At 36.5% G+C, this 442,500-nt stretch overlaps 15 protein-coding genes and 2 long non-coding RNA genes across 80 annotated transcripts in view; 9 read left to right on the top strand and 8 right to left on the bottom strand.

The window, feature by feature from the left end:
• The window catches only part of arid3b (AT-rich interactive domain 3B), an 85,471-nt gene extending 84,517 nt beyond the window's left edge, over positions 1-954 (top strand). For both annotated transcript variants that reach the window (NM_001083002.2, XM_009298079.5), the window contains 1 exon segment: positions 1-954. This exon segment is cut by the window's left edge and continues 1,030 nt beyond it. The gene's annotated coding sequence lies outside the window, so the exon portion shown is untranslated.
• Positions 955-4,262: 3,308 nt separating this feature from the next.
• Positions 4,263-9,023, top strand: syt18b (synaptotagmin XVIIIb). 2 transcript variants are annotated; one of them, XM_073943272.1, is made up of 4 exons: positions 4,263-4,350; positions 4,576-4,732; positions 4,830-6,160; positions 6,439-9,023. In XM_073943272.1, exons 3-4 carry the CDS (start codon positions 6,016-6,018, stop codon positions 7,449-7,451), a joined length of 1,158 nt encoding a protein of 385 aa, XP_073799373.1. In that variant the 5' UTR covers positions 4,263-4,350; positions 4,576-4,732; positions 4,830-6,015; the 3' UTR covers positions 7,452-9,023. The 2 variants fall into 2 exon arrangements, with proteins under 2 accessions (XP_073799373.1, XP_021326379.2); XM_021470704.3 differs by lacking the exon at positions 4,263-4,350 and having other exon boundaries at positions 4,576-6,160.
• Positions 9,024-14,532: 5,509 nt separating this feature from the next.
• Positions 14,533-53,176, bottom strand: LOC110438396 (uncharacterized). 8 transcript variants are annotated; one of them, XM_073943262.1, is made up of 22 exons: positions 52,976-53,176; positions 51,140-51,326; positions 50,983-51,047; positions 45,081-45,360; positions 41,553-41,650; positions 38,125-38,242; positions 37,912-38,037; positions 36,743-36,868; positions 36,560-36,664; positions 33,232-33,420; positions 29,388-29,617; positions 29,040-29,307; positions 28,434-28,535; positions 28,279-28,352; positions 26,960-27,044; positions 26,785-26,863; positions 20,562-20,641; positions 20,377-20,478; positions 20,233-20,273; positions 16,495-16,561; positions 16,225-16,407; positions 14,533-15,902 (listed from the first exon to the last, which is right to left on the bottom strand). In XM_073943262.1, exons 2-22 carry the CDS (start codon positions 51,311-51,313, stop codon positions 15,897-15,899), a joined length of 2,598 nt encoding a protein of 865 aa, XP_073799363.1. In that variant the 5' UTR covers positions 51,314-51,326; positions 52,976-53,176; the 3' UTR covers positions 14,533-15,896. The 8 variants fall into 8 exon arrangements, 5 of the variants coding, with proteins under 5 accessions (XP_073799363.1, XP_073799364.1, XP_068075236.2 ...); XM_073943263.1 differs by having other exon boundaries at positions 41,553-41,647; positions 52,976-53,112; XR_012400467.1 differs by having other exon boundaries at positions 14,539-15,902; positions 20,344-20,478.
• LOC141381007 (uncharacterized) lies at positions 37,556-45,294 on the top strand. Its single transcript, XR_012400474.1, has 3 exons — positions 37,556-38,566; positions 38,645-40,091; positions 40,991-45,294. It is a non-coding gene; the product is annotated as an uncharacterized lncRNA (long non-coding RNA).
• A 2,485-nt stretch (positions 53,177-55,661) lies between the features above and the next one.
• etfbkmt (electron transfer flavoprotein subunit beta lysine methyltransferase) lies at positions 55,662-74,447 on the top strand. Its single transcript, NM_001161495.1, is given in 3 exon segments — positions 55,662-56,003; positions 71,572-71,702; positions 74,016-74,447. Coding segments are annotated over 3 exon segments (777 nt in total). The 5' UTR covers positions 55,662-55,713; the 3' UTR covers positions 74,372-74,447.
• Positions 74,448-78,656: 4,209 nt separating this feature from the next.
• Positions 78,657-119,667, bottom strand: amn1 (antagonist of mitotic exit network 1 homolog (S. cerevisiae)). Of its 5 annotated transcripts, XM_073942314.1 has the most exons (10): positions 119,584-119,667; positions 98,271-102,920; positions 98,117-98,179; positions 88,440-89,883; positions 88,222-88,351; positions 88,013-88,142; positions 84,280-84,497; positions 83,049-83,105; positions 79,103-79,214; positions 78,657-79,007 (listed from the first exon to the last, which is right to left on the bottom strand). In XM_073942314.1, the coding sequence occupies exons 4-10, from the start codon at positions 88,466-88,468 to the stop codon at positions 78,934-78,936; spliced, it is 750 nt and encodes a 249-aa protein (XP_073798415.1). In that variant the 5' UTR covers positions 88,469-89,883; positions 98,117-98,179; positions 98,271-102,920; positions 119,584-119,667; the 3' UTR covers positions 78,657-78,933.
• A 16,019-nt stretch (positions 119,668-135,686) lies between these two features.
• On the bottom strand, positions 135,687-158,338 carry nfybb (nuclear transcription factor Y, beta b). 2 transcript variants are annotated; one of them, NM_001013322.2, is given in 7 exon segments: positions 135,687-136,060; positions 140,771-140,850; positions 145,551-145,629; positions 154,353-154,550; positions 155,640-155,773; positions 156,554-156,647; positions 158,274-158,328. In NM_001013322.2, coding segments are annotated over 6 exon segments (618 nt in total). In that variant the 5' UTR covers positions 158,274-158,328; the 3' UTR covers positions 135,687-136,027.
• A 6,785-nt stretch (positions 158,339-165,123) lies between these two features.
• LOC137489372 (uncharacterized) lies at positions 165,124-168,805 on the bottom strand. Of its 2 annotated transcripts, none has more exons than XR_011008798.2 (4): positions 168,704-168,805; positions 168,300-168,363; positions 167,889-168,016; positions 165,124-166,916 (listed from the first exon to the last, which is right to left on the bottom strand). It is a non-coding gene; the product is annotated as an uncharacterized lncRNA (long non-coding RNA). The 2 variants fall into 2 exon arrangements; XR_012400465.1 differs by having other exon boundaries at positions 165,131-166,916; positions 168,300-168,345.
• A 6,251-nt stretch (positions 168,806-175,056) lies between these two features.
• slc41a2a (solute carrier family 41 member 2a) lies at positions 175,057-209,639 on the bottom strand. Of its 2 annotated transcripts, XR_012400463.1 has the most exons (12): positions 209,395-209,639; positions 205,386-205,886; positions 205,196-205,303; positions 200,189-200,260; positions 199,966-200,110; positions 192,249-192,395; positions 192,007-192,154; positions 188,618-188,697; positions 188,415-188,546; positions 180,400-180,548; positions 176,430-177,445; positions 175,057-175,977 (listed from the first exon to the last, which is right to left on the bottom strand). XR_012400463.1 is itself a non-coding variant. In XM_688250.8 (11 exons), the coding sequence occupies exons 2-11, from the start codon at positions 205,725-205,727 to the stop codon at positions 177,284-177,286; spliced, it is 1,485 nt and encodes a 494-aa protein (XP_693342.4). In that variant the 5' UTR covers positions 205,728-205,886; positions 209,395-209,639; the 3' UTR covers positions 175,057-177,283. The 2 variants fall into 2 exon arrangements, 1 of the variants encoding a protein (XP_693342.4); XM_688250.8 differs by having other exon boundaries at positions 175,057-177,445.
• Positions 209,640-213,786: 4,147 nt separating this feature from the next.
• On the top strand, positions 213,787-267,011 carry washc4 (WASH complex subunit 4). 3 transcript variants are annotated; one of them, XM_689025.10, is made up of 33 exons: positions 213,787-213,930; positions 219,116-219,255; positions 219,337-219,390; positions 219,498-219,563; positions 223,024-223,069; positions 223,273-223,340; positions 225,185-225,267; positions 225,349-225,391; positions 228,754-228,857; positions 229,674-229,794; positions 231,786-231,909; positions 232,006-232,133; positions 232,218-232,378; positions 237,007-237,133; positions 237,218-237,343; positions 239,799-239,906; positions 239,983-240,129; positions 242,046-242,125; positions 242,220-242,325; positions 242,406-242,522; positions 242,682-242,850; positions 245,462-245,616; positions 245,689-245,763; positions 245,849-245,953; positions 249,101-249,235; positions 249,312-249,420; positions 251,063-251,129; positions 252,364-252,450; positions 255,883-256,030; positions 256,114-256,210; positions 262,578-262,774; positions 262,852-262,948; positions 266,356-267,011. In XM_689025.10, the coding sequence occupies exons 1-33, from the start codon at positions 213,870-213,872 to the stop codon at positions 266,424-266,426; spliced, it is 3,522 nt and encodes a 1,173-aa protein (XP_694117.3). In that variant the 5' UTR covers positions 213,787-213,869; the 3' UTR covers positions 266,427-267,011. The 3 variants fall into 3 exon arrangements, 2 of the variants coding, with proteins under 2 accessions (XP_694117.3, XP_073799356.1); XM_073943255.1 differs by lacking the exon at positions 266,356-267,011 and adding an exon at positions 263,044-263,237; XR_012400460.1 differs by lacking the exons at positions 252,364-252,450; positions 255,883-256,030; positions 256,114-256,210; ... (1 more) ...; positions 262,852-262,948; positions 266,356-267,011 and adding an exon at positions 260,671-261,336 and having other exon boundaries at positions 251,063-252,159.
• A 1,780-nt stretch (positions 267,012-268,791) lies between these two features.
• cnot2 (CCR4-NOT transcription complex, subunit 2) lies at positions 268,792-303,836 on the bottom strand. Of its 7 annotated transcripts, none has more exons than XM_073941640.1 (15): positions 302,823-303,836; positions 302,610-302,729; positions 299,269-299,341; positions 299,002-299,152; positions 294,093-294,272; positions 289,380-289,456; positions 289,154-289,279; positions 288,847-288,971; positions 288,563-288,683; positions 283,875-284,031; positions 283,727-283,788; positions 283,587-283,636; positions 280,697-280,797; positions 280,451-280,595; positions 268,792-269,876 (listed from the first exon to the last, which is right to left on the bottom strand). In XM_073941640.1, the coding sequence occupies exons 2-15, from the start codon at positions 302,715-302,717 to the stop codon at positions 269,790-269,792; spliced, it is 1,563 nt and encodes a 520-aa protein (XP_073797741.1). In that variant the 5' UTR covers positions 302,718-302,729; positions 302,823-303,836; the 3' UTR covers positions 268,792-269,789. The 7 variants fall into 7 exon arrangements, with proteins under 7 accessions (XP_073797741.1, XP_068073397.1, XP_073797743.1 ...); XM_068217296.2 differs by having other exon boundaries at positions 302,893-303,836; XM_073941642.1 differs by having other exon boundaries at positions 303,474-303,836.
• Positions 303,837-307,984: 4,148 nt separating this feature from the next.
• lrrc10 (leucine rich repeat containing 10) lies at positions 307,985-310,185 on the top strand. The gene is given in 2 exon segments (NM_001009559.1): positions 307,985-308,077; positions 309,306-310,185. A coding segment is annotated over 1 exon segment (810 nt). The 5' UTR covers positions 307,985-308,077; positions 309,306-309,329; the 3' UTR covers positions 310,140-310,185.
• A 3,762-nt stretch (positions 310,186-313,947) lies between these two features.
• fnbp4 (formin binding protein 4) lies at positions 313,948-342,264 on the top strand. 2 transcript variants are annotated; one of them, XR_012399806.1, is made up of 17 exons: positions 313,948-314,146; positions 314,671-314,751; positions 316,989-317,110; positions 317,219-317,378; positions 317,471-317,615; positions 321,044-321,140; positions 321,219-321,548; positions 326,311-326,512; positions 326,634-326,725; positions 327,659-327,763; positions 329,137-329,657; positions 330,129-330,289; positions 331,760-331,992; positions 334,235-334,367; positions 334,466-334,659; positions 341,060-341,217; positions 341,293-342,264. XR_012399806.1 is itself a non-coding variant. In NM_001305621.1 (17 exons), the coding sequence occupies exons 1-17, from the start codon at positions 314,026-314,028 to the stop codon at positions 341,384-341,386; spliced, it is 2,562 nt and encodes an 853-aa protein (NP_001292550.1). In that variant the 5' UTR covers positions 313,948-314,025; the 3' UTR covers positions 341,387-342,264. The 2 variants fall into 2 exon arrangements, 1 of the variants encoding a protein (NP_001292550.1); NM_001305621.1 differs by having other exon boundaries at positions 329,137-329,270.
• A 2,322-nt stretch (positions 342,265-344,586) lies between these two features.
• agbl2 (AGBL carboxypeptidase 2) lies at positions 344,587-385,721 on the top strand. 32 transcript variants are annotated; one of them, XR_012399941.1, is made up of 25 exons: positions 344,587-344,887; positions 345,057-345,120; positions 345,867-346,010; positions 347,619-347,804; positions 351,937-352,044; positions 352,131-352,281; positions 354,740-354,973; positions 358,410-358,815; positions 358,935-359,077; positions 363,165-363,324; positions 363,397-363,523; positions 364,940-365,040; positions 365,132-365,244; positions 365,526-365,592; positions 365,673-365,777; positions 368,023-368,113; positions 369,718-369,804; positions 369,938-370,051; positions 370,526-370,583; positions 377,976-378,176; positions 378,263-378,296; positions 382,253-382,368; positions 382,517-382,616; positions 385,258-385,386; positions 385,464-385,721. XR_012399941.1 is itself a non-coding variant. In XM_073942218.1 (24 exons), exons 1-24 carry the CDS (start codon positions 344,882-344,884, stop codon positions 385,579-385,581), a joined length of 3,072 nt encoding a protein of 1,023 aa, XP_073798319.1. In that variant the 5' UTR covers positions 344,587-344,881; the 3' UTR covers positions 385,582-385,721. The 32 variants fall into 32 exon arrangements, 16 of the variants coding, with proteins under 16 accessions (XP_073798319.1, XP_073798315.1, XP_073798313.1 ...); XR_012399940.1 differs by having other exon boundaries at positions 382,514-382,616; XR_012399933.1 differs by having other exon boundaries at positions 358,908-359,077.
• On the bottom strand, positions 384,914-393,118 carry tmem17 (transmembrane protein 17). Its single transcript, NM_001098391.1, is given in 6 exon segments — positions 384,914-385,987; positions 388,085-389,263; positions 391,751-391,894; positions 391,970-392,083; positions 392,194-392,297; positions 392,928-393,118. Coding segments are annotated over 5 exon segments (576 nt in total). The 5' UTR covers positions 393,043-393,118; the 3' UTR covers positions 384,914-385,987; positions 388,085-389,164.
• On the top strand, positions 393,108-400,010 carry LOC107197950 (PKc_like domain-containing protein). Of its 2 annotated transcripts, XM_073941669.1 has the most exons (6): positions 393,108-393,190; positions 394,802-394,898; positions 396,411-396,792; positions 396,876-397,052; positions 398,416-398,545; positions 398,639-400,010. In XM_073941669.1, exons 1-6 carry the CDS (start codon positions 393,144-393,146, stop codon positions 398,646-398,648), a joined length of 843 nt encoding a protein of 280 aa, XP_073797770.1. In that variant the 5' UTR covers positions 393,108-393,143; the 3' UTR covers positions 398,649-400,010. The 2 variants fall into 2 exon arrangements, with proteins under 2 accessions (XP_073797770.1, NP_001307081.1); NM_001320152.1 differs by lacking the exon at positions 393,108-393,190 and having other exon boundaries at positions 398,639-399,472.
• Positions 400,011-402,969: 2,959 nt separating this feature from the next.
• slc15a5 (solute carrier family 15 member 5) overlaps positions 402,970-442,500 on the bottom strand; it is a 48,792-nt gene continuing 9,261 nt past the window's right edge. The window contains exons 1-10 of one of the 7 annotated variants that reach the window (XM_073943257.1): positions 426,808-426,954; positions 426,570-426,717; positions 419,014-419,236; positions 415,134-415,303; positions 414,809-415,029; positions 414,545-414,731; positions 410,351-410,539; positions 403,541-403,672; positions 403,341-403,449; positions 402,970-403,249 (exon numbers count right to left, since the gene is read on the bottom strand). In XM_073943257.1, the coding sequence (XP_073799358.1) occupies positions 403,105-403,249; positions 403,341-403,449; positions 403,541-403,672; positions 410,351-410,539; positions 414,545-414,731; positions 414,809-415,029; positions 415,134-415,303; positions 419,014-419,236; positions 426,570-426,717; positions 426,808-426,918 (1,635 nt within the window). In that variant the 5' untranslated portion in view covers positions 426,919-426,954 and the 3' untranslated portion in view covers positions 402,970-403,104. Of the gene's footprint in view, positions 403,253-403,340; positions 403,450-403,540; positions 403,673-410,350; positions 410,540-414,544; positions 414,732-414,808; positions 415,030-415,133; positions 415,304-419,013; positions 419,287-426,569; positions 426,955-432,803; positions 432,883-442,500 lie in introns of those variants that run through there. The other 6 variants (XM_073943259.1, XM_073943260.1, XM_073943256.1 and 3 more) reach the window with 6 other exon arrangements.

The following is a 442,500-nucleotide window of genomic DNA, read 5'->3' as shown; positions in this document are numbered from 1 at the left end:
TTAGACATATTTACAGGCAACAGTTTGGTTGAAAGATTTTTCTCTACCTCAGACACAAGACAATGTATGGTTGAAAGGAAATTATTGTGGACGCGAAGGGTTCGTGTCGCACGTCAATCATTTCTGTGCGTCGGACGATCATGTACAGGCTCGTGATGAAATAAGAGCCGTAGTAATGTACCATTCTTTAAAACAAACCAGGTCACGGAAAAAAGCAGGATAACATTCGAATCAAACGAAGATTGGATGGCTTTTTTTTCATTTTGTATTTTTAGTTGTTGAACTTCAGACCTCACATATCTTTCCATATTGGAAAGCGAGTTTCTCAGGAATTTTTTTTCTTCATAACTTTTAATCTTCAGAACCTAGATGCAGTCTCGCTCCTGAAACGAATGACACTAGACGTAACTCGGTCGCCGTGGGACTGAAATAGCTACCTCACTTAGGATTTACCTCGGATGTAGTTCAACTACTTGCAGTACAACACAGAATTACCTCAGACGTGTACTGCTGGCTGTCTTTTCAAGCGAAAGAAATCACTCAGGTAAAGAATTAGCAAAATACCTCAGAAAAGGCAGAATAGCGTTAATACAGCAGTGCGAGATGAGATTGTCGTATGAAGAGTTAGATCTCATATCCATGATGTATTGATTAGTGCAGAAACTGTCTTCCAGTAGCAATGGAGGCTCGTTGGCTTGGTTATGTTGGTGTAGTCTTGCCGACGTAGCCTCATCAACTGTACATTTTAGCCGTTTATAATCCTGCGTTTTGCTTGACCCTGGGACCTGCTGGGATTCAGACATTTATTAGTTTCTTCGGTTTTACGTTCTATATTCTTCAGATTTCTGCATAGCTAAGAACCAAAGACCATGTGTTTGTTATCCTCTCTGATGACCTTACTGTATAGACACATGCAACTTTACACAACGAAATTAAAGTCTGATCTGATGCAAAGGTCTTTTCTGTGCTTTATTTCTTGCTCTGTGTGCACGTTGGGGATCATTAACCATTGCCCTACATTTTAGGTCATACTTGGTCATGTGTGAATTTGTCCTGTTCTATGCAGAAGTGCAAGAACCGTTCTTTTAAAGTTTGCACCAAATCAAAATGAACGGTTTTTATTTTAGTATTTGTTAGTATATTAGTAGTATTTGTTTATTTTAGTATTTGTTAGTATAGTTCTGCAGAGTTTAGCTTCTATTTGCTTCAACACACCTGCCAGGAAGTTTCTAGTATATCTAGTAAGAGCTTGATTAGCTACTTCTGGTGTGTTTGATTAGGGTTGGAGCTAAACTCTCCAAGACACCGGCCCTCCAGGACTGAGTTTGGACACCCCTGTTATAAACAATGGATCTGTGCACTTCATCAGTTTGTCAAAAAGTCCTCATAATCTTTTAATTCATTTTGCTTCAGCATAGTCCTTTTATTCATCAGGGTTTGCCACAGCGGAATGAACCGCCAACATTTCTAGCAAATGTTTTACGCAGCCGATACCTTTTCAGCTGCAATCTAGTACTGGGAAACATCCATACACACTCATAAACTACGGCCAATTTAGCTTATTTAGTTCACCTATAGCGCATATCTTTGGACTGTGGGGGAAACCAGAGCACCCGGAGGAAGCCCATTGGAGAACATGCTAACTCCACACAGAAATGCCAAATATCCCCCCCTGGTACTCCCCGGACTCGAAATAGTGACCTTCTTGCTGTGAGGCGACAGTGTTAACCAGTGAGCCACCATGTCAACCCTAACCTTTAATCCAGGGATGTGAAACTCGATTCCTGGAGGGACGCAGCCTTGCACAGTTTAGTTCCAGCCTTAATTAAACACACCTGATCAGACTAATCTAGTCCATCAGGCTTGTTTGAAAGCTACAGGTAAAGCTGCAGTCACACTTTACTTTTCTCCCCAATAGACTTCCATTCATACGCATGCCAGACCTTTATTTTTTTTTTCAGTTTTGCAGTTCGCTGCGGTGCAAAGTTCAAGCTAAGTGAACTCTGACCTGCAAAAACGCATCATTTGACTGTGTATGACCAACCGAGGATCAAAACATGACCTCTCTGGACAGAAATTTAAAACATGGAGCAATCGCTCGCTATTTTTAATGTCTAATAATCTTGCTTATTATTTTCGCAGTGCCATACGAAAGAATTTCGCACACACAAGCTCTATTGTGACCGCAGCTTCAGTGTGTTGGAGCAGGCTTGGAACTAAACTGTGTCGGTCTGCGGCCCTCCAGGAATCGACTTTGACATCCCTTCTTTAAACAAAACACAGTCATTCGTCCTCCCTTGAAGTGAAATTTTATATAAACAAATTTTGGGAGGATCACATGCTTATGATTGACCACGGCTGGCCTCACATTACATGGCTAACCAATCAGATGAATCCCAATGCACATAAATACTCCGTTTTCCTTACCTTATTCCCCCCCCCATCTACCCCAGCTCCTTACTTTAAAAACAGGGAAGTTCTCAAGACCTACCTGAGCTCAGGCTCCCTTCCCTTACTAAACAGGAGGGACCCCTGGGCTTGTAGATCCTCTGAGCTCAAGGCTCTCTCCCAGGACGGCATTCACATTTACTTTATCAATCATCAGCTAAGTGTGAACTCTTGAAACACCTTCACTTCTGGTCTCATGCAGTGCCGTTAGGGTGGGCAATCAGTACAGATCTGTAAAATGTAGCTCCCCGTTCTTATCATCAGGCATCTGATAATATTCAATGGTGATTCTTTGCGTGCCAACTGGCATTCAAATCTTCCTCTTTTGTTAGCCATGCCTTAGTTCCAGCAATCCAAGCGTTTTCAAAAGGATTAAATCATGCACCGCCCTACATTTTTGACATAAATCATTTAATTCGATGTACGTCATCATGATACTGGAATAAAGGACAATCCTCCTTTTCATTACACCTTTAAGATTAAGACATTTTCATGAGTTACATATCTGAAGTACAAAATAAGAATGCAAGTGAGTTTATTAATAAAAGATCCTTGATTTGGATACCTCACAAATATTGGTGGTAATCTGGCAACTGGAGCTAATTTTCTAACACTGCAGACCTCAGTAGCTACAGCTCTCCAAACTTCCTGGGGCCTTCAGATTAACTCAAGAACAGTACGTAGAAATCTTCATGGAATGGTTTTAAATGGGCGAGCAGCTACGTCCAAGCCTTACATCACTGTATTGCAAAGTATCATATGCGGTGGTGTAAAGCAAGCCAACACTGGACTCTAGATCAGGGCTGCTCAACCCTGTTCCTGGAGATCCACCTTCCAGCAAAGCTCAGCTCCCACCCTAATCAAACACACCTGAACCAATTAATTAGGACCTGAACAGCACTTGATAATTACAGGCAGGTGTGTTTGAAATGGGTAGCAACTGAAATCTGCAGCAAGGTCGATCTCCAGGAATAGGGTTGAGCACCCCTGCCGTAGAACAATGGAGATGTGTTTTCTGGAAAGATGATGAACGAGTCTGGATTTGGTGGTATCGTTATAACAGTACTTGCCTGGCTGCATTGTGCCCAGTTTAAAATTTGGTGGAGGAGGGAATTGTGGCTTGGGGTTGTTTTTTCAGTGGTTAGAATTGAGCTTGCCCTCCTAGTAACCCAACTTCAACATGCCAAGATAGTTTGGAGTTCATGCTCCTGAATCTGTGGGAATTTGGCAGTTGTGCCTTCCTGTTAAGATATGAATGCAGTAATGCAAAATGCAAGGTGATAAGACAAGCTGCAGGTTGAATTGAACATCTTTAGGGTGAATATGAGTGGAGACTGAGAGTCTTCACATCCATTATCACAGGGGTGTCAAACTCAATTCCTGGAGGGCCGAAGCCCTGCACAGTTTAGTTCCAACACACTTACCTGTAGGTTTCAAACAAGCCTGAAGGACTCAATTAGTTTGATCAGGTGTGTTTAATTAGGGTTGGAACTAAACTGTGCAGAACTGCGGCCCTTTTGGAACTGAGTTTGACACCTGTGCATTATCAGTATTCAACCTCACAAAAGCAATTTTAGAAGATTGGTCAAAAACTCCCTAAACCAGGGGTCACCAATCTCAGTCCTGGAGGGCCGGTGTCCCTGCAAGGTTTAGCTCCAGCTTGCCTTAACACACCTGCCTGGGTGTTTCAAGTATATCTAGTACAGGGGTGTCCAAACTCGGTCCTGAAGTGCCGGTGTCCTGGAGAGTTTAGCTCCAACCCTAATCAAACACACCTGAACCAGCTAATTAAGCCCTTTCCAGGTATACTAGAAACTTCCAGGGAAGTGTGTTAAAGAAAGTTGGAGCTAAACTCAGCAGGACACCGGCCCTCCAGGACCAAGTTTGGCCACCCCTAATCTAGTAAGACCTTAATTAGCTTGTTCAGGTGTGTTTGATTAGGGTTGGAGCTAAAATCTGCAGGACATCGGCCCTCCAGTACTGAGTTTGGTGACCCTTGCCCTAAACCAGGGGTGCTCAACCCTGTTCCTGGAGATCGACCTTCTTGCAGATTTCAGTTGCTACCCATTTCAAACACACCTGCCTGTAATTATCAAGTGCTGTTCAGGTCCTAATTAATTGTTTCAGGTGTGTTTGATCAGGGTGGGAGCTGAGCTTTGCAGGAAGGTAGATCTCAAGGAACACGGTTGAGCAGCCCTGCCCTAAACCTTGTGGGAAGCCTTCCCAAAAGAGTTGAAGTTAAAGCTGCAAAGAGTGATAATAAACCAGGGATCAAGATTGGGAGGTAATTAAGTTGTTAACTCGCCAAAAAATGAGCATTCCGTCATTGATAACTAACCATCATGTTGTTTCAAACCCCTCATACCTCTGTTCAATTTCAGAACACAAAGGTTAAAAGGTTTTTGAATGAAATCTCAGAGCTCTCTGAGCCTCCATAGATGGCAAGAGAAGCAAGACATCAAAGTTCAGAAAGATACCGAAACATCCCGAAAACAGTCGGACTTTTAAGTTTATATGCATGTAAAGGCAGAAGAAGTATTTGGGAAATTACATTAGCAGTTGACATGAATATAAATATTGAATATTTTACTCCAGACATATACCTATTATTGGCAAATCTTCTTGTAAATGAACAACAAACATGTTGAGAGCTATTTAGCCAGCAGTTGATGTCTAACTTATATAGTGTTTTGCAGTTCATGTCATTAGACACCAGGAGGCAGTGCAAATTTTATTTATTTTATTTTTTTGCTTTTAATGTCTGATGGTTGTGTCCGCAGCTCAGTCTAATTGAATCCGATTTCATAGATCCGCCCTTATAATCCTCATTAAAGACTTTGATGAGTGGAAGTGCACGCCATAATGAAATTTATGCATATCTGCTTAAGCAATGATTCACATTAGCATTTTAATTACATGCAGAACTTGATGTGGCAGATGTTGTTTTGTTGGGCTGGGATTGTTCCGATGATGCCCTTTTAATAGGCACAGTGTTGGACACATGGCATGGTTGTCCTTGACCTGTCTCCAGTATAGTGCCTATCCCATCTCTGATGTGTCCCGCCCCCATTCTGAGCAGGACCACCTCTCTAAACTCATCTCAGCCTCTCGTTAAGGGAGCCAGTGGAGCGGATTACTGCCCTGAATGTAACTAAAAGACAGATGTATGAGAGGAAATACCACAGGAGGGATACCATCAGTGGGATTTTGATTTTGACTGAATGACAATTTGGATTTGAATCATACAGGATATTCCTTGATGAACTTGATGGATGATATTGTGCGTGCTGGTCCAGCTCCTGTACCTTTGGAAACTAGCTGAGATTCATCTTCAAGCATTGTGACAAATGTAGCTAAATCAGTTGTGACTTGAAGATGTGAGTATCTTGACAGAATGTTTGAAAGAAACCAGTGCACGTTCCTGTTTATTATTCAACCCTAGAGATGCTTACAGATGAGATGTTGTATGGAAAGTAGTTCGCTGTTCTGAAGGTGCCTCTGTAAAGATAAATCATGTTACTTCAGAAGGTGAAGATGAAGTGACAGCTGTGACTTTTCTTGGTCAACATGGCTACTGAAGAAGAGGAGAACTCTGGACAACCTCTGTGGCAGTCTGTGCTACTGTTTGGATGTAAGGGAATGATCGAAGGAATCATTGTCCTCTTGTTTTTCTGGCTTCTGGTTCAGGTGCTCTTCACAAAGCAACTTGAAGGTATTGTAGACCCAACCTCCGCCCAAGATATATAAATAGAGATGTTTTACTATGGACAAGTAGTTGTCCATTTTGTCTAATAAATTATTTTGATCATTTAGATTTCATGTTTAAGTTCAGCAGTTCATGTCTGTTTTTTACTGTTTGGTTACTGATGCTGACTTTATGCGGATTAAATTGTTTCCTTTGTTTGTGGATTATGACTTAACAGTTGTTCCATCATTTACAATGATAGCTACGGATTAAAAAGCTGTTCTAACCAGCCTTTGTCTATTCAGTCCACCTGCAGATTCTGCTGAGTGTTGGTTTGGTGGTCCTGTGTTGTTCTCTTTTCCTGGGCTGCATCATTTGTTGGTTAAAGACCAGAGAGAAACCACCTGAAAACAAAAAGGCTGTGAGGACATCCCGTCCCCCTGATTCTGTTGATGAAGTAACTGTCTCATTGAGTCCCTCTCCTTCATCTGGAACCACATTTACCAAATTGCAGTATGAGGAGCTGGATGGAGAGGTTCTAGACTATCCATGTACTTTCGAGAGCTCTACGCCATCAGATGAAGAATTCACTGTTTTCTCAGAGGTTAACAAGCAGAAGTCTTGCTTCCAAATGAGACGGCTCAGTTCTCCAACAGTTGCCACATCTCTCTACAAGCCCATGAGCAGAGGCCGATCTTCTCTTCCCTCTTTACCAAGACTTGGTCTTCTTTCGAAAACACGGAAGGTTGTGGAACGGCACTGCGCTGTGACTGGGGATAATTACTCATTCAGTGAACATAGAAGGCTCACTACCCCCAACCCACGATCACCCTGCACTCTTTCTCCACTTCAGACACAAGGCCTACTTCAGGAAGAACCTTTATTTTCTAACTATGGTTCGAATGTTTACAGCGAGACTTCAGATCCCTTTTTGCACTTCACCCTGACTTTCTCTTCAATGCAGAACACACTCACTATATCCTCAGTTAGTATAACCAGTGTCGTTCACTGCCTAGAAGAAATGATCATCCAGATCAGACTACCCCCACTTTGCCCTGGACCTCTGACTTTATCTGCCCAAGATTACAACCTTAGCTCTGGACTCTATAAAACGTTGGTGGTCAGTGTCGGATCTCTAGAAGGGCTTAAGAGTTGCATACTCAGACTAGCAGTCTGCAAACAGAATAATCCAAAGACATCTCTATTTGAGGAACTGGAAGTCTGCTGCAGTCGTTTAGACTGGACACTGGACAGGCCTGTCAACTGTGTTAGAGAATTAAGGCCAGTTGTGGACAAAACCAAGAGGGTCACTTCATAGCACTTGCTACAAAACTAGAATGTTTTAAATATCAATCCAGCCATCTGAAATGCCTACATGTAATTTTTTCAGATAACAAAAATGGCTTATTTTTTTATTTAGCAAAGTCCACCTTAACTGGATAGGAACATGGATGTTCCTTAAAGTCACTTGCTCAGCTCTTAAAGTTGACGAAGAACCAGACTCTGGTCCATTTACTTAAAATATGCTAACACTGCTGTCTTGCCAATAAGACCCCAGGTGAAACACATTGTTTTTAACTTCTTAAAAAGGGTATCCTTAAGCTGAAATTTCGACAGTTGGCTGAACAAGTTTCAACCCTGGAGAGCCAGTGTCCTACTGAGTTCATCTCTTACCCTAAAACATTTGTTCTACCTGATTAAGTGTAGAGAACAGTTCAGAAATGACAGAAAAAAAGATCAAATTGGAACTAGTCCATAAGTCATCTGCAAATCACTGACCCATAAGAACTGGGTTGAAGACTTCTGCCTTTAAATTCTATACCCTGTGCTTTGGGAAGGCTCCCACCCACACCTAAACCGTAAATCAAAATGTTCAGTAACTGAATTCTCCTGAAGGGAAGACCTCCAGGAGCAGGGATGGTTATACTTCCAGACTCTTCAAAGATGTTCCACCCCAAATGTGGAAGGTATCACGCAAGCCTGAATATATCATCATTGTGCCCTTCCACTGAGGCTGTACTTGTGCAGACATCACAGAAGACTTCTACCTGGCAGTCTCTGAGGAATCACATAAGCAAATTGTGAATTTGGAAGACAACTCCGAAAGATGATGAGGGTCATTGACAGAATTACATTTTTCTGTTTGGGTGGTACTGAAAAAATGGCAAGGTAATCATATCTGAAGCAGTGTTTGAGTCATGACTTTTTGTAATAGACTTACGTGGGATGAATTTATTCTGTGACTGATTTCCAAAAACATTTCACATTAAAAAAGTCACTTTAATTCTTAATCTCCTCTTCAAGCCACCTAACACATTACTATCCTTTTCCAGTGATATATTCTGCATTACCAAAACTCTGCACACAAAAAATGACCAAAGCTTCAAATGTCAAAAGATGCCGTATTGTCCTCATAAAACGCAAAATAGTTCCCAGAAAATAGTTTTATGACCTGAAAGTGCAGGAAAGCATTGCATCACAAATCCCCCCTATCAGATAAATGAATACATTTGTCATGATATGAAAGCACGACAACCACCAATATATATACGGCAGGTTTGGCTTACATGGCTGTTATGTAAAACCTAGAGGATTTATCCATCATAAACTAAGCCTAAATGTTTGCTTTTAATGTTCAGGATTAAACACTTGTCTTACGAGAGCCAAGATCCATGAGAGATCAGCCTATTTTAATGACATTGTAGTTTAATCCCCCTTCCTCTTCAATCCTTCAGCCGACAGTCCGATCCCTTTTGTTTCAGGCATGCTCTGACCTCTGCGCTTGGAGTCCGCGAGGTCATTTACTTGTGCAGCATTTATTCCCATGGATAACCCTTACAGTCTCATTGTATGACATTTGCAGTAAAATAAAGGAATTGTTCACCCCAAATTGAAATCAATCCCATGATTTATTTATGCTCAAGCTATGCCAGGTGGGCTGTTTGCATTTTTTTTTTATTCCAGATGAACAAAATAAGAGTTAAATAATATTCTGGAGGGATGACACAGGCTCAGTGGTTAGCACTGCCCCCTCACAGCAAGAAGGCTGTTGGTTCCCAGCTGGGTCAGTTGGCATTTCTGTTTGGAGTTTGCATGGTTTCCGTGTTAGTGCAGGTTTCCTCCGGTTGTGCCAGTTTCCTTCACAGTCCAAAGAAATGCTCTATAGTTGAATTGAATAAACTAAATTTGCCATAGTGTACGTGCTTGAATAATTGTGTATGGATGTTTCCCAGTACTGGGTTCCACTGTGTAAAACATATGCCGTTTAAGTTGGCGGTTCATTCAGCTGTGGCGACCACTAATGAATAAAGGGACGAAGCCGTAGGAAAATGAATGAATGAATAATATTCTGGATCCTCCAAAATTTGTAACGTTTTATGAATCTCCAAAATTGAATTCATCATAAAACTTGGCCCTATATGACTCGATCCCTATGAATGTCTTTGTAGGCAAAGCAAAGGGTTTGTGCATGAAATTCATATCTAAATTTCTGTGAAAGCAAAATGGATTTTTATTTGGAATTGGAGTCTATATAGACTTAAAGCTGGTATTTTTAAGCAAGTGTGTTTACATTTAGATTGCGTAAGGCTGCAAAACGTACAGTCTTTCTCATAATGTGTTTTATTCCGCTAAACCCTTAAGTCTGGATTGATTAACCCTAAACCTGCTTACTCAAGGTATTTCCATTCCAAAATCTCTCCAGGGGGAGTAAGTTCAGTAAACTCAGAGTACAGTATGTTAACACTGGTCACAAAAGACAAGGTTATTGGTTACATATTACTTATCTAGGTATGTCATAACCTGCTTTCTGGAATACCCCCAGATCTTGACCAACAAATGTTGGACAAATTCTTTCTAGAATTTAAACCACCTCAATTCCTACACCATAAAGAGCCGAAAGCAGTGTTTAATATCAGTTACTTGCTCAAGTCCTTATCTAGGTTTATTCATTCATTCATTTTCTTGTCGGCTTAGTCCTTTTATTAATCCAGGGTCACCACAGCGGAATAAACCGCCAACTTATCCAGCACATTTTTACGCAGCGGATGCCCCTCCACCCGCAACCCATCTGTGAGAAACCCATCTAAGGTTTTCTATGATCAACTTGTATCACGATGCTTTAGGGTGGTTTCACACTAGCACTTTTGGTCCACACTCGGGTTCATTTGACGTCATAGTACTGTACGTTTAGCTAGTACGAACGTGTCTTCTGAACTCGGATGCACACCCGTGAACTGTACCCAAGTCTGCCTGAAAAGGTGGTCTTGGATACGGTTATGTGAACTCTGGTACGGTTCACTTCTGATATAAATGCAATTGTACCAAATAACGGAAGTGAACCGCCAACTCGACAACAAACAATCATTTTCATAACATTCATTCGTGTGTGTGTGTGTGTGTGTGTCACATATTGTACCTTGGTGACAAGCAGGACTGAGTCAGGGCATACACTTTGATGTCTGTTTGACTTTGCTTTCATGAATGTCACCTAGCAATAGCCGTAAACAAAACAGCAGCTCGATGACGCAAGCTTACAGGGGTTCAGGAGGAAAAAGACAATGTGAACACAAACCAATTGAGAAGGTGGCTAAGGGGGGACACTCAAACTTGGGCATGGTCCAGGCAATTGAACCAAATGAGAAAGCACTCTTAGAGAAATGTAGCCAAGTGGTGTCAAGTTCTTTTGCCAGTAAACAGTTTTTAAGCAAACAAAAATACCCGAAGGTTACTGGCTATTTTTTAAAACAAGAGCCGCTCATGCCTTGGTCAGACCTGGTTTTAAGATATGTTGTCATTGATTCAATCACAAATGGACAATGGTAACGTTGCATTTCCACTGGCAAGTTAGAAACGCAGCGCAGTGTTTTCAGTTCATTCATATGGAAGTTGAGTGTTAAAGGGCACATAATTTACCCCTTTTTGTGATTAAATATTAATTAATCTTCTGAGTGTGCCAGTTTACGCTAAGTTCAACACACAGTTCAGTTGTTTTTATTATAATGTGTTAAAAAGTGTTATTTTGGGGGCGCGCACACAGCTCGCCGTTTTAGGGGTGTGTTGCCTCACATGAAAATTAGTTTCGATTTCTCACCCAACATAACAAGGGGGTGGAGCCAAGAGCTCAACCGCTCTGTGTGATTGCAACAGACAGGCAGACTGAGTGAGAGGATCAGCATTCAGCCGTACATGTACGCCACAGACACAGACCAAGCAGAGAGTACACAATCATTTGTGTCTTTGTATAGTTTTACAGCCAACTGTGTGCTAGTTTAAAGGGTCACGAAACACCAAAACACATTTTTTGAGCTGTTAGCAGTCGTATATGTGTCCCACACTGCTAAAAACACTATAAGGACACATATATCTCACTAAAAACTGAAAATTGGTTGTTTTTGCGTTATTTCGAGCAAATTCGTACTTCCGGTTTGAACTAATTTTTGAAGCTGCGTCACGGCCATGAGATCATAGCGTGTATTCCAGCGTGTAGACTGGGTGACTGTACCTGGGTGTACCGTATTACGTCTCCCAGTGTGCTGCATTAATGCATGAGTAAGACTTGGTTCAAACCCAATCAGCGTGCTCTATTGTGCAACTTCATTAATATTCATTAATGTTACAGTGTAGACGGCGTCACGGCAGAGACGCCACATTGTGTTGGCAAAACAAGCGTGCAGTGTTGCTTTCCTAATTTGCTGAAGTGAAGTTTTGTTTTTATTTTCTCTCTGTAAGAGCGCAGCTGGAATCACGTATTACAGTGTATGCGACAACAATAACTTACGTGTCTAAGGAACACTGTTTACCCGAGACCTTTTCTCTTCTGCAATCGGAGATCCGGATTCGCTTCTCTCCTCCTCTTAATAAAGACGTGGTTTTAGTTGCTGTGGATTGTCCTGTCTCTACAGATTTGGTAAGTGAGCGACCAGTGCTCTTTGTTTATTCAGTTTGTTCGTATCAAACTAACTATTGCACCACATGAGTGTAAACATGTTAGCACCACAACCAAACTTTCCTCCCCTGTGTGTGTGTATGTGTTTTGACTCTGAAACTCAGCACGTGGTCAAATAGACACTCCCACACCATCCCTCTTTTGCTCCTTCGACACTCCCCCTTAACAGAGCTGGACACGCCCACTTTTTTGGCTTTTTCCAAAGTAGAGGTGTGAAAACGCCCTGCTGAAACGAGGGGGTTTCATGGCCCTTTAAAGTTCCAAGCTTGTACACAGAGACTAATACCCACGCACACTGAATTAACTTCGACTGAGACACCGGAGCTGTGACACGGCACACTCAGACACGCACATTCGCATGTTATTTAAAATGAAACTATTTAGATGGTGCTCTGTGGCGCGGCAGAAACATGAAGTGTCCCGAATTGTGGCTGTGACAGCTGCCAACTTAAAGCGCCGGTGTGTGTACCCTGATAAAAACCTATGTTTAGAATTCTAAAATGCATGGCGCTGCATGGCGCGACAGTGCTTCTGGTGTGCGACCTGCAGGCGAGTTCGTTATTTTATTTCCAATGGAGAGACGCGCACCTGAGGCAACGCGCTCGCACTTTCCAGCTGCACCTAGTTAAGATCACAGGAAGAAGATCACTTGTGAGAAATGTTTTTACAGTTTTACTGTAGACGCAATGAAAAGTACACATGTTTGCAAACCTACCTTAAGTTACAAACAATAATTCAGATTACAGCAATCATGTGGTGAATGTTGATCTTGTGTTGAGCACAATGAGCCTTACATCTAAAAATAGAGCAAGGTGCTCCTTTAGTGACATCGCTTTGACTCACGCTAAATATGGCGGACGTGAAACAACAAACTGAGGATTAGGTGACGCGTACCTGTCAATCAATTCCGTGGGCGGGGGAACCGCACTCCTACATCAAGTCGCGGTTGCTTTGAAAACCGCTCAATTTGGTCCACCGTTTTTATGTTGTTAAATTGAAAAAAAAAAAAGGAGTGTGTGTTTATATCACCCCAATATGACGGTCTATACACTATACTTACAAAAATGTCTGTCTAAACAGCTTGAAAAGTAGATTTTTCACCATAGGTGCCCTTTAATGCCCAAACGGAGTCGGTTGACATTATGGGACTGAATGTATTAAAAGCAACCGAGAACATCAGAAAGGTTGGCCATTTCCTGACTTTATGCAAATGTCAAGCGAAAAATGGCAGGACGGCAACCAATCGCTGGGAAAAAATGTGATAAAAGAAAGATATTTAGAAAAAAAATGGAAACCTGTAACCATTGACTTCCATGGTATTTGTTTTCCCTACTATGGAATTCCAATACTGTAGGAGATTTACTGTGTTTTATGTAAGATGTAGATGTAACCTGTTCTGCATTGTTTTCTTTTTAATGTGGAATAACCAGATGGATATCTCCAGTTGTGACGGCTCTTTATGACTATAGACTGAACATAAAATATGCATTTGATGGCACCACCATTTTCCATCACGTTCATGGAGATGACAATAGCCCCTTTCACACAGTGATACCGGTAAATATCCGGAAAATTTCCGGAACGACTTTACCGGTATATTCAAAAAAGCGCTGTTCACACAGGCGAGGACGTTACGGAAATTTTCCGGAAAAGAGCATTCACACATCCATTCCAAAATACCGGTAAATTCTGACATCATTCACCACAAATGAGCTTTAAACGGCTGCGCTTGTATTTGTAAACATTTGACTAAATTACAAACTCTGTGGATGATCAATATTGTGAACAACTTTCGCAGGATCACTTTCGCATGTCGAGATGTTCATAATATGTGTGTGTGCAGGCGCTCACAGGCTGTTTCACAGGCACACGCAAAGCTTGAAGGTAAACAAACAACGGCTTATCATAAGCATCTCATTGATGATTATTCACACAGTTGGCATTAAGAAGAACATATAAACTGATCTGACTAACTTCTAGCAGCTAAATGTGTCTGGAAAAATATTCAAAGGTTTTTATTCTCACAAACCGCGCGGACGTAAATGCGTCTGACTGTTGTGATTGGCTAAAGTAGACGTCTCACGTCAGCACGTTCTAGACGTGCACGCGCTTATTACGGCAATCTTCCTTCTGCATTCACACAGCGCAGCATTCCGGCAAATTGCCGGTAATGTTACAACTTCTCTTTCTGGAAAATAGCCAGAACGAATTTACCGGTATTTTCAAAAAGGACCTGTTCACACATACAACCTTCTGTATGTGTGAAAGGGGCTATTGACTCACATTGAAATCACTTTTAAAAGTTTGAGTTATATCTTATAATAAGCAGCCAAAACTTGTGTTTTAGTTCAAAACTGACATGTAAATTTGAAATTAATCTGTAAATAATATATCTAGATTACTCGTATATCACATTTAATGCAATTTGTTCATTCATTTATTTTCTTTTGTGTTATTCCCTTTATTAATCTGGGGTCACTAGAGCAGAATAAACTGCCAACTTATCCAGCATGTTTTATGCAGTGGCTATCCTTCCAGCTGCAACCCAACACTGGGAAACACCCATATACACACTCATTCGCATACATACACTACAGAATTTAGCTTATCAAATTCACCTATAGCGCATGTCTTTGGACTTATGGGGGAAAACGGAGCACTCGGAGGAAACCCACACGAACACGGGGACAACATGCAAACTCTACACAGAAATGCCAACCCACATGGAAAGAACCTATATGAGGATGAATGCGCATATATGAAACCTATATGCTGTATTTATGTGTATATACGCCACAAATTGGAAAAAAATGAGGTGCATATATGTGCATATACAGGTCATGTAGGTTTCCTGTATTGCTTCTTCATATCCACACATAAGCCCTATATGTACATACAAAATGTCTCCTATATAGCTCACTTTGGCAACTGTCATGCATGATGCCTTGCCTAGCTCATATTTTCTATTATCAAGGCAATAACTAAGAACTAACTAATTTAACTAGGGCAAATAAGTGAGAGGAGATGGAAAGCTATGTCTACATGTTTTCCTGAAACATTTACAAGGTAAATTCTTTCTTGTATAAAGATAGTGGAAAAGAAGTGTAACAAAATGGTGTGTCGTTTTTTTTTTTATTATTTTGTTTTCTTTCCTTAATTGTTGGTTTTTGCCTTATTTTTGTTCTTGTGCTAGATTTTTTTTCTTGTACTATTCGATTGTTCTTAAATAAATAAAATGTAAAAAAAAAAGATTTTATTTATGTTGTCAAGCAGCTATGGATTTTAATAATTTTACTAACATATAGGTGAACATGTGTGCAATTATACATGTATATATGTAAATATAATATAGGAAAACGCCCAATTTTGGCACATATATGAAAAACCTATATCAAAACCTATAATAAAACATATGTGTTTTTATAGGTTTTTTCTGTGTGGGAACTGACCTAGCCTCGAACCAGTGACCTTCTTGCTGTGAGGTGACAGCGATTTCCACCGTGCCACACATAATGTAAATAATATATCATCAGATTCAAACAATCTATTTATGAAAAAGTGATTGTTTTAGAAACTAATAAATGTAGAATTTCATCTGAAATCATGTTGGTGTTTTGTATCTGAACTGTATCTCACAGCTGGAGCAGTCACTTGAAAGTTAAACAACAAAGAAAATTAGCTTAGCTTAGCTGTGCAGTTCAACTTAGGAGAACAGGAATAAAGGTGCATTTAGCAAAGTTGTCTTCTTCACAATGGATGATCTTCACTTCAGCAGTTGATCCCCCTCCATTCTTCAAGTGGACCCTTCCGTATCTTCTATATCTGAGTCACAAAAAAAGCAACAAAAATAAATGATTAAAATTGGATTTTAAACAAAAAAAAGTCAAATTAGCATTGTGAGAAACAAAAGGTAACTAAAAGCATCTTATGTGACCCTCCACCCCAGCATGCTCTTTGATTAACATAAAATGTGAGATCAGGACACTATAATTAGAGTCTATGATGTGATTTGTGAGTTGTTCTGTTAAACTTTACTCAAAGATTAAAATCAATTAATTTTTAGTTGAGCTTGAATTAGAAGAGCACCATAAGCCAATCAAAAATGCTATCAAACTAAGATCGGCAGCGCAGATTCTCACCATACCTGGGCAGTCTTGCTGGAATGCTTGACGCTGATTGGCTGTTTATCCTCCACCCCTCCTGCAGACCTGTCTGATCCTCCGTCTGAGATCTGGGATGGACATGGTTTTGCTGCCCTCTGTTGGGGATCTTGCTCCGGTGTCTGCGTTTCTCTTCCCTGATGGTTCACGTCAACAGCATTCCAGTTCTAAATGTGTCACACAGCTGTTATCAATTTCCGTATCAAAAGACATCCCGATTTATGGCCTAAAAAACGACAAATGTGCTTGTTTACCTTAATATCTGAAGCATTTTGGACCAAATTATCAGCCAAGTAAGGTCTTCTTGGGAACACTGAAGATCTGAATAGAACACATTTCACATACATAAATGTTTTCTGTCAAATGTCAATAAGATTTGATTCATAGCTTCTTTTCCAAGACAGTTTTAACGTCGCCACATGTCAAATGTGAATTATGACATTGGGAAAATTCCAGTATTCCCACCCCCACTCCTCTTCCTGAGCCAGGGTTCACACCATTCACTAATCCGTTGAGGGAGAGTTGGGAGGAAGGTTATTATCATTAACAAAAGCTTAAACTAAAATACAAAAAAAGTAAACAAAATGTTAAATGTAAACTACCTGAATAAAAACAATATCTTGATTTATATCGATTATATCAATTTAGAAACAAAGAGTTTGACTTTTATATATACACACTGGCCAAATTATTAGGTACACCTTATTAGTACTGGGTTGGATCCCTTTTAGTCTTCAGAACTGCCTTAATCATGGCTTCTGCCTTCATGGCATTCAACAAGGTACTGGACATATTTCTCAGATTTTGCTCCTTATTTACATTATAGCATCATGCAGTTAATGCAGATTTGTCGGCTGCACATCCATGATGTGAATCCCTCATTCTACCACATGCTCTATTGGATTGAGATCTGGTGACTGTGGAGGTCATTTGAGTACAGTGAACTCATTGTCATGTTCAAGAAACCAGTCTGAGATGATTTGCGCTTTATGACATGGTGTGTTTTCCTGCTGGAATGCCATCAGAAGATGGGTACACTGTGGTCATGAAGGGATGGACATGGTCAGCAACAATACTCAGGTGGGCTGTGGCGTTGACGCAATGCTCAATTGGTACTAATGGACCCAAAGTGTGCCAAGAAAATATCCCCCAAAACATTACACCACCACCACCAGCCTGAACTGTTGAAACAAGGCAGGATGGATTTATGCTTTCATGTTGTTGATGAAAAATTCTGACCCTACCATCTGAATGTCACAGCAGAAATTGAGACTCATCAGACCAGGCAACGTTTTATTGGTCAGTTTTGGTGAGCTTGTGTGAACTGTAGCTCTTCTGCATACCTCAGTTGTAACAAGTGGTTATTTGAGTTACAGTTGCCTTTATATCAGCTCGTACCAGTCTGGCCATTCTTCTCTTAGCTCTGGCATCAAGAAGGCATTTGCACCCACAGAACAGACTCTCACTGGATATTTTCTCTTTTTCAGACCATTCACTGTAAACCCTAGAGATAGTTGTTCATGAAAATCTCAGTAGATCAGCAGTTTCCGAATTACTCAGACCAGCCTGTCTGTCACCAACAACCATTTTGTACAATCGCATTAGTATTTTACTATGATTTGCTCATCCCTCAATGAGGGGTAGGTTTAGGGGCACACCTCTTTTTAAATAATTGTATTAATAAAATGAAATCATAAATATTTTGTCGGAATTAGCCACTTGTCTGACAGTATAGTGGGCCTACATAGATATGTTTCCTTGTGAATTAGTACACCCTTTTCAGATCTCTCTTAAAATGAACACTTTCCATAGGATTCAATACAAAAAAGTTAATTGTGCATTACATTGACTAGAACCAAAACCAAAACTAAAATTAATTTAATTTAACGTAACCAAAGATGAAAGATTTGTACACCATATTAATATGTCACGAGAAACTATCAAATGGGGGAAATGTGTTATTTAATTGTAATTTGGAATTACATTTAAATTTGAATTTATCTTCTGTTCCTAAAAATCGTATCCTTATTGCTCTGTTCCAAAAGATTTTAGGTGACCACACTGTCATTTTAAAGAGAGCCTATGATGGGTTTTTAAAAATAAGCTTCCATGCAGTGTGTAACAGCACTAAGCAAATGAAAACATCCAGCTGAGGTTTAAATCTAAAAGTGCACTGTGCTTAAAACTATTGATTCTATAATGAAATCGTTGACTCAGAGTCTAATAAATAAATCGAGTTGGAAGCGGATCTTTTGTCTAAATGCATCGACATCAATAGGGTACATCACCAAATGAAGTGCCTGATCCGGTAAAACATGAACGTGCCTTTCCCTTCAGACACTAACGGAGTACGAGGGATCATGAGACTGATCATGACACAAAGATGACGATCACTGACAGATGGAGATTCGGCTGTGGGGAATAAACTGTTAAAGTTCATTTTCACAACACTACAACAGTATAACCAATCTGTTGCTGTTTTTGTTCCAATCATTTTTTGATTTTTTAAACAATAACTTGCACTGCAACGTGGGACTCGTCAGCCGTTTGCTATTAAAGGAAGGAGCAGCAGAGACTGTTAAGTATGGGACTTTGTCAGACTTTGACAGGCAGTTCATATGGGCCAGTTTCTTCTTTCTCCAGATCATAACATGTAAGTGTAATTAAAATAGTTGCCTCTTTATCTGTAGTTTGCAAACTACGTATTTAATCGTGTGTTGCTCCATGTGACTTGTAATTACTTGTCTGTTATAGATCAGTGCTTGTACTGTATATCTCAGACTAAATCTTTATAGGCTATTCAAATATTGCGTCCAAAACCACATTGAAAACACGACGTGTGCTTATTCCTTTACCGATTTAAATGATTTTCTGAACTCGCAATCCTCTGTCATTTTTTTGACCTTGCATACATATCTGTCTGTTGTTGGAGACACCCAATACCAAAATATGACCTTTGAAAATGCATAATAGGGGCTCTTTAATGAGTAAATCTTTTAAATAAACTTTAAATGTACCAATATATTGCCTATATCCATGAGATATATAAAAAAAAAACGATTTATATTGAATATCATGTCATATATAAACCCCTCAGAAATAAATCTGTGTAAATATCTAGAACACAAACATATAATCTAAATTTCCAAACTCCTTAAAACTATCCTTTCCTTTGTGGTTTCAGAAACTTGCAGCTGCATTGATTTGCTTCAGTTTGTCGCATGCAATGATCGATAACAGCAGTTTGATGCACCTTGACTGATCTCACTCAATAACGTGTACAGTCAATGTGTCTGACCATCCATTTAGTGGAACACTTACTTACAGGGTTGCCAGGTTTTTGCAACAAACTAGCCAAATGACCAATAAAACTAACATCAAAACTCAAAATATGCCAACACTTTTTAGCAAACACATTTTACATCATGTTTTTTTCTTTCAAAATAACCTTATTTTAGTAGATTATGGTGTTAGATTATTAAAAATATATTCTATATATTTATATTATATAATATATTATATAAAAATATATAAAAATTATTCAAGCACATTTTTGATTATTGATTTTAAAATAAATTTGGTAGAGTTAAATATTTCACCATTTAAATATAATTGATACAATATGTCAAAACTTGGCGGTTCATTCCACTGTGGCGACCCCAAATTAATAAAGGGACTAAGCCGAAAAGAAAATAAATAAATGTCAAAACTTTAACCTGCAGAATAAAAAACAACCTGCAGCAAATGGTTTAAAGTAGTCCAGCTCTGTGGGAAAACTGTGGATTTGGCGAGCCTCCTTACTGATTTTTCCACAGATTTTCAGTCAGGAACTGGAGAAGTGGGGGAAGGGAGAGTGATGGGGCCTCCGCGTCTGGAATTTCCCCGATGTCTCGTTTTTATATAAGAAGCAGAGAAAATAATCCTGCCTTGGGGGGAAGATAATGAATCAGATTGACTGACAACTGACAGGGTGTTAATGGTGCACTACTGACCTTTCTCCACACTGCTCTCTCTCTCTGAACAGACTTTTCAGCTGTAGTACAGAAAACAGATGTAAACAAGCACAGACAGGAAATTAAAATAGTAAGTAGTATTACACATGCCTGATGAAAGCTGTTTTACTGTGTGTGTAGCACCTGCTCAGTGACCAGCCTCCTTTGTGTATTGGGATCAATTGCAAGGTCTGAAGGGGGCTGGGCAGGTTTCTGTTTTAGGATTTCTCGAAGACATTCTTTACTCTGGTAAAAAAATAAATGTATTTAAAGGTGCTGAATATCAATCAATGATAACAATAATGTGCATTTGCAAACAAAGATAGTACCTGGGAACCTGTAAGATCGCACAGTTTTTGTAAGGCCTGGTCTCTTTCTTGTTCACGCCTTTCTGCTCGCCTCCTGCTTTCTAGGACCATGACATAAAAACAAGCTAAGCTGCAGAAATATACTCATGAATGCTTAGCTAGCTGCGACATGGTGGCTTAGTGGTTAGCAAAATCGCCTCACAGTAAGAAGGTCACTGGTTCGAGTCCCTGCTGGGTCAGTTGGCATTATTGTGTTAATTTTGCATGTCCTCACCGTGTTTGCGTGGGTTTCCTCTGGGTGCTCCGGTTTTCCCCGCAGTCTAAAGACATGCGCTATAGGTGAGTTGAATAAGCTAAAATTGGTCAGTGTATATGTGAATGAGTGTGTATGAGTGTTTCCCTGTACTAGGTTGCAGCTGGAAGGGCATCCGCTGTGTAAAACATAAGCTGGATAAGTTGGTGGATCCACTGATGAATAAAAGTAAGCCGAAGGAAAATGAATGAATGAATGCTTAGCTAGCACATTCAAAGCACATTCTGGCACTGGGTTGTTTTGGTGGGAACACACCTCCAGTACTGAAGGGGGTGATAGAGCTACCAAAAGTAGCTGGGATTTTAAAGTTGCCATGAAAGGGAAGTTAAGATTGTCTTTTTTTTTCAATATGGTGATTCGTGACATACATTTGATTAAAACGGTCCAAAATTAAGAAAACAACTAAAGAGTGGTACCTGTTTTTGTCCTTGATTGGATGATTCGATCTTTGGAAGATAGGCGCTGCTAACAAAATGAAGGAAAACTGACGAATGAACAAAAGCAGGGCAGAAATGAGACATGCCTACAGAAAGGCATTACATGTGACCAGACGTAAAGAAAAGTAATTTTAAGGACGCAAGGAAGGTTATGGTATTTGATAAAAAAATTTTTTTGAGGGGCGAGGCAGTGGCACAGTAAGTAGTTCTGTCGCCTCACAGCAAAAAGGTCGCTGGGTCGCTGGTTCGAACCTCGGCTTAGTTGGTGTTTCTGTGTGGAGTTTGCATGTTCTCCCTGCCTTCGCGTGGGTTTCCTCCGGGTGCTCTGGTACCCAAAGACATGTGGTACAGGTGAATTGGGTAGGCTAAATTGTCCCTAGTGTATGAGTGTGTGTGTGGATGTTTCCCAGAGATGGGTTGCGGCTGGAAGGGCATTCGCTGCGTAAAAACTTGCTGGATAAGTTGGTGGTTAATTCCGCTGTGGTGACCCCGGATTAATAAAGAGACTAAGCCGACATGAAAATGAATGAATGAATGAATGAATGAAAAATTTGAGGGTAAATGAACTTTTTGCAAAAGAACAACGTGCACAGATATATCAACGCAATCTCACGGCAATTCATAACTTTTTGATTTAGTGGTTAATAAGTATGAATTCGTACAATCTAATTTAGTACGTCATTTAGTACAATTTTGTATGATTTTCTCGTCACCTAATGATGGTTGGGGTTAGGGGTGGTGTTAGGTGGCACGCCTCCTTTTTAAAATCTTACATTTTCATACGACTGAACAAATTAGCTACTTAACTGACATAAACTGATAATAAAATACTTGCGTTTCTTAGTAAGATCAAGCTGGATATATCGTTTATAAACACTACGATACTTTTAAAAGTAGAGTTTGATTTCATTCCAACTTTCAATCTTTTTATCTGACTATGTCTCGATACCATGTAGTATACTCAGTACTATACCAATTTTATAATTTTCCTAAAATGTACATGAATGACTTTATAATTTTGGCACAACTCTGAAGTGTGCATAGTTTTATGCTGCATTTTATCATTTCAAAATATGTGGCATTCTAATCAGAGCTGTTTATATCATTGGAATTATAAGGTTCCATAGGAGATTTCACCTTTGGAGAAACATTTTTCAGAATTCCTAGAACTATTGAGGGGCCCGGACTTAATTTGCTCCTTCTTCAGAGTATTGTCTGAGGACTTTGACCCATGTCAAAAGTGATATCATACCTGGAAGTTATAAGAACTTAAAGGAATTAGAACCACATAATCTGATTCTCCAAGAATGCCTAGAACCACATGACACAACATCAGAAATGCTGTTTTGGTCATTAAAAATCCTGTAGTCAATGTCTGTCATCAAAGTAGTTTGGGATTATTACCTTATGTTTTTATTACATGGCTATGTTATGATTGCATCCATTGCATTTAGTCTTCATTCATTCATTTTCTTTTTGGCTTAGTCCCTTTATTAATCAAGGGTCGCCACAGTGGAATGAACCGCCAACTTATCCAGCTCAGCGGACGTCCTTCCAGCCGCAACCCATCACTGGGAAACATCCATACACGCTCATTCACACACACTCATACACTACGGTCAATTTTAGCATACCCAATTCACCTGCACCCGAAGGAAACCCACGCGTACATGGGGAGAACATGCAAACTCCACACAGAAATGCCAACTGACTCCGCAGAGGCTCGAACCAGCAAACAAAACAAAATATAACAAAAATCATCATATCTATAAGCGATGTCACTGCATGAGCCCAGGACTGCTTTGGCAAACCTTTGTTAAGTACCACAATCATTCATTCATTTTCTTGTCGGCTTAGTCCCTTTATTAATCCAGGGCTGCCACTGCTGAATTAACCACCAACTTATCCAGCAAGTTTTTTTGCAGCGGATGCCCTTCCAGCCGCAACCCTTCTCTGGGAAACATCCACACACACACATACACTAATACACTACGGACAATTTAGCCTACCTCTTTGTACTGTGGGGGAAACCGGAACACCTGGAGGAAACTCAGGGGAACGCAGAGAGAACATGCAAACTCCACACAGAAACGCCAACTGAGCCGAGGCTCGAACTAGTGACATTTCTTGATGTGAGGCGACAGCACTACCTACTGCGCCACTGCTTCGCCCAAGTACCACAATATGTTGTAAAATCCTCAAATGCCAGTCAAAACTGCATTGTGTCTAAATTAAGCTCTATGTTAACAGTGTTCAGAAGCACCGTTGACCTCTGTAGGCTCAGAGGTGTCTGGCATGGACCAACACACAGTGGAAAAGTGTACTGTGGTCAGATGAATCAGCATTTCAGGAATTTTTGGAGAGAAATGGACACCTTGTGCTCTAAAAGAAAAGGATCGTCCAGACTGTTTCCAGCAACAAGTCTAAAAGCCAGGTTCTGTCATGGAATGGGGTTGTGTCAGTGCCCTCGGCAAAGGTAACTTGCACGTCTGTGATGGCACCATTAATGCTGAAAAGTACATAGGGATTTTGGAGCACAATATGCTGGCTTCTCTTCCAGGGACACCCATGCATATTTCATCAAGGCAATGCAAAACCACATTCCTCACACATTGCAAAGTCCTGGCCTGGCCTGTCTGCAGTCCCAACCTGTCTCCAATAGAGAATGTGTGGTGCATTTTGAAATTCAAAATGTGACATGAAGACCCCTTACTATGCCGACCTTAATGATTGTTCGCAGGAAGAATGAGACAAAATTACACCTGAAAGACTTCATCAATTGGTGCCTTCAGTCTCTAAACATATTTTAGGTGTTATGAAAAGGAATGGCAACTAGTGATGGGTCGTTCATGAACAATTCAATCATTTTGAACGAATCTTCAATATGACTCGGGAACTACGAGTCCTCTCAGGGAGTGATTCGTTCATTTGCGGGTGCGCAAATTTGTGCAGGTAGTATCGTTAATTACAAGTATTCATCACATTGGCAGAAGCCAATCATACGCGTTTAGAGCCGGAAAAAGCATTGATCCGCTCACCTCTCGAGTCCTCTATCGGGTCTGAGTCACTCGTTCAACACGAGCCAATCATAGGCGTTTAGAGCCGGAAAAAGAATTGAACCATTCATCTCTCGAGTCCTCGGATTTGAGTCATTCTGTCATGTGATGAACGAACGGTCATGGCTCCTATCGGCTTAGACTGTGCATTGATTAAGATTATATGTGACTGTCATTGTAACGTGAATGAACCCCTGACATTTGAAGACATGAAGAGGTGAGTTGAGCAAAGAGAGAACAATACCTTCATAGACAAAACAGCAGGTCAACATTGAATTATTATTTTCTCCTTCTTATATTCTATTTATGACTTATTTGTCGTGCAATCAACCTTTTGGACTAGTTGTAGATGTGTTTGGAAGCAATTCGTAACATTTTAATAATATTTTGGCAAAATGAACCAAATGAACGAAATGACTCGAAAAAAGATTTGTTCATCTTGATAAACAAGACTCAAAGATCAGAGTCAGTAAAATGATCCGAACTTCCCATCACTAATGGCAACATTATAAAATGGTAAATGCTTTACTGTTCCAAATTTATTTGAAATTTGTTGCAAGAACCAAAATTGGAATGTTTATTTTACAATAAAAACAATAAAAATCAAGAGGAGTGAATTAAATAATGTTTGTTCTATTGTCTGCAATGAAATACAAGTCAAAGTAAATTTAGAAATCACTTTTTTATTTGCGTTTTCCATACTGTCCTAACCTTTTCTGGTTTGAGGTAATATGGGCTGCAATCAAAAGCTGAGGCAGCTGACTTGTTACCCCATCAGGCGATATGGAGACAGTATTTTCGCATGAAGTCACCTTGCAAAACTGATTTCAGGGAGACCTCTGAGACAACAAAGATTTAATCATGTACAACTAAATAATAAAAGCTTTGGTTATGATTAAGGGAATATGTGCTTGCTGCAATTCTAACATCTGTCTTCTAAATGTCAACAAAAATGATAAATATTGATCATAGATGTATATGTACACAAAACGAAACCCAAGCAACACTTCAAGATATCATGGTTATGTTTTAGTTAAACTGACAGAAATGGACAAAAGCACAGAAGGACAGAATACGCTTCCTTTGAAATTCGAGCAGAAGAGGGTAGCTATGAGACAGGAAGTAAAGCATAATTTGGATGTGACTTTGCTTGAAGTTTCTCTGTGTTGAAAATCTGCCTCCATGGGCAGAATTTAAATACAGCTATAAAGTACATAGTGCAAATGCCTATTTGTCCAAGGAGGTCTGGATGCAGACCAGGTGCAGCTGCAAGTAATGCTTTTAATGCATACACCTAACCCCAACCCTAACCCTACCCCTCACAGTGATGTCACTCGCTCGATGGAGTGCACTGAGTCTGAGATTGCATGTCTAAGACTGCGTTTCCCAGCTTGCATATGCAAGTCTTCATCCACATACTAATGACTTATGTTGTATTTTGAATTCTGATAAATATCTGAACTCAACAACTGAGCTTGTTTAACCTTCCTGTTGTGTTCGGTTCAAATCTGACCGATTTCCAACTGAAAACACTGATAAATATTGTGTTTTACATCTGATTGCCATGAGACTCTAATATATCCTCCACATTATGCACTTAAACATATAGAAGTGATGATCACCTCTTTCATTGAATTTTGAGTGTTTTAATCAACTTTGTTACACCTGTGGTGTTTCCGGTCAAAAGTGACCACCATAGGAAATAAATGAGTATCCAGCCCATATTCACTCCTCAGACTGTTCAAATTTATACCAATCTCTAGGTCTAGCAGCACTTTTAGCTTAGCTTAGCATAAATGTTTTCATTGGATTAGACCATTAGCATCTCACTCAAAAATGGCCAGAGTATAACTAGCGCTAGTGCTGTGTCCTTAATCACCGTCTACACACTTATTCACTATTCCCTACATTAGTACACTAATATAGTGCAATTGAAGGACTAAATGAAAGTTTGAGCACTCAATACACAGGAATGTATACCGTTTGTTGGTGCTTTGCTGGTTGAAAAATCATTCAAATGGGTTTAAATTTCAATCTCTTTGGTCAGACGCTGTGATAGTTATTTTAGCAAGCTGTTTATTGGTAACAAAGCAAAGTATTTTGATTTCTGTCATCTATTGTTCATTTTGTAATGCATTTTCAGTGCCTATTTGTATTTTCACTGCAGTTATTTTATGTCTAATTCTATAAATTCATGTTAAACACCACTTTAAGACATTGTTCACAGTTAAATGATGTTGATTAAAAATTTGGTGGTGAAAAATGTTTTTCGTGCTAATTTAAAAGCAGTAAAAACTGAGCGGTCAATTTTGACCGGCAACACTAAAGTAAGGGGTGTGATGGGAACATGACAGGAGGATTAAGTAGAATCTTTTGTGTTCATGTAACTGTAAGGAAAACAAAAACAGGCTTTACTTAGTCATAGCATGAGAGCATACCTTCCAACAGGGCCGACAGTGACTCAGGACTAGATTCCTTGACCACTTCCTGTCCTGAATGTCTTTTATGTCCTAAAATCTGCCCGAGGTAAAGAGTCAGAGCTGAACACTGAACCCACATCATAAGAGTCTGATCTGCCATGAGAAACTTTTAACGTCATGGACATTGTTGTACCTCTTGCTCCAGGGCTGATATCTTGATCTGAGCCTCTGTTTTCTCTGTTATCCTCTGTGTCTCCAGGTTCTTCAGATCTTGATCTCTGTGGTAGCAATGCAAAAAACAGTGAACAATTATCTGTTTTACTGTCACTACCTGACAAAAGTTTTGTCGTTGATTAAAGTTGTAAGAGATAACAAATAATATCTTGACTTCTAGATGATCATTTGGAAAAGTGTCTGCAGGTAGATTTTTTCCAATGAATCATCATCTGTTGAACTGTATTCCAATCATCACAAATACTACAGAAAACCTATTAAATCCACGATTCTCACGGAAATCAGTCAAGTTTGGTGAAGAAAAAAATCATGATTTTAGGGTATATTCAGTATGGGGGAGTGGATGGCAATATCAACAGCCTTAGGTATCAAGACAACTGTTGGCCCATAACATTACAAACCACAGATGAGGGCAAATTCTTCAGCAGGATAGCACTCCATCTCTTACTTCAGCCTACATATCAAATTTCCTGGAGAAGGAGTGGTTCTTCACTATTCCATGTTTTTGCTATTTGTAGATAATGACTCACTGTGGTTTGCCAGCCTGATCTCATGAGGAAACGCAAGAAATGTATGTTTTGTCAGTTTAATAGCGAATTCATATGAATTTGTATGTGTTTAGTCATACAAAAAGGTACAATTTTAAAAAGGAGACATGGAACCCAACCCCACCCCTAAACCCAACCATCATTGGGGGATAAGCAAAACATACTAAATTGTACGAATTGGACTGTACAAATTAGCCACTAAATCAAAACGTTACAAATTGCTGTGAGATTGTGTTGGGTTTGCTGCAGTTCCAAAGCTTTAGAAATGAGTTTATAACCTTTTTCAGACTGGTAGACCTCAGTTATTTTCTTTCTCGTTTGTTTTGGAACTTCTTTATATCTCAGCCTGATGTCTAGCTTTTGAGGATTTTTTGGTCTATTTCATTTTGTCAGACAATTCCTTTTTAAGTGAAGCGATTTCTTGATTGCGAACAGGTGTGGCAGTAATCAGGCCTGGATGTGGCCAGAGAAACTAAACTCATATGTGATGAACCAGAGTTAAGTTTTGTTTTAAGAGTAGGGTAAACACTTATATTATCTTTGACTGATATTTATTAAGATATTATGAATACAGATAGATAGATAGATAGATAGATAGATAGATAGATAGATAGATAGATAGATAGATAGATAGATAGATAGATAGATAGATAGTTTATTCTTTAATATCCTATATATTTATAGCTTATTTTATTATAACAATGATTGATTATCAGTAAGCTGTACATACTTTTCCATCAATTCCTTTTCCTTCTTTGAGAGCAGCTTCTCCAGCTTCTGGACTTTATCACTCTGTTGTGACTCCTGAAAAACATGGGGGAAAAAATCTGATGTCCGTCCTTCTTCAGGATTTCACAGATCTCAGGTCAGGTTTGCTGGCCTCACCTGATTGAGAACAGACTGCAGCTCAACATCTCTGACCTTCAGCATGTCTCTCAACCTAAGTAGCTCCTCCTCCAGCTCTCCATTCAGGTCTTCACAAGACACCTATGAAGAAAGTTTGAGCATTAACAGTATTTACATTGTTACAAACTGACATTATGAAAGAACCACCTTTAAATGCATTATAAATTTATAAACACACACATATATACATCAGCCTCTTGCTGTAAGACAGTTTTATTTTTCTTACTTTGGATGTCAGTGGCTAATGGCTTCCAAAATATTAAAAATTAAACTTGATCTGAAACTACCTGAGATTGTGGCTAAATACGGTTCCACAGATGATCAATACCAACTTCTACATCACAGTTTAGCTCCGCCTACCATTTCATGTATTCAACAGGTAAACAAAAATAAAGGCAACAAGCCAAACGATAAGGATGACTCTAAGTAATGGAATACAATCTTTTGTATTGCCTTCCGTCTGATCCCAACATTAGGAAAGAGTGGGAAATCTTTACTTTTAATAAAATTCCAGACCTTGCTAGTGGTCCTTTGTAAAACACAGTAAGACCACACACTTCCCAAATGATTAAATCAAAAACATACTCCGTCTTTCTCTTGCTGTTGACTTTTGAGCACATCTAGTTCTTCCTGAGTTGAGCATAACGTCATCGCCACATCCAGCCATCTCTCGTTCCAGTGAGCTGCCACTTTCTTTAACTCCTCCTTCTCCCGCTCAAACTCCGCCCTCATATGATGCTCTTCCTCTTTTTTGTGTTGCTGCCCCGCCTCCAGGCTTTCTATTTTTTGTTCCAGTTCTTTACATTTGAATTGCAGACGCTGATTTTCTTGCTCCAGATTGTCCCGCTGTTTCCTTTATTTGAGACGGGAATAACCCAGATTAGAAATAGAATTAAACAATCTATATATTATGTAATATTTGTTTATTCATACTTGAGTTGGCAGCATCTCTCTCCCAGCTGCTTAATTTTTCCATGAAGACCATCATCAAATGTTTTCCTTAGCTCCTCCTTCTCTCCAATCAGCTGCAAGCGTTCAGTCTCCAGCGCTGTAATCTGATTGGTTTGGATTAGTTTCTCCGCCTCCAGCTCGTGTAACTGGTTAAGGGTCACCTGTAGTCTCTCTGTGGCCTTGGTTAGGTCAGATGAAAGCTTTGCTTTCAACTGAAGACCCAAAATATTTAAAAATACATGTACTTTAGAGGCAAGGCAAGTTTATTTATATAGCACATTTCATACACAGTGGCGATTCAAAGTGCTTTACATAAACAGGAATAAAAGAGACAAGTATAAGAAAATAAAAACAAATAGTAAATAGGATTACGATTGAAATGTGTTAAAAACAGGTTATTAAAGAATGAATAAAGAAAAGAAAGACAGAGGAGCACAGAGCTCAATCAGTGCACTGAAGGCACAGCTTCGAGGCACAGTTAGACAGATGTGTTTTCAGTCTTGATTTGAATGTGCCTAATGTTGGAGCACATCTGATCTTTTTTGGAAGCTGAACACATTATTGTTTTTAGAACATACTTGCACAGTGCAAGATTTTTTTAAAGGTTTTCAAAAGCTTTGTTCTAAAACGTACTATATATAGTGGGGATCGAAAGTTTGGGCACCCCAGGTAAAATTTTGTATTAATGTGCATAAAGAAGCCAAGGAAAGATGGAAAAATCTCCAGAAGGCATCAAATTACAGATTATACATTCTATTAATATGTCAAAAAAGTTAGATTTTATTTCCATCATTTACACTTTCAAAATAACAGAAAACAAAAAAATGGCGTCTGCAAAAGTTTGGGCACCCTGCAAAATTAATATCTTGTACTGCCCCCTTTGGCAAATATAACAGCTTGTAAACACTTTTTGTAGCCAGCCAAGAGTCTTTCAATTCTTGTTTAAGGTATCTTTGCCCATTCTTTCTCACAAAAGTCTTCTAGTTCTTTGAGATTTCTGGGCTGTCTGCGATGCACTGCTCTTTTAAGGTCTATCCATAGATTTTCAATAATGTTGAGGTCAGGAGATTGTGAAGGCCATGGCAAAACCATCAGTTTACACCTCTTGATGTAATCCATTGTGGATTTTGAGGTGTGTTTAGGATCATTATCCATTTGTAGGAGCCATCCTCTCTTTAGCTTTTTCACAGATGGCATCAAGTTACCATCCAAAATTTGCTGAAACTTTATTGAATCCATTTTTCCTTCTACTCGTGAAATGTTCCCTGTGCCACTGGCTGCAATACAAGCCCAAAGCATGACTGAACCACCTCCATGCTTAACAGTTGGACAAAAGTTCTTTTCATAAATTCTGTGCCCTTTTTTCTCCAAACGTACCTTTGCTCATTTCGGCCAAAAAGTTCTATTTTAACCTCATCGGTCCACAGAACTTGTTTTCAAAATGTATCAAGCTTGTCTATATGTTCATTTGCAAAGTTCAAACGCTGTTTTTTGTGATGAGGACGTAGAAGAGGTTTTCTTCTGATGACTCTTTTATGAAGACCATATTTGTACAAGTATCTCTTTATAGTGGAATAGTGTACCACAGTTCTAGTGTATGCCAGATCTTTCTGGAGGGATCGTGCCGTCAAACGTGGGTTTTGACTTGCTTTTCTCAGAATCCTGCGAGCTGTTCTGTCTGATATTTTTCTTGGTCTTCCAGATCTTGCTTTAACTTCAACTGTTCCTGATGACTGCCATTTCTTAATTACATTCCGTACAGGTGATATTGGCATCTGAATACGCTTTGCTATCTTCTTATAGCCTTCTCCCTTCTTTGTGAGCATCAACTATTTTCAGTTTCAGTTTTCAAGACAACTGCTTAGAAGAACCCATGATGCTGATTGTTGGCCCAAGGTCAGATGAGTTTGATGAGTTTGGGCATTTAAAACCTTTGAGATTGACATCACCTGGTCTTTCCAGATGATAATTGAGAACAATCCATAACACTGTCAGGTCTCAGCTTTCCAAAGGGCGCAGTGCAGCATATAAACTCTGCAGGGTACCCAAACTTTTGCAGACACCATTTTTTTTCTGTTATTTTGAAAGTGTAAATGATGGAAATAAAATCTAACTTTTTTGACATATTATAGGAATGTCTAATCTATAATTTGATGCTTTTTGGAGATTTTTCCATCTTTCCTTAGCTTCTTTACGCACATTAATACAAATTTTTATCTGGGGTGCCCAAACTTTCGATCCCCACTGTATATATATATATATATATATATATATATATATATATATATATATATATATATATATATATATATATATATATATATATAYACACACACACACACACACACACACACAYATATATATATATATATATATATATATATATATATATATATATATATATATACACACATATACACACACACACACACAACTTGCGAAAGTTTTACGGCAACAACATTAAATCTATTGTTTTACTGATGGTATAATAGACATGTTACCCTTTACCACAAAACCAGTCATAAGTGTACCATTTTGTTTTTTTAAGATTTATACAGTGTGAATAAATGATCTTACAGTTGATGTATGGTTTGTTAGGATTGGAGCTAGTTTATGTTAGTTTTAATTATTTGTTAAAGATATGTGAAAGACAACATTTGATGTTCAATGTTCAAAGAGGCTGTACAGTGCATTCGGAAAGTATTCTTAGCATTTTACTGTTCCCACATTTTTTTATGTTACAGCCTTATTTCAAAATGGATTAAATTCATTCATTAATGTTGTAACAGTTTTAATCTATTGCGCTATTCCTTCTGAAAAGGAATTCAATGGTAATAGTTTTTATTTTCGGCATGATAAAGATACGTTAATTGCAGTGAAATCCTATTTGGAGAAAGAAAACAGCTGATAAATCATGAGATGGCCTTCACAGAGTCCTGACCTGAATATTATAGAAGCTGTATGAGATCACCTGGACAGAAAATAAAGATATGACACTCTAAATCTAAATAAGAACTCTGGAAATTTTGCTAAAATAAGCCTGATATCATTACACATTATTTCAGAAAATGTCCGGACAATTCGAATAAACAGTTAAGCCACAGTATACACAGACTATTGCTTGAAGAGGAAATTTTGTTTTTTTACATACATATTTCCTATATTTTAGTTTCTTTTCTTTTTTTTTTTTTTTTTTGTTTAAAGAGAATGATTGATTATATATTGTGCAAAAGTCTTTACTGGTATAGCACTTGGAACTTTTGCACAGCACTGTATATCTACCAGTTTGCTCAAAAAAACAGTGAAAACTGATAAATTGTAAAATATTATGCCATTTTAAATACCTGTTTTCTTATTAAATGTAGTTTCAAAATTTATTTATTCCTGTAATTCAAAGCTTGCTTCATAGTTTAATGGAAACTGTGATACAAAAAAAAATTTTTTTTTTAGAATTCTTTGATAAAAAAAAGGTTTTATTTTTTATTTCGCTTTTATTTGAAATCTTTTTTTAACATAATAATAATAATAATAATAATAATAATAATAAAAATTTAAAAGTCTTGAGCAGATCATGATACAAGAAAGAATGTTTGAAAGATTTTGTGGCACTGAAAACTAATCATGCTGAAAATTCAGCTTCAAACCACAAAAATGCACTACAATTGAAACTACATTTAACTAAATAAAAGTCACAGTACAGTAAAACAGTTTTCATTGTTTCCAGTTTTTAATCAAATAATTGGAGACTTTCCAAACGTTTGGCTAGTAGTATATATCTGGTATATCTGGTAAAGGGTATAAATAGGTATAAAGGGTGACCTCTGACCTCTTTAACTGAAAGCAGCTCCTCTTTCATCTGCATTGTGTCCATCTTCTGTTTGCTGCTTTGGCTCTTAGCTTGTGAAAGCTCAGAATGAAGATCAGATATCTGTTCACTGAAGCCCTGTTTGCTCCTCTGCTCTCTCTGCAACTGCAGACCCAAACTCTGGACCTTCTGACACAGCTCTGCTTTCTCCTTTACAGACAATAAAGCATCATCATTAATAATACATCAAACACTTATCTTTTTTAGTGGTTTTTAATTCATGGGTTTTAACCCAGAAATGACAGGAAAAATAAGACACATATATAAAAAGATAAAAAAATAAATCTATAAAATAAACATGAACACACTTTTTCCTATTTTTTTTATTTTTATAAAATGGTTCGGTGACACTTCATTTTGATGGTCCATTTGAGTATTAGTAGAATGTCTACCTAAGGTTCAAATATATCTGTTAACATTTAAACTAGGCGTGTCAAATTCAGTTCCTGGAGGGCTGCAGCCCTGGACAGTTTAGTTTCAACCCTGCTCCGACACACTTGCCTGTAGGTTTCAAACAAGCCTGAGGGACTCAATTAGTTTGATCAGGTGTGTTTAATTAGGGTTGGAACTAAACTGTGCAGAATTTGACACATTGCTTGGATTAACCCATGTGATTTAAAGAAAATCTTTTGACAAATATTTGAAGCATCATAGCTTCAGATGAACAGAATGTCAAGGAAAGGGCAGAAGTCATTTGTTCAGCTTAAATTTTTTGAATCCAAGTTTAATAAAATTAAATGTGTAGGTAAGAGATGTCACTCAATTCCTAAAGGGCCGCAGCTCTGCACAGTTTAGTTCCAACCCTAATTAAAACACATGATCAAACTTATTGAGTCCATCAGGTGTGTTTAATTAGGGTTGGAGCTTAATGCTGCAGTCACAATGGGCTTTCTCCCATAGACTTCATTTCATATGCACGTGAATGCGTCCGACCGGAAACGCAGGGTCATGCGTTAAGTTTCACAGATCGCTGCGGTGCAAAGTTCAAGCTTGGTGAACCCTGACTTGCGGAATCGCATCACCCTCAATCGAGGATCAACACATGACCTCTCTACAGAAATTCGCTCGCTTTTAAAAATGTCTAATAAGCTTGTTTAAGCCCGCCCTTTTTAGTAGCGCCGCACGACAGAATTTCGCACGCTTAGACTTTAATGTGACCGCAGCTTTAGTGTGTTGAAGCAGGGTTGAAACTAAACTGTGCAGGGCTGCGGCCCTCCAGGGATTGAGTTTGACACCCCTGGTGTAAGTAATTTCAGCTTGCATAATTAAAATGACTTGAAATGTCAAGTTAATATATGTATTATTCAAAAAATAAAGTTAAAACTTGATTATTCATTCATTCATTTTCTTTTTTGGCTCAGTCCCTTTATTAATCTGGGGTTGCACAGCGGAATGAACCACCAACTTATCTGGTATATATTATACACAGTGGATGCCTTACCAGCTGCAACCAATCACTGAAAAACGCCCATATAGAAATGCCAACTGACCCAGCCGAGGCTTGAACCAGCCACCTTCTTGCTGTAAGGCGAACGTGCTACCCACTGCGCCACCATGCAACCCTAAAACTTGATCAACTTAAAGTAAAAAAACACATGTTGCTGTGACTTTGTGATCACAAGCAATAATATATAATTTTTTTGCGCGTATATAGCTAAAAAAATGTATTAGTATTCTGAAAATGAATAAATGTCTTAAATATTTTTAACAGTGTGATGAAAAACTAGATTTACCATAATTTCCAAAAGATTCTCTTTAAAATAATTGCTGGATTCCCATCACCCTGTGTTAATGTGAATTTTAAAGTATTGTATCAGAAACGAGTGATGAAAATGACAATTTTTAAATAAAAATCCAGTAATTTGCAATAAAAATTCTTGATTGAGGTGATTTTAGACTTGTGCGAATAGAAATTAATATGAAAAGAGAGAGATGGAGACAAATGTCCTGAATAAACTCAGATGTAGAAAATATTAAAGGTTCAGGACACCCTGCAGAACTTTTTTTATATAAACAGATGTGTGTGTGTGTTGAGCATCAGTTAAGACAAAATGATTTTTGGGGCGGGATCAAAATCGGCAACGTATCGCAGTACTGCAAGTGCAATGATGACGCGTCGGTTTCTCATTATTATTCATAGCGGAGTTTTCTCATCCTATGAGAAGAGCCTGCTGCTTGATTATTCATGAGAGCACGTGCTTTCCGAAGGCAAGGCAGACCTGCCAGTTTCAAGCAAGCTGTGAGACACAGACCCACGGCACGCAGTAGCCGTTCATGAAGGCTCGTATGTGTTTGTTTCCATGATCCACGGGGTTTGTTGCATGTTTGTTCCCCGCAATCTTGTCAGGGCCGATCATACAGCAAAGCTGTGTGTGTGCTGCAAGCATTTTTGTTGGGAGAGCAGTACGAGAATTAAAGAACGGCGGACGTTGACTTTTATCAGGAGTTCGTTCACATTCAGACACATCGCCGTGCTGCTGTGTTTGCCTAAATTCCTCTATATTACCAGCAGGGCTATTGGTTAAAATAGGCAGGTCAGGAGACCTGCTGCACTGAGTCTGCATTCAGATCTATAATTTAGACCCGGGGATCGAGGGAGAATCCTCATTTATAGTGTTTACATGAACACACTTATCTTTATAATGATATAAATTGTGATTATGTGTATATAAAATTACGAATAACAAAATGTAGCAGGGCATTAAATTACTGTTTATTTCTTTGCATTTTAACTTTGTGAACTATAAACTCATGCCTCTCCTCACGGTTTGTCTCATTTTGTGAGCTAACTGTCAACAACAGTTGTTCGCTCCCCTTCTCCCCTGCTGGCCACGCCCACTCCTACCCTATGCTCACGGAGCTCCACGCCCATTAATCATGCATCTTTTGAAAAAATTCTGAAGTAGACTTTAACCGAAAGTGGGGGGTGTCATGGCCCTTTAAGCCCATGTGACTCCATTATGGTTATCAATACTACAGTGAGTGGCTCTATCAGCTTAATGCAAATCCATTTTCTCCAGTTTATTTGTGAAATTTTGAAAAGATATGCTTCATGCTAGCTATAAAAGCCTCACTACTGGTGTTTCCATGAAGATCTTGGAATATTATCATCCAAAAAAATAATTTTTAGTGAAAAAGGGATCTTTTAAATTATTAAAAATGTTCTTCATTTTTCATGGGAGCCAGGTTCTTCTATGAACAACTTCATCATGATGATGAACAACCTGTTTTGGTCTCCCTGGCACTTTTATTTTTAATAGTGTAAAGAAATTAAATGTATCCAGCAGACCTGGAGAAGACGGTCTTTGTCCATTAAAGCTCCAGACAGTTTGACCTTCACGTCATTCAGATTGTCTTCTAGTCTCCGCATCTTAGCAGAAAACAGGTCTTTTTCCTGAGGATGTGGTAGATAATGGTTGATTTGGAGGTGTTGAATGTCATAATGAAAACTTTGAGAGTTTTGTGTTCATACCAGCTCCATTTGTCCCAGCCGGCTGCGAGACTCACTGAGCTGCTCTTCTAGCTCTGCTTGATTTTGGATGGAGCTGCTCAGCCTTTGCTCCATCTCTCCTGCTTTGTTTACAGCCTCTTCTTTAAGCTGTGTGAATTATCGCACACATTTTAAACTTAATAGAGTTTTGTTCTTTACTGTAAAGCTAATCACAAATGCAAATTTTAATGGAAAATGTCAGGAAGAATGAAAACACAGTATTTAGTTTTGAATATGAAAATGAAGACAATTTTATTTTGTGATTTAGTTGAATTGCCAATTGGAAAAAATCAATAAAATTTTTAATGTTCAATGCATGTACAAGTTCAAATATTTGTGTAATTTCAATTAGTTTGTCATTTTGTTTTAGTTTTTTTTTTTACTTTGAGCTCAATTTTAATTAAATTAAATGTTTGTTTTTGTCAAAAAAGAAACTATGTTATTTGATCAAATTATATTTTTAAAATTATGACATCTGTGGAACACAGAAAGAAATCTGAGCAAAAGAATGTTTGTTTTTTTAAAAAGGTTTTATTTATATAATATATATATATATATATATTACATAATTTAAATGCCTTTTCGTTTTAATTTTAGCTCTATTTCTTAAGTTAGCAATTCTTTTTATATATTTTACTTATTTTAATTTGAAAAAAATTTAACCTCAGCTTCATTTGACTGAACAAAAATGTTTGTTGTTAAAATTAGTAAAAATTCTGACAAAATTATTTTTTAAGTAAATTTCTGAACAATATTTTAGCCATAATGTTTTTTTTTTTTTTTTTTACTTATTTAAATTAGAATACCTGTACCATAAATATTTTATACAATTTTAACAGTTATTGCAGTGCTTTAATGTATTCTGTTTCAATTTCAAATTTTTTTTATGAAATAAAAATTAGAAATTATCTATGAAACTATTAGATGTTTCCACACTTTTAGCTTTGGTTAGCTTTGGTTAACAACAATAGCCTCATTTTAACTTCCTTTGTACAAACAAAACACAGAACGTTTTTTTTATTATTCTAAAAAAACTGTTTTTTATTATTTTTATTAACAATGACTTCAGATGACATCATTAAACATATTAGAAGTTTTACTCTTGGTTGAACTATCCTTTTAATATACTTTGACAACAATTAAAAATGAACCTCATCAGAGGAGTGAAGCTGCTTCAGTGCATGTTCTTTCTCATATTCCAGCTCATCTGTTTTCTCCTCAGCCTTTCTAAGAGCTTCTCTCAGTTTCTTTATCTCCTTCTCAGCCTGCTTCTGTCTCTGATGGACATAGCAAACATTATAAAAAAATCTAGCACACAAAAAGTACTAAAATTGTAAGTTTTTATCCTTCCCAGCAAGCTCTACCTCTCTGCGGATTTGGTCTTTAGTATCAGGCAGAGTTCTGCTAAGTGGATCCACTGATGTGGACAGAGTTTCCAGGTTGGACCTCATCTTCAAAATGTCCAACTCGAGCTGCAGAACTCTAAGTTAACATTAGGCAAATCAACATTAAAGGTTAACGTTAAATTAAGACAAAAACACATTTCTTTTAAAACAATTTGACTTAAACCTGAAATGTTATAAGATATACACTATATGACTTACTTCATTTCTGTGTATAGAGAATGAGAATCTGCATCACGGAGAGTTGCGTTCCACCGTGTTTTTGGACTCACCCATGAGCGCACAATGTAAACCAATGCAAATCACCACCAAAAAAGCAGACCGTTTTATAGTAATTTCTTTTGACAAACATCTTCCAAACACTAAAAATAAAATCAAATAGTGTGTGGATACCTCATAAATGGTCTTTGGGTATCTGAGAAACTAAAAACGATCATCAGAGCAATGGAGGAAAATTATAGTCATTGTTGAATTGAAGCAGATTTTTAACATGATTTTTTTGTTATACAACAATAACTGTTTTGTTTTTTCATAGTCATTCATTAATGCATCAAAATGATGTAACAGACTTTATAGGGTTAAGCGGTAAGCACTTCTCTCTTTGTTCCTCCTTTGTTCCCTTTATATAAATTACCAACTTAAAGTCTTGAATTTAAAAAGTAATCAGGTTGTGTAAATTTATGTAAATTTCACAGCAAAAGCAACACAATAAATGTATAAAAATATTTTAAAATCCTGCAATAACCACTTAAACTCTGCAGCTATTTGGGGATTTCCTCCTGGATTTTGCCTACCCAAATTTAAAAGCTTCCCAAATCCACATGCAGAGGTGTAAATGCAAAAATTTGGTATCATATTAAAGAAAACCCTTTGAATTTTCATAAAACACTATTTAAAGTGTTTAAAATAACTGTATATGTCGTCTGTGTTATAATAAACACCTAAAAAAAGGGGCTTTTTGTATATTTTTTTTATAAACTCAAATTTGAAAGTGTACCTTTTAGGTTCTGTGTGGTCTAGCGTGCTGTAATTAATTTTGGTAGTTCCTGCACATGTCTGTAATCATGGAAAAAAGAAAAATGTCTCTACCATAATCTATGCAAAAGGTATTGCATTCCAACTGATGAGAGGTGCTGTACAAGCCACAGAGACCGATCCTTGTTTACATATTTCACTATTCTTTTGTTTGATCAAACATAATTCACTGTGTTTGAACCACATCAGACATATAAAAGGATTACTTATGCACATCACCTCAAAAACAGAGGAGAAATGGCCCTGAAGCACACAGCATAAGGTAAGAGATGACAGCTGTCTGTGCTATCTGGGGCTGCTTATTGATCATGAATGTATTGTTTACATTTCTGCGCCATGGAAACACCACAATTCATTCAACAACTGTTTGGCATATGAATATAATTCAGTAAAAAGAATGCTAGAACTGTATGAGCACCGGCAAGAGCTTTCATTTGAGCTATAACTTGCACATGTGTCATATGAAAAAATATGAAAATGAACCAATGTAAAATACCTAGCTCGGGTATCCAAAATACTGTGTATTTAAAGGGTAAAAACCTTCTACACAGTAGAATAAAAACCAAAGTGATGCATATGTGCATAAAATATAGATTCTACACTTTCAAACGACACCACTTACGGGGGTCTGGTGCAACGCTAGCCCTTTAAATCTGAAAGCGAAATTCGATGACGTCACGGACCCGGTACCGGGTCCACAGAGTTTAAGTTGATAAACTAAGAAAGTCGGCACTAAAGTTATAAAAACTTTTGAAAAATGTGCAACTACAATTAAACGATGAGATCAGATATGAAAAAGTGACTAGCGGTGTGATAAGTGTGAACTGTTTAAATTATTGTACTAAGAGATTTGAAAATGTACATCTTAAGCCTGGTTTATACTTCTGCGTCAGGTGACCGGCGCAACTCACGGCGCAGGCAACGCGTGCAGCTTTGCATTTATACTTCTGCACGCTGTCTCTGTCGGTCTGCATTAACACTTCCGAAACGCTAGTGGGCAGTGAGTTGTTAATGTTCCTCTGTGTCGAGTTTCTTCGCTTCTGTTTTGCTATTCTGAACACTTCCTGGATGTACAAGTGAATCAAACTCGCTCATTTTGAGGCAGGAACTGGCGGACGTGCAACAACTTTAACCATGAGGTAAACACAAAACAAAACTTTCCATCCGGAGCTCCTTCACGGGACTCCACACTAGCCTTAAGCCGAAGGAAAATGAATGAATGAATGAATGAATGAATGAATGACATTATGTTAACAAGTAAAGGCTGATTTATACTTCTGCGTCAAACACCGGCGTAGGCTACGGCGCTGACGCATAGCCCTTCGCCGTGGCCGTCGCCGTCACTGACGTGCACCTCTCAAAAATTGTAACTACACGTCGCAACAACGCGTAGCGTAAGCTCTGTGATTGGTCGGCTTGCTAGCGCCGACGAGTCTGGGCGAGACCGAGAGCCGCGCGAATGGCGCGAGCGATTGTTTACAAGTGTGGAGTCCCGTGAAGGAGCTCCGGATGTAAAGTTTTGTTTTGTGTTGCAAGTTGTTGCACGTCCGCCGGTTTCTGCCTCAAAATGAGCGAGTTTGAGCCACTTGTACATCCCGGAAGTGTTTAGGAAAAGCAAAACAACAGCGAAGAAACTCGACACAGAGCAACATTAACACCTCACTGCCCACTAGCGTTTCGGAAGTGTTAATGCAGACCAACAGAGACAGCGCGCAGAAGTATAAATGCACAGCCACGCGCGTTGCCTGCGCCGTAGGTTACGCCGGTCACCTGACGCAGAAGTATAAATCAGGCTTAAGTCTCTTTTTCAGAGGTCGCGATGGCGGAATGAACTACCAACTATTTTAGCATATGTTAGTTTTTATGCAGCAGATGCCTTTCCAGCTGCAACCCAGTACTGGGAAACACCCATACAGTCTAACATTCATACACGCACTTATACACCATGGCCAATTTTGTTCATTCAATTCACCAATAGTGCATGTCTTTGGTCTGTGTTTCTTTTGGTCAGAAATGTCATCTGTCCTAGGACTCAAACTAGCTACCTTCTTGCTGTGAGGCAGCAGTGCTAACCACGGAACTACTGTGCCACCCAAATAATACCATTTTGAAGAATTTTTTTTTAAAACTGTAAACCAAATGTACTCAATATATCGCAATGATTAAGTGTTCTGAAACAATGATTACTGAATGAAAATATGTGAAACTAAGTGCAATGAAATCAGGACATCATTTTGGAAAGAATGAACAGTGTAGTTTATCAGTTTAGAGACTTGAGCACACCTTACTTATGAAAATCAATCCAAACCAATAAAAAAACCTGTAATGTTAGTTTAGTCTACAGTATAACTCACTTATCATGTAATTCTCTACGACGGCGACTCTCCTCAAAGCGACTCATCTCCACAGCTCCTTTGTCTTGCTCAAGAATTTTTACTGCTTCAGAAAGCTGCTGTGAAGGAAATTCAACAGGCATGATGGTTCATTGAAAAAAAGCAGACTCTGAAATATGAAAGCTAATATGCAAACTTTAATCTCACAACTCTGACTATATTTCCTACACTATCTTACAAAAAATAAGTACATTTCAAGCTTATTTTATGAAATATATTTAAGTAATGTTAAATGACATTTTCAAGGTGTGCTTCATGTACAAAGAATAAGCTAACATTTATTTACCAGTAGTATACTTGTAAGTGTACTAATTAAATATCGCTTGGCACTAAATTAACCCTCTTTTTAGTATATAAATGTATATTTTTAAGTGTACTATAAGTTTAACAGTAGTAAATTTTAAGTGCGCAAGTAGTTCACAGTATAGGAGACATATTACTTTTCATTAAATTATAATGTTTATTTGTATACTGATTAGTTTTGGTTTTCACAGAGACGTTTTATGTTTTGGTCACGTGGGCATAACTGGCACCTGCTAGAACAAATAAAGCGCGTGCACAATCACACTGGTGTTAGGAGGAGAGAAGGAGAGTGGGGTAGCCGTATTTTTTGTTGACCGCAAAACAGCCATGCAAAACGGCATCGCAAACGGCATCGCAACGCAACGACACACGCAATAACCATCACTACAAAGCAATAATCAGCTCCATACAAAACAGGTATTCAACTCACAAATTGCTGTATTGTTTGTCATGCTTTAAGTTTACATAAAGTTTTCCTTATAACATCTTGGGCTCAGTGTGTCTGTCTAAAGCCACCAGCGCGTCACAAATTCAAAGGACCCTCACTGCCTCTCGAGCGACTTATAGGAGGCATAAGGAAGTCGCAATACACAGTTTTGATTTATATTGCAGGTGAACTTTTGAGTATAATAGAAGTTATTTTTTCTAGTAAGATTTTGTAGTTTGTGAAATATTGAGGAAATATTCCTCAGAGATTTTGCTCCATATTGACATAATCGAATCACACAGTTGCTGCAGATTTGTCGGCTGCACATCCCTGATGCAAATCTCCCTTTCTACAATATCCAAAAGGTGCTCTTTTGGATTGAGATCTGGTGACTGTGGAGGTCATTTGAGTTCAGTGAACTCATTGTCATGTTTAAAAAAGCAGTCTCAGATGATTCACGCTTTATGACAAATCACATTATCCTGCTGGAAGTAGCCATCAGAAGACGGGTACACTATTGTCATAAAAAGGATAGACATGGTCAGCAACAATACTCAGGTAGGCTGTGGCGTTGACATGATGCTCAGTTGGTATTAATGGGCCCAAAGTGTGCCAAGAAAATATCCCCCATACCATTACACCACCACCACCAGCAGACTTAACTCTTGATACAAGGCAGAATGGATCCATGCTTTCATGTTGTTAAGCAAATTCTGACCCTATACAAATGTTACAGCAGAAATCGAGACTCATCAGACCAGGCAACATTTTTCCAATCTTCTATTGTATTGTCTATCTTAATTTGTAGCCTCAGTTTCCTGTTCTTAGCTGACTGGAGTGGCACCCAGTGTAGTCTTCCACTGCTGTAGCCCATCTGCCTCAATGTTCAATGTGTTGTGCAGAAGATGCTCTTCTGCATACCTTGGTTGTAACGAGTGCTTATTTGAGTTACTGTTGTGTTTCTATCAGCTGAAACCAGTCTGGCCATTCTCCTCTGACCTCATCAACAAGGCATTTGCACCCACAGAACTGCCGCTCACTGGATATTTTCTCTTTTTCAGGTCATTCTCTGTAAACCCTAGAGATGGTTGTGCGTAAAAATGCCAGTATATCAGCAGTTTCTGAAATACTCAGACCAGCCCGTCTAGCACCAACAACCATGCCATGTCAAAATCACTTAAATCGCTTTTTTTCCCCAATTCTGATGCTCAGTTTGAACTGCAGCAGATCGTCTTGACCATGACTGTTTCTCAATATGCGTTCTTCAGCGGTCTTGCGTCCTCGTGTTCTCGTGAAGTTCAGTTCCAATACTCAAGACCGCAAGCACGGAGGACGTGTGAAACTTCCTGGATGTGTTCTTGATATCGAGGACCCACCGATGCAGACTTGAGCACCGAACTCGCTCTGGAAGTCCCAGAAGTCATTGCGACTTGAGGTGGGAAGCATTGCATTTTATCTAGATGTATTAGTAAAGTTCATAAATATGAATTATTTACCTCAGGAGTTTCCCTAAATGAAACGGTGAAAGTAAACATTACCATGGACATCTTAACAAAGGAATAAACACTTTAAGGGTGTTTGTTTGCTGAAATTTGTATTAAAATCTGTTTTTTTTATATTGTGCAACATATATTTATAATGTTTTTATGCAAAGTATATATTTTTAAAAGGGGAAAACAATTAATCGTTGTACTGTTTAAATTATTTAACATTTAAAACACGTGAAGGTCATGTGACCATCAGGAAGAACGCAGCATCTCAATTCTCAAAGGACGCGTTCTCTGCCCTCGCGGTCTCCTGAGTTCGTTCTTCCGAGGACACCTGGCAAGACCGGTCTCCACACGAACACAAGTCTGGTCTCTGCGTTCTTGGAATTGAGAAACAGCCCATGTCTACATGTCTGAATGCATTGAGTTGCTGCCATGTGATGGCTGATTAGAAATTTGCGTTAACGAGCAGTCGGACAGGTGTTGCTAATAAAGTTGCCAGTGAGTGTTTGTTCAGATAATTCACTTTAAAGGTAATGAAAAGAAACTATTCATTGCCATAAATGTAAAATGACTAAACCTACACACAGGACTTACCTAGATAACTAGTTTTTAGTGTTGTAACTAAGTGTACTTAGCATACGTTCGGATTAGTTTTCTAACTGAACACAAAAAATGTTAGCCTATTTATAGGAGTCCATTTGGAAAAGGCAGAACTGATTTCTGAGCATTTTTTATTTGATTGTTAATTTTGCTATAGTTTAAATCCAACAAATGGAAATTATAATCTCACCAAAGCAGAAATCTCACAACCACTAAAAAATATAAAACTGCAACATGTCAAAATTCAGACCTTTTTTCTTGCAATTATGACAAAAATAGTCTGAATTTTAATATATGTTGCAGATATATTTTTATATTTTCTGTGGTAGAGACATAAAACTGAGAACTCTCAAAAAATATTAAGATAATTAAGATAATAACTTGCCATTGTGCATATAATTTACATAAACAATGGTCAGTTAATATCTTGTAACTGTCACTCATTTTATATTAAATATATCAGTTGTGGGCCAAATATAGACAAACACTACATTTTTCTTCTTAAAAAAAGAAAACAATTCTGATTAAAACCATCCAGGATTTTTTAAAGTGTAACTTTTCATTACTTTCCCCAGATCCTCTTTTCATCCCATCAGATGCCTCAGTCAATCAGACCAATGCCAAATAAAACCATCTTTAAAAATTCAGATCACGCAGATGTATCCATACCTTGTGCTTTATGTCCAAAAGGTTTGAGAGGCTCTTGCTTTGTTGAAGCTGAAACCCTTTGCTTTTCAAAAGGTCTGTCTGAGCATCCAGGTGACCTCTGGCCTCTCGGAGCCTCTGGACGAGTTCTGCTCTCTTCATGCTGCTTTCCTCCAGAGCAGCTTGGAGCTGGAAGTCCTCTGCAGAAGAGTGTGATCGCGGAGCCCCTTCTGGAGCCAGACGAGAGGCTGAAGACCATCTCGTTATTCCCAAAGAGTCCTTATGCCTCTGACTGCCAAGAGTGCTGATAGAGAGAAAATATTGCAAGTGTGGAATAATTAATAATGGGCCACTGACTAACATTATTGCTACTATAATTTTTTCTGTTATCCCATGGTCTGTTGAAATTCCTGAATCTGATTGGCTGGAAGGTGTGCAGTAAAATTGGTTAATGCCCATATAGTTGGTAAAGTCAGCTCAAGATCCTCACTTCTGTATAGCATCATTTTTGTGACAATAGAACAATAATACATATTTTTACCATACTGTGAGGCTTGGGTTTAGGGTTGGGGTAGGGGTAGATTTTAATAAAATTAAATCTATTAGGTAATATAATAAATAATACAAATAATCCTTTACATTACTGTGAGGGTTGGGTTTAGAGTTGGGGTAGGGGTAGACTTTAATAGAATAAAATTTATTGGTGTAATTTAATAAATAATACAAATAATTCTTTACATTACTGTGAGGGTTGGGTTTAGAGTTGGGGTAGGGGTAGACTTTAATAGAATAAAATTTATTGGGGTAATTTAATAAATAATAGAAATAATTCTTTACAATACTGTTGAGGTAGATGTTAATAAAATACAATTAAAGGAAAGGGTTAATAAATAATTCTCATTAACTTCCAGCTGTATCCTTTATAGCAACAACCCATAAAGTTTAAAATAGATGTGCTACTCCCAATCATTAGTAGTAACCACAGTAACTCAGTGACATTTGCTGGAGCCTTCCTTCCTCAGTGTAACCACAACATAAATCAGGAAGCAGGAGCTGACGGGGATCCACCACCTTAGCACTATCTTCAAAAATATTTGCAAAGATGTAGCCTACAATTCTCTATACCTTGGCAAATTACTAATTTAATTCATCTTTATTTCTATATTATTATTTCGCTTTTACTATGTGCATTGTATCAAAGCTGCTTAACATAAAAGTTCTAGTAAATTGAAACTGTCAGTCCAGTTTTCAGAGTTGAAGTTCAGTTTAGTGTGCAAGGGTGCTTTCACACCTGCCTTTAGTTCTGTTGAATCGCACTAGAGTTCGTTTTCCCTCTTGGTGCGGTTTGTTTGGGCAGGTGTGAATGCAGCAACAGTACTCGAGCGCCCACCAAAAGCGGACCAAAAAAGCGTACTGAGACCTGCTTGAAGAGGTGGTCTTGGTACGGTTTCAAATTAACCTTGGAGTGGTTAGTTTGTGGTGAGAATATGATCCGAACTAAAACAGACCCAACCGCAAAAAGTAATGCGCCTTTTGGACTAATCCAGCTGCCGTAGGTCGATGCGTTGTGCATTATGGGATATGGAGGAAAAATATTTGTTGACAGCGCTTTACCAACAGAGTGAGAGAGAGAAGGAAACACTATAGCTGCGTCTCAAATCGCATACTTATGCACTAGTCTATGGCATTTTGTAGTATAAACAGTATAAGTAGTGTGTTCACACTGAAAACTCTATAAATAATAAGTACACTTTAATTACCCGGATGATGCACTCATTCAAAATGAAGTGTGTAATGATGGCTACATCACGCACTCAACGACCGCAGGTTTGCTCACGTAGCAGAAGGGGCGGAGCTATCGGACACACATGTTGGATAACTTTATTTATTTTGAATGGTGAAAGCTAAATTTTCTTACTTGAGTGATTATAGCGCCTCCCGATGGTGAATATGGTTATACTCATGGCATGTATTATTTGTTAGTTTGGTCATTTACTAATTTGGCAACCGTCAAACGTCATCAGAGAAACGGTTTGAATTTCCGCTTAGTAAAAAAACATTAGTGCTCCATTTGGGACGACACTACAAACATATACTATGCTGTTGAGTGTGTAAGTACATAGTGCATGAGTGCATAGTGTACAGTGCGCAGTTTAAGACGCGTCTTATGACAATGGCTATTACCTGATGGATCATTGATAATATTTCCGCAAGATGACCATGTCGCAGTTTAGCTAAATTAATTCACGCCTCCTCCTTAAGTGACGTGCGATGCATTTAAACATTGTTTTCCAGCTACGCTTCATACTCGAAATGTATAATTTGTCTAAAGCAGGGATACAATCAGTCAGCGCAGTCGTCCCTCAATAGTCAAAAGTGACATTTTGTGTCTGCCGGTTTGTTTACTTGTGGGAGTTCATTGGCATTTTCCCACACGTGAATTCTGACCAATTGATAAGCAGTTGAGGAACTTTAGGAACTATGTTCAACAACATCTGGATAATCAGAGATGTGGATTCAGCCAGATGAGTGTATTTTGGTTCTTTTCAACTGGTTCAGACCAAAGCCAGCAGTGTAGTGTGAAAACGACCCAAAGATGGCAGAAAATGCAACAATGTATTATTTATTGCCTTTGGTCCAGACCAAATGAAGCGAACTACAGATGTAAAAGCAGCCTAATTTTTACTGCTGAAAGTCCAAACACTGAAGAGCAAATCCATCAATGTGCAGCTCTACATATCCTAAACCAAGCAAGCCAGTGGCAACAATGGCCAGGAAATGACCCACAGATCCACAGAATAAGCTGGATATTCAATGGCTTGCTTCACGTAGATTGGTTCTTTGACTAGGCATCATGCATATATAAATTATTACATGGCTGTCTGTGATATTTAATTCCAATTAGTCAGTCGCAACATTCTATGGTATGTTATTCCCAGTTAACAGCCGGCACAGTTCACGCAGGCTTTGAGTCACCTTGACCGTCAGTGAATAGGTTTTAGTACACATCTGTATATTTACATCCACATTTATATGTTCGGTATCTGCAGTCACACTGCTTTATTTGACTGCTTGGGGCCATCTTGTAAATGAATAATACATAAGTTAGTATATGCTTTATTTAACCAGTTTCTGTCAGCTTTGTGTTTTTGACTGTTTGGAGCCATCTTATGATTGAATAATGTACATGTTAGTGTGTGCTCCATCAGGTCTATTCAGCTGTTTCTGTAAGCTTTGCATATAATAAAAGAATTATGAACTATTATGGCTCAGAACAATGTTTTGTGTCCGATTTTTATGTTTTGTGGCTGTTACATTCCTGTACATTTCTGTGTTGCGTAATTATTATTTATATATATATTTTTTTCTCGCTAGTCTCTTTCTTTCGCTCTCTCTCTCTCTCTCTCTCTGTGCTCGCTTGCTCTCTACCTCTCTCCCGCTTCCACCTATACAGTGGCTCCGATTGGCTACCGCTGCCCAGCTGTTTGCCGTGCCCCCCTTGACGTCATCCAAGGTCTCCAATCCAGCCGCTGCCACCGTGGCATAAAAGTGGTGACAGGACGCTACACTGGAGGCCCTGAATTTCTGTGTTGTGCTGTGTGTCTGTGTTTTTTTGATATATGTCTACTGTGTGTTACAATTTGGTATCTGTCCGTTATTTGTTCTCCATTTGTCTACCGTCGATGTCATGCGCATCTGAGGTTGGAGAGTGGGACAGGTAAGAATGTCGTGCGACATACATTGTGCACAAGTAGCTTGAAAATCTCTGTATTAGACACACTAGGTAAGGGGCGTGCTCCACCCACTGTACTTTTGGTTTTCCCATCAAAGATCAGCGTAGGTTAGGTAGTGCGTATTAGACGCGAAGATTCTTTTCAATAACTTCTGCATTTTTATTTTGGATAGATAGGGTAGAGATTGGGCCAAATAGATTGCTTTTGTTTTATTTATTTTTATTGTTTGGATGCCGCCCGCGTCTCATTTCTCCAACTCTCCCATATCTGGTCAAACGTCTTATGTCATTTGTTATCTGTGAAATTCATTGTCTCTTTGTAAATATTCAAGAATCTTTCTATACACATTTTTTTTGGCATTCATTATTATCACTATTTTTGTAAATAAAATCACGTATTGCATTTAGCTAATCTTGGTTTTTGTCCCTCATTTATTGATGTTGTGTGGTTGCTTATGTGTTTCACCCAAAAGTTAATGTTACTCCTCTTCCCCTTTATTTAACATCTTTTAAATCGTAACAGTGGCAATTAGCCATTCAATAACTGGGATAAAGTACATCCAGCATGGTTGTTTTTATACAGAATAAAGCCCTTCCGTCTTATATGGTACAACAACCCTCCATCAGGCTGCCAATAAGGATCAATCAGTGCCAGGCTTTAACAACCAGCTGGTTGTACTTTATCCTTAACTTAAAGTATGGCAAACGTTGATGATACCTTACTTATTTTGGTACAAAATATAAATAGAAAAAGGCCTGCTGCACAATTCATCTCAACAATGTCTTCTGCACACGTTTTAAAAATTCATCCCAAGCGGGAAATCCACATAAGATGAAAAACATGCCACAAATAATCTAGAGAATGTGACACAATGCTTTGCATCTGGTGTGAATCTAACATAAGAAGAAATCTCTGAAGTGTGTGCTTCACTCAACTGTAAGGCTAAAACATTTTGATCACCCCCTAGTGGCTGGATGCACCACACCTCATCATATAAAACAATGAAAAAGTTAATTTAATTAAATATCCTTTCAAATAAAAAAACGTCCCAAAGATGTTGTCTGCCATTGTCGGTAGTTCTTGTCATACTGGTCTATGTTCAGATATTGATCCATCTAATTTGTTTGCTTTAAAGGTGCGCTATAAAGAAAAAACTGGGTAATATTAAGAAATGCAAATAACATCAAATATGAGCCTCAGACACCATTGTTCTCATGTAAATTACATGAGTGTAAATTCCTGGTGAACAAAAGGCCAGTCAGAACACAAAACAGACTGTTGCGTGACTCACGGGACACATTCGGATCAGTCGGGTAATCAGATCACTAGTCAAAACACAGACTGAAATGTTGCTCTGGGATCATTAATATGCCACCTCAAGCTGTGTTTGATAAGCAATAACATTTCCCAATGAGACAGCAGTGATTATATTTGTCCTTTGGTTATTTTGAATTTATTTTTTTATTTTACATTTAACTTACTATGCATATGGGGCTTTTATTTTGAAAATGGGAGATGCAGATTGCTTACTATGCATTACTGAGCAACCACTAGATGAACCACAGGCTGGTCAGAATGCAAAATGTAGCAGAAGTGGATTATAAACTTATTTAGCTCTACCCCAAAGAGGCATAAGGTTTGTTTAAGCTCATTAATATTCACGACCAATCCAAATACGGTCAATATGAAACATTTTGATTCTATAGGGGTATTTTATGGAGTAGAAAAAAATTGCATAAAAAAACCAGTTCTGCATATTTTTAACCTTACCTAAGCCATATACCTACTATGTAGATATCAGAGAACAATTTAACTTATTAAACCAATGCAGTATATGTAATTCAGTTATCTAATCCACTAAAATTGGTGCTTACTATTATGTCAGTGGGAGTTTGAAGGGGAATTCTAATACCAAGTGAAAATCTCAATTCCAAGAAACAAATTTTAATGAAGAACAAGTTCATTTTTTATTATTTGGAAGAACTTAAAACAGAACTGGGAGATCTGGAAATCTTAACATAGTAAATCTGCAATGCAATTTTCTTTTCTTTGTCAGAATTTCATATGCTTTCTTCTGCTTGTTGCTGATAAGTTTAACACTTTAATGTCTTAAAAATATTTTTAAAACTTTAAACAAATGGAAAAATGCACATATAGCTAAATATATACATAAAAGAGAAAACATCACTAACCTTTTGCTTATTTTTGAGTTAAGAGGTGATCCAGAAAAGCCCACACAACTCCATGCTGGAGATTCCTTAAAATAATAAATAAAATAAACATGTTTTTTTTTAAATTTGTAAAAAAAAATATTTATTTTGACTGATGTAGTGTCTAATTGTACATTACCCAAGTTTTAAGAAGAGATCTACCATCCCAAAAGTCAAGATCCGAGAGAGCGAGAGGACTTAAAGACCTGAGAGTGTGCTGGAAAGACCTACGGCCCAGATCAGTGTCCAGTTCCTGGTCACTCCACAATCCTGGAGGTGAAAGACTTCCTTTTTCTCCTCTCCACTCAGCCATGGTCAAGAGGGATCTGGAAAAGTGAATAGAGAAACTGAGTAGTCAACAGCAAGCTGTCCTGCCCTGATGCGAAACAATTTCACACAAGAGTTTCAAACTAGCATTTCAGAGCAGCACAACAACGTGGAAATAATGCCTCATGTTTATTTGTTGCTAAACATGATTACTTTCCAGTCAAGCAGCTCCTGTGCTATTTTGAAGTACACTGTTTTTAAGTAGTTTTGCTTACCAAGGTTGCATTTAATTGATCAGAAATGTTGTACAGTAATATTGAACAATTCCAGTATTACATATGTGGCATTTGCAGTAAAAACTTGAGACATAAGTTCACAAGGAAGGTATATAATAACAGTATATTGAAACAACAATTTTCCAAAAAACTAACCAGAGGGTAAAGGCAGGAGAAAGATATTAATGTGTAAATGTGTTGTTTGATATTTTAATTGAGAGAAATATAGATGGTTAGTTGATGTGACCAAAAAAGTAAGCAAGTTTTAAAGAAATTATAATAAATATTACTAATCAAAAGGATAAGAGTTAGGCTTTCTATAGAACAGAAAATATTTATTAAGGACTGGGCACCTAGGCCCTATAGGCCCTATTGGAATTGCTCTGTTTCTTATTATTCTTCTTCCGCTTCTTTTACGGAATGAATCGCAATTTTGCCCGAAAACTCACGGAACTTTGCACACGTGCCAGAAGTGGCAAAAATTTACGTTTGTTTTAGGTTTCGGAAGTGGCCGTTGCAAACTCGACACGACAGCGCCACCTATGCACTCGACAGCGCCACCTATGCACTTTGACGGACTGGCCCCCGAGTTTCGATTCACGCACGCATACAAAAATTGCCACACACGTCAAACATGCCAAAACCTAAAAAAAGTCTCCTGAAGCGAAATCTCAATCCCAACAGGAAGTCGCATATTTTTACCTTCCTGCGGTGAAGAAGTGGCTTTTTGCCATTTCCAGGCGTTGCATTTTAACGAACTCCTACTAGGAAAATAAACCAATCAACACCGAATCTAAAGGCCTTGGTGATGTTAAATTGCGAAGATCTAGAGTTTTCGTCGAAGGGCGTGTCCATGGCGACCTCACAAACTTTGACGATTCGCAACGAAAAAAGGAAGTCGTTATAACTCAGGCATGCATCTGCCTCAAAATTCACACGTATGATAAAAGTCCTGACTTGAACACGTTTACATGCCGATATCCAGCTACAGGTATAGCGCCACCTGCTGGCAACAGAAAAATGACATGTTTTACAGTATAACAAAATCCTCCCACAAATTTTATCATATCAGCACCAAATTTAGGTGGTGTCATCTGAAAGCTCTGCGATGATATATTGTGAAGATCATGGCTGCGTCCGAAACCGCCTACTACTCAGTAGGTACTGCATTTGAATGTAAAAAAAAAAAAAGTCAGCTTTGAAGTTTGAACAACAGGAATGAATTGCATTTTACAATATAGCCGAGGAGACCTAAGCAAAATCTGACAATATTGCTGTTCCTATTATATTACTGATCAAGTAAATACGGCCTCAGTGTACAAGGGAGACTTCAGACCACAAACTTTAGTAAATCAGAAAAAAAGTGATTAATGTGTCACTTAAGGAAATGTTTATGAATTATTAGCAATTAAATATTCATCAACTTAACATACCTTTTTATACTTGGTTGTGTTGTTTTTTCTGCATACACACTCTTGTCAGGTTTCTTATTGAGCAGGCAGGGCTGTTGAAAGAAAAGCTTTGCAGCAGGTTTCTATGGTGACTGTCACATATACAGGACGCTGAGAATGTGTGTCCAGCCCTCCTCATATGACTATTTTTGGAAGCTATGATTACGGTGTTGAAAATGTAACAAGTACTTGACAGAACCCTGTTACTGGTCACAATAACAGCAGTGACTTTCCATTAACAAACTACTTCATTTCTATTTCAGTGTTATTTATTATTTAATTATTTATTTTATTATTTAAATAATACATTTAAATAAGTACACAATATACATTACATATACTACACATTTTAAATCTAAATGATCAGAATAATGGCATTATTCAATTAAAATAATAATTAAGTACATTTTCTAAAGTATTATTTAAAAATAGAAGGAATACAATGACAATCAGTTCTATGATACGTATTAAAAGATTTTACATTATTTATTTAAATAACCTGTTTATTTTATCTGTTTTATAAACTGACCTTAATTTAATTTAATCACCACAAATTATATTATATACACACACACACACACACACACACACATATATATATATATATATATATATATATATATATATATATATATATATATATATATATATATATATATATATATATACATTATTAAACTAATGACATTGGCTTTTAAATTATTCATTCATTCATTTTCTTCATCAGGGGTTGCCACAGCGGAATGATCCGCCAACTTATCCCGCGTATGTTTTATGCAGCGGATGCCCTTCCAGCTGCAACCCAGCACTGGGAGACACCCATACAGTCTCATTCACACACACACATACACTATATTTAGCTTACCCAATTCATCTATAGAGCATGTCTTTAAACTTGTGGGGGAAACTGGAGCACCCGGAGGAAACTCACATGAACACGGGGAGAACATGCAAACTCCACACAGAAACACCAACTGACCTAGCCAAGACTTAAACCAGCGATCTTCTTGCTGTGAGGCAACAATGCTACCCCCTGTGCCACCCCGCTTTCAAATTTGTATATATACATACACACACACACACACATTATATATATATATATATATATATATATATATATATATATATATATATATATATATATATATATATATATACATACAGTTGAAGTCAAAGTTATATTCTTAATATTATTCTTATTAATATTAGCCCCCCTGTTTTTTTTCCCAATTTCTGTTTAATGAATTTCAGCACATTTTTAAACATAATAGTTTTAAAAACTCCTTTCTAATAACTGATTTATTTTATCTCTGTCATGATGAAAGTACATAATATTTACTTGATATTTTTTAAGACATTTATATACAGCTTAAATTGACATTTAAAGGCTTAACTAGGTGAACTAGACAGGTTAGGCTAATTAGTCAAGTTATTGTATAATGATGGTTTGTTCAGTAGACTATCAAAAAATATACAGCTTAAAGGGGCTTATATAAAAATATATAGCTTAAAAATTTTGTCCCAAAAATGTTTTTTTTATTATTAAAAACTGCTTTTAATCTAGCCAAAATAAAACAAATAAGACTTTTTCCAGATGGAAAAATATTATCAGACATTCTGTGAAAATTTCCTTGCTCTGTTAAACATCATTTGGGAATTATTTAAAAAAGAGTAAAACAAAAATCAAAAGGGGGCTAATAATTCTGACTTCAACTGTATATATATATATATATATATATATATATATATATATATATATATATATATATATATATATATATATATATATATATATCGCTAGCGCTGTCGCCTCACAGCAAGAAGATCACTGGTCAAAAGTCAGTACAGCAAATTAAAAAATAAAAAAATTAATACAGAAAAATAACATTTAAATACCATAGGAATGTTTTTATTAATTGTTCGTTTTACATTTTTACCATACTTGAAACTTGTAGTTGCTATTTAAAATTACTACAACAATATATATATATATATATATATATATATATATATATATATATATATATATATATATATATATATATATATATATATATATATATATATATATATATATATATAAACTTACATTTTTTTCGATCTTAAGTAATATCACATAAAATAAATAAACAAACACATAAATTTATTTTTAAAAATGTATGTGATATTACTTGAGATCGAAAAAAATTTAGGAGCTGTTAAAGTTATTACAAAAAGAATAAGAATGAAAATGTAAAAAATTAAAAAGATTTTACCGTGCTAATGTGTTTTTAATTAAAACATCAATTGGATGAAATTAAAGAACGTCCTCAAATGTTTTCAAATGTATTTGCATACAAAGTTCATGGTTGATTTGTTTGTACTGTATGTTGATGTATTTTTGGTAATTTATTTTATTTATTGTGATTATTTTTTGAATAATTGTAGCCTATGTCTTTGTATTTAATTTTATTGTATGTTGCGCATTACTCTGTGAAGCATATAGTGGAATTAAGCTTGTGATGTTTTGAAAATGCAAATTTAAAAATACTAATAAAAGCAGTAAGGTGCAAGCAACTGGGTGCAAGTAATGACAAAAAAAGTACTTGCATTTCTAGCGCTACGATTGGTGGCGTTGCCACACGTGCTAAAGCCTTCTACATAATGCGCATGCGTGACAGACATGTGGAAGAAATGTAAACATAAGGTCAGACGACCGGTTACAGGACAAAATTATCGATATGTACAGACGAATAATCATGTGTTTCAGAAGTCGGGCGACTTTAAATTCATTTCAAAGAGGAATGTGTTGCTCAACACGTCGATATGTAAGCAGTACTGGATCAGAGGACGACATTAAGAACTTCATAATAGACAACACGGAGATAGTGAACAGCCAAAGTTTAACGCCAGAGATTTCTTTACGACTCTTTACACCCACCTGCCGGTTTTGGACGGAGAACCCGGAATTTTGGCCATTTCCTGATCCATACTGGGCAATATATTGGCCAGGTGGACAAGCACTAGCAAGGTAAAAATACTTATAAGGGGACGTTCACGTTAAAAATAACAGTGTGTATTTAAGTATATCTAATTACAAACACATTCAGGTATATAACTTACTTTAAAAATGTACATATATAACATGTTGTTATACATATATGTTTTATACATATTAACATGTGCGTACTTATACATAATAAATATACGCAATGCACAAAATTATGTAAAATGTAGAGTTGATTTTTATTTATATGTGTGCATGTATTAAGTATATGATGTATAGTATAAGCCTATTTAAATGCACACACGTATATACTTTACAAATATTTACATACACTCGTTTCTATGTAATATTTACATATACATATACAGTTAACAGTTCAATTGAAATCAGAATTATTAGCCCCTCTGTTTATTTTTCCCCACTTTCTGTTTAACGGAGAGAAGTTAACAAATTTTTTCAACACATTTCTAAACATAATAGTTTTAATAAGCCATTTCTAATAACGGATTTATTTTATCTTTGTCATGATGACAGTAGGCCTACATAATATTTTACTAGATATTTTTTCAAGACACTTCTATACAGCTTAAAGTGACATTTAAAGGCTTAACTAGGTTAGTTAGGTTAACTAGGCAGGTTAGAGTAATAAGGCAAGTTATTGTATAAAGATGGATTGTTCTGTAGACTATCGGGAAAAAATAGAGCTTAAAGGTGCTAATAATTTTGTCCTTAAAATGGCTTTTAAAAAATTAAAAACTGCTTTCATTCTAGCTGAAATAAAACAAATAAGACTTTCTGCAGAAGAAAAAAATATCAAACATATTGTGAAAATTTTCTTGCTCTGTTAAACAGAAACAGAAAAAAAACAGAAAAAATTCCAAGCAGGGCTAATAATTCTGACTTCAATTGTATACTAGAGTTACACAATATTAGAAACATATGACATTGAAATATTTTGTATATAAATACAATTTCACCAGATGTTTTAAATAGCTCTATATGAAAATATTTCATTAATTAAGATCGACTGGGATGGTCAAGACTTTCTATGCAGTGCATCTGCATAAATTATAATATGTTGCAAGAAAAAGTAAATAAATAAGCAGTGATTTATGGTTTTCTGGGGAGCCTAACAGTATTTAAGTAGAGAAATTGAACAATCAAATGTAAAATAACATAGTATAAATAATAATAATAAAAAATGTAAATATTTAATAATATATTTATCTTTTAATCTTAAATTAATAAAATAATCCCGCGATTATCAATGCCTTAACTATATATTGTTTGTTCTCATATATATATATATATATATATATATATATATATATATATATATATATATATATATATATATATATATATACATACAAGCATCGCACAAAATTATTAAGTAAATTGATAAAGATCATATTTAATGTATTAATGTACAATATCAAAATCACATTTGGAAATGGTGTTTTTTTAATTAACATATTTTATTGATATATTTTACATAGCGTACGTGCGTGGATTGTGTATATTTATAATGTATATGTGAATGCACACATACATGTATATATACTAAAAAAATATGAGCATATATTAATATTTATATATCATTTTACGTTTAATTTTAATATTTTATTTTAAAATATTTTTATTCATGTGTATACATAGACATGGATGTGTGTATTTCTGTTATATAATAAATATAAACTACACTCTAAATTATTATAAACAAAAATGCATTCTATTTTTGTATGCAGTAGTCATAATGTTCTGTCTCATAAAACATAAACAGCGACATTTAAAGGCTTAACTAGGTTGCTCCCGAAGCAGACATAGTAATGACAGTGTAATCATTATCAACAATATTTAGGTTAATTGCTTAATAATGTTAAAAATGTGACCCAGTCTGTGAAAATATAGCTGGAGTCTTTTTTATTTTTGTAATTTACTGTTTTCTAATATAATAATAATAATATATGTATTTAATATTAACTGAGCAAAATCATGTCAACAACATGAATGGCTACAGTAAAACTTTATCTCAGAATTAGATTTGGCCTGGTTTTCACACACAGCCACAAACTGTATTTTGTAAAAATTCTGTAAATACAATGTAAATGAATCACGGTTCCAATGCAATATTAATAAATTACAACTTTCCATGTTTTAAAATTAGAAATAGGCTATATGAAATATTTACTACACTGTAAAAAAAATCCTGGTTGCCTTAATTTTTTTAAGCTGAATCCAATTAATCATGAGTTCATTGAACTTATATTATTTTAAACTGACTTAAAACAGCTTGCATAATTCAACATGATTAACTTAGGGTGCTTTCACACCTGTGAATCGATTCCCGCCCTACTCATAATTCTCTGTTCATATAGCCTTATGCCTATTACATATCCATAAAACACAGTGATATAACCGCGCTCAGATCGTTTGCTTTCTCACTGCAATCGATCCGCTCCAGAGTTCGTTTCAGTCGAGCCGAGACCACCTCATTCAAGCGATCTCGGAGCGATTGATTTGGCGCGGATCAGAGAGCGATTGGTGGTTTTACATATGCCAAACGAACCGCGCTAACTGGGCAAACGAGACAGGTTCCGAAACAAAAGTGTAGTCGCACGCACCTTGTCAAACACCACCAAACCACCACTTCTCCTAACAGCTGAGTGGGACGTAAACCGCAAAATAAACCGTAAAACTATGACCAATGTGAGGAGAGTTTACTCTCACATGACTTGTTTTAGCTCTTTTGGTCCGATTAGAAAGTTTGCAGTGTGAAAGCGAACCGCACCAAGAGCGAAGAGCAACAATGTAACATTTGTAATCCCTGTTTCGGAACAACTGAATCGATTCACAGGTGTGAAAGCAAAGTTAAGTAAGTTAAAATGACCTAAAAACACATGCTGTCAGGACTAATTGATCATATCATTTTTACAGTGTGGCTAATGTTTGTATCTAGCTTATGTATGTGCTGTTTCCATGTTTGGATAGGTGTTACTACAAATAATGACAAATATTGTGGCCAAAATCTGTTATCAATACCACCCTTTAAAATTAGGTTCATTAGTATTTTCTCCTCCCCTCTAGGTTACAGCAGCTGAGTTAACGCAGGTGTACCACACTATTTAACATAACATCATCTATATCAGTGCTACAGAGTTATAAAGAGAAAGACTGACTTCATCTGTTTACACAGATTTCAATAAAAGAAATGTCCAAGTGTTCATACTTTCCTGAAAACATATTTTAAGTTGCGATTTACCACCACTGGCATGCTGTAGACCTTTTTTATGGCTGCTGCATGGAGGGCGCCATAGCGACCAGCGTCTTCCGGTAGAATGCTAAAAACTTCTGTTTACAGCGTGTACAACTGGTAATTTGCGCTCCGAAAATGGGTTTCAATAACGTTTTTAATGGATAACAGAGTGTTTTTGTGAGCACACAACTTAGAAATGTGTTTGTTAAAGCCGTTATAATCTGTCACATGTGGTTCAACGCGTCAGAAATACGAGAAAAACGTTCTCCAAGTTCACGTGTCTGCAGTCAGAAATACCGTGTGTGTGTGCGTGCGTTTCCGGCCTGTCAGCTGTTAGCTCAGCGGCTCTTTAACGCACACAGAGAGAGAGAGAGTGAGAAAGTGAGAGAGAGAGAGAGAGAGAGAAAACCAGAGTACTGGCATGAAACTTAACAGGTATGAAAGTCGTGCAGTTTACAAAAATTACCTATAAAAGTCTGTTATTGATACTCTGCTGGCTGATTTGCTGTTCATTCTAATCGCGAGCGGTTTGTGTTTTATTTTGTGTTGTTTTTACCATGGTTTGTGTTTTTCTGTCATTTCGAAATGACACTAGCCTATATTTTCACTTTGTCACAGTTATTAAATCAGTGTGTCAGTGGCACAGTACAGGCTACGTGTGTGTGTCAAACATTTTGGTGAATTACATTTGTTTGGGCTGGTTATATATTTGAAATAAAGAGAAAATGTTGACTTTAGCGATAACAAGGCTTCATTTAAACTGCAGAAGATGCCGTCTGACAACGAGGGGAAAATGCCTCACAGCAGCTGTTTTCCATCCTATTCGATCGCATTTCTTTAAATGATCAGTCCAGGAGATAATGCTGATGGACAACAGTATTAGTTTAAAGAGGATAAAAGCAGGTAAAATAGATTAAAACTATCGTTTCAAAGCTGTCCAAATGTGACTGTTTACACGCATCAGCTGCCGACCGGAAGTTCTTCGCATTCTCCTTGCGCATACACGCAAAGGATAATGGGTAATTTTGTGTTCCAAGAAAAAGGTCTATAGCGTGGAGGAACTAAGACGTCACTTTGTAGGCTAATCGACTGCTAGCATAAAACTGGTTCCCTCGATAAAATCCCTATAGGATTTTCCCATAGGCTTTTCAAAGATTGCGAATAAGCTCTGTGTTCAAACACTGTTCATTACACTTACACGTTTTGTCCAGCCGGATAATCCTCACACGAAAATACAACTTTGAGCACTTTTGGATCTTAAATGCAAACGCAAGAATTAAAAAGCTAACATTAGGCTATAACCGGACTACAGTTCCTTTGGGGCGCTCGGCTGTGACGTCGGCACCACCCTGCTACAGACAACTTTTCTAGCTTATTTTTAGAAATAATGTCAATGACAAAGAGTTAATCTCACTGTTTATTATATTATAATCCACGCTATACATTATAAACAAATAAATGCGCAAAAACACATGACTATGTGCCTTTTGGATCGTTTTTACGTGGGAAATACATCTGCTTTGCTTTACGGTTGTTCAAAAAAGTTTTAAAACTGTGTGTATACATCTGCCTAGTATTATCATAGGATATATTTAAATAAGTGTATCGCTCGCGTGAACACAGCCTGCTTACCTTAACAGACGACTTGTGAGATGTGAGGAGGAACAAGTCTATCAAATGCCTGCAAGTTCCATCATCATGGACACGGAGCAACATTCAATTTTTATTTTTTGTCACGAAGTACAAAAAAACGCAGCCCATACAGTCACATCTGCTATACATGTTATGGAGGAGTGTAAATATTGCAGTTCTGACAGAGCTAAATGTGTTCAGATGAAGACAAAAGACGAAAAATCACTTGATCACGTTAAAATGACAGTTAACATGTATGTATTTTTACACATTTATTCACATGTTTGCATTACTGAGAGCAGGAAAGAGAAAGGCTGCACTGGTGAGCAGCATCTTCATAATATCGCTTAATTAAAATTAACGATCAACAAATGAATCTGTCTCTACAGTCTTTACAAGTGACGAAATTTTCTACACACAATCTGAATTCCCAATTAGACAAATACTACAAACTATAAAATACTATTCATTAAAATACCTAAATAACAGACAAATCCAAATGCCCAATGCAAGCGAGCTGCGCTCCAGACCAGATCAGCTCGATGACGTATAATGTCCCCGACACCGCTTGTAGTCTCATTTAGCAACTTGATAGCAACCGTCTTTTTAAAAAAGCATAACCGATTTAAAAAATCAAAAGTGTGCTGTAACTGAAGTGTTTTATATTGTAGAACAAAACGTAAAAGTTTCTTTAGTTTGTGTTAGCCACAAACCTTATTTAAGCGATTTTACTGAAACCCCATACAAAAAACCCATTGACTTTGGGACGAAGGAACCGGAACTGCTAAAATGCTAAATGGGTTTTTGCATACAATTTGACATCATAATTCCTCCACTCTATTGGGTCTGTGATCACTGTGGTCTAGGCCCCCGCTGCAGTATGCGTCCATTATTTTTCGTATCAAAAGTGGTAACCCTAAGTGTTACAAACCCCTGATGATAGTCTAGGGGGTTGTGGGGTTTGACATTTGATTAATTAAAATATATTTATATAAACAGTGAATGAGTGCAAAAGACAACCAAAGTAATGCCAAAAATATGTGCTTTTATTTACAATTCCCAAAAGTGAACAACAACAACGAATGAATCAAAAATAAAGAAAAAGTATGTAAGGCAAAAATATACAATTTACAATATTTACAACACTGAGACAAATAAAGACGGGAAAAAACAAGAGAGCTGGCAGAAGGGACGCGGGCGGCGCTAAAGAAATGAAAAGAACAAAACCCAACCTAAATCTAACTTCCCAGAAGCATCTAGCTAACTAACTATGTGAAAAACAGTATAATTAACATGCAGAGATCTTCCGAGTCCTAACTATCTACTCTATCTAGCTATCCAATAAGTACAAGGAGTGGCGCTCGCCCCTAACCTAGGCTGTTTCTCAATATGCGTTCATCAGCGGTCTTGCGTCCTCGTGTTCTCGTGCAACGTCATCATCAGCTGCCTAAGTTCAGTTTCAATAGACCAATTACCATGTTTGTAAACATTCAGGATGCGCGCGCAGGGAGGTGGCAGAAAGCAACCGGGAGCGCTAGCATTTACAGTGAGGGAATGACATCTGATGCGGTGCAGAGTTTGTTGTTGTCTTAGAAATGAGATATATTACTTACATATTATATATATATTATTTACATAATGCTTACAGCATATTATAACAGCTCGTCCCCCAGTGACAAGCACAGTGATGCAGCAAAATTAACGTTAAAGCGAGCAGCGTTCATCTGACAGCTCCATTGGTGATAGTGTTGGACTATTTCTCACTTGCCTTAGTCCACCCCAATTCAATAATCGGTCAGGAGTCAATTAATCAAAATCAATGAATTTATTTATCGAGCATAAGTGAATAAAGCGAAGATCAGGATCCTGGGCTTTTGAAGAACCGTCAGCCAAGCAGTCTGGATGTCCAAAAGCTCTCGAACTCTTTCGACTCCCTCCTTTTATCCATCAGCAGCGTTCAATCTTTTTGGCCACTCCTCTGATCAGTTACCCCCAATCTCTATTGTTGCCATCAGCTGTTTTCAGGCAGAATCATCTCTCAAAAGTCTGTGGTCTGCACACAGAGATACCTCTGCACACAGAAACAAAAGGGCAAGTGAAAGTATCACTCCTCCTTGATATACTTGACACTACTGACATCTGGGGTGCAGCAAGCAACTGTAGCAAAAAATCATCAAAGCACAGCTGAGCATCATAACTTCCTTATAGAATTATCAGTATAATATCAATTTTATTAAAGCATCATACATCACGCATACACAAAGAGCAGTATAAAAATGCTGCATCTACCACATCTGCTTTTCCTCCTAGTCCTGTCTATGAACTCTTGACCTGTGTATGCACCCATCTAGGGGAAGCCCTTTTGCAGATCTGTCTCCAGCCAGCACCCACACACAGCTCTTGTGGTTTTAGCAGTTAGTTAGAAACGCATTATAACAGGGGTTAAGTAGAAGTACGCTATATCAGGAGACATCATCATATCTGACCAAAAAACACATATTGTAAATAATGAATAGTGAGGCAAATGGGAGTATATTCCTCCAATAGCAAAAATATATCAAAAGAAAAGAGTGATTAGTAAGACAATAAAGCAATATTTTCCTCATCTGCTCCAGTTCTCTTTTCTGTGTAGAAAAGTCAAACATCACAGCTGCAACCCAGACAGGGGCTTTCTGCAAGACTTCAGATTTAGTTATTTGACATTATAGGGGTGGAAAGTTCCTGTCTCATTTTAAGGTCAAACAGAATGTCTCATCATGATTATCATGGTTCAAGCAAACACATATACATATGCAAAATAAGCATGATCACATGTATATAATTCAAAAGAAGCATTAGACTGTAATTTTATTCCTTCAATAGCACCCTCGCAATGAATATTGAATAAGACGAAGTGACCGAGCATCCAGCCCGAAATATACAATCTCAATGAAGCTCCGAGTGATTTTACCAGAGAGAAGTTAAAGATCTACAAGTCTTTGAATGCCAACAATGTTGTTCTTTGAGGTCATGTGCAATAAATATTGCATCATGATGACCAGATTCAAGAGCTAAACAGAGATTCCGCCTAGCCAAAGACAAGGAAACAAGACGGAGCTAACGTTCTACAAAGCCTGCATAATTAATCACCAACACGCAAAACCACTGCATTCTGACAGTGAACTTCACCTGTACGGCAGGGTATGTGAACCTACACATAGAGGTAAAGTTGGTTTTATATTCGCACATTCAGACTTTCTTCTTAATAATATAATTTCATTACTCTAAATAGCGAAATCTTATTAGCAGCAGCCAATGACTATCAAAGTACAACATGTTCACAGTCAAGTAAACAGTGTTAATGTTGTTTTCAAGTCACACTTGCAGGTTATTTCAGACCGAATATTCAAAGTGCCGTGGTAAACAATATAGGGAGTTTGTCACAAGTTGTCACTGAATGAATGTGTGAATATAAAACCAACTTTACCTTAATAAAAGTAACTTTCACGTTTCGTTATTAGCATTCAGTGTCCGCAGTTTAATTAACCACATGTAACTGTTTTTGCTGAAATCATTTCTGCAATCAAAAACGAGTGATGTGTATGATTCAGCATAGCGTGAACTGACCTGATATGACATGAGAACTGCAGAGTCCAGCATTTCTAATTAGCTCCTCACTTCATTCAGCTCCCATTTAGCCAAAGACGTCTGCAGTCGGTATTAAAGCAGTGTGTGGTGTATGGTAAAAGTTACGTTTTCCATTTTTGGACTCGAATTTGGCATCCTACCGCAAAACATGACATCTTTCCCATTGTAGCCTGTCTGTTTTTTGCAACCGGGGACCCGTGTGACGTCATGTGTGACGTAGGTTGGTAATTGGTCAATACTCAAGACCGCAAGTACGGAGGACGCGTGAAACTTCCCGGATGTGATCTTGATATCGAGGACGCACCAATGCAGACTTGAGCACCGAACTCGCTCTGGAAGTCCCAGAAGTCATTGCGACTGGAGGTGGGAAGCGCAGCATTTTATCTAGATTTATTATTAAAGTTCAGAGATATCACTTATTTACCTCAGGAGTTTCCCTGAATGAAACGGTGAAAGTAAACATTAACATGAATATCTTAATAAAGGAATAAACAAATTAAGGGTTGTTTGTTTGTTGAAATTCGTATTAAAATTTGTTTTATTTATATTGTGCAGAGTATATTTATAATGTTTTTATGCAAAGTATGTATTTTGAAGAGGGGGGAAACAATAAATCGTTGTATGAAGGCTGTAATATTTAAATAATTTCCAATTAAAACACGTTAAGGTCACATGACCATCAGGAAGAACGCAGCATCTCATTTCTCACAGGACGCATTATCTGCCCTTGCAGTCTCCTGAGTTCGTTCTTCAGAGGACAGCTGGCAAGACCGGTCTCCACAAGAACACGAGTTCGTTCTCTGCATTCTTGGAATTGAGAAACAGCCCTAATGTACTAAACAGCAGAGTAGTCCTATGTGTTGCAATTTGTATGTCACGTGACCTTTTTACCTGTCCGCTTCGTCCAAGCCTCGTAAACAACGATAAACTAAGAATGATGTACGAATAACGGACGGATAACGTGCACACAGAAACGGGCAACAACAAAATACACAGTTAGACGGGTTATTTCTAAACGCACGCGATGAATACAAAGCAAGCGGAAAAAACAGAGAAGAGAAAGAGAAAAATGCAAGCAAGGCACTGGCGAGTGGTCTGGCGCTCTTTTAACACGGGTGGTCTTTGCTTATTGGATGTGACATAAGGATGACGTAACCGGGGAGGAATGACTGACAGCTGAATGGACCAATGAACGGAACCTGAGAATACATGAAAGCAGATATGGGAGAACAGAGCGAGAGAGAGAAAGGGGAAAAAAAAACACAGAGAAACGGAGCACAAATAACACAAATACATAACACTAAGTAAAACAAATGTTCAACAGTTTCAATATTATTCTCACAAAAGCAGCATGAATGGGCTCTATGCACAGCTGGAGTTTTAAAGGCAACGGTGAAAGCTTAATGTGACTATTTTTAATTTCACAAGGTTGTTTTTACAGCATCGATGTTGTAATGTAATTACAACACATTCAGTTTAATAGACTTAATCATTCATTTAGTTGTTCAAGTGTAAAACGAGATGAAAGACTGTGTAACCACTAGTGCCGTCAGTATCAGCAGGCAAAATTGTGAAATTAAAGCAATAGTCCAGAGATCTGGGGCCTCATTTATCAACGCTGCGTACGCACAAAAACTTTGCACCTCACGTCAGGTTTCACGCTCAGAATCGCTCACGTTTGGATTTACTAACGATGAAATGAATGTGGGAATGTGCGCAGCTCCATAAGGCTGGCGTACGCACATTTTTTGTGCGTGTCTGTTTTATTTATATTGGCAACTACTAGAGGCAGTAAATTTACTGTAAATTTAAATTGCACTCTACAAAGTGTCTTTGAGCCGTGCAATGGCAGCTGTATGAGACAGGTTCATCTAGCAGGTATATAAGGTTTCCATACCATACAGTTGACCAGCCAAACATTAAAGCGCAATTTGCAGCGGTTGCCTGTTTTCCCCAACGATCTACTGCACACACACTGCTATAAAGACACTATCTGAAGATGAATTTGCATGTGTGAATCAGAAACATTTTTGTTCAATAAATGTGCAAATAAAATATGATGCACAGACTTAATAATGATTCCTAATTGTCTTTCTTGTGATAAATAGTAGGCAAAATCTGATATGTAGCAGGGGGGGTTGATATCTGAGTTCATCTGACGCTGGATTCGAACTGAGTTCATGCTCGAACGTGTCAAAACATGTTAACATGCGTTTTATGAGCTGCACCACTGAGACTATTGAAGGAAATACAACATTTTACACCTATAAATCGCACTATTTCTCTTTTTAATCCACACAGTGCGATGTTCAGACTTAACTGTGTTAACCACATCAGCTAAACTCTCCCCACTCTATTTTTTTCTTTTGTTGTTATTTCCGGAGGACAAACGTGCAAATAACACAGTTTTTCTCCAGTCTAACCCTGAAAGCAGCACCTCCAATTCACATTCTGTTCAAAGTTTCTCTTCTTGCTTGCTTTTGCCATTGCTTTTTCGTTGGGTTATGCCAAAGTATAGTAATTAGCATATTCATACGGGGGAGGAGGCAGGGAGGGGTTTCACGTTCATTCGGATGTACAAAAGAATATGCAGGGGATTCGGCTTATGCAGTGTTTCATACATCTGAATTTTTTTCTGCGTACGCACATTTACAGCTTTGTGCATACGCAATGTTTTAGTAGGATTTCCACGCAAGTGGACGCATAGCCCTCGCTGTGGCCATCGGCGTCACACCTCTCAAAAATGTAACTACACATCGCAACGATGCGTAGCGCAAGCTCTGTGATTGGTCGGCTTGGTAGCGCTGACGAATGTGGGCAGGACCGAAAGTCACGCGAGTCCGTTGGAGCGAGTGTTTGGAGCTCCAGATGAAAAGATTAGTTTTGTGTTTACCTTATGATTGTAGTTGTTGCACGTTTGCTGATTCCAGCACACCAGCGAAAAAACTCGACACAGAGGAACATAAACACCTCACTGCCCGCTAGCATTTCGGAAGTGTTATTACAGAGGAACACAAACAGCGCGCAGAACTATACATTCGCCATTAAATTAATTTTAGCAGAGACGTAATTGCCAGTCATTTTCACATTAGTTTTTCAGTTAGGGACGAATATTAGAGTAGCCTAATAAAAATGTGTAGCTGGACATGGGACAGTCCCACAGTAATCTACACCAGCGGTTCCCAACAGGGGGGTCCCTGCCCACAAGGGGGTCTCAGCCAGCTATGTGGGGGGTAACGTCATATTTTAAAAAATTCTTGGCATTGGACAATTAGGAGAATGATCATGTTGCCTTATTCAATTTATCCCCTAGTTCAGTTGTCCTCAATCACCGGTCCGTGGATCAATTGGTACCGGGCCGCACAAGAAATCATTAATTATTTCCGTTTTATTTATTATCTGAGTCTAAACGACCTTTGATTTAGAAAAGTCTTTTATTTTGAAAAAAGACTGTACTCTCTCGCTTACAAATCGATCACTTGAGCGCACAAATTTAAACCAGAATCTAGCAAAATACGTAAGAAACAGATAAGAAATAAAATAAGAAAGAAACAAGAAACAGTCTTGGAGAAAGGCCCAGTTAAGGACCCACAAACTGCCAAAGTATGGATTTGCAACCCACATGCCAACATATCAGGTGAATCCACTCTGCAAGAAGATCAACTGATGAAGAGTTTGCATTGGCGGCGTGACGCTCACACCAATGAATCCCGCTAGCGCACTGCGAGTCATGTGAAAAGAATTGACCCATCAGCTTCAGCTTGTAAGGAATATTCACATTTCAGTAAGACTAACAATAACAAACGGAGAACACCCAAACACTGCAGTTCTTTGTAATTTTCTTTATAAGTAAAACTTGTATCAGAGAGTGACAGCAATGTTTTGTCAGCTTGTCATCCACTAAGAAAACGGTTGATGGCCGCCTAGCAACCTACGAAACACCTGTTGGAATATCCAGCCAACTCCATGCATGTTCAATAAGAAAAGGTCCGGAGAGGGTTTTCTTCAAATAAAAGAAATTAGTAATTTATTAGATACAAATGAATAATTCGATGACAGAGCTCAGGGTTGCGTTACCCCAATGCTATACAAGAATTACATTCAAGAGGTTCGCAACTAACATACATTTCCCTGTCTCTAGCATATATACACAACTGATATTAACAGGTAGGGTTTTGGTGTAACGTCACGTATCAGTCATTCAAAAGAGAAAGATTGATTAATCTGTTGTTAGTCTAAACATTTTTGTAATAAAAATTAAAGACATACAAGTAATAAAAACAAACTCCTTTTTTCCACACACACCCTGTCTGCGGTAAATTTGTCAAGCGTTGACTTTGGCTGTTTCTCAATATGCGTTCTTCAGCGGTCTTGCGTCCTCGTGTTCTCGTGCAACGTCATCATCAGCTGCCTAAGTTCAGTTCCAATACTCAAGACCGCAAGTACGGAGGACGCGTGAAACTTCCCGGATGTGATCTTGATATCAAGGACGCACTGATGCAGACTTGAGCACCGAACTCGCTCTGGAAGTCCCAGAAGTCATTGCAACTGGAGGTGGAAAGCGCTGCATTTTATCTAGATTTATTATTAAAGTTCAGAGATATCACTTATTTACCTCAGGAGTTTCCCTAAATGAAACGGTGAAAGTAAACATTAACATGAATATCTTAATAAAGGAATAAACACATTAAGGGTTGTTTGTTTGCTGAAAATCGTATTAAAATTTGTTTTATTTATATTGTGCAGAGTATATTTATAATGTTTTTATGCAAAGTATATATTTTGAAAAGGGGGGAAACAATAAATCGTTGTATGAGTGCTGTAATGTTTAAATTATTTAACATTTAAAACACGTGAAGATCATGTGACCATCAGGAAGAACGCAGCATCCCATTTCTCAAAGGACGCGTTCTCTGCCCTTGCGGTTTGTTCTTCCGAGGACACCTGGCAAGACCGGTCTCCACAAGAAAGCAAGTCTGTTCTCTGCGTTCTTGGAATTGAGAAACAGCCATAGTTTAGCTTCAACTTGCTGCAACACACTTGCCAGGAACTTTCTAGTGTATCTGGTAAGAGCTTGATCAGGCGTGTTTGATTAGGGTTAGAGCTAAACTCTCCAGGACACCGGCACTCCAGGACCCAAGTTTGGACACCCCTGTCTTAGATGATGCGAAGTCAAGTTTACAGTAATAAATTAAATAGATAGGCCTTTATAGTGTGTGATGTGGATTTGCAGCAGATCAACCTCTCATATGCGCTGCAGGTAGGCTGAAAGATAAACTTTAAAAAATATAGGCTTTACTGCTATTTCCTCGTGCAATATGAAACACCAGAACACATATTGTAGGCCTATTTTAAAAGCTTAAATCAGCATAGTTAGCATATCGATTTTATTTTGACTAGTAGCTCATGGCCCAAAAAATAAAAATGCAACCTGAAAACTTAAATTATTAAGATAGGCTAAATAAAATGACGAGTAGGCCTAAAAGACTAAATGGTTTATGGTGGCGTTTTTACAAATGCCAACAATTTCATGAAAAAAAAAACACTTATGATATGCTAACATAACTTTTTAATTTTACATTTAAAGTATTATATATTTTGTACAAAACGGAAATAAATAAAGAGAATAAAATATAATTTAAACCACTCGTTTGGCGCTGAAGCTGTGATCCGTCTGCGTTTTAAACCGTATCGTTGCATAACCTTCATTGATAAAATTAGTAACAGTGAAACTGTGCATATTATTACTATAAAAAAATGAATATAACTACCAAGGTAATAATAAATAAGTAAATAAATCGCCTAAATTAAAGAAACAAGAGGAACCAAAATAAGTCACCAGGTCTAGTGCCCCCTATGGGATTAAAATGCCCTGGCGCCAGGCCTGCTCTCTGTGCATCTGTGTTCTTATCTTGAGTATTTTTGTGAAGTATTTCCCCACTTCTCAAAACGTAAAATTATTTCCTTGACCGCCGCTGACCTAATCCAAATTAATGACGCAAATCCTCAGTTTGTGATACTAAATCAAAACATAAACTACTCCTTAGTGGTTCTCATCTGCCCGCCACCATTATCTCTCTCCTGTTCCCGCCAGGTGCCATATCTGTGATGAAACTCCCCTTTTATTATCTTCTAAGCATGGCATTCTAACCATTTCTAACAGACCATTTCTCATGGCTAATACAGACTTGAATGCATTCTATACTAATGCTAAGAATGCTTTACATGCCTAAATGCAAATAGTGACATGTAGATGTAAATAGCACATATACTTTAAAAATGAATCTCATTTGCCACAGCCATATCACCCTGCAGCCCAAAACCAGTTATTTACTGAAGCTAAGCAGGGCTGAGTCAGTACCTGGATGGGAGACCACATGGGAAAAATAGGTTGCTGTTGGAAGTAGCGTTTGTAAGGCCTGCAAGGGGGGGGGGCTCTCAACCTGTGGTCTGTGTGAGTCCTAATGCCCCAGTATACTGAAGGGGACACTATACTGTCAGTGGGTGCCATCTTTCGGATGAGACATTAAACCGAGGTCCTGACTCTCTGTGGTTATTAAAAATCCCATGGCACTTCTTGAAAAGAGTAGGGGTGTAACCACGGTGTCCTGGACAAATTCGCTCCCATCATGGCCTCCCAATCATCCCCATCCACCAAATTGGCTCAATCACTGTCTCTCCACTCCTCCTATAGCTGGTGTGTGTTGAGGGCACTGGCGCCGTTGGCTGCTGTCGTATCATCCAAGTGGATGTTGCACACAGGTGGAGGAGTGGGGTGAACCCATACACAATAAGTGCACTATATAAATACATTACATTTACTTCCTATTTGATGCGCTTGAGCTCAGCCACTCAAAACTCTCTCACACTTTTAAAAACGAAATGCTATTGGGATTTTTTTTTTAAATGGGAGGAGCTACTCTATGCCCCACCCTTTATTCATTTTTTCCAGTTGAAATGGCGTCCCACGTTAAACAAAAATCCACATTTTGAAGCAAAATCGTTATTGAATGTTCTGCTATAATTTTGTGACTGTGTTTATCAGGTTTTAATGAATTTGTAAACTGTTTTTCTCAGATATCTCTTGAATAACCCTGAAGTGTCTGCGGGCAAAAAAGTGCTGGATCTGGGCTGTGGTTGTGGAGCATCTGCCATTGCTGCCAGACTCAGTGGAGCTTCCTGTGTAGTGGCCAATGACATTGATCCAAGTCAGATTTATGGTTTCTGTATCTCAAATCCCACAGCTTTTGGCATTAGGATTTATGAAATTTTGCACAAAAAAATCTGTAACCATAAATATTTTGTCAGATATATTAGAAATCTTGCTATCAAGATTTTTACATTATTTTTTAATTACACTTAATGAAATGTATATATTAATGTAAATATTTAATGTAAAAATAAAATGTTATATCAACCTTATAAACCATTATAATGATGTATATTATATTATATTATATTATATTATATGTATTATACCATACTGCTGAATTATTATCATATATATATATGAGTATAACTCATCATTGTAACCACTAACCAGTAAATTACATAAATTGGTCAATTATTGATGTATATTTTACATGATTATAAATAAAATTTTTTAAATAATTATTTATATATTTTAACTGGCATTTAAATTATTAATATACTTTGAAATATTTAATTTTATTTTAAGTGATTTTAAATGGCAAAACATAACTTAATGTCAAGCAAATAAAAAACAAAGATTTATTAAGTTATTATTTTTTCTAAATATGCATAATAAATATATTAACATGTACAGTTGCATGAATGATTTAATCATCATAATATTCAATTCACATAAACCACGTACTACTTGATACATTTTCTAGCATACAAAAACACAATATTACATTAATAAATGGTAAACAATGAAACAATATTAACGCATTATGTATTAATGAAGTAATAAAACAATTATTTTAGTTTTACGGATTTAGTTGTATTTGACTATAACAACCATGGCATTCATTATTTAAAATAAAAATTAACTAATAAAACATTTAAAATGTATTTTTAAAAATCTTTTAGTTTAACGAACAGTAGCGAGAAAATAAAAATATAATAATATTATAAACAATTATAAAAATATACAATTACAATTTTTATATATAAATATATAATTATATAATATGAATATAAAATATGAATATAATTATAAAATAAAAATAATTGAAAAAATATATATATATTAAAAAAAATATATATATATATATATATATATATATATATATATATATATATATATATATATATATATTGCTCCAGTCATTGCTGTTATTACTATTACCATTAATAATAATAATAATATTAATAATAATATTAATAAATATTAGTGTGATTTCTGAAGGATCATGTGACACTGAAGACTGGAGTAGTAAAGTTAAAAATTCATCATTAAAATCACTGGAATAAATTATTTAAATCAATTATAAACTACTTTTGAACAGTTTTTTATAGTGCAATAACATTTCACAATTTTACAATTTGTACTGTATTTTTTATTAAATAAATGCAGCTTTGAGGAGCAGGAGAAACATTTTAAAACATTTAAAAATCACACTGATCCCAAACTTTTGACCGTTAGTATATATATATATATATATATATAAATATATATATATGTATGGGCGAGACAGTGGCGCAGTAGGTAGTGCTGTCGCCTCACAGCAAGAAGGTCGCTGGGTCGAACCTCGGCTCAGTTGGCATTTCTGTGTGGAGTTTGTATGTTCTCCCTGCCTTCACGTGGGTTTCCTCTGGATGCTCCGGTTTCCCCCACAGTCCAAAGACATGCAGCACAGGTGAATTTGGTAGGCTAAATTGTCCGTAGTGTATGTTTGTGAATGTTTCCCAGAGATGGGTTGCGGCTGGAAGGGCATCCGCTGCGTAAAAACTTGCTGGATAAGTTGGCGGTTCATTCCGCTGTTGCGACCCCGGATTAATAAAGGGACTAAGCCGACAAGAAAATGAATGAATATATATATATATATATATATATATATATATATATATATATATATATATATATATATATATATATATATATATGTATATACATACAGTTAAAGTCAGAATTATTTGCCCCCCTTTGAATTTTTGTTGCTTTTTTTTTATATTTCCCATATTATATTTAACAGAGCTAGGAAATTTTCACAGCATGTCTGATAATGTTTTTTCTTCTGGAGAAAGTTTTATTTGTTTTATTTCAGCTAGAATAAAAACAGTTTTTAATTTTTTAAACACCATTTTAAGGGAAAAAATAAACAGGGGTTCTAATAATTCAGGGGGGCTAATAATTCTGACTTCAACTGTATATATTATACATATGTTTGTGTGATTTAAATTAAGTATACAGTTTTTATATTTTATTCATTAATTTTAAGACACTTTCTTAAAAAACTTTCTTATATATATATATATATATATATATATATATATATATATATATATATATATATATATATATTTATTTATTTATTTATTTTTTTTAATTGCAGTTGCTGCCATTGCCATAAAAATGAACTGTGAACTGAACAATTTGGCGCCCTTACCCTGTGTGACAGACAACCTGATTGGCTCAGAGACTGATGGCTGGGATCTCATTCTTCTGGGAGACATGTTTTACGATGAAGCTCTGGCTGATGGACTGCACCAGTGGCTCCAGACGTGTACAAACACACACGGGACACAGGTGCTTATTGGTGACCCCGGACGAGCTCAGTTTGAAGATCACAACATCAGGAGGTCGCTGCATCAACTGGCCCACTTTCAGCTGCCCGATTCAGTCAAAGAGGAGAATTATGGATTGACAAGCAGCGCTGTGTGGAGATACAACTGCAAGCCGGATCATTAGCAGCTTATGCATTCATGTGTATGTGAACATAATCTATGTAAATTAAAGATTCTTCCAGACTTGGGCTACATTTTAAGCAGTTACCATTCGTTTTCCTTAAGCCTTGTCAGCTGCCAGGCTGGGATGATTTTGAGTGTTAATTTGACCACAACTTTCTCTGTGCAAATGGAATTCTTTTTGGTGACATCTTATTTTGACACATTCAGAAAATGCTCTGAAATTCTTCAAAAACTTAATACACTCTGGACAAATTTTATTATGCCGGTGGCTAATTTTGTCACATTGACCTCCATTACAACAACATTTTTGATTCCAAAGCAATGAGATCATATAATCATGTGTTCTTGATTGTTGCTTGTTTTCCCTGTCAGGAGGTAGAGAGGGTTAAAAATGGGTATAGTTGTAGTCTTTACGTCAGTATTGCTAACGAGATGTGCCTAAATACGTATACAAACATTATTTTTAAAATTGTTCATATATATATATATATATACATACATACAGTTGAAGTCAGAATTATTAGCCCCCCTTTTTTTCTCTCTTTTTTAAAATATTTCCCAAATGGTGTTTAACAGAGCAAAGAAGTTTTCACAGTATTTCTGATAATATTTTTTTCTTCAGGAAAAAGTCTTATTTGTTTTATTTTAACTGGAATAAAAGCAGTTATTAATTTTTTAAACACCATTTCAGGGACAAAATTATTAGCCCCTTTAAGCAATTTTTTTTTCCCGATAGTCTACAGAACAAACCATCATTATACAATAACTTGCCTAATTACCCTAACCTGCCTAGTTAACTTAATTAACCTAGTTAAACCTTTAAATGTCACTTTACGCTGTATAGAAGTGTCTCAAAAATATCTAGTCAAATATTATTTACTGTCATCATGGCAAAGATAAAATAAAACAGTTATTAGAGATGAGTTATTAAAACTATTATGTTTAGAAATGTGTTGAAAAAAATCTCTTCATTAAACAGAAATTGGGGAAAAAAATTAAACAGGGTGCCAAATAATTCAGGGGGGCTAATAATTCTGACTTCAGCTGTATAATATATATATATATATATATATATATATATATATATATATATATATATATATATATATATATATATATATATATATATATATATATATATAAAATATATATATATATATATATATATAAAACACACACACACACACACATTAAGTGAAAGCAGATCAATAAACTCACTACAGTTGACTGAATATTGCAGCTGTTGGACAACATAATGTACTTTTGAGGCTTTTTAGTTGAGTATGTAGTTGTTTAGATTGCAACTATGCAGTTTATTTATAAGGTTAGTGCCTATTTTAAATATTTATCATTTCAGAGATTCATCGCTTTGGCGGCCATCAGGCTGTCATTCTGAGCAGAGCAAAAAGGGTTAACGGTCCGCCACAACATGGAGACAGAGACCACATAATAAGTGCTTAAGGGGAAAAAAAATTCATATTACAGCTGATCAAATCAAAACAGGTACATGACACTTTAAGTCGATCTCTCTCTTTTGTATATTGTAAAGCTGTATTTATACCATAGTAATTTGGTAGTTTTCTTTGCTTTGGCTTTTTTTAGGGTAAATTATTTTGATCTCCCGATTGCAGTTGAAAAACACAGGGAAATCTCTGTAGACTGATGGCATTAGTCACATGTTTTGTCATCACCTTAGACATTATCTTAGAGAATCGTTCAAATAGTAGCTCTAAAAAGCATTGGTGAATTAGTAACCGTTTCTGCTGTTCTGACGTCAGCGGCAGATGTGAAAGAATAGCGGAAGGAAGTAGTTCCTCATGCAAAAGGATTTTTAGACTCTCCGTGTTTGATTTTCTTTTTTATAAACATGATTATGCTGTCGAACTGTTGTATAAACGCAATATCACACGAGTAGCAGTGCAATATGGCTGTATATCATCACTAAAGCACTGGGGCCAATGCACGCCTCCCACCAGTGGCACTATACAGCTATATCACACTGCTACGAGTGTGATATTTCTTATATATATATATATATATATATATATATATATATATATATATATATATATATATGTTTTATTATTTATATACTATAAATAATAAAACAGGTTTAAACAAAACATTTAATAATATATAAATATCTAAACTCAGAAATAAACAAATATGAAGCATCACATGTTGAGCAAGTCTTAAAATGAAGAAAAACAATTTATAATTTTTTTTCTTTTCGCCATCACCACTCATGAATGTTGTTTGAATTTACATGCACAAGGTGACCATAGAAACATAAGTAGTTTGCCCTTGTTTAATGTCGTGATTCAAGTTTATTCACGGCGTTGCACACATGCATTGGTCGAAACGTCCTTTTATTGTTATCTGAGTTCTAATTCATTTTTGCTGTAGGAAGGAATTAGGAAAAAAGGAAATTGTAGTTGTATTTTCAATAGGAAACTGATTTCTAGTGACGGTTATAATTATTTAAACCGTAAAATATTATTGAAGGTAGACCGCTGGAAAGCCACAAGTTTTTGGTCAAAGAGCCACATGTTGCTCACAAGCCATAGGTTCCCTACCACTGCTCTATTGTCTTTAATTAAATACCTTTAACAACACTCTAAATCAGTGGTTCTCAAACTGTGGTACGTGTACCACTGGTGGTTCGCAGAGTAATCCAATATATTATATGTACATGCAAATTTAAAAATGTATCAAAAATGTTTCATATATGAATATGATGACATATAGCCTATATTTATGAGGTCCAAGCAGCATTTCCAGGCTTTGATGAATAGGATGCTATAGGTTAACACTTTACATTAAAGTACAGGAGATTTGTTTTACTTTTTAAGAACAGTAGCTTATAATTTTTAAAGAACTTTTAAAAGCACATTTTAATTTAAACGTTCACATTTTGTTTTGTTTTTTTTACATATAAGCACAGCAGTGTTAATGTTCAAACTATTTATAAGGTTTAAAGTGGCAGATAATAATAAATATGATTAATAATAGTAATAAATCTGCCATGTTTTTAAACTGTGCAGAGCAGTAGCTGCTTAGGCCTACTACGTGACTGTATTTTATTACAGGTCATATGGTGGTACTTGGAGGGACAATTTTTTCTGAGGTGGTACTTGATGAAAAAAAAACTTGAGAACCACTGCTTTAAATAATACTTCTGAAAACTACTTATAATGAGTTGAAATAACCCAATTCTTGAGTTTTTGGAGGGACAACTTAATTGGTTTATGTTCCATCCACTTAAATTCGTAAAAAAAATAATTGTTGGATAACATGAAGGAATTGTGTGTAAACCTGCATTTTTACATTGAAGAACAAATTCTGAGGTAGAATACTGTAATGTAATATTTTTTATATAGTTTATATACATACTCGGCATATACGAGTACACTCAATTTAAAAAATTTATATTTTTATCCATTTCTCAGTGAATATGGGTTATATATATTAATGCATTTTAACAAAAACAGATGTATTAAACATATATATTTAATAAAATAATATTTTAGTCACCAAACATTTTTAGAAATGAAAAGATAATACAATTAAATTCAAGCAAAATATTGCAAAAAAAAAAAAAAAGATCCCAAACTACAACATTTCAACAAAATAATATATATTTTTTGATTTTTATACTTTTATATATTTATATTTTGATGATTTGTAGTAAAAAAAAAAAAAAAAAAAAATATATATATATATATATATATATATATATATATATATATATATATATATATATATATATATATATATATATATATATATAGCTCCAGATGTGGCTTCAGTTCTGACTAAACTAATGTATATGCACAAAGATAATATTGTTAAGCATCCTACAAAAAATATTAATTTAAATGAGATATTTGTGGGGGTTGTACTTATATATGCTGAGACCTGTAACTATTGTATGAAATATTAGTTAAAAACTTGAAAATGAAGTACCAATAAAACATTCTTACATTATATATAATATACTTCTTGTTATCATTTTAAAACTCTCACATACATTTACATGTTTACCAATGTACCTTGTTTTCAACATATTTAAGAACTCATGTATTTTGTTGCAACACTGTAAATATAGTTCAAAATATTGCTAAATGCTAATGAATAATTACTTAAATACATAATAAATCTGTATTATTATGCAAAAACATTTTTAAACATGCGTTAAAGTTAGGTTTAAATTTAATACATTTCATAAGTTATACACTTCCGTTTCATAAATACCTGATGCATGAAACATTCTTGAACAAAGAATGTCAATTTATACATATAATTATTATATATTAATGTTGAAAAAACACATTCTTACATAATTACAACATGTTAAATGCATTAAACTCACATTTACAATACAAACACCAGTGCCTAATGCTGTAAAATGCATCGATTTAATCATTTCACCTCAAAGACTGAAGATTTAAATAGTAAAATTTGGCATTTGGATTATGTCTATATGACTAAATAAGTGCAATACATTTATGACACTAAAGTGAATGTGCTGTACTTCACCTCCGTTAATCACTGCGAAAGACATTAGTACACAGTCCAAGACACTTGTTGGATCTTGTTGGGGCCGATAAGGTTTTGTAGTGCCTCTCTTGATTTATCTAAAAAGAAAAAAAAAAAAAAAGCATGACAGAAAAAATTACATATTTGAACAGCTCTATACATTGCATTATGATGTCAAGAAACACATTGCTACCTGTAATCAAGGGACATCCATGGAAATTGAAAATTCTGATGTTGGCGCAGTTGGTAAGAACAGCAGTCACAGCTAGATCAGTCAAATTGCGACATCGTACCATTTGTAACTCCTATAAAAATAAATAGTTCATTATAATATAGTTTAAAAATTGGTTATAGCCAATAATAATAATAATAAATAGTTAATTCAAAAATATGACCACTTTCACTTTATATCAAGTGGCCTTAAATACTTTGCACTTGCATTGAATGTAATCATTTGGTACTGATAGATTGTATGGCTTGTTTCATATGCAAACACGTATCTGCATCTGAAAAGGTGTGAACCAAAGGGTCTACAGCAACTCAAGAATTCTGACCCAACCAAAGCAGTTGGGTAATCTGCATGGGGGGGGTCATATCCCTTGTTGTAACTAGTCTCACAGACAATACTTTGAGTTAAGTCACTTGAAGTCCGGTGGGTAAACATGAATGCTGAGGAACTGGACTATTCAATAAAGTCTTCAATAAAGTTTTCTTTCTGGAAGAACTTTGGTCAGCTTACTTGTTTATTGTATCAAAATTTAGTATCTTAATTACTAACTGTGCTATAAAGTTTCTCTCTGTTGATTGTTATGTGATGTGTTGTAGTGATGTTGACTAGTGTGTGCTCATGCGTGGCATTGGATGTCGATGTGCAGGGTGGGACGTAAGCTGAATTTTAATTTTTTAAATCTTTTTTCAATGACGCTTGCTGACAACCAGGCTACATCATTTAAGGGCATTCATTACGTTATAGAAAGGATGAAAGGTATATTTTCTTTTTATTATTAAGATATTTTCTTTGAAATCTAAATGTTTATTTCCCTGCCAGGGTTGCTTATTAAACACTCCCTCAGCTGAACTTGCTGTGAGTGAGAAGGAGAAAATGAAAGCACATCAGCACGGGGGAAAAATCTGATGCTCAAGACATACTCTTTAAAATAATGACATAATTAAACAAATTGCAAATATATGACAGAGGTTTGTGATATACGGAACCCCGGAAGGGACATAGTGGAGGAGAAAAAAATTGGCTGGGTGAAAAACAAAAAAAAAATGGGTGAAAGAAAAAAATGGGTGGGAGGAAAATATATATTTCTAAGTTTTTGCGTTCTCTCGCAAAGTTTTGGGTTCCCTCGCAAAGATGTTTTGCGTTATCTCGCAAAGATGTTTTGCGTTCCCTCGCAAAGATGTTTTGCGTTATCTCGCAAAGATGTTTTGCGTTATCTCGCAAAGATGTTTTGCTTTCTATCGCAAAGATGTTTTGCGTTCCCTCGCAAAGATGTTTTGCGTTCCCTCGCAAAGATGTTTTGCGTTCCCTCGCAAAGATGTTTTGCGTTATCTCGCAAAGATGTTTTGCGTTCCCTCGCAAAGATGTTTTGCGTTCCCTCGCAAAGATGTTTTGCGTTCCCTCGCAAAGATGTTTTGCGTTATCTCGCAAAGATGTTTTGTGTTCCCTCGCAAAGATGTTTTGCGTTATCTCGCAAAGATGTTTTGCGTTATCTCGCAAAGATGTTTTGCGTTATCTCGCAAAGATGTTTTGCGTTATCTCGCAAAGATGTTTTGCGTTCCCTCGCAAAGATGTTTTGCGTTCCCTCGCAAAGATGTTTTGCGTTATCTCGCAAAGATGTTTTGTGTTCCCTCGCAAAGATGTTTTGCGTTCCCTCGCAAAGATGTTTTGCGTTCCCTCGCAAAGATGTTTTGCGTTATCTCGCAAAGATGTTTTGTGTTCCCTCGCAAAGATGTTTTGCGTTATCTCGCAAAACTGTTTCTCCACAAACACTTCCTGTTCACTGCACTCACGTAAACCCTCCCGTTTTTGCCGAAATTCTCCCGTATTTTACCATTCTACCCCACTTTCTTTACATTACTGTGCGTCTATCGTCGACTTTCATATGCTACCTCTGAACCAGTGAATGCATGTATAAGCGCTGACTGACAGACGCGCTCCATACAATAAACGGATCCCAGATCAGCGTCTGTACAGCGGGTGTATGTTTAAACAGACAAATACACTAATAATATGAAACATCTCCGTCCTGCATGTTTTATTTTAAACAGCTTATTTTCTCTTAAATGAGCACAAACAGTTTCTAAAGTAATGGACTGCCTTCATTATAGATCTGTGCATTCTTACAGAGACACCTCTGTTATCAAACTAAACAAAACATAAGATTCATTGCTGCTCACTTGTTTGATAACAGAAGTGTCCCTTTAAATGGTGCGTACAGACGCTGATCTGGGATCAGTTTATTGTATGGAGCGCGTCTGTCAGTCAGCGCTTATACATGCATTCACTGGTTCAGAGGTTGCAAAGTGAAAGTCGACGATCAGCGCACAGTAATGTAAAGAAAGTGGGGTAGAATGGTAAAATATGGGAGAATTTCAGCAAAAACGGGAGGGTTTACGTGAGTGAAGTGAACAGGAAGTGTTTGTGGAGAAACAGTTTTGCGAGGGAACGCAAAACATTTTTGCGAGATAACGCAAAACTTTGCGAGGGAACGCAAAACATCTTTGCGAGGGAACGCAAAACTTTGCGAGAGAACGCAAAAACTTAGAAATATATATTTTCCTCCCACCCATTTTGTTCTTTCACCCATTTTTTTTTTTCACCCAGCCAATTTTTTTCTCTTCCACTACGTCCCTTCCGAGGTTCCGTAGTGATACAACAATTACAGTGGAGCATTAATTAAATTCACAGAGTGAAACAAATCATCCACCCACACAGTTGAGAAGTGGATGGGCACAAACCAATAAAAAAAATTCATACATTTTTCTTTCTTTATATTCATGTTATATGTTTTGAAACCAATTTTGTTTAGTATAATTTGTATCTCAATTTTAATGTATTTTTTTCTGTCCATTATCTACTTGATAAACAAGAATAACGAATAACATTAGAGGTGAATTGCTTAAAAAGACGTCTGCTATGTGCTTCGGTGCCAAAGCACAAACTGGTTTGTTAAAAAAATAATAATCTAGCCTAAATAAAATGAAAGTGAAATATTTTTTACTGTTAATGACAAAAACCATTTCGCCAGTCAGTTCCAATTTAATTAGTTTAATAAAGTAGTTATAAAACTCTGGACAGGCTTTTACAATATATTTGCAGACTTGAACGTGTTTCCAAAAACCTTAATTCACGGCAGCACCATTGGATATAACTGAGACATGATGTGCTCCAGTCAACTCATTGTAAAGAATGAAGAAAAATGAAACATTCTCGCTTATTTGCGATGGTGTTGTGAAGCGTCGCACACATAGTTGTCGTGAACTATGCCACATTACACAAGAAGAAATGATTTAAACAGCGCCCATTTCTCGTTTATGAATCCCCATGACACTCTACGTCAAAGACATTAAGCAGAAATTGTGGTGGTTTTTTGGTTTTTCTCTTAGTGAGTCACACTCAGTCTGGAGGTTATGAATATGAGAAGAGTATACTTTATTGTCGACAACAAAGGAGAATTTTCAGGAGACCCTCAGTAGCATCTCTGTCTGAAAAATCCTGTCTCACTGATGTTCTGGCCTGCTTAAATACTCTTTTACAACAGTTTTTTCCTTTGTTCTTCATATGTCACACAAGATCCCTCCTATTTTAACCCCTGACCCCTAATTCCACCTCTGAGATCTGTTTCCTGAGACACCTCAGGCTTTTTACCACTCTCTTTTCATCCATTTTTTGTTACCCTTAGTTGTTTCCTCATGCCATTCCCCCTTTCTAACTCTACATAACACCTTAATTGTTATAATGGTATGCACGTCTACAAGCAGATTATACAAATACAATTTGAATATATAGATTAACTTCCCACTTTAAAGAGTATAAAATCCACTTCAAAATCATGACAAATTCATGTACTCTAACCAGGGCTTAAGATCTCCTACTGTACCTTTAATGGAAACAAAACTGTATGAAATACCTTCAGGCTACATGAACAAACTCCAGTTGCAAGTCCAATGACTCCCTGATCAGTTACCTTGAAATAGAGTTGATAAAAAGTAGTAAGTATTTGGAAAAATATAATAATAATGAATAATGAATAAAAAACACTTCCAGTACAAATGTGTACAACCATAATATTCTCCTCTTAAAGGGCTAGTTCACCCAAAAATGTCAATGCTTTTAAAAAGGGTGGTTCTCCCAAAAATGAAAATTATTTTATTAAAAGGTTCACACCCCAAGAAAAGGAAATAATTTTATTTTTTAATGCATAGTGCACCCAAAAAAGTAAATGTACTCAGCGTTTACTCACCATCAAGGGGTTCCAAATTCTTGTAAATTATGTAAACTAGTAGTGTTTTGTATCTACCTTTATTACACAAAAGTTATTTTGAAAAATGTTTGATACTGATAGACATTAACATTCATAGCAGGAAAAAAATAGTAAGGATAATGTTTACAAGATGGTCAGTAAATGATGACAGAATTTTCATTTTGGGTGAACTGTCCCTTTAATTACTCATTATAATGTCAATCCAATCATGTCTTTAGGTGCGGTAAACATTGAATAAACTGACTTCATATTGACTTCAGATTAGTGAGTTATTAGAAAATAATGCCCACATCATATGAGCTTAGGTCTCCCTATAATTCAGAGGTCCGTCATGTAGTAGTCCTTACTTAAATTACTGTAGCTTTCTGGTTTAGCTTTTAATCTGAATTTGTTATGTAAATTAGTAGTGCTTTGTATTTACTTATTTATCATATATACTATATTTTATTCAAGAAATTTTGTATTTAACAAAATTTTATGTCATTTAACTCATTCTTTGGTGCATTTTTTTTTTTTTATCTGTATCAGCTATGGCAGTGTTTCTCAACCACGTTTTTGGAGGACCACCAACACTGCATGTTTTGTAAGTCTCCTTTGTCTGTTACACCCATTACAGGTCCTCTGCTAATGAGCTGATGATCTAAATCAGGTGTGTTTGGTTAAGTAGACGCGGAAAATGTGCAGAGCTGGTGGTCCTCCAGGAACGCGGTTGAGAAACACTGAGCTATGGCACCATTTAGCCAAATTTTAGTACAATATATAAAGTGACAATTTGTCAAACAAACAGAAAAACAGATTCATCCAACCAACACTGGAATGTTTTTGTATCGCATCTTAAATATATATACTTTCAAAATCTGAAAGCCTGATAAATTACCTCCGTTCCGGAGAAGTAAATGCTGTGCAGCATCTTGCAGTTTCCCCCAAGCTCCAGCAGGGCTTTATCACTGAGAGCAGAGCAGCCACGCAGAGAAATGACTTCTAAACATTTACAGTGTCGAGCCAAAGCCTGAATCCCTGAATCTGTCACTGCCGTGCAGCCCGTGAGATCAACCACCTGAAGATAAGGGCAGCGGGGTGCCAACACTTCTAGACCTGGTGGAAACAGAATTACAGGAAACGTTCTGAATAATTTAAACTGAGCTAAAACAATTGATTCAATTTAAAGGAACACTCCACTTTTTTGGAAATAGGCTCATTTTACAACCTCTCTACCATTTTTAATCCATTCAATCAATCTTCAGGACTGGCAGGAGCACTTTTAACTTAGCATAGCATACTTCATTAAAATGGGTTTAGACCATTAGCATCTTATGCAATGATGTTGCTTTGTTACCTAGCTGGGGTCTATTTTCAAGGTATGGCAGCAAAGTTCCTTGATCATTAAATCATAATGAGAGTACAGTTCTCAGCCGTATCAACCTAGAAAACAGTAACTTTTCATTTTCTATAGTTCTTAGTACCCAATGTAACTACAGAAGAGTCAAGCTTTAAATAGAAAAACTAGATAGTAATGTTTGAACACAAACTTTATGGTGGCTTGAGGAAGCCTGTTGGAAGCAGTTTAATTAGTTTGAAAAGGTATCAAGTCGGCTAAAAGAATGTTTAACATCCCTGCAGAAAACAATGCAACCAATGTAGAAAGTGAAGCAAGCCAGTAAAAAGCTTTAAAGTTGATCCCTGTGTCTGAGGTTTGAAATAGCATGATAATTCCATGACTTAGCATGATTCTAGCATGAATAAACATGTTTCTAACACAAATTAGCATGTTGTTAACATGATTCTATTATAACTAAGCACGCTGTTAGCATGATTCTAGAATGAATAAATAGGTTGTTCGCATGATTCCAACATGAATTAGCATGTTTCTAGCATGAATTAAAATGTTTTAGCATGTTTCTAGCATGATTCTATTATGGATTAGCATGTTGTTAGCATGATTCTGGCATGAACTAGCATGTTGTTAGCATGATTCTATCATAAATTAGCAAGTTGCTAGCATGATTCTAGCATGAACTAGCATGTTACTAGAATGGATTAGCATGTTGTTAGCATGATTCTAGCATGGATTAGCATGTTGTTAGCATGATTCTAGCATGAATTAGCATTTTGTTAGCATGATTATAGCATGGATTAGCATGATTCCAACACGGATTAGCATGATTCTAACACGAATTAGCATGATTCTAGCATGAATTAGCATGTTGTTAGTATCATTCTAGCATGAGTTGGCATGTTACTGGCATGTTTCTTGCATGAATTAGCATGTTGTTAACACGATTCTAGCATGGATTAGGAGGATTTTAGCGTGTTCCTAGCATGATTCTAACATGAATCAGCTTGTTTCTAACAGGAATTAGCATGTTGTAAGCATGTGCTAGCATGACTATCATGTCACTAGCTTGTTGCTAGCATGTTTCTAGCCAGATTAGCACATCAATAGGATGTTAAAACTTTTAGAATGTGTCAGAATAGTTAGTCACAGTCTGTGGGACTCTTGCTAGGGCGCTGAAATTGGTTGCTAGGGAGTGGCTAGTAAGTTTAAAATTCATCAGTGATTGCCTGCTGGCTAGACTGAGCTGAATGAGGCAAGACTCTAGTCTGTATGACAGTCTGATGCAGAGTTATGAGCTCACAAAGGTTGACTCGATGTTAAGTGAATGACAGTCTTTTACAATTGAAGTCTATGGTACAGTTGCTAGGGTGCTGAAATTGGTTGCTAGGGAGTGGTTAGGAATTTTAAAGGTATTCAATGGTTGGCTGCTGGCTAGTCTGAGTTAGATGAGGCCATTCTTAAGTTTGCAGGACAGTCTGATGGAGAATTATGAGCTCACAAAGTTTGACCCAATGTTAAGCTAATGGGACTTTTGGGAATTTTCTGGGTTGTTTTTTGGAAAACTGAAAGTCGAATCAGTTAGAAAAGATATAGCAACCCGAGTCAGACCAGTTTGAAGGTCTGACAAAAGTTTGAAGTGTGTAGCTTGAAAGGCTCAGAAGGCGGAAGAAGAGGTTTATGCAGAATATCAGAACGGTGGCTTTCTCAACCACAATAATTATCAAAACTCTTTTTTTGAAACCTTTGAGCATGATGCTAATGGTCTAATCTGATTCAAGGATCTATGCTAAGCTAAAAGTGCTCCCACCAGACCCAGAGATCGACTGAATGGATTTAATAATTGTAACTGTGCTATTTTTAGCTTTAACAGAAACTCTTTAAAAGCAGATTGTTTTTTATCATAAATACCAATTTTGAAATGTCTAATTTATTGATTACTGATTCATTGGTTTGTTCCAGTGTTCAACACAAAGAAACATGCATAAAATGTCTTATTTATTACTATTAATTTACCGTTATAGTTATTTATTGTTATTTATTGTAGCTTTAATTTATTTGTTTTAGTCATTTGATCGAAATACAAAATAAAAAGCACTCAAGTATTGTAAAGATTTTAATCTAGTATTTATGTTGTATTTTATAAGACATCAGTTAAAAAAAAAATACACTCACCGGCCACTTTATTAGGTACACCTATCTAACTGCTCGTTTTCGCAAATGTCTAATCAGCAAATCACACATGGCAGCAACTCAATGGATTTAGGCATGTAGACGTGGTCAAGACGATCTGCTGCAGTTTAAACAGAGCATCAGAATGGGAAAGAAAGGTGATTTAAGTGACTTTGAAACTGCTGATCTACTGGGATTTTCACGCACAACCATCTCTAGGGTTTACAGAGAAAGGTCCAAAATAGAGAGACTATCTAGTGAGTGGCAGTTCTGTGGGTGCAAATGCCTTGTTGATGCCAGAGGTCAAAGGAGAAAGGCTAGACTGGTTTGAGCTGATAGAAAGGCAACAGTAACTCAAATAACCACTCGTTACAACAGAGGTGTGCAGAAGAGCATCTCTGAACACACAACATGTCGAACCTTGAGGCGGATAGGCTACAGCAGTAGAAGACCACACTGGGTGCCACTCCTGTCAGCTAAGAACAAGAAACTACAACTCATACGGGCTCCCTAAAATTGGACATGGAAGATTTGAAAAACGTTGCCTGGTCTGATGAATCTTGATTTCTGCTGCAACATTTGAATGGATCCATCTTGTATCAATGGTTCAGGCTTGTGATGGTGGTGTAATGGTGTGGGGAATATTTTTTTGGCACACTCTGGGCCCATTAGTACCAATTGAGCATCATGTCAACGAAACGGCCAATCTGAGTTGTGTTGCTGACCATGTCCATCCCTTTATGACCACAGTTTACCCATCTTCTAATGGCTACTTCCAGCAGGATAACGCACCATATCATAAAGATGAATCATCTCAGACTGGTTTCTTGAACATGACAATGAGTTCACTGTACTCAAATGGCCTCCACAGTCACCAGTTCTCAATCCAACAGAGCATCTTTGGGATGTAGTGGAACGGGGGATTTGCATCATGGATGTGCAGCTGACAAATCCACAGCAACTGCTTGATGCTATCATGTATAACCAAAACTAAAACTAGTACTAGTAAAGTGGCCGGTGAATGTATATTTTATTTTGTGAACAAAAATATTAGCTGTTACTAATTACATTAGAAATAAAAACATATATTGAGGGAGTAAAAAACCTTCAGATGTGATTTCTGCACATCCTCTGAGCAGAATCGTCCTCAAATGTAAACTGTTGATTTGTTTGAGGGCAGAATCTGAAATTTTGCAGTTTTGCAGATCCAGTGTGTGAGTTCCACTGTGTACGAGCTGAAACACAAACCATACACCCGTGAGAACACAAATGATGTGGACTGTATAATGTATTATTAATATAAATATTTCTCACCTGGCTGATGTTGGAGTCGGTGACTGTGCCGTAAGACGTCATAATGCGCAATAATCGGTCTTTAACGGAAGCAGGCAACATTCTGATGTCTTCATATTTCTCAGCACGCTGAGCAACGCTAAAAGCACACCTGTACATTGATTTGGATATAAAGAATTAACAGCATTAACGTTAGTTTAATCTATAGCCTAACGTTAGCTGTTTATTTTGTTACTTACAAGCTCATTAGGGAATCTATGGTAGCCATGGTTTGGTCCCTTCCAACGCTAGTTAAGTTATACACCTATATATGATTCACAAGCAATGTCCGTGCATTTTTATTTTATTAATTCGAGGAGGACAGCATCAGCTTTCCACATTCCATGTTCTCTGCCACATTGTTTTGGTTTTCTGGTAGGCGGGGCGCGAATTACGTCATTCACACGCGACAAACATAGCTGTAAAAGATAAACAAATGCACAAAGGTTTTTTTTTTATATAAACAATTAACGCGTATTAAATGTAAATAAATGCTGAATTGTTTCAAATATCATTTGTGAATATAAATGGTCAAAATATGATTGAAATTAAGTTATTCACTATACCAGATATGTATGCAAAATTAAAGATAGACTTTCTGTGACCTCTCAACTCAGTAACGTTAGTCTATATGAAGATTAATAAATCAGGTATTAGGGTAGGGTATTATATGTTGAATTAATAAATCATTTCGCTGAAAAATGAACTAGACTATACAGTGTATAACTATTTAAGACTCAATTAACAGTATTTCTGTAAATCTTTGTAATATCATCATGCTAATCTTGCATTAAAGACACGTGACAAGATTTTATGCTATATAGATTGATCCATCATCACTAACATTTTAGTAGATGTCCATTGTAAATCATGGTAAAAACGTGTGATGTTATTAGTATTCACTCAGAAAATAAATAATACACATGCTAACATGCTGTGCTTGAAACCCCCTTTTCCTTTTCTTAAGACTTAGCCTACACATCAACCCTAAAAATACATACAAATGAGTTTTCTTGTTCACAGCATTGTCAGTGAATATAGCCATTTCTTCAATGTTTCATTTTACATGTATCATGTTTTGGCAGGCTTTAAAAAAACAGGAGCAATTACAAACAGTAAAACTACAGGTATTACAAAGTGTTTTATTATTAAAAAGAAAAACAACATACTTTTACAAAACTACAAAAATACTCACATTTTTACACACCAACAGAATCACAAACATCATAACATACAAAATAAAAGGCCCTACATGACAGCAAGTTTTCAGAATTGGCAGTCTCACAAATACTGGAGAACTTTGCTATTAGCAGCCGCTGAACTGGATGACCATCGTGCAAATAATGCATATAAAAATGTATCACAATCTTCATGTTCATGTAAACAGTTAAAAATGTGTCAACATTTCATTTGAGGTATCTTGTTTTTACAGGAAGTAAAAAAACATGACAAAAGTCCATTTGTTTCAATTTTAATCGGGGGGAAAAGGGTCTTTCTTTGCAATTCAAGTCTGCTTGAAGGTGATTTCCCTTTTTTCCTGATATTTCTTCTTGAATTCTTGAAAGAGGCTACACGGACCGATGACATCTGTGGCCTGGTTGGACTGTGTGCGCTTTTTCTTCAAGGGGCTGAAACTCCACACACCTGTAGACATACAAGCAGATTTAGGGTAACATTACAATAATTAAATATTTATTAATATTCCTAAAGAGAAGTTAAACTCCCTCCTACAATGTTAAAGTGTTAGTTTACAAAAAATATTTTCTGTCTTTAAATACTCTCCCTTATGTCGTTCCAAACCGAACACAAATTGTTATTTTAGATTAAATCTGAGAGCACTCGTCCTACACAGACAACAATGGTCCATGGCCATCGCTGTCTGCACCCCAGTCTATTGTACAGTTACCAACAACCATACTACTGAATACACCCCCCTCTCCCACTGTTCATCAACTCTGTTGCTTGGAACCCAGAATTTTGGAGACAAATGTTGGCAGGCGTGGTCAAAAGCGGTGTTTCTCAACCATGTTCCTGTAGGACCACCAGCTCTGCACATTTTCCATGTCTCCCTAACCAAACACACCTGATTCAGATCATCAGTTCGTTAGCAGAGACTGAATGACCTGTAATGGGTCTGACAAATGAGACATCCAAAACATGCAGTGTTGGTGGTCCTTCAGGAACATGGTTGAGAAACACAGATCTAGACCAGGAGGGTCTCAATCCTGGAGGGTCGGTCTACTGCAAAGTTTAGTTCCAACTGCAATCAGACAACTGGGCTAGCTACAAGCTCTTACCAGGCTTTCTAGAAACATCCGTGCAAGTGTGTTGAGGCAAGTTGGAGGTAAAATCTGCAGGATTCCAGCCCTTCAGGACTGAGTTTGGGCACCCCTGCTCGAGATTATACCTGCCAACATTTGTCTCTGAAGTTCTAGGAGACCGGGGATCTGAGATCAGAGGAACAAAGTTGACAAACGGGGGAAGAGGGGGGTGTATTCAGTAGCATGGTTGTTAGGAACTGTACAATAGACCAGGTTGCAGATGGCGGCGGCGATCATAAACTACATGAAAGTTGACTACTGCAGTACAGTACTACAGTAGTACATGACGTCACACACTTTAAAACACAAATTACTGTTATGTTGCCAAGTAGGCTATTAGACTACATTTGTTAGAATATAACATTAGCCGCGATTTACATCTGAGAATATTTTGGATTCGTGCCGACTGAGAAAGGTAAACCAATTATTATATCATAAGCTTTTTGTAGGTTTTTTTAAGTGTTAGTGTGGTTTAATATTGACTGCTGAGAATCCAAACACTGAAGAGAAAATCCATTGATGCGCAGCTCCACGGGTCCCGAACCATGCAACCTAGTGGCGATTGATGGCGGCGAGGGAAAAAAAAAAAGTCACGTAGGCTATAATCAACTTCTAAACGCAAGCACCCAGCTATTCAGTCAGATATCGCAGAGGCATTTCCAGAAATGGCCAGGTACAAAAGAGAAAGTGATAAAATGGAAGACATTGATGAGAAATGGAGCAACATATTTGGTAGTTAAGAATGCGCCGCTCCGCAGTGTAGAAGTGTTGTGCTTTCCGAGAAATGCGGGAGGCGGAACAGAAGCAAGAAACAGGATCTGCGCATTTGCGCTACAAGCACACCGTCTGAACGTGTATTGCTGGAAACATTATAATCCCAATTAGGTCTTCACTTAAACCGGACAAAGTCACCATGTTAGTTTTTCTGGCAAAGAATTTTAAATATAAACAGAAAACAAGGTGGAGAGAACCTACGCTGTTTTTTTAAACATTTGACTTATATTGTCACTAGCAGGCTAATATTTTTGTACTTCTTATAATAATTACTATTTATACTATTACTGATTAGTAAAGAGCCATTTAGGCTATTTGTTAAGTTCTCAAAAATGTAACATTTAATCATTATTATACGATTTCAATCAGTTCAAGTTATTTAATATTTAACTACAATATTTATCAGTATTGTGTTGTTTTATTAAAGAAAGTAAAAAAATAAACCTGCACGTTTATACGGATGTTTTATTAATTAATATTTAATTAAGTTATAAGTTATTTCTTAATTTTTACATAAAGGGTAATTTAACTAAGGTAGGCTATACTTTATTTCTTGGTGGTACGGGAGGAACATATTTGCCAGTGAATAATATTCTCTCCACTTAAAAAAAATAATAAAAAATTGAAAAATAACTTGCGAAAAGGATAAATAAATCACATGCAATAAGCCTAGGCTATATTGTGCCGACAAGAACAAGCCCTAAAACAAAGTCTAGAGAGAGAAGAGTTATTAATATGCAATTAATATTAGTTAATATTAATAATCATAAACATGAACTGCTTTGTATAATAAACGCCTTCACAATGTCGTGTCTACGATCTTTTCTGAAAAACAGATAATCCATGCAGTCTCCCCGGCCAGGTTTTCATCCGTTTTTTTTTTTCTTTCTTCTCGCTACAAACAATAAAGTATCAGCACCAGACCAGTGGTATAAATTATATTTTTCTTATTTCTTTTTGTTTTATTTAAAAAAGCATAAATGTTTAAAGTTTTGTATTGCATATTTTTAAACATTATTTAGCCTACATGCAGCGAGGTTGATGCGGCAAATCCCCTTTACTCATGCACTATACCCATTGCATTAATGACACTGTAAACTTGACTTGGCAGGCTAATAATCAGGGATTAAGTGTCCCAACTTGACACTGCTGCTGCATAATGGGATGTTTCTTATTACAACTGTTAGCAATGTCAAAATGAAAGCAAACATTAAAAAGGGTTTTGCGTTTTATCAATTGTTTAGTTTTATTAAGAATGAAAATAATAAATTATAATATTAATTATAGTGTAGACTACTGTGCAGTGTCCGACAAAACATTTTTATTAGGTTACTCTAAAAGGGGTTTTATCACGACATACATTGCAAACGGCTAACTTTATGTCTTTATTGGACACTTAAAAAAAGACTCGTGTTGCAACTGGTAAGCTCCGCTCTGCTGTTGTTTACCTGTGAAAAAGCAGTGCGAATAATTTACGTCAAATTATCGGCTTCTTTGATCGGCACTTTTGGGGTTAGCCGATCAAGCTATTTTTAGCCAATATCGGCCGATCAATCGGAGCATCACTACTTCTACAAATTATATTCAGTAAATTTTCTCAGCCCCCCAACAAGACTATTATATAAAACAGGATATTATTAAGCAATGAGAATATAAGTTCATAAAACAAACACGGTGATTTTATTCAACAGTTTCTTCTCCTTGTCAATTTAGGCCACGTGTTCATGAACCACTGATGGCATAGGGTCTGTTTTGAAGATATTTGAACAAGTTGGGACTAGGGATGGGCAGTATGACCAAAATGTTAATGTCACGTTATGAGAAAGTTTATTTCACGGTAACGATTTCTTTAACGATAAAGGTTTTTATAAAGGTATTTATGAAAAAGGACATGATCTTATTTGAATAATTAGCATTATTTTTAACCCAATAAATATAGTAAACAAAATTTGACTTTCTATGATCAAAAAAATCCACTGTACAACACACTTTTTATGTGGAGAGATATTATTATTATTATTATTATTATTATTATTATCATCATCATTTCTCCAGTAACGTCTCGTATATATGAGACATCCCAATAACAGGAAAATAAAACTTAAATTTGAAAATATGAATATGTAAACACTAAGGAAATATCGAACAATTACATTTCTTGTATAAACCTACACTGGCCTTACGGTGCAGTTACAATCATGTCATTGATTAAGTTAAGTTCGATATCTTAGTGCATCAACAATGCTTTCATACACAATTTTAGATTGACCGGCAGCTAGCTCTATGCAACTCTCACATGGTCACCCACTGAAGCTAAGTAGGATTGCGCTAGGTCAGTACCTGGATGGCAGACCACATAGAAAAGCTAGGTGTTGGAAAATAGGAATCTTTTTTCAATATTATTTTTGTCTCTTTTTCTTTTAATCAAAAATTATTTGTATTGGTCATGTAAGGGTCATATATTAACTGAACTTCTACTGTTGTTTGTGAGTGCTGTGCATACTAATTAGCATTTTTGCAGAAGTAGATAGATGTGGGTCCAAAATTAAATTCAGCTCTGCAGAAACTTCCTGTCTGAAGAGAGGTGTTAAAACTGAACACAGAGCACAGAAAGTTGTATGCTTTTTTTGTTGTGCAGAGAATTCGTAGAAAAAGTGGAAGTATGTCTAAGGTGCGGCCAATGGAGGACTAAACAATGACTGACAAATGACAAATTTCATTAAACTCCACCTGTTAATATCAGTTGTGTATATATGCTGGGAGTCAGGAAATGTATGTTAGTTGCGAACCTCTTGAATGTAATTCTTGTATTGCATTGGGGTAACGCAACCCAGAGCTCTGTCATCAAATTATTCATTTGTATGTAATAAATTACTAATATTTTTGACATTGAAGAAAACACTCTACAGACCTTTTTTTTATTAACCACGCATGGAATTGGCTTGATATTCCAACATAGGTTTTGCTGAAAAACTGCAGTTGGGTCCTAACACCCTAGTATATGGATGGGGACTCTATACTGCTCAGTAAGTGCAGTCTTTCGAATGAGATGTTAAACCGAGAAAAACAGCTGATCAGAGCGGTGTCTGGGTCAGTTAGATCCTTTCAAGGTACACCCAGCTCTGTAACAACACACCAGAAGCTGTGCCTAAATGACGGATGCTTACAGCGGTACTTTGAACTGAGCCGGTCCCAGTTTGACGACCTGTTGCCCCATGTCAGGAGGTCGATTTTCCCTCAGGACAAAGGCATTTGGTTAACTAACCCTTTAAGGCTGGGACACACCAAGCCAATGGTCAGCCATTGAGAATCTGTCAAGCTAGTTTGTTTTCTGCGTTTCATACATCGCCTGTCATGGTGCTAATATCAGAGGGAGTGTGCTTCGTCTGAAATCGCTAAATATAGTATGCTAAAAACAGTATGCGAGCAGAGTAATGGCCCGTTTCCACTGAGTGGTACACTACGGTTCGGTACACTTTTATATCCATTTCCACTGTCAAAAGACGCACCAGAACCAAACCGTACCGTACCACTTTCTCGGGACCCTTTCGAAAGGGTCCCAAACTGCAGAAAGGGTCCCAAAAGGTGGAGCTACACGCGCAGCTGAACGCTATTGGTTTACAGAGATACGTTATTCGTAGACTCAACAAGCCAGAATGTAAACAAAGGACCCGCCATGTTTGAAATACACAGCGAGAGATTACAGCGGAATTATATATGCATATGCAGCCATGGTCGATCCTGCAAAAAAAAACCTGTCGTCGTCATGATAAATAGCCACAAAGCCATGGAGAAGAGCGGATTTACCCTGTGCCGCGTAGTTTTTTTACGAGCCAGTCTGAAGCCCCAGTGGTTTCGCTTTCTTCTTTGCTCTCGCCGCGCATCTCTATCTAAAAAACCAAACTTCTTGAGCCGATGATAATAACATGCACTTGATTATTGACAAGCCTTTGGAAACCCGATGCTGTGAGAAGCTGACAAACGAGAGTGACACATTCAGAAAAAAAAGGACAAACGCGAGAGTGGAGCGCGGAAAAAAAAAGGCGAAGCCAAGGAACACGTTATTTCTTCAGCAAACGTGAACAAACTGCCTTGTTTTAATCTTTATTATCACCTTTTGGACTAATATGAACTGGGAATGATGGAATGACTCTCTAACAGAGGCTTCATGTGCTGCTGAAGATTAGACACAGATGAGAGGTTTTCACTGACTGTAGGCTATACTTTGTGTTGTTTTGAACCTAATTAATAACGAAATGTCTGCTTTGAGTAGTTCTTCTGTAGTTGGTAACATATCGGAGACTGTAAGGGTCTGTATGTGTTAATATATGTTCATTTATTTATTATTTAATATAATTACAGACGTTACAGTAGGCCATTTCGCACCGTCATTGATCTGCAGTTATAAACAAATCCTGTTAATAGAATAGTTAGTATTAAAGATTTATACAGAAGTGTTTATGTGTGTAAAGCGTCTGTTTTGTGAGAAGTGCTTTTCATATGATATGTGAACGACCTGTGCAGCTTTATTGTAGACATTTGAGCGAAAATGACCTCGACTGAAACTTTGTCATACACCACGCCCACCAAAAGGGTACCCTTGCTAGTGGAAACGCAAGCCTGATAAAGGTGACCCCTACCGACCCGAACCGTACCATACCAGTCATTGGAAACGAGCCATAATATGTCCAAATTCATAAGCTGGGTCTCATTTTAGAGGCTGCATCCTCCGAAGGATGCAGACTTCAAAGTTAAGTCCTTCCAAGTCCACACAAGCTGAACCGACCATTTTGAAATGAGACATTCTAGCCTACAGAAGAAAGATCTCGTCACCTAGCAATTGTAACAGCTGTCGTTAAGAAGCGGTTATAAAATATGTAATGACCAAGAGATTTTAAAACTTATTTTAAGCAATCTGAAGGCAAAGCAAGGTTTACAAAACTAAAAATTATAGTTGCTTTGATCCATACATTTACACATAAAAATGCAAACTGTCTATAAAATCACTCTTCAGTACGAAATTTCATACACTTTGTTTTTAAACAGGTTTAGATATCCAAGTAAAATAAAACCTAATTTATACATTTAATCTGGGGTTTGCGTTTTAAAATGTCCTCCCATTATCAGTGCTCAATGAATCTTAGGATGTTCGAGGTCACGGAGGATCCAGCGATTGTATCCTTAATTACCTGGGAAACGAAGCATGTATTTGAAAGAGCCATCAAATTATTTTGAAATGAGATAGCCTTTGTTGCGCTGCAATGACAAAGCATCCTTCAAATGCATCCCTCGGAGGATGCAGCCTCTGAAATAAGACAGCTACTGAATTCAAAAAAACAGTATGCAACAAGTACCCAGATGACCAACTACTTCCGGCAACGAGCTATTCGCGCGTAAATAGCCGCGTGAACATTTTAGTTTACTCGCTTCATTCGCGCGTCAAACCCCGCTTCATTTACGTGTCAAATTCACTTCAGAACAGACGCAGACTCGCGTGATGGGCAGGGCTTCTGTCTACCCGGTGACTCTAGCTTTATAGCTAAATGGCTAACATGAATTTTATTGAGAAATTTACAGTGTTTATGTGATTTATGAAGACTGAAAAACAGCGTCGGTACGTTTAGGGCCGTGTCTGAGTCCACTAGATTTTTTCAGAGGTGCATGCAGCTCTGTGAGCACATAAACCCCTCCAGAAACTTAACCTGAATGACGGAGGGTTTCAGCGGTGCTTCTGACTGAGCGAGCCCAGTTTAATTAACTGTTTGTCAGTGTCGGCTGGAGGATTTCCCCCGGGACTCCAACAACAGGTGGATGTCACAATCACGCCCCCACAAGAGCAAGCTACTGATTGGTTAATGCGGCGCGAATGTCCGCTAAAGTTCAGATTTTTTGAACTTAAGCAATTCGCATGAAACGCGCGTCAAACATGCAAAACGCTCAATTCGAACCGCACCATTTGCGCAATTCGCTTCGGTTTGCATTGACTTTACATGAAAATCACTCACAAAAGACGTGCGTTCCACGTCTGGTGTGAACGCAGCACTACAATGCACTGCAAGAAAATTCATGAATGGGAGTAAAGCGACACAGCTGGCATGGGTAGGTCACGTGATCATGACAAAATGGCTTATGTAGTATATCAAGAGTTCCATTCATACTACATAGAACATATTTTTCTAACGGTCGAGTAGTAAATTCAAATTCAAATACAGCACCTACTGAGTAGTAGGCGATTTCAGATGCAGCCTCTATGTAAAATCGGCATCAGCCTGCTATGAGAGATCACGGTCTCACTGAAAGAACCAAGTCAGTCAAATGATGCAAATCAAAAGGAAGTGCAAACAATGTTGCTTTTTAGCATTTCTAAAATCTTTGCACAAGTGAATCCCTCTGTAGTGAGAGACGTACTGTGGAAATAATACCCACTCCACTACAGTTTGTATGTGTCCAGCACTAGTTCTGATTTCGCTTTTTGAAATGACAATGCAGACCACTGCAGGCATGGAAAGATACATTGCTCATGCTCGTTTCAGTTGGCCGTTAGTGATTTAATACATTTACACGCATCTTTTTGGTCCAGACAGGACCAGTTGAAGCCAACATGAGGTGACCGAGTCAGTTTTGGTTGCCACTAATTCTTTGATGTCAGCTTTGTGTCCCAGGCTTTACATGAAATAGCAGACATGGGAATTAATTCCTGCGATGTGTTGTTTTTTTAACTTCATCATCCACTACATAAAGGTTACAGTTCAAGTAAACACCACAAATCTTGTGAACAATACCTTGTGCTGTTGAACCTCCACTTTTCATCCTTTTAGCTTCATCATCGTCGTGGACTGATGTCGCTAAACATGAGGGAACAAGAATTGAAAACAGTACATTAGATACCCTTATGCACAGAATGTGTAGATAGAGGCTTAAATTCTAAGCAGTTACCATTTTGTGTACTTAATGACATTTCGAGTTCAGCTCCATCTTGAAAGTTAAAAGACTCCGGCAATACTTTAAATTCCAGTGCAGTTCCCTCCAATGGCATCAAAGCAGGATTCCCCAACTCATATTTACTTTTCAGTACATTTGCAAGTGGATGCGGTAGATTGGATACCCCGGTCTTTCCTCTGATGACAAATTTATTCATTGACATTTGTTGCGTTGTACACTTATTTTGTCTCTTTCGCTTCTTATATTGAAATTTTCCATTGGCATTTGGATTTAACATTTTTCTGATTGATGTTGGTGAAATTGCATTTTTGGAGAGTTCAGAAATAGGATTTGATGGCAAGTTTTCACACCTTGACATGTTTTTGAAGGGCACATTTTCATCCACACCAGCTTCTGATTCCACCGATTTGCATCTACGGGACTTTCTTTGCACTTTAATGTTCTCATTAGATGTTAAAGTGATTTGAAGAGTTTCTGGAGGGTCTTCACAATTTTCTATCCCTTTATATCTTTTAGTTGGCATAACTTCTTTTTTTGTTCCAGAGGATGACCCAAATAGTGCGAGAAATACGCTACTGGTCTTTATCTTAAAATCAGCAACTTGGGCATCTTGCTCAATCTCATTATGATTCAGGGTTGCATTTGCTGCACATTTTAAAGGCGATCCATCTCTTGTCTGCTCTAAAGTTTCAGTCTCTTCCGCACAAGCCTCTTCAGATCTTGAAACATCTTTATTCTCTGTCCTGTCCATGGTAGGATCTTTTGGAATATCATCTTCTTTGGTTTCAGAATCCTCTTGGATTTCAAAACACTCCATTTCAGAATCTTCTGTGGTATCGGAATCCTCTGTGGTATCAGAAATAATCTCTATTCCACATTCCTCTACTTCATTAGTTTGTACATCTAAACTGGAGTCGTGAATGGGTTTACTTCCTTTTTCACTCAACTCAGATTTTTTATGGCACATGCACAATGAGCCATTATCAAAGTCTAATGTTTGGAACCATTTAGCAAGACAACAGAAAGAATCCAACTCCTCTTTACCTGAACTCCTCTTTGGTTTCACATCTTCTAGGACGACTACTTCATTTAACTCCAGATCTTGACATTCATCCTGGTCCTTAGTGGAAATATGAACTCCAGTGTCATTGTTCAAATCCTTATTTTCCACCTCACCGGCAAACCAAAGTTCAGCCGCTTCATGAGAAAGAACACTGATCTGAATGGAGTCTAAAGCATCAATCTTGTTAATCTCTTCGTTTGTGTCCATGTTAAGTCCATCACTATATATTTGATCAGTCTTACATCCAACACTCTCTTCCTTAAGCATACAGTCAAGAACAGGCATTTCGACAGTGGATTCATTTAGAATTTTACATGGTTCTGTGATTACTGGATAAAGTTTAGGTGGACTTTCATTGCAACTTCGGTTCATTGATCCAGTCAACACTGGCCTTTTGGTTCCTTTAGAAAGATTGCCATCCAGGCCTGCCATGGCCTCACCAAGACCATTAGTTTGTTCTGAAACCACAGTACCTTTGGATGAGCACTTGTCCATCTCTTCCAACCTCGGCATGCTTATTTGTCCTTTAGTAGTTGTTGTGTATTGGATTGAATTTAACAGACAGGACTTTTTCTCTAAAGCAGAAGAAATGACTTCATTTTCCATGAATTCACCAGCAAAGCATTGCTTAGCCACTTCATGAGGGAGAACGTTAATCATAAAAGAAGCTGAACTGTCCACCTCATTGTCTGGACTTGTGCCGTCGAGTGGATGTACAGTATTTGATTCACTGGTAGTTTGTTCTATAAACATACTGCACTTTTGGGAGTAGTTATCATCAGTCTTATTTGGTGGTGTAGTCATGTTTTGTTCAAAGTATTGTTGCGCCATTTCACGAGGAAGAACTTTAATCTTAAGAGGAGCTGAAGTGTCCATCTCAACGATCTCTTCTTCGTTTGTGGTTACAGAAGATTCTTGACCAGGTTTTGAAATGGTGTCATGCGTCCCACAGTCACTGTTCATTAAAATTTGACTAGAACCTTTTTGCACTGAAGTTAATGGCACAGACTTCCACTGTACTTCAGCCTCAGGACTAAGTGCCAGTGGATTTGTGCAGTCACTTTGGGCTGATGTACCATTAGGAGAAACAGGACTTTTGGCTCCAGCAGTATTACATAAACTTCCATTCAATCTTGGTGGTGACGATGGTTGATGCTTTCTTTTTAAACTGCTGTTTTTTCCAGACAGGTTCTGACACTTTAATAATTCTTGACGTTTTTTGATTATCCTCACCAGATTTGCTAAACCATTCAGTGGTGTTGTAGTATTTGGTTGGGAAATAACTTGTTTATGATCCACATTAGGCTTCACTGCGCAATTGTCAGTCATAGGTGTAGATTTTTTGCAAAGACTTTCACTGTCCAAAGTTTTGTCTGATAATGTCTGATCTCCGACGTCTTTCCTCATTTCCACCGTATGCTGATTATGTTCAGCTAAAGGTGTGACTGGAAGCAATGCGCTTTGAAGTGCAGATGCTGAATTTTCCTCCGGGGTGAAGGCAAACTCACGATTGAGCTTTGGGGAGGTTGTGCAGTCACTTTGGTTGGTATATTTTGGTAACACAAGATGGTTGGCTTTAGCATCATTACAACATTGATTCTCAGAACTGGACATTCCATTCAGGACATCTTGCTGATCTGAATCCTTCACACCGGTAGTCACATCCTCCAGAGTATTTGTAATATTGGTTTGACTTTTGTTTTTTACTGTAACCATACCGTTATGTTTTGGTGATGAGTTAATGGTCAACGCGGAAGGAGATTGGCCATTATAAACAACAGACAAGTTTTCAGGAGTCGTCTTTTTGTCTCTTGTTGCTTCTTCTAAAACTTTGTTCTCCACCGCTGTTGGTTTAAACCTAGGAGGAGATGGCATTTCAGCAGCTTCTTGAAATTCGCTTGATGTCGTCGTTGTATAGTTTTGAGTCGGTTCTGTAAAATTTTGACAAGACCTATAGAACCAAGAATATCCACATTCCTTGTCAATGTCGTCAACGTTTTCATTAAGGTTCAACCAAGATGATTTGTATGTCGTTTTCGGTGGCTCTTCGTTGTGGTTTAAAGTCTGAAAATCCTTGATAACTCTGTTGCGTGCATCACTTTTAATTTGCCTCAATATCACAGGCTCTTTCATAGAACAGTAAAGAAAAACCTCTTCCATTACATTTTCATATATGCCAGTCTGGACAGCCTCCAAAAACTTGCGATAATCCCCATTCCAGTAAAGCTTTAGGATTTCCTTCCCAGCATCATTTTTGTGGACATTCTTTTGTTGCGAATTTTCAATTTGCTGCATCATGTTTGTTAAGGTATGCAACCGATCTAATGGCCATTTAATAAAAGGAATAGTTTCCGCTTCACCGGTTTTGTTATTTGTGATTGTGCAGGTATTTATATTTTTACTTGGCTCAGTTTGCATCGGAGCTGAATTGGATTTCTCTGGATCTGCTTCCACACGTTTAAGCTTCGGCAAACTTGCAAAGTGGCTCTGGACGACTGATTTGGCAGTTATAACAGGACTTTCGGCTCCACATCCACCATTCAGCCTGGGCTCTGCTGATTTTGGTTGTTGATTCTCACTTGTTGGTTCATTTTTATTTTCTGTTTGATCCCTAAGATTTGTGCAAGCCTCCAGAGTATGTGGAACATTTGGTAGATGTTGTACATCATCTTGCACAGACCTTGCGTTTATTTTAATATTAGCAGATTCGTCCGTAGCATCAACAGGGGTGGTTCCTATTGGAGATAATGGTGTGACAACCGCAATAGCTCTCTGTGCCCAAGTATTCTGTACACACGTAGAAAGTGCTTGCACATTAGCATGGGTTGCCTTCTCAGGAACCATTACCTGGTTATAGCAGCCACTAAACGAATTACTTTGAGATGCATTTTCTGTTGGCTTGTATTTCAGATCAGATGGCAAGCTTAACCTCGTTTTCGATGATCCTGGTGTCAAATTAGGAGCATTTGCATGTTGCTGCCTGTTGTTCAAGTTAATAGTGTTTACATCTCTTCTAGCTTCATTACGACTTATGGTGTCTATTGGTTTTGCTTTAACCTGTGGTGAAATATTTGGGCCAGCTGCCAAGGAGGTAGTTTTCTGTTGCACATACAAACTGCTATTTGATTTAAAGGCACAATGTGAACCACTAGGAGGATTATCCGTGGGAGCAACTGGGAGATTTAGGTTTTGGACAGGTACAAATATTTGGCAGTTAGAAGGCACATTCCATAGAATAATCTGAGAGTCCTGAATTCCTGTAGGCAATGTATATATTGGATGAAACTTATTTTCTTGTGCACGCTTTGCCTGAATGCTACTAGTCAAATTCTGTTCACGGTTTGCTTGCTGGATGGTGACCTTTGTTAGGTGATTTTCAGGGGTGGTTTGTCCTGGATATGAGGATTTTGCAGAATTAGTTGATACACATTGCTGGTAGATGTTTTGGCGTATAATTTTAGGTGTCCCATCTCCTGGTGTAAACTTTTGCAGTTGTCCTGATTGTTTGGAGTTAGCTTGCATGCTACTGAATGTTCGCTTGTATCTCCAGACTGAATGTAGGGGGCGGAATCATCACATGCCTGGAAAAAGATCAACAATATTTGAAATTGGCAAACAAATCATATGAGATTAATACATTTTTCGAATGGATCCTGGGCTATTTATCTACTTGTTAAAAAGTCCAACTCAAGCAACATCAGACTTTGTTAGAAATTTAGTAAGACATTGAAGTTGCCAAACTTTGTCCCTTAACTAATTAAAACATATTGAAAAAGTACATCCAGATGGTAGTTTATGCAGAATAAAGCTGATAAGCATTATAGTAGCCGGCCCAGATAGTCATGCAGTGCGAAAACATCTGTGACAGGACTACTTTGAAAATCATAAAACTCTGAAATCTGCATAAATGAAACTTGCCTGCGTACAAACCCAAACTAACTTTGTACAAATTAGTTGACAACAGTGATCCGAATTACCTTGACCAAGAGCCATTTTGATCAGAGAACCCAAAAAGCAAAGTCACCAAAGAAGAACGCTTCTTTGCTGTGCAGAGGAAGTGGTAACGGATGTCTAAAGGGAATCTATAAATCTGCCTCGTGCTTAGTTCATCATTAATTTGTACACAAATGGCTATTGTATGGTCACAAAGATCTACTCATTTAAGAGTCACCAGACCTAGACTTCTTGATTAAGCTAACAGAAAGAAAACTAGTAAAATTACTAACAAAGAAACCTCTTGTGTAAATCCTTAAAATTGGGGGAGGGCTTTAAATTGGCATTGACAGCGCAATGTGAAGTGAACAAGATTTCGTGTTGAATATTGTTTTGGATGAGCCTGCCACAGTTAGGGCAAACAAAATAGTGTAAATGGAGCTCGGACGTACTACATCCCCACACGCGACCTACTCGCATCAGTTATGCCGCTTCACTCCCATTCATGAATCCTGTCACATGATGTCATGGGATACGCTACAGAATTTCGCCAAACGTAGTAGATTATCTGGGTAATTCACACATACTGTTTTTTTAAATTCTATAAATCCGGACATACTACTCAGCTCTCATGCTGTTTTTAAGGTACTACACTACCTAATAAAAACAGTCTTGTTTTCGATCCCAGTTGTTATCTCAACAAATTGATCATTTGGAAAAGTGGCAGAGGGTAGATTTTTCTGATGTATCCTCTGTTATATCTGAATCATCACAAATAGTGCAAAATGCCTATTTGAACCTTGTAGTGACCTTCAGTCACGTTTGGTGAAGAAAAATATGGGGTAAAGATCTGCTCGGGGCTAAATTTTGAATCCCACTCCCTCCCGCCAAGTTTTAGCCCGAACTCGACCGCTCCCGCTTATATTCAGCATTTGCTGTCCCACTGCCCGCCCCGCCCCATTTTCTACCCGCCTCGCCCGTTCCCGCTAAAGAGTCGGGGGAGAACAAAACCGAAAACCAGCCAGCTATACAGAGTCCAGACAGCCTATAACAAGCTGCCTCTATAAACACACACACACATAAGCACCAAGCAAGTGACACACACACATGGGCATCACGCTCTGTCTCTCATTTACACACATACATACATATACACACGCATTCGTGCACACAAGCTAAACGCAGCATCCCGCTGTCTCATTCACACACATACATACGCATGCTAGCTCGCTCATGAGGGAGGGAGCGATATTGTTAGACCGCCCGCTCCCATCAAAAATTAAACCAGTTGCTCCGGCGCTTTGTTCGAAAATGTATTCCCGGGAATGCAGACCTCTAGTTTGGGGTTACACTCAGTATGGGGGCATGCAAGTGATCTGCAGAGTGGAAGCCAATGGCTATGTATAAGAAAGGCTTACCCCTGATTTGTATTTGGTGTCCATGTCTGTGGGTGTCACCATACAAAATTAAGAGCACAGCTTTTAGATTATAATGTCTTATTGCTCAGTCATAAATTAAAATAAAGGACGCATGACAGCTCAACAGGACTCTGAAAAATAAACTGTGGAACTCTGACCACTGTGACGAGAGTTTACTTGCATGTGACTAAGGGTGCTTTCACACAAGCACTTTTGGTCCGCACCTGGGTTCACTTGATGTCATAGTACAATACGTTTAGCTAGTGTGAATGTGTCTTCTGAACATGGGTGCACACCGGTGAACTGTACCAGAGTCCGCCTGTTAGAAGTGGTCTGGGGTATGGTTCATGCGAACTCTGGTGTCATGTTTAGTAAGTTGGTGACAAGCGGGACTGAGCCAGGGCAAACTGATCATTTCTGCTCATCTCCTCCAAAAACAGCTTCTGCAGACACTGTGTGATGTTCTGAATGTTTATAATATTTTTGTGGCAGATGGACGAGAGTCGCTTTCTGTAGGTCCACAACTAAAAGATTCAGTAAAAGCAGAATGACCGCGATGCAACGTCTTTCCATTTCTGGGCTTTGCTTTCATGACTGTTATCTTGCATCAGCCGTAAACAAAACAGCAGCTCAATGACGCAAGCGTACCGGGGTTCACCAGCGTGAACCAAAATCAACTGAGAAGGTGGCAAGGGGGGGGACAATCGAACTTGGGTACGGTCCAGGCATTGAATCAAGTGTAAAAGCACCCTTATTTTAGCCATTTTGGTCCATTTAGAAACTTTGTAGTGTAAAAGCGAACCGCACCAAGAGCAAAGTGAAATAATTGTAATCCCAGTTATGGAAAAAAATAAAATAAATCAATCAATGTACAGGTGTGAAAGCACCCCTTAAGGTTGGAAACAGGGTTTTCTTTGGTCTGATTCATCCTGCCCCTTCAAATTTTAGCTGGTTGGAAGTCTTCACATTAACAATGATTTGTGTGGATCCTGAATCACATATTAGGAATCCTAAAAAGCAATAAATCAACTTCTGAGCTTTGGTTCCAACCACATAAGTTCCCAAGCAAAGCAAAGTTTATTGAAGACCCTCTAAAGCGAGGACTTGTGCATTTGGATAGGTTGCCACCAAACTGCAACATAGCCAAACTAACCCTAACCCTTGATACTCCAAAATGCACTGCACCACTTTAGCTGGAGCTTGCCGCTGGCTTCTGTTGAAAATGGATAACTTTTGGCTATTTTGACGCTCTTGCTAATGGTGGCATTAACGCACAGTAATGTGGTTTAAGTGAAGACAGGAGTCAAAAGTTTTAGGCAACCAAATTCACAGGATCACAATGCCCAATTTCCACAAGGATCACACTGTCCAAGGACAAATTATTAATGTTAGTTTCAATGCTTAAAGAATCCATCATGGAGCAGCTGTATGAACTTACAAAGATGGTCTAAGCAGCACAGCCATGAAGCAGAAGAATACGAGGGGTATAGAATGGGGCTGTGCAATTAATTCAAATCCTATTGAAATCATGATTTGAACATGTTTGTATGATTTCTAAATTACCTTATGCGGAGATAAGACTGCATGATTTTAGCCTGATTTTGACCCGCCGACAGGTTGACAGGGTACCCCCCCCCCCAGGATCCTCCAAATGAAATTCAAGGCTTTTTAAGACCTTTTCAATACCATTTTAAATGAAATTCAATGCCAACTTTGTACCCATTCCGACAGAAGTATGAGGGGAAAAATGTCAAATCTGTATAAGGTTTTAACCCTAGAAAATAATTATGTACTTATTATGTACAAGTGGGCTACTTTAATTGAATAAAACATTTTATTTCAATTATGAGTTATATTTCATACATACGCAACACTGTGGTCGGCCACCCAGTAGTGAATATAAAGGTCCAACTGAAAGTCAAACATGACCATAAACCCGTTGACCTTATTGACCTGGTCAGTCAGTTCTTTAGTTATAAAAGTATCTGAATTAAGTAATAAGTTTTTTGCTTGCGCAAAAGAATGTAACTGCAACCTCAGAGTCAGGAAACATGGTTTTGAAAACCTCTGTAATGTTCTCATTCGATGTGTAAGAGTGGTGCTCAGAGATTGTTTTAGGGCCCACATCACATCTGCCTGCAGAGTTGGTGTTGAGCCACAGTAAGATAGGATGTTGCAAGTCACTTGAAAAATGTAGTAAGCTAAGCTATTGGCTACTCTACTTAAAATGTAGCTTAACTACACTAAAAGCTACCCTCTGGGAAATGTAGCAACCTAAGCTAAAAACGTCTTGGCAAAAGTAGCATAGCTACATCTAAGCTATTTTTACAATTTTCATTTTTAAATCGAAGCAACTTACATGCAAGTTAAAATCCAACTTAAATCAATCATATCTTAGTGATAAATAAAACTGTCAATGAAACATATGAGACATAATACAGTCCAGTTTTTTACTGTAAATAGTATGCTGTACTAAACAGAAACAAACTATATTATAAAACAGCAAAAAAAAAAAATCCAATAATAGTATACTTTAGCCTTTACTGAAGTAAACTATCTCTCTCTCTCATTTTCTCTCTCTCTCCATATATATATATATATATATATATATATATATATATATATATATATATATATATATATATATATATATATATATATATATATATATATATATATATATATATCTCCATCCCTCAGTTATCTATCAATCAAGTAAGTTTCTCATGTCAGCCCAATGATTGTTTGGTGACATCACCAACCAGAATGAGAGGTGGCAGTAACGAATCAAAAACTTTATTATTGACCACCGAAAAACAGGAAAAAGAAGAAACTGTCATTCTTCTAATGTAGAAATTTCTTCATTACTGATTGACAAAACTGTTTCAGTAACCGAAGAGTTCTCCGGTGCACAGAACTGCACAATAGGTGGTTGATGCTGACAAGCAGTACTGCACGCGGTGTGTTTGGCAACCCCCATATGAGAGTCCAGGGCCGTAACACCCATTGTCTCTAACGTTAGCTTGAAAAAATTTCCGGCATCAACAGCAGTAGGCGTCACAGTCATTTCCTGGCACAGGCTTGACCCAAACGCAATTCGGATTCCTTGGCACTTTCCCATTTTAGCTGACAAACTAGGCTAGTGACTATCTTGTTCTGTACCTCACCTTAAATAACCATAGTAACGGGTGCTCACGCTTTCTGCTATGGTCTAAAAAGTCCATATCAATAAATTCTCTTTGAACCACCAGGTGGCATTCTTTGTACTTATTATGATATACAGATTGTAAAAGTTGTTAATATATATTTTTTAACTTTAGTTAAAAGTTAGAGTTAAATTATATTTAATATTTTTACAAGTGTATAACTACTACTGTAAGAAAATATCAGAAGTACATACTTTTAGTATTATCTTTGCTTGAACTGACCCGATCTAAATTCTGTTTTTATGAAAGGAGCCTGCTCCTGAGCAGGTTTGAGCTACCAGATCTGTTGCTATGACAGTGATCAATAAACTTGTTCCTGTAGGGCCGGTGTCCTGCAGATTTTCACTCCAACCCTAATCAAACACGCCGAACAAGCTAATCAAGGTCTTACTAGGTATACTTGAAGCACCCAGGCAGGTCTGTTGAGGCAAGTTGGAGCTAAACCCTGCAGGGTCACCGGCCCTCCAGGACCAGGATTGGTGACTCCTGTGCTATGACAACAACTCTCAGATGAGTTTTTAAGAACGAAACGATCCTGGATTGTGTCAATTTGTCAATAACCAAATTCAGCAAACCGAATAATCTATATACGAAGAACAGACCCCAGGACCAACTTTGGTCACCCCTGGTCTATTGAGTTCAGCCGTATGTCTTTTTGAACTGGAGCATTACAACAAAAAAAAGACAATACTAGTTGCCCATATTGCTCAAAAGAAATGACTGTGATTGGCCAAGAAGATCATTAGTTCACCCTCACGGGTGTGAAGGGAGTTTATAAAGGCCCACAGCTTTGCACAGTTTAGTTCCAACTTTACTTAAACACACCTGTTCATACTAATTGAGTCCTTTATGCTTGTTTGACCAACAAACAAGTTGGGTTGGAACTAAACTGTGTAGGGCTGCAGCCCTTCAGCAACTGAGTTTGTCACCCCTGCTCTATCCAATTCAGTCAAGCCGTGACATGGAATACGGTTTCCGGTTCCAAGCCACTCCTTATTTGAACTGAGAAAATGTTTGTTTATGACTACTTTTTAATCATAATCACACATTAAAGTGAATTTTATATCAAATACATGGTGTACAACAGTCTCTAGACCTGCTTTATCACAGACACCAATATTTTAACAACTTATAAAACAATTTAATCACTTTAAATTGAGATTTTTGAAAGTCGTACATCACCTTGTAGACATTTATTATTGCGATTTGTTGAGTCTCCTCGTGCAGTTTGATAGAGCGCTTGAACCCAGGAGCCGCTTCGTGTGACGTCACACTTAAACATATAAGCTGACAAGCATGCAATCCGCTAATGGATTAGCTGATCTTGTGTACTCACAAAAATGCTCTCAAAAATATTTTAAGGTTGCATATAGGGCTGTACAATTTGGAGAAGTTACCCAATTGTGATTTTTTTTGACAGATATTGCAATTTGATTTTGTAGTCAAGCTTCAGCTCAATAATCGTGGCAAAAATTCTGCAACAGCTTTAAAAAAAAATGACCTGTTTTCATTCTGCATCTGTGACTTTGATATCAAAATATTGTCATGTTATCAATGCTGTTTTTCTTTGATATTAATTTGTCTGTTAATGTTTCTGAAGCAGCAGACGCAATTATCCCACTTGTCCACACTTTCATGTTTGTTTTCTTTTTCTTTTTTTTTTTTTTTATTAGGGGCATTCCGCAAAGTTCAGTTGTGGAATTCTGATTGGGCAGAACAAAAGTGTGCTTACTCAATTGGCTAGTAAAGACTGATTTATACTGATATAAACCTGCCTTGCATTTATACTTCTGCATTCTGTGTGTGTTGCTCTGCAATAACACTTTCGAAGAGCTAACTGGCAGTAGGTTATGTTCCTCTGTGTTGAGTTTCTTCGCTGGGGTTTCGTTTTTTTCTGAATACTACCTTAAATGTACAAGTAGCTATAACTCGCTCATTTAGAGACAGAAAGCAGCAGATATGCAACAACATTATTCATAAGGTAAACAAAAAAACAACCGTTTCCATCTAGAGCTCCTTCACGAGACTCTACACTTCTAAACACTCACTTCAACAAGTTTGCACGTCTCTTGGTCGAACTTCTTAGCGTTACCAAGCCGACCAATCACAGAGCTTGTGTTGCGCATTGTTGCGATGTGTAGTTACATTTTTTTAAGAGGTGTGCATCAACATCAGCGTCAGCCACACCGAGGGCTATGCAACATTGCAATGGCTGCACTGGAGCATACGCGTGCGCTTCACACGAAAGTATAAATCAGACTTAAGACGGTCACACACAGACGGCAGTCACACATTTGCTCTGGTGTGAAGGAAATTAAATAATTCATATACATTTCATATCAACACCTCTTGCGATTAACTAATTGCAACGTTTCAAATTGTGAATGCGATTCGATTTCGAATAAACCGTGCAGCCCTAGTTGCTTAGACTAAAGTTATCACCTTTTTTTTGGCACAGGGTAAGGCACTCTATTATGTTCCCTCACCCACATGACCTCATTACATGGGTTTTTGAAAATAAGCTTCCATGCAGTGTGTAACACAGCTCTAAGGAAATGAAAACATCCAGCTGAGGTTTAAAGGGTCACGAAACACCAAAACACATTTTTTGAGCTGTTGACAGTCGTATATGTGTCCCACACTGCTAAAAACACTATTAGGACACCTATATTTCACTAAAAAGTGTAAATTGGTTGTTTTTGCGTTATTTCAAGCAATTTCATACTTGCTGTTTGAAACGAATTTTTGAAGCTGCGTCACGGTCATGACATAATAGCGTTGTATTCCAGCGTGCAGACTGGGCGTCTGTACCAGAGTGAGTCTTATAACGTCTTACAGTGTGATGCATTAATGCATGAGTAAGGCTTGGTTCAAACCAATCAGCGCGCTCTATTGTGCAACTTCATTAATATTCTTTAGTGTCACCGTGTTTACACCACAGAGACGCAAAACACAGAGAGTTGGCAAAACAAGCGGGAAGTGTTGCTTTTATAGTTGGCTGCCATTAAGTTTCGTTTTCATTTTCTCTCTGTGAGAGCTCATCTGGAGTCACGTGTGGATTAACAGTGTACGCGACGCTCGACAACAATAACTTACGTGTCTAAGGAGGATTATTGTTTACCTGAGAGCTGTTCTCATCTGCAAACGCTGAGATCCGGATTCGCTTGTAGTATTCTCTTCATAAAGACGCGGCTCTAGTTGCTGGTGATTGTCCTGTGTCTACAGATTTGGTAAGTGAGCGTCCAGTGCTCTTGGTTTATTCAGTTTGTTCGTATCGAATTAAGTTAACTATTGCACTGAGTGTAAACATGTTAGCACCGCATTTTGTGACCGGAATAACACACGCGGCTTTCTGACGCTACCTGCCGTGTGCATCTAAGTTTCCGGAAAATGCAGAGTTTTTTTTTTCTCTCATTCGCCGTGCGGTATCAAACATTGCATGAAAAATACACGCTTAGAGCAGTTCCTCGAATCAAATATCTCATTTGTCGCGAGGGGCATGAATGAATTCCCTGAATGAAAGAGCCAAACTGCAGTTAAAGTCCAACATTTAATAATTTGGCAAATAATTTGACTACAGATGTCCATGTAGGTTAAACACCATCACTTTCTCCTGTGTGTATTTTGACTGAAACTCACGCGTGCCCAAATAGACACTCCCACACCCTCCCACTTTAGTTCCTCCGACACTCCCCCCTAAACAGAGCTGGACACGCCCACTTTTCTGACTTTTTCCAAAGTAGAGGTGTGAAAACACCCTGCTAAAACGAGGGGGTTTCATGGCCCTTTAAATCTAAAAGTGCAGCATGTTTAAAACTACTGATTCTTTAGCGAAATATTTGACTCGTAGTCAAATAAACAAATGGAGTTGGGTTCAGATCTTTTGTTGGATCGCACTGACGTCGATACAATACATCTCCAAATATGCACGCGCGCGTGGGATTATCACAGACGAAAGTGAGGAGATGTTGCCGACGCCCTCTCTCTATTTTGCCCTTGCTAAAGGGAATAAAGGGTTTTCTGTAGTTTGCAAAATATGTTTAATTGTGTGTTGTAACTTGTAATCGTTTAGCATGGCTTGTAATCTCGTATCTTTTATAGATCAGTCATTGTACTGTATGTCTCAGATTAAATCTGTATGGGGCTATTCACATATCACGTCCAAAATCACATTAAAGGGCCATGACACCCCCCACTTTCGGTTAAAGTCTACTTCAGAATTTTTTCAAAAGATGCATGATTAATGGGCGTGGAGCTCCGTGAGCATAGGGTAGGAGTGGGCGTGGCCAGCAGGGGAGAAGGGGAGCGAACAACTGTTGTTGACAGTTAGCTCACAAAATGAGACAAACCGTGAGGAGAGGCATGAGTTTATAGTTCACAAAGTTAAAATGCAAAGAAATAAACAGTAATTTAATGCCCTGCTACATTTTGTTATTCGTAATTTCATATACACATAACCACAATATATATCATTATAAAGATAAGTGTGTTCATGTAAACACTATAAATGAGGATTCTCCCTCGATCCCCGGGTCTAAATTATAGATCTGCTGCACTGAGTCTGCATTCAGGTCTCCTGACCTGCCTATTTATGTGTCTGAATGTGAACGAACTCCTGATAAAAGTCTACGTCCGCCATTCTTCAATTCTCGCACTGCTCTCCAGACAAAAATGCTTGCAGCACACACACAGCTTTGCTATATGATCGGCCCTGACAGGATTGCGGGGAAAAAACATGCAACAAACCCCGTGGATCATGGAAACAAACACATACGAGCTTTCATGAACGGCTACTGCGTGCCGTGGGTCTGTGTCTCACAGCTTGCTTGAAACTGGCAGGTCTGCCTTGCCTTCAGAAAGCACGTGCTCTCAAGAATGATTAAGCAGCTGGCTCTTCTCATAGGATGAGAAAACTCCGCTATGAATAATAATGAGAAACCGACGCATCATCATTGCACTTGCAGTTCTGCAATACGTCGCCGAATTTGATCCCGCCCCAAAAATCATTTTAAACCCAGAAGCTGAAATTAGCTGACAAAAGCTCAAAATGATCCAGTTTTCCCCACAATTAAAGCTGACAGGTGCCAACATTGTCTTAACTGATGCTCAACACACACACATCTGTTAATATACAAAAAAAAGTTCTCCAGGTTGTCCTGAACCTTTAAAAACACGATGCGCGTTCCTTCTTTAACCGATTTAAATGCCTTTCTGAGCTGGCCATCCTCTGCTGTTTGCCTTTAACATTTAGTTAACATTTTTGCCACTGTGTGGATTAATACTGAATGCGTGTTGTTATTGCTTGGGGTAAGGTTTAACAGTAGAGCAATATTCTGATGTTTAACTGCATTCATTTATTCCATTTCTGAGTTGGGCTCTCATATGCCCTCTGGCTGCTATTTCATAGCCATGGTGGCCTTTTCTCTCCGCCTCGTGCTGAACGCTGTCGACCAAATCGCAACAGACTGGGTCATCGGACCAAAACAGCACAGATTAGCTTCGCGCTAAGGAGGGGGTTGGGAACAAATGAATCGCTGGGATAATTAAGTCAAAACAAATGCAGATTATAAGACAATGAAAGTGTTTTTTGACCTTGCACGCATACCAGCCTGTTGTTGGAGACCCCTAAAATTAAAATATGACCTTTTTTAATGTAAAATAGGGGCTCTTTAAAAATATTAAGTAAAAATACACCTCCTTTCAGAAGTACCACTATTGCAATATAGAAAGTATCCAAATGAAAATAATGGGAGAGCAAAGACTGTGACAGCACAACACTTTTATATTTCTTATATTTATAAATAACATTTCAGGAAGGATGTTCACAATAGCTCTGTGAACACTCTCTGCATTACAATTTGTTTGCACAAAGAGAGCATGTAATATGATCATTTTACATATGGTCATCCCAATCATGACGTGATGGATAAAAACCGTTTCGAAAACAGAAACTTTGTGCAATCTTATGAACATAAAAATCACATGCTGCAGTGTTGTGTCATGTGCTAAAACATAATCTAATTTAGCAATGTAGAAGCTACGATGTATATGAAGAAAAGATGATTGATGATAAGCTTTACTTTCATTTTCTATATTGTTTAAAGCCTAGGATCGCTCACTGCTGAAGTAGCAAGGCGGCAGGAAGTACTGAGTGACAGACACAGTGATGATTTTCTTCTGTTGTATGTTTATAGGGGCTTGATGCAAAAAAAGGAAGGAAATTTAGATTTTGAAATCACCTACTACTCAAACGTGTTGGACTACCACTGAAGTTTTCAAATGTAAATAATGTCAAATGGTTTATCCATTAACACGTGAATTTACTGATGCCTACTTCACAGAAGATTAACAAAAAACTTATCTAAAAGCCAGCTGTTAACAGAACAGAGATTAGGGCATTTCTGTCCTTATCAGTTCACTCCTCACAGCCCCCTCCCCCTCAAAACCTTCTGATGTCCACTGCACTTCAAACGAAAGACACCAACACCATTGTAAGTGTTGGCTCAATGATAACACAATGATAATTTGGAACATGATGTGCCCTGATCATATCCATCTAAGTGTAAGGTTTCAGAATTTTAAAGAGTCACAAAACACCAAAACACATTTTTTAAGCTGTTGACAGTCGTATACGTGTCCCACGCTGCTAAAAACACTATTAGGACACATTTCACTAAAAAGTGAAAATTGGTCGTTTTTGCGTTATTTTGAGCAAATTCGTACTTCCGGTTTGAAACTAATTTTTGAAGCTGCGTCACGGCCATTAGATCTTAGTATGTATTCCAGCATGTAGACTGGACGTCTGTACCTGGGAGTACTGTATTACGTCTCTGAGTGTGCAGCGTTAATTCATGAGTAAGACTTGGTTCAAACCAATCAGCGCGCTCTATTGTGTATGGGGTGCAACTTCATTGATATGCATGCTAGCTTCAAAGACTGTACTGAAAAACAGTGTTCAGACGGCAGAGAGACGACACGTGCAAAAGAAGTGGGAAAAGAATAAGAATTGTTTGGAGATACGGGTCGTCAGTGCTGCTTTTATAACGTGCTGCAACAAAGGTCTTGTATTCATTTTTCAGCTATGAGAGCACAACGGACTCGCATGTGGATCAGTGCACGCGACAGAAATACGTTTGTACAGAACATTCTTTACTCGAGACCTTTTTGCATCTGGAAATCCGGATTTGCTGCTCGTCTCCTTTAAAAAAAGACGCAGCTCCAGTATGTGTTGATTGTCCTGTCTCTACAGATAAATGTGTGCGATCAGTGCTCTTTCTTTGTTCATTTAGATGGCAAAGTTATAGTTCGTATCGTCAGCAATACTATTTCAATGTTTAAAGACAGACCTTAGGTCAAAATGATTTTTACGTTACTTAATTTATGTTAATATCACAACAATATTATGGACTTCTGCTGTAAGAGCTGCTCTCAGAGTATAAACATGTAAAGACTGCCATCAAACTTTAGCCGACTGTCGTGTTTAATTTTCACCGCATTTTGTGACAGGATTGTCTACACACACACGGCTTTCCGAGTGTTTCTGAGTTACAGAGAAATGCAGAGGTTTTTTCTCTTATACGACATGCGGTATTAAACACTCCACTCTTTAGACATAGTCACTGTCTTTCTCCCCTGTGTGTGTTTGGTTTTACAAATGGAAACTTCCATTTTTGTTCAATTCCTTCCCCTTTTCCCTCCCCCGACACTCCAACCTAAACACGCCCACTTTCCTGACTTTTTCCAAACTAGAGGTGTGAAAACACCCTGCTGAAATGGGGAGTTTCATGGTCCTTTAAGCCTTACGTCAGGGATTCTCAAATCCAGCTTACAAGATTTACTTTCCTGCAGAATTTAGCTCTAAAGCCTGATTTATACTTCTGTGTTGAGTAATTAGCGTGACCCCCGGTGCATGCCTTGCGTGTTGCCATTTAAACTTCTGTGCATTGTTTGTGTTGCTCTGCAATAGCAAGTACAAAACGCTAGCAGGCAGTGAGGTTATGTTCCTCTGTGCTAAGTTTCTTTCCAGGTGTTTTGTTTTTCTAAACGCTATCCTTTATGTACAAGTGCTTAAACTCGCTCAGTTTGAGGCAGGAACCGGCAGACGTGCAACAATTTTAATCAAAAGGTAAACACAATTTGATTTAAAATAAAATGGTGAGGGCTGTGCAACCAAGCAAAGGCTGTGCCGGAGCATAAACATTCGCTTGACGCAGAAGTATAAATTAGCCTTAACCGCAAACAAACACATCTGAGCTTGCTAATCATTAGCTGTTTCTACCTACCTATTTTTTATTCGCATTTTGGACATGCAAATCAAAAATCGGCTGATGGAAACACCAAGACAAGCATTTTCAAAATGTAGGCACTAGGGCTGCAACAACAAATCAATTAAACCAATAAAAATCGATTACTAAAAGCGTTGGCAACGAATTTCATTGTGTCGCGCGACACGGAGACGTTTGATTAAAAAAAACACAAAAAAAAACACTTTAGCTCAGTGCGTAGCGGACTGAACAAGGCCTCTCTCCGTCTCTCGCGCACTAATACAAAGTTCAGTGCCTCAAGAAGACAGGGATGATGCGGAAGAATCACTACAGAAGCCTACTTTTGTTCTGTTTTGAAGTGAGAACCATAAAGTCCCTGGTGCTGGCGTTTTGTGTCTGGCACTGAGCCAGAGAAAGGCAGCGGGGTTAAGTTTTGTTTTCGGTATTCCTGACACACTCAGTGATAGACGGCAATAACTCAAAAAGCTCTTACCCTGAAAAGATCAAAACTGTGTTTTCTACAAAAAGACAAAGAAGTTATGTTTCACAGCTGTCTTTTTTATTTTTTGCTCGATATTTTTTAATATTTTTAATACCGTTTAAGCAGTCGCAATATGCTTTGAGCCAGAGAGCTTGCGCTGAGGAGAGCTCTCAGTAAGGGACCGTCAGAAAAGTGCTTCTTTTTTTTTTTCAGTTTTTCTTTTCGAAAACAAAACCAACTTAACTCCGCTGAAAGACGCGTCATATTTTCACAATTATGCAGCGTTTTAATCACCTAATACTTCACTTATGTTTTAGATATGTAAATACACACAAGTACTAGTAAAACAAGACATTTAGAGTTTGTAAAACACACAAGGAAGTATAACAATCCGTTCAAATATAATTTGTCGATGTGTTTTATTCCTCAGATACACATTACAGATAGTAAAAGTAAATATAAAGTTGAATCTACGCTTCTCTAAGTTCACCAGCCACTTACTTGCAGAATTGCTGAATCCTGCGTGTTCTGCTTTTATGAACGAGCCAGCGGCCGCAAGTAAACATGGAGACGTCCATCTCACGTTATAGATCACATAAATGTGTAAGTGATCGTGAATTGGAATATCAGGTAGTTGATGACATGGAGAGCAAGCATGTGAATATGTTAAATTAAAACCGAAAAAAATTAAATAAAAGGGATACATCCGTCATACATCACTGTTGTGGCTGCGGTGTGTCAAGGGACAAACATGATGTGTCGCCACGAAAACATTAAGGGTGAATGTTCTAAAAAAAAAAACTGACTCCCGGGCCAGAGAGAATCTTTTAAACACGGCAGTGAAAGAGTTAATAACAGCAGTAAAGCAGCGGTAGTAGAGTTACTTTGCATTGCAAGACTAAAGACACATTTTTATTCACTTGCCTTTTTTGGATCCATCTTTTTGACATCTGTAGTCATGTATAGCTGCACTGCAGAAAACGTTTCTTTCCTAGACATTTTGTCTCGTTTCCACTTTAAATATCTAAAACATCTTCCATCAAGACCAGACAAGAAAAATGGCAAGAGAAAATAAAGTGATGCTGAAAACTTCTGTTTGAGATTATATCTTATTAAGATAATTTTTCTTACCCCATTGGCAAACAATTTTGCTTGTTTTAAGCTAACAATCACTTAATTTTGAGGTTAAGTGATTTCTTAAGCTATTTCATGAGTCTAGCATGTATCTTTACTTAAAAACATTTAGATATTTGGATTGAAAACAGGACAAAACTAGTTAGTTTTTTATTTTATTATTATGACAGCTCAGGGATGAGCTTTTTTGAATAAAGGGTTGGAAATGAATGCCTTTTTTATCCGATTAATAAAAATAATAATCGACAGATTATTTGATTATTAAAATAATTGTTAGTTGCAGCCCTAGTAAGCACATAACGGAGTAGGATAAACTTTTTATTCAATAAGATGTGCATAAACTACGATGGAAACGCTTTTACTGAAAAAAAATTACTGTATGCACATAAATGTTATAAGAGATCATGTGATGATAAAAATTTGTGTTAATTTACAAACCAGCAAACTGAGCACATAGTAAAACATCTGAAATGTTGTTTTGGCCATTCTAAAACACATTAACCATTTCAGTATTAGTGTTATTATATTATTAAATACCCACAGGACTGTCAAGAGTGTCTGTGCTTCGCATCAAACGACTTCAAACGCCACAACTTTAATTGAGTGTCAGCATTGACTTCTGATTTATTAAATAAATTTTAAAAAGTCAGGCAGTTTCTCCTACTGCAGTAAATTCCATTTTTACTTTTGATATCTTGGCACCAGTTATTCAGGAAGCGACGATTTTGTTCGCTTTGACTCGGATGGAAACGCTTCTATATTCGCAAGTCTTTCATGCCATATTCCAGTTTTACGCATACATTTAATTCGAATTTTTAGATGGAAACACAGCTAATGTTTTTAGGATCATTTGAGAGAAAAAAAAAGAAATAACTATTCTTTTTATTTATTATTTTTTTTATTAAAGGCACAGGTAAAATTGTTTGATCAGGGTTAGAGCCAAACTCTGCAGAGCATTGGCCCTACAGGGTAAATCAGAGGAATCCTACTTTAAATAATGTCACTAATGTTTTTCTATTTAAAAAAAAAGTTACTTTTTCCATATAGCAAATGCTCTCATATGATTTATAGGATATGTATGTACACAGATTTTGTGATATTAATATTATCCTGCTTTGTCTGTACAGTCATGCACATACTTGTTTGTAGAGCAAGTAGCCTAGTTTGGCCGTTTATTGTTTCTAGTAATTTCTCCCATAAGTAACTGAATAGGAAGTTCTAAAACATCCGAAAAACGAGCGTATTTCAAGTCTAGTAGATTAAGGAACATAAATAAAAATGTTTAAATATCAGAATTTTTAAATTAAAAAAATGGCATTAATACAGCCAAAATAACCAAAAGATTCATCACTTTCAGTAAATGAATGAACTATAGTTAAACCTTTGTGGTAACTTTACAGGTATCTTTTTACAACATTACCTATAATATAACCGTGGTGTTTAACGTAAACAGTGATGCGTTGATCAACCCATCACACGCTCTACGTTTTTCCACTTATCGAATGAACAAAAAGCTGAAGATCAAAACGAAACCATAAAATTACAGGAAACGGTCGCTTTCAAAAGCATTGAAACCATTTTATCAAGTGTGCCATTTCTAGTCGAAAAAGTTTTAAAACGTTGTTTTAAATGACCAGGCTTGCCTGGTTCTCCGACGGAGGTTAAACTTATTGACAAAAAAACAAACATTCCGTAACATACAATTTTCGAACAAGCTGCAAAAACATCAACTCAAGGAATGAAACAGCGAACGGAACAAGTTCACAAGTTCACAACAAGTTCACGAACGGAAGAAACAGTTTACTTACTGTACACTCGTTAATGAAATGCTCCTCTGTTTACTAGGAATGTATAGGAATCTGCAGCTCTTTGCTATCAAGCTAGCTAGTAATAACGTTCAACAAGCTCCACATGAGTTTTTATCATCGTGGGGCGGAAGATAGCTCATGTTGCCAAGTCCGCTTGAAAATCTGAAGTCGGTACTAAAGTTACAGTTTTGTTTTTATCATCATGCTTAAATAAAATATATTTTAATATTTTTATTAAAAAACGTTTGTCATTGATTTCATATTACTATTTTGCTGTGTTGTGTAGTTTCTTCAGTACAATAGTGATCGATTTTTCGCTATATTTGCGAGGATCTGGCAACGTAATAGAGAGAAAAGGTAATAACAGGTATGCGGTCAAAGATGAAGAGCCCTGAAATATAACTTTATGTATATAAGCCTAAAATTATTAATATTTATAACCAGAAAACAATGTAATATTTAGTTAAGTAATATTTTTTTTTAGATTTTATTATAATTTTTATGTATTTTTTTTAAGATTCTTCAAAGTTTAATTTGTTTAACCCATTTCCCCCATTAAAATTAATAATTAAATATTATATACATTTACTATTTTTTTAAATATTGTTTTAATTGTCCCATCATCTTCTCTGTGAACTTATCAAGAATCAACTAATAATATGAGTTATGATAAAATTGATTCACCATATTCTAATAAAATGTTTATTATCAAATAACAGCTAAGACCTTTTGTTTATTTAGTTGAATACATTCATATTGCTTCTAATAAGAATCTCTACAGTCATAAGAAACTATAATCATGCCATAAAGTAGGATTTATTAGATTTTTAATTGAGAGGACATGAAATTTATAATAGTATATATAAAGAAATATTCAATGATACTTACACGTCAATGATACTTACCCTCAAGCTCTTTTCAATCTTTTGAAGCAACCAAAAAAAAGTAAAAAAATTATATATATATATATATATATATATATATATATAAAAGAAAAAAAATTATTTGCCCTTCCAGCTCCAACCCAACACTGGGAAACACACACTCACATTCACTACGGCCAATTTAGTTTATTCAATTCACCTGTAGCGCATGTTTTTTGGATTGTGGGGGAAACCAAATACAAGGAGAACATGCAAACTCAACACAGAAATGCCAACTGACTCAGCAGTATATACCCAAAGTAATATTATATATATATATATATATATATATATATATATATATATATATATATATATATATATATATATATATATATATATATATATATATATATATATATATATATATATATATATATATATATATAATGTTTTACCTTTTATGTATTAGTTTTAATTTTTTTATTATTATTATTATTATTATTAATTTAGATTTTTTAAAAAATAAATAATTAAACATGTAAAAGTGTGAACTGTCCCATCAGACAGTTTGACTGGGAAGGGGTAAGAAGCTCTGGGAAACGGGGCCTTTGAGGTGTAATGTTACTCAGACTCAGCCATCTGCTCTCAGCAGGACGAAAGACACCTCTCACCAGGGAGCCTGAAACTCTCACTGTTATCAATCGTAATAAATGTTCCCTGGTTCCTTTCAATGACTCGATCACAACAGCTCAGCTCAGTCCATGGTATTAACATGCATTTTCAAGGATCCAACTACAAGTTCATTTCTGTTGACGTTGAGTGTTAGGTTAAAAATATTTTTTAAGCCTATTCACTGTTCTTAAAAAAATGAACTTAACACACACTTTCACAATACTTTCCTTAAAAAGTAGCTAAGCAACACTTTTAGTTACTTTTGAAGTGAGTTAATATATTCCCCAACACTGCACTGTAGCAGTGTACACTGTAAAATATATGCAGAAATTAGCAGTTTTCCATATTTTGTAAATGTTTTAATTGTTTATGCTTTTTGAATTGCATCATAGAATATTTATTTTTCTTCAAACAATGTTTACCCTTAAAAGTTTCAAAAAGTGACTTCTTAACATATGTTTAGTTTACAGTGATACAAGGTCTTCATTCATTTATTCATTCATTCCACCAACTTATCCAGTTTTACGCAGCGGATGCCCTTCCAGTTACAACCCATCTCTGGGAATCATCCATACACACTCATTCACATTCATACACTACGGACAATTTAGTCAACAAAATTCACCTGTACCGCATGTCTTTGGACTGTGGCGGAAACCACAGCACCCGGAGGAAACCCACGCGAACAGAGGGGAGAACATGCAAACTCCACACAGAAACGCCAACTGACCCAGCTGAGGCGAACCAGCGACCTTCTTGCTGTGAGGCGACAGCACTACCTACTGCGCCACTGCATCGCCCGTTTCCTTCAGCGTAGTTACTTTATCCATCTGTGGTCACCACAGCAGAATGAACTGCCAACTTATCCACCATGTTTTACACAGTGAATGCCCTTCTAGCTGCAACTCAGTACTGGGAAACATTCATACTGTGCTGAATTATCTTTATCTAAAAGCCTAATTAAATAAAAAACAGAATCTCTCTTGGCTATATATTTTAGCCAGAGTTTAGGACCATCTTTTGTAAAGTTGTTCAAGGAATGAATCGGATTCATACTTTAGCACACAAGGTAACTTGATGGGTTCTGTGAATGAAGCCTATGTGTCCACTCCAGTAAAGATAATTAATAAAATATACTTTTGTTAATAAAATAAAATTCAGTGAAAAATTAGAATAAACAAAATACAAAATCAGAAAACAAAATCCTTTATCCTCTGTTGAGGATAAAGTAAAGTACCAACGACATACAGTATAGAGAAGTCAGAAGCGCAAATCTGTTCTGTATGTTTCAGCTTTTTATACCCCTCGGCTAGATATAGTCTAGGAATATGCTCATATACACATAGGTACTGCATACCCCTCATGCATAACTAGGGATTTACACATAGTATTGTGCTCATACACATAGTAGGTAAGAACAGATTACAGATTAAAGACCAGCTCTGGTTAAATCATTCATTCATTCATTTTCTTGTCGGCTTAGTCCCTTTATTAATCCGGGGTCGCCACAGCGGAATGAACCGCCAACTTACCCAGTAAGTTTTTACGCAGCGGATGCCCTTCCAGCCGCAACCTTCCAGCAGCAATCTTTGGGAAACATCCACACACACATTCACACACACACTCATACACTACGGACAATTTAGCCTACCCAATTCACCTGTCCCACATGTCTTTGAACTGTGGGGGAAACCGGAGCACCCGGAGGAAACGCGAAGGCAGGGAGAACATGCAAACTCCACACAGAAACACCAACTGAGCCGAGGTTCGAACCAGCGACCCAGCGACCTTCTTGCTGTGAGGCGACAGCACTACCTACTGCGCCACTGCCTCGTCCCTGGTTAAATCATAAGTTCAAAAATCCTGCTTGTCGGTTAAACAAAGAGTTTGTGTCTTAGGCAAACAAATTTATAATCATTCCAAATATATATTAAAAAAACATGAATCAAGATTTTTTCAGTATTATAGTCATACATGCATAGTGTGCCTACGTAATCATGCACTGAGAGTTGTGTAAGCTGAGCAGTGAGGTCAGCCAAAGTTCTCCCAGCTGGTCCAGCGAGGAGGGGGAAACTGCAGATTTGGATTCAGGCAGATCTACGGTCGAGGCAGTTTTACACCCCTATTGTTTCTGATGTGTCCAGTAGAGAGAAGCAGTATAAGAACTTTATCATCACACCAGACCAAACGCAACCCAATGAAGAGGTATGTTAAATACGTGTTTAAAACATTAGCGAACATGAAACTTTTTTTAAATTAGAGTAAGACTGATATGAGCGTATGTCAATGCGTAAACGAATTGGTGTAATACAATTCACACGCAGAAACAAAACAACAGCAATTGAGTTAGTTTGACTCAATTTCAGCTAAATTTGTAAGCTAGCTACATGTTTTACATCTCACTTTCTTATAGGCTAATTTGTCTGTCTTTAGTCTGCATAACGAGTTAAACAGCAGTAAACAAACGCAATGCATGCTGTTACCTTTACCACTGTCCATTCTGCACTACAAACCTTTATAAACCGTCAAAGAAAAGTAAACTGGAAACTCATGTTAAGCTTCATTTATTCATTCATGTTCTTGTCGTCTTAGTCCCATTGTTAATCCGGGGTCACCACAGCGGAATGAACCGCCAACTTATCCAGCACGTTTTTACGCAGCGGATGCCCTTACAACCGCAACCCATCTCTGGGAAACATCCACACACACACACATACACTCATACACTACGGACAATTTAGCCTAACCAATTCACCTGTATCGGATGTCTTTGGACTGTGGGGGAAACCGGAGGAAACCCATGCGAACTCAGGGAAAACAAGCAAACTCCTCACAGACACGCCAACTGAGCCGAGGTTCTAACCAGCAACCCAGCGACCTTCTTGCTGTGAGGCGACAGCACTACTACAGCCACTGCTTCGCCATGTTAAGCTTCACCCTGAATTATTATATTAATAATTATTATAAGAATTTAAGTAATTTTTATATATTTAATAATTTATTTAAAGATATTTATTTTCTCATGGATTATAATACACTAGCATGGTCTGGGTTATCAGCCAATTCCACACTACAACTACACTACATTATTTTTAAGTTGCACTGCATTCAATTACATTTAATATAATGCAATCCTGTTCTAGTTTAAACAATTGAAGTATCATATATCTATAAATGCATAGCGAAACCCACAATTATAAATATAGTCTACTAATGTTGTGCTATATAGTACATTTTTATGTATAGCATGAAAGTTTGCATTGCTAATACATTCATATTGTTTATCACTTATTGTTTCAGAATTTTTATTGGAACAATTTGTTACAAAGAAAGTACTTAAATATGTGGAAGTCAGGATTACAATTTGTAGCTGCAAATAACAAAAAATAAATAGAACTTGATCCTTTTGTTATACCTTAAACTGTCAGCATATCCTGGGGGATACAACTCATACAATTCTTAAATCATAAATCAAATATTTAAAAATATATATTTTGATATGCTTAACATAGGTCCAGATAATATATATATATATATATATATATATATATATATATATATATATATATATATATATATATATATATATATATAATGGTTTGAAATGTTTTTTTTTCTTGCTCATCATTTTCCATTCCTTACTGTTTGTTTAAGGATAAAGTTTTTTTTTTAATTTGGACAAAAAAACAAGTCAGAAACTCATTAGTGAGAAAAGGATTTTTGCAGAGTATTTATACATAACTTTATTTATATGTTGCTCAGTGACTGTGAAAAATTTGATGCAAGGATTCAGCTTCATTTAAAGAAAACCGGCAATCTGATATTGTTGCCAATTAATAAATGTAAAAAACATGTTGTCTGGGTTTTTGTTTGTAAGGTAACTCAATGGTCCTTGTAATTTTAGAAAGGAGTGAATTTTTTATATTTAGCATAAATAAAATAAAAATATATAATTATGAGTAGGACATTTAATAATCTGGGAGCGTCGATTTCAAATGTATTATTTGGCCATGTATCCCCCCTACTGGACACAACAGGGACGTAAAGTCTAGTTTATACTTCTCCATTAAGTGATCTGCGTGACCCACGCCACATGCAATGCACGTAGCTGTGCATTCATACTTCTGGGAGCTGTTTCTGTTGCTCTGCAATAACACTTCCGAAACACTAGCTGGCAGTAGGTCATGTTCCTTTGTGTCGAGTTTCTTCGCTGGTGTTTTGTTTTTTCTGAATTCTTCCTTAGTGTAAAAGTGGCTCAAACTTGCTCATTTTGAGGCAGGAACCGGCAGACGTGAAACAACTTTAACCATGAGGTGAACACAAAGCAACAGTCTCCATCCGGAGCTACTTCATGGGACACGACACTTGTAAACCCTCTCTTTATCGGGGTCGCGCAGCTCTTGGTCCCGCCCACACTTGTCAGCGATACCAAGCCGACCAATCAGAGCTTGCGCTAGGCATGGTTTCTACATGTAGTAACATTTTTGGAGAGGTGCACGTCAGCGACGCGGACGGTAATGGCGAGGGCTATGCGTCCACGCGTAGGCAGAGCCCTAGCATACACGTGCACTTGACGCAGAAGTATAAATCAGCCTTAAAACGGTCAGGGCCGTAAAACTGCCTGGATCCAAGTCTGCAGATGCCCCATATAGTAGTCCACTCGGTCTGCGCGCCCTCTGCTGGAGGCGCTTTTTTTTTTCTCTGGGGCTGCATCAGTAGAGCCTCGGCGAGGGCTATGTGTACACGCGTAGGCTGCGCAGTAGCATACGTGTGCGCTTGAAGCAGAAGTATAAATCAGCCTGAAGAGTGGTGCACTTAAAGGTTCAAGAAACCCTGGCCTGGATGACTTTTTTGAGATTTTAACAAATTTGTGTGTGTTGAGCACAAGTGTGCCGCAAGCCTGCGTTTGAGTGAAGGTCTCGGCCGTTAGATCGCCCCCTGGGGGCTGGCTGCAGTACAAGTCATAAAGCCCGCCTCCTCCGTGTTGATGAAGGTGACTTGAGCCCAAAAAAAAAATAATTATTACACTTGCAATAAAATGTCCCGAAAGATGGTTCTGGTCGATTTAATGCTGGGCGTGTCATCTTGATTGACAACTTGATTGACAACTGTCTGAGCTTCGGCAGGAGACTGAAGTGTTATTATTCGATTTCTGTGTTATTTTACCATGACAAAATGAGTTCATCAGTAAACTACAGTTTCTGACATACATGATCTGGTGGAACACTGTTTATTCGCTAAGGTCAGGGCTTTTTTCGGGCTTTATTAGTTTGCTGATACACGCCTAACCACCCAGATAGCAAAATACACTCGGGCCAGTTCCGGCTAGATTCTCGCCTGCCGGAGACTTACCCCTCAGAACTCAGACTGACTACCTCTGCTGGACCTACTCCGGATGCCTGGACTCACTGCCCGATTCCAGCCCGAGTCAATCGAGCCAGATGCGGCGGCCGAGCGAGCCGGCGCTGCCGCATGCGAGCCGGAATCAGCCCGCGACGCTGCAAGTAGGTTATGCGCTGCGGCCCGGAGATGGCCCGATTGAATATATAAAACCCTCATATTTGTTAACGTTATTACATCCATTTGTGTTGATATGACAGCAAACGCATGCTGAGAAGTTCGGGGGGCGTGGTTGATTTTACATAAAGCGTTTGGTTGGAAGCTCGACTCATTTTCACGGCTCCTCCTCTGACTCCATCAGACAGTCCTTCTGCGCATGTCAAGGCTCCAATTTCAGCAGTCTTTTGCGACAGTTTGTGCCCGTCAAGCAGGCGTTTTGCCCTCAAGGCGTTCAATGGGAAAAGGGGCTGTCGCATCATCCATATTTTTTACAGTCATTGGTTGAGCATCAGTTTAGACAACTTTAGCAGCTGTTAACGCACATGCTTTCAGAAGGCAAAGCAGACCTACACTGAAAAAAATTGTTGCATGCAAAACTGTTGCAAGCAATTTATTTGTGTTGAATTTAAACAAACAAATTAAATTTAATAAAGTTAAACTTAATTTGTTTGTTTAAATTCAGCCCAAATAAATTGTTTACAACCACTTAACGTAAAAAAATTGAGTAAATCAAAGGAATCATCTTTGAATAATTTTTTTCAGTGTACCAAGACTGGTTGAGACACGGGTTGTATGTGTTTGTTTCCATGATCCACAGGGTTTGTTCCATGTTTTTTCCTGTGATGCTGTCCGGGCCGATACAGCAAAGCTGTTGGTTTGCAGCAAGCATTTTTGTCGAGAGAGCTGTACGCAGGGGCGCCCCCAAGAGGCCATGCATGTGTAAACTCTGACCACCCCAATATGATTTTGCTGTTGATATTATTAATGTAAATACATAAATTCACAACATTTTAATAAACAAATAATTAAATATAATGCAGCCACTAAAATTATTGTGGATTGATTCACTCCCCTCCCCCGATCCTTGTTGACAGCATGCACACACATTCAACTACAGGACAGTAATAACAATTTGTTTTTAAGAAACAAAAACACATTTTAATTTGGTTTGCACATGTACTTGCTGAATTATTTCACAAAATAAATTCATTAAATTAATTAAAACCACGTTATTTCATTTAATAGAAACAAAAACTGCACACAATAACATTACACTGAATTTGTCTTTTTTGTTATAATACCCCGATATTTTGTGTGGCCACCCCTAAGAAAATGTTCTGGAGGCGCCACTGGCTGTAAGGGAATTGGAGAATGGTGGACTTTGTCTTTTTTCAGTTCATTACCATCAGGTTACCATTGAGAAACATCGCCTTTATCCGTGCTGCTGTGTTCGCACATATTTAAAATCTTCCAGATTACAGGCAGGGTTAATGGATGGAATAGACAGGGCAAGAGACCTGCTGCACCTCTATCCACTGTGTCTGCATTCAGACCCGAGGATTGAAGAGGAGAGAGGTCCTCCTCATTTATAGTAGGGATGGGAAGATTAATCGATATGTATCGATACGCGGTCATGCGCGTGCACGATGTGAGTGCATCGGTTGAGCAGCAGAGGATGAATGAAATTTTGGAAGCAAATCGAGATGCATCGGTTTTTGCGAGATGCATCGGTTTTTCCAAGATACAGCTTTTATTTTTAATATAGAATGTATTTTTTATTTATTAACAAGTGTTGTCAACCTGTTTTTGGCGCATAATTTAATCGACCTACTTAAAGTAAGCCTAACAGATTTGCGGATGTGTACACTTACACTACAACTCAGTGTATCAGGTGTGCGGATGAAGCTAGTGGTGCGCCCTCAGAAAGCGCGAGAAGCAAAACATACATTTTATTCCCCACTGAGTTTTAAATCTAAAGTATGGCAACATTATGGATTTAAGGATGGACGACATGACAGGACAGATGCAATTTGCAAAATGTGCCGCGCATCGTAAAATACGCGGGCAGTACGACTAATCTGAAATCTCACTTGAAGCGGCGCCACGGTGTTGTTGTGAAAGCTCCATCTTCCAGTGGACCTCTATTCTGCCGCCCTATGCGCGGATATAACTGAGGACGTGGGTGTCGCGGACCTCTATTCTGCCACCCTATGCGCGGATATAACTGAGGACAAGCGGGCGCTGATGGAGGTGTCGCGGACATAACTGAGGATGCGGGTGGTAAGGGGGGGTGTTGCGGACGCCGCCCTCTCTATACTGCCGCCCTAGGCGGCCGCCTAGGTCGCCTCTATGGACGTGCCGGCCCTGTTCATCTGCAAAGATATTCAGCCTAGTGTCACGGAGAACGAAGGTTTTGAACACCTCCTTCTGTTTATTTTTATTTAATTATAATAATAATAATAATTATATTAATAATAATAATGATAAAAATAATGGGTGTCACGGTGGCAGAGTGGGTAGTTTGACCACCTCGCAGCAAGAAGATTGCTGGTTTGTTATATTTTTATTAGCCTGTTGTTTACAGTGACAGTGAAGTTTCAAAGCAGCATAACACTGATAGTTCGCGACCTTAAGTTTTGAATATTCAGTGGCAAAATATCTTTGTAAAACTTGTTTTCATAGTTGAAAAGTTAAATCACAATTCTTGTTGTGCAATGCTAAACCTTTATGTTGAAAGAGTGCAAATATATATTCTGTTTATCTTGAAAATACTTAAATAATATGTGCTATATGTTCTAAAATGGCCCTCTACTGTAAACTGACACTCTGGCTCTGAAAGAAGAGCCAGTTTGTAAAAAAAAGTCTTGGTTTTGCTTGGTTAATAAATAATCAATCAAACTCATTCAATGGCACAGCATCCTCTATCACATAATCTCATAAACTTGATCTAATTAGTTAGTGCTGAATTATCGCATTGTATCATGATATGGGTGTAAATCGTATCGTGTCGCATGGCAATATGTCACAAATGTATCGCTAATATATCGGATCGTATTCTTTGTATCGAGATGCGTATCGGATCGGCATTATAGCTTAGATGCCCAACCCTAATTTATAGTGTTTATATAAACATGGTTTTCTTCATTCTGCTATAACAAATTGTGGTTGTGTGTATATAAAATTACAAATAACAAATGTAGCAGGGCATTAAATTACTTACTGTTTATTTCTTTGCATTTTTACTTTGTAAACTATAAAATCACAGGTCTAACGGTTTGTGTCTTATTTTGTGAGCCAACTGACAGTTGTTTGCTCCACTGATTCCACTGCACTGTCCCCCACACTCACTCCTTCCTCTGCTCACAGCGCTGCTCCACGCCCATCTAGAAGCATTTCTTGAAAATTTTCTGAGGTAGACTTGAACTGAAATATGGGGGTTTCATGGTCCTTTAAGACTTGGGACATCGGAATACATGAGTGGCATTTTGTGTCTCATATAATTAATGTCAATCAGACACAATACACTCTCATTTACACACATATACTACGGCCAATTTAGTTTATCAAATTCACCTATAACGCAGATCTTTGGACAGTGGGGGAAACCGGAGGACCTGGAGGAAACCCACATGAACACAGGGAGAACATGCAAACTCTACACAGAAATGCCAACTGACCCAACTGGGACTAAAACCAGCAACCTTCTTGCTGATGCAACAATGCTAGCCGCTGAGCCACTTTGTTAAACTGTGGAGTAAAATTTTCAACTTCAAAAGTTGACAGAGCAAGATTAAGCCTAAGGTTAATTTAAATTAATATCTTACCAAAAGATATCTTATTAACACTTACATGTGTTAATATTCCTGATTGCTGAAACAGCTAATAGACATGAGAGGAAATGTAAGAAGCGACAAAGACATCTTTTACAGAGAGTGCAAAATGGTCAAGGACGACGTACTGAAGTGGGTCGGTGATCTGCTGGCGCTAAAGCAGGATATGGTTCATGACACTTCAAACTTATTATTACAACCGAAAGCATAGGAATGTTACCTTCAAAGAAAGATATTCTTTGCCAGCTAAGAGATATAGCTTTGGAGGACAACCCTGACAGACAGTCTAAATGATATATACTCAAGCAGGGTCGGGCAGTACTAATGATACAAGCATTTCAAAAACCTTTTTTAGATACAAAAAGGATTTTGTCATTTGTATTTGATAGGGTTTATAAAAATGGGTTAATAATTTGTATAAAAATGCTTAAGAGTGTTGTATTTTTAAAAGACTGTAAAATACTTTGTAAGAAGGCTGCATGATGACATCTTAAAAATGTGGCCTCAGATTGATTGTTATTTGCCTAAGCTCAAGATCAGAACACAAAATTGATTACGAAAATGGTCAATGCTTGATGTATGGATGGAAGCTATGCATCCTTACTTAAAAAATAATAAAGCAGCTACAGTACTGCACAGTTCAAAAAGATTAATTACTCTTATTAAAAACATGTATTATTGTCAGGCATTTTATAAATGTGCTTTTAAAAGTTCATTAAAAATGGCCTAAAAAGTCAAAGAAAAATGCTGTACTTGTAAAGTATTAATGTATAGTAGCCTATTCATCAAAATCTAGAAATGTTGCTTGGACCTGATAAATATAGGCTATATGTTGTAAACATTTTCTCATCTCATGTCATTTTTGTCTTCTTTTCCGGGGCCAAGTCGCAGAAGCAGCAGTCTTAAGGCTGATTTATACTACTGCGTCAAACGCCGCAATATGCTACGGCGCTGACGCATAGCCCTTCGCCGTGGCCATCGGCATCACTGACGTGCACCTCTCAAAAAATTTAACTACACGTCGCAACAACGCGTAGCGCAAGCTCTGTGATTGGTCGCACGAATGGCGCGAGCGATTGTTTACAAGTGTGGAGTCCTGTGAAGGAGCTCCGGATGGATAGTTTTGTTTTGTGTTTACCTCATAGTTAAAGTTGTTGCACGTCCGCCGGTTCCTGCCTCAAAATGAACTGCCGCTCTGGGCAGAGGACGATCATGCCGCCCTCAACCCCAATGTGAAAACGAAAGTGACCGGTTATGAAAATGAAGTGAGGTGTCGCGGACCTCTTTTTCAGCGCACTATGCGCGGATATAACTGAGGACGCGCGGGTGCTGAGGGAGGGAGGGAGGGAGGTGTCGCGGACACTGCGCTCTCAATTCTGCCGCCCTATGCGCGGATATAACTGAGGACGCGCGGTTGTCGCGGACCTCAATTCTGAAGCCCTATGCGCGGATTTAACTGAGGACACGCGGGTGCTGATAGAGGTGTCGCTGATGCCGCCCTCTCTATTCTGTCGTCTATGCGCGAATATATCTGAGGACGCGGGTGGTGAGGGAGGTGTCGCGGACATAACTGAGGATGCGAGTGATAAGGGAGGTGTCGCCGATGCCGCCCTCTCTATACTGCCGCCCTAGGCGGCCGCCTAGGTCGCCTCTATGGACGCGCCGGTCCTGCTTGCACATCCCGGAAGAGTTCAGGAAAAGCAAAAAAGCAGCGAAGAAACTTGATACAGAGGAACATTTACACCTCACTGCCAACTAGCGTTTCGGAAGTGTTAATGCAGACCAACAGAGACAGCGCGCAGAAGTATAAATGCACAGCCACGCGCGTTACATGCGCCGTGGGTTACGCCGGTCACCTGACGCAGAAGTATAAATCAGGCTTTAGAAGAAAACCCCAGATATCCCTCTCCCCCCAGACACTTCCTCCAGCTCCTCCAAGGGTGATCCCGAGGTATTCCCAGGCCAACCGAGAGATATAAGCAGGTCGCACACCAGAAGCGCCACTCGGCGCCGCGACACGGCGCGTACATGACAGTTTGAAGTATCGCACACCAGACGCGCACATTCGAATGATATTTAACATGAAACTAATCAGATGGCGCTCTGTGGCGCGGCTGAAAAATGAACTGCGTCCTGAGCCGTCGCCGGGCGCCGCCGACAGCCGTCGACTTGCGGCGCCGGTGTGTGTATCCTGATAGAAACCTATGTTTAGAATTCTAAAATGCATGGCGCGGCGTGGCGCTGCGCGCCGCCGAGCGGCGCTTCTGATGTGCGACCTGCTATAGTCTCTCCAGCATGTCCTGGGTCTTTCCCGAGGCCTCTTCCTGATGGGACATGCCTGGAACACCTCCCTAGGTAGGTGTCCAAGAGGCATCCCAAACAGATGCCCGAGCCACCTCAGCTGACTTCTCTCAATGACAGAGACAGCCCTTAACAGAGCACCTCTGACCCCATATTCCCAGAGCACCCTCCACAGAATGCCATGAGGAACACGGTCAAATGCCTTCACCAAGTCCACAAAACACATGTGGTTAGGCATAGTCCTATGAACCCTCAAGTACCCTGGTAAGGGTATAGAACTGGTCAAGTGTATCACGGCCTTGAGGAAAACCGCATTGTTTCTTCTGGATTCTAGGTTCAACCATCAGCCGGATCCTCCTCTCCAGTACGCGGGCATGCTGACTTCCCCAGGGTAGGCTGAGGAGTGTGATCACCCAATAGTTGGAGCACACCCTCTGGTACCCGTTCTTAAAAATGGGAACCACCAACCTAGTCCAGAGGTACTGTCCCCGAGCTCCATGCAATATTGTAGAAACGTGTCAGTCAAGACAGCCTTACAATATCCAGAGACCTTAGATCCACAGGGTGAATCTCATTCACCCCTGCTGCTTTGCCATTGCAAACCTTTCAAACTACCTCAGTGACCTAAGCTTGGGTGATGGGTCAGTCCACTCCTGCATCCCCAGTCTCTGCTTCCTCAATGAAAGGCATGTCAGTGGGGTTGAGGAGATCCTCAAAGTATACCTTCCACCGTCCTACAACATCCCTAGTCGAGGTCAACAGCTGCCCACTTCCGCTGTAAACAGTGTCAGTGTGGAACTGCTTTCCACTACTGAGCCACCTAACGGTTTGCCAGAATCTATTTGGGGCCAACCGGTAGTCTTCCTCTATGGTAACTCTTCCCAAGCTCAAGTTTTTGCTTCCGCAACCACCCGGGCTGCAGCACGCTTGGCCTGTCGGTACCCATCAGCTGCCTCAGGAGTCCTACAAGCCAACCAAGCCCTATTTGATTCCTTCTTCAGCTTGATGGCATCCCTTACTTTCGGTGTCCACTACTGGGTTCGTGAATTGCCACCTTAACATGCACCACAGACCTTACTGCCACAGCTCCTCACAGCTGCGTTGGCAATGGAGTCAGAAAACATGAACCACTTGGTCTCAATGTCTCCAGCCTCCCTCAGGATCTGGTCAAAGCTCTTCCGAAGGTGAGAGTTGACAATCCCTCTGACTTGAGGTTCAGCCAAATGTTCCCAGATTACCCTCACAATACATTTGGGCCTGCCAGGTTTGTCCACTTTTTCTGCCTGCCAGCAGATCCAACTCACAAGAGGGTGGTCAGTTGACAGCTTTGCTCCTGTCTTTACCCAAGTGTACAAGACATACGGTCAGAGGTCACATGATACAACCACAAAGTCGATCATCAACCTCCGCCCTAGGGTGTCCTGGTGTCATGTGCACTGATGGACACCCTTGTGCTCAAACATGATTTGCCAAATAATTTGATTACTGATTTCTATGTAAACATAGGCACTGTATTTCCCCCCTGGGTCTTTGTGTGGTTTTGCTTTTGTGAAAATCAACGCATGCTTGAACAGAAAACTCTACTTTTTATGCAAATTCTTCCCTCTTTTGTCACTCAACACTCCCACCTAAACAGAGCTGGGCTCACCCACTTGCCTGACTTTTTTCAAACTAGAGGTGTGAAAACATCCTCCATAAAATGATGGGGGGTGGGGTCATGGCTCTTTAAACATCCACTAAAATGAGCTACAGTTTTGTCTCTGTCGCACGTTTCATTCACAAGCGAAAGAGGGTTAAGCGTGTGGTTTAGTTGATTGGTTGCTCCCACATGTGGACTGTCCAATGGCATTTGTCCAAATGGATTTAAAAAAAGCATGTAGCAAAAAGAAAAGAAAATGGCTAATAGAGAGAGTTAAAATAAGCACCTTTAAATGTCTATTTATTTGTCCATTAATTGACCATTGAAACTGTTATTCAAGGCCGTACTCACACTAGGTACAGTTGCCTCGAACCGGGCCAAAGCATGCTTGTCCCCCCTCCCGTCTCCCCCGACGGCCTGCACTCACACCACAAACGGGCTTCGGCACGTTTACGTCATCGCTGATGGGCACAGTGGAGATTTCTCTAGTTATATCGTTTCGGTCGTTTGATATGCCGTCAAATATTTCGCCAAACAGTCCTTAGGGATGCGGGGACACGCAGTCAGATATTTCGCCGAAAAGATTCGCCACTTTTGGCGCTCATAAACAATCATAAAGCCCTCGTGCTGCAGGAATGAGGAGGTCTGCTGAAGGCGCGCAGCTGTCGTGAAGTGAGGGGTTTGCGTCTTTAATAAATGACGGCAGTTTACGTTCACTGAACAGTAAGAATGATTAATAAATCCATATGAAACAGTCCCTTAAAAGTCATGTCTCGCTTTAAGTTTCGGGCTTTGGCGCGTTTTGCACTCACACACAAGCGTACCGCGACAAAGCCCAAGTGAACTGCGCTCAGGCACATCTCTTCCAACCGGGCCAGGACCGGCCAAGTGAACCGTGCTTGAGCCCGATTCAGCGCACTCACACTTCTCAAACGATCCGGGAAACAGGCCTGGGCACGGTACGGATGGCATATTGTGAGTAGGCACTAATTATATAAATTTTTTATCCTTCAATTATTAAATTGATAATTTGATTCTTCATTTTATTTCCAACCGGCCCTCCTGGTCCTCCATACTTATGAAACAGGCTGTCTAATTTGAACAGTAAATAAATACAAAATGAAAAAGAACAGTTATGAACAAGAATTTAATGTGAGATCATAATCATAACCAAGGTCATTGTCTTACAATGGGCAACATTGAAAAACTCAATTCATTTTTTTGATTTAAATAAATGTAAACCTTTTTGAAATCAATTCTCCATGTTGAGTAGTTTGCATTAATACAAATTCATAAAACAAGGAAAAAACATAAACAAAAATATTTCTTTTTTACAAAAAGAAAACTAAAATAGAATTATAGAAGTGTTATCGTCTCATCAAACAGACATCGCACATGCAACATGAATTTTAATCAATATAAAAAAAGGAAGAAACCATTCCTTAAACTCGCAGGAAGATTCACATTTGATCTGTTTTATTGCTTTAACGAGGGCTTAAATTCCCTCAGGACCCTTCTACCGTAATCTGTTAAATGGATAAAATGAGTGATGAAAACACAAATAAAAGTAACACCCAACAGACAAGTCACCTTAAAATCATAAAGTGTGTGCACAGACACACAGAGCACACACACAAAACAAGCTAAATAAACAAAGATGTCCGGCTCTGTGACTTGTGAGCACGAGAAGACCACCGATGACCTTCAACAGGCTCACCGTTCATCATCATCATCACTTGTGTGTGAAAGTGTGAAAGTTTGATTTGTCAACATTAGGTGTTGATTTCTGCATATCTTCAAGAAAACTGGAGCTGTTGCACGCCTGGGATCTGCAACAGATGAAATGCAAAAAACAAATCATTGTCTATTTAATGATGTTAAATTGCAGATGATAATATATGAACTGTTAAACTGCCCAGTGCAAAATAAACCACATTCTCTGTGTGCATATCTGTGCTTGTAATACACTATCAGGTTGTGGAGAATCATGTGCTTTTAAACTCAGTCAACCAGGGCCGGATTAACCAATGGGCCTTATGGGCACAGGCCCAGGGGCCCGTGCGCACTAGGGGCCCCTGTGAGGGGGGAGAAAAAAAGACAATTTCGGAGTGTTTTTTTAGGCTAATTGCAAATAGCGCATCTAGTTGGAATAAGCTATTCAGGGTTTGTGCCCATCGATGCCTGATTGATAGAGACAAGATGAGTAAAGAGCTGTTATTCATTACAGCCACAGTGGCGCACCTTGTAAGGCGCACAGCAACATTTTTTGACGAGATTAATCATAAAATCGGTTCGAATCCACCATCAGCTGAACTCGTGCTACTTTTTTTTCTCCCCGTTACATATCAGATTGGAAATATATTTATTTTTAACAGGAAGGAAGCATTTTTTTAAAATAATGCAAATGTGATATAAAGTCACAAGTGCCTCGTGGGTATTTAATAATGTTTAGCCTTATTATAGGTGCCTCCCTCTCTGCAAAAACTATATTGCTCAGACGACTGTATTTCCTCTGAGCAAAAAAATCGCGATCACATATTAATATTATTATTATATTTAAACTGCCTTTTTTCGTTAATTAAACAGAATGCTGTAATTGGTCAAGCGCGGAAACGTCAGTTTTGTAATAACCCGCACTAAACTGAGCGGACTTTGGTGTAACGTTATATCTGTCATAGATCAAAAATGAGTGGACAAGTGTATTTAGCAAACGCGAGAGAAAGAGGAGAGGAGGCATCTTTATTAAGGCATTTTCCATACACACCATCTTTAAACAGACCCTTGATCAGGAGAATGAGGGTACAGAAGAAGACGTTATGGTAACTTTAAATGATGAGATAGCATTAAACAGGCGGAGGAGGCTAACGGCAGCGCAGCGCGGACTGGATTCATCGTGTGAGAGACAGACAGAAAAGGAGAGAGAGAGGGAGAGAGAGAGGGAAAGGCCCAGAAGAGGAGAGAGACGGGAGAGAAGAGGTATAGTGTGTGTGATTTTGGATACTTTTAGGTTTATAATCTAGTCTTCATCACGAGAAGAGTAGAGAAAATACAGGGAGAGGAGGAGAGAGACAGTAAATCAGTGTTTGTATTATGAAAGACTCAGATTCATAGAACTCAGATTCATAGAACTGGATTGGAGAAGCATTGTGCGTTATATGCCATGGCAATAAAATGCTTTATAAGTTTGTAAAAGCAATACATTAAAATACCCTTAAAAAAAAAAAAAAAAAAAAAAAAAAAATATATATATATATATATATATATATATATATATATATATATATATATATATATATAATTTTATTAGTATTTTTATTCAATGCTTTGAAAAATAAGTTAAATCTTTGTAGACTATAAATACATATGTACTATATATCATTTATTTAAATATGTGGGCAACATATTATAGATTCATTTTATTTAAAAATTATTATACTATTCTTATTTTTTAAATTCAACTATAGGGGTGCGGCCAGGTAGGGGGCCTTACAAGACAATGTGCCCAGGGGCCCCTGAGTTCTTAATCCGGGCCTGCAGTCAACACATCAGCATGAGTTTCTGCTCATGAAGTACTTTAAAGGGTCACGAAACACCAAAACACATTTTTTGAGATGTTGACAGTCACATACAGTTAGGTCCATAAATATTTGGACATCATCGACACAATTCTAACATTTCTGGCTCTATACATCAACACAATAGATTTATTTTTTTTATTTTAAATAAAACGAACATGATGTGCTTTAACTGCAGACTGTCAGCTTTAATTTGAGGGTATTTACATCCAAATCAAGTGAACGATGTAGACCAGGGTTTTTTAAACTGTGGGTCGCACAGTGAACAAAGGTGGGTCGTGCAACGTCACATAGCTGCAGGTATATTTACATTGCGGTAAATCAAAACCAGTACGATTGATGGCAATAACTCAAAAACCTCTTACCCTAAAAAGATCTAAAGTGTTTCACAGCAGTCTTTTTCTGTTTTTTCGCTCAACATTACGAGCACTGCTCCGTTTGAGCCCTCGCAATCTGCGTTTAGCCGGTAGAGCTCGCGCTGAGCGGAGCTTACAGTAAGGGACCATCGGAAAAGTGCTATTTTTTTTGTTTTTCGTTTTTTTGCTCCGTCCTGCATGTTTTATTTTAAACACTACTAATTTTCTCTTAAATGAGCACAAACAGTTACACAAGTAGTCGAATGCTTCATTATAGATCTGTGCATTCTTACATTAACACCACTGTTATCAAACAAAACACAATGAGAGATTCATTTGCTGTTCTTCACTAATTAACTACAGTATAGTAACTTTAATCAATATGAAAATACAATTAAAAGTGAAATAGATTTTATAGCTTTATTTAATTTATTTAATTATATTTAATTTCTGGATAGGCCATTGATTTTGATAGGCTGAACCTTTTATTTTATTGTCAATATTTTCTAATGCTTGCTATGTATTCTATCAATTGAAGCTATTTTTTTGTCCCATATTTTTTACATCCCAACGTTGACAGATTGCTAATCAATAAATAGCTACAGTGCTATCTGTTAGTTTTAACGTCAGCTAATGTTATGGAAGGGCATAGATGTTATGGAAAATAGTAATAGTAATGTAACTACCCCATCATATCTTTCCTCAAGCAAATGTGAAAATATTAGATCTATTCAGCAATAACGTTAACTGCATTGGCATATTTATCTGACGCTTTCCCAGCTTGTAGTATTCGATCAAAAAGCTATTTAGTTTCTTATGACTATCCACTAGCAGTGGAATTTACTGCGATGTGACGGGGCTTGATCATAATCAAGGGGCTTGATCAAAGGTTGATCATATTCTCTTCTGAAAAAAAAAAAAGAGTATCTTTTTCAACAAAAAAATGATCACATTTACAGCCAGCATCCCACAAAAAGCACTTCGAGCCTCATTGTGTGCATATCAAATCGCAAAATCCAAAAAGTCACACACCATATATTTTTTTACTGCCTTGAATGGATACATTTTTTACCCATTTTTCCATATTAAAATATTATGGTGGGTCTTGAGATTGAATTACTTGCCTAGGTGGGTCCTGGAATAAAAAAAAGTTTGGGAATCCCTGATGTAGACTACAGTTTGCATATGTATCAGAAGTCAAATCAGCACGCTCTGTTATGAATGAGGTGCAACTTTATTAACATGGCTTCGAAGACTGTTTTTACCTGTTACAGTGTTCAGATGGCAGAGAGATGCCACAATGTGATGCCAACCGTAATTAAAACAAGTAAAAGAAGAAGAATTGTTCAAAGACGTGTTGTCAGTGTCGCGGTCATTAATGTGCCACAATGAAGATTTTGTTTCCATTTCCCCACGATGAGAGAGAACACACATTTGTGGATTACAGTGGTCTGCTTACACGCGTCAAAAATACGTTTGCAAGGAAAAATCTTTACCCGTGTGCTCTTCGCATCTAGAAAAGGTGAAATCCGGATTTGCCCCTTGTCTCCTTTTAAATAAAGACACGGGTCTAGTTCGTGTTGATTATCCTTTCTACAAATTTGGTAAGTGTGCAAACAATGTGCAATGTTTATGTTCATTTAGATGGCAAAGTTATAGTTAGTATCGTCATTAGTACTCTTTCAGTTTTTAAAGACATACCTTAGTCTAAATGATTTAATTACTAAGTTACAGTACGTTCACCTCACTACAATATTACTGACTGCAAGATCCGTTGTAAATGCTGCTCTCCGAATGTAAACATGTAAACACATTAATCAAACAATAACTGACATGTAGAATTGTTGTTAGATTTCATTGTGAATGCAAGCGCAGGCGTGAAGATTGTGTTGGTTATAGGTGCTAAAATGTTCAGCAGGACCCCCTTAAAATAGATCTGTGTAAAACATATAATTAAAAAGGCAAATACATTGGTATTTATCTAATTTGGGAAGTGGTAAGTGATGAATACCTGAACTCAGGTTTCTAATTCTGTTTGGTAGAAGCATCTTGTCCGGTTGATCGTAGTGTGTGTGTTGTGTTTTTAGTCAACAAGGTCATATATATATATATATATATATATATATATATATATATATATATATATATATATATATATATATATATATATATATATATATATATATATGTTCAAATCTAACACAAATGTAGTGCGGGAGTGAAACAAACCTTGGAGTAATACATAAAAATCTGTCCTGCAGGTCTAGCTTTGCAGACAGTCTACCCACTTATGACATCTGCCTGGATTTTGGTTTTTGCTTTTCCTTGAAAGGTTCCAGCATAGGTCTACTTGGGTTAGGTGACCAAATAATTAGCATTTTATTCAATAAAGGCAGCTAACAGTTCACAAATAGCAGGTTAATTTCTAAAAATTGCAGTGGGGCACAAGAAAAGGTGTTTGGTTTTGAGGGCTGTGATTAAAAAAAAAAAATTCAAGACCACTGGCCTAATAGGCAGTATGTTGACATGAGCTCCACTGGACATCGCATATCCAAACTGTGTTTGTTATTTTTGGCTGAAAAAAAAGAAACATAGCATCCATCCTTACCTGCTGATAGGCAGTGGTGTACACCATCACGTTTTGTTGCTGTCCGTCAGCTGTTATGATCCCTGCAGGTAAGGGATTTGCTGAGAAAGAAAACATATAGTGTTTGATTGGTCGATTTAGGTTGAATTTATCATGATATAAATCCGTTTGCCAAGATAAAGCAATAAAGAGTAAACTTCTCCACTGACCCCTTTAATGCCCAACAACAGTTTATATATTATACACTACGCACAATAGGTTAGAGAAACTGTGATAGACTCAGTGAATGTGAAACATAAGGTGTTTGTTTCACTTCACACATTTTGGGAAATGGAGGCAACTGTATTGGGGTCATAGACACAACTCATTTTGTGTTTTCCATGTAATAGTCTCATTGTTTACAGGTGTGCCTTATAATGGGGTCAATACCAAAAGACAATCTTTTTCAATGTGGCATCAATTTCAACATTCTGTGGGTACAAAAATCTGGTATTGTCAGTAAGTCATTCTAAGATCATCATGGGTTAGGTTTTGAAAGAATTACAACAACTCCCCCCATCCTAGCGCTAGTCTAGGTAGGTTAGAAGTAGGGAGATTGAGGAGGCGTGCACTGGCCCACGCTTGTCTGACTATATACCATTAGAGCGCTGATCTTACCCCTCCTGTGTGGGAGGTTTAGCCTTGTTTGTGGGATTTGGGCTTAAGATTTGATGAGAGGAGGAAGTGTTTTTTGTGTGTTCCAATTGTTGGCTGTTGCACAATGTGCCAACGTCTTTGGGATGGTTTTGATGTGTTTGGATGCTGTAGGGATCAATGGTTGAGGTTTGGGATTCATTTCTCCTTTTGTTACTCCCTCAAGACCAGTTGTGAGAGGGAAATGTTTAAGACACTTCACCAGTAGTGTACCTCAGTTTCATCGGGTGTTTCGATTCTTTAAACACTAGAAACCCTCGTCTGAGGCGATCAGCACTAGTTGATCAATTCCAGGCGAGTGTCTTACTGCCAATTTGTGATGGGAAGTTGACCAGATCCTCAATCTGTTTGTTTTGGGTTCTGTTTTTTAGTCAGGGTTGTTAGGGGGTTTGTGCATGGTTTTTCCAAAGGCTTGGGGTTATGCCCTTTGATGACTTAGGGTTGGGTGTAGGGTTTGGTGTGGGTGAGGGTTGTCCCTTTAAACTGAGGTTAGGGTTAGGGTTTGAGTTAGGTGAGGGCTGTCGTTTTCCCAAACTTTTTACAAGAATTAGGGTTATGCCCTTTGGTTGGGTTTAGGGTTTGGTGTGGGTGAGGACTGTCCCTATCATGGGTTAGGGTTAGGGTCATGGCTCAAACAGCCATAAAAACACAATGTCACTCAACGTACGAGCAGCACCACTTGGCTAAGGTGCACCCTCAGGTCAGTTGCAGGTAGACAGATGTTGCTCGTGAACTTGGTGTGTCTCAAAGTGTCAACAGCAGACTTGCATCAAGACACAGAACTACTGGCAGAGTTCATGACATACCCAGGAGTGGAGCCCCACGAGTGACAGACCGCAACAATGAGCACCTAAGCACCTTTGCACTCAGACATCAATATGCATATGCCACACAGCTGCAGGTCCGTTTAAGAGATGTGAGGGGTACTAGGGTTTCCAGACAAACCATTTGCAACGACTCCACCACTTTGGCTTAAATGCCAGACAACCGTTGCAGGTGACTCCACTCACACCAAGACACCGACATGAATGTTCCAGTGAGCACAAGTCAGACTATGTGACCTGTGGTCTACAGTCCTGTTCACTGATGAGTGTCGAGTTACCTTGCACAGCAATGATTGTTGTCAGTGTTGCTGGAGAAGGCGAGGTGAGCCATTTGCTGAGGTCAACATGGTCCCCAGGGTTTGCTTTAGTGGAGGAGGTGCAAAAGTTTTGGCAGGCATCATCAGTCAGTGCAAAACAGATTAGGTTATTGTAGATGGCTCAGTCACTGCAAGTCCTTACCTCAGAGACATTATAGAACCCATCATCCCCAAATTCTGCAAGCACACCCCCAACTTTCTGTTCATGGATGATAATGATGCACCCCATTGTGGCAGAATTGTCACAGCTCAACTTCAGGAAGTTGGAGTGCCTCATATGGTATGGCCATCAATGTCCCCTGACCTGAACCCCATAGAGCAAGGCTGCGTCCGAAACCGCATACTTCCATAATATATAGTACCCTAAAATCAGTATGCGAGCCGAGTAGTATTTCCGAATTCATAGAATTCGAAAAACAGTATGCGAGAAGTACCCGGATGACTTACTACTTCTGGCGAGATTCCAAAGTGTGCATCCCATGCACACTGCGCTATCCCATGATGCCCCGAGAGCGAATTCATGAATGGGAGTAAAGCGACGCAAATGACGCAGGTACGTCACGTGACTATGTCAAAATAGTGGATGTAGTACGTCCGAATTCCATTCATACTTTTCACATTCATACTGTATAGAAAGTACTTTTCTAACAGCCGAGTAGTACGTTTAAATTCAAATGCAGTACCTACTGAGTAGTAGGCGGTTTCGGACGCATCCCAAGTCTGGGACCAGTTGAAGAAGATGCTGGATTATCGTACCCCACCCCCACGTGACCTGGCAAAACTGCGTGTAGCACTTGTGGAAGAGTGGAACGCATTGCCTCAGAACAACATCATGAGGCTAGCGAGGAGCATGAGACTTTGCTGGCAAGCTGTCATTGTGGCAAATGATGCTCGCTACTGACATTGTCAATTTTTGTTATTTGTGGCTATTCTTGTAATTGTCTAAATTTTTGGAGTAATAAATATTAAACTACTGAAAATGGTGTTTCTTCTCATATATTATTGGTAATATCAATGGAACCTTTTACTTATTTCATTTTAGAGCAAATAGGAAAAGCACTCATGTAAATAACAATATCCCTAAGGTAATTTGAGTAGTGTAATAGAGGCGGCCTGTTTGACTGATCAAGAATCTGTTCCATGCTGTTATCGGGAACTAGTGCACACTCTAAACCTATTAAATAGTTCTTATTTATTGAATATGAGTGAAATAAGATATAAATAACATTAGTTTAGTTTTCTTTTAATGAAGACTAGATATCCTAAAATACAACTCACTGTAAGTCTGTTTAAAAAAAAAGCACATAATTACAAAATTGTTAACATTTAAATACATCTAAATGGTCTCACTTTAAAATAAGGTTTTATTACTTTATGTATTTATTAACATTAACTGTTAATAAACGATACTTGTATTCAGGGCTTAACATTAACACCCGTCAACCCACCAAATGCGGGTAGATTTTAGCTTTGGCGGGTTAGACAGCCGCTCCCACTAGCCACTTTGGCTGGTTGAAAGTTGAGTTTTCTTAAAAGCAGGGTTCGACAATAATGATGACCCAATATGCGTGCAAATGTGATCTTAGAATCGAGAAACAGCACGACTAACAAAAATAATTGCTTTCGCGCGAGCAATAGAAAGCAGATGAATACTGAATGAGAGGATGATCAGTCGCGCAAACAGCTGATGTAATGCACGCGACTGTTTAAAGCGTGCGCGCTCCTGTTACCTTGCTTGAAGCAACCGTGCCTGTAACGCAACTATGACCGGTTCTCTTTCATATAGAACTGACAAAAAGTTATACTAATGCACCCACAGTCTTGCTGCTTTCAAGAGCTCAGCCTCCAAAAGTGTCTTTTTGTAAGCAGCACCGGTTGCTTTCGCTTTGAAGAGATTATTAATTGGCCTTAACCATGTGATCATGCTTTCATTATCACACAGTATGTTTTTCACCTGCTTTCTTTTGCTTACGGTTATTTTTGTTTATATAGTTTAATTATCATTTTTTTACAACAACATTGCTTTAATATGTGATTAACTCTCCATTAATGTGTAGTTAACTTTGAACAGAGAGACCTTTAGCGAAGACAGATTACTGTGCATAATTTTGATTCATGACAATAATAATCTTTTTTTTTTTTTAAAGTCAATTGTTTTTCTATATATATATATTTTTTTAATGTTTTGTTAAATAAAAAGTATAGTACACAGCTGTATTTAGCTTGTTTTGAGATTTAAAATTTGTAGCTAAGAAATAATTATTGTTTGGTGTGGTCAAAGATAAATTTGGTAAATCCTTAATTCTGAGTTCTAAAGTCATGTGAAATAAAAACTAATTGTAATACAACACTATGACACCATGGCCCATTTGCTCATACACGACACACAAATTGTGAAATGAATGAGGAGGCATGTGGACAAAACACAAAATCTAAAGTAATTTGAGCATGTCAAAGTCATGTTTATGCATGTAAAAAATATTTTCCCAACAACAAAATTGTGGCTAGTGAAAATGCAGAGTGGCTAGTAACGTTGGAAAACTACTAGCCACTGTGGCTGGTGATCAAAAAAGTTAATGTCAAGCCCTGCTTGTATTTATTAATCAGAGATTTAGTAATGTATTATTAAAATTAAAATTCATGCTTGACAACATTAGTTAACACACTGTGAGTGAACATGACAATGAACAACTTTATTTTCATTAACTAACATTGGCAAAGATATATTAATAAATGCACTGTTGGTTATTTGTTCATGTTAGTAAATACAATAACTAATACAACCTTACTTTAAAGTGTAACCATTAAAATAAACAATAAAAATCTAAAGAGCTAATCCAATAATAGAATACGTACATATACAGCATCTAGTATTCCAGTGTAATAATATCGTATGAAATATTACAATGATATTAAAATAAAATAAATAATAAATTATACATCTATATAAGTTCACAAGGTACTTACCGAAAGACTCGTCAGTCAGCTCATCTCCCATACCTTCAGTTACAGTTACAGTGCTTATGCCCTTCTCTCCTTTCATCGCCTGAGAACATAAACACAAATGAAACATAAATGAACCCTTGTCTGCTTTTGGCGAGGTTTTCATCCACTCCAAGTCTTAATTTGGCCCCAACCTTCTCTATGCTTTAGCAAATGGAACGATTTTTGTGATAAATCTTATTTTGACATTTATTTTGGGCAAATGCTTTAAAATTTTACAATAACTCGACAACATAGCAGATTTTTTACTCTTTCGTTAGTTGTTAGTGGCTGTTTTTGCCCCATTGACTTCCATCATAACAACATTTTTGATTGCAAAGTCATAACATCATCATGACATCAAATCATGCGTTCCTGATTAGAGCTGGTTTTCCCTGTTGGGAAGAGGTACAATTTGTCATTTGTATTGTTGATCATCACATGCATTAGGAAGAACACTTCTGGCCTTTAAAGGAAGTGCATTCATTTACTTTTCAGTTTAGTCTCTTTAATAATCAGTGGTCGCCACAGCGGAATAAACCATCAACTTATCCAGCATATGTTTTTATGCAGCGGATGCCCTTCCAGCTGCAACCCAGCACTGGGAAACTCCCATACACTCTTGCATTCACATACATACACTACGGCCAATTTAGCTAACCTAATTCACCTATAGCGCATGACTTCTGAATGTGGGGAAACTGGAGTGTTGGGGAATTCATTGTGTATGAATTTCTGATGAATGTATTACTCTCATTTATATGCCTATTTGAGGGATTTCCGTATTGTTTTTATTATTATTTATTAAAGCAGCGCAAATGTTTGTGCATGCTATGATATTTTCACGTATGTCTTACTGTGCAATAATCTGGGGTCAAGCAACCCAGTCAGTTGTTAAGCCTGTAATGTCTCTTTACAAACAAACTTTAAAAGTAATGGATCAGAAACCAATAAGATGGCACTATTGTCAAATTCTTAAAAAATATCATTTGTTAAGTTTTGATAGTATTTTAAAGTTTTCGTTTTTAAAAAACATGTTTAAGTGTAGACATGGTCTTGCTCCTAAAGTAGTTTGTGAGTTAATAAATAAACTCAGTAGTGATAGGGCGAAGACTAGAGGGGCAGTAAGTGGGAATTGTAGAATCCGCAGATGCAGAACCGCTGTGGGTCAGTCATCCTTTTCAGTTAAAGGTTCACATCTATGGAATGCCATGCCTGTTCATTAAAAGTTACAACCAGAACTTCCAGTTTTTTCTGTAAAGCTAAAAGAATGGTTGAAATCTTTACAGCAATGTGAACATTAAGCATTATTCTTTCAGGTTGGTCCTATTTACATTTCTCTTTATCCATATGGACTTGCATCTTATGTTTATGGCTCTGTAAATATTGTACATGTTTGCTGTATTGTGTTTTGTTCTAGCCGGTTTTCTTTATTATTATTTTTTATTTTTTATTTTATTTATTTATTTTTTTTTAATGTAAAGCCTAACCAGGGACGAGGGCTGCAAATTAGCTTTATGCTATATGCCCTATGTACACAACATCGGTTATCTTTGTATAACAATGTCAAGTGTATTGTCCCTGTAAAATAAACAAGCAAATAAAAAAAATATTATAATCTATTGTATTGTTAACAATACCGGTGGCATTATTATCAGGTATGTGTGTTTTGGTATATAAAAAAGGCATTTTGTGTAAATGTAGTCAGAGATGAGAAGATAAATTAGAAGAGCAGCATTAATGTCACAATGAGGGTAGATTTATGAATGCAACCATAAGGACACCTGTGTTCTGTTCTGTAACTCATGATAAGGCAGACCTGCACATGCACGCACACGCATTTGTAATGACTTCTAAAAAAATATGAGTACCCATGAACTTCAGCTGAACTTACAGTTGACAGCTCAGTGTACAGTGAACAAGATATATTGCTGAGCATTGTTTTTTGGCTAAGTCATCGCTTTTGAAACAGGAAGGAAAGACCTTAACTGGACATGGGTAAGACCCCTGAAAGACCCTGAGACTTTATTGGTGGCAGGCACCTGAGAGATTTAAGATCCCATAAGCGGAGAAGCTGATGGAAGTTCGGCAGACACTCGAACGACCTGTCTCTGTTGCTGATGCTATAACAATAAACTGCTTTGCCTCAAGACTTCGGACATCTCAGACTTTGTCATTTTTGGAAAAGTTTGACTTAGAGAATATTTTGCAGACCAGAATCTTTTTTCCACAACAGGAGCACCTGAAGGAAACCTACACAAACATGGGGAGAACACGGAAATACCAACTGGCTCAGCCAGGGCTCGAAACAGGAACCTGCTGTGAGATGACAACGTTACCCACTCCCGCACCGTGTCACCCCTTTACATGGAGTTATTTGCAGTATAGTGTGTGTGTGAACTTGCAAACTTTGGGCTCTATTTTGACGGTCCATGCGCAAAGTGCAAAGTGCAAACACATTCAGGGCATGTCAGAATCCACTTTTGCTAATATAAGGATGGAAAAATACGCTTTGCGCCATGGCGCATGGTCTAAAAGAATTGAGTTTATTTCTTAATGAGATATAAGAGTATTTTGAGAATAAACCAATCAGAGTCTCATCTCCCATTCACTTTAAGAGTCAGTTGCGTCGCGCCATGGTGCATTTGCTATTTACATGACGTAAAGTAAGTGAAAGTAGAAAAACTGAACATTTCACTAGCAAGAAAACAGTTGAATAGAGCATCTACAGCGCGAGAATGAGAGATAAATTATTAACTTTCACTTTCACTCTCGTGGATAGGGAAACCTTGTACGCACAGACATCAATTAGCCTATAAATGATTAATTTAGTTTGTTAAGCGCAAATATTTGTTTCAAAACTATTTCTAAAATTAGTTCTAATTTCCAGCAAATGAATAAATGAACAATAATAATGAAGAGTGTTCAAAAAACTGAGTTATAGCCAAATACACATGCTGTGCTCCATATGGTCTGAAACCTGACAGGTGGACAAATCTAAGCTTGTTTTTAATAAAAAAAATATATAAATATGGATATAATAAATAATACTGCTAATAATAATAACATTATACAAAAGCTAATTGTTATGAATGAACTGAAAAAGCCTCCCGAGAGAAGTCATGAAGGCAGTGGTTTTTATATTTATGTAGGCTAGAAAATATATGTTTTGTAATATTTTAATACTTTATATTTATATCCTATATATATATATCCTTAATATTTTAATTATTTTTCATATGTGAAGATATTTGCGTATTGCTCTATATCTTGCGTGTACTAAGCAGTGTGTAAGCGAGGCGCACAACTAACCCGCTCTGCCAATTAATGTCTTAACGCTGCATACAGCTACAACTGAGTCGACACCTGTCATCAGAATCACCTTGATCTAGAAACATTATGGTCTCTGACCGAGATCAGATGGTCAGACCACTATATTGTAGTACAGAACAGGAAGCGGATACCTTGAGGCTACCAGCCTTGTGACAAGTTCATCATCAGTTAAGTGTCATTCATTAGACCCCCTATCTTCATAAAGTTAATTTAAGACAAATGGGTAACTGATCATGAAAATTCTTTTCTTAACAAAGAGCTTGTGTTTGACCAGAGGAAATGGGGTTTTTAACCCCCACACAAGACAGAGGACTGACAGACTTTGGTCCTAAACAGAGAACTAAAATCCTCTCTAAAATGTATAAACTGTCACAAAACATTAAGGCCCCATCCCAATTCTATTTTTTACCCCTACCAATTCCCCTTGGCCCTTGAAACAGAGCCTGAAGGGTCATTAAACTTTGTGTGTTTGTGTGTCATTGATGCTTTTCCAGCGAGTATTCAGTTACATGAGCAGATTACTGACTTATTTTGACCTTTGACCGAGGTGTGCTCACTAGACATGGGACGATAACCGGTTTCAAGGTTCACTGTGGTTTGAAAAAGTCACAGTTTTAAAACTGCTAGTTATTTGTTAAACCGTTCCTGTGGTATATGTTAGTTTTTTTTTAAACATGTTGTCAAAAACAATTTTATTTATTTTTTAGGGCAACAGTATCTACAGCAGCAAAAGACCATCCACATCAAAAGCTACAGGTCAGCCCACGATTCAACAAACGTTTGACAAAAGAAAAAAAAGCTTTTACAGGGCTCAACAATAAGGACTGCCAGGTGGCCCAGGGCCAGTGTGAGAGATGCTTGGGACAGTAGACAGGATCATTACTGGCCCGATTGGGACAGTACTGCCTTGTCACTAACATTTAATTTATCTGCAACTATTTGTCAATTGCGTGCATTTTAAGTTTGTGCTTTTAAATCTTTAAACACTACCTTGTCTTTGATGTCGTAAACACCATATTGCTTTAAGGTTCCTCTTATCTGATTTGGTGTTTTGAGCATGCAATTTTTTTCCATAACCTGGTAACAACCAGTACAGAGAAGAAACAGCAGCATGGCGGCAACATCAAAATATAAGGCTAAAAGAAAATGTCTGTTTCTAATGTCTTGGAAGCAGACATTTACATGTGAACAACGTGACAAAAAAATTGAAGTGATGTTTTGCACAGTTTGCCGTCAGTTTGACAAGTCAGCCCACCTTTTGTTAAATAATTTCGAACTGTAATATAATACCTCCACATTTTCCATACTGCTCTTTTTGTTTGCATAACACTTTAATAAAATTTTTTTTAAGCATTAAAATTGTAGATTCACAAACTTTATTTTTGACACATTATTTAAAATATGCGGCTAAAATATAGCTATTAACTTCCCTTTTTTTTGGTGGGGCCAATGAAAATTTTGGCAGTGCAAGTAAAAATCTGAACCACTGGCCCGATCAGACCAGTACAAAAAATCCTTAGCGTTGAACCCTGTTTTAAATCAACAACCAAGCATGTTATGGACCTGAACAGTATAAAGAAAGGTATCCAAAGATGCCTTCCACAGTGTTAAGAAATCAGTGATTTTTAAACTAATAGAGACAGCAGAAGTGAATGATTTATTTTCACTGTTTATCCTGTGCTGTATATTCATTTCCTTTGGCTTAGTCCCTTTATTTATCAGGGGTCCTCACAGCGGAATGAACCTCCAACTCATCCAGCATAGGTTTACGCAGCGGACGCCTTTCCACCCAGCACTGAGAAACAGCCATACACTCTCTCATTCACACACATACACTATGGCCAATTTTAGCTTATTTAATTCACCTACAGTTCATGTCTTTGTACTGTACCCGGAGGAAACCCATGCAAAAATGAAGAGAACATGCAAACTCCACACAGAAATGCCAACTGCCCCAGCCGGGGCTTGAACCAGCAACCTTCTTGCTGTGAGGCGACAGTGCTAACCCCTGAGCAACCATGCCGCCCCTTGTTGTATAATATCAAGAAAATGTAATTCGCTTGCCTCTTTATTTATATTAGTTGATTTTATACATGACCTATGGTCATGGGCTTTGGATCATGACCGAAAGGACAAGATCTCAGATACAAGCGGCCGAAATGAGTTACCTTCGAAGGGTGGCAGGGCGCACTCTTATGGATAGGGTGAGGAACTCTGACACCCGGGAGGAGCTCGGAGTAGAGTCGCTGCTCCTCCACATTGAGAGAAGTCAGCTGAGGTGGCTCAAGCATCTGTTTCGGATGCTTCCTGGATGCCTACCTAGGGAGGTGTTCAAGGCATGTCCCCGGGAGGCGGCCTCGGGGAAGACCCAGGACACGCTGGAGGGACTATGTCTTTAGGCTGGCCTGGAAACGCCTTGGGATTCCCCCAGAGGAGCTGGAGTAAGTGTCTGGGGATAGAGAAGTCTGGGGTTCTCTCCTAAGACTGCTGCCCCCGCGACCCGGCCCCGGAAAAGCGGCAGAAGATGAATGAATGAATGGATTTTACACATATTTGGAAAGTGTAATTATTTGAATATGTTGCCTTTGTTTGTAGGAAATGTGCTGTGATGTATGTATAACTTTAAGCAGACTCAACTTACTTTAACCTGAGTGTAAGGTGAAGGAGGGGTATCCAGATGATGATTGTTAATGAAGATAAGATTATTAATAAAGTTGAATGCGTTTAAGGTTTAGATTATATGATGGCCATGGTGCCATCCCTCTTTACAGTAAAACTGGAATGATATGCGTGCCATTGCTTTTTCTGTATGCCAAGTTTTTGATTTCCTCAGGATCTTTAGGCCCATTTAATAGGTCACTAAAACCTCTCATGTAAAACTGGATGTTTGAAGCTACTTGAAGAGCTGCCACTGGATTTTACTGTGTGTTAAAGAATTTGTTATTTTAAGATTCTATTGCATGAAAGAGACATTTTCTATGCTTAGTTGACAGTGGGAAGATGTTTATTGTACCATTCTGATAAGATGTCTGCTAGAGAGCAAGAAATCCTTGAAGTTGATAAGTATTCTTTGTGTATGTGTGTGTGTGTTCTTCATCAGATGAAACTAGAAGGCTGGAGCTGAATTTCAAATTGCAAACAACAATTGCGTCGCGCCTTGCACCACATTGCACCGTGTGTATGATAGGGCCCAAGGTCTCAAGCTGGAAATGGAAATTATGGAATTTTTTTCATTGGTAGATCTTGCCTTACAGCAAGGCCAAGGTTAGGGATCTTGAATGGTTGGGGACCATTGCTCTAGAACACGGGTCACCAATCTTGCTCCTGGAGGGCTGGTGTCCCTGCAGGGTTTAGCTCTAACTTGCCTCAACACACCTGCCTGGGTGTTTCAAGTTTACCTAATAAGACCTTGATTAGTTTGTTCAGGTGTGTTTGATTAGGGTTGGAGCTAAAATCTGCAGGACACCGGCCCTCCAGGAACAAGTTTGGTGATCCCTGCTTTAGAAGGTTGCAAAGTAGGAATCACTGGTCTCTTTATCAACTATGGTTTAATTTTGAAGCTGCTAGATGACAAAGACAGTGCTGTTTTAAAAACGCCCAAATAGTTCAGTTATTTAGTAAAAGAAATGTAACAAATCTTTAAGCTTTACTTTTCTGTTTTATTGATTGTATTTAATAAGCAATAAAAATCACTGTGGGCCAGTTTGCGATGGCTATAATCTACTACCAGAGCATAGTATGGCCCCAGATTGTTTTATTTTTTTGCTTAGTGCCCTTAAATCTACAGGGCCTGCCCTGATAGATATTTTTCAAAACACTATTTTTAAGCTTAAAGTGTAATTTAAAGACTTAACAAGGTTAATTAGGCAAGTTAGTGTAATTAGGCAAATCATTGTATAATGATGATTTGTTCTGTACACAATCGAAATTAAATATTGCTTAAGGGGGCTAAAAATGTTGAGCTTAAAGGGTCACGAAACACCAAAACACATTTTTTGAGCTGTTGACAGTCGTATATGTGTCTTACACTGCTAAAAACACTATTAGGACACCTATATTTCACTAAAAAGTGTAAATTGGTTGTTTTTGCGTTATTTCAAGCAAATTCGTACTTCCTGTTTGAAACGAATTTTTGAAGCTGCGTCACGGTCATGACATAATAGCGTTGTATTCCAGCGTGCAGACTGGGCGTCTGTGCCAGAGTGAGTCTTATTACGTCTTACAGTGTGTTGCATTAATGCATGAGTAAGGCTTGGTTCAAACCAATCAGCGCGCTCTATTGTGCAACTTCATTAATATTCATTACTGTCACAGCGTTTACGCCACAGAAACGCCATGTTGTGTTGGCAAAACAAGCGTGAAGTGTTGCTTTTATAGTTTGCTGCCATTAAGTTTCGTTTTCATTTTCTCTCTGTGAGAGCTCAGCTGGAGTCACTTGTGGATTAACAGTGTACGCGACGCTCGACAACAATAACTTACGTGTCTAAGGAGGATTATTGTTTACCTGAGAGCTGTTCTCATCTGCAAACGCTGAAATCCGGATTCGCTTGTAACGTTAGTCTCCTCTTCATAAAGACGCGGCTCTAGTTGCTGGTGATTGTCCTGTCTCTACAGATTTGGTAAGTAAGCGTCCAGTGCTCTTTGTTTATTCAGTTTGTTCGTATCGAATTAAGTTAACTATTGCACTGAGTGCAAACATAGCACCGCATTTTGTGACCGGAATAACACACGCGGCTTTCTGACGCTACCTGCCGTGTGCATCTAAGTTTCCGGAAAATTCTGAGTTTTTTTTCTCTCATTCGCTGTGCGGTATCAAACATTGCATGAAAAATACACGCTTAGAGCAGATCCTCGAATCAAATATCGCGTTTGTCGCGAGGGGCATGAATGAATTCCCTGAATGAAAGAGCCAAACTGCAGTTAAAGTCCAACATTTAATAATTTGGCAAATAATTCGACTACAGATGTCCATGTAGGTTAAACACCATCACTTTCTCATGTGTGTGTATTTTGACTGAAACTCGCGCGTGCCCAAATAGACACTCCCACACCCTCCCACTTTAGTTCCTCCGACACTCCCCCCTAAACAGAGCTGGACACGCCCACTTTTCTGACTTTTTCCAAAGTAGAGGTGTGAAAACACCCTGCTGAAACGAGGGGGTTTCATGGCCCTTTAAAATGATTTTAAAAAAATTTAAAACTGCTTTTATTCTAGCTGAAATAATACAAATAAGACTTTCTACAGAGGAAATAATATTATAGGAAATACTGTGAAAAATTCCTTGCTCAGTCAAACATCTTTAGGAAATAAAAAAATGGGAAGGCTAATAATGGTGACTTCAACTGTATCTGACCCTTCAAGTTGTCATAGGTGGTTTAGTACTCCTTTTCACTCTTTCGATCACAGAACTTTTTGCGGAATGTTGTGATGATGCAACTAAAAATGTTACTTACCTCTCTGAACTTCTGCAGGTAGAGCTTCAGCGGCTCCACATACATGTCAAAACCCAGCGTGGACATTGCAAACAGGATGTCTTCGCCATTTATTGTCTTGCGTTTCTCCTGATGGCACCTCTCGCTGGCTTCTGAAGTGATGAAGCTGATGAATTCGCTCACACACTCCTGCACGCACTCCTTTGCATCCTTTGCTATCTAGTAGGAAGGAGAGAAATTTCATTCTTTTGAATAATATGAATGTGCAATAGTATCTGGATGCAGCCTTTATGATGCAAGCTGAGACTGCATCACTCAGCGATGCAATGTCAGACACAATGCACTCAAATGGAGCTAGTGACGTCACTGTGATGGGTAGGGTTAGGGGTGGGGTTATGTGAGCCCATTAAAAAGTATTGGATGCAGCCCAGATTGCACTGCACCAGGTCTGCAGACCTTTCTCTGAATGTGCCAAATTTGACCTCATGTCAACTTTAAAGGGATAGTTCATGCAAAAATGAAGTCATCATTCATTCATTTGTTTTAAATGTGTGCAATTTTCGTCCTTCACTGCAAAAAATTGCAGGGTTTCACAAAATTCCTTCATGCCATCTCAAGCTATCTTAAATTTAAGTGAATTAAAACAAGTAGGTTGTCCCCCCCCCCAAAAAATCTTAAGAATTGTGTTGTTTAAGCTTATTTTTAAAGAAGCATTTTGAACAAGCAGCAAATTATTTTTTTTTGAGTGCTCAGGTTAATCAAAAAGAAAATATTTTAAAGTGTGTTGGCAACTGAGCAGTTGATATTACTATAGTCCCATAGTATTTTGCTCCTACCATGGAAGACAAATGTTATCTATTTGGCTACCGACATTCTTTAAAATATCTTTTTGATCGTAAAACTAAAGAAAGAATCTTATTTAGGTTTGTAACAAGTGGAGCTTGAGTTAAGTTTCATTTTGCAGTAAACTGTTTATCTGATGTATTACTTTCATTTAGCAATAAAACAGAAAAGAATAAACACATTTGAACAAATGTGTACTGAATGGTGGGCAAAAAGGGTATCTTTTTAATACATGGAAAAAAGTGCAAGCTAGTTTTCCTTCTCTACATTTACATTTACATTTAGTCATTTAGCAGACGCTTTTATCCAAAGCAACTTACAAATGAGAACAATAAAAACAATTTACACAACTATAAGAGCAACAATGAATAAGTGCTGTAGGCAAGTTTCAGGTATGTAAAGTGTAAGACATTAGGAATTTTTTTTTGTAGTACTCTAATCCAATTTTCATTGAAAATGACATACTTTTCCAGTTTGTGGGATTGCATTCTTCATTATTCTGGCAACGTTGGCGATGGGGAGATAGATGTCTTGCTCCCGTAGGTTATCCTTGCTTCCATTACCATCTTCATGATCATTGAGCCCATCATCACCTTCGTCTTCACATAAAGCATACGAACAAAACATTACAATACAAAATAATTAATATCTAAAGCAATAAACAGATTATTTAAACAAAATTAATTAAAACAGTTCAAATTTGACAAATACATCTAACTAAAAATCTAACAAATACATATTTTATATTACACTGAATATACTTATTTAATATACAGTTGAATTCAGAATTATTAGCCCCCCTGTTAATTTTTTTTCCCCAATTTCTGTTTTTTCAACACATTTCTAAACATAATAGTTTTAATAACTCATTTCTAATAACTGATTTATTTTATCTTTGGCATGATGACAGTCAATAATATTTGACTAGATATTTTGGAAGACAGCTATACAGCTTAAAGTCACATTTAAAGGCTTAACTAGGTTAATTAGGTTAACTAGGCAGGTTAGGGTAATTAGGCAAGTTATTGTATAACGATGGCTTGTTTAGTAGACTATTGAAAAAGTATATAGCTTAAAGGGGATAATAATTTTGTCCTTAAAATGGTGCGTAAAAAAATTAAAGCTGCTTTTATTCTAGCCGAAATAAAACAAATAAGACTTTCTCCAGAAGAAAAAATATTATCAGACATACTGTGAAAATTACCTTGCTCTGTTAAACTTCATTTGGGAAATATTTTTTAAAAAAAGGGAAAAAATTCAAAGGGGGTATAATAATTCTGACTTCAACAGTATATATTTTATTAATTAATTATTTATTTAAAAAACAAAATTATTGCCAGATAAATCATTTGGAATAATTTAAATATCCTTTCACCTACCATCCTGAGCATGTAGAACAAAATGGCTACTCGCCATATATTCTCCTGTCATGCCAAGTTGGGAGGCATCTGTGGTTGAACTCTCTCCGTCCATCTGAAACAATAACATAACAGCATTACAGCTAAATAATTTTCACGGGGTCTTAAATCCAAGAAAGCTGCCTACTGAGACAGCATTTTTTAATGATCGCAGAGCATTTGTATCTATAAACCTATGGAAGTTTTGAGACAGTTATAATGCATGAAAAAAAATTAAAGACATTAATATGAGTACCTGTTTTATTCTTCAATTAACACACATACAGTGCTCAGCATATATAAGTACACTGCTCACAAATCTATATTTTAATGTTATATTTTCATAGGAAGCTATACAATATTATATTTGTGTATGTACTTTAGTCAGTACCGAAGCCAAATCTGGAGCTTATCTAACAAAATAACTTAAGATAACGGTCCAAAAACTAGCATACCCAAATTTATGTTATAGAAAAATATTAAATACAAATTTAAAAAAAGAGGAAAAATCAAGAGAAGCAAAAACATTGAAAAATTTAGTTGAAATTTTGTAGGTTGTAATAATTTCTTGAATATTTTGTTTGGTGACTAAAATAATATTTTAATAAATATATCTGCTTAATAAATCTGTTTTGTTTAAATGCACCAAAAGTATATATAGCCTATATTTACTGAGAAATGGATACATATATTCATTTTCCAAATGGGGTGTACTCTATATACTAAATTGTATATAGATATGACCATGTTTTGTAGGGGATATTTTAATAATTTTAGCAATTCTTCTGTCTTGTGAACTATATAAAAATCTTATGCATGACATTTCTTACTTAAGACAGTGCTAAACAGTAATATGCATTTTGTAGGATCTCTTCCATTTTCTCAAAATAATTCACATTTTCACAAATTATGCAAAACTTAAGACAAAGGTCCTAAATTGATGTCCAAATTTATTTGTTAGGGGAAAAAATCATATATAAAAAAATATATACAGAATTTAGTAGTTTTTGTTGTTGTTGCAATATCTCATTTGAATTTAAATGTATTATCTGTTTAATAAATATGTGTTGTTCAAAAAAACTAAAATGTTACCTATATTAACTAAGAAATTAATAAAAATATACATTTTCAAAATGGGGCGTACTCATTTAGTATGCTGAGCACTGTAACGTTAACTGTTAAATGTCAAAATTAAGTGTTGACTAAATTCATCATTTAATAATAACTTAGGCAAACTAAAATATACCAGGGCATATTATTTCATATTCTGACAGTGCAATAGTATCTGAATGACAGTGACACTAAGTTAGATCGCATTGCTGTATTTTATTGGCTAATGTAAACATCTCACCGGCGCTAGCAATGGTTATTAATCATATACGTGTTTATTTATCAGAATACACATTTTCCTCAGATAAACTTCTGCAAACAGCTATTATAACTGACGGATGTGTTAACAGCAGAAGAGGGCAGCTGTTTGGACAAAGTCAAAGCAAACGTAAATCCGTCGTAGTAAACAAAGGGGCCGAGCACCATGACGAGCTTTTTACACTTATTCCCACAACGACAAGCTGTTTTTCATACCGCGCGCTTGATTCCTCATTCTCTCCGCCAACTAATAATAAAACCCTCGCGCGCGGAGATTTCCATTCGATGTAACGAAATATGGGTTAGCAATCATTGGCCGGAGCCGCACACTAACCTGCGATGAAGCCCTGGTTGGTTCTCGCCTCAGCTCGGCCGTTTGGTTGGACAGAAAATGGCTGCGGGAGAGCCAGTCCCTGCGCAGGGTTGAGCAGGGCTCGAGGAGGAGCCTCAGCCGGACACCAGATGGCGCTATAGACCTGTTCAAACACCATGCTTTCAAATGGCGCTCCTTGTTAGTAGTGTGCTAAGCATAAATACACCCCTCACAAATCTCGCTTTTAAAGATGGATGCTTTATATTAATATATGTGCAGGGCTGGACTGGGACAAAAAAAAAATCGGCCCTGGCATTTTGGAACAGAGCGGCCAACTACACTCCCTTGAATATGTTTACCAACCCACTCTATAAAAGCACAAAAGCCATATATTGGAAATAATGAGATTTGACAAATTAAAAACTTTAAAAATGTAATTTATTATTATAATGAAATTATAGTTCACACTGGAATTCCATCTTGTGTGTGCCTGTGGGTTTTGAGGGAGCCTATATTGAATAATGAACATAACAAAAACTGCTGACGCACACATGTTGATTACCAAAATAAAGATAAATAATAATGTTTCAGAGACCCTTAACAAATGTTTAACACAACAATGAAACATTAAACATAGTTTAAAGATTGTACATAGTCAATCCAATGAAACAATTAAAAATGCAACACATATTTGTTTGAGCAAGAACTACAAAACTAAATGTAAAAATTACTTTTGCTTAGTTTGCACACTAGTTTGGTCATGTATAAATATCCTTATAACCATATTGTATAAATATTATTGTATCTATATGTGCTTATACATTGGGTTCGTCGGCATTAAAACCAAAACTGGAACTATTTAAACAAAAAAATTGTTGCAATAACTCATTTGAAATTAAATATATTATCATTATTAAACATTATCGGTGATCAAACTTTTATTTTATGATTATCTGTATAATAAAACGGGTTTAAAAGTATGAAACGTATGCCGATCGAAACGTATGACGAAGTTAAATAGTAAAAATATAATAAAAAAACGGGCACAATATTTTTTTTATTTATTTAGGTATATAGGCCGTTTAATTTTATACACCTAATAATTATTAGGATATTTTATGTATTTAATACTATTAAACAAAACTGCACTGTACAAACATACAGCCAGCGCTGCTCTACCGCTGATATCAATTGTGTACATTTAAATGACCCTCGTCATTCTGTCACCATGGCAACTTGAGTTGTTTTAAAAATCCACACAACTATTATCAATCATTGCGTTACAAAACTCTAAACAGTTCTCCTGTTGGCCAAGTTTCATCAGTTCGTCTACTTTGGCAATCTGTTTTAAAGTTGTTCATGATGAAGCTGCAGAGCTCAAGAAGGACCAGGACTCTCCCTGCACATCTTAAGGACTTCTTGCTGGACCGTGTCTCTTCCAGTGAGGCGGCCAGGCCGGACACAAACAGCTGCATCATGGCAGACACACCTCTGGAGGAGCGCCACCTGAGGAACGCGGCTGTGCTTCCTGCCCTCCTTCCCGCAGCCTCAGCCTCCTCAGTGGGTGAGTGTCCACAAGAGGAGCCGCTCTCCATCCACGGCCGGAGTGTGCAGGAATACCAGCACATCTACAACAGTGTGATGATGGACTCCGCTATGAAGGCGCGCCGTGGCCGCTACAAACTTCAGAGGGGGCTGAAGATAAAGCAGCGGCTGTGGGAGAAGCTGGACCGGCCTGCACTGCTGGAGACCGAGCTGCCTGATGGACGAGTGGTCATCACGGAGAGCAGGTCCAGCTCCAGCGTCGCTCCTCGTATCAAGAACATCAGCAAAGAGCCGCTGCCCAGGGAGCCCCGAAGAAAGAAGGCCAGGCACTGAGCCATCCTATGGTGCCTGATGGAAGATCATGGGCACGTATGTACATACTGTATATATTGTACATATAGAATAAGTTTGCATTACATTCACACATCACAAGTTTTCATCACATATCTGCATGTTTTGGTGATTGTCAGTGCTGTTGCTCTCGGGTCGTTGGGCTCTTTTGGATGGTTTGTTGTTGGTTGACATGCATTAAGCAAGGTTTTCTAGGTGGTTTCTTGCGTGTTGCTGGTCTCCTCTGAGTGGTTTTTGGCACATTAGTGGTTGTTAGGGTTGTTAGTGTTGGCTGTTTGTGTTAGGGTAGGTTAGGGTCCCTCACACGGTTTGCAGCTTGACGTGCTGTGAGGGCTTGTGTGCATCAGTGATGCTGAGAGCTACGCCACTGGTACTTCACAGCTACCGGTAGGGTCACCCATAGTGGACAGGTCTCAGCTGAGATGCCCGACCAAGACAAACCACCTGATTCTGGACAGCATGAGATTGGCCTAATGCTCCAGACAGAAGACGTCACTGAATGACCAGAAGAATTTAAATGACTGCTTATGTGGAGTTTCAGATGGACCAGGGCAAACTACTATTAGATCTTCTCTGCAATATATATATATATATACCACACACACACACACACACACACACACACACACACACACACACACACACACACACACACACACACAAAACAATAAGTTTAGAATTACATATATACTATAATATAATATTACATTAATTAAAAAAAATATATATATATATATATATATATATATATATATATAATTAAAAATAAGATTTCAGTTTATTATTGTGTTAAATGTGAAAATAAGTTAGCAAGTAAACATTTACAAAAATAATCTATAATACAAAGAAATTCAGATTTAAATGGCACAGAAAATTATGACAAAATTATTTTGTGAGTGTGACATCCTTTTATTTCAAAGAATCAAGTTTATTGTACTTTATTGCATTTTACTAATGCAAGTATGATTTTCCAAAATGAAAATTATCTTTAAAGTAAGAATCTAAAACTTCCAGTAGGCAGTAGTGTAAAGTAACTAATTACAAATACTCAAATTACTGTAACTGAGTAGTTTTTATCAGGAATTGTAATTTACCAAATAGTTTTTAAAATGTGTACTTTTACTTTCCCTTGAGTACATTTTTAGTGCTGTATCTGTAATTTTACTACAAACTACTATCTGGACTGTTTAAAACATGAATTAATTCAGAAAGACACACAAAAGATCTTGGTTGTGGCTTTTAGCGTAATGTTTAATTCTTACTACTTTTTTCATTGTTAAATTAAAAAAAGTTGTAAATTTGACTTAATTTATGACGTATGATGTATTCTCAAATCTCTTAGTGGCCATGAGCAAAAATCTGACTTCAGAGTTTTAATTTAAGAATTATTATTGACCTAGATATTACTATTACTTTATTGCTACTACTAGTCAAGGGCGAGGCCAGAAATTTTAAAATAAGGGGACCTTGGTGAACTAAGGTTGGACCTCATTGCCTACTCTTAAACTTAGTGTATAATAACTAGTTTCTTATATCTATGATCTCTGATAATTTAGTAATTGATTTAATGAGTGACATTTTAGAGTATCCAATCCCTATTTTTTTTTATGAATGAGCAATTTCATGCAAATGTCAACCTTGCCATGAAAAATAATTAAGTTTTCACCAAAATAGAGAAACTGTTTCTAAATTTTTTGTGTTAGCAAGTATTTTACAGTACTTTAAAAATATTAAAAGATTTATCTGTCAGTGTTTCAAACTATTATATTTAATTTGCCAAAATCACAAGTGGCAATTACACAGCTGTCACATCCATAACGGAAAAGTGTAACATCCATAACAACACTTTTTCCTCATAAATGCAAAAATGTCAAATAAAATAAAAATCAATAATTTTTAATCCTATAGTAAGCCGACTCATATCTGTTTAATTAGCATTGTTTCTTTTGGGTTGTGCAGTTTAACTGACAGAATTTCTACAAAGTCTGTTGTGGACTGTAATTCGCAAACTTTTTTGTCACATCCGTAACGCATGTCTATTTTTCTATTTAAAAAAAAATGTTTACAAATTTATATTTTTCTGATCCCATAACTCTGTGGTTAGTTGTTTTGGAAAATATAAACAGATTTTTCAATATAATGTTAACGTATACTTTCTATATGAATATATGTTTTGAGTTTTTACTGCAAATGTCACATCCATAACACTGGAATTGCCCACATAAATAAATTGCAAAAATGTGCAGAGAATTCAGTTCAATTCAATTCACCTTTATTTGGATAGCGCTTTTACAATGTAGATTGTGTCAAAGCAGCTTTATATAAAAGATCATAATAAATTGAAACAGTGTGGTTCAGTTTTCAGAGTTTAAGTTCAGTTCAGTTTAGCTCAGTACAGTGTGGTTTAATAATCACTACTGAGAGTCCAAACACTGAAGAGCAAATCCATCGATGCGCAGCTCTACAGACCCCGAACTATGCAAGCTAGTGGCGACAGCGGCGAGAAAAAAAACTTCACCAATTGGCGAAAGTGAAGAATTAAAAAACCTTGTGAGAAACCAGGCTCAGTTGGGCACGACCATTTCTCCACTGGCCAAACATCTTGTGCAGAGCTGCAGTCTAGGCACCGGAGGCTGGAAGCTGGACCTCAGCGAAGATTCGTCTGTCCCTGGAGTGTCACAGGAATCAGTCTAATGCTCGCACTCCTCCATGACCATCCCAATAGCTGGATACGGCCTGGACCAGGATATGGAAACCTTGGGATAATCTCGTCGCTGGTCTTGGATCGAATCAGTGGCGCTGCATAGTCTGAGGGCCTAGTATCCCTTGGTGGAAATAGAGAATAAAGAAAATAATTAGCGTAGCTGCTGTTCTTAGTGTATAAACGAGCTGCAGAAACCTGTGTGGAGCACATATCATACCGCTAAGTAATGCCCTGAGTGTATGCTTTACTAAAAAGATAGGTCTTTAATCTAGTTTTGAATTGGGAGAGTATGTCTGAGCCTCGGACATTATCATGAAGGCTATTCCAGAGTTTGGGAGCCATAAATGAGAAGACTCGACTTCCTTTACTGGACTTTGCTATTCTAGGTACTACTAGAAGCCCTGAGTATTGAGATCTTAAAGAGCGAGTTGGATTGTAGCGAGACAGAAGCTTGGTTAGACAAACAGGAGCTAGATTATTTAAAGCATTATAGGTAAGAAGCAATATTTTAAATTTAATACGAAACTTAACAGGCAGCCAGTGTAAGGAGGATAAAATTGGGGTGATATGATCATATTTTCTTGACCTGGTAAGAACTCTGGCAGCTCCATTTTGAATTAGCTGACGTTTATTAATAGAGAATGCTGGGCAGCCAGCAAAAATAGCATTACAGTAATCCAGCCTAGAAATCATAAAAGCATGGACTAGCTTTTCTGCATCTGAGATGAATAACATACCTCGTAACTTAGCGATATTTCTCAGATGAAAGAAGGCAGTTTTTGTGACATGAGATATATGATTTTCAAAAGTTAAATTGCTGTCTAATATGACATCCAGATCTTTTATAGTTGAGCTAACGCTAACTTTGTATCCCTCTAACTGTAGGTCGAGTTGTGAGATCTGCTGTGTACAGGATTTTGGCCCAATAAGTAATAATTCTGTTAAGTAATAGAGAATCCAAAATGTCATGAGGCCAATAGAAAACTGACTGCCATTCAGCTAGAATTAAAATAATTTTTTAAAAACTGATTGCGATACTTAAATGATTTATACTTTATTAAGCTAGACAAAACACACAATGAAAATTAAGCACAGCAATAAGGTTGCCGTTTCGAGCCCTTGCTGGGTCAGTTTGCATTTCTGTGTGAAGTTTGCATGTTCTTCCCGGGTTTCCTCCGAGTGCTCCGGTTTCCCCCACAGTCCAAAGACATGCGGTAAAGGTGAATTGAATAAGTGAAATTGGCCGTAGTGTATGTGTGTAAAAGAGTGCGTACGAGTGTATTCCAGAGTTAGGTTGCGGCATAAAGGGTATCCGCTTTGTAAAACATATGCTGAATAAGTTGGCGGTTCATTCCGCTGTGGCAACCTGATTAATGAAGAAACTAAGCCAAAAAGAAAATGAATGAATGAATGAATGTTCTTGACCAGCAAATAAGAATAGTCAGCTGGACAGCACTTCTAGTTTCATTTTCAGAGCTGCTGTCATCTGTGCAAAGTGCGGAGCAACAATCGGACAGTTCCATTTTTGTCTAAAGGAAAGGGTCTTTAAATTTAATTGACAAACTCTGATTGAAAGTATTCCACCTTACATTCGTTACATGCTTTCATTGCAGAATTTTTAAGCTTTAAAATATTTTGTCTGGGTGGGCCAGCCTTCAATCTGAGTGGGTCAGAGCCACACTGGCCTCTGTTCTATTAGTTATTAATTCAATTCAATTCACCTTTATTTGTATAGCGCTTTTACAACGTAGATTGTGTCAAAGCAGCTTCACATAAAAGATCATAGTAAATTGGAAAAGTGTAGTTCAGTATTTAGTGTTTAAGTACAGTTCAGCGTGGTTTAATAATCGCTACTGAGGGCCTAAACAAACAGTTATTACTACCCAGCCGGCATTTCAACGGTGATTCAATGTTGAATCAACGTCAGGTCTATGGTTGGATCAACGTTGAATTACCTTTCGATTTTGCAAATTGGATCAACGTTTATATAGTGACGTTGTTTCACCGTCGGACCACCACCGGTGATTCACCGTTGAAATCACAACGTTGTTTCACTCTTACCTTCTTCATGGGTGAATTGTGGTCGTTTTGTAGACGTTGAATGAAGGTTGAATTACCTTTCGATTTTGCAAATTGGATCAACGTTGATACCGTGACGTTGTTTCACCGTCATACATTTCAACGTAAGTTAAATAGAAATTACATACAACGCAAAGTCCATAAATATAGCAAACAAATTTTTACTAATAAAAAATACTCGACACAAATACACAACTTTGTGTATCAATTTATTTAATACACACCTCATTATTTCAATTATTCTAAATATACAGCAACATTTACAGCATACATATTTCATTAAAACCATGCAGGTTACTATACATGCTGTACACTCAAATACAGAAAAAAGGCATACAATTAAAGAGTCACTTTTTAATTAGGTTTCATGAATTAAAGTTAATGTTTACTAACATGAACAAAGAACAAATACTTGTACAGCATTTATTAATCATTTAATTAATTGAAATATGTCCCGATGCTATTAAAATCAAAATGTATGCTTGTTAACATTAATGCACTGAGCTGACATGAACTGTACTTTCTTTATATGAAAGATGCTTCATTGCTCTTTGTTCATGTTAGTAAATACATTAACACTTACTAATACAACCTTATTGTAAAGTGTTACCATCTTCAGAAAGACAGATACTAACTAAATTAAACTAAGTAACTAAACTACGCTTCAACCATCACAGTCTCCAAAATACAATTCTGTTTACAAAGTTTACAAAATACCCATTTTTAAAGTGGCTGCAGTAAAAAAATAAAATAAAAAACATCACTCACAACTAAGAATCACAAGTGAAATACATAACATCTGTTTGAGGTTTTATAGGTTGAGAGAAACACTTGAGGTAAAAGATGGCACTGGGGACAAAGAATCAAGAGTAAAACACTAAACATCTATAACAGTCTAGCAGTTAAATACATATTTATTTCTCAAACACCAGGTGAGTTTCCTACAAAATCAATAATGAGGTTTGCTATTCCAATTCATTGTAAATGAATGGCTTCACTTTCACAATAGTGAAAACTCATGCTATAATCTAAACCTGACATTACTCCTTCACTTTGCAGGTCTGCATGCTAAATATTTAGTAGTTTTTTTTTTTTTTTGTATAAAGTACATCTATTGTGTTTAGCATTACTGCAGCAAAACTGAGCACCTGTGACAGTGGAACATAGACAAATATTTCAGTAAATCATCAAGAAAAAGTGTAGAATATATGGTTTGATTCTCTCTCACAAACACAACAGTAAAAGCAATTTGTTATTCCGTTATTATTATCATAAAAATTGCATGTTCACAGGGGTCTTATAATAATGGCTCACATTTGTGAATGTAGGACCACTATTTCACTATTACATGTCACATTAAGTGTTCATATAGGTTCTGTTATTAATTACCTGTGTCATCCCAGAGACCTGTTAATCTTCAGAACACAAACTAAAATATTTTAGATTAAATGCTCCTCATCCTCTACAGACAGCAATGGTCCCAAGATGGTCATTGTCCAGATAAGGCACAAAACACATTGTCAAAACGTTCCATGTGACTTCAGTGATTTCAACTGTGAACATACCAAGCTCCAACAACACTTTAGTGAGGCAAAACAAAACAGTAAATACAAATGTGTTTGCGCATATCTCTCCCGCATCAGATCAGCGTGTGTGTTTACTACGAGCAGTAAGCACACACCATGACCTGTTGTGACAAAGGCAAACAAGTTATTTTTACAGTACTTACTGTGATTTAACCTTTATGACAAATGTACTGGACCTGTTACACATATCTTTTATGAACACAAATTTCACTGTAACGGATGCTGTTGTTTTGCTCCAGTTATACCTTTAGAGAACACCGTACTAGTCAGACATCCATACAAAAGCAGAGAGTTTGGTCTTGTGTAGCAGAACTGCAATAGATGTCTGTCTGTCTAGGCTGACACTGGTTTAGGCCATCAGTATGTCCTTGATGCCCTCAAATGGAGCTTCCAGAAAACCTGCAATAAATGAAATACGAGGTTACAACTAAGTTGGTATCAGCTATTATACAAAGTGAAATTCAAATATTTATTTTTTATTGAATCCAAATTTGTCTTATAATAATCGCCACACTCAATAATTTTGACTCATCCATCTGAATATTCCTAACTAAGAGAAGTGAAGAATTAGGTGTGATGTCGTCAGGAAGCCCTTCGCCAGTACTGGTGCCAGCATTTCCAGAATTCAAATTTCAGATTCTCGAAAAAATTGCTTTTTTTTTTTTTTTTTTTTTTTTTTAACCAAGGCTGCAGTAAAGAATCATGAAACATTCAACACATCTAATAATTACAAGTTGTTGTAAACCATTACATGTACTGTAAAAGCTGTTTAAAGCTTTTTAGACATGGTTGAGAAAAACTCTAGAAGGAGTAGCACTTCTGTAAAAGTCTGCATGTAGGACAGAGAATAAAAGGGATAGTTAAAAATTTGTATTCTGTCGTCATTTACTGACCACGTTGAACACAAAAGAAGATATTTTGAAGAAAGCTGCAAATCTATTTAACCATTGACTTCTATAGTATTTTTTTCTACTATGGAGGTCAATGTTCACAGGTTTTTAGTTTTTTTTTCAGAATAGCCTCTTTTGTGTTCAACAAAATAAACTCATAATGGTTTTAAACCATTTGGGGAGTAAAATGTGAGTAAATTTTCATTCTTGGGTGAACTATCCCTTTCAGTTGGAAAACACCAATATTCTTAAGTAGACCCTTTTCGCAAGACAGATGATGCATTTCATTTGTCATCTTAATCCTCAAGTTTTTAATATTTAGATTTATTTAAATAGCATGTTTATTTATTTGTTTTAATGACATTTAATAAAAACAACTTCCCATTGACATCACATGTACTGGACCTGCTACACATGTATCACTATTTTTTTTAATACAAATTTCACTGTAACAGGTGCTGTTGTTTTGCTCCAGTAATACCTTTAGAGAACACAGTAGCAGTCAAGACATCCATACAAAAGCCTTGGCATGGAGTAGCAGAACTGCAGTCTGTCCAGGCTGACACAGGTTTAGGCCATCTGCGTGTTCTTGATGCCCCTCAACTGGACCTTCCAGAAAACTCAGAAAGTTAAAACCCATTACACCTTTTATCTGCTACTATACAAAGTGTAATTTAAGCATTAATTTCTCACTAAATACATATTTGTTCCCCAATACTGTCACATAGTATAACATCACAACATGATTTCACAATAATAATATCAATATAACAATATAATATCACAACATAGCCTAACAATCAATAAACAAACAGATTAGAAAGAGAATATCACCAATCAAAGCACCAAGAAGATTTAACAGATAGCTTAGTTAAAGTTAAAGTAAACTTACATGGACAAAGCCTTTTCCATTCAATGCTGTGCAAGTTAGTGCGTCTCTGGAGTAAGTTACATCTCTAAAAGCAAAAACAACAACAACAGTGAAACGACAGCAGTTCACTTTGTAATAATAACACTATGATACAGCGTATAATGTTTTATAACGTTGCTCAGTAACTTTAAACTGCGTTTGGAGTTTATCGCTTTGAATTTGCCATAAAAACGCTCATTTAGACTAACGTTAAACATGTGACATTACCTGCGCGTCACCGGAGCGCAAACAAGACTAAAAACAAACTGGAAAGTTTTAAATGCTTCAAAATTCGAAACACTACACCAAGGCACATTTAAGATACACTGTGTGTAAAACAAAATCGGGGGGTAAATAAAACATTAAAGCATCTAAAACACGCTTACCTCTGAATTCTGCTGCACTGCAGGTCAGGTGTTCGTAATTAAGTGAAGCCCAAGTGAAGCGCTGCGCGTGGCCGCGTGCGCCGAGTCCTCCGATACCATGGTAACCAAACATGTTGAATATTGGGTGAAACCATGACGTTAATTCAACATACAGACCATGATAAAAAAAATGTCAACGTTGATTTGTACAAGGATTTCTGTAACTTTTTTCAACCATTTATCATTCAACATTGTTTCAACATTAAAGCAACAACTGACTTATTTTCAACCACATTTCAACGTTGAAGCCTTGTCATTTGCAGGCTGTTTTTCAACCGTTCAACATTAAACGTTCTATCAACATTATTTCAACGTTCAAAACACATCTGACCTTATTTCAACCATATTTCAACGTTGAAGGTCGGTCGTGTGCCGGCTGGGTATATAGTGCTATTGACCTAGTTTTTTTATAGTGAATGACATCCAGTTTTTTTTTTTACAATTATTGCAATACATTAAAAAAAAAAAAAATTCAATGTCAATCAGTCAGATGACCTGTTTTGTTCGAAACAAATGGAAATTAATTTAAGACACATCAGATTTCTCTCTAATGAAATAAAAAAAAAAACATTCTCACTGAATTTCTCCAGATGTAGATGCCCAAAGACATCTTCCTGGTGCATGAGTGTTCATAAGGCTTTTATCAGTACAGCAACACAAATGCTCTTGTGTGCAGGAAGCAGTTCTTCAGACAGGAAGCGGAGAGCAGTACTTTGGGAAGCCCTGCTGCTGCTGAGCTTCTAGAGCACTTGCAGTCCATATACCGGATCTCTGCTCACCTGCACTCAACTCAACACTGATGCAGCACCAGGTGGGTTCTCATTCACTGACACTCTGTACTTTTGACAAATTAAAGCTTTTGCTTGCCTTTGGATTAAGCTTGTTTCATACAAAAATCATTAGAAAATCTGTTAAACAAAAATATATATCAGTTATGCACATATTAATTGTAATAGATACTCTAGATCTGTTGCAACTTATGCATATTTGAAATTTAGTGTCCTAAAAGGTATTTTAAACAAAAAGGAAACACTTTTCTTGCAAATGGCTAGCATATTTGATAAAAAGGCTAAGAATAAAATGTCGATTTAAAATGAATAACAATAAACTGTTTGTCTTTTCAGGTGAAGAATAATGCTGCCCTGAAGATCAGCAAGTTTCTCTCTAACGAATGTCTTCCTTCAAGTAATGATCCTGCTGTTTCCGTCTTCCAGCGTTTAGTATGTAGTGAGATTCTGAAGTAGATTAAGTTGTTTTGTCATTGCAGATTGTGGGGGAAGCCCTTGCGAGAAGCTGGAGTTTGATCTAGAATGGTTGGCCATCTTGAAAGCGACAGACCACCTTCAGTTTCTAGATCACTCCGCTGGACAAAAGACACCACAGCAAATACAAAACAGATTACAATGATCACAGTTGCTTTTTTTTTTACCTGACACCGTATTGACAAAATTGGCTTAGGATTTCAAGGAATAGTTCATCCAAAAATAAAATAAAAAAATAACCCCAAAATTCACTTAGGGACTGTAACAAGAGTGGTAAGTAGTACCAGTTTATTTTAAGGATGGCAGGTTAAACAGATACTAAATATTGATTCACAGAATGGATATGGCTGGATCTAAAGGAGCTGGAAAGACTAGAGCAGGGGTGGCCAACGCTGTTCTTGAAGAGCCACCTTCCTGCAGATTTCAGTTGCAACCCATATCAAACAAACCTGCCTGTAATTATCACGTGGTGGTGTTCAGGTCCTAATTAATTGGTTCAGGTGTGTTTGAGATGGGTAGCAACTGAAATCTGCAAGAAGGTGGCTCTCCAGGAACAGGGTTGGCCACCCCTGGACTAGAGCATAGATATAGATGGGCAGGAACACAGGCAACCAGAAACAAGGGGAACAACGACGACCAGACAGGGAACCAGTATAAACCACACTAGAAAGGAGAGACGCAGACATTGGAAATGACAAGAAAACACAAGAGGTGAGTACATTGGCCAGACACTAAATGAAGCTTGGTGATGGATTATATAGGGCTGAGGAAATGGTGTCCAGGTGTGGGGCTAATCAGAAATCATGTGATGGGGATTGTAGTTATTGTGGTGGTTGTGAATTGGAAGAACCTGGTCGTATGATTGGTCTCACACAATCACATGATGTGATGCAGGTTAGAGTTCTCCAAGCTTAAATTTTCCAACGCAGAGAACTGTGAAACTTGTTATACGAGCTTGCATTGCCAGTCTCCCGAATTTGCATACATAAGAATGGAAGTCTATTGGAAAACTGCAGTGTGACTGCGGCTTCTATAAACGTTTATGGGGTGGTTTTCATTTTTGGGTGAACTGTTCTTATAGCTCGGTCATAACAGTGGAGTTAACATATTTCCATGACATACACAACAAAATAAGCAAAAATTACAGTAGTCGTCTGAATTGAGGTCCCAGTAGTCAATATTTTGCAGATGAATTCAATTCTAAGTCTATGTATGTTATCCTGTTCCTCTGCTTCTTTCAGGTGGGATTTCAGTCCATTAGACAGACATCTACATCCTGGTTGGTAAAGCAGACAGACTTACAGGGAGGAGTTTTCAGCTTTCTTCAATAACTACAAAATTCAGAAAAACAATTAAACATTTAAGACATTATAAATTACTTTATTGTCACTTTTGTTAAATTTAAAGCTGCAGTAGGGGATCTGCCAAAATGCTAACTGTTTAGCATACTATCTTTGAAAACACAGTTTCCCCCTGCCGTCCAAAACCACGCCTCCTGATATCATGAACGTGTGCTGTAATGAAGTTCACGGCCCTTTGGCCGCCGGGAAGGAGGAGGCGGAGAACCGACGCAGGTTTAAATTATTTATTAAAAACAGGGACGGCAGCTCCTCACGGAGAGTGCCATCTAATCCAAAACAAACGGACGGCAGCTCCTCACAGAGACTGCCGTCAAACTGAAAGCAAAAGTAAAACAATATGCCCGGGCCCGGTCCTCTCTCGGCTTCCTCTGCCATCCTTCCTCCTCTTATAGTCCAGAGCTCCTTCCGTGGGATCCGAGGCCGCTGCGCAGCACAGGTGCATCCACTTATTATGCGGCGGCCTCATTCCGTTCCCACGGCTCTCGGCCACGCACCCTCGCCACACGCGCCTTAAAGATTACAGTAGACAACCTACTAGATCATGTCATTCGCCAGTTAGAAAACTTTATAGTACTTTATAATACTACAATTCCCAACAATAAACTGTATTATATCTAGCACGTTTTCAGTCGTGTAACAAGCAAAACTTGTCATAATGTGCAATATTTTTTGCATGCAGGGGTCGCTGGTCTCACTCTCTCATGCGCTTAGTCCTACTGACTACAAGTGGTTGGCTGGCAGCGTGCAGGAATATCATTTATTACTAAGCCATGCTTGCAAGCTATTTCAGACTAATAATTCAAAGTAGCATGGTAAACAACATATGGAGCGCGTCACAGGCTGTCATTGTTCGAAAATGAAACAATGTTATGCGGATATAAAACCAACTTCACCTCAGTAAAGCAGCCTAGGTGGAACAGAGCTATTTACTTTTGTTTTGTTGTTAAACTAAATAAAAATCTACATTATCAATGCTGTAAAAGTTATGACATTTAAAATAGTCAAATCATTCTTTTGCCGGAATATTTCAATGGCTGAACAACACTTCTGGGTGACACTTTATTTTGATGGTCCATTCGAGATGGTCTGTTTCCACTGAGTGGTACGGTTTGGTTTAATTCGGCCGCTTTCACTGTCAAAAGGCGTTCCGAACCAAACTGATCCGTACCGTACCACTTTTTCGGCACCCTTTCGAAAGGGTACCAAACACAAGAAAGGGTACCAAAGGGCGGAGCTAGACACGCAGCTAAATGCTATTGGTTTACAGAGAAACGTCATTCGCTTACGCAACAAGCAAAAATGGAAACAAAGCCAGAGCCACCATGTTTAAAATACACAGCTGAGAGATTACAGTGTAAAAAAAATACATATAATAACAAGCCATATTCAACCCGGGCTCAAACAAGCCTTGTCGTGGTCTTGATGAACAGCCACAAGGCCAAAAAGAGAGCAGATTTACCATGTTCCCTTTAGGGTTAGGGGTGGGGTTGGGTGCCACGTCTCCTTTTTAAAATCGTACATTTTCGTACGACTGAACTCGCCACTAAACTGACAAAATGTAAAATACTTACGTTTTCTCATGAGATCAGGCTGGCCAAACAAAAGTTTATTCTTGTCTCATCGGACCACAGGACAGCGTTCTAGCTGACTGATGAATGCCATGTAGGTTGAAAGGTTGTCAGATTAAATTTGTTTCTTGAGAGCTAAATGGCAGGATGCTCATTTTTTACTTTTTCTGTTGTGTTTGGCTTGATCGAGCACCTGCCTTCAAGAATCTCCTGGACGTGCACAAACTGATGTTTTTCTTGGAACTAATTACCAATGTCATTGGGTGATAAGCAAATCATACTAACTTGTGTGAATTAGATCATACAAATTAATACAAATTTGCCGCTAAATCAAAAAGTTACAAATTGCCGTGAGATTGCGTTGAAAAATTAGATGTTACGAAACACCAACATGGTGTGGTTAAATATCAACCTCAATATAAAACAGCAGTGGGGGGAAATATGATCATCTGACTGAAGCTAAAATGGCAGGTTACATTATATTAGGATAATTTCGAAACATTTGATACTGAAGGAAATGGAAGTTTTCTGAGATTTCCCAAGAAAAAAATTAAAACCTATTTTCAAACTCTTTTTTATTACATAATTGGATTAGATCACTTAATCTAATCTTGGTTTTGATCCGGATCAAACCTTTAGTTTGGGTTTTTCAGACCTTTTTTGTAGGATCTGGATCACTTTGATCCAAAAAAACCTGGATTTAACTGATCCCATCAGAAGGGTGGATTTAGCGTGGATTTCATGCCTGAAATGTAATGAAAACTTAAAAAAATTATTAAATAATACTATTTTTGGATCATACAGTATCTTACAAGATACACTATTTATTCATAAGGTTTTAATTTTATTTGTTCATCCGTCAGGCTATAGTGATTATAGGCTTTAACGTATTCAGCCTTTCAGTATAGGCCTACAGCAAAGTAGAAAGAGCTTGGCCTCATAAAATAATCCCCTAAACAGTTGTCAAAACAGAACAAAAACAATTAATTTTATTCTTTCACTAATTGATATATATATTCATCACAATGAAAAAATCTTTTTCTTTTTAGAATATTTATTAGTGATGCATGCAATGATTACAGAATAACAAAAAAAAAATGCAAAGAATGGCAATCACTGATTTTTGAAATCTCTTTCAACAATTGCAAAAAGAGACTGAAAGGGCAGAAGCACAGCTTCATCTGGCAGAGAAACAACTGACTCTAACCAAACTGCAGCAAACCAAGGCCAGACTTGAGATCTGCCTCCTAAAGGCTACGCTCAGACAAGCTGCTCCCTCCACATCAGATGAGGAAGTCTGAAATTATTGTGGAGTTTTTGACATCAAGTCTTTTTTTTATTTACATCTATATTTGAAACTTATTATAAATATCCTCAATGTACAGTGTTGTAGGTCTCAGATGAGCGGACTGCTTAAAGAGGATGGGGTGGGGTTTTTCTTGTTTTTCTTATTTATTATTGTTTTAATAATTATTACATTTTCTTAGTTTTCATTTCAAATAAAAATAAAGTTATATTGACCCCACGCTGGCTATTCTACTCTTTACATATCTATAGTTCTACATTGTGATGTCCTATCCTGTATGAGCACTGGTAATCCAGATTTAGTGATCCTGAAAAGTTCCTATCCGGATCAGATTGATCCAATCCGATGTTGCTTTGAAAAACTGGCTCAAAAAGTAAGCTGGATTACCTGATCAAGGATCGCAAAAACAGGATTACTAAATCCGGATCAATTTTATCCAGATTAAACCTTTTGAAAAACCGTGCCCTGGGCTATTTGTTAACCCCCCCACCCCCTCCTGTTTTATTTTATTATAATTTTTTTTCTTTTTTTTTTCTTTAAGCTGTCACTATTATTTATCTATTATTATAAATTATATCTATTATTATATTGTTTCTCTTTTGTTGTGATTGTAAACATTCTAAGTAAATGTTATTTGCATACTATGTTTATAAAAAACTTTAATAAAAACACAGTTAAAAAAATCACAATAAAACAACTTATAAGTAAAATGTACTAAATAACGTTGTTAAAATAACTACAAATGTTGTGAAAGTAGTAAACAGAAGATTTAAAATTTGTTCATGAATCAAATAAAAAAATCATATGAAATCAAATTGTGTCATTTTCTCTTTAATGAATTGTCACCAATCGTTTTTACAATTGATACATACTTTTTAAAATACTCTTTAAAATACATCATAAACATCAATTCATAAATATAAAAATTAAATTGACAACCATTAATAAACTGTTGCCATATATTACCAATCAAAGATATTTAATTCAAGTATATATCGCTGCAGCCTGGAGACCTCCTTGCTTAGCCTGGGTTACGGCTAGAAGGGTTACAGCTGCGGCTACTGAGAATGTGTACATAATAGCATCATTTTTATGACACTGTACAACAATAATTACTGTTTTTTCATTGGGGTAGGCTTAGGAATGAAACACAACAGGTTACTCTAAGGTGTAGGTTAAGTGTGATTTCACCAATTAGGACATGTTCCTGGATCAACATGTGTTTGGGGCTGGCCTGCTCATTTGGAGCTGGCTCTGGCCTCTGTTTATATCTAACTAATTTAAAGTCATTTAAAGACATTTACTTCAATATGTTGATGTACTTCCATCTTAAGTTGAATATTACATAGGGGGTAGGGCTTTCTTTAGCCGTTCACAAAGTGATACAGGTAAATATCCGGAAAATTTACTAAAAGACTTTACCGGTAATAAAAAAAAAAAAAAGCACTGCTCACACAGAGGAGAACGTTAAGGAATTTTTCCGGAAAAGAGAATTCACACATTCATTTCAAAATACCAAAATAAATTCTGACATCATTAACCAGAAATTAGCTCTAAACGGCTGCGCTTGTATTTGTAAACATTTGACTACATTACAAACTCTGTGGATGGATCAGTATTGTGAACAACTTCTATCAAAACATATAGAGAAACACTTTCGCACGTCAAGATGTACATGATATGTGTGTGTATTGACACTCGCCAGCTGCTTTACAGGCACACCCGACGCGTCAAAGAGCTTAGAAGGACCAAGAGGCGACACTCTAGTGTAATTTGTGAAACACCCACTAGAGGGCGAGGCGGCAATTTTGGAATGAAAACTCCAATAAAACAACAGCATATTATAATTCTGTAAATAAACTATTAAACGTGCTGATGATTGTGATAAGTGTTGTATTGTCGTCTTTCAGGTTGTATCTCAGCTTTAATGCGCTTTTTAAATAAATAAATAAAAAACAAAGCAGCTGCTTGCCATCGCGACAGTAATGAGATCCAATGGACGGCCGATCACTTTCACCCCAAAATGGCGGAATAAGGGGCTGTTGCTGGGCGCTGCAGTGTCAAATTGAGTGTCAAATCTTGGTCATTCTAAGCTCTTTGGACGCGTCAAGCAACTAGAAGCAGAGCTTGAAGGTAAACAAACAACGGCTTATCATAAGAATCTTACCGATAATTATTTACACAGCTGGCATTAGGAAGGAACAAAGAAATGTTATCTAACATCGAGCAGCTAAATATGTCTGCAAAAATATTCAAAGGTTTTTATTTTCATAAACCGAGCGGACGTGAACGCGTCTGACTGTTCTAATTGGCTAAAGTGATGTCTCACGTCAACACGTTCTAGACGTGCACGCGCTCTTTTCGGCAATCTTCCTTCGGCGTTCACACAGCGCAGCATTCCGGCAAATTACCGGTAATGTTACAACTTCTCTTTCCGGAAAATAGCCGAAACGAATTTACTGGTATTTTCAAAAAGGGCCTGTTCACACATACAGACATTTCCAGAAAATTACCGACAATTTTCGGGAAAAGTCTGTATGTGTGAAAGGGGCTTTTTGCGCATCATTCCCTCATAGCAAACTAGCGGTAAGACTGGGTATTAATATGTAGTTGCTATGAAAGACCTCAGGTTTCCCCCAAGAGTGGAAGCAAATGGTCAGACTTTCATTCAAGATTACCAAGACAACCTAATTTTTTCAGTGGATTAATTTACATAGACTAATTGTTCACCTTAAGAATAGAAATTTCAAAATTGACCTAAATTAATAATCCAGGAAGATGTCCTAAAATAAGATATTTAACAAGACTTGCAGAAACTAACAGCAGCTGCTCTTTATTCAGTGCACATGGCTATATGGCTTGGAGAAGTAGCTACTATTGTCACATGAGGCAACATGTGCGATTTATTGAATTGAATACAGTGATTTAAACTATTTCAAGTCATCCAGTAACAGTCAATTGGCTGAATTGTGAAGAGGAATGACAAAAATGTATACTAGCACATCAGATAGTGCTGAAAGATTAGATCAAATGAAATCTGTAAATTACGTCACCAGTGACTTTAGAAAAAAACACAGTGCAAGTAAAGCAGTGCCCAAAAGATCCCCCAAAGCCGTCAGATATGGGATGGAGAAGCTATCGGGATCCCTGCCGTACCTCCACAAACAATGAACCATCACATCAGCGATGCTCATCAGGAGAAGCACCTGCATTGAAGAAGATTCAATCACACATCAATTCTCAATTGTGTTTCAAAACAACATGCATTTTGTTACGGTTAAACCTGCCATCCACACTTCTCCATTATCTTCGACTGGCCAAAATGGAGCGTTTTAAAAATGCCAATGGTGCGTTTTCACTAAGGTTGTCACAGTTACAGCTGACGTCCACACTACTCTGGCGTATTCAACTTGTGAAAATGGACTAGTGCTGGGTTCACACCAAAGGCAGAGCACCATGTCATTCGCACTAGTTTACTCACAGAATGTTTTAAGCCTCTCTCAATATTTCCGCTACAGTTGAATTATTTAAACTTGCATAGCAGACACATCGCATATTCTACATAATTCACACAGTGCAATGGTAATTTGCCTATGTTTGCATTGACTTTAAATGTAACTCTTGCATGGACACTTAATTCTGCATTTGGTGTGAACAAGCGGCAACCTCCCGCTCTCCCTTGTGGAGCAAATACGGAAGTAACTGAAACTGCAATTCATCAAAATTCCGCTAGTCCTGGCTCCATGTTGAGCAAATTTCTATTTACCCCACTGTTAAAATGGCCAACTTTACAGCAGAAAAAAAGGTGTTTACAGCCTGGTAAAAAGAACAACTTTGGTTTATATAGCTAATATTACACTTCATGACAACTGTGAGGAGGGTAAATTTTATTATAACTCATTCGTTTCCTTTATATTAGGTTTTATTAAGTCTGCATAATTAAGGGCGTGGCCACTTGAGTGACAGTCTCACTGGTCACCGTCACTTCACCTCAGCTGATTCCGGCTGATTACCCGCTGAACTCTGCATATACATCATATTTTTGTGTTGTTTTATGTGGCTTTACACAGTCAGTTGCCTTATGGAATTATTTCCTACAATTATCAGATTATATGTCTTAATTTTCACTTAATTTTGCTCACACACCATTCAAGTGGACTCCATTTTCCACGTTAATGAAATTATATACTTACACCATCTCTATAAATGTATTTGCTTTATTTAGATCATTTATCATTTATAATGTTCTTTAGAGATGTAATGCAGTCCAGAATGATACAGATTGTTTAGCTGTAGGCTATAGAACCGTCATCTGAAACGTTGTCTTACAGTGTTATTAATTTCATTAACAGCCCTGCATTTCTTAACACAGACATTATTTTAAGTGTTTGAATGTACATTGCGACAGTTGACCACGCCTACTGGTAGCTTCTTTTGGGTTCTTCAGCAACCTATGGGTGATGTCACTGATACTACGTCCATATCTTTTACAGTCTATGGTGTGAACCCAGCATAAGGGGTCAAAGAACATGAGGCACACTGCATTGCCTATTTTTGTAGACCAGAAAAAAATAAGTGTGCTGCACTTTTTATGTTGCTAGGCAACCACTGAATCAACTGCCTATTGTGTACGAGTGCTGCTGTTGACATGTTTGTAATTGCAAGTTTTAATACTATTGTGATTTTCAGGGTTCGTGATGTCATACAGCTCCGGATAACTCAAAACAGTGACCACTAGACTCTCCTCCATCTTTAAAAGTCTTCATAGTCATCTTGATAACACAAACATTGCTGTCACTTCAACAGAAACCCCGCCTCTGCATTCATTTGATTGGACAATGAAAAAAGATGTGACTAATGTGTTGCGCTTTTTCCAGCCTGATCTCACGAGGAAACGTAAGTATTTTACGTTTTGCCAGTTTAGTGGGTAATTGGTACGAATTTGTATGAGTTCAGTCGTACGAAATTGTACTATTTAAAAAAGGAGGCGTGGCACCTAACCCCACCCCTAAACCAAACCATCATTAGGGCATGAGCAAATCGTACTAAATTGTATGAATTAGATCGTACAAATTGATACGAATTAGCCACTAAATCAAAAAGTTATGAATTGCCATGAGATCGTGTTGCTTTTTCTGCTCAGAGTTAACCTTTTTCTACTGCAGGCGCACAGAGCGCAAAGGCAAAAACATGAAGTGTGTAGGGCATACACACAGCGAGCAAAATGCAGCGGCCATTAGAAAACCATTAAAAAAAGACACTTCTCATCGGAAAAAATTGTTTAGTTTCTATACAAAAAGTCAGAAGTGTGAGATATAAATTTAGAATTACAAAAAAAAGGTGTGATCAAGGCCTAAAGTTGCTTTTACATTAGTGTGTTTTCAATTTCATTCCTTGTCCTGTATTTCAGAAAAAAATATATCTAAATCCAAACTAAAATGGGGTCTTTAGTATTTTCAAAATGCTCTTTCTTCACAGGTCGAAGATGCTGGAGTTGTGTGGACACCAGTGACTTTATATTTTAAAATGAAAATACATTAGTGTAACTGGTGCATAAAAAGCCGTTATAGTTTGACAATTCTGGTGTTCCATTTCAGTATGGACAGAGGCATGTAAACTTTTGAAAATGGAGGCACAGTTGCAAATTGCTCTCTCGCAGGTCTTCTGGACCATTGAGTATTATTCCCTTTGTCAAGTCATTACATAACCAGTAAACTATTTCATATGATATGCCAGCCTGATCTCACGAGGAAACGTAAGTATTTTCCGTTTTGTCAGTTTAGTGGCTAATTCGTACGAATTCGTACAAGTTCAGTCATACGGAAATGTACAACTTTAAAAAGGAGACGTGGCACCCCACCCCATCCCTAACCCCAACCGTCATTTGGGTGATGAGCAAATTGCATTAAATTGTACGAATTAGATCGTATGAATTCATTTGAATTAGACACTTAATCAAAAAGTTATGAACTGCCATGAGATTGCGCTGGGTGTGCACATGAATAGTCATGTATCTTGCATTTTAAGCTGTGTAGTGTGCACATAGACCATTTTCTGAAATGCAGTAATAGCGCCAGTCTGGGTGAGAAATGTTTTCATTCTAAAACATTTAAAAATGAAAGCGCAGCCTAAAACACACAGTAACATCTTTCTCACTCACCTGTGTAAATGCAGCAATGATGTAGAAGAAAATGAAGACAGCAGTGGGTGGAGATTGGGAGCCTTGTATTATGTAAATTGTGTAGATGAAGACCAGATGACCTGGAGCGACCAATGTGAGCAGCACCTGGGCTGATCTTCCATTCGGCCCTGCCAGAAGCAATGCAAAATGTTTTTTAGCTTTGTTTTAAAATCTTTACATCTGAAAAAATTGTTGTTAATAATAAAAGGCTCATTATACAGTAAGTGAAATTCAAGAAATAACTGTAATGACAATAATTCGTAACAATGTGAAATAAAACTAAGTTTGTTTTTGAGTCGTAGCCATAGGAAGCCAGATTTATGATTTTCTCTCTCACAATTTTTAATTTACATCTCACAAATCTCATTTCTTCCTTCTCAGAATTGTGACTATATTTCTCACAATTACAAAACTTCAGGGGAAACGTCCGAATTGCAAATTATTACAAGAAAAAGAGTGAGAAATGTGAGATGTTACCATGAATGTTCAATATCTGACTTTTGTTGTAATTCTGAGTTTATATCTCAGAATGTAAAAAGTCAGAACTGTGAGACATACATTTACAATTACAAAAAAGGTCAGAAATGTGAGATACTGCTATGACAGTAAAAATGTCACAACTACAAAATGAAAAAACTGTAGCATGCAATTTCAGATTAACATCACACTAACTAGACCTTTTCCCAAAAGTTCTACATTAATGTAAGTTATTCAGAATGTAAGTTATACATTCTGAGAAAAAAGTCTGAAATGTGAACTTTAAAATTACAAATAAAAGAAAAAAAGTCAAAAATATGAGAATGTGTATTGATAATCAGCTGGGCCCGGTTTTTCAAAAGGTTTAATCCGGATCAAATCGATCTGGATTTAGTAATCCTGTTTTTGCGATCCGTGATCACGTAATCCAGCTTACTTTTTGAGCCAGTTTTTCAAAGCAACATCGGATTGGATCAATCTGATCCGGATAGGAACTTTTCAGGATCACTAAATCTGGATTACCAGTGCTCAATCACAATGTAGATAAATAGATAGGCCTGTGTAAAGAGCAACAAGTAGAATAGCCAGTGTGGGGTAGATATAACTTTATTTTTATTTAAAATGAAAACTAAGAAAATTTAATAAATAATAAAATAATAATAATAAATAATAAAAACCCCACCCCATCCTCTTCCAGCAGTCCGCTCATCTGAGACCTACAACACTGTACATTGAGGATATTTATAATAAGTTTCAAATATAGATGTAAATAAAAAAAAGACTTAATGTCAAAAACTCCACAATAATTTCAGACTTCCTCATCTGATGTGGAGGGAGCAGCTTGTCTGAGCGTAGCCTTTAGGAGGCGGATCTGAAGTCTGGCCTTGGTTTGCTGCAGTTTGGAGTCACTTGTTCCTCTGCCAGATGAAGCTGTGTTTCTGCCCTTTCAGTCTCTTTTTGCAATTGTTGAAAGAGATTTCTAAAATCAGTCATTGCCATTCTTTGCACTTTTTTTTTTGGTTATTCTGTAATCATTGCATGCATCACTAATAAATATTCTAAAAACAAAAATATTTTCCATTGTGATGAATATAGATATCAATTATTGACAATAAAATGTATTGTTTTTGGTCAATTTTGACAGCTGTTTGGGGGATTATTTTATGAGGCCAAACTCGTTCTACTTTGCTGTAGGCCAATACTGAAAGGCTGAATACGTTAAAGCCAATAATCACTACAGCCTGATGGATGAACAAATAAAATTAAAACCTTATGAATAAATAGTATATCTTGTAAGATACTGTGTGATCCCAAAATAGTGTTATTTAATAAAATTTTTAAGTTTTTATTACATTTTGGGCATGAAATCCACACTAAATCCACCTTTCTGGTGGGATCAGTTTAATCCAGGTTTTTTGGATCAAAGTGATCCAGATCCTACAAAAAAGGTCTGAAAAACCCAAAGTAAAGGTTTGATCCGGATCAAAACAAAGATTAGATTACGTGATCTAATCCGATTAGGTAATCCGTTTTTTCCTTTGAAAAACCCATTTTCAAGATTTGATCCAATCCCTTATCCAAAATCCTAGTGGATTACTTTTGAAAAACCGGGCCCTGGAGTGTCCATGAGACTCAAGCTGGAATTAGAAAAATCAAAAAAATCAAGCCACACCGCACACCTCCAATGACCTTACAAAACGGCTGAGGCTTTTATACTCGCCGCGTTCGTCGTTGTGATATTCTTTAAAACAACGGGGGGCGGTCAAAAGAAACCCACCGTAAAATCAGATGGATAAACAGAGAAGTAGGAAGTTTCCAGAACTACGTCATACTGTATCATTAATATCGTTTAATATTTTTAAACTATTGATTTTTTATTGTTTTTATACATTATTTTAATGATTATAAGCATTTTTTATAACCATTCAAGATTTTTTTTTATCTAATCACTTGCTTTTGTTCATATCTCGGACAGTATTACCATTTAAAGTTTAATATATCACAAGAGAACATGAGTTGCTCTGCAAATATATTTTTATTATGGCAAGAATAAATGCAAAAAAAAAAAATAATAATTTTTTTAGAAAAAGATTATTTTTTAGATTTAGCTTGCTTTACAAATATATAAATCAGTGTTACTGGCTAGTTTCTGTCCTCTTCTTATGCTAAAAAAGCAATGATGGTCCAACATTACAGACCATTTTCACCAATAAAGCCCAGAGAAACAGGGCATCAGTATATGTAAACCGATAGGTTTAAATACTTCCCAATTATCAAAGAAATACTTCTGTGACTTCATTATAGTTTTGTAACTATTAAACTGTTTTAAATTCAAAATTAAACAAAGTACATCAGTGCAAAACCTATAAATGGTGGAAAAACATATTTTGTGATTGTGTACCTGGTCTCCACTTTTGACATGGCCACTTTTGGTTTTAATAAACTTTTCCTTCAGGTTTTTCCAAACCTTTTAACAAAAACGTTCTCCTTTCCCACGGCTGTTGCAATTTCTGGCCAAGAATTATTGATCATTAGGTTATCTCTCTGATCACGGGTCATAAGATGTGTGTCCAGTCATACTGTTTCAGATAAAAGCTCTTCAAAGTGTTTCATATTCAACTCAAATCAGTTGTGGCACCGCGCGTGCTGTTTGCTCGAGTCTCAAAACATGCCCTACGCACCGCTAGCCGAAATCATGCCGCGCACCCAAAGCGAACCTCCGCAAACTCCGTGATGACGTCACATTCGCCGCGCGCACTCAAGCGAACAAGTGAACGGGTCGAGTATAAATCAGGCTTCACCAAAGGACACTCCATCCATCCTGTGCCTTTGCCATTCACTAGGACTACATCTCCCACATTGCATTTCACCAAATCACTCCAGGCCAGCTGTTTCACATTTTCTTAATTCTTTTACCAGTTTGGAAAGATCCATACTATTTTGCTCATTTAAATACACAGAATACGTTTACATGGACATCAGTAATAAAATTATTTGCCTTCATCCGAATAAAACAGTAATCTGCCAATAAGGTGTTGCAGGGCCGGAGTGGGACTCCTTTTCAGCCCTGGAGTTTCAATTCTTGGACCGGCCCATCTCAGTTCACAACTGACTATTAAAATAAGGTCATTTCCAATTCAGTTTCTAAGGACACTTTCACGTCATTTTTCAAGAAAACAGCTGCTTTAGAACTTCAAATTTCCAACAACCCTAACAGTATTATATGTCTTAACAATAAAAATGTCAGATTTATTAATGTAGTGAATCATCTGATTTTCATTGAGCAGGTGTATTATTAATCAATATTAATTATTCGAATTCTTACATTCACTAAGGTGCCGCTGTTTAGAGTCGAATGATGATAGTTACATCATTAATAATTTGCAGGCTGCATTTTGTTTACGGGGCTGCGAGAAAAAAAATAAAAAGAGCGGATCTGCGGCAAAATAATGAATAAAAAGAGTGAGGCTATGGTCAAATAAATAAATAAATGAAAAAAAGTGCAACTGCTGAGAGTGCAAGCAGCTAGGGACACCGGCCCTCGTGGCCAAAAAATGGACCGGCCCACCGGGAATTCTCCCGGTTCTCCCGATTAGCCAATCCAGGCCTGAGGTGTTGACATGAGCTGCTTTTTGAATGTTCCTATCATGATCCTGTTTTACATGGTAGAGCACATAGATTGATTAATGTCTTTGCATCACCACGCTATCCAAGTTTCCTCCAGCGTTTAATTTAATTTTGGGTGTTTCATTTGTAATTTTGTAACTTTAACTGCAGTAAGCCATGTTGTATAACCAAATCATCAAGTGATTTAGGGGAGTGGTTAGTGTTCCTAATTAAAATGCATCTACCTTGGGTTCGAAGCCAGAGGAAAGCAATTCATTCATTCATTTTCTTTTTGGCTTAGTTCCTTTAATAATCAGAGGTCGCCACAGTGGAATGAACCTTCATCTTATCCAGCATATGATTAACACAGCATATGCCCTTCCAGCTGCAACGCATTACTGTGAAACACCCATACACTCTCATTCAGACACATACACTATGGACAGTTTAGCTTTTTCAATTCACCTATAGCGCATGTCTTTGGACTGTGGGGGAAACCAGAGCACCCGGAGGAAACACATGTACGTGAACACAGAGAGAACATGCAAGCTACACACAGAAATGCCAACTGACCCAGCTGGGACTCAACCCAGTGACCTTCTTGCTGTGAGGCGACAGTGCTAACCACTGAGTCACCGTATTGCCTCACTTCTGAATTTTTGTACATACATGATTTTAATATTTGCCTTGTTAAGAAATAACACACATCTGTTTTTGCCATTCTTTGTTTAACGGATTCTTGTGTTCCTTGCCTTGGACTGTCTGGATTATTGATTGTTTGGTGCCTTTTCCGACCCTTGTCTTTGCTTTAGATTACTTTATTGAATTTGCCCCTGATACTGCTGGATGCCTCTGATTTGACCCCCGCTTGTCTAATCATCCTTTTTTAATAAGCCTACATTTCGATCCTCACCTTCGTTTGTCCCCAACTAAAAAAAACACACTGCTATAAACCAACGATTGCAAAGAAAGTCACAATTGTAAACAAATTTGAAATCTTGCTATTTTTCGTCAGAATTTCAAGTGATGAATTTGGAGAACTTTCAGCTATAAACTTTACAGGTAAAATGTCAGAAATGTAAAACAATTTATATAAACTTACAATTTCTGACATTTTTCTTATAATTCTGACAGTATCACAATTTCTAAAACCATTTTTAAAAACTTTTTTCTACAAATTGCAAGATGTACACTCTTGAATTAAAAAAAATATGAATATATGTATGACATTGCAATAACCTTACAATAACTCAGTTTATATATAGCATTTTTTATGTTTTTCTTTAGAATTGTGAGATATAAATTTAGGATTGCAAGACAATAAAAACAGGAGAAATTGCTATGAACATGTACTTTTATATTTGACCATTCTGTCTAAACTTAGAATTGGGCAAAAATAAATAAATAAATAATAATAATAGTGAAATACTGCTATAAACTTGCAACTTACTTCAATAAAGTTATAATAAAGTCGTAATTCTGAGGAAGCAAAAATAAGAACGGCAAAATGTAAACACAGATTTTCAGTTAACAATTCCAACCGTGAGTTTATATCACATAATTCTGACAGTTTTCTCATAATTTTGCCCTCAGAACTGTCTTAATCCTTTGTGGCATAGACCAAGCAATCCACTGGAAATATTCCTCAGAGATTTTGGTCCATATTAACATTGTGACGGTCGTAAAGTTTTGTTAACCAGTGTCCACTAGATCGAAGAGTTCCATGATCTGGTATTCTTCTGGAGTTTTGAACAGGTGCGGTGTTTTGCCGTGATTGACGTTTGGATCGGGTGTGGAGTGTTACCTGTGATGTGCGTTTGGATATAAACCAAGAGAACAGGGTGTTCATCCTTCCCTCTTCAGCTTTGGAGTTTTTTTGTATTCTTTTCTTTATATTTATGTATCATTTCACCTAATTTTTGATTCAATATATTTAAGTTGATTAGATTTTCTGGTTTGGATCTTTATTTGATTTTTTCTTGAGCCAGGAGGTTGTAACAACATGATAGCATCACACAGTTGTTGCAGATTTTGGCTTCACATCCATGATGCTAATCTCCTGAATCTCCTCCTGTGGAGGCCATTTGAGTAAAGTGAACTCGTTGACTAAGTTTACATGGGAAATTGTTTTCTTTTATCAAATTAAGTCAATAATATGATTAAGGTGTTTTTATGAGTTGCTTTTTTGAATGTTTCTTCCATGATCCCGTTTTACATGTTAAAGCATGTAGATCGATTGATGTCAATGCGTCACCACACTATCCACGTTTCCTCCAGAGATTCATGTAATTTTGGGTGTTTCATTTTTAATTTGCCGACTTTACCTGAAGTTCAGCACTTTCACTTTTATTCTGGAACATTTCATGCATGCCTCTGTGACAAACAAGATATTGGATGCAACTATGAACCGTTGGAAATGTGTTTTTTTATGGAATTTCATACCGCACACTATATGGGAGAAAAAAACTGCATTTCGCTGTGTATGTGTCTGTGGTCTTTCACTGACATGGTAGCTAAAAGGAATAGTGTCAAACAGCTGTGTGTGTGTAAGTGTGTGAGGACTATCCTGTCGCAAAACACAGCAAAAAGTCCTACATGATGGTAATAATTCGATTAAGGTGTTTACATGTCTGTACTGCACTTCAATATTGCAGCTAAAATCAGCTTACTCCACATGTCTTAATTCAATTTCTCTTTAGTTCGATTATGACTTTAATTAGATTAAATTAATAAAAATAAATAAATAAATCGCTGTTTACATGGTCGACTCTTAATCAGAGTATTGTCCTAATCTTATTAAAATCGGTTTATTGGTGTCCATGTAAACATACTCAGTATCATGTTCATGAAAGCTGTCTGAGATGATTTGCGCTTTAGGACATGGTGTGTTATTCTGCTAGAAGTAGCCATCAGAAGATGGGTACACTGTGGTTATAAAGGGATGGACATGGTCAGCAACAATACTCAGGTAAGCTGTGGCGTTGACATGATGCTCAATTGGTACTAATGGACCCAAAGTGTCCAAGAAAATATCCCCCACACCATTACACCACCACCAGCAGCCTGAACTGTCAATACAAGGCAGGATAGATCCATGCTTTCATGTTGCTGATGCCAGATTCTGACCCTACCATCCAAATGTCGCAGCAGAAATTGAGACTCTTCAGACCAGGCAACTTTTTTTCCACTCTTCTACTGTCTAATTTTGTTGAGCCTGTGTGAATTGTAGCCTCAGTTTCCTGTTCTTAGCTGACAGTGGTGGCACGCGTTGTGGCCTTCTGCTTCTGTAGCCCATCCACCTCAAGGTTCGACATGTTGTGCATTCAGAGATGCTCTTCTGCATACCTCGGTTGTAACAGGTGGTTAGTTGAGTTACTGTTGCCTTTCTATCAGCTGAAATTAGTCTGGCCATTCTCCTCCGATCTCTGACATCAATAAGGTATTTGTGCACACAGAACTGCCGCTCACTGGATATTTTCTCTTTTTCAGATCTTTCTCTGTAAACCCTAGAGATTGTTGTGCGTGAAAATCCCAGTATATGAGCAGTTTCTGAAATACCCAGACCAGCCTGTCTGGCACCAACGACCATGCCATGTTCAAAGTCACTTAAATCCCCTTTCTTCCCCATTTTTATGCACGGTTTGAACTGCAGCAGATTGTCTTGACCATGTCTAAATGCATGGCAAGTGGCTGCCGTTTGATTGGCTGATTAGAAATTTAAGTCAACGAGCAGTTGGACAGGTGTACCTAATAAAGTGGCCGGTGAGTGTATAAACTTAAAACAAAAGAGAACATCAGGGAATCATCATTTAGCGTCACTAGTATTTAACTGCTAAAGTATTTAAATCTTTCTTTTACTCAATGTGATACGAAAAAAGGACTAAAACAAAAGTAAATGTCAGGAATTTTACCTTTGGAGCAAAAGTAGCGGCAGGGGCAGTAGCATCCTTTAGTGTCTTCTGGAAGCTCGCCCAGGGGACACTGGAAATGAAGATATGTGGCTATACGACTGGCCTGGATGGAAACCAGGTTACCACCAACACCTTAAAGAAAAGACACTTTGAAACAAACAATCACATTTGTTCAGAGCATGAGTTTTGTTTGAGTGACCCACCATTTATAACAGGAGTGTATAGAACAAGACCATCGAGCTTTGGATTTGTGATTGTTCGGTCCAGAATTAATCCTCCAAGGCTTGAGGAAAAAAAAATACAGTTCCTCCATCACAAAAAGGTCCATGATGGACTTACTATTGTAAAATTGATCCAAAATCGATTGATTCTAAAATTGTGGGTACATTTTAGTCTCCAAAATAAACCTATTTTTATAAACAAAAATTAAATGAAAGAGTTTCGAACAACACAAATCATATCAATTTATCCCAAAAAATTATGTTTGTAACTTAAGACTCCTACTATATCAATTTTGACTGTATTTGACTGAATTTTTTAACGAAAGAATGCTAATTTTCATATCTTGTGTGTTATTACTTTACTCATCTTGACAGTCAGTGAATATGTTCACTTATATACTTGTCTGTTTCCGCCTGTCACAGAAGAAGATGGGAAGTATGATAAACTGGTAACAGTTTATTTATGGAGGATAGCAGGTAGATAACGGAACTCAATGGAGACGCATGCAGAATAGATATGGATGACCAGATGAATCGGAGCAACAGGAGTATTCGAAGCCAGGCACATAGAGAGATGGGATCAACAAACATCAGAAAGGGACCAGGAGAAAGCCACACTACGATGGAGAGATGCAGACACTAGAGATCATAGGGAAACAAGTAAGGTAAGTAAACTTGGAATAGCAATTGCCGCTGTCCGTGAGGAGTGTATAGTCTTTCATAACAGCAACAAGGCTAGGTGCAGAATGGCTGTGGTGCTGGTTTTTATAGGGCTGAGGTAATGACTGGTGATGACGTGCAGGTGCGGGGTTAATCAGAATTCAGGTGACTTTAAAGAGCCCATATTATACATGAAATAGGGTCATATCTTGGTTGTAAGGGTCTCCAACAACAGTCTAATATGCATGCAAGGTCAAAAAACACTTTTATGGTCTTATAATCTGCATTTATTTTTACCTAATTATCCCAGCGACTCCCGTATGAATCGTCCAGTGATTCATTTGTTCCCAAACCCCTCCTTAGCGTGAAGCTAAACTGCGCTGATTGGACCAATGACAGCCTGTTGCGATTGGTCGACTGCCTTCAGTCAGAGAGTGAAATGGCCAATAGCTAATCAGCAATATAAAAAGTAATCACAGTTCATACACGCTCGATAGTGTAGGCGTGGATTTTAGCTGCCACACACACACAAAAACACACACACACCTCCGGACGACAACGCTTTCGCTTCCGCCCGCACCCGCCAGGTTTTAGCCTGAGAACCCGCTCCGTTTTCTGCCCGCCGCGCCCGATCGCGGGAGAACACAACCAAAAGTCACCCAGCTATACAGTCCAGACAGCCAAGATGTCTGTATAAACACACACACAGCACCAAGCACACAAAGTTCGCTCTCGCTCGCTCTCTCTCTCTCATACGCGCGCGTGCGCACTAACACACACACACAAGCACCAAGCAGACTCTCTCTTTCTCATTCGCATAGCAATATCCGTGATATTGCTAGACAGCCCGCTCCCGTCCCAAATTAAACCCGTTACCGACCGCTCCCGCGATTTATTCGGAAATTTATTTCCGCGCCGCAGAAATTTGCCGCGGGGACAGCCGCGGGAATGCAGAACTCTACCACGGAGCTCCATAAACAAAGCAGCACGCGTCGCGTTTTTAACGTGACTTTGCACGCGATAAGAGAATATAGCCAGTTAACCGGATACAGTACACACGGTTACAAGTAACAAATCACAACTAAATACATTTGCAAGCTAGAGTAAACGAGGCAACAACTTTAACCGCACGTACTTACACTTGAGAAATGGAAACCCATCCTGACGTCCATCAGTAAGTTACTCTTTACTGATCCTTCCTTTAACAAACGCAGATGAAGTATTCTTTGTAGCATGTAGCTTCCAGAAGTTTCCAGTAGTTTCCAACTGCTTGGTTATAATGCTGATGTTTCATCTTTGGGTAGAGACTCAATATAATATCCATCTGCAGTGTGACTTCAATCGACCGGCATGTTTGTGTGTGTGTGTGTGTTTGTGTGTGTGTGTGTGTGTGTGTGTGTCTGGGTTTCTGCGTCAGAGGGCGGGGCCTCAGGTTTGAAATCTCCCGGGTTTGCGCGTGCACGTGAATAACTTGGTTTCGTTCGTACGTCATGGCGAAACACCTAATGAATCGGTATCAAGGCGACTCGTTTGAAGCACTATGAGTCGACTCTTTTATAGATGAATCAACCGTTTTAAACACTGTATTCTTACAGATTTAAGCCTTAGCTGGATACTTCACTTCACTTAGAGCTGTGTTACACACTACATGGAGGGGAATTTTCAAAAACCCATAATATGGGCTCTTTAATAGGGGTGATTGTGTTGACTGTGCTGACTGTGAGTGGAAAAAAACTGGCCTGGCACTGTTTTTGATTGTTTGGAGCCATATTGTGACTGAATAATACGTAGGTTAGTGTATTGACCTTATTGTAAAATGCGGAAGTGCGCCTGTTTTCGCGATTGTCTTAGAACATCCGATTCAGTCGCCTATGGGAGAAATGACTAGGAATAATAAACGGCAGAAAACGGTTAAACTACTTGCTCTTCAACCAAAAGTTTGCATGACTATACAGACCAAGTAGAATAATAAAATAAGAAAATATCAAATTGCAACATCAAGCAGCGTAATGAGCAGTTTTTTAACGTCAAAAAATGAATGGAAGTGAATGAGACCGGAAGTCTCGAGCCAAAAAGATTCAAATGGCAGCGCCCGCTCGTCAGCTGAGAATAAGGTGAATACACCATCATGTCCATTTAGCCATTTTGATTCTGTCAGCTTTGACTTTAATAAAACAGGTATGACTATCTTTAAAACGCTGATAGAAAAAGCAGATGACTTGCTCTAACTGATGTCCCTTCCTCAGGCGGGAAATGCTGGGAGGCACTGAGGCACCTACCGTTATTCTTCTCTCATTCATAGGTACAAAAAGTTTAGGGTAAACCAACCAATATTTAACTGAAATTCTCGATCACATTTTAAAAACTATGATAGGCTGAAAGTACATAATAGTCTATTTTAGACATAGTTCAAAGTTAGCATTTTGAGCTAAAGCTAAAAGCTGTCAACTCTGTTGTTCTCAACCCTGTTAGCTGTTTTAATAGTTTAACGATTAGTTAAACAACACTTAGTAACAGAATCAAATGTTTCATATCATATTTATGCTCGTTGCATTATTTTGAATTAATAATAAATTAAAATTGTTTTGCTGTCGTTTCTACATTTCCTGCATATCATTTGAGTTTTGAGAAAAATAACTGAAAGTGCTTGAAATGTACCCACAATTGTGGAAAGAGACTTATATATTGATGTACCAAGCTGTGAACGTTACCTGCTGATCACCATTGCGGTTATTACTGGCTCCCAGCCAGAAAACAGCAACTTTTGGCTTTCGGGGTGGTGAAATGAAAGAATCACCCACATCGGCGTAAGGCACAGGAAAAAAAGGCATACCAGGTAGGTGATATAAGGGTAAGGTTCTACAAACAGAGAGAGTTTATATTAAAGTTAATGCAAAAAATGTTTGTAAAAAGAGTATAAATAACCCATTGAAATCATTGGTCAACTTCTCACCCATGCAGTAATACAAGCCCTGACTGATGACAGCCAGGAGTCCAAGTGTGATGAGGTCACCAAAACTGGCAGCGATGGGCGTGGCTATGTTATCAGGGTTGATACCCACCTTCTTGGATCCAATAATCACACCAACCATTAAGATGCCTAGAGATATTTCCAAATATCCAAAAAAAAAAAAAAAAAAAGAATTCATGTTGTGTTATGGAAGTAAAAAAATACAAAATCACAGGCGTAAGGCGAAGGGGTTGGGAGTATATAATACTATATAATAGTATATAATAGTCCTTCTGTCTACTCACCACCAGATGTTGCTATCCTGCTACACCAACGCTCTTTTCACACAGATTATTTCAGATTATCACACATCACTTACTCACACATTTCTACCACTTACTTTATTGATTACACAGCCAACATAACACCATATAAATACCAGACTTTTACTTCGCTCTGGGCAGAGTACTGTTCTACATATATTCTGTTCATTGACAGCAACTCTAGAAGCCATTTCTTCCTATTTTGTTCCATTGCCTTGTTGGATTTACCATTTTGCCTTTAGTGTACTCTGGGTTATCTCTGTTCCTGTTGATTTGGGTTACTGTCTGGTCTGCTTATTGGAATTCTCATTTGCCTTGCCCTATGGACTCTGTTTGCTGTTGTCTAACCCATTCCTTACTGATTACTCTTCTGTCTTGTATTCCATACAGCTGTTGCATGGATTTTTACACATTTTATCTCATTACAAGTATCATAACGGTACATACTAGAATTAAAAATTACTACTTTTCTTTTAAGGAACTACCTTTAAGTCAGTTCCCAAACTTTTCAGCCCGCGACCCCCAAAATAACAATGCCAGTGACTAGCGACCACCAAACCAATCTGCTGAATCTGACGCTATTACTGTGTCTTTAATATAATGATATCACCTCAGGGATCACAAAAAAATCGAAAGGCTGATGGCTTTTTATTTGCATGATGTTTTTTTAATGTTTATCACTAACAGGTTAACAATGTTACTATTAATACCTATTTTGTTCTTCAGTAGGTTATGGATAAAATATGATCATAGTTTAATAAAATGAATTATATTTTTGGAAATCACTAAGCAAACCCATCTCATTGTCCCGTGACCCCCCAAGGGATCCCGACCCCCACTTTGGGAACCACTGCTTTAAGTAACCATTAAGTTATTAAAATGTATGTTTCGGAAAGGTACCTCTCCATTGCCTATATTTCTGAGAGTGTAGCCTATGTGTATCAAGTGCATGTCAACTTACACTAACCCTTACCCCAACCCCAACCTCACAGTCTACTTATAATCTAATGAGAATTAGTGGGCATGTAGATGCAATGTAACTTAAATTCAACAAACGGACCGTCAAAATAAAGTGTGACCAATTAAAACAAAGCTAGTGACATTTACAAACTAAGCAGATTTTCTGTTGGTTGATATGCCAAATCCATGTGGTCAACATAATCTGCTCTGGGGAATCTTTCACCTTCACACAAAAATCCTAATCCTGTGGATTCCTACTAAAAGGACAGTGTGATAAATAAAACAAGACAATAATTCATTAGTTAATGCATTTACTAACATGAACTAATCATGAACAACACTTGTACAGCATTTATTAATCATAATTGAACATTTACTAATGCATTATGAACATCCAAGTCTGTGCCTGTTAACATTAGTTAGTAACGTGAGTTAACATGAACTAACAATGAACGACTGTATTTTCATTAACTAACGTTTAATAACATGAATAAATACTTTAGTAAATGTATTGTTCATTGTTTGTTCATGTTAGTAAATGCATTATTAACATTAACTAATAAACCTTATTGTAAAGTGTGACCAAAGTATCTATGTAGAATCTTGACTGAATTTTAAAAATGTTAATCCAATTGTCAGATGGCGGTTTTTCCTGCAAAGATACTTGTCATTGATTTGTAAAAAGCACTATTTTTTATGAATGTTATCTTCTGAATTAAATGATATAGTTAAAAAACCAAAGAATATAACTTTTAAGTTAGATTAAATAGATTATGGTTAATTTGAAATGAGATTATATTAAATTATATTCCACATTAATAATACCCAGGTAGCAAAGAATTCTGGCCCAGATTGGGCATAAATCTGGCACAGCAGGCATTCATCCGGCACGGGCACACAGCAGGTGGGCCAAACATGGCCCTGGTTTGGCAGAGGTGACACCGTCTTTAGAGTGGCACATGATACTTGGGCCAGATATAAATTGTAGTATTTGGCCCAGATGTTCATAATCAATATGTGGGCCATATAAACTTGGCCCATCTTGACCTAAATTAAAAATACCTTGGTATTTCAAATAAAAATAAATAAATTCTACCAATCAGGTCACTTCAAGAAAAAAGTACACCCATCGCATGCCTAAAGCACAATGATTCATGGGTTTATCGATTTTAATTGCAGTTTTGACACACCCACATATCTATCCCAGTTCAGTCTCAGTTATAGGTTATTAACTTGGCTGAGACTTGGTCCAGATATAGTCCGTGTTTGGCCCTTGTCTGGAAGCCAGACTTGGTCCAATCATGTACCGTAATTCATTGCAGCTGATTGTGTGGGCCAGATCTGGGCCAGAGATATTTTGCTATGTGGGTACTGACTTGACTTAAAAGAACGCAATAAGTTATTACTATACCGTAGAATATTAATAATTTGCACATTTTTTTGTATGTACGTTTGTAATTATGGTTTTAAAATAAAAAAATATCGATTTTAAATAAACGGAACAATAATGTAGGTTGATTTTTTACAAAAAAATCAATCACATAATAAAAGATATGGCATGTGTCACTGTAACCCCGGGGAGTGACACATACAACTAAGGTAAGATCCACAATGCAGGTTTATTCGTCATCAGGCAAGCAAAGGTCAGCACAGGTGCAAACAGATATGTACAGGCAAATCCAGAATCGTAGTCAATATAACAAGCGAGAGGTCGAAAAACAGGCGGCAGACAGGGATAACTAAATAAACATTGCTAGGCAAGTACATGGGAAAACAAGGCTAGGAAAATGCATTGTAACGTCACTGCACGACTCGGCAAAGTGAATGAGTGAGTGTATAGCTTAAGTAGTGTGTGCAATCAGTCTCTGACAATCCTCAGGTGGTGCGAGTAATCAGTCTAGATAAGGAAGCATGTGTGAGTGTGACCGGAGTGCATGTATGAATATGTAGTCCAAAAATGGCAGATTTGTAGTCCATGGTTATTGTTAGTGCAAACCAGCGATCTTATTGGATATGATCGCTGGTAATCGTGACAGTCACATAGGACGTTCTTTGATTTTTTTTGCATCTTTTCTAAATGCAATGTATTATCTTTTATCCTTTGTTCAACAAACTAACAATTTAAAGGTAAAGTTCACCCAAAAATGAATGTTCCTGACTGTTTTTGAACACTCAAGTGGTTGTAAACTCAATGAATGACTTTCTTCAAACAAGATAGTCTAAAGAATGTTAGAAAAAGCAACCTTTGACATCTATAGTAGGAACAAATCACACTATGGAAGTCAATGGTTGCTATTTTCCAAAATTCTTCAGTACATCTTAAATAAGATATAAGATATAACTTTGAAATAGGTGGAGAACGAGTAACTCATGGCAGAATTTTCATTCTGGGTGAACTCTTGCTTTGAGAGTGTTCTAAAGATTTTCTAAGCTTAACCTTATTTTTCATTGCTGAGGAATTCCTTCAAAGAATCATGCTGAAAATCGGATCTATTATTGGAGAACGCAGATAATTTGAGATAAATGTGACTCGAGGATGTTGGGTCTAAATATGAACCTGTATGGAAAATGGGTTTGCATGGCTAAGATCACAAGCCATGAATCTTTTAGTTGCCTCATAACCAGCAACCACAAAAACAATGCCCCGTTTATTTGATGTCATGGAGCATTTAAAGGGGTCATATTATGTTCTTTTACAAAGTCTTGATTCTGTTTGAGGGGTGTCCTAAATCATGTTTTCTTAATTGGTGTTTCGAAAAACCCATTATTTTTCACATCGTTTTACAATACACATTATTTTTACAATACATTTCTCCCCAGGCTGGAACAAATGGATCGATTAGTTGATGAAGGCCTGCGTTTGATGAAATGTGTTGTGATTGGTTAGCTGTCCTGGTGCATTGTGATTGGCGAACATGTTACACTGTTTTAGTATCTGCTATGCTGGAAGCAGCAATTTGTATTTGTTCTGGGGGCTGGCGCTGAGCCAGAAAAAAGATGAGCACATCACTTCAAAAATAAAAATTTATCAATGTTTGCCATGGCACAGTGTATGGCCATTGAAAAAGTAACAAATTTTATTAAAAACCAAATGGATGAATATGAAGAAATTTGGAAGCCATTTAATTACTACATTAACAACAATAATATTGGTCATTTATTACAAGAAGTGTAACTAAGTATAGTGTTTTTATTTATTTATTTATTTATTTTTGTTTTGTTTTGTGTGTGTGTGTGTGGTTCATTTTGTTTTGTTGGATAACATAACTTTTATGTGTAAAGTACAGTAATGTATACTTGGTTTTTAGGTACCTAACAATATTTGTTTTTTTGCATTTAAATTGTCTCTTGTAAGAGAATTCTGTGTATTTGTATAGGGGAGAAGAGAGTGATGTTCTTTTGTTGGGGTGGGAAATAATTGCAACGAAATGGAATTGTGTTTTTCTGTTACCTGTCTTGTATAATCAAAAACAATAAACACATTGTTAAAATAAAAAACAAAAAAAAAACTTATCAATGTTTTAAATTATATAACATATATTAAAGACATTTGAATAGACACAGTGCTCAGCATATATGAGTACACCCCTCACAAATCTCTCATTTAAATTATGTTTTTATAGGATGCTTTACAATATTTAGTCAGAATGTTTAAAAAAAACAAAAACTTATCAATGTTTTAAATTATACAACATATATTAAAGACATTTGAATACACACAGTGCTCAGCATATATGAGTACACCCCTCACAAATCTCTCATTTAAATTATGTTTTTATAGGATGCTTTACAATATTTAGTCAGAACGTTTACTCTAAACTTCCAGCTAATCAGCCACTTACTTCCCTGCGAACAATTTTGTATTTAATAGACGTCTGATAGACATCTAAAACAAGACTAAACTTGGCTGTCAGTGAAAATCTAATAGACATCTAAAGCCTGGTTTATACTTCTGCATCAAGTGACCGGCGTAACCCACGGCGCATGCAACGCGCGTAGCTGTGCATTTATATTTCTGCGCGCTGTCTCTGTTGGTCTGCATTAACACTTCCAAAACGCTAGTTGGCAGTGAGGTGTAAATGTTCCTCTGTGTCGAGTTTCTTCGCTGCTGTTTTGCTTTTCCTGAACACTTCCGGGATGTACAAGTGGCTCAAACTCGCTCATTTTGAGGCAGGAACCAGCGGACGTGCAACAACTTTAACTATGAGGTAAACACAAAACAAAACGTTCCATCCGGAGCTCCTTCACGGGACTCCACACTTGTAAACAATCGCTCCATCAGGCTTGCATCATTTACGCGGCTCTGTCCCACCCAGACTCGTCAGCGCTACCAAGCCGACCAATCACAGAGCTTGCGCTACGCGTTGTTGCGACGTGTAGTTACATTTTTTGAGAGGTGCACGTCAGTGACGGCGACGGCCACGGCGAAGGGCCATGCGTCAGCGCTGTAGCATACACCGGCGTTTAACGCAGAAATATAAATCAGCATTAAGAATTGCCCAAAACTAGACTAGTCGTCAAATAGACAGATTAGACAGACTTTCTATGTCTAGTCATTCATTTCTGTTTATTTGATGACTAGTCTAGTTTTGGCCTATGTTTAGATGTCTATTATACATCTGTTAGACATCTTTTAAAAACAAAAAATGCTTGCTGGGTTTATTTTTGGGGGAAAAAATTTATGAGTTTACATGTTGCAAATCCAGCAGCTCTTATCTCTCCACTGCAGTGCAGACTAACATGGCGTTCAATGGTCATAGATCAGCTAATATGATCATTATTAAGATGTTTCAACAACTAAATACGTGTTCTCGCAATTATTTGAGAATTGGGATATCAAATATTTCACAATTAGATAAATTTGAGCTGATATTATTGGTCAAAATCAAGAGGCAACCTCCCGCTCTCCCTCAGGAAGCCAATACGGAAGTAACTAAAACTGCAATTCATCCGAAATTCCGCTAGTCGTGGCCGCTCCTGGCTCCAAAATAGAGCAAATTTCAATTGAGCCCACTTTTAGAACGGCCAACTTTAAAGCAGAAAAAAAAGGTGTTTACAGCCTGGTACAAAAACAGATTTTGGTTAATACAGCTAATATTACCCTTCATGTGAGGGGGGTGAATTTTATTATAACTCATCCGTTTCCTTTATATTAAGTTATATTAAGTTTGCATAATTAAGGGCGTGGCCACTTGAGTGACAGCTAGGTCTCGTTGGTCGCCGTCACGTCACCTCAGCTGAATCCTGCAGATTAGCCACTGAACTCGGCATATTTATCGTATTTCTGTGTTGTTTTATGTGGCTTTACACAGTCAACTGCCTTTTGGACTTGTTTCCTACAATTATCAGATGGCATGGCATGCTGAGTGCACTTACTTGTGCTCACAAACCATTCACCTGGCCTCCGTTTCCCATGTGAGTAAAGTTATATACTTATATACCATCTCTATACATGTATTTGTTTTATTTAAGATCATTTATCGTTTATATTTATATTTAGAGCTGTAATGCACTCCAGAATCTGTCAGATTGATTAGCTGTAGGCTCTAGAACAGTCGTCTGAAGCGTTGTCACACAGTGTTATGCTGGATTTCATCAATAGTCTTACATTAACTAACACAGACTATATCTGAAGTGTTTGGAAGTAATTCACATTTTCCTCCTGTTGAAAAACGTCATAAGAACAATGTTTAGTGGCTCAATGTATTACAGCAGTGTTTTTAAAAGTCTAAACACTTTATTGATATAGTGTACAACCAACCACAAGTGGTCAGAATACAAACAAGTCACAGGTGATAAAGTATTAAGCGTTCTCCCAAAGTAAAGTGTGTCTGAACCAGGTCCAAGCGAAATGCCAGCAGGTGTCTGTAGCTCCGCTCACTCTCCACCTCTTTGCCCTTATTTGGTATGTGGGTGTGATGACGCGCGAACAAAATGGCGATGGTTGGCCGCGCTTACTTGTGCCTTCTTTTGCGCTCTTTAGAAACCTATGGGTGACGTCACGGATAGTACGCCCATATATTTCACAGTCTATGGTCAAAATAGGCTTGCACTGAAAAACAGGATGTATCCGAGAAGCAATGTTATTGTCGTTTTGCTACTACCCACCCCCAACACTTGCATTTACATGGGTGGGGCTAATTGGGCAGATTTGTGACATCATAAACCCCGGAAAACTACCTTTGTTGTCTGAACAAACTGTTTGTTGTAGTTCTTGAATGCATATTTTTAAATAGATATCTCCTTTTGGAACTGACTTTGAGATTTGTAAATTTTGTATGCCCAAACACACACACTAAAACTGACTTTCATTTAAACAGTGAAAAAGCATAATAGGACCCCTTTAAAGATAAAAAAAGGTCTATATTTGATAGATAAAAGTAATCAGTAATTAGTAAAAGTGAAAGTAATTAATTTATCAAAAGTTGTATTCCTACCCTGCAGCAGGGATGCTGTGAATGCCGTCACCACGCTACAACCGCAAAGCAGAGCTACATGGTTTGTAATCAGCTCAGCTTTCAGGATCCATTCAAGAAACGAAGCCACAAGAGCAGCCAGGAAGCCCAGAACAGTTGCTTGTACCTGTAGAGACATATGAACCTTAACAAAGAGAAGAATTTCAAGAATTGAACATTAAATGAGTAAACGAGCTGCATTGACCTGTTTGAGGGCAAGATTTCCTTTGATCAGGTTCCACTTCTCCCTTGAACAGTTCATTCTGCCAACATTCACCTGTAGATATGAACTGATTTACTGTTTACTCATTTAATTGGGGAATAAATTATATAACAAAGCTTGACAAAATATGCTTAATTTGCTAAAAGTCATTCAAGTTTAACACTCAGGGCCCTATCATACACCCGGCGCAATGTGGCGCAAGGCGCGATGCAATTGTTGCTTACTAGGTTCACCTCGGCGCAAGAGTCTTACGTTTTGTGCCACGCTGTTTTAATAGCAAATGCATTTGCGCTCATATGTGCGCCCGTAGGTGTTCTGGTCTAAAAAGGAAGGCGTTCTTAGGTGCATTGCTGGTGGGTTGCTATTTCGAGAAACTATAATAGATTTTTCAATAGACCAGAACAAAGCCAGTCTATTGTCCAGCGCAGAGAGCGTTAGTTGTGCGCCTCGCTTACACACTGCTTAATACACACAAGATATAGAGCAATACGCAAATATCTTTACATATGAAAAAGAATTAAAATATTAAGGATCTATTTATAGGAAATAATAAGGATATAAATATAAAGGATTAAAATATTACAAAACATTATTTTCTAGCCTACATAAATATAAATACCATACGTTCATGCCTTCTTCATCTCGGGGTGCTTTTCTAGTTTATTCATAACAATTTGCTTTTGTATAATGTTTTTATTATTAGCAGTATTATTTATTATATGCACATATTTATATTTGTTTATTAAAAACAAGCTTAGGTTTGCCCACCTGTCAGGTTTTAGACCATATGGGGCACAGCATGTGTATTAGGATATAACTCAGGTTTTTGAACACACTTCAATATTATTGTTCATTTATTCGTTAGCTGGAAATTAGAACTGAATTTAGAAATAGTTTTGAAACAAATCTTTGTGCTCAACAAACAAAATTAATTATTTATAGGCTAATTGATGTCTTTGCGTACAAGGTTTTTCTATCCACGAGAGTGAAAGTGAAAGTAGATAATGAGGAGGCCTTACATCTCGTTCTCGCGCTGTAGATGCTCTGTTTAACTGTTTTCTTGCTAGTGAAGCGCTCAGTTTTTCCACTTCCACTTACTTTACGTCATGTAAATAGCAAATGCACCATGGTGCGAAGCAACTGGCTCTTAAAGGGAATAGGAGATGAGACTCTGATTGTTTTTTTCTCAAAACACACCTACAACTCATTAAGAAAATAACGTCAACCCTTTTAGACCATGCGCCACGGCGTAAAGCGTAAACCTTAAATTAGCAAAAGTGGATTCTGACACGTCCTTAATGCGTTTGCTCCCTGCGCTTTGCACTTTGCGCATGGATCGTCAAAATAGACCCCTTAGACTTCTTTTTTGAGCTGAACATAACAAAAAAAATTATAAATATTTACTCAACATGAACAATTTTATATGAATGTATTAACATTTAATATACTATGTTGCAATGCCATAGAAGAATCCCAAATCTTAATCTAATGAACCATCTTATAAAACTTTTATTTATTAATTTTCCTTCAGCTTAGTCTCTATTTCAGAGGTTTCCACAGTAGAATGAACACAGTGGATGCTGCATAACCCTAAACTGGGAAACACCCATTCGCTCTCACATTCACACAATACGGCCAATTTAGTTAATCTAATTCACTTATAGTGCGTTTCTTTGGACTGTGGGGGATACTGGAGCACCCGGAAGAAACCCACGCGAACATGGAGAGAACATGTAAACTCCACACAGAAATGCTTAATGGCCCAGCTGGGACTCAAACCAGCAACCTTCTTGCTGTGAGGCGACAGTGCTAACCACTAAGCCATCATCCGAGCCCTCTCTGATGAAACATTAATTTGACTTTAATTAATAACTAATGTGTTTAAAAAGAAATCAAACATTCTAGTGTGGCGTCATTTCAATCACTGCAAAGAAAATCAGTTTGTCATAGCAGTATTTTTTGGTTCCTTCAAGATTTTGATTTGGGGTTTTGCATTGACTTGTGTACAGTTTGCATTGACTAGTATGCAATTTACTTGTGAAAATACTTAATTCCCTGTTTAGTGTGAACCTAGCATAAAAGTGTTGTGATTTTCACCAGTTGGTTTGGTGTCCCCTTAACATTTTTATGTGGACAGAGAGTTTTTTCAAAAATCAAAGCGGGGAAAAGTGTGTTTAGAAAAACCTCTGACCCATGTACGTGCCCAGCAGGCACACATAGTCATACGATGTAGGTATTTGGGTATATTTTGGTTGCAATGTCAGGGGAGCAAAATCCAACGTCAGTATAACATCAGTAGATGGTGACCTTTGGTTAATTTTTAGGTAGTGGATTTAACTAACCAGCATCCAACGTCATTTTAACATCACAATGTGACGCCCATACAACGTCTAACATTAGTTGACCATGATCTTGGGTTGGTTTGAATTTGTGGCATTAACTAACCAAAATCCAACATCATATTATCGTAATAATGTGACGTCCATACAACGTCTAAGTGTGACATCAGTTGATCGTAATTTTTGGTTGGTTTAAATTTGTGGCACTAACTAACCAAAATTCAACATTATTCATTCATTCATTTTCTTTTTGGCTTAGTCCCTCAATTAACCTCCGGTCGCCACAGTGGAATGAACCGCCAACTTATTCAGCATATATTTTTACACCTGGGGGAAACCCACGCCAACATGAGAAGAGCATGCAAACTCCACACACAAATGCCAACTGGCCCAGCCGAGGCTCGAACCGAGGTGAACGTGCTACCCACTGCGTCACCCAATCCAACATCATCTTAACTTCATAATGTGACATCCATACAACGTCAAAGTGTAACATCAGTAGACATTGATCTTTGATTGATTTTAGGTTGTTGAATTAACTAACCAAAGTCCAACGTCATCTTAACATCATAATGTGACATCCATACAACGTCAAAGTCTAGCATTTGTTGACCATGACCTTTGGTTGGTTTAAATTTGACGTCCATATAACGTCAAAGTGTAACATAGGTAGACATTGATTTTTGGTTGATTTTACATTTACATTTACATTTAGTCATTTAGCAGACGCTTTTATCCAAAGCGACTTACAAATGAGGACAAGGAAGCAATTTACACAACTATAAGAGCAACAATGAATAAGTACTAAAGGCAAGTTTCAGGTCTGTAAAGTCTAAGAAGGGAAGTGTTAGTAGTTTTTTTTTTTTTTTTTTTTTTTTGTGTATGGTTTGTGTCCTCAAACCATACACAACAACTGAAACAAATCTTAAATGTACTTACAGGCTGCTGGTCTAGATGCTGCTAAAGTGCTTCTCCTGCCGACTAATGCTAGCGTGCTCACTATATAGTGGTTACCTGGCGTTTGGACACGCCTCCCGAGTCAAAACAAGGGCCGAAACTGAGGCGGACGACGCGAAACCGCGTCTGCGTTCGCTACACAAGCTCTTATAGTAACCAAGGAAACAGTGGCTAAACAACTTCTAGTATTATACACAACTGAAAGCAAGTTTAAATGTCCTACAACTTTACACAAACAGCTGGAAACAAGTCCTCAAACCATACACAACAACTGAAACAAATCTTAAATGTACTTACAGGCTGCTGGTCTAGATGCTGCTAAAGTGCTTCTCCTGCCGACTAATGCTAGCGTGCTCACTATATAGTGGTTACCTGGCGTTTGGACACGCCTCCCGAGTCAAAGCAAGGGCCGAAACTGAGGCGGACGACGCGAAACCGCGTCTGCGTTCGCTACACAAGCTCTTATAGTAACCAAGGAAACAGTGGCTAAACAACTTCTAGTATTATACACAACTGAAAGCAAGTTTAAATGTCCTACAACTTTACACAAACAGCTGGAAACAAGTCCTCAAACCATACACAACAACTGAAACAAGTCTTAAATGTACTTACAGGCTGCTGGTCTAGATGCTGCTAAAGTGCTTCTCTTTTGAGCTTAGTACCTTACTTAGTACCTTACACAATTTTAGATTGTGGAATCAACCAACCAAAATCCAACATCATCTTAAAGTCATAACGTGACGTCCATACAACGTCAAAGTGGAACATCAGTAGACGCTGATTTTTGGTTGGTTTAAATTTGTGGCATTAGCATCATAATGGGGCGTCATGGTGGAGCAGTGGGTAGCACAATCGCCTCACAGCAAGAAGGTCGCTGCTTCGAGCCTTGGCTGGGTCAGTTGACATTTCTGTGTAGAGTTTGCATGTTCTCGCTGTGTTTGCATGAGTGAATGGATGCTCCGGTGTTCCCCACAAATCCAAAGACATGCGGTAAAATTGAATGTGTGTAAATAGTGTATGGGTGTTTCCCAATCATGGGTTTCAGCTGGAAGGGCATCCGCAGCGTAAAACGTGCTGGATAAGTTGGCGGTTCATTCTGCTGTGATGACCCCAGATTAATAAAGGTACTAAGCTCAAAAGAATACGACTGCATGAACTTCACAATGTGCCATCCATATAACGTCAAATCGTAACATCAGTTGACATAGATCTTTTGTTGGCTTTAGGTTGTGGAATTAACCAACCAAAGTCCAACCTCATCTTAATGTCATAATGTGACGTCCATACAACGTCAAAATGTAACATAAGTAGACGCTGATTAATTTTTTTTTTGTTTGTGGCATTAACTAACCAAGATCCAGCGTCTGCCTGAAGTTGGACATCGATGTCTATCTGACGTTGAATTCTGACGTCAACCTGATTTTCATTTCCAACCAGAATCCAACAACCTGACGACATTGGAGTACAACGTCAATCAGACATCATGTTGATGTCCTGTGCTTGCAGGGTGTGGACATGGCCTAAGACACCAGCCTTCAGACACTTTCTTGCAGCAATAAAGTCCATTCTTGGCAATTTAAAGAGCTGTTTCATTTTTTAAACTTTGAAAATAACCTTGCAAGACATGAATAAATAAACTATAATCTCAGTTTCTTTTGGTGAACTATCTCTTTAAGATAAAATATAATCTTACAGCAGTGGAAAGTCTTGAAGCCAGCGTCATCTCCAGGTTTCCCTTTAGGCCCAGCAGAGGTGGGACAAGAATGAAGATCTCAGTCACGTTACGGAAAACATCCCAGTGCTGATTGACCAAAACAAAAAACAAGTATTTACAATTATATTTCAAATCCAGCCCCCAAAATCTTCATCCCCCATACATTTACCTGCACTACGTCCAGCAACATCCCAGCCAGCACCGTTCCAAAACCCGCAAGCAGGAATGGAAACAAAATCTGTAAAACCATGGCCCTGATTGACTCACTGGGCATCTCCTGGATATTGTGTGGCTCATCTTGTGATATGTTCACTGTTGCCCCGTAAAAAGCAGTGGAAAGCAGAGGATCAGACTCTGAAGGCTCCCTACTGCAGACACGAGTCAAACTAGATGCCCTGTCAAGATCTCCGGTCTCTGGAGAAAGCTGATGGCTGTTTTCACTGGAGGACAGGAGAGACGATGTCAGCTGACCCTCTCCCTGATTCACTTCAATGACTGATTCCATCGCCATCACACCATGCCAAATATTTTTTACACAGTCTTGGAGTTTGAATTGATGAGTGGTGGACCATGTATAGATATGTTGTATAATGAATCTCACTGTTGGATATTCAGAATAAAAATGTAATTACGGACCAATGTAAGATGATTTGATGGTTGCTTGTTTCATCTGAAAAACATAAGTCAGAATATAAAAATTTAAAGATTAAAAAGAAAAATCTGACTGCTGAATATTTGCATCGCTGTTAAATTACTCACAGTACAACATTACATTATTATTTCCAATTTTACTCAAAGTCGTTGTAACCAAAGATCAGCTTTGAAATATTAAACCTAAAATGTGTCAAAAACTAATGATTTATTTTGTCAAACAATTATTTTTCTTACAAACTTAATTTTGGGATGAAAAACTTTAAATATTTACAGTACTGTTGTATTAAACCACTATCAAGTGGGTTACAATTATAATGGTTATGCTAATAACCTATATAATACCTCTATAATTAACTATATTAGTATATATTAGAATTCATTCATTTTCTTTATGGCTAACTCTATTAATCTGCCAACTTATTAAGAATATGCTTTATGCATCACTGGGAAACACCCATACACACTCATTCACAAACAAACACTACAGATTTTGGGCAGATACAATTTTAGCTTGCCCAATTCACCTACAGCGCATGTCTTTGGACTATGGGGGAAACCGGAGCACCCGGAGGAAACCCACACGAACATGGGGGAAACATGCAAACTCCACACAGAAAAGTCAACTAACCCAGTTGAGGCTCAAACCAGCAACCTTCTTGCTGTGAGGCGACAGTGCAAACCACTGAGCCACCGCGTCACACTATATTATATTATATTATATTATATTATATTATATTATATTATATTATATTATATTATATTATATTATATTATATTATATTATATTATATTATATTATTATTCATTCAATCATTTTCTTGTCGGCTTAGTCCCTTTATTAATCCAGGATCCAGGATCGCCACAGTGGAATGAACCGCCAACTTATCCAGTTTTTACGCAGCGGATGCCCTTCCAGCCGCAAGCCTTTTCTGGGAAACTATATTATTATATATAGTTTATATATTATCATACTGTATTATTATATTATATTATATTATATTATATTATATTATATTATATTATATTATATTATATTATATTATATTATATTATATTATATTATATTATATTATATTATATTATATTACATTATACTGTATTATTATATTATATTATATTATATTATATTATATTATATTATATTATATTATACCATATTATATTATATTACATTATATTATATTATTATATTATATTATATTATATTATATCATACCATATCATTTTATATTATATTATATCATACCATATCATTTTATATTATATTAAATTATATTACATTATAAATTCATTTATTTTATTTTCGGCTTAGTCCCTTTATAAATCTGGGGTCGCACAGCGGAATGAACCGAAAACTTATCCAGCATACGTTTTATGCAGCGGATACCCTTCCAGCTGCAACCCATCACTGGCAATTATATTATATTATATTATATTATATTATATTATATTATATTATATTATATTATATTATATTATATTATAAATACATACAAATCTAATTAGACATATTTTGTGGTTTAACACTTGAACTTTTTGTATAAAAAAACAGAAGCAGTAACGACACAATTATCATTTAGCACACATGATTGATTATACTGGTCTGACATACTATATAAAAAGAAAAAAATGTTCTACTCTATTAACGCAATAGCTATTAATTTGGCTATTAATCTTAACTTTAAGTCCAAAACGTTTTGGAAAGAAAAATGAAAACACAAAATTGGTCATCATCAAATCGAGTCAAATTTGATTAATACTGAACATTTGCATCACTGTTGGATAAAACACAGAATTTTTTACTATTTATTATTTCCAATTTCATTTGGAGTCACCGTGACACTGAAGATCAGGTTTGTAATGTAATTTCATTGCACTAAGTGTTTTAATTTGACAAATATGTTTATATTAATTCCACACATTTTATGCAACATACAAATATTTACAGTGCTGTTGTACAACAAGTAGGATAAATTATAATGTTTATGCTAAGGCACAATATTGGCATGATAAACACTGTCAGTTTTCTTATTTTATTTCTTGTTTTATTTATTGCATTATGATACATTGATCTCTGTCAACTTTTGATGTTAAAAGTTCAACTGTGAACAGTTGAACAAAGTGAATTTTATTGACATTTTAGTAGTCACAGGCCCGTAGGCAGGGGGGGTTCGGGTGGTTGGAAAGACCCATCCCTCACTGACAAAAGTCCAGAATTTCTCCCATACATGTCCTATTTTGACTGCTATGCCATCATAAATAGTGAAAATAACCCATGTAAAAAGACTGTAAGACCAAGCAGAATCCTCTTTTGGCTGTTGCTTCTGTGAGCTAATCAGTTTTGGCTAATGCAAACAATTATTTGCAACACATATCACTATATGCATTCCTGGCGAATTATTTAGCCAGAGGAACATATGGCTATTTTTTATAAGTTCAACAACCAGCTGTGCAAGAAAACATACAATCTGACCCAGGTGAAGCCATCTTTCCCTACTGTATTGTTTTTAAATGGAGAAAACATTTTACAACTAACTTTTATTTAAATTTAAATACTAATTTGGCTATACTTGTTATCCATTCGTTTTCAAATGTACTTTTTATAAGAGAAACTAGAAAAAAGTGAAGATGTACATTATTATTATGATTATTATTATTATTATTATTATTATTATTAATATTAATATTATGTTAAAAAAATTAATATTCAAATGTTCAAATTCTGACTGAGTAAAGTCGAATGCACTGGCCAGTATGTTATTTGCCTAATAAATGACAATAGGCTACTGTTTTTAATTTCAAGCAGACACCTAATGTGATTTTTTACGTTCAAAATAAGTATTTATTCATATTTCTTTATTCTAAATCTTTAGGAAATATCTTCGGTACATAAAAAAGAGTGGTTATGGTGACTATTTGACACTAAAATGTGGTATTTAAATCTCACAATTAAATAATAATAACACTGTGAATAACTGCAAAAAGGTCCGCTTTTTGAGAAAAAAAAACAACCCCTTTCACCAGGCTGGCTACGGGCCTGACTTATAACAATATATTGAATAATAATACATTTATAGAGAATTAAGTTTGTAAAATAACACAAAAAATACTGGCAGATTATAACCAGGCTTTTGTACCTTAATTTACAACACAACCCTAGACAATAAATCACTTCAAACTATTAACAATGTTAATAAAAGTCATATTTTCAAACGTTAACATCAAAAGTTGTTGGAGAAAAAATCAAGGTCCCATAAAACAATTCCAAAAGAATAAATAATTATTCAAAAGCACTAAATACATAGTACTGCTAATTTACTGTTTTCTGTATAAAATGTATAAAATACACAAAAATTAAATAAGATATGTCTTGTATATAAAAAACAGAAACATAAACACAATTGTCATTTAGCAAACACTATTAGGTCTTACTTTTTAACAAAATATGTTCTGTTTAAAGCTATAGCTATTAAATTGGCTATTATTCTTAACTTTAAGTCAATGAAACAATAAATATAACTTACCTCAAAGCAGCAAAGACCTAAAACCAACAAGCTGAAAGTTGTCGAGTACATGTTGTACTCGTTTCTCTCCTGATTAGCCTTCCATACAAATTATTAGAGTGACTGTGTGACAGTCAATGAAGGTTTGTGGTGAATGTTGTGCTGTCCCCATACGGCCCATTAACGTATTTGGCACACATTTTTTCATTACAAAATGATGACAGACCAAACTGTTGCTGTAGGGTGTATGCTTGTGAATGTGGTCATTGGGGTTTAACTGACTGGTAAACAATAATGTATTCATTTGCACAATAACGAGGAAAAGGTTGGTCCGTATTTGTGTTTTCACTGTGATGCTTGACGCCACTCGCAGGAAAGTTTGAGAAGTGCAAGTCAAGTCACATTCTTCAAAACATTACTTTTTAATACCAGGTTTTCCACTGGCTGTTGTATTTACACAGATTAAATAATTTATTTGATTTAATCTACTTAGTTTTATTAAAATTAAGAAATTACGTAATCATTTACCTGCTCATGCCCTGATAACACAACGTAAGCAGGGGCGGATTTACCCAATAAGCAAGCTAAGTGGGTGCTTAGGGGCCCCCAAGTAAACTATATGGTAAATTATATAAGGTAATGGTCTAACAAATACAATTTTAATGTAATTATTACAACTACACAAATTTGTCTCCCATCCTGAATCACTGAGCAGTCCAGCAGTTCAAAGGTAAAGGCTTTAAAATTCATATTCATCTATAAAAAAAATAAAACAAAACTAATAATTTAAAACGTAGCGATTGCAAAAAGATAAAACATAGAAAAGGAGAGATTAAAAAAACATCAATATAAATAAATAGAAAATAAATAAAAGTACAGAGGGTGCATTTAAGACTGTTTGGCCCTGTGACTAATTGCTTAGGGCCCCCAAAACAATAAATCTGCCCCTGCTTGTAGCTCTAAAATTACATTGTGTTTTGTAAAATATCCATGGTTAGAATACAGTTAGTATTATTAATTAAACAATTATGTATTATGATTTATAGTCAAATGTGAAATACATTTTTTTACGTCTAATTATGGATTCTATAGCTTGACAAAAATGTCGTTGTCATTTTTGGTGATGTGATGATTGTATTTACCAACTTTTTTTTCTTAGGCTGAACCCTAATTTAGAGTTAACATACTTACATTTTTCCTATTTGCATGTTCACAGTTCTTGATATACTAAAACAAAATAGCCTATTTAATCTACTATTTGTGTCTCTTGTGTAATACTATTTAATGTAATAAAATAAACATTGGTTGTCACCTCGCAGCAAGAAGGTCGCTGGTTCCAGCTTCGGTTCTTTGCGTCGGCTGGGTCAGTTGGTATTTCTGTCTGGAGTTTGCATGTTCTCCACGTGATGGCGTACGTTTCCTACGGGTGCTCCTGTTTCCCCGACAAAGACACTAAATTGTCCGTAGTGTATGTATGTTTGTGAGTGTGTGGATTTCCTGGGTGTTTCTTAGTGATGGGTTGCAGCTGGAAGGGCATAAAACATATGCGGGATAAGTTGGCGGTTCATTCCACTTTCGGGAAATTAACTGATTGAAATTACTTAATGAATACTGTAGTTAGTAATTTAATGTAATTTCAATTTTAGAATCCATTTGACCTAACATCAAATTGATTTGATTATTTTGTGTCTAAAACAGAAAAAAAGATTAGATTTTTTGTTATCTATGTTGGGCTTGTTCATTGATAATACAATTTACTATAGCAGTTTAAAATTAAAATGCATAATTACAGCAAAAATAATACTTGAATAACATTAAAAAGATTTATTTTTTTATTTTTTTATTTTATTTAATTTTTTTCACCTAAGTGTCAGATAGTTAACTTAATTTGTCCCGCACGAAATTTTCATTTGCAGCATACACTCACAGAGACATCAGACATTACACATTTGGCAGAATTATTAGCCCCCCCTTCATTGTTTTTCTTTTTCAAATATTTCCCAAATGATGTTTAACAGAGCAAGGAAATTTTCACAGTATGTCTGATAATATTTTTTCTTCTGTAGAAAGTCTTATTTGTTTTATTTTGGCTAAAATAAAAGCAGTTTTTTTTAATAACACATTTTAAGGTCAAAATTATTAGCCCTTTCAAGCTATATATATTTTTTTGATAATCTAGAGCAGTGAGTGGTCCTCAAACTGTGGTAGGTGCACCACTAGTGGTTCTGAGCTTTCTTCTAGCGATACGCAGAGGAATCCAATATGTCACATGTACATGCAATATTGATTTCAAAATGTATCAAAAATGATTCAAATATGAATGTGATCACATATAGCCTATATTTATGAGGTCCAATAATAATTTTCTTAATAATAGTAGTTAATCCGCCATGTTTTTAAACTGTGCAAAGCTGTAGCTGCTTTACTGGGCCTACTACGCTACTTCATTTCAAAACTGGTGGTACTTGGAGAGACTATTATTTCTGAGGTGGTACTTGATGAAAAAAGTCTGAGGACCACCGGTCTAGAAAACAAACCATAGTTATACATTAACTAATTACCCTAATCTGCCTAGTTAACCTATTTAGTTAAGTCTTTAAATGTCACTTTTAGCTGTATAGAAGTGTCTTGAAAAATATCTAGTCAAATATTATTTACTGTCTTTATGGCAAAAGATAAATCAGTTATTAGAGTTATTAAAACTATTATGTTTAAAAATGTGTTTAAAAAAAAATCTTCTCTTCATCAAACAGAAATGGGGAAAAAATAAATGGGGGCTAATAGTTCAGGGTGGGCCAATAATTCTGACTTCAACTGTATATAAATAAATCATATAAAAACATGGTAACCCTACTCTAAATAAATATCTAGTCTACTGGCCATCAACTGTGACTGATAGAGGAGGAATTTAAAAAACTTTAGCAAATATAAACATACAAATAATTATAACTGGCTGACATTTCAATATGTCAGTCATTTAATAACATTCTGTATATTCACAGTTCATGATATTCATTTATTCATTCATTCATTCAGTTTTTTTTTCAGTTTTGTCCTTTTATTAATCGAGGGTCACCACAGCGGAATGAACCGCCAACTTATCCAGCATATGTTTTGAACAGCGGATATACTTCCTGCTGCAATCTATCACTGTGAAACATCACACACTCATTTACACAAATACACTACGGTCAATTTTAGCTTACCCATTTCATCTGTACCACATGTCTTTGGACTGTGGTAGAAACCGGAGCACCCACAGTAAACCCACGCGAACACGGGGAGAACATGCAAACTCCACGCAGAAATTCCAGCCGACCCAGCCGAGGCTTGAACCAGCAACCTTCTTGCTGTGAGGCGATCGTGCAACCCACTGCGCCACCCGGTCGCCCAATTCATGATATTTGATTACATTTAAAATGATTTGTTTTAAATGAAAAATGAAAATACACACACACACACACACACACACACACACACACACACACACACACACACACACACACACACACACACACACACACAAAACACAAACAAACAGATTACTGTATTCCTATATGACAATAACATTACATGGCAAAAGTCTTCCATGTTTGAAATATTTAGATCACTATTCAACTAGCTAATGCCAGTAGATATGAAAAAATAACATTTTATAACCATGAATCACTATTCATAATTATGTAAACAATAAACTAAAACAAACTGTATTAGTAGGCCTACACTTTACAAAAACGTTTCATTATTTATTTACTAACATGAACAAATAATGAACATTGTTGAACATGAAAACTGTACAGCCTTTTCCACTCGTTTGAATGTGCACTTTTAAAATTCCATTTCATGGACATTAACGCAGTGTGATTTAACATAGACTAACAATTTATTAATTTATTCATGCTATTTTTGGTTTAATCTCTTTATTAATCTGGGGTCGCCACAGTGGAATGAACTGCCAACTAATCCAGTACGTCCCACGCAGCTTAAAGCTACAACTAGGAAACATTCACAGTGAGAACATGCAAACTCCACACAGAATCACCAACTGACCCAGCCAAGGCTCGAACCAGCGACCTTCTTGCTGTTAGGCGAACGTGCACTACCCACTGCGCCACCCTGAACAATAACTTTATTTCCACTAACTATAACATTAAGAAAGAATGATAAATACTGTTATGTATTGTTCATTATTCATTTATGTAAATATTGTGAAGTGCTGTAAAGAGCTATGTTAGGAGAGCGGGAGTAAGTGAATGATTGTAATTTCGCATATTTTAATAAAACTAAGAGGAATATATAGAATTACTCGACTTTCGATTTTACCTAGGAGCTTTTATTGTGTAATTCGCTCAGCAGCACAACCGGAAGTTGGCTTTAGTATGCGAAATCATGTGATTCCCAGCACAGACCCTCCTCTGTCTGTGCAGTAAAGCCCCAAAACAGACTGACCTAATGGCAGCTCACTGAAAACCCAAGTCTGTGGCGTTTCTGTAAGGATGGCTGTGGATTCATTATCTCCTGACTGGGAGTTTGACCGCTTTGACGATGGATCACAAAGTAAGAAACGCGTCTGATAATGCATTATACTGAGAACTGTTGTGTGTTGTAGAGCTGTGCAAAGCCTGCAGCTAGCTCAGTAATGTTAGCTAGCTGTCAGATGACCAGGGGAAAGTGGCCAAGTTTAAGCCCTCTGGTTAAATGAGTGGGTGTATGTGTGGTTTTGATCGATTTTAGGAAATGTGATAAGGAAGTCTTTCATTTCGAGTCATTTTCTTCCAGTTACATTATTAGAGGTTTGGATTTCTTTCAGTGTTAAAATTGTTAATTCATTTGAGTAAATTCTCCAGTGAATGGTAATCGTTTAATGTTTATATATATATATATATATATATATATATATATATATATATATATATATATATATATATATATATATATATACTGTTTATATAAATGTAGATTAGGACAATCATAGATAAACATTTTAAAGTGTATTGTCATTATCTCCTATCAATATTAATTCAACCAATATGATTATTTCTAAATAGTTGAGATAATGTTATTATTGTAATTATTAAAAAATATTTTTTACTTAAAGAAAGCATGTTGAATGCAAGTAAACTGCCAGATGTCTAGATCTTTAGTATAGTTTTGATCTGAGAGAGTACGTCTGTGTCTCGGACATTAGCAGGAAGGCTATTCCTGAGTTTAGGAGCCATATATTAAAACGCCTGACCTGGGTACTACCAGAAGTCCTGCGTTTTGAGATTTTAAAGAGTGTGTTGGAATTTATTAAGACAGAAGGTTGGTTAGATAAACATTAGCTATCTACAGTGCATCCGGGAAGAATTTCCACATTTATATAAGTTACAGCCTTATTCCAAAATGGATTAAATTTATTTATTTATTAAATATTCTACACACAAAACCCCATAATGACAATGAGAAAAAGATTTTTTGAAATTGTTGCAATTTTTTTTTAAATAAAAAAGCTGAAAAATCACATGTACATCAGTATTCACTTTGCCGTGAAGCTCTAAATTGAGCTCAGGTACATTGGCTGTTTCTCAATTCCAAGATCGCAGAGAACGGACTTGCGTTCTTGTGGAGAGCGGTCTTGCCAGGTGTCCTTGGAAGAACGAACTCAGGAGACCGCGAGTGCAGAGAACGCGTCCTTTGAGAAATGGGATGCTGCGTTCTTCCTGATGGTCATGTGACCTTCACACGTTTCAAATGGAAATTATTTAAATATTACAGCCTTCATACAACGATTTTAGTTTTCCCCCTCTTCAAAATATATACTTTGCATAAAAACATTATAAATATACTCTGCACAATATAAATAAAACAAATTTTAATACGAATTTCAGCAAACAAACACCCTTAATTTGTTTATTCCTTTATTAAGATATTCATGTTAATGTTTACTTTCACCGTTTCATTTAGGGAAACTCTTGAGGTAAATAAGTGATATCTCTGAACTTTAATAATAAATCTAGATAAAATGCTGCGCTTCCCACCTCCAGTCGCAATGACTTCTGGGACTTCCAGAGCGAGTTCGGTGCCCAAGTCTGCAACGGTGCGTCCTCGATATCAAGATCACATCCGGGAAGTTTCACGCGTCCTCCGTACATGATTTGATAAGGCATACACCTGTCTATATAAGGTCCCAGGGTGGACAGTGGATGTCAAAGCACAAACCAAGCATGAAGACTATAGAATTGTCTGCAGGTCTCAGATACGGGATTGTCTCGAGGAACAAGGCTGGGGGAGATTACAGAAAAAATTCTTCTGCTCTAATAGTTCTAATGAGCACAGTGGCCTTCATCATCCATAAGTAGAACCACCAGGACTCTTCCTAGGGCTGGCCGGCCATCTTAGCTGAGTGACTAGCTGCATTGGCCAGTGCGAGCCAGGGCTTTTATCGGGCCGAGCCGGACCAATCGCCCGGGAGGATGAGCAGGGAGGCTGTAATCATGTCGTGTTTCCACTGTCGGGCTAGTAGCTCGCAGCGCGTCAAGCAATCCCCGCCCTTAGAACGTCCCCCGAATCAAACGTCACACAACCCGCCCACTTCAGTGGGAATCAGGCAGATAAAGCGCACCATCGCATCATAACGAAACCATTAATATGAAGACACTGTTACGGTACAGCAGTACATTATATGTCTATACGCACAGGCCTGTGTGTTTCTATTTATTGAATTAATTTACTCGCTGACCGACTGTTGGCATCGTGCGTCGCTTGCCACTAACGGAGGATCCCAGCACAGTGAGCGCACCATCCATAATATAATAACACCACAGAAATTCTCTGTTAATAACTTGGTATGAAATGTATTTTATAACATTCATTCTTATTTAGATGTCAAACATTCAGCCCAAATGCTCCGGAGAGACCTGAAACATAAATTTTTCCCTAGGTTATATAACCTTTCATTGGTGATTCCCCTTTATTTAAGGATGTTTGCATATTACATTTTAAGTAAAGGAAAGTGTTAAGTATTTCAGCACTTAAGAGCAATTAATAAAATATAGTCTATATTTCACTGCGCTCAGCAGCTTTTCACTAATAAAGCTCTTCATGTATTTAAAATTTCATTTTAAAATTTCACCACGTCAAATAAAAACATAAACACTTGTTTGAGGACACAGAACACATTTTGTGTTTGCAGTTTTCCCTGATGTATTTATAAAGCGGCGCTCCGCAGGACTGGATGACAGAAAAAAAGGTTGCCTAATTTCTGCTTTCAACCACCCAAACATTGCTGTTTGCACGATTTCATTGATATCTTCGTATCCAAATACTTTATAAATAACATTTTAAACCTCCTCCAGTGTTTATTGTTTTTAGAAAATATTTCAATATTTTTTTTTCAGATAGGCCTTTGTAAAATGAAAGTAATATATGGCTTTAAAACGTTTTGATGTATTGTATATACCTATATTGTTATAGTTAGCCTTTGTTTATTTTATATTGGTTTATTTATTTAATGTGATTTTATTATATCCGATATATGCAACTCTTTAAATTTCAATATAGCTTAGGCTATTTTATCTAGATATGACACTATTGTTTTGAGTCTACAAAATAGGGCACGAAATTTGTAAAGTTTTAAGTCTTTCTGTTGTATTCATTTTTGTATTACCTCAAAAATAAACAAAAAAAAAAGAAAAAAGTCGCTTGCGGCATCAACAGAGTGAAGCGAGCGCTCTTTTACTCGGTCTCACACACACATACAGGCATCTAAATGCGCACAAACACACCCTTTAAATTTGACAAAACTCTCAACAACCTTTACTGTCTGCTGTGTCTTTAATATGGGGTAAAGATTATTATGCGTTATTGAAACATCAAGGAGGACGCAGCAAAGAATGTCACTTATAAGTTAAAGCTTAATTATTTCATGCAACACAGCCTTACATTTAAAAGAGAAACATATGGGCGATCATACGCAAAAAGACCCCAGCCTATAAGGCAAGATGTTTTCTTTCCCTTATTTATTTATTTGTGTGTTAGTTTGGCGCATATACTCTTGTGCGATCGGAAAACTAGTGTACGCCTTTTCTTTTACTCCGCCCCGATGCCCCAGCTGGCCCTCTTTGGCCCAAGGTATTCGGCGGGCCGAAAAAGGCTGGCCGCTGGCCCCAAGAAAGCCCTGCTTTGGCCCTATTAGGCCCCGGAAGTGACAGTGGAAACATGACTGGCCTTGGCTCGCTCGCTTTAGGTGCGATAGTGGAAATGCGGCTACTGGGGAAGAAAGGCCTTAGTCAGGAAAGGTGATCGATAACCCAATGGTTACTCTGTATGAGTTCCAGTGTTCTTCTGTGGAGAGAGGAGAACCATACAGAAGGACAACCATCTGTGCAGCAATCCACCAATCAGGCCTGTATAGTAGAGTGGCCAGACAAAAGCCACTCCCTGCCTTGAATTTGCGAAAGCAATCTGTAGGACTATCAGATCATAAGAAACAAAATTCTCTGGTCTGATGAGACTAAAATTGAACTCTTTGGAGTGAATGCCAGGCGTTACGTTTGGAGAAATCCAGGCACTGCTCATAACCAGGCTAATACCATCCCTACAGTAAAGCATGGTGGTGGCAGCATCATGCTGTGGGGAAGTTTTTCAGCAGCAGGAACTGGAGGACTAGTCAGGATAGAGGGAAAGATGAATGTAGCAATGTACAGAGACGTCCTGAATGAAAACCTGCTTTAGAGTGCTCTTGGCCTCAGACTGGGCTGACGGTTCATCTTCCAGCAGGACAATGCCCCAAAGCACACCACCAAAATATCAATGGAGTGGCTTCACAACAACTCGTGAATGTCCTTAAGTGGCCCAGCCAGAGCCCAGACCTAAATCGTATTGAACATCTCTGGAGAGATCTAAAAAGGACTATACATCGTCGCTCCCACCCAACCTGATAGAGCTTGAGAGGTACAGCAAAGAGGAATGGGCAAAAATTCCCAAAGGCAGGTGTGCCAAGCTTGAGGCATCATATTCAAAAAGACCTGAGGCTGTAATTGCTGCCAAAGGTGCATCAACAATGTATTGAGCAATGTGTACTTATGTGCATGTGATTTAAAAATAAATAAATAAATATGCAACAATTTCAAACAATATTTTTTTCACATTGTTATTATGTATATATATATATATATATATATTGTGTGTAGAATTTTAAGGAAATAAATGAGTTTAATCCATTTTGGTATAAGGCTGTAACATAAAAATTGTGGAAAATTGAAGCGCTATGAATAATTTCCAGATGCACTGTAGTATGGACAGCAAAGTTTTAGAGCTAACTAGAGTTTGATCCTTAAAAAAAGTCTTAATTTTAACTCTGTGTGGAGGTATTTTTGTACACACAGTTATTAAAGCCACAAATATTTCTTACAAATGTATTAATCAAAAATGTCTATGTAATTATATATCTCTCATTAAAAATGATCATTATAATACACCAGTTTTAACTTCAAACCTAATGTACATTTTCTGCACCAAATTTCTGGTTGTTTTCTGAATGTTCTAAATCTCATAGTAATTTATAATTAGTTTTTTTATACAACACATTTTATTAATTAAATTCATCATTTTCAACCATTGACCTGTTGTTAAGTTGACATGGAATGACCCATATAAAAGACTTCTAATGGTTAAAAGTTACATTAGTTTATCAATTCCTAAAAATGTAATTTATTGTCATTCAATAATTTAGTGTTGCATTTGTTTTGTTCCTGTTCAGAAATCCACACAGAAGTGCAGGTTAAAAACTATGAGCGGTTTTTAGAAGAATACATCGCTCAGCTGCAGGGTATTGAAGAAGCATTAGATGACTCTATTGGAGATGTGTGGGACTTCACTCTGGACCCCATCACTTTAAAGGTATTGTGTTTTTCATTATAGTTTCATAACAGTATTGTTTCCTTATAATCCGCATTAATTAATATCTTTGCTCTTTTCCAGCTTTTACCTTATGAACAGTCCTCATTGTTGGAGCTCATTAAGACAGACAATAAGGTAGAAGATGTTTATTATTCCTTATTTTGTTTTCAAACTGATTGCTTTTTTTAGATGCTGTGGAAAAAAGTTAATTGTGTTTTAACTTTTGTCTCTCTCTCTCTTAGGTGCTTAATAAAGTCATCACAGTGTATGCAGCGCTTTGTTGTGAGGTGAAAAAGCTGAAACATGAGGTAAGTTGGAAAAATGGTGTAAAAATAGGCATACAAGAACATATATTCAATTCAATTCAATTCAGCTTTATTTGTATAGCGCTTTTACAATGTAGATTGTGTCAAAGCAGCTTCACATAAATGGTCATAGTAACTGGAACAGTGTGGTTCAGTAACTGGAACAGTGTAGTTCAGTTTTTAATGTTTAAGTTTAGTTCAGTTTAGCTCAGTTCAGTGTGATTTAATCATTACTGAGAGTTCAAACACTGAAGAGCCAATTCATCGATGCGTAGCTCTACCAATCCTGAACCATGCGAGGCAGTGGCGACAGCGGAGAGGGAAAAAAAACTTCACCTGATGGGAGTGAAGAAAAAAAAAACCTTGAGAGAACCAGACTCAGTTGGGCACGACCATTTTAATTTCTCCGCTGGCCAAAAGTCTAGTGCAGAACTTCATTCGTCGTGGTTTAGGCTGGAAGATGGCCTCAGCGAAGACTCGTCTGTCCCTGGAGCGTCGCTGGAATCAGACTCATGTTCTCCACTCCCCACGACCATCAGCGCAGCAGCAGCTCAGGATATGGCCTGGTCCCGGATATGGAATCCTTGGGATCATCACTTCGCTGGTCTTGGATCCAATCAGTGACTCCGCATAATCTGAGGACCTCGGGATGAGTATCCCCAGGTGAAAATAGAGAATAAAGAAAATAATTAGCGTAGCTGCTGTTCATAGTGTATATAAGCAAGATGTAGGAGCCAGTGTGGAACCCGCTAGGTGATGCATTGAGAGTATGCTTTACTAAACAGATAGGTCTTTAATCTAGTTTTGAACTGGGAGAGTGTGTCTGAGCCTCGGACGTTATCAGGAAGGCTATTCCAGAGTGTAGGAGCCATGAAAGAGAAGGCTCGACCTCCTTTACTTGATTTTGCTATTCTAGGTACTACCAGAAGCCCTGAATTTTGAGATCTTAAAGAGCGAGTTGGTTTGTAGCGAGACAGAAGGTTGGTTAGATAAACAGGAGCTAGATTATTTAGAGCTTTATAGGTGAGAAGTAATATTTTAAATTCAATACGAAACTTAACAGGCAGCCAGTGTAAGGAGGATAAAATTGGGGTTATATGATCATATTTTCTAGACCTGGTAAGAACTCTGGCTGCTGCATTTTGTACTAATTGAAGTTTGTTAATAGAGGATGCTGGGCAGCCAGCAAATAGATCATTACAGTAATCCAGTCTCGAAGTCATAAAAGCATGGACTAGCTTTTCTGCATCTGAGATGGATAGCATATTTCGTAATTTAGCGATATTTCTCAGATGAAGGAAGGCAGTTTTAGTGACATGGGATATATGGTTTTTAAAAGTTAGATTGCTGTCAAATATGACACCCAAATCTTTTATAGTAGAGCTAAAGCTAACTTTGTATCCTTCTAATTGTAAATTGAGTTGCGAGATCTGCTGTATTGGTTAGGATTTCTGCTCACAGAGGCTGCATATGTTTGTTAACAGATTTTAAAAAGATGTAATATTATGAAATATTACTTGACTTTTAAATAAATGCTTTATTTTTTATGTTAATATACAGCTAAATAATCAGCCCTCGTGTGAAATTGTAATTATTTGTCAAATGTTTCCCAAGTGCTGTTTTAAAGACATGGTCCATTAAGGTATCATATTTTAAACTTTAGTTCATGTGCATTGCAGCTGTGTGAACATAAACAACATCTCTGAATCTAATACGCTTGTAATAGACTCAAAGTTCAATGCAAAGGGAGACATTGGCTTTCACAGAGTTAGCTTAGCAAAGCCAACAGCTAACAAAGTTTGGGGACTACAAAAAAAATACTTTCTCGGTTAGTGAGATTACAAACGCTTCAGGTTATGTGCATTCACCACACGCATACACCCCGCGTAGTGAAGGGGCGTGGCCAGAGGTTTTGCGCCTCCCTTACACATTGCTTAATACACACAGGATGTATAGGATGTAATACGCAAATATCTTTACAAATGAAAAAGAATTAAAGGATTAAATTATTAGAAGAATTATTATTTTCTACATAAATATAAAAACCACTACTTTCATGCCTTCTTCATCACAGTGGGCTTTTTCAGTTTATTCATAACAATATGTAAATGCTTAGTTTTCATAGTAATTTTGCTTCTATTAGTGGCCTTTTACATTATTTCTGAAATAAATTATACACCACCAAACTGACATGTTTTTGTTCTTCCTCATCAGTGCAGTCTTGACCTGTTGTGGCTTATTTACAGTAGATTTCACTTAAACAAACACTCAACTTTAAAAAAAAAAAAATGCTCTATTTTACTGCTTTTCTTGTGCTGAATTGATCCATTTTTTAATTCGTTCAGCCGGTCCCCAGGTCTGGCAGGAGCAGTTTAGCTTAGCATAAATCATTGAATGATCTAATCTGATTCAATGAGCAATGCTAAGCTAAGCTAAAAGGGCTCTTGCTAGATCTAAAAATCAGCTGAATGGATTCAATAATGATAAAATTCAACAGTTTAACACAAAAGGAGTTGTAGAATGGGCATATTTTCTTAAAAAAAAAAGTAGAGTGATGATTTTGAAAAGTTTAGCCAGAAAAAGTTTTTATATGTTAAGCTCATTTTTATATGCTAAGCTAAGCTAAAATGGCTCCTGCTAGATCCAGAGATTGACTGAATGGATACAAAAATTGTAAAATTCAATAGTTTAACCCTAGGGGAGTTATAAAATGAGCGCATTTTTAATAAAATAGACTGGTCCTTAAAGAATTATTTAGTAAAGTTTAGCCAGAAGAAGTTTTTATATTTTAAGCTTAGTTTTTAATATTCTAAGCTAAATAAAATTGCTCCTGTTAGATCCAGTAATTGACTGAATGGATACAAAAATGGTCGAATTCAGCAGTTTAACACTAGGGGAGTTGTAAAATGAGCCTATTTTCTAAAAAAGTAGACTGGTCCTTTAAAATTATTTAGTAAAGTTTAGCCAGAAAAGGTTTTTATGTGTTTAGCCAAGTTTTCATAAGCTAAACTAACAAGCTAAAAGTGCTCCTGCTAGTTCCAGAGATTGACTAAATTAAATCAAAAATGGTAAAATTCAACAGTTTAACCCTTGGGGAGTTATAAAATGAGCCCATATTCTTAAAAAGTGGAGTTCTCCTTTAAGAAATATTTAGTAAAGTTAAGCCAGAAATAATTTTTTATATGTTAAAGTAAAAAGTCTAATGTAATATCATTTGTGTTAGTTTTTTTCAAAGGGTTTTTACTTTATGTATTATATTTGTGTAATTCTGAATAGTTTTTACCATGAAGATAGCCAATAAAGCTGACATGGCATTAAATAAAAGATACAATACGATACAATACAATGTTTTCAGTAAATGACTATTTTAAACACAGAAAATACTGATATTTTGAACTAACTTTTGTGAAGTCAAATAAAGCAAAACTGTTACTGTAAATATTTTTGTGCTTTCTACTTTTAGGCTGAAACCAAGTTCTACAACGGCTTGTTGTATTATGGGGAAGGAGGTAATAATTGCTGTTTTGGTTTCTTTCTTTTGGACCTTCTGCACAAGAATCTTTTTTACTCAACATGACATTAAACAATAATTTTATATTTCATCTGGAATTAATTCTTTAATGAACCGAATGATCAGAATGCTTTGATTAATTTATTAGATTATTATTACCTGACTCCATTTGATAACTTTTCTTTTTTTATGGATTTGCAGTGTCAGACACCAGCGTGGTGGAGGGAGAGTCTCAGATTCAGATGGGCCGCTTCGTTTCCTTTTTACAGGTGTGATATTGTAGTCTTTTTTTCCCCCATTGAGCCAAAAGTAAAAATAGTCACACCACAGCTCCAGTTGCAAAATATTTATTATATTCTCACCGCAGGTGGCATATCATGCTAAGACACTCTTTATCAGATGTTATTCAATCATATAACATTAAAATAAAAGCAATAAAGTTAAGTTGAAGTTGATTTATTGTCATTGTGCTACATGTGTGGACCTACACATGGAATGATGTTTACTTAAATAAACATAATCATGAATATCAACACAACACTGGACGTAGGAGCTATTTTAAACATATACATAACTTACATACTGGAGAGGTACACATATACTATGAATATTATTGTATTTAGGTTATATACTCATAGTCTAAGACAGACTATACAAGTTGTTTTATATAAGACAAAAAATAAGAAATATTGTGCACGAAGGTATTTTAAGGTTGAAGAAAGCAAGTAGCGCACACGATTTGCGGTAAATTCACTGGTAAACATTGTTTTCCTTATTCACCTTATTCTCAGCTGACGAGCGGGCGCTGCCATTTGAATCTTTTTGTCTCGCGACTTCCGGTCACATTCACTTCCATTTATTTTTTGACGTTAACAACTGCTCGTTACGCTGCTTGATGTTGCAATTTAATATTTTCCTATTATATTATGCTACTTGGTCTGTGTAGTCATGCAAACATTTGTTTGTTGAGCAAGTAGTTTGGCCATTTTCTGCCGTTTATCATTCCTTGTCATTTCTCCCATAGGCGACTGAATCGGAAGTTCTAAGACAATCGCGAAAACAGGCGCACTTCCGCATTTTAGAATAAGGTCAATAGGGTGTATGCCGAAGCATGCTAATAGGACTTTTAATTTGCCAGTAACCTGGGTTAATCGTTGCCGGTGAATTGTATGCAAATGCAAAATTGGCGCGTTTAAGGTCTGTTTTCTTTAAAAATCAGCTATCTCCACTGGCTGAGTGATATCCAATATAAAGTGGGTCTCAGATTGTACAAAAAGCACTGCATTAAATTACATCCCTCCGCCATGTCTTTATAATATGAGCATTTATTTGACCCCAGTATATTCAATGGAGCTTCTGCGCTAACCTGCCGATTTGACAGGCGTGCGAGAAAACGACTTTTTGTCTCGTTTTACACTTGAACAACTAAATGAATGCCAAAGTCTGTTTAACTGATTGTATTTTAATGACATTACAACATCGATGCTGTAAAGGAATCGTATAAAATGGAAGAAACCTCACAATAACAGGTCACCGGAAGATTATCAGTATGGGAAACACACTAGCTCGGCATATACCCCATTGAGTCCTTGTAAGATGGAGTTTAGGTAAAGTGTTCAGTGCCAGTAGAGAGAAGAGTGGTTCTACAGGTGGTTTGTCAAGCCCACTCACCTTTGTGAGGCACACACAGAAATGCACAATGTTTTTATCTACAGATATGAAGTAATTTAAACTGACAAAAAGAAAGTCGTCCAAGTGTCAGAAAGATAAAAGAGTGTTTTCTACAGGTGGTTTGTCATTAAAATACACATTAACATTATTTTATTTATTTATTTATTATTTATTTATTTAATTTATTGTAGTTTTTAGTTTTAAAGCACAAAGAATACAATCACATAGGTGACTAGAAATAAAAAAAAAAACATAAAAGAAAAGAAAAGACAAACAAAAATAAGAAAAATACCATACATAATACCAAAAAAGCATACATTAAAAGAAAACAAATAAATAAATAAAACCTCTTCAGTTAAATACAGTTTTGCGGATAACCACAGCATCAAATATAAACAAGGCGGTGGTTAAATAAGCATTAATGTTCATTTTTTTGTTCCAGGAGCTGTCTTGCTTTGTGTCACGCTGTTTTGAGGTGGTGGTCAACATGGTTCATCAGTTAGCTGCTTTATACAACAGTAGCAAGTAAGAAATGACAAATATTTCAATATTATGTAGTGGTACTTGAATTCAGTATTGCTTCATTATTTGTTTTTTAAATCTCAGGGGTGCAACAAAAATCATCGAGTCCACAGGTGTTCACTTTCAGGTGACGTCACCTATGTTTTCTTTGCCATCTTAAAGCGTTAGTCCACCCCAAAAATGTTAATTCTGTTTTTAATTACTCCCCCTCATAATGTTCCTAAGATGGTTGTTTGTTTCCATAACACAAATTAAGATATTTTTGATGAAATCTGAGAGCCCTCTCATCTAAAGTTGCGAGACGTTCCAACTCTTACTTACTTCACTTTTTACTTTATTTATAAAGCGCAGTAAAACAACAGTTGTTGACCATTGTGCTTTACATACCTTGGGTTATAAATGATCAAAAATAGACAACAAAATATAAAACAGCATACAGTACCACCAACATACCACAAAAACAATGAAAGCATACAACAGAAACAAAGATAGGCCCAATAAGATAAATTTCATCCCAGTTTAATAGCTTTTTCTAAGAGGTGTAGTTTGATTTTCCATTTGAACAAGGATTCATTAGAGATTGTTCTAATAGACATAGTTAGCCCATTCCACATTTTAGAACCTACTACAGAAAAGGGGACTTTTAACTTGGTTTTCTGGTTCGACGCCTTTAAACATCTGCCAGTTATTTTAACAGTAATAGGATTAGAAAGATAAGATGGTGCCTGACCATTCAATACCTAAAAAACATAAAGTAAAAATTTAAACTCTATTCTAAAACATATCGGCAACCAGTTTAGGGAGCACAGGAATGTGTAATGTGTTCAAATTCACAGGTGCCAGTAAGAAGCCTAGTGGCTATATTGTGGACTACTTTTAGGTGAAGAGGTTGTATCAAGAAAGATTCATTTATGCATTTATATCATCACGCTTGGAATATTGTGACTCAGTTTATATAGGTATTAGCCTATATAAACCTCTGATCTTAGTCTAGGGTAAAAGGAATAACAATTTAAAAGGTGTGGTACTTTTACAATGTCAGAGTCTAAGCAAAAGACACTGACAACAAAACCGCCAACAAAAGTGATTTAAAGGGCACATAGTTGTCCCCCTTTTTTGTGATTTAATATTAACATGGTTGTTCTGAGTGTGCCAGTTTAGGTTCAGTTTAAAACAGTTCAGATTTTTTAATATAATGTGTTCAAATGTGTTATTTTGGGGGCGTGTACACAGCTCGTTGTTTTAGAGGTGTGTTGCTTTACATGAAAATTAGTTTGACTTCCCGCCCAACGTAACAAGGGGGTGGAGCCAAGAGCTCACCTGCTCTGTGTTTGGCAACAAACAGGCAGACAGAGGGAAGCAACATGAGTGAGAGGATCAGCATTTAGCCATACATTTGCGACTCGGACACAGACCAAGCAGAGAGTACACAATCATTTGTGTCATTGTATAGTTTTACAGCTAACTGTGTGCTAGTTTAAAGTGCCAAGCTTGTACACAGAGACTAATAACCACGCACACTGAATTAACTTTGACTGAGGCACCGGATGCGTCGATCTGAGCCACAACACGGCACACCAGACACGCACATTCGGATATTATTTAAAATGAAACTATTCAGATGGCGCTCTGTGGTGCGGCATGAAGTGTCCCGAATCGAGGCTGGGTGCCGCGGACAGCCGCTGACTTGAAGCGCCGGTGTGTGTACCCTGATAAAAATGTTTGGAATTCTAAAATGCACGGCACTGTATGCGAGCGACGCTTCTGATGTGCCACCTGCAGGCAAGTTTGTTATTTTATTTCCAATGGAGAGACACGCACGTGAGGCATTGCGCTCGCACTTTCCAGCTGCACCTAGTTAAGATCACAGGGAGCTTCTGTGAACGCGAGAAATGCAAATGGATGATAGTTTAAGGTAGACACAATGAAAAGTACACTTTGCAAACTTACCTAAAGTTACAAACAATAATTCCGATTACAGCAATCATGTGGTGAATGTTGATCTTGTGTTAAGCCCAATGAGCCTTACATTTAAAAATAGAGCAAGGGTGTTCCTTTAGTGATATCCCTTTGACTCACAGGCTGAAAATGGCGGACTTAAATCGACAAACTGAGGATATGTTAATGCGCGCCTGTCAATCAGTACTTGTGGGTTGTGGGTGGTGGGTTTACGTCAAGTTGCGGTCGCTCTGAAAACCACTACAATTGGTCCACCGTTTTTAAGTGGTTAAAAAAAGGACTGTGTGTGTTTTATATCACCACAATATGACGGTCTATACACTATACCTACACACGTCTGTCCAAACAGCTTAAAAAAATTTTTCAAAAATTAAAACCAGAATAATGCCCAAATATATATACAAAAAAGAAATATTTACAATAATAAAAAGAATGTAATAAAGTAGCAAATTTAAACAAAGTATCAAACAAAAACTACTTCAACTCAAAAGTAAAGGGTCGATAGTGAAGCCAAACAAAAGACAGAAATATAACAAAACACTTCTAACTCATGAATAATCCCTTACCTGGCTAGAAACAGATGAAAAGAAAAGAAAAGTCTTCAGCGCCGCATTCTTTCCTATACTGAAGTGTAGAATACAATAAATACAAAGATGGCGTTCATCTCATTTCTACATGTTTGCAAAATGGAAGTTGTACGACATCTTCCCTATCCACCTTACTCTGAGAACAGAGTGAACTTAAAGTATATATCTCAATATTTTCGGGAAAACAAATCAATCAAATCAATCGAAATAAAGATGTACAAAAATCACAAAGTTTCTCAAAAATGGCCAAAAGTAATACAAAATTATTTTACCCAAACGAAAGTTAAGCAAAAACAATGAAAAACACACAAAACGAGATCAAAGGAAAAAGCACTGTCCTCCTCTCTTCCTGGCTTCCGTTTTTATATGACTGCGCCACGTCACATAATGATGATAGACTGGCGTCCTGACCAATCAGTTGTTGCGAAGGTGGGCCTAAAAGAAATGACAGGCTCTGCGAAAGCACGCGCGAGAGAGAGAGTGGGAGGCAAAAATACAAAAAATATAAGGCTACAAACGTAAAACTCTCTAGAAAAAAAACAATCAAATCATTTAATGTGGCTTCATTTGCTCAATTGTAATCATACAAAGCTCCACTAACCTTTTTATGCACAAAAAAACTGTAAAAACAAACTTTTTGGTCAAGGTCTTCGATATTAAAACAGGTCCAAAGTGTTCTTTGAATATTTGTAGTTCAGTCACTGTAGGCACATGGAATTTTGTTTGTTCCTTTTCTGGCATTTCGAGACCCTTATATGCTGTATATTGAGGATGAGAGAGCTCCAGGATATCATCTAAAATATCTTAATTTGTGTCTCAAAGGTTTTTAAAGACAGGAGGGTGAGTAATGTATAACACAATTTTCATTTTTGGGTGAACTAACAGTTTAATATGCTTCTTCACCGCTCCCTGAAGATGGTTTCTCTTTTTTTTATACAATCAGACAGTTTATGAACATCTGGGAGAGCTTCTTGTGGTCCTCATAACCCTGGATGAGATCATGGAGAACCACGCCACTCTAAAAGAGCACTGGAAAATGTACAAAAGGTAGAGTGAAACCTTTTCGCTGATGCTATAAAATGAAGATAAAATATGAAATATGATCATGTCAAATGGTGTTTCTGTTTGCATTTTAAATTAGTTTTTATTTTAGTACTATTTTTAAGTTTGTTGTGCATTTCAGTTTAGTTTCATTAATAGTTTTGTTCATTTTTAATGTTTCTGTTTAGTTTTTACATATTTATTTACAGTTTTAGTTATTTTAGTTTACTGTCCATTGATGACCAAAGAAAAGTTGAGTGTTTGTACATCTTGTAGGAAATTTTGGAATAAAAATAAAATAATATTAAAAGAGATTGAAGCTAAAATCACATACAAATGCAGCTTAATTAATAAAAGTAAAACATTATGGAAGATTTAGACAGACTTCTTCATAATAGTCATAATAATGATCATACTGTATATGTAGTTAAACTTGCCTAGTTACATTTTTGGCAAATAAAGAAGAGATTATTTCTTTTTGTTGATGTTTTTGTATATAATGATGCTCTTGACAGACCTGTTTTACTGTAAAAGCGCATCTTCAGGTGTTTCTTTAAACAGCAGCCGCAGTTTAGATTTTCCACTTATGAATAAAAAAAAAAACGTTTATTTATTTTTGCTAATTATTATTTTATTTCAGCCAGTTTTTTCAGACACTGTTGTTAGTTTTGTGTTTTAGTTTGTCATTTGTTGTCACTTTTTAATTTTATTTCAGCTAATGAAGTTTTGTGACCAATATTTTGACTTTGTTTCATTTTTTGTTCGCTAAAATGACCATGTGAAGAGATTTTCTGATCACAAACCCTGCATTGTTTCCTAAAGGTTGCTGAAATCTGTCCATCATAACCCAGCGAAGTTTGCCATTCCAGAGGAGAAGCTAAAACCCTTTGAGAAGCTAATTTTTAAGCTGGAGGGGCAGCTGTTGGACAGCATGATCTTTCAGGTTGACGTTGTTTCTACACTTCCTCATTTTAATGTTTTTGAAACCCTTATTATTAAAGGCATAGTTTGATCAAATTCAATCGTTATTTACTCATCCTTCACTTGTTCCAAACCTGTTTGATTTTCTTTCTTTTAAGGAAGATATGGTGTAGAATGTTGTAAAAACAGTCAATGACTTTCATAGGATTGAATGAGAATGATAATGGCTTTTTTTGAAAAACATACATATATTAAATATTATATATAAACATATATTTTGATACAATCTTGTAAAGATGTTTAGACATATCCAGTACATAGATAAAATGCTTAAATATGTATTGTAAAAATGACATGTTTGCACGTAATTGTAAAAAAAAAAAGTAGTTTCATAAAACTATACTATATGCATGTAATTGGTAATATACATACATACATACATGAATTTGTATATTAAATATTAAGGTAAATTGGCAGGGTTGGTGATGGGAAATGGGGAAAAAGGAGCGAGGACTCAAGTGCAGAAAAAATGGGAATTTATTAAATAATAAAAATAAAATAAAATGCAAAATAAACTACCCCGAGGGGGAAAACATTAACAAAACAAATACATACACAAACAAACTTCACTGGGCTGGCTGGTAAGGAACAGGACTGGAAACATGACAAGACAAGGGTTCAAACAACAACATGTGATGACGAACTGGCACAGGACAGCAAAAGTGAGGGGTATATAAACTGTAGAAAATTAACACACAAACAGGTGAACACAATTAACTAATAATGGGTAAACAAGGAGGGTGGGACTAGACAATAGACGGGAGAGCGCATGACACAGAGAGACAATACAAGCCATGCGCTCACATAACACAACACTGAAGCACACGACAAAAGCACGTGACCACAATGTAAACACCGAGCCACGTGCTTTGACAAAAGACGCAAGACACGAGCACACGATGAATGAAAACACTCACCGTGCGCTCACACACGCAGCGTGCATGCTTCATCCCAGCGCCGACCAAAACCGAAACCAACAAGACTGAGACGCTGGGAATGAAACACCACACTGCTGACAGACGAAAACACAAACACGAGTACAAGAGCGCACGCGTCTGAGTGACGCAGAGCGCGCGCGCGGCCGCATCAAGCAGGAGCGCTCACACTCTGCGTACACCCACGATGGCGCGCGCACACACAGAGACAGAAACAGGACCAGACATGGGTAGTGTCCGAGTTCTGCCACCAAAACAAGAATTTACAAGACCAGAGTGGCAGAACCCTGACAGTAAATATTTCGGTAAAAAAGTTTTTTTTTTTCACTAAATTTTTTGGCTGAATTATTGTGCTTTGAAATGTCAGGAGTGTTTAATTTGTTGTGTTATTTATTGTTTTATTTGTTTATTTTGTTATTTTCTTTATATATTATGTTTGTTTTTCATGCAGGCTTGGCTCTTTGAATGGCTAAAAATGTGATTCCTTTAGAAATAGTAGAATTTTAAAAATCTAAATAGATCTTAAAAGGCCGTTTTAGTTTTGTTTATTTTATTTTATTTATAGATGTTTTTTTTCATTTATTTATGGTTGTTTATGTCTTATAATTGCTATAAACCCATGTATTACGAAAAGAGTCATACATTAAAAACTGCGTGAAGTTAGTGGCTGAATTATTGTGCTTTGAAATGTCACAAGTGTTTAATATGTTGTGTTATTTATTTTTCTATTTGTTTATTTTGTTATTTTATTCATTCTTTTTATATGTTTTGTTTTTCATACAGACTTGAGCCTTTGGAAGATTTAAAATGTGATTCCTTTAGAACTAATAGATTTATTTTTAATCAAACTAGATCTTTAAAAGCGGTTTTAATTTAAATTTGTTTATAGATTTTTCATTTATTTATTGTTGTTTAACTCTTTTTTCTTGCTATAAACCATCTATATCTATTAGGGAAAAGTGTTATTCATCAAACACTGCTTTTTCTTACTCTCTCACTTTTTCTTTCTCATATGCAGGCTTGTGTGGAACAGAGGTTTGATAACCCAGGAGAAAATGTATCCGTCTCTAAGAACAGTGCCTTTGCAGAGGAGTTTGCGTACAATATCAGAACCATTTTTGCCAACGTTGAGTCAAAGCTTGGTTTGTATTAATAGTTATATTAATATTGCACCAAATGGCTTTATTGAGACATCATGACTGCGGAAAAAAAATCCTTAATGCATCTGAATTACGCAGGTGAGCCATCAGAGATTGACCAGCGGGATAAATATACGGGTGTTTGTGGCCTATTTGTGCTCCACTTCCATATCTTCAGAGCTGTGGACAAGAAGATCTACAAGTCCCTGCTGGACGTGTGTAAAAAAGTGAGTGCACTAACTAGTGAGATGAAAACTTTGTGTCTATCTGCTCTCCAAGTATAATCTCATTTGCTTTGGCTCTTCCTCCAGGTTCCTGCTGTGACATTAGCAGCTAATATAATCTGGTTTCCGGACACGTTTCTGATTAATAAAGTTCCAGCGGCAGCTAAACTGATGGACAAGAAGAGTCTCCAGAGCATTCGCAGCAGTAGAGATGTGTTTCTGCAGCAAAAAGCTCAGACACTAATGAAGTAAGACACATTTCTGATGTCCAGGCCTCTGGAAATCCTTAAAAACTTTGAATCTAGTGTTTTCAAAGTGCTTGGAAATATACTTATGTTGCTTTCATAATGATTTGTTACTAAATGGGTAATAATAATAATGAACTATTTAAATAAAATTAATATTTTTGGTTTAGCATAAAATGAAAACTCTGGAGTCTATGGATATGCTTGTAGCCTAGTCATTTTCAATGTTCACTTTATTTAAGTAGCACATGTTAATACAACAAAAGTTGACCACAGTGCTGTACGCCAACAATAAGAATTAAACACTAAGTACAATGTCCTTACCTACAATAAGAGCTTAATTATCTTAATATCTTCACACAACCCAAAATTTAATCTTCATATTTACAAGCACAATACGTACCAGATAACAGTTTAAATAATAAAACACATTTATATAGGGTCAAATGCTAATGGAAAATAAAATTTTTGTCAAATAAGTCAATTACATTTTAAGAGAGTTAATTTTTGCTTGGAATAATAGCATTTACAGAATACTACAACAAACATGATCTGGTTTAATGTAGTATGAACTATGCACTGTATATGTATGTAAACATGCAGTTTGCCACTGTAAAGTGCTGGAAAAGTTTGAAAATGCATCTGAAAAGTGCTTAAGTCTTACTTTAAAATGTGTAAGAACCCAGGATGTAATTAAAGTGCCCATATTAAGTTTTTTCAGATTCCTGGTTTTGTTTTGGGAGTTTTTTTAACCTAGGCATACGTTAGGTGTTTGCGACATTCATTCATTCATTCATTTTCTTGTCAGCTAAGTCCCTTTTTTAATCCGGGGTCGCCACAGCGGAATGAGCCGCCAACTTATCCAGCAAGTTTTTTACGCAGCAGATGCCCTTCCAGCCGCAACCAATCTCTGGGAAACATCCACACACACACTACGGACAATTTAGCCTTCCCAATTCTCCTGTATCGCATGCATTTGGACTGTGGGGGAAACCGGAGCACCCGGAGGAAACCCACGCGAACGCAGCGAGAACATGCAAACTCCACACAGAAATGTCAACTGATCCAAGGATCGAACCAGCGACCTTCTTGCTGTGAGGCGAACGTGCTACCCACTGCGCCACTGCGATGTTTGCGACATTTATCATCATAACATTTTGTAATTGGTGTTTTAACATTGACTAAGGGGGCTTTCACACCTACACTTTTGTTTCGGAACGTATCTCGTTTGCCCAGTTAGTGCGGTTCGATTGGCATATGTGAACAGGGCAATCGCGCTCTGTTCTGCGTCAAAGTAATCGCTCCGAGATCGCTTGAATGAGGTGGTCTCGGCTCGATTGAAACGAACCCTGGAGCAGTTCGATTGCATTGAGAAAGCGATCCGATCCGAGCGCGGTTATATCACAGTGTTTTATGGATATGTAATAGGCTTACGGCTATTTGAAGAGAGAATTATGAGTAGGGCGGGAAGTTTCGCGAGTCTCCGGATGCCCGCAAATGAGTGATGATCTCCCGGTAATCTCGCGTCTCTCTCCCAGTCCTCAAATAGGCATCGTCGCGCACCCTTCTCACCCCTCCCCACCGTGTCTCTCCTCAGACACGTCACGCGCGCGCACCCTGTCAATCACCACCAAACCACCACCTCTCCTGACAGCTGAGCGGTACGCTGCAAAATAAACCCTGACACTCTGACCAATGTAAGGAGAGTTTACTCGCACGTGACTTGTTTTAGCTCTTTTGGTCCGATTAGAAACTTTGCAGTGTGAAAGCGAACCGCACCAAGAGCAAAGAGCAACAATGTAACAATTTTAATCTCTGTTTCGGAACAACTGAATCGATTCACAGGTGTGAAAGCACCCTTAATGTTAGTATGTATTTACAGGGCTTGACATTAACACCCGCCAACCCCCCAGATGCAGGTAGCTTTCAGCTGTGGCTGGTTAGACTGACACTCCCACTAGCCACTTTGGCTGGTTAGAATTTTTTTAATTTTTATTTGTATTTTTTTTTTGACAATATGCATGGCCCAATATTTGTGCAAATGTAATCTTGAGTCTTGTGAATCGAGAAGCAGCATGACTGACAAAAATAATTGTGTTTGCGCAAGCAAAAGAAAGCAGGCGAATAGAGATGATGGGATGTGCGCGATTATTTAAAAAGCGTGAGTGTTCCCGTTTACTTGCCAGCCTAGAGGAAACACAATTGGGCGATCTGTTCTCTTTGAAATAAACTGCGATGATTGTGCCACAGTCCTGCTGCTTTCAAGAGCTCAATATTTTTTAAAAATATAATACAAATAATATATATATATATATATATATATATATATATATGTATATATATATATATATATATATATATATATATATATGTATATGTATATATATATATATATATATATATATATATATATATATATATATATATATATATATATATATATATATATGAGCAGTATCACACGAGTAGCAAGCAGTGTGCTATGGCTGTATTGGTGGGAGGCGTGCGATGCACACTGCTACAATAGTGATATTAGCACACTGCTGCGAGTGTGATATTGTGTTTATACAACAGTTCGACGGCACAATCTTGTACATAAAAAAAAAAACATTTTTCACATGTGCAGCTGACGTCAGAAAAGCAGAAACTTTAGCAGTCACTTTAGAGATAGTATTTGAATGATTCTCTATAGCGTAATGTGAAGCTGCGCTTCTGGGGCCTCATGTACGAAGACTTGCGTGGAAATCATTCTAAAACATTGCGTACGCACAAAGCTGTAAATGTGCGTACGCCGAATCTCACGCATATTCTTTTGTACATCCGAATGAACGTGAAACTGAGCGCAACATGCACGAGCACAAAACCCCTCCCTGACTCCTCCCCCGTATGAATATGCTAATGACTCTACTTTGGCAAAACCCAACGAAAAAGCAATGGCAAAAGCAAGCAAAAAGAGAAACTGAACAGAATGTGAATTGGAGGTGCTGCTTTCGGAGGTAGACCGGAGGAATAAACAACAAAAGAAAAAAAATAGAGTGGGAAAGTTTAGCTGATGCGGTTAACACAGTTGGGTCTGAACATCGCACTGAGTGAATTAAAAAAGAAATATTGTGGTTTATAGGTGTAAAATGTTGCAGTACTCTTAACAGTCTCAGTGGCGCTGCTCGTAAGACGCATATCAACATGTTTTGACACGTTTGAGCATGAACTCGGTTCGAATCCAGCGTCTGATGAACACTTTCCTCTTTTTTCCCCCGCTACATATCAGATTTTGCCAACTATTTATCACGAGAAAGACAAGTAGGAACCATTAATAAGTTTGTGCATCAATTTTATTTGCACATTTATTGAATGGAAATGTTTCTGATTCACGCATGCAAATTCATCTTCAGATAGTGTCTTTATAGCGATGTGCGTGCGGTAGATAGCTCAGTTTACATTGGGAAAACAGGCGACCGCTGCAAATTGCGCTTTAATGTTTAGCTGGTCAAATGTATGGTATGGAAACCTTATATACCTGCTAGATGAACCCGTCTCATACAGCTGCCATTGCAAGGCTCAGACACTTTGTAGAGAGGAATTTACCACAACTGCCTCTAGGAGTCGCCAATGGAAATAAAACAGACACGCACAAAAAATGTGCGTACGCCAGCCATAAAGCTGCGGTGAAGCTGCGCACATTTCCACGTTCAGTTCATTGTTAGTAAATCCAAACGTGAGCGATTCTGAGCGTGAAACCTGGCGTACGCAAAGTTTTTGTGCGTACGCAGCGTTGATACATGAGGCCCCTGGTGTGTGACCCCCTTACTTTTGAAAATTTTGCTCACATTTTAAGATTAGAAGGCTGAACGTGACATCAAATGCCTTCCTCAAGAGAACACACTGAGCAAGGGCTTATTATACGGTTCTGGCGCCATCTTGTGGATCGACAATGTCAACCATCTATGGCCACCGACAAGCTCTCAGAAATTGTAAATATTTAAAAATAGGCACTATTCTACTAATAAACTGCATAGTTTCAATCTAAAAACACTACATGCTCGACTAAAAAAGCCTCAAAAGCACATTTTGTTGTCTAACAACAGTAATATTTGTCAAACTGTAACCTGTTTGTTGCTTGCTGTATCTAGGTGGGTTAGTTATATATTAGTAGTGGGCCGTTATCGGCGTGAACGTGCTGCCTTAACGCGAGACTCTTACCGCGCGAAAAAAAAAAAAAAAAACGTTAATCTGTTCTCAAAGTTGAGCTGGGTCTGTTCTACGCAAGCTATGATGACTTTCTCCTTGATATTTTAGCGCGCATGTATACCTGACCGGTGAGCCGTCTGACAAAAAAGTGCCCTTCTGAATCCAATCAGCAGGATGCCTGACTTTAACAGCAGTTCAGCAGTTTCACTTTAACTCATGAACATTTCATTCATGCCCCTCTGAAAAACTGGGGTATTAGACGCAAAGAAGGAGTAAGGACTGGTGAGAGTGTTATGGAATATAATAACGCACGCCAAACGGAAAGAAAAAATCTTGTGCATTTTGCGATGTGTGATATATATAAATTTACATATAATTTTTCAAGTGTTTTCATAAGGGATTTATATAGGGCTGATATTATAGCTAGCATTTTCTGTGTGCAGGGACATGCAGTCCTACTACATATTTGTAACCTCCTGGATGATGAAGATGGAGTCGATATTATCAAAAGAACCAAAACCAGACAAGCTGTCCGAGGATTTGAGCAACAGGTGTAATATTTTTGTGCAGGTATTAACTGATATTTGTTCTTCAGTTTTTACTTAATTACATTTCCAGTGCATTTCATAATCAGATGTGTTTGTATTTGAACAGGGAATACTGTATGCTTACAGCATCAGCACTATCATCAAGACCACTATGAACATGTACATGTCCATGCAGAGACCCATGACCAAGACCTCGGTGAAGGCCCTGTGCCGATTGGTCGAACTGTTAAAAGTAGGTTAATGAGTTAATCCTTTAAGTATTTCAAGCAGACTTTTCTTGCATTTTATATAAACTTTTTATAGCATAGTTTACTGTTTGTTAGCTACTAGACAGTTTTTACTGAAGGTCTAGTACAGGCTATTCAATTGGCGGCCCACAGGCCAAATCCGGCCCCCAAGACAATTTGTTCCGGTCCTCCAAAAAAGTGCGACCAAGACATCGAGAATAAATTTAGTTCAGTCGAAATGATTAAGTATGTATGAACGCAGATAATAACAACACTTCATTTAAATTCTTAGCTAATATATAGCTTAACTTTAGACAAATACTACTTTTTATTTATTCTTATTGTTATTTATTTATTCATTGTACTGTCAGTTATTGTTGTAGTAAAATTAGCACTCATGTTTAAATCAAAAACTTTTTCATTTCCAAGTCCAAAGAGAGATATGGACTGCTGTTTGCTTTTTATTAATATTTTGTGCTGTATTTGGATACTGAGCAGCAATAAACAACACTTTAAAATATCAGCAGTTTCCTTGTAATTTTCTAAACTAGTAGTGTTTTGAATTTAATAAATGCATAATAATCGTGATAACCGTAAAACCATGATTATTCTTTAGACTATAATCGTACAATCAATATCTATAACGGTTGCTTCCCTAATTGTTACGCAGTTCGAAACATAACAAATGAATGTTTTTGCATGTAGAAGAAGCCTACTTTAGCAATACACCGATTTTGTTGTGCTTCAAAACACAACATTTGAATATGTTTGTAACTACAATTACAATTTTATGCATTGTGGTGTTCAGAAAATGTAGACATTAGAGGGGTAGTTCACCCAAAATGGGTTAGTTCACCCCCAAAATAATAATTCTCACTTTAAATAATATACAAAATATACAGTTGAAGTCAAAATTATTAGCCCCCTTAATTATTATTAGCCCCCCTTTTTTCCCCCAATTTCTGTTTTAACAGAGATTTTTTCAACACATTTCTAATCATAATAGTTTTAATAACTCATTTCTAATAACTGATTTATTTAATTTTGCCATGATGACAATAAATAATATTTTACTCGATATTTTTAATACACTTCTAGACAGCTTAAATAATAACTAATAATTCTGACTATATATATATCACCCATACATAAAACCCAATTCTAGCAACATTTTAGCTGATCATCTATTAACCTCTCTATCTCTATTAGAGGTGTCTTTGTCAGTATGGTTAAAAAACAGTATTTACTATGCAGTACTTTAGTATATTTTCATGCGGGTGTCTTGAAAACTAAAAATAGATCTGGTACTAAATATATACTAGTTAACATTTATTATTATTTATTTAGGATATGCATTTTCACATTCTGATTTTGGGCATAATATGGCCCTACAATAAAAACAATATCATTTATCGCAATATATTTTGGTGTGATATATCGCACAACAAAAAATGGATATCGTGACAGGCCTATCCAACATACAGTTGAAGCCAGAATTATTAGCCCTCTTGTATATTTTTCCCTCAATTTCTGTTTAACGGAAAGAAGCTATTTTCATGAGACTTTTAATCAGTACTAATGGAAACTCTGATCCAATGCGACCCATTGCTTTTTCTCATGCTGGACAATTTATCACTCTCATCCATCAACCGAAGAAAGATTCTGTCAGTAGTTCTGACTTGGGACACTATGGCTGGATCCATCTGCTCCAACTGATCTATCCTGGAGGCCCTACTGGACATTATTAGTTTGGAATACACCACAGCCAAAATAAGTAGTGCCAGTAAAAAAAACTGTATATTTTTGGTTAAATATGAGATAGGCTGTATCAGAAATGTTTTAATCCTGATTTTGTACTTATTATCACAATATTACTGTTTTTATTTTACTTTACACTTTTTGTCGGGTGGATCTCTGGCTTTGTTTAAAATCAAAATGTTCCAAAAATAAATAAATAAAAAAAGAAGATATTTTCAACACATTTCTAAACATAATAGTTTTAATAACTAATTCCTAATTTCTAACTGATTTTATTTATCTTTGCCAGGATGACAGTAGATAATATTTTAACTTAAAAGGCTTAACTAGGTTCATTAGGCAAGTTAGGTTAACTAGGCAAATCATTACATAACAATGGTTTACTCTATACACAAACCAAAAATATATAGTATAAGGGGGCTAATAATATTGACCTTAAAATATTTATTATAAAATCAAAATCAGCTTACATTCTAGCCAAAATAAAACAAGTACGACTTTCTCCAGAGGAAAGATATTGCAGGAAAACTTTCTTGCTCTATTAAACATGATTCGGAAAATATTTGAAAAAGAAAAAAAAAAATCACAAGAGGGCTAATCATTTAGTCTTTAACTGTATAGCTTGTACACTAATTGCATGATGTCTAAAACACTAATTGTGTTCTATCAGGAAGTATTTATATGGGTGTTTGTTTGGCACAGGCTGTAGAGCATACGTTCCACCGCCGCTCACTGGTCGTAGCAGATTCAGTGTCCCACATCACACAACAGCTGCAGTCTCAAGCTCTGGTCTCTATCTCAATGGCTAAGGTACAATCGAATTACTCATAAATTAGCACTATGTATCGGGTATTGCGGACAATGACGGGATGTTTTCTTCATTCAGAAACGAGTGATCTCTGATAAAAAGTACAGCGAGCAGAGGCTGGATGTGCTTTCGGCTTTGGTTCTGGCCGAAAACACTCTGAACGGGCCGAGCACCAAAGAGAGGAGGTTGATCATGTCGCTGGCTCTCAGTGTTGGCACTCAGATGGTGAGTATAGATCAGTAAAGAGCATTTTTCAATCAAATCAATAACTTTTAAAAAATGCAACATTTTCAAAATGCATAATGCCAAGAGATTTGTTTTATGTCTTGTTCTGTGTTATTTTGTGTGTATGTGTTATTTGAATGTGTGTGTGTGTGTGTGTATATATATATATATATATATATATATATATATATATATATATATATATATATATATATATATATATATATGTATATATATATGTATATATATATATATATATATATATATATATATATATATATATATATGTATATATGTGTATATATATATATATATATATATATATATATATATATATATATATATATATGTGTTTGTATGTATATATATATATATATGTGTATATATATATATGTGTATATATATATATATATATATATATATATATATATATATATATATATATATATATATATATATATATTAGTGCTGTCAAAATTTGTGCGTGAATGCATACGATTCATTTGAAATATTTAACGTGTTAAAAACAATTAACGCAGTTGCAGTTTTTTTCCTGTTGTGGTCGACGTTTGTTTAATAAGCAAAGAAATGTGGATAAGACCAAGGAAGCACTTTTTGAAAGGTTCAGTATAAAACAATTAATGTCGCATCACCAGGCTATCCAGCGTTTCCCCCGGAGTTTCATCTAATTTTGTATTCTTTTTTTTCTTTTTCAATTTTTTTTGTTTCTTTTTCAATTTTTCAACTTTTGTTTTAATTGAATTTGATACCACATGCTGAACGAAAAGAAAAAACTCTGCATTTTGTGACTCCGTGGTCCTTTATGGCAATCAAAAATCACTGTTTATTATTGAGTATTGGGGTCCATGTAAATGTATCAGTGTATCAGTGCCAAATGATGTAGCGAGCTGTCAAAGTCAGCGCATTCTTCTGCCTTTCAGCATGCGCCCCTAAAATATTTCATTTTCAAGAAATTTTCAGTCTTTTAAATGTGATTAATCATGATTAATTGCAAAAAGAAGTGTGATTAATTAGTTATTTTTTTTACTCGAGTGACAGAACTAATGTGTATATACACACACACACACACACACACACACACACATATATATACACATATATACATACACACACATACGTGTCTGCTTGTGTTATCCCAAAATCTCAGTCCAGGAGGGCCGGTGTCTGCAAAGGTTAGTTGCAATCCCATTCAAACACCTGGGCTGGCTAATCAAGCTCTTATTCGGCTTTCTAGTAACATCCTTGCTGGTGTTTTGAAGCAAGTTGAAGCTAAAATCGGCAGGACATCGGCGATCCAGGACCGAGTTTGGGCACCTCTGTGTCCTCTTTATGTTCTGTACTGAGTGTTATTGTTGTTGTTTTTTTTCTGTTTTGTTAAATGCTGTGTTTTGATTAGTGTTTTTTGTGTGTGTGTTCGGATTTCTTTTACGCTCTTAAATGTTGTATTCTGTTGTACCCTGACTTGTTTTAATTTGTGGTGTTTTATTAAATGTTTTTTTTGTTTGTGTGTTCTCATTAATTTTATGTTCTGTGCTGTTTTTTGTTGCTTTTTATGTTAAATGCTGTGTTCTGTTTTGTTCTTACCTGTTTCGATTGGTTACGTTCTTTTTTTTTTGTTTAAGTGTTTTTGTTTTTTTATGTCAGGGGGGCCCAAACTAGGTCCTTAAGGACCATTGTCTTGCAAGGTTTAGTTCCAACTCCAATCAGACACTACTGGGCTAGCTAATCAAGCTATAACTAGGCTTTCTAGAATATCCTTGCTGGTGTTTTGAAGCTAGTTGGAGCTTAAATCTGCAGGACATTGGCCCTCCAGGACCAAGTTTTATGTGCTGTACTGTGTGTTTCTGTTTGTTTTTTCCTGTTTTGTTAAATGTTGTTTGTTTGTTTTTACACAGAAAACCTTCAAGGATGAAGAACTCTTGCCTTTACAGCTTGTGCTGAAAAAACTAGACTTAATCAGTGAACTAAGAGAACGGTAAGTTACATTTACTCAGCTAGCAATGCTATAAGCAACAGCAGATTTTAATTTGGTTTTTACAAGTGCATGATGGGATATGCTTTCTCCTCAGAGTCAAAGTGCAATGCGACTGCAGTTTTCTGTACTGGCATCGTACTGTCTTCCCCATCTACCTGGATGACGTGTATGAAAATGCTGTGGACGCTGCCAGAATTCATGTAAAACAACCTTTCAATAATACTTACTTGATTTTTTAATAACTAAATACTTTATTCATACTTTAATATATTTTCTCTAGTACATGTTCAGTGCGCTCAGAGACTGTGTGCCCACAATGCTACATGCCAAACACATGGAGTCATGTGATCAACTGCTGGAGTGTTATGACACTGAGATCATGGAAATCCTGAATGAGGTTAACAAAATGAAGGCTGTATATATACATATTTTATATATATATATATATATATATATATATATATATATATATATATATTTTACCTGTATATTATACATGTATATATATATATTTTGCAATTAAATTAAATATAAATTGTAGTTTTCTGGTCTTTAGCACCTGCTAGATAAGCTGTGTAAAGAGATTGAGAAGGATCTGCGATTATCTGTGCACACACACCTCAAACTGGACGACCGAAACCCTTTCAAAGTGGGCATGAAGGATCTGGCTCACTTTTTCTCTCTCAAGCCCATTCGCTTCTTCAACCGTTTCATCGACATCAAAGGTAGGGCACATGAAACACCCTTAGTAAATAATGAATATTTTAATAGGAACATATTATCAGATGTCGGCTGTTCGTCTTTGAAATTCCCTTTTAAAATGAGTGTGCAAAATTTGTTGCAAATGTTTCAATTTGCTAGCCTAAAGTTTTGCTACCTAAAGGTATTTTTTAGGGTGATAAATGAATTGGTAAAAGTTAATCCACTGAAAAAAGATTGACTATTTGCTTTCGCGGTTGGAGTTGCGGTTCTTCTTTGTTGACATCAGTTTGACATAAACATACTGAAATAAAAGGCCCTATCATACACCCAGCGCAATGTGGCGCAAGGCGTGACGCAATTGTTATTTGCTAGTTTCAGCTTGGCGCAAGAGTCGTTTAGATATTTTGTGCCACGCTGTTTAGATAGCAAATGCATTTACGCTCATATGTGCGCCCATAGGCGTTCGAGTCTAAAAAAGCAGGCGTGTTTTAGTGCGTTGTACTGAAACTGTAATAGTCTGTTCTTTAGACCAGTTCAAACCCGGTCGAAAGTCCGGCGCAGAGTGCACCTCTCTTACACACTGCTTAATACACACAAGATGTAGAGCAATATGCAAATATCTTTACATATGAAAAATAATTAAAATATTAAGGATATAATAAGAATATATATAGGATATTAATATAAAGGATTAAAATATTACAAAACATATTATTTTCTAGCCTACATGAATTTAAAAACCTTAGATTTGTCCACCTGTCAGGTGTCAGACCAGATGGGGCACAGCATGTGTATTTGGATATAACTCAGTATTTTGAACACACTTCGTTATTATCGTTCATTTATTCATTTGCTGGAAATTAGAACTGAATTTAAAAATAGTCTTGAAACAAATATTTGTGCTTAACAAACGAAATTAATTATTTATAGGCTAATTGATGTCTGTGCGTACAAGGTTTCTCTATCCATGAGAGCAAAAGTGAAAGTGAATTATGAGATGCCTTATCTCTCATTCTCTTTGTTCTTGCTAGTGAAATGCTCAGTTTTTCCACTTCCACTTACTTTACGTCATGTAAATAGCAAATGCGCTTAAGGCACGACTGACTCTTAAAGGGAATGGGAGATGACACTCTGATTGGTTTATTCTCAAAACACACCTATAACTCATTAGGAAAATAAACTCAACCCTTTTAGACCAGGGTTTTTCAAAGTCTAAGACAGTGGGCCTCCCTTTTGACACAACTTATCCATTGGCGCCCCCCTCCTCCCAAACACGCACGCACGCATATATATAAAGACACAGACAGATGCCAGACTGTTAACTCACTTTTATCATCATTTGCATGAAAGTGAAATTATTTACAGAGTAATAACAAGTAATTTAATATAACGTTTTTAAAACTAGGATGATGGTTCAATATGAATAGAACAGTTCCAAGAACTGTCCATCCCAGTCAATACAGTGGAAGTTTAGTGGGTCTCATGCTGTCATTAGCCAAAATATTTTGACAAACCACGTTGCGGTGCGCACCTGCCTCAGATCCCACGGAAGGAGCTCTGGATCATAAAAGGAGGAACAAGGGCAGAGGAAGCCGAGAGAGGACCGGACCCGGACATATTTCACTTTTGCTTTCAGTTTGACGGCAGTCTCCGTTAGGATCTGCCGTCCGTTTGTTTTGGTTTAGACGGAGCTGCCGTCACTGTCATTAATAAATCACTTTAAAACTGCTTCGGTTCTCCGCCTCCTTCCCGGCGGCCAAAGGGCCGTGAACTTCATTACAGCTTTGAATCGGGGTGGGTCTCAGAAACCGACCCATTGTATTAGCAGGCATATAATAAACGTTTAAACATAATAAAAAATACATATAATAATTAAACTTAAAAATTATATTTTTATTATATAATATTTTTTCCCGCGCCTCCCCTGACATGCTCTGGCGCCCCCCAGGGGAGGCGCGCCTCACACTTTGAAAACCCCTGTTTTAGACCATGCGCCACGGCTCAAAGCGGATTGTCTCGTCCTTAAAATAGCAAAAGTGGATTCTGACACGCCCTGAAAGCCTTTGCGCCCTGCACTTTCTTGCGCATGGACCGTCAAAATAGAGCCTATATATTTTAAACACTAACAGAGTTAACTAGTTATATATTTTATTGCTGTTATGCTATGAACTAATTGCAAACAAAAATAAATGTTTGTTCTTGCATAGTTTTTTTTTGTGTATCCATAGAAAATGTTTGTTTTATATTAACTATAACTTAGTTAACTATAACTATTGATATTTAATATAAAGTAATATTAAATATAAATATGATATTAAATAATTTTAAATTATTTAATTTTCATTTCTTTTTTTCTGTTAAAAAGTGAATGCTGCATTGTTTATATTTAACAATCATTTAAATATTAATGTTACATTATTCATGGTAATGTTATTTGAAAGAGTTTATGAGTATATGAAAAAAATAACTTCAATTTATTTAATAAGAATAAATTTACATTTAAATTTACAAAATTACATTTACATTTAACAAACCTGATGAGTATTTTTCTTGGCATATTCAACTTTAATTATCCTGCCTTATTTTGTCATAACCTTGAGGTTTATTTCTGATCAAACCTTCTATCTCCTGCAGCCTATGTGACTCACTATCTAGACAAGACATTTTACAACTTGACGACCGTGGCTCTTCATGACTGGGCCACGTACAGTGAGATGAGGAACCTGGCAACCCAGCGCTACGGTTTAGTCATGACCGAGGCTCATCTTCCCAGCCAAACTCTGGAACAGGTGTGTGACACAACAGAACATCTCAAAAACTGTGTTACATTCAACATGATGTCATAGTTAAGTGTCTTCTAGGGGCTGGACGTCCTGGAGATTATGAGGAACATTCACGTCTTTGTGTCTCGCTACCTTTACAACCTAAACAACCAGGCAAGACTTCTCCTCTGAGGTTATTAATCCACAAAGGCTGCGCTTGGTGTGTTTTTTATAATACATCTTCTGTATTGTGTTTTAGATCTTCATTGAGAGGACCAGCAACAACAAGCACTTAAACACCATAAACATCCGCCATATCGCCAACTCCATTCGGACTCATGGAACTGGCATCATGAACACAACGGTGTGTAGAAATCCTGTCAGGGTCCTCTTTTTACCTGAGGAATCATTCGAATGCTAAAAAAGTATGCTGCAAATTTATGTGCTGTTGAAGTTGGGTCATTTCAGCATTGATAACGCAATGTGCAAATCTGCAATAGTTACATTGCAGGATGTCACGCCATTTCAAATGTGCTTAAACCATTTGAACACAAGAAATGAGAAAGTTTGCCACTTAAACAAAGATTGATTGTGTTTCGGTATTTATACAATTAAGACTACACCATGTTATGTTACATTTGATCACAGATTTTCTGAACTTTAATAATGTTTTGGTGGAGCTTAGGAATCCTCCGAAAACCATACAGTGGTGTTTATTTCATTTTTCATCTTTGCTTAATGTTTTAATCTGTGCTTTATTTGATTTTACTTTGTTTGTGTATATACAGTTGCAGTGAGAATTATTAGCCTCCTGAGGATTTTTTTTTTCCGAATAATTTCCAAATTATGTTTAACAGAGCAAAGAAATTTTAGTTTAACTCCGTTTTTTAATGAAAGATATTAGTCAGAGAGCCACAGCATCAAATACATAGAATGCTCCAACGTAGCAGCCGAACACAGTTTGCTTATATTTTCTTTCTCTCTGAATAAAGTATTAAAAATGCATATTTTTGCATTAAGAGAGAAAAATAAATAAATAAATAAAATTATATATATATATATATATATATATATATATATATATATATATATATATATATATATATATATATATATATATATATATATATATATAACATCATTTGAAAAAGAATTAAAAAAAAAAAAAAAATATATATATATATATATATATATATATATATATATATATATATATATATATATATATATATATATAAAATAAAAAGTTAGATAAAATAACATTATAGATAAACACATATTAGGCCATAAAACAATACAGAACATATATGAATACAAATATGCAAAGGGTACAGCAGTATAACATAAAATAATAACAATTATATAAATAAATAAATAAAAAACAGTATCCATTTATAGCTAGGTCAGCTATATACATGCATTCATATACGCACATACATATACCCATATTTCTTTATTTATTATTATTTTATTGGTCACACTTTACAATAAGGTTCATTAGTTAATGTTAATTAATGCATTTACCAAGATGAACAAACAATGAACAATACATTTACTACTGTATTTGTTCATGTTAGTAAACGTTAGTTAATGAAAATACAGTTGTTCATTGTTAGTTCATGTTAACTCATGGTGCATTAACTAATGGTAACAAGCATGGACTTAAATGTTAATAATGCATTAGTAAATGTTCATTTACGATTAATAAATGCTGTACATGTGTTGTTCATGATTAGTTCATGTTAGTAAATGCATTAACTAATGAACCTTATTGTAAAGTGTTACCAGATTATTTTATTTTTTTAAGTGTAAGAGAAAGGGTTGCCAAATAGAGTCAAATTTTTCAGTATTACCGCAAATTGTATATCTAATCTTTTCTATTTGCATAGACTGCATTAGATCATGCATCCAATGTACATAACTGGGTGGGGAAGGAGTTTTCCAGTTCAGTGTTAAAAGCCTTTTAGAAGAGCAAATCATTTTTCACGGTATTCCCTATAACTTCTATTTCATCTGGAGGAAGTCTTATTTGTTTTATTTCGGCTAGAATAAAAGCACTTTTTTTATAAAACATTTTAAGGTCAATATTATTAGCCCCCTTAAACAATATATTTATTTGGTTTTCTGCAGAGCCTAATTACCCTAACTTGCCTAATTAACCTTCAAATTTAACTTTAAGCTTAATACTAGTGTCTTGAAAAATATCTAGTAAAATATTATGTCCTGTCAAGGCAAAGATAAAAGAAGTCAGTTATTAGAATGAGTTGGCAAAAGTCTTCTTTCCATTAAACAGAAATTTTCAGCGCCAGTAGCCTAGTGGTTAGTGCGTCAACATAGTGCCTACGGCGACCTGAGTTTGATTCCCAACTCGAGGTCTTTTGCTGATCCTTCGCCTCTCTCTGCTGCCCTCACCTTCCTGTCTGTAATCTCCACTGTCCTGTACATTTAAAGCTGAAAACCCCAAAAAAAATGTGTTTAAAAAAACTGAAATTGGGGAAAAATATAAATCGTTAGTATCAACTGTAGAATCAGTTTTTTTTTTACTTGAGAACACACGCAATCAGATCTTTCCAGTCCACAAATGAATTATAACATGTGATTTGTGAAATTTAACAGATTAACTGATACATTTTTCTACTAATTGTACTTGAAAAAAGGTGTTGTTTTATGCCGAGTTTAGACGGCACGATTTTCAAAGTAGTGGTGTCACTGATGGTTTCACACTGCATGACTATCTGGGCAGCATTCTGTCTGTGCTGTGTTCACACTGCAGGATGGACCGCCGACAGGGGGTTTTACACTGCATGACTTTACAAAAGGAGAATCGCCGACAACTTTGTCCAAACTACGTCTCACAACCAAACACACGTGAGAAGTGACATAGAAACAAAGCGAGGTCACGTAGTATTGTTATTTACTACATAATGAGAAAGAAGCCTTTAGTGGCCTCGAAAATGTACTTATTTTGCTCACTTGGCTTTGAAGGGAATTAGCAATTATTCGACTTGGTTCTGATATTGCTCAGATGACACGTCACACAGACACGGGTGCCCCTGCCAAATTTAGACTAGTATTTCCTTCATTTTGGGTGCAAATAGACTAGAAATGAGCGCTTTTATCTTCTCCCCATCCTCCCGCTGGCCTGCAGATACCCACACTAGTGGATACTGCTCTCTCATTGGCTGTAGGTGATCGCCGATGTTATTTTCAATCAGATCACAATTCACACGGCATGATTTTAATAGCCAACAGGTCCAAATATTTAGCATGCCAAATATCTAAAGGGTGTCTGTGACTTATCTGCGATTCTCTCAGATTGTGTCATTGATAGTTCAGGCTGTGTAATTGTTACTCAGGTGAACGAGCACCGATTTGCCTGTGATTTCAGGCATTTGTCTGCGATTTCTCAAAATCTGTCGGCGAGGCAAAATCGGGGCTAAAATCATGCCGTCTGAACTTGACATTACTTAAAGTCTTTGTCCTGTCTAAAACCATGTTTATATCTCCTCAGGTGAACTTCACGTATCAGTTCCTCCGCAAGAAGTTCTACATTTTCAGTCAGTTCATGTACGACGAGCACATCAAATCCAGACTCATCAAAGACATCCGATTCTTCAGGGAAACCAAGGATCAAACCGACCAAAAGGTAGGTTGGTCTCCATTTGCGTCTTATTATTTGGTAAAGTGCTATTCATTTATTTTGACATGCGTGCTGTGTTTAGTACCCATTTGAGCGAGCAGAAAAGTTCAACCGCGGTATCAGGAAGTTGGGTCTTACTCCAGATGGTCAGAGCTACCTGGACCAGTTCAGACAGCTCATCAGTCAGATCGGTAAGAGGCTTTCAAACACATCTAGTAATCTTTCCTTTTGTCTTACTGTTAACTTTATGTTGGGTTGGTTTAAGGAACACTCCACAAAAAAAATCTTTTTCTCAAGTCCCTTATAGTTAAACTGTTGAGTTTTACCATTTTTCGAATCCATTCAGTCGATCTCCAGGTCTGTCGAGAGCACTTTTAGCTTAGCTTAGCATACATTATTGAATCAGATTAGATCATTAGCATCTCCTTCATAAGTCCTTAGATTTTTCCTTTTAAAAAGCTTTACGCTTCTGTAGTGACATGGTGTATTAAGACAGACGGAAAATGAATAGTTGCAAATATGGCTAAGAAATCTACTTTCGTCCAGCGAAATTAACAAGGTACTTTGCTGCCGTGTTCATAGCTGCAACTGGTGCAATATTACACAGCACCCAAAAAAAAAGTTTAATCATCTCTAACAAATGTCTCTGTATCATTGCACCTGCCACAGAATCATGACACAATACAGAGTTTAAGAGAATACATAGTAACGAAAATGATTAGACATGTTATTTGGATATTAAAGAAATATGTAATGTTTTTGAGTAATCAAAATTTCGAACGTTTATTTTTCTAGCGCACATTGTTTTTCTTTAGGTAAACGATAAAGCTGTGCAAGCTAATACACTGAAAAATTAATCAAAATCTGATCATTTGCTTTCGCATTTGGAGTGGCAGTTCTTTGTTGACATCAGTTAGACAACTTTAACAGCCACCATAAAGCCTGGTTTATACTTCTGCGTCAAGTTATTGGTATGACCCACGGTACATGCAGTGCGCGTAGCTGTACATTCATACTTTTGCTCGCTGTTTCTGTTGCTCTGCAATAACACTTCCGAAACGCTAGCTGGCATTGTGGTGTTTATGTTCCTCTGTGTCGAGTTTCTTCGCTTGTGTTTTTTTTTTTTTTAACTCTTCCTTTAATGTACAAGTGGCTCAAATTCGCTCATTTTGAGACAGGAACTGGCAGACGTGCAACAACTTTAACCATGAGGTAAACACAAAGCAACAGTCTCCATCCGGAGCTCCTTATAAACAGTCGACACTTGTAAACAGTCGTTCCAACGGACTCTCGCTGCTCTCGGTCCCGCCCACACTCGTCAGCGATTCCAAGCTGACCAATCACAGAGCTTGCAATTCGCGTCGTTGAGACGTCTAGTAAAATTTTTTGAGAGGTGCACATCAGCGACGCCGACAGCCATGGCGAGGGCTATGCATCCCAGCGTAGGCTGCACCGTAGCATAAGCATGCGCTTGACGCAGAAGTAGAAATCAGCTTTTAATCTTAGCCATGCTCCTCTAACCGTTAGTTCGCTATGAGGAAGTGATGCGCAAAAGAAATCCTCGCCCACTACGTCATATTCAGTTACAGTTAGAAGTACATCAACAAACTTAAATAAAAGACTCAGCAACTTCCACTTCATGCAGACTATAAAACGTTAAAGCAGAACTCTTAAAAACTTTGTTGAAAATCTTAAAAATTTAATTTTAGAAATGGGTTACATGTGTGCTAGATACTTTCAGCTAATTTAGCATCTCTTTGCAATCATAAAACAAAAATTAAAGCAGCCAATTTTAAGTTATCTAACAATGTAAAAAAAATTCTTGTCTTCCAGGCAATGCGATGGGTTACGTGCGCATGATTCGCTCAGGAGGCCTGCACTGCTGCAGCAGCGCTATTAGGTTGAGCATCACCTTTTGCTACTATACACAAACAATATTACCTATAGCATCCTAATAATTGATTATTACTAAATATACAGGGTGGGCAATTTATATGGATACACCTTAATAAAATGGGAATGGTTGGTGATATTAACGTCCTGTTTGTGGCACGTAAGTATATGTGTGGGGGCAAACTTTTCAAGATGGGTGGTGACCATGGTGGCCATTTTGAAGTCGGCCATCTTGGACCCAGCTTTAGTTTTTTTCAATAGGAAGAGGGTCATGTGACACATCAAACTTACTGGGAATTTAACGACAAAAGCAATGGTGTCGTTGGTTTTAACATAACTTTATTCTTTCATGAGTTATTTACAAGTTTCGGACCACTTATGTGTTCAATGTGCTGCCCATTGTGTTGGATTGTCAATGCAACCCCCTTCTCCCACTCTTCACACACTGATAGCAACACTGCAGGAGAAATGCCAGCACAGGCTTCTAGTATGCGTAGTTTCAGGTGCTGCATTAAACATTAAATACATTAATACGCATTAAAAAACAGTCAGAAAAAAAGTGTTTCATGTAAATACGGACCACAAGTCCACGTATGGATATCATTTTTCTCTAAAAGTACATCATATCAAAATATGATCCTTAGGTTTTATTCTTATTAAGCCCCAATAAGCCTAAATAGCAAAGAGAAATAAAAAATGCATGTAAAAACACATTGGGGCTTTAGAGAATAAGTTGCACATAACCTGTTTGCTTAATAATTTGAATGGGCTAACTCATTTTTTTTAAATGAAGCCAACAAATCCTTTTTTTCACAGTGTAAAAATAAAAATTCCACCATTATTTACACTTCAAACCTGTTTCTTTATTCTGTTGAACACAAAGGAAGATATTTTGAAGAATGTTGGAAAAACAACAGCTGTTGACTTCAATTATGTTTTTGTTCCTATTATGGAAGCCTCTGGCTGCTTTTTTTTCAACAAGAATGTCTTGCCTTGTCTTCAACAGAAGAAAGAACCTCATTAAAGTTCAGAAGTGAGTAAAGAGGGAGGGTAATTTAGTTTTGGGTGATCTGTCCCTTTAAATATCTGTACCAGAGGTGGCCAACCCTGTTCCTGGAGAGCCACCTTCCTGCAGATTTCAGTTGCAACCCATATCAAACACACCTGCCTGTAATTATGAACATTATAAAAGTCTTTTTACTAAGTATTTAGCATGGTATTCACGCTGAAATGTCTTCCAGGTTTGTTCCTGATCTTGAGGACATTGTGAACTTTGAGGAGCTGGTGAAAGAGGAAGGCCTTTCTGAAGAGACCCAAAAAGCCAGCAGGTACTGCATATCACCTCATGTCACTTAATCAGCATCCTTATCACAAGCCAGATTGTAAACCACACGGGAAACTAAAAATTTAATTAAATTAAAACAAATGATGAATTTAAAAAGTCAACTAGATCTGGCAGGTCAAGCCGGTCTCTCCTTGATACCTGTGGCACTCCGCTGGTTGTGGAAGTTCAGAGTTGACCCAAAAACTATTACGACTGGCTAAGATTGGCAGGGAAAATTGAAAAAAGTGGTTTAATCGGCACACTAAGAGCCACGGAAATAAAAAAAAACATTAACAAATAAAAAAGTAAACAGCCAAGGCTAGTATTACAATTAAGTCAGCAAACGTTTGTCATTTATTTAAAATTGATGATTAAATGTATGATAAAATAAAACAATACACACTATATTGTAATCGTAAAATTTGAATAATTAAAAATAAATATTTTTTTAATTAATAATAATAGTAAAACAAATGCTGTAACAATAAATAAAATATAATCAAATGACTGTGATAAATCATAAATTAAAAAAATATATGTTAATATTAATAATAATAGTAATAATAATAATAGTAAACAATACTGCACAATGATGATAAAATATAGCAAAATCGAGCAATAATAAATCCTAAATACAAATAAGTAAAATATGATAACAGGAAAATTAATACAACTAAAAAAACATATTGTATTGATGAATAAAATAATCACAATAAATACATTAATAATAATAATAAGAATAATAACAATAGTACTCAGGATTTAGTATTTATTAATCATTGCTGCATAAAAGATAATAAAATAGGAACAAAAACAATATTAATAGCAACAAACAGTAATCCAATATGAAATATATAAAGTGTAGACAATTGATGGTAATGATGGTTATGAACTATAATATTACACAATAATTCATTTATTCATTCATTTTCTTGTCTGCTTAGTCCCTTTATTAATACGGGGTTGCCACAGCGGAATGAACCGCTAACTTATTCAGCACGTTTTTACGCAGCGGATGCCCTTCCAGCCGCAACCCATCTCTGGGAAATATTACACAATAATTTGTCATTAATTATAAATACAATGCATACTAAATACTATTAATAAACCATACTGCAACAATGATGAAGTATAATAAAAACAGCAATAATAATTTATAAATACAATTAAGCAAAATATGAGAAAATTAATAAAAGAATATTATTAAACTAAAAAAATATATATTGCATTATTCAATTAAATAGTCACAATAAATACATTAAAATTAATAATAATAACAATAATAATAATCAGCTTTTAGTATTTATTAATCATCGCTGCATGAAAGATAATAAAATAATAGCAAAAACAATAATAATAGCAATAACAATAATTCATTATTAAGTAAAGCATCAATGTTTTTTCAAAACAATAATTCATAAATAGAAAAAAGATAAATATGATGACAAGAACACAATTAAAACACAATAAAACATATTATATTAAAGAATGACAGTCACAATAAATACATTAATAACATAAAATAATCCAAATAATCAGGTTTCAGGATTTATTAGTTGCATAAAAGATAATAAAATAACAACAAAAACAATATTAACAGCAAAAACAATAATTCATTATTAAAAAGCATCAATACACATTTTGATTATTCATAGCAATAATTCATAAATACAAAACAAAATAAATGTAATGATTAGAACATTATTAAAACGCAATAAAACATATTACATTAATGAATGACAATCAAAATAAATACATTAATAATAATCAGGTTTTAGTATTATTAGTTGGCTAAAAAGATAATAAAATAATAACAAAAATGATAATAATAGTAATAACAATAATTTAGTATTTTAAAAACGTAATAATTCTTCATATTACTTATAACAATAATTCATAAATATAAAAATGGTAAATATAATGACGAGAACATTAGTAAAACATAGTAAAAACATATTACATTAATGTATGACAATCACAATAAATACATTAATAATATAAAATAATAATAATAATAATAATAATAATAATAATGTTTTAATATTTATTAATCATTGCTGTATGAAAGATAATAAAATAATAACAAAAACAATATTATTAGCAATATCACTAACTCATTAAATAAAGCATCAGTTTATTCAAAACAATAATTCATAAATGCAAAAAAAATAAATATAATGACAAGAACATGATTAAAACACAATAAAAACATTATATAAAAAAATGACAATCACAATAAATACATTAATATCATAATATCGTGATAAATTCATCATAAATTATTATTATAATAATAATCAGGTTTTAATATTTATTAATCATTGCTGTATGAAAAAGAAAAAATAATAACAACAATATTAATAGCAATAACAATAATTTAATATTTAATAAAGCATCAATAACTATTCATATTATTCATAACAATAATTTTAAAATACAAAAACCAAAATAAATAAATATAATGACAGGAACATTATTAAAACATAATAAAAACATTATATAAATTAATGACAATAACAAAAAATACATTGATATTAATCAGGTTTTAGTATTAATCATCGCTGCATGAAAGATAATAAAATATTATCAAAATCAATAGCAATAACAATAATTCATTATATTTTAAAAAAGCATCAATAATTATTCATATTATCCATAACTATCATTTAAAAATACAAAATATAAATATGAGAAGAACATTATTAAAACACAATAAAACATGTTACATAAATGAATGACAAAACATTAATACATTAATAATAATAATAATCAGTGTTTAGTATTTATTACTCATCATAATAAAGTATTAATAACAATAATTAATCATTATTACATAAAGCAGCAATAATTAATAATATTATTCATAAAAATAACTCAAAAATATAAATATAAAAACAAGAACATGATTAAAGCACAATCAAAACATAATATATTAATTAATTACATTCACAATAAATACAGTAATAATATAAAATAATAATTAAGGTTTAGTATTTATAACTTCATATCATAATAAAATATTAATAACAATAATGATTAATTTTTAAATAAAGCATACATAATTATTAATATTCATTCATTAATATTCATGACAATAACTCATAAAAAGATAAATAACAAGAGCATTATTAAACAATAAAAACATTACAATTATGAATGACAATCACAATAAATACATTAATAATAATAATAATAATAATAATAATAATAATAATAATAAGGTTTTAGTATTTATTACTTATCACATCATAATAAAGTATGAACAAAAATATTAATAAAAATAAGAATTTATTATTAAATAAACCATCAATGATTAAATAACAATAATGATAAAATATAACAATACTAAATAATTAGTTATTAATAATATACACAAAATATATTAATAATAACAATAATATTACAAATATATAATAATAATAATATATCTTTTCAGCCAACTAGACTGTGTGCTAAGCGACCTGACCAGCAACTCTGCGGAAGGAACCGAGTACTTCAAGATGCTGGTGGGGGTTTTTGCTCCAGAGTTTCGCAGCATCAAGAACATGCACTTGAGGAACTTCTACATGATTGTTCCTCCTTTGGTGCGTTTTCGGCTCTCTGATGTGGAAATCTTCTGCTGACTGCCGTTTCTCTTGCATAACATCATTTCTGTTCTCCCTTCCAGACGGTAAACTTCGTGGAACACTCCATCAGCTGCAAAGAAAAGCTGAACAAGAAGAATAAAGTGGGAGCTGCGTTTACAGACGATGGTTTCGCCATGGGTATGTCATAGTCAATGGCTTTGTGTTCAGGATGGTTGAAACGTCATTACCAAGGGTTCCCACTCTTCCACTTAAATTCCAAGCATTTGAATTTCAGACAAATGGATCCAGTGCCTGAAAAGTACTTAAAAACAAACATACAGCGGGGAAAATAATTATTGTACATGTCATGTTTTATTCCTGAGAATATTATTTCTAAAGGAGCTGTTGACATGGAATTGAACCAGATTTTGGATGTTGCTAGTATGTTTATGGTATGAACTAGAACCTAAAGTTCATTGATGAACCCACTAGGACAGGTAAGGGCACTTGACAGGAAGCACAGTGGGTGCTAAGTGGTTCTTAGGCACTTGCTAATATGTTTATGGTATAGCTAGGTGGTTGCTAAGCAGTTGTTAATTGTCAACGATCAATGATCAAATGCTAGTACTTAGTAGGCATTTCTAGCATATGTTATTGCACTTAGATAATCATTAATAGCTGGTAGCTAAACGTTATTAGTACTTGGCTCATCATTGTTACCATGCATAGTACACAGGAAGTCCCATTTTGCTGGTATGAGTCAAACGATCCAATACCCAGGTCCCTATGAAGTTCTGATGTAGAGATATTGCTGTTTTTTAAACTGTTGCCAGTCTAGCCTGTTTTATTGGACTGAAGACAATTGACAGCTGAGTGATGATGCATCAAAGCCTCTTGCTAATATGAGCGATGGATTGGTGTATTGCTAGTATAGATTGGTATGTTGTTAGTATGTCCAATGTAAAGTCAATGGCAGTTTTTTTACAATGGAAGTCTATAGGATAGTTGCTAGGGTGCCGTAAGTGGTTGCTAGGGTGTGGCTAGTAAGTTGAAAGGTCATCAGTGATTGGTAGTCTGAATTAAATGAGCGTAACCTTAAGTCTGTTTTGCAGTCTGGCGCAAAGTTATGAGATCACAAAGTTTGGTCCGATGTTAAGTCAAAGGGACTTTTCAGAATTATCCGGGACAGTTTTGGGAAAACAGTAAGTCAGATCGGTGGGAAAAGATATAGCAACCCGAGTCAGACCAGTTAGGAGGTTTGAAGAAAGTTTGGTGGTTGTAGTGTGAACGGTTTAAGAGGAGAATCATATAGAAATTAGACTCAGAAGAAGAAGAATATTAAGTTTGTGTAGTATAACAGTATGTTGGCTTTCTCAAGCCATCATAATTGTGTGAGTTGTGTGTAATTACAATGAAATGACAAAGTAAATCTACTGAACTACATAAATGTATTTAATACTTTATCTAAAAGGGTTTTTGGTGATGTCAGCTTACAGAGTCCTCTCATATGGAGAATGAAGTCATGAGTTGCTCAGGTGTGACTTTTTTTCCACATACTTTAACAAAATGTACAAATCTTGACGGTTCTGTGGGTCTCGTCTACCAAATCTGATCTTCATTTTGTATTCTCTTTTGGATTGAAGTCAGGTGATTGGCTGGGCCTTTCTACAGCCTGATTTTCTTTCTCTGAAAGCATTTGAGAGATTCATTGGCTGTGTTTTAGATCATTGTCTTGCTGAAATGTCCACTCTGGTTTTATCTTCATCATCCTGCTAATGTAGATGTTGGACTGAAGCAGCTTTATATTCATTTACAATGAGAAAGGGTAGATCCTTGCTGAATAACTACTGAGAGATTTCAGCTTCATGTGTTCAATACGTTTTCCCTGTGTCAATGAATTTTATTACGCATAACTAGATTTGTAAGCTGCATATATGGATTTCTTTGGTTGTTACCAACATCCAGGAAAAAATTTTAGAATTGTTTTCTAAGAAAAATATTATATTTTCCCCCATTGTAGGTCTTTGAAACTACTGAAATTAAATTTGTTCATGGTGTTATTTCAGCAGTTGTACTGTGCTGCTGTCAAAAACAAAACCAGGGTGTCTGCAGGGTCTTAAAAAGTATTAAAAGTTGATGAATCAATTGCGAGAAAAAAGTCTTAGGGTGCTTACACATCTGTAGTTCGCTTCATTTGGTCCGGACCAAGCGCAATAAATGATACATTGTTCCAATTTCTGTCGTCTGGGACGTTTTCACACTACACTGCTGGCTTTGGTCCGAACCAGTTGAAAAGAACCAAAATGCACTCATCTGACAAAATCCTCATCTCTCATTGGCCAGATGTTGTTGAACATGGCTCCTAAACTGCTTATTGATTGGTCAGAATTCACATGCGGGGAAAATGCCAATGAACTCCCACAAGTAAACAAACCGGCAGACACAAAATGTCGCTTTTTACTATGGAGGGACGACTGCGCTTATTGATTGTATCCCTGCTTTAGACAAACTACATTTTGAGAATGAAGCACAGATGGAAAACAATGTTTAAATGCATCGCACATCACTTAAGGAGGAGGTTGTGAATTAATTTAGCTAAACTGCGACATGGTCATCTTGCGGAAATATTATCAACGATCTATCAGGTAATGTTTCCCCTCTCTCTCACTCTGTTGGTAAAGCGATGTCAACAAATATTTTTCCTCCATATCCCATAATGCACAGCGCATCGGCCTACGGCAGCTGGATAAGTCCAAAAGGCGAAGTACTTTTTTCGGCTGGGTCTGTTTTAGTTCGGATCATATTCTCACCACAAACGAACAGCTTCAGTGTTTGTTTGAAAGCATATCGAGACCACCTCTTCAAGCAGGTCTCAGTAGGCTTTTTTTGGTCCGCTTTTGGTGCACACCTGAGTACTATTGCTGCATTCACACGTGCCCAAACGAACAGCACCAAGAGGGAAAACGAACTCCTAGTGCGTATCAAAGGAACTAGATTCAACCGAACCTGCCTACCGAAGGCAGGTGTAAAAAGCACCCTTAATCACGTTTTTACAAGGTCTTAAATTTTGTTCAAGCGTTGTCCTGTCTCCAAAAAAGCATAAATATTTTTATTTTCCTCCTAATATTAACAACGGCGTGCTCGATGATGTCATGTAATTTGTGATAAACGCAGAAAGGTAAAGTGACACTCTCCACATGTAGTGAAACCATAGAGTGAAACAGACGGCAAAATGGAAAATTGTAAGACTGTGTACTCCTGGTTAAAGAAAGACGAGTTTAAACAGTGGCTGAAGCCTGTTGCTAAAAACAACCGCGTAATTTATTTTTTCAAGGTTTGTTTCATCCAGGCTTATCTGAATTCTGTTGCATGTTTGTGCTCCATTGATTTATGTAACTACAACTGTTTATTAAGTTAAATGTTTGATACTGATTAGAACTTGAAGTGGCGACGAGGTCTTAAAATATTCTGAGAAAGTCTTTAAAAAGTCTTAAAAAGATATTGAATTTTCCTTTAGGATTCCTGCATATATCATGAGAACTAAAAAATGCTCAATTCTTCATTTAAAAATCTTACATTCAGATCTTGTATTTCATCAACATTTCAGAAACCACATTTGAATATTACCAGTATCGAATTATACTAAATTTCTTTGAACATGACTGTTTAAAACAGATGTTAAAAATCACACATTAAAAACACCAGTATTACTGACATTTTAATCAAAATATTAAGTGTAAATGTAACGTTTTACGTTAGGTACAGTAAGGACTTTCATGGTGCTGCTTTTGCTAAGGGAATCAAAAAAGGTGCTTGTTCTGAAATTAATTGTGCTTTAAAAAGTCATCGAGTCTGCTGTTCATTAAAGAGTGGAAAACCCTTTATTAAACATTTACATAAAATGTCATATTGAAGGTGCTGTATGTAAATTTTTGACTCTTCTAAAGCATACAAATACTATAATATGTTTGTAGATATTTGAAAAACATGCAAAGTGAACATTCTTGTTTATCTGAAAAACAACGCTAAAGTCAAATATTCCACTTTGGAAATGTCTTTTCCGTGCCAGAATGCTGTCTTTGTTTCAGTTCTTTTAACCCGCCCACTGCCACTTTAGCCAATCATATTTCAGCACAACCGGGTTGCCTTGTTAGAAAACCGCATATTTAAAGGGCACCTATGGTGAAAAATCTGGAAATTTGGACAGACGTGTGTAAGTATAGAGTTTGGACCGTCATATTGGGGTGATATAAACACACACAGTCCTTTTTGGGTTTTTTTCAATACAATAATACAAAAACGGAGGACCAATTGGAGCGACCGCAACTTGGCGTAGGAGTGCGGTCCCCCGGCTCACCAATATTGATTGACAGGCATGCGTCACCATATCCTCAGTTTGTTGTTTCACGTTCGCTATTTTCAGCATGTGAGTCAAAGCGATGCCACTAAAGGAACACCCTTGCTCTTTTTTTAGATGTAAGGTTCATTTGGCTCAACACAAGAACAATTTTCTCCACATTATCGCTTTAATCTGAATTATTGTTTGTACCTTTTGGTAGGTTTGCAAACGTGTGTACTTTTTATTGCCTCTACCTTAAACTTCAGCCGGTCGCATCACAGAAGCTCCCTGTGATCTTAACTAGGTGCAGTTGGAAAAGTGCAAGCACGTTGCCTTATGTGCGCGTCCATCCATTGGAAATAAAATAACAAACTAGCCTGCAGGTTGCACACCAGAAGCGCCTCTTTGCGTGGCGCCATGCATTTCAGAGTTCTGGGTGTGGGTTTCTGTCGGGGTGCGCTGTCGGGGGGTCGGTGGCTGGATGCTGCGGGTGGCCGCCGACTTGGGGCGCCATTGTGTTTGCCCTGGTTGGAGGTCTGTGTTTGGTGTTCTGGAATGCATGGCGCTGCGTGGCGTGAGGATTCAAGACACTTCATGTTTCTACCGCACGTCTGAGAGTGTCTGGTGTGCCGTGTTACCTCAGTTAAAGTTAATTCAGTGTGCGTGGTTATTAGTCTTGGCGTACAAGCTCGGCACTTGAAACTAGCACACAGTTGGCTGTAATACATACAAAGACACAAATGATTGTGTACTCTCTGCTTGGTCTGTGTCCAAGTCGCACATGTACAACTGAATGCTGATCCTCTCATGTAGCTTAGCTTCACTCTGTCTGCCTGTCTGTTGCCAAACACAGAGCGGGTGAGCTCTTGGCTCCGCCCCCTTGTTACATTGGGCAGGAAGCCGAAACTAATTTTCATGTGAAGCAGCACACCCCTAAAACAGAGAGCTGTGTACACGCCCCCAACATGACACTTTTGAACACATTATAATAAAAAAACATCTGAACTGTGTGTTAAACTGAACCTAAACTGGCACACTCAGAACAACCATAATATTAACATTAAATCATAAAAAAGGGTAAACTATGTGCCCTTTAATTCATTCAGTCAGAAAGACTCTCAAAGCATGCGTCAGTAACTGAAATGCGACCTGCGGTGGACAGTAATAGACTGAAATGAGCCACACATAGAGTTTCACATAGAGTTATTAATTAGCAAATAATATAAATATTTAGAACGTAAACACTGTACATTGTAACCTCATGTCCTAACAATATCCTACGTCACGAAATTTTCAGTGATTTTCAGTGCAATTTGGTTGTTTGCACCAGATGAAACACAACAGAAATGTAACTATTGGCAATCTGGAAACCTGCACTTGCATTTGTTTTGCTAACATTAGCCTGATAGCACTGAACGCCAACACTAGACAACTTCGATCACATAACATTCAGGTTGTTAATATTTGTCTGCCCTGAGACGTGTCCGTGAACACGCCAATGACGTAAACCTTTGTGTGTAAACGGGTTACGCAGGGTTTTGCATATTTTGACAGGCAAGGTTGGACAGCCAATCGTAATGTTCGGACCGAATGTTTTGATTGGACAAACTTTTCTTGGTCCTACAGCTTCTACAGGATATTCAAATATATGTAAATACATTAGGACCACTTCATTTAATGATCGCTATCAGGATGCCAAAACAATTTCAACCAGCATAACACAATCTATTGTGCCTTTAGGCATTTAACAGACACTGTTATCCAAAACAACATACAGAAGAGGAATGAAGCAACTCATCGCTTTGGAAATGTCTGTGCATTGGGTTAAGTATCAGTTCACCCAAACAGTCTACATTTTGGTATTGATTACTCAACCCTCATGTGGTTCCAAACCCCAGAGGTCTTCTTTCATCTTCCGAACACAAAAGATGATATTTTAGATCTCTCTCTCTCTCTTATCATTTTATTAATTTAAAAAAGTTTTTGGAATGATTAAATTGGAATGACATGAGGGTGAATCATTAAAACAGAATTTTCTTTTTTGGGTGAACTAACCCTTTAATGTTTTGGTGTGGTTAAGTGTTTGCAGAGAAGCAGCTTCTTTAACATTGTGTTTTATAAATTCAGGTGAAGACTGGAATGAGGTATTCCACCAGAGAGTAGTGATTTATTGCAGAGTCAGCGACCTCATCTGCAATATTCAAAGACCTTTCCCACTTTTTCCAGGAGTTGCTTACATCTTGAAGCTTCTGGACCAGTATCAGGAGTTTGACTCCCTCCACTGGTTCCAGGCTGTGAGGGAAAAGTATGTGAAGGAAATGAATGCAGTGGTGAAGGAGCAGAACGTTCAGTCCACCAGCCAAGATGAGAAGCTCATGCAGACAATGAACCTGACTCAGAAGAGACTGGACGTATATCTGCAGGTATGAAAGCATCTTCATTGCTTTTTCAGCAATAATGAACGTCACCTTGTTTATTGACATCGTCTTTGTGTTTGTAGGAGTTTGAGTTGCTGTATTTCTCACTGAGCAGTGCTCGGATTTTCTTCAGAGCTGATAAAACAGCAGCAGAGGAGACCCAGGAAAAGAAGGACAAAGGTTGGTTGATGGAATCGTCTTGAAGTTGTGTTCTTAGAGTTACCATCCTGTAAGTTTAAGCTTCAATTCTGATTAAACGCATCTAAACCTGATAGAATTTACAGAGAGGTGTGTTGGAAATGAGTATTGCATGGAAGATCTCTAGGAAAAGCTCTCCATGTATTGGACTTCTGTGGTGTTCAATCATTTAAAATCCAAAACGTCACCATGCGTTCATTGTGTTTCATGTTCTGAGGCGCAGATCATTTATAATAAATTAATAAAGGCCCACAGTGGCTTCTCCTACTTACGCAAATGTCATTTTGTCTCTTTGAAAGTTTCCACCAATTCATCAGGAAGTGACATTTCTGTTGGCTTTCAATGGATGGAAACGGTGCTTTATTTGCATATGTTTTGCAGACAATTGTATCCTGAAGGCGCTGCTGTGTATCTGGATGATAATGTAGCAATACACACAGCAAGACTGGTGACAGAGTGGTTTGATGAGAAAGTCAAGTTGAACATCTCCCATGGCCTGCATGGTCACCTGATTTAAATATAGTTGAGCCACTTTGGGGTGTTTTGGAGGAGCGAGTCAGAAAAGCCCCCAGAAAAAGCGAGTCAATGCATTTTCATTGTTTTGACAACCGGGTGTCCCTAGCATGTGCTGTTTTTTTATTATTATTATTTTTTTTTAAAGTTTTTCCATTACTAATGTGTTAAATACTCATTGCTTCAATATTTGTGCACTTAATGGCTTAAATGTTCCCTCATTCAAAAACTGAGGTCCCATAAACCGCCTTTTACTTCACTTTCACTTTGTCAGATAACATCCCACAACATGCATCCAGTGCAGACACAAGTCATGCCTCATAGTACAGTATAACAGTGGCCAAGCCAGTATCAGCCAATAAATGATCTACTGTATTGATCCCGCTGATCCATTTTCAGATGTGTGGTTATAAATGTGGGCTTTTACATGATGTAACGCATAACATACAGCAGATGCTTACTTTAAAAGAGTTTATGCTAGTTTATTCAGTATGTTGATGCACTTCCAACTGAAACAGAATATTGAGCAGGGGCGAGGCTTTCTTTTGCATGTCATAGCAAGCTAAATAGCAAACTAAATGGTAAGAGAGAGTATTAATACGCAATTGCTATGAAAGTCCTCAACAGAAGGACCCCAAATGATCAGACTTTCATTGAAGATTACCAAAACAAACCAATTTTTCTCAGTGGATTAACTAAATTGTTCACTTTAAGAATAACAATGTGAGCTAGCAAAATAAACATTGTAAATTTAGATTAAGCGCACTGCTTTTGAAATAAAGCTTAGAAAAACTGAATATCCACTCTGTCTATACATTGATTACAGTATCCCAAATATAAAGTGATCGCAGGGCAATTGTTTTTTGCGTTTAAAGTCCATGTGAAATCAAAATTTATCATGTTAATTTGCCAGTGCACATTAAGTACGTTTAAATCAGGGGTGTCCACACTCGGTCCTGGAGGGCCGGTGTCCTGGAGTTTAGCTCCAACCCTAATCAAACACACCTGAACCAGCTAATCGAGCTCTTACTAGGCATACTAGAAGATCTCCAGGCAGATGTGTTGTAGCAAGTTGGAGCTAAAGTCAGCAGGACACCGGCCCTCCAGACTGACTTTGGACACCCCTGGTTTACGTGGACACCAATAATCTGATTTTAATACGATTAAGACAATACTCTGATTAAGAGTCTACTATGTAAACAGCGATTTTTGATTAATTTAATCTGACTAAAGTCATAATCGAACTAAACAGAAATCGAATTAAGAAGTGGAGTATGCCGATTTTAGTCGAATTATGAAGTGTAGTACAGACATGTAAATGCAAACTATTACCGTCATGGATTTTTTACACTATTTTTTTGCACCTATCAAGTCAGTAATAGACCACAGACCCCGTTATCGTGAAATTCGAAGGGTTTTTTTTTTTCCATACATCATACAGTTTTAAATTCAATAAAAACAACACTCTTCCAGCAGTTCATACTCACATCCAATATCTTGTTTGTCACAGGGGGCATGCATGAAATGTTCCTGAATGAAAGTGAAAGTGCCAAACTGCAGTTAAAGTCGACAAATAAAAATGAAACACTCAAAATTACACAAAACTTTGTGTCACACAAAAGTTTGTTTAGGTAATATTTAAAATCTGACTATTTGGTCCGACGTTTTTCTCTGAAACTGCGTCCCGAATGGCACACTATACACTATGCACTTACACACTCAACAGCATAGTATATGCATGTAGTGTCGTCCCAAATGGAGCACTAATGTTTTTATACTAAACGAAAATTCAATCCGTTTCTCTGATGACGTTTGACTATTGCCAAATCAGTGAAATAAATGACCAAACTATCAAATAATACCTGGCATGAGTATAACCGCGTTCACCATTAGGAGGCGTTATAATCACTCTCATAGGAGAACTTTGGTTTCACAATCCAAAATAAATAAAGTTATCCAACATGTGTGCTTGATAGCTCCGCCCCTTCGGCTACATGAGCAAACCTGCGGTCATTGAGTGCGTGAAGTGTCCATCATTACACACTTCATTTTAACCGGCTGAATGAGTGCATCATCCAGGAAATTAAAGTACACTTACTATTGTTAGCTTTCAGTGTGAACGCACTACTTACACAATTTATACTACAAAATGCCGTAGAATAGTGCATAAGTATGCAATTTGGGACACAGCTTGATAATGTCAGTTTGATGGATTCAGCCATAAGACTCTCAACCGTTACTCCCCTCTTATCGTTAGTTTGCTACAAGGTAATTATGCTTAAAAAGAAAGCCCCACCCCTACCTAATATTGTTTCAATTGGAGTTTGAAACATTTAGATGGATATCTATGAATGTTTTGACTAAAACAAGACTTAATTTAGGCTGTAGGTAAAAATCTATTTGACCAAAAAATAGATTAGTCATCAAATAGATAGTAATGAATGACTGAATGACTTTGATGAACATGAAAGTGAAATTAAACATCTCTCATGACCTGCACAGTCACCAGATTGAAATATTATTGAGTTTCTTTGAGGTATTTTGGAGGAGCAAGTTAGGAATTGTGTTCCTCCATCAGCATCACGTAGTTATTTGGGCACTTATCTGCAAGAATGGCTCAAAATCCTTCTGACCACTGTGCAGAACTTGTCATTCCATACTCGTGAAGTCTGTTGAATATGATGATTAGTCTATTTGTTAGATGCCTATTTGATTTTTATTGACAGCCCAAATGTAGCCTTTTTTGTCACACAAACATAAAATTTCTATGGCAATTGGTTTCTTTGTAGGTGGTATTACCCAAAATGTTCATATTGGTGCATTCCTAAAATAGTGACTTTTTCCACTATAAACATAACTTTAATCTTTATTTTCAGAGGAAGGTGCCAAAACTGGTCCCGTTTCCATGACAGCTGAGGGCTCTCCTGTGGAACCTAGTGCCAAGTAAAAGCACCAAGCAGCGTGAATGGTATAAATCACTTTAAGGACAAGGACTGGTTCCAGAGGAGGTTACAGACTTTGACCCTTCAGCCACTACACTTCTTATGGAGTCTGTACAGCATCATTTTTGGCTCGCCTACTCGCATTCAACTGGAACTGACTGTGGATTGGACCAATGCATCATTTTTAGACATTGATTGTTTTATGTATCTTCAAAGACCTTCATCAGCAGTTGTTTTTCATAATGATTTGTGGTCACGTAAAAAAATAGATGGTGTCTGTAGTGTTTTTTTTTTGTTTTTTTTAGGGTAACATCTTAAATATAAGGCACAGATATTTTTATATGACAAATCACTCTTTTGAATAGATGTTATAGACAAAGAAACGTCAAATTCAGCTAGATAAATTTAAATTTCACCCTAATGTTTTGTTTTCAAACTGATATGATGATAATTCAGTGAAAATTATTAGAGAGCGAAAAAAAATCTTGTCCATACAATGAAAGTTATTGAAGATCATTTTGGCTCTCTTTGATTTTTATTTGTTTATCAAAAAAATAGAATTAAAGTCAAACAGGTTTTGAACAAGTAAATGATGGCAGACTTAATATATCTGGGTGAATTATACACGTAATGTTTATTTAGTAAATGAACATGCCCCTTTTTTTTTTTAGGAAAATGGCCCATTTTAGAAGTCCGCTGCAGTAAAACTATTGTTTTGCCATTTTTTGATCCATTCAGCCAATCTCCGAGTCTGATGGGAGTTTTTTTTTCCTAGCTTAGCTTAGCATAAATCATTGAAACGGATTAGACCATTAGCATTTTGTTTTAATTTTTTAAGAGTATAATTTGAGTGAAATTCTAATGGTCTGATCCGATTCAATGGTTTATGCTAAGCTAAGCTAAAAGTGCTCCTGATAGGACACCTCAAATTCCAATTGAAAGAATGTTTAGAGGTGGGGCTTTCTTCTTGAGTAAAGCTTCATTCACACTACAAACGACTGTTCATCTCAATGGAGAGTGAGCGACTTCCAGCAACCTCCATCTATGTGAGCAACATCGACCGTTGGCAACCAGGTGGACGTCAACTGACAGGATATAGTTGAGTATCCTTCAACTTTATGCAAATAAGGAGCGACTTTCTCGAGCGACAGCCAAAATGAGCACCAGTAGAGATCACGTGATCCTCTCTCTGCTTGCTCAGAGGCCGGTTGTATATTGTATACACAGAGTGATGGGCTGCTAGTGTGAATGAGGCATTTCTCTTTTTTTTTTTGAGCGAAATGCTAATGGTCTAATCCGATTAAATGATTAATGCTAAGATAAAAGTGCTCCTGCCAGAACCAGAAATCGGCTGAGTGAATTTAAAAATGCTAAAACTCAACCGTTTAACTAAAGGTGACTTGTAAAATGAAACTATTTCCAGAAAAAAACTGTTTAAAATTAAATACTAAAGTTGTCTTCTCGTTTAAAATACTAATTTACTAATAATTTCAGGCCCGAATCTGCTTGTAAATGATCTATAATATAGAATGTAGCACACTAACACATTGTTCAGTCTACTTGTGCTGCCTAAACAGAAAAACATCAATCATCCTTGAGCACTGTGATGAAGTTGAATTGCACTTGCCTTAAAGCTGCTGCTGTCTTACAGTATTCAAGAGCACTGCACAGCAGTTTCTTCATTTCATCCGATTGATTCCTCTTTGCCTATTTTGTAAGCAGTCGTGTTGTATATTACCTCATTAACCTCATGGCATCTATATTAAAAGACTTGGAAAAGAAGCAAAGGGTTAGTTCTTAATCATGCATAAAGTGTGCTTCCACACATACATACATACACACACACACGCACATCCTTCCTACACAGAGTCCAAACACTGGTTCAGGAAAGCCGTTCTGCTTTATTACAAAGAAAGGGAGCTTTAAAGGTGGTCAGAAAATACAAGATTGGTCTGTTTTTCGTACTATCGGTTTTCCCTTTCCTACGAAATGCTTCTATTCAAATAGCTGCAGCTGAAATGTCTCCACCCCCTTGTTTATTTTTTTGTATTTTGTTTTGTTTGTCGCAATACAGATGTCCCCAAGTCAGTCAAAGTCAGGCCTTCCGCACGTCACCTTTATTTGTTTCGTTGAATTGGTCTTTAAGTGCACAGGGTAACAAACGTGATTCCCCGTCTGGCAGCTCAACATACTCTTCACTAAATTGTTTAGTTTTTTTTTTGTCTTTTGTGTTTTTGCTTCTACCACATAATGCCATTTCTGTCACCTCCTAAAAACGAGGTCAAGCATAGTTACTTCTTCCAAAATAGACGTCATGTATATATATATATAGATACATCTATCTATATATATCATATATATACACATTCATACATACATATCTTTATTCATGTGATGTCCAAAAATTAAAAAAATGTACACGTTTATTACAAAATCGTAACAAAGACTGAAAAGGGTTTGTAGTCATTCTGGAACAATGTTTCTCGGTAAGCTCACAACCGCCTGGTCCAGAGGTTGTGCCCAACAACGCTCACTGAAACAGTCTGATCGGGATTTATTGAAGCTAAGCAGTAAACAGCTCAGGATGAGGAACGCAGGTGGATGGAGCAAAAGGAATGAAAATATGTTGGAAAAAAAGGGGGGGGCAAAAAAAAAAAAAAACCAAAATAAAAAAGCACCTCCAAGATGTTAATGACAGGGCTGTGCGTCCTTCCAGACACCGACGGGAGCGGAGCGATTGTGTTTTTTTTTTTTTTTTTTATTTCCCCCACATTAAAACAAAAGCAGAAAACAATTTTTGTGTTCTTTTATTACTAAATAGTGCAACAATGAACATTGCATTTTCTTTCGCCCTTGTGTATTCACATGTATTGGATTTGTCTTTGTGTCTGTCCTGTTGGTTTTCGCAGCGCGCTTCGGAAAACAAAGCGCAAACTGCCTTGTTGTTGTTTTTTTCTTTTTAAATACCAATGGTTGTGTTTGTGTGCTGTACTGCAACTTCAAAGACTCCAGGCAAACACCAAAAGGGGCTTTCCATCAGAGGAGTAAACAAAACATTGACCCTGCTCGAAATGAAATGGAGGGAGAAGAAGAAGAGAAAAGAAAAGAAAAAAAAAAACGTAAGAGGGGATTTTAAAAACAGAATGAAAATATATAGAAGTTTTGTGTTCGGGCAGCACATAATTTGTAAGGCAGGGTCCCTCCCCCCCAGTTCTTAAGGTGGAGACCCCCGCCATCCCCCCCTCCCCCTCCCGCAGTCCTTGTCCAGATAGTTGAGGAATAAAACCAGGTTTTTTGTGGTCGGGCAGGTCGGCTGGCTGTCTCTGGCCGATCGCTCCTAGAGCTGACGGGCGCTGACGGACTCCGCTTCAGAAGGCCTGCTGGGCCGGATTGTAATTGAAGGTTGTTGGCACGTGAGGCCGCTCTTCTAGCTTGTCGTATTCCAGGTGAAACTCCTGTGGAGACCAGAGAAAAGAACACAGCTGATGTCCAGCCATATTTACAGATGGAAAAACAGTTCACTTTAGAATTCAGAACATGATCGGCATTGACAAACAAATCAGCTTCTCTATTAGGCTGCATTTACACTGCAGATCTTGATGGTCAATTCCCATTTTGTGACTTTTGTGATTTTTTTGCTGACCAGCTTACATCATCTTTTAAAAGGGACTCGTATCCGAATGTCTGCATTTACATAGCACACAGCAAAGGCGCAATGACCAGGGAAAAAAAAAAAAAAAGGGAGCGGGCGCTGACTGACAGCTAATGCTACAGGAGCGCCCTTTTCTCCTTTCCTGTATTTAATATGTTTGCAGGGTCTTAATCTTTTTTTTTTTTTTGTCTTTTTGACAAGCTGTTTTCCAATAGTCTATGACAGAAAAGTTCTGTCATTTGGCCATCTTTTAATCTAGGCCTTTTTAATCCGGTAGGCATCTTAATGTAAAGTCCATGGCATGATTTATGCATGTGACGCATGCAATAGTTTTGTTTATATTGGTTAGGTGGCGGATATTGCTCTCTCTCGTTAATATGCTTAAATACTAGTGCTACATGGCAACGCTTTTTAGTCCTCGTGTATGAGATGTAAGGCTTGGGACTCTGCTGAAGTCTGTTCTGAAATGAAAGCGTCAGACTTGACTTCATGTGCTATGGTTTTTAATGATGCGCGTCTCGCATTGACGTAAAAATTCAATCTACCTGCTTACACTGCAGACACGAGAGCTCAAATCCGGTTCATATTGGATAATTTTCAACAAAATAACAAGGTCTGAATTGGATTAGAGTAAATCAGAATCCATATGATTGTTTCCTGCTTGCATGTACATGGGTTATATTCGATCTGTGCCATATGACAGAAAATTGAGTCACTTGAACCATGCAGTGTAAATGCAGCCTCAGTTCACTTTTCTGACATTTTTTTCTTCCCTATTGTGATGTATATCACAGTGAAAACCCTTTCTGAGTAAATAATTCTAACTGAGATTTTTTCATTTGGAATTGGTAGGATCTTAGCAATTTGGTACTGATGTGACGTATACTAAAGCTGCTTTTCCGTTGGAAGGGTACAGCTCCGCTCATTGCGCTTTCACTGCAGTTGAGTACCATTTAAGGTGGCTGGGATTTTCGCTATAGTTGTGCTGCAGGGCTCGAAACTAACTTTTTGACTTGGTTGCACCGGTGCTCCCAACTTCAAATATTTAGGAGCATCAAAAAGAATTTAGGAGCACCAGAGAAAATTTAGGAGCATCCACCAAAAATGAATGAGCACCATAGCAAATTGTATTTTAAAGGATTTATTGTATTTTAAAACAACATCAATTAGGAATAATAAACCAGAAACAACTATCTAACTAATGCTGTGATGACATTGATATTTGTGTGCAATAATTCCAAAATGAATGTCTAATAATTATAGAATATTAATGATGATGAAAATGACAATAACAGTAACAATAAATTACATTTCTCATAATGATGCTGCCTTGAATACACTTGAATGCGAGTTATCTGCTATAAAAAGTCTATTACTTCATCATAAATAAATTGATGTTTTGCTTTAAACAAAAATGAATCATTGCAGTAAGAAATGTTTATTTTGCACTATTGTTTTTATATGCATATCAATTTAATAAATAATATTTCTGCTACAAAACAAACGAAAGATTTTAATAAATCCTTCAATTCAAGGCAGAGAGTAGCTTAATAATTTACGTAGTAGCAAAGTAGCAAAATAATTTACATCTCAAGATAGAACGAACAAAAGAAAGTCTCACTTCTATTACTCTTTGTGAGTGATAGATTTTTGATTTCAGTTTGTGTCGTTGTAACTGCTCAGTCTTGTTATGAGCTGATCTTCATTGTTCTGTGTTTGTGGAAAGCTGGCGAGTCAGCCGGACCAATTTATGAGCATGCAGAGCAAGATTCTCGCGATGACCACCGCTCTTTGTTATGAGTCGCAGTTTCAGTGTAAACTTGGTAAAGGCGAGCTTCTTTGGCCATGATGTGTACAGTATTAAATGTTACATTTAGCAGACATTTGTGCTAAACATGGAGTCAATGCAATGCATTGAGATTCCTTGATTGATCTCAGCTGGCAGATCAATATTCACCACATGTCAAGATTGCTCTTATCTGCGCCACTGTTATTATTATAACTTAAGGTGGCGTTTGCAAACAGGTGTACTTTTCACTCTTCAGCCGATTGCATTTCCTGCAGTCATAAAAGCTCCCTGTCATGTGACGCTGGAAAGCCTCGAGTGATTGACAGCGAATATTAAGCAATATAGAGCGGCAGGGAAGAGCGATTCAGCACGTTTTTATAAAAAAAAAATCTAAACAGGTCGCACTACAACTATTATATGCAGTCGCACAAATGTTCCAAAATATATTATGAGGTCGCATAGCTTAAATTTTGGGCACATACGTGAACAACAAGGTCGCAGTTTCGAGCCCTGTGCTGTATATACTGCCATGAGTTCCTAAAAGCATTTTCATTCCAGGGCCTACCAACAAGACTTGTCGACCACCTACTGACAGTAGCTGTTTCCATACAAAAATGTGAATTAAATTTATGCACAAAACTGGAATAACGCATAAAAGACGGGCGAATAAAGCAGCATTTCCATCTAACAAGTCAAAGAGGATAAAATCGTCACTTCCTGATTAACTGGCGCCCAAATATCAAAAGTAAAAACGAAAATTGCTGCGGTAGTAGAAACCACAGAAGACAATGCTGATATGTAATGAACACATGGTGGCGTTTAAAGGTTTAAGACACAAATACTTAAATGGTGACGCTGTTTAAAAATGAACAAATCCAATGTTTTACAATGTGCTCAGCCTGCTGGTTTGTCCATTCACACTAGAGCTGCACAATTCTGGCTAAAATGAGAATCGCGATTTTTTTGGTTAAGATAAAGATCACAATTCTCTCACGTTTCTGTAGATGTAAAATAAAGGTTAATATGAGTCTGCAATTTATTTATTTATTTTTTTCAAACATATGGTAAAACAACAATAATATTATGTGCATGTCTACTGGTTTCTATAAATAATTCTATTCTACTTATAATAATTCTAATGTTGAATTAAGTTTGAGACATATGATTGCAATCCTTGACAACATTATTAGACCACTTAATTCACTGGTAAACATTATATAGGCTAGAGTAGTTATACTGACACTGTAAACATTTATTTTCATGCACAACTGTGTGTTCGCTATGAAAGAAAAAACATATCAAATGCTTGTCGCAGTCATAACTCTAAAATGCGGTATGATTATTTAAATGATGTGCACGCCTTCAGTTTCATTTTCACTGCTAAGTGCTGTTCATACTTCACGCGCGGCACCCAAACGATCCCTCTGTGCCACAAACTCAATATATTTACAACTTTATTACCTGTTACTAACAGCAGGTTCTGTTCACTAAAGGAGAAGCGCGCGCGTCTATCAATAAGTAGGGCGCGTGCCCGCACTACAGCTCACAGTCAGCAGCTCACATCACGTGTAATTTCCCGACCGCGAATACAGCATTTTATGAAGACAAATGACATTTTTAGGTGAATTTTACCGTATAAATACAGTATGTGACTCTTTCAACATCATTCGGAGGTGTCCATGTCACAGAGCAATGTATGTGAAAGAATGAAAAGACTCGTGCAGCCGCCTTTGCTTCTCTCCTGCACTTGAAAATATGATTGACAGAATCGTAGAAATGGTGGATTAAGATCGTCTAGGGCAGGGGTCACCAATCTCGGTCCTGGAGGGCCGGTGTCCCTGCAGGGTTTAGCTCCAACTTGCCTCAACACACCTGCCTGCATGTTTCAAGTATACCAAGTAAGACCTTGATTAGCTTGTTCAGGTGTGTTTGATTAGGGTTGGAGCTAAAATCTGCAGGACACCGGCCCTCCAGGAACAAGTTTGGTGACCACTGGTCTAGGGGGTTGAATCGAGATCGCGATCTTTTTACGATTAATTGTGCAGCTTTAATTCACACACATTTTTATTATCACATAATCTATCTATAACAAATTCACGTGACCTTTTTTAATGCGCGTACTGGAATTTGTTCAGTAAAAGTTTTCATTGTAGTTTATGCACATTTTTTCTCATCGAATAAAAACCCTACTCAGTTATGCGCGTACATTTTTTATGTGCATTTTCAGAATTGATGCGTATCTTGGCGTTTCCATCCACCACATATCTAAAATGCACCTAAAATAGGTGGATAGAAACATAGCTACTGATGCCTTTACAGGTGTCTTTATATTACGGAGGTTTAAAATGGTTTAGTCTTGCAAACCAACAATATAGCAATAGATGCTGCTGACTATTTAAATAATGCAGATTTGGCGTCTTATGTCATTAAACCAATAAAGTTAAAAATGATGCTTCTTTTGGACCAATCAGTGATCAGCAGGTTTGATTGTCTTACATTTTGGTAATATTGCGGCTCACTTGGAACATCACCCGAAGAGGTGGTACTAAAAAAGTATAATGTAGTTGGTATGGAACACAGTGGAAAATCCCCCAAAAAGTGAGCGGTTCTGAAGTCTACTGTACCGTGCAGTGGAAAAGTGCTTTAAGTATATTTTTTTTAATAAAAAAAATCTATGTGCACAGATAAATCATTTATAATAATTGTAGCAAAATTCCATTAAAAATTATCATTTTGACTTCATGGTGACTTCAATTCTGATTTTCCTCTTTAGTTGTTGGAAATATACGATCGATAAAAGGAAACTTTTTTTAAAAACTATATATATATATATATATATATATATATATATATATATATATATATATATATATATATATATATATATATATATATATATCCTTGTATTCATTACACTTTTAATAATTCTAATAATAAAAAAATTATTTATTTATAGTTCCTATAAATTACTACATTAGAATTGTTTAGGTGGATTTAATGCTTCATTGTTGTTATTGCCTTTTATTTAATTACTCATAACTTTCACATTGATATTTCATAGCATAATTAACCCACAGTAAAGTGTTTTTTTTTTTTTTTTTCAAATTCCCCAAAATAAAATATATATGGCTGATTCCAGCGTTATGGACGTGACATTTGCAGTAAAAAAATGAAACGTATATTCTCAGAGAAGGTATATGTTAACAGTATATTGAAATATATGTTTATATTTTTCTTACCCCTTGACCATGGAGTTCAGGCATCAAAAAATTTCAGTCTATGCAGGTGTTTTATATTTAAAATGACGGCAAAATGAATGCGTTACGGACGTGACAAAAAAAAAACATGAGTTTTGTGAGTTGACATACTTTGTGAAAATTCTGTGAATGAAAATGCAGAAGCCAAAAAAATATATAACAGTCAAAAAAATAAGGGTTGGCTCTGCATGGAACATATATAATTAATTTTATTTAGTTTTTCATTTTTGCATTATTGAGGAAAAACTATCGTTACGGACGTGACTTGTCTTCGTTACGGACGTGACTGCTGTGAAATTGACAGTTGACACATTATGAAAATCAGATAAATGCTTTCAAAACGTGACCAAAGACCTATTTGTGGATATCTGTTGGGTGTGTAAACCAATAAACTTTAACCTCTGAGACATCTGAATGGTAAGGTTGCACAATTAATCAAACTTAAATAGATATCACCTTGTTATATTTAATTCGTATTATGGCATGTGTGTTGTTAAAGGTTAACGCACGTTCGAATGTTCAAAACTCAATTCGGTAACAATGTTGCATGCTAACATGGTGGTTTTATACTCTGAATAATATAGAATTGATAATAAACATAATCAGCTATAATGGGCCTATGTTTAGCAGGCTCCTAAAGTTAGTGTTTCCAGACAAACCTGAATTAAATCATTGCCCGACTGTTGCGCAAGACCGTGTCTACGTGGAGAATATTTAAAATCTAGTTTTGTCACAGATATGGCAATATTATATTTGACAAAGTTTATTTTAGTTTATTCTAGTTAATGTGTTAGTTGATGGAATAAATAATTTAATTTCTCGACTCGCGCTTGCTTTCTTTTTCTCGTTGGCAGTCACTTCAGGACAGGTTGCAAAAAGTTCATACGCACCAGGGTGAGAGAGAAAACTTTAAAACTTAAGAAAGGTTTTGTGTAGGCTATGTTAAACAAGCATAGAAAAATAGTCATTGGTTGTAGGCATGTACGATGGATGACTATAATGTTTATATTTTTAGGCTATAGTTTATAACCGATTGTGTAAAATATTGAATTAAATATTTACAGCTGCAGGTCCTATCGATTTTCTAACACATTTAATACTCATATAATGTCGCCTAGTTAAAGCTTAGATCAATATCAAGATTTTATTCTTATTTTATTCTTATTCTTATTAAAATAATTTTAATAAGCACTTAAGCGCATTTGCCGGGTGCTGGAAATCTTTGAAAATGTTTCAATTTTAATGTAGGCTATAGCCAATTTTCAAGCTTTGAAAGTGCTTAGATTTTGGATAAAGGGCTTGGAAAATGAATTGTGTCGCTTTGATAAATTTATCTTTATAAATAGTTATTTAATTAATGAAATAAAAAACATATTTATGCTCTGCATGAAATGAAAACTCCGCTGTGGCCTGACCCGCTGCGTGCGCATCTTGAGCAGTGGGAAAAGACCAAATGCATGGAGGTTATAGATTTTGCGCCTTGCGCGCCTCGCGTTTTGTCATTGCGCGCTTTGTGCGCTCCAGAAGAAAAGCATGTTACCTCAGTGGCGTCTTTCATTCTTCAATCAAACGAAAGCAGAGGCGGGGTTTCCTTGGAGGTGACAGCAGTGTCAAGATGACTACGGCGAACTTTTTGATGACGGAGAGACTTGTGGTCGCTGTTTTTAAGTCATCCAAAGTTGTATGACTTTACAAATCTTGAATTTCATAATGTTATTTAAAAAATTCAATTATGAAAACATTGACAGCAACACTCGCGCACAATAGACCAGCTGATGCAGTTGCTATCTATAGTGACATTCAAAAGAGCACCGTGCTTCTTTTCTTCTTGTCAACATAAAATGCATTGCGGAGCGCCTCACGTCTCTGCAATGAAGAAGCGCGTTCGTTGTGATCGGCTTCTATGAGCATATTTGTTAACTCGCATGACAGTAACACGTGCAAACACACGTGCTTACAGATGTTTTTTGCCAAAAAAGCAAAATGAAAGAAGGATATTCTGGCCACAGTTTGACATAGGAGTTGACGAACCAGCGCTGATGCTGGTCGTCTTTGCTGCCTGGAGCCGCGTCATAAACTCAACTAGGCATATTCATGATTTAGTGCAGACTACAATCAACAAACCACCCTTTTTTTCCATTTGGAAAATAACAGTTATTAATAGTTCTTATATACATTTTAAATAGCCTAATCTACAAATTAAACAAAGACAAATATTTTATGATAACTTCGCACCAAACTGATGCTTTCATTTTACAGCTTATAAAACATGTATGCAAATTAATGCAGTATCACATGTAAATAACAAAATTGTTATATGCTTAGCCTATACTTTACAAAATGTATAGGTTCAAAGCCTTATGGTTCATTGTTATCTTTCACTATAGGCAGCGCGTGCGCACATGAACCGCAAGTAAGACGGAGGAAATAGGTTAAGTCATAATCATAATTAAGATATAATTTTTAAACTAATGACTTCTATTAAAAATGTTGACAGGTTTTGTAATATTATAACAGCGATGCATTAATTGAATGCATTTTTTTTCGTAAAGCAATCTATTGAGGTAGCCTAATATTTAATTGACGGAAAAAACACGATTGGACAAACAGCCTATGCCGGTTCTTAAAAAGGATTCAGTTAATGTTTTCGTTTTGTAATCTTAATTTGTCATTTAAGTGAAAAAGATCTAGAGCAGGATTTATTTATTTATTTATTTTTTGTTAGTTTATTCAGTTTTTCTATGCTGCTAAAAAACACTGCAGGTGCGTGAAGATGCTCGTTCTGTGTGCTGTTCGCATGTTAAAATAACCTAAATCAGTATTTTAAAATGCAATATTTAATGTGTCAGACAAAATAGGCACGTCAATTTTTTTTATTAAATAATATTTTGATATTAATCTGTTAACGGTTAATATTCGGTTAACCAGCGGTTGTTGGTTGGCAAAATGAATCGAAATCAGCATTCCTAGTTTGGCATAAATTGTATCTCAACTATTTGATCTATTATTTGACAGTCAGTTACCCTATCTACAAAAGAAACAAGAAGTGCTTCAACACAAGGTGCTGCATCGCAAAAACACCAAGATTATGCGCCAATTATGGCAATATGTAAAATGTTGTTTTCTTATTAAACATTTATTTCTGAAATGTTACTAAAGTGGTTTATAGTTAAATGAAATGTTCAGTTCTTGATATAACATATGGATGTTATGTAATGTAAGTCAGTAATTGTAATGCAGCATCATAATGAACAAATATGCGCTAGTCATTGGCTTATATTAATAAGGAGTTAAAAAATGGTCACGTCCGTAACGCAAAATTGTGGTTGTTTAGAGCAAAGACCTGAGATGAGTTGGCGATCATAATTAGTATGGACATATTTTGGCTTTGTATACAAAGTTTCATTTTATTTGTTATAATATTTATTCCACAATATAAACTTTTTCATTAAATCGTTACGGACGTGACACGTGACCGAAGCTGCGTGATGTCTTAAATATGTAGCTCATAAATCAAAAGGGCAATAATGTTATGAAAAAGTAAGGATAATTATTTATACTACAGACTCCAATCCTTCTGCAGAATGATTACTGTTAACATAAAGCATGGAAAAGGTGAGTCTTTAACCCCTTTTTTGAAAGCACGAAAAGTGGTTGGATGATAATGAAAATTACCATTGGCACAATCCTCATATTTCATGGATAAACAAAACAATTTCCTTAAAAATTCAACAAGAGCACATCATTACAATAAAATATAAACCTTAATAAGCAAATTGAAATAGGTTTTGTTATTTTGGTCAAAAGTTAATTTTTTCATGATAAGGTTGACATTTTCATGGAATTGCTCATATATAAACATTCTAAAACAATTTCCAACAAAAAATATAATACTAATGATGATAATAATAAATTATTAAAATTATAAAGATTAATTTTCATATATGTATCCCTGGAGCATAAATCCAGTTGTTGCTCAGGTATAATTTAGGCAATAGTCACAATTTCATTGAAAGATGTGCTTAATAATAGCATGCAAAGCTTCCAAAATATGTAGTCTCCTTTTATAGATATCCTGCCTTTGCATGTGAGAGAAGTGGCTTTATGTGTCAATTAGGCTTTATTTATTTATTTTAGATATTTATTGTCAAAGTTCATAGGCAATTGTTTTTGTGGTTTCTTTTTTCCCTTTTATTTTGTTCAAATGATTTTTTTTTCTTTCTTTCAAATGACATGGCTATACCATTGGATTGCACATTGAACATTCATTTTGATAACTTCAAATAAACATTAGTTGATTTTTCTTTTATGCCAGAAATCATTTGATTATTATTAAATGTTATTTTGTAAATTTCCTATTTTGTAAACTTCTTGTTTTGTAAATTGCATTTCTAAGCACTTTATTTTTTTTTGATCACTTTCTAAATATTTTTTTTTGAACCCTCAGACTACATATAATCAAACTGTTAGGATAGGAGAAATTGTGTCGGAAATACAACTAAGTATATTAGTGAAAAGCCTATTAGTTCAGTTTACAAGTTACACAAATTGAAACTTATGACTGGTTTTGTGGTTCTGGGTCAAATATTTAAGAATTTGTGTCTTCAGACATTTACACGTGTCTATGACGTTATTTGTTTAAATGTAAAAATAACCCATTTGACCACAAAAAAAAAAGTTGTTCTCACAAACTAGCAACAACTAGGGCTGCACGATATTAGACAAATCTGATATTGTGATATTTGATTTTTCTGCGATAAATACTGTGATATGAATAGTTTCACAAGATGGTTTGAAGAGCTCTACTTCTGTTTTCCGGGGAGTCTAACAGTATTCATGTACAGATATTGAATTATCACAATACAAAAACATGCTTTTCTTAATTTACTTCATCTCGTTTGTACTTCAAATTTGTAAAAACAAATTTCTAAACAAAATTTAAAAAATGGTTCAGTTTTCACCATCAGAAGAAACAGTGAAAATTTAGAGTTGTTCCCTAAAACAAGCTAAATTATCTACCAGTGGACGAAGTAAAAATTTAAAATGTTGATATTTGGACTAGAAACCGAAGAAAAATTTTAAGTAAGAATTTACTTTGCATAAATCATAGAAATTCCATATAAATACAGTGATTAAATACCATACTGTAGATCCTGGTTAACTATAATGTACTCAACATTGAATATCTTTGCGATGTGGCTATTGCGAATGCAAACATTGGGATATCGGTGCTGAAACGATACATTGTGCAGCCCTAGCAACAACAGCAAAAAACTGCAACTGTCTGTAGCTCAAGGCAAAAATGTAGGACAGTGAAATCAGCATGTTTACCTTAGCGACCTTCCTCCAGTTATGACAATCGAAGAAGTAATATGTTCCTCTCTCGTAAGTGTTGGTCTTTAGCGTGGGCTCCATGCCAGGTGCTCTTGTGATCCAAACTCTTTCCTCTTTATGGTACCGCCAGTCCCGGTTGAAGCTACGATACAACAAAACCTTCCATTTAGCCTCTCCGTTCCCACCTGTGGTTACTTACCAATAGAAATGTACAGCAAGAAAGACTGAATGTTCTGGACGTACAGTTCAACGGCAGCGAGGAGTTGTAAGAGGTCTCCTCCGTTCATGTAGTAGAGGTAGAACAGCAGGTCTTCACCATATCGCCCCAGTTTTATTGCAGCCAGCTAAAGTAAACGAAAAGAAGTAAATTAAGAAATTAGCTAGGTCCAAATTATGATTGCAAACCAGTTTTATTTAAGTGTTCATTAGGGCTGGGTAAAAAAAAAAAAAAAGTGTAATAAAATAAAATCTCTATTTACATATTGTTTCAAATATATTTTTGATTCGATACAGATTTAAAAGCCATAAATAGTTTTCTTTTTTTCTATTTTATGCATTCCGGAGCTTTTATAAGTGTGGGACGCCTAGGCATGAGAAAGAAAAGTGTGGCAGGAGTGGATGTTATTTAATGTCAATCAACAAAGGTTTTCGGTTTCTATTTGATCTGTAAACATATACAGTTGAAGTCAGAATTATTAGCCCCCTTTTGATTTTTTTTTCTTTTTTTAAATATTTCCCAAATGATGTTTAACAGAGCAAGGAAATTTTCACAGTATGTCTGATAATAGTTTTTCTTCTGGAGAAAGTCTTATTTGTTTTATTTTGGCTAGAATAAAAGCAGTTTTACATTTTTTTAAAAACAATTTTGGGACAAAATTAATAGCCCCTTTAAGCAAATTTTTTTTTTCGATAGTCTACAGAACAAACCATCGTTATACAATAACTTGCCTAATTACCCTAACCTGCCTATTTCACCTTATTAACCTAGTTAAGCCTTTAAATGTCACTTTAAAATGTACAGAAGTGTCTTGAAAAATATCAAGTAGAATATTATTTACTGTCATCATGACAAAGATAAAATAAATCAGTTATTAGAAATAGGTTTCTAAAACTATTATGCTTAGAAATGTGCTGAAACAATATTCCCTTTATTAAACAGAAATTTGGGAAAAAAATAAACAGGGGCGCTAATAAGTCAGGGGGCTAATAATTCTGACTTCAACAGTACATGCAGTGCAGTACTTCTGCACATAACAGCAGCAAATAAACAGGAATAATCGCATATAAACAAGACTGATGTGGCTTTGTAATGCAAATACCCAGAGTCTGAGCACAGAGACACCCCAGTATGCGAGTGTTGGGTGTCGTTTTTTTGCCTTATTACAACTTGAAGTATTACATACATGTTTTTAATTCGAAATGCCCTTCCGGTGTACTATACATGTAAATAGTCCATCAGGTCTAAAGTGAAAGCATTTTAGAGGCATAATCACTGTATAATATCTTAAAGCGACAGCAGCCAAATATTATACAGTTTATGTTGTTAAAATTAATTAAAAAAAAACATTAACTGCCCTTGACTGAATATGCTTCATAGACATCATATTAATATATGTAGACTTTATTTGATGTGTGTAGAAACTAGGTATATCTATATGTGCGTGTTTGTCTAACTTAAATGGAGGCCCGGTGTCTTTTCCTGAAATCCCTGATGGTGTATTCACACTGTCTTGTTTGGTTTGTTTGAAATGAACTCAAGTTCGTTTCTTCCATTGGTGTGGCTCTTTTGGGCGGTTGTAAACACAGTAATATCTCACTGGAGCACACAAAACGAATGGACCAAGAGCTAGCTGCTCCCAAACAAACACATTTTGGGTTTTCAGGATCTCCTAGTTTGAATTGGGCACCAATAGACTGTCATTGCTAAGCAACCATCAGACATGCTGTTCATTGACCCACCACTAACAAACCACAGTCCATGCCACACCTCTAGCTCAGATACAAGCTTACTCATGAACAAAACAAACTAAAAAAAAGTGTTGTGTTTGCCTGTTCTGCTTTGTCTAGTCTGTTGTTCTAAATGAAATCATTACAACACACATATCACAAACATGTTGCTTTTTATTTGCGAGTTTATATTTGGAATAAAAAGCATGTGTGAGCAATAGGTGCAATATGTGAATAAGCCCTCAAAGCTACAGTAAGTTTGTCAGTGGCTGTTCTTCAGACAGCACAGCTAATGGTTGCACACTAGACACTGCGTCATGGGAGCACAAACAATTCTGTCCAATAAATGGCTTTAAGATACTTTAACACAGGTTTTGTGCATAATTTCTTATTCAAAATGGGCAGTGTAAATGAAAAATGCACCAAAATGCATGCGCTGCCTTTTTGTTGACTTCAGTAAAGAGTAGTGTGCTGCACTTTTTTGTTGCTAGGCAACCATAGCATCAGGCCCTTCTTCTGCACACAGTTGATTTTTTTTCAACTGCAGATGCACAGAGCATTCTGTCAGAAACAAGAAGTGCAGCAGGGGGTTAAAATGCAAGGCACCCATGGTGCAAAATGCTCTCATAGAATAGAAATCCAATAGAAACCCATTTTAAAAAAATCAACTCTTGCAGCAAAAATGCAGTTAGTTCAAATAAGACCTAAAGACTGGAGATTGCATGTTCTCCTTGTGTTTGCATGAGTTTCCTCCAAGTGCTCCGGTTTTCCACAAAAAAGTCCAAAGACATGCACTATAGGTGAATTGGGTAAGCTAAATTATCCGTAGTGTAAGTGTGTGAGTGAGAGTGTATGGGTGTTTCCCAGTGATAGGTTGCGACAGGAAGGGCATCCACTGCAAAGAATATATGCTGGATAAGTTGGTGGTTAATTCTGCCCCCTGATTAATAAAGGGACTAAGCTGAAAAAATAATGCGTGAATGAAGACTAAAATAAGAGTGTCTAAAATATAGAGTTGGGTTCTGTTTCAATGTACACATGATATATATATATAGTCTTTACTAGTCATTATTAGAGATATCAATAGCATTTGCAGTAAATCACTGAATCAAATCATGAGCTTGCCAATCAGAATTTTATATGGACATCTGAATTTGATAACCAGCCCTAGTGTTCATCACCTCACCTTGTCCCTTATGTGAATGTTGGTTAAGTACTCTGAAGGAACATGGAAGTCTAAAAAACAACAGGAAGAAAAGTTGAATTCATTATTGAACAACCAAATGTGTGGGTCATCTCTACTAGTTAATTCAAATGAACTCTTACCAATGTCTTGTGGCCGACATGGAGCTGAAGCCCAAGGAGATGCAAACTTGGGATACAGATTCCTACAAGAAAAGAATGAACAAAAAAATGCAAGGTTAAAAGAAAATATTTACATACAAGAAGTCATTATTTGGTATTTGGTTCTTACTCTGGAGAGTTAAGGTTGAGTCCTAGCGTTGTTAGGTCACTTCCTAAGGCTAGGTGAACCATCCCAGGATCTGTCTCAGCTGCCCTAATGAATGTCAAGAGTCCAATCATTCCAAACTGATCTGTCACCATTCCTGAGGGAATGTTCGTTACCTTGCCTAGAAAAGAAAAGAACGAATGTCAAGTTTGATTGTAAGTGTCCTACATCTTTTGACCAATGAATTTAAGCAATTCGTAATCAACAGACGTATCTTCAATTCTGATTACATTTACGTATATTAATAAATCCATCCACACACACACACACACACACACACTTAAATGATTTTTTTGTATTTATTTAGTTTCAATTTAATTTTTCAATTGAATTTTTTAATATATTTTTATATTAATATGGTAAATATATGATTTACATAACTTTCCATATTTTACGGACCATTTAACGGTACCTTTACATACTTTTTCCTAGTTTGTACCTTAACTAGGAAAAGACAGTACAGAAGAAATTACTACTATATATATATATATATATATATATATATATATATATATGTATGTATTTTTTTTTTTTTACTACTACATATATATTGTTTGTTTTTTTTCTATAAAAGCTTATAAAATGTATAAATTTGTACAGGGCTTGAAATTGCCACCACTTTGGTCTCATCAGTGTTAATTTTGACAGCAAATTTTAATTTAGTTTTAGTATTAGTCTTTTGACTAAAATTCCATTTTAATTTTAGTCACATTTTAATCTTCTGAATCATTTTAGTTTTATTCCACTAAATTTTATAAGGTTTTAGTCGACCAAATCTACTCTACATTTAGTTGACTAAAATACAAAATAAAAAAACTAATTAAATTAAATAGTCTTATTAAAAATGTAGAATATAGCTTTTCCATTAAAGACAAAAAATTTATTCTGATAAGATATTTACCAAAATACATCCCTCAATCACATTCTCATCTCATTTTTAAGTCAATGAAAAGTCAGTATATTTTTTTTATAGTGGTCATCATCATCACTTGATATTTATTTATTTTCAACAGTAGAAACTTGTTCATCACAAAAATTATGCAGAAAATTTTGTCAACGAAATTAACTTTGGGTCGCTAAAGCGCTTGAAATATTGAGGAGTCAGGATACAGACCTGGTGCAGTGCAATCTGAGCTGCATCCAATGCTTTTTAATGCGCTCACCTAACCCCACCCCTAACCCTACCCCTCACAGTGACGTCACGCACTCCATTGTGTGCATTGTGTCTGACATTGCATCGCTGAGTGATGCAATCTCAGCTTGCATCATAAAGGCTGCATCCAGATACTATTGGAAATGTTATCTATGCGACCTCAGGATATATTTGAGAGCATCTGTGTGAGTGCATAAAATTGTTGCAGTGTGACCAGTTTTCACTGCAAAATCTTCACCGCATGCACGGATTAAGGACACATTCACGCAGGATGCATCTTTGCACCTGAAATGCGAAATGCAGCGCTCAGAAATAGTTTAAAACAGTTGTCATGTCAACTTGCTGCAGTAAACAAAGCCTGCAATGCTTGCCCCACCTTAAAGCTCTTCTGATTGTCTCACTGCTCAAGAACTAAACACAAATGATTGGTTAATATCAGCTGTCAATCACTCAGTCTATGCCTTCTGTCTTCATATGACTGGGAGCTATATCCGCAAAAAATATAAAAAGCTGAAGATGAGAATAAAAATACATTGACATTTTGTTTTAGAAACCACCTAAAGTTACAAATAAAGGCACATCTGATCAGTGATCATGTAGTGAATGTTAATCCACCATTTACACTTTTTGAAGAGTGGATATAAAAAAAAGTTCCATTGGGTTAAAGTCTGCTATGAAAAGGACTGTAAAGCCGATGTGACGATTAGTTTGCAGGTAACAGCGTTTGCCACATCTACACATTTTAAGCATAAGAGGTTCTGTTTAATCCTTGATTTAATTGACCCTTCGCTAAGCCACATCCAAAAACCGCCACCCACCAACCGTGGCTTAACAACCGTAGATAAGCACAGAGGCTTTGTCAAGCTTTCGAGCGAGGGAAACAAGTTTCCCTTTTCAAAACCAAAAACCCAAGGGAAAAAATGCCAGTGTGCATCAAGCTCTGTGAGGGGCGCTAGAGATGCGCGGATGGCGGTTACAGCCGCGGAATCCGCGGATCGGGCGGATGACGTGACGAAAAATACAATTTTAATTTAATTCGGGTGGGTGGTGGGCGGTTGTACTGTTTTTGTACACATAGCTGGCGCACCAACGAAAAAGCCTAGGACTGACTTCACAGAATGAGAGGTGGAATCGGATACACTAATTCTGGATGAAGTACAGAAGTATTCCTCTACAAACTTCCGTAAAGACGGATCAGCAGAGGAAAATCTACTTTCCTTTTAGGAGAAACAAGGCCAGTCATTCCCACGACTACAGCACCTTGCCAAGAGAATTCTATGCATTCCAGCAACAAGTGCTGCGAGCGAGCGCTCCTTCAGTGCAGCAGGGCGCATTGAGGCCAGGCGCTCTCGTCTGAATGTTGAAATGATGTGTCAAATTGCGTTTTCTATTAGGCTACAATAATAATAAAAAAAATTGTACTGTACAGTCCGTTTAATTTAGGCTATTTATGTATTTTTGTCCCTGTGCGCCAATTGGAGACGGAGTTCACTGCTGATATTCTGAGAGCTTTATAGGGGTGCTTCTCATTTCTTATTAGTGTATCCTCGTTTCCTTTCCTTGCTTTCTTTCATCGTCTTTCCACCCCTATATGATGCGAGTGAAGGAGGCAAGGAAAAGACTCAAGGACCGAGGAATTGAATCAAGTGAAACGACACGTCCTCGTATTGTTTAGTGTCACTTCAAAGCGTCAATTACTGCTGGATTTGACTTGCACGTTTGGATTAACTGCATGTCATTAAAGTCATTCTCTATTTTCTAATAATCAATAAAGAAACATTCATTTAATAATAAAAAGGAATAAGCCATTCAAATAAAGAGCTTAGTCAGCAGATGGCGGGCGGGTGCGGTTTTAAAATTTGGTCAAAAATGTTAGTGCGGATGGATGGCGGACGGATGATGAGTTTTGGGATGCGGTTGCGGATGAAATAATAGCCCATCCGCGCATCTCTAAGGGGCACGAAAGAAGCGGCGTTAACTTGGTTTTGTTTTGATATTCCTGACACATTTAGTGATAGACGAACGGCAGTAACTCACACACCTCTGACCCTAACAAGATCTAAACTGTTTATCCTACAAAAATTCAAAGCAGGTTATGTTCCACAGCTGTCTTTTTTTTCCGCTCCATATTATGAGCACTGCTCCTTTTAAGCCTTCGCCATAGTAGTCATATTAATAGAGAATAGGTCATGAGTTATTGATCCGGAAAATACAAATCTGCGAATCTGTTGCTAACTTTACTGAACTTCATATATACCATCTGTTTCAAGCTACGAATATTTGAAATTACAACTTATTCTCTAATCGGTGGCCTATTATATGGTGAACATACCCCTGTAATGCATACCGCAGTCCTTTTTTGTCTAGCTTTCTCGCATATCTCACCTGTTCGCCAAAAATGACTAATTATATCCCTGGGAATGTCTGACACCGGCGCATACACATTGTCAGACGTACCAGGCACGAAAGCTTGACAGGCATGGCAACAGTAACTAAGGAGGGCGGGGCTCAGCGAAGGGTCAATTGTTAGGATGCTGTCAGCCGTGCAAGTGGCAGCTATATGTAAAATGTAACCATTTGCACGTAACAGCGTTTGCCACATCTACACATTTTAAGCAAAAGAGGTTCTGTTTAATCCTTGATTTAATTGACCCTTTGCTAAGCCACATCCAAAAACCGCCACCCACCAAACGTGGCTTAACAACCGTAGATACGCACAGAGGCTCTGTCAAGCTTTCGAGCGACCAGTGTAGACCAGTGGTCACCAAACTTGTTCCTGGAGGGCCGGTGTCCTGCAGATTTTAGCTCCAACACTAATCAACCACACCTGAACAAGCTAATCAAGGTCTTACTGGGTGTACTTGAAACATGCAGGCAGGTGTGTTGAGGCAAGATGGAGCTAAACCCTGCAGGGACACCGGCCCTCCAGGACCAGGATTGGTGACCCCTGATGTAGACCATCGCAAAAGGGCTTGCATTCACTTAATTAATCAAATCATTATTGCAGCTCAAGAAATGACCGTTATTGCTATTAAGATGACGTATGCAAATATGTAAATAGTATCTGTGCAATATCGGACACCACCCGTAAGAGCGCAGCACAGTCATATTATTTATGTTTTTTTTTTTGTTTTTTTTGCTAGTTTTGATTAGTGTTGATTTCAAATACAATGTTTCTGTTCATAAAAATCTTGCAGTAACGGGGCTCATAAATGGTGGGTGTGACAAAATTTTAACTGGTGCTCCTTAAATTTTAAAGGTAGGAGCACCAGTGCTACCAAGCAAAATGGTTAATTTCAAGCCCTGAAAGTTTATACTGAACTGTAATGAAATATTAAACAAAAATTTTGGTCAGTCAACATTACTAAATTACTAATATTTGCTATAATGAGGGAAAACAGATGTGCTTGTGCATTGTTTAAAGGAAGCATCTCATGCTTTGAACAATATTTAATTCAACTGTCATGTTTTTTTGGTGCAGTTTGAAAATGACCCTCACCGTCAGGCAACACCTGGATCCCTTTCTTCTGCTGGTTGTTATTCTGTGCTGATGATGTCTTGTCACCGGGAAACTTGGGTCCATCTGCACTCGAGCTGCCTTTGCCTGAAGAGTTTAAGCTCTGAAACAACAGTAAAGGCCAGAAACATGAGATAAAATCAAAGCAATGGATGAAGCACTGGAAGATCTAAGCATCCTTATACCCCATCCTGCGATATAATGACATGTTATTTAAGCAATGTCTCTTTGAAATTGATAAAAAATCTAATTCAGGCAATACTAACTGATTTGCTTTCATCCGTGCTTAATGTCGGGTCCTTATAGTTGGGGCCAGGCAGGGCTGGGAAGTCTTCGTTGTGAATTGAAAAGTCCTGCGACTGTTCGTTCGATGGCTTTGTGACCATTCCAACTGCACACAAACACATTTTAACAAACCTTTGAGGGATATTGTCTGAAAATAAAAATAAAACCACTGACCTTGGCATGCATTCACAACATATCATCCATTCAAGTAGAAGCGTGCTTGTTCATAAAGACTAAGAGGGTTTCAGTTTCAGCTAACTAATGGAACTGTGTAAAATGAACTGGTACCATAGGGCGCCCTTCCAGCCAGTGGATTATGCAACGGTGTAGGGTTGCCATTTCCCTCCCTCCGACTTCTGTCTGCAAGTGCTGGGAATTCTGAGAGATCTATTCCTGTCACGTTTTCACTCCCATCTGCCAAAGATAATAGTAGAGTGAAACAAAAATGATATAAGAATAAACTACTTCCTCTTTCTAAAACACACTCGTGTTTCCTGTCATGAACATCACTCACCTGTCCCGTTGAAGATGTTATTGGATAAGGAGTTCATTCCAAACCCCTGGCTCCGGCCCATTCCAAATCCTGACATACTACAACGACACACATGAGGATTTGACCCTTTTGTTAAGATCAGTCTTGATTGGCCTTATCTTGGCCTAAGGTGAAAGTTAATTCAAATAGATAATATGTATTTAAGATAAGAAGTCACCCTTTTAATCAAAACCAGCTTTATTATGGCAATAAACAGATTCGTGTACTGAGATTCTAAAAGGATTCATGTGAGTTCATTTGCTTATAAAAACCCTGATACATCATGTTGGCCTGTCAATTGGGTAATACAAAAAGTATATAAACAGAGCTCGACAATAAGCAGGACTATGGAGTCAATCTAGGGCCATATATATTTGCAAAATAAAAAAAAGGTTTGCCAACAAAAATAAAGTAATAACCAACAAATAAATTAATTAATGCAAATCTCCAAAAATTGCAAAACGAAAATTAATTTGAGAAATAAAAAATCTTGTTGTTAACAAAAATAAAGAACTGCAAAGAGGAAATTTAGTTGAGAAATAAAAATGAAATTTGCAACAAAAAATAACTGAAAAAATAATCTGTGTACATATACACATACATACACACATACACACATACATACCATACCATTTTTATACCATACCATACCATACCATACAGGGCTTGACATTAACTTTTTTGATCACCAGCCACTGTGGCTAAGAGTTTTCCAATGTTACTAGCCACTTGCTATTTTGTTGTTTTGAAAATATATTTGCATACATTTGAAGTTGGCATGCTAAAATTACTGGATTTAAATTGTGTTATGTCCACATGCCTCCTTAACTTTTTTTCACATTTTTTTCACTTTTTAGGGCTCAACACTAAGAATTTACCCTTTTTTTTCTCAGGCCACACCAAATAATTATTTCATTGCCACAAATTTTAAAAGAAATGTGTCAAAACAAGCTAAATATAGCTGTATACATACAATTTTTATTCAACAAAAAAATCATTTGTTCATTAAAAAAAAAATATTCTCATTTAGGCTATCTAAAACTATACACAGTAGTTTAATCAGGCTAAAGGTCCCAGAATCTTTAGGTAACTATAGATAAATGGAGAGTAAATTTCCTTTTAAAAGCAATGTTATTGTAAAGGATGATAATTAAACCATATTAACAAAAATAACTGCAAGCAAAAGAAAGCAGGTGGAAAACATTCTGTGTCAATAATGAAAGAAGGATCACGTGCATGAGGTTAACAATAGGCTAATTAATAATCTGTTCAAAGAATGGTAAAAATGAAAGCAGCAACAGCTGCTGTTGAAAGCAGCAGTACTGTGGCTGCACAAGTACTCCAGTGCTCCAATCTATTTCAAAGAGAAACGATCGCACCAGTTGCGTTTCCAGGCACGGTTGTTGTGCACAAGGAAACGGGAGCTTTTAAGCACTTCAGCGCTTTACATCAGCTGTGCCTCGCTCACAACCTGAGAGACTTAGGATCGCCTGTGTCTCACCATGCGCCTGATCATCCTCTCATTAAGTATTCACCTGCTTTCTTTTGCTTGAGCGCACAATTATCAATCATGCTGCTTCTCAGTTCTAAGAGCACATTTGCACGCATATTGTCTAAAGCTAATCTTTAGGGATGAGGCAGCACTGGCAATTTAAATATGATTTTCAACCAGCCAAAATGGCTAGTGGGGGTGTCTGTCTAAACTGCCATAACCTAAATCTACCCGCATTTGGTGAGTGTTAATGTCATGCCCTGTATGTATATATTTATAAGTATATACATAAGTATATATGTTCTTTTTTGTTTGCAAATTTCATTTCTATTTCTCAAAATTTTATTTTCACTTTGCGATTTTTGGAGATTTGCATTTGTTTAATAACTTTTTTGCTCAATACTTTATTTTTGTTTGCAAAGCTTTCATTCATTTTGCAAGTATATAAGGCCCTAGATTGACTCCAGGACCCACTGGTCCAGGGCCAGTGAGAAAAGTTTTGGGCAAGCTGACAGAAGACTTGTACTGTCGGGTCAATGGCGTTTCAACGTGACTAAAATTTACACATTAAATTGATCAATCATGGCTGAGAATAAATTTAGGGGGAAAAATGTTTTAGTATGGTTTTCTTGAAATAAACTGCATCAACATAGATGACAAAAAATTGATAAAATGATTGATAAAATAATTGATTATTTTTTAAGAAAAATAAGGATTTTTATGGATCTTTATTTCATTATATTCTTTGGTTCCCTTAATACAGTACGGTAAAATGTTTAGCTATTAATAAAAAGACCAAAATAAACATGGAAAAAATTGCATGTTAATTTAAAACATATATACATATATATATATATATATATATATATATATATATATATAAAATATAAAATATATATATATATATATATTTTTTTTTTTTATTATTAATAATCATGATATTTATCATATGGATTTGTTAGTAAATTGGCTGGTAAATATCAACAGCCAAACCTTACTGTTTAGTCCTATCACAATAAAATACATTTTATTAATTCGTCAACAAAAGTTATTGAACGTAAAATATTCATATCTGCTATTAAGATGAGTTCATCAATCATCTTAAACTCTTAAAGTCATCACATTTTTTGAGCAGACTTTGCTTTTCTGGTGAGCATGTGGGGTTTATGAATAGATAAATATACAGGTTTGTGAACGGTATATCCACAGAGCGGAATATTGAGAGTGGAGAACAATTTATTTTAATTAAAGTTAAATGTTCATAAAATATTTTGGGAGCGTCTTTTTTATATTTAATATATGGTTTAAACTAGATGCTGGTATAAACATCATTTCCTACAATGCAGGATAGAATTGACGTTTTTAAAAATATATAATTATGGAAAAAATGACTGTATGAATAACCGAAAATACATTTGTTGACATTTAGTCCAAAAGGATTGAGTACATAACTCCCATTCCACCAAATGTCTTTTTGCTATAGAACATTAAGATTAAATTTTACTGTAAATATTGCTTCCACATGCCCATTCTTCTGTAAATAGTTTTGGTATAAATTATGTAAGATAATGCAAAGAGATATGTTTTTCTGTTACTGTCATGAAACTTAATAAAAATAAAAAATTTAATAAAAAAAGATATGGTTTGAGGGTGCTAGCACAATAAATCTTAGGTCTTGAAATATTTTGTTAATTTTCCTTGTATTGAGTGGAAAAGTATGGCAGGTCTGTAATGTAACTTTGAAGAACATATAGGTGGGAAAAAGCCCTCCCTTCCTTGTTACAATTCCAGCAACCTGTGTTTCTATATGACTGCCTGACCTTCTCTTGCAAGAGAATAAACTAAAACTTTAAATATAACTGGACATGTTTGTCTCTTAATCAGTGATGGAATTTTAAAATTGCCATCCCATAACTTAAGCTATTTTGATCTTTGACCGTGGAGTCTGCTGCTTGGTGTTGTAATGAAATGAATAGGCATCAGGGGCATTCCGTGTCCAGTGTGCAAGGTGATTCACTCCTTGCCGTGGCTACTGCTTATGGGGGAGACCGGGGGGACAGTGAGGTGCAGCAAAATCTTTTATGAGCTCATATTTTTTTTGCTGAAAACCCAAAATCAGATCAAAATACGGTGCATCTGTACTGAAAACATGTTTAATATTGAACATGAATAATTATATTTAGTTGGTTGTACATAATGTAACATGTAGAATTGATTTATCCTCATATCATAATTCGAAGATAATCTGATAGCCAGTCTAACACCGTGCCCCAACAATATGCGACAAGATTCCAGCAATAAGCAATTTGGCTGTCTAGACCAAATGCGATGCAACATGAGAGAAACATTTAAATACCGGCCACTGCACTCCCAAAGAAATAGGACAAGCTTTTAATCTAATTAATACATATTAAACGTTTAATGAAGTTTCACAAACTAATTTCGAAAGGAGCACGTGATATGATCGACTGCAGCTGGCCACTCATCTACACTCATTGGCAAGCCAATCGGATAAATAACCTAGCTAAGATCTACTCCCTTATCTTTTTTCCCGAAGAAACCCCCCATCCACCCATTCTCCTCCTTTCCTCTTTTGCCGAGGGGAGCTCTCGAGAACACCTGACCTCGTACTCCCCTCACATGCTTTATGGACCAGGCGGGAGCCCTGGGCTCAACTATCTCCGAGCTCAGGGTTCTCTCCCGGGACAGCATGCCAAACCTGCTAACAAGTTGTCAAACAGTATCTAAGTGTGAACTCTTGAAACATTATTAATAGGCTACTGAGTGACTGATGCTGTTGGCTTGTACTGTTTGTTGGTCACATGTCTGACTTTCGTTTTCAAACAGTCTGCTAGTTATTTTATTTTCAAGATCTGAGGTGAACTATCTGCTACTGCCTCAGTAGTATGGCAATAAATGTCACGTAAAATATTATGCAAACTCACATTGGTAGCATTTAACAATGAATAAAGCACATAATCTGTACCTGAGGTGATAATAGTTGTTTATGCTGCAGAAATAGATAAGGTTTCTAAAATAGAAATTTCACGTGTCGCATATGGTTAGGACGAAAACTACTTTTACATGGAAGGACACTGTTTTATTGCGTGCTGCGGCACCATGTGCTAGTTTTTAGTGCGCATAATTACAAAATAAAATAATAACAAACAAAAAAAAAATCCCAAATGTACGTCCAGACTTACCTGTTGATGGTGAATGGCTGGCGTGCTGGCTGCTGCTTGGGCATGCAGATAATGCTGGGAGAGCTGCGGTTTGGGCTGCCCAGGCCAGAACTGCCCATACTGTTGGTCCTGCCGCTCATACCCATGCCCTGCCCTACCTGCGAGCTCATCATGTTCCTGGTGTTCATGGGTAGGATCCCCCTGTTGAACATCATTAAGATTTGAATTTAAAGCTCGCCCAAGAATGAACATGTACTCACCATTGACTAAAAAAAAAAAAAAAAATCACAAAAATCACATAAAAATCACAAGGGTCACAAAAGCTTAACGACAAGAGTTCATAGAGATGTTGACTACAAGAATTCCATGACTTTTAAATAAATACTAATGACCTAATGATTCATGTAATATCTATGTGTACATGGTAGGGCTGCTCGATTATGGGAAAAATCATAATCACTATTATTTAGGTCATAATTGTAATCACGATTATTCAAAACGATTATCAGTTGAAGTCAAAATTATTAGCGCTCCTGAGATTATTATTTTTTTTTTAAACAACTATTTCCCAAATTATGTTTAACAAAGCAAGGAATTTTAACAGTATTTCCTCTAATATTTTTTCTTCTGTAGAAAGGCTTATTTGTTTTTATTTTGGCTAGAATAAAAGCAGGTTTAAATATTTTGAAACCCATTTTAAGGTCAATATTATTAGCCCCCTTAAGCAAAAAATATTTTTGATTGTCTGCAGAATGATTCTCTACTTGTATGTTTATTACACAAGTAAGGGTTAATATGAATAATCACTAAACACCGGGTTTTGACACCTATTTGACCATTAAATCGCTCACATTAAGATGACTTTAGATGTGTGCGCTCTGCTCGTCTTAGTGTGCGAATGATGAGACCGCATACTTCTGTGTGTGCGCGCTACACACACACAAAGCTACACACACACATAAGCATGCGGTCTTTCACGCTGCTAAGTTAATAATCGTTTATCTCGATTAATGGTTTTTCATAATCGTTAGAAGCTAAAATCGAAATCGGATTTTCGATTAATTGCACAGCCCTAGTACATGGTAAATAATAAGAAAAAAGCACATTCAAATTTACTATAAAACACAATAAATACATGACAATCTATGTAGTTTACAATACAAAACAAAATTTATTTGGTAACACCTATATAACAATAATGTGAAAGCATGTGACAAATATTATTATACGTTTATGTAAAGAAAAAAGGTTGTAACAACACACACTACCCGTAAGCATCACTTGTAAACAAAATCTTAGAATGACAGAAAATTAATGAAAACTAAATAACATGTAGAATTGCAATTCATTTCACAAAATGATAAATAATTAGTAAAAAACAAAAACACTTATCAATTTTAATCAAAAGTAAACACTAGAAAGAGGCTAAATTATTTAAGCAACAATAATTCAATTTATAGAATTCTCAATTATATTTATTTAATTCTTAATTATATACATTTAACTATTTATTTATGAGTTCAGATGCAAAATCCTCTAAACCCTTCAGACCTCCAGAGCATTTTCTATCAGGCTCCTATAACTAGGTTTAGACATTTCATTTTATAGATAATAAAAAAGTCATTAGCTAGTACATCAAATAACTTTTTTCAAAAATGTCACTAGACAACTTTTGCTTTTTTAACAAGGTGGATTTTTTTGGCATCAAAACCAGCTAAATTAACTTGTGCTTTTTTTTTTTTTTTTTTTGCAAAAACCACTTCTAAATCCACCTATTGGGACAAGAATTAGATGAAATTATTTTACCAAACATAAAACATTACACAAACCACCTAAAGTTGAAAATACATAAATCTGTCAAGTAAGTGGCTGTTCATTCCGCTGTGGTAACCCCCGATAAACCAGGGACTATATGGAAAATGAATGAATGAAATCTGTCAAGTAAGTGCATTAAACAATAACATTAAAATTGACATTACATCTTAACATTCTGTTGTCATTTCTGATATTTGGGATTTAGATTTAATATAGTGCAAAGTAAAAATTGTAAACTAAGCTTGTTAGATTCGAATGATGTAGTGTAAAAACATCAATATCTTTGCACTGTCCATTAATAAAAAGTAATACAATTTATTGAAGAAATATAATGTCAAAGTTGTAAGCATTATATTTATCTTTTTTAAAAATTGCTTACACTCTAAGAGTGCTTTCACACCTACACTTTTGCTTCGGAACCTGTCTCGTTTGCCCAGTTAGTGTGGTTCGTTTGGCATATGTTAAACCCCCAATCGCTCTCAGATTCGCGCCAAATCAATCGCTCCGAGATCGCTTGAATGAGGTGGTCTCGGAGCGATTGAAACAAACTCTGGAGCGGATCGATTGCAGTAAGAAAGCAATCTGATCCGAGCGCGGTTATATCACTGTGTTTTATGGATATGTAATAGGCAAACGGCTATATGAACAGAAAATTATGAGTAGGGCGGGAAGTTTTGCAAGTCTCCAGATGCCCGCAAATGAATGATAATCTCCCGGTAATCTCGTGTCTCCCTCTCGGTCCTCAAAAAGGCTACGTCGTGCACCCTTCTCACCCTCTCCTCACTCTTTACACACGTCGCGCGCACCTTGTCAAACACCACCAAACCACCACCTCTCCTGACAGCTGAGCGGGACTGCAAAATAAACCCTGACACTCTGACCAATGTGAGGAGAGTTTACTCTCACATGACTTGTTTTAGCTCTTTTGGTCCGATTAGAAACTTTGCAGTGTGAAAGCGAACCGCACCAAGAGCAAAGAGCAACAATGTAACATTTGTAATCTCTATTTCGGAACAACTGAATCGATTCACAGGTGTGAAAGCACCCTCAGACACTTTTAAAAGCTGTCATTCATTCATTTCTTCTCACAATACTCAAGGTCTTGGTCTCTTTTTTGTCTCTTGTTTATCCTCATAGCATCCATGTGGGATAAAAGAACAGCATCTTAACTTTGTCTTTCGTGAAATGGAGTTGCCGTTTTAAGTAATGAATAGTAAATCGGACTCATTTAAAGTAGCTTGACTGTGCAAAAAAAAAAAAACATGCATGTTACATAAGGGTGTCACGATCCTCCAAATCCTCGATTCGATTACATTTTCGATTCTAAAGGCACGATTCGATTCGATTTTCGATTATGAATAATTAATTAATTAATGACCAATCATCATTTAATCATTTGTAGCCTACCGTTTAAACTACCTGACCTGCATGGTCTTTGTTTTACCCATAAACAAATCATACAGTAAATGAATAAAGGCAAGATACACACATAATTACCACTCGTCAATCACTTTTTCTGCGGGACTCGTGAATAGGCAGTGATCTGTGTCGTTATAATGGCGTCGGTAAAAAAGACGCACAACCAACAGGAACCAGCCAACAGTATCTGAGGTGTTCGCTAAAATGACTAAGTACAAGTGAGTGAAAGATTGAAGCAGTCCTCTGACTGCCTGGACCTGCTGTCTCGAGCGCATGGCTGTGTGTGCGTCTGTGTCTGTGTGGTCACGTGATGTGCATTTTCAGAGGTAGAGAGAAAGGAGGGCTGCTCAGAAATGCTACACGCCACTGTGGATGTCAAATCGTTGTCGTTCTAAAATGCCATTTAAAACCAAAGACAGTGTAAACAGGGCCTGAGTGTGTACTTTTCGCGAGCGGATTTGCAATGGGGGCGGGCGGAGGATCGCGATGCCGGTGTTGTCTATCGGACGAACCGTACGTAATACGTACACAGCAGAGCTTGCAAAACTGTGGGTTTTTTTGTCGACAACACGAACGTTGTCAACATAACTCCCTGGAAATCCAAAATGCTTAAACACCGGCGATTTCATTGAAAGAGGAGAGGGTTTAAGTTTTCTCGACGGGTCTCCTGCTTCTGCAGTTTAACAAGCACTTCAACAAGCCTGTTTTTTTTCCCGCTTGGCAAGCCAAGCTGACATGGGGGGGTGTGGGAGCATCGACGATTCTATTTTTTGATTCGATAATCGAATTTGAGCATAAATTTTGATCGATTTCGATTAAAAATCGAAATCGTGACACCCCTAATGTTACAGTTTTAAGGTAAAGGAAGTTTTCATTTGCCATTCACTGACAATCAGAGAGGCTCATGTTGTTCATCAAACTCCATCTTTTAATATTTAAAGCGGAAGCCGGCGTATCAGCAAACCATAACACTGAAAACATACGACTCGATTAGCACCTTCTGATTCTTGGGATTTTGGGACAAAAAAATCTGCTTTTGCTGTCAAAGTCAAGTGCTGTTTAGAAGCTTTTGCCAACAAACTGTTATTTCTGAATGGGTAGATGTTGGGATTTAGATGAATTGAAGCAAACATATTTGTTGCATATGTCATCAGCTCATTTTTGGCAGAAGTGGCGTTCAGCAGCTTTTACATCTGAACTCTTCATTATATTTATATAATTATAACAATAATAATTTATTTTCTGAAAATAAATGTTTCACACTTGGCACAACAATGCAAAGCATTATGGCTACTCAATTCATACAAGCAAATTTAATTAATTAAATAACTGAATTTCCGTTGAATGCAAACATTAACTATTGTTTTCAAAATTTAACCAATATAATCAATTGAAATATAATCAAGCATACAGATATCTTTAACAAATATCCATGAGTCCTATATGAGTTTCTTTCTAATGTTAAACACAAGAGACGGTATATTTATAGCATTGAAAACCAAAAGCCACTGACATCCATAATAGGGAAAAAAAGTGGCAGTTTAGAACAAAAACTTCTACTTTTGTGTTCAACAGAAAGAAAGAACCTCAAACCAGTTTGGAACAAGTGGAGAGTGAGCAAATGATGACAGAATGGTCATTTTTTAAATATCAGGTCATTCCACACAATATAATTCATGTAGAAGAGATTGTTTACCTGTTCGGCGAAGGTGGTGTTGTGTGGAGGGACATTGTTGGGACGCCTGTCGTTGGGGTGCTATGGCTCGGTAACTGAGTGCCTTGTGTTAAACTCCGGTTCAATTGAGGGTTGTTGTTGCTCATGCCCCTTATTGAGAATCCTAGTGCACCTACAAATTGAAATAAACGCTGATTACATGCCAATTACAAACAGAGTGATTTACATTTTTATGAACTGAATAATAGCTCAGGCGTGATGTCATTTGGATCACAGACAAGTACTCACTTTGAGGACCGTACAAACTTGCACCAAGCTGTGACAATTGACCTGACGATGACGGCGAGGGAGACGGCAGCATCTGAAAACGAGATAAGTCAAATTAAAGAGTTAAAATTAAAATAAATGTATTGTAAAGCTTTATATATTCTATATATTTGTATATTCTAATGTTTACATGCTGCTAAAAAAATTAAAAACTGATGCATTTTTTTACAGAACTCTTTTAAGATTCAGATAAAAAACAAACCAGTATTTACTTTAAATAACTTTTGTAACAATCTAAATACTTTAACTGTCACTTGTGATAAATATAAAGCAACTTTGCTGAATAAAATAATTAACTGGGTCAGTTAAAATTAAATCATTTACTCTTAATTATTTGAGAGCAAAACAAGATATGATTGTGACCAGCTTAGTGTTCATTTAATTTTTAAATGCATTTCTCTCTATTTAACTTGCTGACAAACAAAATAAGATTTTTAGTGCTAATACAAGATTAAAAACTAATAATTATATGGACAATTAGATGTTTATTTGATGCTTTTACTGTGTATTTTATCACTGTATGCTGCATTTAGAAAAATCTGAAATAAAATGTCACAATTTGCCATTTGGTTCTCATAAAACAGCTAAAGTTCAGTGTTTTCAGAAAACAAAATGCCATTTGTACCATCAACATGCATAATTATGCCATCATTTGTCTCTACCGCCATTCATTATTGACATGCTCCAACAGCAATGACAAGTCATCTTTATGTAAAAGTCCAACTTCAAAAATGTGGAAAGATTACTTTAAGCTAGTTTTCATGAGTGTTCAAACACAATCATTGTGACATTCAGTATAGTCTCGTTTCAGTATGCATTAGCAGTTCTGAGTGATTTCTGTTTATGATCATAGTGAGTGACAAAATAAGTACACATTAGGTCAAAAATGACTAATAAGATTTTGTTTGTGCTAAAAATAAAAACAATAATTGTAAATATATTTTCGGTAGTAGGTTTAAAGAAGATGTTGGCATGCAAATGCAATTCTAACAATGTAACATTTTTCATATTATCAGATCTGGAAAAAAAATGCATTTTGGATTGAACTGCACAATATATCATGTCAGCATCGATATCGCAATGTGATCATTCCCAATGTTAAGTCTGGATTATAATTTACCATTTCGCAAGTATTTTTTTGAGGCCTGTGATTGTGTAAGGGTTTTAAAAGCATTCAGGCCCAAGAAATTGTAACAAATTAGTAACTATTTAATTGTTTAAAAACAAAGACTGTGCAGTACTATTTTACATTTGATTAATCAATTACTGTATACCAGAATTGAGTTTGACTTGTCAGAAAACAATCAAATGCTGTTTATTTAATTGGTATCTTTTTCTTAATTGAATTCATCTAGGCTTGTAGATATTTTATACATATACACTTCCTTTTTTTCTGCTACATTCATTCTTCCATGGGGGGAGCCACAGCAAAATGCATCCTGCCACAGCTACATTACAGCTTATCATTCAAAACATTCATTCATTGTTGTTGTTGTTGTTGTTTTTAATAGCGTGTTATTATTGCACCAAAATGTATTAAAAAGTAAGTGAATTATAACAGCGCAAACTTTTCTGTAACCATAGCAGTGCGGTGCGTTATTTGTTAAACCCTTTGCTGACTGACTGACCAGTGCGGGATGCGTAAAGCCAGCAAACACTGCGTAGCTTTTAGTTAAGATGAACACAGTTTTCATAATTAAACTTTATTTATAGATAAAGGTCTGTGGTTCTGCATGCAATGACTTTATCTTGCTGGAGTTTATAGCCGATTTACTTTACTTCAGGACACATTAATGCTGCTCTGTTAGAAATTAGATTAATAAATTAATGATTAAATTAATTAATAAGAAATTAATAAATATTCCTAGCAAATCTAATAAATGTTGGGAGACATACTAAATGGGAGCACTAAATTGCATTTCAGCAGCTTTTTATTTGAGAGTTCGCAAGAAGATCTGCGCTTGAGCAGCATATATTTAAGGGGGTGTGTAAGAAGTTTTGTGAACAAGCAGAGGAAATCGGCGCGCAAGCAAAGGGATTTGAATGCTCGTATTGCATACGATCTCGACTTTTAATACTGCGCTCACGACATTTCTCCTTTTGTCATTGAAATAATGCCATGGGTAGTTAGCAGATTTGTGTAAAAAGTCTGCCGCCACAGCTGGAAGAAATCCTAGAGGAAACACTGACTCCCTTACAGAATCATTTTAATTAATCTAAAATGATTAATTTGTATTCATATCGCAATAAAGAGAGAGAATTTTGAGTTCATTGCCATTTCAGCTTCTTTGGCTATGTCATGGCTAAAAAAACAGATCAAGTTTACCAGATTTTCTATAATTATAAAAATATTCTAACAATTAAATGTCACCAACAGAAATAAATAATACAAAAGGTCATATTTCATTATATATCGCACTATGTTAGTTTTGTTTAATATTGCGCAGTCCTTATTATGAAAAAACTAACCAAAGAGTTAAAAGATCTAAAAAAATATTGATTTATAAACATGTTTTATACTTTAAATGATGGAAATGAACACGTGTTATGAACGAGGCCAAAAACAGTATGCAAGTTTACAGGTTACAACATTGAAACTCTGTGAATTAAAATGCACAAACAAACAAAAAACTATATAAATATAAATATATATATATATACATATATATATATATATATATATATATATATATATACACATACATATATATATATATATATATATATATATATATATATATATATATATATATATATATATATATATATATATATATATATAAAATCAAAAAGATAAGAGTGGTCTCTTCGTTGAACAAAAAATAAAAATAAAAATAATTTTATTTAAAATTTTTGCTTTTAAAAAGGATAAAAACAACATCCTGGATGTAGCATCTCCCTATTATGAATGTGATAGGTGTGAAATTGCCACGTGTGTGACTTTGGTAAATCAAATGAAATAGTTTAAAAACATTGATGGAGGTTTTTTTTTACAGAACACTCAAAAGCTTATTTTGGGTGCTTGCTCAAACTACTTGTTTAAAATGTCCCGAAACAAAAACTCTTGAGTTTTATGGGAAAAACGTAATTGCTTTATGTTAAATCAACTTAAATTGTTTGCGTTAATCTATTTGCGTTTAATAAATTGTGTGGAACCCTGCAATTTTTACAGTGTACTAAAAAATTAGGAAGGTTTTCACTATTTTGGTTTATGGCAAGGCTGGCGTTTGCATGGAATTGCTAGAAGGCTTTCATTCAACATAAACAGACATAATTCACAACTAATGACAAACTGTTCTTACGTCTTTCTCCGATCGATGCTGGAACATAGATGCCTGGTTATAGTACATGCTCTCATCAGGGTAGTCACTTTCGACCCCATCAAACTTCTTTCTCGTTGCACCGAACATTCCGTTTGTCACCTACAGAAGAAGAAGACATGGTTAAAAACAAGATATCTTCATTCCTGAGAATCTACTTTTAAACCAAAATCATAGCAAGTTATCTTTGCTCACATCAGCTGAACATCAAAAACAAGTTCTTCTACACAGCAACACTGAGAACTAGTAATAAATAATGAATTACCACTGCAGAACAAGACCCAAGGCTATATAAGCCGCTTTAAAGTGCATTAAGAAAAAAAGTACAGGGTCTTTTGTCAAACAAAGTCTTGCATTAAGGATGTCCACGATAAAACTTTGCTATAATTTCGCGAACAGCATCATGCTATGAGTGGATACTGTTGTTATGGCGGTGCGTTGTTGAATTAATAATGTTTTCATCTATTCAAAACAAAGCAGATACTTGTCGCGTGGTTGGAAAACAAACAAATGTCGCTCTCTAAACTGACACCTGACAACAAGCACAAAATCAGCTTAATACACCAGCTAAATCCATGAAGAAACAGCAATTACTAGCCAGACATTTCAGCACTCGCAATTCTAAATATCGTAACTTTTTAAATAACATTAAAGCTCGTTTCTGAATGATAAGTCGTTACGAGCCCAATTCCAGTGAGAAAGGAATAAAATAATGAATGGCATGAAGCGAAATGTTCTAATTCATACAGGCTAGTTAGCTTTGACGTTAGCGGTTTAGCTGCTAACGTTAACTATAAATAAGACATTTAGGCTTAACTAAACATTCCAATCAAAACCTAAACATACTGAAATTGTTAGCCCAGATTAGACCGGATGTTTTAGCTTTATAACAGCGGTCGAGACATGCACAGCACAGGTATCTATCTGTTTAAATGGTTTAGGCCTCAGTATCGGCTGTCTGTTTTTGTTAGCGCTAGTCGGCTAACTCTGGCCTCAGAACAAAAACAGAAACCAGTAAAGCCGTGCAAGCGTGTCAATGCATTCACTCAGCACCTAAATATCTGCTTGGAAATACGCACAAAGCTGCAAACGTTCATTTGGCCCTGTATGTGCGATGCGAACCCTGCCGTGCAATGTATTTTTTGGTGAAAAAGGAATTGACTAACCGCATTAATTTACCCTCTCCTCGCAGATCCAAGATGGCTGTGTATCCTACAAGCGAGAATGCTGGGGAATAGCCTTTACCCTCTGACCCCTTGACCTGCGGTTTATTTCATTCTAGACTAAAAATTTGTGTTGCAAATACTACAGGACACTTTTGAGATGTGCATTATGCTATAATGGATTGAAAGTGTTACATTGTAGCCACTCTTTTTATAGCACAAACACAGCCTAGCTGGTATATAGTTTTATTTTATCTTAGTTGATATGCTGTAATATGATATTTTATATCATTTTTGTACTATATTATTCAACAAACCTTGCTTAGAATACAGAATAGTTTACAGTCTCTTACATAATATTTATAATATAGCATATTTAGTTCATAATCTGTCCATCTGAATTGTAGGCTACTGCACAGTGGTGGTAGGCCTATAATAAAATATTTAAAGTCTCATTCACACCAAAGAGTGTATAAAATAATGATTCAGACCAAAATTTGTTAAAAGTATAAAAGACTAGGAGAGCTTATCTATCCCAACTACAATGACGCATGATGCAGAACGATATAAAAATCAGTTTAGTTTATTTTTTATCAAATAAAACTTTGTCGAGCAATCTGAATCCATCCTGCTTTAACAAGCACAAACAATCCAGATGAAGTCCTTATTTTTATTAAACAAAAAGATATTGTGTGTTGGTGGGTGCTAATGTAATATTGTTGTTGCTATCATTCTTTTTGGTGTAAACGGGCCTTTACCATAGCAGTTGCATATAATATGTCTGATATAAATATATATCAGCCATATAGGCTGATATTTTATTACATGAAGTGTTTTTATTGAACTAATTTTAAGCTATTTTATTTTACTAATAAAATTTACTAATAAATTCAAAGCTGTTGATGTGCAGCATAAGCTTTTGTGTTAGCGATTTGATGCTAAATGCATTAAAAACCTTTCTATCTATGTATGCTTCTGCCATATATGCCTTTATAAAACTAGCCGAGTTTATGCAGCAACTTACAACTACTTATCTATAGCTATAGTGCTTTCATGACGCATCATCAGTCAGCCATTTTGGTCACACAAAATGTAAACAATGCCACTGAACCAAATGAAACTTGCATATTTTGCTGACTGTTGCTACTGAAAATGATAAACAGTTGTCATGTTTTGAGCTGTGCTAATCAGGTGAACTGTGGAAAAAGACATTTAGAGTACTATAGAATGCCAAAATGTATAACAAATCAAGCAGAAGAAAAAAATAAACTGTCTGGGGAACAAAAAAAGTTAATAAATAGTGTCAATTATTAGACTAATATCTTAAATAGTGCTCTTCATGCCTATATTTACAACCTATTAAATCCAGTTTGTCAAATTATGATAATTTCTTGCTTCTAAGTCCCTATTTAACAGCTTCCACAGATCTCTTTCTGCATTTTAGACAACACAAACAGGCAGATCATATTCAATACTACATACAATCCATGCTGTTGTTTACATCCGAGTATAGTCAGTGGCTGTATATAACTAACCAAAACTGGTTGTAAGTTCAAACCCTCTATTGTTTAAAGAAAGATTAACAGTACATACATTATATGAAGTAAATTTACCTGAATCGTTTGATTTTAACTGTTCATGGGTGGAGTTGGTATATGAACGTGATCCCTCTCGTGTAAATTTCAGTGATCAGGTCTGTGCTGAGACTGTAAATCTGACTGTTAAGTGATGAGTCAAGCAAAACCTGACTCTGTTTCAAAACTCTTACATTGTATATTTCACATCTGCAGCCAAGCACAGGGTAAAATAATATAGTAACATCCTTTTTATGTCTAATAATGGCTAAAAGTGAAATGGCTTTTGTATACATAAATAAATCTTCTAATCTTGATTTGTTCTTGTCAACCACTTGAACACCTCATAGAATAAACGATTTAATAGCCTTTGGAGGTTTCAAAGTTTACATCATTAGACTTGATCGTTTAACTGACTTGATCCCATTTGTCACAATCAGTCTGTTTTCTACATTGTGAAGAGGTACTCAGGCCTTTAGGGTTGCACTCAAGGGTTCTCAATAGTCTGAATTACTAGAAGCCTCTCTGATAGTCCACTAAGTAGCTCAGACATGAATTATGTGAAGGATGACTTGTGAGTGCAATATTATCCAGTGTTGCATTTACTCATCCAAGTGATTTACTGCTTAAGGATAAGAGAGCATTATTCAATTTTGACAGGGAGCTAAATTTTATATAAAGTAGTCCTCAAAATGTTCTTAAACATATAAAAATATATAAAAAATATATATATAAAAAAATATATAAAATTTTTTTTTTGACAGATCATCATCTAACACATTTAAAGAAAAAAGTGTGCTATTATTATTGTCTATTGTTGTTTTTTATTCATATATTATTATTAATAAGGATAATAAATTGCACTCACGTGAAACATTACACTTTTAATAACACATATTGACATAAAACTTAAAAAAAATTCAGTATCTGGTCAATGTGAAAAAAAGTCTATTATTTATCATACTTTTTTTTTTTTTGATGATGATGATGATTGAAATAACAGACTATCAAACTACCCACCAGGCTACAACATAAATTCAGATTGACGTCATGCTCTACCATCACAGGGACGTTGCATTTGGAAATGAAAATCGGGTTGATGTCAGAACCTGACATCTAACCTAAAATCAACCAAATATCAATGTCTAACGATGTTTCAGCTTGATATCAGATGATGGTTGCCTTACCTAATATAAAAATGTCAGTATGTTGATGTCAGAAGTTGGTTTAAGATGTTGACTCAACGTCGGATTTTGGTCACTTTCCAACACAACCTAAAATCAACTTAATATCAACGTCATTTGACGTCGTTATTGGATGTCAAAAAAACATTGTCCTTAGACACTGCTAGACATTGAATTTTGGTCCTCTGACGTCACACCTAATAAATCTTTCTTTTTATTAATATCAGTGTATGTGGTTCAGTGAAAAAAAAATAAGTCTGCAAAATTGTTGCAAACACTTTATATGTGTTGAATTTAATCAAACAAATAACATTTTGTAATGTTCAACTTAATTTGTTTGTTTAAATTCAGCCTAAATCAATTGTTTACAACCCCCTAACTTAAAAAAAATGTAGAAAATCCAAGGAATCATCTTTAAATATTTTTTTTATCAATGGAGGCCTAACGTTTTATCAAGACATTAACACACACACAAAAAAAACACTGTAAAAAAACATGAGTTCCACACGACTCCTTTGTGTTGTACCAAAACAAATCAATTAGGTTAACTTAATCATTTTTACAACTTTAAGTGGATTGAACATAAAACAATTAAGGTATCTCCACAAACTGGGTTGTATCAACTCATTTTCAAATATAATTTGAACAAGCAGCAAAAGTCTTTTTTGGAGTAAATTACATTTGCTGTTTGTTTAAACTACTTATTTATAATGAGCTGAAACAACACAATTCTTGAGGTTTTGGGGGGACAACTTAATAGTTTTATGTTCAATCCACTTAAATTTGAAAAACTAATAAGCTAATTAATCCCTTTATGTTGTCCCAACAAAAATCAACTGTGTGGATCCGAACATTTTTTACCGTGCATAAATACATAAACAAATCAAACATACATATATACTATGTTAAATGAAGACAAGAACACAACTATAGAAGAAATGTTTTTATTATTATTCAATTGAAAGACCCAGACAAAGAAAAAAAAACATGCTTTTGTGATAGCCCAAAACTACTTTAAATAAAATATAGACACAATATTTGGTACTCTGTATATATTTTTAGCATGTTTTGAACCTTTTTAAGTTATGTACAATAACATTTTTCATCTGATGATTGGACAAACATATTTTCCATTCTAACTCTTAAAACTTTCCAGAGCGAACACTTGACAGCCACTGCTGGCTTGGCTCACCATAACCAAGTGAGTCTTATCTTTGGGGAGGTGCTTTGAAGTGCTCACAGTTATGTATAAGTTTGTGACTGAGATAAGAGCTTAAATAGATGACCCTCAAATTCCTTTCCACACGACACCTTGAGGTTTGTCACAGCTCCACCTTCCAGCTCTGGAAGAAATCATTTAGCGGGATGGGGAGGAGCTAGCTGGATGTCATCTGGGGTGCTCTCAGCAACTAGCCGGGCAGAGGTGTCAGCAGAACACAGGAGCATCAAACACCACACGGCCACCAGTTTTCTTTTTTCTTTGAGATGAAAATACTTGAAGTAATGAAGATCAACAATTTGGCTACCTGGTAAGAAGGAAGACCTGTTCAATATTTTGTCATTTTTGCTTCATCTGGGGATTCATATCATTATAATCTTGACAAACCTTCAACATTGAAGGTTCAAAATTTAGATTTTTTAAAATGCTCTTCTGTAATGCTATTTTAAGATTTGTTCTCTTAAGGTTCTTTGATGAACAAGAAATAGTTGTTTTGCATTTTAAAAATAAAAGTCATTGGCAATGACAGTAGTTGCAATAAGATCCTTCAACATTCATGTAGTATAGACCTTTCGTTGTGGAAAAGGGCTTTTATAGTCAAAAAACTCTTTTCAATTTTGAAAATGTTCTTTAGCCTGAGGATTTATTTTTCACTGAAAACGTTCCTCATTAATTAATGGTTACATACACAACCTTAAACATCCATACTTTGGATCCACAATTCTTTATTGACAATCAATGATTCTGTCAAGACCTTTAACTTACCAAGTTGGAAAAAAAAGGTTTAAAAAATAACCTTTCAATTGCAAAAAAACAAAAAACAAAAAAACAAAAAAAACAATTCTTTACAGTAAAGAAAGTTCCTTCTTTAGGTTAAATGTTAGGTTAAAATGTTCTTCAGACTAAGGAAAGTCTGTGTTAAATGATAAAAAAATTATTTTTAAATCAAATAATAATAAAAAAAATACTAGCATACATATTTACTTAAATGAATCCACCAAAAAAAGGTTTGTTTTGGCAAATCTTTTATTTACATGTTTGGAAACTGATGATGTCAGTTTGATGTATTCAGCCGCAATATTCTTAACAAGGAATGAGGAAATAATGCACAAAAAGTAAGCCCCATCCTCTTAACTGTCTTTTTCAGTTGAAAGGAAATTAACATAGTGAAATAAAAGTCTCAGCAACTTCCAGTTCATGCAGACTTTAATTTTTGGCATTGATGAAAACATGAAGAACTTTCAATATCAATAAAAACCTTCCATTTCCAAATTTGCCTTTACCTATTGGTCAAAATGACATCAAATTGACAACTGTTATAGAACAGTCCTGTAATCAATTGTAACGTGTTTCCTGATGCCAATTTTAGATGTCAATAAGATGTCATATTGATATGAAGGTTTTTTGACATCAATAAACATCAAGACTTGGTTTAGGTATCCGAAAGCAGGACAGAATCCTCGGTGTACACCATTGCTTGAAAAATCTCTTTCTGTAACTTAAAAAAAAAAATTTAAAAAACATTTTTTTTTCCCCAGAGACCATGATTTTGGGCCAAGAAGATGGGAAATGTTGTACGCGGTGCCATAGCCTTTGTGCCATCTGAGAGGTGTCAACGTTTCTTAGTAGGCGACTTAAAGGAAATGCCCCTAGATCGTACTCTGGACTTGAGCAGTCGACAATTGCGTCGCTTTCCAGTCAGAGCTTCTGCCTTTGATGAACTCGTCAAACTCTACTTGAGCGACAACCACCTGAGCAACCTTCCACTAGAGCTGCGCAACCTGCAGAAGCTCCAACTTCTAGCGTTGGACTTCAACTGTTTCGAGGAGCTTCCTCTGGTCATATGCAGCCTCGTTCAGCTGAACATCCTCTACCTCGGTAATAACCGACTGTACAGTTTGCCAAAGGAACTGCAGCAACTCACAGAGTTGAAAACCTTGTGGCTGGAGACCAACTGTTTCACCAGTTTCCCTCAAGTAATATGTGAGCTCCCCAACATCAAGACGCTCCATTTAGGCTACAATCAGCTACGGAGTTTACCCGCCGAGCTCGGGCGACTGGAAGAGCTGCGCAGTATCTGGTTAGCTGGGAACTTGTTAAACGACTTCCCTCCTGTGCTGTTGGAGATGCATTACTTGGAGGTGATGGATGTGGACCGCAATCGCATTTGTCAGTTTCCATCGCTCACCCATTTAAGAGGCTTGAAGCTTGTCATCTACGACCACAATCCTTGCATTAATGCTCCTGTGGTGGCCGAAGGTGTGAGACGGGTGGGCCGATGGGCTGACTGCAGTGATGATGAGGAAGAAGAAGGGGATGGAAAGGTTGCCAATGCAAGCGCGAAAGCTGCGGTGATCACTGGAAGTGAATGAGTGAATTAGTGACTTTTGTTTTTACATAGTTTTATGGAACTGAAGGAAGATGAAAATATGTTGTTTGTTTTCTTTTTTTTTCTTTTTTTTACAAAAGTAGTATGTTTTATAATTTGTCTAAAATCTACGACAAATATTTGATAGATTTTTGAAGCAGAATGAAACATATTTGAATGTAAATAAAAGTGCTGGGCAAAGATTAATTACGTTTGTTTTGACATAAGATATGTGGGTTTATTATTTATGTATAATATTTATGTATAATATGTATATATATATATATATATATATATATATATATATATATATATATATATATATATATATATATATATATATATATATATATATATATACATACAGTATATATATACTGTAAAAAAATTCCAGCTGGGGTGCCGGAAAAAAACCCCGTAAAATAACGGCCGTTAAATTACAGAATTTTATTTTGAATTACAGAAATTTACCAGAAATTTAAGTGTATACACTGTAAAAAAAATCTGTAATTTTACGGTTTATTTCCATTAGCTAGGGTGCCAGATGCCAGACCCCCCCTTAAAATAATAGGTAAAATAACAAATATTAAATTACAAAAATTACCGAAATTTCCTTAAATTTAAATGTCTGGTAAATTGCTGTCATTTAATTTGTGTTATTTTACAGTATTTTACCCCAGCTGCCGGAATTTAACCGTAAATTTACTGATTTTTTTTTTTTTACAGTTACACTAACATAAAAACTAAACTGTAACAGCACCATTTTTATTAGATATTTAAATTTATATATAATTTATATAATGTACATATATATTTTGTATATGAATATAAATAATATTTATCTCAAATATAGGAATGCATGTGTATATTTCTATACATAATGAATACAGCACACACATATATTATGTAAAAACAAACTTTTATTTTGGATGTGATTAATCGCCGTTAATATTTGTTCAGCAATCAATATAACTATTTATATAGATAATAAATAATTCGTATACTCAGTTGAAGTCAAAATTTTTATTTAAATTTTTTTTTTTCAATTATCTCCAAGTGATTTTTAATAAAACAACTTTCCCCATGAATCTATTTTTGTTCTTCAGGAAAAAAAAAATCATATTTCTTTTAATTTGTCTAGAATAAAAAAAAACGTTAACTTTTTTTATATATTTTTGGGCCAATTTTATCAGCCTCTTTATGAATTAAAAAAAATAAAATAACAACAGAACAAACTGTTGTTCAGTGACTTAACTAATTTGCCTAACCAAGCTTTTAATCACATTTTAAGCTGAATGCTAGTTTCTTGCACAATAATTCATTAGAATTTCTTATTAGAATTTCTACTTACTTATGAGATATTAGTTATTAAAGCTAATACATTTTTCAAAGTGTTTAAAATTTGTTGTTGTTTTTTTTTAATTCTTCATAGCGCTTGGGATATAATTGAAAATTATTTTGTTTAATTTCAAATAAAGCACAAATAAATTTACCTTCAACTGTTTATTAGACGTTTAAACATTATTAATTGAAACATTACACATTTATTGTATTTTATACATACTTCTTTCATTAACACAACATTTATATTATCCTAAATTAGATATGTGTGCTAAATGCCATTATTTGTTTGATTGTTTAGTTAATTTCTTACAGTTTTTACTGTGATATTATTTTTAAGTTTCTTTCTTCATGTTCTAGTCTGTAGCACATCGATTCAGTGAATCAGTGAGGCTGGCCGTGTCAATGATAAATTGTACAATTCTAACTATGTGCCCCTGTTCATAAATAATGCAGGTTTCCTGTAACAGATTTGGGTCTCCATTTTGATGTAAGGCTCTTAATAGGTTTTAATCATCCTCTGCAATCCTCCTGCTCTGTAATATGGAGTAAAGCAGGATATCGTTCACTGAATTTACAGGTTGAACATTTTGTGAAGACATTATGAACGATTGAACCATAATAACCGATCAAATGTTGCTCAGAATTGTGCACTTAAGTGTTTAAATAAATACAATGATAATGACAATGCTTAAATGTAAAATATCTTAACGTTTTGTGTTTAAGCTTGTATACAGTATTCATATTCATTCATTCATTCATTTTCTTGTCGGCTTAGTCCCTTTATTAATCCGGGGTCAATTCCACAGCGGAATGAACCAACGACTTATCCAGATATCCAGAAGGACGGATGCCCTTCCATCCACAACCCATCTCTGGGAAACATTCACACACTCATTCATACACACACTCATACACTATGGACAATTTAGCCTACCCAATTTAGTTGTACCACATGTCTTTGGACTGTGGGGAAAACCGGAGCACCAACCCACGCAAACGCAGGGAGAACATGCAAACTCCACACAGAAACGCCGACTGAGCCGAGCCGAGGTTCGAACCAGTGACCTTCTTGATGTGAGTCGACAGCACTACTGCGCCACTGCATCGCCCCAGTATTTATATTTGTAAATCAATTAGTTTTAGGTTTACTTATTTCAGTATTACTTAAAGCTTAATTGTATCGGAACTGTTGTTGTGGACACTTTACATTATTTCTCTTGTTGTTTTATTGTTCTTGTTTTACTATACGGTGTCCTTAATTTTCCAGAAAGGCACCTTTAAATAAAATGCATTATTATTATTATTATTATTATTATTATTATTATTATTATTATTATTATTATTATTATTATCATTATTATTATTATTATTATTATTATTATTATTATTATTATTATTATTATTATTATTATTACTATTATATTCTTTAATGAGTAATATATTAGTATGAACATGTAGGCTATTAAAATAATGGTATAATAAAAAATAAATATATATAGGCTAATATAAAATAATAGTGTTAATGAAATTTATAATAAATAAATGTACATACATAAGAACCCCACATATATTCAACGAATATTAATGTAAAGAACATAAACATGCTGATATTTATATTAAAGTTTATATTATAGTGTTTTATAAAAATCTAATGACTTATCTAATAATTATACCAATATCTTTACTAATAAACTATTGCTATTATTAAGAAAATAATATATATTCTACAATATAAACACTGATATTTTTACAAAAAAAATACTAACATTTTTTAGCTATAGTTGTAGCAGTGGAATTAGTATTAATTTATGATGAGACGAATCATTATTATAATATAATAATAATAATATTAATAACAGTGGCGCAGTAGGTAGTGCTGTCTCGGCTCAGTTGGCGTTTCTGTGAGGAGTTTGCATGTTCTCCCTGCCTTCGCGTGGGTTTCCTCCGGGTGCTCTGGTTTCCCCCACAGTCCAAAGACATGCGGTACAGGTGAATTGGGTAGGCTAAATTGTCCGTGGTGTATGAGTGTGTGAATGTGTGTGTGGATGTTTCCCAGAGATGGGTTGTATGGCGGGTGAAAGGGCATCCGCTGCCTAAAAAGTTGCTGGATAAGTTGGCGGTTCATTCCGCTGTGGCAGCCCCGGATTAATAAAGGGACTGAGCCGACAAGAAAATGAATGAATGAATGAATAATAATAATAATAATAATAATAATAATAATAATAATAATAATAATAATAATAGTAATAATATTTTTTTCGCAGCAGGTCTACGCGAAATTTTAATTCAAAGTTGTTCTCTTAATCATAATAACATATAAAAGGCTTATATTTTTCTTGCAAAAAATACATTTTACGTTATATCCAGCTGTTACAACAACAGCATTCTCGTGAACATATTTGTCAGGAAGAAAGCCAAAACGCTGAAGTTACGCAAGAGCTTTTATTTTGAAGAGCACGGCGTCAATCAGCCATTTGGAAAGAAAGCCCGATCGCTTCCACACACGGGGCTGTGATTGAGTGCGGAGCTCCGTTATTACAGCAGTGATGGGGAAGAAGACTCGAGCAGGCACCGGCAGGAGAACCATATTACAGCTTTCACCGCCAGGACCGAACCGCAGCGCCACAGGAACTGCTCGAGAGGACGGGGCCGCTTCTGGATCTGAAGGTGGGAGAGGAAGCGATCTATAGATGGATTCAAATACACAATGTAACTTAGCTTGCTAACGTTAGATGAAACATTTTTGGAAAAATTAGCGCTCTAGTGATTATAAAATGAATTTAATTAATAAAAACAGTCATTTGGCTAATCGTAATAAAGAGATGTTGTTTGTTTTAAAAATCTAATGTTAATACAAACTGTGGTTCAGTCATATCTTGTGAATTACCGTATGTCAAGTTAGCATTAGCCACCATTACCGACGAACCGAAAATTGTGCTTACGGATAGAGCTTGTCAAGCAAGTTATGACGTAAAAAGCGTGAATTCACATTTTATCTGTTTATTGTAATATATTATGTTTGTTTGTTGATTGAGTCGTTTATAAGCCGTATTTTGAGTGAGCCGCGCTGGGCTTCAGACAAAGCGTTAGCCAACATGCTAATTCACTGTCACCTTAAAAGCCACAGCTTAGTTTGGTTGTAACTTAAGTGTTTTAATAAAACGTTACAAACTGTTTATTTTCTTCTGTAGACGAAACCGATGGAAACACTGATGGGCAGAGAGAAGCAAACGTTAATGTAGTCATGAAGACACCAGCTGTGAAGGCCACACGTGAGTTATACTAACGTTACATTATTTTCACTAACGTTAAGGATGTATACTGTATGTATTGCATGCTTAATTAAATCACAAACATATCTATCTATCTATCTATCTATCTATCTATCTATCTATCTATCTATCTATCTATCTATCTATCGTTATCTGTCTGTCTGTGTCTGTCTGTCTATCACAACACAAACATATACAGTTGAAGTCAGAATTATTAACCCCCGTTTATTTTTATTTCTTCAATTTTTGTTTAACGGAGAGAAGATATTTTTCAACACATTTCTAAACAATAGTTTTAATAACACATTTGTTAATAACTGATTTATTAGAAATTGTTATCTTTGCCATAATGACAGTAAATAATATATTTTACTAGATAATTTTCAAGACACTTCTATACAACGTAAAGTGACATTTAAAGGCTTAAATAGATTAATTAAGTTAACTAGGCATGTTGTAGTAATAAGTCAAGTTATTGTATAATGATCATTTGTTCTGTAGGCTATATAAAAATATATAGCTTAAAGGGGTTAATACTTTTGACCTTTATGTTTAAAAAAAAAAAAACTTGTTTAATTTAGCCAAAATAATACAAGACTTTTTCTAGAAGAAAAAAATATAATAAGACATTCTGTGAAAATGTCCTTGCTCTGTTAACCATCATTTGGGAAATATTGAAATAAGAAAAAAAAAATCAAAGGGAGCTAATAATTCTGACTTCAACTTTATATATACACACACACAAGGTAACATTTTAATTAGTATATTATTATATATTAATAAATGTATTGATGTATACAAATGTTAACATATTTTTAAAATTGTGATATATATTATATTTACTTTTATATCTATATTAGTTTGCAGTGCTTCCTACAGGTTTGAAATATACTTATGGTGGTAGCTAGATTGAAACACACCATTTACCTAAAGTACATAAAAAATTAACTGTATGCGACACAAAAGATAATTCGATTTTGAACACTTTTTATTTTTGTTTGTTTTAAACTTTTTTTTAATGGTTTAAAGTAAAATAAAAAGACTGTTAAAAAAAAAATAAAATCCGCTGTTTCTTTTTTCAATGATATTTAGGAGCCACTTACAGGTAAAATCTCATTCAAATTCATTCAAGTTCAGGAGAGTGTTTTTCATAGCTCGCTTAAATGATCTAAGATAATTTGGCAGATCCTGGATCTTTTAATCTTGATAACTGATCTTTGGCTAATTTGGTTCTTCAAACAAGTTTGTGAATCAGATTAAAATGTCTGGATGAACTGATCTGAGATCGCTGTGTGTGTTGTGAAGGCCAGATCTATCGATCCTCGAAATCAAGATCAGCAATGCAACGATTGGCTGATGGCACAGCAGCCTAAGTTTTGAGCAACGAAACGATCCTGGATCGTGTCAAATCATCAGTAACCAATTCCAGCTAACTGAGTAATCCACGTTCGAAAAACGGACAAGAGGTGGCTTTATTGGTATGACATTTTATACAGTATTGCCAAAACATTTTAGATATATAAATTATGTAATATATTGACACCATTAAAATTAATAAGATGTACAGCAAATAAGAAACAAACGACAGAAAAAAGGAATAAAAAGAAACATTCCCTAAAAATTACAATAATTGCAAGAATAAAACGTTTCTATTGATGTACAAATATTCTGCAGCCAATTTAGATGTAATTTCGTCCTCTTCGACTAATTAGTAAAGTTTTTCTGAGCCGTTAAGATTAAAGAATTCATTATTTATTGTTTCTCTCACTCTTGCAGCTGTGCCCATAAAATTAACGACAGCTTAGAAACCGAAAGCAAAACCAAATCCCGACCGGCCAAATTTAAAAATCCCTGCCGGACACAAAAAGCTGCGGGTCTCTATGGGTCTGCAAGGCATGTGAGACTGTCTATGGGAGTGTTGACAGTCTTGCACACACTGAAAAAGCAGTATGAAATGGGTAAAGGAGAGATGATTTCTCACTATTCGCTCGCGGATGTTTGTTTATATTGGGCAGATACAAAATAGTATAAAAGATTTATAATAATAGAAAAAAAGTGTCACGAAATATACTCGGGCGGCCGTTAATATGCCTGGGTAGCCCGCCCAAGTAAAGTCTGTTGTGTGGGAAGCACTGGTATGTATTTATTTTAGCACATTTGCTTGTGTCATTTTAATAAAGCAATATATTTATCATAATTATTATAGTGTGCTAAAAATAATTTTGTCATCTCTGTAGAGGGTTTATCTCTACTTGGAGCTTATGAAGACAGCGAAGATGAAGATGCAGTGGAAAACGCCTCTAAAGCAAAACATAACCAGTCTGGAGACATTGATAGCACACTTGCCAATTTTATGGCGGTGAGTGAGGTTCTAAATCTACTTTAGCGTGTATACATTTGGTTGTGCGCATAAACACCTGTCTATATTTTCTACTGACATGAGACATATTGTATGTCTCTCCCAAAGGAAATTGATGCCATTACAACCCAACCAACGGATGAATCTGGTACCGAGCCGAGTGCACCAGTCCCAACTCCACCTCGTCCCGAACCCAAAACAGACCCTCAGGCTCAAAACGGACCTGCACAAGAATTTCAATACAACACGCAATATTCCCTCGCCGGAGGTGACATTTCTAGTTAACTGGTTTTGTTTTATAATGCAAGTGAAAAATTATTAAACCTAATTTTTGTTTTCCTGTACTTTGCAATATTGTAGCTGGGTTGGAGATGGGGGATTGGCAGGAGGTATGGGATGAAAATACTGGCTGTTACTACTATTGGAATACTCAGACCAATGAGGTGGCCTGGGAACTCCCGCATTACCTGGCAGACCAGATGCAGAATCTACATTACTCTGGCAGGTCAGTTCTTGATTGTGAGGTTGCCAAACAGACATTTTGCTGGCAGTCTAGTGAGGAATACATTTTTAGTAGTATGTAATAGCTGAAACTAATACATTTAAGCTGCAATATGCAGGTTTGTTCAGAAGTGAAGACCCTCTCAGTGTTTATTCTACATAATTCGACATTCTAGTTGACTATCCTGCTTTCTTAATTACAGCAATTTTTTTTGCATTTTTGAATTGTAATTATCTCACTCAAGGAGATATTCAGCAAAGTGATTTTTAATTTAATGTTCATTCTAAAATGACACATTCTATTGGATTGTTTTACTTTTAATGATTGGAGAAATCTTTTATTAAATAAAATTCCTCAAGCAGATATTCAGCAAAATAGTAAACATTTTAAAACATTTTTATATCATGCATTAACATTAAAAATCCCATCTAATTTGTTTAAATCTAATCAATTTGTTTGTGGCTTTTAATTGTATATTAATAATTGAAATAAGTTTGCCATGAAAGCTACTGTTGCTGACATGGCATTAAAAATATTTGATGTGGAGCTTTTGGTAATGTTTATATGTTTGTTGAAGAACATGTAAAAATATAAACTCTTATCCTGAATTACTATGGGAGGCCTATAATTAGGGTTGGGCCGATAGACGATGCCATCGCCGATGGCCGACAGACACCACGATGCTGAGCCGGCATCGCGATCATCCGCTCGCGAAAAATACACACTCAGGCCCTGTTTACACTAATAGGTCTTAGTTTTTAAATGCCATTTTAGAACGAAAGTGATCCACATCCACTCTGGCGTTTCACCTAGGACTTCTAATTAGCACTCCTTCCACATACTGCTGAAAACGGACAACAACGTGACCACAAACACAGGCACAGTCACACACACACTGTCATGCGCTTGCAAACAGCGGTTGCAGGCAGTCATTGGGTCAGTAGACTGGTTCAGTCTTTCACTTTCACGCTTGTACTTAGTAATTTTAGCGAAAACCTCAGATACTGTTGGCTGGTTCCTGTTGGCTGTGCACTTTTTTACCAACCAAATTTGTCAACGCCATTATGACGACACGGATCACTCTTGCCTATTCATGCCTATTCACGAGTCCTCCGGAAAAAGTGATTGACAGGTGGTAATTATGCGTGTACTTTATCTTTATTCATTTATGATTTGGTTATGGGTAAAACAAAGACCATGTGGGTCAGGTAGTAATACGGTTGGCTACAAATAATTAAGTGGTTATAACTGAATTAACTATTCATAATTAATTCACTGTCGCCAATGACGATGATGCCATCGTCCATCGCAAATTTTCATATTAGACATCGTACGATGCCAAATTGGTCGACATCGCTCAACCCTACCTATAATATGACAAAAGAAACTGTTAGCATGATGTAGTTATGTAATATTTCTTCAAATACATTTTAATTGTTAAGTATGGAAAAAAAAGTTTAAAATAAACTGAATTTAATATAAATAAATATGTGTGCATATAAGGGTTTGCACATTTAGTTAATTTTGAATTGTATAATTTGGATTGAAGGTAAAAGTTTTAAATTGGTTCTAAACAAACAAGTTACAAACCCAATTCCAAAAAAGTTGGGACACTGTACCAATTGTGAATAAAATCCGAATGCAGTGATGTGGAAGCTACAAACTTCAATATTTTATTCAGTATAGAGCATAGATGACATGTCAAATGTTTAAACTGCAAAAAATTATAATTTTAAGGGGAAAATAAGTTGATTTTATATTTCATGGCATCAACACATTTCAAAAAAGTTGGGAAAAGACCATGTTTATCACTGTGAGGCATCCCCTCTTCTTTTTACAACCGTCTGCAAATGTCTGGGAACTGAGGAGACAAGTTGCTCAAGTTTAGGAATAGGAATGTTCTCCCATTCTTGTCTAATACAGGCTTCTAGGTGTCCGACTGTCTTAGGTCTTCTTTGTCGCATCTTCCTCTTTATGATGCGCCAAATGTTTTCTATGGGTGAAAGATCTGGACTGCAGCCTGGCCAGTTCAGTACATGGATCCTTCTTCTATGCATTTATGATGTTGTAATTGATGCAGTATGTGGTCTGGCATTGTCATGTTGGAAAACGCAAGGTCTTCCCTGAAAGATACGACGTCTGGATGAGAGCATATGTTGTTCTAGAACTTGGATATACCTTTCAGCATTGATGGTGCCTTTCCAGATGTGTAAGCTGCCCATGCCACATGCATTCATGTAACCCCATACCAACAGAGATGCGGGCTTCTGAACTGAGCGCTGGTAACAACTTGGGTTGTCCCTGATCTCTGTAGTCTGGATGACATGGCATCCCAGTTTTCCAAAAAGAACTTCAAATTTTGATTTGTCCGACCACAGAACAGTTTTCCACTTTCCCACAGTCCATTTTAAATGAGCCTTAGCCCAGCGAAAAAGCCTGCGCTTCTGGATCATGTTTAAATATGGCTTCTTTTTTGACCTATAGACTTTTATCTGGCAACGGCGAATGGCACGGTGGATTGTGTTCACCGACAATGTTTTCTGGAAGTAGTCCTGAGCCCATATTGTGTTTTCTATTATAGTAGCATTCCTGTTTGTGATGCAATGGCGTTTTAAGGCCCAAAGATCACGGGCATCCAGTATGGTTTTCTGGCCCTGATCCTTACTCACAGAGATTGTTCCAGATTCTCTGAATCTTTGGATGATATTATGCACTGTAGATGGTGATCACTTTAAACTCTTTGCAATTTTTTGCTGAGAAACTCTTTTCTGATATTGCTCCACAATTTTTTGGTGCAGCATTGGGGAAATTGGTAATCCTCTGCCCATCTTAACCTCTAAGAAACACTGCCACTCTGAGAGGCTCTTTTTACACTCAATCATGTTGCCAATTTACCTAATAAGTAGAAAATTGGTCCTCCAGCTGTTTCTAATATGTACATTTGACTTTTCTAGCCTGTTATTGCTATCTGTCCCAACTTTTTTGGAATGTGTAGCTGTCTTGAAATCCAAAATGATCCAACATTTGGCCTGAAATATAAAAAATTCTCTCTTTCAACATTTGATATGTTATCGATATTCTATTGTAAATGAAATATAAGTTCATGAGATTTGTAAATTATTGCATTCCTTTTTAATTCACAATTTTTACAGTGTCCTAACTTTTTTGGAATCAGGTTTGTAAATGTATATTTTTGTATTACTGTTTATTGTATTATTAATATTAACCTATAATAATTAAACATATTTTTTATAATAATAAGCAACACTATTTTATTCTCCATATTATACATGTAGTTGCATTAGATATGCAGTCAATTATTTGTAGTTGCGAAAAAACTAAGTAGGGCTAACCATATACATGTTGCTATATAATATTTTATGTTCAATGTATTTATATGTTCATTCTGCTTTAAATGCATTTTTTTACAGCTCATCTGTAAATGGCAATGGTGTGGCTCATAGCAGTTATCCTGAACCGCAATCCACTGCGGTTGCTCCTGCTGCTAAGAGAGAGCTCAAAAAGAAGGCAGGTGTTTTTTTTTCGGCCCAACTTAACCTCTTTATTACATAAGATAAGTGGTCATTAGTTTCTCTATCCTCACAGGATGTAATCGAGAGTGTTGTGGCTTTGACCAGCGAGGAAGAAGAGCGGAGAGGGGTGGCAGCTACTCTCCTCGCACCTCTCATCCCAGAGGAGGTAAAGGAGGCAGAGGAGAAGTGGCGAAAGAAGACGCTGGGCATGGAGGAGACCCCAGAGGCCGCCCCGGAGCAAGAGAAAGACACCATTCCGTTTTTAGACTCGCCGGCGATCCGGGACACTGAGAGTCAGAATAACCAACGCAGCAGGAACCAGTCAGCTGAATCTTCTGACCAGGAGGAGGAAGAACAAGAAGAAGACACCATGGAACTGGAACTGGCACTCGAGAGGAAAAAAGTGAGTTCATCTATTATGTTCCTGTTCACTTTATTCTGCTGTGCAGATGTAACTTCTTTTCTGTGAATTTTTTTATTTATTTATTCATTTTTTTTTAAAGATAGTGAATCATTTGCCTAGGGGCGAAATGAGTAGGAACAAAGGGGAGTAAACTGCAAAAAAAAAAAAAAAACTCTAAATATACAAAAGTGCGTTTATGACTATACATAAAACAATATATAATGAGAAAATGCTAGTTTGCAACATCCAGGTAACAAGCTGTTTTTGATGGGTATAAATAAATAGAAATTATGAAAAATTATGGAATTTGTGAACACTGAAATCTGTAGATTTTTAGCCGTTTTTTTTTTTTTTTTAATTTCATTTATTTACTCATGTAAATTTGTGTTTTAATATACTCCAATTTTAGATTGTTTTCACTTCTATTATTGTTTAATATGTAAATGTTTTTAGGTTTTTTTTTGCCCTACAGTTTGTAAAATGACATTTTCTGGCTTTTATGAGAGACTTTCTATATTTACTAAACAAATGAATCAAATTTCATTCGCATTGTAAACCTTAAATAAACGTTAAAGTTATTGTTTTTAGTTACAACAATGTTAAAATCATTGCAGATTTATTTATTTATTTTTTAAAACAATTATTTTACAGATTTTCCAAAAAAAAAAAACAGTAATTGGGATGCACTAATACCATTTTTTTGGATCCGATCTCAACACCAAAATTCTGAGTATCGATCGATACAGATCTGATCCCGATACTGTGCTATTTATATATTTTTATTAATTTTTTTCTAAGCATAATACTGTTTCTATAGCTCTGGTGCTAAACTCAAATAATTTATCTTCTTTAGTAATAAATAAGAGACCTACAGGCCTACTATATTTGACAGACCACACAATCTAACTAAAAACATGCATGCTTGCTGTAAACCAGGCTACATTTGAGCATTCGTTATGACATTGATCAGATCTATTGTGGTGCAGCTTATGTTTACTATTCTAATATTAAGATTTTTCTTTGAAATCTGCAATAGGTTATCACTAGTGACACTAATTGTTGGTAAAATAACCAGCGTCTAGCAAAGCCTGATATTGTCCTGCAGGTTTGACGCAGACTAAACTAAACTTTCTGAGGCCAGTTTTACTTGATATTCTCTCGCCAAATCTTGCCGTGAGTGAGAAGGAGAAAATTCAAAAATAATATTTATTATTTAAGACTGGTCTCCTATTTAAGTGCTCTGTTTTTTATGCTGGTTTAACGGTATTGAAACTGACATGCTGCTATTTTTAGATCCCGCGGTATACCATATTATTGTATTACCGCCCAAGCCTAGCACTTGCCACTAGGCTATTGCGCCGACATGACCTTTTTAAAGCACATACTGGAATTTGTGTTTCCTTCGTAGTTTGTGCATCTTATCAAATTAAAAGATTATTATTATAATATTTATAATATTATTATTAGGGGTGTCACGATTTCGTTTTTTAATCGAAATCGACTGAAATTAATGCTCAATTTCGATTATCGAATTAAAAAAATAGAATCGTCAATGCTGCCACGCCCCCATGTCACGTCAGCTTGGCTTGTCAAGCGGGAAAATAACAGGCTTGTTGAAGTGCTTGTTGAACTGCAGAAGCAGGAGACCTTTGACAGAACTTAAACCCTCTCCTCTTTCAATGTAGTCGCCAGTGTGTAAGCATTTTGGATTTCCAGTGAGTTATGTTGACAACGTTCGTGTTGTTGACAAAAAAAACACAGTTTTGCAAGCTCTGCTATATACGTATTACGTACGGTTGGTCTGATAGACAACACCGGCATAGCGATCCTCCGCCCACCCCCGTTGCACATCCTCTAGCGAAAAGTACACACTCAGGCCCTGTTTACACTGTCTTTGTTTTTAAATGGCATTTTAGAATGACAACGATTTGACATCCACAGTGGCGTGTAGCATTTCTGAGCAGCCCTCCTTCCTCTCTACCTGTGAAAATGCACATCACGTGACCACACAGACACAGACGCACACACAGCCATGCGCTCGAGACAGCAGGTCCAGGCAGTCAGAGGACTGCTTTAATCTTTCACTCACTTGTACTTAGTCATTTTTGGTTGTGCCTCTTTTTACCGACGCCATTATAACGACACAGATCACTGCCTATTCACGAGTCCCACAGAAAAAGTGATTGACAGGTGATAATTATGTGTGTATCTTGCCTTTATTCATTTACTGTATGATTTGTTTATGGGTAAAACAAAGACCATGCAGGTCAGGTAGTTTAAACGGTAGGCTACAAATAATTAATTGGTCATTAATTAATTATTCATAATCGAATCGAATCGTGCCTTCAGAATCGAAAATGTAATCGAATCGAGAATTTGGAGGATCGTGACACCCTTAATCATTATTATAGCAAACATAGCTATTGTCATGGCCATATGACATGTTTTCTTTCGTCTTTGGAGAATTAATTTTGGAGACTTGTGCATGTTTGGGATCTGTACTCTTAAACCCGAAGAGATATTGTTTTTTGAAAATATGTCTTTCGTGCTTTCCTAAAATGCTTTGTTCAAACACACCGCAACAAATCTGTTTCACTTTGTGGGAAAATGTTCATTACAGTGGTAATGTACACACAGGTTCAACTTTTACTAAAAAGTTGCGGTAGCATTGTTATTGCCACCGCTATGTTCTGGTGTCACAGTGTGTTTTTGGTGCAAATCAAAACTACTTTGTAAAGTAAAAACATACCAATCTGTTTACATTCTGCTTCAGTCATGCTAGCAGAGTTGATAGATTGAGCTTGGCTATTTTTTTTTTTTTTTGGATCAGATTCAGCTTTAAATTGATAAAGCAGTAAAGGTAACATTATCCTAATTGGGTTGAGACTTTCGCTCTAAAACACTTCCAATGATTTAGAGCAAAGAAAAACCTTGTTATGCTTCTTGAGGTTGCAAACTGGTATTTTCTAATTTTAATGTGTATGTATTATTACAAACAAACCATTGTTATTCTTTGGCTTGACTATTTTTGCGTAGGCGTTTGAATAAACAAAAATAAATAAATCTACGGAATGATTTTGAGCATGTGGTGTCTAAAGTTGAAACTATAAAATAAAAATCAGTGTTTCCTCTAGGATTTTTTCCAGCTGTGGTGGCAGGTCTTTTACACAAATCAACCAACTACCTATGGTGTTATTTCAATGACAAATGGAGAAATGTCGTGAGCGCAGTATTACAAGTCGAGATCGCATGAATTTATGAGTATGCAAATCTCTTTACTTGCGCGGCGATTTCCTCTGCTTGTGCACAAAACTTCTTGCACGCCCTCAAATTTACACTGCTTAAGCGCAGATCTTCTTGCACACTCTCAAATAAATGCTGCTGAAATGCAATTTAGTGCATTTATGTAGTATGTCTCCAACATTTATTAGATTTGCTTGGAATATTTATTAATTTCTCCAATAGACCTACAGAGCGGTAGTAATGCGTCCTGAAGTAAATTAAAACAGCATTAAACTCCAGCAAGATAAAGTCACTGTATGCAGAACCACAGACCTTTATCTTTAAATAGTTTAATTATGGAAACTGTTTATCATAACTGAAAGCTACGCAGTGTTTGCTGTCCTCACGCATCACGTAGCTGTCTGTCTGTCTGTCAGCACATCACCCTAAAGGTTTAAACAAGTAACGCACAGCACTACTATGGTTACAGAAAATAGTTTGTGCTGTTATAATACACTTACCTTTTTATGCGTTTTGGTACAATTTCTAGCTTGCTGTTAAAAACAATAACAACAACTATGACTGAATAAGAAGCTGTAATGTAGCTGTGGCGGGATGAATTTTGGTGTGGCGCTCAGCCATAGAAGAATGAATATAGTGGAAACCATGAAAATATGAACCTTTTTAACTGCCCATTTGAAGATATTTTAATCAAGTAATTTAATTACATCCACGTGTTGGTAAACAAATTGTCTCATATAATATAGCTACTAAAGGACAGAAAATGTTACCTTAGAAACTGTTTAATATCTAAATAATACAATCACTTGCATATTATTCAATAATATTACACAAATTTAATAAATGTAAATTTACAGACATTTACATTTTTGCACGCACAGATTTTGTGTGGGCTTACCCGTAGCGAATGAATTGGATGTCTGAAATCAATCCAAGAAAAGAACTTTCGGGTACACTGGAAAAAAGTTTAATTGTTTTGGAAGCTGATATTGCTATAATTCCAAAAAGGGCATAACATTTCCTTTAAACTTTTAGCCAATCACAACAAACTGCTTTGTCAAATGTTTTAGAACAGTGGAGCAGAGACTAGTACAGTATATGTAAAAATAAATAAATAAAAATGTGTGTATATATATATATATATATATATATATATATATATATATATATATATATATATATATATATATATATATAATCTCAAGGCAAGTTATTATATAACACGATGGTTTGTTCTGTAGATTATAGAGAAAAAAGGGGCTAATAATTTTGTTCCTAAAATGGTGTTTAAAAAATTAATAACTGCTTTTATTAAACTGCGTTAATTGCGTTAATTCTTTTAACGCGTTAATTATTTCAAATATATATATATATAATTAATTTTTTTAGCTGGAACTATTTAAACACAGCATTATATCAACACTTAATGTTCTTTTTTAGCAGTGACATATGACCTTTTCATTATTATTTTGTTCTTATAGTATATGATGTAATATTGAAGGGGTTTGTGATTATACAGGCTGAGCTTCGTGCCTTGGAAGAAGGTGATGCCAGTGCGGGTGGGTCGAGTCCCTGCTCTGAAGCCAGTCAGGATGGGCCCCGTACTTTACTTCTGAAGAAAAACAAATGGAAGACTGCTTTCCTCCGTGCACCAAGTCCTGACTCGAGCAGTCGGGGCTCAGACAAGGCAGGATGGGCCACTCCAGAGCAATCAGACACTGGTAAAGATTGACCGTAATAACTGAAGGGCTTAGAAATCTTATTAACCTGACTAGTTGTAAGGATTTGTGTATCATAAATAAATAAATAAATAAATGAACGAGTGAACCATTTTGTTTCCAGCACATTCCAAACCAGCTGAGAAGCAAGGAGAAGATGATGAAAATGAGAAGCCTGTATCCAAAGCTCTTCAAAAGGAAGAAGAGGACCTCAAGGTAATTTCTATAAATTGAAGTCAGTTGAATCAACATTGACCCAATTTCATTTTAAGGGAAAGTGTGCCTAAAAACTGAAAATCGTGTCATTAGTTATCTTTTACTTGTTCCAAACCTGTCTGCTGAACCAAAAAAAAAGATATTCAAAAAAAATGTTGGAAACCAGTAGCCATTGACTTCCAATGGTGTGTTTTGTTTTCTTCTATGGATGTCAGTGGTAACCAATTTCCAAAATTTTTGTTTACCATTAAAAAAAGAAACTGACTAAAAGGTTTAGTGAGGTTTAACTATGCATAAAAAAGAATAACTTTTTAGAGTGCATGAATAAAAGGGGATGTTACTATTTTAAAAATTTTACAGTTTAGTATGAATATGTTTGGTAAGTGTTTTTTTTTTTTTTTTTTTTAGTCTGTAAATGCTTTTAAAGATTGATAATCTGAAAAAACACAATACAAAAAATAGGAAGTCACAAATCATTTAAAACTTATTGTGTGTTTTAATTTATGTATTTTTATTAATGTCATATATTATTGTGATGGCAAAAGCAGGCATTAGTCTAATCTTAGGCTAATCATACAAAAAGACAACAAAAAATTGTAATATTCTGATTTGGTTTATACATAATAAACATTTGTTTATTATTATTATCATCATTATCATGAGTGTTGATAACAGTAGTACTGTTTTTCTGGCATGGCATTTAAATATATTTTTTCATTGCTTATTGTCACTTGTTCAATGTAATTTACCTGCACTACAAAAAGAAATTGTAACACTGAAACGAACATTTGGTTTCCTATTTTAAAATGTAATTTTCCTAATATTTAGGAATATTCCTAATAGTTTAATATTTTTGATTTAAAATTAACTTAATATAAAATGTAGCGTGACCTAAATTATGTTTATCAAAACTTAACAACGTTCCTCTTTTAGTTTCAGATCGGAGAGCTTGCCAACACACTCACCAGCAAAATGGAGTTCTTGGGAATTGACAAAAAAGCCATCTCGAACTTTCAGCTTCTGTTGCTGCAAACGGAGGTAAGAAAACACTGGCATAATACTCATATAAACAGACTTTTTAGCACAATGTACTTTATAAGTGTAAGCTGCAAAGAAGGTCGTTTTAACGGGTATAATAGCCAAAAAATACTTTTGAACATTTATCTAAAATAAAAGCAATACACAGAGCAAACTAATATTTACAAAATGTTTACTCATTAATGCATTAAAATTAACATTGATAATTATGTTAGTTTAGAATTTTATTAGTTAACTCAATTTTAAAATATATATATTTAAGCATTAAAAAGAATTTACATTACCGAAGATGATAAAAAAAAAGCTAAATCATGAAAAATAGCTACAGATTTTTTAAAATAAATGTTAACAAATGGATTGTGAATAACTGACCTATGAATAAACAAACAGCATTTTCAATCAATATTGTTTGCATGTCGTCAGACAGCCAGATTAACATGTGAAATGTAAATGTTCAGAAAACAACCACTGCCAATTAAACAAATGAAATATTCTTAAATGTCATTTTAAAGTTTTAATTATACATTTTTGACAGTATTTGAAGCATCCATGATAACCATATTGTGTTTAGGGTTATTGCTAGAAGAGATACAGCTGTGGCCTAAAGTTAAATGGAATTTTATATAATTAAATAAAATTGTATTTCATTAACGTTTACATCCAACCCTCACAGAAAGATAAAAACAGCAATTAAAACAAGAATTGTATTAGTTAATACCACATTAAATTGTATTTTATTAACATCTACTTCAATCCTAAACCTACCCCTAACAGTAATTTAAAAATATCTGTTGTTGTGCGGCATCACAAAATGCTATATTAAGTGAAAATCTGCAGCGGTATCCTTTCTACATAATCACGATATTGCATCATTGAATATCGACACATGTCTAAAGGCTGATTTATACTTCTGCGTCAAGCGCACTCGTATGCCCCAGTGTTGTGGTTGACGATGACATGCAACTTTTAAAAAATGTAACCCGTCGCATAACGCAAGCACTGTGATTGGTCGGCTTGGTACTGGTGACGTGGGCGGTACTGAGAGCCGCGAGCCCAATGGAGTGTGTGGTTACAAGTGTCGAGTCCCGTGAAGGAGCTCCAGATAGAGACTTTTGTATTTTGTTTACCTTATGATTAAAGTTGCATATCCACCGGTTCCCGGCTCTGACTAAGCAAGTTTTAGCTACTTTAGGCTAGTGTTTCGGAAGTGTTATTGCAGAGCAACACAAACAGCACGCAGAAGTATAAATGCACAGCTACGTGCAAGGCGGGCACCGTGGGTCACATTGAACACTCAAAGTAAACATCTGCCTCAAGTGATTTATACTGTCAATCTGCATATTAAAATTCGGCCTTTTTTTCCTTCTATCCAGACACGGATCGCAGACTGGCGAGAGGGCGCTCTGAATGGAAGCTATCTCCGACGCAGGCTGCAGGAAGCCGCCGAGCACATAAAACATTACGAACTTAACGCCACTCCCAAAGGCTGGTCCTGCCACTGGGACAGGTACGCGCTCCTTACCTTTCACATCCCTATCCCCCCTCCCCCCTCCTCATGTGGCGATTGACACTGCCTCCACCGCTCTGACAAACGCGCGACTGATTTGCACTTGTTTGTATTACTGGGGAGTGTTTTTTACGAGCACGGATAAAGACAGAAGGTAACCCTGATAAGGGAGCGCCTCTAAAGTACCAGCCCGGCCTCCACAGAATCAGGCCTCATCTCCTCCCCTCAAAGTCAGTCAAAAAGGGTTAGGAAGGTGGTTTTTGCGCGTGCGAGAGCTTTGAACTTTGCAGGACCACCCCTCAAAATGATGGGAGAAATGAGTGACTCAGAGTGACCACATGGAAGCATCAGTAAAGGAAGACGATGCCTTGCCCTCGGAGCCTGAAGGTCAGACCAATCTATTTCATTGTTTACTGGATTTCATTTTTCCATGCTCGATGCTATTGATGATTGTTAATTAAAGCAAATGTTGTCTTTTATTACCCTCCATTGAAGATGCCTACCTTAAGGCATCTAGCGGAGGGTTTTGTCACTGTAAGTGTGAGTATTGCCATGGCAACTGAGACTAAAATGAATTGTAACGATGTTGATAAACTTTTTCAGGATTGGAGATTTCTCTATTTTGTTTTTTGTTTTTTCCTGCCTTGTTTTGTTTTATAAAATAAGGTGGGTCGTTTTTCAGTGCACCCATTTTAATCTGGCTTCTCCTCTGGGCTCCCAGTGAGGCCCAGTTCAACATTCCCCTCATTAAGGAACTAGAGCCCTTCCCTTTGAACTCTCCAAGGGTCTCATGACCGTGAAAGCAGTCGAGAGAAAAGCTGTTAAGACGCTCCTGTGTGTTTGTTTCTCCACCTCTAGAGAGCACAGACGGTACTTCTACATGAACGAGAGGACCAGCGCTTCCCAGTGGGAGTTTCCAGTTGGGGGGGAGGAAGAAGAAGCCAAGCCGCCTTTGCCTTCTGCAACTGCGCACGGAGATAGTAGCCAACCATCTGCTGAAACCACTGGTGTTGTAACAGGTGAGGGTTGTGCGCTGTGACTTATTTAAAAATGCGTTAATGTTATTTACATCATTGCTTGGTTACAGTTTTAAATGTAACACTACACAGTTTTTTTCGGAGATGGACTTCTTTTGCAACTCCCCTAAACAGTTTTATCATTCGTTCAGCTTTTCCCCCATGTCTAATTTGAACACTTTTAAATTAGCTTATCATAAATAATTGAATCTGATTAGACCATTAGAGTGTTGCTTAAAAAATGGATTATTCTGTAGACTTAGAATTGCATATTACACAACTGCTACCTAGCTAGTAGGGATGTGACGAGATCTCGGGAGACTAAGGCTGATTTAAACTTCTGTGTCAAACGCCGGCGTATGCTACGACGTTGACACGTAGCCCTTCGCCGTCGGCGTCACTGACATGCACCGCTGAAAAAAATTTAACTACACGTCGCAACAACGCGTAGCGCAAGCTCTGTGATTGGTCTGCTTGGTAGCGCTGATGAATCTGAGCTAGCCCAATAGAGCGATTGTTTACAAGTGTGGAGTCCCATGAAGGAGCTCCGGATGGAAAGTTTTGTTTTGTGTTTACCTCATAGTTAAAGTTCTTGCACGTCCGCATGTTCCTCCTCAAAATGAGCGAGTTTTAGCCACTTGTACATCCAGCGAAGAAACTCGAACAGCAGCGAAGAAACTCGACACAGGAACATTTACACCTCACTGCCAACTAGCGTTTCGGAAGTGTTAATGCAGACCAACAGAGACAGCGCGCAGAAGTATAAATGCACAGCTACGGCCGTTGCATGCGCCGTGGGTTACGCCGGTCACTTGACGCAGAAGTATAAACCAGGCTTAAATCGTGATGTGATTCCTCGTTGAGTTGGAAAGTTGTGATGTTACGATCGGCCTGAGGGTGAATTTAGCATTGAGGATTGGAGGCAGGATTGGATTTGAACAGCACATCAAGTGCTTTGCACACACCTGGCAACCCAGGATGCCTCTGTTGCGCGTCACTCGTTTGCTTGGGCGGGTGTGACAACTGATTTTTTTCACCAGAGCTTAGGGGTTGCCGTGTCCAAAAGCAAAGGCTGCTACAACTGCTGCTACACAAATTAACCGGTTCGTAACCATGCGATTGGAATTGCACTTTAGATATGCTTAAAGTCATAATCATCGTTAACACAAATCAAATGAAGACGCATGGTCTACTCGCATTATTGATGTGCAGTACAGACATATAAACGCCATAATCAAACTGTAACCATCATGTAGGACTGTTAGCTGCATTTTGCAACCGGATATTCCATACACACACAAACGTGCAGCTGTTTGACCCTATTCTCTGCACCTGCGAGTCGGCGAAAGACCACAGACACACACATCTCCCCCGATGTGCACACATCAGTCATCATTATCACTGAACACACGTTAAATTAGTTAAATATGTCATTAAAATTAGTTCTTATTTTTTTATCTTGAACTTTCTTAGGAGATGTGCAGTCTTATTGGATGGTTCCCCCACCTCCTCAGCCACCACTACCTCCGCTTCCTCCAGAGCATCCGCCGCCTCCACCTACAGAACAACCACCACCACCCCCTCCACCACCCGAATCTCCTCCTCCACCACCTCCACCACCCCTCGAGGATGACGGAGAGATCGAGGAAGTGGAGATGGAGGATGAAGAGTCAGAGCCTCCAGCTCCTGGAACAGAAGAGTTCAAGGTCACTTTAAAATGTTTTGTCTTGATAGTAATGCTTACCTCTTAACATGTCCACTGTTGATTTGCTTCTTCAAAATGCCTTCTTCAGTGAATCTGATCACTGCCGTTTTTGAGATTCACATGCAAACATCTCGATCAAATCCACATAATTGAGTGAATTTTCTTTAAAAAAAATGTGAAGCCATCTTTCCTCAATTTGATTAGCTTTAATAGGTTTCAAATTTAGCAGGAAAGCTAAAGGAGTGCAAAATCCCACCTTCAGATCTTAAGCCAATAATAAAAGTCTATATTATCAACAAATGGCAAGCAGAATGGAATCAGTGCCCAGAAAATAAACTTTTTAAAATTCAGCCTGAAATAGGAAAAAATCTAATTTATTTTTTAAGTCAAGACACGATGAGATTGTGTATAGAAGATGCCGCATTGGACACACGAGACTCATGCATGAATATTTACTTAAAGGAGAAGAACCACCAAAATGTCTATATTGCAACAGAAACCAAACAATTAAACATATTCTTGTGGAATGCCCCATTTTTAATGTTCTCAGACAACAATTTTTATCTGGAGAGACTTTAAAGGAAATATTTTTAAATGTGAATCCATCTAAAACTGTAGAATTTTTAATCAAAAGGAAATCTTTAAAAAACTGTTTTAGATTTTTATCTTATATATTATCATTATTATTATTATTTATGTATTTTACCCTGTACATTTTTTATTGCTGTTGATTACTTTTATTTGTCAGAATATTTTTATAATTATACAAAATTGGTGTTTATAAAAAGTGATAAACTTGATCTATTTTCTTTTTGCCATGAAATAGCCATAGAAGCTGAAATGGCAATAAAATTAAATCTCTCTCTCTCTCTCTCTCTCTCTCTCTCTCTCTCTCTCTCTCTCTAATTTCTAGTAATATTTTTTTTGCAAAATCATCTCAATATTTTATAATAAATCTAGAATGTCAATAAAAAAAAAAAAATATATATATATATATATATGCAAATTTTTAATGACCACATCAATTGTTTATAATGAAAATTACAAGCCTCAAGATTATTTTTTTACAGTGTAACAGTTTGAGAGGAGTGGGATAAACATTACTTTAAACTGAAAAAAATAATGGCCATGTTTTGCATACTGATTAGATTGCGTATATGTCATGATGTGCCACAACTGTCTGGATAGATTTCTCCCCTTTGAAGACGTTTTGGGTTTTAGGGTGTTTATAAAGTCTGCTGCTGATGCCAGACTGGAAAAAAAATGGTGTGGAGCCCTAATAGAAAATTGAATAAATGACAAAACTAAATGACGTGCTATTGTAAATCATTCATTTGACTAAATATTATATTATAATGTTAAATTGCATTGCCATAACGGCACAGTAGAGCTATTGTAAGCATATGTGTTTAATACATAGAAACGTCTTGTCAGCGCATTATTTCATCTGACTTTGCTTTACCAGTGAGCATGTTCAGTTCATACATATATGAAAAGAGGGTAGAATATTGAACTAGTTTGAAAATCTTTAAAGATCTTGCACTATGCTCTGTGCAGCAACAAACAGCCACAAGCCATTGAAATAAATGGGTTTCATAGTGCAGTGCTTTCCACATCCAGTGTAAAAGCTGCTTTAGACCGTGAATGTCTGGAGGGAGCAAAACTAGCATACTGAACACTGTACATTCGGCGCATCCCTAATAATCAGTAATTTTTTGATTATGCTGTGTGCAACATGGCAACCCTGGATGGTAAACTGATGCCCCAATTCTGTGTTTAATAGAACGTTTTCACATTTCTGTGTTTTTCAGCAGCGGACGTCTTCATAGTTGGGTGAACTTATAGCGCAGCATAACAAATGTATTTTCACGATCCTATTTGCTTAAATGAAAAGAGAAAGTCAGCAATAGTGTTATCAAGACTCCATATGTAAATACATATAAATGTACATAATTTTTTTTTTAACAAAAATGTAAATATTTTAAAAACTTTTAAGCATTTGAATACTTCTCAAGAACATTTTAAGGATGATGATGACCATTAAACGTGTTATAACAGTCTTGTCCACAAACACATTTTTTATTCAACACCTTTTGTTCATGGTGTGCTTGTAATCACCGAGCTTCAAAACTATACATGTTAATGACATTCATGACCATTTATTTAAGATTTATTAATTTAAAGGATTATCAACAATTAATGCACCATAAAGTTGAAAATTTTGATGATCTTTCCCCCCTCAGGCTGCTGAGGCTGCAGCTTTAGGACTTGCTGCTAGAGCCCAGAAACGCAAGGCCCTGGGCTCAGTCCCATTGCCCAGCATGGCCACCATCGGCAGCAGCCCCATTCTTTACACTCAGACCATTGCCACGCCTGGTGAGGATAAACTGACTTTCTACATGTTATTGTTACCTTCAAAAAACTTCCTGTTATATGTGAAGATGTTGTTACTCATCTGTTTTTTTCTTTCACAGCTCCACTTCTAGTAGGCAGTGCTTACTGGGGGATGACAGCAGCCATTGCGCCTCCTCTGCCTACAGAGAGCATAGTTCCACCAATGCCAGCCCTGCCACCACAACCACCCCCTCCTGTTTCACAGCCTCCCCCTCCCCTGGAACCAATAAGCAAAGTCCTCACAGATAAAACAAAGAAATTAAAGAAAGAAAAGGTGGGTTTGGGGGTTTTCAGATGTTGATGTTGCCTTTAAAGGTGCAGTAGGTGATTGTCTTCAGAAGCATCTTTTGTTGTGCTGGTTGAAAGTCTCTTCACAGTCTAATAGTAATGATTAAAGTAAATGATCTAAATGTATTTATATGTATTTTTATATTTTGGGTAAGGCATACAACTAAAAAATGTTCATCCAATTAATAGAGTCGGACTGACTGAACTCTCATAATTCCGATAAGTGGCCCAATCTGTCTGTCAGCAAATGCAGATTTGAAAAACCACGCAGCCGTTTGTACGCTGCTCCGCCGACCGCTGCACGTTCACGAGAGAGCATGTGTGCGTGCGAGGGGTATAAACCTGCTGAATCAAAACTTTTTAAAAACCTGAATCAATATTGGAGTTACCTTTGCACGCTGGAGAAAGGATGACACAATGTCTGAAGGATTTCTCTAAGAAAGGTAATGTTTTGTTTTAAAACTGTTTTAGCTTCCTGCAAAGCTGATGTAATGTTAGATTTTGTTGTAACAAACGGGTAACAATATCTTTACAGAAGTGTTGTTCAGCCACTAAAATCTTCCAATGAAAGATTGATAAGACTATTTTCAGTTTCATAAGGGTCCTTTCACAGCCTCGATAATGCAGATTTTAATTAGTTTTACAACAAAACACAAGTAAATACTGCTATTCCGCCTAGTCTCTTTCTATATTGATTACCATGCAACTCTAAATATTTGCTCTGAAATAGCATGTCAGTTTGGCTTGCACGCCGCCGGACAAGCACTAGTCGCTTTTAACACATGAGAGAGGGTTCTTTTGCTGTGCTCGTGTTTCAGGAGGCGTGGCTCTAGCTGACAGGGGAGGGACTGTGGTTCAGAGATTTGTGCTAAGCTGTTAGCATTGTGGAGGATCACCTACTGCACCTTTAACTTGTGTCTTAATTTGGGGCAAGGAGACTTTTGAGTTGTATTTATTTTCTGGCACTGTGGTTGGTATGTAGTTTTGTTTATATTTTGTTTATTTTTATTATTTATTTGCTGTGTTTGGTTTTGTTTTAATTAAGGATGCTCCAATCAGGATTTTTGCACCCGATACCAAGTACCAATTCCTTGTCATAGTGATCAGCTGATACAAAGTACCGATTCTGATGCTTCAAGCTTTATAATACCTAAAGCACGTTTTCCCTCCAAGTATGATACTTAAGTGGAGTTTTCTCCTTACCTAAGAGAATAAATGAAGGATGTTGCATAAAATCCCTTAAACGCATCTCTTATAACCATTTAGTGTGGACTTGTTATGGTCAGATGCAGGTTTACAAAAAATAATAGATAAAACATGTTAAATAATGGGTAAGAAATGACTAACAAAGCAATTTAGAAACACTGCAAATGATGGAAGAAGAATTTAACATGTCTCAATCAAGAAAAGTTTGAAGCATGATGCATAAAAAGTTAATGTACACCTATTAATACGTTACTTCTTTACTTCTTACTGTTTATTGCAATAACAAGGCCTATATTAGAAAAGGTTATATTATTAAATAAGTAAAGAATATTTATTTTATATTTGAAATATATATTTTAATTTTTATTTTATTTGTTACATTAATGTTTCCAGCCAGGTTTTAGTGAACTTGCAATATTATCAAAAACATAGAACTTTCAGTTCTTGTATGTAAAACGGCCTAAATACATGCAGGGGTGATAGCGTTCCGGCACCACGCCGGATTTCCGGCGTTCTGTGGCTGCGGGAAAAAAAAAATCAGGTTCACGGATATTGATCTGTCATTTCTCTAGATTCACAGAATTCACTCACTGCTGAAAGCGCCGGATTGGTTTTTATTAAGTGCCATTTTGTGTGCTCGTGAATCATCTTTTGAGTGTAGACGCCATGTAAATAAAAGATTAATTGTGTAATTTAGAGAGCTTTGTAAATTATAACGGATCTTTGTGAGATCTCTATGAACTAAGATTAGTGACGCTTTTTAGTGATAATAAGAGGAGCGTGCTTTGCACTTTCCAGGCTATAATCCATTCAGAATTTGTATGAAACTTTCGTTTTCGGCACATATACGCTGATATGTTTTGGGAATGACATCTGCATATTTACGCTGGGTTTATTCTCGAAATAACGGTGAAGCAATAGATGGGACAAAAATATATTTCCCCCTTCTCCTTAAACAACTTAGTGTTTCAGCTATGAAATAGTTCAGTTTTGTATGTAGCCTAATGGCAAAGTGTTTATCCTTAGTTTCGTTTTTTATTTAGCTTATTTAGAAAAACGTTTGGAGCATTTTTTATTCGTTAAAAATAAGTTTTTTTAACGAACAGCGCCAGCGGAAGACCATCATTGTCTGTTTGATCAGTTTGCCTTCTCAGATCATCACGACTTGCCTAAAATAAAAGATATAAAACAGTTCAAGTATAAAACAATGGTAGCTTAAACGTTAAAGAATGTGCTATTAGGCGCATAGTTTGCTTATAAAAAAGCTTGCAGGACATCGAGGCGCCAGAGCAATCACTTGCATTTTTTCAGTGGGAGCAATTTAAAGTTATCCGTCATTTTTGCTCACAAAGTACGAGTAATACATCAAAAAACGTTACAGCGATTTTTATAAAATAAAGAAAACCAAAATTATGCGCTTTCTGTCGTCTGGTTTTTGAACAGGAGCGCTTAACAAAATGAAGCAAAATGTATATGCCTCACAGACATAATAAATATATTTATAGAAAGCTTTAAATTATTACTTAACGAAATAAAACAAATAGAAAACAAAAAAACTCCTTCATGTAATCCGTAAAGATGAATTTGTAAAGGCGAGTCCGAGAGGAGATGCCAGTCAGGATCTTTGCGACACTGACTCAGAATAAGTTTATTAATAAATAATTAAGATATGTCCTTACTCTTTCCTCGACACATTCATTGTTATTTGTTTTTTCCGGTGCTTGGGGCGAGTTTTAGCTTATTGTGTGCGCTTGAACGCGGATTCCCAGTAGCAGTTTTAACATGGAGTGACATGACATCTGACGTACAGATGACACTGGCACATGCCACTGAGTGTAGTGACACTTCCGGTGGCACGTCCGGGTTTCCACTGTCATGTGTCACTCGCTAGTGGCATGTGTAGTGACCTGTGTCACTCAGAGTGTCGCGCTGCATGTCACTGCAGTGACATCGACACCCGGCGAAGCTTATGACATTAATTAACACGAGCAAAACCATATTTAATCATTACGCGACTTTTAACCTAATTTATCGCGTCGCAAGTTAGTTTATTTGCTGAGCTACTCCACGATGTTTTAATTTAAACGCATTTATTTTATGTATTCGTAGTCATACTTCCGTATGTAATATAGTCATTTGACAGTACATGTCAGTCAAATTTATTGTGGCATGCTTATGTATGGGAGGGGTTACACTTATCTGTTGTACTGTATATTATTGCATCCTGGCAGTTCCTTTGTTCCCTACAATATGGACTTCTCTATGTTTTTAATTCATTCATTTATTTTATTATTTAACTTATTTTCATTTTAAGGTATTTTAAATAATATCCTTTAAAAAGTTATAATAAAATGCATGTTGAAAACTCATAACATATATGCATGTAAGATAACAGGTGTCATTTGCCTAATGATTTTTAAATATTAAAGCAAAGAGACTTATAAGATTAATGTGCTTATAACGTGCTTATACTGACACCTACTGGCACATGTCACAAGATCACTGACACTGGCATGTGTCACTGACATTACTGGCATGTGTCTAAAAAGAGCCACTTGACAATAATGATGATCAGGGTTACACATAGGCTGTTAATATATTTGGGCCCAGGGGCCCACAAGTTATGTGTTAAAAGTGCGTTGCATACATAGTACCCCCACCCCTACTCACCTCAGGGGCAAGGAAAAAAAGTTCAGGCTCAGGAATTTTTTCCGCTATCAGCCCTGTACATGCAAGGCAATTCAAATATTTGCTCATCTATCAACTCTTGATAGCAGGTCTCTGATTGCAGTTGAATGAGAGAGCGGGATTTTCTTTACTGCACTATTCATTTCACCTAACAAATATAAAGCTTAGAACATCACTGTGCCTCTCGCGATCAGTTCTTTTGTTCATTTATTTCTGTCGCCATGATTTCTGGGATATTTATATTGCGGGCACCACAGCACCACTACGAAGAGGCCTATGTGGGAGAATCACAGAGCTTCCGGGAGATGCCATAGGGTTGGATGAGACACTAGATAGCAGTGATGGCTCAGCTTGCGTCGCTGCAGCACAAAACACTGGACATAAAAGGGTTGCACTGGCAACAAACAGACCACGAGTTGCGCCAATAGACTGTATAAAATGTAGATTTTAGCTGCTGTGACATGAGCACAGTGATCACTCACGCCCCCAAGAATCCCTTCTTTTTTTTTCTTGACTGGTTATGTTTTTAAGTTTCTCTTTTCTTCTTTTGTGGATTGTTGTAATCTTTTGGTCAACAGTGTGTTTGTTTACTGTTAAACTTTATTTTGCTTGTTTTTTTTAATATTTGTTGTATTGTGTTGGAGATTTTATTTGGGAACGGTGCTTTGTAGGGTATTTTTATTTAGTTTTGTTGTTTTGAAGCTTTTCTTTGTTGTTTTGTGGATTTTTGTATTCTTTTGGTAAACAGATTTTGTGTTTTTTTTTTTTTTAAGGGTGTGGCGGCTTTTGTTATGTTTTTTTGTGTTTTATTTCTCTGTGTGTACATTTAGTTTTCTTTGATGAGAGGGTTTTGTCTGTAAAAATATTCTGTTTTTTTGTGTATTAGTTTATATCAGTGTGTGTTTTGTGTTTCTTGATATGAGAGATTTGTCTGTACAAAATATATAAGTTGCGTGTGTTTGTTTACATTACTAGCTACGTTTCCATGCGCATAATAAACCAGTTGATGGAAACTCTAAGATGCTCATAATAGCATAAGCTTTTTAAAGATGAGCATAAACTATGACGTAAACACCTTTACCGAACAAATTCCAGTATGCACAAAAAAGGACATGTGAGTTTCGTTATAAGAGTTCATGTGATAAAAATGTGTGTGAATGGACAAACCAGCAGGCTGAGCACATAGTAAAACATCTGAAATGTTGTTTTGGTCATTCTAAGACACCCTAATCGCTTCAGTATATGTGTTATTATATTATTAATTACTTCCAGAATTGTCAAGAGCGTATGTGCTCTGCATCTGACACCTTCAATGGCCACCACATGTTCATTGTGTGTCGGCATACTGCCTGCTGAAGCGCAAGTATTTTATTAAATAATTTTCGGGTGTATCATTTTTTTCATATTTAGACTTTAACTGCAGTTCAGCAGTTCACTGTCATTCAGCATAATTTCATTCAGGATGTTTTAATGGAATTTGATACCGCATAGCAAACGGAAAGAAAAACCTGCGCATTTTGGGACTCGCGTGGTCATTTAAGATAATCAAAAATCGCTGTTTACATGGTCGACTCTTGATCAGTATTATCTTAATCAGCAAAGCTGAGTATTGATGTCCATTTGAATGAAAGTGCCAGATGAATTCGCAAGCTGTCAAAAACATTTCTCTTCCCTTAACCTGCATCGCTCAAATGTTTCATTAAGTTTGAAGTGTATCCCCCTTTTTGTAAAGCGTCTGCTTCACGTTACTCTGTCAGAATCCTTGCTTGTTTTATTTTAGAATGCTTCGTTTAAGCAAACGCGATAGTGCGTGTTGATGAATCTGAAGGGATCCCTCTCGCTCACCGGCACTGCGCACATTGTCTCTCTCTGTGTGTGCGTGTGCGTTTGTAGTTCACTTAGAACCCAACATGAAAAGCGATTTTGTTTGTTATTGGCATGGATTGTTTTGAAATTTAAATGGCACTTACATGCCTGTGTTTTTTGTAATAAATACGCCATTTCGTTATTAATCATAATTAATTATGTTTCGTGATTAATCATCATTAATTACAAAAAAAGTGTGATTAATCACTTAAATTTTTTTTATCATTTGACAGCCCTAGTTTTTTTTGTTTTGTTTGTTTTAGTTTAAATCACTGTGTGTTTAGTTTTTCTTTGATATGATGGTTTTGTCTGGAAAAATGTTTTTTGTTTGTTTTTTGTTTTAGTTTATATCACTGTGTGTGAGTTTAGTTTTTTTTTTATATGATGGTTTTGTCTGCAAAAATATTTTGTTTTGTTTGTTTTTTGTTTTAGTTTATATCACTGTGTGTGAGTTTAGTTTTTCTTTGGTATGATGGTTTTTTTTTTTTCTTTAAAAATATTTTGTTTTGTTTGTTTTAGTTTATATCACTGTGTGAGTTTAGTTTTTCTTTGATGTGAGGGTTTTGTTTAACAATAATTTTGAAAACAATTCATGCCAAGTCATTAGCTGTCACTTTTTCCTAAAGGCAAAGAAGAGCAAGACAAAGATGCCGTCACTTGTAAAGAAGTGGCAAAGCATTCAGAAAGAGCTTGATGAGGAAGAAAAGTCAAGTTCAAGCGATGAAGATCGAGATCAGCTGAACAACAGACGCATCGAAGAATGGAAACAACAACAGCTTTCAACGTAAGTCGAAAGAAGGCTTTGCCAGTATGGGTAGAAAATGCAAGTTATTAATGCCATTTTTGTCTTAATTTGCAGAGGGAAAGCTGGGAAGAACGCAAACTTTGAAGCGCTGCCTGACGACTGGAGGGAAAGATTGTTAAAGAAAAGAAAGATGATGCAGAGTTCATAACATTGGTCCTGGAAAAACTAGAGCCTCTGGCAGGGCTGGACTGAACTGCATTGTGCTGTCGTGTCACTCTTACCAAGTTTAAGAGGACAAATTTGAACGAATGTTTCTTTCTTTTTTTTTTTTTTTTAATACGGACACATTGCCCATTGGAGCCTATTTTAGGCCCACTTCATTTTGTTCTATTAAAATGCATCATCTTGTGACTAAACATATACTTTGTTAGGGGTTGTTGTAAAATTATTTTGCATTTAACAGCCTTTAATATTCAGGCGTTCTCTTAAAGGTGCAGTGAACCTGAAACCAGTTAAAATATGTACAGAATATTATTATTTTTTTTTTTAGTAACTCAAACTACAGAAGCTGTGCGCGATTTATCTTTAAATTAAACCGTAATGAAAACAATATTAAAGGACTGTCCATTACTTCAGTTTCTCCTACATTTTGTAAATGCGTGCAAAGGGTATACAGTGAGCTCAGTACTACAGTGACATCAGACAGTGCATTAAATATTTTATACGCCATGCTTAACTATACATTTATCTTTTTATACAAACAGAAAGATCAATCTTTATCAGATCAGCTGACCACTGTTCAGAGCCATGCTTCCAAATTAATAGTTCAGACTTCCATGTTGGCCACTCAATCGCACTTTAAGGTTTGCTTCATATGTGAACCAATGATCTCCCCCCACCAACGATATTCTGTGAGGGTCAACTCAATTGTATCCGCTTTCTTTTCTCTTCAATAATGGCTCCGGTTCATAAATACAGTATGTCTTTTAAATTTTGTGACGTTCAGTGTAAATGTTTCCTGAGCTGGGCATTGACAAGCCATTGAACTTTTTTCTACACTGTAGATAATAAACTCTTTTCCACAAATATTTTGGTGAATTTTTTGCTTTGATGTACTTTTTGACGATTTGGAACATTTGGTTGTACTTTAAATGTAAACATTTAATTTTTAGTTTGCTGTTATCATTACAGTTTTTCCTCAGTCACTTTGGTGCATTTCTCAGATTAGGATTAAAATTAAAACAAGGTGTCCAATTAAAGTCTCTGAAATATTGTGTAGGTCTTAAATCAATTTAAACAGGTCTTATTTTCCCTACCCAATTGAGCCAACATGCATTCAATCGCCAGTTATCCATTTAATAAAATCGGGGAAAGTAAACCAAAAACAATTACACAGTTCCTTGTGATAATAACAGAGCAACATACAGTGCATCCGGAAAGTATTCATAGCGAGTATTCATTTTTCTTCCAAATTGTACACACAAAACCCCATAATGACAATGTGAAATGATTTTTTTTTTTAATTGTTTCAAATTTATTAAATAAAAAACCTGAAAAATCACATGCATAAGTATTCAAAGCCTTTGCTCGATACTTTGTTGCTGCAACTTTGGCAGCAATTACAGCTTCAAGTATTTTTGAATATGATGACACAAGCTTGGCACACCTGTCTTTGGGAATTTTTGCCCATTTGCAGTAACTCTCAAGCTTTATCAGGATGGACAGGGAACGACTGTGTACAGCCATTTTTAGATCTCTCCAGAGATGTGCAATAGGATTTAGGTCTGGGCTCTGGCTGGGCCACTCAAGGATATTGACTGAGTTGATGTGAAGCCACTCCATTGATATTTTGGCGGTGTGCTTTGGGTCACTGTCTTGCAGGAAGATGAACTGTCGCCCCAGTTTGAGGTCAAGAGCGCTCTGAAGCAGGTTTTCATTCAAGAGGTTTCTGTACATTGCTGCATTCATATTTCCCTCTATCCTGACTAGTCTTCCAGTTCCTGCTGCTGAAAAACATCCCCACAGCATGATGCTGCCACCAACATGCTTCACTGTATGGATGGTATTAGACTGGTGATGATCGATGCCTGGTTTTCTCCAAACATAACTCTTGGCATTCACTCCAAAGAGTTGAATTTTAGTCTCATCAGACCAGAGAATTTTGTTTCTTATGGTCTGAGAGTCCTTTAGATGCCTTTTGGCAAATTCCAGGTGGGAATTCCAATCTGCCATACAACCTGATTGGTGGATTGCTGCACAGATGGTTGTCCTTCTGTTCACAGAAAAATGCTGGAGCTCAGACAGTGACCATCATCTCTCCGTTATTGATCACCTCCCTGACTTAAGGCCCTTCGACCCCAAACACTCAGCTTAGATTACTTGCCAGCTTTAGGAAGAGTCCTGGTGGTTCCAAACATCTTCTGGATGATGGAGGCCACTTTGCTCATTGGAACTTTCTGAGCCGCACAATTTTTTTCTGTAATCTTTCCCAGTCTTGTGCCTTGAGACAGTCCTGTCCTCGTGCTAGGTTTGTGCTTTGACATGACTGTCAACCCTGGGACCTTATATAGACAGGTGTATGCCTTATGAAATCTTGTCCAATCAACTGAATTTACCACAGGTGAACACCAATTAAGCTGCTGAAACATCTCAAGAATGATCAGTGGAAACCGAATGTACCTGAGCTCAATTTAGAGCTGCAAAGGCTGTGAATACATGTACATGTGATTTTTCATCAACCAAACGCATTAGGTTGAATAGAAGTTATACTCAATCAATTTGGACCAAAAGCCAACAAATATATATATTTTGATTATGTAATTGTCTCCACAATAATTATACTTTTAACAAATTTTAAACGTATGTAATATATATATATATATATATATATATATATATATATATATATATATATATATATATATATATATATATATATATATATATATATTGTATTATGAATGCAACTGGAAGGACATCTGCAGCGTCAAACATATGCTGTACAAGTTGGCAGTTCATTCTGCTGTGGTAACCCCAAATTAATAAAGACACTGAGCAAAAATAAAAAATGAATGAATGTTTGAGTAAAATACCTTTATTAAAGGTTAAAAAAAAATCTAATTTAGAGGACGTATATATTAGTTTTTAGACAACACCGCACAATGTTTTTAATAAAAGACGATGTAAGAAATCAGTTTTTAATTGAATAACCTTGATTTTTAACAAGTGAAAAGTTTGTTATTTTGACCTCTGAAACAATTACGTTAACCCTTGTTTTCTCTATTTTAAATGCACAAGTTTGTCATATTTGTAATAACAACGAACTAACGCAAAATAAAGATTGTCGGTCATTTATCTTAACCGACAAGACTTCTGTTCTTTTCTGCGTGCTTCCTGCAGGAAACGTGCGTCGTGTCCATGGCAACCATGACACAAATGGCGCCTGGACAATAATTATAACATAGAGATTTCCTTTTTAAAAAACTGTTGTTATTTAACAGGCTACCAGGAACATATTAAACTCTTTAAAAAACTAGTTTGGAACAGTATGCAGCTTTTCTTATCGGTTTAAAGCAATGTGCTCTTAACTAAAGGAGCGCTGTCACTCGATATATTTTTCCAGGCTCTGGTAAACTGTAAGGTTATTTGGCGTTGTTTACAATGACTTCATGACTTGCGTGCAGTCGCTCTTACGGTTACAGGAATGCAGGTTAGTGAACCCACAAAATTTGCTCCTGCCTTTTGCACTCTACGGTTACAGTCTAATATTACCTTGTTGTTAACATACCAGAACATTGATACTCAATGCCTTTTAACCTTCTGCCCTATTTCTTGTGTTTAAACTCACTTCAATGTTCTCTTTTCGCGTCGAAAAGAAGAAATCAGACGATCCTTATGAGAGGTTACTTTTGCTGCATCTTCAGCATTATGGATTCCTCTCAGGTAAGCTCCACTTCTGTATGGTTTTACTTCATTTGACTGGTTTAAATTATGTTCATGTTAGAAAGCCATAATATTGACCTTTCTGGGCTCATGGCGTAAAAATTCTGATGTCAACTGTAATTAAGTTGTAGGTCGTAATCTTGACTCAATTGTGTTATTTCTTTTTAATTTTAAATCAAATTACTTTTTCATTGTGTACTAACTTCGTTTTTAAAGATGTAGTTCACCTAAAACAGAAAATTCAGCCATAATCTACACATCCTTCTCTTGTCACAAATCTGTATAAGTTTCTTTTTTTCTGCTGGACCTAAAAGAAGATATTTTGAAGAAAGCTGGAAACCGGTAACCATTGTCTTTCATAGTAATTGTTTTGCCTACTATGGATATCAATGGTTACAGGTTGCTAGATTTCTTTTTTCCTGCTTTCTCCAAAATATGTTTATAAAAAAGTTAATAATAATAATGTTCGGAAAAAGTTAATATGTTCACTTGGGTGAACAAACCTTTTTTATAATATCATCTTCAACTAAACTTTCACCATAGAAAGTCATGTATAATAGAAGAAGTTAAGCAATCATGGCTGTTTTGTGTGTTGGTTAACATTCAAACAACCACAGCATTACTGTAAATATACCACAGTAAACTATGGTGAGTGTGGCAAAACCATGGTTGATTTTGTTTATTTTTTGCTTAATTTAAAGTAAAACCATGATTAACTATTGTAAATGTTTTGGTTATTTAAGCAGACAACAGCTCAGGCATTCCCATCAAAAGGGAATGGGAGGGAATCCAAGATTCTACTGCCTCAGACATGATTAACTCATCATCTCCATCTGAGAGCAGTGACTCTAATTTAGAAGAGGAACAAGAGGAATCCAAGCCATGTTCAAGTAAATATGTTAAAGTCTGTCTTATATCTATTTCAGTTTGATTGCTGGAATTTCATTTGCAAATGCAATACAGAATCAGGATAAAATAAAATACAGTACAATCATTATAGGGTCAGACGATATGAAAAAAACTTGTAACAATGTTTCACAATGTACTGCATCTTCACATCAACTCTATTTTGTCTCATAAGCTAGAATATTTAAATTAACATTTAACAGACATATTATTGAATATACTGTATATAGTTATATACTGTATAACAAGACAAAAATTTCATTTCACTATATAATTCATACAGCTGGGAAAATGAGTATTGAGCACTTCACCATTTTTTCTCAGAAAACATATTTATAAAGGTATTGTTGACTCAACATTTTCTGTGATATTAGTAACAACCAAAAAATGAATATATCCAAAAAGAAAACCTAAACTATTTAGTTTACAAATTACGTTATCTGTAATTAATCATCTAAAATTAATCATGAATAAAAATGGAAAGTGTTGAACACATGAAGAAAGGGAGATGTAGAAGGCAGTGAAAGCCCAGATAGCAGCTGAAATCTCTCAGTAGTTTTTCAGCAACCCTCTGCTCTTCATCACTGTAAATGATTATCAGCTGATTCAATCCAACCTCTACATTATCAGGATAGTGAAGATGAAACCAGAGTGGACATTTCAGCAGGACATTTATCCAAAACACAGCCAAGACAACTCTCAAATGGTTTCAGAAAAACAAAATCAAACTTTACAATTACTCAACCAATCACCTCACTTGAATCCAATATAAAATTCAACTTAAAGATCATTCGATACCCTAGAACCATCAAGATTTGTACACTTGTCTGTGAAAAAAAATCACCCCTGAATAATTCATGTGACTTCATTCTTCATATGAGACATCTTTAAGCTGCCATCACCAAAAAAGCCTTTTATATGAAGTATTAAATACATTTCAATAGTTCAGTACTTTTCCCAGAGATGGGTTGCGGCTGGAAGGGCATCCGCTGCGTAAAAACTTGCTGGATAAGTTGGCGGTTCATTCCGCTGTGGCGACCCCGGATTAATAAAGGGACTAAGCCGACAAGAAAATGAATGAATGAATAAATATTTGCAAACCCCAGCTGTTTATAAAGATAAATGTTTGTTGCTGATTAGTGAAGTATTTATGAAGTCTTAAAAATAGTTTGATAAGTTGTCTTTTAAAAAATGTGTGATATATTCAACAATACATCTATTAAATTTTAATAAAAATTTTCTACCTCATGAGACAAAATAGAGATGATGTAAAGATGCAGTATTATGTGTAAAATAATTACCACTGCCACCTTAATTATGGCATTCCTCTCATTTGTCAAGTTGTCATTCGAAACTTAACACTTGGGTCTAAGTAGCTAGTTCCCATTTGAAATTCATAGCCTTTATAAAAGATTCAGACTGTAAGAACACATAATAGTTTTAGGGAACATGTACCAGTGAATTAATTGTGCGTCTTGGTTACAACACAGCTGCAACAAATGCTCCTCGTATATCTTTTAACTGCAGCCTGTTTGTTGGCTGAGAAATTAGACTGCAATAATACGTCTGTGTTTTATTAATTTATTTTCCAGACTTTTTCAGTTTAAACAAAGCACTCAGGACCCGGCAGCTTGTGTTTGACTTTGATGGGGAGCGTCCTATTCCACGTCTAAGGGACCCTTTGGACCTCTTCACAATCCCATCTACCTCCTGTCCGTTCCAGGGCGTCCGCTGGCCCATAGAGTGTGATGTGATCTGTGACAAAATCCAGCATATCGGTATTAAGGCTTTTCTTCTATTATTAATGCAGTATATTGTTAAATTTGAGTTAGTGATAAAGTGTGAAGACAGTTTTAATAACAGAATATTTAAATAGCAATATGTTGAATATTCCAGTAGACCTCTTGGATCATGGATTTTTATGTTTTAAAGTTGTGAATTGATTCAGGAAGTAGCTAAGTCATCACTCATTTAAACGTTTTTGTTTTGAAGTTTTTTATCACTTTACATTCTTATGAGAAATAAAACCACAAACGTTTCAAATGCCTTCCTACGTGTTTAAAGCAATTACTCCCTCCACCCTCTTTTTAAATTGTTAATCACATTTACGTCATCAATTATTTAAATTTCAATCATTCGAAACATAGCCATGTTGTTTCCATATATGGACAAAATACATTATGAGTAATATGTTTGTTGCTGATTAGTGACAATGAAATTTTAAAATAGTTAATAAGTTGCTTTAAAAAATTAAAGAGGTATTGAAATCAGCTTATACAATGATATTCCACCCAAAAATTAAATTTTTTTCATTATTTGCCCAAAGCGTTTGAGTTGTTTTTGTTTTGTTATACACAAAAGAAGATATTTCGAAGGATGTTGAAAACTGGTTGCCATTGGTCTCCATTGTATTTGTTTATCCGGCTACGGATGTATCTGTAGTAAATATGTCTGAAATACGGATGTTTCTGTAAATAGAAATATCTTCAAACAGAAAATAAGATATCTTTAACAGAACAAAAAACCCTCAAACTGGTTTGGAACAAGTCAAGAATGAGTAAATAATGATAAAATGTAATTATTTTGGGTGGACTGTACTGTAAATTAGTTTTAACACATGCAGTTGAAGTTTTTTTTTATTATTTCTCTTTTTTCATGATGACAGTAAATAATATTTTACTAGATATTTTTCAAGACACTAATTGGACTTAACTAGGTTAATTAGGTTAACTAGGCAGGTTAGGGTAATCAGGCAAGTTATTGTATAGCGATGGTTTGTTCTGTAGACTATTGAAAATAAATATAGCTTAAAGGGGCTAATAGTTTTGACCTTAAAATGCTTTTTAAAACTGCTTTTATTCTAGCCGAATGAAACAAATGAGACTTTATTCCAGGAGAAAAAATATTATCAGACATGCTGTGAAAATTTCCTTGCTCTTTTAAACATTTCTTCATTTTTTTTTTCGGCTTAGTCCCTTTATTAATCTGGGGTCACCACAGCAGAATGAACCGCCAACTTATTTAGCATATTTTTTATGCAGCGGATGCCTTTCCAGTCGCAACCCATCACTGGGAAACATCCACACACTCACATACAAACACGGGGAGAACATGCAAACTCCAAACACAAATGTCAACTGACCCAGCCGAGGCTCGAACCAGCGACCTTCTTGCTGTGAGGCGAACATGCTAACCACTGCGCCACCACATTACCCCTGTTAAACATCAGTTGGGAAATATTTAAAAAAATAATAATTCAAAGGGGGGCTAATAATTCTGATTTCAACTTTATTTAAAAATAGGGATGCACCGATAGGGATTTTTTGGCCGTTACCGATAACCGATAATTCTTCAGACTTGGAGGCCGATAGCCGATATATATATAGGCCGATAATTATAAATAATTCAAAATGCATATTTTTATACAGCAAACTTCATAAAAGCTGAAACTCCGCTTTTTTGAACTGAATAGCCTATACTCAAAGCAAAAAAGCTATGATTTCAAAATTGGAAGGTGATTATATAGACCTATATTCACAATTTCACACAAATCAGCTTGCAAAAAATACATTATTTTATTTTCTTCATTGCAAATTAACATGCAAATTGACTGTTGCATAAAATTAAAAAGGTTAAATAACAAAATGAGGTTTAATCAACAAGGAAGTTAAATATATTTTAAACAAAACGAAAATGAAAGAGCTAAGGACTAAGACCAGCTCATCACGTGTTACAGTGATGTACATGTGTACAAATATGTCATGTCCGAAAAAGCATTTTTTAGAGCCACAGTACAAGTGATAAGCTAGATACAGAATGTATTATTTTTTAAAAATGCGACATAAATTCATCGTATTTGGCTTTTTAGATTATTTTGAACACATGTAGCATCAACGCTTCTGTGTTTGTTCTTGCTGTCAATCGTGGGGAAAATGATCGATGAAAAGTTTATGATAAACCGTTGTGAGGGCACAGATTTGCCCTCGGATTTTGATACAAACCTGATCATTGAGCTCAGATGACTTTACGACAAACACAGAGCAGAATATAAAGACAGAACGTGTGGCTCGTATGCTGGATTCAGTGACCGGTGCACCTAGGCTCTCCCCTGTTGATCTGTGAAGGCTCAAGGCTGTCAGATCTATGTGTGTGTGCGCGCGGTGAAAGCTCTCACGCGTGCTCGTTATAATCAATATATTCCGATCAAACTGAATACAATCTTACATCAACAACACATGGGAAGCAAAGCGTTGATAATAACAAATAATTATGTTAGATTAAAAACCTTCTGTAAAGTTTTTGTTTAGCGTGTCACGTGTGCAGGTCAGTTTGGTGTGTGTGTATGTGTGCGTGTGTGAAGCGAAGAGGGAGAGACAGAAAAGTGGATCGCTTTTTTCGCAATGAGACCAAGTGACACGGGTCCTCGTTCATTCACCGGGTGCAACTAAAAGAGTTCACCCCGAAACTAATATTATTCGGCCCTGGAGTAATAAGTAAATCTCCCTGCTATCTCTAACACAACAAAGAGACAGAGCAGGAAAGGCTTACATATGTAATATTTTTTCCTGAGGCGATTTAAAGCAAAATAAACAATGACACTCAATCAAACATATATACAATGATAAGGATAATGGTTACTTACTGAGTTATTAGCTCACAGCAATACCACGTGAAGAAAGGACGGACTTTGAAGTAATAATCAGTTTGAGGAGAGATCCATGAACAAGTCTGAACATGTTCCGGCCATGCGTGCGCGGCAACAATTACGTAATTTATCTGCTTAAATATATCAGCCTAATTTAGACATTGGATCGATAACGATAATTTTAAAAATAGCATTTATCGGCCGATAACGATATGGCCTCCGATATATTATGCATCCCTATTTAAAAAGTTATATTATGTCAAATTTATCACCCAAGTAACATGCCGCGTAAAAAAAAGATAGAAAGATAGAAAGCAAAGATATCATTCTGACGATCCCTTCTGACCCTCTTGAATGTGTCATTGTTAATGATAGATCATTAAAAATTTTTATAACAAAGTAAAATTGCTCAAGTGTCATATGGTGCACGTTGAACCAATTTGCTGTTTATAAATTCATGGAAAAAAATCATAAAAATATTTTAATAACTATATTATATTAACTATATTAAACATAATATTTAGAAAATAATAAATATTGGGTTTTATGCAGTTTTAACAATACAAAATTCTGATATAGTTTATCTCTTGAAATTGAAAATAATTTGACTTTTATGACAAGACAATGGAGGTCTATGTGTTAATGTGGTAATGTGTAAATTGATGTTTATGGATTCAATTTAAAAAAAGTTTTTTTTACGGAAAATATTGTTAATTGGGCAAAATTTGTTCCCCTGTTATATTTATTTTCACCGTACTGGTAATTATAACTGTACATATAATTAGATATAATTGTCTGTAGTTTTATGTTTCTAAAAGTTCTGGTACACGTAGACTTCAAAGTCTTTGTTTTCTGTTATGTTTTAGATAGCACTGCTAGTTTAAGTTTTTGTTTTGTAATTTTCCCCTCTATTTTTGATCTTTCTCCACAATTATTGCTACTTTTATGTGAATTTTTATTTTATGTATTTTTGTTCTAATACAAGTTTTAGATCTGATTAAGTTTCAAATAAGTGTTTTTTTACATCCACACAGGTGTTTAAATGATTATAAAAATAACATATAATCTTATTTTAATGACAGTATTTTAGTGATTTTTTAAAATATCAGATTTATGTTTTTTTTTATAGCAGGAAAATGTGTTATGTGGTGATACAAAATTTATATTAAAAAAGGATATAAAATATATATATATATATATATATATATAACCCTTTCAAAATGTCACCTGTTTTTTGTGTCTTAAATTTCTAAAAATAAAATCAGAATGGGACCCCTCAGAACCAGAGACGTTCTATCAGCCAACAGGCAATGAGCAAACTCCCATGCCAGTTGGAGAAGTGAGAGGAAACACTGTCTACTGCATAGACCCAGGTAAAAATATTATATTAAATACATTTTTGTGTGTATAAAACCCTTTTATTTTTATATCAATTACATTTTTATTTTTCTCATTTTAGCCACCAAAGCTTCCTACTTCACCTACTCCCGTGTAGGTGGAAGCAGAGGACCTATCAAAAGTGCCACGTCCTGTGCCAACAATCAGAAGGAGCCTACGCTAGCATTCGAGTCCCGTTTTGAGTGTGGAAATCTGCAAAAAGCAGTACAAGTGTGAGTCAGCTTTTTTCCATTAATAGTTATGGCTTTTCCGAAACATGAGAATAACGTTAAGCTTAAAGTCAGCATGAAGTGGAAGTTGCAGATAGTTTTCTTTTAGTATGTTGATTTACTTTTAACATAAGCGGAATATTGAGTAGGGGGTGGGGCTTTCTTTTAGCAAACTAATGGTAAGAGGGGCATGGTTAAGGATATAGCTATCCAGTTGCTATGGAAACCCTCAAGTTGACCTCAAGAGAAGGAGTGCCACACAATAGTTTGAGATATGGTAAAAATCGATGTGACTTAATAATTCGATTTTTTTGGTGAAGTGTAGTGTTCCTTAAATTCAAATTGCCTTTTAACATTCAATGGATGAACTGTGAGGAGAATAATAGTACCTCATTATACACCGTTTTTAAAGAAATGAAAGTTACTCCCATAATCCATGCAAAGCATTAGGGGGCATAGGCAGTGTTGAGTGTTACTAGTTATTGTAATTGAATCATTTATCCACTGAAAATAGTAAAGTAAGGTATTGCTGTTAATTTTTGAGTAATCTAATTACAAGTACTTATAATGTACTTGCCTTAAATACTGTAAGCAGTTCTGCATAAATACATTAAGTGAAGCAGAATAATTTTTATCTTTATATATTTATTCATATTTTTGCAGAATTATTTTCTTTTTAACTAAAAAAGGTTACATTTATTTAAGACAATTGCACATGCTTAAGAAACAATCAATTCAGACTGAAATTAGTTAAAAGTAACTAATATATGACATAAATTCAGAGATGCAAAGTAATTTCTTTATTTTTTAATATTTATTTATTAGGATTAGTAAATTACAATCAAAGGTTTTTATGAAATAGGGTGTCACTGCTTTGAAACATTTTATGTTTTGATACAACATTTTTGGGGTCTATTTTAGCGATCTAGGTGCAAAGTCTAAAGCGAATAGCTCAAAAGCATTATGAGCATGTCTGAATTCACTTTTACTAATTTAAGGACGAAAAAATACGCTCTGCGTCCTGGCGCATGGTCTAACAGGGTTGTGCTTGTTCTCTTAATGAGTTTAGGTATGTTTTGAGCATAACATGCATTAAACCAATCAGAGTCTCATCTGACATTCCCTTTAAGAGTCAGTTGCATCGTGCGATGGCGCATTTGCTATTTACATGGCGGACTTGAGAAAGAATGAGCTTTCTCCATTCGACCTCTTTACTTTCTCTTTATTTTACTTTTATTCTACTCCTTTGTATTTGTGGATAAAGAAACAGCGTTGTACGCACTCCACTGAAGACATTCATCAGCCTGCATATTTTATTTTGGTTGTTAAGCGCAAAGATTTGTTTCAAAACTAGTACTAAATTCACTTCTAATTTCCAGCAAACTAATAAATGAACAATAATAATGAAGTGTGTGTAATCAGAGTTATATCCAAATACATGTCCTATTTCTATTCCCCATATAGTGATGCATACGTCTCCAAAACCCGACAAGTGGAACTAGTCTAAACTTGTTTTTATTAAAACAAATAAAAAATCCATATAATAAAAAATAAAATAATAATAATAATGATAATAATAATAATAACATTATACAAATGCAAATTGTTATAAATAAACTGAATAAAATAAACGACATGGAGACATGGAGGTAGTGGTTTTTATATTTATGTAGAAAATTATCATTTTTGTAACTCTTTAATCCTTTAATTTTTTCCATATGTAAAGATATTTGTGTATTGCTCTACATCCTGTGTGTATTAAGCAATGTGTAAGAATTTTAGACCTACATCAGTGCATAACTAACGTGGTCTGTGGTGGACCTTAGACCAGGTATTAGTTGGTCAATGGCCCAGTCTATTTCAGATCTTCAAAATAGCAACGCGCCAACAATGTGCCTTAACACACCTCCTTTTCAGATCAGCACACCGATGAGTCCACAAAGTGGCGCAAATGGATTTGCTATTTAAACAATGTGGTGCAAAGCGTGAAAATTAGGCTTGTGCTGGTCTGAAAATAGCAACAAATTTTACTAAACACGTCTTGCGCCTTGTTGTGCCGGGTGTTATGATAGGACCCATAATGTTGAGCTTCTATTTGTTAAGATTGGTATTAAATGCTCAAACATTCAAAATTAAAACAACATTAAAAGGCCATATTTGACTCAAATTTAAAGAATTATTAAATATTGTTTCATTTAAATAGTTTATGCATTGATATTTATAGGGATTTAGCAGTATTGAGTAAAGTAAAAAAATCATTTTTCAGTAATTTAAATTACTTTTTAGACATAGTAAATACAAAAGTAAGTTAAATGCAACTTTAATAATGCAATTTGTGATTAATAGATTTTTTTAAAATAACTAAACCCAAACACTGGTCGTAGGAAATATACAATATTTAGGCTATATAGGCTTTATATATTGATTTAATGTAAAGCACTGTCTCATCTTTGTCTTCCAGTGGTCAGTATGACTATGAGCTGACTCTGCGGACCGACTTGTACACTACTAAGCACACTCAATGGTTCTACTTCCGAGTGAGGAACATGAGGGAAGGCGTCACCTATCGCTTTACTATCATCAACTTGATGAAGTCCAGCAGTCTGTATGGTGCTGGTATGTGCCCACTTCTCTACTCTGAAAAAACTGCCTGGCTGAAAGGAGAAGGATGGAAGCGAACAGGAAGCAGTATTAGGTGACACAAAATGATTTCTCAATGTTTCTCAACAGTAGTTTACTTAAGAAAATTTAAATAAATCATCAAGTCTTTGTTTTGTATAATATTAATTTGATTTAAAATACTAGATATGACATGTAAAACACAATTTTAGATAGAAATTCTTTCAACTTTTGTATGTAAATGCGGTTGTCACTTCTGAAACTTTACAGAGTATACCTGACCTTTAGGTAATAATAATTAAGGATGCTTATTTTATCTTTTTATTCGGTATGCCAGTTTTGGCATTCTTTTTTAAATCTCATAGTTGACATTGAATGACATATTTTTTTCTAGGCCTATGCCATAACTTTGGTTATGTCACAGCATATATTTTTCCATATGTAGTTGAAAAAGGTTTTTCAAGACAAGCTTCTTTAATGATAAAATATCATGTGGTGTAAAGCATCATGTAAGAAGTTAATATTGTACCCTTTACATTTAAATATCATCAATTATTATTTCATAAATATCAAGTTTTGTGGAGTCGACCACATACCATTTAATATTTTTGTCAAAGTAGCTTATCTTTTTTTTTTTTTTTTTTAAGATTTATTTTTGGCCTTTTTGCCTTTATTAAATTGGACAGTATTGAGACAGGAAGAGAGAGAGAGAGAGGGGGTAGGTTAGGGAAATGTCGTCGAGCCGGGAATCGATCTCACGACGCCCTAACGTGCTATTGCACCATATGTCGGCACCAAGCGGCAACCTCCCGCTCTCTCTCAGGAAGCCAATACGGAAGTAACTAAAACTGCAATTCATCCGAAATTCCGCTAGTCGTGGCTGCACCTGGCTCCAAAACAGAGCAAATTTCAATTGAGCCCACTGTTAGAATGGCCAACTTTACAGCAGAAAAAAGGTGTTTACAGCCTGGTACAAAAAAAGATTTTGGTTAATACAGCTAATATTACCCTTCATGACAACTGAGAGGGGGGTGAATTTTATTATAACTCATCCGTTTCCTTTATATAAAGTTATATTAAGTTTTCAGAATTAAGGGAGTGGCCACTTGAGTGACAGCTAGGTCTCGTTGGTCGCCGTCACGTCACCTCAGCTGAATCCTGCAGATTAGCCACTGAACTCGGCATATTTATCGTATTTCTGTGTTGTTTTATGTGGCTTTACACAGTCAACTGCCTTTTGGACTTGTTTCCTACAATTATCAGATGGCTTGGCATGCTGAGTGCACTTAATTGTGCTCACAAACCATTCACGTGGCCTCCGTTTCCCATGTGAGTAAAGTTATATACTTATATACCATCTCTATACGTGTATTTGTTTTATTTAAGATCATTTATCGTTTATATTTATATTTAGAGCTGTAATGCACTTCAGAATCTGTCAGATTGATTAGCTGTTGGCTCTAGAACAGTCATCTGAAGCGTTGTCATACAGTGTTATGCTGGATTTCATCAATAGTCTTACATTAACTAACACAGACTATATCTGAAGTGTTTGGAAGTAATTCGCGTTTTCCTCCTGTTGAAAAACGTCATAAGAACAATGTTTAGTGGCTCAATGTATTACAGCAGTGTTTTTAAAAGTCTAAACACTTTATTGATATAGTGTACAACCAAGCACAAGTGGTCAGAACACAAACGAGTCACAGGTGATAAAGTATTAAGCGTTCTCCCAAAGTAAAGTGTGTCTGAATCAGGTCCAAGCAAACTGTCTGCAGGTGTCTGTAGCTCCGCTCACTCTCCGCCTCTTTGCCCTTGTTTGGTATCCCGCCGTGGGTGTGATGACGTGCGAACAAAATGGCGACGGTTGGCCGCGCCTACTTGTGGCTTCTTTTGCGCTCTTTAGAAACCTATGGGTGACGTCACGGATACTATGTCCATATAATTTACAGTCTATGGTCGGCATGCTAACCACAAGGCTATTGCGCCGACACTAGCTTATCTTTTTAAGAAATTTACTGACATTAACATATAATCAAGGGATTGTTCATCCCCAAAATAACACTCTGTTATCATTTACTCATGCTCCACTTGTTTTCACACCTGTTTGTGTTTCTTTATTTTGTTGAACAAAAACAAAAAAATACATATTTTGAAGAATATTAGTAACTGTCTTTCACAGTATACACTGTAAAAATGCTGGGTTCTACACATTTTACTTCATGTTATGTTCATGTTCATGTTCAACTTCATGTTCATGTTATTCATGGTATAAGCTAACTTAATTATTTTGTGAAGTTTATTCATGAACTAATTTCGAGAGGATCATGCGCTTATGATTTATCACGGCTGGTCTCGCATTTGCTAATCACTATCTTCCAATCATATGAGTCCTAAGCTACTATAAATAGCCACAGTTTTCAGTTCACTTTATCTTCGTTTGGAAGAAACCCCCCTCCTCCCCTATTCTCCTCCTTTTCCTCTGATTGGGCGGCACGGTGGCCTAGTGGTTAGCACTGTGAGCCCCACAGCAAGAACACTGCCGGCCCTGGTTCCACAGGACCGGTGGGTGTTTCTGTGGGGAGTTTGTATGTTCTCCCCATGTCCGCGTGGGTTTTCCCCGGGTTCTCCGGTTTCCTTCCACCATCCAAAGACATTCAACATACTTAACAATCTAGCTTTTGTCTAACCCCTTGTGTTCCCTTAGCGACCGCAGCAGGAGAGTTCTGAGATCCACCGAGCTCAGGCTCTTCTCTCGCTCTGCCAATGGGAGGAAGCCCAGGGCTCAAGGAGCCCTTGAGCTCGGGGCTCTCTCCCGGGACAGCATGCCAAATAAGCTTTTATAAATCATCAGCTATGTGTGAACTCTTTAATGCAAATTTAAGAAGATTGAGCATACAATTCACTTCAAACAATTAAGATGTCTCAAATAAAACCCTTAAGAACTATGTTGTTTCAACTAATTTTAAATTAGTTGTTTAAACAAGCTGCAAAACTCATTTTTGGAGTGTATTTTTCCTATTATGGATGTCAGTGGCTAACAACAATCTTTAAAATACATTTTCTTGTTGTTTCCAACTTAAAAAAGAAACTCAAAAAGGTATACATTTTGGGGGGAAAAATATTGCCTAATTTAATTTTCCTTTGGCTTAGTCCCTTTTTCCACCATTGGTTGCCACAGTGGAATGAACAGCCAACTTATTCAGCATATGTTCGATGCTCTTACAGCTGTAACCCAGTACTGGGAAACATGAAATCATTCACACATATACACTACAGTAAGTTTATTAAATTCACCTGTACTGCATGTCCTTGAAACCGGAGCACCCGGAGGAAACCCACACGAACACGACGAGAACATGCAGACTCCTCACAGAAACGCCAACTGGCCCATCGCCCTTCTTGCTGTGAGGCAACAATGCTAACCACTGAGCTACCGTGACATCCAAAATATTGCTTTAAATGATAAAAATGCAAAACAAATGGCATCAATAACTCAACTCTGTCTTCTACAGGTACTACAGAAACAACATTGAGCAAGACGGTAAAGCGCTGTACTCCCTCACCTGGACTCTAGAGTTCCCTTATGATGGTGACACCTGCTACTTGGCCCACTGCTACCCTTATACATATTCAAAGCTACAGCATTACCTGCGTGAAGTCATCTCAGACCCTGTTCGTGCAGCCTACTGTAAACTGCGGGTGCTGTGTCGGAGCCTGGCAGGAAATGCGGTGTATGTGCTAACTATAACAGCACCGTCCAGCAGCTTAGCAGAACGCAAGGCGAAGCGGGCTGTTGTTGTGACAGCACGGGTGCACCCAGGAGAAACCAACGGCTCTTGGATGATGCAGGGATTTCTGGAGTTCCTGCTGAGTGACTTGCCTGACGCTCATTTGTTGAGGGAAACTTTCATCTTTAAGGTGAGGGAAGGAGTGCAGGGACTGTGTGGAGAATGGGTCTTGGGGAAAATTCGATATATTTTTATTTCAAGTGCTTCATGTCATGTAAACAGCTGGATTTACAGATGTTCTGGCCACAGGTTATTCCAATGCTAAACCCTGATGGTGTGGTTGTGGGAAACTACCGATGTTCACTCGCAGGTCGCGATTTAAACCGAAATTACCGCAGTATGCTACGCGACTCTTTTCCTTGCATTTGGTACACTCGCAACATGGTGAAAAGGTGAGTAATGCCCAGAACACACCAAGCCGACATTAAGAAACAAGCAGTGATGAAAATAATCTGTGTTGTTGCCAGTGTTGGGTAAGTTACTTAGTAATCGATTATAAAGGTAATTTACTACTACTACTTGAAAATTGTAATCTGATTACGTACATTACTAATTACTACATGTAAAAAGTAATCAAATTACTACTTTGAAGTTACTTTTAAAACATATAAAATATACAAAATAAATTGCAGCTCTTTCAGTAATTTAACATCCACTGAAAAAACATTACAATGGGTTGATTACAGCAGCTTGACATATTTAAAAGACTTAAAGGGCCCTATCTCTATGTCTTTTGCTAGTTTAAGCTTGGCACAAGAGTTGTTTTGAGGCGTTGCGCTATGCTGTTTAAATAGCAAATGCATTAGCGCTCATATGTGTGCCCATAGGCGTTCTGGTCTAAAAAGGAAGGCGTTCTGAGGCGGACCGCTGGCGCGTTGCTATTTTGAGAAACTAAAATAGATTTTTCATTAGACCAAAACATACCCGGTCTAAACTCCAGCGCAGAGTTGCGCCTTGCTTACGCACTGCTTAATACACACAATAAGAATAGATATATGATATAATTATAAAGGAATAAAATATTACAAAACATTATTTTCTAGCCTACATAAATATGAAAAAAAACTGCTTTTATGTCTTTTATGAACTGTCTTCAGTTCATTCATAACAATTTGCTTTTGTATAATGTTATTATTATTATATATTATATTATATTATTATATAATAGTTTATTATATCCACATTTATATTTGTTTTATTAAAAACAAGCTTAGATTTGCCCACCTGTCAGGTTTTAGACCATATTGGGCACAGCATGTGTTTTAGGATATAACTCAGGTTTTTGAGCACACTTTGTTATTATTGTTTATTTATTCGTTTGCTGGAAATTAGAACTGAATTTAGAAATAGTTTTGAAACTAATATTTGCGCTTAACAAGCAAATTATTTATTTATAGACTAATTGATGTCTGTACGTAAAGATTTCCCCTTTCCAAGAGCGAAAGTTAAAGTAGATTCATTATCTCTCATTCTCACGCAGTAGATGCTCTGTTTAACAGTTTTCTGTTAAAAAAACTGTTAACTGTTAACTGTTTGCTAGTGAAATGCTCAGTTTTTCCACTTAGACTTACTTTACGTCCTGTAAATAGCGAATGCACTTATGGCGCAACGCAGCTGACTCTTAAAGGGAATGGGAGATGAGACTCTAATTGGTTTATTCTCAAAACACACCTATAACTCATTAAAAAATAAACTCAACCCTTTTAGAGCATGCGCCACGGCGCAAAGCTGATTTTTCCATCCTTAAATTAGCAAAAATGTGTTCTGACACGCCCTGAAAGCGTTTGCGCCCTGCGTTTTGCGCTCTGCGCATGGACCGTCAAAATAGAGCCCAAAACTTAAGTTCACCCAAAACTTAAAAATCTCTCATCAATCACTTGTTCCAAACCTGTTGGATTTTTTAAACATTTTTTGAACACAAAAGAACACATGAAGAAAACTGGACACCTTTGACCACTGCCATCCATAGTATGAAAAGCACTGCAGTGTTTGGGTGTTCTGTGTTTGTCTGAAGTAATTAGTCTACCGGGTCACACTTTATTTTGATGGTCCGTTTGTTAAGTTTAAGTTACATTGCATCAACATGCCAACTAATTCTCATTAGATTATAGGTAGACTGTTAGGTTGGGGTTATGGTTAGTGTAAGTTGACATGTACCTGCAAAGTTTCTTGTCAGTTAAATGTCTGTTGAAGGAGCAGTATCAACAGAAATTAAGCAGACAGTTTATTAATACTCAAGTGGACCACTAAGTGTTACCAAAATGTGTATATTCCATACAAAGTATGAAGCTGATTGATCAGTTCTTGTCACAATACTCACTTATTTCAACTGGGCGCACATGTAAAATGCTAGCATGCACAATATGTGTTCCAAATTTGCGTGTGCGCAAAAGACGAGAAATGTGAACTGTAGCAAACAATACACTTCTCTTCACATTCAGAAGACATCTTCATTCCTGATACTGCACAAAAATCTAATTTAGCTGTTTTAGGCTGGGTTGGAACGTCATGTTTTTGGGTGCTGATGTCCTCCTAGGTGATGAGTTTTGTCTTTGCTTTCTATTCAATAGTTTGAAGAAGTTGCTGGTCCAGTTAAAACAGTCGAAAGAGACTAGACATAGACTCATAGGGCCCTATCATACACCCGGCGCAATGTGGCGCAAGGTGCGGCGCAATAGTCTTTTGCTAGTTTCAGCTTGGCGCAAGAGTCGTTTTGAGGCGTTGCGCTACGCTGTTTAAATAGCAAATGCATTAGCGCTCATTTGTGCGCCCATAGGCGTTCTGGTCTAAAAAGGAAGGCGTTCTAAGGTGGACCGCTGGCGCGTTGCTATTTTGAGAAACTAAAATAGATTTTTCATTAGACCAAAACAAACCCGGTCTAAACTCCGGCGGAGAGTTGCGCCTCGCTTACGCACTGCTTAATACGCACAAGAGGGCAATAGGCAAATATCTTTACGTATGAAAAAAAAAAAATATTAAGGATATATATATAGGATATAATAATAATATTAGATATTATTATATAAATATAAAGGATTAAAATATTACAAAACATATTATTTTCTAGCCTACATAAAAATGAAAAATCACTGCTTTTATGTCTTCTTCATCTCGGGAGGCTTTTTTAGTTCATTCATAACAATTTGCTTTTGTATAATGTTATTATTATTAGCAGTATTATTTATTATATCCATATTTATATTTGTTTTATTAAAAACAAGCTTAGATTTGCCCACCTGTCAGGTTTTAGTCCATATGGGGCACAGCATGTGTTTTAGGATGTAACTCAGGTTTTTAAGCACATTTTGTTATTATTATAAATTATTTATAGACTAATTGATGTGCGTAAAGGTTTCCCTATCCAAGAGCGAATGTGAAAGTAGCTCCATTATCTCTCATTCTCATGCAGTAGATGCTCTGTTTAACAGTTTTCTGTTAAAAAACTGTTAACTGTTTGCTAGTGAAATGCTCATTTTTTCCACTTGGACTTACTTTGCGTCCTGTAAATAGCGAATGTGCACTTGGCGCGACGCAGCTGACTCTTAAAGGAAATGGGAGATGAGACTCTAATTGGTTTATTCTCAAAACACACCTATAACTCATTAAGAAAATAAACTCAACCCTTTTAGACCATGCGCCGCGGCGCAAGGCAGATTTCCCGTCCTTAAATTAGCAAAAACGCGTCCTGACACGCCCTGAAAGCGTTTGCGCCCTGCGTTTTGCGCTCTGCGCATGGACCGTCAAAATAGAGCCCATAGAGTCATTTAGCAACTTTATTTTTGTTTTTACGCTCAATGAAATCAAAGTAATGTCTGTATTTCTACTTGAAGAAGCAGCCACTCTTGACAACAACCATTTCAGGTCGCGTTTTCTAGCAATTTAGAAGCGTTTGCTTGTTAACTGACATTGCAGCGGAAAACGTGATTTAAAAGAAGTATTTTTTCTTCTAAACTATAATTGAAACGTAAGTAACAAAATTACATTGACTTTAGTAACTGAACAAATCACACAAATGTAAAATGTAATTCGTTGCATTACTGCTTTCCTCAAAAATGTAATTAGAATACAGTAACGCGTTACTGTGGAATGTGTTACACCCAACTCTGGTTGTCACCTCGCGTCATATCTGTCTGTTGGGAAAAAGCTGAGCACAAACACACCAATTAAATGACAGCTGACAAAAACGAGAACACTGCAAAAATGCTTTTCTTGATTCTAGTCCAAATATCTAAAAACTCCTAAATTAAGAAGATTTTTCTTGAAAAAAAATAAATTGTATCACAATTATTCAGAAATAATGAGTAAAACTTTCCTTAAAACAAGCAATATGATTTGTCGTAAGGGTAAGCAAAATAATCATATTTATTTTAAAGCCAAAAGCAAGATATTTTGTGAGCAGATTGCACATGAGTGAAATCTGCATGGATTTTGTTCATTCGTGTGACTGTACCCATATACCCAGCTAATTTCATCCAACAGGTTGCTTGCAGAAAGAGAAGTCGTAGTCTACTGTGACTTCCATGGTCACAGCAGGAAAAACAATGTGTTCATGTATGGATGCAATGAACGGAAAGATGCCTCGCAGTGTCTTCAAGAACGTGTTTTCCCACTGATGATGAGCAAGAACGCCAAAGACAAGGTTAGCTGGAGCCGCATAACCGAACATGTGGTCTATCATGTAATGATATTTGTATGAACGCTTTTGTCTTAGTTCTCTTTCAGGAGTTGCAAGTTCAAAATGCACAAAAGTAAAGAAGGTACCGGACGCATCGTCATGTGGAGGCTAGGCATTAGAAATAGCTACACAATGGAGTCTACCTTTGGAGGCTCAACATTAGGTGCTCACTTCAACTTATTATAAATGTTTGACTTTAAGTGTATTTTACAATTGGTGATTACTGTTTCATAAATATATATATATATATATATATATATATATATATATATATATATATATATATATATATATATATATATATATATATATATGAAGGCCAAGTGCCTTAGTGCCCCCACCAGTGCCGATATATAGCCATTTCGCACTGCTACGAGTGTGATATTGCGTTTATACAACAGTTTGACGGCATAATTGTGCATATAAAAACAAAATCAAACACGGAGAGTTTCAAAAACCCTTTTGTATGTGGAACTACTTTCTTTCTCATTGGATTCAAATCATAAGCTGACAGTTAAACAGTTGAGCGTGCATCTTTTAAACTTTAGATCTGTAGTGTCTGCTTTTTGCTGGCTGTATGTGGGCGGATTAATACACAAAGGCTACAGAGGCTCTAGGAGTTCTGATATTGCAGAATATCGCACGGCTATCAGCCAATCAGATCTGAGAACCAGACAGAACTGTTGTATAAATATATATATAATAGTATATATTAATATAATAATATAATAATAATGATATATATATATATATATATATATATATATATATTAATATTATTATTATTAAATATAGATGTATATAATACTCACACACAGTTGAAGTCAGAATTATTAGCACCCCTGAATTATTAGCCCCTCTTTTTTTCCCTAATTTCTGTTTAACGTAGAGCAGATTTTTTTTCAACACATTTCTAAGCATAACTGTTTTAATAACTCATTTTTAATACTTGATTTATTTTATCTTTGCCACTATGAAAGTAAATACTATTTTAATAGATATTTTTCAAGACACTTCTATACAGCTTAAAGTGACATTTAAAGGCTTAACTAGGTTAATTAGTTTAACTAGGCAGGTTAGGGTTATTAAGCAAGTTATTGCATAGCGATGGTTTGTTCTATAGACTATTGAAAAATAAATTAGCTTAAAGGGGCTAATAATTGTGTCCTTAAAATAGTGTTTGAAAAATTAATAACTGCTTATATTCTTGCCAAAAAAAAAATCAAAAATCAAATAGGGGCTAATAATTATATATATATATATATATATATATATATATATATATATATATATATATATATATATATATATATATATATATATATATATATATATATATACATACATACATACATACATACATACATACATACATATATACATATAAATATATATATTTTTTTTAAATAAAATTTTGTTTAATTAAATTTTATTATTTATTTATTTATTTACTAAAAATAAAATTGTAACTTCAAACTTGAATAGATAAGGAGTGTTTGGAGTGTGCAGTATTGTAGCACACACAAAAAATAAAAAATACAAAGACCATTGTGTATAATGGCAGTGTTTTTGTTTGTAGGAGACAGGAAGGGGACACATTTCAGCACACTGGACCTGAAATCAATGGGCTATTGCTTTTGTGACACTCTGCTTGACTTTTGTGACCCCGACCCAGCCAAGGTGGTCTGTCTTTGTGCTTCTCTCCTTTGTAATACTCGTATTTAATCAGCTTTAAAACAGCATGATTGACTAAAAAATGCATTTTAAACAGATGACACGCTGCCTAGAGGAGTTAGGGGTGTTATTGAAACAAGAAATCAGACGGAAACTGGGAAGAGAAGTGGACTCTTTAGAGAATCTGTCTGACATTGATATTGAGTCCAGGTAAAACATACATTTTTTTAAAGGTTTAGTTCATGCCAAAATGAAAAGTCTGTTATAATTATTTAATTACACTTTTGTGCATATTCGGAACGCAAATTCTAGCTCTAGGATTTCATCTAAAATATCTTGATTTGTGTTCCAAAAATGAACAAATTTCTCAGGTGATTGGAACAACATAAAGGTGCCTAAATACTAAAAGAATTTTCATTTTAAACTCTTTAAAATGTATTTTAATCATAAAAGTGTCATTCATTTCATAATCTTCTTTTTTTTTTGTGCAGCACAAGTGGTTCAAATAGTACTGAATCAGATGGACTTCCTGTTCATCTTTTAAATGTCACAAACCAGGTATGGCATGACACTGTGTGACCAAAAGAGAATTTTCTTTTAGTTGTCCTTATCATTTTGGGGTTTCTGTTACAAATCAGGGCAAGAAAAAGCTCCTGAGAAGCCGTAAAGAAAGAAACAGACTCCGGCAAGGACGAGTACAGAGCGCAGGACCCAAAATCTTTCAAAGGAACATCAAACATTTGGTAGGAATTCTTAAATTTGCTTATTGTTAATGATTGAAAGTTTGCAGAATAAAGATAAATGTTTACTTACATATTTGGATACATAAATGCATCATTCTTTAAAAAAAAAAGAGGACTATACTATATTACTATTATCGGTTTTCTCAATAATAAGTATGATTTGAGTAAAATTTGTGTTTTATTTGAAAAAAAAAATGCTATTATTTAGAGCATTTATTTGCAGAAAATGACAATAGGTGATTCTAAAATATTATAAAGTGTGTATTTGTAACACATAATATCTAAAATATTTTTAGACTAAAATACTTGGAAAAGATTCAGATTTACATGTTTTATATTTATAGTTTTCTCTTTGTTTAAGCTTATTATTATTATTATGAAAAAAATTCTATTATTATAGGTTCCATGAAATTGATACATTTTTTTAAACATTAGAATTAGTATTGTTCGTTTTAAAATATCTATAAGCTAGTGTGCTCCAAAACAGTGACACAATTTGTGTTAAGAAGATGTAATAAGATGGTTTTATTCATGTCAACCCATACTACGGTTTCCCATCACATCAAACCAATCAAATGCTCTCTTGTATCTGAAATACCCCACCTTCTTTAAGATGCTTCTCGTTTGCTTTTCATTTGACGCACTTGAGCTCAACCACTCTCACTGGCAGACCTTTGATAAAACAAAATGATTCATTTGAGATTGTCAAACATCAAGTAAAAATGCACATTCAAAAGCACTTCACGGGAGCTTTAAATTCTATAAATAGTAGTATTTGTATCTGATGTTTAAAAAAAATAAAACATGATGTAATGCTATTTTTGAAAACAGAAAAAATTAAATATTTTCTCAGAGGATCAACCAAAAATTTTTTCAAAACATGGGACCCTCTAATAATTCATATTGAGACTAATGTACTCCTCCAACCATAAATTCCCAACCCCACCCCCACCCACCCTTTTTTTTTTCATTTATTTTTTATTTATTTATTTTTTCTGTAAATTTATTTTATTTTCATTTTTATTATTATTAATATATTTTTTATTTAATGCATTTCCTTTTCATCAATTTTTTTATTATTTATTTTTTTTTTATTATGTCAATTTGTCTTTTCTTTTTTTCAATTTATGTATGGTTAAAAAAAGAAGAAGAAAAAAACGAAAATACCTTTGTAATTGAATACCTTTAATGTATTGTACCTTTTGTCAAAAACACAATAAAGAAAAATAAATAAAAAAATAAAATAAAACATAATTGACTCAAAACACTAACTGATTATTTAGAGCCATATCTGCTAATACCAACACCAGTAGTTGGATAGTTCAGCCTCTTTCATCTTTATTTTTAATAATGAAAACAAATGACACAGTTTGGAAAGAAATGTGATCAAAAATGGTTTTCCTCTTCCATTTCAACAGACTGTTTAAGAGTAACTGGTCTCAGCCTCTCGGAAACTTAATTCCCAAGATTAAACTAAACATTTTGAATTCATTTTAACATTGTTAAAAAAAAAATCCTTTTAAAAATTGCATTTATTCACCACAAACAAAAACATCTTAGTTTTTATGTAAACAGAATTTGATGTGTTTTTTAATGGCTTATATTGATTATTATTTTTTATCAATCAATATTTATAATTGGTTAATATATATATTATCATTATCATTATCATCATTATCATTTATATTTAAAAAAAGTAATAAGTGTAATGAGTAAAAAGATAATATCCCTCATACATGTAATTTGAATCCTGATCCCTACATGAAAAATAATAATAATAAAAAAATAATAATAAATAAAATAAAATACAATTGTATTTAAATAAACAAACAAATTAAAAAAACTAAAAGATAAAAATAATGGCATAAAAAACAAAATTATTTTACATAAAGGGTCCTAGGTTTGATAAAATAGAAAAAGTTTGTTCTTTATAGCTGTGGGGAAAGCCTCAAGTGAGATTATATTGCAGACTGCAAGCAGCCATTGATTTGAACTGGTGGTTCTTTATTAATCCACTTTACAAGGATACATTTCTGAGCAAAGTAAACCAAAATATGTTGAAGGTCTCTGTTCCGAAAATTATAAGGTATATCATCATTGAGACTCAGTAAGCAAGTCCTTGTGACAGTTATAGAAAGATCCAATGTCCAATTTACATTATACAAACAGCTAAGACAGACTTGGATTCATTTTATGTCTAACCTCAGGTGGTCTATGTAAAATTGTTATTGTCTTTCCTAAGCAGAAATTGAGGCTAACACACCAAGAGGGTTGCTACATAGATCCAGCCAGCATTAATTATCAATTAAACTACCCAGCTTCTCATTTACACTTAAGTGAGTCAAGGTTATCAGTTTTAATATGACAAAGTGTGTTTTAGGCGCATTGTGCATACACTTAACCTGTTTATCAATGACCAGAAGTGATTCAATTGGGGAAATACCAAATCCTACTGGGTAATCTCTATATTTTGTCAAAATAATATTTCGAACATGTAGATACATAAAAAAGTCCACATTAGAAACTGTGAACTTGTCCTTAATCTGTTGGAATTTGAGAATCGTACCATCCTGAATAACACCACCAATCACTCTAATACCCTTATCACTCCAGTCTTCCAGCCCAGCTCTAAGGCCTGGTGGGAAATCTGGATTTTCACGGAGAGTAGTTAACAATGGGAAACAATTCTCACAACCTTCCCATTTTCTAATTTGTCGCCACATGTCTAACATATTTTAAACTCTGCGGACCCGGTACAGGGATCAGATTTAAAGGGCTAGCGTTGCACCAGACCCCCGTAAGTGGTGTCGTTTGAAAGTGTAGAATCTATATTTTATGCACATATGCATCACTTTGGTTTTTATCCCACTGTATAAAAGTTATTTACACGTAAATACACAGTATTTTGGATACCCGAGCTAGGTATTTTACATTGGTTCATTTTCATATTTTTTTATATGACACATGTACAAGTTATAGCTCAAATGAAAGCTCTTGCCGGTGCTCATACAGTTCTAGCATTCTTTTTACTGAATTATGTTCATATGCCAAACAGTTGTTGAATGAATTGTGGTGTTTCCATGGCGCAGAAATGTAAACAATACATTCATGATCAATAAGCAGCCCCAGATAGCACAGACAACTGTCATCTCTTACCTTATGCTGTACCCTTCAGGGCCATTCTCCTCTGTTTTTGAGGTGATGTGCATAAGTAATCCTTTTATATGTCTGATGTGGTCCAAACACAGTGAATTATGTTTGATCAAACAAAAGAATAGTGAAATATGTAAACAAGGATCGGTCTCTGTGGCTTGTATAGCACCTCTCATCCGTTGGAATGCAATAACTTTTGCATAGATTATGGTAGAGACCTTTTTCTTTTTTCCTATGATTACAGACATGTGCAGGAATCACCAAAATTAATTACAGCACGCTAGACCACACAGAACCTAAAAGGTACACTTTCAAATTTGAGTTTATAAAAAAAAAATACAAAAAGCGCCTTACACAGACGACATATACAGTTATTTTAAACACTTTCAATTGTGTTTTTTGAAAATTCAAAGGGTTTTCTTTAAAATGATACCAAATTTTTGCATTTACACCTTTTTATGTGGATTTGGGAAGCTTTTAAATTTGGGTAGGCAAAATCCAGGCAGAAATCCTCAAATAGCAACAGAGTTTAAGTGGTTAAAATACTATTACTTTTGGTCAGAGCAGAAAGTTTCGCAGTTGATATGTAAAGCAAATAGTAGGGGAATTCCATTCAGGAAATCCATTCCAAGTGGATCCTGGGTCATCTACAAACCATTCTAAAAGAAACCTAGACTGAACAGCCAACTAATAATATAAAAGTTTGATTTATTTAAAGTGTTGCTTTAACTGTATTTAAAGTAAGGTTTAATTTAGAAGTGTTGTAATAACACCTGTCTTTCTCAAGGATCCTGTACCCTCAAATGAAGATGCTGTTAAAGTAAGAATTCAAGAGAAAACCACGTGCTATGTGAAGGACGCTAAGAAACAAAAGGTGATTCCACATTTTTTGTTTGAGAATAAAAGTGTTAAAATAATGAGCAAAAAGCAGTGTTATGTAATGTTTAAGATGAAAGAAATAAGATTTAGAGGAAGTAGACAGTAAGTGTTCTTTTCTGTGTGAAAAGGTGCCATGTTCGGGGAGGGCGAATCAGACGGTGAGGTCTTGGATCCCTCATCCCACCACTCACATTGGTGTTATAGATAATGTTCCAGATATTTGGGAGAACAGACTGGATAAGGTAAACTGATATGGATAGATGCTATGAAAGGGAATCCTGGGTAACAACACTTGCATGCCTTAATGTAATGTAAATGATGCCTCTTTGTGAAACATGTATAACTAACACACCACATATTTAGGTTATTCCAAAAATAAAAAAATAAAAAATCACATTTACTTTTGACCATGGGTGCTGCCATTGCTGTCGATTAGGTCATTTGGGTGCTCCGTCTCTGGCACTCCATCTGTTTCTATTGTAAATGCAGCACCAATGGGGACACAGAATAATGATATGATGCCACCCATGGTCCAAAGTAAATGTGGCTTTTTTGGAATAATGTATAATATTGTTTGTAGTGTGTTTTTTCTACATATCTCAGAAATGTACATTGTATTAAGACATAGAAGTCTTGATACCCAGGGTTCCCTTTAATAATTTATTATCTTGTAGACACACATTAATAACAAACACTATTTAACTGTTTTATTCCAGATTTCTCCTGCCACCAATTTGCACAATGGTTTTTCAGCTTTTCGCCACTCTGTCTCAGGTAGATATACTCAAATTTACTATATCATTCCTTTTTCATTTATTTCTTTAACCTTAATTTGTTTGCAAGAGTGACCCAGACAGGAAAGCAGCAACAAATAGCATCAATATGCAGGTTTACATAAAGACAAAACAACAATTTATTACAGTAGAGAACACATAATTTGATGGTAAAAATGGTTTGTAATTTTTTTAACTCCAACCTTTTTTTAGTTTTGTACAAACCTTAAGAGTCAATTATAATAATATTGATATATTTTTTCGTAAACTTTATTTACCAGAATAGAAGATAATTCCAGACACGTCTTTTAAATAAAAAAAACTGTTGCTAATTCACCAACGTCACTTCAGAGCTTGTATTTGAATGATTCTCTAGCGTAATGTCTAAAGTGATGACAAAACAGGTAATTTTTGCTCACATTTTCAGATTATAAGGCTGAATGGCACGAAATGCCATCAATCAACAGAGATTTCCTAGTATTTCTCTGTTGCAATCAGGATATCACAATAATTAACCAAAAAAGCCAAAGCAAAGTAAACACTACCAGTTTTTGTGGGATAAATACAGCACTAAAAAATACAAAAGAGAGAAATCGACTTAGAATGTCACTTACCTGATTTATAATGATTTGTTCAGCTATAGTTTGAAACTTGAGCTGTGAAAATGCTGTTTTTGTCCCCTAAGGACTTATTATGCAGTCTAGGTTGCCATCTTGTGGCGAAACGTCAAACGTATTTTTCTTTGGTCTGCTCAGACAGGCCGATGCACTGAATCAGATGCTTCGAAATTATAAATATTTTAAAATAGGTACTATCCTTATAAATAAACTGCATAGTTGCAATCTAAACAACAACATTCCTGACTAAAAAAGCTACAAAAGTACATTATGTTGTCCAACAGCAGCAATATTTGTCAATATTAATAATGGAGTGTCCTCTGCTTGTCGCTGTAAGTGTGTGGAGTAATACACAAGGGTGAAGAGGCGGTATAAGTGGTTTTGGTCCAATTTCTCAAGTGTAAACAGGGGTTGAACTATGAAATTGAAACACTGGCCAATTTAGTGTTGAAGGTTTTATGGCTAAATTTGACCAGCCTGGCGGCCAATCTTTATCGATTGCGCATTCCACCAGTAAAAGCAGAGTGTGAAGGTTTAACTAGCTGAGTAATAGCACCGTTTCAGATTTTACGTTCTAGTTTAAGCAAGAGCTTATGAACAACTGGTGCAACTCATACCCAGATTTCAATATCATTAGCCGAGTTTCCACTATCGCGCCTAAAGCGAGCGAGCCAGGGCGAGCCAAGGCCATTCGCGTTTCCACTGTCACTTCCGGGGCCTAATCGGAGCTTTCTTGGGGCCAGCAGCCGGCCTTTTTCAGCCCGCCGAATACCTTGGGCCAAAGAGGGCCAGCCGGGGCTTCGGGGCGGAGTGAAAGGAGAGGCGGGCACAGTTTTACGATCGCACACGAGTACATGCGTCAAACACATAAACAAATAAATAAGGGAAAGAAATCATCTGGAACAAATTATAGGCTGGGGTCTTTTTGCATATGACCGCCCTTATGTTTCTCTTTTAAATGTAAGGCTGTTGCATAAAATAATAAAGTAGTTTTCATTTATAAGTGTCTTTTCTTTGCTGCATCCTCCTTGATGTTTCAATAACGCATAATAATCAATACACCATATTAAAGACACAGCAGACAGTAAAGGTTTTCGAGAGTTTTTGTCAAGTTTAAAAGGTGTGTTTGTGTGCGTTTAGATGCCTGAATGTGAATGTGAGACCGGGGAAAAATGCGCTCCCTTCATAGCTCTGTTGATGCTGTAGGCGGCTTTTTTCTTTTCTTTTTTATTGTTTTTATTTATTTTGCAGATAATACACAATATGAATACAACAGAAAGACATTAAACTTTACAAATTTTGTGTCCACCTTTGTAGGCTCAAAACAATAGTGTCATATCTAGATAAAAATGGCCTAAGCTATATTGAAATAATTGAAAGAATTACAAATATCAGATATAATAAAATCACATTAAATAAATAAACCAAAATAAAACTAACAAAAGCTAGCTATAACAATTAGGTACTATCAAACTGTTTTAAAGCCATTAAACTTTCATTTATCAAAAGCCTCTGAAAAAAAAAGATTTTAGATATTTTCTAAAAACAATAAACACCGGAGAATGTTTTAAATATTATTTATAAAGTATTTGGATACGATGATATTAATCAAATTATGCAAACAGAGCATTTTCGAGGTAAGTGAAAGCAGAAACTAGGCAACCTTTTTTCTGTCTGCAGCTGCGCAGCACTTTTTTGACACATTTGGGAAAACTGCAAGTTCAAAATGTGTTCTGTGTCCTCAAACAAGTGTGTATGTTTTTATATGACGTGGTAAAATTAAAAAAGGAAACTTTAAATACATAAAGAGCTTTATTAGTGCACAGCTACTGAGCGCAACGCAATATAGGCTATATTTTATTACGTGCTGCTCTTATGTGCTGAAACACTTAACACTTTCCTTTACTTAAGATATAATAAGCAACATCTTTAAATAAAGGGAATCACCTATTAAGTGTCATAAAGCCTATAAGGAAAAGTTCATGTTTCAGTTCTCTCTGGAGCACTTGGGATGAATGTTGGACAGCGTCTAACTGAGGATGTTATAGACTACATTTTATATCGAGTTATTAACGGAGAATTTTATATTTGCGGTGTTATATTATGGATGTGCGCGCTCCCTGCGCTGGGTCCCTCCGTTAGTGGCAAGACCACTGGATTTCGATGCCAACAGTCGGTCGGAGAGTAAATGAATATGATGAATGAGAACACAGGCATGTGCGTATAGACATACATTGTACTGCTGTACAGTAACGTGTCATTTGTTTGTTTTGGTTGTCCTAATTTTAATAGTTTGGTGATGATGTGGTGTGCTTTATCTGCCCGATTCCCTGAAGTGGGTGGATTGAGTGACGTTCGATTCGGGGGATGTTCTAACGGCGGGGTTTGCGTGACGCGCTGCGAGCTACTAGCCCGACAGTGGAAACGCGAAAATTTCGGCTTCACTGCTCAACCTCCCTGGCGATTGGCCCGGCCTGGCCCGATAAAATCCCTGGCTCGCACTGGCCCGATAGTGGAAATGCGGCTATTGAGTCACTTTGGTGTGGAGCGAGTCAGAAAACGTTTTCCTCCACCAGCATCACTAGTTACCTGGTCACTATTTTGCAAGAAGAATGGCTCAAAATCCCTCTGGCCACTTAGCAGAACGTGTATCGCCAAGACGAACTGATGCTGTATTGGCTGCAAAAGGTTGCCCTACAACATACTAATTAATTATTGTGGACTAAAACCAGGCGTTTCTGGTCCAGCCTCTATATTTACCAATCAGTATTGATTCTTGTTTAACAGAATACTGAACGTCCTTTATCCCTTTGCATAAAAAGACTAATAGGTTTAGAGTTAATCCAAGGGTGATAGTTACCCCTTACCCGAATCGTTTTCCAGGAACTGTGCTTGTCTACAACATTAATGAACCCAATCATCTTGTACATTAGGTATTCAATTAAATCTTTCACACTAATAATTAAAACCTTTATTTAACCAGGTAAGTCAATTGAGAACAAGTTCTCATTTACAATGACGACCTGGCCAAGAGGCAACATAAAAAGCAGATACAGTACAAAGCAGCAGGGACATAATACAATGAAAATTTCACAAATGCAGATAAAAACATATAAAATCATGGAAAAACTAAAAACAAGCACAGTGATCTTGTACTATTGACTAGATGGAAATTTTAAAAGATGATAGTGGAATGAAAGTGCTGAGCTTTAAGGTCTGCTGCAGATCATTCCAAGCATCAGCAGCAGAAATGATGTGCGAACTTTGGGTATGCACAGGTTAATAAAACTACTAGAGCTCAGATTTCGACGTGTTTCCTGAATGTTAAGAAGTAAATATAGTGGAGTTTTCCCAATAAGAGTTTTGTAAATAATCAGAAACCAATGAATTTGTAAGCGTGATTGAAGAGAAGGCCAGTTTAATAAAGAATACAGTTGACAGTGATGAGTAATAAATGGCGAACCAGTAACAAAGCCAATTGCTGCATGGTAAATAACATCCAGTTTGTGAAGGAGAGTTTTTGAAGCTGATCTGTAAATTAAATCCCCATAATCCAGAATTGGTAATACTGTTAATTTGACCAAATGCTGACTTAAAGAGTGTGTAAAGTTAATAAAAATCAAATAATTTACAAATAAATGAAAGTTCTTTTTAAATTTTTTTTTTTATTCTATGTAACCTAGAAGGTGATTTAGTTCATTTATTTTTCCAAACACTTAATATAATACAGTGATTACTAAAGCAGTCAGACATCATAGTCTAAGTTCTAGCAGTAATTAGCTGGGTAAGGTTTAAGCTATTAATTATATTTTGTTCCTTAACCGACGATCTAAACATTTTTATAGAAATTGACAAGTATAATATATATATATATATATATATATTGGGGCTGCAAAATTTGGGAAAAATATCATATTGCGATTATTAGTTTCAAAATTGCGATTTACGATTAAGGGTGTCACGATCCTCCAAATCCTCGATTCAATTACATTTTCGATTCTAAAGTCACGATTCGATTCGATTTTCGATTATGAATAATTAATTAATTAATGACCAATTCATTATTTGTAGCCTACCGTTTAAACTACCTGACTTGCATGGTCTTTGTTTTACCCATAAACAAATCATACAGTAAATGAATAAAGGCAAGATACACACATAATTACCACCTGTCAATCACTTTTTTCTGCGGGACTCGTGAATAGGCAGTGATCTGTGTCGTTATAATAACGTCTGTAAAAAAAAAACGCACAACCAACAGGAACCAGCTGTATTTGAGGTGTGCGCTAAAATGACTAAGTACAAGTGAGTGAAAGATTGAAGCAGTCCTCTGACTGCCTGGATCTGCTGTCTCGAGCGCATGGCTGTGTGTGCGTCTGTGTCTGTGTGGTCACGTGATGTGCATTTTCAGAGGTAGAGAGGAAGGAGGGCTGCTCAGAAATGCTACACGCCACTGTGGATGTCAAATCGTTGTCGTTCTAAAATGCCATTTAAAAACAAAGACAGTGTAAACAGGGCCTGAGTGTGTACTTTTCGCAAGCGGATTTGCAACGGGGGCGGGCGGAGGATCGCGATGCCGATGTTGTCTATCGGACGAACCGTACGTAATACGTACATAGCAGAGGTTGCAAAACTGTGTTTTTTTTGTCGACAACACGAACGTTGTCAACATAACTCACTGGAAATCCAAAATGCTTACACACCGGCGACTTCATTGAAAGAGGAGAGGGTTTAAGTTCTCTTGACGGGTCTCCTGCTTCTGTAGTTTAACAAGCACTTCAACAAGCCTGTTTTTTTCCCGCTTGGCAAGCCAAGCTGACGTGACATAGGGGCGTGGCAGCATCGACGATTCTATTTTTTGATTCGATAATCGAAATTGGGCATAAATTTCGATTGATTTCGATTAAAAATCGAAATCGTGACACCCCTATTTACGATTGCGATACGATAAACAAGTTGTATGACTCGCTTGTTATAACTTGCTTGTTATCAAGAAAAAGGCACACACAGATTACTAATAATGCTGAAATTTTTATTTTTCAATTGAGATGCAGTATACAGTGCAATCTAGCAACAACTAAGAATGAACAATGTTTTCAAATTAAAACAAAATTGTACAACACTAAATAACAGTAACATCTTTACATTACTGAATTAAATTACATTAACTTTAAAATAAAATTAAAAAGTCAAATGTACAGATAAATAAAACAAATGCCCATTTTTAAAAATATTTTTACATTAGTACTCTTAGCTTTTATCGCCATGCATTCATCATACTTTTCTCTGTGTTGCTTCAGATGCTGATATAAATTTGTCGTGTTGCCACGTGATGTAGCAATTTTAGTTTGGCAAATTTTGCACAGTACCTCTTTCTGCTCAGTGTCCGATATCCTGAAGCCAAAATATCGCCAAATAACATAGTTAGCATTTTTTCTGGGCACAAGTTCAGTGTCTGTCTGATCTGTATTCATTTTCTCCCGTCTCCACACTGCGCTGCAGAAAGTCACGTGACCACAAGCACACGTGCTACACAAGACTTTAGAATGAATGTCTTGTTACATCCACAAATGCATTCGTTTATTCAATATAATCGCAAGATTGGCTGTAATGTAATCGCATAGGCTGACATCGCGATTTTGATTGCGATATGATTAATCGTGCAGCACTAATATATATATATTTATACAACAGTTCTGTCTGGTTCTCAAATCTGATTGGCTGATTGCAGTGTGATATTCTGCAATATCAGAACTCCTACAGCCTCTTTACCCTTTGTGTATTACTCCGCCCACATACAGCCAGCAAAAAGCAGACACTACAGATCTAAAGTTTAAAAGATGCACGCTCAACTGTTTAACTATCAGCTTATGATTTAAATCTGGAAGAAAGTAGTTCCTCATAATACAGTGTTTTTGAGACTCTCCATGTTTGATTTTGTTTTTATATACACAATTATGCCGTCAAACTGTTGTATAAACGCAATATCACACGAGTAGCAGTGCGATATGGCTGTATATCGGCACTGGTGGGGGCACTGAGGCACTCGGCCTGCGGCCTGGTGCCAACGCACGCCTCCCACAAGTGCCGATATACAGCCATATCGCACTGCTACTCGTGTGATATTGCTCATATATATAATTAATATTAGGCTATTCATTCCGCTGTGGCGACCCCGGATTAATAAAGGGACTAAGCCAACAAGAAAATGAATGAATGAATGAATAATTGATATTAATATTAATCAAAGAATTGAATGAGGCCACTGGTGATGAGGGTGGCCTGTAAATGGTTTTTATAGTTAAATGAAGAATAAGATAAGTAAAATCAATGTAAAATAAGACAAAATAAAAAAACAAGACAGTGTAAAGGATCAACTGAAGGTATAACCAACTCAGAAGCAAGACCATTAGAAACATCGATAGTCACACCACCACTCCTGGAGCACCTATCATATCTATAAAGAACACATTTGGTTACATGTTAATATTAATTCAAAATTAATATTAAATTAATTCACTTTCTGAAACTATTTACTGTTATTTAGCCATGTCTCAGAAAGGGCAATAATATCTGCCTTGTTTCAATCAATCCACACACACAAAGTCAAGATTTAAAAGCACACACTGAGTATTTCCATTAGCAAAAACCATTTAACAGCATTTAATGAATGATATATACGTATGTGTACAGGCCTTTCCATAAGAAGATGTGCTTGTTTTTTCGTTTTTGTTTTTTTCTTTTGTAATTTTTACATATTTTTTTTTGTTTTTCAGTTGATCATGGGCACAAAACATACCAGAATGCTACCTCATCTGCGCCTCAGGGGCAATTGCAACGACAGACCCACTTAGTTGCTGGCAGTCATAAAAGATGCCCGTCTGTACCAGCCTCCCAAGAAAGAACTCTGACTATGCCAGTTCCGTCATACACAATGTCCTTCTACCCTGAGTTCAGACCACAGCCAGAATTGAAAGGTATGTCTTTTATATTTCTTATAGACAGCTTTTCACCAGCATTTTAACCAAATAGATGACATTTACAACCTTGCTGTGTCTCACAGGAAGACCTCATATTTCAAACATTATGGCGAGGAGGTAAGTTTGCTAGCTAAGTAGAAAGTGCATAGCAATTCCCTAGCAGCAATTTTGTTTGTATTCTAATGTGTATTTTAAAGGCAAATTTACAACACAAAGACAAACACCAAAAAACAGGTTGTATTAAGAACAGTGTCGCCAGATGTAGCGGATTTTTTCCAGCCTAAAAGCTGTCTGAAACACAACCAAGCACACAAAAAAATCAATTAATAATTTATTTCATTGTAATTCATTTAAAGAGCCCCTATTATGCATTAATAAAGGTCATATTTTGGTTTTGGGGGTCTCCAACAACAGTCTGATATGCATGCAAGGTCAAAAAACACTTCCAGTGTCTTATAATATGCATTTATTTTTAACCAATTCATCCCAACAACTCACATATGATTGGTTCAGTTATTCATTTGTTGCCAAACCCCTCCTTAGCATGATGCTAATTTACACTGATTGGTCCGATGACCCAGTCTGTTGTGATTGGTCGACTGCGTTCAGCGCGAGACAGAGTGAAATGCCCACCACGGCTTATCAACAATTTTGAGGTAGTCAGAGTGCAGAGAGTATGTGTGAACCCAATGCAGGCGTGCATTAAAGCAACGCAGTTTAACACCGGCATACTGCCCTATTTTTAATCATAAGTAAAACAGTAACACACATTCAGTATTAATCCACTATTTTTAAACTTGATCGCCGCAAATGTGTAGGAACAGCTTATGGTGGCCATAGCAACGACAAACAGCAGTAGATTGCGAGCTCACAAATGCGTTTAAATTCGTAAACAAAGCGACACGCGTCGTGTTTTTAACGTTGTTTTAGATGCGATATGAGAATATAAAGAGTTAATCAAATACAGTACAAGCAGTTTCAAGTAACAAAACACAATTACAGTAGATACATAATTTGCAAGCTAGAGAAAACATAGAGGCAACCATTTTAATCACACTCAGGGGCGTAGCACCAAATTCTGGGCCCTGTACCCTCTCAATGTCAGTGGGCCCCCTACACATTTTTTTAAATTATTTGAATATAAACATGCACAAATAGTGTTTTAATCTATAATCAAATCAGATTTTAATAATGACTGGTTCTTTCATTCACCACCAAATTGATGCATTTGGCCTACTTGTGCTCAAATACCTTTAAACCGTCGGCTACATCTGGTACATCTGCAAGTTTTGATTTAAAAACATTTATTTTTGAACAGGAGAACACGAGACAACTGTAACCTCAGAAACGTTAGCTGGCCTGGCCCATAATTTACTTACAGCAACAAGCAGCCTGGTTGACAAACTAAGCTAAAGATTTAACATTAGCATACATACATTAAAGGCTCGAAATTAACTTTTTTACTTGGTAGCACTGGTGCTCCCAACTTAAAAAAGTTAGGAGCATCCCAAAAAATTTAGGAGCACCCATTTTTTTTTTAGTTATGCGCCGATCTTGATTCTTAATGGCCGATTTTGATTAGCACTCGTACATCTCGGAGATGTCTATTTGATGTCTGCATTCACATTTGCAAGACATCTACAAGACGTTTCCTATCAGATGTGAAATAGACTTCTATTAGACATCTTTAAGATGTTTGCGATTCAGAATATGTGTAAAACTGACATCATACAGACGTCTGCCAGACGTTTGTATACAGCAGGTGCTTTCCAGATCAAGAGATCTTTAACAGACATCTTGCAGACGTATACAGACACAAAATATCTAATACAATGGCATTTCAACCTTTATACCATTAAAAGGGATAAATCAAGTATATAATTTCTTATATTAGTATTACTTAATTGTTTATATTTTTAAAAGGCACATTAACTTCTATATATTATCAATATATTTTGAAATAAATAATGACATTAACATCAATTGGAGGGGCCAATTAATTCGAAGTAGGCAAAAAAATAATAATAATAATAAAAAATTGGTGGGATTTCAAAGGGCCCTCTCCCTAGACGGGGCCCTGGGTAGTCAGGTCCACTTTTCCCCCCACTACCACGCCCGTGATCACACTTACACTTGTGAAATGGAGGAACAAACTGATCCATGAACTGTATGCTGTAAAGCTTCTGTCAAGCTCTGACAAAGTCCCATACATCAGCACATCAAGTTTTTTCTGGTCCTTTCACACCATTACACCACCACCACCAGCCTAAACCATTAATACAGGACAGGATGAATCCATGCTTTCATGTGTTGATGCCAAATTCTGATCCTACCAATGTCACAGCAGAAATCGAGACTCATCAGACCAGGCAACGTTTTTCCAATCTTTTATTGTCCAATTTTGGTGAGTCTGTGCAAATTGTATCCTCAGTTTCCTGTTCTTAGCTGACAGGAGTGGCAAGATTGGACATGTTGTGCGTTTAGAGATGCTCTTCTGCATACCTCGGTTGTAACAAGTGTTTATTTGAGTTACTGTTGCCTCGAACAAGTCTGGCCATTCTCCTCTGACCTCTGGCATCAACAAGGCATTTGCACCCACGGAACTGCCGCTCACTGGATATTTTATTTTTCTCGGACAATTCTCTGTAAACCCTAGAGATGGTTGTGCGAGATAATCCCAGTAGATCAGCGGTTTCTGAAATATTCAGACAAGCCAAAGTCACTTAAATTACCTTTCTTTCCCATTCTGATGCTCGGTTTGAACTGCACCAGATCGCCTTGAGCATGTTGCTGCCATGTGATTGTGATTAGAAATTATTGTTAACGAGCAGTTGGACAGGTGTACGTAATAAAGTGTCCGGTGAGTGTATGTTCATATGTAATATATAATTTATTTAATATACATTGCCGTGAAAGTGGCATAATAAAAATCGGATAGCAACATATTATAATCCATACCATTTCTATGCACAGACACATTCAAATATATTAATGTATAAATAAAATCTGAAATATGACCTAAATCTATGTACGTAAATGAAGATATATGCACTTACATCATATATCTTATAGATCACTAGATATATAATTTTCATATTTAGATCTTAAAAGATTCAATATATTATCATAATCATGTAATATTATCATATATTATCACCAAATACAATGCTCAGCATAAATGAGTACACCCTTTTGAAAAATGTATATTTGGATCTATTTTCAGTGAATATAGCCAGTGATTTTTGGCCTTTTTATACAGTTACATCAGTTAAAAAAGTTTAGTCACATAACATCTTTGGCAATAGAAAGATAATACATTAAATTGAAATGAGTTATTGAAAATCAAACTACAAAATTTCAACTAAATTAAATTTTTTTATGTTTCTCTTGATTTATCTCATTTATTAACATTTTATCTAATATCTTTCCCCAACATATCAATTTGCGTGGTCTTAATTTTGGACTCTACTCTTTTTTTGTTAGATTAGATGGCATTTGGTACTGACTAATCTAATTTATTTACACAACTATATCTATATATAATATATCTATATATAATATGTTTATTTACACAACTTTATCTATATATAATATGCTGGTGTTATATCAACTATATCATTGTAAAAGTCTAGCAATAGAAAATATTAATTTAAATGAGAGATCTGTGAGGGGTGTACTTATATATGTTTTTTTTTTCTTTCTCCCTCTCCGCTGTCGCCTTCGGCTTGCAAGGTTCAGGATCGGTAGAGCTACGCATCGATGAATTTGCTCTTCAGTGTTTGGACTCTCAGTAATGACTTTAAACCACACTGAACTGAGCTAAACTGGACTGAACTTAAACACTAAAAACTGAACTACCCTGATCCAGTTACTATGACCATTTATGTGAAGCTGCTTTGACACAATCTACATTGTAAAAGCGCTATACAAATAAAGCTGAATTGAATTGAATATGCTGAGCACTGTATATTACCCAAGTAATATTAATATGTGATAAAATTATACATTAATGTTTTCTGAAATGCATGAACATCCTTGTAAGGAAAATGTAATGTATAGATGGCTTTTTCCAGTCAACAGAAACTCAGGCAGGAAAGACAGATGCAAGTAAACCATATTCCTGTCAAACACTTAATGCCACTACACAACATGGGGACACTGAGGATCAGTCATAAAACAGATGGACAAGGTAAACATTTTTATATATATACATATTGACATACTGCAACAAAAGCAATTAAAATTGGGTATTATATGTGCATGAAACTGAAATGTAATATCATGCACTGTATTGTATTTAGACACTTGTAATCTGATTCATTTTCCAATGTTAGCAGGTGCTGGGGCTGGTTTTGCGTCACCAAATACCGAGCAGACCAGAAGGGCCAATCAAATCAGTAAACAAGAGCTTTCCTGTTTCCTCCCTGACATGCACAGGTCCGACTCATTATTTTTAAGGGAGTTTACTTGACACCTGTCATAAAGATTTCCGAATGTCATCCGTCATTCTTACTGCTGTCACTGTGCGCTCACTGCAGGGGTATAAAACTAAAAGTACTCAGATATGATACTCAGAAACGGTACTGAGTATCTGGCCAATAATTTACCATGCTAAAAGTTAAAAAAAGCTTTAAAATTGTGCATAAATATTAAAAAGTAAAAGTAGCCAAGCCAAAATAAAAATGAGAGAGGAAATACATTTTGTTATAATTAATCTGTTTAACATATTGACCTTTGTTATATATATTTTTAAATGTCAACAAATAATAGTCAGTATATTTTAATTATACTACCATGTATCCACTCTTTGTAAGATCACTAAGCACGATTTGCAATTGTTTTGGGGATTTATATTACATAAAAATATCAACTACAAAAACAAACAAAAAACTATATTTCTTGTTTATTTGACATCCATCCTATTTAATATATCCCGAATATTACAAAATCCCGAATTATACAAAAAACAGGCCGTTAGAAATTAGTGTATTGTAGAATTTTCCGTTTTCGTGGATAATTAGGTATGAGTTTGTGTAAATCGTTGGTATTACTTTATTGTATAAAGGTCTGATAACATTTCTTCTTAATTTCAAATAAATCTCCACAGTAAAAAGTGGCAACTTAAACAAATTACTTTGACTTGTTACAATTAAATGAATTAAGTTTGACGACCTTAATTTCAGTTTTCAGTAATAAATTTAGTTATTTTATGTGTAACAGGTATTAGTAATTTATTTATGGCAAGTATAAGAGTTGTTCACAATCAATAATGAGCAATACTGGTATTATTATTATTAAGTATTATTAGTATATTAACATGGGATAGGATTTATTTGTACTGTAATAAAAGTGTTTGTACTATTATTATTTTATTAACAATAATAAATTGAATGATTTTTACTGTACTGTATGTTCTGTTCTACTCTTGTTTTTTAAATAAATTACTAACATTGGTAAAGGACTAGCTTAATTTATTACTGAAAACTGTCATGAATTAAGTTGTCAAACTTGATTCATTTAATTATAACAAGTCGAAGTAATTTGTTTGAGTTTTCACTTTTTACAGTGTATTGTCATTTAGAGCTTTTTTTTTTCATTTCAAAACCATATTCTTACTATTATTTAAAATCTGCATGAACCGAAAGTTGCTGTGGACTTTTTTTCATCATGTTGGTGTATTGGCGGCGCAGTTTTATTTTCTGCACGAAATGGAAACTTTGAAAAATGTTGGAAATCTTAACCATTGACTTTTATAGTATCTGTTTTCCCTACTTTGGATGTGAATGTTTACCGGTTTCTAATATTCTTCATAATATCTTATTTAAAAAATAAAAAAATAATAATAAATAAAAATAAAATAAAGGCCTGGAACCACTCTCACACAATCTCTTTAAGACTAACATTGTGTGCTAGTAAAATAAACAGTACATTTTTAATATTTTAGTCACTGTAAATTGTAAATCTAGAGAAAATTAGGAATTTCAAGTTGTCTCTTAATATTTTTATAACTGCAGGGTGTCCGCGGCAAAGGATTAAAGATTGATGAATTAATGTAGAGGAATTTAAAGCCCTTAAAAAGTATTAAAAAGTCTTAAATGCTATTTTGCCAGGTATTAAATTTAATATCATTTTTCATTATGCAATTTACGGTTGTATGCTAAAGTTTACCTGAATTAAATCTGCAAATATCAAGATGCTGCATAGTTTATGAAATCTATGAAATCCTACTAGATTTGACAATATGCCACTTTACTGCAGTTACCAAGCCAACATCATTGTTTCTGCAGTTCTATAGGCGCCAACCTGCTGAATTAGCTAGATTTAATAGATTTTTAATTCCGTAAATGAATAATGTTTTAGTTTTGGATTAATTTGTTACATTAATATTTAGTAAATATAGTGTAAGTTAAAATCTTGCCTGTTTCTGGTTGAAAAGTGGTTATAAGGTCTAATCATGTATAGAATGAGTCTTAAAAAAGGTCTTAAATTTAACTCTTTGATTCCTGTATATACTCTGAACTGTAAGCTAAAACAAAGCTGGATAAAAACACAAACATGAATTGTTCTTTTGTGTTAAACACAAACATTTGATTGTCTGTTTGCCATATTTAATGTGGATAAGATGCAATTTAAGAAATTAAAACAAACTTTAATTTTTGTTTAAATAGAATTGTAAGGAGTAAAAAAATACAATTTATTCAGAAACATACTCAAATAAAAGTACAAATCTTCTAAAATAATACTAAAAGGTTATGGTTTATTTTGCTTGCGCATTTTGCAAGTCTTAAGGTGAACAATTAATTCCAACGAGTTTATACATTTTCTAATGATGTCAGCTTGGGCGAAATATGCTTAGTCACGCCCCTCCAACCATCTTTGCTAAAAGTGAAAGATGAGAGGAGGAGCACAGAAATAAAGCCCCACCTTCAGCTCAATATTCTGCATCAGTTGGAAATAAGTCATCATGCACTATAAAAGTCTATGGCAACTTCCAGTACTGTAATCAGAATCACTGAAATATGTTCAATTCTAATAGTATATTTTTATAAAAAGTATTTCAATGTGTGTTCCTCTGTAGTCATGCTCAGCTGTTCGGGAACCAGGCTGCCTTTGGAAATCTAAGCCTAGGACGGCTGCCCAAAGGAAGCAAATCTCAGGTTTTCCTAAAAAATGCTGCTTCACAAGACGCTCTGAGGAGTGAAGAGAAGTAGGTCGCAAAACAGAACATTTATATGGTTTGCTTAATCGCAGCATGTTCACTCATCAGCTCATTTGCTTCATAAGGTTCCATGTGCGATTTCTACAAGAGTCCATGCAGGTGGAAGACCAGTTCGATGGTGTTCTGCCTCAAACATCTCACTCGCTGGAGTCTCAGGAAAAAACAGACAAAAGCACAAGGTGATACGAGCAGGGGGCCTTTTCTTGCAAAGCCAAGTGCCTGAATGCTGAAATATTCAGACTTTCTTTCAAAACTCGTTCGTCACTTGAGGTGTGCATTTCTATATATTTAATAAATGCAAACGTTAATACTGAAAAACAAAACGTCTCTTATTTGTAATTATTAATTTTATAAAAATAAAATGGTACATTAAAGCTATTTTAATTCTAAGTTCCTATGTTTTGAAAATATGTTCTTATTTAAAGTTGCCATGTGTGATTAATCAGGATTTGTTAATGATTTATCTACAATATTTTGTGTCATTTTGTTAAAGGGAAAGTTCACAAAAAAAACCCTCATGTGGTTTTAAACCTTTATAAGTTTATTTTCATATTCGAAGATATTTAAAAAAAAATGCTGGCCCCCATTAGCCGCGCCTAATGCCTAGTTCACACTACAGGATTTTAAACATACGCAGATCGCTGTGCTGTTCACACTACATGACTTGACCTCGTTGATGCGTTGTTCAGTAGTTCACACATAAACAGCGGCGAGCGCCGAGCACCCGCAGATTTCTTCCTGATCACAGCCTGATCTGTCGGCGAGCTCGTTAACTTCCAAATCAGGCTTAAAATCCTCTAGTGTGAACTAGGCATAAAGCGAGCGAGCCAGGGTGAGACAAGGCCAGTCGCGTTTCCACTGTCACTTCCGGGGCCTAATCGGGGCTTTCTTGGGGCCGGCGGCAGGCCTTTTTCGGCCCGCCGAATACCTTGGGCCAAAGAGGGCCAGCCGGGGCTTCGGGGCGGACTGAAAGGAGAGGCGGGCACAGTTTCACGATCACACACGAGTACATGCGTCAAACACAAACAAATAAATAAATAAGGGAAAGAAATCATCTGGAACAAATTATAGGCTGGGGTCTTTTTGCGTATGACCGCCCTTATGTTTCTCTTTTAAATGTAAGGCTGTTGCATAAAATAATAAAGTAGTTTGCATTTATAAGTGGCTTTTCTTTGCTTGATGTTTCAATAACGCATAATAATCTTTACACCATATTAAAGACACAGCAGACAGTAAAGGTTTTCGAGAGTTTTTGTCAAGTTTAAAAGGTGTGTTTGTGCACGTTTAGATGCCTGAATGTGTGTGCGAGACCGAGGAAAAGAGCACTCCCTTCACAGCTCTGTTGATGCTGTAGGCGGCTTTTTTCTTTTATTTTTATTGTTTTTATTTATTTTGGAGATAATACACAATATGAATACAACAGAAAGACATTAAACTTTACAAATTTCGTGTCCACTTTTGTAGGCTCAAAACAATAGTGTCATATCTAGTTAAAATGGCCTAAGCTATATTGAAGTAATTTAAAGAATTACAAATATCAGATATAATAAAATCACATTAAATAAATAAACCAATATAAAACTAACAAAAGCTAGCTATAACAATTAGGTACTATATCAAACTGTTTTAAAGCCATTAAACTTTCATTTTTCAAAAGCCTCTCTGAAAAAAAAGATTTTAGATATTTTCTAAAAACAATAAACACCGGAGAATGTTTTAAATATTATTTATAAAGTATTTGGATACGATGATATTAATCAAATTATGCAAACAGAGCATTTTCGGGGTGAGTGAAAGCAGAAACTAGGCAACCCTTTTTTCTGTCTGCAGCTGCGCAGCACTTTTTAGACGCATCGGGGAAAACTGCAAGTTCAAAATGTGTTCTGTGTCCTCAAACAAGTGTGTATGTTTTTATATGACGTGGTAAAATTAAAAAAGGAAATTTTAAATACATAAAGAGCTTTATTAGTGCACAGCTGCTGAGCGCAAGGCAATATAGGCAATATTTTATTACGTGCTGCTCTTATGTGCTGAAACACTTAACACTTTCCTTTACTTAAGATATAATAAGCAACATCTTTAAATAAAGGGAATCATCTATTAAGTGTCATAAAGCCTATAAGGAAAAGTTCATGTTTCAGTTCTCTCCGGAGCACTTGGGATGAATGTTGGATAGCGTCTAACTGAGGATATTATAAAACACATTTTATATCGAGTTATTAACGGAGAATTTTATATATGTGGTGTTATATTATGGATGTGTGCGCTCCCTGCGCTGGGTCTCTCCGTTAGTGGCAAGACCACTGGATTTCGATGCCAACAGTCGGTCGGAGAGTAAATGAATATGATGAATGAGAACACACAGGCATGTGCGTATAGACATACATTGTACTGCTGTACAGTAACGTGTCATTTGTTTGTTTTGGTTGTCCTAATTTTAATAGTTTCGTTATGATGTGGTGTGCTTTATCTGCCTGATTCCCGCTGAAGTGGGCGGGTTGTGTGACATTTGATTCAGGGGATGTACTGGGGGCAGGGTTTGCATGACGCGCTGCAAGCTACTAGCCCGACAGTGGAAACGCGACATGATTTCGGCCTCACTGCTCAACCACCCGGGCGATTGGCCTGGCCTGGCCCGATAAAAGCCCTGGCTCGCACTGGCCCGATAGTGGAAATGCGGCTATTGACTTCCATAGTAGGTGGTGGTGGGCCAAGCAAGGCTTCTTGAAACACTGAAACAAATGTGTCGAAGCTTCGAAAGGTTTCAAATCTAGTGACAATAAGTGGTCAATTTCTATGTACTGTTCTGGAAGGCTTCAGCAAAGACACAGTTAAGTAAATTGAAGAATTATACCTCACTTTGTAGAGTTGAGGTTTCAAGTAATTTAGTGGAGCGGTGGGAGTTCCTGACCAGCATGCAGAGATAATGGGTTCGAATCTAGGTTGATGCAGATGTAGAGAATTTCAATAAATGCTTTAACAAATGCTCTATTTATCTGACGCTTTTTGTTTTAACATTGGTCCGACATCCAAATAAACACTTTGTGAATAAATATGTCTTGTTTTGGTCCTAAAAATGAACATAATTAAAATACAGTCATTATTTCAGAGAATTTGCACAAGTCGGGATTGGAACTCTGGATTTTTACAGCACAGTTACTCTGTGACCATTCACAGTCCACTAGGCTACATGATATAACGTTTTTTTGACCCTGTCAGTCAAACGCAGATTTATGAGGTCTCCAAACGCTTCTGAAATGGCCGATGCTTTAAATTACTTTAGTCACATTACCTGGTGTTTCTAAACACTTTAGTCACGTGACCTGGGCGACTTTGTTGCTTCGGGATTTCGACATTATTGTCGAAACGCAAGTTTCACGCCAGCCATCCCTAATAGTAGGAACAAAATATGTCTATGAGTCAATGGGTCCCAGCAAGCAACATTTTTTCAAAATTTATTTTATTGTGATGAACAGAAGAAAGTAACTGACACCAGAATTTACGTTAAATTCAGATTCATTATTAAATATTATGACTCACCTGTTTAAACTACTAGAGTTTGTTTTGTCTTTGACTTTAAAAGCATCTAACAATGTTTTTCCTTTTTTATTTTGTATACAAAATATAATACAAACATAATTTTTTGTATAAACTAAGGCACCAAGACATGCATTAAATTTGCCACTGATAATGGAACAAGTCTTTTAAATAAAATCTATAGGGTGAGCACAAGGAATACTTCAAGTCCATCAGTGAAGGCATCTCATCACGTTCTTAGTTCTTGAATCCCATGAAACTGTCGCAGATGGAAGCGACTTTCAGTGTGTCTGACCATTGTACGCAAGGCAACAAATCCAAAAAGAACCTGAAAAAGAAAGAAGTCATTAAGTATTTTTATTACATAGACACTTCTGATCAATATCTTTAGACGAGGAGAAAAATGAAAAATATTCCCATTTCGTGCTGAACTATCATAGTATGATGCATTGTTTGGGAGAAGTACGATGTAGTGATGAGTGTTTCCCAAAACACACAGTTTTTTCTGTCGCAGATCCATCGTTTAAACCACTTTAGTTATAATGTAAAATGCCCATAATGACGCTCTAAACAGGGTGGAGTAACAACTTCTTTAGAGAAATAAAAACATCAATTTTTGTGCAAATTATATTGTTTTACACAATCACACATTAAAAAAAAGCATAAAAATTACAATATTAGTTTAAGTAAAAACATGCACCAGTTTTCCATATTAATTAAAATAAATATAAACGACATATATAGGACCTATTTATGTTTCTTTTACAAATATTATTGAAAATACTCCATATAAATTCACACATATTCTAATGTCATATATAAATCGTTAATGGTTGTAGGCCTAATTTACAGTAGGCTATTTATTAAGAAATGAAAAAAAAAATCCTACCTAATATCATATTTATAACAATTGTAGTGCGGTATTGTTTATTTGTTTCATTTTTTTAATTAAAAGTCTACTTTTACAATTGACATATTTAAACTACAGCAGAAATGTTCAAACAAACAGGCCCATGTACAGTACAGATACTATTCTTAATAAATAACCAACTATAAATTAAAACCAATAACGTTACGCTCTGCCTATATTTTTGTTTTCACAATATTTGGAGACGCAACATAAAAACTGCTTTATAGTAATAGTCACATGTAGCTTTCGTCAGGAGCCATGGCTGTATTCAAAATGTCAAAAAAAAAATTCAAAGTGCACCACGAAGACAACTCAATTGTCAATATGAAGATCAAAGAACTGTAAAATACTTTTAATGCAAATTACACATAAGAGAGATAACTTTAATGTTTTTTTAATCATTCCAAGTTTAAATGTTTGAACATTCTAAATGTATAAGGCATAGGAGGGTGAACGGGAATAGAAAACAACCAGGAGCAATGCATCTAACTACAGCCCTAGAGGTTTAGTTGTAAGCTTACAAGTTTGTGATGCAGTTTGCGAATGTTCAATGGAACGACGGATTTGGGAACCGCCAAATCAACAAACTATCTTTGTAACGATGGAACTTGTGACCTTGGTTTGCTAACAATTGTTTTCGGAAAAGCACCCCAGGTTGTAAGTACTGCGTCTAAATGCTAAAAGAAGAAATCGGAGAAGTGACAAAAAAGAAAGACCAGGCAATGTATTCAAAATTAAATTTAAACAGATCATCCTCATCAAAAAAGTTTAAGATCATAGCCTTAAATGAAACGCTCAACATTTAAAAAAAAATAAGTTTAAACAGTTGAGTTTTAGCATTTTTTATTCAATTCTGTTGATCTTCAGGTCTGGTGTGAGCACTTTTAGCTTAGCTTAGCATAAATCATTGAATCAGATTAGACCATTAGCCTCTTGCACAAAAACTTAAAGTTATATAAGTTACACAAGATAATTTATATTTATATATAAATATATATATATATATATATATATATATATATATATATATATATATATATATATACACATATATATATATATATATATATATATATATATATATATATATATATATATATACATACATACATACATACACGCACACTCTTCTATAGTTACATTATGTACTAGGAACTATACTCTTATTCTAAAAAATATTTCCCATCTAGATAACAGTGCTACATATTAACATTGTCCCTGCTGCAGCCTTGGTATGGCAGCTAGTCCCTTGATTATTACACCAAAATGAGAGTATAGTTCTTAGCCATATCAACATATCACTTGCGCTTGACGCTCCTTCCACGTCTGGTGTGAACAGCATTAGTATACAATGTGACTAGAAAAGTGTCAAGCTCTAAATAGAAAAATTATCTCCAGTTATTATTTGTATTTTTGGAGCAAGATGCTAATGGTCTAATCTAATTTAATGATTTATGCGAAGCTAAAAGGGTTTTCACCAGACCCAGTGATCATCTAAAAGGATTAAAAAATGGCAAATCTTTTCTGTTTAACTCTTATAAGTTGAGCCTGTTCCTCCTGAAGTGGAGTGTTTCATTCAAATCTGCATAAAAATATGGCTTTCGTGCTTCCCTCCTGAGTGAAAATCTGTACTGAAGATGTAGTAAAATCAATCGAGACAAAAGCAGTTGTAGGCTTTGGAAATTAAAGTTGTAATCTTTATGTTACAACCAATATCATTGCTGTTCTTAAACTCTAATCACTGTGTTTTGCACAAAATAATGGCTTTTTGTCAAAGTGTCTTGAGTGTTTTATAAAACACTGTTCTGTTGGTACACAACTGAAATCCCTTCAAATTCTGAACAATGAGGAGTTAAAAATTCTACATAGTCACTTAAAATAGTTGTAAGATAGACAGATAGATACCTCAGCAAAGATAAATAAGGCCAGTATTATATGAACTCCTCTCTCTAGTGGTTGAACAAGAACAGCCTCATTGAAGAGCTGGAACAAAATCAGAGGAAACTGAAGTAGAAAAGTCAGAAGCCAAAATCCAGCCAATTCTGGAACCTACTGAAAAACAACAGATGCATAATGGGACCAATTATAGGATATTACATGATATTACATTAAATTAAGATTGACCTTTTCTTGCAGATTTCCAGCATTGCCCAAATACAGCCTAATAGCCTCAATCAGGGTCATTACAATGAGAATTGTGATCAGGATGAACTTGTAATAATCTGCAAGGGCTGAGTACTAGAAGAAAAAGCACAATGATTATTAGCTGTAATATCTAACAACAGTAATATGATTAAACAGCCATAAGATCATATTGAAATGTTAAAAATGACAAAGACGAGAATCACCTTTAGGTCAAGCATCACAACCTCACTGATCCACCAGAAAGGAAAGAACCACATGTTAAAGTAGAGTGACATCTGAAGAGGGAGACTCGATACTACATCCTTATCTGAGAAATAATAGTGCATAAAATTAAAATGACAAATTAGCTTTGAATAAAGTTCATTTTTACTAATCTTGGGCATCCTAAATAACCTGATTCGGAACCACAGATATATAATATGTATAATAATAATACATAAATCAGTGTTCGGAGCCTGTATAGGATGGAGTAAAATAACATTTGGCGAATCGGTTCTTTTGAACAGTTCGTTTTAAATGAGTAACTTTGTTCACTTGGCTGTTTTACCTAACTAAACTTGGTTAAAGATATCCAAAATATTTCGATTCCGTCAACCTATTAAATCATCTAGTTGCCTTACTTTAAGTAGTTTTTTTGACTAATCACGTTTTATGAAAAGGTCCATTAAGAAGATCCGATTCAAACGAACCATTTATTATGCTTTTTGGTAACGCAACGTAGTTTCGTAGGTCCCAGACAGGAATAACGCCAAATGTTATCAACTTCCTTTTAAGATTAATGCTACCATAAAGCATTATTATATCTGCATATGACGTCAGAAAAAAATATGTTTACTAGCAAAAGCTACATGAAATCGTACAACTCGGCTAACCAGATGAATTAGCCCTACAGCTAACGTTCACGTAGCAGATCAAATGGAAGCTCAAACACACTTACTTTGGTCTAGAAAATTTGCGTGCTCTTCGAAAGAGGGTTGTGTACGGCTTTGGTCCACAAACACGGTTCTGGAGAAATCTCCAAGCCGTCGCCTGATGGGTTCAGGCAGGTCCATGTTGGGAGAAGCAGACGTGTGTCCGTAGCAACCAGTCTATGGTAGCAACGAAGGCGGATCTTCTTGAGCGGTTGTGATGGTCCAGCTGTGACCACCGGGGGATGTTTTTCACTCTCACTCACACACACTGCTCAGCTGCACTTAACAGGTTTGCTTGCTTTGTATGATGGCGAAATAAGATACATTATGCTGAGTTTTATCCTGCAATGTGTATAAAGAATAATATTAATATTCCTGGCTTAAACTATCACTTTAAGTCAGCATGAAGTAAAAAAATGTACAATGTTTATTTTGCTAGAGGACATTGGTAGTGTTAAGGTGAACAATTAAGTAAAGTCGCTGATCATTTTTATTGTAGGTAATCTTTAATCAAAAACCTCCTATTTGATTCTGCTCTGGTGTGGGGGTCCTTCTCTGATGACGTCAAGTATGAGAACTAAAATAAAACCCTGCCCACTACTCAATGTTCAGTTTATTCAGTCTTGAGATCCAGGGTTTCTATTAGAATTTAGAGCTTTATTTTAAAGAAGGTTCTTTTTGGGTTCTTCACTTTTGAGAAACAATATGAAAAGATATATTTTTTTTGCAACCCAAGGTTCATTCATTCATTTTCTTTTCGGTTTAGTCCCTTTATTAATCCGGGGTCACCACAGCAGAATGAACCACCAATTCAGGGCCGTGCACAGACATTTTGAGGGGCAGGGGCACTAAGTGGGTGGGTTCTTGCTTATACAAATTTTCTAGTTGTTGTAAAAGTACAATTAAAAGAAAAAACAGTACACTCTGTAATAATTTCAGAACTATTTACCATTTTACATTTTTATATTTACCTGTACCTTTAAAAACAAAACTTTTTTTGTCCTGAAAGATCTTGATAAGCTCATCTTACATGTATGTGATTCACATTTACACATTGCGGATAATAACAGAAACTATTTACTGTTGGATGGACAATCTGAACATTTTCTGTCTCCATCACCTTTACTTTGCTGAGTTGACTCGGAGGGAGTTTCATCTTAGAATGAATAACAAAGCATTTACAATATTTAAATTATTTAAATGTCCATCTATCTTTGTATGACACTCTAGCATATCCCTTCCAGATTAACAGTCTTACCTGTACCTGTGTGATTTAGCTCATGCTCGGTGGTCTCCCTCATTTTTTGAACCTGCTTCTGCCTCATCTTCAATGGAAAAATAAATATTACACGTTTAATTTAATATTATACACCATGAATTTATATTAACTTTTAGAATATTAATATTGCATTTTTTTTTACTATTTATAGGCCTACTGTTGACATGGTTTTAATAAAATGATTTGCTGTAGCCTGTGATTATAGTGATTATTATGGAAAATATAGGCCTACTTAATTAGACAAACACAGCTAAATGTTCCATATGATGATTTACCTGCTGGAGCTATGAATGTTTTCAGTGTTAAACTACCTTTATCAGCCTTCCTTCGTTCTTTCTCTCTCTGTCTCTGTCTTCTTTTTTGTAAAGGCATTGTTTTTTGAGAATTTTTTTTGTCAACAAAGTGTTCCAACAACAGAAAAAATTAAATTTATTTACAGGCTGAAAGGGGCACCTCTGCCAATGGGGGCAGAGGGGGAGTGGCTCTAGCCACCAGGCCACCCCCCTGTGCACGGCCCAGCTCTGCACATTACTGTGCATTCATGAAACATGACAAAAAGTCTTGGTCTGTTGTAATTTTTTAGTTGTTAGGATCACACAAAATCATATTCTTCTCCCTCAGATGCTGTGAAGTGATGGAGTCCAGATGCTACAGGCACAGAAAAAGATGCAGCAATGGAGGAACACAGCGAGCACCTTCCAGGAAGAGCTGGAGAATAGTAGAAATAAAGACTCTAAAATAAAATTTCACTTGTGTTGTCAGGGGCGGACTGGGACAAAAATTCAGCCCTGGCACTGTAGCCACATCAGCCCGCATTACCACACCGACATAGCCCCACCCACGGACACGGACATTCACTATTTATTTTGGTGTACAGATGGTGAAATAATATGACATTCTTGCCAGATTTTGATTGCGTCCAGGTAACCTCGGATTGGATCGGCCCATCTTGAAATCAGACGGCCGTCGCCGATTGGTCCAAATGCTTAACATTTATTATTATTTTTTTTTATTATCATCATCATAATATCACATCTAGCAAGAGATAAAAGCTGCCTCCACGTAAAAATAACACATATAAAAAATAAAATAAAAACTGACCGGCCCACATTTAAAAAATGGTCCGGCCCTTCTGGCATTTGCCAGAACTGCCAGATGGCCAGTCCGCCCCTGTGTGTTGTCCATATTTCTGTTTTGTTGTTTTTTTATTTATTCTTATGAGATGTGTCTGTTTAACAGTGATGTAAATCTGTTACTATATGCACAATAAATAGTTTGCTTAATCTTAAATCTTTTTTTGTGTTCAGCAGAAGAAATAAACCCAGAGACAAAATTTGAACACATGAATGTCGGGCTGTGGAATTAATTAAAATTCATTTAACATTAATGGAGGTTTTCCCAGGGATGGGTTGCGGCTGGAAGGGCATCCGCTGCGTAAAAACTTAAGTTAACGGTTCATTCTGCTGTGGCGACCCCAGATTAATAAAGGGACTAAGCTGACAAGAAAATGAATGAATGAATTAATGGAGGTTAAAATGATCATTGATTCATATCCCAGCCCCTTGTAAAGCAGTCAGCATTAATTTCTACACAAAGCTGGAAATCAGGGAAATCAAGTAGTGGGACTTTTGCAGCATGGGACGTGCTTGATTTATTAGAGTGTATTGACCTTATTCTAAAATGAGGAAGTGCGCCTGTTTTCGCGATTGTCTTAGAACTTCCGTTTCAGTCGCCGATGGGAGAAATGACAAGGAATAATAAACGGCAAAAAACGGTCAAACTACTTGCTCTACAAACAAATGTTTGCATGGACTATACAGACCAAGTAGAATAATATAAGAAGAAAATATCAGTTTGCAACATCAAACAGCGAAACGAGCAGTTCTTAATGTCTAAAAATGAATGGAAGTGAATGAGACCGGAAGTCTCGTGCCAAAAAGATTCAAATGGCAGCGCCCGCTCGTCTGCGGAGAATAAGGTCAATATGAGTCATTCAGAAGTGCTAACGAGTTCTTGTGCTGTTGTGTGCATGTGCTCAGCCTCAGAGACGGACAGAACACACACATGTAGAGTCCTCTTTTAGCTTAAACTGCAAGACTGAATGCTCAAATGCAAGCAAAAATGTGTCAGATCATGGAGCTTAGTGATTATTCACATACTGAAGTTTGTGTTACTGTACTTTGTGCCATTCCGCTTTGGTAATGTCTTTTGAAATCTGTTTTCTTTCTAGGATGGTCATTCCAAACCTGTGCTTGCTGAAGTGGCGATGATGATTAGGTTGATGAATGCTCCGCGATGTCCAAACATCATCAGATTACACAACTGGCTTGAGATTGAGGACAACTTTGTTCTCATTCTGGAGTACGCAGAGTCATGCCAGACCTTGCATCAGTACATCAAAGATACAGCGGACATTGAAGAAAACCAAGCACGCCAGTTAATGCGTCAGTTGATCCGAGCTGTAATGTTCTGCACTGAGCGTGGAGTTTTCCATGGTGATATACACACAGCGAACATCCTGGTGACTCTACCCCGATTAAAGCTCAAATTGATTGACTTTGGTTGTGCTCAGCCAATTACCCAAAAGCCTTTCAATAAAAGTGACTATCGAGGTGAGTTGACATTTTGTGTTAGTTTCTTTGCTCACAGTATTGTCTTATGAAACGACTGAATTCTGGAAATGTCTCTCTTACAGGAGCTGGACATGGCATGCCACCTGAGGCTTTGAGGTGTCGTGTATTCCATGCTAACCCGGCATACGTCTGGACAATAGGCATCATGCTGTATGAAATAATGCATGGACGACTGGCCTTCAATAACAGACAGTCAATAATGTTTGGCTCAGTTCAGATACACCCCAGGTTATCCACAGGTAAGCAGACAGCTCGGAACGATCTCAGCCTCAGTGACAGAATCAAACATGTCAGTCATAAGTCAAATGGATTAAATATAATGCTTACAGGACCTGTAGATATTAAAGTCACTTAATTGTGGATGTTTTGTAACATTTGATGTTGTAAGATTTAAAGACGTTCATGAATCTTGAGTATGCAGCAAGCGGCAACCTCCCACTCTCTCTCAGGAAGCCAATATGGAAGTAACTAAAACTGCAAATCATCCGAAATTCCGCTAGTCCTGGCCGCTTCTGGCTCCAAAACAGAGCAAATTTCAATTGAGCCCGCTGTTAGAATGGCCAACTTTACAGCAGAAAAAAAGGTGTTTACAGCCTGGTACAAAAAAAGATTTTGGTTAATACAGCTAATATTACCCTTCATGACAACTGTGAGGGGGTGAACTTTTTTATAACTCATCCGTTTCCTTTATATAAAGTTATATTAAGTTTTCATAATTAAGGGCGTGGCCACTTGAGTGACAGCTAGGTCTCGTTGGTCGCCGTCACATCACCTTAACTGAATCCTGCAGATTAGCCACTGAACTCGGCATATTTATCGTATTTCTGTGTTGTTTTATGTGGCTTTACACAGTCAACTGCCTTTTGGACTTGTTTCCTACAATTATTAGATGGCATGGCATGCTGAGTGAACTTAATTGTGCTCACAAACCATTCACCTGGCCTCCGTTTCCCATGTGAGTAAAGTTATATACTTATATACCATCTCTATACATGTATTTGTTTTATTTAAGATCATTTATCGTTTATATTTATATTTAGAGCTGTAATGCACTCCAGAATCTGACGAATTGATTAGCTGTAGGCTCTAGAACAGTCATCTGAAGCGTTGTCATACAGTGTTATGCTGGAGTTCATCAATAGTCTTACATTAACTAACACAGACTATATCTGAAGTGTTTGGAAGTAATTCGCGTTTTCCTCCTGTTGAAAAACGTCATAAGAACAATGTTTAGTGGCTCAGTGTATTACAGCAGTGTTTTTAAAAGTCTAAACACTTTATTGATATAGTGTACAACCAAGCACAAGTGGTCAGAATACAAACGAGTCACAGGTGATAAAGTATTAAGCGTTCTCCCAAAGTAAAGTGTGAACCAGGTCTAAGCTAAAAACCAGCAGGTCTCTGTAGGTCCGCTCACTCTCCGCCTCTTTGCCATCTTGTTTGATGACGCGCGAACAAAATGGCGACGGTTGGCCGCGCCTACTTGTGGCTTCTTTTAGGCGCTCTTTAGAAACCTATGGGTGACGTCACGGATACTACGTCCATATATTTTACAGTCAGTGGTATGCAGACATATTTCACACTCTCTGTGACACTTTTCAGCATGCGTGGACCTGACTTCCCAGTGTTTGATCCGTAATCCAGCTAAACGGCTACAGTTACACCAGGTAGAAGAGCACTGCTGGTTCAATCCAACGACCCCAAATCCTGTGAAGCAGTTATACAAGAGGAGGTAGAGGAACACACATAGTTTTATTTGACAGCCTTTCATATTACTGCTTAAATAACTTTGTCTTATTTCTGGTTGTTTTTCTTTCACTTTTAGAAAAAACTAAAGAAGCGAGGAGGAGGAGCGCACCATTTCCAGACATTTCACAAGACTGTTACAGTTATTAATTACTCCCTCATGTCATTCCAAACCCCTAAGACCTTACTTTTCTTCAGTGTCAGTTCATGACGTGTGTTGAAGAGAGCTCTGTCCTGCGCTGTATGTGTGTCGCACTGCTGACGTCTACCTCAGATGTGCCCACGCTTTGTTTAAATGAGAGGAAGTCGCGCAGGCCTCTGGGTTAAACATCAGCAGTGTGACACACATACAGTGCAGTACAGAACTTCTGAAGTCGTATTTCTGTTTTATTGTTTTTGTGTTTTTCTTTCTGCACGAAAGAAGTTTCACTTCAAAATGACAGCTGTAGCTCCAAACCCCTGACACCTTTCTTCATCTTCAGAAAACAAGTGAAAATATTTGAGATGAGCTGCGAGAACTCTCTGATCCTCCATAAACCACAAGAAGAAAGAAATGTTTAAATCCCAGAAAACTTCATCAGACCATGAGAGCTCTGTCCTGCGCTGTATGTGTGTCGCACTGCTGATGTTTACCTCGGATGTGCCCACGCTTTGTTTAAATGAGAGGAAGTCGCGCAGGCCTCTGGGTTAAACGTCAGCAGTGCGACACACATACAGCGCACTGTGCTCTTATGAACGTGCGGTTTGAGGGTCAGAGAGCTCTCAGATTTCATCTAAAAAGTTTTTATTTGTGTTCTCAATATGAAGTAAACATGAATTTGAACTAAGGACATGAGGCGAGTAATTAATGACAATAATGGTAATTAATGGTGCCTAGACTGCAGCTCTGCACAAGATGTTTGGCCAAAGGAGAAATGGTTGTGCCCAACTGAGTCTGGTTTCTCTCGAGGTTTTTTTCCTTCACTTTAGTCAATTGGTGAAGTTTTGTTCCTCGCCACTGTCGCCGCTGGCTTGCTTAGTTTGGGACTTGTGGAGCTGCGCATCGATGGATTTGCTCTTTAGTGTTTGGACTTTCAGCAGTGACAATTAAACCACACTGAACTGAACTGAACTGAACTGAACTTCAACTCTGACAACTGGACTGACACAGTTTCAATTTACTTCTCTGTTAAGCTGCTTTGACACAATCCACATTGTAAAAGCGCTGTAGAAATGAAGATGGATTGAACTGAATTAATGCTGAAACTCCATTAGGAAGTCCAGTGCTGTCACAGTTTTCTCCTCTAAAGTGTCATCAAAGATCTGCTGTACTATTTTCTACCTCATAAATTAATCTGGTGTTCTGTCATAAGGGAGAGAGATTGTTTTATAATTAAGTGTTTATAATTGTTTGTAATGAATTGCTTTTATATATTGTTAATAATTCAAATAAAATCATGTGAATCAATCTGAAGCTCTGATCATCATTTCTGTGACTTTTCTAAATGACTCCTTACTCAATTAAAGAGAGAGTTCTCCATAAGTGAAGTTTCATAAACTAATTTCGAGAGGAGCACGTGATATGATTGTGCACCGCTGGCCACTCATCCGTAATCAGTAATAATCCAATCAGAATGATCCTAACTTAATATAAATAGCTCACTTTTCTTCGTTTTGGAAGAATCCCCCCTTCCACCCCATCTCCTCCATTTTTTCCCCTTCTAAAGCGGGAGCGATCGAGACCTACCTGATCTCGGTTCTCCTGATATGCTTCTAGACCGGGCGGGAGCCCTGGGCTCAAATATCTCAGAGCTCAGGGTTCTCTCCCGGGACAGCATGCCAAACCTGCTATGCTAAGTGCCAAGCATATCTAAGTGGGAACTCTTGAAACTATTTACTCAAGTGCTTCCTTACCTATGAGTTTTTTTCTTCTGTTGAACACTAAAGAAGATACTTTAAAGAAATCTGAAAATCTGTAACCACGTATGTCCATAGTAGGAAAGCAAATGCAATGGAAGTCAATAGTTACAGGTTTCCAGCATTTTCCAAAATTTTGTGAAAAAAATTTCATTTTCCTTTTTTGGGAAAAACAGAAGAATCTCATAGTAAGTCATTTTGGAAGGGCACTTTCTATCCAAGACTAAAAAGGGCATGTGCACTGCGCAGGTTCAGCCCTATGTGTGCACATGCCTGCACCAACTTATCCAGCATATGTTTTACACAGCGGATGCCCTTCCAGCTGCAACCCATCACTGGGAAACACCCATACACATTCACACACATACACTACGGGCAATTTAGCCGACCCAATTCACCTGTACCGCATGTCTTTGGACTGTGGGGGAAAATGGAGCACCCGGAGGAAACTCACTCAAACATGGGGGGAACATGCAAACTCCACACAGAAATGCCAACTGACCCAGCCGAGGCTCGAACCAGCAACCTTCTTGCTGTGAAGCGATCGTGCTACCCACTGCGCCACTGTGCTGCCCCACAGGAACTCTTGTCATTTAAACCTGATTTACTTTAAAACTGAAAAGCTCAGAGATTTCAAACTCAAGGATGTGCTATTGCACTAAATAACCCGTAGATTGATCATTACTGTGATGCATGAAAAGAGAAACACGACTTGAAATAAGGAAAAAAGTACCATTACAATCATTTACTTTTACTCTGTGGGACAAGGTCCCGAAATCAGCTGATATTTGGCAGCTCTATCAAGGGATGCATGCTAAATGTGCTGTTATAGCCTGAAAATCAAATGTTTTCAGGGCTTCAGGAAAATCGCTTTGTTTCTTTCGTCCCACATTACTTTCATCCCAGCTCTCCCCTACATATGTATTTGCTGACTTGATTATCTTTCTTAATTATGGTCGCCCACTGAAGCTAAACAGGGCTACGCTTGGTCAGTACCTGGATGGGAGACCACATGGGAAAGCTAGGTTGCTGGTGGAAGTGATGTTAGTGAGACCGGCAGGGGGGTGCTCAACCTGCGGTCTGTGTGGGTCCTAACGCCCCAGTATAGAGAAGAGGACTGTTTACTACTCAGTGAGCACCGTCTTTCGGGTGAGACGTTAAACTGAGGTCCTGACTCTCTCTGGTCATTCAAAATCCCAGGATGTCCTTCGAAAAGAGTAGAGGTTTCACCCCGGAGTTCTGGGATTACCCCAATTTGCCAACTGGCTTCTGTCCATCATGGCCTCCCAACAATACCCATATCATAATTGGCTTCTTTACTCTGTCTCTTCTCCACCATCAGCTGGTGTGTGGTGTGCAGTCTCATGCAACATGGCTGCCGTGGCGTCATCAAGGTGGATGCTGAACACTATTGGTGGATGAGGAGATTCCCTCCCAATGTGTAAAGTGCTCTGAGTACCCAGAAAACCATTATAAAAATGTAAGGAATTAATATTATTATGTTGGCTTGAGAAAGCCAACATACTGTTATACTACTCTGTCCTTGAAAACAAACGTATCTCCTCCTAGGCCGTTCATGCCACAAGGCCCAAATGTGGTCAAAATGTGCCTTCTACATTCAAGATTGTTGCTATATCTCCTCATGCCTATAAAACTTAGCGTTTTTTTAATAAAAAATTTTAAACATTAAATTTTTATAATCCGAGCATATAAAAAATTATACAAGCCCCAAAATTGGCCAAAAGATGTATTTAGATGCATTATATTTTGTTGCTATATCTTTAAGGTTTATCAGACTTATAGTTTTCCAATAAATAATTAAGCATTATTTTTCTTTAAAACTTAAAAACGATTTAAAAACAATTTAAAAACGATTAGCTACATGCTATGAATGATTATCTAAATGCAATAACATATGATAGAAATGCCTACTAAGTATTAGCATTTGATCAAACATGTACACGAGCATTGCCATTTAGCAACTGCTTAGCAAAAACCTAACAATGCCATAATTGTTTTAGCAACTGCCGCCGTGCTTCCTGCCAACTGCCATTCCCAGTCCTAGCGCAGCCACGTTGGCTTTCTCAAGCAAACATCAAAGTTTATCAATAAACTTCAGGTTCTAGTTATTATTATTATTATTTATTTTTTGTCTGAAATAAATTATTATTTATTTGGCTCTCCCTAAACTCATTTTTTTTCACATTTTTTACCCTTTTTTTAACCTCTTGGTTACTCTGTTCTCTTTCATTTATGTTTTTTTTTAAACATTTATACATGATAATAGTAATAATCATCATTAACAAGATCATGGCACGTATCAATAAAATATTTTTGTTGCACTGAAAAAAAACACAAATATATACAAATTCTGTCTTGACAAGTATCTATAACAGTTATGTCTCAAATAAACAGAGTTGAAAAAGATGGATATGTAATATTTATTTATATGTCTTAGTGACATTTGTAACATGGTTCTACCATTATTTTGGGAGTCAATAACATACAACATGTAGTATATCATAAAAAAAACGTTTTATTTGAAAACATTTAAATAGCATTATTTACAGCTATTGCTCAAGCAATGAAACTCATTCAGATTAAATCTCATGTAACGCCAGCATTACAGAGTTTTTACATACAGCGAATTCACAAAACAGTTTCCATAGACGTCAAGGTGTCCGAGCGCTCCATTGTGTCATAAAAGCGCAGACAGGTCTTGTACTGCAGGAGTTTCTCTGACAGAGGACTGTCTTTTATACCGCTACTCAGCTCCACGCTCAAATCTGCATACCTGCTAAAAAAATAACCTTGTAAAGATTCATCCATCTACACATGTTTTTCATTATGCCATGTTTAATGCCTGAAACAGGCCAATAGTGTACCTTTGTGATATTCTCCAAAACACAAGTGTGTTGATAGCCATCAATGTGGCCAGAATAAAAAAAAACCTCTCCATGTTGCCACTGCTGAGGTTATTAGGGTAGAAGTTTCCTGTAAATACATTTTGATTTTAAATGTGGGTTCATGCTCACATCCATAATTGCACAAAAGTTTGGCATTTCCAAGAGTGAAGTGTGTTTACCTCCTGACACAAAATAAAGCAAGTGAATGAGGAAAGCTCCCAGAAAGCAGCCACCTCCGTACGAGAGGGTTAGGAAATGCAAAGAGACGCCTCTAAGATTGCTGGGAGTCAGACAGAAGGCTATGAGAGAGCCTGGAGAGAGAGAAACAAGACAGAGTGGAATGATTTTCACAATGTTTTTGGCTAGTACTTGACTTTTGATGTGAACTATCTAGCAAAATAATTTATTAGAATTTCTTATTAGAATTTCTAATTACATATGAAAAATTAGTTATTAAAGCTTTTGCATTTTGAAAATGTTTAAAGTTTTTTTTTATTTTTTATTCTCCATAGCATTAGGGAGATATTTGAAAATATATTTTTTTAATTTCACAGGAACGCAAATAATTTTACATTCAAGTGTTTATTAGACGTTAGAATTTCAACATTATTAATTGAAACATTTCACATTTATTGTATTTTACACATACTTCTTTCATTAGCTTAACATTTATATTATCGTAAATTATGTGTGTTAAATGCCATTTTTTGTTTGATTGTTTAGTTTAATTTCTTACTGTTTTTATTGTGATTTTTTTTTCAAATTTTGTTCTTCATGTTCTAGTCTGTATACTGTAAAAAAATACAATTTTACAGAAAATATCTCTAAATTGTTTACAGTAATTTTTTTGTTAGTTCAAATTATATGCAAAACTTAGTAAATTGACAACTAATCTCTCTAAATTAACATTTTGACTTTCATTTTAGGTACTTTATCATTAAAGACAAATTACTGACATTTGTGTTTTTTATACAGGGAAATTACAGTATCATTTATACAGTATTTTTATAGTTATTTTAAATTATATTTACAATATCTGTAAAATCTGTAAATTAACAGCTTGACTGTTATTTTATGTACTATATAAGTAATGACAAATGACAGCAATATTCCTGTTTTATACAATAAAATTTCCGTATTGTTTACACAGTTTTTTCCTGTTTTTTAAAGTACATTTAAAATTACGTAAAATTAAAGTAATAATTTGGAACTGAATCATTCCATATAACTTAAACCTCTACATGTTTTACATAAACACTTCAATAAAATGAAACAAATGTAATTTTAAGGTTGTGAGAATTTTAATCAGTTGTATCTTGTTTCTTGTTTTTTCCAGACTTTTTTGATTCAAAATAAAACTGTTAAATTACGACCATCAGTATGTCTTGGCATGTTATTGAAGGTGTTTAATTGTAATGATTTAGGGAAATTTCTTTTAAATAACCTTGTTTTTTCTTGAACCTTTAGTGCAGTCACTTTATTGATGGTGTTCGATCATAATAATCTATAGGAAAAGTCTGTAAAATAACAGTGTTCCTTTGTAAAACTCTTAGCGTGTAACTATTGAACCGATTTGATCGTAATAATCTAGGAAAAGTCAAAAAGGTAAAATAACAGTGTTTTTCTGTAAACATTTTAATAAAAATATCTGTAGATTTATTATTTTTTGCACTTTATTTCAACAAAGAAATTAAACCGTAATTTTATGGTTTTTGTTTGGCAGCCGTAGCTGCCAGTCATTTGAACTTTTTTTAAAGATTTTTTTTTACAGTATATTTGTTTCTCCATTAACAGGGTTAGTTCAATCAAAAATGTGAATATATATTAGGATTGGGCCATAGAGTTGTGTGTGTGTATTATATACACTGTAAAAACAAACCCTAATTTTACAGAAAATATCCCTAAATTTTTTTACAGTAATTTTTTTCATTTAAAATTATATGTAGAACTTAGTAAAATGACAAACAATCTCTTTAAATTCACAGTTTGACTTTTATTTTAGGTACTTTATCATTAAAGACAAATTACATCTTTGTTTTTTATACAGGGAAATTACAGTATTACTTATACGGTATTTTTTCTTTTCTTTTAAATTATATTCAAAAATCCGTAAAAATTACAAACAATATCTGTAAATTAACAGCTTGACTGTTATTTTATGTACTATATAAGTAAAGACACATTACAGCAATTTGTCTGTTTTATACAATAAAATTGCCGTATTATTTACACAGTGTTTTTTCCTGTTTTTTATGAAGTACATTTAAAATTACGTAAAATTAAAGTAATAAATTGTAATTACTTGCTCTGTAAAAAAAAATAAAAAATTGTAAAAAAATGTCAAATGACTGGCAGCTACGGCTGCCAAACAAAAAACATAAAATTACGGTTTAATTTCTTTGTTGAAATAAAGTGCAAAAAATATTAAATCTACAGATATTTTCATTTAAATGTTTACAGAAAAACACTGTTACTTTACAGACTTTTCCAAGATTATTACGATCAAATCTGTTCAATAAAGTTACACACTAAGAGTGCTCACATGCACCTGTTCCAGATTCTGCTGATTGCACACACACAGTCGGAGGATCGTTATGAACTGATTACATGCACTTTAAAAGCAGCAAAGACCAATTGCTTAGTCTTGTTATACTGTTACTGTGAACATTATGATGTGTTTCTCTTCTTTTGCCTTGATTTGTTAATTGTTTACGTTGTTTGCTGCCGGGACTGACCATTTGCCTGTTATTTGACCATGACTCTGAATTCCCTTCATATTGTTACATCTGTTTGCCCCTGTGTTGACTGTTGTTTGCCTGACCATCTCTGTGTAATAAACCTGCATTTGGATCTGCACTTCTTTGTCAACGTCCTCTTCACGTTACAGTTCCATTTCATTTAAGATCTGTAACTGAATTATTCCATATAACTTAAACCTCTACATGTTTTACATAAACACTATTCAATAAAATGTAACAACTGTAATTTTAAGGTTGTGAGAATTTTAATCAGTTGTATCTCGTTTGTTGTTTTTTCCAAAATTTTTTGATCCAAAATAAAACTGTTAAATTACGACCATGAGCATGTCTTGGCATTTTATGAAAGGTGTTTAATTGTAATAATTTAGGGAAAATTCTTTTAAATAACATTGTTTTCTCTTCAACTTTTAGTGCAGTCACTTTATTGATGGTGTTTGATCATAATAATCTAGGAAAAGTCTGTAAAATAACAGTGTTCCTTAGTAAAACTCTTTGTGTGTAACTTTATTGAACGGATTTGATCGTAATAATCTTGGAAAAGTCTGTAAAATAACAATGTTTTTCTGTAAACATTTTAATGAAAATATCTGTAGATTTGTTATTTTTCGCACTTTATTTCAACAAAGACATTTTACTGTAATTTTATGGTTTTTGTTTGGCAGCCAAAGCTGCCAGTCATTTGACCTTTTTTTACGATTTTTTTTCTTACAGAGTATATATATATATATATATATATATATATATATATATATATATATATATATATATATATATATATATATATATATATATATATATGAAAATCCTAAAATCGCCCCTGGTTAGGCCCATGATGACACAACTCTATGACCCAATCCCAATTCTATTTTTGTACCCCTTCTCTTTCCCCTTGGCCCTTACAACAGAGGATGAAGAGGAAGGGCTTCAAAATTTACCCCTAAGAAACGGGACAGCACTACAACACCTGCACACGTCATCATATGTCATTAAGATCTCCTGCTTCTTATGAGATCAGACGATCGCGACTGCTGCAGTTATTCCAGTTGCTTTTTTGTTTTGGTATTTATCTTTAAGAAATCACTGAAGGCATATATTATGCTATCATAACAATCCAATGTGGCAATAAGATTGTAACTAAACTGTGCATTTACACAGTGGCCATATTCATCTATGTAAACACACCAAAAACAACATTAACATTGTAGCAGACACTGCAAAAAGCCCATTGACAATGACTAGACTTTACTGACATTCGTGTATACGAGTGTCATTGAGTGACAGAATGTTGTGGAACTGCTGTACAGGAGTTATTAAGGATTATAGATAGCAAAATTTAGCGGTTTTTATTTTAGCGTTTTTTTTATGATGGCATGATGATAAAACACGAACGCAGTTATAAATGTATTAAAACATGTGCTTGCTTGTTTGTTATAAAAAATTGTAATAATGACAAAAATACTAATTTGTGCATCTCCTGACTTCCGGGTGCAGCTATCCTGCTGTTGTGGCTGGTGTATTCTAAGAACTTTTCTTACCGTTTGGTTTTGAGTGTGGTCCTGAAAAATCTCTCTTTCGAGGGCTATCTACCCCTTCCCCTTAGCCCTACGCCTAAAGCTAAAGAGAATTGGGACACCCTTACCCATTCATGGGATTGCACAAAATGAGGGGTAGGGAGAAGGGGAAGGGCTGAGGGGTAGAATTGGGATTAAGCCTTAAAGAGCCCATATTATACATGAAATAGGGTCATATCTTGGTTGTAAGGGTCTCCAACAACAGTCTAATATGCATGCAAGGTCAAAAAACACTTTCATGGTCTTATAATCTGCATTTATTTTTACCTAATTATCCCAGCGACTCCTGTATGAATCGTTCAGTGATTCATTTGTTCCCAAACCCCTCCTTAGCGCGAAGCTAATCTGCGCTGATTGGACCGATGACAGTCTGTCGCGATTGGTCGACTGCCTTCAGTCAGAGAGTGAAATGGCCAATAGCTAATCAGCAATTTAAAAAGTAATCACAGTTCATACACGCTAGATAGTGTAGGCGTGGATTTTAGCTGCCACACACACACAAACACCTCCGGACGAGAACGCTCCCGCTTCCGCCCGCACCCGCCAGGTTTTAGCCTTAGAACCCGCCCCGTATTCTGCCCGCCGCGCCCGATCCCGCTAAAGAGCGGGGGAGAACAAAACCGAAAATCTGTATAAACACACACACAGCACCAAGGATAAAGCTCTCGCTCGCTCGCTCGCTCTCTCTCTCTCATACGCGCGCGTGCGCACTAACACACAAGCACCAAGCGGACACATCTTTCTCTTTCTCAGGCAGCCCACTCCCGTCCCAAATCAAACCCGTTACCGACCGCTCCGGCGATTTATTCGGAAATTTATTCCCGCGCCGCAGAAATCTGGCGCGGGGACAGCCGCGGGTATGCACACCTCTAACGTTACCACGGAGCTCCATAAACAAAGCAGCACGCGTCGCGTTTTTAACGTGACTTTGCACGCGTTAAGAGAATATAGCCAGTTAACCTGATACAGTACACTCGGTTACAAGTAACAAATCACAACTAAATACATTTGCAAGCTAGAGTCAACGAGGCAACAACTTTAACCGCACGTACTTACACTTGAGAAATGGAAGAAACCCATCCTGACGTCCATCAGTTACTCTTTACTGATCCTTCCTTTAACAAACTCAGATGAAGTATTCTTTGTAGCATGTAGCTTCCAGAAGTTTCCAGTAGTTTCCAACTGCTTGGCTATAATGCTGAGGTTTCATCTTTGGGTAGAGACTCAATATATCCATCTGCAATGTGACTTCAATCGACCGGCATGTTTGTGTGCGTGTGTTTGTGGGTGTGTGTGTGTGTGTGTGTCTGGGTTACTGCGTCAGAGGGCGGGGCCTCAGGTTTGAAATCTCCCGGGTTTGCGCGTGCACGTGAAAAACTTTGTTTCGTTCGTACGTCATGGCGAAACACCTAATGAGTTGGTATCAAGGCGACTCGTTTGAAGCACTATGAATCGACTCTTTTATAAATGAATCAACAGTTTTAAACACTGTATTCTTACAGATTTAAGCCTTAGCTGGATACTTCACTTCACTTAGAGCTGTGTTACACTACATGGAGGGGAATTTTCAAAAACCCATAATATGGGCTCTTTAACATTAGGATAATTAATTACATCAGTGGTTCTGAAACTGTGGTACGCGGGCTTTCTTCTAGTGGTACACGGAGGAATGAAATATGTCATGTACATGCAACATACATTTCAAAATGGATTAAAAATTATGTATATAATATGCCATATATGCCTAAATTTCTGAGGTAATCTGCCAGGTTTTTTTAACTGTGCAGAGTTGTAGCTGCTTTACTGGGCCTACTATGCCAGGGGTTCCCAAACTTTTCAGGCCGCGACCCCCAAAATGACAATGCCAGTGACTCGCGACCCCCAATATCCTCTGAGGTGGTTATAAATACAGAAACCTTGCATGCAATGGCGCACACACACCAATGGACCCAAGTCTATTCTTCTTTTAATTTTTTTAATGTATGAGAGCTGTAAATGGGCCACAAAGTTTAACCAGGTGCTATGTATGAAATCTGCTGCATCTGACACTATTACTGTGTCTTTAATACAATGTAATTACCCCAGGGGTTGCAATCCAATAAAAGTAGTAACTATAAGCTACTATAGTAACTATATATGGTATATACGAATATTTTTTCTCTTCAGTAGGTAATGGATAAAATATGGTAATTCTTATGGTTTAATAAAAATAATTAGATTTTTGGAAATCACAAGGCGACCCCCCTTCATTGTCCCGCGACCCCTCGGGGGGTCCCGACCCCCACTTTGAGAACCATTGTACTATGCTACTGTATTTCAATACTGCTTATTTTGGTGGTACTTGGAGAGACAATTTTTTTCTAAGGTGGTACTTGATGAAAAACGTTTGAGAACCACTGAATTACATAATTTTCATTTTTTGGTTGACTAATTTTTTTAATGATGCACAACTTAAACTAAGGTTCTCAAAGTGTGCTAAAATAATGTCATCCACACCATTACACAGCCAGTCATGCTTTCATGTTGTTTATTCCAAATCCTGGCTCTATTATTAAATGGTGGAATGGAAATTGAGATTAATCAGATCAGGCAAATTGATTTTGAATTTTAAGGGTTTAAAACGATGTAATGAATTCTGTATATTTCCAAAAATACATACATGCTGGAGTCACAAAGGCCTCTGCCACTCCCAGTAAAATGTACTGGGGCGTGAGCTGGAAACATGTCATTGATGACACCTGCAGGACCTTTCCTGATAGTGTCTGCTCCACCTCTGGATAATCCTTCCTGTGGATCTCTGAGATTCCTGCTAGCAGTGCTGAGAGAGCTGCACAACCATGACCCATAGCTGTAAGAATATGAAATAAGAAAATTGTATAGATTTATTTAAATGTGGTACAGTGCCACCAATCGGCTAACATGCAGAAAAGGACTACTGAAAAATACAGATATGGCTACTGAGAATGTGCGAGTGATATAAAGTGGTGTAGCACGTTACTGCAGTAAAGTGCGGCACAGCACAACATGGTTTAACACAAGAAATACACGGCCAGCAGGGGGCAATTATGTAACATAGTGAACATACTGAACTGATTATACTGTAGCAGCCAGAGCATGTGAGCAGAGCTGGGCGGTGTGATTCTGCTCCATGGTCGAGCGCTTGCGCACCAGAAATACCGCTCAGATCCCAAGCTGACGTAAAATTTCTTTAGTTGGCTTACTCAAAATTTTTTTAAAACGAAAAAATCTTAAATAACTGTCGAAAACTAAAGCACTTCGATAAAATAGGTTTCTCTTTCAAAGCAATATTCTTTCTTGTAGTTCACCCCAAAATGAAAACCATTATTTACTCACCCTTCACTTGCTCAAAACCCATTTTAGTTTCTTTCTTCTGTTTAGCACAAAAGAGGATATTTTGAAAAACGCTTACATAGTATTTTGTCCTCTACTATTTAATTCAATGGTTACCAGCAACGAGCATTCTTCAAAATATCTTCTTTTGTCTTCAAAAAAATTCGAAAACCACACCAGGGAGTGGAAATGATAAAGTATTTTTCCTTATTGGGGTTAACTATCCTTTTTAGTTACCTTAAAATGTTTACACTGTGTAACAGCGTTGTAAATAAACAAGGGCTTAAGGCAAAAATGGCTTGAAATTGACAATTAAACATATTTATTATGGCTTTCAATATTAAAGAGAAATGTAAAAATAAATAAACAGTACCAATTCGCAGTATTATTTGGGACATTGTTTTTTGTTTCTTAAATTTTTAAGAGAAAATTAACCCAAAACCGAAAAATTTCTTTACTCATTTACAAAAACTTTTTGCCTTTCTTCTGTTGAACACTAAAAAAGTCATTATGCAAAATATTGGAAATCGTTAACAACTGACTTCCATCGTATTTATTTTTCCAACAATGGAAGTCAACTGTTTCTTTTGAGTTCAACCAAAAAAAGCAGCTCAATGGTTCAGAACCTTTTTTTGAGGGTGAGTAAATTTTCAATTTTGATTGAACTATTCCTCAAGAGTCTTGTAACCAATCACTTTTATTTTATGAATGCAGCGGCCAATCAGGTGCAGTCAAAATTAGTTGGCTTGAAAGTCACTTGTCTTCACATCCAAATGTTGACAGGTATGCATACACCTCGTTTACACTAGTGCGTTTTAGTTTGAAAACGCATAAGTTTTGCTAAGGTTACGCCATCCGTCCACACTACGCCGGAGTTTTTGAGCACCGAAAACGGAGCGTTTTGGAAACTCTGGAGAGGCCATTTTCATTCTGAAACACTGCTGCTCCGTCTCAGTGTGGATGGGGAAAAACGGAGACATCAGAAAACGGAGGCGGGGCTGCTGAGATTCGCTACCTGATTGGGGCTTTTGTGTTATTGCGCATCCTTCCCTTATTCGTCAAACCCCTATCACATGACTGTAACACATGGCTTTAATGCTACCAGAAGACAGCAGACCAGCCTTCACTGTAAACAACAACATGAACACAGAAATGGGAGCGTTGTTTGCACTATTGTCTGTTTTAGGCGCCATTGTGCAGTTATTCATTTGTTACGTTTAGTAACAACTCGACTTCGTCGTCTGTCCACAAAAATTCCTCTCTTGCTTTCTTTTCCATCGCGTTCATTGTTTAACCTGCATTTGTTGACTAACCATAACCAATTGCCGAGCGAGACACATGGTTCCTGTTTATACTAGAACGCGCATGCCCAGAGTGCGTGAATGGTCACGTGATATACGTTTTGGTGGCGTAGTGTGGACGGAGATATGTTCAGAAACACTAGGTGAAACGCTAGTGTGGACGCGGAATGTTTTTGATCTAAAATGCCGTTTTAAAACTAAAACGCACTAGTGTAAACGGGGCCTTAGTGAGCATATGCAATATATGGCAACGAGAATGAAGGTCCACATAAAGTGTGCCATTTAAGACAAGACCAAGTGTTTTGGACACCACAACAAATCATTGATCTGTTAAATAGTGCAGTATTTAAGAGTATACAGTATGATTTCAGATACAGCTTAAGGTACAGTATGAAGTCAATTCCATTGATTTCTTTCAACAGTGATTGCTTAGACAAAGTTGTCATGTGTGTGCAAACCCTTTGCATGTAGATACATTGTTATATTGCATTGACTGCATTACATTCAAATATATACTCACCACCTTATTAGGTACACCTTACTAGTACAGGGTTGGACCCCCTTTGCCTTCAGAACTGCCTTAATCCTTTATGGCATAGATTCAACAAGCTACAGGAAATATTCCTCAGAGATTTTGACGCATATTGACATGATAGTATTACACGCTGCAGATTTGACGGCTGCACATTTATGATGCAAATCTCCCGTTCCACAACATCCAAAAGGTGCTCTATTGAATTGAGAACTGGTGACTGTGGAGGCCATTTGAGTACAGTGAACTCATTGTCATGTTTAAGAAACCAGTCTTAATTTATGACATGACACATCCTGCTGGAAGTAGCCATCAGAAGATGGATACACTGTGGTCATAAAGGGATGGACATGGTCAGCAACAGTACTCAGGTAGACTGTGGCGTTGACAAGATGCTCAATTGGTACTAATGGGCCCACACTGTGCCAAGAAAAAATGCCCTACACCATCACCACCAGCATGAACTATTGATAGAATGCAGGATGGATTCATGCTTTCATGTTGTTGATGCCAAATTCTGACCCTAGGGCCGGAGTGGGACTCCTTTTCAGCCCTGGAGTTTCAAGCCTCAGACCGGCCCACCTCAGTTCACGACTGACTATATTAAAATAAGGTAATTTCCAATTCAGTTTATAATGACACTATCACGTCTTTTTTTTTGAGAAAACAACTGCTTTAGAACTTCAAATGTTCAACAACCCTAACAGTATTATATGTCTTAACAATAAAAATGAAAAAAAAAAAAAGAATTACTCAGTCGAGAATTGAACCCGGGTCTGCGGGATCGAAAACTAACGTGCTATCCACTGAACCACAACAACCGCTCAGTGTTACTTAACCAAGTTAATAGATAAAAAGAGTAGAGCTGCGGTAAATTAATGAATAAAAAGGCTGTGGTAGTGTCAAGTAAATAGATAAATAAATTTAAAAAGTGTGACTGCTGAGAGCAACCGATTCTGGAGCTAGGGATACCGGCCCTCGCGGCCAAAAAACGGACCGGCCCACTGGGAATTCTCCCGGTCCTCCCGATTAGCCAATCCGGGCCTGTCTGACCCTACCATTCAAATGTCGCAGCAGAAATCGAGACTCATCAGACCAGGCAACTGCTGCTCGGTGAATATTTTTTTCTTTTTCGGGCCATTCTCTGTAAACCCTAGAGATGGTTGTGCGTGAAAATTCCTGTAGATCAGCAGTTTCTGAAATACTCAGACCAGCCTGTCAAGCATTAACAACCATGCCATGTTCAAAGTCACTTAAATCACCTTTCTTTCTCATTCTGATGCTCGGTTTGAACTGCAGCAGATCATCTTGATCATGTCAACATGCCTAAATGCATTGATTTGCTGATTGGCTTGTTACAAATTTGCGTTAACAAGCAGTTGGACAGGTGTACCTAATAAAGTGTATACCCTTAATGCTGCATTCAACTGTTAATGTGATTTCATAGTTGGACATTAGTCGCCAATGGCCTCTCAAGTCTTAATGAAATATTACATTCTATACATTTGGGTTTTATTAAGATTTCCCAGAGAAACAAGCAAGATTGTTTTTGAATGCATGATTCTTTTTGTTTCTGTTAACAAAACACAGCAAGCTGTAATCAGAAAGTCAAAGGTTAAAGAAGCATACACTGAGTTAACAGTTCATTATTTGTAGTCATAATGCTCACTTATGAATGTTGCTGGCGAGGGCAGCTTTTTCTTTGGAGACTGATAGTAGGTATTCAGAAGCTCCAGCAGTGGTGCTAAGATCAACACCGGCAATATACTGATGACCTTCATCACTGCTACAGGCAAGAGAAAGCCATTGAGTTTTAGGTTGGAATGCATGGTCTGCAGATAATAGCCTGATGGAATCTGTTAAAAGAATTGTAATAGATCTGTTACAGGAGCTCATTTCTAAAACACTGCCGTGATTGTGCATCATAACTCACCTGGGTAATGCAAGCTCGATATAAAAGCTGAAGTCCAAAGAGAGGGAAAAGTTTGACCAGTATCTTGACATTTTCCACACTGGTTTCACTGTAACAACCTCCATTGTTTTCCTTGGCACGATCTAGCCAGTTGGCAACATCTCCACTCAAATGGCGATAATGGAGGCAGCACATTTTGAAAGAATTCAGGAACACTCCCAGTGTAGTTAGCAAGGAACTACCTGTTATTCCACAGAACAAAAATGTATGTTGTTGAGGAAGAGAAGGTAGATTTTTTTTTCTTTTTCAGATAACATTTAAAATGATTGTTGACTTAAAAACGTACCTTTTTTGGGACGGAAGGTCAGTTTGTTGCGCACCATGTGTAAGGCGATGAGGGCGAGGAGAACAGACGTGAAAGGGATGAGAAAACACAGGTTTTTGGCAACTGACTGCTGAATGTAGGCAATTCCCAAAAAAACTACTGTCGAGTTCAGGTTGACCATCCAGTAAAACCTGTGGATTGTAGATAGCTGAAACATATATGTACACACTGATTTACACACAGTAAGCACACAGACTGATTTACCTCTTTTTGTGTATGACGAACATGCAACTTGCGCATTTACAGAACAATGAATTGAATGCACTTTCTTTTCTCTAATCTAAAGCTCTCTACCTATGAACTAGACTACTGTCGTTCACTCTTAAACCTCTGCAAATGTTTCAGAATGCTGCCACTTGTCTTCAACAAGCCCTTCCTCATAGTAAGTCACTTTTGGATAAAACCGTTGCGAAATGACTGAATGTCTTCCAACCCTACTGAAAAAAACAGCTTAAACCAGCCTAGGCTGGTTGGCTGGTTTTAGCTGGTCGACCAGGCTGGTTTTAGAGGGGTTTTGACCATTTCCAGGCTGGTTTCCAGCCATTTCCAGTCTGGTCATAGTTGGTCAGGCTGGGAGATGACCAGCTAAAACCAGCTTGACCAGCCTAGCCAGGCTGGGAGCCCAGGCAAAACCAGCTATGTCCAGCTTAAACCAGGCTTGTCAAGCTGATTTTAGCTGGATTTTTCAGCAGGGAAATCATCAGTTTTCTGGTCATGCAGGGGTAGGCAAACTCTGTGATTAGGGCCAGTGTCCTGCACAGTTTAGCTCCTACTCTAATCACACACACACCTGGTTTTACTGTAGATTTGTAGTGATCTTGAAAACACTGATTAGGATGTTCAGGTGTGTTCGATTAGTGTTGCAGCTAAATTATGCAGGACACCGCCCCTCCAGGACTGAGTTTGCCCACCCCTGCTATAGACTGATTTCCCATGACCGCCATTTTTTAAAAGCGAAATCGAGGCTGTGGTGGGAAGAAGCCCGGAAGTAGCACCTGAGTCACACAGGAACCTTGTGTGCCTCGCTGTATATCTTATCAGGGAAGAGAAAGTGACACAAATTTGTAATTTCACCACATTCCGAGGGACCCGAAGGTCTGTTCTGAAAGGATAGTGTAAATAGAAAGGGATATCAGACCTCACTTTGAGCTAAGTTAAGGGAAATGGGACTAGTTAGCTAACATTTTCTTGACCAAACACATGTTTTAGATGCCATTTATCAAACTCAAGTCAATGAACTGGTTCTTTCACTATATTAGACTTGTCACAATACTGAATTTCAGTAGTGAAGCTAAAAAAAAAAAAAAAAACGCCAATTTCCTGCTAACATTGAGGCACTGTTGAGTGCATTCTTAAACACCAATGCTCAACAAAAATGCTCAACAGAAATGACTGTGATTTAGCATGAAGGTCATCAGTTCACTGCACTTCTCCGCTGTTTATCGAATGCGAACACAAGACGAGCAATCGACTAATCTTCGCGGCTTTAAAATGCTCCCGTTTCCATGTATCTGTGTTTGCACTTGGTAAAGAGCAGTGAACTGATGACCTTTATGGCCAATCACAGTCATTTCTGTTAAGCACTAGTGAATATTATGGCAAATCAGCAGTGTTCAAGAACGCGCTCAAAAGCACTTAAATGTTAGCAGGAAATGGACCTTTTTAAAATTTCATTAATGGGACAGCACTATTCCAGACAACACAAGGTTGTGCTACAGAGTTTTATCGTTATTGTTTTGTCGTTCACCGGGTTACATAGGCTGAAACAGAGAAGCGTCCCCATGGTGTTTACCTGGTGCCATGAACTGAAGCCTAGGAGGACACTTAAAGGGGCTGTATGTAAGTTTTTGACTCTTCTAAATCATAAAAATACCGTAATATGTTTGCAGATATTTAATGAACATGCCAAGTGAACATTCTTGTTTATCTGAAAAACAATGTTGAAGTCAGATATTCTGCTTTGAAAATGTGTTTTCCGTGTAGGAACGCTCTCTTTGTTCATGTTCTTTTAACCTGTTCAATGCCTGTTTAGCAAATTATATTTCAGCACCCCGAGTTGCCTGGGTGGAAAACAGCGAATTTATTTAATTAATTAATTTATTTATTAATTTATTAATTTATTCATTCATTTATTCATTTAGAAAGGCTCTGAAAGCATGCATTCGTGGCTGAAATGCGGCCTCTGGCTCTGGTGGACAGTATCATATGAACTCCGAAATGAGCCAGATTCAGAGTTCCACATGAGGTTATTAATTAGCAAATAATGTAAATCTTATGAACGTAAACATTAGGTAAGCAGGTTAGAAGGTAACCGTGTGTCCTAACAAGCTTCATGACGAGATATGCAATGATAAGCAAATTGGTGGTTTGCATTAGACGAAACACAACAGAAATTTAAATACAGCATAATATACACTCACTCACAAAATGGTAAGGTTTATAATCTATTTAATACATATTTACCCTCTTTAACATTATTAAATGTAGATGCTGAATCACGTGTTTAGTTCTAAAGTTCAATTTTAAGATCTGAGGTGAACTATCTGCCGCTTTCAGTAGTATGGCAATAAATGTCATGTAAAACGACATTCAAACTCACATTGTTAGCATTTAACACTGAATAAAGCACATGAGGTGTACCTGAGGGGATCATTGTCAGTTTTCTGTTGTTCAGCTGTAAGAAATATATATCAATTTGATGTGTTGGTTAGAACAAAAAGTAATTTTAATATGGAGAATATTCCTTCTATCAGGTGACGTTGCTTTTATCTAGAATACTGTTTAAACCACTCGCTCCTGCCCTCAATCTGGAAACCTGCGCTTTCCATTTGTTTTGATACAGGAGTGCAATACTTAGTTCAACCACTGGGTGTCAAACTTACACACTGCACCTTTAAGTGTATCACTCTTAAAGGGATTGTGATTTAGTTTGATGCTTTTAATTGTTTAAATTACACTGAGCTGATTATTATGAAAAATACATTATAATTTGAATGACATCTACACTTATGTTAGTCTGTTTTTCCTTATCCTGAGGTTTCCATAATCCTGGACCAGGCTGTATCCTGAGTGGATGCTGTGGTGGTCATGGAAAAGTGGAGAGCATGAGACTAATTCCTGATACCTCAGTTACAGACAAGTCTTCCCATTGATCCCGGGGGCCAGCCTGAACACCTGCCGGTGAGCTACTTACACCTATAGCTTCTACACGATGGACATCCAGCGTTCTCCAGCCTCCACTGCCTAGACTGGCCAGAAGAGAAATGGTCGTGCCCAACCAAAAGCATGGTTTCTCTCAAGGTTTTTTCCTTCACTTTCATCAATTGGTTTGTTCCTCGCCACTGTCACCACTGGCTCGAATGGATCGGGACTTGTGGAGCTGCGCATTGATGGATTTGCTCTTCAGTGTTTGGACTTTCAGCAGTTAAATTTAAACCACACTGAACTAAACTAAACTGAACTTCAACTCTGAAAACTGGGCCGACACAGTATCAATTTAGTAGAACTTCTATGTTAAGCTGATTTGACACAACCTACATTGTAAAAGTAGATTTTAAACAACCCAATGTTCAGCTTTTTGACTGTTTACACAACACTTGTTTAGAATCAAAGGTTGTGCGTTTAACTGTAATTCATAAAACCTTTATTGGACACTACAGCTAATGAAACAAATTAAACATGGACAGCAGCACATTTGGCATCAATAGCATACATAACCATAACCTTCTTACAGGCTTTCAATGTAAGTCCAAGACTAGAGTAACGTGCAATGTATTAAATGCATTAATGTACAGCAAATTCATTGTTAGGGTTATAAGATAATAATATTTTAGCATCTTACCAGTTGAAGAAGGACAATAGCTTGGGCTGGTCACAACTTTGAAGGTGATAGGCTGCCATTGGGCAGAGGATTGCTCGAATGCCACCGATACCAAGAGCCACAGCAATCAGTGCCAAGTAGAATAGTATGTGTTGCTCATGAGGCTCAAGCTGATGCACTATATTATGTGTGTTAATATAGAAATCCTCAAAAGGGAACGCGACGACAGGAAGCAAAGCGGTTCCTATAAAAAAAAGAAAAGAATTCATTGATATTATATTGCAAATTGTTGCTCTACCAACATAGATATAAACTAAGTTGGTTGTTCCCATCACCAAGATCCCCTGTTATCTGACACATTATTCCATGTATGCTAAGATATGTCCTGCTTATTTTTAAGTTTGTTTTTAAGTGTTACCCAAAACTAAAATTGTGTCGTTATTACTCATCCTCATGTTCTTCCAAACTTCTGAGACCTTCGTTCATTGTCAAAACACAAATTAAGATTTAACTTTTAGATTAATTCTAAGAGCTTATTCACTGACTGGTTGAGAAAAATACCAGATAACATAATCAAAACAGTCCACATGCATTCAGTAGTTCAATCAAAACATCAGTTTGAGGTAATCTGAGGTAATACGTCAACAGCGGATGTGAGTATGACATAAAATAATAGGCACAGACATCTTGTGAATGTGCACCCTATACTGACCCTTGAAGAAACTGTTCAATAAAACATTATTTTTGTGTTATATGCGCACAAAAGGATTCTCGTAGCTTGATAGTAATCCGATTGAACAACCGAAGGCATATGGTCTGTTTTCAGAATGTATTTGAAGAGCTCAGATACAAAAATCTCTTAGTGTCGTCTGAATTTTCCTCCTAAAATTAGCATTTTTTTCTTACGGCTCCTTTTCACTGCACACGACATTTGGACACGACTGTCGGAATACGCCCCCTTGTGGCAGCCGCACAGTATTTTCAGTGATGTCGTGCACCACGGGGGAGAAGCTGATTCTCACGGTGTCCGAAATGAAGGAGGGCAAAAGCAAGAGCCTTTATTCTCTGTGCGTTTACATAGTTTAATGGATAAATTAATACTAGAAAGTGGCGACGCAGTGGCACAGTGGGTAACACGTTCGCCTCACAGCAAGAAGGTCGATGGGTCGCTGGTTCGATGCTCGGCTCAGTAGGCGTTTCTGTGTGGAGTCTCCCTGCGTTCGCGTGGGTTTCCTCCGGGTGCTCCAGTTTCCCCCACAGTCCAAAGACATGCGGTACAGGTGAATTGAGTAGGCTAAATTGTCCGTAGTGTGTGTGTGTGTGTGTGTGTGTGAATGTGTGTATGTTTCCCAGAGATGGGTTGCGGCTGGAAGGGCATCCGCTGCCTAAAAACTTGCTGGATAAGTTGGCCGTTCATTCCGCTGTGGCGACCCCGGATTAATAAAGGGACTGAGCCGACAATGAAAATGAATGAATGAATAAATCCTAGAAACTCATCGACCGCTAAAATATTGGAGGGAATGTGGAGACAACATTAAAAAAATATATATTTTTATTACTTTCTTACTTACATTTATGAACAGAAAAGTTTTTTTTTAATATGGACTTTTTATAATTAAAAAATAACCAAATAAACTCCTATTTCTCATCTTGCGCGCACTGATCTGCTTGGACAACACTGGAATACATCATATCCGGTCGGCAGGTCGCATACGGTCAAGTTGCAGGAGTTCAAATATTTCGAACGGATCCGCAACTCAATTCGGATCCGAATTTTCCGCATACGGAGATGCTCGGAACTCAACGCAGCTCCTGGACTGTTCTCCATTGGAAATAAACGACTTCTGGTCTGTCGCCTGTTGTTGGTCGTGTGCAGTGAAAAGGAGGCTTTAGCCTCCTATATTTATTTTTAGGTATTAAATGTTAAAGACAATGAAAATAATCTTTCTTTATTTGCCTTTTTTATTTGTCTTTCTTTATTTGATCTGTTTTTGCCCTAAAAGTGAAACTGAACCTACACACTTGAGCCTTATAAAATTGCTTAGTTTAGATGAACATTTTTGAACCTCTAATGATTATTGGAGTCTATGGAGGCTTAGAGAGCTCTTGGATTTTATCTAAAATGTTTATTTATTTATTTCCTTAATTTAGCCAGGATATCACATTGAGACAGTACTGTCTCTTCTTCCAGTGAGACCTGGGGCCTCATGTACGAAGACTTGCGTGAAAATCTTACTAAAACATTGCGTACACACAAAGCTGTAAATGTGCGTACGCAGAAAAAAATTCAGATGTATGAAACACTGCTTACGTCGAATCTCACGCATATTCTTTTGTACATCCGAATGAACGTGAAACTGAGCGCAACATGCACAAGCACAAAACCCCTCCCTGCCTCCTCCCCCATATGAATATGCTAATGACTCTACTTTGGCAAAACCCAACGAAAAAGCAATGGCAAAATCAAGCAAAAAAAGAAACTTTGAACAGAATGTGAATTGGAGGTGCTCCAGAGGAATAAACAACAAAAGAAAAAAATAGAGTGGGAGAGTTTAGCTGATGTGGTTAACACAGTTGGGTCTGAACATCGCACTGAGTGAATTAAAAAATAAATATTGTGGTTTATAAGTGTAAAATGTTGCAATACTCTAAGCAGTCTCAGTGGCGCACCTCGTAAGACACATGTGATCATGTATTGACACGTTCGAGCATGAACTCGGCTCGAATCCAGCGTCTAATGAACTCTTTCTTCTTTTTTTCCCCGCTACATATCAGATTTTGCCCACTATTTATCACGAGAAAGACAAGTAGGAATCATCAATAAGTTTGTGCATCATATTTTATTTGCACATTTATTGAATGGAAATGTTTCTGATTCACGCATGCAAATTCATCTTCAGATAGTGTCTTTATAGCAATGTGCGTGCAGTAGATAGCTCAGATTACATTGGGAAAACAGGCGACTGCTGCAAATTGTGCTTTAATGTTCAGCTGGTCAACTGTATGGTATGGAAACCTTATATACCTGCTACATGAACCCGTCTCATACAGCTGTCATTGCAAGGCTCAGACACTTTGTAGAGAGGAATTTAACACAACTGCCTCTAGGAGTCGCCAATGGAAATAAAACAGACACGCACAAAAAATGTGCGTACGCCAGCCAGAAAGCTGCCGTGAAGCTGCGCACATTCCCATGTTCAGTTCATTGTTAGTAAATCCAAACGTGAGCGATTCTGAGCGTGAAACCTGGCGTACGCAAAGTTTTTGTGCGTACGTAGCGTTGATACATGAGGCCCCTGGTCTTCAGGTCCAAATGTCTTTAATTATGTTTCGAAATTGAAGACAAAGGTCTTCAAAGGGCATTTGAAACGTTACTAAAGTAAGTAATTAACCCTTGTGTATTGTTTAAACGGACTACCCTTTTGTTATGTTAGTGGCTGTTTTTGCCCCCTTGAGTTCCATTACAATTACCTTACATTTTGGTTGCAAAATGACAAATGTTACCTCTTTCCAACAGGGAAAACCACCAACAATCAAGAACACAATAATATGATGTCTTTGCAATCAAAAAATGTGATTATAATGGAAGTCAGTGGGGGCAAAAACAGCTTAATGGTAGTAAGTTTGCCTGGAGTGTATTGTTGAGTCTGTTTTCATTTTCAAAGCATTTTCCCAAAATATGTGCCAAAATAAGATTTGTCACCAAAAATTTGTCCATTTGTTAAAACACAGAAAAAGTTGTGGCCAAATTAAGACTCAAAATTACACCCCAGAGTAGAAAACATCCCCAAAAGCACACAAAGCTTAATAACAGAATTTCAATTTTTGAGTGAACAAACCCTTTAACAACAGTTCTTGAAAATGCTGCTCTAATAAATCGATTTGTGACAACCAACTAAATCCCACACACAACTATAGTGGCACTGACAAAATAGCATACATCCTAAAGATAAATGTTACATAGTAGTTAACTGTAATATGAACTGTATTTTACTGTATGAGATATGTTGCTGTATTTTAAAGTTGCGTTGTGAAAATGACTGTATAATTTACAGTAAAGATATACAATACTGCAAATACATATAGCGCAAGATAAATGACACTGTAATATGAACTATTTTACTGTATGAGAGTTATGTTGCTGTATTTTAAAGTACTGTGAAAATTACTGTATATTTTACAGTAAAGATATACAATACTGTAAATACATATAGATTAAGATATATGGCGTTGTAACATGAACTATATGAGAGTTTTGTTGCTGTATTTTTAAAGTTGCATTGTGAAAATTACTGTATGTTTTACAATAAGGATATACAATATCGTAAATACGTATAGAGCAAGATATATGGTGCTGTACCATGAACTGTATTTTACTGAATGAGTTATGTTACTGTATTTTAAAGTTGCATTGTGAAAATGATTGTATATTTTACAGTGAAGATAAATCAATGGCCTCTATTATGAACTGTATTTTACTGTAGGAGAGTTATGTTGCTGTATTTTAAAGTTGCATTGTGAAAAATACTGTTTATTTTACATTAAAGTTATACAATACTGTAAATACATGAGGAAGATAAATGATGCTGTAATATGAATTGTAGTTGATTGTATGAAAGTTATGTAAAATTGCATTGTGGAAATTACTGTTTATTTTACAGTAAAGATATACAGTAGGCTATTGTAATTATATTTAGAGCAAGACAAATGACACTGTAATATGAACTGTATTTTACTGTATGTGAGTTATGTTGCTGTATTTTAAAGTTGCTTTGTGAAAATTACTGTATGTTTTACAGTAAAGATATACAATACTGTAAATACATATGGAACAAGGTAAATGGCGCTTTAATATGAACTGTATTTTACTGTGTAAGAGTTATGTTGCTGTATTTTAAAGCATTGTGAAAACTAATGTATAATTTACAAAAAAGATATACAACAGGCTTCTGTAAATAAATATATAGAGCAAGATAAATGTCACTGTAAAATTACCTGTATTTAACTGTATGAGTTATGTTACAGTATTTTAAAGTTGCATTCTGAAAATTACTGTATATTTTACTGTAAAGACATATAGAACAAGATAAATGGTTATGAACTGTATTTTACTGTATGAGAGTTCTGCTGCTGTATTTTAAAGCTTCATTGTGAAAATTACTTAAAATATTACAGTAAAGATAAACAATACTGTAAATAAATAGAGCAAGATAAATGGCACTGTAATATGAACTATATTTTACTATATGAGTTATGTTGCTGTATTTAAAATTGAATTGTAAAAATGACAGTATACTTTACACTAAAGATATACAGGACTGTAAATACACAGAGCAAGATAAATTGCGCTGTGATATGTACTGTATTTTACTGTATGAGAGTTATGTTGCTGTATTTTAAAGCTGCATTGTGAAAATACGGTATATTTTACAGTAAAGATATACAATATTGTAAATACATACAGAGCAAGATAAATGGTACTGTAATATGTACTGTATTTTACAGTATGAGAGTTATGTTGCTGTATTTTAAAGTTGCATTGTAAAAATTACTGTATATTTACATTAAAGATATACAATACTGTAAATACACAGAGCAAGATAAATGGCGCTGTAATATAAACTGTATTTTACTGTATGAGAGTTATGTTTCTGTAATTTAAAGTTGCATTGTGAAAATGATTGTATATTTTACGGTAAAGATATACAATACTGTAAATACATATAGAGCAACATAAATGGCGCTATCGTATTGACTGTATTTTACTGTATGAGAGTTCTGCTGCTTTATTTTATAGCTTTATTGTGAAAATGACTTGAACTTGTACAGTAAAGATATACAATACTGTAAATACAGAACAAGATAAATGGCACTGTAATATAAACTGTATTTTACTGTATGAGTTATGTTGTTGTATTTTAAAATTGAATTGTGAAAATCACAGTATATATTTTACAGTAAAGATATACAGGACTGTAAATACACAGAGCAAGATAAATTGCACTGTAATATGTACTGTATTTGACTGTATGAGAGTTATGTTGCTGTATTTTAAAGTTGCATTGAGAAAATTACTGGATATTTACAGTAAAGATATACAATACTGTAAATACACAGAGCAAGATAAATGGCGCTGTAACATGAACTGTATTTTACTGTATGAAAGTAATGTTTCTGTAATTTAAAGTTGGATTGTGAAAATGATTTTATATTTTACGGTAAAGATATACAATACTGTTAATACATGTAGAGCAACATAAATGACGCTATCGTATTGACTGTATTTTACTGTATGAGAGTTCTGCTGCTTTATTTTAAAGCTTTTTTGTGAAAATGACTTCAACTTGTACAGTAAAGATATACAATACTGTAAATACAGAGCAAGATAAATGGTACTGCGATATGTACTGTATTTTACTGTATGAGAGTTATGTTGCTGTATTTTAAAGTTGCATTGTAAAAATTACTGTATATTTACATTAAAGATATACAATACTGTAAATACACAGAGCAAGATAAATGGCGCTGTAATATAAACTGTATTTTACTGTATGAGAGTTATGTTTCTGTAATTTAAAGTTGCATTGTGAAAATGATTGTATATTTTACGGTAAAGATATACAATACTGTAAATACATATAGAGCAACATAAATGGTGCTATCGTATTGACTGTATTTTACTGTATGAGAGTTCTGCTGTTTTATTTTAAAGCTTTATTGTGAAAATGACTTCAACTTGTACAGTAAAGCTATACAATACTGTAAATACAGAACAAGATAAATGGCACTGTAATATGAACTGTATTTTACTGTATGAGTTATGTTGTTGTATTTTAAAATTGAATTGTGAAAATCACAGTATATTTTATAGTAAAGATATACAGGACTGTAAATACACAGAACAAGATAAATTGCACTGTGATATGTACTGTATTTTACTGTATGAGAGTTATGTTGCTGTATTCTAAAGCTGCATTGTGAAAATGCGGTATATTTTACAGTAAAGATATACAATATTGTAAATACATACAGAGCAAGATAAATGGCACTGTAATATGTACTGTATTTGACTGTATGAGAGTTATGTTGCTGTATTTTAAAGTTGCATTGTGAAAATTACTGTATATTTACAGTAAAGATTTACAATACTGTAAATACATATATAGCAAGATAAATGGCGCTGTAATACGAACTGTATTTTACTGTATGAGAGTTATGTTTCTGTAGTTTAAAGTTGCATTGTGAAAATGATTGTATATTTTACCGTAAAGATTTACAATACTGTAAATACATATAGAGCAAGATAAATAGCGCAGTAAAATGAACTGAATTTTACCGTATAAAAGTTATGTTGCTGTATTTAAAAGTTGCAGTGTGAAAATTACTGTATATTTTACGGTAAAGATTTACAATACTAAAATTACATATATAGAAAGAGGTGCTGTAAATGTGAATACAGTATTCTTCCTGTATTTGATTTACAGTGCCAGTAAGTTACTGTAGATTCTACAGTCAGTTGTTAACAGTGCACTCATATCTACACCAACCAAGATTTCATGTAAATGGAATTCACTAACCGATGAAATGAAGAAGTGCACAAAAACAGAGAACCGTTGTCCTTCCCAAACACGTCTCAGCAAACCATCCCACAAGAACAGGCGTAAGTATGCAGGCTCCCACAAAGCACGTGTTCACCATGGCAGCTTGGTAGCTGCTGTATCCCAGCTTGATGGTGCAGAAAAGGATCATATTGCAGACAATCCCAAAGAAGGTGAACCTCTCGAAAAGCTCCACGAAAAGCACACATATAATCACCTGCAACTTCTTACGCCCCTTGTGTGGCTTGTTAAACATCCCGGGATGTGAAGTCTTGCAGATCCCATGAAGGAGATGTTCAGGTCTATCAAACACATCTATGGGCAGCATGCTGCTTCCAGAGTTCTTCCCTTGGAAGTGATGCTCAGATAAGGCTGACTCCCCTTCTCCATTTTACTAGTCAGGCAATTCCTCACAAACCTGTGAAATCTTGTGGATGCCTAACAACCATGCAAGCACGCCAAAGCTCACGTTGCGTCTCCTGACTAAGGTTTCTGGGTAATGTTTACGGACTGCTTCTCCTCACTAATGTATTGAACTTCTCAGTCGCTTGAACTTTTAGCCTGGCAGGTCTCCGGCCCAGTCTCATTAAGATGGATAACGTGGCGGCCACGTGAGGGAGAGCTGATGATGAAAGTGATTTCAGAGACGTGAGACATACTTTTATAATGAAAGTTATAATGTAAGACGACTGTCAAATGTGTTGTTGTTTCTTCATCATATGGATTCATCTTAAGGTTGGAAGAGGTATTCCAGAGGTTTTAACATTCAGGTGTTTGTTAGATGTGATCACTCTGAGGGCTGGTTTGTTTTTTAAAAGCTTGTTTATGTATTTCGATGGCTGGAAGTTGAAGGCTCTAATGATATGCCTCTCAAATTCGTTTCACAAGCATGTACCAATGCGGCGCTAGCAAAATACAGATAATTAAACTTTTAAGAACACAAAGTGATGCGAGTGTATAACACCACACTGTGAAAGGTGGCCAAGAGGGAGTGCCAAATTATTCAGCACGTGTACTGACAAACTCTTGTCCTATGTTGCTGTTTATCTTCTGAAGATAGGGAATAGTTATAATTTTTCTATATGTATAAATTTTTTTTTTTTGTGTGAAAAAATTATTACAATTTACTAGATGTTTGTTTTATATTCTACAGATTGAGGATGAATATAAATATAACTATTTGGTCCAATATTAATCAGTTCATTTGTTAATCATTTTACAGAAATGGTTGGTTACTGAATAGTTATCCTATTTGGTGTAATGCAAGGCTCAGTATAGACTGATTTCATGCGGCCGCCATTTTTTAAAAGCGAAATCGAGGCTGCGGTGGGAAGAAACCCGGAAGTATCATTGGGAATTACATAGGAACGTTGTTTACCTGGCTGTATATCTTATCAGCCAAGATAAAATGACACAAATTTATATTTTCACCGCCTTCCCAGTGACCTGAAGGTCCGTTCTGAATGAATGGTGAAAATAAAAAGGGATATCAGAGCTCATTTTCAGCTAAGTTAGGGGAATGGCACTAGTTAGCTAACGTTTTCTTTCCCAAACACACGTTTTAGATGCCATTTATCAAACTTGAGTTAATGAACTGATTCTTTCACTATATTAGACCTGTCATGATACTGAATTTTAAGAAAAACCGCCAATTTCCCCCTAACATTTAGGGCACTGTTGATGGCTTTCTTAAAACAGTGCTGATTTGCCATTGTGTTCACGTGCAAACCAGAAATGCTTGTGATTGGCCGAGAAGGTCATCAGTTCACCCTCTGCTTTTTACCGAGTACTAACAGACGAGCGATCTGCTTCTGATGACTTGACTGATCTTCAAGGCTGCTTCGCGCTCCAGTCTCTGTGTATCTGCGTTTGCGCTGGGTGAAGGGCGATAAACTGAGTGCAAACACAGATGCATGGAGACTGGAGCGCGAAGCAGCCGTAAAGATCAGTCGAGTCATCCGCGCTGGTTACATAGGCTGAAGCAGGAAAGCATCGCTATGGTGTTTAACTGGTGCCATGAACTGAAGCCTAAAAGGACACTAGAGCATATCACTCTTAAAGAGATTGTGATGTTATTTGATGTCTAACATGTTTTTAATTGTTTAAATTAAACTGAACTGAATGATATTAAAGTGATGTTATCATCATTTCTACATTTTAAAAATGTAAAATTTAATATTTACATTTTTACATTTTAAAACAGCTGGAGGCTTGTAGTGCACAGCATGTTACTGCAATGTTTACAGTGCTGGTCCTATACCTCCGGGTTTCTTCCCAACGCAGCCTCACTTTGGTTCTTTAAAATGGCGGCCGCCTGATATAAGCATATTAGGTCCTTTGTTATTTACTTTGCAAACACCTATTAGCCCATTTTCTGTCAATCGTCAAATGTGCTAAAGCTAAGATCAAATATTTACATGCTAAAAGCAAGAAGCAAGCTGCAGAGGGAAGATTTTTAGCTTTAATGGTCAAAATGTTGGTAACAAAATCATATTTACATCTTAATACATTAGTTAAACCATATGCACAGGGCCGGAGTGGGACTCTTTTTCAGCCCTGGAGTTTCAAGCCTCAGATCGGCCCACCTCAGTTCACCACTGACTATATTAAAATAAGGTTATTTCCAATTCAGTTTCTAATTACACTATCACGTCTTTTTTTGAGAAAACAGCACTTTTAGAACTTCAAATGTTCAACAACCCTTACAGTATTATGTCTTAACAATAAAAATGAAAAAAAAAAAAAATTGTTACTCAGACGAGGACTGAACCCAGGTTGGCCACGTCATAATCTAACGTATTAACCACTGTACCACAACAGCTGCATGTTGCATGGCGACTTATCTAGTTATACCATCATTAACTTGCATCCTGCTCACGAGGCTACGTGAAAATAGATAAAAAGAGCAGAACTGCGGTAAAATAATGAATAAAAAGGCTGTGGTAAAGTAAATAAATAAATAAATTTTAAAAAGTGTGACTGCTGAGAGCAACCGATTCTGGAACTAGGGACACCGGCCCTCGCAGCCAAAAAACGGACCGGCCCAACGGGAATTCTCCCGGTCCTCCCGATTAGCCAATCCGGGCCTGCATATGCATGTTCTGCTAAAAATCGGCAAATTCAGACCCAGATGTTTAGTAGCAAGAGAGTAGCATGTGAGTATGATTATTTAGTAATTTAGTGACGCATTTGGTAGTGCCGTCGCCTCACAGCAAGAAGGTCGCTGGGTCACTGGTTCGACCCCCCCTCAGTTGGCGTTTCTGTGTGGAGTTTGCATGTTCTCCCTGCGTTTGCGTGGGTTTCCTCCGGGTGCTCCGGTTTCCCCCACAGTCCAAAGACAGGTGAATTGGGTAGGCTAAATTGTCCGTAGTGTATGAGTGTGTGTATGAATGTGTCTGTGGATGTTTCCCAGAGATGGGAAAATGACAGATCTAACGCAGTATTAGGTTTTACCATGTTATACCAGTGTAATTAATTACAGGTTAAATCCTCAGGAAAAGTTCTGTTGTATGTTTATAAATCCCTCTATGGCCTGGCCCCTGAGTATATTTCTGAGCTTATTATTATGCAACCCGTGAGATCTCTTCGCTCTATGGATCATTTCTATTTACAAGTTCTTAGATCACGCTTAAAATGTTGAGGTGATAGAGCTTTCTCGGTAGCAGCTCCGAGACTTTGGAAGAGATTTTCCACTCTCTTTAAGAACAGCTCAAACTTTTGAGTCTTTTCAGAGGTCACTGAAAACACACATATTTTATTTAGCTTTTAATCATGTGATGTGAGTCTATGTATTTTGGTTTTATGTATTTTTATATGCGTTTTGTGTTTTATGTACAGCACTTTGGTAATCATTGTGGTTTGTTAAAGTGCTATAGAAATAAAGTGAGTTGAGCCCACTCAATAAAAAAAGTGTAAAATGGTCACAAATTACTATGTAATGTATAAAACCTCTAAGCCTTTGTACAGCTGTTTAACAACAACAAACTACTGGCAAACGTATAAGAGTATAGCCTATAGAAAAGTACATATAGCTAATATTTACGTAAATTGTAGACGCACATCAGTAATTCACAATAAAGGGGTAATTTATCAAAGATTGTGTTATTAATGTCCTGTGACACATTTGAAAGTACACATATTATTAAGTGGGTTGTTACATGAGTATAGTTACACCAGTATTACACAAGTAAATACTATGTACCAGTGTGTTCATACACTGTAGTTACTACTTACACAAGTACACTAAATAAAAAAAAATCATAAAAAAGGTAAAAAAAAAAAAAACTGGTAGCTACGGCTGACAAACAAAAACCATAAAATTACAGTAAAATTTCTTTGATGAAATAAAGTGCAAAAAATAATAAATCTACAGATATTTTTATTAAAATTTTTACAGAAAAACACTTATTTTACAGATATTTCCTAGATTATTACGATCAAATCCATTTAATAAAGTTACACAATAAGAGTTTTACAGAAAAACACTGGTATTTTACAGACTTTTCCTAGATTATTACGATCGAATCAGTTCATTAAAGCTACACACTAAGAGTTTTAAAAAGAAACACTGTTATTTTACAGACTTTTCCTAATTTTTTACAATTGAACACCATCAATAAAGTGACTGCACTAAAGGTTCAAGAGAAAACTTGAACAATGTTATTTAAAAGAATTTCCCCTAAATCCTTACGATTAAACAGCTTTAATAAAATGCCAAGACATGCTCATGGTCGTAGTTTAACAATTTATTTTGGATCTAAAAATTCTGGAAAAAACAACAAACGAGATTAAATTTACAGTCGTTACATTTTATTGAATGGGATTTATTATTAAGGTGTATGGAATGATTTAGTTACAAATCTTAAATGAAATGGAACTGTAACAAGAAATGGGACGCTGACAAAGGAGTGCAGATCCAAGTGCAGGTTTATAACACACAGATGTTCAGGCAACAGTCAACACAGGGGCAAACAGATGTATGCAGGGAATCCAGAGACATGGTCAAATTACTGGCGAATGGTCAGTCCCAGTCTAATTAACAAACAAAGCAAGGTAAAAAAAAAAAAAAAAAGAAAAAAGAAACACATTGTTATGTCCACAGTAACAGTATAACAAGACTTAGCAATTGGTGCGTGCGTCTGTGCTGTTTTTAAAGTCCATGTATCAGTTTATAACGATCCTCCAACTGTATGTGTGTGTATTAACGCAATCAGCTGAATCCGGAACAGGTGCATGTGAGCTGATTTGATCTATTTCATTTATTGAATGGATTTGATCATAATTATTTAAGAAAAGTCTGTAAAATACCAGTGTTTTTCATTTGAATGAAAACATCTGTAGATTATTTATTATTTTTTGCACTTTATTTAAACAAAGAAATTTTACCGTAATGTTATGGTTTTTGTTTGGCAGCCATAGCTGCCAGTCATTTGACATTTTTTTCCCTCGATTTTTAATCATTATATTTTTTTTACAGAGCAAGTAATTACAATTTATTACTTTTATTTCACGTAATTTTAAATCTACTTCAAAAAACAAATAATACGAAATTTTATTGTATAAAACAGGACAATTGCAGTCATTTGTCATTAATTATAATGTACATAAAATAACAGTCAAGCTGTTAATTTAAAGGTATTGTTTGTAAATTTTATGGACTTTTGAATAGAATTTAAAATAACAGAAAAAATACCTAATAATACTGTAATTTCCCTGTATAAAAAACAAAAATGTCAGTAATTTGCTTTAATGATAAAGTACCTAAAATCAAACTATTAATTTAGAAGGATTGTTTGTCATTTTACTAAGTATTGAATATAATTTGAAATTACAAAAAAATTGTGTAAAAAAATATTTTCTGTAAAATTAGTTTTTTTTTTTTTTTACAGTGCAGTCACCGTGTAAGTTCACAGGTATAATAAGCGACAATATAAAGTGGGACCGAAATGGTCGATTTTAATCAAAACAATTCACTCATTCTTTCATCATTTTCTACAGTTTTTTTTTATATCAAAAGCTAGTTAATCTAAAAAGAATACATTTTAACGACGCCATTGTCATAATTTCCGCTTGGAATGTTGTGATTAAAGTAGATGAATAACAGACAGTCTTTGAATCTGTTGTGGTCTTTGGCTTGTGGCCCTATAGCATCACACACTATCTGTTCTGGATGGCCACGGTGCGCTGGGTTTGAATATTTCTGCCTGAGCTCACCAATTATATGAGAGGAGAAAAGACCACATTGGTGGCGCTGACTGGGCGTGAATGGGACTCAGAGTTTGCAGAGCTGTGCTGAAAAGAGAAAGAAAACCTGTAAGCAGAGAGAATACAGACTCTGTGTGGTGCATCGGTGAATGAGGCCACAGTTTGGTTGCCATAGATCCAACCCTGAGTTTTGTGATTGACCGTATACAAATAAACAAAACAAAAACAACTTTCTGCTTCTCTCCGTTCACACATTTATTACTTTTATGACATAGTTTGGAAAGGGTTAATTTGTTTAAACATGCAAAATTAGGTGGTCATGAATGTGCACATTTAGAAATGCCAAATGGCATTAGAAAACAGAAAAACGAATTAAATATATTATTTTAGTATTTTGCAACGCAAAAACAATCCTCTAGAGGGCACTATTTAAGTTGGCAAAACAATGCAAAAATATGTTAGCCCAATTGTAAGGTTGTTTGGGGGAAAATACAAACAAAACTAATAAATAAAAATAAAAAACGTAGAAAACTTGTAGCTATTTTTATGGTTAGGGAAAGCTCATTTATCATTAATGTTGACTTTTTATTAAGTGGATAATCGGTATGATATGGGATTATTTGTTCCAAACATGTAAGACTTCTGTTAAAGATATTTCCTTTGTTGTTGTAGGTATTTTTAAGCATATCTGAGCGTTTTTTTATTTATTTTCCATTGAAAGTTTGTTCATAAAAATCTGATGCGTCCCACATGAAAAATTACAGTAGTAATTTATAGTTAACACTAGTGTTTTTGACTAAAGGAATTATACTTCTACTATAATACTTTGAAAAATTTATGCTATAGCATACTGTAGCATGAACTATGATAAAATGAAATGGTGATAAACTGAAATAAAGTACAGTAAAAACTGTGGTTATAGTATAATATGCAATAATTGCAGAATACTTAGTACAATATTTGGATCATTTGTTTATATTTAAACAGTTGTTGTATTACCACAGATAGAATTACCACAACAGATTCAAGTCCTTTACAACAATATGGTTCAAAAACATTTTTTTTATGTTCATAAAGAGATAAAAATGCTTTTATAGCACAAAAAGATGACATTTTTGGCTTTATTTCTTAAATAAAACATGATATGAAAACATTCTATATGAACCCTGGAATTATAATGGTTTTTAAGAGTATTCTTAATGCACTATAATGTATGCATAATCCCTTAAAACGACTTTATATGTTGTATAATCTGATTAATAATCTTAACACGTAATCTTAGTGCATTATAGTGCATGTATAATGCATTGATTATATTGTGTATTTAACCCCTTTTTGGGGAAAGAATATAGATAGTGATTACCCAAAGAAGACAATTCTCAGTTGTTTCCCCAGCATATACTATCTGACTAGATGTATACACTACTCTTGTTGTTGATCCCAGTTGTAAGAGCAATAAATTATAACTTGACTTCTAGTTGATCAGTTGGAAAAGTGGCAGGTATATTTTTCCCATGAATTCTTTGTCAAACAGCATTTCAATCATCACAAATACTGCAGAAGACCTACTAGGACCCTCATGAACCCAAGATTCTCCCCGAAATCAGTCAAGTTTGGTCAAGGAAAAATCATGTTTTGGGGTTACATTCAGTATGGCAGCGTGCGAGAGATCTGCAGAGTGGATGGCAACATCAACAGATTTGTGTTGTTCATTACATTACAAATAGGGATGGGCCGGTAAAGGTTCTGATGGTATGACAACCTTGGATAAAAAATATCACAGTTTCACGGTATCGTGATCACTGCTCTAAATAAGTTCAAGTTCGATTTATTTATCCAAACAGTCACAAGGCAGCACAAAGTGCTTTACAGAGATGATATAGACAAGCAGTACAAACATAAACAAAACAGCAACAATGTAATGTAAAAAAGAGCATAGGAAATGTAAATTAGATTATACAGAAATATTTTGGATTCAGTGCCTACAAATAAAAAAAGCAATTGAGCCTTTATATAATTCCACTTAGTTAAGAGATGCTACCACATTAAACAGGATTAAAAACAAAAGCGTTGGCCCCTAGAGGAAGGGACTTATGCTTCAAATGACCTGGAAAACAGATGAGTCTTTAATATAGACTTTTTTTAAATGAGCTTGTGGAGAGGTAAGCATGATCAAACACCCAATGAGGGGGGAGAGCATGCTCAGAGCCCGGCGGCTAATCAGCAGGCCAATCAGAAATAATAAATAACACCTGTTTATTCTAGTGATTGAGCCGGAGAGACACCCTTCTTAAGGAGAAGAGAAGGAGCAGCCAGGAGGAGAGAGAGAACACACACACACACACACACACACACACACACACACACACACACACACACACACACACACACACACACACACACACACACACACACACACACACACACACACACACACACACACACACACACACACACACACACACACACACACACACACACACACACACACACACACACACACACACACACACACACACACACACACACACACACACACACACACACACAGCTACATGTGTGGTGGCGTTTGAAATTAATAAAGCCATTTGCTTACCTGAATCGCCGACCCTGTCTTCTTCCCTCAACAACAACGAACAATAGTACAGAGCTCTTTTTAAATGTCTGGGTAAAAAACAAAAAACCCTTTTCCCCTTTGAACACAATATATTTTATTTTGAGAAACATTTTTAATATTTTGGAGCAAACATGTCAGGCTGCATAATTCAAATGAATCATTGACTTCTTCTGCCTTCATTCGTTTCAAAAACCCAGATTACTTTACATTTTAAAATGGCATATTTGGATATCTTTTCTGCTGGAGAGACTGTTGTTTTAAAAACTAAACAAACAAACAAACAAAAAAACAAAACAATTTTTTTACACATACCAGAGGAACAGTATAGCAGAAAATTTTACCGGTTTTAATACCTTGACTTTTCTAAAACGTGGTATACCTTGAAAACGGTTATTGTCCCATGCCTAATAACAAATCACAGGAGAAGGCAAATTCTACAGAAGGATAGCACTCCTTTTCATACTTCAGCCTCCATATCAAAGTCCCTGAAAGCAAAGAAGGTCAAGGTGCTCCAGGATTGGCCAGCCTAGCCACCAGAAATGAACATTATTGAGCAGGTCTGGGGTAAGATGAAGGAGGAGGCAATGAAGATGAATCCAAAGAATCTTGATGAGCTTTGGGAGTCCAGCAAGAACGCTTTTTCTGCCATTCCGGATGACTATACTAATAAGTTATTTGAGTCACTGATGTACTGTATGATGTCACAGTGGTTAAGGAAAGGAGCGAGGACTCAGGTGCAACAAATAATGGGTATTTAATAATATTAAAATAAAAATAAAAGCCAAAACAAAACTATCCCGAGGGGGAAAACATTAACAAAACACACAATCAAACTTGGCTGGGCTGGGCTGGCAAGACAAGACTGGAGCAGGAACACAGGGGGAGTGTAGACGACGAACTGGCACAGGACTGCAGACATGAGGGGATTATAAAGCAGAAGTAAATTGACACAAACAGGTGAACATGAGAAACTAATAATGAGTTAACAAGGAGGGTGGGACTAGACAATAGACGGGAGAGCGCATGACACAGAGAGACAACACAAGCCATGCGCTCACATAAAACAAGACTGAACACGCAGCCAATGAGAGAACTCGTTAACCGCGTGTTCTTATGACAAGACAAACAACACTGAAGCACAACAAAAGCATGCGGCAACAATGTAAACATCGAGCTACGTGCTTTGACAAGAGACGCAAGACTTGAGCACAGTGGTGTAGCGCAAAATGCGGAGGGCCCCCTGCAGGGATCACCGACGGGGCCCCCAGTCGAAGGTGGGCGGGGTGCTTATACAGAGATATACACATATATCTATGATCGGGAGTTTTCCTGGATGTTAGTATGCAATTTTTTTTATGAAAATGATAATTTTACATCACTTTTTTACATTGATGGATCACTGATCGCACAGGCATTTCTGACAAAAAGCTTGTGTTTGCGTGTACAGAAATGTACTATTCACCCTCGCTGTTAAATTTGATCTAATCCGTGTCCTGAAACACAGCTCCTCTCCTGCTTTCACTTCTCATACTGACGGAGGGAGCGATTTGTTTGTGAATGAATCTCCGTTATGAACGACAGCGCTAAAGTCCCGCATCTTCACGTAATAACACTGTCCGGACTAGTGCGGTTGAATGACATTTGTCCTGGAAGCACTGTACCAATGTGGCGGCGCTATAGACGCATGCTCAGGGTCCCTTTGCGATATCAAGTGTATATATCTATGTCACAAATTGAGGAGCGGGGAAAATAGGCGGGGTGGATCGACAACGCGGGGAATTCTTCACAAACTGAGGAGCGATCACAAACCGAAAGCCGCAAGAGTTCAAAGTAGCCAGAAGTCATTCATTTTTTTAACGAGAACCGGCGGCGAGAAACAGCGGCACGTCTTCATTGGCTATGACGCGGTTCAGCAATCAGAATGAAGTAGTCCACCGCTTGAGAGGTGTTCAGAGAACACAGACCTATGAACTTTGGTTCCGACCACAGTTGTTCCCAAGAGTTTGATTATTGCGGTTCCTGAATTTTCAATTATTGAAAATCGCGACGACGTGGGGCCCCCTAATCACGCGGGGCCCCCCCGCGGTGCGTGCCCTGCGGGCCCGTCTGCTACGCCACTGCTTGAGCACACGATAGATAAACCTTACTGTGCGCTCACACATATGCAACGCGCATGCTTCATCTTAGCGCCAACCAAAACTGAAACCAACTAGACGGAGGCGCCGAGAATAAAGCAGCGCGATGCTGACAGAACAAACACAAACACTAGTACAAAAGCATGCGTGTCCGAGGCACGGAGAGCTCGCGCGGCCGTATCAAGCGAGAGTGCGCACACTCTGCGCATACCCACAACGGCGCGCGCGTGCACACACAGAGCCACACACAATGACAGAAACAGGACAAGACAGGGCCAATGTTTGGATTCTGCCACCAAAACAAGAATTCACAAGACCAGAGTGGCAAAACCCTGACAGTATGGATGCAGTCCTCCAAGCTTATGAATCATACACAATATTCATTCTTTTTCCACTGCACCATTTCTTTATATTCTATACTGTATATTATGCCTGTTAAATGACAAGACTTTTGTCTAAGCAAAGTCAGACCTTACTGTCCTAATTAAATACTTAATAATCAAAGCATGATCATATTTTATCTTGGTAAAATAAACAATCTAGAGGCCTTTGCCTTTCATATTAGCCACTTGTGATAGCAAATGATCAACAAGAAGTCAAGGTATTATTCATTGTTCACAAAACTTTGGATAGGTGACAAGATTTTGTCAGGGAGTGCTTAAAATATACCCCTTTTAAACAAATGTGCTTCTCCCCAGCAAAATATCTTCTTTTGGCTTTAGATAAGGAAAGAAACAGACTTTGAGCAAAGCAAAACATTCCACAGTCAAATGCCAAGACTTTGCCAGTTTTACTCTGACTTTTAGGTTACAGGCCAACCATTCTGAATCACTTCAGTCACATAACACAGCTTTACATTCCCTACGTTGGCTTTCACACACGCTCTTAAGTGCTTTTCTGCTTGTAAATAGGCTCTGTGACTTCAACTGGAGAGCTGCTTTCCAATGCATCCTTGAGGCTGCATGCATTTTATTGCCTTTATTCCTATACATAAGGAAACAGAGATCAGTTCTCTATAGTGGAATAACAGTTAAAGGATGGAGGGCTTTAATTAGTGAGGTGGCTTTTGATTCGTGCCACAGAATGGCTGGTGCAAATGCACAGGGCAAGAAGATTAGGCGGTTCGCTAGGTGACGTACGCCCAGCTCCTTTTTTGCCTACTGGAAACCCGGTCATTGAGACTGAGGAGCCTTGGGGTGTTAAGCTGCCGGGGTGCCAAAGGGGCTGTTGTATGGGGTGACAATAGGGTTCTCTGGGCCCAGACAGAGGATGTGATAGGGGAGCTAATGCATCCTCTTGGAGAAAGCCTTGTGTGCAAGAGGAGAGAAGTGAGGGAGTCTATTTAGCATGTGCAGCATTCAACCTCAGTGCATACTGGGTGATAATGTAGTGATGTAATGCAATAACTTTAGAGTTAGAATGGGCAAAATGTGAACATAAAACAAGTATAATTCTTTAGTGAACGGTTCAAAAGATCTTTTGAATAAGCTGAAATTTAATTAAGACATGCTTGCATTGAATCAACATTATGCAAAGCTTATTCAAGCCAAGTAAAGTCACTTTAATTTACAGCACTTTATACATTGTGGATTGTCAAAGTTGTTCAAATAGATGAAGAGGTTAAATTCATAGCAATATTTCCTTTTGAGGGACATATTAGAGTAGTGGTATGCTATTGATCTAGTTCTAAAGCTAATCAATTCAGTTTCGGATTGTCAGTGTTAAAGGAGTGGTCCACTATGATATCCTATTTTAAACTTTAGTTGATGTGTAATGCAGCTATGTGAACATAAACAGCATCTCTAAATGTAATACACCTTTAAGTTTAATGCAAAGGGAGGCATTGGCTTTTATAGAGTTAGCTTAGCAAAGCCTATAGTGAATGAAGTTTGAGGATCATAAAACAATATATCTGGACAAGTGAGATCACAAATGCTTCAGGTTACATGCATTCACCACATGCATGCACCCTTCGCATCAAAGAGCCATGGTCAGAGGCGCTGTAATGTTGTAGCAGAGATAGCTAAATTGCTGTGCAAACGCTACTATTCCGACAGAGCTTGTTCTGTTTCTGTTTTTTTTGGGCTTCCAATGGACACGGCACAAAGAGAGAAGTGCTTACAATTTAATTTTAATTATGTTCCAGAGAATTATAAAAATATATAACTAGCATTGACAAAGGAGAACTTCCAGAATCTCTTACTGTTCAGTGCTGGATTTGGCTAAAAACTCCTCAAAGAAGGAGCAGCTCTAACTATAATAGACAAAGCTGTGGATTGTGAGCCACAACCTGTAAGTGTTATCATTTGTTGATATTTTTGATCTATTAAATGCACAGTTTCTAGCGTTAACAATATGTTGTAGCGAGGACGTAAACAAGGATGTTAACAACTGGAAATGCTGCTACAAATTATGCAAATTCATATTTATCTGTCAAACCACTGTAAATCACAGACAATCTTCACCAGCGCTGCAGTGTCTATGCGAAAGATATGTGAATGTTTCAGATTACTTACACATGCAAATAATGGCACTTGTCGGGTTCAGCAGGCATGAGGTTCAGCTGTGTCCTCAGTGTCATTTTCTGTCCGATTCAGGCACAAACTGATATGGCTAACCAGGCCCTGCTCCACAGGGGACCAGGGTGGGCCTGGCCCACCCAAATCAGAAGCTTGGCCCACCCTGGCCCCACATCAGATAATTTTTTTTTTGCTATGCGTTTCTTTACGCATCAATAATGAATGCAGCATACATACGATGTGACCTTGAGCTTTAAAAACATGTTTTGGCAAGCCAAACTCATTTACAAACTTGATTAAAGTATTCAGTTTTAATCATTTTAAACCATTCAAGCATTAGATGGAAGAGAACCTAATTCAGCTTAAAGTTTGCATCACGCGTCTCAGTGTGCATTACCAAATGCACTGCCCTTTAATTTCATTTCATGCAGCCATAGCCTAATTCATACAATAGAAAGTCCTATAGGACACAAACAATTCAGCAGCACAGCGTAGGATAATCGTTAAATAAACATTTTAGCATTTTTCTTACGTAAAGCGCAAATAAGGTTCACTGTCTGTGAAATCAACAAATAACAGGCAGTTTCAGTAGTTCATGCAAAGTGCAACATACAAAGTTCAAACAAACATTCAAAAAAATATATTTTTTTATTTTTAAAATGTTTTGGCCCACCCGAAATGTCACTTGAACCACCCTGAAGTTTCAGGGTAATAGCTACTAACAGCTACTCTGACTTACAGTATTTGTAGGGATATGACGCTCAAAAAAAATTTTTTTTTGCAATTTTTGTTTTGCTCATTGAAACTACCTATTTAAAATTAGTCGAAACACAATTCTTGAGATTTTATAGGGACAACAATTTTTTCAGATGGACATTCATAGTTTTTTGCATTCAAAATCGAATTTGAGTGAATCACAATAATGTGAAAAGCGGGACCATTTCTCACACTCAAGTACACTCAAAACATGAGTTGAACACTGCTAATTACATTCAATGACATTTTTCCACAGAGCGGTATGGTTTGGTACAGTCCGCTATGCATTTATGTTAATTTCCACCGTCAAAAGTACCAAAATAGTGAATACACTACTCTTTTTTTGGAACCTGTTCAGTATGGATCACTACAATACAGCACCAAAACAATGAAGCAAGACTTGCTGCTGATTTAAAGAGAATTGTCACTGATGGAACGGCAACACAGGAACCACCATTTTTAAATGCACAGAAGAGACATGACACTTTTACAATGACATTGTAGACCCGAGTTCAAACAAAGCTTGTCGTTTAAGAGCCACATGCAAAGAAACAAGAACATGATCTATTGTGTGTCCTCCAATGTTGCTTATGGGACTTGAGTGCACTGAAGATGCGATATGTGAATGGATTCTTTGAGCAAGAATGACATTGATTGCTTATTTCTGACATATACCATGCCTACCAAGTAAGGGTATTATAGCCAGTGGAAACACAAGAGAGATCAAGGTGACCCATACCAAATTACACTGTACTTTATTATACTGACACGGGGAACTGAGGCATTGTTGTCTGGGTATATTATCTAGTAAACAATGAGTTTTTTTTTTGGGATTAACATGTTCATGAGAAAGAGACAGGAATAAAGATCTGAGAAACTCTGACAACATTAAATTATTTGTCAATCATTATGCTTTTAACCAAAGCAAATTTGGTGAAAATGAATCAAGACTGTTGAGGATTAACAAACTGATGGCAGGTAGTTATGTGCCTAAGGCTAATTGAAGTGTGAGGATAAGAAGGCTTACCTGTTAGTCTCATTTAAAAGAAGGCTAATATTTTATGGCAGGAATGTCTCAGAACATACTGTGCATCACACTCTGCTGCATCTTGGGTTGTGTAGCTGCAGTCCAATCAGATGAATGATGCACACTGTTCACACCAAAAATGCCAAAAATAGGCATGAGAGTTTCAAAATTTGACCATGCACTGGAAGAATATATCATGGGCTGATGAGTCCTGGGTTGATGGGTCCATTTATCTGAGGAAGTGATGGTTCTTGGGATGCAATGTGGTACATTGGAGGTAGACGCTTTGGGAATTGCTCTGCTGGAATCCATGGTTAAAGCTATTCAACTGAGAACAGAACTCCTACTGGATTGTAGAGTCCATACCTCATCAGACAGGTTCTGTTTTGGCAGCACACAGAGGACCAACAGCAATTTAGGTGTCAATTAATTTTGTTCTATTCCATTAATGTAGGAAAACCCAATTCTGCTCCTGGAGAGCCAATGTCAAGTTGATTTTAGCACCCATCTTTCATCGTTATTTCTATTGCGCTTTTTTCAATATAGATTGTGTCAAAGTATGGATGGTGGGAAGAAGACGGGGAACCCAGGGGAATCCCATGTGAGCACGGGGAGAACATGTAAACTCCACACAGAAACATCGGCTGGCTTA

The sequence above is a fragment of the Danio rerio genome, chromosome 25, assembly GCF_049306965.1.
Source record: "Danio rerio strain Tuebingen ecotype United States chromosome 25, GRCz12tu, whole genome shotgun sequence".
In the NCBI taxonomy this organism is placed as follows: Eukaryota; Metazoa; Chordata; class Actinopteri; order Cypriniformes; family Danionidae; genus Danio; species Danio rerio.
This window is presented reverse-complemented; position numbering and strand designations above follow the sequence as displayed.

Excerpts from the sequence above, each read along its gene's own strand:
- cnot2 (XM_005163109.6), bottom strand. Across the intron at positions 284,032-288,562 it reads GATCCAGGTGTTGCCTGACG|GCAAGGTAACGAACATTCCC; the intron begins GTGAGGGTCATT and ends TTTCTTTTCTAG. Across the intron at positions 280,596-280,696 it reads CTCCTCGCTGCCGTTGAACT|CTTCAACCGGGACTGGCGGT; the intron begins GTACGTCCAGAA and ends GTTGTATCGTAG.
- slc41a2a (XM_688250.8), bottom strand. The coding sequence starts at position 205,727 with ATGGCGATGGAATCAGTCATTGAAGTGAATCAGGGAGAGGGTCAGCTG. Across the intron at positions 192,396-199,965 it reads CACAGCATCCCTGCTGCAGG|GCATCTTAATGGTTGGTGTG; the intron begins GTAGGAATACAA and ends AAATATCTCTAG. Across the intron at positions 177,446-180,399 it reads TCATTGCTGCATTTACACAG|GTGCTTCTCCTGATGAGCAT; the intron begins GTGAGTGAGAAA and ends TCTTCAATGCAG.
- washc4 (XM_689025.10), top strand. The coding sequence starts at position 213,870 with ATGGCTGTGGATTCATTATCTCCTGACTGGGAGTTTGACCGCTTTGAC. Across the intron at positions 225,268-225,348 it reads GCTTTATACAACAGTAGCAA|GGGTGCAACAAAAATCATCG; the intron begins GTAAGAAATGAC and ends TTTAAATCTCAG. Across the intron at positions 239,907-239,982 it reads TCTCTATCTCAATGGCTAAG|AAACGAGTGATCTCTGATAA; the intron begins GTACAATCGAAT and ends TTCTTCATTCAG.
- syt18b (XM_073943272.1), top strand. The coding sequence starts at position 6,016 with ATGGCTACTGAAGAAGAGGAGAACTCTGGACAACCTCTGTGGCAGTCT. Across the intron at positions 6,161-6,438 it reads CTTCACAAAGCAACTTGAAG|TCCACCTGCAGATTCTGCTG; the intron begins GTATTGTAGACC and ends TTGTCTATTCAG.
- LOC107197950 (XM_073941669.1), top strand. The coding sequence starts at position 393,144 with ATGTTTTTCACTCTCACTCACACACACTGCTCAGCTGCACTTAACAG. Across the intron at positions 394,899-396,410 it reads CCAGGAAGAGCTGGAGAATA|GATGGTCATTCCAAACCTGT; the intron begins GTAGAAATAAAG and ends TTTTCTTTCTAG. Across the intron at positions 396,793-396,875 it reads CAATAAAAGTGACTATCGAG|GAGCTGGACATGGCATGCCA; the intron begins GTGAGTTGACAT and ends TCTCTCTTACAG.
- agbl2 (XM_073942207.1), top strand. Across the intron at positions 370,052-370,525 it reads GGGAGAACAGACTGGATAAG|ATTTCTCCTGCCACCAATTT; the intron begins GTAAACTGATAT and ends GTTTTATTCCAG. Across the intron at positions 382,369-382,513 it reads TCATAAAACAGATGGACAAG|CAGGTGCTGGGGCTGGTTTT; the intron begins GTAAACATTTTT and ends TTCCAATGTTAG.
- fnbp4 (NM_001305621.1), top strand. The coding sequence starts at position 314,026 with ATGGGGAAGAAGACTCGAGCAGGCACCGGCAGGAGAACCATATTACAG. Across the intron at positions 326,513-326,633 it reads TCCAGAGCAATCAGACACTG|CACATTCCAAACCAGCTGAG; the intron begins GTAAAGATTGAC and ends TTTTGTTTCCAG. Across the intron at positions 334,368-334,465 it reads TCAGACCATTGCCACGCCTG|CTCCACTTCTAGTAGGCAGT; the intron begins GTGAGGATAAAC and ends TTTCTTTCACAG.
- amn1 (XM_002666880.8), bottom strand. The coding sequence starts at position 102,861 with ATGCAAGCTAACTCCAAACAATCAGGACAACTGCAAAAGTTTACACCA. Across the intron at positions 98,180-98,270 it reads GTCATTAAGTACACAAAATG|CGACATCAGTCCACGACGAT; the intron begins GTAACTGCTTAG and ends CCTCATGTTTAG. Across the intron at positions 89,884-98,116 it reads TGGAGGTTCAACAGCACAAG|GTGTGTGGAGTTTCAGCCCC; the intron begins GTATTGTTCACA and ends GTATGTCTACAG.
- LOC110438396 (XM_068219135.2), bottom strand. The coding sequence starts at position 51,313 with ATGGCTGAGTGGAGAGGAGAAAAAGGAAGTCTTTCACCTCCAGGATTG. Across the intron at positions 29,308-29,387 it reads GAGAGATGCTGCCAACTCAA|GAAACAGCGGGACAATCTGG; the intron begins GTATGAATAAAC and ends TCTCAAATAAAG. Across the intron at positions 28,536-29,039 it reads AACAGCAAGAGAAAGACGGA|GTGTCTTGTGAAGACCTGAA; the intron begins GTATGTTTTTGA and ends CTTTCTTCATAG.